This window comes from Talpa europaea (assembly GCF_964194135.1).
Source record: "Talpa europaea genome assembly, chromosome: 11".
NCBI lineage: Eukaryota > Metazoa > Chordata > Mammalia > Eulipotyphla > Talpidae > Talpa > Talpa europaea.
Genome location: NC_140078.1, coordinates 96,854,660 through 97,422,260, shown reverse-complemented (window position 1 = coordinate 97,422,260; position 567,601 = coordinate 96,854,660). Strand labels below are relative to the sequence as shown.

Here is a 567,601-nt window from a genome sequence, read left to right as displayed (position 1 = left end):
GGACCCTCGCCCAGCGGCTGGGGATCGAACCGGCGCTGCAGAGGCTGCGGGCAGCTTCGCAACCCAGGGCTCAACCGCTGCGCCACCGGGGAGGCCCCAAACCAACCTTTTAGAAGAACAGAGTTGGAAGATTGATGCTTTTGGATTTCAAAACTTACTACAAAACTACAGTAATCAAGATGGTGTGGTGCTGACAGAGGGTAAACACAGGTCAGTCTCCACCACTCTCATCAGCTCTGCCTGCAAAAAGTGGGTTCAGCTCCGGCCCGGCTGGCCAGCAGCCCAGGGCAGAGGGGAGTGGATACCACACATTCTCCCCTATGTCCTCAGTCTGTGACTGTCTGACCCTGGCCTCTTTTTCAGCTTTATTTCCAGAAGAAATGTTTTCCCAACAGTAACAGCTGACAAGGTACTAGACGGGACTCTCACTATACCATCTCAGGTACCCCTCCCGCGGTCCTGTCAAGTTAAGACTATTTCCAGGTCCACTTCACAGACGAGAACGCTGTGGCTAGGAGAATTTGCCCAAGGATACCCAGCAGCCAGGGGGAGGAAGGCACCAAGCCCTCTGGTTCCTGGCCTCTGCCCTTGAAGGCTGGGGTTCACGAGCGCCCCTCATTCATTGTTCATTCACCCACAGTGCACAGGTTCCAGAATGGGATGCACAGCCCCAGCGATTATGCGAGACCCTGTGGGAGGGAAGAGCATATAAAAGCATCATTTCTCTTCACCCCTCTCTCCTATGTGTATTTTGTGCACCCATGGATAAATATGTATCATTTATAAAATGTGTAAATGAATAAAGGGCAGAGAATGGGCATCTATACTTGTTTTTTTTTTTTAAACTAATAATTGTTCTCTACCAAATTGGCTTGTACCTCGTTGGTTAAAAAAAGTCTGTTTGGTGAAAGGTGAGAGATGATAACAGTACCTGCCTCGCAGGGCTATTTTGAGATGAGGTGAGGGAGGGCAGGCAGGGCGCACAGCACAGACTGGTTGTGGGATGTTCTTGATCTTGGTACCCCTTGTTGTCTGCTCCCTCTTGTCACCCACTTCCTACTCACTCACTCCTTTCATTTCTAAGCTTTTTCAGAAACATCAATTTAGCACCTGGTAGGATCAGGATCCACAGGGGATGCAGCAGGGCGTGTGTGTGTGTGTGTGTGTACACAGACAACACTGAGCCTTGCGCCCCAGCCCCACAGGAGCCCACAGCGCCAGGTTCTCACTGAGTCATAGGAAGTCTCAACGGAGAGGATAGGGCCCACGGGGGGTTCCTGGGAGGCTTCTGGACGATGACCAGAACTGCCATAAAGGAGGAACCTGCAGGCTGCAGACCCAGCCAGCCGCGTATCACTCCCTGAGCACCACTGTGCAACACGCACTGTTGTAGCCACGTGGGGCACTGCGGTGAACCAGCCAAACAAAAACCCTGGAATCCAGAGGAAAAGTGGCCCAGAAGGAGGAACAACTCGTGCAAAGGCCCTGAGGCAGGAACGCAAGGGCAGGTGTACAGGAGTCAGGCCAACGGACTGGGGCAGAGTGAGCGAGGGAAAGGCAGGGGACGGGGGACAGGGACTGGCCAGGCGATGCGGAGAAAGACAGGAGCCGAGGAAGGTGTGAAGCAAAAAAGGCGACACTGTGACTTCCAGCTCAGCCGCTGCCTTCTGTCTGCCTGAGGAGAATGCTTTGTAGAGGGTGGGGGAGCAGGGAAAACAGATGGGGAGGCTGGGGTGATGATTCTGGTAACCACTTCAGGCCCCTCCCCTCGGCTCCCAGCGAGGCTCCTCTGGACTGGGACCCCACCCTCCCTGCACCCCAGGCCAGGCAGCATTCACTCCAAGAGCCCTGCCAGCTCCTCCTCCTGCCCCCCTCACCCCCGGGAAAGGCCCAGGCTAGCGGAAAGAGACGTTCAGAAACCGCCAACCCTACAATTACTGATAAGATGGATTCTTCTCCCTGACAGGGTGCAGGAGCTACCGAGCCTGTTATTACCAGGGCCTAATTACAGCGTCTCGGGCTGCATTGCTCCTTGCTAGAGAAATACCGGGCGGCCTGCAACGCAGGGCTAATTGTTCCCTCCTCCCTCCTCCTCTTTGTCAGGAGCACTCAATCTGCCCGAAATAATTACACCTCCTCTCCCACAAGAGGCTCAGAGATAGGCTTTGCTCTTCTCTCAGGGCTGGAAATTTGGCTCCTGCATCTGAAAGTGCCAGCAGGCAGCTTGGACGATGGAACCGAGGCTGGTGGCCCCTGGCAAGACTCATCCTCCTGGGCCTCTGTTTTCTGGGTCCAAGTCCCATCTTGGCTTTGAGCCTCCTGGGAGCCTTGGCTCATGCGCAGCCCAGGACGTCTCTCCATGGCTGAGCAACCAACCTCATGTCTGGAGCCTGCTTTGTCAGTTTAATAGTCATAATTCCTAAGGCCTTGTGTGATGGATGGCCACGGCAGGTGCCAGTGGTGTGCAGTGGGTGCCCATGCCTGGTGTTTGTCACCTTTTAGAGGTGAAAGATGCCACAGAGTCACCTTTTAGAGGTGAAAGAAGTTCCCTGTGTAGAGTACCCACTCTGTGCTGATATACAATGTTCAGTGAGCATCTCAACAACACCTCACCACCAACCTGGGAAAGGGGTAGTTATTGTTCTCAATGTACAGATGACAATGGCAGACAGTGCCCAGACACAGGGCAGGTAGCTCTCCCAAAGTCGTGGCCGCTCGGGGCAGGGGTTATAGAGATGGCAGGTGGTGAGATGCAGCAGGGCTTCCTTGACAAGGGTCTTAGCAGCTGCCTTCTATTATGTAACCCTGAGCAAGTCCCTCCTTCTAGGTGGACCTGAGCCATCTCCTCCTTGATACAAGGTTTCCTGTTCATAGGATGTCATCTAAGGGACTGGGACTCCAGTAATGTTGGCATAAAGCATGATGAGAGAGGTGGTGCAGTCTAGGATAATTCAGCAAAGTCCTGCACCCCAGACCCAGAAACCATTTCCTGGGCCCCAACCATACTCATATGATCATCCCTGGAGAGGAAACCTGGCCTGTTGTTCTCTGCCACTGAATCACTGCCATCCTCTGTGGTGCCTGCTGAAAAGACCTCTAGACCTCAGTTTCCCCCCAGGAGAAAGAGCTTGTCTTTATAACCTCCCTTCCCAGACTGTTCAAACCCCAGGCTTGCGTTCCAGGCTAGAATGGGGGTCCCCTACCAGATGCCACAGCTAAGTGAGATGTCAGTGTGCTGTGACTCTCTGTAGGCTGATGGGCTAATGAGGGGGCACCTGACATCCCCACAGACCTGACATGTCTATTTTCAGGAAATGTAACATCTGGTTCTAAGCTCCGGCCTTCTCCTCTGCACCATCTGCCCGGCCTCAGCACTCGCCAGGAACGTCTGTGCCTGACAGATTGCCTTCGTGATATCTTCATTATTGCTTTGAAAAGACGCCACGGGGGCTCCTGACCCACCAGCCTTTCCTGGAGAAATGCTCCCCGTAGGGCGTTCCGATGTCAGCCAGGTTAAGGATGTGACACCACAGGCAGTTCCTGGCCAGAAGTTCCCCTGTCACTTGGACATCTCCATAAATAATGCCCAGCCTTTCCAAGAACTCTGCCCAGGCCTGGACTGCAGAGCCTCACACGAGGTCACCGTCCTCATGCTTCCTGCCAGAGGTCAGTTCCTTAGACAAGTTTGAGGAAATAAGAATTTCCAAAAAAAAAAAAAAAAAAAATCAATGAGCAAATTCAAGTACGAAAGGGTGTGCACACCCTCTGAGGCTGGATTCAATTCTCTTCTGCTTTCCCTGCAAAAAATGCCCGAGCAGATGTGTCACTGTCATTCATTCTAACTCATTCACTCGCTCATTGCTAAGCTTGTGTTGGGCTACACAACAACTAGCTTGTTCAAGAAATAAAAGGCATGAAAATAAAAACTGGGAATAAAAAATGTTTTCATTTAAAAGCTACTTAAGAGATGTATAAGTCAAATGCAATGTGCTGTCTCTTTTAGATTCTGATTTTATTTAATCAGTTATGGGGGGAGACCTCCCTTGAAATGAGCAGGGGCAATTAAATACAGTCTAGGTTAGGAAGTATTGAGGAATCCCTGTCAATTTGTCACTTTTTTTTGATGTATAATAGTTTTGTGATTACTGTTTAAAAACATTTTATTTGTGAAGGCTGAGATTTTAAGAAAATTATAAAATTATATCCCTCCACTCCACACAACTATGGACTTTGAAATCAAACAAGATCCACAAAGTTGGGTGATGGCTGGCCCAGATGAGAGACACAGGTGCACTAGTGTGTGCTGATTATGCCACGCTCGCTAATTCTGAGTACTTTTTTAATGCCTATAATATAACAACATAAAGAAGATTAAAAGCAATGGTGGCTCCAACAGTGTAGATTGTTAGCTAAACTTACTCCGCTGGGTGTGAACATTAAATGGCACACAGTAGGTGCTTATTAAGTACCACTCCCTTGATCCCATTTCATGTAATCATCCTCATGGACATCGAGGGAGGTATTTTTACCTCCTCTGTGCAAGTGAGGAGCTGAGTTTCAGAGACTTGCAGTTGCCATGGAAGTGGTGGCTTCGAGGCCAGGGCCTGAGGACATGCCCCACATTTCATGGAAGTTGGTCCTGAACTTGCATGCAGGTTAGAACCTTTTCTGAATGTGTACAGGAGAATACACAACACCATATGATCATATAATTTATTCTATCATATAATACCTTATACTGTTATACATGATCATATAATTTATTCTATCATATAATTCTATAAAACCTACATGTTGTCATCGAACATTATAACATAAATACAATGTGGTATATTTTACATAATGTTACAATGAATACAATGTACAATGTGTTACATGTTATTATATCATATCATATTGTTATATTGTATGGGATAACCTCAGGGCCATACAAATATTATGTTTTTTTAATTGAGATATAATTAACACAAAGCATTGTGTAAGTTTAATGTATATAATGTGTTGGTGTGATACATTTATGTACTACAGTGTGATTACTATAGTAACAATAGCAAACACCTCTATATATCACTTAATTATCATCCCTTTTTTGTGTTAACACTTGAGGTCTAGTCTCTTAGCAACTTTGAGGTTTATAATATTGTATGGCTGCCTATGAGGCAGAGAAAAAGACAAAGAAAATCTTGAAAACAGCAAGAGAAAAGTAATTCATCATTTACAAGCAATTCCAATAAGATTAACACCTGATTTCTCATCAGAAGCAGCAGAGGCCAGGAAGCATTGATATAACATTGGAAGCAAGCTGTAGGAAAGTATGCATTGTATGTTTGGGGCTGTCTTTCAAGTGGGGGAACTATATCGAATACATCCTTGCATTGTTGATGCAGAATAAAAGCTGTGGTCAGTAGGGAGGAGCCAGCTCGAGGGAGGTGGAGCAGGAAGCAGACTCGCTCCAAATTGCTTATTAAACTTTTTGATTTTTGAACCATGTGAGCATAACTTGAAACCCCCCACCCAAAAAAAAATTACATGAGAAAATAAATTTAAAATTAAGACAAGCGTGAAATAAATTACAGTAATGCTCACTCATCAGGCAAAAATCTCCAAGGCGGCGCCCAAATGGCTGAGGCTGGAGAGCCACTGGGCTGCGGTCCCTCCAGTCTGGCCACGGCAGTGAGGCCAGATTCTCAGGCACGGCGCCCGCTCCCCACCCTCCAGCGCTGCCCCGCTTCCCTGCAGGTGCCCGGCACAGCTCCCTCAGCCCTTGATGCGCCCAGAGCACACAATGTCCTGTCTGTTCCGGGGGCCTGGCCCTGCTGGGCCTGCCACAGTTGGACAGCAACACCCCACCTTTTCCCTGGGACTCCAGGGCTCCCACACCCCAGCTGAGCACAGCTCCTGGGCAGGGACTTTGGCCTGAAGATGAGGAGCCGGTGAAGTCAGCATTTGATGTGAGACTCCCCCAAGCAAGGCAAGCTGCCTCCTTCCTTCCAATCCACCCTAGGAGAGAATACTAACAAGACGCCACGACACCTCCCCTGCGCCAGGCACTGCTCCGCGCTTGTATCTGATATGCACAGCAGCCCAGGGAGCAGAGGCAGCAAAACCCCATTTCCAGGCAAGCACATAAAAGCAGGTAGAATCCTTTGCCCCAAGATGACACATCTGAAATGGCAGAACTCAGATTTGAATCCAGATCACACCTGCATCTGAATCCAGAGCCCCCACCCACTATACAGCGAGATACTGAACCTGAGGCCCCAAGACGGTCTGGAGTTTCAGGTGGGGCACCAGGCCCTGAGAAGGACAGACCCTGCCCAAAGCCAGCAAGTCAGTGATGGGCAGGACAGACAGGAGGCCGGAACCTAGCCCCGGGGATGAATCCCTTAGAAAAACTGCCCCATCCACGGGGGTATTCTTTATGCACCTGCTTCCTTGGGGGCAGGGAGGGAGAGAGCGAGGGCCCAACTTGGCAGCTTCACTGCCAACTGTCCACTCCACCCGCAGCCCCCGCCACATAACCAGGCCCGTCCTCCCCTCATTGTTCCCGTCTCACCTAAAAGAACACACACATTTTTTGCTGGAGACACACCTCTCTCCCTGCCACAATCCACCCAAGGAAAATGGAAAAGAAAAAGGCAGGCAGGACCTTAGGTGTGGAAAGTATGTACCAAGGAGACCCAGCCCAGCAGTGAGAGAGGCTGCGATTGGGGGTGGCAGCCCCATTTCTTCTGGGAAAGAGCCTCAAAATGTACTTTGCAACCTTAAGTGAGACGTGAGCATAGTAGGTGCTAACATATGAGTCTCCTTTCTCTGTGCCTCAGTTTCCTCATCTGGTCCATGAGAACAGTTTTCCCATCCACTGGTCCCCTCTCCAGGGGATGTGTGCTACGGGGAAGGATGGTGGATGAGGAAGAGGAACCCCGGGCAGAAATTGGGGCTGACAGGAAGAGGGAGGAGGGCACCCAGCCCCCCAGAGGCCCCTGCCCTTTCCACCTTCACCAGCAGTCAGTGTGGAGGGTGAGGTCAGGTCTCAGGGACCACGTGCCCAAGTGAACTAACAGCTGTTTGCGCCTGGCCACCATCCCCTGCCTCAGTTTCCTCACCCATGACAATGGAGCTGAAGTAGAGGAAACCATGCTGAGGACCTAGAACTGTGTGTGGCAGGGTCAGCCCTCAATACATAGATGCTGCTTGGGAGTGTGATTTGTGTTATTCCACATTTCTGGATTGAATGAAAGACTGAGTACCCAGGCAATGAGGGCATGGATGGGGTGGGGAAGGTCGTAGGCAAGCCCCCCTCGAGCAGATGGGGGCCCCCAGGCCCCCATCAGGCAAGAATTACCATCACAAGCCAGTGATGAGCTCACCCACTCACCCTGCTCCAACAATACACAATCAGCCCATAAATCCCCAGGGCATGCTGGGAGCAGCCTGACATTTGAATATGAAAAGATGAGAAACAAAGCGGCCTTCTGGGGGCTGGGGACAGAGGGGCTGGAGCTTCGGTGCCCAGCGGGCTGGGTGCACACAGGAAGGAGCACACACAGGGAGGAATACACATGTGACATATGCACACATGTGTGCATAAGGGTCACACACACAGAGACACACCTGCAAACATACCCAAGCAACCACAAACACACACGTCCCCATAAAGGCACACGCCCATGCACACAATCCCGTTTGCTGCCTCCACACTGAACATTGACAGCAGTGACCTCATCATCATGGACTCCACAGACGCGAGGCTGGAGGACACTCCGTCCACAAGCTCAGGTGTTCAAGAAGTGTTTCTAGGATGGTTATATCTCAAATTCTATTTTTGAGTCCTACTCTGACAAATTGAGTCTCAGTCACTTTGGTTTCACCCACCATCCCCCAGGAGCCCCAGAGATGCGAAGAGTCCAATCGGGTGACATTCGGGGCGGACACCCCCTCCGGACCAGCCCCTCAGTTATGTCTCCCTGCAGCGCTGCTCTCCACCTGGCACGGGACACTCCACCAGCTGCCGCTCCTGGGGTGCAGCAGGGGGGTGGTCAGAGGCCCCCACCTACTGAGCCCACAGAGTTGAGGGCCTGGCTTTCCCTGAGTCTCCCTCCTCATCTCCACCCCTCACTGGAGAGCTTTCCTGGAGTGTGGAGCACACAGGGGAGAAACGGCGGGAGGCCCTGGGCTCCCACTACAGTGCCCAGCAGTAGTGGACAGTGGTAAGAGCCCATCCCTTCCCCAGAAGTCACGAAGCGTTTGCATCACTTGCTGTGTGTCCTGGACAGCACGCAGAACCTCTCTGCTGCCACGGAGACCCTTGGGAAAGCACACAGTAGGACCCCACCCCAGCAAGGCTTCATAATCAGGCTTTTCAGACCGGAAGAGGCCAACCAGCTGAAACCAACCCCCAGGCGCAGTTCCTTTAGCGCCTCAGCATGTCCCGCTGCACTGCCCGTCAGGACGCTCTCAGACCAGCACTGTCCGCAGAGTTCTGCTCTCCCCGCTTCTCACGGTAAGAGCCTCGGAGGGTTGTGTGGGGACACAGCCACCCCACTGTCTCCCAGAGGTGGCCTCTCCCTGGTTCTATGCCCCCATCAGCCACTGGAGTTTCCAGAGTCTGCTCCCTAATAATGGAGAGCTAGGGGACCCAGGGATATTTCAGGTTTCCATCAGACTCTTTGAGTGCACAATCTTTGTTTCTTTAGCAATATAATTCCCTCCAAACCTGCTTCTGACCTGTTTGCTTCTAGTCACTTCCAGGTGCCAACCATCCTACCTCCAGCTCTCCCCTGGGCTTCACTGGTGACCCCACTCGCTTTTCTCCTCTTTCCTTGCCTCCCTGCCTCTTCCCCTCCACTGAAGCAGGACAGTCTGGAGGCTGGGTCACTGAGTGGAAATGCCACCTCCTTCATCTAATCTTCGTGGCTGCCTGAGGTTTTCCTCAACCCTGTTCCCTAGAGTCTCACCTCCAGAAGTGGTTGACTCTTGCGACTCTGAACCCCAACCCTGTTCCCTTTTGTTTCTGCTTCAGACCAGCTGTTACCCTCCTGAGCACATCGCTTTCCTGTAACACCTCGCCAAACGCAGCCTGCGGCCGCCAAGACACACTGACCTCTTCATTCCTTCCAGCCACTTCCCCGGGAGCTGTAGGCTCAGTGCCCATGGACTCTGCCTTCCAAGTCAGCCTAGGCCATGTTCTCCCCGGCACTTTGCTGCTTCATGACATAAACCCCCACTTTCAAAGGCTCAGTTTCCATGCCACCCAGCAGCCAAGCCACATAGTTGGGCTCTCACGGTGACACTGTCCTGTCACTGAGCTCCATTCAGTCAGGACAAGCCGGCGGCAGTAACAAGCAGCCCCGCAGCTCAGAGCCCTGGCTTGTCACCATGAAGGATGCCTCTCACTCTTTTTTTTTTTTTTTAAAGATTGATTTATTTATTTATACAAGCACTGAGTACAGTCAGAGGCGCGGGAGGGTGAGAGAATTCACCAGAGCCAGAGTGGGGAGCAGAGCGGGCAGCAGGACCGAAGTATGCTGCTAAGGGGAGCAGCGGGTGGCAAGAGAGGTCTGCACTCCGGCGGCTGGGGATTGAACCAGCGCTGCAAAGGCTGCAGGCAGCTTCGCAACCCAGCGCTCAACCGCTGTGCCACCGGGGAGGCCCGCCTCTCACTCTTGTTGTGGTTCAAGTTCAGGGACTCAAGGAGTTCGGTTCCTGCAGGGCGTGGTAACCGGGAGCTCTCACCTTGGGCACTGTGTGTGTGGCCTGGAGGCTGCCCTGGCATCACCTGTCAGCGAGCGAGGCTGCCCACGTGGGGAAGCCTTTCTGGGGGATGGTGGATGTGGAGGGGCAGGCACCACTTCTGCCCACAGATCAGGGGGCACAAGTCAGTTGCTAACTACAAGCTGCTGAGAGATGAGCCTCGCAGAGTGTCGGGGAGAATGGGGTCAGTGACTCCAGATTTGGGGTCTGGCAGTGTCCCCGGGCACCTCCATCCATGCCCCCTCTGTCTGGATGCCTGTATGCTACCTGGCACACATTTGCCCACCACCGGGATTCTGGTCTGGGCAGCCTCCATGACCCTCCTCCCCACCCTGGGCAGGCACGTCGGGCCCTGTCCTGGGCCCATGCTCTCCTGCATGCAGCCCTCTTCCTGACAGTCTCCATGAAGGATGGGCACTGTCTCTGCACTGGTGCCCGAGTTCCCACTCTCTCTGTGTGCCCACATGACACAGTGGGGCCCTGGAGCGGAAGTCTCACTGATTCAAAAAATGAGTGTGGCAGGGACGCAGTTCCCTGAAGCAGGTGGCCCCATCGGCAATTCTTCTTACTGGCTTAGAGGGTGCCCCTGGGCATGCTCTGGGCCTCACATCTCTGCACAGCCATGGCAGGACAGCCAGGGCGCAGGCTCTGCACATTTTCCACAGGGCATGACCATGGCACTTGGCCCTCCTGGGCCTTCCTGGAGCCACCACCTCGGACTTGCCACCCCTACTTCGGCACTGATGCCCACCCCTCCCGGCCATGAAGCCGGATGTGCAGGAGTCCTACCCCAGTCCAGGGGGGCTTCCAGTGAGCGAGGGGTGCCCCTCTCCCATCCCTCAGGGGACAGTCTCAAGGTGCCCTCAGGGGTCTGCAGCGTGACTGGACCCTCAGCAGTGAGTGGCTTGACAATGGCCCCTTGCAGTGACTTTTCCCTTCCCAACTTTACTCATCCCAGTCTTCCATGCCTGGTCTCTGATATTGTACCCCAAAATAAGCTACCAGGTCCAAAACCCTTGACTCAGGCTCTGCTTTAAGGGGAAGCTGGGCTAAGAGACCTTCCATTGACTGGAAGGTCCATCACAACTTGGAAAACAGATCTGCGAAAGACAGACCCCACTGAGTCTGGACACCCCCTGCCTAAACACCCCCTCCCCGTTTAAACCAGCCCTGTGTCTAGGCTCTGGGGGACAGCCCTGCCAAGGTCCAGGGCTCCTGGATGGGGCCCCAAATCTGCTCTGGGCTGGGGGTAGCACGTGGGTGGGGGGAAGGAGGCTCAGTCCTGCTGTCATATCGCCAACGATATTGAGACCCTTTTATTCTGTCAAGCTCAGCCTTGGAGATAATGCCCTCGCTGTGTCAGCTGGCCCCTGCTTGGGGAATAACCAACAAAAATTACTGACTATGCAAATCACATGCAAATTGCCTGCTTCGTAGCACAGAGTCCCCTTCCTGGCACGCTTTCAGGGTCTGTGCTCATCAGTGATAAAAAAGGCCTGTGAGTGGCACAGCAACCGTTGGCATGGAAACAGGATTTCTAGGGTGCTTGAGGAGCCGGCAGAGCGCCCAGAGTCAGCTATGTCAAGCATCCCCTGTTCACACTGGAACCTGGCACTGGGGCTGGAAGGAGGCTTATCTGGGCCCCGGGAGACATGATCCAGACTGTGAGTTCTGAGTAGGATTCAAGAGGTCTGCCCCCGAATAAATTTTTGCTCCCCCAAAATGGACTTTCTAGTCGCGTGGTCCTGAGTTGAACCTTGGCTCCCAAATGCCCACCTGAGAGACTTTGAGCTGCTTCCCAAGGGCCCTGAGACTTCATTTCCTTATCTGTGAAATGGCTGCACAGGGTGGAAGTGGGCACTCTCACCAGGATTCCCCGGAGGGGGCCCCACACCCAGCCTGGCACTGGGCAGAACCTGGCGCGTCCAGGAACTGGTGTGAGAGTCTGGGCCCAAGCCGGGCCCAGCACCTAGAAGGAGCTTAGCAAACCTCTGTCCTTCCTGCCTCACCAGCCCCATGTGCATCTCATGGGCTATTTTTATTCGTGTTCCGGGTGAAATAAAACAAGTTAAAGCAGAGCATGAAATCTGAGGAGGATTCCACCTTAAGGGGAAAAAAGTATCCACCTTTGCAATAACAAATAGTTGGAGCTGGTGCACTGCTTGGGTGAAATCGTTACCCCTCAAGACAAGTCTAAACTCTTCAGCATTATGAAAACTCTGAGGATTGCTTTGCTACTGAAAATTTATGGCCCCCAAATCATCCCTGAAAGACAGTGCACATTCCCAGCCCAGGGTCTCCCTCCGGTACAGCCAGCTCCTCTCTCCGAGGGCTGAAGGGGCCGCTGCAGCGGGGTCCCTGTGTCCATGGGGGACAGGTCACATCTGAACCTGAGGGGCTCAGATGAGGCCCGGCACACAGTAAACGCTCAACAAACATTCTGTCTTTGTGTGTTTCTGCCTGGTGGCAGCACCAAAAAGCAGCTTGGGAGGTCCCCCTCCCTGTCCCCCAACAACTCACAGAGAGAGTCTCGGTCTAAGCTCCCTGGGCCAGGGTGAGGCCATTACCCCCATCCTCTCCCCACCAACACACACATGCACACACAGAGACACATGTAAACACGCGTGCACGTGCATGTACACACATGTACACACAAATGAACACACGTGTGCGCACACACGCACACACACAAACGCACATTCACCCTTGAAGAAGAGGAGCTGGAACGTGCCTGCCCTAAAAGGGGAGCCTCTAAACTTTGAGGCAGCTCAGCCCTGAGTTTGTGAAGGAGGAAACTGAGGCACAGAGGGGTGCAAGGACTGCCAGGGCCACACGCAGGTGGAGCTGGGGTCTCACTACTTGGAACTGAAAGTCCTGGTTCCTTTCGCCCTACAGGCCGCCAGGGAGTGCCTGGTGTCCAGGGAGCAGCAGGTCGTCTGGCGGGGAATGGAGCTCAGAGCCCCACAGATCCCCGGCTTTCTTTAAGAATATTATCAGCCCCCAAGGGAGGGCCATTAGGGTAAGTGCTCTCTTTCCCATCACAGTGGAATTGAGACAGGCTCCCCCTAGTTCCAGACCCCTCCTTCCAGGTCTCCTTTGCCAACGCTTGCTCTGGTGCCTCAGGTCACTTCCTTAGTCCTCTGCCAATCCCCAGGAGCCTCCACATCCCCTCCCAGCCGAACTCACTCCCAAAGAGCTCTACCCCTCTTCTTTAGACCCTCCTACCAATGCTTCATCACCTTCCTAGTCTCCGGGGAGGCCCTCTCTGTCCTCCATCAGGTGCCACTTTTGGCCCCTAACTTCCCAAACTCACCGGGCACCCCTTAAAGGCCAGGTACATCCCCACATGAACCCCACATATCCGCATAACCACCCTGTCACAAGACTTCCAGATGCAGAAATGGGGACAGATATGGGAACCGAGAGAGTATATAACTTTGCTGAGGTCACAAAGCTGGAAGGTGCCAGAACTGGGCCTTGACCCCAGGTCCCTTGGGTGTCACAGCAGAGGCACCTGGCCTGTGTCCCTGCATTGCTCTGATGCTGTTTCTTACATTTCAGCTTCTGGATATGCTTGATGCGGCAGCCCTCTGAGCTCTCACTGTCCCCAAGAAACTCGCCTCTGTCAGCACATTGGCGTCTCCTAGGCAAGATGAAGCACCAAGAAGGCCACGCTGGGCCCTCCCCAGGCCACGGGCTGCCTCTCTGAGGCCCTTGGCCACACAGCGGTGAGAAATAGGGTTGCCACGCAGGTCAATCCAGCCAAGCTAGGGGTCTCATGCCTGGAGCCTCAGGATGACAGGGCAGATCTCAGTGAGGGCGCTGGGGGACAGCGGGGAGGGGGTGCCCAACAGACTCCCAGCTCCACCGCAGCCAGCGGCTGGAAACACAGAATGACTACAGTTTCTGATTCTTCAAGAGGTCAAAACCCAGATTTTTATGGGAAACCTCATTTTAAATGTTTTATGTGGCCTAAGGCACAGCAAAGTAATGCACCTGCAGGCTTGTCCTGGCACTAAGACCAGTGGGTCTTCTTTTCAAATAAGTGTTTCTGAGCCCTGGAGCACAACTCTTTCTTACAGATGAGGAAACTGAGGCCAGCGGCAGAGCCAGGCCGCTAGTCCCCCCACAAAGGGGATGAAAACCTCACAACAAAGCCTGTCCCACCTTAACCCCAGACACAGGCCAGGGTAGACACCAGGCTGGGGTCAGAACCTCTCTGTGCTTAGGCGGCAGACCTAATATTCACCCACGTGCAAAATGGGGAAAGGAAAATTAAGGATGTCCCTCCTGGCTTCTGTCTTTGCAAAGATGATAAAGGAGTGATGGATTAAAAAAAAAAAAGTGTCCCAGAAACACAGAAAGTGACGGGTCCCCTCTGAGTCCTGAAGAGAGTGTGCAGGCCTGGGGAGTCGGAGTGACCCCAGCTTCAGGCCCTCGGCATCTGCAGCAGTGCCTGAGCGTGCGCTTCCTTCCTCCTCCTGGAGACCCTGCGTCCGGGACCCCTCTTAGACCTGGAGGCTGGGCCCTGGCAAGACACGGCGAGTGGTCGGCAGGGCCAGGACAGGGCCTCTCGGGTCCACAGGGACAGGCCCCCCAGGCTCAGTGGGCTGTCCCTTCTCCCTGGCTTCGCTGGCTGCTCCCTTTGAAGTTCAAAGAATGGGCCTCGCCCCTCCGAAGCAGGCAGTAAATCAGGCAGGAGAAAGGAAACTGTCCATCCTGGCTGAGTTATGGCGGCCACGGCGAGACAGCCCTCACCCCCGGGACCGCCAGCCCCACCCTTACCTGTCCCTCCGCCTTCTCTCACCCGCTGCTGTCCCAGAGCCCTTTGCTGGCCCAGTACCTCACCCCAAACCCAGCTCCAAGGTATCTGGGGTGAAGCCCCTCAGTGTCTTCTCCATCAAGGGGCTCACTGCCATCAAGGCTCACTCCATCAATGGTCAGCCCTGACCAGGCCAAGTGCGCCCGGGCTGGGTTGGGGATGGGCTTTTAGGGGCTCTGCCATCTTCCTCCTGAGGACTAGCCCTGAATTCTGGGTCTCGGGCTTCCTCCTCCACCACTCCCAGGCAGCCTGCAGAGGTGGGAGGCCTATGGAGTAACAGTGTGAACTTGGGGCGAGGATGCGCCTGGGTGATTTGCACTCAAGGATGTGGACCTGTGGGTGACAAGTGGCTCAGGACAGGGAAGCATGAGGGTTGCGTGGGAGTGTGTGGCACTTGTGACCCCATACTCATCAGAACGTGAAACGTGGACATGTGAGCATCTGTGCCGGGGTGCGCGTGCACGTGTGTGGAGTGGGTCAGTGGGGTGGTACGACGATGTGCCTGGGGAGCATGTGCCCCGGAGGCCAACGAGGCAACAGAATAAGGACAGGCTGTGTCAGGGGAGGAAAGTATAAGGGTGGCCCATGGGCTTCTGCTGAGAATGTGAGTGTGTGCATGACCATATATAGGGGTGTGTGAACGTGGTATGTATGAATGTGGTTGTGTGTGTGGTTTGTATGGTTGTGTGAGTGTGAATGCATGTGTGCAAGTGTGTGAGTCCTTTGTGTGGTTGCGCGAGTGTGGTATGTGAGAGTGTGGAGGTGTGTTTGTGAGTGTGTGAGAGTGTGGTAGAGGTTGGATGTCTGAGGCAAGGGTGGGCTGCACCCCTGGCTCTGAGGCCAGACCCAGCTGGGTGACATCACCCAGCAGGAATAGCACTTGAGCTCATCTCCTGGCTGTGATCTGAGGTCACCAGGATAGGGCTGCAGGGAGGGCATGATCCATGCAGAGCCCTCCTCTCTGTCCAGGGCCCACCAGGGCATGAGGGTGGGGGATGGGCCCCAGCCCCTAACTCCCAGGGCTCCCAGGACTCCAGGATCTGGGGAAACAGCACGGAAATCTGCTCTTATGGCTCAGGCCCTGAGCCTGAAAGCACGAACTTGGACCTGCCACCCTCTGAGGGCTTGCTGCTGCTCTGGCCTGGTCTGTGGGTGCTTTCTCCCTGCAGGGACATAGTCCGTCAGCCAAGGGCACCACTGGGGTGAAGCCCCACTCCTTCTGGGTCTTCACCTGTGCATCTATGAGCCAGCCAGGACCCATGGGCAGATAGCTGGAGGCCACCTGGTGGCCCACCCTCTCTGGCCCCACGTCCAGCTACCACCAACCCTGCTCAGTCCTCTCTCCTCCTCTTCTCTGGGGTCCATCTCTGGCTCTCAGACACCATGACAACAACTGGGTCTAAGCTACCATCAACCTCCTGCCTGTGCCCCACAGCGTCCTCCTTCTTGCCCCGTCAACATCCTCATGGGCAGCCACACATGCGTGCCCCCTGGTTCTCCTGCAAGTCACACCGTGCTCACCCTTTCCCAAGCCAGCCTCCCCTGGCCTTCCTTGGGCCAGGTCCTCTGTCCACCCAGCACAGACTGGGCCATGTTATGGGGCCTCAGCCTGTGCTCAGCCAGCCTGGAGCCAGGGGTCAATGTCACAGAGCACATGGGCCACCTGCAGACAGCCCCTGCTGAAGATCGCCTCATGCCGTTTTCCCTGCTCCTTCTCAAGGAGTGCAGGGCCGGGAGCTGGGGCTGGGGTGTTGATGGAACACCCCAGTGAAAATGGGAAAAAGCTGCAAACTCGGAGGCCTGTGGTCCAGGAAAGCAGGCAGAGCCCTGAGGATGTCTGGGTGCAGAGACCCCTGAGTTAGCACCTTGCTGTGACTACCCAGATTTGTACCCCATTTGCTGTGCCCACTCCCAGGGAATGAGAGCTTTTTTATTGGTCAGGTGCTGAGTGTGAGCTGTCTCCCTTGGGCACAAAGTGGCCAGCTGCAGGGGCGCATACAGTAAGTGCTCGGTCAGAAGATCATCACTCCAGACAGACACAGAATGTCTGGGCTCAAAGCCCAGTGGGGGCACGTAACCCAGGAGTACAAAATTCTGGGGCTCATAGGGGCCAGGGACTGCCCCACCCTTTGGGACTACCAGCCCCGCTCTTACCTGCCTAGCGACAGGCTCTCCGCCAGAGCCCCTCGCCAGGGCAGGTGTGGCAAGCTCCCGCTCACACACCTAAGGTCGTCTGTCTGTTGCTTGCCTGTCTGTCCACCTCCTGTCCACAGCAGGAAGTTCCAGTCTTGGTGCAGCGTCTACCAGAGCAGTGGCTGGCGCACATGCGTGGCTATTTCAATGGAAAAACCGGTCCTGGTCGCGCTGGCGCCCTCTCTGGGGTTCAGCAGCCATGGCCAACGCCCTCCCTGCAGGACCCAGTGGCTAGAGGATGTAGCCATCATGGCAGGAAGTGCTACCACCAGCCTCTCTCCAGGAGAAATTCGATGGAATACCTCAGGCCAGACCCGCCTCCTCTCTGAAGCTCTCTACCTGTCCCTTCCAGCCTTGGGCCTCAGTTTCCTCCTCTGTCGACGAGGATGATGGGGCTGAGCCCAGCGGGACGGAGACACGGGCTAGGAAATGCTGAGCGGGGACAGTGGTGACCCGAGCATGGTCTAGGGTCAGACTCACACCTTGGCAGCGGTGGGTGTGGGGGCCAGGAGGACGTTACAGGGCAGGAGCGAGATTGGGCTGACTTCACATGGCAATTTGCTTGGTGCCAGAGCCACATGCATTCCTTATTCCTCTCATCAGCAGGACCCTCATTTTCTGATGGGGATAAAATGCAGTTTTCCAGGAGTGATGATGCCAGCTGGTCAGACAATCATGGTTAGTGCCTGTGTTTGATCAGGGGTGACCGTGTGACTTGAGGGCATCTGCTGGAGGTTTCTGGAAGCATGTGAGGAGATCATCCCTCTGCACCCCACTCTCTTGATTCGAGCTGGCGCTATGGTGCCATTTGGGGTGAAGCCCAACCCGCAGGGGAAGTGAACATGCCCTGAGGTCATGGGTGGGGGAGGGGAGGAGGAGGAGGACAGGGCTTTGGTGTCTTTGCTGAGCCCCTGAACCCACCCGACCCCCCAATCTCCAGGTGAAAACAAATGTCCTTGCTGGATAGCTTCCTTGCCAAAAGCATGCCAAGTGATCCTCGTTTGCGGGAATCGGAGCATGCATGCGGGCAAGGTGCACGGGTACAGCCCAGGCAGAGCAAGTGGGCGCTGGGGGCCCGGGATGTGGGAGAATAGCCTGTGCACACGGGGGCCACCAAGCGTGGACTTGGACCAGGGTGGGCACACAGAACTGCTGCTGGGGCTCGGCCTCCTGCCGGCCTGCAGGTTGTAGTAGAAGACGGCAGAGCATTTTCAGAACCCACTGCCAGTTACAGGACAAGGTACAGGGAGGAGTGGTGGCGAGGCCGGAGGCAGGGAGGCCAGGGAGGAGCCGGGTGGGAGCTGAGAGTTGGGGGGGGTGACGGGGTGGCGAGGAAGAGAGGGCCTTGGAGGGAGGGCAGGGGAGGCCGCAGGTCTCAGCGGCTGAAGGACTGAGATGATGTGGGGAGGACCCAAGGGTGCTGTGGACAAGGGAGAGCTGAGGAAAGGCCCCTGGGGACACAGACACCTGAAGGATGCAGGAAACTGAGAGGGGAAAGACCGAGGTCAGAGGAAAGGAGAGAAACGCAGAAAGGATTTCTAGAAGGAGGGCACCCTTGTAGAATGCTGCCCAGACAGCAAAACCCTGGGTGCTGCCTGCACGATAAATACACCCAGGGCCCCCCTCACCACCACCTCCTGCCGTGCCCAGCCAGCCTGTCTTAGCTGCAGGATGACCGCAGCCACCCCGGCCCTCTCCAACGTCCTGTTCTCCCACAGCAGCCAGAGGGAGCCTGAGAAAACCTGAGCTAGGTCACGCCCATCCTCTCCTCCACACTCTGCCCTGGTGCCCGTCTCCTCTCCCCCAGAGGAAGACCCCACCCCACCTCTCCAACCCCCTTCTGACTACTCTCCCCGTACTCATCTCATTCTTGGCACCCCCTCTACGCAAACCCCCAGCTTATTCCCGCCTCCAGGACTCTGCACCTGCTGTGCCACTGCCTAGAACTTGCTTCCTGAACCTTTGCCAGCCTCGCCTGCCTTTGCTCACCTCCTGGGTGGGACCTTCCCCCGCTACCTTGTGCCACACATCCTCCCCCCACCCACAGATCCCACCAAGCCCATGTTGGGGTGCCCATGGCCTGTACATGCAGCACACTTGGGGGTACATAGCTTATACATGATGTGCAGCTGGAATCCCTCCACAGGGGCGGGGTTGGGTCTGTCCTTTCCTGTTTCCCCAGTACGTAGAAGAGTGTCTGGCCTACAGAAAGTAGCCAGAATTTGTAGAATAAATGAATGTAGATAGGGTACAGTAAGTATGGCAAATAATTCCCCGAGTTTGGCAATGAATCCAGAAAGTGGGAGAAGAAGTAGAAGCAGCAGTGTGGCCTATGCATTTAGGAAGTCAGGCTATGATGGGAAAAAAGTAGGGACCCAGGGGCTGGGAATCGCAGGCAGGCTTTACTTTTCAGATGCACGTAGGAGAAAAGCAGGGCTGATGGCTGTCAGAGGGAGCTGGTAGAGAGAAGAGTTCAAGACGTGGGGCTGGGGGGCACAGACAGAGGCTGTCCAGAGGTGGGAGGGAGGGCCCAGAGCTTTGGACTGCTTTGCCTGTAGAGGCTCTGGAGGGGCACCTAAGGGTGGGGGGGAAAGGGGTCCATTTTTCTAGCATGCCTCGGAAGGGGGCCCTGTGATAGGTACAGCATAGAAAGGACACATAGTGACAAAATTTACTTCAAATTAATGTGGCCACCCGAGGAGGGTGTGAGGGTCTATTTATATTCCACATAAGCAAGAGAGTTAATAACATCTGAGAAATAGTCATCAGGTGCCCATTCCATCGGACCCTGGGCCCAGGCACTGGGGGAATTCTGGGATGTAGCTTTTCAATACTCCCTCTTGAGGGGCAATGAGTCATGTTGGTGTTTTCCTTCTTTGCTTGGCTACCAGGAAGCTCAAAGCCAAATTTGAAAGTCAAATTTTAAAATTGTAGAATTCTGTGGCCCAAGTGGCATTCTTACTTTCTCCAGAGATTTGATCTCTAGTAAGAGTTTTATTTGGCCTTGCCTAGCATTCTCATTTGTCGTTACAATTATTGGTGGGATGGACTTCATAGAGAATCTAAATAACTGTGGCTTAAAACATGACAATGATTTGTTTTTCTCTCTTAGAGCAAGAAGCCTAGAGGGATACAAGAACAGGCCTATAGGCAGCTACTCCATCCACTCTCAGGGACCTGGACTCTACCTCACCCTCCTCTACCTTTCTTCGGTTGTGCCTTTTGTCTTCATGCTCACAAAGTAGCTGCAGAGATCCAGCATTACATCCATATCCCAGGTGAGTAGGAAAAGAATTGTGGGAGGATGAGTAGCAAAATGAGTTCCCTGGAAGTCCTTCGCAGCAACTTCAACTTAGAAACCATTAACTGGGACTGGACCATGCTCACCTCTCACTGCAAGGGAAGCTGAGAATATAGTGTTTTACCCAGGCCTAGCCCAGTTCTGAACAAAACTGGAGTCCTATTACTGAGTAAAGGAGAAGTAAGATATTAGTGAGATACATAGCAGTATTTACCACGGACATTTATGCTTTTCTCTTTCGTCCTTCATAGACTAAAGAGACACACAAGTGTTAGAATGGAAAACAGTACAAAAAGTCCTTTAGTTTCAGGGTAGTTACAAGCTCTGAGTCTGTCTTGACTGGGGCTTTGGTCTGCAGTTCCTTGAAAAGAAACCGAAGGTTTCTTGTCAAGAGGTGAATATCATTACCCCCATTTTATAGAAGAGTTTGAGATCTTTCTCAGACCTCAAAGAGCATCAAACCACAGACACTGGGCTTGAGGTTATTCAATAATGGAGACTATGTGGCCCAGAGACATCAAGCGACTTGTCCAAGATGACACAGCAAGTCAATGGCCAACACGAGAACCTGGAGACATCTTAGGATGGAACCGGGTCTGGACAGGACTTGGCCCTGAAGGTTGTCTAAGCCAGGGTTTCTCCTCTCCCAAGACACTGGGATCCCACAGTGGTCTGAGCCATGAGTCCATGGGTGGGAGGCTGGAGTCATCTTTGAGTCATGCAGCTACTGCAAGGTCAGGGGAGGAGGGGCCGTTAATTAATAACTCTCATCCAAATTCAGGGTGAAACTGGGAAACAATGAACTTGAGAAGTGGAAAAAATTGTTTTCCACTGAAAGTCCATTTCCTTGGGTCAAAAGCATTTTCGGCAGGATGGTTTTCCAGTAGACCATGAAGACCTGAACATGCCCCAAATATGTAATTCCTTAATAAGTGCTGGAGAAACCCCACATTGGCGCCCGACAAGTTGCCACCCAAATCACAATACAGTTTCAGCCCCCAGAGAGGAATCAAAGTCCCCGTTATTAAAATGCGTTATTTATGGCTTACAGAAAGTCTTCCAGACCCCTGACAGCTCAGGAATGAGCTCAGAAATGAACTCTTTGATATTATCAGGGTCAATTCATCTCTCTGGGTTCTTTACCCCGTGTTCTTTTTTTTTTCCTCTCTGAAAGGCACGTACTGAGGAGGAATTTCATTCAAGGCACAAAGGAATGACGGAACTGGCTGGGGAATTGCATTAGTCCTTTCGCTGATCAAACTTCTGATTCATCCGTCCTTTCTGTAAAGACAGAAATGACTTTTGGTTTCATTGAAGGTGGCTGTGGTGACAGAGCGCCAGGATGGGGGGTGACCCTTCACCACCTCACCCCACAGAGGCTCAGAGTGGGCATGAGACCAGGCACTTGCCACACACAAGCCTGAGCACCAGATGGTGGGCACAGCGGCCAGAGCCCCCCTCCTGAAAGCTCTTGGGCAAGTTCTGATGGCATGGAGTCTCAGTTTTCCTGTGAAATGACTGTACACAGGAGCCCAGTGCATTTAAACCTGGTTTAATGATTGAACCCCTCTTTTTTTTTCTATCAAAACCATTCAGGGAATCTTTAAAACCTTAAAAAAAATTTAAAATAAGTTCATTTTCCTCCTGGCTCATCTAGCATAGGGGTCAGGCATCCCAGAAACATGGAAGCCTAAAAGACTGATGAGACCTCAGGCATGAGCTGAGCACTGAAGCACTTCTGAGATGTAAATGGGGTTCTATGATGGTGGGAAGCTTCTCCTTCATCCTGAATTTTGATTTGCTGGCTCTTGGTAGCAGCAGGGAGCCCCTCCTCTGCCTCCAGCTCTGCATGCTGCCCACAGGGCCACCCGTTGCAGAAAGGGGTTCCTGTGGGGGTGAGGGAACCAGCCCACCCTGCTTTACCTGGTGCCGGGGCCTCCACCCCCTTCTAGCTTCTCTACCCCCACACCCCAGAGGACATTTTAACGGGGCAAGTGGAACCCAGCCCGAGGGCAGCAGGCCTGGGCTGGGGTCTGGTTACTAGCGGCTGGGGGGCTTTAGGCAAGTCTCTGTCCCTCCGGTCTCAGCTGTCCCTCCAGTTACAAGAAGGGAGGATCCAGTGGTCAGAACTGTTTCAGTCAGGGGACAGCCGACTCACCCCAGCTTTAAAGATTGAGGAGTGGGAGCCCTGTGGGTGGCTGGTGGGAGGGTAAACAGGTGCAGCTGGTTTGGAAGGCGGGATGGCATGTCCCCCAGGAGTCTCAAGGAGAAATGTGCATGATCCGATCCGGAGCTGGAGTCAAATATGCGCCTCCATCGTCACTGCTGCACTAGTCACAGCAGCCAGGACAGGAGTCATAATGTGTCACCTCAAGGACAGGTGGTCAAGACGATGATGCAAACATATTATTCAGCACGAGGGAAGAAGAAAACCCCACCATTCGGGGCAACATGGACAGAACTTGAAGACATTGTGCTAAGTGAAATAAAAATAAGACCGGCAGAGAAAGGAAAACACTGAACAGTCTCGCTTCTATGTGGAATCACAACAAAAAAGAAAAAAAGTCAAGCTCAGAAACAGAGAGTAGAAAAGTGGTCACCGGGGCCGGGGGTGCTGGCAATGGGGGAGCTTGTGAAAGGCCTGCAGCTGAGTAAGTCATGTGACGAGAGTCAGCAGCACTGTGTTGTATGACTGAAATTTGCAGAGAGTAAACTGTAAATGTTCTCATCAAAAATACATACGAGAGGTGATGGATGTGTCCATGGGCTAGACGGGGCGAGCCTGTCCAGCTAGACTGTGTGCGCAGCGTCACAACGGACAGTCAATGTATCTCACAATTTTATTTTTCAATTATACCCCAATCGAGCTAGAAAACTTAACTTAAAAAATGAGAAGTGGAAAATACTGGCACAAGGAAAACTCAGCAGTGGGTTCGGATTCAGGCAGAGCTGGGCATCTTCCCCAAGCGTCGGGATCTGTCTGTGTCTTTCTTTCAGCGCCACTCTGATCCATGCGGCTTCCTCCTCGGGCAGGCCACCGTGCCAGTGTCCCGCAGCCTTCAAGGAAGCAAGCAGGCGACCTGGGATGGCACCTAGCAGGATCCCCGCCGTAGCTCGTTAACTGGCCTGCCATGTGACTGTCTGTCTTCACTGGCTGTCTTCGCCGGGTGCCCTGGAAAGAGCTGGGATTCACGCAAGTAAACAAACATACAAGAGAGACAAATTTCAGAAGTGAGAGTGCTGTGATGAAAATCAACCAGGGTAATAAAGGCTTGGGGACAGGCAGGTCTGTGTGAGCTAGGGCAGCCCGGGAAGACAGAAACAGATAGGGGACAGATTTCAGAGAGAGCGAGCAGCAGGTGCAAAGGCCCTGACGCAGGCATGCATCTGGCATGGTGGAGGAACAGTGACGGGACTAGGCTTAGAATGAACTAGAGGAAGCAGAGAGTGGGAAGAGACAATTCCAGAGGACCTGTGATTGTCAGCAGTCAGGGTGTCAATGTACAGGCTAACTGTGCGCCCAACATTTCAGCTCCTATCAGACACCAGGCCCCAAGCAGGCTTTCTAGCACTTGCCTTCCCTCACTACAGTCTCGTGATGGGAAACTAGGCACAGAGAGGTTAAGCAAATGACCGGAGGCCACACAGTCTGTAGGCTGCATCCCGGGGTTCCGGTACCCCACTGCACACTCCAGCTTTGACAGTGGGGAAAAACAGAGGCAGGTGGGAAGGGATCTACCTCCTGTCCCTAAGAACTAGTAGGGAAACTGAGGCAGTTGTGGGAAGTTGCTGGAAGCTGTTGATGTCCAGCACGTTATGACTTCCCAGGAACCGCAGCCTCCCGCCGAACTCTCCAGAGACTAAGGATCTAGGGCAGGGACTGATCAGGCTCTGTTGGAGGTGACCGTGGAAACACAGAGTCCCATAAGGAAGCCCAGAGAGGGGCTGTGGCTTTCCCCAGGTCACACAGCACGACAGGCCTTTCCCCAGGTCACACAGCACGACAGACCTCCCCAGGCACCACAGGTGGGAGTAAAGGTTTCAAGGAGAGGGAAGGAGAGAGCCTGAGTCTCCTAGGCAGAGATTCCTCACGTCTGGCAATCACATCATCGGCCGGGACACCGCAGCCCCGGGAGTCACCGTCCCCGTCCTTCATGACCTCATCTCTTGGCTGGGCCCCAGCGCAGTGCCTGGTGCCCGGAATCAATACCTCTTGGCAGGTCCCAAGGGCCCTTGTCTTCCTGCCTGCCCCTCCCAGGCAGTCCGGCCCAGCAGCAGATCAACCCACTGCCTGGCTCCCCCCACCCCAGACAGAGTCAGGTTGGAGCCGCCAGGGCTCACCGCAGGCTGCAAGTGAGCACTGAAATCGTCACAGAGCTCAAACAGATTCTCCCCGCAGCAGCTCACCTGGCCTGAGCTCACTGCAGGTGTGAGGAAGGCACCCTCCCTTAAGTCCTCCCCACACACCCCAGCCCATCAGGGCAGCTCACAGGCCTCCTTGGGCCTCAGCTTCCTCTTGGTGAGTCCAGCTCACAGAGTGGCCATGGGGTTCAGAGCCTGGCAAATGGTAGGTGCTTAATAAATGCTAAGTCCCTCCTCCCTTTAATCTGGATATTTAATAGCATATTCAAGGCCATTATCACACTTAAAGCAGCCATGTGAAGACGGGGTCATGGGGACCAATGAAACTCTTTGCAGATGGCAAAGTGCAGGGGTGTGTGGGGGGGTGGGGGGGAATGGAAGCAGGTTTAGAGTCTGGCACTTATGAATTCCAAATGCAGAGTCTGGGCTGGAAAGCCTTTCAGAGAACATGTCACCCAGCCCACTCCCATCACAGGTGGGAACCACAGAAAGGTCCAGGCTGTGCTGAAGGTTATAGAGTGATCAAAGGGAATGGTAGATTGAAGCTTGGTGTCCATAGCTGCCCGCCCCTCTCCCCGGGGACCAATGGGGGATTTGGGGGCAGACAGTCTTCAGGCCCGAGATTGGAGAAGGCTGTGACCACCAGGGTTCCGTCACAGGTGAGCTTTAGCCAGTGCTCTGGCCTCTTCAGGGCCCTAGGAGGTTGATGGCCTTGTATCATGCTTTCAGGATGCTGTGGCTTCTCCAGGCAGGGATCTGTAGGCAAGCCCCACCAATTTCAGGGCATCTGATAGGGTGTCCCAGGAGGAGCTAAGAGGTGAGAACCATATAAGACTAAAATCAAGGTCCAAGCGGCAGGCAAGGACCAGGATAGAAGCGAGAGAAGGGACTCGGGCTGGGCAGACTATGGGGAGTAGTGGGGACTGAGGCAAATGAAGAACATTGCCCCCATCAGAAGGTAGGTATTTGTCACTAAGAGGAAATATCAGTTGTAGGGGCTTCTTGGGTTGTTATTGTTGATATATTGCTTTCAAGAAAAAACATCAAATCCAGATTTTTAGATAAAATCTGAGTGTTATAAAAAGTTTTTCATGAGATTTTTTAATAAAATCACTGAAAATACTGAGGTTCAGACAGAACCCAGGTGCAGTCTGAAGAAGGGTCCTCCACAGAAAACCAGAGTGGGGCAGCTGCAAACACAACCTGGGAGCAGTCAGGGGGAACCAGCAGTGGGGGCAATTTTGTCCTCCACCTGGAGCATCCATCCCAACCTCAGAGCAACTTGCCAATGCCTCCTGGGCTCCTCAGAACTCCACAGGGCCTGTTTCACCTCAGGTTTTCTCCAGATTCTGGGAGGAGAGGGGTCCACAAGTGGCCCAATCCTACTCTCCGCAGGATTGAGTTTGGGTCAAGAAACCCAGCGATTAATGAGATCCCCAGCTCCGGGGCTGGTCTGCAATATCCTCACTTCCCCCTTTGCCTTAACAATTGGTCCAGATGACTCAGAACAGGACATATCAGATCATGGCAGGTCCCTGCTCTGGAGAAATTGGCATAGCTGTAGCCCAATCTGTACAAAGGCCAAAACCTCTGCTCTGCTAGAAAGCCTGCAGGTGAGGTCTGGAGCTGCTGCAGCCACTTTGCCATCTTGAGGGAACTGAAAGCCAGAGGAGGCAGGAGCAAGAGAATCACCAGTGAGCAAAGAGGAGTGAGACGGCTAAAAAGAAGGCAGGTGGGGTCCTAATGAGGAAGACTCAGGAGTCAGAACGGAGTTCCCTGGAATTCCATGTTACTAACAGAGGACAGCCTATGGGGAAACTGAGTCACCAGCGTCTCACCTCTGCAACCATGGGCCACCCTATGAAATGCTAGGCCAGATCATACCCCTCCACGCTCAGGCCTTCTCTGGCTCCCGTATCAGCCTAGGACAAGGCCCCAAACCACATAGCCCTGCGGCTGCCTTGACCTCATATCCCACTGGTACCCCTCCCCCAGCCTGCTCCACCCCGACTCTGTTCCTTAAATCAAGCAGACCAGGCACCACCTGGCCTGGGCTGTGCTCTCAGCCAGACACGCCCCTTCTCGATATTGACTTGGCCCACTTCTCCCCTGATCCATGTCTTCATCAAACATCACCCTTCCCTGACCACAGGTGTCTAAACTGCGTTTTGCTCCCTAGTCCTTCACTGAGACTCTTCACTCTTGTGTCTCATCACGGACCATGGCTCCCCAAGGACAGGAGCTCCTCCGCGGAGTCCCGGTGCCTGGGACAGCGTCAGACACAGAGTTGCTGCAAAATACACACCTGAGAGCCAGGAGGCCCGCAGGTGGATGCTCCGGCTCTGACCCCGCCCGCCTGGAGTTGCTCTCGGGCGCCCCCCACCGCCACTGCCAGCCCTGGCGCCAGACCTGGGCATCTGAACAGATACCTCTGCCTCAAAAACAACAGGCATTCCTGGGCCTCCGCCACTGCCCCCCACCGGCCCCCCGCAGCCCCCGGCGCACTCACAGGCACGTGTGCAGACAGGCCGCACGAGTGGATTCCAAGAGCTAAGGGAGCAGCCCGCTGGGGCCAGCAGCGCGGCCCACCGCGGGGCACCTCCAGCCCCCAGCCCCTGGGGAGAGCCCCAAATCTGCTACCTGAGTGGGGCCTGCTCAGCACACAGGTACACATGGAGTCTCCCTTCGGAAATTCTAAAATCTCAAAGAATCTTAGAATTTTGAAAACTTGTCTATTTCAATTTAGCCCATGTTCTGATCTTGACAGTCTGGGCCATGGCAAATCGTACATTTCCACGCTCTCAGACCCTCCAAGGAATCAAAGCTAAAAGGTCCCACGAGATCATTCCATGGCAGAGTCAGCAGGAGCCCAGCACCCTCCTCCCCTATGTTCTCTGACTTTCATCAGAACTGAAAATGAAGATTGAAGACCTCTTTCTTAGCTCCCTCAGTCCCTCCTGCATGTAGGGGCAGCCGTGCAACTAAGCGCTGACCAGTGGAGGTAAGAAACAGCATCCAGCATCAACTCCAGGGGCCCTAAGACACCTAAAAACCACACTCGCCCTTCCTATTCCTTCCCTCCTTCCTCCATTCTGCTGCTTAGAACTCAGATGTGATGGCTGGAACCCTAGCAGCTGCTTGAGCCACCTTGGGTTGGTAGAACCAGAAGCTAAAAGGAGGCTGGTCCCCACACCAGACCTACACCACTACCTCTAGACTTAAACATGAGAGAGAGAGAACTCACTGTCTCGTTTAAGGCCATTGCCCTTTGGTGTGTCCATTCACAGTTCAGTGTTCTCACCGCATAGATGTGGCTCGTGAGGCCAGAGCCAGGCACGGCCCTATGAGGGAAGAGAAGAGTCTGGGCAGGGCCAGCACAGAACTGAGGCACCTGCTGGTATCCTTGTAAGTGCTGGCTCCTCTGATTTCTGTTCCAATATGTCCCAGAACCCTCTTCCCCCAAAGTCACTCAAGTCAGCCCCTTTCATACTTTCTGTCCTTTGGGGTCCCACAGCTCCCTGGCTCTGCCAAGGTCACCAGCAGGAGCCTGGGCCAGGACTTCCTATCTCTGGGCTTTGTGGGTGCTTCATCAGAAACCTACCTGGCCCCTTGCCTCTTCCAGGACCCACCCCCTAGATTCTGATACAGCCAATCCTAAGTCCTCAAGGGTCCTCCAGCCCAAGCCCTGTCCCTTCTGCAGCATGCATGGCCAATGATCACCAGGTGCAGCCTGGGCACCCAAGTGACAGGGACAACACTGCCTCCTCGGAGATGCAGCCTGGCACTGCTGAGCTCCACCCAGGAGACCAGGCAGAGGTGGATCTGCTGCACCCCTGAGCCCTGGCCTGAGCCCGGGCACCCTGGGGACAGGGACAGGGCTCTGGGGCTCAGCTACCTGCCTGCGTACTTCTTCTCTGAATTCTGTATCCCAGAAAGAAGCTTGGGCAGGAGGGACAAATGCAACCCTCTGGGGTTCTCCCAGTGCTGGAGTTTTACCTCTGTGGACAATGGGGCAGAGAAGCTGGCTTGGGGCCTCCGTGGCCCAGGCTGGAACCTGCAAGCGCGTGCTAAGGCACCTGGTAGTGCCTGTCACATGTTACCTGTTTCAACTTCCCCAACAATCCTCTAAGGCACCCCCAATTATTAGCCCCATTTTATAGATAAGGAAACTGAGGCACAGAGAAAGGTGTCCTCCATCATTCCACCCAGATGCATCTGCCTCCAAGAGCCACCCTTAATCTGGGACCCCACCCTGCCCTCGTGCTGGGAGCGGCCCCATCGGTATTGGGGTCTGAGCTTGCCTACCACCTCCCTGCACCCCTCCCGCGGCCCCGTCAAGACAAGACTCCAACTTGCAGGAGAAATTATGAATAAGGCTAAAGAAAGTTGTCCTGGCCCCTGTGCTGTGCATGCCTTAAGTATTTAAATTCTTTTTCATAATTATCTCAAATAGTAATTATTGCAGGAGCAGATGCGCTTATCGCAGACAAGAAAGCACCTGCCTTCCCATTTTTGTCAAAAGTGGAAACACTGACATTATTTTCGCGATTCGCTTCAATAGCTGTTTTCACTGTAAATACCACCTTAACCACAAGAAAAATACCCTGGGAGACGCTGGAGGTATTCGAGGTTTTGGAGGAATTATTCCAAGAGGCCGCGGGGTTTCACCAGGACGTGGAGAGAAGGGGGCATGAAAGACCACTTCCTCCCCTCGCCAGGGGGAGAAGGGCACCAGCCAGGAGGACGTCACCCGATGGAGGGCGGTTCCAGTGTTCCCCAATCCTTTTCCCCTCTCTGCCCCCAAATCCCACAGCCGGTGTCACCTCCGCTACCCCCCCAGAGCTGCTCACCCTCCAGAAACTCTCATGCATCCCAAAGAACATCAAAATCAAGGGGCTCCCCTGCCAGGCTCCATTGGAAATGAGGGGGTCCCAGCCCCAATAACAAGCTCTAGGAACTCAAAGACTAGAAGGGACTGGGGCTTTGGGGAAGAAAAAGGAACTTGAGGGGCTGCAGCTGAATGCATCCGCCCTGCCAACTCCTTCCTCGAGGGGTGTGGGCAGAGGCTCCCTCCACTCCATTGGAACTGGCCTCCTCCATTGCGAGTAGGCAGGACCTGAAGGGTCTCTGGGAAGAAGTGACCAGTGCTGGGGAAAGGGACCTGGGAGTGGGGGAATAAGCTGTGGCCAAGAAGCCAGCTCCCCAGTTTCTAGTCCTGAGCCTGCCACTGGGTGGCCTTGGCCAGCCTGGGCCTCAGGTCTCCATCTGTCCAGTAGATAGGTGGTCTTGGAGAGGGGCTTCTTGGCCTCCTTTCTCCTGAGCACAGCTTGGTAAATCCCCCCTCTTTGCAAGCCCCCATGTTCTCATCTAAATAGCCAGTCCCTTCTGGGATCTACGCCCCAAGACATCAATGTTATTGCTATTATAGTTATCACCACTCCTGGTCATAATAACGACATTGCGCCTAGCACCAGGCACACATTCGTGTTATGTCTGTGTCCTTGCACAAGGCCCCCACGCCGCTGTCCTACGCCGTGCCCACTCTGCAGGCAGGGAACAGGCTCAAAGATTGCAAGCGGTTGCTCAAGGCCACCTAGGAGGCAATCTTACTGAGACCTATGATGTGCCCCTAGAAGGGGAACTCTGGCCAGTCCCATTTCACAGGTGTGGGCATCAAGGCCCAAGGAAAATGGCCTTGCTGGTGGAGGTGGAGCTGGGGTGTTAGCTGGCACTGCAGTGGCCGGCTAGGCGGAAGGAGCTTGAAAAGAGGGCAGCAAGGGTGGGTTCAGAGCAGTGAAGAGGGAGCCCTATGTCTAGCCCTGGCTGGGGCCAGGAATAAAATCCTGAGCCTCCCACAACCCTCCGATTCTACCCTCAACCTCCCCTCTCCTTCCCTGTTGTGTCTCTGTCGCCCCCGTGTGTTGATAGAGCTGACATGGGGCGGCCCTGGGAGGGAGCTTGCAGGGAGAAGGGGTGGCTAGACAGGACAGAAAGCAAGGGGGCCAGGGATGTGGGACACAGACCTTCTCTCAAATCTCACTCACCCCACTCCAGTCTCGCTAGCGCATTGTTTCTTCCTGGCCTTTGCCCTTGCAGGTCCCCTCTCCCTGGGACACTCTTCCCCAGCCACCTTCTCATCAGCCAGTTTCCCTGTCCTAGGACATCTCCTCCATCTAACCCACCCCCCCTTGTTTCTCTGCCCCCAACTTCTAATTGTCCATTTTCCTACTCGTCACCACCTCCATTCTGTTCTAAATTTTACTGTCTAAATGTGTTGAGCGTCCATTTCTCTAGAAAAATAATAGATCCAGTGTCTGGTATACAAAAGGAGCTCAATAATGGCTTTCAAATAATTTCATGAATATTCCCATGTGATTGCCATCTCCACCAAGCTAAACCTCTCCATCTCCTCGCAGGATGTGGTCTCCAAGTGTCACTGTCCATCTGAGAGTCCACTGGAGCTGAGCACAGGAGTCAGGGACACAGAGAAGAGCAAAGCAGAACTGAACATCCCTTCCCTTTTTGCAAGCATAGATCTTTGGTAATATGACCTGATAGAGTCATTCACACAATAAAAACATCTGTTAGCTTCTCCAAGGCTATTATAGTCTTGGCCTGGCAAAGACTTCACCTCTATAGCTCAGACTGCTGGGGCCTCTTATTTTCATTTTCTTCCCAGGAAGAGAAAAGTTTGGGCCAAATGTTTTATGGATACTCCCAGCTATTGGGTTCACACATCTACATTTCTCAACTTCACAGTTCTCTGCACTTCCAATTGTAAGTCTCTGGGCTTCTGAGCAAATGAGTCAAATAAGCTGCAAGGAGTGCTAATAGAGACTTCATAGAAGCATAACACACTCTGGCGCAGCCAGTCCTCCCCCCAGGCCTGTGAGGTTGGTATTGCTACTAATCCCATCTCATAGGTGAGAACACTGAGACACGGAGAATTTAAATGACTTGCCCACAGTAACAGCTGGTAAATGGCAGAGCTACCTGGACCCAGGGTGCCCAACTCCAGGCTCTGTGCACCTCACCACCCTATCTGTGCTAAAGTTCAGAGGGCACCCGGTCCACAATTTTGCAGCTGAGATTTGAAAACTGCCATATTACAGACAAGAAAGAGTGTTATCTACTTAATGGAGACCTCCTAATGGAGATGTTCTGGTGACCTCGCCTGGCTGGGAGAACATTGAAATTTATCAGGGTGGTGGGGAGGGGCTTGAGAGCAGGAATGCTTGAGAGCAGAGGCCCAAGACACCCTGAAACCTCTCTGGCCAGCGGCTACTCCTGAAAAATGCATGTGGCGGGCAGCTTTCTGGAGGCGGAGAGCCGTCCAACTCAGGGTCCGCTCACCGAGGGCACTAGAGGGAAGCTGAGCGAGGGACGCGGGGAGCCTAAGGCAGCAGTGAGCGGCCAGACCACAGGCGGAGGGGAGCGCTGCAAGACCCTTAGAGCCAGGGCTGGCCAAGCGCATCCCACGGTGCCGCAGCGCCCTCTGGCGGCGGCCCTCTTCCTCGGCTCTGGCGCTGACCTTGGGCCCTTTCTTCCCAACGAACGCGGTGGGGGCCAGCGATGGGGGCCAGCCCGCTAGGGACGGGCCTAGAAGGAAGGAAAGAGGCTTCCCAAACCAGGCAGGGAGAAGCTCAGCGCCAGCAGCTGCAGCGCACGGCGGAGGGCAGCCAGCAGGAGGCAGTGCCTCCAGGGTGGGCTGAGCCTCAGCACTAGTTGGTGGCAGGTAAGGGGGGCCTATTTCCTCCAGAGAGACCTGGGCAGAACCCCACTTCACACCCAAGAGCAAGTAGGTGGGCAGGAAGAGCCTGAGCCTGGGGGCCACGGCCCTTGCTCTGTCCTGGGGAGGCAGGAGCAGGGATTCGACCTCCCCCTACCCCCAGCTGTGCCCAGGAGGTCCTCCTTCCTGCAGCTTGGAGGCCCTGTAGGGCGCCCGGAGCCAAGGGGTTATCTTCAGCTGTGCTGCGTGTTGACTGTCTTTGTAGCCAGTGACACTCAGGAGCCCGCCGAGCCCCCGCGGTGAGAACAGGGAGGTGGACTCAGCATTGCTTTTCTCGGAGCCGAGCTGAGAACGGAGGGAAACACTAGGGCTAGGGGTCCAGGGAAGGGTGAGGGCGCCAGCTTGCAGCTACAGTGGGTTGGGGTCACATCCCTGGATTCCAGGGCCATGATTATCTGCTGCTACCTTTTCATCATCTGCTTCACAAAGTGGGGAGGCAAACTGGGAAGCTAGAGGGTCAAAGGCTGGGCCCCCAAGTTGCGGCCACTGGCTCCTCACCAAGCACAGACCTCCTGCTGCTGGGACCCTAGAAGGTAGGATCTCCCTGGCTCTAACAAAGGGAGACCAATGCTCCCTCTGCAGGAGCCTGGGATCTTCTGTTTCCATGGCAACCCCTCTTCCAGGACAAAGGAAGACAGAATTACCCTCATCACATTAGCAGGCTGGTTATGCCAGCGGGAGCGCCCAGGCCTTAGGGTACAGGAGGGGAAACTGAGACCTAGAAAGGACTGGCAGCTTGCTCTGAGGCCCGCAGACCCTGCCTCGCCCCCTGGTAGAGCACTCACCACACCTCAGGGGCTCTCTGCCGGCCCCCCGGGCAGTAATCACACAACTAAATGGTATCAGTGAGCAAACAGAAAGGGTAAAGAGGTAGGGAATGAGGGGTGAGAGAGCAAGAGTATATGTAGATTGGGCAGGGAGACATATTTGAGGAGGTGACAGCTGAGAGAAGACCTGAATGCAGAAAGGCAGGGAGTCTCGTGAGCACCTGGGAAGGGATCTGTTCCAGGAGACAGCCAGTGCAAAGGCCCTGAGGTGGGAAGTGGGGCACCTTAGCCGATGTGCCGAGGCAGTGAAGAAGATGAGCTCAGGCGGGGCCTGAGGGAAATAGATCACTATGAGGAATTTAAATTTATTCTGGGTGGGAAATTGAAATTTATCAGGGTGGTGGGGAGGGGCTTGAGAGCAGGAATGTTGTCTAATTGCTCGCAATGAGAAGGGTTGATGAGGACAGGAGCGGTTGGATAAGGAGGAGGCAGAGGGACCAGAGAGGAGGCAACTGCAGTGACCCAGGTGAGAGACGAGAGTGACTGCAGCCAGTCTGGTAGCAGCAATAGAGGCTGGGGAAGAGGTGGGATTCTGGAATGTTCTGAGAATCCAGCAGGTAGGACTCAAGGAGGATTTGGATGAGCGGATGTGTCGGTTACACCAGGATTCTCACTGTCACCATCTCCTGACCCAACTCTACTGACCGCTTACCTGCTCCCACTCTGTCCCTTCCACTGTGGCTTCTGGAACTCAGCCTGTGGCCAGCAAAATGCCCAAAACCCTTTCTCCCTTTCTCCTCATCCACTGAGGACGCCTGCTGAGAAGCCTTCTTTTTTAAGCCCCATCCTGAAGGGGCAGGCCAAGCGGTATGCAGGGGACAGTGTCGCTAAGACTATGTGGATGAGGGTGGGGAGCTCCCCAGAAGAAAATGGAGGGTGGCTAGTTTAACAAGTAGGGGAAGGGTCAGGGCAGATCCAGACAACCAGTGGACCCTGCAGACTGGACATGAGCAGATGTGCTGTGGACATGCTCTGTGAAGGGCCTGAGGGTGGCCACTAAGGTTATGCCCGTTCACTGTGGAGGAAACTGAGGCTCAGGGATGTGACATGCAGGGGTGGGTTATGTTCACTTTGGGCCCAATCTCAGTGGGGCTGCTGCTCCTGCTCCTCCTGCCCACCTTCGGTTCAGCCTGGGCCTAAGGGCGTCAGCCTGGTAACCAGTTTGGGAACACAGAGGCATAAATCCTGACACGCTGACAGTGCCCGGGGCAGTCACTGAGACCCACTGTCCCCTTCCTGTCCCCACCCTTCCTGGTGTGTTTCACAGGGTCAGAGAGTCTGGGGTGGGGAGGATGAGCACAGAAAACTTGGCCTCAGCCAGGCCAGACCAACCTTGAGCTTCCGACCTGATAAATGGACCAAGAAGAGGACAAGGCCTAGCCCCGCACTGACCTTCTAGGGCAGGAGAGAGAGCTGAGCTCCTCTGGGGACCCTCAGGGCCCTGTGCCGAAGCAACAGTAAAACTCTCCCCTCTTCAAGAGCAAAGCAGAGTGGGACCTGGAGTAGGTGTTTCAGGTATTGGGGGGCAGTGCAGCTCACAGTCCTCAACTTGGGGTTCCCCACCCAACTGCTACTACCCTCTCACCCCAGCCTTGCTCCTCTGTAGCCAAGGAGATGGACCCTTCACATTCCACCTGAATAGCTGGAGAAGAGCCAGCCTTCTTTCAAGCATTTCATGGGTGAGTGGAGCAATGCACAAATATGCTTGCTTATTCGTTCAACAAACGTTTATTAGTGCCTACAAATTAGTCCCTAGTGCTAGGTGCTGGGAACTCAGAGTGGAAGTTTATCTGGGTAAATTCTGAGAAGGGTTACTGTACAGGGATTTGTGAACACATCTGGGGCACAGAGAAGGGAGTGCCATCTCTGAGGGGTGGTCAGAGAAGGACATTGTAGAGTGAGTAGGAGTTTGCCAGGCCCTCCAGGCACAGGAAACAGAATGGGCAGAAGCATGGTGGCATGAGGGTGTTTGGAGGAAGGTGAGAAGGGCTAGTGATGGGGTGACTGGAGCACAGGGGATACACAGGGAGTGATGGGCAATGAGGCAGGAGGGGGAAGGGTCCAAGATACCGTATTGTGGAACCTGGACTCAATGCCATGGAAAATGGGGAGTCACAATGGGGTTTACACAAGAGGGACCAGAGCTGACGCCTTCCTTTGCTAGGTCAGCTGCAGATGTCTTCCCCCACCTCCAGACATAGCAGGCCGGGATGCTGAGGCTCAGAAAGACCCGGTGTCTTGCCTCTCATCATCCATGGGGGTCCCCTATGTGGCCCATCTCTCTGGGCCCCACTTTCGACCTGGGGATGATCATGGAGGGGAGGGAAAAAATGGTGAATTTGGGCTACACATGTAGCCTGCCTGTCTCCCTCAAGGAGGCAAGGCAGACACCCCCAGACCACTGGCCACCCCAAGGACATCTGGATTACCCCACTGAATGCAGGCTGTAAGTGAGGCATCTGCAGAATGCAAGCCCTGGAAATCAGAATCCACTCCATACACACCCCTGCAACCAGAACATGCAGCCACACACACTCACCTTTACCTGCACAGAAATGCAAATACAGATGTCTCCACCCCTGGGGATGGAGGTACCCGTGCCCTGTGTCTGTGTATCCCCACGGTAGCCTTTCTCACTCAAGTGTGCAGCTCTAGATAGCAAATGACATGGTCAGCTGCCTGCTAGTGGTGTCACCTTCTCTCCAAGAGGGGTCCCCAGGGGTTCGCGTGTGTATGTGCGCACGCGCACATGGACATGCACTGTGTGTGCAAACCTGTCTCCATGCCCCTGTGTAGATGAGCGTGTGCATCTGTGTGCACAAGCCCGTGTTTGTGTGTGTGCCAAAAACTGCCTTTGGCAGTCTGAGCATGCCTACAGGTTTTTAAATGCCACTTAGATTGAAATTATAGTTATCACAATACTAAAAAGAAGTCTGTAATGTAGCACGCTGTGGGCTTCTTTGTGAGCACAGTGAGTAGTGTGGCCTGGCCGCAGGGCTAACACCCACAGTAATTTCAAAGTCCTGCTGAACATAACCCATATTTTGAGATATCCGAAATGTGAACACAGCTAATGCTGCTGTGGGTTTTTGTTGCTGCGTTCCTAATGACAGGGAACGCATCGCTTCCATTACAGGCTAGTGTCAAACAAAAGATGTCATTTGCGCATCTATGTTCACAAAACCCCTGATTTCTGCTCTGGAGTCAGACCTCCCGCTCCCAACCCACCAGGCGGCACACACGCTACCTGGGCTGCGCCTGCTGTCCCGAGCACCACCGCCAGGTGTCGCCGCGCGCCCACCACGCGCGCCCTCCCCCTACCATTCCTCCCAGAAGCCTGGGCAAACCCAGACCTAACTTGGACTGGCGTCCTCTGTGACGCTCTAGGAGACAGCACCCAGAGCCTTCTCGCTTGCCTCCTGTGACTAACCTCTACGTGCACCCTCACACCTTGGAATTCCTGCTGCTCCCTCAACACTTCACACCTGGGTGTCTTTGTGCCTACTGGTACCTCCACCTGGGTAATATTGAATGGACTGGCAAAGCCCACTGGCGGCAACACCTACTCCAGGAAGCCTTCGTGATGCCAGTGGAACAGCCCCTCTGAGTGTCCACAGGCCCCTTTTGACTTCCTCGTCATTGCAGTGACTGGCCATGTAGGGGTACCTGTTTCTGTGTTCAGGTCCCACCAGCCTGAACTTCCGGAGGCCTGGTAGGACCACACAGCAAGGTATGTGTTTGTTGAATAGATTGTTTTTCAGAGTAGTCAGGTTCCCAGCAATATGGTGTGGCAGCGCGAAGCTCCCACATACCCCACATACCCACAGGCACAGCCGTCCCCAGTAGAGCGGCTCATTGGTCACTCCCAGTGAGCCCACAGGTGTGGACACGTCATCACAGCCCAGAGCCCCTAGCTCCCCTGCGCGCTCCCCTGCAGTTGTTGGCTCCGTGCGTCTTGACCCTGTCGGGCACCGTCCCGTGTTCACCTGCGCTGAACGCCAGTTCCCGTGGCTCCGGCCCACCGCGGACAGTGTGACCCATATTTGCGATGTCTGATGATTTCTGTAATGAGTGCTGTGCCGTCCATTGTTGACGATTCCCTAACGACTCCTGACGTGGCATGTCTTCCGCGTGTTCACCGCCTCTGCGGTCTTCTGGGTGAGGCATCTGCTCAGATCTTTTGCCCATTTTTAAATCAGTGTGGACACGTCATTGTTGAGTTACGGGAGCTTTGCACTGCGTCGGATGACACCCTTTACTGGCTAAGGCTTTGCAAGTGTCTCCCCCAGTCCGTCCCTCCTCTTCTCATCTGTATGAGTGATGGTCATTCACAGGCAGCCTGTGTGAGTGTGTGACCTCAGCACAGCAGGTCACATGCTCTCCAGCCCTGCTCTATGGCTCTAGGCTACAACAAAAGCCCTCCCTCCTGGGTTTGGTGAGGGTGGTGGTGGGGGGCGGATCTTGGCGATGCGGAGCCCTGGTCCAGGGGCCTGAAACAGCGTGGGTCTGCCCGCCGGGTGCACATCTATGGAACACTTGGCTAGAGTCTTTTGCATGGAAAGTCTTGGTGCCATGGGTAGGGTAGAAGAGCAGATTCCAGGGAGACTGCAGCCTTCGGGCTGGGACACACCTGCTACTCCAGGGAGGGCAGGTCACTCTGCCAAAGTTAGGGTGCCGCCAGGACACACACCCTCGAGGGCCACCGTGAACTCAGCCTTCCCCAACCCTGTGCTCCCTGCTCTTCAGACACGCACTGCCGTGTCCAGTGCGCTCGTGAGATCAACTGACACCAGAAACACTCTCCCTACACAGACCCTGTCTATGGGGCGGACAGAGAGGCTGGGCTGGGGCTGCAGCCACAAGGGGGCACCATTGCCGCACGGACGTGCCAGACTGGGGCAGTGCGGGCCAAGATGTTTCCATCCTAGGGACCTGCAGAGCAGCAGGAGGGGACAAAGTGTTTTGCAGACATAGAATTCTAAAATCACCAGACCTTGGAAACTAAGTCAGAAGGAAACTGTTTTGTGAGCACCCTGGGTGGGTCATGCCAGATGCTGTGTCCGTATTGCTCGGCTATCAGCACAGCAGGTCTGGGGGTGCAGACGGTGAGGGATGAGGGCTGTGGTACCCCCACCCACTGATGGGTAAATGAGACCCAGGGAGATGAGGTCAGCACCCCAGGTCTCCGGGAACCACCCGGGGGCAGGGCCAGTGGCTGCGGGTAAGGTGCTGCCCCTGCCCTCCCTGCGTCCCTCTAACCTGGCTTGTGAACATTCCCTACCTGGAGAATGACTGTCCAGGGCTGCTAGCCCCGGGCTCCCTGAAAACCAGAGGAACAGATGGAACAGAGTGCACGGGCAGTGAGAAGGAAGCCCCAGCTTTGGGTGCTCGCCCCTAGAGAAGGAGCCGTGGAGGAACAGAGTGGGGAGAACAGGCCAGGAGACAGAGGGCCCGCCAGGGCAGGCTTTGGGCCACAGGCTTCAGAGTTGGCTGGCACCGATTGTTAAAAAGCTTAAATTAGTCACCACACCTTAAACTGGGGAGATTTTGCATCAAAAGGTAGTGTGGGAACTTCCCTTGAAGAATGGACACATCTGGCCGAGGGTCTGGAATGAGCATATCTGGCAGAAGACCTGGCTCCTGGTGGGCAGCAGGGCAGGAGCTAAAGCGGCCCCTCCACCTGCACATGCTTTCCCATGGCCAAGATCCCCAACAGGCCTGCTTCTGTCTGCTTTTGACCTGGGCACATAGTATTAAATAGACTTTGCGTCACTAGTTAGTGGGTGTGCACATGCGGGGCATGAAGCGAGTCTTCCCTTCACCATGGGAAGCACTGAGAGGTTGGCTGCGCTCGGGTTTCAGATGCTGGTGCTGCCCCACCCCCACCTTCATTTTCTTGGAGACAATAGCCAGGTTCTCTCTGCCTGGCTCAGAGGGCGCAGAGGGCAGACATAAGTATGGGAGCCTCCGATCTGGGTGCAGAGGCCCCTTCTCACCTTCACTGTGGACCTTGAATATGTCCCTCTGGAGCTCAGCTTACCCCCAAACCCCCCTATGGCCCCAACTTAAAGCCCCAGACTTAAAGCTCCATCTACGGTGGAGAAGTTCTCACATCCTCCACGTTCCTCCCATCATGTGACCTGATATTTTTGGTCTCGAGACAGGGACCAGAACTGGTGTCCCTGGACCTCTAAAGTGACGCCAAGCTGAGGTCCATGTTTGGAGAAAGGGAGGGGAGAGGAGACAAAATAAGCAGTGAAAGAAGCAAGGATCCCAAAGCTTCCACCACTCCTTTCACCACCAAGGGGAACTCCTGGTTTGGGGTTAATTCCTGGAGTGAGACATCCAGGGAAGTCTTAACAGACACTTTGACCTCGCCAAGGAGCCCAGATAACCCGATATCATCAAACTCACTTTACAAAATAGGGGGGTTCTTTTTTCACTTTTTTACTTTATAGCCCTTTTGTACTAATGAATATTTTCTTGCAATGTATGTGGACTACTTTTGTAATTAAACAAAACACTTAAAATGCTTTTTTAAAGTAAAGAACTAATCACAGTGGAACATAACATGGAATATCAAGCTTGGAGGCAGTCAGGTCACCCAGCTGAGTTCAGAAGCCCCAACGTGGTCCCTGTTCCCAGTCTTCGGTCATCCACCGCCTTCAGTGCTGCCACTCCACCTACAGGGACCCGCGGTGACCTTGAACTGCCCTCCAAGCTTCCACACCCCTCCTGCTGCCAAGCCCTCTTTCACGGGAGGGGCACTGGAGAGGCCCAGGAACCCTGGAGGAACCGGGTCAGCAAAATTAAGTTAATTTACAGTCATAGTGAAAACCAGCACAATAACCCAGCCCCACCCTGGCGGGGCTGAGCAGCCATAGAAAGGTGCCCTGGGGCAGCGGAGGGCAAAGGCAGCCCCATGCTCGCAGGGGGCCTCACAGGGCGTAGGTGGTGAAGAAGATGTGCATCTTGGCCAGGAAGGTGGTGACAGAGCCCTGCCGCCAAAGCTTCATCTCCACATCCAGGGCGAAGTCCCGAGGCTGGCGCACCGCGCGCTGCAAGTGCACCACCCCCGTGTAGGCGTTGAGCCGGCGGGTGCCGAAGAAGCCCTCCTCGTTGCCCTTGGTGATGGTCAGGGAGATGGTGTCCCCCGCGAAGACCGGCACCGGGCTGATGCGGAAGATCTGCGCTGGCACCAGGAGGCCAGTCTGGAAGTTGAGCTGGTAGTAGGTGATGCGCGCGGGCGAGCTCTGGCACTCTGCGAAGTCGTGGCACGCGGTGCGCTCGCACTTCCTGCGGGGGGAGGGGGCTGGTCAGCAGACAGGCGGGGCCCACTCCAGGCTTTCTGGACCTGCCGGTCCAGTCCTGACTGTCCAGGACACCACAGGCCTCACAGCAGGCTCCAGAGCCCTCGGTCCCAGCTCTGCCCAGCTCTACCCTCACCAGGGCCTCTGGCCTGCACCCTACTGGCCAGAGCTCAAGAGCTGAGGCCTATCGCCCAGAGCCACCAAGGGAGCCCCGGGGGCTGCAGCCCGCTGGGAGCCTGTGGATGATGCAGCCCCAGGAGACCTGGACTGGGCCCCCCCCGACTGCAGGTTCCTGACCCGCCAAGCTGTGTGGGGGACTGCGCATCACGGTCAGGTGCGAGATGGCAGCATAATGTGTTACACAGCAATAGATGTGTGTGTGTGTGTGAGAGAGAGAGAGAGAGAGAGAGAGAGAAAGCAAGAAGGAGGGAGAGGGAGAAGGAAGGAGGGAGGAAAAGAGTGTTTCTGAGTCTCACCAGTTCCCCTCTCTGAACCCTCTGCGCACACTTTGATCTGTACCACGAGAGGTCAGTTGAGTCACAGACCCACAGTTTGGCCTGTGACTAGCAGAGGTATGAGAGAAGGCCCAGCAGTCCCTCATCCTGTCCCCGGCAGCAGGACGCTGCAGCATCCCGGCCAAGGCCAGGTGGGCACTCACGTTTCGGAGACTCGAGTGTAGTTGGGCGGACAATCGAAGCGCAGGCAGCGGAAGCTGCCCTGGATGTTATGGCAGGTCTCGGCCTCAGAGCAGTTGTGTGTGCCCAGTGCACACTCGTCCAGATCTGGGGGGAGGAGAGGAGGGCAATGGGAGGGACCCCCCACAACTGGGGACCCCAGTCCAAACCACCCCAGCCCACACTGGAGACTTGGGTCTTAGAATTGCTGGTCCTGAGGGGAAGAGCTCAGCTCATGTGCTCCCCAGTGCCACACACGCCCCAACCCACCATTTCAGATGCAGGAGCTGAGAGCTTTGCCTTAAAATAGAGATCGTCTTATGTCACGTCCTCTGATGGCTTCCCACAGGCCCAGAATCCAAATCGAAGTTCCTCCATAGAGGCTGAGCCCTCCACCTTCACTTTGGCCTCCACCTTGATCTGGCTCTCAGCTGCTCCTCACCTTGGCCTCCACCTTGATCTGGCTCTCAGCCTCTCTCCTTCCATTTGGGCTGCAGTCCTCATAGAAACCTTTATGTTGCCCCGATGCTCTGACCTTTCCCACCTCAGGGCCTTTGCACATGCTGTTCCTTCTCTACTTTGCCCATGCTGGCTCCTTCTCATCATACCAGTCTCAGCTTGTGGGTCACCCCTTGAAGGACACACTCCCTGATCACACTCCAGGGGTACCCCACCTGTCACCCTCCATCCCATCCTATTTCATTTCTGTCCCACTAGCCCTGCTCTTAAGCACGCATAAGTTACTCTGTCCACTCTGTTTCCACCCCTGCTCCTTATGTGCAAATCCCTTGCAAATCCCGCCTGAGATGCACGGCTCTGAAGGCTGCCGGAAACTGCAGGCACATGCACACTTCCACGCTCAGACAGGCTGAGCACAGGGAGATGCTCACGCATGCCCACCCAGAAACAGGCACAAACACACGAGGGAGACGCCCCAAGGGGACGGGCCTCGCTGTTCTGCATCTTGGAGAGGTGGGTGACAGGCCGGAGGGGTGGAGGGCAGCCCTCGAGCAAGTGGGGGCAGAGACCTCTGGCTGAGGGGGAGGGGGCCAGGGAGAGACCATCCTGAAGGTTAAAGGCTCACCCTTTAACCAGAAGGCCCTGACTGACCTCCCTGGACGTGACCCCACCTGAGTGTGGCCATCGGGGCACAGAGCCTCCCTTGGTCTCCACATGAAATCACCCCTAGAAACACAAAGTTGTATTTCCCTCACAGCTCAGGTCATGCCAGGTGAAATCCTTACCTGCAGCTGCTTTTAATTTAAAATCTGAGGGCTTTGCAGCCAGGGAGACCAGGCCAGCTTCTGTGAGCCCAGTGGTTCTCTGTGTCTGTATCCACCTGCTCTCACTCCAGGCCTTTTCATTTAATTTGGCGTTTTAGACCCACCTAAGTGAGGACTCCTTCGGCAGGGACTAAATACCCACCCTGGTGGGCGCAGTGCGCTCTGCCCCACTCCACCCCAAACAGCCCTGTGTTCTCTTCTACCCTGGTGAAACAGGAACCAAAAACTGCTGGTTGAGATCTATAAACTTGATCTTAGAACCCATTTACAAGCAGCAACCAGCAGCCCGACAACACTGGTCTAACTCCATGGCCTCTGAATGCCAACTCGACCCCCGGGCCCCGGGAACATCAGGACCTGCCATGGCGGACCAAAGTAGCAACTCTGGGGCCGGGGGCTCTCAGACCCCCAGCCACACAGCCTGGAGGAGGGCAGGTGGATGGTGTCCTTCCTCCATCCTCCCTGGTGGACTCTAAGCCCCTCCACCAGGGGCTTAGTGCCTTGCCAGGCCCAGGATTTAGTGAGCTCAATAAAATCGACTGAACTTGGAATCACGAATCTCCAGCTAAGACAGTCAGGTGTTATAGAATATAGTCCAAATCCAGAAAAGTAGTCCCCTCAAATGTAAATTTAACAGGTGACCAGCCCACCCACTTACAGGTCCCCCATGACGGGGAACCCCCCACTTCCCCAGGAACCCTGAGGCTGCTCTTCTCCAAACTTCTCCCTAGAATTCCTGTCCTGCTCCCAGGGAAGGGTCCAGAGCTGAGTTCAAGCCTGGAAGAGTCTAAGCTGGGTAGGCCAGCAAAAAGACTGTCACCTTCCTTATTCCATACATAGACCTATGTTAATGTGGCCATCAATGGTATTGGCCATTTTGTGCTCATACACCTGATGCCAGATCCCTAAGCACACAAGCTGTGTGAGGCTTTCTGTGTGTGCCCAGAGCCTGCCTTAGTCCCTCGTGGACAGGACTCCTTTGCTCACCCTTGCAGGATCTTCCATTGGCCGTCATGGTGTAGCCCTGCTCGGGACATGCGCACTGGTAGCTCCCCGGTATGTTGAGACAGCGGAAGGTGCAGAGGATGCCGGCACCCTGAGCACACTCGTCAATGTCTGTCAAAAAGAGGGTCAACTCCTCATCAGCCCCTTGCACCTGAGGCACAGCCACTGACAGACATCCTGTCCCAGCCAGGGAGCCCAGGGGCCCATTTTATAGATGTGGACAACAGGATTTAGAGAGAGGACCCAAAGATCACAGCAAAATTGGACTCTTATTCCAGTGCTCACTCTCTGGAACCGCTCCATAATGATGCCAACCAGTGGAAGGGCACCAGTATTTCATTTAATCCTTCACCCCTCTGAGATCAGGACCACCTTCTCTATTTTACAGAAGAAGAACTATAGTCAAGGTTGGGAAGAGTCACCCAAGGTCAGAGAGCCAGGAAATCACAGGGTTGAGACTCAAACTCAGATCTGAGGCTAAAGCCTTTGTGAGTCCTATGTGCCCCAGGAGCCCAGCACACGGGAAGGGTTGCCTCTCGGAAAAGCGGCCTGGCAGAGGAGAGGTACCTGTGCAGGTGTGCCCATCCTCAGCCAGCTGGTAGCCCTGGCGGCAGTAGCACTGGTAGGAGCCATAGATGTTGGCACACTCCTGGCTGCAGCGCTGGGTCTCACACTCATTCACATCTGCAGGGAGAAACTGAGCCTGGTCATGGTGGGTCCTCCCCTCAGAGAGGAGGGCCAGGCTGACCACCTGGAGTCTCATCTTGGGAAGCCATGAGTTCCAGCCTCCTATGGGGCCACTAGGGAGTGGGAGGCCCAGAAAAGGACAGGCAGCTGAGGCAGGGCAGGGCTGAGGCTTACTGGTGGAGTCCGGCCTGCTGCCTGGAGGAGGGCGCCCTGGTGGGGAGATGCTGGCCTATAGCACCTGGTCCAGATGGGAGGGGTCATCGCCTATGTACCTGTTAGGACCTCCTGGGGCCTCCCTGCCTGCCTTGATCCCTGGGGCTGGTACTGAGTGGGAGTGTGGGGGCAAGAGCTGGCGTAGCTGGTGTGCATGAGTGTGGGCTAAAGTGTGTGAAGAATAGATTCATGCCTTAGAGGGACCTTCTATTGGACTCTGACCTCCTTGCAGGAAGGGACTTGCCTTTCATTCTCCCAACCAAGAATTGCTGAGCTCTTGGGACATGCCAGGCCTATATCAGGCCTTGGGACATGGCCATGAATTGTGGCCAAAATCTCCCAATTGTGAAGCCCTGCTCATGTGTGTTGGGGATGATGGCCAGGGTTGGGGGGTAGGGATCTAATGAGTAAAATACCTAGTAGGTCAGAAGGTAGCAGGTGCTGTGGAGAAAGAACAGAGAAGGGGAGTTGGGGGGAGGGGGCTGCAGCTTCAGAGCCACATGGGGGAAGCATTCCAGGGAGAAGGGGCAGCATCAGCCATGGCCCTGAGCAGCGAGGAGGCCTGTATGGTCAGAGCAGAGCAGAGTGGTCAGGGGGAGAGCAGAGAGGAGGGGAAGTCAGGCTACGCAGAGCCTGTGAGCCACCGTGACCCAGTCTAGATGACTGGCACCTTACAGCACAGGTGACACTCGCACAGAATGACAGGGAGGGCGCGTGTGTGAACTAGTCGATAACCAGGTGGGTGAGCGAATCAACGACTCGTCTCCTCCCCTGGGCACTATGCCCTGCAGGCCAGGGGCCACATGGGCTCATCTAACCCCACCTGAGGTAGGATGCGGTAGGATGCGGAGAAGTGGCGTGAGGCGGGGATAGTGGGGTGAGGCATGAGGGGGCGGTCGGGTCAGGTACCTTCGCAGTGCTTGCCATCCGCGGCCAGCAGGAAGCCGGCGGCGCAGGAGCAGCGGTAGGAGCCCGGCAAGTTCTCGCACGTGTGCTGGCATAGGCGGCCCGACGTGCTCCAGCACTCGTTCACGTCTGGTGGGGGGGCGGGCATCAGCACAGGTGGGTGGGCGAGGCGTCCTGGAAGCAGCTCCCTCCATCCCCAAGTACCACCCTGATTGAGGGGGGAGGGGGCGGGGGGGCGGGGAGGGGGAAGGACCCAGACCCCCAGAAGGAGAGACAGGAAGGGACCCTGGCAGGAACGGGCGTGACAAAGACCTGGGCAGCAGGGAGGCCTTCAAGCCCAGAGGTCCAGGTGTGGCCGGAGAAAGGCAAGAGGAGGGGCCAGCGGTGGGGGGACTGGGCGGGTAGATGCCCCTCAGGGGAACTGCACGGGGGTGCGGTCACCAGCCCTCACTCACCGACGCAGCCGCGGCCGAAGGCGTCCCGCTGGAAGCCGGCTTTGCAGTCACAGCGGTAGGAGCCGGGGAGGTTGTGGCACACCTGGCCCTCACCACACTGGTGCACCCCAGTCTCACACTCGTTCACATCTGGCAGGGGGAGGTGAACAGGGTCCCCTGAGGCCCGGGCTCGCCCCCCACCTGGGCCTCCCAACGGGCCGGGCACCCAGAAAGGCCAGCAGCGGTGGGAGGATAAGCGGGCAGCTGGCCTTACCCACGCACTTGTCCCCGTCCTGGTTGGCGTGGTAGCCACGCGCACAGAGCAGCGGGTTTCTCTGGCACGTGTAGGAGCCCACCGTGTTGATGCAGCTGAAGCCCGGCCGGCACGGGTCAGTCAGCGATGTGCACTCGTTGATGTCTGCAGGAGAGGGTGGGGGAGACGGAGAGCCTGGCATCTGGGTCCAGGGCCACCCCAGGAGGCGGCCAGTTCTGGAAGCCAGACCAGCCCAAGTCTGTGGGTCTGGCTGTCCGCACCCACTGACCCGAGGCCTTCAGCTCTCAGAACCCAGGCACTTGTCCGGTCACTGCCCACAACTTCTCACAGCTGCCTCCTAGTGGAGCAGGCGGAGGAGAGGTGCCCTGAGAAGTCAAGGCTGAGTCCCAGGATGCCCACAGCCGCCACACACCCGCCAGACTGTTAATCTGACCATCTCTCCTTCCCACACTTTGCCACAGTCCCCCCAGTGGCTGCGTTATCCCATGACATCTGGGCACAGCCCTGCTTCAGGGCCTTTGCACATGTTGCTCCCCCTCCCTGGCCCATACTGCCCCCTGATATTTTCATAGCTCGCTCCCTCACTTCCTTCTCTGGAGGTCCCAACATCACCTTCTCTGGATGTTCTCCTGATCATGCTAGGTAGAAAAGCCTCCCCTTTTAAAGTGCTTATTTTCTACCTGATTTATTATTTATAAACACCCTTGAATAACTGCTGTATTTGAGTATTCCATCTCTCCCCCTCCAAAACATCCTATTAAATTTCTGTAGCCTCCCAACATCTGGAACTGTGGCACATAGTAGATGCTCACGAAATGGGTCTGTGACTGAATCATCAATGAATGATGGCAGCCGTAGACCCCTCCCGCCTGCCTGACCCTGGCCAGGGTCCCAGGGCAGACCCTAGGGAGTGTTCTCACCCCCTACCCCAGTCTGGAGGCACTGTTGGGTTCACACAGTGGGGAGCTCTTAAGGAGGAACCTCAGGGGGGAGCCCCAGCTCCCAAACTGTCAAGAAGGCCCCCCAAAGCGTCTGGGGAGTCTTCAGATACTATCAACATCTCTCTACCTTGGGGCTTGCCTGTAAGACGTGGATGCTGTCCCACAAGTTAGTTTAGTGAGTAAATGGTGTGACCAAGCTGTTCTAACTCATCCCTTATTTCTGTCTGCACCCCGGAGAAGCCTAGCACCGGCCTCCTTTCCCTCTCCCTGGGGACTCGCTCTCTCCCCAGCCATGAGTGCAGCAGGGATCCCACCTACAGGTGCAGTCTGTCCTGCAGGGGACACTGGTGTCTCAGCTCCAGGCAGGACAGGCCTGTGCTGTGGGGAAGGTGGGGCCTCCCTACTCTGCCAGTAAGTGGCTATTCACCAGGGGGTGAAGAGAGGTGGGGAGATGTGGGGCCTCAGATCCACTCGGGACAGCTAGGCCAGCATGTGTCACACTGCCGCCTCTAGCCACTCCGCAGTGGAATCTGAGGTGGAGTATTGAGAAGTGGCACCCCAGAGGTCACACTAGCACATTCTGCAATGGGAACACTTCCGCGAGTGCCCCATGCAGCAGGATGAAGCTCTGTGAAGTGAGAGAGAAAGGGAGAGAGAGAGAGAGAGAGAGAGAGAGAGAGTGTGTGTGTGTGTGTGTGTGTGTGTGTGTGTGTGTAGCAGGCCAAGATATAAAATATACTCTTTACCGTTGGCTGGGTAAAGGTCAGACAGCTCAGGTAATAAGAGCTTCCATTTTGCAAGTTCTGCCGATACCCACCAAAACTGGAAGAGCAAGAATAGCAACCCGGGTCTTGCTGATCTCAAAAACCCTCAGAGATCCCCCAACACCCTGACTCTTCCCAAAGGCCCCCACGGCCAGGCACCACAGCCCCCCTGGACCCACTCACCCACACAGTTGCCCTCGGGGTCCTGCAGGAAGCCTGCCATGCAGCGCTGCTTGGCCTGGCAGTAGAAGGAGCCCTTGGTGTTCTGGCACTCGAAGCCCGCCTGGCAGTTGTGTGTGCCCAGCTCACACTCGTCCACGTCTGCCACACAGAGCCAGGGGTCAGGGCAAGGTGCGCAGGCGGTGCCCGAATCCCTAGGGCCATGTGTCCAGGGCTTGTGGAGATGGCACTGGCAGCAGAGAGGGTTGGAGCTCCCGAGGGTGGATCTGTCACACCTGGATGCCCCGCTGCCCCCACTCCTCCCCTGCCCTTGCTATATGGGCCAGGTGAGTCTCTGCCCCTCACATCTGCACAGCACCCCAGTTTACAAAGCACCTGCCCTACGCTTTCCCTCCTGCTTCCTGCATGGCAAGCTCGTCAAGCCATTTTTACAGACGAGGAAACTGAGGCACTCATGGAAAGGTGCACTCTCTTCCTTGGCCACCAGGTGGACGCCTGTGCATCCGTCTGTCGTCTGTGCCCCGGTTCTTCCTTCCGTCTACCCTCTCTCTGTCCCCAAGGTCCCACCACTTGTGCACGGCAGCCCAGGGTCTGGAAGACGCCAGGCCAGGTTCCAGTGCCCCAGACTAACCAGGAGGTGTGTCCCCTCCACTCTAAGGCGGGAGCGGAGCCCGGAGATGTGAGAAAAGCAGGGGTGCTGGGCAGGTGCAGGGAGGGGCACCTCCCCTGGGGTCTGGGTTCTCAGAGTGGGACTGGCGAGAGTGGAGTGTGAACTTGTGCATCAAGAACGCTGGACTCATCTCTCCTCCCAGTTCACCCTGCCCCCACTCAGTGCCCACTCAGGCTACACATGAGCTCTTAGCCCACTTCCTGGGGCTCAGGCCTTGAGGCCGCTCAGCACATTCCAGGGCTCACAGGTGAGCCCTTCTACAGTCCTCCATGCTTCTGGGGGCTTAGCGTTTTAAAAAATGCCTCCCTGCTGGGCTCCAAGCCTGGTCGCTGTGTCACACTGCAGGATGCTTGCTCACCCTGAGGCTCCAGCATGGTCGACCCTCTTCTCCCAAAGGGCCTTGGCACACTGTCCCCTCGACCTGGAGCACCAGGTCTCACCCCCAGCACTCCTCCACTGGGGGCTTCTCTGGACCCCGCCCAAAACAGCCATAGCCACTCCTGCCCTCAAGCAAGTGGTGGTCTCTGGTGGAGACTCCCAGGCCCACTGCGCCCCGCCAGACACTGAAGAGATGCTGTTGCCATCGCCCCATGGAAAGTCCCCTGCTGCTTAGAATGCTAGAATTTTCTGTTGAAAGGGACAGATGCGATGCTTCCGTGAAGTTCCACCTCAATGCACAAACTGGGGAGCCGAGTCATAGGGAGGGGAAGGGCACGCAGACACCAGCAATGGTAGCAGAGCCAGGGGCATACCCGGGCCTCCCCCACTGGTCCCAGAAACCCCCTGTGCCCCAACACCATCAGCTGTGGGGTCTTCCCACAGGCAGTAAACCCAAGTGCTGAGAACCTGCTAGAGGGAGAAGGCAGGGCAGGGGCGGGGGCTGCAGGTGAGGGGGGTGGGGTCGGACTTGGTGGGGCGGGGCTGGCAAAAAGGCGGGGCGGGAACGCCCTGGAGGTGGGGCGGGATGGGCCCTCCAGGTCACCTGTGCACTCGCCGTCCTTGAGCTCGTAGCCAGGCTCGCAGGTGAGCGCCTTGAGGCAGCGGAAGGAGCCTATGGTGTTCTCGCAGTGCTCGCCGCGGCTGCACGTGTGCAGGGCCGTCACACACTCGTTGATGTCTGCGGGGAGGGCAAGGCTGTCAGAGGCCACAGGGTGCCCACGGGGACGCACAGCCTGGCCCTGGAGCTCACCGTCCAGAGCGGACGCGGCTGCCTTCCACCTGTCTCTGCATCCATTCATTCAACAAAGATTTATGGAGCACCTGCCAAGCACGGTTCTTGGCAGGGGGTGAACAAGACAGAAATCCCTGCCCTCCTGAGACCCAACAGATATATCAACATGTAAGAGGGAGGATAATCATGTGCAGGGGTGGGGGGGACACCAGGAGGGCTGAGGTGCACAATTTTAAGCAGGAGATCTGGGAAGCCTCCTCAGAGAAAATGACATTTGAGCAGCACTTAAAGAGGCGACAGAATGACCTGAGCTGGTGTTCTGGGCAGGGGAAGGCTGATGCCTGGGCCCTGAGGTGGGAGCCTGCCAGGTACTTTCAAGGCCATGCAAGGGCCGTCAAGAGGGGGTGTGGCTGCCCCATAGAGAAGAGAGGTGTGGAGAGAGGTGGGAGCCACAGAGGGTCCCAGTGGAGGAGGGAAGTGGTCTGACTTACTTGTAACATGTCCCCTGGCTGGGTGTGAACACTCCAGGGGGTAGGGGGGGAGGCTGAAATAGGAGGTGATGGGGTTTAGATCGCCACCCCTAGGAGGGGGGAGAAGCAGTTGTGTTCTGAAAATATTATGAAGGTAGAACAGACAGGATCCACCAGGGTTGAGATGGCGATGAGGAAGAGGAACCAGAGGTCTGCAGAGTTCTCTGGCCAGTGGGTGGGCAGGTGGGAGATGGCTGGGAGGAGCAGGCTTGCAGGGAAGGGGGGAGCCCTGTGGCCAGGCTGAATTTGAGGCATGCCTCTGAGTTCACGGAAGGGGCCTACATGGAGACTCTCATTTAGGAGTGGTCAGCTGCGGTGGTGACCTGGGATAGGGCACCAGGAGGAGAGAGTAAGTCCTGGCTTTTGAGCTAAGCAGCTGAGGAGGGGAGAAGCCTGAGGAGAGAGTGAGCGTGGGGCATTGGGGGAGGACAGATGGCTGGGCCTGTACTTGGACGCTATGATGGCTGGTCCAGGGCTCCCTCCCTGCTCCAGAAGGAGCAGTGATTGCACACTGATTTGCTCATTCCTTGGACACAAGCTAACTAGACCTACTCTGTGCTGACTCCAGGTGGCCAAGCCATTGTGTTGACCACAGCATCCCCCCAAGAACTGCCAGCCCTGGGGTGTAGGGGTGAGACACGAGCAGCTAGAGTGGATGTGAAATGCTGCACAGCCTCCATGCCAGGCCAGAGCACCCCCACTCTAGGTCTTGAGCTGCTTTTCAGGGATGATGACATCTGATGACAAGGAAGATGGGGACCAGCCAGAGAAGTGGGGTGCAAGGCTGTGGGAAAGGAGACTCTCCCAAACTCACAGGTGAGCCAAATGAGTCGAGGCCAGACAGATCCTGGTTTGGGTGGGGACAGGGCAGAGGGGAAAGGCGTGTTTGGGCCAGCAGTTTCCAGGGGAGACACATTCACAGGCCACAGAAACACCATGTCCTGGGAGCACCCAGAGCTGAGAGGAATCATGGAGGTGAAGAATAGCAACCACACTAATTGAGGTCACTAGGGGTAAGGGGGATTGACAGGAACTGCCATTCCATCGTCCTGTGACGCTGGACAAGGAAATGGGTCCACTCCCCGCCTATTTCTCTCATCCCAGCTTGCCCGGAGCACTTTGTGTAGGGGCCAGGACAGGGCTCAAGGGGAATGGCACAGAGTCAAACCACAAAGCAGAGGGGAATCCCCATGGAGGTCACGTGGCAGCTAGAGGTCCTCTGGGCTCAGCCCCAGCCCGTACTGCAACACTATGAGCTTACATACTTCCAGCGATGGGGAGCTCACTGCCAAGGCAAGCTACCTTGGTACAATGTTTTTGTTGAATAATGACATCCACACTAGTAAGATCCTTATGTGGTCTAGCTCACTGAATCTCACTGTGATACTTTGAGGTGGGTGCTGTTACCATCCATTTCACACATGAGGAGATTGAGACTTAGAGGCCAGCTAAGGTCTAGGAGAATGATTATCTGAGGCCTTTTAAGTACAATGTGGCTGCAGCAGCCACATTCCTCATGCGGCACCGGGTTTCTGTCTCCCCAGGCAGGACGAGCAAACGTGCCTGCAGCCAACAAATCAACCACAGAAGACCAGCAGCTGCTTCCCGGGTGGACAGAGGAGTGCTAACAGATGAGCAGATGAACCGGATGGACAGAAGGAGTGCTAACACGACCCGATAAACACAGTGCTGAGGGACAGAGGGAGACACGAAGAGCGTGGAGGAGGAAAGAAGTGAAAGAACGAAACGTGAGCTCATAAATTTTGCTGAATGGAATGAACCTTTGCTCTTTTAATCCCAGAAGCGGCCTTCCAGCTGCCTGCTAACCTTTCAGCAGGGGGTCTAGTCGCCAGGCCACCAGGGGAGACTGCCCCCCAGGGCACAGTAAGCAGGCAGGGTGTCCTGCAAAGGGTGCTCCCACGCCCGGAGAGACCCGCTTTCCCAGACATACATTGGCACACGCGCGTGCACACATGCACACGAACACACACACACCCCCCAGACAGGAAGGGCTGCCCAGCCGCGGACAAGCAGGTTCAGGAGGACACATGTTTGCCCAGGGCTAGAGGCCAGGGGCAAACATGTCTGCAGCAGGCACTCGGCCCAGCTGCCCCATGGTAGAGGGTGAGGCAGAGGACATGTCTTGGCTAGACATGGTCCCCAAGCACAAGAGAGACAGACTGCGCTCTGGTCAGCTGCCCGAATGTGTGGAGCATCATTCCAGCTGTTCCCGCAACCCTGCGTGCTCTTCCTGATTTCCAAGTGCTTTCTGCCCATGCAGACCCGTGCACATGGCCTTCTCCGGGTGGAGCATCCAGAAGGCACCAGCTGGAATGCCCGCCACCACTGCTACCCGGGTCTCCCCTATAGCACAAGTCAGTCTGCCCCGTGTCCCTGCTACATTGGGTCTTTCTCTGTTCAAGACCATGATGTTTCCTCCAAGAAAATGGCAGACTCCCCAGCCATGGGGGGGATCATCAAGTCTACCCTCTTCACCACCCACAGAACATCCCTGGAGCCCAGCCCCTGGTCCACATGGGCACCAAGAGTTGGGCCCCATCCACACACAGAACAGGAAGTGATACTCAGTCCTCTGGGACCTGGGGTTAAAGGTGAGGATACGAACTCGGGGAGGAGCACCGCTGGGGTCACACAGCAAGTGAACACCGCGCTGGGGTGCAAAGGCCATCTGCAGACCCCAGCCCCAGCCACTGGCCTCTGGAGGGGGTCTGGGTGCCTCTGAGGACAATCCAGCTGCTAAGGTCTTGTGCCGCTGTGCTGCACTACACCCTACACATGTCACAGAACCCCCAAAGGAGGCCCAACATCTCTTCATAGATGAGGAAACTGAGGCTTGGAGAGGTCATGTGTCCAAGCCGCACAAAAAAAGCTAACAGGGGCTCCTGCTGTGAGCCCAGGCCTCCCTGCCTCCAGCCCTCAGGCCCCAATCCTGCCACCGATGTTCTGACTTCACCGCAGCGACCCAGCGGCTGCCCCAGCTAGCTTCTGACTTGCAGCCATTCCCTGCTGGAAAGCAGCCTCTGGAGGTGCTGGTGGAGAAGCGGGACAGGACGCCAGGACACACAGGGCAGACACGGAGCATGGGTTGCCGAGGGCTCATATGCAAAGGGCAGGCCCTTTAGCATGTGGCCGCGGAGGGCAGGCTGGTGTGGAGCAGAGCGGAGCCGTGATGCGGGGCGGGCGGGGCTCTGCTTACCCACGCACTTCCTGTGCCTGTTGAGGATAAAGCCCTCGGCACAGAGCACTGTGTGGTTGACACAGTAGAAGGATCCCAGGGTGTTCACACAGAACTGTCGCCGGCTACAATCGTGAGTGCCCAGCAGGCACTCGTCTCGGTCTAGTAACAGCCGCGGGAGGAAAAACAGAAGGGCCGTTAGCAGAGCGTGGGCTGGCATGGAGCACCCAGTGACAGCAGGGACACTGAGATCCAGAAAGGAGCAGGGGCCGGCCCAGGGCCCCCAGCTATGGGCTCAAGTCTGTATCAGTACTGTCCAAGATGTGAGAGCTGGAACTCACTTCCCTGGTAAGGACAGGCAGCAAGGCAAGGCTCAGAGAGGGTTGACCGTCTGCCCAGGTCACAAAGCAGGGCAGCATCATCAGCTGCCCTCGCCCAAGCTCAGCAGATGCTTTCTCTCCACAGGCAGCCCCCAGAAGGAACCACACAACAGCGGGGGATGCAAACTCAGGTAGGGGGTCAGGCTGACAACATAAATGGCAGAAAGAACCAACGAGGGATCCACAGGAGCCTGCCGGGCCCGTGCTCTGTCCAAAGTGGGGCTGGGATGTGGTCTCTATGGACAAATGTTATGAAGTTTCAAGAGAAACCAGAAATCTGGACTTTTTTTTTTTTTAATTCTTAGCTTTTCGTGGTTGGTAACTTGTATGATTATTTTAAAACAGAGTTTCAGCTTCTGGCAGAGACATGGGTATTTCTCCAGACAGGGTGACTGGCCTGTCCCCAGACACCCATCAGGGTCATGCTTCTTGAACACGAGCCTGAACTGAAGGGCTTCCGAGAACCCCCGCATGCTCCATGCCTGTCCTGCCCCAGGCATGAGGAGGTGTAGCATCAGAGCCTCTTGGGTTGTTCTCTAGGTGTCATCTGCTATGGGACCACCCAGCAGGTGTCAGGTCCAACACCCTTTTCAGCAGGCGAGGTCCCAGGCTGCCCAGGCCTCTCAGACAAGACCCAGAGCTAGAAAGGGCATCAGTATGAAAGGGATGTGCTTTGGGCTCCTCTCGGCCCCTCTGAACAGCAGAGGCAGCCAATCGCCAACACCCACTGTCCCCGTTGGTGTCAGTAGCAGAACCTAGCACATACCATCTGGCCGGGGCTCCTACCCCCACTCTCTGTGCCCCACCAGAGGCAAGTGGGTCCATTTCCAGGTCCTGCCTTACACAATGGGGCCATGCACTTCCCTCCCCACTTCCTCCACCACAGCTGGGGCAGGGACGGGGGGGGGGGGGCACGAACCAACCGCAGCCCCAGAGACGGGCCGTCCAGGTGTGATCTGGGGTCCAGCAGTATCAGTGTCAAGGGGGACCTTGTTAGGAATACAAATCCTGGGCCCCCCCAAACCTATTAGGTCAGAACCTCAGGATTCCGCAGGTCTCTCCGGCTCCTTCTGCCAGGCCCACAGATGCACCCTGGACTTGGAGAAGCAGGGCCCAGGGAGTGACTGGCAATCAGGTGGAAGTGTGCCAGTCTGTGTGCTGCGGCCCGCATACACAGGCGTGAGCAGAACTGCTGCTCTGGGAGGGCTCCTCGCCCACTCACCTTCGCAGGACACACCGTCTGCCATGATGGCGTAGCCTGGGAAGCAGGAGCACATGGCGGTGTCCCCGACGATGCTGCACACCTGCTTGCAGGGCCCGTTTTCTGCAAGGAAGATGCACAGAAATCAGGGACCACTAGCTGCAGCCTTGGCCCATGCTGGCTGGGCACCCCCAGCCCTGACCTGTAGGCAGGAGAGTGGGTAGACAAGGAATCTAACTGCTGGCCCTTTCTCACAAGCTCATCCATGAAATGAGTCCATAGGGCAGCTGGTGTCTGGGATGTGGGACAAGGCTCTGGACCTTCCATCATCACCACGTGGACACTAAACCCCTCGTGCTAGTGACAGAGACGGTGATGAGAAGATGAAGGAGGGGGGAGAAGAAAGCAGATGAGGACCAAGAAAGAGAGACAAGAGCACAAAGAACTTCCTCTGTGTACTGAATGCAGGCTCCGTGGCAGAGAATTTTATCTCCCACTTTTTCCTGAACTGAGACTAACAGTAGCTAACAGGCTTGTTTGGAGTCAAACACACTCGCCCAGGGCTGCCACCCCCCACCCCAAGCTCCTCACCCAACCTCAGACAAGCAGATTAAGCGGCCCCGGAAGCAGAAGCGCCCCTCCGGCAGGGGCATCGCGTGGACATCCAGCAGTGGCAGGCCCCCCACCTGTGAGCAGCCCTGTCCCCTTACCTTTGCAGGTGTTGGGTTGCGGCAGTGGTAGCGGGATGGTGTTGGGGATCACCTGAGGAGACTCTGGTCTCCGTGCCGGCTCCTCTGCGGCCTTCGGCGGTGGGGGGTTGCCATCTGTCACGGGCAGAGCAGACGGGGCGGGGGGTGTCATGTCGTCAGCCTGGCCTCAGACCCTGACCAGCAGAGTGCCTCTCACCCCAGGTTTCACACTGGGCATCGCGCATGTGAAGGCCCAGGGAGCAGTGTACCTCACGCCCTGGGCAAGACCATCCTCACAGCCATTCCAGGCAGAGAAAGCCAGGAAGCAGAGAGCTAATCAGGGGAGCATATCTAGACTGAAAATGAATCTATTCCTGGAAGCTGGCAGGGAGAAAGCCCTCCTGGACAAGGGGCTAGGGCCCTCTTGGGGGCTGGCCACCATGGGCCCAGCGATTGGGATGCAGCTTGGGTTGGTGAGAGACCCCATGACCCAGCCCGAGTCTTGCCCTGAGGGTAAGCACCGAGGCTGGGCCTGCAGATGGAGCTTCTGGAGGGAGGCTGTCTGCTGGCCTCACTAACCTGTCAGCACGGGCTCTGTGGCAGAGGAAGGAACCCCTATGCCCCACTGTAAGAACACCACACCTCCCTGGCAAAGTCAGTGCTGCCCCATCCCCTGCCAGCCACCTGGGTCCTCACCTGGGCGGCAGGTACGCCCATCTCCCTGCAGCAAAAAGCCGGGAAAGCAGGCACAGCGGTAGGAGCCCACGGTGTTGATGCAGAGGTGCTGGCACAGCTCCCCCGGGAGCAGCAGGCACTCATCCTGGTCATCACCAGGCAGGCTGTTGGGCAGCTCAGTCTCTGTGCCCAGAGACAGGGCCTCCCGGCTCATCAAATCTGCCTCTGAAACTGGAGTGGGAGTTAGAGCTCATGACCGGAGCCAGATGGGCCCCATCAGGTGGCTGAGACCACAGGCCCCCAGTGCAGGCGTCGTCAGAACCTCTGTGTGCCCAGCAGAGACAGCACAGGTGGGTGAAGGATGAATGGATGAATGATAGAAGATGTGGGGATGAAGGGAGGAGGGGGGAAGGAGGAGGTAGCTGGGTGGGCAGGTGATGGACAGATGGGTAGGTGGCAGGATAAAGGCTGCATGGTGGAGAGGTGAGTGGGTGACAGATGAAGGAGGAATGAATGGGTGGAGGGTGATGCACAGAGGGATGGAGTGATGGGCGGGTAGGCAGGTGGACAACACCAGCAATGAGTGAGACCATCAGAGTGGGGTCAGAGTTCTCATCACCCGAATCCCCCGAAACATAGTAGTGCCAGGCCTGCAATAGGCTTTGGGAAGCTCTGGCTAAAGAGCAGAATTGGATTAAGAGCCCTGATCCAGCAACACCATAGAAGACCTCCCCTGAGAACAGGAAGGCCCCTCAACCTGGGTTCCACAAGCTCTGACAGTGAACTCTCCCTGGGGCCTCCTTAGTGGCATCACAGGAGCAGCACTAGGGTCTGGAGTTCCTGGGGCATGCACAGGGAAGAGCAGATCCTGACAACACAGGCCTGGAGAAGGGTCGTCATGGCTGAGGACAAAGGTGGCGTGTGGACACCAACCTCTGCGGGGTACCAGAGGCCAGTTGACACCCGTAAGAGGCCCACCACTCTGGCTTTCATTCACGATTTGCACACTGTCCAGGACAGGCCCACGGAGCCTCCAGATGGCCACACATCTGTGGGATGGTGGCTCCAGAACGCTCCTGAGCATCTGGCCTCCAGGTGGTCAAGGCTGAGGCGCCACATCCTCAGGCACAGTCCACCAGGCTTTCATGCCACTGGATCCAGGGCTGCCAGGCCCAGCTGCACAAGGGACACCCACTGACACAGCAGGACACCCACATGGGGCCCTGTGGGTCCACAGACACAAAGAAGCTTAACAGCCATGAGACAGGACAGCCCTGACTAAGGTGGCAGAGGCCGAACATGGCAGCTGGAACAGTTGCCACAGCACTGGGAGGGCAGAGGGGAGAGGCGACACCAGGGACACTGAGGCTGGAAGCTCTAGGATGTATGGATATGTAGGTGAGCAAAGAGATGGGAGGACAGGTGAGTGGAGAGTGAAAGGTGATGGGTGGCAGGTAACTGGGTGGAGCAGGTGGCACGTAAAAACCGAATGAGACCCTCTCAGAAATAACAGCAGAATCCGCCACCAGAAGCCAAGAAGCCACAGAAGAACTCTGTCCAGAACAGGGCTTGTGCCTCAAGCCATAGATGACAAAGGACCATGGTCCCCACAGAAGTCGGAAGACACCAGCCTTGGCCAGGCGAGGGCAGCACCTACCTCTCCGTGGCATGGCCCTGGGCTCGGGAGCCTGGCGGACCTCAGGCACAATGAGAGGGTCTTCGTCCTCACAGCAGGAGAGCATGACGTGGTTGCAGGGGTAGCCCAGGTTGGGGTTGGACTCGCACGACTGGCCCTCGGCGCGCACGCGGAGCCCCAGGCCACAGCAGTCACAGCATTGCTGCGGAGGGACGGCCGTCACTGCCAGGCCCGGCCCTCGGCACCCACCTGCCTTCCCGAGGGCCTCTGAGCCGGAGAGCCTTGCACAGGACCCCCAAGGTGCAGCCTGGGGAGTGGGCTGGGCGTGTGCTCTCCACAGCACCACCTGACACCCACCTCCATCTGGGTGTGACCGCCGGCCACAAGAAAGCCCCATGGAGGCAGGGTTTCCCTGCTACCACTTCCAAGTCCCTGCGCCTGAAACAGGGCCCCGCCCGTCTTTCCTGAGTGAGAGGGTGTCTCTAACAACCGACCATGTTTCCGTGCAGATGAGAAGCCCCACCCTACCCCAGGCGAGAGGAGTCCTGCAGGGGAGCCCACCCCGCCCTCTAGGACCCTCGGGCCCAGGCCCAGGCGCCGCAGGTGTGCCTTGCCTTATACAGGGAGACGCCGCAGGTGTCATTGTCCTCCGCCCCGCAGACCTCGCCCTCCTTGGCCCCCATGACGCCGGCCACACAGCTCTTCTCCTTCAGGTAGGACACACAGCAATGCTTCTGGGCTATCCTGCAGCGGAGGCCCATGTCAGGGGGCATCTGGAGGGAAGCTGGGCCAGTCTCCCATTCTCTGTGGGGCTGCCTGGCGCAGGGCGGCCGCCAAAGCAGCAGCACCAGACACAGCCAGTGCGGGAAGGTGGGGTCCCGGGAGGCTGGCTCAGCCCCATGAGAGGAAGGGGGTGCTCCAGCGCGGGCTATCGTATGCCTGGGGTGGGACTGGCTGTCCCTGAAGCAGTGCGTTTCCTGTCTCAAAGGGACGCAGGCAGCAATAGCGTGACCAGCGCGGAACTCCAGGGCCTGAGGGTATGGCGCTCACTCCTGAGTGGCCCCACACTGGAGGATGACGGGGACAAGACTGGGATGTAAACCTTCTGGAAGTGGCATGGTGGGCTGGGGATTAGGAAACTAAACTCTGCTGCGTGTCCCAAGGTGCCGCATGGCTGCGGGCGACTCGTTCAACTCTCTGAACCTTTCCTGGAAAAACGAGTAGGTTGGCATCCCTGAAAAGAAGGGGCAAATGGCTGACCAAGATCCCTTCAGGGCCTGACACAGGGAGGGCAGGGACATGACTGTTCCTTTGTGAAGACATGGGAGCCGGCCGGTCTGAAGGTTAGGAAGTCCAGTCCCGGCTGCGCGGGGAGGGGGGGGGGGCGTGCCGCTGAGCGCCCCCAGCAGAGACTGCAGCGCTGGTAAGAGACGCAGCTCTTGATCCAGGGTGAGAGAGGTCCTCTAACTTGCTTCAGGGCATGTCCCCCACACCCTCAGCAGCCACATCCTATCCCCTCCTTGCGCCAAGGTGGGGAAGCAGGAGGTCCCCTGCACTGTGGGTCCCCCCCTCCCAGCTCCGCAGCCAGCGGATGTGGAGGCGGGAAGGAGCCACCTGCCTGCTCCGGGGTGCCGCCTACCTGCACACGTCGCCCTCAGTGCCACTCTCGGGGATTTCCAGACACTCGTCGTTGTCGATGGCCCACTGCTGTCCAGCTGCACAGCACGTCTCAATCAGATCCTTCGTGGACACTGTGGGTGACGACACGGGCAGGCCCACCGTCCCTGAGTTGTGTAGTTGCAAGGTGTACAGGGCCGGTGCCCATCCGGATTCCCGTGACGGGACGGGGCCCACCCCAGCCCTGCTGGACAGCTCGGCTTGCCAGCGGCTCTCACTGCACCCTCTGCAGAGCTGCCTGGGCGGGTCAGTGTGCCCCCTGGGGGGATGGGCACGGGAGGACATAGCCCATCTGACTAGGGCTATAAAGGCTCAACGGGTTGGCTCTGTGGGGCCATCACTCCACAGCTCCCAGGGATGAGGAGCATGTCCCACTCCGCCCTGCACACCCCCACCCCCGGCCCCGGCACTTGCTCCAGGGGAAATCCCAAGGGCACAGAACCCCCAACGCAGGCTGTGCTTCCAAACAGCCCGACCTAAGACTCCAAGACACCACAAGACAAGAAATCAGCAGCGAGGGAGATGTGAACCGACGGAGGAACAAGAGTAAACAGCGGATTTGTGACTGGTGAGGGTGGAGGGGTCAGGCATCGGGAACACCTCTTTACAAAGCACAAATCCTGAGAAATGAAGGCATCTGCCTGCCTCAAATTTAAGGTTCTCCGTATAACCAAAAGCTAAGGGGGCCAATAGACTCATACTGGGTCGGGAGAGGGTCTGGGAATGACAAAGACTCATTATCAAGTTAGATAATAACCTCCTGAAAATTAACAAGTTTTTCAAGTGGATTCTGAAATTCATCTAAAAAGGGATTCGTCTAAAAAAGGGAAATGATTAAGAATATACTCAAGAATATTTCTGAAGACTATACTTCAAAATTCTAATACTTACAACAAAGAGAGAAAGAGCTCAATGGAGCAGAATGGCACTTGGACCCGACGCTGTGTGTGGGTGGCTGGTGTCCCCACGTGGCGCCTCTGGCTTGGCTGTGAGCTTCATTCTCAGTTGCCTGTTTCCCTCTCGGCAGTGGCAGCTCTAAGATAGCCTGGCATAGTGCCTGGCACACAGTGGTTGCTTAACGGCACTTGCTGAATGGAGCCTTGAGACACAGGGCAGCGAGAGCTGTGTCAAGTGTATACCGGAGGGCAGGGCAGGCACTCACCTGACCAGAGCCAGACCTTGAGGTTCTGTGGTCACTGAGAGCAAAGCCACTATTCATGCTTAATCCTCAGCCATTACACGCTCATGGGAGTCTTGCTTTGCTTGAATGTTTCTGATGATGGGGAGCTCACTTCACGTAGGCAGCTTGTCCCTTTTCTGCAAACCTCATGCTCACAGAGCCTTCCTTTTACTGGACTGAACGCTTTCTCCCTAAGTCTTCTCCAAGATTGACTTATAGAGTTTAGAGATTGCAACAGATCTGGCCTTAGCCAGATGACAGGAGATGGGCACCCTATCAGTATAGTAAGAGCTGAAACGAACTGACTGCCAGCAATGAGCCAGGCACTGCTGGTCCGTGCACGCTAATCCTTGCGGAGTAGTGTTGTCATGCCGACTTTACAGATGAGGAGAGAAGTTAGAAGACCCAAGCCTCAGTTCTCCCTCTGCCCTTCCCCTCTCCAGGCCCAGCTCCCCAACATCTGTCATGCAGGTGGCTTGATGCAGCAGATCCTGAAGGCCATCTCTGTGTATCCAACCATCACCAGGCTGAGAGATGGTTCTGCTTTGCTGTGGACTCAATGTGTTCTCTTCCAGCCCCCTTCTTGATCAGATGCCAGGTTTCAGCCCGCGCTTGGCAAGCTTCCCACCATTCTCTCCTGGCCTTTCCCACTCTGGCTTCCCTGCTTTTCAGACAAAGGAACCCAGGGGCTGTGACCCCTTCTGCTGGGAGGGCTACCCACATGTAGCCAGAGGGGGAATTAGCACAAAGGTCAAGCGTAACATTGCCTGGTTCTGCCCTCTCGCCCCTGTGGCTTCAAGGCTCAGTCCAGAAGCTCCCTCTGTTCTAGGTCTCCTTACCAGCCATTTTCTGTCCCCCAGCCAGTCTCTCTCTTCCCATCCCTTTCTCCTCTCCCCAAGTTCTTCTTGAGTTCCTGGGCAGCAGCCTTTCAGTGTTTCCATTCTGGGCTTCTCTATCAACACCCTGGCCCTAGCTGATCTCATCCAGGCTCTCAGTTCCCAGGGCCCTTGCCCCAGCCTGTCATCTCCAGCCTCAGTCCTGTGTACATGGCTGTCTAAGGAGCCAGCACTGGGCAGCTCCCTGGCTTGCCCGTGGTCAGAATCTATTGGGCAATTGATTTGTCCCCAACCTCCTCTCCCCAGGTCTCCCCTGTTATCATCAGGGTCATCAGGACCCCTGCCAGTCTTAAGACCCTCCTGGGCCTATTTCCCATTCTCTTCCTCTCGCCTCCAGTCACCCATAGGGTCACCCCCATAGTGTATCCTACTCGTCTCCCCTAGCCCCCCGCTCTACCATCTCATCGTCCAGTAGGCTATTCCCATTTGTGTCCTTCCCAGAGCCACAGTGTCCTCACCAGCTTCATTCCTGGCCATACTGGCTACATAGTCACACTGAGGTCACATGGCATCACTGTCAGGTGGCCTCACGTCTCAACCACCAGACAGAGTATCTCACAGGCCAAGAACGGGTCTGAGTCATTTCAGGTTCCCCAGTGCCCTGCACAGACACGCTACTTGAGAAAATCTGGGCTGGAGGGGGCACTCTGGGCTTAGCACCTACAACATGAAGCCCCACACTGTCCTGATGGCCAGGCGTGCAGGGAGTGCTGAAAGCTGAAGACCCATACCTAGGACCGGTGCAGGGACACACAGAGGACTCCAAGTCAGGCCCACCCACCGCACTCACACTCCCTCTACTTTGGCAGAGCCCATGAGCAAGGTGTCAACTGAGCCCCTCAGTCTCTAGCTGGGGGCTCAGGCAGGTCGGCCATCCTCAGAGTCACCATTCCATTTAACAAAGGGTGTGGGGGGGGGCGTCTGGCAAGCAGGTGCTCAGTAAGCAGCATCTGCCCCGCCCTGGCACACAGGTGTTGGGCTGTTCTGAAAGTCCTAGCCCTGGAGCAGACCAGAGAGGAGGCGGATGATGATGGTCCCTGAGCAGAAGCAGCTGGCGGCGCTTTCCGCAGTCCCGCCCCTGCCTGTTCCGCGGGGGCCGAGGTCGTCCTCGCCTGCCTTTATCCATTAGCACTGTGGACAGAGGTGAGGGCCTGCTCCCGCTGGGATAGGCCGGCCTGGCCAGCGGGCTCCCTCCGGCCTCCTGGGATGCCCTGATGTCGGCACACTGTGCCACGGCCCAGCTCACAGAGAAGGGTTCAGAGCCTGCCAGCATGTGGATAGCAAGATTGCAGGGACCCCCACCTCTGACACCCCTGAGTGGCAGCGGGAGAACAAATGCACTTAGGAAAACACATGACTGTCGTCTGAAAAAGCGGAAGCTCCACAGACCCAACGAGGCGGCAGTCTCACGCCCAGGAACATGTCTGGAAAACGTGGAGACCACCCACCCCAGCTTGGAACTGGAAACTGTGCATGTGGCAGGGACAGGAGCAAGGGCGAGTCAGCCGGAGCCTGCCCCCGACGCACTCGAGCACCCACCAAGTGCATGGGGGAATCACAGCCATGTCTGGGGGCTGCAGGTCACCGAGGGCACCTGCCGCTTTCCATGAAGTTCAAGAAACAGAAGAGAGCAAATGACTGTTTAGGTGGTAAATCTAACAAAACAGGAGGGGCTCAAGCTCAAGCAGGCCAGTAACTGGACTGGGAAGGGGTCGGGGAGACCAGCCCCGCTTCTGTCCCCTCTGCCTGGGGCCTTCGGGGTGACGGCTCTCGGCGCTTCTTTACCTGTTCACGTAAGTCCCACATGCTCTTCTGTTCACGGCCACCTCCCTGCCCAAATCTTACAGACAGAAAGTATGATGGCAAAAAAAAATTTAAGACCAAAGACTGAAAGAATCCTTTAAAAATGTGAGCCAGCTACGTGTCATAAGCCAGACACAGAAAGACCAATATTACATAATTCTGCTTAATGGGGTGTCGAAAACAGGCAAATCCATAGAGACAGAAAGGAGAAGGGGGTTACCAGGAGGGGGATGGCAGTCAGTGTTTCAAGGGTGCAGGGTTTAATGCCACTGAACTGCACACTTCACAATAGTTAAAACAGTCGATTTTATTCTGCATATTTTATCGCATTAAAAAAAATCATGCATTGCGGTGTTTAAAAGAACTGAGACCCAGAACTCTCCCTCCGGGCAAGCTGCTGACAGATGCCCCCTCGGGCACAGTCGCGACTCTACCTCCCAGCACAGCAGGAGACGCTGGCTGAGGTTCTAGATGTGCAGTCTCACGAATGTAGATAAACCTCGCACTGACCGGGGGCCATTTCTAACTGTATTATGAAGAATTTGTTTTCAAAGGCTCAATGTTGAACAGCGCGTACCAGCCACCATTTATCTCCCTAAAGGGACGTGTAGACATTCCTTTAAGTGTAGAGTATTTCTGGAAGGAGACCCAGAAAGCTGCTAACATTGGTTGGGGGTGGGGTGGAGGCAGGGGCCTGCCTGCGGAAGCAAGTTGACATTTCACTGTTTACCCCTTTGCCATCCGGTACTTGCTTCTCGTCACATGCAGGTATGGCCATTCAGGAAACATTCTGTTATAAAAAGATTCTGTGATTCCAGGGATTCTAACCTCCTTTTGATCAAAGGACAATGGCACCATGAACAATGCAGGCCCGAGGTCACGACCCTTCTAAACTGTCTCCTCTTCACATGAAAGCCTAAAATAATCAGAGAAAATGCCTACACCTGGCAGGAGGGTGATGGACAGGCCATCTCCGCCAGCCGTCCTGTTTTTTTGCGGGGGAGCTAAGGGGAGCTCAACAAAACAACTTTCTAGGGAAAGTTGTACTCCCAGGCTTTTTGGGGGAGGGGGGCAGCCTGCAGGCCGGGGGGGTGGGGCGCCTGGAGTGCTCTTTACAGTGACTGTAGAGTAGATAAACAAGAAGAGTTCCTGAGCTGTCTTCCTGCCCCAGGATCAGACAAGGGAGAGAATGGCCCAGAAACAGTAGGAGCCCATCCAATTTAGCTCCTTAGAGCTGCCTTCCTGGACCACCCAGGGTAGCGGCCCCCAGCCTCCACTGCCCTTTTCTTTCCCACACCACCTCCCATCACCTTGCCTCCTGCCTGTCCCTACCCCAAGCTAGCACCACCCCCACGTGCTCACTATCCCAGGCTGGCCAAGGAGGCACTTGAGCCCTCTGGCTGACCAGCAGGAGGTCTCCGGCTGCATCTTTGCTCCCGATTCAGGCAGAGGGCCCCAACCCATCCCTGTTGCACAGAGAAGCAGCAGCAGCCCAGAGCACAGGCACCACCTGACAGCAGTCACAGGTTTCTGAAGCAGGCTTAAGGCTCCAAAGGGCTAGCGCCTGGGCAAAACTTAACAGCAAATAAAGCAGGTTCAGTCCCTCACTCAGCCTCATTTCTCCAAGGAAGCAGGCCCACCACTCCCTTGGCTCCTTCCCCTGCCCACTCTCACAGGGGGTGTCCTCTGCCCTTCAACTTACACAGGACCAGGAGTTGGAGAGCCCAGACTCGGGTCACTCAGCCTTTCCTGCCCAGTGCCACCTGGGACCAAGTCTGAGCCTTCAGAATGACAACATCCAGTATTGGCAAAGATGTGGAGCAACTGGAACTCTCCTTCACTGCTGGGGGTGTAAACTGATAATGCACTTTGGGGAACTGTTGGGAGTGCTAACCAAATCTTTTGATGCAGCAGTTTCACTGCTAGGAATATATCCAACGGAAACGTACGCCTAAGCTGTCCAAAAGACACATGAGAATGTTCACAGCAGCTGCATTCACCACGGTCAAAAATTGAGAACAGCCCAAATATCCATCAACACTAGGACAGATAAATAAACCAGGGTTTATTCCTACAATGCAATAATAAATAGTAACTTTTAAAAATTAACTACTGCTATATGCAAAAAAACCAAAACATGGATGCATCTCATACACATGATCTCGAGCTACAGAAGAAAAACACAAGCGAAATCAGACCGTGCAGTTCTCATTATACACACATCATGAATAAGCAAGAGTAAGTGATGGCGGGGAAAGTCAGAACAGAGGTCTCAACGGGGTAAGACTCTAGAACTGAGAAGGGGCACCAGAAAATTCTGAAACCAGGAATTGAAACATCAGGCATCTTCATCCAGGTAGCACTGTGGTGTCCACACGTGTGAACAGCCCCGAGCTGTCCTACTAAGACAGTGCACCTCACTGCATTCATTATGCTTTATGAAAAATACATCAGTAAAATAAAAACTTTTAAAGGGAGTCCTGAGATTAACGTAAACGAAGAGATTCCCAAGAGTATGTATAATACACTTTAATACAAACTCAGGAAGACAAAAACTCAGGAGCTGTAACAGCCAAATATAAACCAAGTAATATCTAATTGAGTGTGATTAAGTATTATTTTATGAAATAGGCTTACACAATGCACTTTGGGGTCAAGCGGAGAGATACAAACAGTCGGTGTACCAATGGCATTGGGGAATTAGTGGTTGTGTTACATGTAGGGTGGTAATATAAGAGAAAGTCTTCATTTTCAGAGTTGCAACATGTAAAGACTGAAATGTTTCCAGCACACACACACACACCCCTCTCAAAGAGATGACAAAAGAGCCCGGACAATACAGAGTGAACTACTTTGCATCACCCATGCCCCCCACCCCCCAGAAGCTTCCCCAGGGGTCTGTCCCAGTGGTATGGGCTGGGGCCTGGCCTGTCGGCATATGGGGCTGGTGAAGTCAAGGGGTTATAAGGGGTTCTACCGTGGCTGTGAAGACGCGAGGCCCCCAGTTTGACTTCAGGCTGGCCCTTGGGAAGATTCTGGAAGTGGCAGATGAGTGGTCAGGCCCTCAGGGAGCAGGTAACGCGTGCACCTATCCTCGGCATTTCAATGACCTGTTTCTGTTCAGACTTTCACAAGGATTCATAGCTGATGCCGTGCGCAAAGAGTGCCTGCAAGCTAACAGGCCGGCATCACTGCAAAAATTCTCAACAAGCCCAAAAGGAGCACGTGGAGCCAGCATTGTGAGGCTGCAACCCTAGAAAAAGTCACCAGACAGATGGGACCTGGAGAACTGAAGAGTTGCTGGGGACCAAGACTACCCCTGAGAAGGAAAAGACTTCCCCAGAACAGGGCGGAAGGAAGCAATCTAACTCTTGGACACAGGGGTGGATGCTTCACCTCCTAGGAATGATCCCGTCATTGGGAGATGGTTCCAGAATCAGAATAGAGCATGTGACCAAGGGTGGACCCCATTATGGCCATTATGGCCATCACCAGCTGACGGCCCTGGTCAGCAGAGCTGTCCCTCCCTCCACTCGGCTCACCCAGGCTGCCAGCCACCTGCTGAGGCTCAGGGTGGCCCCTGCACCCACTCCCTCCCCAGGCTCCTGGAGGAGGGCTCCCCAGCCCCCTTCACAGGCTTCCAATCTAACTCAAATTTCCAACAACCCAGCGTGGATTGACTTCCAGAACCTCACCCAGACACTGGTGCGTGCTCCACCCCTCCTCAGCGAGAAACTGCGTGATCCTGGTTATCATTCGTTTCAGGAACCGCTGCTGCCTGAGACTGCTTTTGCTCAGACTGGCGTTTGGTGGGAATTCAGGTCTCAGGATAACGTTTTGTTTTAGAGATGAATCTTATAAGTGACTTCATTCTGCTTTATTGTTCTTCCCAGATCGTTTCATTATCAACTCATCAGAACTACATAGAGCTAATTAGATGTTTAACTATAAAGCAATGTTGATTTTCCCAGGCCAGTATTTACTATAAGAAAAATGTAAATAAAGTGATTAGTTAAAAAAATACAAAAAATATCCCATGAAAAACTGGGCCTTTTTTTTTTTTCTCTTTGAGGCAAACAGGAAGCAGACACCAGGGCCATTTCCTGCAAGCCCCAGGTGGCCCTGCTGGCCTGGCGGTGTTGACACAGAAGTGCCGCCTGCAGAAGAGGCCGTCGGGAGCTGCTGCCCGAAAAGCCCTGTCAGAGCAAGTGAGGGCACCGAGCCTGGGGGCCGGAGACTGGCTTCGGGTCCCGGCATTCCCAGATGGGAAGCCAAGGTCCTTCCAGGATTCCCAGTGAGTGCCCAGCGACTTTCTCTTTCTCCTCTCCCCACATATGTGGGACCAGGACCATGGTCCCCTAGACCTGCCCTAAGTACACTTTGACCAGATCACTCCCCAGCACCCCAAGTACCCCCATCCTTTGCCCTCAGCCTACAGAGTGACTCTCAATGTTCACAGTAAAGCAATAAGAGGTCAAAGCCCATCCCCAGCTCCGATGCCACATGACCGGGAGAGACAGGTGAACCCCAGCTCCATCCCAACAGGACGACACTCCTCACTCACAGCCTAAGTGGGGTGTAGGTGGGAGCACAGAGCTAGGAAACCCTAGACCCCCACTAGGAAGCTGGCTCTGCTGCCCCCTGGCTGAGTGCTGGGCTTGACATCTCTGGGCAGGGTGGTGAGGAAAAGAGCCCTCGGGTGGGGTGTCAGGACTCTGGGAACCCCATTCTGAGCTCACTGAGTGCGCCAGGGAGGCCCTTCTGCCCCTGGGCCTCTGTAGTCCTGGCTGTATAATTCAGGCTGGGAGGGCAAGGGGAACTGGCGCTCTGTGAGTCTTCTGGGCAGCCAGCTGGTGCCCGCTGCATGCTTTGTTGGTGCTTTACTATATTAGCTGCCAAGGTTTACAAATTGAGAGCTTTCATGTAAAATTCCAGAGTGCAGGCTTTTTTTTAAAAAAATCCAAAATTACGGGCCAGGCTGGGCCTCCCATGCCTCGGGGGCACCAACTGGAGCTGGGGAACCCTGCACCACCTTCCTGGTCCCCATGGTCCCACCCGCCAGCTGCTTCGCCGTGGGCATCCAGCTTTACTTCCCCATCTGTGTGTGTCCCCCAAAGGCCTGCTTGTCATGGCAGGTAAGTCGGCCCCAGGGGAGGGTCTTCACTTTTACCTAACACAGCCTTCCCCATAGTGCAAGGCCCATAAATGTGTCATGAATGAGTGAATGGGGCAGGTGGGGGGGGGGGAGCTGTAAGCAAGACAAGCCAGCTTTTCCCTGTGTGTCTCACTCATAATCTCTCTAGCTCTCATCACTCTTATCCCCTTGAAGGCAGGTTCCCTGCAGCCAGATTTTGCTCTTTCAGTCACTTCCACTCTCCACCATGTGGGTCTCAAAGACTCCCAGAACCCCCAATTCTGCCAGGGAGGGAGCCTGGGGCTGGGGATGCATGCAAGCTTGGGGCCTGCCACCTCGCTTGGGCCCTGCCTTGCCCCTTGTGGGCCAATGGCCAGTACAGTCTTGGAGCCCGGGGCTGCTGACAGGAGGGCATACTTACCCATGGCGGGCAGCGGGGCAAACCCAGGGGTCAGCAAACATCTGGCTTATTGGTCTCGGTGACCTTGGACTGACACTGAAGCTCCCTGTGTCTCAGTCAACCTCATCTCTAAAATGGGCATGACAACGACACTTTCAGGGGTGTCAGGAAGCTGGAGGTACATGTAGGAGGGGCACAGCACTGGGCTCGTATAAACGCCCCCTGACATAGGTTAACTTGTGCAGGCAAAGATGGACTTGGCACTGGGGTGTGTCCATGGAGGGCACCCCCTCCCCCATTTCTGGGCTGCTGGTCTCACAGCCAGCCCATGCTGATGATGGAGAGATCTCAAGACTAGGGTATTTGCTGACTCAGTTGGCAGGCGCTGAAACAAGAACATAGGGCAGGGAGGGAAAAGCCAGAGAGGAACACTGGACTGTGCATCTGGAGGCAGCTGGAGTGATGGGGAGGGGGTGGGGAGCAGGAAATGTGCAGCTAATGCACCCCCCGCACCCCTCCTGGCTCCTTTGCTTTTGCCCCAGAGGGGACAACTTCTGGCCACCAGGAAAGACATACATCTGTTCACTTAAACAAAAACACAAATCCATCCACCCACCACCCAGAGTAGTGTGGCCCTCTGGCAGGGGGAGAGGGGAACTCACAGCCCCAGGTGCTCCTCTGTGCTTCCAGGCTGACATGACATCTCCCACCCCCTCCTACCCTGAGAGCAGGGGGAATCACTCCCCCATCTTACAGATGGAGAAAACTGAGGCTCAGAGAGGATGAGTTGACTACCTGAGGTCATGCAGCCAGGGACAGAGGAGGCAGGACTCACATCCAAAGATTTGTCCTCCACTTTGGCCCAAGCCACTTTCCCAGTATGGAGACCACGGAGTGGGCAAGGAAGACCCAAGGGAGGCCCAGCTCACAGGATGCTGCTCTCAGACAGACAGAAAATTCTGCCTCTGAAGACTGGATGCTGTAGGACAAAGTCCCACCCCCACCTCTCCCACCACCCTCACCCCTGAGGCCACACAGCCTCGGCTGGACTTGGAGGAGGTGCTGGCAAGCAGACGAAGCGAGCAGTCCACAGCACAGACCACTGAACTCCACCTCACTGAGGCACTCAGGATTCTAGAAGGTTCTGCATGTAAGGGGCGAAAGAGGCTTGGTTTGGCCTCAGGAGAGCCACATGTCCCACTTGGGCTTGTCAAGGGAATGGGAAACCTTCACCCTCCCAGCAGAGGCCCAGCCACCAGCTGGAAGATACGGAGCATGTGGGGTGCAGGCAGGCAATCCCTGGGGAGGCCAGCCGAGAGCAGCAGGATCATCACAATTACACTGCCATTGGTAGCCATCTCCACCAGCGGCCAGTGATGGCCTCTGGAGACTCCATGACACTGTCACCACTTTGATGGCTCATGGAACACGGGCTTGCGTCTTCCATATTCTAGAATCTGCTAAAGTAAGCTCGTGAAAAGAAGAGCATTAGTCATCAGGGACATGCAAGTCAAAACCACAGTGAGATCCCACTTCGTACCAACTGGGAAGGCTAAAGTCAAAAACCCAGTCACAAGTGTTAGCGAGGAGGTGGAGATTGGGGTCCTCCGGCACTGCTGGCGGGACTTTAAAAGGTGCAGCCGCCATGTAAGCCTGCCTGACAGTTCGTCTAGCGATGGAACACAGAGTTACCACATGAGCCAGCAACCTTACTCCCCGGTGTATTTTCAAGAGAAATGAAAACATACATCTGAGCAAAACTGTGTGTGCAGATGGAGACTGACAGCCCTCGCCCCTCTAGACCAGAGGTTCCCGGGCGTGCTCTGAGCCCATGGAAGGTCGACCGGGCTAAGACAAGAATGCACTTTTGACTGACAGTATTTTCAACCCTGAGGGATGTAAACTCATCGTTAGGTCAAGGGAGCTCTGTATATTCAGCAAACAGGCCCCCGCTAGATGCTCAAAAATGACTGTGGGGATGAAGATATGAAGAAACGCAGGGGACTCCTGGATCCACCACTTTCTGCACATGTCCCCATTGGCAAGATGCCTGATTGCCCTGTTGTGGAGTAAGAGGACTGCAGGCGCTGACCATGGAGCACTTACCAGGGTGCCTGGGGTAAGTCACTATGTGGTGTCTTCAATTAATATAATTTGAATTCTAGAAAGCTGGTCTGCTAACCAGAATGTCAAAGCATCCAGAGACCCCGCCCTGCAGAATTTGCTTACTAGAGGTCCCAAGGAAGGGGCCCCTTTCCTGCCCTGCTCCCGGGACCCACAGAGGTTACGCTGGAGCCATTTCCAAGAGGAGGGGGCTGCCTCCAGCTGCTCCAGGAACCTCCTAATCCTTGAGGGCTGCCCTATACCCAAGGGTTCCCTTCCTCATGGCCCCAGAGGGCAGCCGGGGGTGGTCCCAGCTCCCTCCATCATGCCAATCCAGCGGTAGAAGTTGCCCTCACAAAGCCTCCTGCCCCACCCCCACCCCCAGTGACAACAGACGTCAGACCCTTCTCCCTGGCCAGGGAGCTAGGCATGTGGCTTCCATTAGGCCACATCTGGACCTGCTCAGAGGCAGCCTGGATCCCTGGCACAGCTCAGGCTCAAAGAGAGGACCCCCACCCCAGTCGAGCCTGGGGCAATGGCTGGAAACCTTCTTTAGGCCCCAGGGGCTGCCATGGCAACAAGACTGGGGGGGGTCATTTCCTGCCCCCCAGCCCATCTCTCAGCAGGAACCCCCACCCGCAAGGGGCAAGCAGAGCAAAGATACCTCCCCAGCTGTTCCCCACCAAGGTCCCCTCCATTAATAGGGGCTCCCAGTGCTCCCCACCCCCCATAGCAGCCAGAGGCCCCTACTTCCCAGCCCAATGCTCAGTGGGGCACCCGACCCTCCCCACCACGCTCCCCCCAGCCCAACTCTATCACGAGGCTCTCCGTTTCCCCGCGAGTAAACCTGCGCAGGCTTAGCCACCGAAGCCTTCCTCCCTGGTTAGACCCCAGGAGGAGAGGCTGTGCCTGCCTTGCTGGCCGGCTCAACCCCTGGCACAGAGCAGGTGCTCTGTCAACATCTGTAAATAAGGGGTGGAATGAAGAATGGGTGGTGAATATTAATGGCTCATTCTCTAGCACTCAGTAAGTACTAAGCTCTGCGCCAGCTCTGGACATGAATTAGCTCACATAATGCTGATAACAGCCCCACGAAAGAGGGGCTTCCCTGTCACTTACAGATGGAGAAACCAAGGCCCAAGCAGTAAGCCGATGGGAGTAGTGAAGCCCAATCATGTCAATGGGTGAGGAATAGGTGGTGTCGGGGGAATAGAAGGAGGAAAGCCGGAATGGGGGGAGGGGGGTGGCAGGCGCACCCTTGTTTGTCTGGCCAAGGCCAAGCTCCTGGGTCCTATTGAAATTCACTTACCTCTTCCTCCTAACTTCCGGAACCTTCCTTTCCTGCACGCCAGAACTGCAGCAGCCTGGCCATGCCCTGCTTATTCTCATCTCTGGGTTTTGCATGTGTTGGGCCCTCTTCCAGGACAGCCCCCAGATGGGATAAGGGCACATCATCAAGGGCCCCACCACCAAGCAGCCTTCGTCAAAGCCACACCCCAAAATCCATTGGAAAAAGTTCAGGGCAGAGGCAAAAAAAAAAAAAAAAAAAAAACCCACTAGGGCTCCTGAGAACAAAGCAGTTCTCCGGGATTCCAAAGGCTCAGAGCCACAGAGAAGCCTCAAGCAGTAAAAGGCAGGGGGCGGGGGCGGGGCTGTATCCATTTTGGAAACCCGCAGCCCAAACTCTGTACCCCGCTCAGAGCCTGGTCCCTCCAGCACAGGTGCATTTCATTCAGCCCCAGCCCCGCACTCACAGTCTCTCCACCACTGTGGGCTCAGGGCTGGGTAAGCGGGAGCCCTGGAGCCCACTGTCCTTGGTCATCTGAAAATGAGGAGCCCACCTCCCTGATTGTGGGAGGGATCACGTCACAGAAACAGGGCCTGGCAACTAGGAGATGCCCAGGGAAGGTGAATGCTCTGTGCCACCCTCCTGAGGCACGCTGGAAGCAGAGCCTGGCGCTGAGCTGGGGGCTTTGGACCAGAAGGAGGCTGCAGTTTCACCCTGTATTACACATGGGGTGAAATGCACCATCAGTGCCCGGCGACAGCAACAGCACTTGACAGACAGGCAAGTGGGACCCTGGGCAGTTAGGAGGCTTGGCCTGAGTCACACATGTGGCAGCAGGGCGGGTGGATAGAAACACTGCAGAAACCCCAGTGCTCCTCAGCGCGCGGGTGAGGACCCATAGCCAGGCAACCCGTTTTATATCGGGGCTGCTCTGTAACACTCCCTTCTCCAGGAAGTCTTCCTAGATACCTCCTGAGGATCCCTCCTTCTCCGGCCTGTGAACCAGGGCCCTGCTGGTCCACTCTGTCCTGCTGGCCCACTCCTGCCTCCCCAGGGCTCAGTAGGACCTGCTCACAGTTGACACCTAATGGTTTGTAGAGTATGTGAGTCTTACCTTCAGAGTCGCCTCTGGGAACAGAGTGGACAGAGTTGGGGTCTGTGTCTTCCTCTGGCTGAAAGCGGGACAGAACAGGCAGCTCTTTGGGTACTTCCTGGGTGGGTGGGACCCGGGATGCCTCTGGGGGAGATGTGCTCAGGCTGGTGTGAGTGCTGGGCTTCGTTGGGTCCACAGGAGGGCTTGATGTGGCCTGTGATGGGAGGACACTGGGCCCGGCTCCCTCCTGCCTCGTGCTTCGGGGGGTGGCCTGGGCATCGGGGATGAGATTCTCTTCTGGTCCTTCCCTGGCCTCTTCACCCTCCTCTTGGACAGGGAGACCAGGCCCAACAAGCCCTGCGGTGGGCACTGTGTCCAGACCCCTGTGACTAGGTCCCATCTGCTCCATGACCGTCATTTCCTTCCTCTCCTCCTCCCCTTCCTCCTGGCTGTCCTCTGTCACTCTCCTTGCTTTGGCCTGCACAGGAGCTGGGGGGCCCAGAGCAGCAGCTGCCGTGGGCCTGGGGAGAGCAGCCAACCAGGGGGTGGCTTGGATGGCAGAAGGTGGGTGGCTCCCGCCTCCCAGAGCAGCAGGGACCCCTGCACCTGCATGGAGTTCCCCTGCCAGGGTGGCTGCCGCCTCTGCCTCAGCCACCTCCTGGTCATAACTGTAGGGGTCTTCATAGTGCCGCTCAGGGTCCCCCTCCTCCGTGTCTGAGAAGTTCCTAGCAGCAGCAGCTGGCATGGCTTCGGGGTCCCCATCACATCCGGGAAGTTGGTAGCAGATGAGCTCGCCACCAGCATCAGGACAGTGGCAGGCCTGGCAAGGTGGCAGGTGAACGGTATGGCCGGCGGGGTATTTGCGGCCAGAATGGACACAGCCCACCTGGCCACACTGCGGACAGCTGTCAGCAACCACCACGGCCTCAATGCAGTTAGGAGGCAGCTCAGGGCACAACATGAACTGGCAGCTGATCTTGCCGCCGCCTGGGGGACAGGAGCACTCAGTGCTGCCGAAATCCACAAAGTAGGACTGGCCAGCAGGCACGCGGCCACGCACGAAGCCACCCTGCAGGCAGTCGTAGTACTGGTAGCCCTCACAGGCGCAGCCCTGCTGCACACACGTGGCACAGCAGGCGCCGGGCTCCAGTGCCTCCTCGATGCAGTTCTCCAGTGGTGGGCACTCCACACCTGTGCAGTCCTGCGGCTGGGCCGCCACTCGGGCACTGGAGCCGAGCGCCAGGGCCAGGGCTAGTGCCAGCCAGGCTCCGGGAGGCTCCAAGAGCAGTGCCATGGTCTTGCAGTCAGCCAGGTGCCGCCTCGAGCCACAAACCGTCCCCTGTCCCGCGAGATCCTAGGGGAATCGGAAAGGTCACCTGTCAGCACTCGGGAGCATGTGTTTATCCCTGCAGGCACCTACCCCAGCGTGTGCACACAGCCACCGCCATCCAGGCACCGCCACATACATGTTCTTGACCTGACGTCCCCAGGGACACGCCCCCCATGTGCACAGGTCTGCAGCACAGAGCAAGGTCCATGTCACCCCCGGGGGAGGAGGGGCACCGGTGCCATACAGAGGTGGCCACACGCCCCCTCTCAGGGCTGCTGACCCCAGTGTGCCTCTGACATACTCCTCCACAACCGCATACTTACACTCATGCCTGCACTCTCAGCCACACTCACACCCCTGGGGACAGTTGTCCACAGTCACTCACAGAGTCCTGCCCTGGTCCTCCACATAGCACCTCACTCACATGCTAGGAAACATGAAAAGTCTCTCAAGCATGCACATGCACGACCACCCAAAGAGTCCCCCCTATACTCCAGCTCAATCCCAGCCATCTGCCTAGAGCCCATAGCTGCAGCCTGACAATACCATCAGGTGGATGCTGGGCTGGAACCATCTCCTTTCCAGGCCTGGCATATCTGGTCACGCCCTCCCCTCCCTAGTCCTCAGGCCCAGAGCCCAAGAATGCCCCCCAATAAACACCCATGGACCAGAGCCTGTGCTCCCTCTAATCTGAAAAGAAGAGCCAAGAGGGGAGGGACTGAGAAAGGGCCCTGACCTCCCTGCAGAGGCAGCCCCAGCTGCCAGACTTTGGCCAGCAAACACTCTGGCTGCCCAGTGCCTGCAAGGTTGGGTCACTGCGGTCAGGGGGGCACACACTTCTGAGGCAGGAGCCAGGGAGATGCCAAGTAAAACCCCCACAGCCTCTGCCATACTCTGTGGGACTGGTAAAGGTGGTAACGCCTCTCCATAATAGTAATTCTATGGTTATAATGCCAGCTGGCCCAGATGACCCCTGGGAGGGCCCCTGGACCGCACCGTGGGTGTGGTGCCCAGTCAACGACCACAGACATCTGCACCCGGCCCAGCACTCGCGCTGGTTGCCAGATTCTGTGGAGGCAGGAGGCGTGGCAGGTGCAGTTCACTGTGTGGAACTTGTTCCAACCCAGGTCCTGCCCTTCTCCAGCCTTCCCTGCCCTGAGAAACTGACCGCCTCAGACGGGGTCCCCAGGAGGGCTCCCAATCCTCCATTCTTTAGCAAAGAGAGGGTAACCGGGGTGTATTTCCCATCTGCCTCCTGTCAAGGTTCCCCACCCCCATCTCCCAGCTGGTGACTCTGCCAAGCCCTGAGATAATAAGCCGCCAAGATAATAGTGTGTTTAGCGGAGGAGTATAATTATCTCAGCCGCTAACTTCTGAGGTCTAGCTGGGACAACAGTCCTCACCCCACTGGGCCCCTGGACCAGCAGGTACCGAACCAGCCTCCGGGAGGTAGCGCCCACTAGGGGCGGGGCCTGACCACGAGGCCCTGCCCCCTCTTCACTGTGATTGGCTGAGGGCTGGGCCTGTGACCACATCTAACCAATGAGATGCGGACCCACACAGACCCGCACAGGAATGACAAGGATGCTGAGCCCCCTGGGGAGGCCTGGCTGCCCCCACCCACCCCCAGCACGGTGGCCAAGGGCACTGGGCCTCCGGGAAAGGCATGTGCCAACCTGTCCCAGGCCACCTGCGCCCCAGCGTCCACTCCTCCCAGTCACAGCGCTGGGCGAGAGTCCATTCTGACCCGCCCCCGGACCAGCCCAGCGGCCAGGTGAAAACACGATGTGGCCAGCTGATGCCACGTTCCTACGAAGGTCACATGACTGCTTATCTGGCTGTTAGCCACAGTAAGGGGGAGGTGGGCGTGCAGCGCTGGCACACCAGAGCCACCGGGACCCAATCAGTTCAAAGTGGATCAAGAGGAGCAGCGGCTCTAGAAAACCACCCAGCACGCACCGGATTCCCTCTGCCACTGGGTGTGAGCTCACACCTGGGCTAATGGCGGGTTCCCAGGATGAACTGAGGACTCAGCAAAGTACAGAGCAGCTGACCACTCTGTGAGGTGTGGCGGCTGGCAGCGGCTGGCATGTTCCAGTTTAAAGAGTTCTGCATCACTACGGTGTGAACCCAGGCGGAGGAAAGGATCACGACAGAATGCTGGCAACCTGAGGTCCAGGTGAGTGGGGTCTGGGCATCTTCTCCTGCCTTCTCCAAGAGGAAGAGCTGCCATGACAATGGGCATTTGGGTCAGAGGGAAAGTCAGGGAGCCACCCACATGCAGGTAGCACCAGGGAGCACGTCCTGGTGGAGAGGCAGGAGCAAGATCGGAGGCCAGGCAAAGGGCAGGGTCTGGGCAGTCACAGCTTTGGGCTTGGTCACTATCCCTGCTGGGAATGGGGCAGGGGGGCTTCTCACATAGACTGAGGGCAGATACTCAAGGCTGTAACTTGACCATGGGCAGGACAGGGCAGTGTGGGGGATGGGCACACACTGGGCAAGCATCTCAGAGACAGGTGGCTGGAAGCTGAGAGTAAACAAGCCAGGCCCCCCCAGGCACCTGGGGGTAGACTTGTCAGCATTGGCTGTGCTCCTGGATGGGCCTGCACTTCAGCCAGCTCAAACCTAGCTGCAAGCTCCTCTCTGCTGCCCTTGCTGCTGTCCCCCACCTAAAACACAACCATGTCCCTTCAAGGTGACACCACCCCCTGAGCTAAATCACCACCGACTCGCCCACCACAGGCCCCGGGTGCAAGCTCTCCTGACTGGATGACCCTGGGGGCCGATGCTTCCCCAGTGCAACCTTTATCTCAAGTGGGGTCTGGCTTACTAACATCCAGTCGTGCGGTAAGGAAATCCTTCCCTTTTCCACATCTCTGATCTGATTCTGACAACAGGCATGCCAGAACTAGCAATACAAATCCAAGCCCTGCAGTTGTAGTGGGATTTCAGATAAACAAAACATCACTGTTTCGTGTAAGTATGTCTGTGCAATATTTATCATTTATCTGAAATTCCATTGTCACTGGACATTTTTATCGGCTAGCCCTAGACAAGAGTAAAGTCTCAGGTTAGTGTTAGTATGACTCAAAAACTTTTCAAAGATCGGCAGAGGATCTTTCGCTTGAGCAACAGACAAGTTTATCAAAACATTGGGTCTTTCAGATAGCTGGAGATGACAGAAGGGAAATAAACATGCGGGACACTGGCAGAAACACCAGTTATAATCACACAAGCAATCAGGGTTACAAGGCCTGCCAGCAGGCATGGCCAACAACAGCACAGTCCCCTGATCTTCCCACAAGCCTGCCCGGCCAGCTATCCCCTGCTCTCAAAGCCAACCACAGGGTCGTCACAAACCAGCAACTAGGCCGTTTGCCCACTGACCATGTTTGGGACGACACCTGTTGGCCAAGGGCAAGCGTCTAGAGAAGAGTCCAGGTGAAAGCCATTAGAGCCAACACCTGGGGCAGCTGGGAGACAGAGCACCTCCAGGTGAGGGGAAACCAAACCAGACACCAGCAATGGCCACAGGGTCTGCTACACACATGCACACACACCTGGGCAAAAGTGGCTAAGCTGGTTAACTGGAAATGGCCCCCAAACCTTCCTTGAAGTTATAATTTAGCCTGGGGTCACCCTGGCTCAGAAATGTGAGAAAGTAACTACTAAAAATAGTGTCTGCACACCTATATTCATAGCGGCATTACTCACAACAGCTAGATGGTGGAAACAGCCCACATGCCATCAGAGGATGAAGGGAAATACAAAATGCACGCAAACTGTGCTCTACACGTACAATGGAATATTACTCAGACTTAAAAAGGAAAGAAACTGTGACTCTTGCTACAACATGGATGACCCTTAAGGATTTTATGGCAAGTGAAGCAGGTCACTTACCAAAAGACAAATGATGCCTATAGGCAGATGATACTTATAGGCAGACCCTAGAGAAGTGAGATTCATAGAAACAGAGCAGCATGGGAGCTGCCAGGAGCTAGGGGAGGGGGCAGATGGGACTTTGTGTTTCATGGGGACGAGTTTCAGTTTAGATGATGAAAAAGAGATGGGGATTCTGGAGACGGATGGTGGTGATGTCTGCACAATAGGAATGTACTTACTGCCACTTAACCGTATATGTAAAAATGGTTAAAAGGGCCAACTGAATGTATGTCACAATGAAAAACAATAGTAACACATGTGCACTGTGGGGCCAAAATGTGTATCAAAGGGGAGAGGAAAGGAAAGAATTGCCTCGAAGATCCAACAGGAAATGAGGGCTGCTCCTGGGACCTCCCTTTAGTTGTAAGCTTCTTGGCAGCCAAAGCCAAAAGGGAAATTAGAGGATGACCTGGTGCTCCTTGTCTGATAAGAGGAAGTCATCTAGTTCACTGGGAAAAATAAACTTGTTCTTGGCACAAAATATTAGGAGGAATTTTAGTTGTTGATCAGGTTCATATTTAACTATCACTTCCTCCATGCTGACACAGAGCAAAATGCTGGACTGAGCTTCCAAGGGTGTTTATTTTATTTAACCATGTTCTACAGATAAGGAAACTCGGGCCCAGACAGGGCAGAGGTCTTCCCCCATCTGAAAGTAGACCATTCCTATTTGTATGATCTGGTGAATAATCTTTGAGGTCTAGGAATGTTATTAGCATTAGTTTATATGGAAAACTTTTGGAGCATTCCCAAACCCCCCAAAAAGCCTACCAAATCATACCAAATAGAAATGTTCCAGTTTTTGATAGTGGGGAGAAGATCTGCTCAAGAGAACACCTACAGCAAAAGGTGATGCAGGGATTTGAATCCAGGGCTGTCTGGCCAAGGGAGTACAGACGGAGTCCTTCAGTTTATACTCATTACGCACCTGCTACCTGCCCTTACCTACCACAGGGACTGGGATGTAACAGTCCCTGGTGGAGGGAAGAGACGAGAAACACACAGATAAGATGAGGATCGAGGCTTCGAAGGAGAGGCCCGCACTCCTTTATCAGGGGTCGTCAGAGCAGGACTCACATATGACATTTTACCTGTGACTTGCCTGGTAAAAATTTGGTGGCCGTGCAAAATCCTGGGGAGTGGCATCCCAGGCAGAGATAATGGCATGTGCAAAGGCCCTGAGGCAGGGGCGAGCTTGACACATCATGGCTGGCATGCCAGAAACAAAGAACAGAGCTGTAGAGGATGAGCTGAGTAGGAAAAGGAGAGAAAGAAGGCGGGAGCATGGAAATCAAGGAAGGAGAGACACTCGAGAGAGGAGAAGGCTGGCTCTCTCACTAGGGAAAGCCTCTGGCTCATTCTGTAGACATTGTTCTAACAGAGTAGTGGGGCCACCTCCAAGTCACTGAACTTGAGGAGACTTCAGACACCCCTTTAAGACATCTGGGGAAGGGCCTCCCCAGTGGCGCAGCGGTTGAGCGCTGGGTTGCGAAGCTGCCCGCAGCCTCTGCAGCACCGGTTCGATCCCCGGCTGCTCCCCGGCCACCGGAGGAGGGTCCCGCATGGCGCGCAGACCTCTCCTGCCGCCCGCTGCTCCCCTCGGCAGTGTGCTTCGGTCCTTCTGCCTGCTCTGCTCCCCGCTCTGGCTCTGGTGAATTCTCTCACGCTCCCGCTCTTCTGACTGTACCCAGTGCTTGTATAAACAAATAAATAAATAAATAAAACAAAATAAATCTTTAAAAAAAAAAAAAAAGGCATCTGGGGAAGATGGATTCACAGAAAGCACAAAATCAGGGAAACCTCCACAACAGCATCTAGGGAATGCAGAGAGGAGGCAGGACTGGGAAGCCTGGGAGTGGAGGCCGTGGAAGTCTGCTGGTGGGAACCAGGGAGGGAGGTGGGGAAAGACCACAGGCCCTCGGGGGGTTAAAAGTGGGTTTGTTCAATTGCACGCTGACTCTTATGCCATTTTTTCTATGTGTGCGTTTTCACAATAAAAGAGACCTTTTAAAGAAAAATTTTCAAAAAAAAGAGCCAACTAATGTAGCCCAGAAAAAGGAAACAAACCAGAGGGCGTTGGCAGGAGAAGTGGAAAGGAGGAGGAGAAGGATGTGAAAAATAGACACGGATTAGCAAGAGAAAAGGGCGCGTGTTCAGCGTCCGTCTTTCAAGTCATATTTCCCCTCATTTCCTCGTGGGCAAAAGGTCTTAATAATTGATGGCGTCACCTACAAAAAGGCGAGACTATAGGCCAGGGCTCCAGGGTGGGGGCTTCAGGGAAGGGTCTGGATTCCTGCTGTTGGGAAAGCTGCCAGGGCGCAGGCCAGGGGTGAGCGGGCCAGGCTGGAGGCACAGGCGGGGTAGCTAAGGGACACCGGGTCTCTCAGTCAATCCTGGGTGCAAAGGACTGAGGGGCAGTGGGACCCTGGTGGCGTGCAGAGCCGGTGCCGGGAGCCCCGTGAGCTCACATGCTCATCGGCCCCCCTGAGGATTTTCAACAGGGTGAGCTCATGAGAACACAGGGAAAAATCATCCTGCAAGTGGAGCAGCCAGGTTTTCACCCCTCCCTTCCCTCTCCTCCCTAAAAACATAATAAAACAATGAAATGAATTAAAAGCTCCTTAAACCTTGGGCGAGAGCTGACCCTGTGGACATAATCGCTAATCTCATTAGCAAAGTAGGCAGGTGAAAAATTACAAAGATGAATGTTGGTGACTTATTATCAACCTTTGAGAAAAGGAAATGTTGCTTTTGGCACCGGGAGGGAGCTGATATTTTCCTTCCCCACAAGTCACTACTCCAGAAAGGGGAAACACTCCTAGGGTGGAGCCCTGAGAACCAGCCTGCCTACAGCCAAGACTGAGCTCACTGCTCCCCCACCTGGGTCTCGGGCCCTCCACCGCCCCAACAGCCACTCACACCTTGGGCCTCGCTCCCTCTGAGAGGTCCTGGTACCCTGGCACCCTCTGGCTGCTTCTGCCCTCACGGACTTCTCCGATCTCCTCCCACCCCTCCTGAAAACCCTGAAAGGTTCCTTGCCACCTATAGCTCCTTGGAGAATCTGAGAAAAACCACGGAGAAGGCAACATGAACAAAGCTGGGTAGTAGACACAACATGGTTTCTGCCCACCATCGTGCATTCATTCACCCTCTTTCCAGTCCAGCCCCTGGAGTTCACTCTGGAGTCCACTCCACTGCACTGTCACTCCCATCAGTGTCTCCCACTCTCCCAAAAGTGTCTAACTCGGTGGTGGGTGCCAGCCCATGAGACTCAATTCAGTGAGCTCTTGGGTAAACAGCCTCCCTTTTCCCACTGTGTTAGACATGACATGATCTTTTCACACTGGAGCTTCCTGAAGTTGTCTTGTCATTGGGTGGAGACTGTATGAGGCTGGAATCAACTCAAAAAAAAGAAAAAGAAAAAGAAAAAAAGAAAAGCCAAGATGTGGGGGGAAAAGAGAAACAATCATTAGTCGTAGCTGCTGAGCACCTGGATCTAGCCATGCCTGAAGCTAACTGAAAAGCTAAACCTTATAATGGCTTGAACCTATTTTTGCTTAGATTAACTTGGGTCAGGTTTTCTGTCATTTGGCACAGCTTTAATAGGTATGTGGGCATGTACCAAAAACTGTTGTACGTGATTTTAAACTCCCCGGAGCTCACTCGTGGACATCAGTTAGAAGACTCTTAGTCCAAGGACAACGTGAAAACTCTTAAGGGAGGCACTCACAGTCCTTCCCCAGTTAGCTTCCACTTAGCTTCCAAACCCATTACCCTCATTTGCCTTCCATGCACCCAATTTTTGCTAAACTAGAGGACTTTGGTCCCCACCCCCTTATCTTTGATCATATTATTATCCTACACCAGGGGGCCCTTTGTCCTGAATCTCCACATATCCAAACCCTACCCCCCAGCTCTTAGAGTGGGTGGATGGGCAGATGGACAGGATGGGAGATGGGTAGGTGAAGAGGTGGGTGGGTGGACAGCAGATGAAGAAGAGATGAATGAGAAAGTGGATTTAGTGGCCGGGTATGTGAACAGGTATATGGCTGGACAGCTGGAGAGATGAAGTTGGAGAGATGATGGATGGCAGACAGAGCATGGACAAATGGGTGGGTTAAGAGATGGTAGCTGGCGGGGCAGGCGGGCGGATGGAGGGATGGAAGATGGCTGGCTGGGAAGTGAGCTAGCAGGAGGGTTCATTAGCATGGCTGCAAGATGTCCAGTTGGCAGGGCACACAATGGGTTGGTTGACAAATATGGGTGAGGGGCAGTGAGTGGGACAGCAGGTGGGCGAGCTGAGCTAGAAAAGTTCTCTTGATGCTCACTCAGTGCTGTTCCCAGCCCTCTGGAAAAAGCAGATCAAGGTCAATGGCCCTCCCACAGCCAGCATCTCAGACAGCTCTCGTGCTGTGGTGAGGAGCATAAAAAGCACAAGCCCTGGAGTCAAACTGGCCAGCATTCCAGGCCCCTCTGAGCCGCTTCCAGCCTGTGACCACGGCCCAGAGCCCAGCCCTGAAATGAGAAGCATGTTGTGCTCCTTACAGGGTGCCGTGTGGATTAAAAAATAAAAAGTTATCCACAGAGGCAAGCCCAAGACCTGGTACAGTCAGTGCTGGCAATAATTTCCATCATTAAAAAACAAAGTTCCAGGGCCGAGAAAAAGAAAGTGTCTCCTCCTCTCATTTATAAGACTAGGGAAAAACCCTGATATCAAAAGCAGACGTGGATACTACAAGAGAGCAGTGCAGGCCAGTTTCGCTTATGAATCTGGCTGCCAAGTCCTAAATAAAATATTAGAAAATTGAATCCAGCAGCATAGGACAGTAATAGTAATATATTGGACCCCAGTAGGGTCACCTCGGGAATGCAAGGGTAGTTCAATATTTAAAAATCAATGCAATTCACTAAAAGAAAATTTCTATGTGATGACCTCACTAGATGTTGGAAAAAAGGAGTCAATAAAATTCTGTGATTTAAAACCAAGAACAGTATGCTTGTTCCAGCAGAGAGGGATCTAGAGATCGTCCTCAGCGGGTACCCCCTCCCAGAGAACAAACTGGCTGCTGGGGGACTTGCTGCCTCCCGGAAGGCACACAGGTGGGATTCTAGGAGCTGCGGCAGGCAGGGGAAGAAACTGCAGGCTCATCCCCCTCTGTAGTCCCAGGATCGAGGCCAAGGGTGCAGAGCAGAGTCCAGCCCTGCTGAGAAAGGAAGCAGAAAGGACTGCTTCAGGGAGTAAGGGGGTCTCCCAAGGGGGCAGAGGGGCTGAGAGGGTGCCCATCCCATCTAAGGCCTCCAGCAGGCCATCTCTTGCTTTCATGTTTCCTTCTCCTTTTGATACAGGAGGCGTTTTCAAGAGAAGTCGAAGACCAAGAGCCCTGACTTGAGAGACACACAGGCCAGGCCACCCTCGCTTGGCTGCCCTCACCTGACCCACCTCTGCCCCAATCCATGGGTCACTGCACCCCAATGTCCCCAACCACCATTCCCTGCCTTGGCCCGTCCCCACCCCCCACCCATGCCAGGACCTCACTGTTCCTTGGCCCCTCAATGACTTGCTCCCGGCCCCTCTGCACAGTCTGGACGAGCCCATCCACCCCTACTTCTCCCATCAGACCTCAGGCAGACAGACTGGCTGACCATGACACAGCTCACATGGCCCCAGGACCAGGCACATGCTGCTACTGGCCACACCACAGAGATCTCCCCCTCCCCACCGGCCAGACTGGGGGCTTATCAGGGACAAGGGCTGGCAGGTTCCTCCCCACACTGCGGAGCTAACCTCTGCGCTGGCGTGTCTGCCTGCCGTCTCCCCACGGCATGGGCTCTGGAGCAGAGGTCCTGCTCCCCTGCTCAGCCCTCGCCCAGGGTCTGGCCCAGGGCAGACACTCAAGATGCTTGGGGCAGCGGGAGGTGGAGAGGGGTGGAGGAGGGCTGTGAGAACACGGGATGTTATAATGTGTCACCAACGCTCACCCCAAAAGGGCCTTTCAGAGATGGAGAAAACCTAGCTGAGGTCACAGTGGCAGTCTCTATTCTCATGTCGGGGCTGGGGTGGCCCCCACCCCGGTTCTGCCCTTCATTCCACCTGTGTTGAGCCTTGGGGGGGTTGAAAGAGGGTTAGCCCCCCTTGCCGGGGGGGAGAGACCAGGGTCCCAGTGCCGAGGGAGAGCTCAGCGGGGCCTGGCAAGGCGAGGCTGGGGGAGAAGCACCTGTAAGGAGCTGCACCAGGTGAGCACAGGTTGCTGATGTCACTTCTCATCAGCGATGCCAACAGCACCCACAGTGCTGGCCGACTGGCCCTTCATCAGCTACAGGACTGGGGGGTTCTGCCCAGCCCCCTCATCCCTGCCTCTAACGTGTTTTCTTGAACTGAGCAGCCCCCCTTGTGCCCTCACAGGAGCATCTCAGCAGGGGGCTGCCGGAACAGGAGGGATGGGGTACCAGCTGCTGTGTCTGCTGAGCCCCCACCACGGCAGGAGGCGTCTGACCCAGGGACGCCCCTGGGGTGGACTGTGGTTCTCGTGTGTGGGGTTGGGGGGGGTGGCCCGTGGAGCCTGGGTCTTCATGCCAGAAGGGGCTCCCGCAGCATCATGGGCCTGCCCTGCACAAGCGGTTCACACACTCCCTTCCCTGCCCCTGCCCCGCAGGGATGCATCCCGGGCTGCAAGGCTGCTCCAGCGCTATAGCAGCGGCTCTTCTCCACCCCGGGTGTTCTCTTGAAGAGAGGGAGGTGGAGAGAGGGGTTGGGCTTCAGGGCTCCGACCTTCAACCACACCCGCCCCAGGTGCCAGAGGAGCTGAGGCGCTGAGGAGCGGGTGGAGCCCATGACTCTCTGAGGATGTGGTGGACACCTCTTGTTATTCACCGTCCCCGCAAGCCCTGAAGATTCAGGAGCTCCGTGTACAGAGGCAGGTTGGTCAAAGGGGCAGCCGTGAGCTCTGAGGAGAGGATTCCAGAGGAGGGAGATGGAGCAGGGTCTTGAGGGACGAACATGCGGTTGCTCAGGGGAAGCAGAGGGCGTGTGCACACTGGGAGCCGTGAGAGACTCAGAGCAGCGGGGGCCAGCAATTTTTAAATTTTTATATGAACGAGTATTGGTTGCCTGTTGTTCGCCAGGCTTGGTGCTGGCATCTTTACACCGTCTCCCCAGGCCCCGCCAGCATGGCCTAGAGGTGGCTGCCATCCAGCCCAGGTGATGGCGAAAGTCACCCAGCAGCCGGGGGGAGAGCTGAGGCTGAACTGAGCCCCAACCTCTGGGTGTACAGAGCTGGGTCCTGCTCACTGACCCTCTGCTGGCCTTGGGAGTCCAGCCCCCCAGCCTGGGCCAGACCTGGCCATTTGCCACACACCGTGCCCTGTGGCAGACCTGAGAAATTCCTAAATTTCAGGGCCATGCAAATAAATTGGGGCACTGGCACTGCAGAGGCTCCAGGGAGACTCACAGCTGCTCTCTGCAGCTCCCTCCATGCGAAGGCGTTTTCCCTGGCTGGCGCCTCTTTCCAGATGCTGCTGCGGTTGAGGGAGCGGAGGCTGCTGGGGGCAGCCCTGCCTGACTATCATCATCGCCATCTCCTGTCTGTTGGCTTGGCTTTTGGCCTCTTTGTCTCTGTCTCCTTCTACCTGACCCTACTCCACCCCTTACCCTCCACCCCATGTGTAATCCTGAGCTGAACGGACAGGTGAGAGGAGGGCGTTTGTGCACAGGGACAGGATCTTGCTTCAAGCGTGCAAGGCTCCCAGCTCAGCCCCAGCCCCCGGGAGATGCAAGGTGTTTAGTGGCCCTCACAGCTGAAGGGACCTTCGCAAGGGGGCTAGAGGTGCCGGGCCACACCCACACTGATGGCAGATCTCAGGGGCAAGGCAGACATCTCCAGGTCCCTGTGCTGGGCAATCAGCCCCACCTCTTCCTCCTCCAACTAGTTGAGACCCTGAGAACTAACTCCCCATGGAGTGCCAGTGGGCCTTGAACTTCTCCCTGACACTTGCCAACCCTCCTGCTTAACAGAGAGCGCAGGACTCAGTGGACTCAAGGCTGAGGGGGGAGCAGCAGGAGGGCAGGAATTAGTTCTGGGGTGTTTGTATTTCTTTTAATCTAGGGCAAGAGGTCCTAATCTCTATCTATAGTTGTGATCATAGGTCTCCTTTAAAATAGGGATAAGTAAAGGCAGGAGAGGCATTTTTCAAATTAAATATTCAGTACAATGTAAAGGCCAGGGGGTAGGATGACATGGCTAAAAGCATGGTGGGATGAGGCTGAAACTCACTTTATAGGAAGAGAAAGCCAACCCCCTTGGCTTCTTCTCCAAGAAAAGCACAAGTCCCCCAGGGGGGTTGCTTCATCAGCCCTGTAATCGGACAAGAGCCACAGGGTGCTCACAGTCAGACAGCATGCGAATTAATCAGCTTTAAGGAATGCAGGGGAACAGATAAGGGGCACTGGGGTGCTGGCTATCACCAAACCACTACGAGAATGGCTAATCTCTCGGTCCCTAAGGACTAGCAAAATTGATATGGAAATTGCAGGGATCAGCTGTGGTTGTGTGTGGTTGTGTGTATGTGCACGCGCACGCTGGTGTGTCCATGTGCCTGTATTTCGGGGGTCAAAGCAGCTATGGCTGGTTGTGCCTCCAAGAGGCTGGTGTTGTCAAGAGCCCCTGACCCCTGAGCTGCCCCACTCTTATCCCTCCCCAGCACCCCCCAGCAGGTTGCAGTCTCCTGCCCAAAACCCCATCCCTAGCTCCCTAACGCTCACCCGCTCACCGGCCCGGGGCCATGGGGGGCAGGGACGCAGTCTCAGGGATGCTCCGCAGGAACCTAACGTTTCATTGCGAAAAGACTTAAAAAGAAGAGAATTTCCTGAATCACTGCAAGCATACTTGGTGAGCAAAGATGAGGCTGGGAATTTAGGGTCGGGATGGGGAAGAAAGATCGGAGAAAGGAGAAACCCCAGGATGCTTATCAAGAACCAGTGCGTCCCCCCTCAGAAGGTCAAGGCCTGGCCCCTGCACCCAACAGCAGCTCAGTGATCAAGACAGAGAAGAGGGGCAAAAGGTGCACCCACCAAATAATCCGGCTAACAGGAGCCCCACACGCTGTGCCCACCAAAGCCACGGTGTCCGGCCTCCCACCGTCTTCAGTCTCCGCACGCCTGCTGGGCAGGCACAGGCAGAGACCAGCTTTACAGGTAGAAGAGTGGAGGCTAGAGAGAAAAGCCTGGACTCCAGTCAAGCAGGGATACCAGTGTCCTCTGCGCCTCCCTGGCCTGGCTGGGTCACCCCACATTTCAGGCTTTCCCTAGATACCAAATGACAGCAGAACCAGGAGGGCTTTCCCCAACTCACAGATTAGGAAACTGAGGCCCAGGAGGTAAGATGGCCGAGGCCACAAGTCTGAAGGCAAAGTCTACCCCTGGCTGCAACAGGGGCTCTGTTCTCTCTGCCAGCGTGTGGGTTTACCATCCCCTCCCTATCTGCAGGCCCAGGCTCCTAACAGCCCTTCCCACCATTTCCTCGCCAGCACAGGGACCAAGGCAGGGTCACTCTGGTCCCCTACAGTACAGCACTTCCCCCACGAAAAGACAGACTCCCCACCCTAGAGGAAGGAAATAACCTTTTCCAAACCAGCACGTTCTTTGCAACAATCTCCATATATGAGAAAACGAAGGCATTGTTGCAATGTTTCCAAATTCTAATAACTGTGAGGACAATGGTGCAAAATGACCACCCAAGAGGGGGGGTGGGAAGGAGCTGCCCAAAGGAGGTGAGGCGTGGCGTGTGTATGCGTGCGTACCAGTGGTGCCCTGTAAGCAAGGGTCCCTTGCCTGGGCAGGGCCTGGAGATGGACAGACCTTGCTCCTGCCCCAGTTCTTCATTCTCCCTGCTGTGGGACTGCAGCCTGGCACGCCCCCTCCGAGCCTGGGTTTCCCTGTCCTCACCGGCCTCCTGCTTTTTGTCCTGCTCCCTTCCCAGGGCTGCCAAAGATCTGGCCCTGTCCCCCCTCTGCTCAGAAGCGCTCCAAGGCTGCCCGGCACAGGCCCCCGGACAGGGTTTGAGGAACTCTAGTGTTGGGTTTCAACTACCCGCACAGCCTGACTCTGCCCACATCCCTCCGGGCCAGCTCCCCAAGGGAAAGTAAGTGTTCTCCTGTCCCCGTGGACATTGTGAATGTCCCCCTCGACATTCACATCACAGTGCCACTCTCCCTTCTTCCCAGAAGCCCGACCTGACGACCCCCACCCCGGCAAGGCGAGCTTCCCTGACCCCCAATCTCTGTGTTCTTCTCCAGGGTGGTCCCCACTGTTCAGAGCTGGCTGTGTATGTCCTCGGGGCCCTCAGGAAGGCCCCAGAGTAAATGGGCCAGCCCACACCAGAGGCTACTGCGAGCGCTGTGGTGTGGGGGGAACCCAGTGCCGGGCATGAAAGCCCGAAAGCCCCAGGAGACATTCACCAGGAACCCTGACTCACAGCCTCTCCCTGGCTGTTCCCAAGAACACCCAGCCAGGTTACTTAACCCTCCCTGAGGGCTAGGTACTGCTTTCCACAATCCCATGAGGTCTAGCTCTAGACCCCAACCTTGTGGCCCCCAAATCTGTACCTGCCAGAATGCAGGCACCTACTGCACCCAGGCATCTGCTGTACAGGCCTCCTCACGCTCTCCCTAAAACTGCCCACCCCACTCTCAGGTCCCGACCAGTTTCATCTGCTCTTCCCCACACGCAGGGTCAGCGTGGGACACTACAGCAAACACCCACTTCTCTGTGTCCGGGTCTCCCACCAGACTGTGAGTTTGGGGGTGGGGAAGAAACTTCTCCCCAGCACTCAGAACAGTATCCGGTACCTGCTGAAGGAATGATCTTGTTTCTTCCTTCCAACAACCCTAAGAGATAGGGCTTATATTGCCCACTTCACAGATGAGAAGACTGAGGTTCAAAGGGGTGAATCACTGACCAAAAGGGGGCACGGTCTGAGCAGCAGAGCTGAGGTCAGAGCCTTGCAGGACACCAGCCGTGGACAACCCTGCCTGCCGCCCTCTAGCGGGTCCTCCGGGTCTGGGGCTGCCGCTGAGCTCCTGGCGGGCCACTGCGGTGGGCTGTGCGTACAGGGTCCCGACAACAGTAGGTGGTGGGGCACCCACCCCAGGAAGAGCCAGCAGTTGCCAGAAGGAAACACCCACAGGAAAAGGGGAAAGGGAGGAGGGGGAAGAGAAAAGAGGGTTTTTTCTTTTGTCCTTTTGCCAAACTTCGCAAAAAAGTGACTTTGTTACCGTTTCATTTTAATCACAGTGGAAACTTGCATACCATGCCAGGAAGAAGTCAGCGGGTTCCGTGAAGGTCGGTAAAGCAGGGAATTAAAAACCATCCTTAGACACTTTCACCCAAACCTCACAAATGAACAGTCACCCACCCACCAGCAGCCCAGCTGCTACTCCCTGCAATGACTTCAACAGGCAACAGTCACATGGTTCGAAAACCAGAAGCTAGAAAAAAGCACCCCATGGGAAGCGTGCCCTCATGTGCACTGTGGCCTGCACCTGTCCCCAGGTGACCACAGCAAGCGCTGCGTCTCGCTCCTGGACCTTTATTCCCAGGCTGGTTCACGCACAGACAAGCCAACGTGTGTTTGCTTTTCTTACTTTCGCACAAGGCAGCGTACTCTACGGGCCACTCGGCACCTATTTTCGTACCAGATTTTGAGGATATTTCTGCAGCTCAGCCTCCTTTTCCACGGCTGCAGGATATTCTGTCGCAGGCTATAGCAGCATCTATGCAAGTCACCGGTCCAGCCTGGGTCTCCAAAGTCTGCCTACCAGCCTGTCTCCCTCATGTGCCCGCAGCTTCTCCAGGACAAGGCCTGCCCGCAGCATGCTGCCTGGCACAGAGCCAATTCTCATCTGTGCCTATCAAATAGCCTGGTGCCCCTGCCAACTGCCCTCCACAGAGGCACAAGGCCTCCCCATCTTGCTTTCGGGGAGGGCATCTTGAAACAGAAATCAGTTTTAGTCGCTTCAAACTCCCTGCCCGCCTCCTCTCCACCTCTGTCCCTCTCCTCTCACTCCTGCCTCCCCTCTCCCCCTTGCACACACCGAGCAGGCTCCCACCGCCAACTCTTCGCACTAGCTGTCCTGTCATGCATGCTCCCTGTGCTCCACTCCTGTGCCAGCATCCTCCAACAACCGGCCCCTTCACGCCTGGGTGACCACCTGCCGACTGGAGGCCCTTTGCAGCATATACACCAATCTGAAATCACTTCATTCATTCCTTTGTTGTCTGACTCCCGCCCCCCCACCAAACCCCCAGCTACACTGTGGGCTCCTGTGATCATGCTCGGGCTTGTACATATCCCCCACACTCAGCCCAGGAGGGCCAGGCCACTGCAGCAGCTCCAGCCTGGTGGACAGTGCCGCACCCTTGCAGAGGCAGGAGCTGGGCAGAGCACAGCACCTGGCAGCCCAGCCCAGGCTGGACCTGTACCCCAGGGCACATCTCAGCCTCCTGAACTGCAGACCCCAGAATTCCACCCACTTCCTTCTTCAGAACCACATGCACCAGAAAACTATCACAGCACCCTCTTCACAGAAAGGAAGACCGAGGCCCATGGAAGGGAGGGCCAAGCCTCTGCGCCACCCTGCACAGTCAGCAGGAAAGAAAACCTCCAGGCAATACAAGGAAGAGGCCAATGGGACCGCTACCACCCCCAAGTCCAAGTGCATTTGAGTGGGCTGGCCCTCATTCATTCAGTCACAAACTTCCAGGAGGCCATGTCCTGTGGGCATACAGCTCACAGGAATCTGCCACACACGTGGGCACAAAGAGCAGCAGCAGCATGAGAACTGGGATGAATAACACAGCAACTACCCCACCCTATGCCACCCCTGGAGAGGCCACCCAAGGGATCACGGCCAAGAGATGGGAACCACCTGTCCCTCTGCCTGAGTGCCTTCTTGAAGGGCATCTGGGACACCGACCCCACCAGGGGCTTAAGGGGAAATGCACCCTCCCACAGTCCCCACATATAAGGAAACACTGAATCTGCTGCCAGCAGGACACACCAAGACACTCCCGTGGTCTTCACCCGGGCTGTCACAGAGTAGCTGTCCAGACTGGACCAGGCAACTGCAATGGACTTTCAGGCCAGTTAAAGGGAAACTCAGAGGTCATTCAGGGCTGCATGGGGCTTCACCCTAGGCCTGAAATTAACTCCACCTTGACCCCTGCAGAGAACAGTTTCACTTCCTTCAGTCTTCCACAAGCACTTATTAAACACCTACTCTGTATCAGGCATGGACCTGACTCACAGAACTCGCCCAGGGTCCATGAAACCAAGTCCCTCCTCCATGGACTCACAAGAAGGAGGACAAAGAGTTTGGCTTTAGGATCAGTAAAACCTGGGTCGAAATCTGAGCTCTACCCTTTGGTTTCTGGGAGACCCTTTTTGAGTCTCAGTTTCCCTGTCTGTCAAACAGGGGTAAGACTGTGACCTTGCCAGATGGCTCAAGGATCTGGCTGGCTCTGAGATGGCTGGCTCCCCCCAGGCCACCATGCCCCAGAGCCCAGTAGAAAGTACCTGCCGCCCTCTCAGAGATGCTCAGTGATCCAGACCCCTGGGATGCCACTCAGCACTCCTCTAACAAAGGCCTGAAATTTTATGAGGCTTACACCAGGCTCTCTCCAGCCATGGGTGGAGGGACTAGCCCAGGGCCCACCTTTGGGTGGGAAATGCAGCAAAACCTCCTAGTTTATACAGTAGACACAGCTCATGCAGAGGCCTAAGCAAGCCAGGGAGGAGTGAAGAATGGGGGAGTGGGTCAGGTAGGGACTGTGGCCAAATGGTGCTCCTGCCCCATTTCCAGCAGGCAGCACCAGTCAATGGGCACCATGAGGGGCTGTGGAACCCAAAACGCCAGATCTTGTCATTTTTCGGAAGACAAAATGCAAACCTCTATGTGAAACCTGCCTAGTTGCAAAAGCTGGCAACTAATTAAATTTTTAAAAATAATACTAACATAGTAAGAGCCAAACAAAATATGCAGGCCAGCCATGGCCAGGGCTGGCAGGTCTGCACCACCGGAATAAGATTCTTTTACTTCATCCATCCACTGCCTGTTCCCCAATCACACAGCTCTGAATCAGGAGGGGAGGGTGGGGAGTTGAGGGAGCAGGGAGACCATAGCTCCCAGCCCCTCCCTTTGCATGTGAGGAAGGTGAGGTTCAGAGTCCCAGTCATTCAGCCACAAACACGTCATCACCCACTCCATGCCAGGCCTGCTCCGCATCAGGCTCACTCTGGGGAGGCCTTGCATCCTTATTCAAGGGGCTCGGGGTGTTGACCAGACCCAGTCCTTGTTTTTCTGGCCTGTCATGGCTCACCTGCTGGCTCAGAACAGCTTTGGACCAGCCCAAGTGGCTGTCACAAGCTGAGGTGGTGTAAGGCCTTGTGACAGCAAAGAAGAGAGGGAGGGCGCCCCTGTTTGGAAGAGAAGATGCAAGGAAGTGATGAGGAGTGGGGGGCAGGGGGGATGGACCCAGGTCCATTCTGCAGATGAACCCCCTCGTCCACCCCTTCAGCTCCCCAGGACGCTGTGCAAGGCAGCCTCAGCTAAGTACCCCCACACACACCCCCTCCCCACCCACCCCCTACCTCCCCCTTCAAGTTAGCTGGGAAGACTGTCCATTAGGGTGGGGAGCTTCAGGGGTGCATGGGACTTTGTGCAAGATTTTTATGTAGGGGGGACAATTTGTGCCTGCAGGTATGTGAGAGACACATGTGTGAATGTGAGAGAGACGTGTGTGTGATAGACACACGTGTGTGGCAGATGCGCGTGCGTATTAGGGAGCACAGAAATTTAAGAGAGACACAACTGATAGAGAGGCCCGCGTGTCGGGAGACCCCCGTATACAAGGCAGGTATGTGTGAAGCAGGAGTGTACAAAAGTGAGGTGTGAGAGATTAGCATGAAGAGCCTGAACATGTGAGAATGGGGGGGGGGCACTTTCTACTGACTGCAGGGGGTGGTGGCCCGGGGGCCTCCGGGGAAGCAGCTGGCTCACCCTACCAGCCATCCGAGGGTGGTGTGTGTGCCCACGCAGAGCTGCAGAACCCTCTGCTGGCTGGGGGGGGGGGGGGGCAGCGTGACTGGGGGGTGTCTAAAGACTTGTTGAGCAAGAAGGTGGGGGGTGGCACCCGAAAGAGGGCCCTGCCCTGAGCCTTCCTCTCTCAGGGCTTGGCGAGCTGGGACCTGAGCGCCTCGGGACGGGTGGGGTGAGGGTCAGGAAGCGGTGGGACAGGCCAGGGCGGGTGGGAGAGGGTGTCCGCGGGCTCGGTGGGGAGGGTGGCTGGACCTGCGAGTGCAGGAAGCTGCCCGCAGACTCCGACCCCCGTCCCTGCGCCGCATCTGTGCAGGGTGGGTGCGCTGTGCTTGGTCGCGGTCCTGCGGCTGCGACCCCAGGACAGACCCAGGCGGGCTGGGGGCGTGGACACCCCGCGGCGCCGAGCGCGCGTCCTTGGGGCCACCGCGCCGTCGGGGCGTCCAAGCTCCCCTGAGCCGTGGGCAGCGAGGGCGGCCGGGCGGGGGCGCGGGCCCGCGGGGCAGAGCAAACCCGGGGCGGGAGGGGTCCGCGCGCACTCACCGCGCAGCGCTCCGGTCGTTGTCTGTGCGTCTGTCCGCGGCGCCGTCGGGAGTCCGCAGCCCGAGCGCCCCCGGCTGTGTGAGGCGCGGGGCAGGGCGGGGCGGAGGCGCCGAGGGGCGGACCCGAGACGGCCCCGCGCCCCCTCTTCTGCCTCCGCCTCCGGGGCGGGGTCTCGGCCGCGGGCCGGGGAGGGGGCCGAGCAGGCGCCGCTGGCTCCTCACCAAGAGGAGCAAACCCGACATCCCAGGCTGTGCTCACCGCGGAGCTCCTAGCACCCCGACCTTACCGGCACCCCTGTGTCCCCGCCCAGTCTAATCTCCGAGTTCCAGATCCGGCGCTGCTGCCTCTGCCCAGCCACCTCAGCCAGCCCGACCTCAGGGCCACCCGGGAAGAAGGGCCTGGCACCCCAGGCACGTGAGGGGACCCCCAGGTCGTGAAAGGTGCAAAGGCAGGCCGGCATGTGAGAGGGTCAAGGGGCAGGCCCGGCCCGGCCCAACCTCCCCATCCTTCTGATTTCCTACCCTGGGGGCTCCCACGCCCCCCTGGTCTGCTGATACTCCACAGGCTGCTACAGACCCCGGTGCTCCGTTCTGCGACAGTCTTTGTCCTTTGCTTCAGCCGAAGTGCTGCCTGTGAGCACCGTGTCACCCCAAGCAGGGCCCTGGACCTCTGGGAGCCCCGTCTTCTCATCTCCCTACTCTGCTGATGGGTGCCATGGAGAACCCCAGATCTTGTCCTCAGCACCAGGCCCAACAGGCACAAACACTCTGCAAGTTATAAGCTGAAAACATTAATTACTGTGATGCCAATCCCTGCCCCCCCATTTAAGGGTGTGTGTGGGGGGAGGGGTGTTATCCCATTTAACAACTGCTGGAGAACCTACTGGGAGCAGGTGGGCAGCAAAAGGCTACTTCCCAGTTTCTTCCCTCTGTCCCCTCTACAGCCAGGCACCAGGTGAAAGGGGACCCAGCCCCAGACCTACTGACCCTGCAGGACCTGGCTCTGACCCAGAGACCCCAAGCCCCCAGTCCCTTCCACGCCATCAACCTAGAGTCCCAAAGGCCAAACAGATCTGAAGAGTTAAGATCCAGGAAGTCTGTCCTTCCATTGGTCTGTCTCTTTGCTGTCTGCTCTTCTCTCTCTCTCTCTCTCTCTCTCTCTCTCTCTCTCTCTCTCGCTCTCTCTCTCTCGCTCTCTCTCTCTCTCTTTCTCCTGTAGTAAAATTCTCTTAGCATAAAAAATTTCACCATTTTAAAGTGCCACAATTAGGGGCATTTAGAGCATTTACACCTTTTCTCTTATCATCTTAAACTCCATCTTTGCTCTCTCTTGGTTTGCCTGTCACCATGAATCAACCTTTCCACATCTCTCAGTGTCCCGCTCAAATGGTCCAGGCCACCCCATCCCCACCTCCCGCCAAGGTACAGGCCACCCCCCACTCTTTTCCCACCTGTCTCTCCCTTTCTGTGTCTCTATCTCTGTCAGTCTATCTCTCTGTCTTGTTCTGTCCTTCTTAGTCTCTGCATTTCCAAAGCCTGACAAATGCAGGTGAAGGAGACCAGACTGTGGGCACCTGACTCTGTCGTGGAGGTCAGAGTCACAGTAATTAATGTTTTGAACTTGCAACTTGTAGAGTATTTGCACTTGTTGGGCTGGTGCTCAGGGGATGACATGAGGCTTTCCATGTCCTGACTCTTCCCTCAGTCTCTGTGTGTCTCTCGGTCGTGGATCTATATTCTCTAGCACTTTCTCTGGCAGCTCAGGACCTCTACAGTCACCTCCCACCCCTGCCAGGAGACACAGTGCCTGGAAGTAACCACCTCACACATCTGGGTGGCAGCTATGGGCCAGGGTGTCCTCCCTTCCAGGGGCCTCATTGTAGCCCGAGCAGAGAAAAGGGAAGCCACTTGCCTGGGGTCCCATAGCTGAGAGGAGGTGAAGTCAGCAAGTGCCCAGGGATTCAGACAGGACTGGCACAGGGAGTGGGTTAAGGAGCTAGGCACTACCCAGCTTTCTAATCACAGGCAGGTCTTCACTTTCTAGGCCATTTTCCCCACTAGGGCTTGTTTTTCTCAGCCTCAGGATCTTTGTACTTGCTCTTCCCTCTGTCTGGAATGCCCTTCCCGTTGATCCCACACTGTTCTCTGTTGCGTGGAAAACAGCTGAAATATCACCACCTCAGCAGGTAGTAACTGCACCCCCGTCAGTACTCTCCACCCTCTCTACCCTTAGAGTACTTATCAACAGCTTTTTAAAATTTCTTTGTAAATAACGGTAGGTAGAAAAGCCTGGTGGTTAGAAGGCCTGGGGCAAGTTACTTCATCCTGGACCTTGATTTCCTCACCTGTAAAATTAGAGTCTAATGGCGTCAGAGCCCAGGCCGTGGGGTTGTGAAGAAGATTAAATGAACTGAAATATGAAAGTACTTTGAACAAGGCCTGGCCCACGGGGCGTCTCAGTGAATACCTGCAGTGTGAGTGCCAGATGAACAGTTCCTTCTGTCAGAGGGAGGCAGCCCGGATGCTAGAAGGCACCAGGCTTTGTCTCTGGGCCGTGGGTAGCTTCTGCCCTCTTAGGAGGCTCCCTTCCCTGCCACAGGTCCCCAGGCAGGAGGAGAGCCCGTGAGCCGAGATTTGGCCTCACCCCACAGCCCTTGCAGCCCAAGCCTGGCCAGCTTTCCAGGAGATAAAGTGGAGACACTTTTCCCTTCCTCTGTTATCTGAGCTGGAGATGCGGCCAAGGCGCTGTCCCCTCGGAGCCCTGCCGAGCTGTTATCACAGGCAGAGTGCACATCACCCACCAGGAATTTGGGGCCGAGGGCCTGGCTGAGACACACTTGGAGGAAGTTCCTCCCTATAAGGCCAAGACTGAATGCTCGGCATGTGCAGGCGACTGATTCACATCAGAGACAATTTCACCAGCCCCCTCGGCACTGGGGCACCAGGACTGGCCAGTCGAGATAGGGAGGAGAGGGTTCACTGGGTCTGCACCACCACTGGGTGCGCAGCCTCTCCTAGTACCTGCAAAATGACAGTAACAATAATAAGAAAGCTCTACAACAGCGCAGAGTCTGCAGCCAAAGGTCTAGAGACTCAGCCCACGTGACGTTCATGGGGCCTTCAGCCCTCTGGCCTCCGTGCCCTCATCTGGAAAATAGTTCCTGCCTCTTAAGATTGATTTGAAGATGTGCAGAGCAGTGTCTGCTGGTGACAAGTTTGCTTCAGTGTTTGCCGCGGACACCACCTCGCCCTGGGAGAGTGGCCCACGCCAAAGACCGGCGGCAGCCAGTGCTGGCTACGGCGTGGAGAGACGGGAGCCCTCTTACTCTGTGGGAGTGGAAATTGGTGCAACCCCCGTGGGGAACAGTGTGGAGGTTTCTCAAAACATTCAGATGGTTCTGCTCTGCGCTCAGGGCTCCGGCTTGGAAGTCCCTGCATGAAGATGCAAAGACACTGATTCGCAGGGATGGCCGCGCTGCTGTGCCCACGTGCTCTGTGTAACAGCCACGCTGGGAAAACAACCTAAGTGCTCAGGACAGATGAGCGGATTGTGATGTGGCCGAATCACAGAGCAGGGTGCCGCTCGCCATGAAAAGACGAGCTCTTGCCGTTTGCAATAATGCGGCTAGAATCAGGGGCGAGAACATTAACTGAGATAAATCAGGAGAAAAATTAATATGGGATGCTGTCACTTTTATGTGGAATAAAAACAAACACAAAACTAAGCCAACTAAAGCAAAGCAAACCTTTGGAATCTGATCACAGAGCTGAGGCTGCCGGGAGGGAAAGGGTGAGGCTTAGCGAGCAAACGCGGAGGCACCCGGTGGCCTGTGGGGGCTTTGGTGATAGGGGTGGTGTGATAACATACATCTGTAGATGTGTGAAACTCTACCCCCAAACAGTGTTGAAACCAACACTGTTGCTTTTCAAACTGCTAGCCCTAAAAAACTGCAACAATCATAAAAAGAAAAGTTTTATTGTGGTTGTTTTTAATTGCACACAGACTCAACTAAGTGACCCAGCAATAGTGTCCAAAATCTCCCTGCACACTGGGGTGCAAACAGTGTAGGGGCTGCCCGTGCCTGACTGGTGGGCTGGGATCCCCCCCCCAGAACTGCCTCTGAGGGCTGAGATGACACCAAGTCCTCCGAGGTGGGCTCGCCCCGGGTCACCTGGCACAGCTCTCACCTCCCCTTCCTCATCTCCTGCAGCCAGTGCGGAGCAGCTCTCTGTCCCTGGCTACAGAATAGGCAAGAAAAGTGAGGGGCTTGGCCCAGCAAGACCCTGGAATATTCCACAAGTGTAGGAAAAGTGTTCGAAGGTGATGGGCAATGATTTTCAGTGAGTGGCCTTCCTCACACAGAGGGTGGCACTACCTGGCATCCTGCTGCCCCTGAAATCTCCTTGGCACCACTGCCCACACCACACTTTAGAACAAGGGAGCCCATGAGAGCCACCTGGGGACATTTTTTGGAAATCTCAGTGTCTACAGTCTATTCCAGAACAATTAAACCTGAGCATCCAGGGGGGCAGCCAGGTATCGATATTTATTTTAATGCCCAGTAAATTGTAAGTTGCTGCCAAGTTTGGAGAACACTGCTTCAATGGTCTCCCCAGGTGCCCTCTTTCCACCTATATCCCTTCCCAAGGGGGAAGCATCTGTGAGACCAAGGAGACAGGGGATGTGCCTGCCTGGCACCCATCACGCCCTGGAATCCCAAGATCAAGTCTCATTCCCCCCAAGAAATGGGCTGCACCCCCAGTGGACACACCCCAGCCCTAAGGGGTGGACAAAGGCAGCTGCTGGCAGGTGGTATGTGTGGAGCTGGGACATGTGGATAAATAGTCCATCCTTGGAACCCAAATCCAGCCAGTTCCCCCTGCCCTCCTGACTCTCCAGCCGCTTCACTCACCAAACCCTGTCCTCACACCTCAGCATCCTCTTCTTCAACCCAGTGAGAGGTTGATGGCACACTGGGAACTTCCCCACCTCCATGCCCTTCCACTCTTTGTGGGGTGCTGTTCCATCCAGGGGAGAAACTACTCGCCATGCCCACTCTTCAGTAAGAAACATAACTGTGGAGAATGGACACAGACTCCAGGCTGCCTGGCCAAAGTCTCCTTGTCTAGCTCCCCAGGCAATTCCAGGACCTGAATTTGGGGCCACTGGGCAGGAGCAAAAGTTAGGTGGTTGGTGCCTTTCACAGGAAAGAAGGAGAGTCCCCCTCCCTGTCCCCTTCTTGCTGACTGAAGCACAGACCTGGCAGCGGCCACCAAGCTGGAGCAGCCACCTTGTATAGCAGGGGGACATCGTGCTTGGGCAGAAGGATCTCTTGAGCACCACAGAGACACCCTACCTAGTCTCCCCTTCACATGAAAGAGGAATCAGCTTTTCAGTGTGCTGAGCTGTGAGTCTTTCAGGGCCTCTTTGTTATAGCAGCTAATCTGGACCTCACTAATCACCTGTATCTAACTAACAACCACCCTCCTCCTGCAACTTCTTACTCAAATGCTGGCTAAGCAGTTGCAGGCACATGGTGTGCACCAGTCTTCCAAGAAGCCCCATGCCATCCACCACTGTGGTTTCCACCCACCCGTGTCCCTACTGCAGCCACCAGCCCCTGGGCCCTCTGCAGAGCCCCTCCTATCCACCTGGGGCCCGCGCGATTTGCTGGGGTGGAGCGAGTCCTCCGTCTGTCTGCGGGCTGTCTCTTAGGGCAACCTGCTGAGGGTGAAGCCAGCTCAGGGAAAGCAGGGTTGAAGGGAGGGGAAAGAGAGACACTTTGCCTGTCTTATAACATTTAAACCCCCCGACGAGCACCTAGCCTGGAGCCACCCCACCTCTGTAGTTTTCAGTTACAAGGGCCAATAAATTCGCTTTGAGGTTTCAGCCAGTTTGAGCCAGGTTTTGTTATTTGCACCCAAGAGTCTTAGGTAATAGCATTTGTGTCACGGAGGCAACATTATCTACCGAGTCTGACACGTGCATTTCACTCTGGACACTGGAGGTCAGTTTCAAAAGCCCAGATTCTCCCGAGGATGCTCTGCCTTCAATAATGGGCAAAATGATTTGAATAAAAAACGAACTCATCCAATAACCATGCAAGCATTTTGATGGGCCCCATACATTAGCTCACTGAATGCTCAAAGCAGTCCTAGAGAGTCTAGATCTTACTGCTCCGTGTCCCAGACAAGGAAATGAGGCTCAACAAAAGACTCAGTAGCATCGCTAGGGCCCCAGCCCAGAGCAGCCCAGCTCGAGTCTGCTGGCTTTTCCCAGCGGAAGGAACTGGAGCACGTTGCAGAGAGGCAGTGGCTGCCCACCCCGGGTGTGTGACTGGGACTGGGTGACCCCGTGGCAGAGGGGCTGGAGTGTGCAGACCAGGGGGTGGGGAAAGGAACTGGGGAGAGAGGAACCGTTACGACTTTTCTTCCACTCTGGGCTCCCTCTGCTCTTTCCCGAGCCGTCCTGGCCTGTCTGCTTATTCCAGGAAAACTGCCCGGCCAGACGCTCCCGTCTGGGAATGGCCAGCCCCTACCTCCCTCCCGTGGCCGGCTCACTTGTGACTCACCCGCCATCCCTCAGCCTGCTGTGATGAAACTTCTGGCACTTCTGGTCACCCTGGACAAGACTTGGCCAGCCTTGCTCTTCAGTGGGGCCAGAGGCTGGAAAACTAGACTGAGGGGGCTCAGCAACCCTTGCCTACTGCAGCAGCCCAGAGAGGGAAAGGACTTGCCAAAGGCAAGTGAAGCCCTAAGGGGCTGACAGGGGTTCCCTTGTCAGCAAAGACAGTCCGGACCCCAGAGGCCTGGTCCCAGCAAGTCTCTTGCCTACTCTGTGCAATGGCAGAGACTGACTCTGATTTTAATAAGAATAATGTAGTAAAACATTCCATGCCAGCAAATCTACCTTCCCAAGGAAACTTTCCAGGCACTTTCGTTCTCTACACTGGCACGTCCACGTGTGGCCGTGCGCGGTGAGCTTGTGTGCTCGCACACCCACTGGACACCGCTTCCTGCTCCATCCCCGCGGGCGGTGTGGTGGCATCTGTGGGCACCGTCACCGGTACCGCAACTGTGCGGCCACTCTCAGCAAGTGTGCAGCAGCCCGCTGTCCACGCACCCCCAGATTGCTCATCTGGCCTCCACCAATCATTTCCCACTTTTTTATGTTAAGAAATGGTTTGAAGAATATCCTCAAAGCTCTATTTTTGGGCACTTACCCACTTTCAAGCAATTGCAAGGGCAAAGGGCATGTACAAGTGAAAAGCTTTTGATAGGTGCTGCCGAGGAGGCCTGAGTGCTGTGCAGCTCCCCTCCCCTCACAGTGTGGGCGAGATCTCGCAGCTCCACATCGCCGCTGGCGGTGACCAGCCCGCCCAGTGCGGGCTCAGTCTGTAAGGTGAAGCTGGCACCCTAGTCTTTTGAAATTTATTAGCCATTCGTGTTTCTTCTGCTCACCCATGTACAGAGACCTCGCTCATTTCCACCGTAGCCTGATGGCCCGTAAGAGGCCTCGGCGTGGCGGGTGTGCTATACCCTTGTTTGCCAAGCGCGTGGGACAGACACCTCCACTTTGACTTTGCTTGTGTCTTTTTTTCCATATAGAATTTGTCGGATTTGATGTGGAAAAGCTGACAGCTATTTTCCTTTGTGCTTAGAAAGGCTTTCCCTGAGCTAAGCTGGACAGGGTAGGCCACCTGCCTCTCTCTCCTCCAGCTCCTTCTTCATCCGCTCATCCATCCCTCATTCACTGTCGCCCTAGAATCTGACCCAGGGCCTCTGGCTACCCCATCCCACACAGCTGAGTCCTCTAGCACATTGCCTGCTTGTGGAGCAGGAATTTCCAGTAATTCCTGGAAGCCTCCCCTTCTAGGAATGTGGGGAAGGAATACATCTTTGTTTAAATAGCAAACGTTAGCCCCCAGGGCTCCAAATAACCTCTGGTGACCTGAAGGGGTTCCTGCACCCCACCAGTCCTTAGGTCCCCAGGTGTTTAGGAGAGTGATGATTCCGGTGGTCTTGGAAACATGTACCTCAGAGCTCCCGCTCACCACCCTGGAACCAGCAGGGCTTGGTGTAGAGGCCACCAGGAGCTGCCCCAGCCAGCAACAGGGCATGGTGGCTGAACTGCAGAACCTTTCCCTCCTTTGTCCCTGCTAAAGCTTTTTGGAATAGTGCTACTTTCTAGATCCTTCCTCCCCCATCTTCCCTCCGTCCCCCCTCCTGTCCCAAGTGTCAGAGCACCCCTAGTTTGAGCCTCGCCTTGCTTTTCTTGCTCCCTCCCCGAATCATTTCCTTGCACTCTTATTTTGTCTCGGCAAACGAGATAAAGATAGTAACTCAGAGTCGCTGAGTGAAAAGTTTATAAACTATGATGCAACCCACACTCCCCACCTGTTTCTGCTACTCTATGGGAGCCCATTTTGCAGATGTGAAGCCAAGGCTCAGAGACAGCTGAGCATGGGTCTCAATCCAGGCTCTCTCCACCCACCAGGCAGCTTGCATGAACCCCATGGGCCCTGGAGTCCCAAGCTCTCAGTCTAGACATCCACTCCTGGGTACCTCTGCCCAGGGCTAGAGCCAGCAGGCTGTATTTCTTTATCCAACTCTGAGGCCCAGGGGCCCTACCTGGGCCATAGGAAGGCCAGGGGACAAGGCCCAGAACCCCTTTTCCTGGGTAGAAGGAGTGCACATCATCCCCACCCCTCGCCCCAGCTGAAGCCAGGGGATGGAGCCAGAAACTTGGCAATGGGTAGGTGAGCAGCACTTCCATTGTGGGCAACTTTTGCTGTTAAAAAAGAGTCTTCTTCACATAAAGTGGTGACTCTTTTCTTAGGTTCCAGTCCTGCCAGCTGGCCTGCAAGTCTTCCTGCTCCTCCTCAGTCAAGGCCTTGAGACTGTCATTTTCTATGCCAAGCTCCCCTAGCTCCTCCAGTGCCCTGTGACCAACTCAGCTGGTTCTTCCTTCAGCTGGACTGGGGGCTGCATAAGGACACAAGGGGCCCAAAGAGAAGTTTCACCTTCCACATTCCAACCTTTAGACTTCAGGTAATGTGACCCAAGCTAGAGATAATTATTTGGAGTGATTGCATTGAGGTGTCAACTCACATTGACTCCAGGATTCTTCAACTCCCTTGCTGAGCACACAGAGCTGCTTGGTTCTGTGTTAATCCAACCAGGTTGCACTGAGTTGCCATCTCGTCTCTTTCCAGCCCATTCAGCTCTCTGGAGCCTGCCTCGGCCCCTTCTGCCTTCCAAACTTCTCACCATGGCCCTGATAAGGCAGCCAGTGGTGGGTGATCCACACTCTCTGTAGCACCCCAGCCAGCTGGCTCCAGTCTCAGGAAGCAGAGAAGTTCCCTGGCAATGTGTGTTTTAACCCTACACTCCCTCTGTCCAGCTCCGATATCCTGACATACTTGGGAAATAGGCCCAGTCCCGGCTCCACACCCTGATCTCCACTTACCCCAGACCCCTGTGGGATTGGGGCTGCAACATTCATCTGGCCTACCCACCTTGGGTGACTTGCTTGCAGGCAATGACTCTTGGTTTTCCCGTGACCTGGGAAAGTCCCCTCCCTGCGTCTCAGTGTCCCCGCTGTCAAATGACTGCCAACCTCTGTGTGCTTCTGTGAGAACTGAGGGAGCCAATATGTGGGAAGTATTTAGGAAAAGGCTTGCACACAGAAAATGCTCAATAGTATTAGCTGATAGTACTTACCCCACTCTGTCCTGGACACCCGCTCTGTGCAACGCACTGTGCAAGACCCACAGAGGATCTAGCAGGAGGGCAGATTCGCTCCTGCCCACATAGAGCCAACGCTGTAGTAGCAGACAGATATATTCAACAGCCTCACTAATAGTAAGTAGTACCCAGAAGGGGGGATGCAGGGCAGGCAGGAAAGGTAGAGAGGCTCTGGGGCACCGTGTGGCCTTCCTTCCTGTGAAGGAAGGGTTGTAGAGGAGAGACCTGGCAGGCCCAGTGTGTTACAGGAAGAACTGAGTGTTAACCTGAGAGTGAGGGGAACCCCCAGGAGGCAGGTCCTTGAGTCCAGGTAGGAGATGATGGAGTTCAGATGCAGTGTGGCAAGTGGTAGGGTTGATTGGAGAGAGGGTGAGAAAAAGCTATGCACTGGTGTGAGGTTGGGAGTCAGCAGAGAAGCGGCAGGGATGACTCCCCAGTTTCTGGCTTAGAAAGCACCACTGATGAGTTGAAACAGGGTGAGGATGTGGACTTTCTGCTGTGAGGCTTACATGCTCGACCCAAAGAGGCTTAGCTTAGACCAAAAAGGGGAAATGCTAAATTTCATGATGAAAGGAGAAAGGCGTAGACTTCAAGCAAAGTTGGATCCAAGTGCTCAAATGTCACCTGGCACAAATTTTTCTCCCTGTTGGTCCCTCAGCCTTTATACCCTCTCCTTTTCCCACCAAAACCACCTCTTCTGGTGACTCAGATTCCCAGAAGTTCTAGCCTACAGCCCTTTCAGTCCAGACAATTTGAAGCACTAGTCCACTGATCTTACGGCTCTTGCTGATTGGAGGGTCTACATCAGGGACCCAGGCCTGAACCAATCCCTGTAACTAGGAGAATGGGCTCTGCTGATTGGCTCAGCCCAGGTCATAAGTTCTCCCAAAAACCTGAGGGGTAGCATGAATCTCCAAATGCAAAGTAGGGGCTGTTGCTAGAAGCTGGAGAAGGATCCATGAATGAGACCAACAGGGTGGGTGGATGTGCAGTCTTGGATTCAAAGTCAACTGCTTCTACTTTAGATTCAGATACTGCCAGACAATAGCACACACTTTAAAAACATGTTTTCCATATGATCTGCAACAGGTGCAAGGGGACTTTGTCAAGCACATCAGTGGGCTCTCAGCCAAGGAAGTCCTAGCCAGTCCAGCCAATGAGAGCCCAGGCATTCCTGGATCTCATGGTCAATGACTGCACTAGGATGGGTACCATAGGTCAGGCACAGCATGGTGGAAGCAATGTGGATCTGATGGGAAAGCCATCGCCTGCGGTTGGTGACTAATAATACAAGAAGCAGGTTACACCCATTGCAACAATGTTAGCCAGCAGGAGAGAATGTGATGAGTCCAGTGACTGATTCCAGTTATATGAAAACACCAGAAGAGGAGACTATGAAATATAGAGAAAACTGGACCCTGAAATCTTCTCCTGGGGATCCTCCCCAGTTGCAAAGTCTCCCCAAATTTCCTTAAAGGCGTTATCATCTCTGTATACATCCTGAAATTGTCATTAAGTTCAGGATTTTTTCAAACTTGCTATAAACAGACATACATAAATGCTGATATGCATTGGTGAGAAATCCAATGTCAGTGTCTATAGCTGTCTTTTGTTTATTTTCAGTGCTGTATAATATTCCAATGGCCAACTAACACACCAATTGATTCTTGCCTGTGGCTATTTCAGTTTTTTTCTATTTCTGTCCTATTACAAATAATGCTGCTGTGACTGTCCTATACCAGCCTTCCTGTGTCATTTGTGTTAGTCCTTTAGGGTTTGTTTCCGGGAGAAGGAGAACTGGGTCATGAGACATGCATGTGTTCAAGTTTCTCAGCTTATGCCAAACTGTTGTTTCAGAATGTTTCTATCAGCAAGCATTCCCACCAGCTGCTGCCAAATACTACACCTCCTCCCCAAACCTTGTTAATGTGCCCATGTAGTAGGTGTGAAATGGTATCTTGTGTGGTTTTAATTTACTTGTCCTTTGTCATTAATGAAGATGAGAGTCTGGACATATGGTTGTCAGCCATCTGTATTTTCTTTTTTGTGAAATTTCTGTTCATGTCTCTTACCCCTTCAAGCATTGTTTTCTGCTTGACAGTCATTGGTTTCTAAAGCAAGGCCTGGTCATGTGACTCCCTGCCTTAAAGCCCTTTCATGACTCCCCAGAGCCTCTGAGAAGCCCACGCCCGGCAGCCTGGCCTGCAAGGCCCCACAGCGGTTTGGCTCTAGTCTGCATCTCCATTCCTGATAGGAGCTGTGTCCTCACTCTCTCCCCTCACTTCCTCCCTTCCCCTCCACCCTGCAGGGCTTGCTCCATGTGCTTGTCCACACCCTGCCTCTGTACTCTCCCAGCTCCTGCGTGTGCTGTGGCACCTGCCAGAAGCACCCTCCTCTCCCCACCAGCCTCAAATCCTTGCCCAGCTGCTTCTTTCTCAGTCTTCAGAACTCAGCTAGAACACTGTGTCCTCCAGGGGTCCCTCCTGGCTTCTCCCCAGCCCACGACACTGCAGGATGACAGTGCCCGTGTGTCTGTCTCAGGGCACAGCTTCTGCACTGTTATTATCAGCAGGCAACGTCCCTGAGGCTGAGGCCGTGACTGTTTTGCTCAGGTTAATATTCCTGGCCCCTAGGAGTGGGGCTGAAGGGAGCCTGCGTTCACAACTCTGTGCAAGGGCAGAAGGGAGGCAGGGGTGTTGGGGTCATCTAGGGCTGTTACAGAAAACTGACTGCCACACAGACCCTGGGAGGGATCTAGGGGCCACTGGGAACCAAGGTTAAGGTGGCAGAGGGGAGAGCACTGAAGTGGGAGTCAGGGAGTTCTAGTCCTGCCTCTACCACATAGACTGAGATCTCCGGACATGTTTCTTGTTCTCTCTGCCTCACTTTCCCCATCCAACAGAGGGGAGACCTGACAATCTTCCCATCAGTGCCCTGACTGGCAAGCCTGGGGTTTGACCCGCAAGTTCAGGCCCAGGGAATGGGCAGACCCCGAACCAAACAAAGGGGCCTTGTTCCTGGGCTCCGTCTCGGAACCTCCCCCATCACCACAGCTTGGCTCCAGCTGAACAAAACCATATGCCAACTCGTGGGAGGAGGGGGTGGGTGGGCAGGCAGCATCCCAGCATCCCTCTCAACATCCAGGCCCCGCCTGGAATGTCAGATGCTGAGGACGCTGAGGAGAGCCCCCATTCCGCCCCCCCTGAACACACATACGGCGCCCCATTCCGCGGCACCAGGCCCTGATCTGAGACTCCCATGGGGCTGAGCGAGCCAATAGAAGCGTCTTTTCTTCTCATCTCATGCAAGCCCCCGCCAGCCCTCCAGGCAGGCACTGCCACTGGGCCCAGTTAACTGGCAAACTTGGAGCTCAGGTCAAGAGCCCTGGAGTGCAGATGGAGAAGTCAGGGCCCAACCTACCCCCACTGCTCCGTGGCCCCGGGGCTGCCTGCCCAGACACAGACCTCCACGTCCTGACTGCTCGACAGTCGGGGCAGGAGACCATCGTCACCCCCAGACCTCACTGCAGCCTCCCCCGCCAGAAGACGGGGTCCAGGGTAGCCTCCCGTCAGCGAGTCAGAGAACAGACAGGGACGAGGTGTCATCACCCGCCTGCCGGACAGCCTCGAGGGGAGGAGAGTCTCGACCCCACTCACCACTTCATGTCCAGAAGCTGCCGCGTCCACCCCGGCCCCGCCACCCACCCGCCTGCTCCGCAGCTGGCAGGCCTTCTGGAGACAGTTCTGGCTCCGTGCCCACCCTGCCCCCCACACCTGCGCAAGCCTCTGCTCCCTCCTCTGTGAGATGCGGACAAGGGCTGTGGGGTGGGAGGGCGGGGGCTGACACACACCCCACTGGACTGCAGGAGGCGAAGGGCAGGACGGGCGGCGCGGGCAAGGCGGGGAAGCGACGGGAGCTCTGCCCCCACCAGCGCGGGCGTCGCACATCGTCCAGTGGCTTCAGAAAGTTGTTCGGTGGAATTGGCTAAAGCCGACACATGCACGTATATATGATGACCCAGAAATTCCACCCCAGAGACTCTCCTCCTCAGCCAAGACGAGCTTCCTAGCGCCAGGGTTTGCACCTACCTCTGCAAACTGGACCCCACTCTAATGTCGGTTGGCAGAGGGGGCGGCGAGCCAGCCGCAGGGTGTTGCGTGGCTCCGAAAACGAGCAAGGGATGGACGGCCACACACAGCAGCACGGAGATGCATCTGTGCTGGAATCAGGCACAAAAGCTTCCACATCTGAGACCCCTTTTAAGAAAGTTCTAAAACAGGCAAAGCTCCTCTGTGCTGTTAGAAGTTAGGAGTGGGGGCTTTCAGGGGGTCGTGCCCGGAAGGGTACAGAGGGGACTTGGGGTGTAGTTTCTTGACCTGGGTGCCAGCGTCACAAGCTTGCTTGATTTGTGGAGGTCCATATGCACACCCTTTGACGGAGGCATCAGACGGCCATGAAAGACAGGCTGCGGTAAGTGGAAGCCCCAGGGTCTGTTTATTTGGGGTTTTGTTAAGGGATGACAGTGTGGTCCAGAGAAGACCAGTCCACACCCTGCTGTCCATGCGGGAGGTCACTGCAGCCCTGTGGTCAGCCCCCTCCCACACTCTTGCTGTAAGATCTCCCCTGGCCCCTGTTCAGGGCCCCCCAAATCCCATGGAGTTGAAGGCTCTAATGCAGCCTCAACCAGACAAGGGCAGGATGGTACCAGCCAGTACCCCAGCTCCCTCGGCCCTGGCTGGAGCTATTCTGAGGTGTCCCTGCCGGTCCCCAGCTGGCTAGCACCCCCGTTACCTGCTATGATCATACCCTATGTTGACTGTCTTCCTTTCTCTGCCTTACACCCTCACGGTGCTTTGTGGGATCAACTCCCCAAGAACCTACAAGCACCCAAACTCTTGCCCCAGGTCTTTCTTTGTCTCCCTAAAGGTAGGCTTAAAAGTGATGACCGAGGGGTTATCCCCATTTGGGGATAACCAAATCAAGAGGCCAGGCAGTCAGTTCCACTTCTAGCCGGCACACTGGCCCCTGCGGCTTTGGACAGGCTTCCCTCGCACCCGAGCCTGTCAGCATAATGGGCTTTGAGTGAGACTTTTGCTTTTGCAGAAACTAGTGGCCGGGACCCTAAGCTGAGGGCAAAGAAGCCCACCTGCAGCCCACATTCCACAGAGACCCAGAAGCCTACAGGGGCTGGACACCACCTTCAACTCCAGCCCTACCCAGGGCTGAATGTGTGATGACCAGGAGGAAAGACAGAGGGACGGCGGACTGCTGAGGGGGCAGGACTGTACTTCTCCTCCCCCAAGAGCCAAATCTCTAGGCAGTGTGTGGGGTCTGCAAGGAGGGGAGACGGACACGCTCTCTCAGTTGGGATGTCATTTCCTGCCGGGGGCGCAGGTCCAGACCTGCATGCCCAGGAAGAGGAGAGCAGGAGCGCTCGTGCGGGGCAGAGGGCGGCCAGGGACTGCTGCCTCCCGCCAGCGGCAGAATAGCTGTCCTGATGGTGCCCAGCCTAGAGGGATGCCTGGTGATGTGGGGGACAGCGGCAGAGGACCCTGCCGGGGGCAGGAGGTAGGGCAGGTAGGGAGGGCTTCCCCAGGAGCTCTTCCGAAAGAATCAGAAGTTCCCATGAGCATGTTGGTGGAGATGGAGGCTCCGCGAAGGGCAATGCTCGCGATGGCAGCCAGTGCAGCCGGGATGCTAGAGACTGACAGAGAAGACAGCAGCCTCGGACACCAGCCTCCTCCCTGCAACCCTCCGCCTCCTCGCGCTGGATGCAAAAGAGGGCCGGGAGGGCAGGGAGGACAGGCTACACCCTCCCCACCCAGGCCTGGGCCACAGGCCACATCCAAAAACAGACAGGGAGGGCAGGGCAGGGCAGGGCAGGGGAGAGGAGAGCAAAGCAGGCCAGGGCAGGGCAGGGCAGAGAAGGGCAGGGCAGGGGAGGGCGGGGGAGGGCAGGGGAGGACAGGGCAGGGAGGGGCAGGAGTGGGCTAGCAGCTGAGAAATCGACTTCCCCCAAGTATGAAAAAGAAAGAGTTCTGACAATATCACCCAGAGATGATGCAAAAATCCTAAACAAATGGGCACAAACCAAGTCCAGTCTTCTCTGAAAAGACAGTGCATCACGTGCATGTGCACTTACCTGGTGGTAAGTGAAAAGAAAAATCATGCAGTCATTTCAGTAGGCATAGGGGGGAAAGGTGTCTGATAAAGTCAGTGTCTTCAAGATGAGGGGAAAGGAATGTCTTTCATCCGACTCAGCGTCAACGTGCACATTGAATATATAGACGCCATCGCTACAGAAGCTCCAAGACAGAGCCAGACAAGCCCAAGCTGGATGCGCCAGACTCGGTTCAGTACCAACCTGTTTGTCCTCCACGCAGCCTCACCTGCCTCTACCCATAGCTGGACACCACCTGGAACTTGGCCATCCTCAGCCTCAGGGTTGGACTCCTCCCCACACACCTCCAGCTGTGCCCTCCCCAGCCCCGCCTGGCCAAACCTGCTCTGACCCAGCACTTTCTGTGGGTGCTCTGACTCAGTAGCAGATTTAGCTTGTCTGACTCTCAGAGAGAATCACTTTTCAAGAGCCTTGTTCTCTATAGGACAAGTCATTTCCAGTAATAATCAGGGGATGAAAATACTCTACATAGGAACAAAATTGCGTGCTTTCCAAGAAAAAGCCAACGCAGAGTTGGCTTTTCCCCCACAGTTTTAAATTTTAAGCCTAAATAAAAACTCATGTGGCCATTCAGAAAGAACTGAAGTAGCTCAGGTCCTGCTTCTCCCATCTTTGTTATCACAGAGCCATCTCCCATTATTTTGAATCTACCGCCTAGACCTCCAAGAGGGTTGGAGCCAGGCGGTTAGACACCCACGGCGCCTTAAGTGCCCGGATGTGTCTAAGCTAAACTTCTCCAAATACATGCTGATAGCTGCATAACTGGGAGGTCTCCTATTGAATTCCATGCACAATACATGTTTATTAAAAGATTTGTCATCAGAATACTCTTACTTGAAGTATGAATATGTTGTTAAAACTTAACAGTCCCTGTAACAATTGTTTAGCACACGAAGTATTTTATCGCTGACCATTTCAAAGAATTTCCAGAGCGTGGTGATAATGAAAAGCAGGCTGCCCTTTGGTCGGGTTTATATTGATTCAAATCATGCACAGCTGATGCACCCCACGTGGGCTGGCCTGGGAGACCGTTCCCATCCCTGCCCCTGGTCCACCACGGCCCTGGCAAGACGTCAGCTGTAAGAAGGTCCCCCCATCCCTTCCCTCCCCGCCCCCCCCCCAGACCTAGCCCCGCGATGGCTGCCCCGGTCCTGCAGCTGGGCGTCTGTCTTGTTCGCCACTGCCCCCCAGCGAATGTCAACTCAACTGGGGCCTCGTGTTGACTGTGTCCCACCCAGGGCAGCCACCCAGCCCCTGATGTGAGCCACACAGGACCCGCCCCAGGGACAACCTCTACGGCTGAGGACACCACAGCCCTGCCCTATTGTCCCAGAAAGACACTTGTCAGGCGCCCTCACTTCCCCAGCCCAGGTGGCAGCGAGCTGGGCCCGGCAGGCGGGTCCTGCCCGCACACAGTGCCCAGCAGGAAGCCTGGATCAGCCCCCTGCCTGCTCGGCCAGAGAGATGACCCTAGTCCCGTGTGCAGACGGGGCAGCCGGAACCCTCCTCTCACAAAAGGCCTTTGTTCTGCTGCCCCGAGCCTCTGCCCCCCATGGCACCTTCCCAGCAGCCACAGAGGAAGGAGGCTTCCTGAGCAGCCTCGCCCCCGGGGGCAGGAGCCGGCCTGCCCTGGCTCTGCAGCTGGGAAGATGCCGGAAAGGTCAACCAGGGGCTTTGGGTCACACCCAAGGGAGCTTGCTCCCCAAGGCCACACACCAGCTGTACAAATGTGGGCTTGCTCCTAAACCTCTCGGAGCCCCACTTCTTGGACAAAGAGATGTTCGACCGCCAGGAATAGATCCAAGGACAACAGCTGAGCCCATGTCCCCCACACTGCTCGCCCCATGTCACCAGTTCCCTGGCTACACAGAACAAGCAGCGCGCTCCCTCCCTGTCTGACGTCTCACCCGATTTACTCTTCCTCATAAAACTCGTTGGTATGTTACACAGTGGTTCACAAACATTTGGTGATGCTTTACAGATTTGCTAAGTTTAGTACATGAATAAGAGTCAGGATACCCCATTTAATTTGAATTTCAGACAAATGACATTTTGTTAGTATAAATATGCCTCAAATATTGCATAGGACATACTTGCATTTTATCTTGCAACACAGTCCTTTATGCTCTTAAAAAATTACTGAAAACCTTATACAGTTTTAGTTTATGTGGCTATAAATACCGAAATCTATGCTATTATAAACTAAAATGGGAAAAGTATTAAAATACTTGCCTATTTTTTAAAAAAATATAAATTACATTCTATGAAGAATAGTCACAATGTTCAAAACAAAAATATTAATGGGAAGAGTGAGGCATTGTTTTTGCTTTTTTATAGGTCTTTTTACTGTCTGGCTCAATGAAGATAGCAGGATTCGCTTATCTGCTCTGCCTTCAGTTTATTGTGAAATGTGATGTTGGTCAGACTATGTGGGGGAAATCAGGCCTCACAACAAACAGAAAAGTAGAATTTTAACAGCCTTCTCAAATCACTGTGAATCATTTTCTTTGCTGTCACACCAAAATTCAACAAGTGGGAATTTCTTAAATTTTACTTGCTATGTGGATTCTAAAAACATGTGTGTCTACTTCTCAAATGTGGTTACAAGAAAACTCATAGTCTGTCTAGCCTGGTGGCTATGAGTCTGGCGTATCTCCCTCCAGATATTTTTCTCGGTGTCCCTGAATTTACATACACCCAGGAAACAACTAACATTAACTCAGCACATATGTACTGAGCACCACTATGCATCAACCACTGTGGCAGTCACTGGGACAGACCCACAGTGGACAAAGACCCTCTGCTATCCTGGGGCTGGCAGCTGGAAAGGAGGGAGCACTGGGGACAAGCAGTGTGCAGAGGGTGACACAGGAGGGGGACAGGAAGAGTAAGCCTGAGGTGGGGCGTCGGGCTTACCTGAGAAGGGAACATTTAAACAAAGAAGTGACTACAGTGAGGGATAAAAAGGCAGAAAAACCAGCCAGTGCAAAGGCCCAGAGGTAGTAATATGGCAGCATCCTGTGTGGGTCACACATAGGATTCATTGAACAGTCCCAGGATAGATAGAGGATTGATTGATGATAGCTAGCTAGCTAGCTAGCTAGCTAGCTAGATAGATAGATAGATAGATAGATAGATAGATAGATAGATAGATAGATAGATAGAAAACACTCTGGAGATATTTCTGAGCACTGACGAAGTGTTAGGCTCTGTTTAGGTCCCCATGGAGCCAGTCACGAGGCATCAGCTGCACCTCTCACTCACGTGCAGCATTGTGACCTTAATTTAAAAATACAGGCAAAAATCGTGATTCAAAAAAGAGAAGGAGGAGAGAGACAACATAAAGGAGTAAGTAAACAGGTCTGAGGTATCCACATGTGGTCAGTGAAAAAATTTCAGCAGCGACGCAGGGCACGCAGTGCTAGGCTGCCACTGGGAAAGCGTGAGGAAGAGGAGGGGAGACTTGCTGGCCCCAAACTGCCAAGGGCACACAGCTGTGGGGTCGCAGTCAGGAGGAGATGGGGGAGTCTCTCAGGGAACGAGTCCCTCTGGTCGCCTCGAGCCAGCCCAGAATTCGGGCTGGAGCCCGCTGGCGCGCCGGGGAGCTCTGATGCCAGCCTGCCCAGCCCTGTGTGCTCGCGCCTTCTCGGGGTGGGCCCAGGACCCCAGCACCGCCCCTCCCCAGGGATTACACTGTCATAACACCAGTACCTCCAGGGGGCTATGATTACCTCATTTTATAGACATGGAAACCGAGGCCCGGGGCCTTCCCGCTCTGGCTACAGGCACCTGGTTTTATCCCACAGTTTTCAGCAGTAAAGACCTGACTGCCTAACGCCAGCGTAGTCTAGTCATCCAAAAAGAAAGGCATTGTTTTTAGCCTCTCTGCTGAGATGTAACTTGCACGTCATACAATTCACCCCTTCAGAGGAGACAATGTGTGGTGTTCTGTCCATGGACAGGGCTGTGCAGTCACCCCCATTTCCTCCCTCCCCCCAGCCCTGGCGCCCACTCATCGCCTTTCTGTCTCTAGCTTGTCTCCCCTGGATCTTCATGTGGATGGAGCCATGGGCTCTGCCTCGTTCCCCCTCCCCCCCCCGCCCCGTGTGGGGTTTCGCGGTCCAGCCCTCGCCCCTCCTCAGTGCCCATCCTGAGAATGGACTGCGTGTCGTGGAGCCGCTGACCAGGTGGACACTGAACTCTTCGCCCTTCAGTGGTCATTTATCCACATGAAACCACAACCCGCGCCGCTGCGTCCGCGCTGTCGGAAGGCAGGTTACTTCCTGGCAGTGCCCACAGATGCGCTGGGCTGAGCTGAGGCCTGAAAGTAAGAGATTCTTTGCCACCAAGGACAAAGCATTTGTTATTCTTCAGGATTTGTTTTAAGGCTCGTTATTATGGAAAGTTTCTAGGAGAAGCAGAGAGCACGGTATCATGCCCCCCCACGCCTCCCCCATGAGGGTCCCACAGTCCCCCTAGCCCGGTGGCCAGCTGACATGGGGCGCCACTGGGGGTTCCAATCAGCTGGGTGCCTGCCGGAAGGCCCCGCCACACTGCCAGCTTCCCCCATTAAAGATCCTGGCTCAGGCAGCCTTATCTCCAGATTGATTCCTTCCCTGTGGAGCCGTCTGGGCGGGAAGGATGCTGGGGGAAGGGGGAGAGGCTTTCTGGGGAGGGCACAGTCCTGACTCACCTAGGTCGTTGGCTGCCCTTCCTCCCACACAGACTTCCCTGTCCCAGCCTTAGATCTCCTTCCATCCAGTAAGAAGCTCTGGGAACAGCCTGGAATGAGGTAGAGTTGGGGAAACAGAGGCCCAGGAGAGTCAGGGACTCTCCTCATCACTGCACAGGGGCAGATGCTTTGCAGGCTCCTGAGGGGGTCAGCAAGGGAAGACCAGCCCATCTCAGCCCACTGATGCTGGTCTGTGAGGGCAGGCGGGGAGGGGCCGAGAGGGCCTTGGTGAAGGCACTAGTTAGGAGATGGGGGACATGGGGAGCTGCAGGTTGTCAGAGGCTCACTCCTGTGACCTTCCGCCTCACTTCCCTCTTCTCTACATCTTCACAAGTTTTTCCGAACACAACCTGGTGCTCCGGGACCCAGGGGCAGGACCTGAGGCACACTGAGGCCAGGGTGTGGGAGAGAGCAAGGTCACCGCCACTGCCATCCCTACCCCAAGGTTTGAAGCTGTTGTGGGAGGAAGAGGCCTGGGGCAAAGTCGGCAGACACATTGTGACCCAGTTTCCCCCACCAAGGAGGCTACCCTTATTAAGCCAAGGCTGGGGAGGGGGAAGGTGGCTCTGAGGAAGACCCAGGTAGCCATGTCCACTGATAGAACCTCTGGAGAGCCCATGCCCCTTCCCAAGCCTGGGTGTCCCAGCTGCCTGCTGAGGGGCACCTTCTTCTCATGTGCTCACAGGCACACTGAGGGGCAGTACCTGTCTGTGAGGCCCAGGGAGGGGGGCTTCTGGGGCCTGCCAGCAACCCTACCAGGGATGGTGCTCTGGCCCTGATGCCTGGTCGCACTCCCTGGCTCTGCACCCTGAGTGCCAGCTCCAGATGGGCACCCTCCTGTCACTCTCAGCAGGTGCAGCCATCCCTGCACACCTGGTATTTCCTCTGTCCAGCCACCCTAGGGAGCTCCCCAAGTGAGCTTTGTTCTAAGTATCCTTTGGGAAAAAATTTGCTCACTGCCTGCTGGCCTCCCATGGCTACCATTTCCAGCCCTCAGTGGGCAGCATCACTGTTGTTGCTGGAGCCTGGCCATCAGCCCCTGGCGCTGGACTCTGCAGGCTGTGCCCACTCTCCAGCTCAGGTCCAGCAGACCTTGGCAGGGCCCTGGCCAAGCCTCCACTCTGCCCTTTATCCTCCCCACTGTCTGGCCCACATTCCTGGGATGGACCCAAGTTCCCTTGGGCAAAGACTCCATCTCTGGGCTGGCAGTGTCTGGGAGAGGCAGCCGAGGCCTGGTATGGAGGTTTCCAGGGATGAGAGAGCCAGTGCCAGAGCAAACACCTCCTGTGCCGGCTTCCTCAGGCCCCCTGGACGGAAAAGGGAAGGTGGAGGAGGACAGGCATGAGTGCTGGCTGCAAATCGGGCCAAGTTTCTCGTGTTGGTGGCCTTGTGTTCCTGCTTTACAGAAGAAGACTTGGGGACGCAGAGAGGAAAAGGGCATTACCAGGAAGTGGCACAAACAGGATTTGAACCCAGGACCGAGTTTCCAAAGTCTTTCAATCCTGGCCTCTTCCTGCTTGGGCCCTGGGAATGCCTGACTGGGGTATTCTCATCCCCATCTCCAGGTAGGGCTAGAGACCATGCCCTTGGGCCCTAGATTCAAAATGACCATGCAGGAACTATGGGGGGAAAGGACCCCCACAGCAGGATGTGCATCCTTTTCTGCCATGGGAGAGGCGGAGGAAGAAGAATAGGTCCTGAGTGGCTCCTGGGGTGCAGTGGGCACTCAGCAAGTGTCAGCCCCTGCCCCCCTCCCCTACCCCCGTGTCTCCTGCCTCCCTCCTCAAGGCCCTTGAATCAGAAGCTGCATGGAGACGCACAGCTCCATGCCCTGGTTTTCCACTGGAGGCCCAGAGTGGGTCAGGTCCATCCCTGGTCACTGCACCGCACAACCTCAGTAGGGGCTGGTCCAAGCCAAGGAGCCAGGGGAGCCGAGGGGTGGGCGGGGCCGCCGGGATTATGGCTGCTCTCTCTCCCAAACAACAGCAAAGGACAGCAGCCAGACGGACTGGGACAGCTTGTTCCCAACAGCTGGGCCCAAGGGAACCTGCCTGACCACACCTCAGTTCTGCTGGACCTGACATCTGCTCAGCAGCTGGCCTTGTCCCCACTCAGGCCTCAATTTTTAATTCTGTACTAAGGGGTACTGGACGTGGCGATAGAGCGGGGCCCCAGGCCCCTTTCTGCGGCTGATGGAGCCGGCAGATCTTCTCCAGGTCAGGTGGCCCATACGCTGCCTCTGGGGGCGCCTCCCAGGCTGGAGGGAGGGCAGAGGGGCGGGAGCGGGGAACCTCCAGGGCCGGGGTCTCCTTCCCGCGGCCTCTGCCCTCCGCGTGGGGATGGCGTCAGCGTCCAGGCGCAGGGCGCCTCCCCGCATGCGCGGTGCAGGTTGGCGGAAGTGAAGTGATAGTGCGCGCCCTGCGCCTGAAAGCGCCGCCATTAGGCCTGGAGCCGCTAGAAGGCCTGCCCGCACTGATGACCGCGGCAGCTCACGCCTGGGGCGTCCACTCCACGCCAGGTATTGTCCGGAGCGCTGTGGGGCCCAGGGATCCTTCCCCCACAGCACCCCGAGAAGTAGGTGCTGATATTCGCTAGGAAGAAACACACCAGGGAGGTTAAGCCACTGGCCCAAGGTCAAGGCAAGTGGACCCTGACCCGTGCCGGCCAGCTTGCCCCGGGCTCGTCCCCAGTGGAAGGAGAGGGTGAGGCTCGGTTTGTCCCACACCCGCTGGCGTCTCACCCTGAGCCGCCGCCTGGCTGCCAGCAGCTCCTTGGAAGGTCCAGGTGGAAAAACAATTGTGGTGTTGGCCGGGGCCGCTGCCGGCGCCGGGGGCTCCCTTCTCCTGGGCTCGCCGATGCCAAGCAGCCCTGACTAAGAAACCTGGGAAGGGGCCAGAGGGGGTGGGCACTTACTCAGGAGCAGGATGGGGCCGTGGATTCCGCGGGGCCCACCCCTCCTCACAAATGGAGTGGGAGAAGTGGTCTCTACCTTGGTGATCACAGCCTTGAGCGTGGGGCGGGGACAGCCCCCCATAGGCCCCAGCCAATTTCCCTGACAACTGGACGGTGACAGTGTTTACCGGGCACATACTAAGTGCCAACAGGCCCTGTTGTAGGCATAGTTCTGGGGGGACCCACCCTTGCCCCTCTGGCAGGGAGAGTAGTGAATAAGAATGTGCCTGATTGTTTCTAAACTCCCTGGGAATCGCCACTTTACACTGGAGAAGCTGAAGCCCCAAGAGGCAGGGTGACTAGCCTCAGGCACCCAGCCAGGCCGAGCTGAGATTCATAATCAGGGCTGAGCCCGGCTGGCCACCCTCTTGGTGCCAGGTGCTGGGCCTGAGCATCTATTGCATGCCGGGTCCTCTCCATGCTTACCAGACTCCCCCAACAACCCCTCAGGTAAGTGCTGTCCTTCCCGTTTGCAAGAAGTAGCAACTGAGCTACTCCCAGAATGGGGGAGCACTTGACTAGCCTCACTCAGCTAGAAAAGACTGTGCCAGACTCTGAGCCCAGATTATCTGATCCAGAACCCACAGCCTTCCCCACACCTTTGCGAGAAAATCTCAGCATTTATTGCTGCGGGAGGGAGCTATTGTGAGCAGGTCAGAGTGAGGTCAGGGCTGTGGCCGATGGGCAGCCCGTCCTGCACAGGGACAGCTGGGGAACTGGCCCTCGGCCGACACTATCATTTCTTGCACAGTGACAGTTGTTTATCTAGCTTCAGCCACACACAGACGAACTCTCTAGATAATTTTGGTCTCTCCTTTTAAGCAACAACACAGTGGCAATATAATCATGTAAGGAAATGAAGTCTACACAATGTCTCTCTGTGTTCTAAAGAAAATCTACCACTTCCGACCATTTTCAGGCCACAGCATAGTCAGGATTCTAGATACACACTGAGAGATAGGAACTCACTTGCCCCTACACAGACAACTCTAAACGGACCTGGGGTTGTTCTTGTGTCTGCTTCTAATGGTGGTTCTGTCTCCTCTTTTATTCTTGGACTGGTATTCTCTAAAAGCTCTAGAAAGTGGAAAATAAGTCTGATGCATCTTGTAGGTGACTGGATGATCAATGATTGTGCTGTGAACAGAGCCTAACAACAAAGGGAATTTAGCACAAGAACAAGTTCTACCAAGTAGCGTTCAAGCTTGGGGAGCTCTAAGGACCCAAGACTAGAATCAGGGACTGGACACGGGCTGGCTGCTAATCTACAGAACAATATGTGCCAAGTAGAAAATTGTTCCACTGCTCGACACACTGTACTGTCACCTGCCGGAAAATTGTCCTGATAAACAGAAATCTGCCTTGACTACTGTGTGAATAACATGCTTTCAAATTGTGCTGTGTACAACCTATACAGCTGTTCCTGTCAGCCCTGCCTGTCTGGACATCATCAGGATTCTCTCTTTATCCTTCGTGTTTTACTTTCTCTCCCTCTGTTTTACCCTTTCTAGCCTTACAGGCTTTATTTTTTTGTAGTTGAAATATGGTCACTAATGTCCCTCCCCTCCCTTGCAAAATGTAAAAGTCTAGGTAAGGACTCTGGTCCAGTGTGAGTCACACTGCATCACTCAACCAGCCCTGTGATCAGGGAAAGAGGACGTGTGTCAGTGAGGATGAGCAAGTTTATGCTGCAATAACGAGTCGTCCAAAACCTCAGTAGCATAAACAACATGGGTCTGTTTCTTGCTCACACTGATGTTCACTCCAGCCTGAATGGGGAGCCTATTCACTTGGGCTTTCGGGGTCCCAGACTGACAGCAGCTGTAGCTCAAAGTGGGCTCCTGCCATCACTACAGCAAAGGAAAGGGCATTTGGAGAATTGCCCACTGTCACCCAGGAGACATACAAGCCATTGAGTTCACAGTTCATACAGGTGTCTAGCAGGAACCTGAGGGACCTACAGGGGCCAGACTACAGAGAAGCAGAGACTCCAGCCCAGGGGAAAACATGTGAGTAGCCCCAGTCAGACTCCACTGGGCCTCTGTGTCACCTCCTGGTTCCTGTGATGGCTGTGGGTGGACAGAGGTGCCAGATGTGTCAGGAATGACTATCAATAACCCTTAGCGCTGCAGACCCACCTTACGGAGGAGCCCATGACATGCACCAAGCACCCCCACGTGCCAGGCTGTGTTCAATTCTCAGAAGCTCCTGTGTCCATTGCAGGGCTGAGAGAGCATGGCAGTCGGGGCCACCTCCAAAGCCTGAGCTCCTCCCCCCCACTACCATGGCACCCTCAGAATTCCTGGGGTCATTGGGAGGGGCAGCCAAGGGGAAGGAACAGTGGCCCTTTAAAGGGATGATGGGTTCGGCTTGTGATCAAGGAACTCATGAACCAAGTGGGCGTCTACCAAGCTGTGTTCAAGGCACATTCCTGAGCTCTGAAAGGAGAAATAAAAGTGTTTCCTTGTCTGCTAGCTGAAGAGACGGCAATATTATGGTGTAACTAGGACCAGATGGGCTCCAGGGATTTCCAAAGGCCTTTTAGCATATTAGACAAAATAGCCTCCCCGTCACACACCAGAACTTTGTCTGGCTGCCTGGGTATCAGTTACTGAGATGACTCGTCGGCTGCGTGCACTAGCTCAAGGGTCTCAGAAAGGAGTGGGCCACTGGCTGGGCCCCTGCCTGCTCCTGATGCCCCGGCAGGAATGCCCCCTGGAATGGGACACCTTCCCTAGACTTCCCAGATCAGGGCTCACCTTGAGAATCTCACAGTGGGTGGAATGATCCAGAAGCTGCCTATCAGATTCTCCTGCCCCCCGCAGGTGCAAATCCTTCCCCACCACACCTTCTGGGAGGCTAAGTCACCCCCAAAGTGCAACCAAAGGTAGGGAACACTCTGTGTGAGGGTGAAGCTAAGTCACACATGCCTAGGGCGGGGCTCTGGCAGCATGTCCCCTGTAGGCCCCCTGGCTGTGAGATGTCCTGCCTGGCTCCCACCAGAGACTTCGCTAACATGCGCTGAGACTTGCCAGCTGCCAGGGCTTCTTATGGGGAAAGATGGAGGCTCAGGGGGTGATTTGCTTGCTCAAGGCCTCACAGCCCTGCAGGGCCATGCTGGATGCAGACCCAGGCTCCAGCCGCCATGTAACATCGCCCTCCATGTCAGCCTCTCAGACCCCAAGGCCAGCATCTGTCCAGGTCTAGTTTTCCCTGTCTGCACAGAGAGAGATTGGACATTGAGCCCTGAGGGTCTTTCCTACACTCCCTTCTGGGCCCCATTTCTGCCTAGAGATGCAGCAGGCCTGGCTCCTGCCCTGAGGAAATTTGGTATCCAATAGAAGAGACTGTTTGGGTCCCAACCCAACCCAGCATGCAGCAGGTACTCAGAAAATAATGGGGTAATGTGTGTGTGGGGGGAATCATCAAATACCATTTTGCAGGTTAAGTGACAGTGGGGCCCACTTGTTTCTGTTGAGGCAACAGCCTGTGTCCCTTGGTAATCACCAGAACTGGATGCAGGCAGCCCAGCACTGCTCAGTGGGGTAAGCACTAGCATGAGCCCCATCATCCAGATGGGCAAACTGAGGCACGGATAGCTGTTGCTTACAGGAATGAAGTGGGAGTTGGTTGCCCTGGCTGCTGGGCCTGTGCCCGTCCCCACCCCACTAACCCGCTTTGGAAAGGAGTTGTGGCTGACACAGGCGAGAGTGACCTTGCAGGTCCTGGATGGAATTTCCAGCCTGGTATATGTGAGGGGGCCCCGGCCTGCTTACCTGCCTGACCTCCCGTAATCTGCGAGCTACCCTAGGAGGGCAAGGATCCCCCTACCTTAGGAGGACGAAACTGAGTTTAAGTCACTTGCCCAGAGTCGCCGAGAGTCTGGGTTTGAACCCATGCCTGAATCCAGGCCACCCCTCCTGGCCTGGATAGACATTCCTGCTGGGGGACAATTCTCCCAGTTCGTTCCCTGCAGGGGTTGCAGTGGACTTCAGGGAGGCTCCCCAGCACCCCAGGGACCTAGTTGTGATTGACAGGTCTTTTGAACCCCCCCAGGAATATGACCAGCCCCTTGGAGGCCAGGGGCTGTTGGGGAGGGGCTGCAGCCTGAGGTGGGTACGTGTGAAGTCCAGAGTGTGGGGGCCCTTGAAGGGCCTCCTCTCAGGCCCCCTCTGGCAGGATTCACCAGGCAACCCACCCAGATGCCCCCAACTAGAGACTGAGAAATGAATTTGGCCCTCCTCCAGGTCAAAGTGGCAAAGACCTGGAGAAAAAAGGAGAGCACTTAGCCACCCTGCACCAATCATGCGTGTGCTGCCTGCCCGCCCCACCCTGGCATCTCACATGGTTCTCTGCAAAGGGAGAGTCGAGCCTCAGAGCGGGGAGGCCGCCTGCCCAGGATCTGAACCCAGGCCACAAACCCTGGAGCTAGTGTCCTTCTCCAGAGACCCTCCCTACCACACACCCCCAGCGGGGCTCCTGGCACCTACTTGCTCTGTCAGCGGTGCCTTAACCCCAGCACTAACCAGGAAATACAGAGGAAAACGGAGTGGGATGGTTTCTGAGCCTTGGTTTCCAGGCAGTCTGTGAAAGGGGCTCACAACTGCCTGGGCGGGGAGGGGTGACGGAAGGGGGCTGTTGTGAGGATGAACAAGGAGTGGGAGCACAAGGGTGTGGCACATTACAGGGAGGGCTCCCCAGGCCCTCTCCCTGAGCCATGTCCCTGTCCTCACCCCCATCTTCCCTTCCCTCTCCACTGCAGGAGGAAGCCAGGCGGCTGGGCTCCTAGCCCAGGGTGTCAGGCTCCTCAACAGCCCTCCCTGGGCCTCGCTTCCGCACCGACAAATTCCCTGTGGCGAGGCCAGCACACACACCATAGCCTATCCCAAGCCACCCCACTGCTCCGCCCAGGTTGCCCCCTGGTCTGGCAGCAGTGGGGCCAGGGCTGGGACTCAGTGCACCATGTGTGCGCCCGGCGTGGCGGGTGGGGGGGATCAGGTGGTCCCATGGGCCCTCAGCTCCCACCACATGCGTCAATCCGTAAAGCACTTTCCAGCTGCCTGCTCTGTTGTTCTTGTTCTAAAGTTACTTTGTACTTGGAAAAGTCAAGCTGTGCACCAGATGACCCTTCAGAAAGCCCAAAGTGTGTCCTCCAGCCCAAGGGCGTTGCCAGGTTAGTTGTGGAAGCTGCCTGTCTGCAGGCCCCGGCTACTCACCCACTTAGAGCCACTGCACTTGCCCTGCCTGGCCCTGCCACCACCTCAGGGATGTGCATGGCTGCCTTTTCCCTCCAGGTCCCTTTCCTCATCACGCCAGTGGGCCACAGACACCTGCCTCTCCCAGGACTTCTGGGGTCGGGAGGTGGGTGGAGGGTGGGCGATCACTGGGAGATCGCTTTCCTTCCAAGCCTTCGCCAGAGGTTCTGTTGGGGGGAAGTTCCTTTGGGTCCAATCCCTGATTTTGCCATTGTCTGGCTGTGTGATTTTGGGCAAGTTACCTCACCTCTCTGAGTCTCTCTGTCCCCTCATCTACAGAATGGTGAGAATGGTGGTGATGGGTAACTCGGTTGCTCATTCCACACTGGGCACAGCTTTAAACACTTTTAGAATATTAACTCATTCAAGTCTCATGGTAATCCTATGAGGTTTGTGCTCTTGTCCCCTCTCTACAGAGGAGTAAGGAAGGCACAGAAGGGCAGTTATCCCGCTCGCAAGGGAAGAGGAGGGGCTCAGAGCGGGCTGCATTAAGCACCGCACCCTGCAGCCTCGCTTACAAACACAAGAGAATAGCGCTTGCTTCCGGGTGGCACTGAGCCTCTGGAGTTGGCCCAGGGCCTGCAGGAGGGTGTCCCCAGCCAGAGCTGGCTGAGCTAAATGAAATCAACTTAAGGGCAGGCTGCCCTGGAGGAGTTCCTGGCCCTGAACCCCAACCATTTGGCTGAAGAGCCAGGGAGGTGTCAAAAAAGTCACTTCAGATCTGCCTGGGAGTCCACTAGGCTGGGGTGGGAGGTGCCCTGCCAGGCCACCTTTATTGATGCCTGAGGCAGCCTAGCTCCTGCCCCTACCAGGGTCCTATTAAACTAGTCTCAGGCTTGGTCCCCCTGGGGGACAGAGCACTGCTATTTCCAAGGCTTGTCTGAGAACCTCTCCCTAACCCCCACTGGAGAGCAGACCTATGATGCTGGGATGATGTACCCCCCTTTTCCCAGACCTCAGCCTGCTGACCAGCCAGGGGTGGCCCAAGGGTCCGTGGGGAGGAGGGCGGAGGACATTGGGGTTCAGACAGCACTACCAGGGGCCAGGTTATGAGCTGCCACCAGCATCACTCCCCCACACACCCCTGCTCCAGCACAGCCAGCTCAGGACTGGGATCCACCAGGAGGAGAATGAAGGGGAATGAGAGGCACTGGCTGACCCTCAAGGGGCTACCCTGCTCCCTGCCCGGGCTGTGCCACACACTGGGGACACCCTGATTACTCCATCAGGCTGAGGACAAGGTCCTGCCTCCCCACCAGCTTGCATCCCTCTCCCCAGCCCAGCGCAGGGCTAAAAGATGGCCCTCCTCCCACCCTCTGGCCTGCCAGGGCCCCTATCACACCCTGCTCAGCCTGCTCTCCCAACCCCACATTTTCCAGACCCCATTTCCAGTGACCTTAGCCCTATCGGGAGAGCCTCCTGCCCCCACACCCCCTTCATTCCTGTAAAATAGTAAAATGGGCACATTTATTGGGCAGCAACCCCATAAATCAGGCCTTGTGCTGTGTGGATTTTAATCTTTATTTCTTTAATCCTTAGGAGTAGGGATTCCTCATCTCAAGGTCCAATCAAGAGCCTTTTTGGTTCTCTGTGAACTGAAGCTCAAGTGGCGAAGTGTGTCACCACCGTCTCCAGACATCACAGGCCGAGGTAGAGATGAGGGGTGTTAGGGACCTACAGCCAGGGCCAGGGTGGGGGGTCCACTGTGTAATTAGGGCCTGGGGTCTTGACCCATTAGGTCAGTATTTTGGATAGCTGGTAATCTGGGAGCCTTCCCCTGCCTCCAGCAGGAAGCATCAAGGGAAAAGGTGGGAAAATACAGGAGCCCCCCATGGTAATGACCACAAGTCCCGTAGGTTGGGGGCTGATGGAGGACAAACGCCTCAGCTGATTCACTTTCCCTCCCTCCCACATCTGTTCACCACTTAGGAACACACCCCGGCACTGAAGGGGTGGACGTGCCCCGCCCACCTGCCTGAGGGGTCTGAGTGTTCCCTTCAGAGCAGAACTGCGGATGGGATCAGGGTCTAGGGCTTCTCAAAGGCCAGGTGCGGGCCCACTTGAGACCCTGGACACAAAGTGTGCTCAGGGCCTGGGGTAGTTTGGGAGAGGCCAGTGGAGGCTGCAGCCCTACCCAGGACTCACCCTAGCCCCCACCCTTACAACCTGCAGGTCAGGATGGGGGCCTTCTGCTCTCCCTCTAGGAACCTAGCCTCACCAGCACCTCGGTCTCAGTCTGGAGCCCCAGGTCCTGTGGACCTGGCCTGGTTACCTGCTCCACTCACAGTTTCCCCATCTGGGCCTCGCCTTCTTCTGACCCTGCGCACCAGGTTCAGCAGTCCCCAGAAGCCCCGTTCCTGAGCTAATCCTCTTCCCCCAAAACCTGCCCCTGTGGAGCCATTGCTGAAGTGGGGTTGGAGCTGCTCAGGGCTCCCCTCCCCTTACCACCACTCAGGGGCTCTGGGAAAGCAAGCCTAGCCCTGCTTCACTGAAGGGGCATGCAGATGGAAAACCACCTGCTCCCCCTCTGCCCTGCTACCCCGTGTTCCGGCCAGGGCTCCCCAGAGCTGGCCAGAGGCCTGGCTCCAGCCTATGCCTCCATCCCACTCTGGGTCCACCCACGTGGATGCCCTCAGCCCTGCCGGGTAAGGAAGGTGAAGTACGTCTCACTGCTGCAGAGGGAAGAAGCCCAAGCTTGGCCAAGATGGAAGCTTCTCAGTCGGAATGGACTAACTGGCTGTGTCCCCAGGGGACCTAACCTGTCCTCCCTCTTTCCCCAGAACTGCCGGCCTCCACAGGGCCTGATCAGACCCATGAGTCCAGGGGGTCTTCCTGGGACTCAGGCCCTGTCCTCCACCCCACCCACAGAGAGGCCCAACACTAGACGCCAGTGGGGAGAGCGGAGGAGCTGCTGGGAGGGGACAAGGCCCCTAGGGCCAGCCCAGTCAGGAACAGGCCCCCACTCCCCAGCGCTCCCTGGTGACTGCCCCACGGCCCCATGTGGGGGAAAAGGAGAAGCACTGAGGGCGGCAGGGCAGGAGGCAGGCAGGTGGGGAGCCACTCAGAAGGGTGCAAGGTCAGGGCACCTCAGGCGGCAGCAGAGGCGTATCTGAGTTCTGTGCTGAGACGTCTCTCAGCTCAGGCCCGATGAAGCCCAGATTGTACAAGTTGAGGATGGAGTCGGCAATGATGCGGGCCGTGCGCTTCTGGTACCCACCCGAGGTCACCATGAGGATGGGTACCTGTTGGCCACGGACCATCCGGAACACCAGTTCATCCCGCTTCACGATGCCCTGTAAAGGGAAGGACAAGGCTGACTCAGGAGGGGCGCAGGTGGTCAGGGCAGTGCTGGACGTCCTGTTCCGTGACGGGTCTAGCCCCTCCCCTGACTGCCCTGCTGCCCATCCCTCTGACAGCTGGAGACACTCCGGGGCTGCCCACCCTTCCCGCTGCTGCACAAGCCCCAGAGCAGACCCCCCTCCAGGGGCACAACCTACCTGTGGGCTGATGGACAGCCCCCCAAGACGGTCACCCTCGAGGATGTCAGTGCCCGCGTTATATACCAGCACGTCGGGCGGGTGTTCCCGGAGGGCTCTCTCGAGGTTCCGCTCCACTTTAATCAGGTACTCATCATCCTCTGTACCCCATTCCAGCTCCACCTTCCGCCTGATGGCCTCTGAGAGGGTGCAAATAGCTCGTCAGCAGACAAGGGGAACTGAGGCTCAGAGGGCCAAGATTGCCCGGGTCCCTGTCAGTGTCCACAGCGGGATGGGAGACCATCTGACTCCACTCTCATTTCACCCAAAACCATGCTAAAAAGAGGAGACCCCAGGAAGAAAAGCGGGTGGCAGATGAAGCTCTGCCCCAGCGGGCTAGAGCCCCCCTAGCCCGGCTGCTCTCACAGACTCCGTGAGTCCGGGCACGTGGACAAGCCGCTGTGCCTCGTGCCCAAATCCAGCATGTTCTGGTCCAGAAGCACGAGCTGCGGGCCACGCCAAGGGCTGAGCTCCAGGACAGACGCCAGAGGCTTCCTGCATACACGCTCCCCCCGCAAAGGAGCCAGGTCTCTGCGTTTTCACAGCTCACCTGAGAGCCTCTGTCTTATGGCTGGTAAGTTTGACCCACTCGTGTTTATTTTATTGCTACTGTATTTGAAGCCATTTCTGCCATCTTATTTTGCATTTTCTATTTCTAATTTTCTTGTTTCTCTTTTGCTCATTCTTGTTCTCTACTAGACAGATGTAAACCTAGGAGGAAAGTCTGATTTTCTTCTTCTGGTGGCTACCCCTGACCTAGGGACCTAACCATGTGATCTTGGGGGATTAAATGACTTCTCCAGGTCTCGACGTTCTTATCTGTAAAACGGGAACAATCCCTGCCTTGCAGGGACACTGAGGACTCATAAGTGACTTCTGCAGGGTCCAGGGTGTAGGAGATACTCAGGAGAGAACCCCGCCACGCAAGAACGCAGCTAAGACTGCAGACCAGGGGCAGCTTACGCTTGGCGAAGCCATCCCCGGGGTAGATGTGGCGGTTGTAGACGTCCAGGATGTACACGCGGCTGTCGCCCATGAAGTCCCGCTCGTGCCCGTTGCCCTGTGGGAGGACATGGGAGCCTCTGGAAAGCAAGTGCCAGGACACCCCACCGCACCCCAAGAAAAGCCCCACGTGCCTGGGGAAGCACATTCACCCCTGGAGCAGGGGTTCCTGGGCAGCTAGGTGGCAGAGCTGTGATCCAAGCTCACGGCCCTGCCATGACCTTCCAGCACGACCTAGACTCTCCCCCCACCCCGCACCCAGCTCCTTCTCTGGGTCCAGGGTCCTGCCACCCCAGATCCCAGTAGTGGGATTGACCGTTGGGGTCAGGGATATGAGGTAAACTGTAAAGGGCTGTGCACACGGGACTTGGTACAGAAGCTCAGTTCATGTGAACTCGGAGCAGGGCCAAGCAGCTCACAGCCACAGAGTGGAGCCCATTTGATGCCCTGCCCTTCTCTGGAGTCCAGAGGCCCAGCCTGGGGATGGGATGTCTCTGGGGGAAGGGAGTCGCCAAGGGTGGGAGCAGGCCAGAGCCTGGCCCCAGGGCACTCACCTGGTGAGCATCAAGATCCACGATGGTGGCTCTGGAGATGCCCTCCACGCGCTCAAACAGAAACTGCCCGGGACGAGAGGGGAGACATTAGGACCTACCTTGGGCCACTACTGGGGGGAATGGGAGGCTGCATGTGCTCATGGGCCACCAGGCCACGGCAGAGATGCCACGTGCCAGGAGCGCTGTGCAGACCCAGAGAGCAGGGTGCCGGCGGGGCAGGCTCTCGCCGGAGGGGCATGGGCCGTGCTGCAGAGGGCCAGCCAGAGGCCAGGAGGTGAGCGGGTGCTTAGCAACAGCCCAGGACTTCTGGGGAAATGTATGGGAGGCTGAGAGGGAGGACTCGCCCCTCAACACTGCCTGGAGTCTCATTCTCCAGTCTCTGTCCCATTCTACCCTCTCCTTCCCCTCCCTTGCTTGCCTCCCCCCAGTAGTCAGTGTGCCCTGAGAGAGCAGGAACCACGTGTGTTCCCAAAGCCCAGCACATTGCCAAGTGCAGTGGGGGGGGGGGGCTCCGGGGTCCCACAGACACGGGGCCAAGCTCTGCCTCTTCGGCTGACCTCCCCTCTCTGGGTCTCAGTTTCCTCATCTGTAGTACAGAAAAATTAAGTGGGGTGAGCCGTGGGGAGCAGCGGCCGGCACGGAGTCTGGCCAGCAGGTACTGTCATCACCGTCACTGCTATGAGATGGTGACTATTTCTATTTCCTCACTCTGAGAGAAACGCCCTTCTCAAATTTTAATGCTGTTGATTGGTAAACGCTGCTCCCCGCCCACCCCACCCCTGCACTCAGCCTGAGCCTGGTTCTTCCTTCGGGCACAGGCATCAGAGGAGGAAGTGTCAGCCTGGGTTTCAGTTCCAGCCTAGCTGAGCACCCAGCAGCAAGCTACCCCCACCCCCAGCCTCAGTTCCCTTCTCAATAATGTGGGGTAAGAAGACCAAATATGGGGCTACAAGAGGGTTCCAGGAGGACCCCGGAGGCAACTCCTGCATGTGCTCAGGAACCTTGATGGCCAGCGTGATGTCCGCGTAGGCACAGAAGCCCCCGCCCCGGTCGCTGGAGCAGTGGTGGAAGCCGCCCCCTGCGGAAGGGCAGACATAGTGGGGTCAGCACTTGACCCGAGCACGCCCCTCCCCTCCGTCCCCGCCAGCACTGACCCCACTCAGCTCCCAGGAAAAGCTCCTCAGATTGGCCAAGTGATTGGCATGTCACCATCCTGGCCCAGAGCAAGAAACCCCTGGGTGTGGACACATCAGCCTTAAGCCCCTCACGTGCCCCAGGGCAGGGCTCATCCTTCCCCCAAGAAAGCTGCCCCTTGGCCCCTGGAACTGGGCCTGCTCCCGTGTGGCTCCTGGAGGGAGGAAGGGGTAGGGGCACGGGGACCACCCAGATTCTGGGGGTGCCAGAGGGAGATGATGAGAAAGGACACCCTCTCCATCCACACGGTCACAAGGAAAGAGGAGATGCTGCCACGGCAGGAAAGGGGAAAGAGCTAGAGGGAGTTGCGGGAGGAAAGCAAGTCAGACTGACAAAGACAAACACAGCAGATGGACCAACAAAGCAAAATACATATAAAATCAAACACCAATGAATGAAGTTTCTGAGGTGGGGGAGGAGAAAGAGTCAAGGGATGGTGCTCGCGAAAAAGAAGAAACAAAGTAAAAATTTTTAAAATAGATTAAAATTTCTACACTAATCACTATTTTAAAAAGCTAAAATGGTGGTCAAAATGTAGTAAGGGGGACTACTCTGGAATTCTAGAAGGAGAAGGAAAGGAAAGAGAAGGGAAGAAGGAAGGGAAGAAGCAGAAGAAAGGGAGGAAGGGGGGTGGGCGGGAAGGAAAGGAGGGGGCGTGGGGGGAGGACACCCTTTGCTTGCCAAGCGGGGTGGCTCACTCTCAGGACCAAGCCCTTATGGTCACCTCCAGAAGATTCAAGGAGCCCCAGGGTGAACCCCCTCCAGTTTCCCCTGCTTCTCCTTCCCCCCCAGGCCCCCAGCGCCACCAGGCCACACCAGCCTGGCCACTCACCCACGTTGATGGCCCAGCCGCGTTCTATGGCCAGCTTCCCTGCCTTGGGAGACAAGCCTGGCGTGAGGGGAGCAGGCAGTGGTCCCCTCATTCACAAACTCACCCACTCCTTCCATAAACAGTTTCCGGCCAGCTCCGAGGTGGGATGAGCTCTGAGGTGGGGTAGCAGGTACTCCACCCCCCACCCAAGCAAACTCAGTCAGCCTTGGAAGCAAGTCCCAGACCCGCTGGCTCAGCAGATGTGCAGCAGAAGCCCCTTTGCAAGTGTGCGAGGAAACCGGACGACATAAAAGTTACTCATAATCCCATACGCCCTGGAGATTTTAATGGGGCTTTCAAAGGAAAGACAATGTTTTGCTCATGGAAATAGGGGAGACTGGATACTGAGATCCTGTAAGAAATCATAGTTGGGGGGTGGGCAGTTGTATTCTAATACAAACGTATACATTTGCAGTTCAAAAGAAAACTACAGGAATCGATAGGTATTGACCCAAGAGGTAGAACTGCGCTAACTCCAATCCACTCAGCTACCTGTGGCAGATTTTAAAGAAAATCACACCCATGATGGGAAGCCTCATGTTGCTGGTTCTTTACTGTCCCACCACGTTGGGGGGAGGAGGACGTGACCCCTCCCTGAAGCCACAGGGTCTGGTTCCATCTTTAACATGCACGGGGGCCAGAGCGTGGCATGTTGTCTTTGGGGGAAGTCTTACATTCCAGCAAATATGGTAACTTTAATAGGCGTCGTAGGGGAAGGAACTAGGAATTCTAATGTCATGGGATGGGAAAGCATTTGGGAGAAAGGGCCATTGTTGCTGGGCCTTGTGGAATATTTAGAATTTTGTTCCACTTCAAAGCGGGGAGAGGCATTCCAGAGGCAGAGCCCAGGGTGAGCCAAGGCCCAGGGTAGCAAGGAGCCGGATGCGGGGTCCCCAGCCTGCCTGCCTGCCACCTCCACCTCCCCACCTACCATGATGGTGCCTCCTGTCTGGGTCCGAAGGGGCCTCAGCACCTTCCTCTGCACCAGGAAGTTGGGGAGGAAGATGACAGGGGGGATTTCCGTGATGGTCGCCACAACAAAGGACCACTGCAAAAGAGACAGGTGTGGGAGCCTGGAGCCCAGAGGCAGCCCCAGGTAGGAAAGCGCTAAGGCCCTGAGCAAACTCCAAGTGCCCTGCGTGAACACCACAGTCAAGGGCAGCTGCTCTGGTTAGAGATGAGAGCTCCGTCCCTTCAGGCCCCCACCAGGCTTTGGGCTCCCTCAAGAGCCCCAATTAAGTCAGCCCTGAGTCCACGCTCCAAAGCCCTTGGCTGCCCTCTTGTGCCCGGAACAAGATCTGCAAGGGCCACCGTGGTGCAGACAGAGCTGACCCAGCACCCCCCACTGTACAGAAGAGGGCAGGAGCTGGGGGCTCTTTCTTTCCAAGGTCACACAGTGAATAAGACAGAGTCAGCACCCGAAACCCGCACAGCAGGGCCTCCTCTGGAAGAGGGTGAAGACCTCCCCACAAAGGGAGCGTATGGGAAAAGGGCTTCTGTCGTGAGTGGCACCCGAGGACAGCACATTTGCCCTGCATGCAGAACCGTCATCAAGAAATTTTGGAAGCATAACACTTGTAATATTTGGGCAGCTTGTGATCGTTGGTCCTGAAAAGGAAAAAACAGGGCATGGGTCTGGTCGTGGGTCTCCAGCTGAGGCAGGGCATCCTGGGAATGGCCTTCCCTGTGCCCTCCCCGGCCCCAGGCAAACATCCATGCACCAGATCCTGAACCATCGCTTGCCTGGCTGTGAAAGTCCCTGGGCCCCTGCTCCCCACAGTCAGGGGAGGGGTGCAGTCGAGTCACTTGCTTTGTAACATTTGCTGGTGCCTACTAGGTGCCAGGCCGCCCGGGTGCAGGCGCGGCTGGGGAGATGCCTCACATCAGGATTCGGGCCTCTGAAGCTAGAGGGGAGGGTTATGTCTCACACGCAGTGACGGCACGGGCCAGAGAGGCTTTCTGGAAGTGTTGACATTGATGCTCAGACAGAAGGTAAACGGGAGTTATCCAGATGGGGCGCTAACTCAAGGTGAAAAGGTGACTGCGAGCAGGAAGTGAGTCCATGTGCAAGAGAATCTGGGCACTTACATGCCATGTTCAATTAAGTCACATTTCTAAAAATTAGAAAATTCTTCTTCATAGTAATTGTTTTTCAAGTGCTCACTAGACATGTGTTTGGTGGCTGCTGGATTAGAAGAACCTTTCTAGAACGTTCCCATCATTGCAGTGCTGTGGCCAAGTGAAAAATAACCAGAGGAGTGGGACAAACTGGCAGCTGGGGCCAGGACGGGATCACCTGCCTCCCCAGAGTCAGGCTAGCCCAACCCCAGACTTGGCTCCTCAGTGTGTCTGGGCATGGCCCTTCACCTCACCCTCTTGTCTCCTCTGTGAAATAGGGGAACTTCTCCCGGGGCCTGGACAGAGGACCTAGATTCATGGGAGAGGCCTGTCCTCACTGCCCCATCTGGAGGATGGCCACCTGCACCCCAGACCTGTTTCTGCTTCATCTTTCTGGAAGCACTTGTCTCCACCTGAGCTTACCATGCACCTCTGTTGTTATCTGTCTCCCTGCCACAGGTGTTCCTGTTCTCTGCTGCACAGACCACACTGGGAAGGACACCCCCACAAAGTAGGTGCTGGTAGCACATGCTGCCCCTTCTCCCCCAGGCCCCAACCTGCACCTTCTCCCAAGAAGGCTAGCTCCCCTGCCCCACCCCTCCCAGGAGTCATGGCAGTGCTTGGCTGATGAGGGGCTGAATCAGCCTGGCCTCCTGCTCCCAAGACAGCACACAGCATGCTTCAGTCTCAGGGCAAAGCTCACCTCCTCTGGGACGTGTCTGAAAAAGCACACCTCCGCCCAGTTACCACCACTGTTTTTCCTTCCTGGCCCTTGGCAGTCTCTGAAATGCTCTTGTGTAGTTATTTCTTTTTGGTCCTCCACAACTAAAATGTAAATGCATGGAAAGAGGGAACCCTGCCATACTGTTCATCTTTTTGACCCAGCACACAGTATCCAAGACACAGTGTTGAATGACTGAATGCTTCTTCACCTTGATAGTCACTAGGAAATCATCTGGTTTCTCCTTTTGCTATACCTGCCAGGGAGCGCCCAGTCAAATGTACAGTTGACCTCAATTTTCTATTTTGGATTCTCCCTGATAAGATTTTTTTTATTACTTATGACATAGTGAGTGGTGTTCAGCCTTTTGGGGTCTCAAAGCCAGGCACACAGCTTCCTTGCAAGGTTCCCCTGAAAGTCCCCCAAATGGGTGGGGCCTTGGAGTCGATCTACCACCATCCCAGCCTTATCTCGGTACACTCACTCCACTCTGCTCTGGTCCCTCCCCATGCCCGCCCTCTGTACTCTGGTAGGCAGCTCCTCCCAGCCTAGCCCCTGGGCTGTGGGTTGTAACCACGCATGTCCATGCCCAGGAAACCAGGGCAGCCAAGCACTGGGCTTCCTGCCAAGGTCTCGCACACCTTTTTCTCCCAGGAGAGCCAGGAGCCAGGTATCAACCTCTTCCTGGTAATTTTTCATGAGCTCACACTGTCACAGCTCCATCTAGACTTCTCGCAGCTCAGGCTGGAGCGGGGGAGGAGAGAGGGCTGCAGCTGTGGCCAGGAACTGGAAAACTACACTGGATTCCCTGCCTGGGGTCTCCTGAAGGCCTGCCATTATGTCCTGGGTAACCTTGAGCAGGTGCAACCTCTTTCTGGGCTCATCTGTATAGGGGAGGAACCTGGTGGCCTCTGGCATCCATTATGGCACTGCGTCTAAGACGAGGCTAGCGGGGAAGCCTAGGGGCCCGGGCTCCCACACTTTGGGGACTGAAAGCCTGTGGCATTCCTCACTCCGTGCTCCCAGGGCAGGCTGGCAGCATCCAATTCTGAGGAAATCATCTCTCCCAGCACCCCTCCTGCCCCATGCAGAGGCTAAACTACCTCCTCAGATTGTGGGGCCTTCCAGAGTTCCCATGGGGGTAGCCTGTAGGCACAGTCTAGTCTGCAGGTGAGATTTAAAAATCTGAAAACGGGTTGCCACATTAACGATTCGGGTCATAATCTGCCTTTCTGGATTCTCTTGCAAAGCCGGGAGCCCTGGCCATGCCGGACCCGCCGTGGACCTGAGTGGCAGTCGCCCACAGGGGAAAAGACAGGGCTCGCCAGTTCACCCAGTACATAGCCTCCACCCTAGCCACTATTTACCTTCCTGGCTAGGCCCAGGGGTGGAGGGTATTCAAACTAATGTAGAGCCCAACAGTTTTCAACAAGTCTTTAGAAGTATGAAGTATGTGGAACAGAATGTTTAACCTCAGCCTAATATAAATATAGTACAAAGTGGAACGGCTTTAGTTAGCTGGAGACAAGGGGCTGACCCCAGCCCATCCCAGAGCCCAGGCATGAAATGCAGACTGAAAGTTGCTAATGTCGAAGTGCAAAACCCTGTTAAAGGGTTCATTTTTTACCAAGGGTTCACCTCTGCTTTCAGGTGAACAGGGAGTTCACCACCCCCAGCAGCAGCCTAGCCCATCCTTAGTGTCTGCCTATTTTATGTCACCTCTGTCTTTCTCTTAGGGACCATGGACTCATATGCTATCTCTGTGCAAGGACAGGCATGGCCTCTTGAGGCTGTGCGTCCCCAAGCTGAGCTTTGCCTCCTCCTAACCAGCAGCCCCTCTGGCCCAAAGCAGCTCCCCGCCCTCAGCCCTGTACCTTGAGCTCATTGAGATAGCGTCTTGTATGCACCACCAGCAGGTCCTCCTCTGAGGCTTCCTGGGCCTCCACCAGCATGCTGTCCGATAGAAGTTTCTCTTCTGAAACCACAAAGTAAGGTGCCCTGATTCCTTGCTGACCTAGAGGTCAAGCCCAACCCCAGACCCTTCTGCTGGTGGCCAACTTGGCCTCTGTCGGGCCTGCCCAGGAGAAGGTGGGCATGGCTGTGGACGATCTGAGTATGGGCCATCCTGAGCCAGTGTGGACCACGGCCAGACCCTCAGGCCAGGGGGCACCAAAGACTATGTTTCCTGATCCACTGACAGGACCAAGTGAGTGCAAGTGTGACTGGACAACCTTCAGAGGCAGATGGCACATGGGTCAGTAATGTGGTAACTCGAAGTATAAGAAAACGAATCTCATCAGTTCTCCCTCTAGCTTCCCCTGACATCAGTGGGGCGGGGGGTGCCCAACCCTTGCTCATCTTCCATTTTAACCAAAAGAAGACAGGGTCAGCCTCACAGCCTGTAGGCAGCAGTCAGCAGCCTGAATTGAATTACACTGTTGTTTTCATTGCATTTATTTTTTTACCATGACCTTCTATTTATGGCAAGTGAAACTGGCTTTTTCCATTCAGATGACATAATGATTCTTTTTTTAAAACAAGTGTATTTAAGATTATTAAAACAGAGGCTAAATCCATACAAAATATGAAGTAAATAATGAAACAGGTGGTATGAGGAGATGGCAAGGCCCCAAGAGTGCTTTGCAAATGACTGATGTTTGGGAAACAGTACATTATTTCATCACCCCTCACAGAGTCCAGACACGATTCACTCCAAATCGCGGAAGAAGAAACAAAGGCTGAGAGCAGGAGGTGCTCTAAGGCACAGTGAGGGCAGGACCACAGTGCTCTGGGTTCTTGGGAAATCAAAGCAGCAAGGTCAGAATCTAAGGGCTCTGTTTTAATGTGTCACCCTTCGGAACCTTGGTAGAAACCAGTGAATGCCATACATATAGTCCCATATATAGCAGGCATGTCCCCCACCCCTGAACATCCTATGGCTCCCCTGTGCTTTAAGGCAAAGGCCAGCTCTTGGAGAAACCCAAGACACTCCACCATGTGGCTCCTGCCACTTTCTAGACACCCTCAGAGGAGGGTGGAAGGAATTCAGAAGTTGGATCAGAGAAGAGGGAGACAAGAAACCCTTCTGTTGAGCTACTGGGTGACACAGGAGCCCATGAAGGGGCAGTGTGTCTGGTGGGGGATAGGGGAGGTGTCTTGGGCTGGGTCTGCAGGAAACAGCATAAATGACCATATTCAAGAAGGCAAGAGAACTGCAAGGTGAGAGGCGGGCTAGCTCCGCTCACCTGGCCAGGTTGTCCCCATCACTGCACACCACTTGTCTGCTTTTCTACTTTATCCTTCTCTGTGAATACTCCCTCTGGTCCCTACTGCAAAGAGAAAATCAGTATCACTTGCCATAAATAGAAGTTAACCAAAAAGTACAAATACAAATAGAAAGAAATAGTGTTATTAACCTCTAATTTGGTCCTGTTTTCTTCAAGGGGCAGAGCCTACAGCTTGCTATGTTAATGGACTTAGCTCGCCTCCAGTGGAACTTTCTCCATAGTGTCATCAGGATTGTTTGAAGCTTCATCTCATATAGGTAATACTTTGGGGAACATTTCCTATGCCCGCCATTAAACAGCCCTGATATAGGGAATGAGGATAAATTCACACTAGCCTATAGCCATGCTTGAGTTTCCCACCTATACCACGTCCCTGGATTACAAACCAGAGTTGAAATCATGGCAGAAGGGCACCCCCTTCTTGGGGAGTAGGAGCCTTAAGCTTGAAGTTCTAGACCCTTTAGTAGCTAAAGCCACTTAAAAGCTGTGTGGCCTTGAGCATGTTTCCTAACTTTTCTGGGTCCTCATTACTCAATTTGTCATCAAGGAGGTAGAGAAAAAATTCTCTACCTCTTATGGAGTATGGACAATGGATTCTCCAAGCTTCAGCTTCCCTGTGTCCATCAATACTCAGCTCCCCTTCAACTGGGCCTCCAGGGGCAGAGGCAGGATTTAGACCCATGGCAATGGAGAGCCAGTGAATGTTTGAAATAGGGACAAATGCTGTTTAGAAGTCTGTGCCAGAAAGATCCTTGTAACAGCATGGTGGGAGGTAGTCTGAGGGCTGAAACTGGAGGTGGGAGAGTCTTAAGCTTGCATTAGGCAGACAGCAGAGAGGAGCTTGGGGAATAACAGGTGGTTTTGAAGAAGCAGATACAGGGTCTGATAAAGGGACCTTCCATACCTTTTAGGAAGCCGATCACTTTGCCCCATTTTCCTGCATCAAAGGGGTGCAGCTTCTCCAGGCCCATGAAGGTTATATTGTAACGTGGTGAGTACACAATGGGCCAGCGCGACTCCGGCACATGCTGGTACAGCTGGGTTGCGTGTGGCCTTCCATGTGCAGAGAGACACACACAGATAGGGACAGCTTCAGCGCAGAAAGCTGCCTCTTCCCCTCCACCAGTCAGCTGTGATGGATCAGACAATCCTGACCCAGTACCACTACCTCCCTACCCACAGACAAGGGATCACTTAGCAACTACTGACAAAGTAATGAAAGTGTCTCCCCACTGAGCACTGACTGTCCTTGCACTGTCCCACTCTGTTCTCACAGCAGCCCAGGAGGTAGGCACCTCTATGCCACCAGAGGCTTGGAGAGGGCCCAAGGTCATACAGCGGGTCTGTGGAGCAGCCCCTGTGCACCCAGGTGCCTGGCTGCAAGGCCTCAGCACCTCACCTCCACATTATAACAATCACAGGGAATAGCTGTGCAGCTCCAGGCCCCAAGTTTCCTGAACTATACAGAATGTGGTTGTAGAGGACTGAGATAATGCAACTAAACAGCTGAGCACAGAAAGTGCTCTCTATGTGAGAGCTGCCGGTGGGGGTGACAGTTTCCAGAAACAGAAGATCTGGGCTCACACAGGCTGTGGCTCAATCCGGAGCCAGAGATAGGGGTCACCTCAGGACCCATGAGCAGCTGACACCCGCCCCATCACATCTCCCAACCGCAGCACGGGAGCCAGAAACCCCAGCTATAGCCGGGCCACTGCGGGGGCCTCCGCACCGCTGGCGGGGCCCGGGGTAGAGCAGACGTCAGACCCGCGCCGGTCGCCGGCCCCCGCCCAGGTCGGGGCTCCGCGCCCGGCTTTGGCCCCTGGGGCCTCTGAGAAGCGGCGCGGGATTGGCCTGAGAGCACCCAGCCCGCCCGCCCGCCCGCCCGCCCGCCATACCTGGGCCCGCACCTGACGGCCCACCCGGCTACCCGCGCACTCGCGCCCGCGCCCACTGGGAGCCCCGGGGGAATCGGCCCCGCGTCTCGCCCGCGCCCTCACCCCCGCCGCACTCACATCGCGGGGCCGGGCCCTGCTGGCGCTGGGCACCGCTTCGCGACCAGAGGGGCGGGGCGGGGCGGGGCGGGGCACGGCCCCGCCCAGGACACGCCCCCAACCGCGGCTGCCTCCGCTGGAGGCCGAGCTCCGGCAGGCTCGGCCCCGCCCCGCCTGTTTCCGCGCCTGCGTCATAGGGGGCTGGAGCGCCTGGCTCGGAAGGCCACGCCCCCGGAGGGCCACGCCCCCTGGGGGAGGGCCGCGCGGGGGTTCGCGACCGCGTCACGGCGGGTGGGAGCGGGCGGCGCCCCGCCCCGGGGGAGGGGACGTTCCCGCCCCCGCGCCCGGCGCTCTGCGCTCTCCAAGGTGGGGAGAGGGTGGGAGTCCGGGTCCCCTGGCTCTGCGCGGCTCGCGGTGTGACCTGCATGCAGCGTGCAGCTGTGTTTCTGTGGGCGGGTGTTGCCACGAGTAAAACGGGGGGCGGCGCTCTGCCATCTCCGACTTAGTGGGGTCCGTGACCTCTGATTCCGAGCCCCCAGCGCGCCCACCGGGGTGACGCCCATCCCATCCCGCCCCGTCTGTTTTTACTCTAACGGGAAACAAGCTCTCCCCACACAGGCCACGGACGCGCTGTGTCAGTTTCTTCATCGCTATGACCGGGCGCCTCCAGGGCGCAGGCGGGTGGCTGTGCGCTGTCGCTGCCCTCACCCCGACTCCTCCCCGGGAACCCAAGACAAACCAAAGCAACAGCTGAGCATGCCTTGGGCCTGGGTGCTGAGAGGAGCTTCAACAATAGAATGCCAGAGGGCAGACAATGGCCTCTCTGTCGGTGCAGCTGTCCCCGCCAAACAAGCAGCTGACCCAGAGTAGCCAGGAGTGGGGCAGCTGGCATCTCCGCGGCTCCTGGAGGGTGTGGGTATGACAGGCTAGGGCGCGGTGAAGGGGAAGAGCACACATTCTAGCAGGGCCCTCCAGGGTTTGTTCAGTTGTGTCCTGTGTGACTGAGGAGGGAGGTGGTCTGAGGAACCCCAGGGGCTTGGGAACACCTTCAGACCACACCAGACTGGACCCCTATGCACACCCTCACCTGTGGGAGAAATGTTCTTCATACTGAGGGTGTGTGATGTGTGTCGGGGGTGGGGGGAATCTCTGTTACAGCATCTGGGCCTGTCTGCTCACTAAGACTATGCACAGGGGCCTCTGAATGAAGACAGCAGGCAAGATCTGGAAGCCTTTGTCGAGCTCACAGTTTAGTGGGAAAACTAAACCTTCAACTAGGAAACAATCATAACTACAAAATGTGGCAAATGATGCAAAAGGCACAGCCTGAGGTGGCGGGAGAGAATGATGTTTAGATGCTGCTCAGGAAGGCCCCTACAAAGAGGTGAGTGTTGGTCACTTTTTGACCACGAATATCTTTAAAATGTCATTGTGATCGGACAAAATGCTGACTCGTTGAACATGTTTACTTACTGTTTTCCCCCTCATTCAATCTTAGAATATATTTCTCAAAATCAATGAATAAGAACCTCCCCAGCCCATGACATCATACTTCTGTGGAAAAGTACAGACAAAGGGTAATATTAACTGTAGGAGCCCGCCAAACATGAATGATAATTGACACACACCTAATATTTCAATATTAGTAAGTAGTAGTTGAATGGACACCTCCTGTTAAAACCACTATTAAAACCTTTAAGGTCCAGGAAAGCCCTCTGTGCCCATTGGTGCCTCCCATTGCTGAATCCAACCGGGAGCCAAAGACCAAGGAAGCCCAGATGACTATAGCTACAGGTGACAGCATCCTTCCATGGGTGGCCACAGAGCAGGGTGGAAAACTGGTGAGAGAATTTGGGGGGCGGCAGTAAACAGAATAACCCCTGGTGTTCTAGGTGACCTTGAATTTTCTCCAACCCTCTTAGAGATAACTGTAATAGGGGTGGGTTGGGCTTGAAAACTGACCCTATCCCCAGTACTTCTTGCAAAGGTCTTCTTAAGCACTCACAGGACGTGTCATCTTGGAAACCCGATACTCAGCTGAGGCTACCTCCACCTACCATCCATTCCCCAAATCAAACTGCTGGGCCAACCTGGGAATCAAAGGACAGAAATCACGACATCAGGGCCTCCCCGGTGGCGCAGCGGTTGAGCGCTGGGTTGCGAAGCTGCCCGCGGCCTCTGCGGCGCCGGTTCGATCCCCGGCTGCTCCCCGGCCACCGGAGGAGGATCCCACATGGCGCACAGACCTCTCCTGCCGCCCGCTGCTCCCCTCAGCGGTGTACTTCGGTCCTTCTGCCTGCTCTGCTCCCCGCTCTGGCTCTGGTGAGTTCTCTCACCCTCTCGCGCTTCTGACTGTGCCCAGTGCTTGTATAAACAAAACAAAACAAACAAATAAATAAATAAATAAAAACATGCCTCTAAAAAAAAAAAAAAAGAGAAATCACGACATCAGTTCAAATCCCTGGTCCAAGAGTCAGAACCCCCAGCCTCGGCCTCAACCAGACAAATACAGCAGGGACCTTGAGAGCAGTGGGGAGGTTTGAGTGCCTTGGGTGGGGTGAAGTCACCACGCCCATCTCTGCTCCAGCAGCAGGAGCAGTGGCTTCCTGCACCAGGAGGACTGGCCCTGAGGGAATTCCACAGCCCTGGGAACTCACTGGCCCACAGCACTGCCTGCCCCATCACTCAAAGGCACACAGGGCCAACAACAAACACAACACAAGAGTACTGTGTGGAGGGAGACACAAACAGCAACAGCTGCAGTGCACATACACCATTACACACGCACAGATGCACAGACAGGGACAGACACACTGCCACACATGTACCACTGCATCCAAGCTATTTCTGCCAACCCTGATGAGTTTCCTCCAGTCTCGGATGATAGTCCCGGGAGGAAGGTGGGGTGCCCCAAAGTACACTCTTGTGGGTCCCTGGAGCATACTGGGATAGCACCTCCAGTGCTGATGCTTCTGCCCCGGGAGGGAAGTTCCTGGGACACAAATATTGAAGGAAGAAAGAAAAGAAGGCAGAGAAGTGGGGGTGGAGGGAGGAGCACAGACACGATAAGCATGTGACATGAGACCAATATGTCAGGGGCAGATTCAGGTTTTGCTGATGGGGGGGGGGGGCTGTTTTCCAGAAAAAGACTAAAAATGTGATTACAACTTAGCAACAGAGCCTGGGAAGGGGCCCTGGAGCTTAATAACAATATGCCACTTATGTCTGTGCATGGCGTACAGATGGGTCAGCCCACAGACTACGTGGGGGCACAGCCACAAGCACCCCAACCTCCAGACATGCACACACATGTGCACACATGCACAGGCCAGCCCAGACCTCGGCTGCTGTCAGGAGCTGGGCCTGTCTAGGGGACTGTCTTCTGAGGCCCCTGCAGCCCTCACTGAGAATTTGGTTCCACTTCCATACTGACTGCTTCCACACCACACGGCATCTTCCCAGATCCACCCCCATGTGTGCCCTGTTTCTGGGGAGCAGAATCTGCTCCTGCCGCCTCACCTGGGCCCCTGACCTCACCCACCGCCCGCATGAGCTCACTTCACTCCAGATGGGCAGGAGGAGGACTGGGAGCTGGCGCTGGAGAGAGGGTCAGCCAACACCCTGGGAAGGCCCAGCTTCTGACTGTTAGAGCCACCCCCAGGGTACCCGCCAGGGCTGGCCTGTCTTCTTTCCCTGCACATGGGAAACTGAGGTCCAGAGAGAGAGCATGGGCTCCAAGCTCTTCCCAGGGAACCATCACACACACACACACACACACACACCCATCACATTTTTCTGGAATGCAAGAGATTTTGAAAGGTTTTCTTTCTCAGTACAGAAAAATAAAGAAATTGTAAGTGGCTTGTGGTGGGTGCCAACCACCCAGATAATCCCAGTGGCATTTTTAAAATGAAGTTAATGCACGCACACGTTAAGAAAATTCAAACAGTTCCAAAAGATTGTAAATGAAATGAAAACCTTTTCTATCATAGTCCCCTCCCTAAAGACGGTTACTCTTGACATTTTCTTTCCAAATTCTTTGGCATACCACATTTTTACTGATAAAAAGAGAATTATGCACAGCCCACAAACTTGTCCCTTGCCAGTTTTCTCACCAAAAACATGTCCCTGCGGATCTTTCCACATCAGCGCAGACTAAACTACCTTCTTTTTTCATGACTATGCTTTATTCCTCCACAGGGCTCTGTCAATGTGATTTTAGTGCCAGTCTCTTTGCTCTTACAACCAGAGATCTTCGGTACATCTGAATGAGTCATAGAGTCAGTTAGAAACAGAAGCCCTGGGTCAAAGGGTATGTATGTTTTAAATTCTGGCTTAAGGACTGAAAACAGCAAACATTCCTAATTTTTTGTGAGTCTTAGGTCAGTTGGGTGGTTCTGCTCATCAAGCCTGGCTGATCTTGGCTGCACTCAACTAGACTCCCCAGGCCAGGACGACTCAGGCTTCCGAGTCTGTCTGCCATGAACTCTCTAAGTTTTTGTCTTACATCTTTCCAAAAGCCAGCCTAGGTACGTCCTCATGGCGCTGGCAAGAGGCCAAGTTAAAATGAGCACGGGTTTTTGCAAGCTTCTGCTTGTATGAAGTCTCCCTCCGTTCCATTTGCCTAAGTCAGTCCAGCCAGCTTAAGACAACACTACCAAAGGCCGTGAATATTGGGGAGCAAGAAAAATCGGGACCATTATTTTAGTCTACGTCAAGCTTCACCCTCAGCAGATGGGAATGTGTTCTCCACAGCAACCAGCAAGGGCCACTCCCAGGCCCAGATAGCACAAGGTGACATCTCAGTGGAGGCTGCCGACCTGGCCCCAACAAATGACTTGGCACGACATTTAATTCCCCTGGAAAGTGGGTGCACCCTGGGGATAGGAAGAGGAGAATCATCAAATTGCTACCCTAGAGGATTGGGGTCTGAACACAGAAATTGAGTTGGAAGGTGACAAAGAAAGTTACCATTCTTGCACTCCTGAGTTAATAGGCTAGAATTTGAATCCACTGCAAATGGGAGAATCATTCGTCTCCAGTGGAAGGGGGAGAGGGCAATAAAACCAGAACGCTGTGAAAATGTTTCCCTGTTGAAGGGAAAGAATCCTCCCACTCTCTTGGAATCACCCATTTGGGGGCGAGCATAGGGTCCTTTAATTAAGGGTCCTTAGGTATCAACCAGCATAATGTCCATATTTCCTAGCCCAGGAAACAGGAGCTCAGGGAGGTTAAATGACTTGTTTGAACCCCACTGTGAGCTAATGCAGGCAGCGAGAACCTGAGCCTGTGCTTCTCCACTGCACTGGGCTGCTGCTGGGGTTTGCTGCAAACAGTCAAATTGCTTCTTAATTGGAGTCTCCTGCTTAATTAGCTGCTTCCTGAGCAGCCTGTGCTCCCTGTTCGGAAATCTCAATCAACACCATCTTCTCTAAATTGGTGTGACCTCGCTCTTGTCGTCTCCCCCACACTGGGGTTTGCTTCATGATTGTGCCCAGTAGCGGGGACAGAGCGGGTGGGGTGTGCAGACAGCCTTTAGGGACACCGTGCTGTTCTCGCCACCGCCCCCTGCTCCAGGGATTTCATTCGCAACCGCCCTACCAGGGTCAGGGCTGGGGAGCAGGGCTGGGGGGCAGGCACAACTAACTTCCTGTGTGATTTGGGTAAACATCTGTCCCTCTCTGGGTCTCACTACAAGTCTCCTCCAAATTAGGCTGTGAGGCTTAGCACGTGAGAATACAGGGTGCTCCTTTGCATTTGAATTTCTGTGAAAAACAAATCATTTCTGAGTGTGTGTCCACTAAACAGTTTGTTGTTGCTTATCTGAAATTCCAATTTAACTGAAAATACTGTATCTGACAATTCCATCCCAAACAGAACATTTTGCTCCATTCTGCTCTATAGAGCTAGCCTGGTGTAGCACCCAGAGCGGGCTGCAGTGTGAACCCCAGATCTGCCGCCCACTTCTGTGGGATCTCCTGCAAGTCACTGCACCTCTCTGAAAGTCAGTTTCCTGCATTGTAAGATGGACATGTTAATCCCTCATTGGTTCCCTCAGAACTGAAGTGAGCATACAAACAAAAGGACATAATTAAAATTCCTCAATAGACTGTAAAATGTGCTATGAATGCAGACATTTATTAAAGGCCTATTATACATGACCCTATTAAATCTGAGGAAAAAAGGGAACAGTGCAATTGGGAAGACATTCGTGTAAGAAAAGTCTGAAAAAATTAAAAGGAAAAAAAGAAAAATCTGAGACTTTTTCACAGAATCCTTTCATGAAGTGAAATTCCATCAGGAATCTGAATTTGGTCTGCTATGAACTGATCAGGGATTAGATGCTTTAGGGGAAAAAAATCCTTGCAGTCCTGGGAAAGAACCATCCTTGGGTTTGATTCCAGAAAGAGCTAGAATGATTTTCTGGACAAGCTGGGCTTTTAAATTTACATTTGGGAGGGAACCTGACTGATGTTAATCAATTTGGGTGGAATCTTTCCCATCTTGCCTTTGGGCCTTGGATACATTGTTAGAAATAAACAGACTTCACTTGATTCCCACCTTTCAGAAGCCCAGACTAAGGGGGTAGATGTCAGTGAAAGGACCTGCCAGCATCCCTTGTTAAGAGAAACTACCTCAGCTACCTCAAATGATGGGGGAAAATATTTGCAAATCATATATTGATGAATGATTCATATCCAAGATCTACAAAGAACTTCTACAACTAAACAACAAAACACAGACAAGCGTATTTAAGAGTGGGAAAAAATATTTGAACGGACATTTCCCCAAAGAAAATACACAGATGGCCCAAAAGCACAGGAAAAGATGCTTAATATCACTAATCATTTGGGAAATACAAATCAAAACTATAATGAGATAATACTTCACACCTGTTAGGTTAGTGATAGTAAAACAAAACAAAACAAAAAGACCTCTAACAAGCGTTGGCCAGAATGTGGAGGAGCTGGGCCCTTGTACATCCTAGCGGGAACAGGAAACCAAGCAGCTGCTATGGAGACAGTACGATGGTTTCCCAAAAAGTGACATGCAGAATGGCCATGTGATCCAGCAATACTGCCTCAGGGTGTCTACCCCAAACAGTTAGGGTCTCAAAGAGTTGTTAGCGCACCCGTGTTCATAGCAGCACAAAGCACCATATTCAAAATGTGGAAGCAACCCAGGTCCCCATCAACGGATGATTGGAAAAGTCAAATGTGGCCTCTACACAAATAGGATTGCCATTCAGCCGAAAGGGGAAGAAGTTCTGACTGGTGCTACATGGAACTAAGTGAAATAAACCATTAAAGGAAGAAACACTGCATGGTCCTGCCCACAGGAGGCTTCCAGAGTGGTCAGAGGCAGAGACAGCAGAAGGTACAGGAAGGAGAATGGGGAGTTAGTGTGTAATGGCTGCAGAGTTTCAGTTTGGGATGATGAAAAATGTCTGGAGACCATGGTGATGGTTGCTCAACAGTATACATTCTTTGACGCCACTGAATTGGACACTTCAAAAAGGTAAAAATGGTAAATTTTTGTTTTATGTGTATTTTATGATAAATAAAAGGAGGGGTAAGGAAGTAGCCTAAATGGTTTCTTTTATATTTTTAAAAAGGACCTATCTCTTAGGGAAACCTACACTGGCACTCTCCCCATTCCTCCACCCTCCACCCTATGAAATTCTCGGTGTGTGGGCATTTCAGTCACACCGGGGGCCCTGTGATTGGTCAAGCATGTGACTTGAGCTGACTGGCTGAAAACCCTTCGTGAAACTGTTCCTGGGGGAGCTGGCAAAGGCAGCTTTACCACTAAGGCTAATCAAGAAGGAATCTAAGTCAGGAGCTGCCTGGCACCTTTGCTGTCAAATTGGAAGGACCTGACTGAGAGTGAGACCAGCTTACTGGGATGCAGAGTGGGGAGACCAAGGGAGACAAGCCTGCTTTGTTTGAGCAAAGTTCAAAGCCTGAGCAAGTTCAAAGTCTGCATAGGAAGTTCCCCAAGTCTGTAAACCCCTGTGCTGATTTGAGCTGGACTTTCTGTCACCTGCCACCAACAGACAGTCCCTGTCTGCTAAGATACACAGAGGTTTCAAATGAAGACAAAGCCTCCCAGTGCCTTTGGGACTAACCTAGCCTGACCGTGGGGCAGAGGACATTCTATGACATCTTGGGAGCGGGCCTGAGTCCGCTAACTGAACTTGACCTGTATTCCATAATACCGTTCACATGCAGGAAGCAGATGCACATTCAACTTGCAACAACTCAAACATGACAGTGAGCGAGACCAGAGCTGAATCCCTTCACCCTTCCCTAGTCCCCACCCCATTAAACCTGACCTTGATCTTCCCTGTCCTAAGGAAAACAAAGCCACAGCTCCAAGGAAAGCAAAACCAGAGTCAAAATGAAAAGAGGAAAAAAAGTTTATTATTCACATTTGAACTTTCAAGATCCCTAAATTCTGTTAATTCAGGGTGATCTAAGGGCAGCTCCAAGGCAAACTGACCATAATGCCGTCTGTGTCTTAGATAGGCTGCCGCACCCAAGGGCCGCGTTAGGCAGAAGTTCTTTACCTTCCTCCAGCCGCTGCCTTTTACAGGTTTTAGAAACCAATTTCACGGACCCCTTTGTATTGATGGATAAAAACTTGATCGCTACAACAGACGCCAGACCACCAGCCAGCTTAAATTTACCCGAATTCTTCCCTCCTTCGTAAAGTCAGTGGGTGGTCCAGGTCAGGTAATCCAGCTCTGGAATAATCCAGACCCTAACTGTTACTCCGCCATTGATGTATGGTTCTTCAGGTCAACACATGGCGACTGCAACTTCCACCGAGGAGCCATTTTCCCCTCTGTGAAAGCTGGAAAAGCAGGTCCACATGGCAAGCTCCTTCCTTCCATAGGCACAGGCAGGCCGCAGCTCACATGACCCTGTTCGCATGCTATTGGCCAGGCTGCAGCCCACGTGACACTGCGCGCACGCTATTGGCCAGGCCGCAACTCACATGACCCTACTTGCACGCTATTGGCCAAGCTGCAGCTCACGTGACCCTGCTTGCACACTATTGGCTAGGAGCAGCTCATGTGAGCTCCCACACTAGTGGCTAGGCCACAGCTCACATGACCCTGCTCACATGCTATTGGCCAGGCTGCAGCTCACGTGACCCTGCTTGCACACTATTGGCCAGATCATCGCTCACGTGACCCCCTGTTCGCACGCTATTGGCCAGGCCACAGCTCATGTGACCATGCCTGCACACTATTGGCCAGGCCGCAGCTCACGTGACCCTGCCTGCACTCTATTGGCCAGGAGCAGCTCATGTGACCCTGCTCGCACGCTATTGGCCAGGAGCTACTCACATGACCCTGTTGGCCAGAACGTAGTCACGTGACTGTAGCTGCAAAGGCATCTGGGAAATGTGTTTGGTTGGGCCGATGTCCTCAGCCAGAACGCAGTTTCCATTCAGACGATGGGAAGAGCAGCCAGGCCCTGGGTGAAGGAGCCTTGGCGCACCACCCCTGTGCAGTGAGCTTTTGGTGGGAGTCCATGGAGCTGCCCACGGAAGAGGAGGAAGAGCCACATGGTCTGTTGCAGGTGGGGTTCCTGGGGAAACTGTCTGAAAGATATAGGAGGAGGTGGTTTGTTCATCTGTACCCTGGGGAGCAGACCCCGGAGGGCGTCAGAAAAGGAGGAAGTGGCTCTGGGCGTTGGGGAAATTTAATTTCCCCGCACAGTTGCAGAAGGCACCAGGACGCCACAGTGGGGAGCACGTGGCCAGAGGTGCTCAGGAGCTGGGACACGAACCCTGAAGTGACGACTCATGGGGTGGGGGCAGCGAGCCTTTGTAAACACCCCCTGTTCACCATTTGTGGTATGGGCTGTCCTGGGGAAGGCAGCGGCCCATCACCTACTGCCTCCCCTTCCTCCCCAGGGCCAGGTAGAAGTTAACCAAGGGTGGCTGAGCTCCATGCCAACCTGCGTTCCCCTTCCCAGAAGATGAACTCAAGTAAGGAAAGCAGACAATAGCCAGGCCTAGTCCAGTTTTGAGACTCCCCGGGGTCTGGGGCGCGGGGCAAGGGGGCGGAGGGTGGGGAGGGGCAGTGGTCTCTACTGTTAACGTCTCCTGGTGGGGCTTGGGTGCCCCGGGTCTGGGAACTGGATGGAAAGCAGTGGGCATGTGAACAGGCTCCGCAGGTGAGCACCAGCTCAGATATGAATTTTAGGAAGATCCCTTGGCAGCGCCCGTGTTCACTCAGTAGGGCTCCATCTTCCCCGGTGGAGCCAGGCCTCGCCCTTGACGCTCCCTTGGTACATCCTGCAGTTGTCACCCGCTCACTTGCTGTTTTTTCCACTGGCCTGGAGGCCAGGGAGGGTCCCCAGGGCAGCATGGGCCTGCAGTAGCATGGGGGTGAAGAGCACACCCCTGTTCAGATTTGTAGGGTGCAGTGCCCACCTGCCTTCCCACTTCGCAAGCCTTCCCCGGATGGTCTCGCTGTTCTGCCCGCGTGTTTTCTCCCCTGTGGAGTGGGAATAGCACCTGCTTCACCACAATAAATTGGAGCACAGTGGTCATCCCAGTATGTTTGATGCATTGTTAAATAAGATTTAACATACAACATGTTATATGCAACATAAGTATATTTTAATTTCAGTATGACGTGCAAATATTAAGATATGTATGTACTTGTTTACCTGTCCAGTCATTTCAGAAATTGTCCTTTTGCAGTTACCTTCCCTCCCCACAAGAGGGCACCACTACTCCGATTTTTGAGAGACTAGCTTGATTTTTGCCTCCTTTTGAACTTGGAGCCAGTGGCATCACACAATGCGTGTGTCTGACTTCTGTTATTCTAGATTATACCTGTGGGATTTGTGTCTCCACGTTTGTCAGTAGCTCTTTCCTCCTCTTTGCTGGCTGGTATTCCATGTTGCGAACGCACCACGATTTATTTATCCCTGTTCTGGTTGAAGGACTTCAGGGTTACTTCTGTTTGGAGCTATTATGAGTAAGGTCTCAAGGATGTTATGTACGGGCGGGGCAGGGGCACATATCATTTTACTTGGTTAATAGCTAGCAGTGGAATTGCTGGGCCACAGTTTGCTTAATTTTTAAAGAAAGAGCCAAATGGTCCTCTGAAGCGGCTGTGCTATTTCAAACGCCCACCGGCGAGGTAGGGGAGCTCCAGTTGTTCCAGAACCCTGGGGACTTCCGGGATTGTCACTCCCTGCTTTGGCTCCATTGGCAGGTAGGAAATGGTGTCTCTGTAATCTCAGTTCTCTGCTTTTCTCTGATGACTAGTGAGTGTGGGTGCTGTTTCATGTGTTTACTGGCCATTTGTATGCCTTTTATGAAGTATCTGTTCATTCTTACCCACTTTTGAAAAAAATCACTTTTTCAGTATTGATCTGTTGGATTTTTAAAAAATGTTTCTCACACACACACTTTTTAGCATCTTTGGGGTATAATGGACATATAATAAATTGCACATTTAAAATATATATCCTGATACTTTGGGACACTTACACACTGTAAAAACCATCACCACAGTCAAGACTGAGCATCCTCACCCCTAGAGCCCCTTGTGACTCTTCCTCCTGCCTCTCCCTGTCACCTGGAACCCAGCCCTGGGCACTCACTGATTAGCTTTCTGTTACTGTAGATGAACTTGCATTGCCTAAATTTTTCTGTAACTGGAGTCATAGAGTATTAACCTTCTTTTTCTGAGGTCTTTTATGCAAGGTAGTTATTTTGAGATTCATCTACTCATTAAAAAGCTTTCATTTCCCAGGTGAATGACCTCATCACCTTTGACAAAAATCAGTTATGTACATGAGGATTTATTTCTGGGCTCTAATTTATTACATAGAACTATTTGTACCTACATCAATACCATAAAAGTTTGCTTACATTAAACTTGATTATATAGCTTTATAGTGGATCTTGAAATAAAAACGTGTAAGCTCTCTGAACTTGTTCTTCAAATTTGTTTGACTATTCTATAGAATATTCTTCACATTTTCATATAAACTTTAGGATCAACTTGGCAGTCTCAACTAAAGAGTCCACTCACTTTTTTCTTGTATTTGTGCTGAAATCTTACGTGAATTTGGGTAAAATGGGTATCTTAAAATTTTCTAGTACTCCAGTCTGCAAACATAATGTGCCTGCCCATTTATTCAAGTCTCCTTTCATTTCTTTGCGCGTTTTGTAGTTTCCAGTGTCAAGATCATGTACTTGTTTTATTAAATTAATGTCTTATGGTTTTGATGCTATTAAAAAATAATGTCCTTTTACATTGTTTTCCAATGTTGCTTAGTATATACCAGAACAAGTTTTGTTATGTTGATTTTGTATCTTGCAACCTTACTAAGTTTACTTACTAATTTTTGGAAGTTTTCATTATTGTTTTAAAGTTCTTTGGAGTTATTTTATATTCGAGTAGCCTGTGAATAGAAACAGCTTTATTTATTCCCTCCTAATGTGCACTGTTTGGTTTTTTCCCTCCTTTTCACCTTGCTCCACTGCCAACAACTTCCAGTACAATGTTGAACAGAGGGGATGAGATTAGTTACCCTTGTCTGTGGTTGGTGTGGACAGGAGTTTCCTAGGTTTCAGTGTTAAGCATGTTGTTAAATGTGTTTTAGACACTTAATTAGGTTGAAGAAATTCCCTTCTCTTCGTACTGCTGAAGTTGTTCTTGTAAGAGGGCACTGAGTGTTCTCAAATGCCTTTTCTGCCTTAATGAGATAGTCACATGATTTTCTTCTTTTATCTTTTCATGTAATGATATATATTGAAAGGCTTTGAATGTTAAAGCAAACTTACCCTCCTAGAATAAGACACTAGGTTCTATGCCCTAATATTTTAAAAGGATTTTTGTGTTTGTGTTTGAGAGGGATATTGATCTATTAAGTTTCATTTCTTGTCATGTCTTTGTCAAAGTTTGGATCAGAGTTTTGTATTGGCCTACTAAAAAGAGCAGGGAAGCATTTCCACCTCCTCAGTGTTCTGGAAGAGATGGCATAAATTAGTATCATTTCCTCCATAAATGACTGATAGAATTTTCCCCCAAGAAGCCATCTTGACCTGGATTTTTCTTTGTGGGAACTTTTTAAAAAAAAAAAAAAAAGACTTATTTTATTTATGCATAGAAGAACTGGAGTGTAGGCCAGAGGTGCAAAGGGTGAGAGTATTCAGCAGAGGCAGAGTGAAGTGAACAGGCAGATTACCTGAAATACACTGCTGAGGGGAGCAACGGGCGAGACAGGAGAGGTCTGCTGCACCATGTGGGTCAGCTTCCTGGCCGGGATTGATTTCAGGCCGCAGCGGTGATAGTGTGATAGTGCTGAGGCTCAACCCCTACATCACCAGGGAGGCCCAAGTTTTTTTTATTATATCAAATTTAATTTTTAACAGTTAAAGAGTCATTTAGATTTTTTATTTCTCTGTGTGTGTCTGTTTCAGTAAGTTGTGTTTTTCAAGGAATTTAATTTTACCTAGGTTGCTAAATTTTTTAATATCAAATTCCTAATATGAGAGATTAATCATCTCCAAAAGGTGTAGTAAAACATCAGTAAGGACACAGAATATCTAGTCAACATGGGCCTCCCTGGTGGTGCAGCAGGTTGAGTGCAGTGCTGTGAAGCTGTCCGCCAGCCGGCAAGAATCCCACATGGCACTGCAGACCTCTCCTGTCTCGCCTGCTGGTCCCCTCAGCAGTGTATTTCATCAGTCTGCCTGTTCTGCTCCCCACTCTGTCTCTGGTGAATCCTCTCACCCTCCCGGGCCTCTGGCCTGTACACCAGCTCTTGTATAAAAATAAATAAATCTTTTTTTTAAAAAAAGAATATCTAGCCAACACTTTCTCCAACCTTGTCCTAACAGATGTGTATAGAATAAGATGCTTAACACTTACAGAGAATTTGCCTGAACTGTTCATAGTTCACAAACTAGAACATAAAACAAGTCTCAAAATTGGATTAAATTAGTTGTGAATAAAGAATAGCTATCCTTTACACCCAATTGGATAGATTTTTTTAAAAAAGACAATAAAAAGGGTTGGCAAAGATTTAGAGAAATTGGAGCCCTTGTGCGCCATCGATGGGAATGGAACATGCAGCTGCTTTGCAGAAACAATATGACAGCTCCTCCAATCCTTAAAAATAGAATTTTTCTATGATTCATCAGGGGAGAAAGGGTATGGGAGAGAGGGCAGCAGTCAGGCTAATGCTAGGCACCTGAGGGTAGGCTTTAGGCCAGAGGAAGGAGAGAAGCTCCAGGAAGATAGCTTTTGGGCCAGTTAAGGGCTGAGCAGGTGGACAGGCTGGCTGTGATGGGGGGGGGGGGGACAGCACTTGTCCCTGGAGCTGCTCAAGAATAAAATCCGACAGTAACATCTCTACTCCCGGTCTAGCCTGTGGTCCACATTCCCAGCAGGATTTAATGGACATTCCTCAGGAAGCTGTCATTTTCTGTCTAATCTGTCATGTTTTCTTTAAATAATGTTTTTTTTTTCTTTCACAAGCCATAATTTTCTGGTCAATGGTCTAAAAGACCATGAAGGTACTGTGAATAGAAACATGATCCATTTCCCTCTTTGAAAAGATGTAGTCAGACCACCAAACCCAGCCCTCTGGTCTAACCTCACGCTAGTCCCACCCCCAAAGGCAGGAACATACCCTGGACCCCATTTTCTCGGTCAAGTTCTGTGGGACCGTGGACACGGTATTCTGGGCCTCAGCATCCTCACCTGTAAGGAGAGAATAATGATGAAGTGTACCTCTGCTGGGTCTCTTGGAGGTGCTTCCCCAATTGTTTTTGTGATTTGACTTTTTAGTGAAGATGGAAAAAAATCACAGATGAAAATGACATCTGAAAAGTTAAAAGCTGACTGCACACAGAGGGTGTCATCTTCCCCTGCCTGGGAGGAAAAGAATCTCATCTTTTCAAGACAAAGCTTTTCAAGGATTATCAGCTCTTTTGCATCCAAATGTAGCCCACTTTTGCAGAAAAATACCCTCAGTTCTATGACTTGGGGATCAGAGACTGGCACCCAAGAACAACAAAACCTTTCACAACGCTCCTGGACATGTTTTTAACTTTTTTTTTTTTTAAAGGACTAAAATGGTGGGGCAGCATGTCCTTGAGCTGACCCTTGCCAAGTGAAACAGACTAGTTAGTGTAGAAGAGAGAATACCCGCAGGTCCAGTTTCTACTTTCATTGGCATCTCACTCTCAAAGTGAGAATGAAAACAGGAGAAGAATTCTAATATTTTGAAAATGTCAGTCCAGAAAACTTGGGTTTTGAGAGAGGAAATGATTTTTTTTTTAATTCACCTAAAGGGTACAGCAGGGGCATACATTATAAATGAGTCGTTAACAGTGTCATACACGCAGAGGCCTACCAGACTGGCAGGTAATGGAAATTATTAAAGCTGCCTGGGAGTAACAATAGAGATTAGGTTGGGCGGTGGCAAACTGGAGAGATCACAAATCCTCCCTCTAAACGGTGACTGCCACTGATCTCTTGCATAGTATTGCCCTGTGGGAATATGGGTTCAGTATCTCCCGGGCTTCTGGTTTTTCACGGAAAATTATATATTCAGATTTTATGTAAATATCCCAATTTTCAAATGTTGATAAACAATTCTAGTTAAAGAAATTTGATTTTGGGCCTCCCCTGGTGGCGCAGCGGTTGAGCGCTGGATTGCGAGGCTGCCTGCAGTCTCTGCAGTGCCAGTTCGATCCCCGGCCACTGGTGAGGGTCCCACAAAAAAAAAAAAAAAAGAAATTTGATTTTTCTTTTTTTGCCTGATGATAGGAGTAGGGGACTCCTAGTGGCAGTAATTCTTGAATACATACCATTCTAAGATTGTCCCGAGCGCTCTACATGTATGAAATTGAATCCTTGTTCCCTACTCTGATGTTATGGTGCTGTGATACTGTAAGAAACGCCATATTATGAATAAAGATATAACTAAGAAACCTCCTTGCCGCGGACCAGCACAGCAGTAGACGATGAGGCCACCTCAGGGTTGAGAGAAGCGTGCAGGGTGGTCAGGGCGTCGGCGAAAGAAATGACAAACAGACACACTTCAAGAGTGAAAATCTGAGTGTAATTTTCTTTGAGTTTGTGACCAATATATATATGTTTTCCAAAATCACAGAAATGAATATAAATGAAATCAGCTTGCTCATGGGCTCAGTCTATCACCATCAGGGAGGTGATCTACATAACAAACAATGACCATTATAGAAGAAAGAAGGAAGTTTAGAAAGACAGATAAGGGATTAAAGTTTGTAGTTCTGTAACAGGGTGGTCCCCAGGAAAGGGGGAGGTTCCCTGCCCCACCCAAGGGAGGGTGGAGCTGAGCAGGAAGAGGAGAAGCAAAAGAAGAGACTGAGGAAGGAAGCAGGATGGAGCCAGGAGACCTGGAGGAGGCGCATGGAGCCTAGAGACACGTGAAGAAACTGCACTTGTCTTTTGGTTGTGGACTGCGTGACACAGATGTGGGTGAGACCCATGGAGAGGTGACAATGGAAGCTTTTATCTTGATGTTGATTTTGCTCTTTTCCTTCCGGGCTTGTCTGGTTGTTTCTGACACTTTTCTGTGGGTCCCCACTGGAAGATGCTTTAGACTTGTGGCAGGCTTTGGGGCCTTGCTCTGGGCCGATCCCATTTGGATGGACTTTTACCCACGAGGGGATGGGTAACTTTGGGTGCTTGATTTAGAAACTAGATTCTTCGCCTTGCCTGTATTGTTTCCTAGTTTTATTAAAGTTCCTTTTCATTAAAGTCTCCTATGTTTTGTGTTGATGCGGCGGATGGCAGAACCCATTTAGAATAGGCAGGTTTGCGGGGTTTGGGCTGACCCTCTCCCTGTCCTATAACAGTTCTAGAAAGACGGGATAAGATTTTTAGCATTCTTGTAGTGGTTCTTGGTGGTCGTTATCTTTTGATAAGCTTCTGCCTTTTCAGGGAACTTCCACTGAACTTCCTCTGCTTCATTCCCCCCCCCCCCCCCCCCCGCCCTCGCGCGCTGGTTGCCCAGCCCGATCTAGGGACCTTGGCGAAAGCCATTCCTAAAGATCACTGCGGGGGGAGGTGCAGCAGGTATGTAGGGTTTTGCTGTTCTTCCCCTGCGCGCTGGTTGCCCAGCCGGACCTAGGGACGGTTAGCCCTAAAGGTCACTGCAGGGGGAGGTGCAGCACCTCCTCAGGGCCACACAGTCAACAGGTAGCACAGCCAGGATCTGACCAGCCTTTGCAAGGGCATCAGAGTGAACATGCCAAAGGTGGGCAGTGGGGGTGGGCAGTGGGAGTGGTCTCCAGGCACAGGTGGTGAAGGGGCCCTGTCTACAGAGGATTTTAAAACAGTAATAAAAATGAACTGAAGGTTATCTGGCTGTCACTATCACCATGCATGGGCAATACTCAACAATGTCAGTGATAAAATACACACTGAATATTTATTTCTTCTTGCACAGTGATAAAGCCAATAAATCTACAAGAAAACTTTCATAGGGCTAAGTTTTAGAAATTTCCAAGGCTGTTGAGGTTTTTTAAAAATTTAAATTTTTTTTATCGTGGTAAGATGCATGTAACAAAAGTTTGCCATCTCAGCCATTTTTAAGAGTACAGTTTACATGTTGTGCAGCCAATCACCAGATGTTTTCATCATGAAAAAGTGAAACTCTGTACCTATTAAACATCGTCTTGTTGAAGAAATGTCTACTCTTGTCCTTTGTCCATATACTTGTTTATATTTGGGGGTTTACATTTTTGCACTTCCGTATGTGCTTTTGTTCCACTCACCCTCCACCAGACCACCTATGCCAAAACCCGTCTGCCACCTTCTCCCATTCCCTCCTTCCTTCCCCCACTCATTTAACCTTTATGTTCTTTCACTGAGTTCCAGATTTATTCCTATTGTGTCTGGGTTACTTATATTCCACAGATGAGGGAAACTATCCAGTATCTTTCTTGCACTTTTTGACATTTCTTTTAACACAGTCACCTCAAGGTCCATCCATTTGTCCCAAATGCCATTATTTCATCTTTTTCACCACTGTGTAGTACCCCACCGAGTGTATATCCAACAATTTCTTTATCCATTCATCTGTTGACAGGCACTGATGTTGATTGCATGATTTGGCAATTGTGAGCAGTGCTATGTACATTAGTGTATATAAATCATTTTGTATTAGTTTTCTTATTATTTGGATAAATACCTAATAGAGGTGTTGCTGGGTTGTATGGAATTTCCATTTTTATTTTCTTAAGAAATGTCCATACCAGCCGGGCGTGGTGGCGCGCGCCTGTAGTCCCAGCTACTCGGGAGGCTGAGGCTGGAGGATTGCTTGAGCCCAGGAGTTCTGGGCTGCAGTGCGCTATGCCGATCGGGTGTCCGCACTAAGTTCGGCATCAATATGGTGACCTCCCGGGAGCGGGGGACCACCAGGTTGCCTAAGGAGGGGTGAACCGGCCCAGGTCGGAAACGGAGCAGGTCAAAACTCCCGTGCTGATCAGTAGTGGGATCGCGCCTGTGAATAGCCACTGCACTCCAGCCTGGGCAACATAGCGAGACCCCGTCTCTAAAAAAAAAAAAAAAAAAAAGAAATGTCCATACCATTTCCCACAGGGTCTGTATCAACTTGCATTCCCACCAACAATGGATAAGAGTTTCTTTTTTACCACAACCTCACAAACATTGGTTGATTCCATTCTTTTTTTATATAGGCCATTCTCAAGGTGATAGCTCATTGTGGTTTTGATTTGATGATGATGAACAATTTTTCATGTCTGTAGGCCACTTCAACGTTTTCTTTAAAAAAGCGTCTCTTTCGGTTCTTCGTCCATTCTTTGCTTGATTCGCCTGTATCTTAATCAGGTCATTTGTTGCTGAGTTGAGGAAACTCTATATATTCTGGCTGTTTACTCCTTATTCCATAGATGATTTGCAAACATTTTCTCCCATTGTATAGATTGCCTTTTCACTTTGATTGCATCCTTGGATGCACGAAAGTGTTAGTCTGTTGTAGTCCGATTTATCTGTGTTTACTTTTGTTGCCAATGAACTGTTGAGTTTTAGTAACTTACAAACTTTAAAATAATACACTTTAAAACTTATGCTTTAATAAACAATGTATTCTACCTGGACATTAATTCATAAAACTAGTTACATAATCTGCCCCTTTCTCAACACCTCCCCCACACCGTCCCCAACCCCGTTTAAACTATGCGATTTGTTTCTAGACTAAGTTTGTAATGTTATGGAGTCCTTTGAATTTGCTTCAGGGATTGTTCTTGTCTCCAACATGGTATTACACATTCCTGTGCTAAAATAGTAGCCAGGAAATAAACAGTGATAAACAGTGATTGTAAAGAACAAGAAAAACAGCCTGAGTTACTGCAATTTAAGCATTCTATATGACCACTTACAACTTTCATTTGGTTTAAATTTTAAAACAGTGTAACAGTGTGAAGTGCCAAGTGTAAAATTTTTGTTTGGTAAGCTCAAATCTTACCTTATACATGAATTTTACTAAATTTTCATATTAGCTTAAAAATGGAAATTTCTATTTTGTTATTTTTCTTACTCATTTTATGAATCAGTACGCTCTAATGTGATTCACAGTTGCAACACACCAATATGTAGATTTGAGTTTTTTGTAATCCGTCATTATAATTAAAGTTATTAAACCATTTTTTTTTTTAGATTTTTTTTTTTTAAATAGAGGCATGTTTTATTTATTTGTTTGTTTGTTTTGTTTATACATGCACTGGGTACAGTCAGAAGCGCGGGAGGGTGAGAGAATTCACCAGAGCCAGAGCTGGGAGCAGAGCAGGCAGGCAGAAGGACTGAAGTACACTGCTGAGGGGAGCAGCGGGCGGCAGGAGAGGTCTGCGCGCCATGTGGGACCCTCCTCTGGTGGCCGGGGAGCAGCCGGGGATCGAACCGGCGCCGCAGAGGCCACGGGCAGCTTCGCAACCCAGCGCTCAACCGCTGCGCCACCTGGGAGGCCCATCTTTTAGATTTTAATATGTTTAATTTCTTATTAAAAACTTGTTTTTGCTGGCTTGATTATATATACAAAGCTCAATGAAACAATTAAAAAGTTTTCCCCCCAGCTGTTATGTGCCATTTAATGTTTAGAACTGAAAGTTACTTTGTCTTATAAAGGAGGCTAGCAGTGCCCCCTCCCCTAAGATTCAGACAGGTACTATAGGTATACCACTGGGACGATGAAGTGCCCAGGTGTGTCCAGGCTGGAGTAAGAGATGTAAGAGGTGACAATGGGCATAGACATAAGAGGTGACACAATGCTATAGGCAGGGACCTCTTGGGAGGGGCCTGAGGACCGTGAAAAGGAGTTTGGATTCTCTGCAAAGGCATCTGGAAGCCTCTGGAGGATTGTCCTGTGATCTGTGTCCACCACTCTGGCACCAGTGCAGAGTGGTCTGGCTGGCCAGGACAATTCCGGAAGCCCAGGAGCAGGGCCACCCTCCTCCAATCTGGCAGCCTGGTGATGTGCCGACTCTCTTGTGGATCCAGCCAGGGCTACCGATGCCAGGCTTAGCCCACTGGGTAGCACACATGTGCCCAAATTTCTGGGTGGGGGGACCTATGTGTGAAGCTACCTATCTTGCAGCCCTTTCGATGCCTTGGGGATGAAGGGAGTGGCTGGCTGGTGAGGATGGAGGGGCTCAGCACCCACTGAAAGTTAATTGGCTGAAGTACAAACTCTCTGATCCTAGCACAGGATGAACATGCAGTTGTGAGGAGAACACCTCAGTGGGAGTAAACAAACCGACAAAAATTGACTCCTCGAGCAGGCAACATGTCTGGGCATTGATAAAAGGCAGTAATTTCTGTAATTAAATGGCGCCATTATTTTACCCATGATGAAGTTTTAGAAAGCATTTTGCAAAAACGGAGGCCATTCCAACACATTCAGTCTGTTTCTTCTCTTTCATTTTCCCAAATGCTGAGGTTTCCTGCACCGTGATGGTGCTGAGGGTCCCAGTGGGTGACCCTTTCTTCAGTTTCCAGGAAACAAAACTTCGTTGCAGACTCGTGACAGGGAACCATTGCTGTGGCGGCGGTCCCAGATGTGTAAACCCAGGGCAGGGGCGGGAGTGGTTGGGGTGGGGGTGCAGAATCCAGCATTGGATGCTCCTAAAATACAGACTTCTCCAGAAAGAGGCAACACAGAAACAGCAGGGGGAGGGAGAGAGATGGCGGGGAACCTATAATTTAAAAAAGACTTAAAAGACATTTCAACCGATTACACTGTGTAACCTTTTTATACAAGCTGAAAAAAAATGAGAGAAATTTGAACTCTGAATAGCTACTTTATGATTAATTACTGTTTTTTTAGGTCTGATGATATCGTGGTCATAGTATCCATATGTGAGGGCCTTTATCTTTTAGAGATATTCACAAGGAGATGAGCTGATAGGATGTCTTGCATTTGTTTCAAAATGATATGGGGCAGGGGCTGGGGTGCTGCTCTATGCCCTTTCCTGTATCTTGGAGAGTCTCCATTGAAAATGTTTTTATAATAGCTTCTGCACAAAGGTGGGGGATAGGCACTATGCGACATCCCACTATGGAAATGATAATTGCCTTTTATATTCTCGCTCAGTCCCTGTAAGCTCAAGGAGACAGGCCCAGATTGGGGTGATCGTATCTCTGATACCTCCTGGCAAGCAGTGAGGACAGTGGGGGCGCTCCCAGTCTTTGACAGAGAACTGTCTGCTTGTAACCCTATGGCCTCCCTTGTTGCATTGTATGTGTTTCATGCTACTTCTATTTTGGCAGCTGATACTGGTCTCGTACTTATAGAAGTGGCAAAATTTTCTTCCTAAATGTATGTAAACACTTTGATTTAAAGACAGGTAGGACATTTAAAGACAATACATGAGGTACTCAGACATTGTAAGACTCTTTTAGGGTGTTAGGAAATGACAAGTTTGGCAGGCACCGGAAGAAGTCATAGGAGACATTTTCCTATGGCATTTTGTAGGGTAGGATGGTCTCACACCAATCTTGGGGCCTTCCAAAAGATCCCTATGCCTGAGGGATCTCTTCCAAAGGATCCCTATTCACTGTCTCCTAGAATAAAGCTCTTGACACTCAGAGAAGGGGGTTCAATGGCAGGGAGTGGAAACAGGCCACACAGAGGTGGGGAGACCACATGGATCACAGACAGCACCCCTTGCCAGCTCCACAGACAACCGAGGGGGAGGTGAGGGAACAAGTTTGAGGACGTTGTAAAGGGGAAAGTCTCCGACAGGAAGATGTTGCATTTATCCTTTTGCTTCCCATTGGTGGTTCTCTGCTGGGGGAGTTTCTCGGCTACCCAAATTAAATATAGAGCTGTGCCTGCTCAGGTGTGTTTTGTCAGGTATGTTTGTAAGTTTGCTTTTTTGTTTGTATAGTTAAACCTTCTATTGGAGATAATTGTAATTCACACATGTACTTGTAAGAGGGAAACCAGAATCCCATGTGCCCTCTGCCTCCAATGAATGGTCATATCTTGAAAAGTGTAGGACAGTATCGCAACCTGGAGATGTATGTGATGCACTGAAGTCCCAGGACATTTGCACCACCACAAGGATTCCTCACAGAGGAATCCATACACTCCCTACTGGCCAGCCCTCACCCCTGGCGTTAGCTTGCCTGCTCTCCATTCCTGTAACTGTTTTTCAAGAATGTCATAGGAATTGAATTATACAGTGTATTTTAAATTATCATTTACAAGATGTTTCACCTAAAAAAATAAGGTTACTGATTTTTTTCCTCAGTAATCAGAAAAGCTGGAAAGATTGGGCCCATTACTGTAGCGGCAGGCCCCAGCTCCTTAATACCCTATCTCATCCCTTTTATTATTTACTTGCCTGGTAAGGCTTTCAATTTTTTTTTTAAGATTTATTTTTATACAAGAACCAAAGTACAGACCAAATGCGCGGGAGGGTGAGAGGATTCACCGGAGACAGAGCAAGGAACAGAACAGGCAGACTGATGTAATACACTGCTGAGGGGAGCAGCGGGAGCAACAGGAGAGGCCTGCTGTGCCATGTGGGACCCTCGCTGGCTGGCTGGGGTCGAACCAGCGCTGCGAAGGCTGTGGACAGCTTCACAGCGCAGCGCTCAACCGCCTGAGCCACCAGGGAGGCCCGGTAAGACTTTCAATTTAAGTGGGTGAACTGGAACATGAAGTGTTGTATCTTGATTAAATGTATATAAAATATCTGCACTATATATGTAAAATAGAAAAAATATACATGTCTATTTACAAATATAATGACTATATAAAAATATTTTTTTCTGGACGTATACTCCAGAAAACACCAGTTACCTGTGGCGAAGGGTATTGGATGATGGGGCAGTAAGGGGGAATCACTTAAGTCCTTTTAAGTCTTTTAAATTTATGCCATGATCGTATTAATATTAAAAAGTGAATCAAGGGCCTCCCAGGTGGCACAGTGGTTGAGCGCTGGGTTGCGAAGCTGCCAGCAGCTTCTGCAGTGCCGGTTTGATCCCCGGCTGCTCCCCGGCCATCGGAGGAGAGTCCCACATGGAGCGCAAACATCTGCCGCCCGCTGCTCCCCTCAGCAGTGTACCTCAGTCCTTCTGCCCTCTCTGCTCCCCGCTCTGGCTCTGGTGAATTCTCTCACCCTCCTGCGCTTCTGACTGTACCCAGTGCTTGTATAAATAAATAAATCTTTTAAAAAAAAAAAGTTAAAGTTTCATTTAAAAAAAAAAAGTGAATCAATAAGATGTGCAAACAAGAACACTGAGATTTCCTCAGGGATACCCCTTCTGGGCTGCTTTTTCTATACCACGTGTTCCTTCAGAGAAAAAGTGTCCCCTCCCCTGAGCACTTGGCTCCACACAGTGAAGACACTCCCATCTTACCCCAGCTCTGAGGTCTCTAGAGATTTCTCCTAATACATGTTCTCTGGTCTGGGCCTTCCAGTTTTGAAGGTGACCCCAAAACACCCCTCATCACCATCCAAAAGTCCCATAACCCCGGAGGGTGACGCCCAGACCCCAACACTGCCTTTCTGATGAGAGAGGTGTCTGTTCCCAGTCCAGGGCCGCCTTTCCCGAGAAGCCTTCCGCAGCTGAGGGAAAATCCAGTCTCCTCTTCACCAGCCGCTGGCCGCGATGTGCCTTCCTGGTTCCAGGTCAGCGAACACTCCCTGGGCCCCTTATGCCAGCCGCCCTGCAAGCTTGCAGCCCCTTGAGACCTCTCACTAGGTTGTAGAGGCACATGGTGCCCGCGGAGGAACCCACCCCCTCAACCAATTCTTGACAAAGTCCCCTACTGTTCCAACCAGAGCTGGATACATGTCGACTGAATTTAGGCTCTGAGAGTTGTGTGAGGTGAATTCAGTCACGCTGAACATGGTATCTCTCTGGGCGGCTGGAGCGTGCAGTGTGCTCTGGCCTGTTGGCCCTAAACCTGCCCTTTGGGTAACCCCCTTCTCTCTGAATGCTGCCCACCTTGCTGGGTGATTGTTCGGCCATTCGGGACGAAGAGGGGGAAGCAGCGGGGCCTGGGGCTTCAGCAGGTCGTTTCGTTTTGGGGAGCCCCGAGTCCCTCTTCCAGGAAGCAGAGGGACGGAGCTGGGGGGCCAATCGCCACTCCGCACCCCAGATTTCCTGGTGCCTGTGCCTCCGGTGTGGATGGTCGGTTTCTCCGACGAGGCTACAGGTCGCCGGTGTCCTAGGGCTTAGTGCGCGCTGCGGTCAAAGCCGGAGGCGGGAAGACTGCGGGCCTGGCGGGAAGGCCCCGCCCGGGCGTGTGCGCAGCTCGGAACCGCGGGGTTCGAGCGGGAAGGCCAGAGAAGAGCGCAGGTTTCCCGCGAGGCCGAGGGGGCCCCGCCGTGGCGCGCGCTCCCCTCTGGCCCCCACCCCGAGAGGACCTCGGCCCGCGCCCCAGGCCCCCGCCGGCTCGCCCCGTCCCGGGCACGCGTCCGCTGGAGTCCCGCCCCCGCCGCGCGTCCCGGGCCCCGCGCTGCATTTCCGCCCGCGAGGGCGGCGGCCCGAGGCGGCCGGGGGTGGGGTCGCCCCGAGCTCGGCCCCTCGCTTCCCGCGCGCGGCCCGGCGGGCCCAGGAAGTGCGGCCGCGGCCCTCGCCCCGCCCCGCGCTCCCGCGCTCCCCACCTGCTGGCCCGGCGCGCGGCGGGCACCAGGGCGCGAGGGGGAGCGCGCGGGCGGCCGGCGCCGGGTCGCGGGAGGTGAAGCGCGGCGAGGATGGCGGCGCCGGGCGGGCGGCTGCCGCCGCTGCTGCTCGCGCTCTCGGCGCTGCTGGCGCTGGGCCCCGCCGCCGCGGCGGCCAAGCTCAACATCCCCAAGGTGCTGCTGCCCTTCACGCGCGCCACGCGCGTCAACTTCACGCTGGAGGCCTCGGAGGGCTGCTACCGCTGGTGAGGCGCGCGGCGGGGCGGGCCTGCGGGCGCGGGGGCCGGGCGGCTGCGCGCGGCAGGTGCGCCGTGCCGGCGGGGCTGGGAGGCCGCCGGGGCCGCGGCGGGGCGGGCGAGGCCGGCGGGCGGGGCGGCCCGGCCCGGGGAGGGCGGCAGGTGCGCCCCCGCGCTCGCCCGGCCCCCGCGGCCCCGGCGCGCTGACCCGCGGCGCGAGCGCGGCCGCCTCCCGCCTCCGCCGCGCCGGCGCCTCCCGGCCTGTGCGCCGCGGCTGCGCGAGCCGCCCGGCGGGGCCTGGCGGGCCCTGGCCCGCGTGCTGCGGGCGGCGCTGGCGCGGGGGGCGCCGTGGCCGGCCGGGCCGGGGCCGGGGGTCTTCAGAACCTCGCGGGCGGGGAGAGGAACGCGCCGGCTCCGCCGAGCCCGGGAGGGGCGCCCACGTGGTCCCACTTCTCCCCTTGGGCTGCGAGGAGCAGGTGGCGGGCAGAGCCCCAGGGTTCTCGAGTTCGTGGCGGGACTCCGCCGCCGCGCTGGGCTGGCATGGGCCCGGGCTAGGGGAGAAGTGTGGGAGCGTGTGTGGGAGCCGGTCCCAGCTGTCCAGCGTCCAGGGGGCACCTGAGGCTTGGCTCAAAGGGCTTTCGGAGGGAACCCTGAGATCCATTTTACAAATGAGACGTGAAGACGCGAGGAAGTGTGGTTGGTGACTCACCTCCGGGTTGCCCACCCAGTGGAGTTGGCCTTGATGCTCAAAACTCACTTCTTCAGACACCTCCCCTCCTGCCTCCTTGCAAGAACTCAGAAACTCTAGCCCCTTTGTGGGAGATGTGAGCGGGGAATCCCCAGCCACTAAGGCAACTGGAGGCCTGTGCCCTCCTCCCCCCTGTAGCCTCCAGGGAGACATGGGCTGCAAATGTCCAACCCTCCCACTCTGCACTAGAATGCAAGGGATTTCACCTCTCAGCTGGGTGGAGGCAGCCTAGGGTGTGACCCGGCCCCACCCGCACCTGGCCCCACCCACTCCTGGCGGCTCCTACCTAGCTACAGATGAAAGGTGCTGTGAGCCCCAAGGATACACCTTTGCTTTCTTTGCTCTGCTACAAGGCTGTGTCAGCGCTGAGACTTAACAAGTTGTGATCACAGTACAAAGAACTCATGTGTGTGTAGTTCTGTGCATACATGCAGGTAATGGGCCCAGCGCTCAGACCAACGTTCTTCCTTGTGTTTCTGGTCCCCACTGATTTCCGGAGTCTGCCTCCTGGAATAAGGACATGTGGCCTAACCAGTAACAGTTTAGGGCCTATCTTCTATAAGTTTCCCATGGCCCTGTCTAGGACATGTCTTGTGTGGGAAGACCAGCTGTTAGCCCTTGACTTGCAAGGAGATGCCTGCTCATACTCGATGAAGTTGCTCTCTTGATTTATTGGCTGGAGAGAGGAAGCTCGCTAGTAAAAACAGCTGGCTTCCAATGAATCCCTCTGGATGTATTTGTATGCTACTTCCTCTAAGATTTTAGAGCCATACTTTTTTTGTTTTCTCTAAAGTAACAACTTTGTTGTTTTTTTCTTCTTTTTCTAATTGCATTTTCTTTTCTGAGAGGAGCTGATAGACTCCAGGGGATTTGAATTTATTTGTGCAGCTTCTTAGGAGGAAGGGGGAAAAAACATTTCTCATCTCTGATGCATCAGAGAAGTGCTAAGTACCTTAAAACTTGTTTTGCATCTGATCCATAGTTTTTATTGCAAATGTGTGAGGGCATAAGTGTCTTCTCAGAGGTGTTTGGCAGTTGTGATAGACCCCTTAACTTCACAGGAAAGTCTTCCATCAATCAAGCACTGAAAATGTTTTCTTTATTTTTAGTAATGCTGTTTCTGGTTTAGTCATCTACAGTTGTTTTTTTTTTGTTTTGTTTTGTTTTGTTTTGTTTTTTTTTTTGAAGATTCTCCTCTGGAGATTTTCAGAGTTGGCGTGCAGACAAGTCATCTAAACCTGAGAGGAAAATATCCTCGCCCGAAGAGTTTCTTGTTAATTTTCTGATATGAAAAACAAAGCAAAACCAAAAACCTCTTGAACCTTAGGAGATTTTTTTTGCTCTTTCTTTGAATTTGTGGCTAGCCTCCAAGTTTACTGAAATCTCCTTCATGCCCGAGCCGATGACTTTAAAGGTACTTTTCCTGTTTCTTGATTTTATAGCGTCAAATCTTTGCACAATTTTAGGGCCAGAGGAATTATAGAGTCACATCCTTTAAGGGGCCCGAGTGTCAGTCTGGGCCTCAGGCAAGTGCTGCCTGTGGTGGTTGTGTGCTGGGATAGGCTATTGATAGGGGCCTTCCTGCCCCTCCCCACTCAGGGACCTGAGCCTCTGGCTGAGTAGCCAGACTAATTGAATCCTGCTACTTACACCAGCATTGCTGGTTATGTGACAAGTTCGGACTCTTTTTTGATATTTGGTGTTCTTGAAAATGCTCCCTAAAGCATGCATTAGATTCTTTTTAAGTTATCCTTTATATACAAAATGGCTGTATATAGAAAATTGGGGAAAATGAAGAAGCCGGACCTTACCCTTCAACTGCAACACCATCAGCGTGTGGTTTCCTCTTCATCACTATTCCCCTCCCCACTCCCCAAGCTGGCTTTCTACCCTGTTCGTACTTGGTGTTTGGGTCACTTGGTTATGAGCTTCTCTTTAAAGCCACAAGTATTTTTCTACATTGTTTCATAATCCGGGTGTCTGAGCACCCTTCTGTGGGTCATGTTGCATCATTTCCTCCTTTTCCTTGGGGCTGAAGTCCCTGGTGTTCTGAGCTGCTTTATCTTGGAGAAAGCACCTTGGATTGGGTTCCCAGAAGTAGAGCCTGAGATGAGACTTAGTCGCACATGGTTTCGAAGCTGGCTAGGGAAGGGAATGAGCAGGGATGGGGGCCGGGAGACACCGGACTCCTGAGGACCTCTGCAGCTGAGCTCCACTTCAAGTTGTCCTGGACACAAGGGGGAGGAGGGCACTTTTTTCTGTTTTTTGACCCACTGTCAGTCAGCTATTGGCTACTCCTGGCGGCAGGGGTGTTGTGCAAACTGCAGGTCTCTGGGTAGAGCGCCCCTGCTGGCCACACATGTTTGAGAGGAGGAGGTGACAGGTGTGTGTGCTGAGGCACTGCCCCCAGCTGTGTAGGGGTGTGGGTGGGGAGTGTCTGGTGGGGGCTCGGGGTGGGGAAACCACTACACCCTCTGTGCTGTGCTGTGTCCAGACGGCTCCTCCTCCCCATCCCTGAATGACTTGCCCGGGCACGCTCGCGCTGTCCTGGTCTGGCCATCGGGGCACCTTCTCCCCATGACCCAGGTGAAGAGTCCCTGCCAGATCCCCTGCTCTGGTCGAGGACGACTCGACCACAGCCTGTTTCACTGTGAGGCTGAGGATTCCCTTACCAGAAGCTGAGCCTTGCTATGATGTGGGCCTCATTCCAGGTGCTGGGGGCCTGTGATAGAGAGCAAGCCAAGGAGGCCCTACTTTTGTGGCATTTATAGTTGATCGCAGGAGTTAAATAATACATTAAGATGGAGAAATTGTTTCATGGGGTAAGAAATCTGAGAAGGCAAGGGACTGTGGAGCTGCCGCTAGCTGGTGGAGTGGCAAGTGCAAAGGCCCTAAGGAGGGACTGAGCTTGCAGGAAGGACACAGATAAGGCATGTTGCTGAGGGGAGAGCTGAGGTCAGAGAGGTTGGCAGGGACTGGGCCATGTGGAACTTGTGGGCTGTGGTGAGCAGACAGGAAGAGGGCTCGCCAGGGTCAGAGTTGGGTGGGGTTTGCTGGGATGGGTTCTCTGGGCCGTGCTTTCCCCCCTGCACCCCGGGGCTGCTGCAGCTGTGGTCCCTGCAGGATTGGTCTGGGCTTTGCTCCACCCGTTCAGCAAGCCCTCGGGAGGTGGCCATGAAGTGACTGCTCCCTGCATTGATCTGGTGCCTGGTTGTTTTCTTCCTGCTTCTCGTGTGTGTCCCTCACTCCGCCTGGGCCCAGGCAGCCCCTGGAGGTGACTTCCGCCCTGCAGGCCCTGCCTTCTTCCCCCGGAGGGGCTGGACCCTTGTTGTGGATGGTGGGTGAGCTGCCTCTGACTCTGCTCGCTCCCACCCCATTCTTTGCACAACTCTCACTTCTCCTGTTTCACTCTTGCTTTCTGGCCTGATCTTCCCACATCCTCTGGTGCGTGGCCCCTGCCCAGCCTCTGCTGCTGTGTCCCAAAGGTTCCTCAGAGGCAGCGCCTCCTGGAGCCCGGACACCTGTGACATTGTGTGTGGGAAAGGTCTACCTTTTCAAATCGTCTTTTAGATTTCCTCAAATTAAAGGTTGCTTTTCTGGTGCCAAGATGTTGTTGACATTTTTTTTTTCTTTTAAATTGTGGTAAAGTATGCCCATCAAAATTGAGCATCTTAACCATTTCTGAGTGTCCAGTTCAGTGATATTAAGACATTCATAGTGTGCATTTGTCACCAGCAACCACCTCCAGAGCTTTTTCATCTTCCAAGCTGACCCTCGCTGCCATTAAACACTCCAGCCCCTGCAGACCCCTCAGGCTTTCCTTAACATCTTTAATGTTGGCCGGTGGGCTCAGAACCTTCGCAGGCAGCAGTGGGGCCCCCTAAGGTGGTGACGTAGAGCTGATGCTTGTTGGTTTCTGTGGTTACTGCAGAGTATGGCAGATGAAATTGCCTTTCTATACAGCAACGTGGAGTTTTCTTTTAAAGTGCTTTTTCTGTAAAGAAGAATTGTTTTAAAAAATAAATAAGAAATGGATACAGGGGTTACCTCGATGTGGGCTGGCCCCGGAGGGTGGCACACAGAGTACCGGACATTGGGGAAGGGCTGGTGGGGGTGTCCAGGCCATGGGTCCTGCCCCCCTGCCCCGCCATGGTGGACGGAACCAAAAATAACAGAACAGTTTTCCTGCTAGCTCCTTGCCTGCTACTGCCCACTTAAGCCTAAAAATGGGGAGCCAGAGGCCAGGAGCTACTTCATGGCAAAGCCATGTTCAGAACCAGCCTCTGGCCCCAGAGCCAGTTCTGGGATGTTCAGGCAAGTGCTTCTCCGCCGGGCTCCGTCAGTAGGCCCTTCAGAAAATCAATGCCACTCTTCAAAAGCAGTGTTAAGGATACATGTGGGGTAGTGGGATGATACAAGAGGAAGTCGAGGTCATCATCTGCTGGGGCCTGGGAGTTTGGACCTTGTTTTGAGCAGTCTGTGCGTTCAGCACCAGAGAGTGGGAAGCATCTGCAGCAGGTGTCCAGAGCCAGGCCGGACAGGAGTTTGTCTAGCAACGTGACCATCAACATCACGTAGAGGTGTCCCTGTGTATCAAATGAGGATTTTAATAGGATTTTTTTGAGGTAACGCAATATTGGTGATGTGTTTTGCTTTATACCTGACATACAGGTGCATAATGAATGAAAGGTTGCTGTTTGTCATTGCTTTAAGTGTGTGTGTGTGTTACAAGTTATCTGAGTGAAATCAGGCAGCACCCTTAAAGAATTCAGCTGGGGGAGGAGGGTTCATGCTCTAAGCCTCTAAGCTCTTCTGATTATATATGACAGGAAACTCAAACCAAAATAGTTTAAGTAAGACAAAGGAGTGTTTGGGCTGATGACGCTGCAGGCGGGGCGGGGCTGGCTCCCAGCTCCTGTGCTACAGACTCTTGTATGACACAGTGTCAGCGGGACGTGGGTCATTCGGCCTTGTGTCCTGTTCTCAATAATCCCCTGGGGTAGCAAGGTGGCTCCAGCCCTACAGCCCTTGGAGATCAGCGGGGGATACAAAGTCCTGGGCCCTGTGTCCAGAGCCACGTGGGCACTTGGGGGCCTCATGGACTGAGAGGAGCAAGGCAGTACCCACAGAACCCTAGGCCCTGTTATTCCCAGGTAGATGCTGGCCCGGCAGCCGAAACTCAGCAGGGGTGCCCACAGGAAGCACACCCACACTGTGTGTTCACCTTGCTTGCCTATAGACTGGGGTGTTCTGGGTGCACGGGGAGGATGTCTAAGCACCATGACTTGCCTGGGGTCCTTGAGGGAAGCTCTGAGACCTGGGAAGAGGGCCTGTGGGATGTGGACATCATGTGGACAGGAGGCCACGTGGCTGTGTGACAGCTGCTGAGCCTCCATCCCCCAGCTTTCAGGGGGGTGCTGGGAACTCCTCCCCATGCCCCATGCAGGACTTCAGGGATAGTTGTACAAATACCTGGAAGGGTATGGCACCTTCCATTGCATTGCAGATTTGGCCAGATTAAGTTTATATTTGCAAGCCTCCTCATAAAGCAAACTCATGTGTCCAGATGATCTTAGCTGAGAAATTTGTGAACCATTTATGGACTAATAAGTCCATGAACTCAGGAAAGAGAAGAGGAGCTCCATTTCCTAGCTTATTTTTTTGAGGCCCACATCATAAGAATTGCGAACCAGATGTAAACACTTACAAGAAGACATCTGCAGGCCAACACCACAAGTTCCTTCATGGAATACTAGCAACTCCAATCCTGAAGAGTAAAGAGAGGACAGCATACTCTGACCAGCGAGGCGAGGCCCAAGTCCCAGCAGAGCAAGGTCGACGTCACCTCAGCACAGCAGTCAGTGCAGGCACGCCTCCATTTCAGCGCGTGAAGAAGGAAAGCCAGATCATCTCCTTAGAGCATCAGCACCCGTTCATGATGAAAATTTGCAGGGACCTTAGAAGAGAATCCGTAACCCAATGAAGAGCGTCTGTACAAACCTGCGCCAGCGTCTCAAGCTAGGTGCTGAGCTGGCAAGAAGTGAGCAAGGCCATCGGCTCCGGCCTCAGCTCTGTCTCCGAGGACGCGGCACAGGGGAGAGTCTTCTCGCTAGGCCCTTGCCTTGGGAACGATATACTTGCTGGCCTTTTCCCCCTGAACCCTCTTCTCCCAGATATGCAGAGCCCACCCTGCTGCTCGTCCTTCAAGTCTCTGCCTGAAGCAGAGCGCCTCCCTGCTGCTTCGCCATCCTGCTGAAGATCCCAGCCTTCCCCTTTCCTGCGTCGTGCGCATCCGTGCGCCCATGTCTAAGTCCTCATGTTTCCTCACTTTGTTTATTTTGTTCTCTCCCATGGCAGTCCCGTGACATGGGGGTGGGGGCTTCTCCTTAGTGTCTGGAACGTTACCTGGAGCGTTGCACATAACCCAGTGAATATGGGCTCGGTGAATGCTCGGGCCTGCATTGGGGCCCCGAGAAGGAGTGGGCTAGTGGGACTGAGAAGAGGATGAGGGATGGGTCCTTCTGCCCAAAGGTTGGGCAGCACAAGAGCCAGTGAGAAGGGCAGGTGACAGCAGGAGAAGGGGATGGAGGTGGGAACACTGGGAGGGAGGGAGGTGAGAGGGAGAGGCCTCCTGTGGTGGATAGACTTGTTGAAGTCGGTGGTTTGTCTCTGGTCAGCAGCGTGGCCGGCCTTGGGCATGAATCTTTGCTCAGGCTCCGGGCACACCTGGGTCAGGGCGAGTGCTGTAAGGGGGCTGGGTCAGGCGTCATTCAAAATGAAATAACAACACACTGGAAACAAATGTGTGAGTTCATAGTGGCTAATTCAGATGGTAGGAATATGGGTATTTATTCTTTTATTGTATTCTCTGCTCTTTTCTGTTGTTCTGCCTTCTAAATAAAACAGTTCCCTCCTAATAGTTGATGTAACTCGGAGAACTGACACCGCACCCTCGTTTTATAGAGGGATGGTAAACGGACTCCCAGAAAGAAGGGGGGACTGGTTCCAGGCCAGGGCTCAGGTGTTCCGAGCCCAAATACAGACGTTTCCTGATAGCCTAGTCTCCCCCTGGCCACGCACAAGTGCTCTCTGCCACTCCAGCTCTGGGTGGACCTCAGAAAGGCCCTGCAGATACCCCTGGGGACTCAGGCTGGCACCTTCCTGGGCGGGGAGGGAAGAGCTGGCCCAGGGAGGGGTGCTGGGGTGGAGAATCCCCTTCCCTCCGAGGAAGGCAGTTAATCACAGGGCCAGGCAGAGGGAGAGGTGGGTGTTGGAAGAGATAAGCGGGGAGGTGACAGGCAGGAGCAGCCAGCGAGCGCTGAGATACTGGGGCCATTTTCTGATTAAAGAATAAAAATGTGCTGAGGGAGCAGGATGCTTGAATTTGTGTCAAGTCAACTGGGCCTTGCGGTGCCGACTGTTTGGTCAGACGTTATTCTTGGTGCTTCTGTGAGGATGTTTTTGGCTGGGCTTAACATTTTAATAGTTTTTTTTTTACAAAGAAAACATTGCAGGTAAAGCTGAGGCCCCCTCTGCTGTCCCCTTCCAGCTCTTCCCCCTACTGCTAGTCTCCATAGTGAGCTTGAGTCCAGTGCAGGCTTTCTTTCTAATTCTTTGACACTTCTGAATGTGCTTCCTGCTCCCCAGACTGTGGGGATACTGAGGCCCAAGCACACACCATTGAGCCTGTAGTTCCTCTGTGCCTCTTAAAGGTACAACCAAGTCACCCTGGCCTCAGAATGCCCCAGAGGGAGTCAGGTCACTGAAAAGAACCCTGTGCCAGTAACAGAAACACCACCCTAACCGACAGCCAACTGTAGGTGGTTGGCGTGAGGCCTTCCAGCTTCAGGTGCAGCCCAGAAAATCCCTAGGTGTGGTGGGGCCGGGTGGGTCGTATGGCACGGCTGTGCAGTCCTTGGCTGTCTGTCACACCTGCTGAGGTGCTCAGCCTTTGCCATTTATCTCCTCCACGTGCCCAGCCTCCCTGCTACCTGGGCGTAGCCTCCCGCTGCCCTGAGCTTAGCAGAGTTGAGAGGGTACAGCCCGGCCCCTCGGCTGCAGTGCGGGAGGTGCTTCCTCCCCTGGCAGCTGGAGGTCAGGACCCTGCTCGGTCTCATCTCCAGGCCACATATTATCGCTCCTGTGTCAGCCCAGAGTGAAGAGGAGGGACTTGCCTCTTTAAAGGTGACTGGAGGCCCAGCACCTGCAGCTGGTGGTGGGGATGTGTGCACAGGAACATTTGTCAAAAGGAAGACGTTAGCACTGGCACGCAGCTACCTTCATGCTCCAGACTGGATTGTACATTTATTTCCCCACGAAGGTCCTTTTTTCTGTTTTTAGATGCAATTCAGGAACCTCCACTGCATGTTTGCCCCCTCTCCTCAAGCTCTTCTCGTCTGTGAGCTTTCTCCTTTGTCCTAGTTTCTGCAGTCAGTTCTGTGTGCGAGTGCCTGAATGTGAGTGCGCCTGAGTGTGCGTGTGCAGGTTTAATATCCTTACACTCCTTGAAGACGCCACCAGTTAAACGGAGCCTGTTTCAAGCTCGCGTGAGCGTGTTGCCACAGGTACCTTCTCTGCTTGTCTGGGTCTGTGTTCTCATCATTATCTCCCCTTAGCGCCTCAGAAGCTCTTTTCCAGAAGTCTCCCGGGGAGGGTTCACAGATGCATTTGCTCAGGGGATTTGACTTCTTTCCTTGAGTGTGGGCGAGGTTTATTCTCGGTAGAGGTGCTGCTCTGTCTCCAGGCCTTCTGCCAGTCGCTCGGCTGCGCCTGTGATGTTGTCTGATCCCAGGGTGTGCTTGGGAGGCGCGCTGCCCACCTGGCTGACGGGAGACTCGGCGTCAGGCCAGAAGATTTGACGACATTTCAGTGTGTTCCACGCCTTTGCTTCTGAATCCCCCAGAATGTTCTATCTGTGGCCTTAAGCAGAGGTTCTCCTTGGTGGGGGTCCTGTGCTGAGTGCAGCATCTAGGGATGATCTTTGGGGGGCTGCCAGGTGAGTCCCCCTCCCCTGGCCCTGGATCCCACACTGCAAGCTCATAAGGCAGCACCAAGTCTCTGCAAAGTGTGACACTGAATTCGAATGTTCACCCAACATCCAAGCGTCTTGTCATTACTCCCAGGATGTATGTACCCAGTTTAGCCGGGACCTCCTTGGAAGGCCTGTACGGCGCTGTCCTTTGAACGCTGAGGAGGTTTCCAAGTCTCCCATTTGATCTGCTCAGCAGGAAAGTGTGTGTTGGGCCGCATGGCCCTGGACCTTGACTGTGCCCCGTTTCTCCTCGGGGTTTGGAGCTGGCAGAGATGGCCTGACTGTTCTGAGTCTGGGACCCAGCCCCACGTGGGGTGCAGTGGCTTTGGCTTCTGGTCCCACTGTGCCTTTTGGGGAGGCTCCAGAGAGTAAATTCTTGCCTTCATGCTGCAGGTCCTCCACCCGGCCGGAAGTGGCTAGCATTGAGCCGCTGGGCCCAGACGAGCAGCAGTGCTCCCAGAAGGCTGTGGTGCAGGCCCGCCTGTCCCAGCCTGCCCGACTGACCAGCATTATCTTTGCCGAGGATGTCAGTAAGTGCCCGGGACTTCCTGTGGGACACTGTCAGCAGGGAGAGGTGGGAGACACCCTGTGGGGCCTCTGGCCGCTGAGGCTGCTGGAACCAGGCAATACTTTTCTTCTTGCTGGTTGGGCTCAGGCAGGAGGGGCGCCCAGCAAGCAACACCCCCCGGCTCCCCTGCAGATACTTGTATTGTTTCCCCTCCTGTGGAGGCTGACTTTTTATTTCCAGGTGTTACTTATCATCCAAACAACTTTTAGCGGGCATTGAACCAAGATGAAGAAAGTTGTTCTGATCCTTTGACTTCTCCGGGTCTGATTTACCATATCGTGGTGGCAAAATGCTTAGAAAACAAATAGAATTTTCCCATCATGCTTTTCCCTCACCTAACATGATGGGGAAAATTTTATATTTTATTACGGAATAATTTCTAGTGGCTGAGGAGTATTCTTACAGGAGGTGGTCCCGTCACCGTCCGCTTACATTGGATGTTGAGATTGTCTTCAGATGTTCGTTGCAGTGTTAATAGAAAAATAAATATTTCTATACAGAGAATTTTGTAACCTTTAGGGTATTTCCAGTCAAGGACAAGTCCCCAGTTTCTCTGGGCCGTGGCATCTGGATAGTTTTAAGACTTTTGGTAAATGGCCTGTATTACTTTCTGACGAAATCCCACCGAGAGACACGGAGTTTTCTGTGGAGCCTGGAGAATGATCAGAATGCTCCTGTGGTACATTTGTCTTCCTTATACAAGAGCATTCTCTTGGCAGAACCAGTTACATATCCTAGTTACAGAGCAAGCAAACCTGTGCTCACGCGCAGCTGTTCCTGGGGGGCGTAGCTGGTGGTCTTGTGCAAAAGCACCAGGTGTGTGATTCCTGTGGGGAGTGTGGGGACAGGCCTCCAGGGCGTTCTTTATTTTTTTTTTTTTTTTAAACTGAGAACCAAGCAGGGGAACGATCTGCCGGTCCTCAAAATTTTTTTTTTTTTTTTAAGATTTATTTATACAAGTACTGGGTACAGTCAGAAGCGTGGGAGGGTGAGAGAATTCACCAGAGCCAGAGCGGGGAGCAGAGCAGGCAGAAGGACCGAAGTACACTGCTGAGGGGAGCAGCGGGCGGCAGGAGAGGTCTGCGCGCCATGCGGGACCCTCCTCTGGTGGCCGGAGAGCAGCCGGGGATCGAACCGGCGCCGCGGAGGCTTCGGGCAGCTTTGCAACCCAGCGCTCAACCGCTGCGCCACCTGGGAGGCCCTATCCTCCAGGGCATTCTTTTTGGATGCCCATTTGTCATACTTAACTGAATGATTATGCTCAACAAAAGTAGATTTTTCTGGAGGAGTTTTTTGCACTCTTCAGATGCTGCTGCTCATGCTGGGAAAACATCAGATGGGCAATGAAAGTGTCCCTAGGGCCTGGGCCCTCTGGAAGCACACACTGACTCTCAGAAGAGCCCTGTGCTGTTTGGCTGCTTGGCTTTCGAGGGTTAATTTGGTTCTTCCAACCCTGCTTTGTGGTGGTGTTTTTGTTGGTTGCCCTCATCTTTGCCGAAGTGTAAGACGGCCCGGGGAGGGAGGCCCTGGGGCGTGGGGTGGTGGTGGGTTGGGGGTGCTGCTGATGGTGCTGACCCCTCCATACCATTCCTCTAGCCACCGGCCAGGTCCTGCGCTGTGACGCCATTGTCGACCTCATCCATGGTATTCAGATTGTCTCTACTACCCGAGAGCTCTACCTGGAGGACTCACCCCTGGAGCTGAAGATCCAGGCACTGGACTCAGAAGGTGAGGCTTGCTCCTGGCCACCCTGCCCTGTGACTCTTTGCTCTTTGTCCTACCCTGCTGTTTCCTGGGGCACCATGGCAGTGAAGCTGGTGCTGGGGAAATGTTGAAGAGTCATGACCCCCTCGGGTGGAACCCCGGATCTGGCAGCAGCCTGTGTGCACTGGCCTCGGCAGTGCGGCCTACGTGGAGAGCTCGGTGCCTGAGCCCGTCCTTGGGGAGCAGACATCTGCGTGTCTCTGGGCAGTGCAGAGACCCCAGGAATGGCTCTTAGGGTCACCATGCTGTGAACAGTGAGAGGGATTCTTGCTCAGCTTTGAGGCTGGGAGTAGCAGGGGGAGGCGGGGACATGGCCAAGGCTCCGGGGCCAGGCCCCATCCTCCTTCTCCTGTTCACTTGACCAGAGTCACTTTGGCTTGTTCTGGGCTGGGATTCTTCCCAGAGACTCTTCTGTCAGATTGTCTTGGCTGTAGCCTGACCTCTTGGTAAAGGAACAGAGAGAAAATGTGGTGCTTAAGATTCTTGTTGAAGAAGGTAAAAAGTCAGGCAAACAAGTGTCTTTCAGACAAAGGGTCTTCTAGAATTTCAAGTCTAAACCAACTCTTGCCTTGTCTTTGAAATCTTCCCTGAAATTGCCTAGTTCCTTCCAACCCAACCCCTTTTAAAATTTTTAAAGATTGGGGTTTCTCAGCCTAGGTAGTTTAAGATTTGGGGCCAGATAATTCTTTGTGGCAAAAGGTGGTTTAGTGTGTTGTAGAGTGTTCAGCCACGCCCCCGGCCTCTACCCATTAGATGCCTGCAGGACTCCCCAAGTTGCAACAACCAAAAACGTCTCCAGACTATGCTGGATGCCCCTTGGAAGCCCAGATCACTGTTCTAGACTATCTGTGAGGTTCTTTCTTCCTCTGTGTATTCCTTCATCGATAAGCTGCCCAGTGACTCTGAACTGTGTGGTGGTCTGTGAAGTTGAGATGTTGGTGCTGAGCCAGGGGCTAGAAGGATTGGGTTAGAGGAGCATGCCAGGTACGGTGGGTGTTCGGAGGCCAGGCGCCTGCACACTTCTGCGTACCAGGCATTGTGCCAGGTCCTGGGGTGCCGGGTGAGGAAGGAAGGAATCTCAGACTTAGGGGAGATCCACGTGCAGTAGGTGGCCACACACATCGGTAGATGCTGTTTGAAATAAAAGTGGATGTGAAGTGTGCAGGGACCACAGAGCTGGGGGGCCAGCCCCAGGGAGGGCTGAGGTGGAGTGTAGACAGATTACTGGTTCCTTCGACACCTTGCATTTGAGCTGAGCCTTGAGAAATGTGGGGTTTGCCTGGCAGGTTTGAATTTGGGATTTGAAGGCTGGATCACTCTTAAGGAGACAGAATTGTGGGGAGGAGGGTACAGAGCATCGTGCTTTTCAGATGTGGGCTCTGTGCTTGGTCCCAGTGTAGAGGGAAGCCGGGGAGGGAGCTTGTGCATCAGGGCTGGGAGCTCATCTGCAGGAGAGTGTGCATGGGGGTCACTGCCTGTTTAGGGACCAGAAAGGCAAAGCTTAAGATAGGCAGTCCTGTGGGTGTGCGTGCATACCTGCATGCGTACACACACACACGAGTTAGTGCCTTGAGTCTGTTGTCTTTGTGGGCCGGTCTCCTTTGTAACATGAACTTAACCCTGGTAACCTTCGAGAGACTTGCTGTCTCAGAAGGGCCATATTCCTGTCTTGGTGAGTGGGTGTTTGTCTAAAAACATACCGCTTATGACTCAGAAAACATTGTTAGGTGCCCTCGGTGTGCCGAAGGCACCTATACCCGACTCTCCTACCCCACAAAGGCTCATGGTGTTAATGCCCATTATATAGACAAGGAAGCTGAGGCCCAGAGAGCTTGAGTAACTTGCCCAAGGTCACACGGCCTGTGAGTGGTAGAGCAGGGTCTGATTCTGTTATGTGGACTCTTTTGTGCTCGGCCACCCTGCCTAATTCCTGCCCTTTTCCTGGGCACTTGGGCCTGGTATACTAGGCTGGATCCACCTGTATAGCCTGAGATTGTTTGCAGAGTGCCTCCCTCGAGTTAACTCTGCGATTACTTCCCGGCCCCTTGCACTGATGCATGTGCCTGGCACGTCGGCAGACTGGAGCAGCTAGGGGCCATCAGGCTTCTCCACTTCCCTCTTGCCACCCATCCTGTGCAGAGCACATTCTACATCCCTGCTGTCTCCATTCAGAAGCCTTAGGCCCCAGCCTTCCCTCCTGTAGGGCCCAAGGAGGACTCTGTTCCTCCATTTTGAAACCACAGCAGCAATTCACTGGCCCCGACTCCAGGTATGGGGCTGATTGCATGGTCAAATTCAGCACATGGAGGGAAGAACCAGGGTCACTTCATTCTTCTGAAGTCCTCTGTGTGTGACAGTGGACTTTGGGCCCCACGGGCATCTGGCCAGTGTTTGCTGACTTGTATTGCTTAATGTTTTTCTCCTGCCTTCCACCGGCTAGGACAGTGGAGGTGCATCCTCCAGAGACTGGACCCTTAGGTTTTCCTGGTTAATATTAGCACTTGCCTAATAAGCTTCAAGGTCACAGGCACATAGTAGGTGCTAATAGCCACTTTTTTGAATGGAAAAGCAACCTTCAGACAGAAGTTTCTTGAAAGCACTTCCCTTCCCCCCTCCTAGCCATGCAAATCCCTGAGCATGTTAGGTTGGAACCTGTTTTTGGCTGAGAGGTGCTTCTTGCTCCCACCCTGGAGGTTACTGGGGGTCACAATGAGCTGCTTGGTCACCTGGAAGTCAGTCTTCCCTACCTGTCCACAGAGCCAGCTTCACACAGGGCCTTAGAAGGGCCCAGGCTTGGTTTAGCACTCGGCTGTGGTCTTGACGCTTGGAATACATTTCACTCGTGTTTTGTGAGTGGAGTCCAGTGGGGCAGCAGAGCTTCAGCCGTTGGAGGGCCTGCTTCCCTGATGAGAGTCTGTGGGTCCCATTCAGCTCTGGGTGGACGTAGGTTCTCAAGCTCAGAGGCCTTAGAGGAATGAACGCCTTGGTGGTGGGTAGTGAGCTCCTTGTCTGGGGTGTGCAGGGGACCGTGGGCTGAGGGGGATGCCGCAGCAGGGGGTGGTCTCCTGGGTTGGCAAGGAGCTTCCTGAGCCCCTGGCAGCCTGTGTGCTTCGCTGGTGTGGGCTTCACCGTCCACTCTCTCACTGAACGTGCGGAGTGCTGGGAGGACGGCTTACCATGGTCAAAACGTGCTGTTGGGTGTAGACATGACAAAGCTTCTGTCTGTGCAGATCACTTACTGAGCAGACTGTATGGGTCAGGGCTCTCTGAGGAGGCCACCTGCCTGCCCGTTGGATTGGGTGCTCCGCAGGCTGGGTTTCGTGGGGGAGGAGGCCCAGCGTCATTCAAGCCCCTTATCCTGCCACATTTTTCCCTGCATAGGGGTTATCAGGAGCCTCAAGAGCTGCCACCTAGTCTGTAAAGTGCTCACAGACCCAGGGGCACTGACCTACCATGTGCAGCCAGGCCAGAGGTGCAGTGGGAAGATACAGCTTTCCTGGGACAGGCCTGGCTCCACTGTACCCCATCCCACATGGGGACCCTGACCCTTTCAGCCTTGGCTCCCTTCCCCAATAGCCTGCTTTGAGGTAGCAGGGAGGGGCGCAGGTTCCTGCATGGTAGGCATCTTCTTTCCCCTGCCCTTGGCTGTGAGTTCACTCCAGCATTTCTGTCCCCTCCCCCATCTGCTCTTACAGGGAACACGTTCAGCACCCTGGCGGGGCTGGTCTTTGACTGGACAATTGTGAAGGACACGGAGGCCAGCGGGTTCTCAGATTCCCACAATGCACTGCGGTAAGAGGTGGCCCTAAAGAATTAGGGCCGTTGTCTCATGCTTTGTTAAGTTCATTTTTAAAGAGTATATTTCCTTTTGGGAGAGGAAGCCCTATCCCAGCAGACAAGCCAGCGGAAAAGTTGCAAGTGCACCGAACCATTCAGAGCTGGTCGCCCACCTGATGTTCCCACTTCTCTAGTGTGCATTGCCCGCTGCTGAGGGTCTGTCTTTCCCTGCGTGCCCGAAGCACAGCCGCCAAAACTGGGAGATTAGCACAGACGCCCAGTCCTTAGGCCTCATCCGGGTTTTGCCAGTATCCCAGTTACATTCCTTGTAACAAAAGACCCAGCCCAGCTTACCTGCTGAGTGTCTTCAGTCTCTGTCAGCCTGGGACAGTATCTTGGCCTCTGACTTTTGGGACCTTGGCATTTGTCCGGTTATTTTGTAGAATGTCCCTTCTTTCCGTTTCTGTGGTATTTTCTCCTGATTGGACGCAGAGCCCTGCGCCTCTGGCGGGAGGGTCACCAAAGCGAGAGACTGTTCTCCTCATGGCATCTCACCACATGCGGCTGCTGCTCCTCTGATGTTCACTGTCACCTCCTGGGGGAGGTGGTATCTGCCAGGTGCCCCCCTGATGTTCTTTCCCCTTTGCAGTTAATCTGTATTTTGTGGGGCGTTGACGATCTGCTGTATTTGTACCTCTGGACATCTAGCCTGGGGCTCCAGGAGGTAGGCATCCAGGCCTGGCTCACAGCCACCTCCACATAGATGTGCACGAGCCCTGACCCTGTGCGAGCTGTGCTGCCCACCTGGCCAGACTCCATCCCAGCCCCGTGGCACATGTGGCCTCTTTAAGACATGTTGCCCATCTGAGCACCAGCTTCCTTTGCTGCCCTCTGGGGGGTCAGCACACTGACTGACAGATGCACTTGGCCAGGACACGAGATGCTAAATGCTTAGGGGATGCTGGCTCCCTGCCCCCTTCTGCACCACTGAACCCGTTTCCCACCTTGAGAGCCCATTGTGTTTCCCCACCCTTGGTACCCGTTTCCCACCTTGAGAGCCCATTGTGTTTCCCCACACTTGGTACGTGAACTGAGTGTCAACTGAAATGCAAGGCGTGAGGGCGTGTTGGAACCAGTGTCCTGCATTTCCATTAAATTCAGCATGTCACACCTAGTAAAGTCAGGCAAGGAAATAAATCTCAGTGTGGTGCAGTGCTGGGCAGGTCTGGGGGAGACTGAAAGCGTGTCCCACAGATTGCCTTTGCTCAGGCAGAACGGCGGTGGTCAGATTGTAAGTCACAGTCTGCAGGTAAGAGACTGTAAGGGTCCCTGGCCTTGGCCCTGCTCGCCAGCCACGTTTTTGGGGGGAGGTTCATTGCCTCCTGACTTCTCTCCCCCACCCCACGCCTCACACTCCTCCCCACAGCCTGCACCCCCACTCCTGATGCTTGGGGGGTCATGTCATTTCCCAGAGGCAGGAGCTGGGGGCGGGGGCAGGCTGGAAAGGCAGCAGGTGCTCCTGGGGGACCCGGTGGGCATTGCTGACCCCGCCCTGGAGCAGTCTGGCATCTTGGGGGCCTGCTTCTTAGTGGCCCTCACCTTTCACGTCTGTGAGAATGCAGCATTGCCACTGAGCAGGTCGGGGGTCCTCAAGTTTCAGTGTTTGTCATAATCACATGTGAATTTAGACAAAATGCAGGGTCCCAGGTCTTGTGCAGAGGTCTGAACCAGGGGCCAAGAATCTGGATTTTTCACATTTTTCCTGATAAAGGAAGTTTTGGGGGCACGTTTCTAAGCACTGCCACTGAGGGAGACATGACCTGGTTCGGCACCTGGCACCTACTGACAGGTGCCCATGGGTGGTGTCAGGTGCTTCAGTTCCAAACATCAGGTCTGACAACATGTTCCTTTTCCAGAATCCTCACTTTCTTGGAGTCTACATACATACCTCCCTCCTACATCTCGGAGATGGAGAAGGCGGCCAAGCAGGGAGACACCATCCTGGTGTCGGGGATGAAGACCGGGAGCTCCAGGCTCAAGGCGCGCATCCAGGAGGCCGTCTACAAGGTGGGCGGCGCCAGCGGGCTAGGCTGCCTGGGTGGGACTAGGTGGCTGTCCTGCTCAGCCCCAGCACGTTTCCCAGTGGAAGTGAGACCTGTGGTGAGGGTTCATGAAGTGGGAAGCTGGGGTGTGAGTCCAGAGCTGGGTGTGTTGGCCTGGACACTGTGAGTCACACTTAGAGAGTAGTGGCCAGCACGGACCAGAGGCTCCCCTGCCTGCCGTGCTGGGCATTATGTAATTTACGGTGCCGCGAGGAAACCTGTGGCCTCCCGTTCAAAGGAGAATCCACATTGCAGACCAGGGAACGGTTGAGTCCAGAGCAGTGAGTCAGCATCACTGGGGTGATGGTCGAGAGGGACTGAGCCTGCCCTAGAGAAAAGGGTTTGCATTCCTGTGGACCTCTTTGCCATCAGTTTTCTCCAACTTTTAGTCACGGTGCAGGCCCGTGTAGGAGCTGGTCACCCGAGGGGGTGCTGGGCTCAAGACAGTCGACCTTTCTCCCTTGAGGTCTGTAGGGTGTTTCCTGATAAGGGGGTCCTGGTGGGGTGCCAGGCGGGCAGGGGAGGGAGAGCAGGGCTGTGCTATCAGAAGACTCACACCTCTCTTCATCGTCAGGGTTGTCTCGCTCTGCTTCCCAACCGCCTTGGCCTTTGGGCCTTTCGTGGGGAGATGTCCTGGGCCCCTGGGGGCCACACTCTCCATAGGCTGCACTCCTAGCACTCGTTTCTCTTTCTGGTTGGTTGTTACTATTGCATGTTGGGCTGTAATCACGTTATGTAATGTGACGTGTTTGGTGTGTTTTGGCCGTGAGGTCCGAATGCTCACCTACGCATGCGGAGCTCCTTTGGGGTGTAGGTTTGGACTTGTGGCTCTGAGTGTCATCTTGGTTTCTCATTCCTCCCTTTCCTGCTCCTACACAACCATGCCAAAAGTTCTGAAGATTCTCTTTCTCTCACCCCAGCTCCTCTCAACCTGACCTTTCTACCCTTTTTTTTTTTTTGTGTCCAGAACGTGCACCCTGCGGAGGTCAGGCTGCTGATTTTGGAGAACATCCTTCTGAACCCAGCTTACGATGTCTACCTCATGGTGGGGACCTCAATTCACTACAAGGTGCAGAAGATCAGGCAAGGAAAGATCACAGGTGGGCCTCTGGCTCGGCTTGGCGGTCACGGCAGGTGCCCCCCGTGGTTTACTGTGGTAAAACAACATGCACTGATCTTTCAGCTGCTGTCTAACAAGCTCACGTGCTTCTGTGATAAAGCACAGAGAGGGCTCTGGCATTAGTATCTCAGGCGTTTTAAAACAGTAGCTTACAGGGCCTCCCCTGGTAGCGCAGCAGTTGAGCGTTGGGTTGTGAGGCTGCCCACAGCCTCTGCAGAGCCAGCTCGATCCCCAACCACTCAGCGAGGGTCCCACAAAAAAAAAAAAAAAAAAAAAAAACAGTAGCTTACAGCAGTCACAGAAAAGTGATTGCCTCTGAAGATCCACGGTGAGTATCCACTTTATCCACAGGCATGGAGAAGAATGCAATTTAAATTCTCTGGGACAAATTAAGAAAAAAATAATCACGCTGCAGTGCCGATGGCAGGGTCCAGAATCAGGGGAGTCATTGGCTTGTGGTTCCCCTTCTCTCACTCCCTTCTTTTTTTTTTGTTTTTTTTTTGTTTTTTTTTTTGTTTCGGGCTGGCCAGAACTCTCAATGCCTTCGGATCAGTATGAGCTGCAGCTGCAGAACGACATCCGGGGCCCCGAGGGCGACACGGGCCGGCCTGTGGCTGTCTTGGCCGAGGATACCTCCACCGTCACTGCAGTGCAGCTGGGACAAACCAGCCTCGTCCTGGGCCACAGGAGTATCCTTTCCTAGGGCCAGCGTGTCTGCTGCGTGTGGGAGAGCTGCTGTGGAAAGTCATTTTTCTCACTGAAATCTTGGCTGAGCTAAAAATAGCCCTGTTTTTCCTCAAGGTCTGAAAATCATAAAAGAACCAAAATAGCAGCGTGGCTGAGTAGAATGGCTCACCTCTGCTGTGACTCACTGGAGAGGCGCCCCGGTGGAGGGGGTGGGCTCGGAGCCGGCTCTTTGCCTCCAGGACCTTCTCCTTGTCCCTGGGGCTTGGCCAGGACTTTGCTCACTGGCATGTGGGTGGTACCATACTTGTTGCTGTGCCCTGTGTGGTCTAGTGCCCTTGCTGAGACCCCCCACCTCCCCTCTCTGCTAGTGTGGGAAATATGGTGTGGGCTCTGATTCTGCCAAGCAGCTGACCCGCTCAGCCTCACAGCGAGTTTTCGTCCCCTCTTCCACCAAGTGACAGTGGTCATCGGGCCTCCTGGCCAAGCTGGAACCCACTGGCTGACTGGTTGGCTGTCTTGTGTTTGTGCCTTAATCAAGAACACAGGTATCCGCATGCAGGGTGCATCCAGGCTGCCTAACAGCACCATCTACGTGGTTGAACCCGGGTACCTAGGTAAGCATGGGCACCTGGGCCCTGCTAGATGCTGCTCAATTGTGATGACAGGTGTTAAAGGAAAAAAGTAAAAGCAGCTGCTTCCCAGAAAATGCTCCACTCTGGAGAGTCCCATCAGTCGCGAGACCCAGGGCCACCAACACCTGCCAGACCCCCAGGCCTCTCCCTAGACCTAGATGGGATTAGGCCAAGTTGGGGGGGGGCGGGTTCTGCCTCTTTTTTTTTTTTTTAATATTTATTTATTTATACAAGCACTGGCTGGGGTACAGGTCAGAGGTGCAGGAGGGTGAGAGAATTCACCAGAGACAGAGCAGGGAGCAGAACAGGCAGAAGGACCGAAGTACACTGCTGAGGGGAGCAGCGGGCAAGACGGGAGAGGTCTGCCGCGCCATGTGGGAATCTCACTGGCCGGGAATTGAACCCACGCTGCAGAGGCTGCAGTCAGCTTCACAGCGCTGTGCTCAACCCGCTGTACCACCGGGGAGACCCTCTGCCTCCTTTTTATACCAAGACTCTGGCTAGACATGACTTAGTTTTGGGTGTTTGGAGGGTAAGCTTGGTTTCCAGAGAGGCCCCTAAGGTGACTTGACAGTTGGCAGATGTCTTGGGTAGGGGGAGAGGAGGAGAGACGTTTGGCAATAAAAGGGGAGGGGAATCGGCCACCACGGAGACTTTGGGGGGGAACGGCTAAGGCTTGAATGTCCAGGACACCTGTGTCCCCTGCGTCACTGAGGAAACTGTTCTGAGTTGACTCACCTGTTGGGAACATTCAGGCATGAGAGTGTTTGAAGTGCAGGAAGCCCCAGGGTCCCCTTGTGAGCTGCAGATGATTTTGCCATCGGGCACAGACCCACATTGACAAGGTAGTGACGCCAGGCCCGGTGGCTCTGTGTGTCTTAGGAGCTTCATTTACTCAGAAACGTTTGTTTCGTACCTTTCGTCTGTCTGGCCTATATTGGACACAGAACTTCAAGGGAGAGGAAGTTGGGGGCCCTGTAGCTGGTTGTGCGGGGGAGACCGGCAGGCAGGCAGTGACAGGACAGCAGTGTATTGAATAATTGAGTATGGGAGAGAGGCATCTGGAAGATTTGGGGTGGGTTTTCTCAGCAGCTGCTCATTTGTGGGTAGAGGGGACAGTGGGGACAGTGGTCCTGCGATGAGAAGGCGCACGCTGTCACGGGGTCAGGAGCAGCCGGTCTTGTGTGGAATGTGGGAACAGGCGACAGGGCCATCCTCCCCCTCTCCCTCCACGGCGTGCCCTGTGGCTGGAGTGGTCACCTCTGCTGCCCATCGTGTTGCAGGGTTTACAGTCCACCCCGGTGACAGGTGGGTGCTGGAGACCGGCCGCCTATACGAAATTACCGTTGAAGTGCTTGACAAGTCTGGCAACAAGGTCTACCTGTCAGACGTGAGTGCCCAACTTGGGACCTGTTGGGATGAGGTGGGATGGGTGTCCTGGAGCAGCTGCCTGATTGTAGCCCCAAAGCTGCAGGGGCCCCCACGCAGGCAGGCTGATTTGGGGTGCTTCCTGGTGGTGCCAAGTCCACGAGAGACACTGCAGGGTTGTCAAGACCCTGCAAGCCTCTAAGTGTGTGTCCTCCCTAAGGCTGAGGTGAAGAGAGGAGGCAGGAGGGGAGGGAATGGGGAGAGGTGACTGCCTGTTGCCTCCTGCTCCCTTCTCATTGGCTGAGAACTTTGAGAGGCCATCTTTGCCTGCTCTGTTGGAGCCTTCTCTCTGCAGGGCACGGAATACCCGTAACTCTACAGAGTCTGGGCCTGGGCTGCTTTGGGTCATGTGGCTTCTTCCCTGTGTTTCCTGAGTTTCTCCAGAAGCGCCCTCCTTACCCACCCTCCTTACCTTCCAGAACATCCGCATCGAGACCATGCTTCCTCCTGAATTCTTTGAGGTGCTCTCTTCTTCTCAGAATGGCTCTTACCATCATGTGAGGACCATAAAGAGGGGCCAGACAGCCATTGAGGCAGCCCTCACCTCTGTGGTGGACCAGGCAAGTGGGTGTCCCCCCACCCCTGCATGCACCCTTGGGCCCTCCTCAGGCAGAGCTAACAACCCCAGCGAGCCGAGACTCCAGGACTCGGGTCCCCAGACTCAACCTGTGCTGCTTTCATAGGAGCCATGGGTCCCCTCTCTGGACTCACCATGTTATCAAAGGCCAGGGTCTTACCACTCATCGCCCGACAGTGATTCGAGGTTTGGTATAAAGAAAGCGGCTTGATCAGGTGCGGGTGAGCTGAGAAGTGGCGACTGCAGTGCCCCTCTCAGACCCGGCGAGGTGGTCACCAGGGAGGTGGGCTGCTTTCCTCTTAGCAGGGTGCGCCTTGTCAAGGTCTTTGCCAGCACCTGGTTCTTGCAGAGTGTGCTGTGACCAGGGCCCACACTAGCTAGTTCTTCCTGCCAGTACCTCCCGCGAGGCACTTGGCATTAAGCTGTGACAGCTAGTCCTTGATTTCTGGGCTGCTGGGACCCTGAAGAACACAAGTGGGGGTAGGGGGAGGAGAAGAGAGAAAATGCACAATAGAAATGTACCCTTTCAACAGGGTCCCTGGGCACTGGGCCTTTGGGGTCTCCCTGCCCCCTGTTTCCACACTGGGCCCCATCTTTCTCTGCCTTTACGGATCCCTATGAAAATGGGTCTGTACCTTCTGGGGCTAGAAACCCTTGGGACAGTGTTAACCCTGTTTGTCTAGCTGTGCTCCCACTGGGAGCCTTGAGCACTCGAGCTGTGAGGCTGCTGGTCTTCCTAAATCTTTTTACCACCCCTCACCCACCCCTGTGTTTAGGAGGCCAGTCAGTTCAGGTGGGAGTGACCTTTCACTGACAGGAAGGTTGGTGGGTCCTCATCTTCCTGCCCGCACAAGGCATCACGGACCCACAAGAGGCACGGGCCACAGCCGGAAGCGTCCAGCAGCCATTTCTCCAGCCATCTGCCACTGCAGCCGGGGCTCTGGGCGAGGTGCTTTAGTGTCCCTTGCCTTGGTGTCCCCATTTGTAAAGTGAGGATCACTGTGTCCATGGTGGCTGGGCCGCTGTGGGGGTAAAGTCCAGCATCTACTTGAGTGGCTCTTACTGAACCATGGAGAGCTGTCTCTGTTGAGAGAGCAGGCTGCGGGACAGGTGGCTTCTTCCTTCTGTCCCCCACAAAGTCTTTTGGGATCCAGTCCCCAGGGAGGTTGACTGGGAATGGACAGCCTGGTTGTCATGGTGACATGTGGTGCTCTCGCCAATTGTAGGATGGAGGAGTCCATACGTTACGGGTGCCTGTGTGGAACCAGCAGGAGGTGGAAATTCATGTCCCCATCACCCTGTATCCCGGCATCTTGACGTTTCCCTGGCAGCCAAAGACTGGGGCCTATCAGTACACCATCAAGGTAATCCTCCGCGGTGCCTGCGGACCTGCCTCTGGGTGTCTCCCTGGGCTTGGGGCTTTCCCTCCAGTCTTTGCCTTTCCATATTGCCCTCTTGTGGTCAGAGCCAATTTTAAGTCAAAGAATCTACTGTATTTTCCGAGGTTTCCATCACAGCAGTGCATTTTGGTAATCGAGGGGGGGAAATGTGAAAACAGAAAACTTAGAAACATAGATCAAACCTCACATTTGCTTTTATATAAAATGATTGTTTTCCCCAAGCAGGTAAATGTGAAATTCAAGGGACAAGGCCTCCCACCTGTGAGCGGGCCAGTCTTCTCGGTCTCTGACATGTATGTGTCCTCTGGCCTGGGTCGGAGCAATTGATGCTCTCCATGGCCTGCTCCCTCGCGGCCTTCACAGTCCCCACCAGTCCCCGTCTGTTCGGTGGCGGTTGTGACAGGTGTTTTGTCTGTACCCTGGCACCTGCTGCTTGTGGATTAAAAAAAAATATTTAACTTGAGTTAATTTGAAGATCTAATAATTAGTTTTATTAAACAATTCAAGCAGAGAGCTATCCCAAGGGGTGGTTAATCGAGATGGGAGGCTTTTATAGGAAGGAGGGAGGCCTGAGGATGTTGTCAAGAGATAGAGGGAAACTCGTTGGAGGGCCAGTTGGGGGCCACGTCTCATTGGCTGAGGCACTCACTGCATGTCCGTTGGTTGGACTCATTGCTGGACTGGTGGGAAACTTTCCTTCCTGCTGGGGGCTATAACTGCCATTAACTGCCACCTTCCTGTCCATTGTCGCTGAGGGGAGAGGGGAGCTGAGGGCGCCTTCTGCGGACTTCTCAACTCGGTGTTGGCTCAGGCTTCCTTTGTGATTTGTCATGGTGCCCACTCAGGTGTGTGGCCTTCCTGGCCCCTCGAGGGCTCTGGGGTGGAGGCCCCTGCTGTGGCCACCGTGGCAGGTGCCTGGGAGCCACGGGGGTGAGCCAGCAGGGAGGCAGTGTTGGTCAGGGGAGCAGCATCCTGCACCTGGCTCCATGGCAGGGCCTTCCCTCTCCTTGCTGAGGCCAGGGGTGCCCCCTGGGTTCTGGGCCACTGTCACAGGCACATGCGTACATATGTCAGTCACGAGGTCTCCAGAATATAAGGCTCAGAAAGGAGATGGGGTGGAGGGGGAGCCTCCAGCAAGATGTTGACCAGTGCCATGTTTTTCCAGGTGCTGTGGAATGTAGATCGTGTGTGTGTGTGTGTGTGTGTGTGTGAGAGAGAGAGAGAGAGAGAGAGAGAGAGAGAGAGAGAGAGAGAGAGAGAGAGAGAGAGTGAGAGAGAGAAAGAATATGTGTTGGGGGGGGAGGTGAGTGGGTTTGAATGTGTGAGAGAGTGGGCAGGTGGGCTCATCTGATGGGTATTTTCCTCCCCAGGCCCATGGTGGGAGTGGGAACTTCAGCTGGTCTTCATCAAACTATGTGGTTGCTACGGTCACCGTCAAAGGTGTGATGACCACAGGCAGCGACACTGGCCTCAGTGTGATCCAGGCACATGATGTGCAGAACCCGCTACATTTTGGCGAGATGAAGGTGAGACCCCAGGGGCCAGGACAACTCCAGAGGAGCGGGGTGCTCTGGATGGTGGTCTCTAGCCATCCCCTCTTAACCAGCCCTCTGGCTTAGTTTCAGCCCTTGATCTTGTACTTGGTATTGGTAGCAGGTGAGTGCTTGGCTTGTCAGGCCCCAGCCCTGCTTTGAGCAGCTCATGGCCAGCAAGGTTAGGGAGAGGGCTGGCATCTGACCCTTGGCAGGGGATGGGACCAGAAGGGCCAAGGCCAAGACAGATGGAGTTTTTGGAAGGGGAGCCAGACAGTAACAAGAGAGTCGGTATAGACAACTCTCTAGACCTGGAAATAGGGATCTCCACCTGGCAGGGCCTCTGGGTGTGGGCTTATGAATTCACAGTGAAAGGGAAACTCTCAGACTCCTGGCCCAGGTGCCTTTCCCCTCTTCCCTGTTGAGGTACGAAGTCAGGAACTACCTGCATTGGATCCTGGCTTTTGCTCCTGAGTGACCTGGGACCAAGACCAATTCAGTTCGCAAAAGCTGTAGCCCAGCCCGTACCTGCCCCTCCTGACGGTCTCCTGATGCCTGACCCCCACCTTGTCCCCTTTTATTGCCTCATTTAGGGCAGAACTTAGGTACACAATGCGTCTGATCCCGACCTTGTGTTGTTTGGGGCGCGGCTGAACATTTGCTCTCTTTATTGCTGGCCGCACACGCGAGATCTACCTCTCATAAAGAGGGGTGTGATGGAGACCCTTTCGCTACAATATGGTTGTCACTTATTTGGATTAACTGACTGTCCTGCCTTTCCCCCCCCCCCCCCCCAGCTTCCTTGCCTCAGTAAATGTACCACCTTTCACCCGTTTACTCAATCTGAAGGCCTGAGGACACTCCTGGAGAGGCAGTGAGTGTGGCCAGCTGACCCGCCTCCGCAGCCTCCATGCCAGCTTCTTCATGGGTCAGCGAGGCTGTAGCAGAGCCTGGGTGCCCAGAGGCGAGAGGCTTAGATGAGCTAGCAGTGCCTTAGAGCAGAGCTGGAGTCAGGTCGGTTTTGTTTTATGTCATTCTTGGTGTCATGGGTGGTGCCCCTTCTCGCCCGATACAGCCACCTGGTCGTTTGTCCGGTGAGCTGTTCATTCTCACCAACCCCAGTTCAGGATGCCATCATGTGTTCTCTTGCTGGGATTTCCCAGCAGCCTCTTCACTTGCTACCTGACTGTGACTTTCCCATGGAGGCCAGATTGACGGGAACCCGCAAAGACTTCCCCACTCGACTGTAGTGAAAACCGTCCTGGCCATGGCCCACGTGACCTGGCCTACTGCCTCTTACACTCTAGCTCTTTCCATTCTACCCCCACTCAGGACACTGCAGCCACACTGGCCTCCCGCAGGCTGAGCTGGTGGCACATGCTTCAGCTCCTTTGCATGGGTCACCTTTTCTTCCCAGTGTGTTTCTCCTTGGTCTACTGCCTCTGACATGACGCTTAGGTCTGAGCTCCTGTGTCAGCGCAGAGACACCTTCCCTGGTAGTCTGTCCCTGAACATCGCCCCAGTGCCAGCACACTCCATCATGTATCCCAGCTCCCTCTCCTCATTGATGTGTTCTCGGTGTCCAGCACAAAGCAGTTCTTCATCTATCTGAGCAGCAGGCCGGTCCTCTCCCTTGGAGGCCGATGACCCCAGCCTGTGCCCCTGCCCTCCAGGTGTACGTGATCGAGCCCAGCAGCATGGAGTTTGCCCCCTGCCAGGTGGAGGCTCGGGTGGGCCAGATCCTGGAGCTGCCACTGAGGATCAACGGCCTCATGCCTGGTGGAGCCAGCGAGGTGGTCACCCTGAGCGACTGCTCCCACTTTGACTTGGCAGTTGAGGTGGAGAACCATGGTGTGTTCCAGCCACTCCCAGGTAAACCGGCGCTGTTGAGCAGGCACCAGGTGGTGGGGTTGGGGCCAGCACACGTGGCCTGAGTCCTCAGCACTCGGCGGAGGCCAATGCAGATCACTGACCAGGGGCTTGAGATGGCAGGGGGTCAAGGCAGAGGATTGGCATTTTGTCCCCTATCTACCTCAATGATCTGGGTCTTGCTTACTGTGTGACTTTTGGCAAATCACTCAGCTCTTTGAGCCTCAGTTTCCACATTTCTACGTTGGATGTGTCCTGAACAGCATCACCTGTCGCAGTATTCAGTGCAGTCGGTGGTTGGAATACCTCGTCCACGGGGGCTTTGGCTGGTGACTGGCTTGTTCCTCTGGCGCCACTAAGCCTGCGTGTGACATTTTTCTTTACAGTCTCCCCTGCAGGGTTTTGGTGGCAATATCAATGGTGACGGTGGCAGTAGCAGGTTATCAAGTGTCTGCCCTGCCAGGCATGGGATGTGACTCACAGACTTCATGCCACTGTGGGAGGGGCACACATGTACAGGGTTTGGGGCAGCGTGGGGTATGGGTCTGGGTGTGCCTAACCCTGGAGGTGTGGCCCCTCCAGAAATGGGAGCAAGGGGCTTCTCTGGTTTGCAGACAGTGGGCTGATGAGCTATGGAAGGAGGAACAGAACTTAGACAGAGGGTGACATTTGGTGGGCAGGGACTGCTCCCTTGGCCAGGGCTCCAAGGTGGGCATGTCCTTGGGTGTGGGCACACACAGTGGACCTGGAATGGCAGAACATCTCAAATCACAAATCATGGAGGGGTTGGACCCTAGTGTCCAGGAGTAGGGAGTCGCTGATGGGTTTTGAGCAGAGGAGTGACCATGTGATCCTGGCAGTTTAGGATCTAAACCAGTGGTAGAGGCATCCATAGAGTGCCTGTCTTGCCAGGTGGCGTCACAACCATTGCTGTAGTTGTGGTTCCTCATAGAGCCGTTTGAACACGAAGCTGCACACAGGAGGGAGGCAGTATCTGAAACCAGGGCACACTATCTGTGTCCTTCTCTGCTGCTGTGGCCCCTCTGACCATCCAGGGCAAACTGAGGCTTATAAAGTAGTCGGTGTTCTTTAAGCGAGAGAGCCATTTAAGATGAAGGAAAACATCAGTTTGAGGGAGAAAGAGGCCATTGATGGCAGCACAGGAGCCCGCTCTCCCTATAGGACCTGCCACGTCTGTCCTGGAGAGAAGTCTGCAGCCTCAGTATCAGGTCAGTGTCCAGGAGGTCCTGAGAACAAGGGCAGGGTGTGGGATTCCAGCCCTGGGCTCAGGCACCACATCCTCCATGTGTTGGCTGTGTGATGTCAGGCAAGTTGCCCAATCTGTCTGTACCTTAGGTTCTCTTTGTATGAAATGGGGTACCATTCCCTCTCTTCATACAATGAACATCCCTCAGTGCGTTTCTAGGGGTGTGTTCGGAAGACAGCAAGTAAAGTAGAAATCCTGTCATGTCAAAATTTCCCTTAGAAAACTTCAGATAACCCCCAGTGTAGATAGATAGGTGGCTTTGTGGGGGTCCAGGCTGTATGAAAAGGATGTATTGGACAATCTGGGGCCTAGACAGGGTAAAAAGACACTGATGTGGAAATCTGTGGGCCTGGTGGGCCTGGGGTCGGCACATTGACACTTGCCCTTGGGCACAGGCAGCTCAGGGAACAGATGCAGAGATGATGCCCACAGCAGGTGAAGGTCCCCACCCCCTCCATGTACGTCCTTGAGTTTGCCCAAGTTATGAGCACAGAACTGTTCTCGGGAAGGGACTGCCCAGGTCCCCTCTGCAGCCCCAACCCGCTCGCCCAGCAGCTTCTGGGTCAGTTTGGGGCGCCATCCTCTTCCTGCCTGGGAGCCCATTTCTAACTTGTCCTCATTGTTGATGTCCCCTTGAAAGCCCCTTGGCCGGTGACTGTTCCTGTGGCCCCGCCACAGAGCCACCCAGCTTGGCCAGTTTGCCCTGGCGCTTGCACCTCAACTCTTGCTCTGCTCTGATCCTTCCTCTGCTCTCAGCCTCAGGTGACTTCCAGCTTTCTGCTCACTGAGCACCTACTAAGTACCATGCTCCAGGGGCTCCCTGGTAGACATGGAAGGTGTGGTGTCATTCTCATCACCCTTACTAACTCGCTCAGACAGAGCATACAACGGGCTTCCCAGGCCAGGACAGTGGAGCAGTGGGTGGGCCACAGGGCGGGACACTCTGGGTGTACAACCAGCAGAAAGGGCCAAACTTTGTCCCCAAAAGAAATGTGTAGAAGACGTTGAGTCTAAGGCAGTTTGGGGTGTTTGGGGAGGCTGCTTAGAGGAAGTGACAGTTAAGGCCTGCAGGATGGGAGCAAATGTGGGGGGCATTGTTCAGGAGCAGGGACCTATGTCAAGAGCCTGGAGTCAGGAAAGAGTGTGGCCTGCTTAGGGGTCCAGCCTGGGCAGTGCAGCTGGGCCTCACCTGCCCAGGGCGGGGTGTGTGTGATGAGGAGAGCCTGCTTGTCAGGGAAGCACTACCAGTCTTCACTCCAGCAGGAGGGGGGTCGGGGAGTCTGGCTGACATTGCACTTCCCAAAGCTGCTCTGCTGTGCTGTTGGAGCCAGAGTGTGTCTCTTATGCTTCCCTTCCCAACCGTGCAGAGGGCTTGCCGCTCTGTCCAGAAAAGCATTTGTTCAGATTCTCTGTACCTGCCTGGAAGCCAGGAGGGTTCACACTCAGCCCTGTCATTTCCCACTCTTTGTCAGTGTTGTGGACACAAGCAGGCCCATCTGACAGCGTTGGCAGTTGTCAGAAGCTCCTGGTTTTCCCATGGAGTCTGTAGCTCACTTTTCTTGGTGGTTTAGGGGCTTCCACCCAGGGCCACAGTGTGGCCGTTGGCCACACAGTGTGCGTTGAAATGTACAAATCCTAAGAAAAAGTAAAACGTCCTCAATGTGGCTGTTGGATATGTATGTCTGTAGTCACCCTGAACTGGAAATAGGCCAAATGCCTGTTGACTGGGAAATGAGCCTGCGGTGGATCGGTCTTGCAATGGCATGCTTCTTGGCATTAGAGGAAGCGGCTGCTGCTCACACAACTGCATGGATGGATTTTGGAGACATGCAGGGCACGAGCTGGCTGGGGTGACGTGCTGGGCACAGTGCTGTGTGGGGGAGGCAGAGGCGAGAGCCTGGTGGTGCAGCTGCACCTGCGTGTGGGCCTCCAGGGTGGGGGTGCTCTGAAATGGGTGGCGAGGGTTGTCCAGCTCTGAATATGTGAAAAACCACTGACTTGTGTGCGCTCCTTAAGTGGGTGTTTCTGTGGCATGGGAGTTAGAGTTCAATAAAACTGTCCTGAAAAACATGCTTAAATTGTGGTGAAAATTGTCAGAATGGCTTAGTGATGGTCCCTGGGGTAGGGGTGGACAGGGCTGTGGGTAGGAGTGCGGGGAACTGGGGGCAGTTGTGATCTCATTTAGGGAGGGACCTGGGCTGGCAGTGGAGCTGGCAGACAGTTGGCATGGTCCGTTTAAGGTCTGTGCGTGTCTCACCTTCAGAAAAGAAAAAAGCACTAGCATCATGGAATCATTGATGCCAGTGTGTGTGCTAGAGCATGTGGTGAGAAGCGTGCTGGAGTCTGCGGTGTGCTTTCAAGTGCGTTTTCAAAATGAGATAGACTGGCCGCTGTATGGGGGTGGACAGCTGTGCCACCGGAGAGCTGAAGCAGAATGTCCGTGTAGCCGCCAGTGCATGTGGGTGTTGATGGTACAGGGTCTCCATCTTGTCTGTGTATTTGAAGATCTTCGTCACAAAGTGTTTGGAAAGAAAGCAATTGAATGCCACCGGTACCTCCTCAGATGGCTTTTGAAAGAAGGTGGGAATACTCGACGTTGGGGGATGTGACACAGCCTGTGCAGCAGTGAACTTGACACAGCCTTCCCCCAGGGAGACTTGGCTCTGACAACGAGATGGAGCACTCACCCCCCTCCCAGCAGGAGCACAGGGACAGTGCCCTGATGGGGACATGCCCACGGAAAGCTGAGACACGTCCCCTTAGAAGGCGTGTACAAGCATTGAGGTGGCACTACTTGCCCTGGCCACGCCCTGACACAATAGGAGTTCATTCCCAGTCACCTGGGGAGTCAGTGGCTGTTCACACGCCCTGGCCAAGCTGCAGAGCCAAGTGTGAACGGCCCTTCAGACTGGGCGCCCTGCCCTCTTTGGAGCTCCGTGGGTGTCACGTCGCTGTATACTTAGGCAAAGTAGTAGGTGTGTCTGCGCACACATGGTTGTTGTGTGTGTACGGTACGAGTGGCCATAAAGCAGTCAGCAGCCACCGCGTGCTGGAACTCTTTCCCTCTTCGGGAACAGGTACAGTAAAGAGAAACAAGGTCTCTGAAGCCACACCAGTGGAATGAGCCTCGGCTCTGCTGTCTACCAGCTTTGGGACCTCAAGCACGTTACTTAACCTCTCTGTGCCTTGGTGTCTGCCCCTAAAGTGGAGATAATTGTGGCTCCCCACTAGGGCTGTTGGGAGAATTGGTGTATGCAGAGTCCCTACCAAGCCGTCCAAACTCAGCATCACCTCCATTGCGTCTCTCCTCAAGCTTTTCATGGCAAACCTCTATTTCTTTCCTAATTAGAGGACTTACATCTGTGTATTTTAAGAATTCACAAGGAAGGATCTGAGAAAGGCTCTGGCCTGGGCCAGGGTTGGCCTGGGCGATAGGATACTAGTAACAAGTTTATTGAATATGTTTTCTATGCAACTTCTTGCCACCATTGATTTGCAGGCAAGGAAAACGAGGCCAAGAAAGGTTAAGTGATTTGCCTGAGGACACGGCCAGGGCCCAGGGGAGCAGGCTACCCACCTGAGTAGCTTGTGAGTGTTCCCTCCAGCTGGGTGGTGTCTCTAGAGGACGGGGCTGGGCCTTCAAGGGTGGGGTGCACCTCTTGCTGCCCGCCCTGTCTGCGCTGTATTCTCAGGCCAGATAATCAAGAACTTGAGTTCATCCTCAGGAACCTCGCAGGAGCTGAGAGGAAGCTCAGCGAGGAACTGGAGGTCCAAGTTCTCTGGCAGCTTGATGTAGGCAGGATTCCACCTTCAGGCTGTTCTCACAGCCTGGGGGCCCTTGGGGTTGTGGCCCTCTGGGTTTCTCCTGAAACTGCTTCGAAGAGGATTTTCTACATTGACATGCAGTAGCCAGGAACCCCCTAAAGATAGTAATTATGCCAATAAATTGTTTCAGTCACTGCCTACGTTGGCTTCAGAGTTGACTAAAACCCCGTTCAGCCCAAGGGACTGAGCTTGGATTAATGAGGAGGAGGCAGCCGCTGGCCCAGCCAGCCAAAGCCCAGAGCTCCCAGCAGGAGAAAGTCCCATTAGCAGACCATTCAGTTATCAGAGCTGACTACATTCCAGGCCATACCTAGGAGGGGGAAAGTTTAAATTTGGAGGTGCAAAGCAAGCTGCACCAGTGGGGAGTGGTCCAAACCCCCATTCCTGTCTATTTCCTGTGGTCAGGCTCAGGCACTGGGTTCCCAGTGGCACTACCATACCAAGAAGTTGCCCCTATATCTCCAGCAACAGGTGAGCATGCCCTGTGCTGCGTGCGTCCTTCCTTCGTACCTGGGCTCGGGACCTGCCATAGGGAGGTCCGTGTCATCTTCCCAGCTGGACTCCGAGCTTCTCGGGTGGGATCTATGTCTGACTTACCTCGGGGCAGCCGCGTGGAATTGGCTGAGCGGACACTGCACCTGCAAAGGCGTGGAGGTGATAGTCTCTGTGGCGGGCAGAACAGTGTGTGCCAAGTGCATGGTGAGGTGTGTGCAAAAGTCTGCAGGGATGAACCGTCTCGGAAACTGCAGAAAGCCCACCTAGGAATTGGGCCTTACCCTGAAGGAGCAAAACTGGTGGCCCGCCATTAGGCTGCTCAGCATGAAAGAAACCAAAACTGGGGATAGAAGATGCCTGCCCTGGCCCCAGCCCTCATCTGGCTTTCCCTGGCCCTTCTCTCCCGGGCGAAGGAGAACCTTCCAACTGGGCACACACACTAAGATCACCGCTGGCCATGATTCCCGGTGGGCAGGGCCACAGCATGTGGAGGGGTCCCACACAGAGCAAACACAGCCTCCTGGACATTCCTCGGGCTTCTCGGGAACGCACGAAGACGCTCCCTGATGAGAAGCTGAGACCACAAACCAGCTGTCTGCAGTGGAAATGCCAGGTTCCTGGGAACCTAGAACTTGTCTTTTAAAAGCCATTTATCCTCCGTCTCTCCCACCTGTTGGGACTAGTGTATCTTCCCATAACTCTTGGTGGACCCCATCCCAACCACCTGACTCCTCGATCAGTCCTGGAACCTCGAACTTACTGAACAGCCATCCCCCAGCCTGGCCTGCCTGAAGGACTGCTCTGTGCCACTCTCAGAGGAGAAACTTAACGTGGGGGCCCAGCTCCACATTCTACTCGGGAAACTCAGCTGCACAGGTAAGTGACCCCTAAGCCAAATTGGGGAACCACCCCAGGCCTCTTGACTTTCCACGCAGACTGGTCTGTGGGCCATTGTAAGCCTATAATGGACCTCTTGATCGTTAGCAACATAGGCTGTAGCACCAAAAGTTCCCAGCCAGGTGAGTCCGTGTGCGGAGGCCTGCACAGCGCTGTGTCGTTTCCTGTGGTCTGGTCTGTCCCTTCAGAACCAGACTTGTTGCTCTCAGGGGCTCCTGTAGGAATTCTCTTGGGTCATGTCCCTCTTTAGTTACTTGATGGACCCCAAGTACTACAGTACTGCATGCTCTTCGCCCTGGGGTCCACGCAGCCCCATTCTGTACAGGGAGGACGCAGACAGTATCTGGGACACAGCATGCTGGAGACTCAGTTTTGCCGTCAGATTTGGAAGATCCAAGTACATTGCAAGACCCATCCCTTACCCCCACCCCAAACATGGCAGAAAAGACACAGGGGAGCAGGGGCGGGGAGGAGGAGGCTCTAGGAAAAGGCCAGCCTCTGAGTTTCACCCCTGGGTTGGGGGAGGCAGACCTGCAGTTGGGGCCTGACTCGGCCCAGGCGGCCCAGCTGTCCACTGCACTCACTGGGTGTCGTGGGCACACTGCTTCTGAAGCCATGGAGGCGCGGGCACCCCCATGATAGGGACGCGTGCTCAAGGGCAGCCGAGGTCTGCACCCTCCACCTTCCTCTGGACCCAGGGCACGCGCCACGTGCACACAGCGGCATCTCCGCAGCGCGCTCCCCCTAGTGGCCAGGCAGCTGGTGCCCAGGAGCTTGTCCTCAGAAGATGCAGGGAAGCCGGGACTGTTTTTGTGTAGAATGGTCACTGGGACCCTTCCTTGGGGGAGAGGCCTTCTGGGAGAGGTGGCAGCAGATTTTTTCAACTGCACACGAAATTGTTGCCCAGCGGCCTCAGACAGTTATTGAGTGTGAAATTGAAGACCCTCCTGACACCCCCTGCTGGCCTGGGCTGAGGGAGAGGCGGGATCACCCTGCCGGGCTGACCTCATGAAGAGTTTCTGAGGAGCCTGTTGGCTGCTCAGTAATAATTTTCTGGGGGGTGAAGGGGGGATGCCCCGGGTCCATGCTGGGCCTGGACTGGGAAGGCGGTCACCACCGGCGGGGCTCCAGTGCAGGCTAGGTGGGAGCCGGGCAGACACTCTGCTGCTGCCCTTTGACCCTGTGTCCCGGGCCTCCTCGGCGGGCTCACTCCATCTCTAGCAGTTCCTTGGGCTGAGCCACACTGGCCAGGGAGAGAAGTCCACTGTTGGGGGTGGGTGTGGGGTGGGGGCTCACAGTGCCGTGTGGCCTCCACCGTGGGTCTTGGGGACCTCAGTGTGAGCTACGTTGCCATCACACCATCAAACCCTCTTTGTGCTGCAGCCCTGGGTCTGTGGCCACAGAAAACCCATGGTCATCATCTCTGTCACCTGGGGATTGTTGTCCTCTTAGGGTGGTTTACTGAAAGACCTGTGTTCCCCCTTTTTCATGTTGTTCCACGGATGTCTCATTATTTCATCTAATGCTCCTTTCTTTAGGGGTCATCAATTCAAGAGCTGTTCACATGCCAGAGATAAGAAAGGGATAAAGAGTTGTCTACTCATTATCCAATGCTACAGCTTCCAAAAGTCCTCGCCCAGGAAAGGCAGGGACCCAGTGACCATTCTACACAAAACAGCTCCCAGATTCCACAGGGGTGCTGCAGGGCTGTCTAGTTCTGGTTCAGGGAGAGTTCCGGGGCCGTGCAAAAGGGGCTTCCACGGGAGGTGCAGTTTATGGCCGATAAATTCATTGCTTAGACCAAAGTCTGTGAGTTTTACATTGAGTTCAGTGTTGACAAGCAGGTTTTCTGGCTTCAAGTCCCTGTGTACGATGCCTTTCTGGTGGCAGTACTGCACAGCTGGGAGCCACTGTCTGAACATGCCTCTTTTTCCAAAATGTGGACTTTGTCCAGAAAATAATCAAACATATCCTTTCCCCTGACATACTGCATCATGAGGAGTTAAACATCTTTCCGGTCAATCACCTCAAATAACTTAACAATATTTGGGTGGTTCAAAGCCTTCATACTGTGGACTTACTGGGAAAGTCCCCAGAGTTGGGGCACCATAGGTTACGTTATTTTCCTGGTCGGATGTGTGAGGCCAACTTCACCTTGGTGAATGTACCCAGCCTAGGTTTCTTTGAGGGTCTTCTAATTTTCCTTATGGGTCTCCTCATTAGCAGAGATGGCTGCAAGGTCTTGCATCACAGCATAGTGACTGCTCTCTGTACCCACTATAGTACTGGAGCCAACTCTACTTGGTGACTATGTTAGCAGTACTGACTGTGCTAACTGTCCTAACAACGCTAACAATGTTAATTAAAGGAAAAACATTAAAGACAGAATGAGAAAACAGAGACATTGATGAAAAGAAAGAAAGGTTTAAAAAAATGACAAAACAAAAGCCTAAGAAATAGTAGAAAATAGCAGAAAAATAAGAAAAGGGAAAAAATAAAAAATAGAGTTAAAGAGAAAAAGTGAATAAGGTAGCTGGGGTCCAAGTTTATCACGTTATCAGAAAAGTTTCCTGGGATATATACACTACAACTAGGCCCAGCCAGAGATTTCTGGAGGGTTTGGTTTTGTTGTTTTTGTTTTTGTAATGTTGTCAGATGTCTCCTTGGGAGAACAGAGCAAGAAATAAACCAGCCACTGTTCTGTATAAACCACAGAGGTTTTCTCACTTTCGGGTTTCAAGATCCTCTTATTCTTTTTAGGAAAAATGGACCCCAAAGAGCTTTTTGTTTATGTGGGTTATTACAGATTAATATTTACACCAGAAATAAAATCTATAAGATGCTTTCAATGACCTTTTCGTTACTAGTTTGAAAAAATCTACTAATTTCTGGTTTTTAAAGATCCCCATATATCTACACCTAAAACACTCAGTTCATTTTCCTTAAATTCTGGTCTCAACATGATGCCACAACTTGAATTAACATCATGATACTGTAGGAAAATGTTCTTTTGGGGGGCGTGTCAGTGATATACATTATTAACTAGAAATGTGAGAGGAAGACAGTTTTCATCATATTCTCACCTGTGAGATCAGTAGCAGATTTCTCATCAAAACCCTGGCCAGAGGGTGTTGTAGAGCAACCCCGATACAAAACGGGGTGCCTGACTGTGGGTCCTCACCCGCGCGCTTAAAAGGACTTATCAATGCTTTACTGCAGGCACACGTGAAAGGTTAATAAAAGGTTTATTTACAAGGGAAGGGGAAATGAGGAAATATACAGCTCTGGGAGAAAAGCGGGAGACAAAGTTTTAAATGAGTCCTACCCGATCCGCCGATCTGGAACCCCAAAATGGCGCTCTGAGAGCTGGCCGCCAGCCAGGAGCGGTGAAGCCGGGAGGCGAGTGATCGCGAGCCAGAGAGAGCCCTAGGCCCACGTGTTTGGTTTTTTATATCCAACCTGGCTGCCCAACTCCACCCTCCGGTCCCAGCCACCCTCCCCTTGGTGGTGATGGGATTTGTCTTCCCCAATGTCCTGATGGTTTTAGTCTGGAGTGGGGGTGGAGTCCACAAAGCCTGTATGGGATTAACTCAGGACATCACTTCCCCCTAACAAGGGCAGTAGTTTGATCTATTCAGAATACTGAGGGGAAAGGCTGTCAGGCAAGAATCCTATATGTGGCAAGACTGTCTTTCAAAAATGAGGGAGAAATCAAGACTTTCCCAGGTAAACCATAGCTGAGAGTTGGTTCCCATTACACCTGTCTGTATAAAGGAATCCTTCAGGTGGAATGAAAGGACACCTTGATGAAGCAATGCAGCTCTCTGGGTTAAAGCAAGTACTTTTGTATGATTGTGAAAGCACTATTATAACTTTGGTTTGTAACTATTTTCTACTTGATTTGAGAGTTTTTTTAATGTTTGTGGACACAAAGTGTGTAAAGGTGTACTTTTTGTGATAACTACAAAGGGATGGGGTCAGAGCTGGATAGGAGCAGAGTTTTTGTATGTTACTCAAGTTAAGCTGGTATAAAGTCACACTAGAGTGTTCTAACTTGAGGATGCTTAGTGTATCCCCTTGGTAACTACAAAGAAAATAACTCCAGACTATACACAAATGGAAATGAGAAAGGAATTGAAATACTTTATTGAAAGAAAATGAGCTAAATACAGGGCCTCCCCGGTGGCGCAGCAGTTGAGCGCTGGGTTGCGAATCTGCCCGCAGCCTCTGCAGCACTAGTTCGATCCCCGGCTGCTCCCCGGCCACCGAAGGAGGGTCCCACATAATGCGCAGACCTCTCCTGCCGCCCGCTGCTCCCCTCAGCAGTGTGCTTCGGTCCCTCTGCCTGCTCTGCTCCCCGCTCTGGCTCTGGTGAATTCTTTCACCCTCCCGTGCTTCTGACTGTACCCAGTGCATGTATAAATAAATAAATAAATAAATCTTAAAAAAGAAAAAGAGGCGGAGAGAACTCTGCTCTTAAAAAAAAAAAAAAAAAAATGAGCTAAATACAAAAGAAGACAGTCATGCAGGAAATGTGGGCAAAGAAAGTTAAAAGGCACATGGAAAAAATCAGCAAAATGACAGAAGTTTCACCTTAACATAAATGTAAGTGAATTCACCAAAAGGATTTTTTAAAAAATCAAATTATCTGCTCTCTGGAAGAGATTTACTTTGGATCCAAGGACACAAAAAAGTTGAGCATGAAATAATAGGAAAAAATTTTTTACTCCATAAAAACTATTCTCTGCCACAAAAATAGTAACCAAAGATCAGAAAAGATAATTTTATAAAGAATTTTAATACAGCAGGTTTTCACAGTTATATTTATATTCTGGATGACAAACCATCAAATTATATGAAGCAAAATTTGGCAAAATTAGATCTACAGTAATAGTTGGAGATACCAGTAGTCCACTGTCAGTGAGGGAGAGAATCTGACCAAGTGAGGAAGTGGAGGACTCAGTAAACCAACTAGACCCAACAGACACATGCATGACACTACCCAACAATAATCCCATACGTATTCTTTTCAAGTGGACATGGGACATTCTCCAGGAGAGACCATATGTCTTAATAGATATAAAAAGATATCAGACAAAATATCTTATCCTACCACAATGGGTGAAGTTAGAAATCAATAACAGATGGAAAAGTGGGAAATTCACCAAAGTGGAAATTGAACAGCACATTCTTAAATAACCAATATGTTGAAATCACAAGGGAAATTGGAAAATATTTGAGACTAAAGAAGGCAAAACACAACATACCATACTTGAGCAACACAGTTAAGCACTAAAAAGGAATTTGTAGGGCCTCCCCAGTGGCGCAGTGGTTGAGCGCTGGGTTGCGAAGCTGCCCGCGGCCTCTGTGGCGCCGGTTCAATCCCCGGCTGCTCCCCGGCCACCGGAGGGGGGTCCCACATGGCGCGCAGACCTCTCCTGCCGCCCGCTGCTCCCCTCAGCAGTGTACTTCGGTCCTTCTGCCTGCTCTGCTCCTACTCTGGCTCTGGTGAATTCTCTCACCCTCCTGCACTTCTGACTGTACCCAGTGCATGTATAAACAAAAAACAAACAAACAAATAAAGCATGCCTCTATTAAAAAAAAAAAAAGGAATTTGTAGCTATGAATACTTAGATAGCAGAATAAGCAATATTTGAAATCAGCAGCATAGCTTTATAACTTAAGGAACTGGAAAAAGATGTGTGAACTCAACCCAAATCTAGCTGAAGGAAGAAAATAAGAGCAGAGAGAAATAGAGAATGGCACAAGGATAGGGAAAAGCAGCAAACCAGAAGCTGTTACTTTGAAGAGCTGAACAAATTTAAACCATTAGCTAGGCTGAGAAGAACAGAACACAAATTATTAAAATCAGAAATGACTATTGGGACTTTATTAGTGATTGTACAGAAATAAAAAGGATTATTAATGAGTGCTATCAACAGTTGTTCTCCAACAAATTATATAATCTTTATAAAATGCAAAATTTCCTAGAAATAAAAAAATTAAGACCGAGTCATAAAAAAAGGAAAAATGTGAGTAGACTCCTAACACTTGTCAGTAAGCAAAAACCTATTGACAAAAGTTTTGGACTAGATGGCTTTACTGGTGAATTCCACCATACATTTAAAGAACTAACACCAATCCAAAATTGCAGATATAGGAACACATCCCAACTCGTTCCATGAAGCCAGCATTATCCTGAGACTTGCATGGTATCATAGTGCAGATACTGCAAGAGAAGTGCAGGTCATTATTCCTGGAGCAGTTATGTGCAAATCTGCAACAATGCACTAACACTCCAAATCCAACAGCATAGAAAAAGGATTTTCTCCCATACCAAGTGGGATTTATTCTGCATTCAAAAGCTGTGATAGGCCCATTAGGAGAATGAAAAGGTAAAGGTGAAACGAGTCTCCATTAATGCAGGAAAACCCACAAACTTTCAACACCTTTGATGGTAAAATTAGTCAACAAACTGGAAACAGAAGGGAACGACCTCAACATAATAAAAGCCATAAATGATAAACCGACCACTAGCGTCATTCTCCATTCTAAAAAACTGAAAATGCTTTTACTCTTAACAGCGAGGATAAGACAAGCTTGCCTGCTTTTGCCCCTTCAGCATAATACTGAAAGTCCTAGCCAGACAGAAAAGGAAGTAAAAGACACCCAAGATTGGAACGGAAGATGTAGCATTTATTTTCAAATAACATGCTCTTACAATTTTAGACTGCAAAGGTGTCAGCAAAAAAATCAGGAAAATGAACTTTTAAAAGTAGCGGCCGTGGGCCTCCCCGGTGGCGCAGCGGTTGAGCGCTGGGTTGCGAAGCTGCCCGCGGCCTCTGCGGCGCCGGTTCGATCCCTGGCTGCTCCCCGGCCACCGGAGGAGGGTCCCACATGGCGCGCAGACCTCTCCTGCCGCCCGCTGCTCCCCTCAGCAGTGTACTTCGGTCCTTCTGCCTGCTCTGCTCCCCGCTCTGGCTCTGGTGAATTCTCTCGCCCTCCCGCGCTTCTGACTGTACCCAGTGCATGTGTAAACAGAACAAACAAACAAACAAAACAAATAAATAAAGAAATAAACATGCCTCTATTAAAAAAAAAAAAAAAGTAGCGGCCGTGTGGTAGCTCATGGAACTTTGCACAGCCAAAATAGTATTACAAAAAGATCTCATACTTCCTTGTTTCAGAACTTATAAGTTACAATAACCAAAACCGTGTTTTAGCATAGGCTCAGAGACTGATGAAATAGAATAGAGAGCCCAGAGAGAAAATCTTGCATCTGTGCTCCAACAGGTGCATCTGAACTATTCAGTGGCGAGGGGACAGTTTGCAGCAGGTGGCGCTTGGAAAAGTGGATGTCCACGTGCAAAAGAACGAGCTGGGTCCCTACCTAACATCATATACCAAAAAATTAACTCTGCACTTCAGCCCCAAATGTTGGAGTTAAAGTTAAAACTCTTAGAAGACCACAGGGAAAGAGCTCCATGACAGTGGATTTGGTGATGGCACCAAGGAACAGATTGCAAAAGTAAAAATAGCTAAATTGGATGACATCAGAACTAAAACCAACCCTAAAGGCATCAAAGGGCATGTCAGCGTGAAAAGGTATCCTGTGTAATGGGAGAGCAGGGACACATAGGTTCAAGCAATCCCAGTCAAAATCCCCACAAGTTATTTTGTGGCTATTTACAAACTGATTCCACAGTTCACACAGAAGCGCAAAAGACCCTGAAATACTTTGATTTACAAGAAAAAGACATTTTGCTACTTACATGACCAGAATGTATTTGTCATATATATACTTGGGTTTGTCCATGGTTCCTGGGGCACAGCTCCCCAAACCCTTAGAATCTCCTATGTGAGAGTGATAAAGGTGTCTGGAGTCATGTTTGTGGTGGACTCACTGAAGGATGCTGTGGGTCGCCAGGAGAGCCAGCCGTGTGATGAGAGATTTGGAACTTCCAGCCCCATCCCCTCACTTCTGGAGGGGAGAGCGCCTGGAGGCTGAACCAGTCACTAGCAGTGATTTAATCAGTCATGTCTATAATGACGCCTCCATAAAAAAACCCAAAGGATGGTGTTCTGGAGCTTTCGGGTTGGGGAGCAGGTGGTGGGTGGTGCCAGGAAAATGTTCTCAGAGAACCGGAAGCTTCTTGCCATGCACCCTGCCCACTGCATGTCTTGCATCCAACTGTTCTGAATTATCCTTTTGTAATAAGTTAGTGATCTAGTGCGTAAGATGTGTCTCTGAGTTCTGTGAGCCACAGAACCAGCTGAACCCGAGGGAGGGCGGCCTAGGGGCCACTGAGTTACATGCCATGAGGTCACGAGCCCAGGGAGTTAATGACCTGGGCTTGTGATGGGGCAGCGGGAGAGAAAGAGGACTAAGCCCTTCACCTGGGCAGAGTGTCAGAACTGAGTTGATTCTCAGATGCTCAAGTGGTATCTGAGATTTATCTGTTGGATGTGGGGAAACCTCTCCTCCACCATCAGAATGGGTGGTCAGGAGTTCATCTACTTTGTGTCATAAGCAGCATTTGCTAGCATCACCTTGATCACAGAAACATGGTTTGGGGAGGAAGGGGCGGGCAGGGGTGAGGGGCCTTTGCTTCCGATGTGGGTGTTCACGGTGTGGGGCAGCGGCTGTGCTGAACTCAGTTACTAAAGGTGAAACTCAAGAGTGGAAGTTACAAAACAGATCCAGCTTCCAGAGGTTTGGTTCCCTGGATATGTGAGGAAATGCAGACTATAAGAAAAAAGGCAAATATTCTGTGCCGTGATTATTGTTATCTACCATAGCTGAGCTAAATGTAGAAGCATGCTGCGTCAGACCTTGATGCCAGACCAAACTCTGGTCCTGAGCTTGAGCCACTGGCCTCAGCTGCCTCTAAGAGGGAGCCGCGCAGGGACAACAGACCTCTAGGACCTGGTCAGCAGGCAGATGGCATGGTGGGGGAACCGAGATGTGACTGGAACCAGAAGGGGTTTTGTGAAGTTGCTTCATCCTGTGGTGAGGCACATCCGTGTTCCCGGGGAACCTGTACTGAGGTGGGTGGAAGAGGGACTCTTGGGAGCTGCGTTTCCAACTTTGAATGCTGCAGAGGGGAGGAGTACAAGAGCGGCTTCATTCCGGATCCACAGCTCCCTGGGGAACGTGATCAGCAGCACGTGATCCCGAGGGGCCCGACACCTGGTGCCTGGACTAAAGCCATCGTGAGGTCTGTTGAGCCCGAGGGAGGGCCGTAGGTCACCTCATTAACACCAGTGGTCCCTCCAGATGAAGCAGCTGTGCTGTTCGCTTGCAAGCGTGTGGGATTGGCTTTGATGACTAGGATGCCCACCAGCCCCCTCAAATACACCCTTTCCTGGGTCATGGTAAATGTTTGGATCCTGGGGCCCCTTTCACATGGGTACTCCGTGTAACCTTGTTGTTACAAAACATCCTTTCTGGAAGCCCTTCTGGAATATGCTGTGTCAGCTTCTCTTCTTGGGGTTACCAATGCCAATAAAAACAGGAGAATGGGGAGAGGCCAAGGGAACAAAGACTCTTCCTGACAAGGGGGGATTTTCTGGAGGATTAGTAAGAAGCTGAGAAATTCTCAAAGGGGAGCATTTTGGAAGAGGGTGGGAATGTTTCAACGGCTCATAGGAAATGGGATGAATCAAAAGGGCACTGGGATTAAAACAGTTTTTGAGGTGGCATTACCTAAGGTTGGACAGGCACAAAGGCCCCACATTTGTTCTACTTACCCTGTTTGGAGAAATTTAAAAATCTAGAAGGTGGAGATGATGCTGAGAAACGTGACCAGCACCCACTTGGAGCAGTGGCCAGGTGGGTTGAGTTCAAGATTGACTGCAGGGCGGGGGTGCTGCACGCCTCCTCGCTGGGTACCCAGAGCCCTTCGCACAGAAATGAGTCAAATGGTGATGGGGTGGAGAGAAGGCACCCAAATCCATTGGTGAAGCCCTAACTTATTTATTTACATTTTAAAAAGGTAAAATCAATAGGCTGATGAAAATCAGGTTTAAGTAGGTACCTGAACATTTCTTGGCAATGGCTGTTTTCCCTCCCTCCTCTGGTCAGACTAAACGCTGTCGATGTGGAGACTACGCTCATGACTAGAAGGGCTGAAGCAGTTAAGGTAAACATTATAGAATGTATGTGTTTGAACAGCCTTAATGTGAAATTTTGTGTCTGTTTGACCTGATTGTATTATGCGGATGGGTCTTATATCTCACTGGGCAGCGCCCCCCGCCCAGCGTTATACAAGAGAAGTCATGTAAATCCGCCTTTCACGTAGCGCTCATGAGACACGCTAGATGTGGGCAGCCAGGCTGCCGAGGGCCTTCCCTGCAGAGCCCGGGGGGTGGGGGCGGGGCAGGAGGACAGTCTTGATGCCATAACCCCACAGGGAGCCTGCCCCTGCTCATGGCACGAGCTTGTGCGCGCCTCCCAGCGATGACAGCTGCAAGTTTGGACCAGAGCATTGCCCTCCGAGGGGTATTTACTGCCTTGCCACCTGACATGTGTCGAAGCTGCCCTGATGACTGAAAGCCATGAAATGACCTTAGAATCGGAGACAGCTGTGTCTAGGATGGTGTCAGGGAAATCTGTAGTGGGGAGAGCAGTGCCCAGAAGAGTCCCATGGATTTATGCTGTCTGCGAGGGTGAGGAGGAGACCCAGGAGAGGCAAGAGGATGCTCTCCCCTCGGACCGACTCTGGACCTGCCTGGGGGGACATTGGACTGGACTGTGCCTTGACCGTGCTCTCCAAAGAGCTCTCAACTGGCCGACAGAGCTGTTCGGTGTATGGACAGCCATCCAAGGGGGATGGATGACGCCCTGTTTGGAAAGCTGCTGCATAAAGACCAGTGGGTGGACAAACTGGTGGAAGAAGGTGAAAACAAGTCAGCTCAGTGGGCTGAATTGCATGCTGTTTTCTGGCAGTGATGAAAAGTAAAATACCCCTACGTTTGGGTTTTTACTGGCTCATGGATAGTGGCCATTAGCCTGACCACAGGGTCAGCCAGGAAGGTGATGGAAACCTGACCTACTAGAGATACCCACACGGAGCATAGCCCTGTGGAGACCTGAGAGTCTGACACTCGAGCAGGACAGGAACCCCACTCCTGGTTTGGAAGGTGACTGGAATCAAGTAGCTGGCCCACGTGTTCCCTGAAGTGGCCACCTGTGTCCATGATGTGCATGGACAGGAGGGCACCAGCGCGGTGCAGAAGTGGACTCAGCCTGGACATACTCCTCGTACCCTTTGGGGCACAAAATACCAGTAAAAGCCATAAGAGAGACAGCACAGATGACTCTGTGCCCTGGGGCACATCCTGATCACAGCTGGCAAGTCAGGCTGAGGCTTGCAGCCTGGGGGGCTGCCCCTGGGTCCTGACAGGACCAGGCTTTGTGTTTCCGATGGTGGATGCAAGTTCTCGGGGTGCTGTAGAAGAACCAGCGAGAAGGTGCTTGGCGGTTTGCACAGCTGCGTGTGGTGCAGACCAGAGTGCAGTGTGCAGCCTCAGTGCCCCGCGGTGGGCAGACTCCCTGTGGAGGGAGGGCAGACTTCCCCAAGTGAAAACGTGGCTTGTCTAACAAAGGGAGAAATGCGTGAAGGGCTGACTTACATGCCTTTATGAGTGGGGCTTAAGGAATGTCCCCAATGCATAGATTTGTCTGTTCTTGGGGGAGGAGGGGAGGTATTGTTATTTCTTCCCCACATCACCCTTCAGCCTGCTTGAAAGAAGGGTCCATACGACTGGTGCACTGTCTGCAAGGACTGCAAGTGGGGCTGGTTCCTAAGCAGAACTGTAACTTTTTAACCTTTTATGTCGGAATCTCTAAGGGCTTGAGGGCCAGGGTGTGCCTTCCTGCCATCTGGCAAAATGGGGGCTCTCAGTGGAAGCAGCTCTCCTGCCTGGTGGGGAGCATGGCTCCCCGGCCCTGTGCCCTGTGGACCTTGCCTCTGCTGCGGAAGCACCTGCCAGACCCGGGTAGCTGCCTGCCATACCCACCAGCACGGTGGCTGGACCTCGCCCCTCCCCAAGGTGGAGAAGCTTTGCCACGTGTGGAGAGGAGGGGAAATGGCAGCCGTGGGTAAGGAGTGAATAATGGCTGATGTAACGAGGGGACTGCGCTACTGCATTAAGATCTCAGAAGAGATTCAGAGCAAGACACGGCACCGCCTCAGCTCTGTAACGCCGGAAGGGAGAAGCCTTGCGTGCATTGCCGAGGCCACACGCCCGCAACCTTGCCTGTCCTCGTGCCGGAGACGTTTGCAGCTGATGTTGGGCTGGACAGTCAGGAAGGGCGGACTGAGATTCGGATAATGTGTCATTGTTGTGAATTGTGATTTTACTTTAAGAAATCTGTGTTCCAAGACTAGGAGGTCAATTGCAATATTGTGATTTGTAAGAAAAATGTGTGTGGTGATTCAGGTGTTGACTGTGATAGAGGTGCCTGGTGTCAGGTTCATGAGGTGCACTCCACCTGAGGGTGGGGGCAGGGTGCCAGGAGAACCAACCCTGCGTAGAGTGTTGGGAAGTTTTAGTTCTAGTCCCACCCTGACTGCGGAGCGGGAGGGCCACGAGTCAGTCACCATTGTCTCTGTAGTGAGGTCCCCTGGAACCCGAGCAGGGGCTTCTGGTTAACATGTAGAGGTACTGGGGCAGTAGCACTCGGCTTGCCCACCCTTGCCCGGGCATTTCGCCCTCCACAGCTCCCCCATTGACTGTTCCCAAATTATGTCCTTTTATAATAAACCAGTGATCTAGTAAGTAAATGGTTTCTCTGACTTTTGTGATCCTCTGCCTAACTGGACCTGAGCCGGGGGTGGGAGGGGGATTGTGGGAACCTCTGGTTTATAGCCAAGTCAGTGCAGGCGAAAGCTGGACCTGCAGCTACTTCTGAAGAAGGGGTACTGGTCTTGCTGGCTAGTCAGAAGCCACTGTGTCTAAAGTGGGGGGCAGTCTTGTAGGCCTGAGCCCTGAACCCGTGGTGTTGGGTACTATCTCTAGCTTAACAGTGTGGATAAAACAAACTCCACCACATGCAAGAAATGAGGGGTCTCGCCCCCAGTACTGAGCTGCAGGGGGCAAACCCAAAGGGGTTCATCCACAGTGGTTGCTTTTGTTATAGAAAATACAGAAGCCAGCAAAACTGCTGTGTTGTTAGAAGTGAACCACCATTGATGTCCTCTGGGGAAGGCCTGGTGATGGGCCTGGAGTGTCATCGGGAGACTCGGGGGTACAGTTCATGTTGTTTCTTGCTGCTTGTCCTGGATTCAGGGTGAGTTCAGTTCAGGGGGGTGGAAAATCATTGTGAATTATATTCTGATAAGCATACTTTTGGTATGGGAATTATACTTGAATTTTTTGCTAAAAAAGTTCAGTGCATATCAGGCCCAGAAGGAAAAGCGGGGCTGTTGGCCTCTCACGTCCTTCCCAGCAGAGCAAACTCACAGTGTCGGTTTGGTTCTCCTCCTCTTGCAGGGAGGCTGCCGCCGGGATCTGAGCACTGCAGTGGAGTCAAGGTGCGAGCAGAGGCCCAGGGCTACACTGCACTCCTCGTGAGCTACAAACATGGCCACATCCACCTGAGCGCCCGGATCACCATTGCTGCCTACCTGCCGCTCAAGGTGAGCCTGGACGCCCTGCCGTCCACCCTCTTCCTGATGGGAATTGCTCATTTGGCCCAAGACACAGCACCTGCTCATAAGCATTGGTGATTACAGTGTGAGCGAGAAAGACCTGGGCCTGCCTTCAAGGTGCTTGGGAAGCATCACATAGTGGCTGCCACGCAGCAGGGGGTAAATGTGACTGTCACTGACCCTGCTTCATGGGGGAGGCCTGGAGAAGACAGGTCAGTGGGCAGTTCCCACCCCTTCATGGAAGGTCTGGGGCTGGGCTAGTCAGTGCTAACTTCTAGGACCGCTGTGGTCTCCGACGACATGTTTTCTTCTCCCTGTCTCCCGCTGTAAGGTGCTCGGTGGTGTCAGAATCTCGTCTCTGAACCCCCAGCCTGAGTATAAGGCTGTCAGAGCAGGCAACAACCAAGGGTTCTTGGCCTTTCTTTCCCCTTCAAGATATGATTGACATATTAACGCTGGTGTCGGGCGTACAACACGATTCAATATATGTTTACACTGCAGAGTGATCCACAGTGAGTTCAGTTAACCTCTATCAGCAGTTTTCCTTATGGTGAGAACTTCTGCGATCTACCCTCCTAGCAACTTTCAAATACGTACTGTAGTGTCGTTAACTATAGTCACTGTTCTGTTTGCAACATCCCAGGACTGACTGCTTTTATAACTGAAAGTTTGTACCTTTTAACTCTTTTCCCCCATTTCTCCCACCCTCACCACTCGTACCAATGAACTTGTTTTTTATAATTTTAAATTCTTTTAGATTCCACATATAATTGAGGTGACACTGTATTTATCTTTCACTGTTTGGCTTGAGTCACTTATTGTAACACTCTCAAGTTCCATTCATATTGTCAGAAATTGGAGGGTTTTCTAGTTTATTTTTTGTGACTGAATAATATTCCATTGTGTGGCTACATAATTCGCTTGTCACTTCATTTGTTGACGGACACTTAGGTGGTTTCTGTGATTTAGCTATTTTAAACAAACAAAAACAAAAAGCACTGATGTGAACATGGAGGTGCCAATATCTCTTCAAATTAGTGTTTTTGTTGCCTTTGAATATAATTCCCAGAGTGGAATTGCTGGATCATGTGGTAGCTTTATTTTTCATTTGTGGAGGAGCTGCCCTGTGCTGTGCCAGGTCACATTCTCACCCACGGTGCCCCTCCTGCCAACACAGTTTCCTCTTGTCCTTTCGATGACAACAATTCTGGGGGGCATGAGGGGATACCTCCCCGTGGTCTCGTTAGCCACGCCATCAGATCTTGGTGACAACCCTGTGAGAGTCCCTGATGCACACACCGCGTTCCAGAGAGGAGCCGGGCTTCCTGACCTTTGTGGGGGCCAGTCAGCCACAGGCGAGGACCCAGCCTTCAGAGGATCCTGAGCCCGCACCTTCCTCTCTCACAGGCTGTAGACCCCTCCTCTGTTGCCTTGGTGACCCTGGGCTCATCAAAGGAAATGCTGTTTGAAGGCGGTCCCAGACCCTGGGTCCTCGAGCCTTCCAAATTCTTCCGGAACGTTACCTCTGAGGACATGGACAGTATCGGTCTGGCTCTCTTTGGTCCCCCTGCTTCCCGAAATTACCAGCAACACTGGATCCTTGCAACCTGTCAGGTTTTGGGCGAGCAGGTGAGTACTATCCTAGACGCACCCTCCAGGGCTGGGGAGGAAGGTCACGTTCCCCAGTTTACCCTGCTGTGTCTCATGGCTTCACTTACCCAGTCTTCAGAATGACCCTGAGAGATAGCTGCTGCTCTTGTCCCCACCCTACAGATGGAGGAACTGAGGCTCCATGAGGTGCATGGGCCTGAGTGAACACCAGGTGGAGGCAGGTGCAGCACGCACGTCCCCATTCCCCCACCCCTTCGCCCCATTGCTCTGGTGGAGCCAGCTTGTCCCCACTCCCTTTCCAGTCCCCCGGGACCTCCTCTCTAGGCTTCAGTACTCCCCACTCCCAGTCTGACCCCCAAGATCAGATGTCACCACGTGACGCTACCTCCAGAGTGAGGGAGGTAAGCACGTGAGATCACAGACAGTTGGCATAACTTTTGTGTTTAGGGATAAATTGGGAATCCCAGCTGTTTTGGTTGTTTTTTAAGAAATCTGTTTTTGTTTTTTTTTTTTTTAAATGCTAAAAGCCAAAAAACCTAGGAGACCAGGTGTACCTAGCAGAACAGGTATGAGCCTGGCTTCCCGTGGGGCTGGAGCCCGCTGGCTGGGGCGGCAGCTTGCCTTTCAGGTGCCCTGTGCCAGCATTCCCAAGGCTCAGGACTGGGCACTAGTTTTCCTTATCATAAGGAGGTACCCTCATTCCCAGGGGCCCGAAAGTAGGGAGCCAAAGATAAGGTGGGAGGCCAGCAGGAATCCAGAAAGCTTAGGAGAGTAACGAGGGGCTCGCCAGAGAGCAGGGTCTCCGACTCAGGGTGTCTGATGGCTCCCCTTGCTCCCCAGGTCATCGCCCTCTCAGTGGGGAACAGGCCCAGTGTCACCAACCCCTTTCCTGTGCTGGAGCCCTCGGTGGTGAAGTTGGTGTGTGCGCCACCCTCCAGGCTCACCCTCACGCCTGTCTACGCCAGCCCACAGCTAGACCTGTCCTGCCCGCTGCTGCAGCAGAACAAGCAGGTGGTGAGTGGCACTTGGGCCCGCGTTGCTTAGGGGGTACGTTTTGCCATGTGTCACCCGTGGAGCCCACCTGGCGAGGTGAGGCCTCTCGGGGCATAGCTGCTCGTGGCAGCTCAGGATGGCGTGGTGCCTCTCCCCTCCTGCCGGGCTCAGCGCCCACTCTGCTGACACCTGACAGTTTGTATGAAGCTCGTCACTTTCTTCTGTGATGCGGACGTTCAGGTGGGGGCTGTTGACTGGGCAGTGTGTGTGTGTGGTCAGCAGGGTCTGCTGAGACACGGTGGGTGACCAGCGCCTTCCACCCATTTCGGGGGCAGGTGGGCTGTGATTCAAACATAAATGTGGGATTGGGAAGACGGTCACTTGGGGTCACTCTGCATGCATGGATGTAAATTGGCACCCACAGTCTGCAGCAGCAAGCCCAGCCCCTTGCCGCTCAGATGATCAAGGGGGAGAGAACCTTCCAGCAGCCCTGGCCCCCAGCCCCTTCTTAGCCCCCTTTCATTGGCTCAGCCTGTAACTGTGAGCACCACCTCCGCTAGGCTTGTTCCTAGGTTCTGGAATACAGAGTAGACAGGGCAGGGCAGGGCTGACGGGGAAACCAGGCAGCACACAGATGGGCAAGAAGGATCAGAAAGTGGGAAGTGCCTTAAAGGAGTGAAATCCAGGGTAGAGGGTGGCACCAGAGGCCACTTCAGAGGGAGCAGGAAAGGTCTCTCAGGGGTGCATAGACCAGTCTAAGCTCTCCGCGGTCAGGAGATGATGGGCCAGAAGAGTTGAGGTCAAGGTGCCCCAGGTAGAACAGCAAGTGCAAGGCCCTGAGGCCAGGACAGGCTCTCTGAGTCCTGCTGCGCTTGCAGTCATCAGAATAGTGAGTGGTGCTAGAAACTCACCTCTCACTTGTTCCCAGTCCCCAGGATTATCCTGTCTTCACCCAGTCTTATCCATGTGGCATGGAGGTGGGCAGGGTCCCAGAGGGAGAACCTAGGTTTAGCTAGCCCTAAGTTCAAGGCCTCCTTGGTGCAGCTGTTTCCCTTCTCCCAACCCAAGTAAGCCCTGCAGCCAACCCCAGGTACACCCAGCTATTCTCTCTCTCGGGGGTCTATGTCTCCTGAGGCCACCTCCGGAGCAGAGCCTCTGCACCTCTTCCCAGCTCACGCCAGGCATGCTCAGTGCATGTCCTCAGTGCCCCGAAGGGAGCCTCTCCTAAGCTGTTTGTGTCACAGCCTCTCCCACTGGGGCAGCTGGAGATGGAAACTGGCTCCTCACTGGAGGTGGAGGGCTGGGAATATCTCTCTCTGGAGCTCCAGGGGAGGTGCCAGACTGCAGTGTCTGGGATTCGGGAACAGGCCCTCTGTGGGGTGTGTGGCTGGCCTCTCGTCCCCAGGGGTGTGGTCAGCTTTGCTTCCCACGGCTCTGAGGGCGGGTGGTGGACTTCTGTGCTCAGCTTTGTTGTGCCCTCAGCTCTGAGACACGGGTCCCTGTAGGGTTGGCGCCTCCACAGCATCTGCTAAAATCAGGATTCTTTGTGCTCTGCCACGGAGAGTTCTCCTACCTGCCCTGTAAGGGCCGGGGAAGAATCCCCAAGTGTTCCTTCCACAGGTGAGGCACCCCGGCCTGGAGCCCCTGGGGAGGCACACCTATGGGCAGCTGCTCCAAATAGCCATTTGCTCACACAGGGCTATTGAGACCAGTGTCCTGAGAGTTTCATGTTTTAAATCACTTTTATGGGTTTAGCCGGTTTTCCCTGTGGAACGAATAAAATACTGAGTGTATACTCTGGAAAACCTCACCTCCTGGGTCTCCGCGTGTGAGGCAGGGAACCTCCTCTGATGGCAGGCCCAGTGCTTGGGGCTGGCAGCCAAGGCCTGAATCCCAGCCTTGTGCGTGCCCCTCTACCCTGGAAGGTGCTGATGGTGCCGGGGCCTCTCGGGGTGGCTGCAGGGGGTGATGGGGCTGGGCAGAGGGCATTCCCAGTGGTGACTATTACTTGTTTGGTCAGTGTTATTCTCTGCTTAAACCAGGTGGTGGCTGGACTTTCACCCAGAGTACAAGCCAGAGCCCCTCTATCCCGCAGGCCCGAGGGCCTCCACCCACACGCTCCTCCCCTGCCCAGTGGTGCCCATGTCTCGGGCTGGCCCTTCCCTTGGGCGTGAGCTCACCCTGCCTTCCCCAGCCTTTAGACCACCTCTGAAGTCTCTCCCTCAGCATTTTACATTCCATTTCCCTTCTCCCCCATCCCCCCAAGCACTTGTCATCTAACACTGCAGATGCAGAATTCGGGAATTGATGTTCTTTTTTCTGTGTCTCGAACAGCACTGTGCTTGTGGCAGGAACTCAGACTGTGTGGTGGATGAGCGAGTGTGCGAGTGAGCATGCTGTGTCTGTGGCCCTGTGGTCTTCTGCCCTGACTCTCACAGGCTCAAATGCCTGGAGAAGCCAAGCTGGGGTGCTGCTGAAGAGGGGAGAGGGTCTCGGAGATAGTGCAAACCTGGAGAGCAGGTGCCCCTCAGAAGCACAGCCTGCCTGCCTCCCTGCAGCCAGTTCGTGTCCAGGCTGGGCAAACCCGGCAGCTCTGCATGCATCTTGCCTGTCCTTACATGGTGGGCACTTGCCGAGCGAGCTGTATCTGGCCCTCTCTCTCCTGTTGCTTCTGGGGCAGCCCAGCGCTTCCACCTGGACTGCAGGATGGTGGGCAGGCAGTGGAGCATGGCTCTGACCTGGCTTGGGTATGTCGTAGATCTCCCTTGCCAGGAGGTAATGACTTCAAACATGGAACTGCTATGCGATCCATCAGTTCTGGGGTCCCGGAGCTGTGAGCCATTCAGGCATGGCTCCTGCGATTTATGGTCTCATTAGGGGACCTTGAGAAAGGCAGATCCTGGCGATGCATCCTGGGTGCAGAATAAATTTAATTGTACACCTTTCCAAAATGCAGAGGCTGCCCAGGAAGCATTTGCAGAGTCCATTATTAGCAAGACCAGACGCCAGAACAGAGCTGACAAGTTGGGCTTGACAAAGTGGAACCACTCTCTAGCCTGCCCCGGTCCTTGAGCAGATCATCCAGCATTCAGCAACTGTGCTCGAGTGCTGGTGGTTTGCCAGGAGACTGATTAGCTGGTGCTCGGAGCCGCTGCCCAGCTCATGCACAGGGGAGAAGGCTACCCGGTGTTAGAGGAAGCCCGAGGGCCAAGATGTACTAGCCTTGCTGCTGGCCCCGTGCCTGATGGACATGTCCACCCCTAAATCTGTGTGACCTTGGGTTAGTTGCTTAGTGTCTCTGAGTCTTATTTTATAATGAGGGGGATAATGTTTTTGCCTCAGATGGTCATTGGAAAGATCCAGTAGACTTGAGCATGCTTTGGCACACTGGGTTGACATCTTTCCCTGGGGGAGAAGGGAGAAAGAAGGAATGTTAGTTTTCTGCCTGGGGGTGGTTGCATCTGGGGGCAGAAGTGCGGCATCCAGAATGTGCTTATTCTTGTCCCCGACCAGTCACAGCTGCCAGACTCGTGTCCAGAATAAATCCTTTGCATCTCCAGGAATCGTGCTGACCTGTATTTAGAATTCCTAAGATGCTTTGGTCCAGTGTTCTGTAGAGACAGGAGACCTGGAAGGACTTGGGGAGGATCCTTCCTGGTGGGATGGGGAGTTGGGTAGCTGCATAGTCAGGACTTGTGAGGTTGGGCTGTAGTAACAGGCAACCCCAGATCCCAGCGTGCTTCTTGTCCCCTGGCCATAGCACAGGTTCGCATCTGCACATACTGCACATGCCTGCCAGTGAGCACGGCAGGTCCTGCTCTGGCCAGTAAAGCTTCTTCGTAGAGTTGTCACAAGTGATTTAGCACATTTCACTGGCCTGAGCAAGTCACATGATCACTCCTGGCTGCAAGGGCCAGAGATGTCCAGGCCCTCCTCTTGGCCCTGTGCCTGGTGGAGACCTGGACACATTTCTGAGCACTACTAACAAGGGCCCAGTACCCGCTTGACCATTAATTACAACGAGCCAGGCTTTTAAAATGATCGCCCCTGACCTTTACTGAAGACAGCCTTAGGAAGTGGTTTCCGTCGCGATTCCTACCTCACACTTGAGCTCTGGGACATCAGCAGCTCTTCAGGTGGTAAGAGGTGGAGCTGGGATTTGAGTCCAGGCTGTGAGACCCAGGTGTCTGTGTGCTTGGGGTTCCCTGCTTCGCCACCTACTCCGTCTGTCCCCATGCCATTCAGTCAGGGAGGGAAGTGGGGAACAGTGTCTGGGAGGAGTGAGGCTGGGCGGGTGCCGGTCTAGGGCCAGACTTGCCAGGGGAGCAAGGAGGCAGTGGAGTTGAGGGAGGAGCCACTCAGCTGACACATCACCTCTGATCTGTTCCTCCTCACACCCCTGGGCCTCTGCTTCCCACCCTTACTAGGGGCACGACAGCTCCCACCTCACTGGGATCTTTAATGATCAAGTGAGAACTCGGCTCCAAAAGGAGCAAGTTCAATGGCTCCAGGACACCTTATGGACTGCAGATGGCATTCCTGTTAGCTCACTGGGGGAGCCATCCCGGAGGGGTTGAGGTGGTCATGGGGTGGGGAGGAGGAGAACTGGATTTGAGCGAGTGAGACAGAAAGGAGAGCAGCCTGTCTGGAGTGGGGCAGGAGAGAGATGTTGGATAGGGTCTTCCAGTCTTGGCACTGTTGACTCTTGGGACTGTCCTGTGCACTGCCCATGCAGGACGCCTGCTGACAAGCTGGGCTGTGGCAGTGGTCAGGTCATACCTTACCCCATCCCCTCCCCAGTCCCCTCATGAGCCCACAAGGCACCTGGCCAGGTTTGGGGTGCACTGTGTGGTCCGGAGCGACTGTCCTTCATCCTGGGTGTGACCTGGGCACTGGCCTTGACTTTTTCAGGTGCCGGTCTCCAGCCACCGCAACCCCCTGCTGGACCTGGCTGCCTATGACCAGCAGGGCCGCAGATTTGACAACTTCAGCTCTCTAAGCATCCAGTGGGAGTCCACCAGGCCACTGCTGGCTAGCATTGAAGTTGACCTACCTATGCAGCTGGTGTCCCAAGATGACGGGAGCGGCCAAAAGAAGTTGCATGGTGAGCTGGGGTGGCCACGCCATTGCTTCAGGGCAGAAGGACAGAGCAACAAAACCTCAGGCAGATAAGAGGGGTGCTGAGGAAGGCTGATATGGTTGGAAGCTGTTATCCGGGACTCCCCTTAATTGGAATTAAAACTTAGGGAACACTAGGGTAGGAACTGGAGCCCCTGTTTCAGAGGTGGGGAGATGCTGCAGGAAAGCCTCAAACCCTGAGTTAAACAACAGGGCAGTTTGGCTCCAGGACCTGAGCTCTGCTGCCTACTGCCTCGTCCTACCCCAGCCAGAAGTCTAGAGCTTCTCCAGCTCTCTAAGCTGCCCTTGAAACTGCCCCAGCGCCTGTGCATGGAAAGTCCGTGCAGTTTGAACACACTCAGTAGTCTGTTTAGGACTGTGGGAGAGTTAATAGTACAAATTGGTGGGGGTGGGGCTTCCCGGGCCTCAGTGGGGCAGAAATCTAACAGGCACTTCTCTCTTCCTGGACTCAGGTTTGCAGGCCATTTCAGTCCATGAGGCCTCAGGAGCCACCGCTGTCTCCGCCACCGCCATCAGCTACCAGCAGTCCCACCTGGGCGCAGCCGGGGTGAAACAGCCGGTACCTTCCGGTCCCAGCGTGGGAGGGTCCTGTGTCCCCATGTCCTGAGCCCTGTTCACACCTCGTCCCCCAGTTGGGGACAACCACGCAGGGCTCTGTGACTGTCTCCCCACCTGCACGCTCTGCACTCAGGCGCCTGGAGGCATTGGACTAGGAGGCAGGCTGGTCCTACACCCTCTCAGCTCTTGTTTACGCCTTTGGGGTTTCTTGGTCTCCAAGATGAAGCCACCCTCATTGTCAACTGGGGCTGGCCCATCCAGCTCCTTCTCGCCCCACCCCCTGACTTACGGACCCCGCCAGACCAGACCAGGTGGTCCAGGCCGCCATGACTTTGAGTACACAGTTCCTGCCATATGGAATGCGTCCCTTCCCTCCCTTACTTTTCCTGTGGGTTGGCCTCCATCCTTTTAGTCCCAGCCTCCAGGTCAGCTCCTCTGCTCTTGGTCCCGGGCCCTAGCACAGAGTAACTGCTTCTTCAGGGCTCAGAACCCCTTGAGCGCCCCACTCACTGGGCACAGACCCCTGCGCACATGTACACAGGACTTCCCCATCTGCACACATGGACCGTGCCCCCATCTCGGTGTCTCACTACCCCAGGCAGAGGCATGCTCGTGGGTGGCAAATGGGTATATTTGAGGTGGGAGGGAGAGGGATCCCCAGGAGAGTCCTGCCCAGATGTGCCCACCCCAGTGTAGGTTTTGACTAGCAGGGAGACAGCAGGTGACAGCTGGAAAGGGATGGTGGGGCTGGAATGTGGGGGGCCCTAAATGCCAAGATGAGGGCCTTGAATTGTCACCTGGGGAGTGGGGAGCAGCGCTGAGGGAGTTGGCCTTGAGGGAGGTGGCCTCGGAAGTGACACCTGCACCTGGCCCTGAAGGTGGGGCCTTGGTTCCCACAGCACCAGGAGGCCTCTGGCTCATGGGTGGCCTGATGGGCCTCCCCGCTGGGTGGGAACACCCCGACAAGTGCCCCTGAACACATCCACTTTTTGCCCTATGTCGTTCTCTTTGTTGCCCTCATGCCTTCACTTCCCTTCTCACCAGAGAGTCCTCCTGGGAGCCCCTGCGCCTGTCATACCCTTTCATTGCCCACACCAGCCCGCACCTGTTATCACTCATTCTTCTTTTCAATCCTTGCATTGGCATATCATCTCCCTGAGGGCAGGTTGCTCTGCCCCCTCGGCCTCACTCAGGCTGGGCCCAGCCGTGTGGGTTCTGCAGCCACCTAGAATAACAGGTGGCAGGAACCGGCTGCTGAAATAAGCACAGCTGAGGGAGTGAGGGCCCCGCTTGTCCTCCAGGAGCCGCCCAGATGCTGCCTCTGCAGTGACCCCCATGCCCAGGCCGCTTGGGCCCTTAGTCAATTGCTGTGTGCCCCCCAAGAGCCCCTGCTTTCCAGGGCTCTCCGGGGGTGGTCTGCGTGTTCCAGCCCAGCAGGTGGGAGGGTCGCAGTCACCCTGACAGGCTGGGGAGATGTCTCAAAGGGGTGTGACCTGCCGGCTGGGCTAGAAGCACAGATGGTTTGCTTGGGGGTGCAGGCTTGTGTTCCAGACAGAACCACTGCCCTGGGGCGAGGCCAGGACCTGGGGCCTAGGGTCCTGCTCTTCCCAGAGCGGGGATGGGGTCCTGTTGCCTCCTGACTCTGACGACGCTGGCCTCGCCTTTTAGCACGACCCCCTCGCACCTGTGTCAGCCTCCATAGAGCTCATCCTGGTGGAGGACGTGCGGGTGAGTCCAGAAGAGGTGACCATCTACAACCACCCGAGTGTGCAGGTACGGCCCTTCCTGCCTCCTTGCTGCCCCCAGACCACGCGCGGGAGGGACCCAGCCGCTGACGCCAGCCCACCCCTCCTCACAGGCAGAGCTGCACATCAGAGAAGGCTCTGGCTACTTCTTCCTCAACTCCAGCGCTGCAGACGTCGTGAAGGTGACCTACCAGGAGGCCAGGGGTGTCGCCGTGGTGAGTCCCCTTGTTCCTTTTACTTCCTCCTCCAGGTGGCCCCTTGGCTCACTGCTTGATTTTTCCAGAGCTGACACTCGTCTCATCAGCTGCAACCTGCAAGGGTCTTTGATTCTCTGATTCATTGTTACTGAAACTTGAATCATTCACTTGCTACCTTTGTGATTTTTATTCCATATCCACAAACTGCCCACACTATTAGCTAATGGTTTCTTTTCCGTCAGTCTTTTAATTAAGAGTAAAATATTATTACATAAGCATCACCATAATAACCATAAAGAAAATTGCATTTAAAGTATATATCAGTCTTTTCTGTTTTTTCCACATTCCTTTCTGAACCCTCTCCCTAGTCTGGCAAATACTAATTTGGCCATGTGCATGGTATGGAAGTGTTTAGTGTTCCACGTTCTTCAGGGATTTTATCCTAAGTTCTCCCTGTAGGCTGGCTGATTATATTTATGCTGTCATTTGTACTTAGTCCCTTTCTCCTTGCAGAATATTCAAGTTGTTTAAATCTTTTTTAATAACCCTGTTGTTATAGCAAAGAGTAAAAACAAAAAAAAAAAAAAACACCAATATTCTAAGGTTATGAGTTGTTATGCAGTCATGAAAACTGAACTGTGTTTAAGAGGAAACTCACCCGATTGTCAAACCACTACCATAGGCGCAAACACAGGCAGCCAAAACCAGAGGTAGTGACGCCAAGCCTGTCACTAAACTGCAGCTGTGCATTGGCCTTGGATGTGGTGGGCCCAAAACCCACTTTTACTTGGTGAAGGGCGCTTACCACGTGTCCAGGGTAAAATGACAGCCGCACCAGCACCAGATGAGCCTCGTCCCAGATTTGAAAGAGACCTGGGTAGATCCATTGTGTGGTGGGGATCCCGAAGGTGCAGCAAGGGGGTGCAACTTCACCTCCCCCACCCCGATCACGAGCCATCCCACGGTCCTGATACTTGTGTTGGCCTCTGACATTGCCTTGTTCATGTGGCCGGCAAGTCCTCGCAGGCTAGCAACCATGTGAAACAGACTCCCCTAATTCCAGGAACGTCTGAAGTCAGAATTAACCTTCACAGAGACCTAGTCTCAGAGTCCTTTTCTAGAAACAGTAAGGTGCCTTGCCTGCGGTTGTGCGCTGGGTTTGCAGCATAGCCCAAAATCTCGGAGAATGTCACCTCACTTTACAGGGTTTTTCAGTCTTAACAACCCCTTCAGGCTCATTCCTCTGACTTTGAATCCACTGCCTATCTTGACACGGGGTGAGACAGGTAAAGTAAATGAGGGAAACAATCAAGAAGTGTGGAACATACCTGGAAGTGCAAGCTAAATAGCATCTGCCTCTTAGCCTCGTTGTGGAGCATTCTAGGAAGTGGTGTGGACTATGGCAAACTGGAGAATACAGGCCATGTCTAAGGGACAGCCACTATACACATCTTGCTGACTTGTGTTAATTTTAATAACACTTTTATTGAGGTTTAATTCATATACCATAGAACTCATCCACTTAAACAATACAATTCAATGGATTTTAGTGTATTAATAGGTATGTACAACTATCATCTTGGTCAGTTTGAGTATTTTTATCACCTCAAAAGAATACCCAAGCAGCACTTCCTCTGCCCACCTGTGACTATGCAGGTGCTTCTTTTCACAAACTCTCCTCTGCAGGGCAGCAGCCTTCCTGCCTGCCCGTGACCTGTACCATGCTGGAACTTCCCTTCACTGACCTCCCTCAGTGGAGGCCGCTGTCCTCAAGGCTGGCCACCTGCAATCACGTAGGCCTCTCTTAGCAGCTCTTCCTGCCCACTTGTGTCTATGCAAGTGTCTTTAACTGTTTTATCCTTTCCCTAATAAACCTGGCCTTTAAATATAAAAAAAAAAAAAAAATAACCCAGACACATTAGCTATCACCTTCCTTTTCTTACACACACACACACACACACACACACACACACAGAGAGATAATTGGATTTTGTTAAATGCTTTTCTTATGTTTCTTTTTTTTTTTTTTTTTTTTGGTGGGACCCTCGCCAGTGGCCCAGGATCAAACTGGCGCTGCAGAGGCTGCGGGCAGCCTCGCAACCCAGCACTCAACCGCTGTGCCACCAGGGGAGGCCCTTTTCTTGTGTCTCTTAAAACAATCTTGATTTTTTTGTTATTCTATTGATTTATTACATTAATTGTCTTCAGATTTTAAACCAACCTAACTGTCCTGGGATATATGCTGTCTGGTTAATTATGCTTATATATAGCTGAATTCAGTTGACTAGTGTTTTGTTGAGAAGTTTATATACATATTCACAGGAGATGATGTAGTGTTCATTTAGGAGATGTCTACCTGGCATGGGGTATCAGGGTAACATCAGTCTCACAGGATGACTTGGACATATCCCCTCTTCTTCTCAATTTTGGAAGTGTTTGTGCAGAATTGGTAACAATTACTCTTCACTGTTTGGTAGACTTAATCAAAGAAGCCTTCTGAAATGTGCTCTCTCGTGGGGAGTTCGCTGATTACTGATTCAGCCTCTCCTCTAGTACAGATCTAGTCAGCTTGTCTGTTTCATTTTGATTCAGTGTTGGTAGTCTGTGTCTTTTTAGGACAATTCAAACCTTTTTAGGTTTTTGTCACTTTTTTGGACATCTTTTACATTCCTCAATGATCGACCTTGGTCCTTAGCCTGTGTGTGTGGAGGGTGCTTTCTCGCAGTGTCACCCATGAGTGAAGGGTAAGGAAGTGTCTCCACAGGCCTGTTCTCAGGGGCAGACTGGCGGATGATGGGTCCGCTTGGGTTTGTCGCCATAAATCAGAGCAAGAAAAACCCACCCCTCGGAGATTTCTTGACCTACTAAACATAGAGCTTCCATATGATCCAGCAATTCCACTCTTAGGTATTTACCCAAAGGACACAGAAACATCAATTCCAAAGAGCACCTGCACCCCTATGTTTATAGCAGCACTGTTTACAATAGCTAAGCTTTTTACAATAGCTTAGCTTATAAAGCTAAGCTTTACAAATGCCCAAAAATAGATGACTTGATCGAGAAGATGTGGTACATATACACCATGGAATATTACTCAGCATTCAAAAAAGATAAACACATGCAATTTTCAGCAACATGGATGGCGCTGGAAGGGATCATGCTCAGTGAAATAAGCCAGAAAGAAAAAGAAAAATACCAGATGGTCTCGCTCATAGCAGGAATCTAGAAAACTTAAATAAGGGACCAGGAAAAAGAATAACTATAAGAAAGAAAGTATCAAAATCAACAAACAACTATGAACCAGAGACACTCTATGGGTGGTGGGGGCGGGGAAAGGAGGGCTTGGGGTCAAAATAAGGGGGTTATAATTGTAAGGGGAATATAAAAATAAAATTTAAATAATAAAAAAAAGAAAAAGAAAAACCCACCCCTCAGCACCTGGGAACATGTGTTGTGAAAGGTGGCTTGAGGGCTGCTCGGGCCTGAGATTATAGCAAATGCCTGAGTATGTTTATTTCCTTTACAAAAGGAGGAGTAATTCCCTGGCCACCTCTCCTGCCATGTAAATGAGTCATCACTGTCAAGTCCTTCACATCAGGAGGAAGACTTCGAATCGTGGCTAGTCCCGCCTGCTGAATTAGTTTTAAGCCTGTTTGCTTTACCTTTAGAGATTAGAACCAACTCCCCAGTCATCAAGAATAGGGGCATTTCGGATTAAGAAAAAATGTATATGGTGCCAACGACCCTTGGGAGCCTTTGGCCCACATGTCTCTCTGGTCCTACATTTTGACTAAGCCCTGAGGGCAGACCAGTGGCCAGAAAAAGACCTTCCCTCCAAGGACAAGCACGCCTGAGGGCTGCAGTGATGTGGCTGCCCTATGGGTATGGAGCATGCCTGATCTGCTGCACCCGTGCCTTGACCGCTGGGGTCTCTGCTGCCCTCACCCAGGGCCCCCCGCAGAGAGCCTTGCTGTTCCAGGTGGAATTCAGGTTCTTTCCTATTCGCTTCTTCGTGACCTGCAGGAGGAATTTTTCATGGAGCGTTGACAATCTGTGATAAGTCCTAGCAGCTTCTCTCACATGGTGGTTTCTGAAGGACATTTACACATTTCTTTGGCATTTTCCAGCTGCTAATTAGCAGCATTCTCATTTCCCTTAATCAGAGAGACAAGAAAGCCCACAACAGTTGTTCAATTAGCGCATAGAAAATGTTTCTTTCCTTCCTATTGATGCAGGTTCGGGATGCGTGAGTGGCTCGCGGGTGTGTTTCGTGCCCACGTATCTAGACGGGGGCTGTGGCTGGCGCTGGGCCATCCTGCCCACACGGTGCACCAAGGGCAGCACTTGGTTCTGCTCACAGCCCCTGGCACAGCAGAGGTGTCATTACATCTTTCGGTGCACGTAGTGATTGCCTGATTTAAACTTAGGGTTCCTTTCTGCTCACCAAGTCTTTACATGTCAAAATCAGTCCTCCAGGCAGACCCAGGTGAAGCAGAGAGGAGCAGAGAGGAGGAAACCTCTGTGTGCTGGGCCCCTCACCCACCGCTCAAGTGCTCACTAGGCAAAGATCAGGTCCAGGTGCAGATCTGGGCTCTGGGGTTCAGCTCTTAACAAATCAGATGGAGGCTTTGCTGGCAGGAGCCCAGGCTGCTTCTCTTCACCTCCTCGGCCTGTGAGGGGGATCCATTCGTGGTGACACTATCCCTCCAGGGTGGCACATGAGCAAGGGCATCTCCTTGAGATGAGGTAGGGAGCAGCAGTAGCTTGAGATGAGTTGTGCAGGACACAACTCAGGTGTGTCCTGTTTCCGCTGGGAATGACCAGTGGGCAGAGGTGTCTGTCCAGCCCTGGCCCTGCAGGAGGTCTCAGGGCTGGCTGGGCCCCTGGATACAGTTTCATCCACATCCCAGCACTTCTCAGGGCCTATGGTTTTTGTGTAATCTTAACCCCCTAGACCTTGGGGGCACCTAGTTGGGGGTTAACCCTCTCTCCTGGCACAGCCTGGCTGCCATGTGACATTGATGAGCACGCTCTAGGGCACAGGAGCTGATGGTGTCAGTGGCATTCGGAAATATCTGTAGGGTCTTTGCTCTTCTGCAGATGCCACCTGTCCAGAGACAAGTGTGATGGGGCCCGGGGGATCAAGGCGCTGAGATGGTGCCAGCAAAATCTCAGGGCTGGCAGGTGTGAGTGGATGTCATGGCTTGAACCAGCTGGAAAGCAGAGCTGCCTCTGGATCTGTATACAGCCTCTTAACGAGCAATAATGCATTCACCGTCTCCCGGGAGATGACAGGACTCCCCCTGGGCTCAGGACTCACAGACATTCTCAGGTGGCACCTTCCACACTTAGAGATTAAACTTTCCTCCAGGTGTGGCCCCCACCACCGCTCCTTTAGCGACATTCATTCTGTGTGTCAGTCAAGGAGCAGGTGGGTCCAAAAGTGGCTGATGCAGAGCGGGGTGACAGACACACCTGCTGTGGGGGCCAGGTCCACCTTGCCTCCAGCTGCTGGCAGGTCCCCTCGTGTCATCAAGTATCATTTTTTTCTTAGAGTAGCCTGGCGAGCGCCCCCAAGGCCTCGTGTGAGTGAGGTGGTCTGTGCCTGTGTGTGCGACTTGTGGGTGGGACCATGCAGCCTGGGTTACCTGGTGGAGGCCGCCCTCCGCTTTTGTCCTCCTGAAGGTGATGACGTCCAGCCTCCGGGAGATCAAGTGGAAGAGGAATTGATTTCCCTGTCACCATTTTATGTCTTGTTTGAAATGTGCAGAGTGGTCCTTTTGGGGGGTGGGAGGAGAAGCTTTCCCTTGCTCCCGGTGTGGCTCCTCAGCTGTCTGTGTACCTGTGGTTTCTTAGCGATATGACGAGCCTGCCAGCCCCCGACAGCATCAACTTGCAGGAGGATCCGCTCAGAGCCCTGACCGTGTTCAAAAAGAAACTCACTTCTCTCTGTACGTTGTAAATGAGTCCTTTCTGAGGGGAATGTAATAAAGGAGGTAACTCATCCTCAGCAAAAGTAGAGACTTGCCACCTCCAGGGGCCTACCACCAGGGCCCCTTCAGCACAGGCTGGTGTGGTGATGGCTCAGGTTCTACAGCACAAGTGTGAGCCCCACCCGAGGAGCTCTCTCAGGCCAGTCCAAGCCATTGTGTGCAATCACCGGGCACTTCACAGGCGTGAGGGTGTCCTGGAGTTGGTGATGGCAGAGCTTGCAGCCTGGCCAAGCGCACCAGCCCTCCCTGCTGCCAGCTAACTGTGGACTCGGGCCTGACTCTGCTCTGGCCTTTTCCTGCCAACCCCTGGCACCTCCTTTGGCCAGCAGTTCCACTCTGGTTGCTGGAAGCATCAGCTCTGGGAAGTGGCAGAGTGTGGTAGAAGGACCCCTAAACTGGGAGGTTGGTTCCTGGGTTCTCTGCCCAGGTACCCCTTCAGGGCTGTGTTCCCATTCTGCATGGGCCTCAGTTTCTCATACCGAATGGGAGTGGACCAGAGTCAGCGCTTCCCGGATAGATGAGGAGACATAGGGCTTGCAGGCTGCTTTTACCTAAATTTCTAAATCTTAGCAAAGCTAAAGGGAAAGCCAAACACCATTCCTTTACATTAACTGGAGCAACTCAGAGCTGTGACCTTGGATCTTGATCCACCTGAGACACACCAATTGGGTGCATGGTGGGATAGCAACATTCTGAGTTCAGAGGGGCCAAGGAACCCAGCTCCTCCAGAAACAGAGAAGACTTCCCTGGGGGAAGACGCAACTGGGCCTGAAGGAGGACTTGGAGCTGGCAGGTGGAGCCGGGAAGAGCCCCAGCTCTCCAGGGTGTCCTGCGCGGCCCTGAGCCCGGCAGGTGGGTGAGCATGTGCCGTGGGCGGAGGGGCAGTGTGACACGGCGTGCCAGGTAGGCGGGGCTCTCAGGCATGTCAGAGGTTGGGACTCATTTTCGGGGGCAGCCACTGAAGGTTTTCACCTGGATATGATGGTTGCTGTCTTAGGGTCACAAGCCTGGTGCTTTTTGATTGAGTCTTGATACTGAAATTCTATCTTTGCAAACACCAAACGTGGGCTCCCAAAACACTGTAAGGCAGCTAAGCCAGGGCCAGAGGTGGAGCCACCACACTGAGCTCGCCCACCAGCTCCGTGACAGCCTCTGCTGGTCCAGCTTCTCTGATCACCCCCTGAAATGACACACCTGCACAGTAGGACAAAAGCGGTGACTCTGTCCTCTGTAGACATTACCCGAGAGAGTGACTGTGGACAGTTTGTCGGGAGAGATTGTTCTGAAAGTGGGGCCCCTGGAAGGGAACAGAGAAAGAAGGGTTTGAAAGGGAGACTGATGTCAGATTGAGGATGAAAGACTGGGAAACAGCAGCTCCGCTGTGCTCCTCCGCTCAGAACCTTTTAGGAGGCTTCTGCTTCACATCCAGCTGGGGTTGTGGAGATGACTGAGTCTCGGAGAGCTTACACTTAAGTCTGAGGTGGCCTCTGCAGCGTGTTCCAGGTTCTCTGGGCCTGTGAGTACAGGTGGGAACTTGTGACGAGGCCCCCCCCTTTGGAAAACACCTGTCTCATGCTCTGCCAGCCCTGACTTGTGGCTCCACATGAGACCCCGTAGGACACTCTGTTCTGGGAGCTGCCTGGGTGGTAGCCTGCACAGGGGTATGGAACCCTGGGTTTGAATCCTCACTCCCCCTCCAAGTTGCTGTGTGGCCCTGGCTATTGGCTGCCCCCCTTTGAACAGCTTCCATTTTCTTCTCTGTGAAATGGATGACATGGAAATACCTGGTCTCTCGGCACTCACTGGCTGGTGGTGGGGGCTCAATGATGGGGGTGGGCAGGGGCACTTGTGAGCACAGGCACAGGCCTGGAGATCTCTGGGAGGGGGTGTCCAACCGGCGACTGTGCACAGGTGCGTGACCCTGCCCACCTCCAACCCCGCAGATATACCCTCTGCTCCCGGGGACGTCGACCATCATGATCCATGACCTGTGCCTGGCCTTCCCAGCCCCTGCAAAGGCAAATGTTTTCATCTCAGATATCCAGGAGCTGTACGTTCGCGTGGTTGACAAGGTCAGTGCCGGCTTCCTCACAGGGCTCCCTCCACTGACTTGCAGAAACCGGGAAAGTGATGATAGTGGGAGATATTCTTCTTGAGCCCTTTGCCTTTTCTCCTGGTTTGTGAATCCCTCCAGCTCCTGCCCCAGTTGCTGTGTGCCTCAGCTGGCAGAGTTCTCACCTCTGTCAGAGGATGCAGAGCAGCAGAGCACCATCTGAGGTTGTGCTTCTCCATCCCGGTTGGTGATCTCAGCTCCAAATCCCACCTGAAGTTGTCTCCAAATAGGGCCTGACTTGGGAATTCTGTCCCCTAGCTCCTGAGGCTTTCTCACCAACCAGCACACACCTCACTGAACAAGAATTTATAGTGTGGAGGGTTTGGATTCTTGGAAATCTCAGTGGCAAGTAAAACTCACAAATGCCAAATGCTATTGCAAAATTTGTAATAGATATAGTAGAATAAATAGGTAACGTTATTCTCTGGTATCTGAAGCAGCTGAAGCTGGCTTTCAGGCATTTGCTGTCCATGTGCTATTTCCCCAGGCAGGTGAATGGTACCCACTGAAGCTGGGCTCCTACCCTCCCCGCTCAGGGGGCACTGGGAGTGTATCTCTCCCGAGGTGCCCAGTCAGTGAGAGACTTTCTGGGTCGTGAAACTAGCAAACAGGCTCTATAGTCTTCAAAAAGGATTTATATGCATTTCAAAGAGGGGCAAAAGAGACTATGTACATTTCAAAGAGGGAAACTGGATTTCTAAAATAAGTGCTCTAAGAATAAGGTTAGGTGGGGAATTTCTTCCCTTATTTTCAACTGAAAAGTTAAACCTTTCTTCAGATTGGTATGGCTGGCATGTGACATACTAGCTCAGGCTGCCGGTCCTGTGTATAGTAAGCACTGAGCTGATTTTCCTTTGTTGCTCCATCAGCCACGTGGTGGTCAGCGCACCTGAGCCATCCTTGCTCCCAGGTTTGAGGTTGGTGGTACTTTCCCCAGAAAGCCTAGGGTGCCACAGGTGGTAGAGCCCCATATCTCTGTCCCCAACACTGTAGGTGGAGATTGGGAAGACAGTCAAGGCCTATGTCCGGGTGCTGGACCTCCACAAGAAGCCTTTCCTGGCCAAATACTTTGCCTTCATGGACTTGAAGCTCCGAGCCGCCTCCCAGATCGTCACATTGGTGTGAGTTTTCCCAGGGGTAGGAGGGAGGCATCTTGGGGACAGGTCCGACTTGTCTATCTTTGGGGGAGACGTCCCAACCTTCCCCTCTGTTCTAGGGCCCTGGACGAGGCCCTGGACAACTACACTGCCACCTTCCGTGTCCACGGTGTGAGCATTGGCCAGACCAGTCTCACTGCGACCGTGACTGATAAAGCTGGACAGAGGATCAACTCAGCCCCGCAGCAGATCGAGGTAAAGCTGTTTCTCTTCACACCACCAGGGTCTGCTCAGTCCCTTGTCACAGCCAGGGTGGGGCAGCATGTCTTTTTGTGGAAGTTTAGGGTGCCAGGAACAGTCAGGAAGCTGCCACTGCTGTGGAGAGACCCTATTCAGTCTGTGCTTGGTGGTGTCCTCTGACTACAGGGGAGCCTTCATTAGCCCCAGAGTCTGGGGGGTGGGGGGCGATAAACATAGGTGCATGATGTGACATGGAGAAGGGAGTGACTTGTCACGTCCAGGGAGTAGCAAACATTTTTTCTTGCCAGAAAGCCATGAGTAGGTAGAGGCTGCAGTCAGTTTGGGCTCAGCGTGGAAGCACTTCAGTGGCCCCTGGACTTAGCACAGGCCCTTAGGAGCCCCAGAGCGAACAGTCCTGCAGGAGGCAAGCTCTGTGGTCTCTGACAGCTCAGTGTGTGACCTGGGCTGTCTCATGGCATTAGGTTGTGATGGCAGCCCCATGGGGCAAGGCAGCTGTGGCCAAGAAATCATATCAAGCTCATCTTTTAGGACAGCATCAAGCCGGCTCCTGCCAGCATCCTCTCAGGATCTGGGTGCCACTGGGCCTGGTGGGCATATGTCTTCTGAAGCCAGTGGATGTGGTCGGTGCCTCTAGATGGCGCTGCACCTCTGCCTGTTAGTAGCCGGCCCTGCGCAGATTGACCTGCACGCCAGGAGCAGCCCCTGAGCCCAGCGACCAACGCATTCGCTCACCCTGCCAGCTCCCCTAGGCCCCTGCCCATCAGGGAGGACGGGGATGCAGAAGAAGGCACTGGGGCTCTGCCCTGCTGCAGAAAGGGAGGCTTCCCTGTTCCTGCCCCACAGCTTCTCCTTCCTCGTTGGAAAAGATGTGAGGGCCTTGAGGTCAGGCGGTTTGTCAGTAGACATCTGGAGAAATCTGGAGAAAGAGGCAACCTTCTAAAGAGGAGTGGGGAAATCTCGGTGGCAAGGGGCTCTGAACCCAGACACACTGCAGAATCCCGTTAGAGCAGCTTGCAGGCCGCCACCTGGCCCTGCAGGTTGGGGTGGGCTGGAGAATGTGCATTTCTGACAGTGGGGTGAGATCCTGTGGGGGCCACTCCATCCCTCTTCACAGAGGAAGGAAGGGTAAGATGTTCGTGTGAACTACATCTTAATTCTCTCATCTCCCCACATCCAGGTCTTTCCCCCATTTAGATTGATACCCAGGAAGGTGGTGCTGATTATCGGGGCCACTATGCAGGTAGGTGCCAAAGCCGCACCCTCCCCCTCTGCGTCCTGCCCCTGCCCTGGCTGATACCGGCAGCCTGCCTTGGGGGTCGGGAGAGGCGAAGGTGGAGTGCACCCCTGCCCACTGAAGACAAAGGGGGGCTGACAGGCACTGCCTTTTCTCCCCACTGCAGATCACCTCTGAAGGCGGCCCCCAGCCTCAGTCCAACATCCTCTTCTCCATCAGCAACGAGAGCGTGGCGGTGGTGAACGGGTCGGGACTGGTGCAGGGCCTCGCTGTCGGCAATGGCACCGTGTCGGGGGTGGTGCAGGCCGTGGATGCTGAGACCGGCAAGCTCGTTATTGTGTCTCAGGTAGGGGTGGAGATGGCACTCCCGTCAGCCCTGGGCCTTGGAGTGAGGAGCTCCACTTGCTGGGTTTGGGCTCTGTTCCACGTCCCTGAAGGTCCTGCTTCTGCTCTGTCACTCTGCCCAGGGCAGCCCTGCCAACCTGGGACCACCTGGACCCCAAGATTTCTCTTCTCTAAACTGAGTCTCTCCAGCTGCTCTGTCAGGAACAGGTTCTCCCACCCCTGCTGGAAGTGATGTACCGCTCCCCTGAGTGCAGAGCACCTAGAAATTGTGTCAGGGACTTGCTCCTTGCACCGTGGGCACGGCCCCTGCAGACTCCCCCCTCCGAGGCTGACTTCCATCCAACATTGGGCTCCTCAGTTTACCCCTTCTTCCAGCACTTTCAGTGTCTCAGCAAGTATCCCAGTTAAGCTACAAAGTCTTTAACTTCTGACTTCATAAAGACAAGGGAGCACTGGTCCTCTGGCATATGGCAGGGTTCAGATCGACATCCTAGGGAGTACAATCAGGAGCTCAGGAGGCCTGGCTTTGTTTTTTCTCTGAAAAAAGGATTGGGGCTCAGTAACTGGCTCTTTTTTCTCCTCATGGGACCCATGTGGCTAAAATAGCCCTGGCTGGGAATTTGGCCAGGGAAGCATAGTCATAAGTTTCCCTCTGGACTTTGTTCTTCTTTGTGGTCTGACTTTGCTTGGGCCACCTCCTCTTTCTGTGTTCCCTCCACCGCACCCCACAGTAAGACCTTTTGGGGAAGGTGCTGAGGAAAAGCCCTGGTGGCCCTTGGCAGATGGAGAGGCTGCACCATCAGCTTCTTCTAAAAAGCATCTCCTCAGAGCCAGTACCCAGGGCTCAGGCCAGGCCCACATGTCCACAATGGGAGTGTGATTCTGGTCAGAAGTGCCCAGTTGCATTTCCCCAAACCAGGTCATACAATGAGAACCCAAGGCCAAGGGGTGGTCCAGGATTGGCAGGAGGCAACTAAGCGTGAAAAGGACCAAGGAAGAGAGGGTATGGGTGCATAGTGAGTACCTGTTATGGGTCAGGTGTTAAGCCAGGTCACAGGCACAGGTGGTGGCTCCACTGGGAACATTTAAAAAGGCCTTTAGGGTTTTAGTAGCCTGGGTTCAGCTTGACTAAGTAGCACTACATAGAAGCCAACAGAGTTAGACTTTGGTCAGATCAATAGGAGTATAGAATTCAAAATGAAGGAGGGCATAAGGTCTTCTCTAATCACACTCTTTCTGATTCTTGCATTTGTCTATGCTCAGTTAGAGAGTGAGACTAGATTTGGGGCTGGGAAGGTCTAGGGAACTCTCTTGTGATGACTGCTGGCCTAGACAACAGTCCCTCATCCCTGACCTCAAATCCATACAGTGCTGATCTGGAACATGTGGATTTAGATAAGTCTACAGGTAGAAGACCAGGCAATGCCCCCCCAGAAGAGGCAGTGGCCAGGTCCATGTAGGCTGGCAAGCCTTCCATAGGCCAGGACCTTGGGACCTTGGGAAGAGAAGCATTGAGCTAGATATCTAGTGGACACCTTATAGCCATGTGATGCTGGCTGACCTTGGCAGGAGCTGCTTTTGCTGGAGGGATCCTTTCCAAAATACCTATCCCTAGCATGAGCCCCTGCCCCCAGCCAACCTGAGCCCCAAAACCCTTTTCTAGGATCTTGTGGAGGTGGAGGTACTGCTTCTCCAGGCAGTGAGGATCCGTGCCCCCATCACACGGATGAGGACAGGGACCCAGGTAGGTGGGAACCTCTCTAGCACCTCCTATCTATGCTCTCTGAGCAGCCTCTTGGTGGGTTTTGGGCTCTGAGTTCTCAGTTCAGGATGAGCATTGGTGAGCCACTGCTAGCACATGCTCCCTTCATGTGGAACACTTCCACACCGCTTTCTGTGTGGGATGCAGCTTCAGGACCCAAAGGGAGCCTTCCCTGCATGTTCTGCTCCTGATTCTTGCTCACAATCATCATAACAACCCTGTGAGGCTGCTGCAAGTTGCATCTCCGTACTGCAGGGGAGGAAACCAACACGCAGGAAGCTTAAGCTTCTGCCCCAGCTCAAGTGGCTATTTAAGTGATGGACCTGTAAAGGGACTCGGGCTGCCTGGCCTGGAGTGTCTGGTGGCCTTTGGCCGCGTAGCCTCTGGGTGCGCCCAGCAGCCACTGGGAAACTACATCATGGAGGGCACAGTGCCTCCCTCCCACACTGTGACATGGGAGCGGGCCCCTGCCCCTGCTAACCTGAGAAAGAGAGAAGTAGCGGTAGGATGGTGAGGCGTGGTGAATTATACTGAAGGGGTTGGGGGGCTCCATCCTAGAGCTCTAAGGAGTCATTCCAGCATTAGAATCTTGGCCAAGTGGGACACGGCCCAAGGTTCAAGTAGAATGTCCCAAATCTGCCGTGCCCATCCCTGCAGAGGGAAGAACTGGGCATAGCTCCCATTGCATGGAGACAGGAGGTACCCAGCAGTGGACAAGCAGTGTCATACCCCTGGACTCCCGGGGGACCCTCCCAGGGTTGGGACTCCGCTGTATACAGGGTTTGGTTTCTCCCCCACAGATGCCGGTCTACATCACCGGAATCACTAACAACCAGAATCCTTTCTCCTTTGGCAATGCTGTGCCAGGCCTGACTTTCCACTGGTCTGTCACCAAGCGGGACATCCTAGACATTCAAGGGCGGCACCATGAGGTAACACCCCAGGCCAGGTTCTCACCCCATATGCACCCTCATACCCCATGGATCTGGGCCCATTCCTGCATTCTCTGCCCTACCCTCAATCACCCCCCCCCTCCCACCCCCACCCCTACTCCCACCCTCACCCTTTTTACTCAGCCCTGCTCTCATCCCGGGCCACAGCTCACGGCTCCTTCTCAGAGGATCCTTTGCATGCTAAGCGCACTCATAGCCGCTGCAAAGGGTGTAGTAGGTGCCCTCCTAGAGAAAGCAGCAAAAAATGACAGCCTGCAGGAAAGCCACAAACGCTTCAGAACATGAATTTGGCTTGCCCCAAGGTGGTAACTTCTGACCTCTATGTTGATACCTTGCATCAAGAGTGGTTTCCAGGCTTTTCTTGGAAGCTAACCTCCCCTCCCCTTATGCCTGCATAGGGGCACTCTGGCCCCTCTTCACACCGCAGACCTGGAGGTGCTATAGAAGACTCACTGAACTCCTCTTTATGTGAACTGGAGCCAGGATGTGGGAAGGGACTCCCCAGCTAGCCAGTGGGGAAGTGGGACTGGGTGCCAGGCCTTGTGACTCAAGGCCATCATCCCTGCCTTGGTCACGCAGGACTTAATGGGTTGTTGGATCTGAAAGGTTTCTCTTTGCCTCCCCTATGGACAGTAGAGATGGGGGCCTACCGAGGGGCCAGGCATGAGGATGGGTTTTCCTGAAGGCTGCCTGATAAATCCCGCCCCCCATGCCACTGGTGGGGCCAGGGTCCTGTTGCCTGTGCCAAGGCCTCCCCAGGTGGCTCCCATGGTGCCTGGGTGGTGTGGCTCCACCACAGAGGGCTCTGCAGGGGATCATACTGAGCCTAGCGTCCCTTTGGTGAGTCACTGCCCACTTCCACAAGCTGCAGGCTCTGAGGACTCCGGCTTTGAGAGCACTGGCTCGTGTGGGTGGGCCGGCATTTCCCAAATGCACCATGAATCTGGCAAAACATAGCGTGGGGTATCTGTTAACATGGCCCTGGCGTTTGCAGGCCAGGACCAGGGTGGGAAGGCAGCAGCCTTTGAGAACTCCTAGGCAGCTGTTGGGGTGTGAAGGCTGGTATGTCTGGGGTCTAGTCTGCCTTTGCCTTTTGGGGGACAGGGGACCCTGGGCCTCTCCTTAAAAGCATTTGGTATCTGTCCCAGGCATCGATCCAGCTACCATCACAGTACAACTTTGCCATGAACGTGCACGGTCGGGTGAAAGGCCGGACCGGGCTGAGGGTGGTGGTCAAGGCTCTGGACCCCACAGCTGGGCAGCTGCTTGGCCTCGCCAAAGAACTCTCTGATGAGATCCAAATCCAGGTAAAGGACAGGTGGGCAGGAGCCATGTGTGAGAGGAGGCGCAAGTGCTGGCTCTGTACCTCCCTTCTCTCAGGAGCCACTTGGGCATATATGGATTTTTCCACCGCCCCAAGACTAGAGGTGGGGGCCCCGGCCCTGGCTTGGGAACTCTCGGTATTTGTGAGGAGATAGATCACTGTGGTGAGCATGGTGGGGCTTGAGGTCGGGGCATGTAAGGTATAGGGTCAGCCCTTGCCTTCAGGGCACCACTTCCCAACAAGGGCGTGGAACGGTATCTCTCATCTGGGCCCCTTGGCTCCCACTGCTGGAGAAAAGGATACCTAGATGTGCTTCCAACGCATCACAGGAAATAAAACGTCCTCTGTTGCAGGTATTTGAAAAGCTGGTGCTGCTGAACCCTGAAATAGAAGCTGAACAAATATTAATGTCACCCAACTCGTTTCTAAAGCTGCAGACAAACAGGTATGCAACATGCTGTTGGCTGCAGCAGGGTTGTGAAGCTGCACGGCATCGACAGCTCATTTGTTGGGGCTGGCAAGAGTCAGCATGGGTACTGCAAGGGAGCTGCGCGGCTGTCTTGGGGTTGCACATGAATGTGTGTAGCCCTACATTCCTCCTGCTCACCGTGCTGTTCCCTGTTCATCTACATCTCCCCGCGAGCCCCCTTCCCGTATCTTAGAAACCTGCGAGTGTCCGCTGCTGACATCCAGTACTTTAATGGGAGAATGGTACCAACTTGGAAGGATTCCATTTTTCATGTGTCTTGAAGACTTGCTGTCCAGTGTGCCCCACCACCAGCCAGCAGGCACTGCATGGTGCCACCGGGCAGCCCATGCACTGCAAATCATGGCCCCTCCCAGACCCACACCCCAGCAAGCTCCCAGGCCACAGGGACACGCATTAACATCAGGGAGGCTGGTTTTGAAGCCAGTCTGCAAACAGGTCTTGGGTGGCAGAAACTTGCATGTAAACTGCATTTGCAGCATGGCGGCCGTGAGCATGTGCAACTTCCAGGAAACACAAACACACACAAACAGCCACACGGCCCTCATTCCAGCAAGTGTCTAAATGCCAGCTCTGGGCACAAGGATGCGGGACACCTGGTGCTCTTGGGGAGTCTGCAGGGTAAGAGGAGGGTGGCACGAGAGGGGCTATTTTAAAACAAGGAATGATATTTGAGTCATAGGCTAAGACAGGCCTTCCACATGAGGATGGAGGGAGGTGCGGCATGGAGGCGATGCTTGAGCTTAGTCTTGAAGGATGTGTAGGAGTTCTGCAGGACAAGGGGAGATTGATGATGCAGGGTAGGGGGGAGGGTTTGAGACAGAGACAGTGACATTTGCTTCAAGTCATCTGAGGAAGGTCCCTAGGGCTCAGGACAAAGAGGGACCTGAAGGGGCTAGCCCTGCGGGCCGGCGACCTTTCTTCTGTGTCTTTGTGAGATGAACAGGTACATCAGGGGCCATGGAGTAAGTCCTGCGCCTCTTGTCTTGGACCCAGCGCGTAACATAAGTGGTTTGATAAGCCCAATCGTGCTCTGTTAGCAGGCCCTGGAAGTGGGACAGGGCAGGATGCCTGCTTGCCCTTCACAGTGGAGGAGACTGAGGCCCAGAGGTGAGGCATCCTGTGCCCCAGCTGTCTGCCGGATGGGGGCCGCCTTGGGGTTCTTCTGACTCAAAGCCCCACCACTTCTCACCTCACAAGGCAGCCTCATCTCAGCTAATTGAAAGCAGTTTGCCTCTCGGAAGTGGTGTTTACAGTGTAGCCCTGTGTAGCTGATGAAGGAACCAGCCCTCCCTCGGCCCTGCTGACCCGCCTGCTGTAGCTGCTGCTCCAAAGAGCGAGAGGCACAGCTCGCCCCAACCTGGTGGTTTTCAGAGCTGGTTTTCCATCAGCAATGAACAAGGCTGCCGGCGGGCTGCCCACTGTGCTCCGGCTGGCACCTTCCCTTTTCCCAGGAGCTCCGGGACGCTGGGCCCTTGTGCTGACCCCGTCCTGCCCAGTCCTGTCTGTGCAAGTGGTTCCGTTTTGTTTTCAAAGGGATGGCACAGCGTCTCTGAGCTACCGTGTCCTGGACGGGCCTGAGAAAGTTCCCCTCGTGCACATCGATGAGAAAGGCTTCCTGGTGTCGGGGTCCGCGATTGGCACGGCCACAATCCGAGTGACTGCCCAAGAGCCTTTTGGAGCCAACCAAACCATTACCATCGCTGTAAAGGTAGAGTCATGCTTTTCCTATTTTTTGGAGTCATGAAAGCAATTGTGTGGAGGTGAAATATTTTCTCTTTCCTTTTGGCTGAGAATATAAGAATAACAGGGCCAGACATCCTAGCTGGAAAAGTGCAGCATCTTCTGGCTGTTAGCGCCAAAGCTCCTTGGAGATTACTGATTCCAGCAACCTCGTGTCATAGTCGGGGAGATTGAGGCCCAGTGAGGTCTGCAGTCGGCTGGCACTGGTCCCCACTGTCCTGACCGGCTGTGTCCTGGAACACAGCAGGCATCTGAGATCACTGCCATGGGTCACACCTGGTTATATACCCAGCCGCTAGAGAACGAGGCGACCCATTTCACAGGCCAGGACACATAGCTTCATGCGCGGGGGGCAGGGCGGCGAGTAGAGTGGCTCATAGCCCCATGCTGATGGCCAGCCAGCGCCCGGACTCGCCACCAGCAGGTCCGCTCATGCCCAGCATTAGCGTGCTGCCTGTCCCTCTGCCTGTCCCAGGGCCCCCCACCCTGGGTCCTGGGCGCATCCAGAACAGGATTTTCTTTCCCTTTGTTCACGGCCATTTTCTGAATCCTAGGTGATAGAGAAAATGGTCACTTTAACTTTCAAGTTTTGCCTGGGTCTCAGGCCTAGTTCCTTAATTACCGTCTTTGTATTTTCAAGCTGGGTGCCTGGCAGGCAGCCCTCACCCGAGTTGTTGAGTAAGTGTGAGCATGACTTACTGCTCACCCTGAATACAAGCTGAGAGCCACCCTGAATACAAGTGTGAGCAGCCGGTGCCCCACTAAGCTTCGTCAGAGAAATTGGGACTTTTGAGGGGCTGGCTTTTTGGCCAGGAGTCAGAACCACGGCTGCTCTTTATAGAACTTAGTTTCTGGGACCCCAAAACTCATCATTCCCCCCTTTCACCCACCTCTCCTTCTCCTGGAGCTCCTGCAAGCGGCAGCGGCCCCTACTTCATGCTGCCTCTGCATTCCAGACGGGCGCTGCTTCTATTTAAATGCCAAGAGGCTGGTCTGCTAAAGAAACTGGGCATTCAGGCCCAGGGGAGATTTTTGCAGCGTGAATAATGGTCTGATTTTTCAAAGTCATGGATGTTGACTCTTGTAGATTGGGTTTTCTTTTAGTGGAGCTGGCCCGCTGCCTGGGGAGGGGCCCGTGTCACTAGGGTGGAAAGCTGGGGCAGGCGAGGCCTGTCCTCTCCCGTGGTCCCTGGGCTGCTCCGGCGCCCAGTCCTTCCTGAGTCGGGGTCGCCAGGGACAGGCATCTTGTTGGGGGTGGGTATAGGGGAGGAGGCTGTGCCCGGCACAGTCCTAGTCATACCTGCTCACTGGCTTCCAGGTGTCTCCTGTTTCTTACCTGAGACTCTCTATGAGCCCTGCCCTGTGCACCCAGAACAAGGAGGCTCTGGTGGCCCTGCCTTTAGGGATGACCATGACCTTCACTGTCCACTTCCACGACAACTCTGGAGACATCTTCCATGCTTACAATTCAGTCCTCAACTTTGCAACAAACAGGTAGGCATGGGTGATGCCTATTTCTCACATGATTGTGAGTGGTGAAGTGTGGTCCCTAAATCAGCAGCATCAGCATCACCTGGACACTCAGAGTGCACATTTACAGGGCCCTCCAGTCTTGTTTAAACAAGGCCTCTGGGTGATCACACAGGTTTTGAACCAGTGGCAGAGGGGCTGCAGACCCAGTTGGGAAGAGAGGCGAGAAGCAGACACAGGAAGGCTCCAGAGAGCACCCCTGGGGTATATCCAGGTGTTGCTGGCATTGCCACTTGGCCTTCCCCCAGCCCTGCAGCTGATACGCCCCCCTTGCTGAAGACTCAGGGCACTGTTTGGGCCTGGTATGGTGGAAGAGCTGGGTTTGGGGGCCGACCTGGCTTGAGCCCTGGCTCTGCCCTTTGTGGGGCCTGTGAACTTGAGCGTGGTCTCTCAGTTCCCTGGCTAGCTCACTGTCAGGTGGGGAATGTGGCCCAGTCCCCAGGACACCTTCCGTGGAGGCTGAGATTGTGCCAGCCTATGGGGCCCCGCCCACACAGGATGGGTGTCTGTCAACCCCTTGGCTCCGCCATTGAAGTCACTCCGGCCACTTGTGGTAGGAGCACTCTCCTGGGGACCAGTCAGGGCTTGGGTGTCAGAAAGTGAGGTGCAGACAGGGAGGGAGCCGGATCCCAGCTTGTCCTCCAGCGCGACGGTGCTGGTGGCTGAGCACTCCAGTGGTGCTGGGTGCCCTATGACTGCCAGTTCCCTCAGCGCCCTCATGGAGCCTGTGACATGGGCACAGAATTCCCCCATGTCACAGATGAAGCAGGCAGAGGCTCCATGACTGGTTCAGGTCACGAGGGAGAGAATAGCCTGGGCCTCCCCAGAATGCCCTAGTTCCCTGCCGGGAAGTGCTTTACACGACACACTGGTCCCTCGGCCCCACTTTCACTCCATGCCTCAGGCTGATGTTGTAGACCACTCAGCTGATGGTGTGAGGTCAGGTGTGCGCAGCCTGCAGTGGCCCCTGAACTAGAGCTACCTTTTGGTAAACTGAGTCAGAGGACCCCCCCCCCTTTCCCCAGAGCTGGGGGTTCTTTTCTGAGACTGAGCCCTTGTCTCCCTCCTGTGCCCAGAGACGAGTTCGTGCAGGTCGGGAAAGGTGCCACCAACAACACATGGGTCGTCCGTGCCGTCAGTGTGGGCCTGACGCTGCTCAGTGTGTGGGACACGGAGCATCCTGGCCTCTCAGACTTCGTCCCACTGCCCGTCCTGCAGGCCATCTCCCCAGAGCTGTCTGGAGTGGTGGTGGTGGGGGATGTCCTCTGTTTGACCACTGTTCTGGTCAGCCTGGAAGGTAAGAGGGGTGATGACCGGGCACCCTTTGGGTCACTGGCACTTCCAAGATGGCGCCAGGCTTCTGGGAGGGCTGGGAGGGGTGCAGACAGAACCTGGACGTGCTCTAGGGCCACAGCCGGGAAACTGCCCCGGCCAGCCAGGTCCAGCCTGCTGCCTCTTTCCTGGGGCTCAGCCACATCATTCCTCTACACGTCACTGTCCTCACCCAACGACTGCCAGGTGAAGTGAAGCACCATTGGGCTTGCACAGCCCCAAATATTTACAGAAAAGGCTTGCCAACCCCTGCTGTAGAACAGAGCACCAGAATACTCTGCCATTGTGGAGGTAGCCTGTGCCTTCACTGTGTCACACGCCAGACGCTGGTGACCAAACATGGCAAGTGCAGCCGAGGAACAGAATGTTTTGCCCCAGTTACAGGGGCAGCTGGTGGCTGTGTGTGGGCAGCGTGTCTCTAGGAGACTTCAGTGGGGACAAGGCCCTGGGCCAGTGCGGTGGCTGAGACAGCGTGGTCAGCCCGTGCCACCTGTACATCCGTGACCACATGTGCAATTATTTGCTTAGTTTTCCTTTCAGATTGACTCCCTATTTTATTTTACCTAATTAAATTCATTTTAAAGGGAAATTAAATGCTGACTTTAAAGAAAAGCAAATCTAATTTGCCATAAATAAAATGTGGTTATTGAGTTCTTTTATTGTATTTAGTATATAATGTGATTGGTTTTTAGCCAATAAATGCTATCTAGTGACAGTTCAGCACTTGATGCTTGCTCTCTGGGTTAATAAGCAAATGGGGGGGGGGCACCCAGGAGAGAAAGGGGGCAAGCAGAGGCTTTGGGAGTGAGAGGAACTGGAGACTCGCTGTGGGCACAGGCCTGGCTGGACAGCTACTAGTGGCTCCAGGTAGCCCCCACCAGAAGCATGATGGGAGCCAGGCCACAGAAATAGGAATCATGGCTTCTGTCCTGAGGGTGACAGGTGAGCTCCCCCGGGCAGTGCTGTGGCACTCTGGCACCGTCACCCAGGTGAGACAGGACTTGGCTGCATTGTCAGACATGGGAAGCTGGTTGACAGCCTAGACTTCCTCCCCCAGGTCTCTCTGGAACCTGGAGCTCCTCAGCCAACAACATCCTCCACGTGGACCCCAAGACCGGCGTGGCCGTAGCCCGGGATGTGGGATCTGTGACAGTTTACTACGAGGTTGCCGGGCACCTGAGGACCTACAAGGAGGTAGGCCTTCAGGACACACATGGCTTGGTGGCCCCAGCGGCTTGGCTCTCCCTCATGGGGGGATTCCTCAGCTCTCCAGATTGAGTGAGTCCTTTTGCTCTAAGAAAGAAGCACTGAGACCCGAGTGTGGGCTCTGTCCCTAACCACCTCCAAGCTGGGCCAGCCTCCCTCTGCTTGCTAGCCTTGTCTCCCATGCTCAGAGCACCGTGATGCCCATCAGAGGCCGATCTCCTGGGGTGACCCAGCTCCCCATACTGTCTCACAGCCACGCTTGGAAGGCCCAGCCTTGGATTTGGGCACTTTCCTGGAGTCGGGCCGTGGGCGGGCCAGCCTCACAATTTGGCGTCACCAGCAAAGTTAAACCTCCCTAGCAAGTCACCTTTTGAGTCTTTCTGGAGGCGAACAAAACCATTCCCTCTCGTGTTTATCTCCAGCCGAGAATGAATCAATGAGCACAGCCTGGCTGTGTTCCAAATGTGTCTCATTTCTAGAGCCAGCGTGCGCTTTATCGAATCTAGTGGTTTAACCTAATAGCTCGCAGCTTCAGTGCTGCAACTCCGCAGTTTGGGTGCGGGCTGCAGATAGAGGCACCTTGTGACTGATAAGGCTGTGCGCTCCCGGAGGAGCCGCCGGGAGGGCAGCACAGAGGCATGGCGCCGAGGAGCCCTGCCTGGCTGGAGCTTGGTTGAGGGGGATGAGCGGCCGAGGCGCCTTCTGTGTGGGGGGCCTCCAGGGGCATGGTGCAGTGCAAGAAGTGGGCTCAGCTCCCTGCTCAGCCGCTGGAGACGGCTTGGTCTTCTGACCCGTAAGCTGGGTGATGCCTCGTGAGGAGGAAGGTGTTGCCATGGCAGCACATGCAGTGGCACTCAGCACTGCACACGTGTCCAGTGGGTGCAGCTGCCACTGTGGCTGCCAAAGCAGGGGTTGCCGCTTACCTCAGGCACAGGGGGCCGCCTCAGAGGCATTTTGCAAGCCGAGCATGATGTGGATGGAGGTGTGTTCTGGCAAGACCTCGAGTAGGGTCTGGGCCAAAGGAGGGCCAGCCAGGAGACCGTGGGCGGGTCCTCTGCAACACTGCTGAGTGGACAGAAACTCGGGGCTTGGGAGGGAGGGGTCACAACAGTGTGGTGACCATTCCAAGTGAGGTTCGGAGGAGACAAGGCCTTGGGACGACTCTCCTGGTTCTGGTGTGGGTTGATCGTCCTTTGCTCTGAGAGGAGAACACAGGAGGAGGGGCTGGTGTGGGGGAGGACAGGTGCATGTGGTGATTGTAGCTCCTCAGGATGAGGCTGGTGGTGACACAAGTAGGTGGATGTGCCTGGAACTCCAGCGTGGAAAACTGGCAACTGGCGGGGTCTCCAGGGCAGAGATTGTTCTGGAAGACCTGGGAGTAGGCAGGAACATGGAGGGAATATCAGAGCCAGGGGGCCCTAGGCCCTCTCTCCAAGATGTGGACGAGGGGGAAGTGAGGAGAAGGGGGTGCCTAGCAGTCAGGAATAGAAGAGGAGGTGGGAGGCAGGGTGGATGGGAACACGGGGGCAAAGTGGGGCATGGTCTTCCTCATCCTCTGGGAAGGACCCACCCATGGGAGGGGGTGCGTTGGCAGCAGGAGCCTGCTGGTGTCTGGAGCTGGATGGGTAGCCTCTGTGGGACCATCGCCCTGGGAACTTGGGGGCTCAGGAGAGAAGGAAGACTCCATCCTGTTTTCACGGAGATCACCTTCTGGTAGAAATCTCACCCCCGGAGGCAGGAAAGGCCCAGGGTGGGCTGAGCAGCCTTCCAACTGCAAAGGCAGCCCTGGAGCTGAGCTGTGGGGTGGGGGCTGTGGGCCCACAGAGGAGGTGCAGCATGTAAGGAAGCTGGTCCTACCCCAGGAAGGTGGCGGCTGGGGGTTGGATGCAGCCAGCTGGAGGATGGACAAGGGGATGAGCAAGGAGAAATGTGGATATGTGGATTCTCAGGGGTCCTCACTCCCCAGACTGGATGTGAGTTTGCATTTTGGTCAGGCTGATTTATTTTGAATACATGATAGTAAAGTAAAATGGATCTTTCACTCTGCTGAAAGATTAGTAAGCCGAATGGATGGGCAGCAGAGGGATCCTGTTTCAGAAGCCCCAGGCCACAGCCCTGCCCCCCGCTCCCCAGGGGCGCATTAGTTCTAGCTGGCTGTTCAACTCCCTGCTCTGCTGTTGGGAGAAGCAGCTTGTCTGATACGAGACACCTGCCTGGGGATCCCCCAGCAATGCCATGTGTTGGCAGGCATTTTGGCTTTGAGCCTTTGTTTTGTCACCTGTGAAATGGGCAAGCCCTCAGAGGAGACTTAAAATGGTGGGTACAGTCAGTGCTCAATGAAGTTGCTCCTCCCAGATGGTGATCGGTGTCCCTCAGAGGATCGTGGCCCATCACCTCCACCCCGTCCAGACCAGCTTCCAGGACGTGGCAGCCTCCAAAGTGATGGTCACCGTTGGAGACGGGAACTCCAACCTGAGAGGTCTGGAAACACTGCCCCGGGGGGAGGGGGCAGGCACCAGGGGCCTTCTTATGCCCACTGCCGTTTCCTCTGCTTTTCCTACTCCAGTTCACATCAGCTCCAGAGAGAGCATTTAACCCCAGCTTACTCGCTCCTTCCAGCTCCTTAGAAATGCGTGTCCTTTGCAAGCTGAAATCGTGAAAGGAATCTTACCTGAAGAGTCCAAAGGCTCCCAGAAATTGCCTGTTTCTGAGCCGGAAATATGACTTCAGCCCTATGGCACCTGAGGAAAGAAAGCCACAATTTAACACCATTAATCCCAGAAAGTCATGACTTAGCAGGCCTCACTGCTGATTTTGATGTTTATAATTACCTCTCCTGAGTCTTGCATAGAACATTCGGCACTGTCCCCTGCCCGTGACAGCCCTGGACAGCAAGCTGCCAGAAATGAATACATCAATCCAGGCTGCTTTTTAAAACCACTTAGCTGGGAGGATTAAGTAGCGCCGTCCTCAGTAATGGGCACCGTACGGCAGTGGATGGCCACTGCCCCCTCCTCGCTGCGCTGGACGCACTGAACGATACTCTGCGCTGGTGGGGAGTGGTTGCCTCCTGATATCCAGAAATAAATTGCCCATTGCCCCTGTGCTGACGAGACCAGACAACACACTTTAGGGACCCCGACCCATCTGTGAGCCCATGGCGCATGTCCTGGAGCACGTGCTGGAATGCTGATCTGAGGGCCCGAGATTTGGAACCTTTTCTGTGTGACTTGGCCTCCGCCTTCATGAACCCTGGTGCCATTACCAGGCTTTGGACAGCCCCAGGGCCCCTGCATGGCAGGAATGTGAAGCGCAGTGCTGCACACAACCCCACAGGCAGAAGGGTTGCTCCTGTTAGGGCTCCACAGGCAGGTGCAGAGGCCTCGGGCCTGGCCCAGGTAGGGTGGCCAGCAGCCCTGGCCCATGCCCTTATCCTCTTCCTGTCTCTAGGTGAGTGTTCCCCCACCCAGCTGGAAGTCATTGATACGCTGCACCCAGAATCCCTCATCAGCTGCCAGCTCCAGTTCAAGCAAGACTTCTTCGACTTCCAGGCCCGGGACATCTTCACTGCAGAGCCAGGGTTTGATGCTGCTTTGGGTGAGTGCAGGGGCAAACGCGAGCGCTGACATGCATGGAGGCTATGCCTTCGTGCGTTGAGCTCCCAGGGGCTGTCTGTCCAGAGAGGCCGAGTCTGTCAGGAGCCCAGCCTGGGGGTTGAAGCCCTCACCCTGGCCTCTGGTTCGTCACGGCCGCCAGGAGGATTAGCATGCCTGTGCTGGTGGTGGCTGTCGCCCACATCCGCCTCCAGCCAGCAGGAAGGACACAGCTCAGAGTTGGGAACCTGAGCTCCAGGGTTCTTCTGCTTCCCTCCACAGAGGGGACAGCGGGGACGTAACTGCCGCCCCAACTTGGTAACTAGCCCCAAGCGCAGCGTGACACCAAGTGGCACACTTTGCTCTAAGAAAGGGGTGTCCCCTCTGAGGTACTATGAGGAACTAGTGGGTTCATCCCTGCCCCGTGCTTTGCCTGGTCCCAGCACAGTCCAGCCCCCCACAGTAGCCACCAGTGTGGTGATGGCCGTGGTGGTCGGCGGTCCCTGGGCCCTTGTTTCAGTTCCTCCTGAAGCCATGCTTCCCAGTGTTAGCCAGAGAGGTTGGGCCGGTGCCCATTACCGGGGGCCCCTGGAGGAGGCAGATGCCTCACCTGGGCTCTGAAGGACGAGTAAGAGTTGTCTAGTTAGAAAACCAGGGAAAAGGAGCAGCCTCAGGGTATGGGCGATTGAAGGGATCAGGCAGACGCCCTGTCTTCACAGGCCAGTACCTCTGCTCCATCACAATGCACAGGCTGACGGACAAGCAGCTGAAGCACCTCAGCATGAAGAAGACAGTGCTGGTGGTCACCGCCTCCATGCTGGGCAGCCACTTCTCTGCAGAGCAGCTCGGGGCCGAGGTGCCCTTCAGCCCGGGGCTGTATGCTGACCAGGCTGAAATCCTTTTGAGCAACCACTACACCAGTTCCGAGGTCAAGGTCTTTGGTGCCATGGAGGTTTTGGAGAACCTGGAGGTGAGTGACTCCCACAAGCCAGCCAGTTAAAGGACTGGGAGGAACATGGATATCCCGGGCCCCCATCTTTAAAATTCAGCTTGGGAAAAAAGAAACACCCTCTTTCCATCTAAATATTAACCTACGTCAGTGAATTGTCAGTATTTCTGCCGTCTTCCCTCTAGAAGTTAAGTGTTCAGAGCAGTGCTGAGGCCCCCCTCACACTTAGCACACGCTCTGTGGACACAGGCCACGCCTGGGCAGGGACACTGGAGCAGGAGCCCCGCCAGTAACAAGGCTGTTCCTCACGCTGGGCCTCATTTTCCCCACCTGCTGAGGGTGGGTCGTGAATGACACCACAGATCCTGGAGTCTGGCAAGCTGGGAGGTGACCTGGGGTGAGGTCGCCGAAGGCTCTGTTGATTCTTCTGCCTCTTCTCAACTTGCTCAGCAAATGTGCCACTCTGGGCAAAACTGAATGAGTTCCTTTTGGTGAGGGCCTGCCAGACTGGGGCAGTGCAGGCAGGCAGCTGGCGGTGAGTTTGTACCAAACTCCTCAGTGCTCTCTTGGGTAGTTGGTGGTTGGTGAGAGTTTGTGGTGGTTTAGTATTTCCTTGGTTAGAATTCAGTGACACTGATTTGTCCTTTCCCTCAAAACACGCGCCGGGAGGAGCAGGGTATGCCTCCCCACTCTGCGGGGCACATGCTCAATCCGTGGCATTCCCCATCTGGGAAGTGGGGCCTGGGCAGGGGTCCCCACTCCTAGCCCCAGGGCCCAGAGAGCGTGTCAGGCAGAAGTAGATGTTTTCCCCTGACATGTTTCCCCCGACAGGTAAAATCTGGGTCTCCGGCTGTGCTTGCCTTCGTGAAGGAGAAGTCTCTGGGGCTGCCCAGCTTTGTGACCTACACAGTCAGTGTCTCAGATCCCACAGCCGGCAGCCAGGGCCCTCTGTCCACCACCCTGACCTTCCTGAGTCCCATGACTAACCAAGCCATCACTGTCCCAGTCACCGTGGCCTTCGTGATGGATCGCCGCGGACCCGGACCTTGTGAGTGGCAGGATGGGATGCCAGCTGGGACGCCCATGGGTGGAGAGGGGCACGGTCCGATGTGGGCGCCTCAGTGGAGGCACATTCTAACGCACAGTTAGGCTTGTTCAGCTGCCTTGCCTTTCGGGGTGGCATGGCAGATTCCCAGGCAGCCCACCCACTCCAGGCCTCCACCCCTAGCCTCCCACCCCCACCTAACAGGCACATTCTCGCCCTCCTCTGAGCCTTTGTGCAAAGGATGCAGGGCCTCGGGTCAGCCAGGTGGTTGAAGCAGTCAAGGAGGGGCAGAGCCAAGGAGGTGACAGCCTGCAGGGCGGGATGCTGCCCGGGCCTCAGGCAGGCTGCTCACCCTCCAGCCATTCGCAGACAGGAGGAACCTCCACGTGACAGGTGACTTGCCTTTCCATTGATCACAGATGGAGCCAGCCTCTTCCAGCACTTCCTGGATTCCTACCAAGTCATGTTCTTCACGCTTTTTGCCCTGCTGGCTGGGACCGCTGTCATGATCATAGGTGAGGCAGGCTGCACTGGGTACCCTGATTCGCCCCCTGCCCACCCCTGTTCTAACCACCGTGCTTTCTTGCAGCCTACCATGCCGTCTGCACACCCCGGGAGCTCTCTGTGCCTCCAGCCCTCTCCCCCCAAGCCAGCCCTCGGCACAGCCCCCACTGTGAGTAGCCTATCCTGTGGTCATGCCAGATGAGAGGAGCATCCTAGGGGAGCTTGTGGGGGGTGAGGCCCTGAGCCCTAAGTCTGGCAGGCCTGGCCTGGTCTGTCTCGGCATGCAGGGGTGCACGCGGGACTGGATTCCTGCCTGCCGGGGCTACTGCACAGGCCCAACTGGAGCTGGACTCTAGCAGCCCTGAGAAGGGATGTCCCAGATGGGGTAGACCTTCCAGGCCCATTCCTTTCATGATGACAACCACAGGGTTGGGGTTCCCTAAAATTGTGCAGCACCTGGCCTGCACAGCTGTCATGGCAGCCTTTATAGCTCCTGGTTTCCAGTGGAGAATTCCACTGAGGACACACACAGAATCCTGGAATTTGTGTCTACTGGCCCTGTGGGGCAGCATGGTCAGGTTTTAGCAGGGCCGGTGGGGGGCGGGGGGGTCCGTGGATATTTGGTAAGGGGATGAAGTTTTGTATAGAGATGCATTTCCCACTGTCTCAAGACCCCACATGTGCCCTGGCCCCCTGGAGTCAGGGTCTTCTCCCAGGCCGCCTCTCTGACATCCGAGACCAGGCCCAGGGAATGGCTGCCCTAGATGCTCCCTCGCTCCCCCCCCCTACCCCTCCGCGCCGGCATCCAGCAGTCTTGCCATGGGCACTCCCCCTTCTAATCACACGAGCTGGCGCACTCCTTCTGTGCTTGTTGGAGCCACAGCCAGGTCTTTGTTCCTGCCGCTTTCCCCCGATGGACAGTTGCTGCTCCGTGCATGCCCGGCTGTGAGCAGATACCTCCACTCGGTCCTGAGGCTCAGACTCGCTGCTATTCTCGGCCACGGTCTGGCATCTCTGGGTGTTAGTCTAGGCCTCTCTGTCCAGCACTGCCCCTTCCATATTAGGGCCAACTGAGCAAGCCCCTTACCAGCCCAGGAATAACTGGGGGGCCTCATTAGAAGGAGGTGCTGGGTGCGCAAAGCACTGTTCTGATATGGGCTCTGAGATGGCCCCGAGGGACACTCAGCTGTCCTTTTGCTCACTTGTCTCCTTCCCTTTCCCTTCCAGATGCCGCTGCCTCGTCACCAACACCTTTCAACGCTTTGCCTGCCGTGCGCAGAGCCAGCCCCCGCTCCGGGTTATGGAGCCCCGCATACAGCTCCCACTAGCCAGCCCCAGGCTGGGCCTGCACCCAGGACAATCCTACCCCATCCAACCTGGAGCCAGCTCCCGGGCTCAAGCCCCAGGCCTCGCCTGCTTTGCCAGGGCTGTAGTTATTAGGCCACGCTTGTTCTCTTGTTCTTACATGTAAGAGGTTAGGGGTGTGCTTGGTTTGTGTTCTTTGGAATCTTGCAAAGCTGAGACTTCTCAGCACATTCCTTCTGCCCTCTGCCCGGGGTCCTGGACAGCACGCAGTGTCCACTTCTCCCAGTGTGGCTGGCGTCACCACCCACGGTCCTGTGCGCAGCAGCTCTGTTGAGGAGTCATCTGCGGTGACGCCACCAGGCGATCTCAGGGAATGGACTTTTTCATTCTTTTTGTGAGGGTTTTTCTCCGTGGAAACTTTACTTTCCCCACGTCTGGCTGCTGCTCGGAAATGAGAGCAGCAGAAGTGAGTGTTTGTGCCTGCCCTTCCCCCACGCAGGGAGCCTCAGGGACGCAGGCACTGCACCACTGGCCCCCTGCGGCCTCTCAGCCACCTCAAGCCGAGAATGGGCTGCTCTCGCTGCTCTTCAGGCTGCTGTAAATGAACAGACCTCCCGTCCTCTGTTTCTGTTTCATAAGCTGTGGAAATAGCTCCGGGCTTGGCTCTGGCCCCGCTGGGGCCTCCCAAGGTCTGGCTCAGTCTCCCCTTCCCACTTCTTTATCAGCCCAGGGACATCCAGACTCGTGGCGTCCCTGAGCTGGAGACAGGGATCTCCCTTCCTGCTGGGCTGAGGGCTGCGGTGCCCAGTGACTCTCGCCCCGCTGACCCTCACCCTGCTTCCCACACACACCTCAGCACCTCTGAGCCTCTGTTCTGGCCAAAGGCCCCCCTCCCCAGGCAGCTCCCCCACCGGCCACAGAGCCCAAGGGGCCCGAAACGGATGACTGGGAAGCTCCTCCTTCCCAGCTCCTCAGATTCACCTGTGAAACCTCCAGAACCCGCCCTGGGCCCAGGAGCCAGTCTGCTCAGGACGGCCTGCAGGCACCCGGAGCCACCCCAGATGGAGGCTGCCTGCGCAGCTCCGCTGGGGATCTGAGCCTGCAGGGTATTTTTCTAAAGCTGAAGACAGGAAGAATTGTGCCTTGCGTGTTACTTGAGCTCAAACTGACAACTTGGATGTAAATAGACGCATTTCTACTGGGTTTATTTAATAAAGCTCTATATAATTTCTTAAGAGAAGCGTGGCTGTTGCTGGGACCGCATGTGTCACGCCTGGAAGCAGCCCAGGCCCTGGGGACTTACTTGCAGGACTGCACCGCCCCACTGTGCCTGCTGTGCCACCTGCCCTCGCCCACTTCCCTGAGACTAGAAGGTGGCCAGGGCAGGTGGGTGTGGAGTCTCCGCAACCTTGCCGGCCCAGGCCCCTACAGTCCTGCCCACGCAGCACTTGCAGTCACCTTGGTTCCTTCTGACACCTCTCCCTCCGCCGGCCCCTGGCTCCCGCCCCAAGGCTGCGGCTCATCCCAGGGTCAGCAGTGCCTCCGCTCAGCCACCCCTCACTGACCTCTGCACCTCTGGCGACCCCCATCCCTGCAGTCAGCTCCCTGCTGCTGCCTCCTCTGCCCTCACCTCCCCAGCCCCGACCCTCTGCCTGTCTGGGTGCTCAAACCCCTAGTGTGGGTCCTCCTGCCCATGTAGCACTTTCAGTCTGCTTGAATTACTCCGCATGAGACTGACCTGATCTGGTCTTAGTTGGGGTTCTTCTGCCCCGTGTGTCTTGCCCCTTCTAGGGCCTAGTTGAGACATGTCCTCGCAGTGACAACCCAGGTGCCAGAGAAAATAGAAACAGACCTGTTGAGGGCAGGGCTGGGACTGGCATGCCATCACTGCCACGTTATTCTATTAGACAAACGAGTCGTGAGTTAGACTCGACACCTCAGAAAATGGGGGACAGGCTCCACCTTCCAGTGAGAGGAGCTGGATCTTTATGAGGCACCGGAGAGCCAATGTCGTCAATGCACCTTAATCACATGCATTTTTGTTCTTTTTTAATTGATCTGTGGAAGCTCTTTATATATTGCTATTTTTGTCTAAGGAGGTCTGTTTCTAAAATGAAATTTTGAAACCCAATGATCCAGTATAAACCTCTTCATTGGATAGAGAAACTGAGGCCAGAGACAGGAAGGGACCACCCAGGGTCACACCATGTCCCAGTCCCTGCTCCTGACATTTAGGGTCCCCACCAGTCCTTGCTGGACACAGCATCTGAGAGTTCATGTGGGTGTATCAAGTAACCGTGAGCATTTCACCCTGTGATGAATTCTTAGTCAGTTTAGATCCACAATTTTAGCATTACATGAAGTGAACAATCAGCTGAAGAGAGAAGGAAAACAAAACCCGAGTCCACGGGTTTAGTGATTGTCTACTGTTGTGTTAAGGTTTACGTTGTGTGTAATTAGCAAATAAAAATTCTGCAGTGGATTTCATTAGCAGCCTCATCAGGTGACTACTTGGGGAGTGTTTACCGAAAGCAAATACAGACAATTTACAAGAGCCAGGAGCACAGACTCTGAAAGATCCGCTGCTTCCCTCTGCAAGGCAAGACTGTCCTCGGGCAGCGTGGCCCTTCTCCAGGGCGCTTGGTGGACGGGCCTAGGCACCCCTCAGGCCTGCTCTGGCACTTACTGGGCAAGTGACCTTGGGCACTTGACGGCACCTCTCTGAGCCTCAGTTTTCCTGCCTGCAGAATGTTGAGTTGCTGTCATCACCGCCCAGGGCAGTTGGCTTCCTTGATCAGCGCATTGCTTGCCCTGGGATCATTCTCCAAATCTTTGTTGGCTGTTCAAGTTATGTGCTGGTGGCTTCCCTCAGGCCTGGTGGGGCAGGGACAGCGTGAGTTGGGTGAGGCTTTTCTGTGGTGGCAGAGAGAAAGCCAGAGCAGGCTCCAAGCACCTTCTACAGACAGGCAGAGCATCTGTCAAGGGGTCTTGCCAGCTGCAGGCTTGGAGAAGGCGTCCAGGAGAAGGAGGACCCAGACTGGAGCTACTGGCTAGGAGCGGAGGGTGGGTCTGAGCCGCGGTCGCTAAGCCTGCAGCCCCCATGAGGGGTCCCGGGCTCGAATCCTCTCCCACCAGAGTTAAGGGCACTGTGCTTGGTGTAAAGAATTCTTGTGCCTCCAAACTGGGGGTGACAAAGTGCTGATGGGGGCACCTGCCTGTAACATTCCCGGCAGGGGCAGCTCCGCTGGGTAGTGAGCTTCTGAATTCACACAGCCCAAGTGTGGAAGTCGGGGAAGGATTCATCCCGATCTAACTGGACTCTGTCTCGGGCACCTCACATTTGGAATAATAAAATGGATAAAGCCCACTCGATAAAATTCCACATAATTTCAGATTCTAAGTGGGCTATTTGATAATTAAAACCTATTTCACAGTCTTGTCATACAATATTCTAGTGAAGGCCGATCCTCACTATTTCATCCTGTAAAATGTTACATGTGTGCTATTTCCTACTAATAAAGGTGTACCTTACACATAGGGATGAGAAATTAGAGATGTCAAGTTAAAAGAGCTGGGAGGATAGAGTTTTGTCAAAATTCTATGAGGGGACAAATAAAAAGTAGGAAAATCTGCTTGCAGGCCATGGGGAGCCGTGGGTGGCGCCCGAGTAGGACTGTGATGGGTTTGGAGACTCCAGGAGGGCTGTGCCAGGGGTATGTGAGAGCAGCCCCGGTGGGGGCCGGCAGGCGGCTGCTCAGTGGGCAGCTGTCTTTGAGGATAATCTGGGTCAGCGCCTTTATCCTTTAGCCAGGCTTCTCCTGACTGCCCCTCCCGCAGTGCCCGCCCCTCGAACCCCCTCAGCCCTGATCAGGTCCTCCCAGCTTCCAGGAGCTGATGGTACAGAAAAGGAGGGGCCCAACACCAGGGCCACAGGCTGCTGCCTCAAGGGACTGCCCTGCCCTTGGCCGTCCAGGGATTCAAGGTCAGAGGCCACGGTTAAGCTGGGCTCAGGGGACAGCACCAGTCCCTCTCGGAGCCCTGACGGATCGTGCCAGCGTGGGCCCTTGGAGCTTCTGAGGACACAAGCTACTCCTCCCTTCCCTGCCCAACTGGGGCCAGGGGAGGCTGACAGTGGCCCCGAGGACCACTAAGCACAGAGAATGCTCGAAGGGGGAGCCCCGGGTGCCAGACCCCTGAGCTCTCTGCCCTGCCCCGCCTGCCGGCCCACCACACCTCAGCACCTCCGCCCACCGCCAAGTGCACTGTGCCCCCGGGGAATGGTCTGGCCTTCTGTTTGCCTCTCCTCCCTTCTCCCCTGCCTGGCGCCTCCATGGAGCAGAGGCCGCACCTCTACTGAAATCTTCCTCCTCCTCTGCCCTGTAGCCTCTCCGTGCTTCCCTTTCTTCCCTCCCCTCCTCCTCTCCTGCCTCCTCACTGCTCAAACTCTGGTCCTCAGGCCCACAGCGTGGCAGCACCTGGGAACCTATCAGAAATGCAGACTCCCAGGCCCCACCACAGACCTGCCAGCTTACAAGCTGCATCTCCACAAGACTGGTGCTTGCGTGCACTTCGTAATTTCAGAGACATCTGAGGGCGCGCTGAGGAAGAACAGAGAAAAGCAGGAAGAAGCCTCATCTGTAGCCCCTCAGCTGAACGCTGACTGCTTTCAATTTGCTGTTCTTTCTTCCAAGATTCTTTTCTTATACATACATGCACACGCGGAAATAGTTCTCTTCACAGAAATGCCAGCAGGCTGTCAGGAAATTGTAACCTATGTTCTTCGCGCGTGTGAGAATAGCACGGGCACCTTGCCTGTCCATCAGCGGGCCTAGCGCCTGTCACCCACTCCCTTACACGCCCACCCTGCACGTCCAGAGCACCTGCGACACCAGGCTCTGAGCTCCCCCAGGTTTGCCCTGGGGGAATAAAGCAGATCAGCACCCCCCCACCCCGCCCGAGGCTTCCAGTCCAACTGGGGACAAAGAGAAAGCAAGAATCGCACCAATATGGGGAGCAATGCAAATACAAATTGCTGGAGAACCCACGTTGCTGGCAGATTCAACTTGAGGAGGGCTCCCCTGAGAAGAGGTGACTGGGCTGGGATTTGAGAGGTGAGTGGTGGCTGAGGAAGGAAGGAGGAAAAGTGTTGAGGAGCCTGTGCAAACGCTCTAAGCTGGAGCCCGCGGCCTCTGTGGCCAAAGGGCAGAGCAGGGCGGCAGCGGTGCAAGAGAAGCCGCAGAGCCGCGGAGCCAGCTGCCAGGCATCGAGGGTGCCACGAGGCTCACTACAGCGTCGTAAACAAGACAGGCACACACATCCTCAGGCACACAACTCTCAGCACCTGTCTGATTGTTTCCCTGGGACGTTTTCCCAGTTGCATGCGTGTGCTCGCCTCTGCGGGAGCCGTGCAAGTTGTGGAGCCAACATTTCAACTTCTGAAAGCCTCTGAGCTCCCACCAGTCCCCGGATTCTGCCTCTGCTCAGTCACAACGGACACACCAACCCCAGCAGGCCACAGCCTGGGCTGGGGACCGAAGTCATGCTGAGGACAGAAAGGACAAAGGCAGGTGAGGTTCCTTGTTGGTGGGAAAAATGGTCCTCACAGTCACTCTCAGCCCAGCCCGCACTGGGCACCGGGGTTCTGGGGAGGCCTCTGACCCCACCCTGGCCCTCCAGAGTCCACAGTTCGTTGTAGAGACGCTAGGGCTAGGGCCAGGGTGAGTGGGTGCAGCCATAAGGAAGCTGGGAGGCGCCAGCCACGTGCAAAGAGGGGATGACCTGGAAGAGAGGTCACTTGCTCAGGCATCTTGAAGGACAAGCAGAGGCTTTCTGGTGGAGAAGGGAAGGGGAAGGGACCCATGCTGGCAAAGGCGGCCAGGCAGAGGACAGGCAGCTGTGTGTGCTGGGCTGGTGGTGCGAGCAAGGAGGGGCGCGGCTGAGGCCAGGAGGGTGTGGAGGCCGAGCGGCTGGGGCAGGGCTTCTGTGGGTCCATTGCAAACCTTAAGGTAAGTGAAATGAGAGGCTGTTTTCGACGTGCAGGCTATGGAGCCACGAGGCCTGGGTTTGAATCCTAGCTCTGCTTCTCAGGAACTGTGTGACTCTGAACAAGTCGCCTGACCTTTTTTTTTTTTTTAAAGATTTATTTATTTATGCATACAAGAGCTGGGGTACAAGCCAGAGATGCAGGGGGTGAGAGGATTCACCAGAGACAGTGGGGAGCAGAACAGGCAGACTGACTGAAATACACTGCTGAGGGGAGCAGCGGGCGAGACAGGAGAGGTCTGCTGCACCATGTGGGTTTCTCACTGGCCAGCTGGGGATCAAACTCGTGTTGTAGAGGCTGCAGATTGCTTCACAGTGTGGTGCTTAACCCCTTGCACCACCAGGGAGGCCCTGCCTGACCTCTCAATGCCTGTTTTCTCATCTGCAAAATGCAGGCAACACTAGTGCCTCCATGGTTTAGGCTGGCTTGAGATTAAACGAGTTAGTTAATGGAAAGGCCTGGAGCGAGTCCCTGGAACGAGGAGGGTGCTCAGTAAAGAATAGTTATGATCATTATTTTATTAGTGCTACTACTATTACTACCATGGTTGTTACCGTCTCTTGATTTATTTTGAACTTGACTATCTCAAGCAATAATATCCATGAAATCACTAGTTCTCTGACTTGCTACATATTTAGTCTGATCACACTGACTCTCTCCCACAACTGTCAGACTTAGAAAAGTCACACCGTACGCCCTTACGGTCTGCCATGCTGCACCCCTGCAGTGGCGCATGGACCACCGTGGGGAAACCCTTATCTTTCCTTCCCCATTCTCACCTCTGCCTGGAGGCCCCTCTGCAGCCCAGTGGGCACAGACCCCTCCCCTGTGCCATCCCTCACCCTGAAGCTGTAGCTCCTCCCACAGCTGCACACGTGCGCCCCCAAGGGGTGGACTAGAGACCATAGGCAGGACCCCCTCTCTGGTCCTGGTGTCCTCAGCTCGTTGCAGGCAAAATGAAACTTCAGGCAGGGAGTTTACCAGTATTCGCTGCATTTGGCATGTGCCCTGACCTCTGCCAGGCAGACTCCCTTCTCTCACGGAGTGATGTTCTCCTAGGGGAGATGGAAAAAATATAAACAGATAAGATTGTCTCAGAGAGAGTGCTAAGTGCCGTGAGAAACAAGACATGGCGGGAGAGACGTGGTGGTTGGAGGGGACTGCTTCGTCTCGTAGTCAGGGAAGACTTTTCTGCAGCAGCCATTGCAGTTGAGGGTGAATCGTCCACGCGCCAGCAATGATGGGACGGGGAGTGTTGCAGTCTAAAGGAACAGCATGTGCAAAGGCCCTGAAGTAGGAACATTATGAGTGTGGTGTGACTGGAGCAGGGTGGCCTGGCTTTGCAAATAACAATATGGAGCTCCTGGTTAAATTTCTGAATTGGAATTTCAGATAAGCAGCGACAAATTCATGTGTATAAGTATGTCCCAAAAGTTTCATGGGACATACTTATACTAAAGAACCATTTGTTGTTTATCTGAAATTCCAATTTGGCATTTTGCATGTTATCTGGCAACCCTAGGATGGAGAGAGTGGGAGAGTGAGGAGGGATGAATCAGCAACAGGAAGGAGACTTGGCAGGCTTGGGGAGGCAGCTAGATTTTATTCCAAGGGTCATGGTAAACGGGCTGAGGCCTCCAGCCTCCGGCTTGGTTCAGGTGCTAACTGGGTGGGCGTTCTTGGCTTAATGCGGGGAACATCTGTCAGGGACCCCAGAACAAGTGGTTCAAGTCACCCACGTTAGGAAGGGCCCTCCAAAAGATGACTCACTCCAAGTAACAGACAGGCGAGCGAGGACTGCATCCTGCTCTTAGGACTCAGAAACATCCCTTCCAGAATCAGAAGGTGGGGAGGGGATGGAGGTAATACTCGAGTGATGTTAAAATTAGAACAACCGTGTTCACTTAATTAGAAATGCAGTTGGTGCCACATGAATCTGTAATGGGCTTCCTTGCAGACTTTTGGAAGGGGAGGCTGGGGTCAGCTGTGTAAATATTCATGAGGAGCTGGGAGAGGGTCCCTGGGAGTGCAGGCCACCTGCTTCCAGGAGAGACAAAGCAGGGAGGTCTGCTAATCCCCCCTCTGCCACCAACTAGGTGAATCTTAGGTGACCTCGGGCCTGCCAGGCCATCGCTGAGTGTCAGTCGCCCACATGTACTGCACGGACCAGGCCTTGAGGGTTGGCGGGAGAGAACAGGAAAATCAAGTTCAAGACCAAGAGATGAGTACTAGTGGGAGGCAGTGACTCTGAGCCCCCTTTTGTGTGTGTGGGGGGGGCGGTAACCAGGCCCCCTGCTGTGGGCTCTGCTGACTTCACAGTCTCAGCAGTGCTGAATGAATGAGCAGAATGAATGAATGCACACATGCGGGCTCTTCAGCAAACCCGCTCCTTCTTGTGGCCAGGGCTATTTTAAGACTTCTGCTAGGTCCTATTTTGGTGCATCCACCCCACGTCACATCAAACATATTAAAAGGCACCCACGTGCCTCATTAAATAGAATTTATATATAACTATACAAGAACTGAGTTGAGATACAATTGACTAGTTGACTAATGTTATGTTCTGCGGACATTTAATTAAACATTTACTCATTTTGACACGTCAGTGTGTTTTTATTCTCCCTCCTCATGACAAACATATTCAAGGCTCCTGGCATACTCCTGGCAGCCCTGCTGTCCTCCCAGGGGCTAAGGGAGAAGACCTGGTCTGGGGGCCTCGGGCTCCCCATCTGTAAAAGGGGGAGCCCACCCTTCCTGTTCATGCTCCTCGCGCTGGGGAGGCCGGTTAAAGCTGACCCCTCCTTCAGCATAGTAATAACAACTAAGTCCTCGTAGGAGGAGGCCCCGGGGCTGATTCACAGGTGATCTCACTTAGTTCCACAGCCGCCATCACCCCTGCAGCAGGAGATATTCTTAGCCCCATTTTCCTGATGAAAAGGCAGGTGGGGCTTAGACCCGACACAAAGTCTCAGCACAGAACAACAATTTCTAACTAGAAGTTAACATCTTTCCTTCTAATTTCCCATTAACCTATTTATGACAAGTGGTACAAAGTTTCAATTCAGACTAAGTATATTTTGGTAAGAAGACTTTTCAACTAAAAATGTTTCTGTTTGACAAATGTAATTTAAAGGAAACACGGGTTTGGTGTGCAGACAGTGACGGCAAGATTCATGGAGGCAGTAGCAGAATGACTGAATTTGGGGCAGCCATTGACATGCTGTGTGTCCTCAGAAAAATCACTCTCCCACTCTGAACCTTCCTATTTGTACTAAGAATTGTTGGCCCAGACAAGTTCTAGTGCCATAGACATCCAAACCTGGTGGAGCTACAGCAAAGGAAAACGTTTATTTAGGGGGTTATATTGCAGCCAAAAGCCAGAGACCAAGAAGCACTGGAGCCGTGTGTTGCCTACAGGGAGAAGCTCTTTATGCGCAAAAAGCCCCTAGTCCTGTTAGGGGGAAATGATGTCCTGAGTTAATCCCATACAGGCTTTGTGGACTCCACCCCCACTCCAGACTAAAGCCATCAGGACATTGTGGAAGACAAATCCCACCACCACCAAGGGGAGGGTGGCTGGGACCTGAGGCTGGAGTTGGGCAGCCAGGTTGGGTATAAAAACCAAACACATGGGCCTTGGGGTCTGTAGGGTAAAGAAAATGTCAGGCTTTTCTGCCCTTCTGCCATCAGGATAGATGATGGATCCTTGTCCTGAATGCATGCCTGATGGCGGGCACCTGGAATGGGGTGTGGGCATAGGTAGATGGGATTCAGCTGAGCTAAGACTGTGCTTTTAAGGGCGGCGTCACGGGGGGACGCCAGCAGCAGTAGCAGCAGCACCAGTAGAAGCCGAAGCCGAAAGAGAAGCCGAGAAGCAGCAGAACGAACACCAGAGAGCCCAGATAGAGTGAAGACTTGCTGGGGGCTGGGAGGCCTACCAGCCTCCCAACCCCCCAGCCAGCACCCCTGCCTGCCATATGCCTGGTGAACCCCAAAGAAAAGACCCGCAAAACTACTGAGGGCTCTGACTCCTCCTTTACCCGGTTTGCATGGGATCAGAAAACCTGCACTGTGCCCAGGTCCTAGCCTTACAATTGGTGTAAGTCGGCAAGATCCATGCAGACGGGTATTGGAGCCCTCCGAAGACCTGGAAAGACTAAGGAGAACAGACTGTTTGCCTGTGATGACGCTGGAGGCGCCATGGTGGCACAGAAGGTGGACAACGTCCAGGAGCTGCAGGACGGGACCTGGCATGGAGGAGACGCCGGACAGGACCAGCCAACGACACCGGAAAGGACCAGCCAATGACCCCTGAGGCAGCAGGCCGTTGCAGGGAGAGGCTAACGGACTTGGACTGATGGACTGATGAACTGATGAACTTGGACTGACAATCCCGCCAGAAGGCGGAGGACCTTGGCAGGTTATGTTTTTTTTTTGAGAATCCAGGGGTGGCCAGTGGGCCTTGATGGCCAAAAGCAGCCTGTGCATGCCCAGCAGCCAGGTGGAGGAGAAAAGCCAACTAAGAAGGCAAAAGCTGGTGCTGATGCTAAGTTGAGAAGCCCTAAGCGGCTGTTAAGCAGCCTGGGTATGCTGAAGCCCTGTGAGTCTCGTAAAATCACCTGTGGGTGATGCCCTGCTCATTCTTGAGTGAGGGTGAGGAGCTGAGGAAACTGTCCTTGGGGGACGGGTGGGAAACGTGGCTCGGGGTGGAGCCCAAGCCAAATGTAGAGTTTTGATGCCCGACCCATGTGATTGTGCAGTGGGTTGGCCTGAATGCAGGGGTCTGCGAGTCGCATGGGTGGCTGTGAAGGCCGAGTGTTGGAGCGACTGCAGACAGAAACCCTGAGGGTTGGTGATTACCCCCAATAGAATAAAATTGCCAATCCCAGAGCTAGTGCATCCTGGGGGTGGATGCTATGTGTGCCTTGTAGCCGAGACTACAGCCAGAGAAGGCCAGGAAGCCTGACGGCTCCTGGTGTGATATAGCAGATGCCGTGAATGGTTCCCCTCCCTCGTATGAGCAGTGCCTTTGGCAGCAGATTTGGTGGCTCATCTGCTGGTACCAATAATTGTCTTTTGCACTAGGTTGGTGCCCTGCCTGGACTTATTTGTGTTCTGTTGTATTTTGTTATATTGTATTTTGTTATATTTGATGTATTTGCTTTTGTGGGCCATGGCTGCATTGTTTGTTTAGAAAATTGTAATATATGTATAGACTGTATGGCAGAAAACCCTGAGGGGGTGGACTGTAGGGTAAAGAAAATGTCAGGCTTTTCTGCCCTTCCGCCATCAGGATAGATGATGGATCCTTGTCCTGAATGCATGCCTGATGGCGGGCACCTGGAATAGGGTGTGGGCATAGGTAGATGGGATTCAGCTGAGCTGAGACTGTGCTTTTAAGGGCGGCGTCACGGGGGGACGCCAGCAGCAGTAGCAGCAGCACCAGAAGCAGCAGTAGAAGCCGAAGCAGAAGCTGAAGCAGAAGCCGAAAGAGAAGCCGAGAAGCAGCAGAACGAACACCAGAGAGCCCAGATAGAGTGAAGACTTGCTGGGGGCTGGGAGGCTGGTAGGCCTCCCAGCCAGCACCCCTGCCTGCCATATGCCTGGTGAACCCCAAAGAAAAGACCTGCAAAACTACTGAGGACTCTGACTCCTCCTTTACCCGGTTTGCATGGGATCAGGAAACCTGCACTGTGCCCAGTCCTGACCTTACAGGGTCTCTCTGGCTCGCGATCGCTCGCCTCCTGGCTTCACCGCTCCTGGCTGGCGGCGAACTCTGAGAGCGCCATTTTGGGATTCCTGATCGGCGGATCGGGTAGGACTCATTTAAAACTTTGTCTCCCACTTTTCTCCCAGAGCTGTACATTTCCTCATTTCCCCTTCCCTTGTAAATAAACCTTTTTTATTAACCTTTCACGTGTGCCTGCAGTAGAGCATTGATAAGTCCTTTTAAGCGCGCGGGTGAGGACCCACAGTCAGGCACCCCGTTTTGTATCGGGGTTGCTCTACAACAGTCCCTCAGGTCCCTTTTATGCAAATGGTCTTGTCAGTCCCTGCAGTTCTGATTAGTGGAAAGTTTGTCAAGCAGTGATTGGTCAGATTTCAATCCTTGTGCTTTTGGGTCTGGTTTCATTTTCTCCTCAGCCATGGATTATCTGGGCATGTCCAGGCATGTCCAAACATGTTGACACCAGTCACTGACACCATGTGTCTGAGGCTGGAACTTCAACAGCCTCCTGACTCTGGTTTTTACACAGACTTAGGATGATGCCATTTTTTGTTTTCTTTTTTATATTACCTAGAGATCTAACTCTGATCTTCTTCTGCTTGGAAGGGAAGATCAAGTGCTCACAAGCACGAAAGATGACCCCAGTTCAGACACTTATGTTCTGTGCTTGTGGGCTCCCCAGTGTGGTGCTGGGGATGATAGAACTGGAGGGTCTTCAATGCATTGTGTGCAGCTCTCCGCAGAGGCCCTGAAACAGCAACCTTAAAGCCAATTGCTGCTCCTGGAAAGCAGGAAGTTTGCTCATTTGCACGAAGGCGGTGATTGACCAGGTGACTGCAATCACCAACTAGCCTGTCTGGAGTGACCACAGAGTGCCCTCAGCCACCCAAGGAAGAAAGGCCCCATGGCCAGCTTTGAGGATTAGAAGTTTCAAGCATCAGGGCAGGTGAGATAGAGGTGTTACGAACGCTGGCCTCAGTTTCCCTCAGCCAATAAAAGGAAACCTAGTTTGAGGAAAAGGAAAGCGGTTTTATTTGTTGACAAATGAGGAGGGCTGCAGACTCATGTCTGAAAGACCACCGTCCTGCTCTTTGGCAGAGTGCAGGGGTATTTATACAAGGGGGAGATGGGCAGGGGTCTGCAAAGGGGAGGGGCATGGGGTCTGCACAGAGACCGGTGAGCGCAGCTTGTTTTCATTCAGGGGAGGGGGCCGGGGTGTCTCTTTTTCTTCTGAAGGGGAGGGAGAAGCTGCAACAAATGGGGGAAGAAAAACTATTAATCTTGTTAATGCTAAATAAGGGGAAATTGCAAGAAATGGGGGAAAGACAAACTTGTTAACTGTTTCAGAGGTGGTGGAGGCAAGAACTCTGACCTAGAGGAAACTCTTAAAATTTTTGGAAGCACAGGCATCTGGGGATCCATGAGAATCCTACCTGAGAGTCTGTGCCTTTTACCAGGGCAGTTGAAAACATGTTTATTGTAGTTGTGGATCTGCTTGGGTGTGTTTGGTCGTCTTGTTGAAGTTTTTAATTATTTCATTGTGTTTCATTTAAAAATTGATCAGACTTTTTTCATGCCATGTTTTTCTACTACTGGTCTGAAACTTATGCCATCTGTGTTTCTAGTGGTTACTATAATATTTTGAACACATGCTTCATTTTCTAATAATCTTTACTGTTTAACAGAGTCTACATCGATCCAATGTGGTCTTTGCAGGTGCTGACAAACCCGTGGGGAGGGGAAGGCTGGGGTTGTGTACGTTGACCACATACCAGACATTTTCTATGTGTTTTCATGCATCACCTCATTTGCAGAACAGCCTGAAAAGGTGCATTCATTTGCCTCCCCACTTACAGGGGAGAAAAGTGAACTCAAATTGATGTGGAGAGTGGCTCAGGACTAATAAGCAAGCTGGTGGCTAAGCAGGATTTCTCAGTCCTGCCTCTTTCTACCACTTTTGGTTAGTCTGTTTACCACTTCTGTCTGTATTTCCTTACCAAGGGTTCAGGCAAGCCAGAGAATGAAGATGCTAGAGAAATACCAGAGGCGGGGCCAGAGTGTGCAGGGTTAAAGGGAAAGCCCTTGTCTGGCCCTTTCTCTTGGCCCTGAGTCCAGGGTGCTCGGTGCCTCCAGGCACAATGGATTGGGCACTGTTTTGCAACCATCCCAGGCCAGGTAGGTTCACTGATAGCTCAGGCAGCTTCAGAGAGAACCTTGGAGCCCTTGGCATCATCCCCACAGCTTTTTAAATAGTACGCAGGGGAGACAAGCCAGCAGGGAGATGGCAGCTTGAGCCCCCTGTCGCGCGTTCCTCTGGACTTTCTCTGGCCGTCTCTTGTGGTCTCGTGCTCTTCCAGCCGTCGCTTGTCCTCTTGTCCCGCCGCCGTAGCCGTTTCTGTGCGATGCCTCAGCCTCCAGGCTCAGGTGTGCACACTCACACACGCCCATACCATCCTCCAGGTGGCCACAATCAGGCATGCGTGCCCCACGCCCTTCTGCATTCCAGGTTGCAGGTGACAACCACAGGCCAGTGGTGTGAAAGCCTGACCATTTCACTCACCCTGAGGGAACCTTCCTGCCTTCAGGCTCTGAGGAGGACGCCTGGGCTGACTGAGGTTGAACTAGGAGCCTAAAGACCCCCTCAGCTTGAGCTACCAGTTTTTGCTCATCCATTCCCAATTCACTCATTCGTCAGAGGCTTCCGGAGCCCTGGTTGGAGGCGAGGCCTGGGAATAGAGGCACAGAGATGAATCAGACATGGCCCCAGCCCTCAGAATTCCAGCTGAAGGGAGACAGAGACATGCTCTGAGAATATAATACCCAAGATTTTTTGTTTTCTGTCAATTTACTTATTCTGGCTATATTTTGAAAAGGTAATTCCTGTGCATGGAAAACAATATCTGAACTTACTAAAGGCTACAGAGTCAGCCTTCTTCCCAGCCCTGGGATATTTTTAGTTTTTTTTAATTTTAAACAAAAAAAATAGGCAAAATATACATGAGATTAAAAAAATGCACAGGCACCCGCTTTCGGCACTATTTGGAGTGTCTCCTTCTGGAAGCAGACTATGCAGATTCAAGCACAGTTCGGCATACTCCTCCATATTTTTGTATTGCTGGGAACATCCCGTGTCTACTGTTCTGTGCCCAACTTTTGTTCCTGGCCACCTTCATCGGGCCAGACAGCTGCCCAGCCTCATCTCAGGCTGCAGAGAATGGACTTGTCACTATTCCTTTGAGCTAGCGAATGAGTTTACTGTGGGAGAAATTCCCATAATTGGAATTATCAGGTCAAAGGGTGTGGGCATTTGAAATCTGGAGGGCAGGTCAAGGTCCCCCCAAGCATGACTGTCTTTCATGTCCCCACCAAACTGAGGGTGACCATCTTTTAAAAACAGCAGACAGGGCTCCCAGAGGGAGGTGCCACTTGGATCCGGTCTTGTGGGATGGGCACAGTGTGCCAGTCAGAGTGAGGGGAGGGAGTGTCTAGAAGAAGGAACAGAGTGTACAGAAGTACAGAGGCGTGAGAGCATGTGATGTACCCAAGGCAAGAAAATGTGGGGTGGTGCAGTGGAGGGAGGGGTGGTGGGTGCCCAGTAACCAGAGGCACTGGCAGCTGTGCCTTGCACCCCTTTCTTCTCTGTACCCTCTCTGATAGGGTGAGGCTTTGTGAAATATTAAATATTGGAAATGGTAAAGAGCCAGGGGGAAGCATCTTAGGTTAAGGTTAGGAACCACCTGTCTACGAGTGACCTTGGGCAATTGATCCCCTCTTGGTCTCAATTTCCTCATTAGTGACAGACTAGTCACACCTGGTTGTCAGGGTGAGGGGAGGCTTCTGGGTCTCTGGGGGCTTAGCAAGCAGCCATCCCAAGGCAGGCAGGGCCATCTCACTCCCCCCTCCACCCAGGGAATCTGCTTTCTGCCCACACCCCTGCAAGGTGTCCCAAATCAGTGTCAATGGCGACAGTTTACCAGGCAGCCCCAGGTTTCAGCAAGTCCACATGATCCCTGTGCTTCTGATCCCTGAACTTCCTGGGGTGGGAAGATGGGGCAGGAGCGCACAGGAAAATGTGGCTGTAGAAGCACCTACATCATCATCGCTGTCAACAGGAAGAGGCACAGTTGCATCAGGGGTCTGGCTCTGTCTTGCCCCCTGGGGCCCCTTGGAGGCACCATCTCCCTATGCTGAGCCAGGCTAGAGATTGGGGGACAGCTCAGGAGGTGCTGGATGTGCCCTTGAAATATAAATCATCATTCACCGAGTCCCTAGCTAGGCCAGACACCCCCATCAGCAGGATTACAAAAAAATGGTCTACTCGCCCCCCCCCCCCTCGCTGGGGCCACACCCTTCACAGTGTGGCTTTGCTGTGCTTCCATCTAGAGGCGGAGTCTGTTCCCCTCTGTGGCCTCGGGACTTCCTTAGGTCAATAGAATGTGGCAAAAGTGACACCAGGCCAGTTATGTACCTGGGCCTCAGGAAGACCTGCACACCCCTATTTCCACATGAATGAAGGGTCAGCGGATAGAACAAGGGGCTGGTATATCCCTGGGAAACTCAGAAGCTCCTAGGGAGGGCACACCATGAAGGTTGGGGCACACTGGAGCATACAACTCACCCCCACCAAATAATAACAACCAGGAGGGGCCTGTCCAGGAGGAGCCCCAAACTAGATTCTCTGTGTGGCTCTCCTGTCCAGATGATGGCAACTGCCCATCACAATACTGCCTGTCTGGGGCCAGAGGGCCGCTGCCCCACGTACAGATGCCGGGCCCAGGGGTCATGCAGTGACTCACACAGTATTCCTTAAACCAATGTTAGGCCAGGAAACAAAATCATGCCGCATTTGGGGGGTATTTCTGGGTCAGGCCCTTGGCAGAAGTTGTAGGGAAGAGCAGCCAGGTAGAAGCAGGCGAGACTTACTGGCCCAGGTATGTCCAGGCCTGAGTACTGAGCCCAGAAAAGCTTATTCTCCACCACCATCCCCAGCATCCCACCCCCTCCCCATGCACACACTGGCCCTACTTGGGATGACCCCTGATGGGAGGGACTCTGAGGAACCCCTCAGTCTTCATTAAAGCCATTCTCCTCAATACGTTGTTTCTTTTTCCCCAGGACTTATTGAGATGCAATTAATATAACAGACAATACATCCTTTAAAAATGCATAACACTATGACTTTCAGTACATTTGCAGTTTTAAAACCACCACCATCAATTTCAGAACACTTTCATTACCCCACAAGGAAATATTCACCCTGCAACCTCCACACCCCACATTACCTCCCACCCCTCAGTCCTAAGCAACCACTAATCTTTCTGTCTCTATAGACTTGTCTACGCCACGCATTTCATATAAGTGGATGACACAGTGCAGGGCCTTCAAGAGCAGTGGCTTCCACTCAGCACAACGGTTAAGATCCATCTATGTGGGACCGTGGTGGCTTGTTTTACCAAATAATATACATTGCATGGGGAGATCACATTTAATTCATTCAGTGGATGAACATTTGGATTTCCTCTTTTTAGCTATTGTGAATAAAGCTACTGTGGACATTTGTGCACAAGTTTTTATGTGGCTGTGTGTTTTCAATTTTCTTGACTATTATATCTAGGAGGAGAATTTCTGGGTCATATGGTTTAGACGTTGAAATGTTTGGGGAAATGCCAGACTGTTTTTCCAAAGCAGCTGCACCATTTTGCATTCCTACCAGCCCTGTATGAGGGTTCAATTTTTCTACATCCTTGCCAACACTGATTATTTTCTCTATTTTTTATTTTCGTCATACTAATGAGTGTGAAGTGATAGTTCCTTGTGGTTTTGATTTGCATTTCCCTGATGGCTAATGATATTGAGCATCTTTTCATTAACTTATTATATCATGTTTAGAGAAAGGTCTATTTCCAGCCTTTGCCCATTTACATTCAGTTATTTGCCTTTTTAATTATTAAGCTATAAAAGTTCTTTATATATTCTAGAAATAAGTCTCTAATCAAATATATGATCAGCAAAAATTCTCTCTCATTCTGTGCGTTGTCATTTCAATTTCTTAATTGGTGTCTTTTGGAGCAGAGAAAATTTTAATTTTGATGATGTCCAGTTTATCTAGTTTTTCTTTTGTCATATATAAGTCTTTGTGATTTTAATTTGCATTTCCCTGATGACTAATGATGTTGAACATCTTTTTATGTGCTTGTTTACATTTGTAAATCTTCTTTGGTAAAATGCCTATTGAAATCTTTTGCCCATTTTTAATTCGCTTATCTGTTATTATTAAGTTGTAAGAATTCTTCACACAGTTTACACACAAGTAATTTGTTGAATATATATTTTGCAAATATTTTCTCCTATGCTGTGGCTTCCCTTTTCTTTCTCTTAACATGTCTTGTGAAAAGTAACTTTTTATTGTGATAAAGTTCTATTTATTGCTTTTTCTATTTCATACTTTATGCTTTCGGTGTTATACTCAAGAAACCTTTGCCAAACTGAAAGCCTTTTAGGTTTCCTCCTGTTGTGTTTTTTTTTTTTTTTTTCTGGCTCCCACATTTAGGTCTATGATTGATTCCAAGTTAGTATTTGTAGCCACTCTGAGGTATGAATTGAGGTTCATTCTTCTGTGTAGATAACCAATTAGTCCAGCCACATTTATTGCAAGATCCTCCTTTCCCCACATAAGTTGCCTTGTGATTTTAGTTAAAATCCCTTGACATATATGTGTGGGTCTATTCCTGGACTTTCTTCCATTGATCTCTAGCTGCACACCAGTACCACTTATTTTGATGACTCTTGCTTTAGAATACTTGCTTTAGATGACTCTTGAAATCAGATTGTGTGGGTTCTCCAACCTTGTTCTTCATTTTGGCAATTCGAGTGGCACAGTTTTTGGTTGGATGGAATTTCCCTACACATTGAGTCCCAGGATCTGTCCACTAGATACCAGTGTTCCCAGCCATTGTGATGATCAAAAATCCCCCTCACCGTTGTTCCAAATGTCCTGATTTGGGGGGGGGGCAGTGCCATCCACTCCTATGCAAAGAGAAGTTCTTCCAGGAAACAAGAGTCAGGTTAGCATCAACGGCACTAAGTGATAGAGGAAAATGAAGCAAACCATTCCAGGTTCTGAGGAAATAGACCTTTAACCTAGAGTTTGATACCTAGCTAAACTGTCAATCAAATTATGAGGGTCAAAATATATACATTCAGACACACAAGGACTCAAAGACTGTCCTACATATGGTCTCTGGGAAAATAGCTGGAGAATGTACATTAAAAAGGAATCCAAGAAAGAGAATACATAGGATCCAAGAAACTTTGGACCCAATCCAGAAGGTAATGCCAAGAAATCACTGACAATAGTCCCGTAGCAAGGCCGAGAAAGCAGCCAGTCAAATTACAACAGTGAGTCAGAGAGTTCTCAGAGGAAGGTTTATAGGGAAAAAAATGCATATCCTGCAACAAATGGTAATATTAAAAAGATAGATGATCTTACTGAGAAGCTGAATATGGATAATAATAGTAAAAATTAATGAATGGTTATAATATGCTTCTCCTTTCCTGTCTCCACCAAATTTTTGTTACTTTTATTTGCTTTTGAGTACATAGTTACATCTTTTCCTCTACAATTCAACTTAAACTACTTGGCCTTGTATTTATGTAATTAGAATATCGGAAAAGCCAATTTTCAGGTTTTAGAATCTCTCTCTACAAAGCAGAGAGAGCTTAACTGGGGTTGCAGAACAGCATGCAAGTCCCATAAATCATTACAGGGTAAAAGCTGTGGTACGAGGACAGAGTGAGGAAGCAGAGGAAATGAGGGTTATTGGGGAATTTTTGGAACCAGCACCATCCGGGGGTAAAGAAGCAGTCTGGGCCAGAGAGAATTAGCCTGCAGCGTAATCTCAACCGAGGCCTTAGTGGGTCCAGTTGGGAACTCTGGAGCTGGCATGACCCTGCCGAGTAGCCCATGCTCAGACAGGGGTGACACGCTGGACTCCTGCGTTGAGCAGCTGCTGGAGGATGGTTGCCTGGAAATGGAGTGGGGCATAGCCTTAGGTGAGACTGATGCCATCAGCACAGGTTGTGATCTGTCAGGTGCCAATGTGCCTGGTCCTGCAGTGGGGGATCTGGATGGCAGGCACGTCAAGGGGATTTAGAGGAGAGACTAAGTTTATTGTTGACTGCTTGTGCTTTGCCAGTTGTGTTCAAGTGCTCCGCTTTACCCTCCTATCTGAAACCTGCCAACTCTTCCCAATGTTCTTACCTGGTGAGACCATAAGAGACACCTGGATGGTTAAAAGCCCAGAGTCTAGTCCCTCCCTCCACCAGAAGAGAGGCCAGTTCAATCATCGGGGGCCCAGGGGTAGGCATCAAAGCCAGAGAGACTGGTGGCAATGCAGCTTGTTGAAATCGGGCTGTGCTGGACCAGGGGCACAGGGGTGTGGGTACTTAAGCCCCTCACCACTCCTGCCCATTTAAGGCATGCTGGGCAGGGAGGGGCTTCCCCCCCCACCCCCGCCCCAGACAGGGACATGAGTAGAGGCTTCTGTGGTGGGAATCTTTGCTCCCAGCTGCTCCCAGCTTCCAACCTTCTTTGACCCAAAGGTAAGCCTCTTCTTCTGCTGCTGGTTATTATTCCTAAGGCTTGTAATGACTCAAAAAGACTCAGAACTTGTTGCTGTTGCAGCAGAATCAGGGCTCCGGCTGCAACGCCGCACCTCCTCCCGTCTCCGGTTCCCGAGGCCCCAAGACAGCGCCCTGTCAGAATTTACACTCAGAATATCTGGAAATATGGCAAGGGATGCTTTGTTCTGGTTGTCCGACGTTCACCAGTACAGCAGCGCACGCCTCCCCGCAGCAGGGGGGTCCAGTGCTCAGTGAAAACCCCTCGTCCAAAGATAGAGACTGTCAGAGAGGGCGACAGCGGAGCACAAACTCGAGCGTGGTCCCTGCACGTGGGGCCACGCGACTCACAAGTGGTTCATCCAGTGTGAACGTCTGTCTCCATGGGAGACCTCCAAGAGAGCGGGCCCTTGTCTGTCATGCTTGGTGACATCAGCGCCATTTGCTGCCTGAGTGGCCCAAGCTCTCCAAGAAAGAGGCTGCTCTTCTGTGGGCTGGGTGGGCAGCCTTTGTTCTGGGGTGTGTGTCTGTGTGCACAGGAAGGCTGGCGTGCAGAGCCTCATCGCCGAGGCAAACTCCCGTGTGACCTCCACCTCTAGAGACCTGGCTGTAACAGGTGGACCCCAGAGAGTGGGGAATGGTGCCAGGAAAGAAAGGCAGAGGCCAATGGCAAGCCCACCAGGGCTCACTGCAGCCCTCACTGCCTCAGGAGGAGGGACTCACTGACAGGCGCGGGAAGGAACAGAGAAATGGGTCATAAATCTCCCCATCGCTCATGCCGGCTAAGGGTGTACTCCTCTTGTGTCCCTGGACATCTTGCGTGGCTCAGGGGGCTGGGGTAGGGGGCGGCACGTCCAGGGTCTTGCCCAGTCCTGTCTGCCTGCTGCCATCTTCTGCCCTGGCCAGCCCTGACCCGCCCTGGCCCTGCCTCCGGCTGGTCTGCTGCATGGTGGTGGCAACTCTCAGAGAGCAAGGAGTGAGGTGATGGCACTGCAAGGTCAGCTTGAACCTGGAACCCCTGGAAGAGGGCGCCTGGGGTGGGGTGGGAACCCAGAGGGAAGGCCCAGCTTCTCCTCACCTCCCCATCCCCCCCAGCTGTCTTCTTCCTTCACAGGCCTCACTGCCAGGTGCTAGCATTTAGCAGTGACTTTCCCTCATTTCCAGATACTGCAGAGGCCTCATGGGTTTCTCTGGGGTCAGGTCTCCCTCCAAAATCCAGAAGCCCAGACCACATCCCTTTTGGAAGACTTCTGGTAGAGGGTGACAAAGATGTTAGTCTTTTGAGTGTAGAAACGGAACCAATAAACACTGTATACACATTCACACAGACAGGATGTAAAACAATTGTGCTCTTCATAAAATAGTTACAAGATTTATCAACGTAATATTAATTCCCAGAGCACCATCGCTGTCCTGGTAATGAGGGATACGTTTAAAGTGCAATGGTAAGAATTTCATTCAACGTGGTGTGTGTTTAACCTCCCCTTGGTGAACCTGAGGACAGCAGTGGCTCCACTATCACACTGTCCTTTCCGGCTGGTCCTGTCCAGGGGAAACCCAAGGAGGGCATAGGTGTCTCCACACAGGGCTCACCACCCCTTCACAAACCCGGGCCTGCCAACCTCAAAGAAAAACTATACTGTCGGGTTTCATTTAATAAGCTTAAAAACTAAGCCCCACTCCTTGCCCAGGAGGCAAGTTTGGGAGGCTTGAATAGATAAGGAAGGGAAGAGGTTGCCAACGGGAACAGGCCTTAAGACCCACCACGCTGACCAGAAAAACCAGTCCAGCTCCGGGAATGCAGTAGGGCTAGGGCACATTCTGTGTCAAAGGCCAGGGTCTGAGACCAGGCGTCCCAGTTGCACTGCTGCAAACTGGAGCCCCAAGTAAGAAAGCCCCCCAAAACAGAGTATGACTGTGAGCTTCAAATCCTTGCTGCACAGGCACGTATCTCCTGTCTCACCCCCTTTTCTGTTCTCCACTGTCTCTGGTGAATTCCTTCACCCCTGCACCTCCAGCCTCATCCTGATATTAAGCCACCGCATATACCATCAAATGTACGTTACTACCAAGTTTTAGAAACTTAGGAGCTGTAGCTAAAGCTTTGCCCTGAGGTAAATTTATGACCTGAATTGCATTTGGTCGAAAACACGCTAGAAATAACCCTCAGATCTAGAAGACAGAAAAATAAGCTTGGCCTCAAAGAAATGTTGAGCTTTCAAGAAGTCAAGGAGCATGGTTTCTGAAGAAGCTGCAGCTCAGAGTGAGAAACAGCGCGCCAGGGGTCAGGGCCGGCGTGAGGCGGGTCTCGGGGCCGCGGGGCCCGGTTCCCCGACCGAGGCGTGGGTGGAGGGTCAGCGCCCGGCCGCGGCGCCTGTCCACGCCCACGTTCTGGAGGCTTCGGCGCGCCGCGTGCGGAGAACCTGGCAGGCGCGGCGAGGACGCCCGTCCCGGTCCGCAGCCCGCCGACGCCGTTCGCAGCCGACGCGGGAGAAAAATGGCAAAGTTCTCGCGCGTTTATTAGTCGTTCGCGTCCAGGCCGCCGTGTGCGCGGGCCCCGCGCCCTCCCGCGCCGGCGGCTCCCCCAGGAAGATGTTTCCTCAAATTTCTCCCTCGTTCCGCGTACGCCTCGGCGCGGCGCGGGCGGGAGGCGCGGAGGGGCCCGGGGCGCGCGGGGCGCGGGGCGCGGGCCCAGCAGGCGGCGCCCTCCCCGCGCCTCCCGCCGCCCCGGCCTCCTCCCGCGCCGGCCGCTCGGCTCCCGCGGCCCCTCGCGGCGCGGCCGGCACTTTGCAAACTCCTCGCCCGCCCGCGGCGCCGCGGCCCCGCGCCCTGCCCGCCCCGGCGCGTCGTTGGGGCAGCGGCGGCGGAGCGCGGCGGCGCGGGGGGCGGGAGGCGCGGCCGCGCCGGGGGCGGGCGCGGGCGGGGGCGGGAGCCGGGAGCCGAGGCGGGGCCGCGCCAGCCCCGCGCCGCCGCGCCCCCCGGGCCGAGCCCCGCGCCGCGCCGAGCCGCCGTCCCCGCCGCGCCGCCATGGCCGCCCCGCCGCCGCCGCCGCCCCGCCGCCCGCTCGCCTGAGGCGCGGCCGGCCGCGGGCGGGAACCATGGCCGGCGCCGCCGAGCCCCCCGCGAAGGCGGCCGAGTACCTGCAGGAGCTGACCCGGATCGTCGCGGCGCAGCAGGAGCTGCTGGCGCGCCGGCGGCGGCGCATCGAGGAGCTGGAGCGCCAAGTGGCGCGGCTGAGCCGCGAGAACGCCGGCCTGCTGGAGCGGCACCGCCGGCACCTGGCCGCGTGCGCCCGCCGCCCCGACCCCGGCCCCGGCCCCGGCCCCGGCCCCGGCCCGCCGCTCGGCGCCATCCCGGAGCTCGCGGGCCGCCACGACAAGTAAGCGGGCGCGGGGGGCGCGGGCGTGTCGGGGGCGCGCCAACTTCTTGGGGGGCCCGCCCCCCCTCGGGCCGGCGGGGAGGTGGGCGGAGGCGGGAGGGGGCCGGGCCGGGCAGCGCCCCCGCCAGACAGGACACCCTCGGCCGGTGCGCCCCGGGAGGCGCCCGGCGGGGTCGCGGCCCGCGGGGGGTGGATTCGGCCGGGCACTGGGCTTCCCGAGCCGCGGGCTCCGGGGCGCTGCCGGCGCCCCCCCCCCCCCCCAACTCCGCGCACGGCGCGGGACTCCGGCGCCCGCGACCCGGGAGCTCAGAATCCGGACTGGCCTCGCCGCAGGGGGCTGTCGGGGCGCAGACCTGGGGCTCTGGGGAAGCCAGAACTCGCGACCAGACCCGGCTGGGAGGGGGCGCGGCAGGCGCAGCCCCCGCCCTCCGGCGGGCCTGGGTCACTGGCGGGTCGCGAGCCCTGGGAAGGGACCGGGTGCCGCCTCCAGCGGGGCGCGCCCAGCCCTGCTCCCGGCCCTAGTCCTTTCCTTCGCGCTCGGATTAATACCTCGCCCCGCTCCTCCCGGGATTACTGGGGGCTATTTCGGGTCCTGGATTAAAGGGGGAACGCCTGGGCCGGGTCTGCCCGGCACTTCTGGACCCGGCAGCCTCCCGTGGGTGCGGAGGGCCGGGCGCATTGGGGCCAAGTAGGGGAGAGGGCCCTGGGGTGAGCTGGGTGGAGTTCCCGCAGCCGCTGCCCTGGCGGGCTCTGTCCCGCCGCCTCTGGACAGCCTGCCCCGCCGAGGTGGTTTGGGCTGGGGCTGAGAACAACTCTGGGGAGGTGGTCAGCAGCTCGGAAAGGGTTCCTGGGAGGCTGGGGAAGGGGGCAGAAGGGATGGGTGAGGAGTTAGCTCTGACTTCAGTCAGGGAGGAGGCCTGACTCCTGTGGCCCAGAGCCTGCTTGTCCCAGGGGATGCCTTCTGCGCTGCGGTGGGCTCTGGAGCAGGGACCTTGTGAGGGTGGGGTAGGCGTGGTGGGCCTGTGCTCCGTGCCAGGCCCCTGGACAGACTTTGCTTCCCGGTGGTGCCTGAAGGGCTGAGGGGCATGTGGTAGGCACAGGACCCTCTGCCTCCCACAGCCCTCTCTGGGCAGCACTCGGCCCAGCCAGGGGGCTGTGGGCCACCTGGTGACAGTTGCCGGGGCCTGAGCCCCAACACCCCAGGCAAGAACTGAAGGAAAGGAGGGAGCACCCAGGTGGAATCCTCAGCAGCTCAGAGAGGGCACACCCAGGGCAGGGACACAGCCCGGCCTCCTAGGAAACACTAATACATACTTGTGCAAATGCCACGGACACCACCCTGGGAGATGGGCTCCTTTATTCCCTTCAGAGTCACCCCTGGCCGCTAAGTGTGGGAATGCAGGGTTCGAGCCTGCTGCGGGGAGTCTTCAGTAGGGCGTCCGGTCGGTGGCCCGGAGCTGAGGAGTGGGCCCTAGGCTTGTGTCACGCGTCCCGACTCTGATTCGTGTAATCGAGACATAGCCAGAGCCTGTGGCAGCACCTCCTTTTAGAAAATGGTGATAGCACGGTTGGGCCCAGTTCTAGGTTGAGGGGCGATTCTCAAACTTGAATGAGCAGCCAAGTGCCTGAGGTGGTGTTACAATGCAGATCCTGACCAGTTCCCGGGAGGTAGCAGCCCCAGCATAACAGAACTGTGGGTTCCTTCTAGGTGGAGCCTAGGCCCCTCTCCTGTCCCCCACATCCACTTCATTTCCCAGCCTTCCGGGAGGGAGAACACTGGACTCACCTTCTCTTCAGCAGGTGGTGTTGGATACTTGACTTCTCATGCGCTTGGGGTTCTGCTCCCTGGAGCTTGGGGGCAGGGTGAGCAGAGGGCTGCTTTTCCAAACCTGGACTTGAGGGGCCTGTTGCTCAGGTGATCAATACCTGAGGCGCATGGGGTAACCAGCCCCCTTGACAGCAGCCAGCTACTGTATGTGGAGGCACTGGCGATGTGCTTGGAGACAGGAAGAAGTGAGAAAAGAAGAGGAAACTCAAACAGCGCTTCAGAGACAGGAGCACGGGCAGATCTGTACTGCCTGCCACCGACCGTGGGAGTCCCTCCACCTCTCTCTCTTTCTCCTTCTCTCTCATGCACACGAAACAGGGGTCATCACAGCTGCCCTCCCATACTTTTTCTGAGGATTAAGTGAAGATAACAGGCCTGGCGCAGAGTAGGTATGAGAGCCAGGGTCTTCCCATGTCACTCAGTTCCTTGTATCCTTTGGGCCAACTGAGCACCTGCAGGACGTGGGTGAGACCTCCTGGGCCTGGTGTAGGGGGAGTGGAGTGGGGAATGGCCCAGAAGTCGTCAAACTGCCTCCAGTGATCGAGACAGGGGCATTTGTGTGGAGCGTCCCTAGAGGACAGGCAAGATCACAGTGCTGGGATGACCTCCGCTCCACTTTTCCCAGCTCTGGTACACGCCCCCTCAGGCACTGCCACTACCGGCTGCCAGGCCTCCAGCCTCCTGGGAGCCCATTCTTATAGGTGAGGCGATCACATGAGGCTGAACCAGGCCTGATTTTTCCTGCGTAGCCTCCAGTGGCTCCAGCCTGAGTCTGGAGCCGCCTGCCCTTACTGCCATGTGGACAGATGCCCCTGCTGTCTGGATGGCGCAGGGTTCTGCTGAGGGTGGAGAGGGGAGGCCGGGTGGGCTGGCCTGGGATGGCAGTCCTTGTCCCACCTCACCCAGCAGTGTGCGGGCAGGATACTGAGCACGGCGGAAACTCTCAAGATCACGAAACTTTAAACTCTTTCTCAGAAAGTTCTTTCATCCCTTCCTGTCTGCAGAGAGGCATCACCCTAGTGCTTAGTTTGGGGAGAACAAGGTGCTAACAGGAGAGAACTGGGATGCCTTTGGTGATGTGGGGTCGTGTCATTACTTATCTATGGATTCTGAGAGCAGAATTCATAGGTGTTTCTAGAACTTCCCCAACCCCACACTGTAGGTTTGAGCAGCACATGATAGGCACTCAGTGGCTGTTTGTTGAGTGGCTGAAGGCAGAGGAGTGGTGAAACCACGCAGCTACGGCAAGTCAGCGTGAACTGCAGCAGGTGTGGGAGGCAGGGGGTGCCTTTGGCTCTGTCCACTGTGCACCTGACTCTGCCCTAGGTCTTTGACTTATCAGCCCATTTCAGGGTCACATCATTTCTATGAGGCAGAAACAGCTGCCACTCTGGTTGTGCAGATGTGTAGGCGGTGACTTGCCCCAGCAGCCTGGCCCTGCTGGGTCTCAGATCCCCCCCCCCAACCTGCCCATCTTGTGGCCAGTGATTGGGCGCCCTCGGGGACCCTGACCCGACTGCAGCCTCTGGTGCTGGAGGAAGCCCAACACTCGTGGTTCTGTTCTGCCACGGGGGGTCACGTCACCGAGGCTGACCCTGAGGTGTCACCTTGGGAGCGGTGCAGAGGGGGCACGAAGCCTCCTTAGTGTCCAGGCGGAATCAACATCCGTCCAGCGAGGCCGGAGCGAGAGCTGTGGTGCCACCTCCCTCGCTTCTTTGTCCCCTCCAGCCCTCAAGTGCTGTCACATCACTGGGAGAGGACATTTTTCTGAAGCTCCGAGCTGGTGACTCACGCTGGGGGAGGTTTCCAGTGGCATTCAGTCTCTGTTGACTTATCAAACAAGCTCTGTGGTGGCATTAACCACAACGCGGCCTAGCAGTTCCAGGGAAGCTCAAGGATGACCCGGGGGTTGCAAGGATCAATGATGCAGGAAGCTGTTGTTGGAGGGTCCTGACCCAGAGCCTCTGACAGTGAGGGAGTCTGTCCTTCAAAGTGGCCAGGAAACCGCCGGGTCTGAGACCCGAGAGTCGTCCTTTCCCTCCTCTGGCCAGGAGTGGGGCCGCGCATTGGCCTGGAGAGGCCGAGAGGGCTTTTTCTAATCAGGGAGGGCGGCACAGGGAGATACTATGTTCACGTTTTCGGGAAATAACGTCTTGTTCTCCCAGCCGAGATAAAGCCGAGCGTCCCGTGCTGCCCAGGGCAGGTAGGTGTCCCTCAGCCGGGCTCGCGGGACTTGCCCTGCTTGGACAAAGCGGCGCCCCCCCAGGGAAGCAGGGCGAGCGGACCTTCTCCTCCAGCAGATGGTAGCGTCCGCAGAAAGATGAGGCGCGTGTTCTTTGAAGCTCTCTCCTAGCCGTCTGACAAGCTAAGCGAATGATTATTTTACAACCTGGAAAATAAATCGTGAAATGCTTCTTGTTCTAGCTCAGGCTGAGAAACGCAGGGAGCAGCGATGTGTGTGGAGTCCAGACCAGCTCTTGTGTGTGATGGACGCGTCCACCTCCACTCGGGGGGTTCGGGCCTCCCAGAACCTGCAGGGCTCTTGAAGCTGAGTGGTGGGAAGGGGGACGTGGACCCGTGGACACGATAAAATGTCTGGAGTCAGGAGTTTGGGGTCATCGGCGTTGTTTGGTCAGCTGGTGGCTGTGTGTCAGCACTTATGTCTGCAACCTTGTTTTGACAGCGAATCCGGGTTTTTGTTCTTTGCTTTCCGTTTCTGTAAGAAAGAGCCTGCTTTGCCTGACTTGGGAAGGGCACCATTCTGAGCTTGTCAGAATAAGTGTCATCCGTATAATTGCCACAGAGAAGCAGAAGAAACAAACACGGAGGAGCCGAAATCCGGCAAGAACTGGGGTAGTGAATTGGGGAAACGGAATTGACCTAATTGAAACGGAGCAGAAGCTCCAGATGAGGCCAAGAGGCAGTCTAGGACCACACGCGTGGCCTGGAATTTAGTGGGGCTCCAGCTGGCCAGCCCCCACCCAGTGCTGCAGGCCAGCCTGCAGCTGAAGTTGCCCCCCTCCCGCCCTCCACCCCCAACCAGGCTTCACTGGGTGGCACTGGATTTGGACCCTGCAAGGCCTTTAGCCTTTGAATCCTGCCCCTCTACTGGGCTGCTCTTTTGGCAGGACACACCAGGCCAGCATCAGCCCTGGCAGATGCTAAGGGCTTCTGTTTAAATGGGTAAAATGCTGTAGCCTCCCCTTACCCCAACTGCCCTTGCTTTGCTCTGGGGACCCCCCAGACCATCCCATGCCCAACACCCCAGCAGTGAAGCCCTGCCACAGCAGCAGCTTGCAGGATCCCCTTCCTGCCTCTGCCACCTCCCAATAGCATGGACTTTCTGAGTAGCCCCGGCCCTGCCCTTGGACTCTGAGGTCCAGTCCCTGCCAACCCCTTGCCCCAGTATAAGTGGGGAGTGCTGCTTCTGTTCAGGAAGCTGGGGTTCGGAAGTGTGCATGGTGCCTGGCATTGTAGATGCAGTGAAAGGCAGCTCTGAGAACGCTTCTGAGGAGTGTTTTTCCCCAGCGTTTCATTATGAAAATTTTCAAACATGCAGACAAGTTGAGAGAACTGAACAAGGCAGAACACCCCCCCCAGGCTCTGCAATGAAGGCTTTGTGATATTTGCTTTGTTACACGCCTGTCGGTCCTGGAGGGCTTTGGAACCACAGAGATGGGGAACTGACATTTATGGAGCGCCTATTGTATCCCAGGAACCAGGCTGAGGGCGGCACTCACACCGTCTCCACATCCGCCATTCACTACTGTTCCGGCCACTCGGGTTCCTGTCCTGGATCCGGCCGACTCCCTGCTGCCTCTCTGGGAAATGTGAACAAGGACACGGGCCCATAAACGGAAGGCTGTGGGCCGGGACCGGAAAGGGACTGGAAATGGGGCCAGCCCCAGAGCAGGATGCAGATGGTGCCTCGGACACCTCCAGGAACAGAGGCTTCCTGGAGGAGGTGACATTTGAGGCAGGGCTCGAAGAGCCAGAAAGAGGAAGATGGTATCAAGGCAGGCTAAACGTGTGAAAGCAGGGAGGCATGTTGCATGTTTGGGAGTTGGGGTGCTGTCGGGGGTCACATCAGGCCAGTGAGTGGGGACAGCTGGCTCCGGTGGACCCAGGCAGGCCCAGATCAGCCCCAGGGGCTTGCTTAGAGCCCAGCCTGGGGAACGGACTGGGCACTCCCTCCCAGCTGTGTGTTTTCTGAGTCCAGATTGTGAGGCGCTTGGTTTCCTTCAAAGGAGCAGGACAGAAAACCTAAACTTTGTTGTTTGCACCTAAACTTGGAATGTTCTGATTATCTTCATACCACGGTGGTAACCGCCCATTCCCGGTGTGCCTGCACCTTCTCCTCCCAGCCACCTGTGATGCCCTGACTCTCTGATGGGGTGTCTGGTATGTATCACCCCCTTTTGCAGATGTGAAGACTGAGGCTCGGGGAGGTCTAGCAGCTTCCTCCCCTGGCAGATGGGATTTGCATCCAAACCATTCACCACCACTCTGTGTGGCTTCCACACTGTTTATTACTTTGTGGAAATGCTTTGTGAAACCTTTGGAGCTCTTTGCAGATGTGGTTTGCTTAGCTCCCCCTGAGCTTTCACTCTGGGAGTTTAGAACTAACCCAGCACCATCACCTGCTTAGGGGTAGCTGTGGCTTTTCCCTTTGAGGGTCGGATTTAGCCCCTCACTCACTGCCTGGGCCACCTCAGAGAAGTCCTTGTATTGCCCGGCACTTGAGCCCCTTTTTGTCAAAATGGCTGTGCTTGCCCCCAGCTGGAGGTGGGAAGCCTCGGGCCGTAGGTGTACTTGTGCAGGGGAAGGGACCTTCCCGGCCAGGCGCAGGTCAGGTCGTTGGTAGCCTCCCCCTGGACGTGGCCTGACTTCCCTACCCACAGGCTGTGTCCAAGCCTGCTGTATTCATTCATCAGGACACACGGGGACAGCATTCGTTTGAATGTCCTCTGCTGTGCGTGATCCTCTGACATAAAGAGTGTCAGACTTTGCTGAAAATCCAGGCACCTGGGCCCTGCCCTCCTCCTTGGAGCCACAGGGAATGGGTTTATTGAGGCAGAAGACTGGCTTTGAGGAGATGTCCTGGGTGGCAGGTCTGAGGGGACCACCCCCGGCAAGCCCGTTGTAACCTGCCTGTGGAGTGTGCGGTGCGGCAGGGCTGGGATGAGGTGTGTGTGAAGTCCCCGTCTTCCCAATGGCCTCTGCTCAGCACCTGTCTAGTGGTACTGAGGGGCAACTGTGGTTGAGGCACAAGCACGGAGAGAGGTACGTCTGGAGCAGAGTGAGTGAGGGGCAACATGGAGAGGAGCAGTGGGGCCAGGCTGGGGTAGACAAGGTGAATAGACCATAAGGCCCAGAAAGACTTGAAGAGACAGGTTGGCAAGCAGAGGAGGGTGGTCATTGCGCTTGGGTGTGGACAGGACACCTGGCTCCTGGGGAGGTGGGGACCAATGAGTAATAAAGAGATGGCAGTGGAGCCCAAGGTAAATAAGGGAATGAAGGTGTTTTGAAAGTCTTAGCCTGTTGAGTAATGAATGTCTCTTGACTTAGAAATGGGAAGTAAGGGTTTATTAGTACCACCTCCAGTCAATAAATGCATAGTAATAACTGTGATGACTGACTTGTGTATTAGAAACAGTTGCTTCAATTCTGTGAGATGAGTAACTTTATTATCTTCTCTGTAAAGGGGGGGAAACAGAAGCACAGAGTATACAGTGGTTTGGAAGTTCTTGCTTTGAGCAGCAGTGAGCCAAGCATATCTCCACGAGCTCTATTGTATGGACAATTTTAGGAATGCTTTAAGTTTCCATCCATAATATTCAGAGAACATACTTTGTAGGATGATAGTCCTTTTAAATGTATTGAGACTGGTTTAAAAGCCCAAGAAACAGTCTTTCTTGGGGAATGTTCCATGTACACTTGAGAAAAAAGTGTATCCCTCTGTGGTTGGTTGGAGTCTTCTCTAAATGTCTGCCAGGTCTGCTTGGTTTAACACTGTTGGACTTGAGCAACTAATTCCCCCTTGATTGTCTGCTTAGTCATTCTTCATTCTGTCCTTTACTGAACATGGGGTTTTGATGTCTTCAACTATTATGTTGAGTTATCTGTCTCTTTATTCTGCTAGTTTTTGCTTCATATATTTTGGGGATCTGTTGTTTGGTGCATATATGTTTGTAATTACTATGTCTTCTTAACGGAGTGACTTTTTATTCACATAAAATGTCTTTCTTTGTCTCTAGTAGTAATTTTTGTCTTGACATCTATTTCATCTGATATTAGTACAACAATTCTAGCTCTATTTTGGGTACAGTTTGTGCAGTATATCTTATTCCGTCCCTTTATTTTCAGGGTATTTGTGTCTTTGAATCTAAAGCAAGTCTTTTGTAGATAGCATATAGCTGGATTATGGTGTTTTAAAAACCCATTCTATCAGTCTGTGCCTTTTTTTTTTTTTAAAGATTTATTTATTTTACTCAAGAACCGGGGTACAGGTCAGATTCAAGGGAGGGTGAGAGAATCACCAGAGACAGAGCGGGGAACAGAATAGACAGACTGATTGAAATACACTGCTGAGGGTAGCAGCGGGCGAGACAGGAGAGGTCTGCTGCGCCATGTGAGACCCTCGCCGGTCAGCTGGGATCGAACCGGCACTGCAGAGACTAGACACCTTCACAGCGCAGCGCTCAACCACCTGGGCCACCAGGGGAGGCCCCAGTCTGTGCCTTTTGATTGGAGTGTTAAATGTACTTATATTTAATATAATTATCAATAATGTAGGATTTACATTGGCAATTTTCTTATTTCTGTATGTTCTGTGTCCATTTCGCTGTCCCTCCATTGCTACCTTCTTTTGTGTTAAATAGATACTTTTTAGTCTACCATTTTTATCCCATTGTTGTTTCTCGGAGTAAATAGGAAACTTTCAGAGCATAATAAAATCTGTTTGAGAGGCAGAACATCCCACATGTCCTCTCCTCACCGAGAGAGAGAATGATGGCAGGGGCAGGAAGTGAACAGGAAATTGTTGGCAGTGGAACCCAAGAGCATGATCCCCAAGAGAGAAAGCTGCCAAACAAGGTGACATGTGCATGAATGTGAACCCAGAAAATCAGGAATGGGCACTGAGGCACCATCCCAGAAGCTCCCTTGAGGATAAGGAAAATGAATTATTTGTCTCTGCTGTTCCTATGGAGGGCCCTACCTCAGGGCAGCTTTTAATGAACATTTGTTGAGTGAATGAATGAGTAACTCAGTCATTCTCAGTGTTTTCATTGTCTGTGGCTGTATAACACAGTTCTCTAGAGTGTAGAGGTTTAAAACAACCATTCTCTGGGCCTCCCTGGTGGCGCAGCAGTTGAGCGCTGGGTTGCGAAGCTGCCCGCAGCCTCTGCAGCGCCAGTTCGATCCCCGGCTGCTCCCCGGCCACTGGAGGAGGGTCCCACATGGTGTGCAGACCTCTCCTTCCACCCGCTGCTCCCCTCAGCAGTGTGCTTCGGTCCTTCTGCCTGCTCTGCTCCCCGCTCTGGCTCTGGTGAATTCTCTCGCCCTCCCGTGCTTCTGACTATACCCAGTACTTGTATAAATAAAAAATCTTAAAAAAAAAAAAAAGAAACTTCTAAAAAATAAATAAATAAACAAATAAATAAAATAAAACAACCATCCTCTTACTGTATTTTGGGATTCTGTAGGTGAGGGGTTGGGCAAGGCTTGGCTGGTTGGTTCTTCTGTTCCTTGTGCTATCAATGAAAGCTATTCAAATAGTGGATGGGCTAGTCTGGAGGGTTCAAAATAGTTTGACTTACATAGCTGGAAACATGTGCACCTGTCTGGAAGGCTGAGCTCAGGTGGGACTGTGGACAGAGGGTCATGTGACCTTTCCAGCAAGACAGGGCCCTCAAGGGAGTTGGGCCATGTTTTGGCATTCCCCCTACTAAGACTGGCAGCAGTTGCACTCACAGCTTGTCCATAGGTGGCCAGTTTTTGCCTGTCTCTTTAGGTGGAATGTGGCAGCCTATCCAGCCCCTTTGTGGCGCCCTGTCTGTGCAGGTAACATCAGTCAGTGCTGTGTGTCTGAAGGGCATCTCATCCTACAGTTTGTTAGGAGACCAACATCATGGAGCTGAGGGTGCTTCCCAGGCTGCCACCTGACCAGGCATTGGGGTGTGGGACTGAGCAGCCACAATCCCCCACCCAGTTGCTCAGGGAACGCTTGCCCACGCTCGTCTGCAGTCACTACCCCCCTCCCTCCCCAACTCTGAGCTGTATTTTTAACTCCCACCATATGGCAAAGCAGCCAAAACATCCAGGGAGGAGAAAGGGTCTGGAGGAAATGATCTCTGCTAATGCGTTTTTGATAACTGCAGTAATTAAGAGCACTGTGTCTCGTTCCCACCTTCTCCAGTGTTGTGGGCATGAAGAGTAGTGTCTCTCCTGCCTGGGGGAGGCAGTCATCCTTCGGGGATGGGGGTCCCACAGGCTTTCCCCGTTCTTCCGAGGCTCTCTGGAGGGCAGTCACACACCGTGGTGGAGGCATGCTAGGGACGATGCTACGGAGCGAGCCGGAGCTGAGCCCCTTCCTTGCCTGCTGCACCGTGAGCAAACAGGAAGTGTGCTCTGCCTTCGCTCTTCATTCCCACCCCTTTCCAGTTCACCTTACCCACAGACATGGCATTTCCTGAAGGTGCTTTCTTGGTTGGAAAACTGCCCTGGACTGGTTGGCCAGATGGCTGCATCCATTCTGCACTCACCACTCACTGCAGACATGCCTCGGTGCCTTTGCTCATGCTGTTCCCTCTGCCTGGAATGCCTTTCCTACACCTGCATCCCTGTTTCTAGAAGTCCCACATGTACCATATGGACTGACTTCTGTCTTAAACTTTCATGAGTCTGATACGCATGAGGATAAATCCTCCATATTTATTCTTGCAACCCTGAGTCCCCTAAGAACCTTCCCTCTGATTTACTAGGACTATCTCAGCCTGGGGGGCCTGTTTCCCCCTCTCCAGTGCAGGCAGCAGCCAGGTCTTGCTCACCTTCAGATGCTCTCCGCAAACCACTTATAGTTAAAACCAGATGTTTTAAATAAACCCACAATTGTTATGTGGACAAGCCCAGGCTCCAGAATGGCGTGTGCACACCCTGACACAGTTCTGTGAGGGGTGGGGAAAATGTCGGAACTCCTGTTTCCACTGATGATTTATTTCATCCTTCCATCTTTTTGAGGGACTCTTTCGTGATCTGCACAACACGAGCGCATTTGAACCTGCTTGTAATGAGCGAACCCTTGCAGCCAACTGTGTGGACTCTCCTGGCAGGGAAGACTCACCAAAGTCTAGTGGTCGGTGGTCTCAAGCATAGCTGAGTTTTCATTGCCTTTCTGGTAAACACTTTGCTGGCGCAGGGTCCCACCATGGGACTGCTTGAAGTGAACATTTATTGAGCATCTGTTATATGCTAGCTGATCCCTTTTTATCTGCATGACCCCTTTTTACAGGGGAGGAAACTGGTGTTTGGAGAGGTCATGCATCTTGCTTGAGTTTGTACAACTGATAAGCAGCTAGACCAGACGTGCATCAGGCCGGTGTGGCCCCCATGCCAGGCTACTGGCATTCTGCGCTGCACCTGGTGTGCTGAGGCCCACTCCTGCCGAGATCTTGGGCAGTGCCCGTGGCTGGGCAGAGACAGTGATGGTCGCTCACCTCTGAGTTCCTTGGCTGCTGGGGAGGGTGGTCCTGCTTGCAGTGGCCTGGACATCGCTCCTCCTTCACAGACAGGACTCAGCCAGCCTTTTCCTCTCCTCCCCGGAACCCTGAAAGCTCCTGGCCAGGAGGAGAGGATGGGACAGAGCCGGAGGCCAATGGCCCAGCGGAAGAGTGTCCGCTGGGCACAGCCCTCTTGTTTCAGGAATGTGCTGGCTGCCCTCGGGCCCAGGCGCGTGGGTAGGATTCATCTTCCCAGGTTTTCATTCTCCACATGCCAGACCCACCCTGGTTGCCCTCAGCTAGAGGAGGCCAGAGGGTAGGGACAGGCAGATTTTATCTCTTGGAATGTCAGCCTCCCTTCTTCACTTGGACTGTTTTTATTGTATAAGTAGCGTCTTTATCTCGGCACAGAACCAGCACTTTGGGTCCCCTACAGTAGTGTTCCCGGAGCCTTTATGGGCAGACAAGTGTGGGGGTGTGGGGGTACAGGGAGGAAGCGGCGGGACAGGGGAGCAGGTGCCACTTGACTTCTCCCCTGTGTGGGGGCTGAGAGGGTGTCAGGAGGGACGGCCAGTCCCAGATAGTCCAGCACCCCTGGTCCTCTGCCCTTTGGGGGCCCCCCAGCCTCGTGCTCCGTGTTCCCTAGGAACGCCGGTTTTCCATTTCTTCTCAAGGTGACAGCCCTGGCCATGCTCGCCGCTTTTTTTCCTCCCTGAATGGTTCTCCTTTGCTTTAATTTGATTGAAACAAACTGCTTTCCTCCCTCTGCATGAGTTGGTTGCGGCCTCTCTCCACACTCCGTGGGCCGCCCCCAGCCACGGGTTACAAATAGGAAAGACCCCAGCCAGGGCCTGGGCACGCTGCAGGCTGAACTTGACTTTTTGTCTATGAAAGGTCAGCATCGGTGTAGTCAGACCCCTGCTGGTGTTTTGTCACCTCCTGTATCCCAATTTGCCAAGCACAGTTGGTCAATGTGGAGTGCGCAGGTGCAGGGCTGGCCTTGGATGCCGACCCCAGCCTGAGCTGCGTGGGCAAATTTCTTCCTCTGCAAAGTGGGCGGAAGAATGGAGGCTGATGCTCTCCTAGGACGAAGCTGCAGAATGCAGCTCCAGCAGGAGTGCTCAGTCATTGTGTTTTGGAAGTTTTGGGGAAATTAAGAAAAGGGAGCTTGAGTTGAAAAAGGGGGTGATCTCTGGGCTAGATGGGCACATGGTGTGTCACCCAGACACCTGCCTCCCGACGACGGCGTTCCTTTTTTACTTTAACAATAAAATGTCTGGATTTCTTGTGTGTGTTTGTTTTTTAATATGGCCACAAGCTAACCATAACGAATACTGCATTCTTCGCCTCCCTCGTAATTATTTATGGCCACGTGACTCTTTTCTGGCCAGTAAGAGGGAAGCTTATTGGTGGGCTGCTTCCAGGAAATGTCCTTAAAAGGAAGGGTGGGTCCTTTGCCTCTAGCCACTGTGTCCTGTTGCCTGGAATGTGAACGTGATGGCTGGGGCTCAGGCAGCTCTTTTGGATTCTGAGGGCAAGGCCTGCACCATAGGCATGGGAGAGCAGGGAGCTAGAAGGAACCTGGACCGCTGGTAACCTGGAAAGCTGCTATACACAGCCTGGATTGCCACTTACAGGCCCTTCCATGAGGGAATAAAGCAGTGTGTTTAAGTACACGTTAGCGTATTTGGTTTTGTCAGTCCTAAGGTTACAGTGAGGATGGTTTTATACTTGTGATTTGAAGTTGTTTGACCTCATCTCTAGGAGCCTGATGCCTCATTTTGCGTCAGTGGGAATAGAGGTGGTTCTCCCAGGAATCCTGGCGTCCCTGAATTTAATCTCTCAGTGGATGAGGCCTGACTACGTCACACCATGTGAGATGCAGAGGCAGGGTTCCCCCGGGGCCTCTGACTCTCAGGGGGTGGTGGGTGTCTGGTGACAGCTAAGGCATCCTCTGGTGCGGGCACGCCCCCATCCCCAGCAGGAAGTATTGGGAACCGGCAGGGTCATCGTTGGAAAGAGTCTGTTGGTCAGCTGGGCTGCTGCTGCTCAGGCCAGGAAGAGCGGCCAGACTCGGGTCTTTTGAAAGGTAGGAAGGACGACACCTGGCCAGACCTGGGCCACTCCTCAGGGGGCTGGAATTGGTGTTCCTGCCCCTTCCCAGGAGTAAGGGACGCCCTTCTCCTGGCTCTCTGGGCCTTCATCTCTCAGCTGGACTGCTGGGATGGACTGCTGGGAGAGGGACAGACAGACAGATGGGGAGGGACAGAGAGAGACACACAGAGGGATGGGGGGAGACAGAGAGACAAAGAGAAGAGAGATGTGTAGGCATCTACATGTGTTTCACTTCCTCTCCTTCCTTCCTGCCCCGTGTGTTGAATTAGTCTCTCGTCTGTTCATTTGTCCTTTCGCTGCACTAGCCCTTGCCCAGCCTCCTGAGTGCCAGCCTTCAGCTGGGTGATGCCGAGCAGAGAGGCTGAGTCAGCCTTAGGGGGATGCCAGTCTGGAAGGAGGGAGAGGAAGAGGTGGGGATGGGGTGCTGTGCACCCATCAGCAAACGCCTCTGCTACATGTTTTGAAGGTGCTGTATTTGCAGGTTGATTTGAGACTAATGAGAATCGTTATAGGAATCCGGGGGAAAACAGGCTAGAGACCCAGGTGGGGAACACAGGCCAAGGGTCTGTTTTTCAGTGTGCTCCCAGCCCCTCCCCTGGTTCCCAGGTGTGCCCGCCCCCCAGCCTCCTCAGGTCCTTATGCAACCAACCAGATGCTTTCCACAGGCAGGAAGGCCCTGCTGAGGGTTCTGCTTTCATTTAAAAACCAACTTGGTTTTTAAAAGAGCCATTGAGATAGACACCGAGGTGGCGAGGGGCACAGAATCTCTGCCCTGGACGACAGAGGAGGCTGTGGCTGGTTTGGAGCTGGTCTTGCTGGGGTTCCCAGCCCGACTCAGCAGCCAAGGCCAGGAGCATTGGGGCTATTTATATCCACTCCAGCAAATCCTTTTGATCTCGATCCTGTGCACAGCTCGTGTGGTGCTGGCTTTTGCCTACTGGCCTCCCAGGTTGACAGGCTCAGGATGAGGACCAAATCCAGAGCATGGCTGGTCTCGGAGGGCCTCCGAGTCCGCAGCCCTGGTCAGGGAGGCTGAGAGCTTGGCCAGCTGGGGAGCCCGCCCCTGTGCACTGGCCCTTGAACTTGTTTTTTGGTGCTGAGGGCAGGGAGCAGGCGTTTGTAGGGCACCTACTATGTGCAGTTCCTTCTTATCCAAAGAAGAGATCTTTTGTTTTTTCAATTGTGATAAGTACACATAACATAGAACTTACCTTTTAGGCATTTTTAGGTGTACAGTTCAGGGCACTAAAGACATTCACATCAGTGTGCATCCGTCACCCCTGTCCACCTCCAGAATGTTTCCCAAACTGAACCCTATAGGAAGCCCCTCCCTGGCCGCCCCCCTTCTTCCCGCCCCGCTCCCCCCCCCCCCCGCCCCGGCGAATCCTGTTGCTCTAGGCTCTCGTAGAAGTGGAGTCGAACAGGTTTTGTAACTGGCTTATTTCACTGAGCATAGTGTCCCCCAGGTTCACGCATATCAGACTTCCATGTCAGAACTTCCTTTTTTAAGGCTGAGTAATATTTCCTTGTGCAGAGACCACATATTGCCTATCCACTGATCCACAGAGGGACACCTGGGTGGCTTCCTCTGCTTGGGCTTGTGAACATGGTTGTGCAACTATCTCCTGTGACCCGGCTTCATTTCTTTTGGATGTACCCCCAAAAGTGGACTTGCTGGATTCCCTACTGATATGCTAGAGAGACTTTTAGAAGCAGGAGCTCACTTGGCCTCACATAACCACCAGGGTAGGTATGATCTATTTTACAGGTGAGGAAACTGAGGCAGAAGAGTGTGAGGTATCGAGAGGGATCCTTCTGCGTGCCAGCTCTTACCCCCAGAGGCACATGCTGCTTCCTCCCTTCCTTCTGGAGGTCTCTGCCCCAAGGGTCTTCCCTGACACCCTCTGAGACACCAGCCCTCCCCCAGCTCCTTCCACCTTGTTTTCCTTCTCAGCCCTGATCCCTGCCCAGCACATTCTGGACTGTTTGCTTATTACCTGCCTCCCTGAAGGATGTTGACTTCTCAAGGGCAAGATCTTGTCGGTTGACTCACTCTTGATGCCCCAGAGGCTTTAGGAAAAGCTCCCGGAGTGAGGACTCCCCACCCCCCGGGAGACCCTGTCAGTCCCGCTGGGGGTCCAGCCCCACCCCTGCACCTAGGCCTGACTGTGTCCCCCCACAGATGGAGCCCCTTTCTCTGTACCCGGAGTGGCCTCCTGGGGCAGCCCAGGACTGGTGGCCTCACGCCCGTCTTCCCAGTTCTGCACTCGGGGCTGACAGTGATGAACGTCCCTCCGCTGCTCCCGTTATTAACTTGGCTTCAAGGGGGTCTGGCTGCTCCAGACTCAGGGGTGTTGCTCAGCGTTTGGGAGCTTCTCCAACTCAGTGACCCCAGCTGCAGTGTGCCGGTGCCCTCACTGTCTTCAGGGACTTAGGCTGCGCCCTCCCCCTCCTGTTCCTGACTTAATCACACTCGCGCGCCCGGTACGTTTATCGCCGCCGTCCAGCCCAGGCTGCTCCCCTGTATCTGTTCATTGCCCCCCACCCCCAGCTCCTCGTGATTGCCATCCTTCCCTTGGCACTCTGGCCAGCTCATCTGTGTTCCCAGGTGCTTGTTGTCTGCGTGGTTCTAGGGGGCTCGTAGGGGTCTCCTGAGGGACCCCAGAGTCACCCCTTTCTCATCCCCACCCCGGCACCAGAGACCCACTAGGGGGCCTCAGGAGTTGGTGGGACATGGCTGGTGGGTTTTTCCCTAGATCCTGGGGACCAGGTCCACTGCCCATTGGGGCCCCATCCCAGGCCCCCGCTGCCTGAATTCTCAATGGTTCTTACTTGGGTCCTCAGGCTGCGCTTGAGTTTCAAGGTCTCTGCTGATGCTGGGGTGCACCCACCTGGTTGTTTCTCCCTGATCGGAGCCCTGGGGAGTGCGGTGGCTACCTCCTTCCACCCTCCACTCCCCCGGGGAGGACCCCAGGCTGCCTCCCCCACAGGCTGTGCTGCTGCACGGCACCCCCGGGGCCCTCATGAGCAGTGTTCCTGGTGGAGCCCAAGACACCCAGTTAGGAACCTGGGCTTTCAGGCACCTTTGCCAGATGCACCTCTTTTGACCAAAAATGGTCATGTGGTGAAAAATCTGAAAGTCTTGCCTCTCAGCTGGATGCCCACAGTGACGGCATTGTGGAAACAAGCCCCTCGGTGATTAATGGCGGCCTTCACACACAGCCCTGTCCATCTTGGTGTCTGCCTGCTGTGCTGGCTCCCCGCAAATGCCAGCCTGGAATTAGGCAGCCTCATACCTTTCTGGTTGGCTTCCAAGGAGCAGAAAATGTCAGAGAATATAGTTAACTAGCATTATACAAATTAAGGCCCCAGGTGGAGGATTGCAATTCCCCCTCCCCCTCTCCCTCCCTCCCTCCTGCCGCCCTCCCTTCCTCCCTGTCCCTCTGGGCCTGGATCCTCTGGGAGTTGCCGAGACCCATACCTAGTTTCCCCTCCACAGGGGCAACTTTGCTAGAACGTGTGCTCCTTGCAGAAGTCTCCCTGCCAGCACAACTGTTCTAATTAGTCATATTTTGAAAGCAGATCTGCTTAATTGCAAGTAGTACTAAATATTGGTATATAAATAAAGTCATTAATAACTATATATGCAGAAACCTCTCTCACTGAGCATCATGCCCCAGGCCTCTTCAGTGGCTTCAGCTGGACAACAAGTCCCCTGGGGCTTCCAGGCACCTGTCAGTAATCCAGGTGGCTGCTGGCGGCAGAGGCAAGAGATGGTGGTTTCCACAGGAGGGGAAGAGCATGGCGGGGCGGGGCTCCCTGCAGACCCAGAGAAGTGGTCCCAAAGTGGCAAGCTTTGAACATCAGTGGGCAAGGGTTGAGGGCCTTCTGCAATCGTCAAGTCAACATGCCCTTAATAACCAGGCTTAAACACCTGTTCATCAGCGAGCCCTGGGGAGGGAAACCCTGCCGCCTCCACATCCCAGCGCTGATGGTGACATCTGTCTGGCACACGGAGGGGTGTTAATTCCAGACCATGGCCAGCAATATTTATCCAAACCCCACTGAGCACTCGGCCCTGCAGAGTGACCTGGTGTGCAGGTCATGGTGGCGGGCGGGGGACATCCGCAGGGCCAGGGGGAGGTGGGACTCTGCTCTGGTGCCTGTGAAATAAGGTGGGTGGTGGCCCAGGAGAGGGATGATGCTGTTGGTTTAGGGAGGTGGGTGCTCATTGGAGACCATCTGGAAGCTATTGTGAGGTTAAGTCCATGAGACTTGCATAGGAGCTGGGGGGAGATTGTGGGATCCAGGAAGCCCCTCCTCCCCCCCCCCCAGGATTCTGGCTTGAGTAACTGAGCAGTAGTGATGTTGGCCCCCCAGGGCAGTGGTTAGAGAAAGCCAGTTCTGGGGCATTGCCTCTGAGATGCTTCAATTTCCCCATCCTGTTGTCTGGCTTCTGGAATTTTTTTTTTTTTAATAGAGGCATGCTTTATTTATTTGTTTGCTGGTTTGTTTGTTTGTTTTGTTTATACATGCACTGGGTACAGTCAGAAGCGCGGGAGGGTGAGAGAATTCACCAGAGCCAGAGCGGGGAGCAGAGCAGGCAGAAGGACCGAAGCACACTGCTGAGGGGAGCAGCAGGCGGCAGGAGAGGTCTGCACGCCACGTGGGACCCTCCTCCGGTGGCCAGGGAGCAGCCGGGGATCAAACCGGCGCCGCAGAGGCCGCGCGCAGCTTCGCAACCCAGCGCTCAACCGCTGCGCCACCGGGGAGGCCCTGGCTTCTGGAATTTTTTTAAAGTCATTTTTTATTTGACGAATTTTGGAGATTTAGGTTTACCAGAAAATTGAGCAGTGAGTTCAGAAAGTTCCATGACCCGCTCTTGCCCTGCTCGTTTTTCCGTTATTAACATCTTCCACTAGTGCCTCGCACCCATGGCAGTTGATGAGCCAGCACTGCTCGCTGTTGGTCACCAATGTGCAGTCACACGGAGCTCACATTGTGGTCGCTCTCGGTGGTGGGCGCTACCTCCTGTGGGCCTGGACAGGTGCCTTCACCACAGCAGTGTCACTCGGGACAATTGCAGCACCCTAGAAACCCCCCAGTCATCCCCCCACCCCGCAAACCCCAGCAACCACTGATCTTACTGGCTCCGAGGTTTTGCCTTTTCCAGAATGCCACGTGCTTGGGATCATACAGTATGTCACCTTTTCTGGCTGGCTTCTCCCACTTAATAGCACGATGTTAAGGTCCCTTCAATGCCTTTTCATGGTTTGATAGCTCATTTCCCGACTTCTGGATGGTGTGCCATCGTCTGCCTTCACTCACCTGGTGAAGGCCGCTGCGTGTTGGTGGCTCTGCATTAGCAGCACACAGCCCAGTGCGGGTTTCAAGCCTTTTTAAAAATATTTATTCATTTAGTAGATGAACTGGGGTGTACGCCAGGGATGCAAGGGGTGAGAGGATTCACCAAAGACAGAGTGGGGAGCAGAATAGGTGGAGTTACTGAAATACACTGCTGAGGGGAGCAGTGGGCGAGACAGGAGAGGTCTGCTATGCCATGTGGGTTGCTCCCTGGTCAGGGCTCAAACTCAGGCCACCATGGTGATAGCACTGAGACTTAACCCCTAGGCCACCAGGGAGGCCCCAGCTTTCAGATTTTGGGTAAATAGCACGGAATGTGACTGCTGGACTGTATGGTAGAGTGATTTTAGTTTTGTTAGCAAACCACGAAACTGCCTTCCAAACTGCACTGTTTTGCGTTTCTGGGGTTCTAGACTTCTGACCTCTTTAAAGGACTCAGTGTAGAACCCCATGCAGACTAGATTCCTCCTCCTGTTCTCCAGCCTTTTCAGACTGGGGGGTGGCAGAAACCCCACCAGAACCAGATGGTCTCCAGTGAGCACAGGGGAAATGTGCCTGGTCAACCGGAACATTCCTAACAGCACCAGGTTGGAGCAGGGAGGAGAGGGAATTCTGCCGCCCCGGTCTAGTCTGGTTTTTTTGGGAGGTGAGGCTACCGTGCTCACCTCCTGTGTCAGGCAAAGCAGGAGCCATTCAATGTGTCAAATCGGCAACTTGGGGGCTCAGCTGCAAGCTGGGGAGGAAACACCTGTCCTCGCTGGGAGGCCAGGTCTTTTGTGGAATGTCTGCTGTCTGTCCCTCCCACACACCGGGGCGGGGGGGGGGGTGCGGGGGGTGAGTCTCAAGGGCAGAGTGATTTCATTACATCAACCATCCTGGTCCCAGACCCAGCCTTCATGGGTTTTTGTCCCCTCGCCTCACCCCTCTGGCCTGCCCTCCCAGAGCGCAGTGCTGCCGTTCTTCTCACCACTGGGGTACCTGGCACCAACCTCCAGGGCCTGTGCTCCTGCAGGGAGCCAAGTACTTGATTCTCCTTTAACCCTTGAGATACCCAGAGGTAGGTTTCATCACCCCGCTTCCAGATCAGAAAACCCAGCACAATGAGCTGAAGGCACTTGCCTGTGGGCACGGCAGGTACCAGGGCGAGAACAGCTTTGGTGTCTTGACTTGAGAGGTGGAGGCGGAGCAAGGGGCGGTACCCTGGGGGGTGAGGAGGACCTGCTTCAGCTCCTCAGTTCTTGTCACCCATGTTGCCTTCTCTGGATGAGGGACAGGCCCCAGCTCCCAGGGCGGAGGAGTCCTGGGGGACCACAGCCTGAGCACGGCCTCGTAACCCCTCCCGCCCTTGGGTCAGACACTTGTGCCTCCCCCCACCTGCCTGGCCTCTGGTTTAGAAGGAAAACAATCTGTCCCTGGTACTGTCCTTAGTAGCAGAAAATTAGTTTTTAATTAATACCCATGTAGCTTCCAGAGTTGCTCAATGTGGAGGTTCTGCCCTTCTGGATGTTTCTGAAGCAAATCTGCTCTCCAGGCCCAGTTTCTTGGATTGTTCTGGATAATCAAGAGTCGAGCCAGGGCACAGGCTGCATGGATGTGGCCTGTTCAGTGCAGAACATGGGCAGGATGTTGGGTGACTGGGAGGCATGTGGAGTCGTACCAGGACAATGGATTCAGACCAGCACCCACAGCCTGGACCTGTTTTCTCCTCTCTAACATGCGGTGGCAACAGGGGTCCTCCCAGATGGCCCAGCAGATCTGTCTTGAGCATCCAGGTTCCCAGGGCGTCGGCCTGTTTTTGCAGGCCCAGTGCACGTTGGTGGCACCTCTGCCCGAGTTGCTGGGAGGAGTGGGGGACAGTAGGTGGCGGCTGCTTGCTGCGGTGGATTCAACTCTGTCCCTTTCTCTTTGAGGTGATGTCTCACACCTTTTATCTGAGAGATTCAGAAAACCACTGCTCAGACTGGAGCTGGGAGGAGGGTTGGTGGGTGCATCGCCCCCATGGGCACTACTAGTGGGTCCTCTAGTCACTGGTTCCTCCATCCAGGGAGCTGGCTTGGATGGTGTTTGCTGGGTGCACAGCCAGGAATCCGGGGCGTACCCTCCAAGGTGGTACATCATCTAGATCGGAAACAATGGGGAACCAGGTGGACCGGTGGGTAAATACTCCCAGGTGATCACTGTCACAGGTACCCCACATCCTCCCAGGCCTGAGGGATGCTTGAGGGCCCCAGTGGGGGTATCACTGCGTGTGCTGATGGTTCCATTTCGGGGGGGGGGGGTGCTCAGGGGATGGGAGCCACTGGATTCGATTGTTACCTTGCTTGGAAAGGCCTGGGGAAGAGTTACCTGTAGTCAGTAAATCCTGCCTTATCCCCTCCTCTAGCCGCTGTGGGCCCAGCCCTGGAGTGGCTTCTCCCACATGCAGTAATTGCCCTGGGAAATGAGGCCATTGATACTCCCCAAATGGAGTTGCCTAAGAGTACCATTACATTTATCGCCCTGTGTGCACTTACATTGTGCTTTTTGGAAACGAAACACTGTTTCCTTATCTGACATTTTGATGGATGAAATTTTTACGAAAATGGAGTCGAATTTCCTTTTCTCTAGGGCGGAACTGAAATGCGTTTATAATAAAGCATCACCGAGGCTGCCTTTGACCTTGGTGTGACTCTTCTGGTCCCATAGCCGCCTTTCCAGCGGCACTGGAGGGAGCTGCATGTCAGTGTCCTCCTTGGAGGAGGAGTCAGCTGCCCCATGGGTCCAGCATCCTTCCCTGGGCCCCTCACTCCCCATGGAATCTGACAATCTGGGTTTGAATCCTGGCTCTGGATCCTTTGGCAATTTGCTAGCACCCTCTGTGCCTCAGTGATCACATCTGCAAAATGGGAACTTTATCACAGTACCTATCCCTGAGGGCTGTTTGGTGCTTAAATGAGTTAAGCGCTGCAGATAGTATCGGGTACCTGGTCCACAGTTGGGTGCGGAGTTTTGTTATTACTGAGCCGCAAGCCACTGGGGTTAGAAGCCCCTGCTTTGGGCTGTGCTCTCGGCACTCAGTGCCCAGGGGTGCCTTTGTTGGCTCTGTTGGCCCCTAATCCTGGTGCGAGAGGGAGGGATTGTCGTCCTTTCACTGAGGTAGTCAGGTCATCTGGGCATGGCTGTTCGTTTCAAGAATCTTCTTTGGCATGTTGACTGCTCCAAGAAAGGCCACAGACCCCAGGGGCGGGAAGCATCTTCTCAGGACCCTTGACCTCCGCATGGCTCTGTGGCATCTTGCCCTGGATCCTGTCTGCCACAAAAGCCTTCTCCTAAGTCTTTCTCTGTCTTGCTGGCTGGGAATCCTGCAGCACTTAAAATATTCCTGAGCACTTAGGTTCTTTCAGCAGATACCACTCATTCATTAAAACAATATTTATTGAGCATCTACTGTATGTGCCAGGAACTGTTCCAGTGGCCAAGCATCACAGCAGTGCATTAAGCCAAACATCTCTGTCCGTGTGGGCTCACATTTCAATGGGGAGAAGCATAGTAACAGGAAAATTTGGATAGAGTTAGTATATTAAATAGGAAAGGTGCTTAGGAGAAAAAGAAAGCTGGGGCAGGGGAGCTGGGGGTGGGGTGGGATGTTGTTGGAATTTAAAGTAGAGAGTGTAACAAAGATCTAAAGGGAGAGCAGGAGTGAGCTCTGTGCCTATGAGGGAAGAGTGAGCCAGCAGATAACACAGCCAGTGCAAAGGCCCTGAGGTAGGCACAGCCTGGCTTGTTGGGGAAATCGCAAGGCAGAGGCGGGGATACTTTCACCCTGGTGGGTCAGGGACAGAGGGAGCCTGGACATTTCAGAGACTAGGAGGGGCAGGGACCCCTGGATCCGGACAGCGCTGGATGCGGCATGGGGCAGAGAGTGAAGGGGAAGGGGATGAGGAAAGTGGGAGTGATCCAGGCAAGCAATAAGTGACTGGATGGGGGGTGGAATGGAGAGAAGGGGCTAGACATGCTTTGAAAGTGGTGCCAACATAAGGTTGTGGAGAAAAAGGAACTCTCCTGCACTGCTGGTGGGAGTGCAAACTGGTGCAGCCACTATGGAGAGCTGTGTGGAGATTCCTCAACCTGCTAAAGATATGGAGCTTCCATAGGATCCAGCAATTCCACTCCTAGGTATTTACCCAAAGGACACAGAAACATCCATTCCAAAGAGCACCTGCACCCCTATGTTTATAGCAGCACTGTTTACAATAGCTAAGCTTTGGAAACAGCCCAAATGCCCAAAAATAGATGACTGGATCAAGAAGATGTGGTCCATATACACCATGGAATATTACTCACCATTCTAAAAAGATAAACACATGCAATTTGCAGCAACATGGAGCTGGAAGGGATCATGCTCAGCGAAATAAGCCAGAAAGAAAAAGAAAAAGACCGGATGGTCTCACTCATAGCAGGAATCTAGAAAGCTTAGATAAGGGACCAGGAAAAAGAGTAACTATAAGAAAGAAAATATCAAAATCAACAAACAACTATGAACCAGAGACACTCTATGGGGGTTGGGGGGCGGGGAAAGGAGGGCTTGGGGTCAAAATAAGGGGGTTGTAATTGTATGGGGACTATAAAAATAAAATTTAAATAAAATGTGAAAAAAAAAAAGTGGTGCCAACAGCCTTTGCCGACGATCGTCTGTTCAGTGTCACCTGCGGTTTGTGCTACTGTGCTGCTTCCCAATCCCTGTTTGTTCTGTCCCCACTCACCTGCCGGCACTTGCTTCCTGTGTGTTCCACTGATGGCTCCCCAGCTTGCCTCAATGCCCCCCCCCCCAGCTTGCCCCTTCTCAGCCTCTGTGGCACATGAGACATCCTCTCCACAGTCTGTCCTAACTGGAGGACCTGGTTGATCATCTTTGAGTCCCCAGACCTTTAGCTTTTTGCTGTGTCCCCAGAACATGGTCGCAAGCCCTAGAAAAGCCCAGAAGAACATAACCTGCCTGGCCTGTGCACAGGCGCATGGAGCCATCCAGCAGGGACTATGACCCTGCTCACATCAAACCTTGGACGGGCAGCCTGCGTGGAGCTGGGAGGGGCCTCACCCAGCATGTGGAGAAACAGAGTCCATAGAGGCAGCTGCTAGCCTGGGGCTTGTCAGGACAGAGCAAGTGTTCATCTTGACTGAGAATATGGGGTGGCGGCCACCCATCCCAGCTGCTTCCTGAGAGTTCTGAGCTCCTGACCGAGCTCACCTTTTCCTGCACCCACCAACTGTGGCAATCCCAGGAGGAAGACAAGACCCAGCAGATGGAGTCATTTGCCCAGGGTGACATAGGATGAGCAGATTCAAACTGAGGACAAGCTGACACCTGCGTCTAGCTCCAGCTGTCAACTGTGGAAGCAAACAGTAGCTGATGAAAATGACGGAGGAAGAGAAGTAAAAGTAGACCATTCACTGCAGTTATGATGAACTGCATGGAAACTCCCCAAAGGCATGCTCTTCCCTTCTGCAACCATGCAGTGCAATCTCACCCTTTGGGAGGGACAGTTGGAGACACCAGGGGACTTTCAGTGAAGAGCAAGAGACCCTGCCCGGAGTGTGAGACGTGAGGTGAAACCTTTAACATGGGGAGAAGGCTCAGTGCACAGACTCGGGGCCTGAGCTCCTGGGCCAACCCCGGTCCGTACTGACCAGCTGTGTGTCCTCCAGCAAGGTCACTTACTCTCTGTGCACCTGGGTCACCTTGGCAAGTTACCGAACCCCACTCTGCTTCACTTTCCTCATCAGTAAAGTGTATGAGTACCCACCTCTGGAGTCATGACAAAGAGTAGGCATTATAAGTAAAATGCCCAGAAGAGTGCCTGGCAGGTACTAAGCAATAAATGTTAGTTAGCCGCCATGTCTGCCAGAGTCACAAGGGTTCTGAGGAAGGAGGACAAGATCGTGTATGGTTTGTGACTATCCAGAAAGGCTCCCTTTCTTGGGGATAGTAAGGAGGAGCTTTGAAGGGTGGGGAAAGAGAAATAGATGTGGCCTTTGCCAAGGGAGAATCTAGGAGCAGGTTTTGAGGGTGGACATGTGAGCCTGGTTAGAAGAAAGAACGGGGAGGTGAGGCTGGAAAGAGCAGGGGCAGAATGGCCACCTCTCGGGCAGGTGGATGTGCTGGGAGCATCTGTGGGAAGTTACAGGAGGAGCCAGGTCTTCTACACTGGAAAGAACATGAATGCTCAGCAGAAGAGCTTGGAGCTGCAAGGCTGAGCTGTCCCTGGATATGGGAGGGATCCCCCAATCCTGGTGACTCCAAGGGGATCGTGTCCTGACCTGGACATTAGGATATCAGACCTGCACTTGATCTCAGCAGGACCCCGGAGGGATTGCTGAGGGGTCTCCCGTGACTCTGTCCAGAAGACCACAGGGTCGGCGGCGCGCCCTGGCGGGGCCCTGGAAGACAGCCCCGACATGTCCTGGGCCCTCAGGGCTGTCACTTTAGCCCAGAGGAAACCTCCCAGGCCCCTCCAGGCCCTGAAGCTTCTCCTGAGAGATCAGTGGAGACCACAAAAGCTCACTTATCAAATTTGTACTTGACACAGAACTGAGCAGGCTGCTAACGTGATAGAATCAGGACCGTAAGTGATTCTGACACCCCTACCTCCTGGTGGAAGCTCACGTCGTGAAAATTGTTAGAGAGACGTACCCAGCCCAACTGTAGCTTAGAGAAAAGGAGAAGGCATCACATGTCATGTGGCACAGGGAGGGTGAGGAGAGATGGGCGGGCCAGGAACTGACACCTGCGGGCCCATGCTGCTGGCTATCCTAGGCCAGATGAGGTGCTGGGCCAGTGCAGGAAGCCACAGGGATAAGCTGTCAGATCACCATGTAGCCGAGGGGAGCAGACTGGCTGCAAAGCAGTCCCGGAACCTCCGGGGGCAGCTGGGAGGGGTGGGACCTGGCGGGGCAGGCCCAGCTATTGGTGACTTTTAGTCAGTGTTGGGGGGTACCTCCCCCTGCAGATCTCACTGGCAGGTTCCGAGGAAAGCAGGTGTCAGACCAAACTAACCTGCCGCAGGTACCGGCCATGAGTGCCTGGCTCTGAAGGCTCAAGGATGACCTTTGGGTGTTTGAAACCTCCTTTCAGGAAAGGCTAACTCCAAGCAAAGGGTCAGTGTCGGGGCAGGGGAGGAGAGATGTCTGCAGGAATCCGGTGGGGCTGCAGGATTCTCTAGATTCATGGGGCCCCTTCCCCCCACCTTGAGTCCTGCTGATCCTCATGCTGCCTCGTTCACCTCTGAGAACCTGTTCTAACCCTGCCTTGGGCTAACTCACAAAGCTTCTGGACTTGATGGGAGAGGAGCCCGGAGCCCACAGAAGCCGCAGGACTTGGCCTGCAATGGCATGTGGGTTACCTCTCTGGGCGGCTGTTCCTCCTCTCACTGCCCTGGGGGCTGCTCTCACCTATTAGGGTGTCCTGGCCAGAGGGTGTTGGTCGTAGGCTTCATGACACAAGGTGTCTGGCAACCCCCATGTTCATTTCCTTTGTACCATGATTTTTTTTTTTACTTTTGTTTTAGTAATTGTGGTAATATGCATGTGACACAGTCTGCCTGCTGGTGGTTTCTGAGCGGCAGGCTTTGTGGCGTGAAGCAAAGCCCGGGTTGTGCAGCCACCCGCCGTCCACCCCATGCTTTCATCTTGCAGAACCCATGCTCTGCAGTGTCCTCGGAGCCCTAGACACCTGCTCTGCAAGGGACTCTCTCCATGGAGGTACTTAGGGCACCTCCTGGCCTGTGAAGTAGGGGTTCAGGTTGGCAAGAGCTCATGACTGCCCTGCCAGCCCCCTTCCCCCAGAAGATGGAGATTCCACCACGCCTGTCAGCGGGCGGTGTTATTTTAGAGGTGCTGGCCTGTTTCTGTATTTTTGTGGTGGAATTGACGGCTGGGAACTCCAAAGAAGGTGGACGTGTCCTCTGCAGCCCTGGGCTCTGGACAGTCCTTTGCCACTGGCTTGTCATGTCTGAGATGGGGGCTGGATCAGCACGAGGCGTCTGGCAGCTGCTCAGCCTCCAGGAGTCACAGGTCTGCCCAGGCCACACGTTTGCTGAAACCAAGAGGCTGGCTGTCTGCTCTTTGGGGTGATGTTATTCTGACATGGGTCTCCCCATTCATCTGCTTAGCAGTCATTTCTTTAGCTCCCCAGTGCGCAAGCCCAGGGCCCAGGAGGGATGACTCGTCTGGCCGTCACTGGGAGGGATGTCAATGCTTAAGTGGCAATTTCAGCTCCTTTTGCACTTTCATGAGGAGCTATTTCTAAGTGTTAAAGAAATAGACAGCATTGTATTTAATTATCAGTTGCTTTTTTTTCCCCCTTTATCAGCTGCGTTTTTAGAAAGCAGCAGCATGTCCTGGAGTCAGACAGATGGGTTGGTCTTCAGCTCTAGTCACAAAGTGCAGCCACCCTGCTCCTGGCTCACCTGCTCCCCAGCACCTGGAACGGCCCCGCACAGAGTAGGTTTTCCTCAGATATGCACGGAGCAAAGAAAGGCCGTCAGTCTCTTGAGATTGTCCTGACCTGTGTGGTCTTCCTCAGGGCAGATACCATGTCTCCAACTGTGCCAGTGGGGAGACTCTTGCCCAGAAGGATAATGGGGTGCTTAGGGTCACATGGGGGAATGCAGAGCAGCAGAATGGAAACCCCTGCTCCTGGTACTTCCCACTCTGCCAAACTGCCTCCCCAGAAATGCAGAGAATGCCCGGAACAGCTGCAAAGACAGATGCTTCCATCAGGGAGACGATGGGGGATCAGGGAAACCCCCATCCGTTTATACCATAGAGAGAAGCGGGTGCCCCGCAGGAAGTGAGTTGGCCTGCTGGTCAGGATGCTCTCAGAACGTCTGAGTCTTCAGTGCCCTCACAAAGTAGGAGAGACAGATTAAATTTCCCACCTGCTGAGTGTGGCGAGTGCTGTGGTGTACAAGCAGGACAGAGGTGGGGGCCCTCCCTCTGAGGAGGCGGTGTCGGAGCAGACACCATGAGTGGTGAGCTGTAAGTGGGTCTGGGGAGAGCACCCTTGGCAGAGGAGCTAGTGAGTGCAAAGGCCCTGAGGCAAGAGCACGTGTGAGCAGAGGAGGCCAGGGCTGCCTGGGGTCTGGCGTGCGTGGTCTGGATGGGGGTTTGCTCTGAGTGGGGCGAGCAGCCACGGAGAGTGATGGTCTCCTGCATGTGTGCTGAGGACCAGGAGGGGAGGGCAGGTCATGGCAGTGCTGCCACGGTGGCCCCAGAGGCGGCTTCAATACCACATTTTCTAGACAAGCAGGTGGGGTTACAGAAGGGTCTGCTGGTGGCTCAGGACACGCAGAGGGCACCCGGATGGATGTCTGGTTGTAAGCCACAGTTGTCCTGTCTGCACACTCAGCCCACCGGTGCCGGGTACACCAGGGTGCGGCCAGCAGGGCCATGGCAGGTCTGGGGTGACTGAGGAGGCATGTGGGGTCCGTCCAAGCTTGACAGGGTTGCTCCCGGCCTCGGAGCTGTGTTGGGCTCCTGGGCTCCTCCTAAAAGCTGAGCTGCATCTAGAATTGTCCCCATGGGAGCCGACACCTGTGACTGTGCCCACAGGGTGCCTCGGCGCCCTGTCCAGCCCCACTGCATGAGCACATGTCCACATGCCCGTGTGCAGGCTGGGGCCAGTGCAGCTCTGCAGGGGGAAACCTTGGGCTCCCCACCCCTGGCCTGACTCGCAGCCTTGGAGCAGTGGCCAAGGATGAGCCCGTGATGTGCGCAGTGCAGGTGTGGACAGGCCCTGCAGCCATTCCCAGCATCCCCTGCAGGCTCACTTTCCACACTCAGTGGTTTGTCGCCTGGATGCTCTCGCTCGGAGATGATTATTGGCAGAGGACTGAAGGGGTAAACAAAGATTGTGGGGGAAATTCTGAAGGGGGCTGTCTCTCATTTGCTCTGTGGGTCCTGGCACTGTGGGGAAGCCAGTTTTATGCAGCTGGGGGGCTGGGCCGGAGGCTGAGGGGGGGCTCCAGGGGACCACTCTGGCTCAGAGGCCGTCCCTCCCCTAGGAATGGAGCGCTGACGGCAGTGGTTTCCAGATGAGCAGGTTATTTTTAAAAATTTAATTTTTGTTCAGCAGAAGCCTGCTGCAAAGGAAACTCTGTGGGAACCAGGATGTGTAGTCAGAACAGCAGAGATGCTACGGGAGGGGACAGGCGAGGACTGGCCAGTGGGGCATCCGCTCCCATCAGGAAGGCCTCCTGGGTACGAGCGGGGGTTTGTAAGCAAGGCCTGTGGAGGCAACATGCCACACTGAAGCCTCTGACCTACCCAGAACCCCCCCGCCCCAGACCAGGCCATTGGCCTCAGTCAAGTAGAGCAGCCCTCAGATCTGTGGGGGTATTTGGTTGCTGATCCAAGAACAGCCTTCCCCAAAGTCCCCTGAGAAACTTGAGGTCCAGCCAAAGGGGTGGGGGGCACAGCATGAACTGCTTCCGGAGACCCCAGGTGCAGGGGGTCAGCCCAGAAGGCTGGTGGCAGCACTCTAACAGTTCCACTGTGTCCCCAACCCTGGCCTGCGCCCCGTGAGCGGTTGGCACCTTCACAGTCCACATCTCTGCGGGGATCACAGGCGGAGGGGGCCTTGAGAAGGCGGGGGGGTGGTCAGCTCAGTGGAGAGGGTTCTGTGACTCGGAAGTACCTGAAAATGGGGCAAGGACTTTGTAAGGTACTGAGCCCCCATCACTGTACCGTGAGCAGGGCTACCTGTCCTAGGCCCAGAGTGCGTGAAGAGTGGAAACTTGCGGGGGTCGCCAGGGCCTGCCCTCCCCCCACTTCCCCGCCACACTTCTCACAGGAGGCCACGTGCTCTGGGTGTTCAGAGTGTGGGTCTGTGGCAGACAGCTGGGAGGCCGACACCATCGCTACCCATCATTGTGCCTCAGTTTCCACATCTGACAAATGGGGGTAAAAGTAGGGCACACCTTATACAACTGATGTGGGGGTGACATGAATTAATTCTTACCAGGCACTAGTTTTCTTCTTTTCTGAAAACTTGAGAATGCCCAGGTGATGTGAAGCAGGAGGGCAAGTTTGGGGCCCCCTCTGGCCCCTGGGGTCATAGAGTCCCCACCGAGAGAGCAGGGCTGAGACTTGGACTCGCCCATGGCAGAGGGGTGGTGCCCTGGAAACTCTACTGAGCAGAGGGTGGTCAGTTTCCTTAGGAAACTCTGGGAATTGGGTTGTCGGAGATGTTTCCAGGCCAGCACTGCCGGGGGCTAGTGCCGGGGGCTGGTGCCAGGGGCGCATTTGAGGCCCTTTCCTCAGGAACTGGGCTCCCGTCTGCTGAACAGCCCGTCAGCAGGACTTCTATCCCTTCTCTTGGCCAGGAGCTGGCCCAGGCCTTGAGCTTCTCTGTAGCGGGAGCACCAAGAACCAAAGCTGGCAAGGGTGGCCTGGGCCTGGCACAGCACAGGGCTTGGATTCCAGAGTTACATTTATCCTCACCAGTCCTTGGGGGCGAGATTCATTTGCCTCATTTTGGGGGAAACAAAGGCATAAAAAATGGCACCCCCTACTGAGGACCGACTTCTAGAAGGACTAGAACCAGGCCTTCCTGTCTCCTACCCCCACCCCTGCCTGCTGTCTCCCAGGGCCAGCCATACAGAGGAAGGAGGGGCAGCGTGAGACTGTGACTCTAGGCAGGTTCCCCAGAGTGGTCCTAGTGTGCACACGCACCCCCCTCTCCCCTGCCCCTCCCTCTTCCCCTCTGTTGTCACCCAATACCTTCAAATGACAAGCACTCTGCATGAAGCCCTTAGATGCAGGGGCTTAAGACATTTTGCAGACACTAAGAATAACCTCTTGGGCATCTGTCACACCACAAGGATCTCCCTCCTCAGCTGCCCAGGCTGCCTGGAGTCCTAGACTAATGTCACAGGCAGAGACCCGGGTGCTGGTGCCAGTCTTGGGAGGTGCCTCAGCAGATACCCTCCCAAGCTTTTCTCAGAAGGGCGCTTTCTGACAGTCCCTTCTGCTGATGTAAAATATCCATACCTACATCGAGTTCAGCCACCAGCCACACATTGCCCGCCGCCAGCCCCCCGACCTTCCCGGTCATGAGGGGACACTGGAGAGAGAAGCCCAGTGGTGGAGGGGGCTTCTACCCAGAGGTGGTCCTCCTGGACCATCTCGTCGGGGATTTTGATGGGTGGGGGGAGTACACAGACCCCACCCAGAAGAGGGTGTTTCTGGATGGCTCTGGGCTCTCCCCACCTCTGAGCACACAGAGGCAGGTGCCTACAGGTCTTCACCGAGCCAGCACCCACTGGTAACCCTGCCCCCAGCTGAGAAGGATGTCGTCACCCTCTCAGACCCCAGCCAGACTTGCAGCCTGGCAGGGGCCTCCTGGAGAGCCAGGGGCCCCAGCTGCCCACCTGGCCTCCTCTGCATGAAGGGGAGTCAGCAGCCCAGCTCTCCCGGTGTTGGGGGCCTCCCCTGGTGGGACCCTGTCATGGGACCCCGGCCCCAGCCTAAGGACTCACACTCGGCCTGCACAGGCCCGCCCCCCCACCCCCGCCCCCCATCTTTTCCCAGGGCCTCAGCAATAATCCTCGCGGCTGCTGGCAAACTCAAATCACATTTCAAAATAAACACCGTGGGGAAGAGAGAGAGAGATTTATTAGCTTTCATGGGGTGAGAAACCACAAGGACCGGAATAATAGGATACATTTCTCATTAGTTGTAAATGCCGGAAAAGAATTAAGGAACAGCAATATTTTCTGTCTTTAATCAAGCACAACGAGAATTGTGAGGTGCAGGGGAGGGAAAGGGAAGAAAAGCGGGTTTCATGTGTATGATTTGGGTGCCGGGAGCCACTGGCTGCCCCGCTGCATCCTCACGGCAGGCAACCTGCGCGGGCTTTCTTCTTTTTTTCCCAGACAGACCAGCCCCTGGGAGGGGGGATTTGGGGGCCCACAGTAATCCCTCTTGTCAAGCTGAATGAAAGGGTTAGTGTAGCAGCTGCAGGGCCACATGACGTGGGGGAGAAGGTAATTCAGGGGCAGCTCACAGTGCGCCCCTTGAAGGAAGGCGCTGTGCCCCGCTTCCCTGTGCTGCTAGCTGTCCTCGGCCCTCTCGGGAGCTGGGTGCAGGGAGGAGCCTCTGCCTGCAGGGAGGTGACCGCCTGGTGAGGCAGAAGGGTTGGGACAGCTGGCACAGGGCCGGGCACCCACCTTCCGTCCTGGGCACGGCCCCCTCCGGGAAGAGGGTCGAGGGCACACCCGCCCCAACAGGAACCTGTGGGGGGATTCTCAGAGGAAGGATGTGTAAGAAGTGTCCTGGATGTGGGTGGTGTGGTCAGGTGACGCTGTGGGTAGTTCTGGAAGAGGGATTGGCGGTCTCCTGGGGGCACTGGCAAGGGGGGTCCAGCTGGGGCCCAGCAGGAGCAGAGGCACAAGGGCTCATGGCTGCTGGCATATGAGGGCACAGTTCTCTCTCTGCTCATGTGTGGGGGGTGTGGGGGGAGAAGCATGCAGATGTTGTCTGGGGCATAGAGGACAGGAGGTGGAGCCAGGAAGGAAGGTGGGCTCCATCCCAAAGGGCGGGAGGTGGACTTTGTTCCCTTGATTTTGTCGCTGTGGTTAAGAGCAAGTCCCAGAGATGTCTCTCCTGGCGGAGATGTGGCAGCCCGTGTGTGGAAAGACCACACGGAACCGTGTACAGATGCAGACTGACAGGCAGATGCAGACAGACGGACTCGCTGACATGGGGCCATGTGCAGAGACAGGTCGTGTGCAGACACAAGGTCACACACAGACACACAGATAAAATGTAGGCCAGAGTTTTAAAGCTTCAAATTAGACACCCAGTGTTCAAGGTCTGGAGGAAACTTGTGTTTTTTTAAACTTCCACTCAGATCCCAGAAGTAATGTTGAGAGAGCGTCTGTTTCGCATTGTCAGTAATAACAGCAGACACTTACATAGCGCTCACCCGGTGCCAGCCTCTGCTGAACACCGCATATTTTACCTTACTTCCCCTCCTGGCTGCCTCCCTAAGCCAGTGGCTTGTTGCTCGGTACTAGAATTACTCCCATTTTACGGGAGGCACAGAAACATCAAGTACCCTACCCAAGGTCACACAGCTTATATGCACCAGAGCTGGATTTGAACCCAAGGTGGGTGTCCTGAGTCCAAGCTCTTCCTTGGGGGTTGAGTGCTCTAGGATTTGCTCTCAAGTAGAGGATAAGGAGTCTTTACAACAAGAGCCTTCTACCTTCTGTCCCTGTGGATCTGACTTCTTGAGGTGCCACATTTAAGTAGAACCATGCAGTACCTGTCCTTTGGTGACTGCCTTATTTCTTTTTTTTTTTTTTTTAAAGATTTATTTATTTATTTATACAAGCACTGGGTACAGTCAGAAGCGCGGGAGGGTGAGAGAATTCACCAGAGCCAGAGCGGGGAGCAGAGCAGGCAGAAGGACCAAAGTACGCTGCTGAGGGGAGCATCGGGCGGCAGGAGAGGTCTGCGCGCCATGTGGGACCCTCCTCTGGTGGCCGGGGAGCAGCCGGGGATCGAACCGGCGCTGCAGAGGCTGCGGGCAGCTTCGCAACCCAGCGCTCAACCGCTGCGCCACCGGGGAGGTCCACTGCCTTATTTCACTGAGATAATGTCCTCACGGTTTACCCAGGTTGGAACCTGTGTCAGACTTTCTTTACTTTTAATGGCTGAATAGTATTCCATTGTGTGTATAGATTACATGTTGTTTATCCATTCAACTGTGGATAGACACTTGGGTTGTTTCAAACTCTTGGCTGCTGTGAGTAATGCTTCAGAGTGTACAAATATTCTCTTTGAGTCCTGCTTTCAATTTTTTTGGATGAAAACCCAAAGGTGGGATCGCTATGTTCTAAGGTATTAATTTCTGTCGGATCCGCCATACTGGACACTAATCTTCCAGAGTGCCTTCTCCCCTCCCCTGGGGAGCCCATCCTTCTTCAGTGTTTGTCCCACTGGGCCAAACCACAGGTGTTCTTACCTTTTCTCCTTTGATTTCTATGGTTAGGGCTGTGTGTTGGTTTTGAAGACCTCACCCCCTCAGGTGGGAGGCCACTTCCCGCAGACCGGCAGTAAGAATATGATCCCCAGGTGAGGTCTCTGAGGTCCTGAGCAAGGCAGGAATGTGGGAGGCCTCTCAACAGGGAAGAGACCTGTGGAAGCAGGCTGGGTAGGGTAGGCACATGGCAGGTCTGATGATGGGAAAACCTGGCAAAGGATTGGGGCTCCACATTCCAGGTGAGATTGGAGTACAGGTCAGGGTCAAGGGCGGGGATGGACGCCTGGTGCTGTTCCTCTGCTTTGCGCGCAGATCCAGTTGTTACTAACTCCTGTTGGGCTTCAGCTCTTGGGCTTGTTGGAGCAGTGGAAGTTGGAGGGAAGAACAAATGAACAAATGAATGTGAATCCTCTGGCCCTGTTTAGATCTGCCCTCGATGAAGCTCCTGCTGGCTTCCCAGAAGTGGGTGGAAGAATTCCCCGTAACTCTTTTGTCTCGTATCCAACCATATGACATAAGTGCCTGACCTTGAATGGCTTTGTGGAGAGGCTGGTTGAGTTGTGCTTTCACAGGGAAACATAAAGCCTTAGAATTAGGTCCCAAAAAAACAAATAGCTTTCATGTGCATGGGAGAGACATCTGTGATGGAACAGAAAGTATATTGAAGTTGTTGATTGATACAGCAATCGCTGCTGCATTGGGTTACATTAATAGAGGTGAGATATGGGGGACAAAGGAGGTGATAGTCCTGCCCTACAATCATATTCATGATTGCATTTGACAGTGACTGTAAAATAGACATTATTATCCCATTTTATGGAGAAGAATAATGGACATATACATTGAGTATTTACTATATGCTAGGGATTGTTCTGTGTATTTTGCATATAGCAATTCAAACTCAAACAACCCTATGAAATAAGTATTACTGTTATTCTCATCTGACATGCGACTGTGGTTTCATTTGTTGAGGTCATAGTTAGGATGTGGTGGATCCAGGCAGAGCTCTTCACAGGCAGTGGCTGAGCTGACCTGAGTGAGGATCTCAGATTAACTGACCTTCTAGTTGAGAATTGAGCCACACAGAAGAAAAGTCATGGATGGACATGGATATAAGCTTTCCAGCAAAGAGGGAACAGCATGTGCCAAGGCTCTGGGGCAGGAATAAGCTTAGTTGTTGTGAGGGAAAAATGAAAGAATAAATAACTTATTGGCAGTCCACTGCTAGCTCTTTTATTTGATAGGACACCATTCTCCCCACTGTGTCCCCTGCACTGGTCTGGCGTTAAACTCAGGTGACAGTCTTGAACAACCTTGTTGCCTCAGCCCTTGTTCATCTCCTGCACTGCTGTTTAAATTATCACGTAAGAGGCCATGAACACTTTGAGGACTGGAATGGGGGCTGCTGCCTCAGGGTCCCTATGATGGCAGTGCCTGGTCCACTGTGCCCTCAGTAAACATTTGAGGACTGAATGGCTCATGTTTGTGATAAGAGCAATACTGATAATAGTCAACATTTAGGCAGTAGCTGTGTGTGCCAGCTGCTGCTAAATATACCATGTGTACATTAAATGGCATGTTGTTGAGACCTGGAAAGCCCCCAATTTTTTCTTTGCAACTAGTTTATCTAAGACTATTTAGGGCAAAGGGAGATTTGAACACAGTCAGTGCAGGGTGTGATTCTATGTTAACTGTGCAAGAGTGGTGTGTGAGTGTAGGTAAGTGCACCAGTGGTGTCAACTACTCTCACAGATTTATTTATTTATTTCATTCTATAACCAGTACCATGTGCCATCTACGTGCCAGACAGCGGGCTGTGCTTAAGTGGTAAAAAGACAAAGAGACACTCGAAGGAAGTTCTCAGATGGATCAGAATTTGTCAAAAGTATCCAAAGGAGAAAAAGGGGTGAGATGAGAGGGATGAAATTTAGACTGAGCAGCATGGGAGACCCTGATGAAGAAATAGCATTTACACTGAAGCCCCCAGAAAGAGAGGGGAGGTGCCTGCCAGGTACTGAGTAGAGGGATCAATGTTCCAGGCAGAGGGAACAGTGAGTATGGAGACCTTGAGGTGAGTATACATTTTCCTTGTTTGGAAAACTAGGAGGAAAGCAAGGATGAAAGGGAGCAGCTGAAAGGGAACGTGGGCACCTCTGTAGGCCAGGTGAAGGGGATTGGTAATGTTTTAAAAGTGTATTTCAGATTAATTTTCAAGATAGTAAGATCTTTGTAAACTAAACTAAAATTCCAACTTTCCAAAGTTGGAACTAGCTCAGAAAGCGGTGCTGTGTTCTCAAAGTCTGCTCTCGAGCCTTGTCCACACCTGCATAGTGACCACACCTGCGTGGTAGGTCATCCTTACCTGCAGCGTGCACTTGAGGAGAGGCTCTGAGAGGGTTAGGGACTGCTGGGATCACACAGCTGGCACAGCGCTGTGGCAGGTCTGTCCTTCCAGAGCAGGGATGAGGCTGGCTTAGGAAATGCGTGTTGGGCTCGGCCCTGAAGGACGGCCCCGTTGTGGCCCACTGAGCCCTGTGTAGGCCCCTCTTTCTCTCTGCTCCTTTATCTCCTATGTGTTACGTGGGGGTACTTAGTGAACTTGAAGCTTCTGGCAAGTTCTTATAACAATGTGTTCCTGTGAGCCTTGCAAAGAGAAAGTGATTCTGAACTTCTTAGCAAATGTCATCAAAACATCACCTTGTTGCCAGATGACGGGGTCGGGACACGCAACAGGGTTGGAAGCGGAAAAGACTGACTTTTCAGTTCATTTATTAGCGGGAGCCAGGCTGCCTGGGGCTGGTGGATGAATAAATCATAACTCCTGCTGTTGACTCTCTGCAGCCCAGACCCGAGGTGAGCAGAGAAGGGAGCGGGAGGAAGAGGAGAGCCCTCGCTGCCCCAGGCCAGAGGCGGTGGCCAGGGTTCTGAGGGGAGGGGTCGTCAGCTTCTAGTCTTTACCCCTTCAGGAAACCGGGCACTTGGAAGTGGGCTCGGGGGGGAGGAGCGGGAGCCCAGCCTTCGGCCTGGGCCTCTAGGTGTCTGACCCCAGCTTCTGCACCTGCCTGACACATGTACCCAGCAGCTTCTGCCTGCTCCTTCCCTCCCCCCCAGCTCCGCCCCACCCTGGACTTCTCCTGGGGGAAATGCTCCCTCTGGAGGCCGTGGGCCCTGGCCCTACCTGCCTGGTTCCCGTCTCATTCCACGGTCCACGTAGGGTGCCAGACCCCACTTCACAGCTGTCAGAAACCCGCCCTTCCCTCTGGGGTGGGAGAATCGTCCGATTCTTCAGTCCTTCTGCGGCTGAGGCGGACACCGGCAGGGAGCAGCCTCAGTAATTATTTCCCACCACTTCCCCGCGGGCTCACTCTGTACCCAGCCCCCTCCTATGTGCTGTTCATTAACTAACTTAGTCCTTGAAGGCCCTTGGCTGCTCTCTCGCTCTCTCTCTCTCTCTCTCTCTCTCTCTCTCTCTCTCTCTCTCATCTTTTCCTCAGCGAGTCCTGGTGACTCTCTTCAGAACTCACCCAGAGGCCATCCTTTCCTGGCCCCTGCCAACCAGCTGGCCCCATCCACCCTCCCGCTCCAGATTGCAGCCTCATCAGTGGTGTCCCTGCTCAGCACCCTCCCCAGGGACACCCTCACCCAGTGGAGGGGGCATAGGCCCTGCCCCATCTGTCCTCACCACTCCTCTGACCTCTGTCCTGCTGTTCTTCCCTTTGCCACCCTCCTACCCCCCACTAGGATGTGAGGTAAAGAGGGCAAGAATCCTTGTTTCCTCAGGTGTCCCCAGTGGCTACAAAAATCCCTAGTATATAGTAGGCTTCAGTAATTATATGCTGAATGAATGACAAAGACGTGAGATTAGAAAGATGGGTAAATTGAGGCACTAGCCCTGGCTCATGCAGACTTGGGATTCAAACCCAAACAGATTGGTTTCAGAATCTGTGTTCTTCATGCCCATGTTTTATTGCCAGTCTCATTACAAAAAGGTGAATTAACACATAAAAAAGCTTTTCTAGCAGCTTCCTGCATCCTGGGCCAAACCTTTTCTTGCTTTTGACTCTCTTTCCTACCTCCATTCCTTTGCACGTGCTGTTTGCTTTGGTTAGAATGCCCTTTCACATTGAGAACTCCTATTCATTCTTCAGAATCCAATCTCAATTATGCCTCTACCAGGCAGAGTTAATTTTTCTCTCTTCCTTGCTTTCATTGCCTCATGAACACACTGTCCAGAGTTCTGAGAACCCACCGATCTATGTGTCTTTCTGCATTTCCACGTACCTTGAGTTTCTTGATGGCAGAGCCTTGTTTTATTTTCTTTGTCTCTCCCAGCCTGTCTAACATGTTAGGGGCCTAATAAATATTTGTTGAACGTGTGACTAGAAGTGTTTCTGGCACTTACTGCCTGCCAAGTGAATCTATGCATATTGAATCCTATTTATGATGAACTTTCATTTCAACACTGCCCATATGTTCCAGAGACAGAAAAATGGGCCCAAATCATAACAAAATCTAATAGAATCACATCCAGTGATGACTCTTCATGTCAGTTACTTAGAGGAAAATGCTTCTGGTAAAGTGCTGTTGTGTCTTTGCTGGATTAAGTACGAACAGTTAACGTGAGCTGATGCCAAATGGCATTAGATGCCCAGGATCAAAAGATATTGTGGGGCCTATAAATTGATTAGCCAAAGTCCACTTGTTAGGGGAGAAGGAGAATATCAAGGTCCCCTTTGACATGTGTAAGTTCTGGAGGCACAGAGTGCATTCACTTCTGTGTCAAGGTCATAGGGTGGACTGAGGGGGACAGGACCCTTTTCCCTGCATGAGAATTTTACCTTTGCTTAAATTTCTAGCTCTATTTTCTGGGAACTACATAAAGGAGACTGTTACCCTCCATTGCTGGACAGTGTCGCTCATGGTAAAGGTCAACAGACTGGTCACTGCATCTGAACACTTAACCTGATGGGCCTGCGCTTGGGCCTGAGGAGGCCGGTGCCTCTGGTGCTGGTGGCCCACCTCGCGGTGCTTGGACACCTAGCTCTGGAATTGTTAGGCGAGATGTTGGCTCCATGGGTGTGAGGCACAAGCCTGGTGGGTCCTGTACTGTCCGATGTGTCACTCGTCTCCTTGTACCTGAGTGGTCACCTCAAGTAGAGTGGGAGAGAGAGTGGAGAGACACACAGTGGCTGTGGGGGACCCTCAGTGTGCAACAGAAGAAGAACGCTGGAAGCGAGCCTGCTGGCAAGCTGCTGCCCTTCCTCAGAACGTGGAGTTTCTCAGAGAAAGATCTGGAGGTTCAGAGAGGTTAAGCAACTTGATCAAGGTCGCCCAGCAGTGAGTCAGTGCCTGGTGCTGACCTCCCATGTTCCCTTCCAAAGCTAATTAATGTCCTGTGACTCTAAGTCAACTGCCTTACTAGGTGGCTCTGGGCAGTGAATTTCTAGGGCACAAGATGCCCGCTTTCCTTCCCTCCTTCTGCCTGAATCTGTCAGTGCAGAAAATGCTGAAATGGGCCAGGTGTAAAGTCTGGAATGGGGCCCAAAAATTAATAAGCTTTTCCTCTTCCCTTTATGCCTTTGTTTTGACTTCCTTCACAGGCGGCCACCATCTCCCTGGCGTCCCAAGCGTATCTCTTGTAGGCAGAAGCTTGGATTCTGAGATCTGGAGTGACAGCCGGGGTGGGTGGGAGGTGGTTTTCTCCTCCTTGTGTGGGGAGGGGTGGCCAGACTTGCCTGCCAGCCCTAGGAATTGACCACCAGCGGTCTCTCGGCACGGAAAGGACTCCACTTATCATTGGAAAGGCTTTTACTCACCAGCGATGGAGGAGGCCACCCTGGGAGGTAGTGGGGAAGCAGAGACGAGTTGGTCACCCAGCTTCATGCTGAAGGGTTTTTGTCTTCTTGGGGAGGGCTGAGCCCTGAGGCTCCTTTCTAAGCCCATGCTCCTGTCCTTCTATGATTTTCCTTTGTGGCCCACGTCTCTAACCTGGAAGAGGCCAATTATGCAATGAAGCACTGTCTTTTCCATTAAGAGAGAACATTCTGGGAGAGTATTTATAAAGATGGAAACCAAGTAGACCAGCATACCACACACAGACACTAGTGAGAAGCCAAAGGGTCTGGGGGAACCCTATCCAAATCTCCTAACAGAGTCTTCTAGAATGAGTGCCCTCTCTCTGAAAAAAGAGCCCCTCCTTGCTATATCCAGTCCATTGAGATCTATACTCAGGTGAAATTCGAAGTCTGGCCTTAGAGGTCAGGACTCTATTAAAGGGCTGTAGGAGATCCTGAATACAGTTTCTGGGTGGGCCTGTTCCAGGATGGGGTCAGGGGGTGGGTGGTTGGGAGGGCGCTGGCCAGTCCCCAGCCTGCCCCTGCAGAGCACAGCTGCTCTGCCACTGTGCTGGGCTGTGTCTGGCCCTTGACCTTAACCACATGAAGTCCAATGGGAGAGAGGTGTGCTTGCAGCTCCCCAAACCTGTTTGACTGGGGAGACTTTTTCATGGCTCCACAAGCAGCTCATACCACAGAGTCTGCCTCAAGACTCTTCTCTAGTAGGTGTGGAGATGTTAAAACTCTCTTGCACTGCCGATGGGAAAGCAGAAAGGCCCAGCACTGCAGAAGACAGTATGGCAGATCCTCAAAAAATTAAACACTGAATTACCATCTGATCTAGCAATCCCATTTCTGGGCATATATCCAGAGAGCAGGGCCTTAAAGAGCTATCTGTACACTTAAGTTTATAGCAGCATTATTCACAATAGTTAAAATGTATAAGCACCCCAAGTATCCATCGATGCATGAGTGGATAAACAAGTTGTGGTCAATACACACAACGGAATATTATGCAGCCTTAAAAAGGAAGGAAATTCTGACAAAGGCTACAACATGGATGAACCTCTGGGACATTATGCTAAGTGTAAAAAGCCAGTCACAAGGACAGATACTGTATGATTCTACTTAAAAGAGGTTCCTATAGCAGTCAGAGTCACAGACAGCATGTAGGATGGGGGTGGCTAGGGACAGGGCAGGAACTGGGGATTTAGTGTTTGATGGGGATGGAGTTTCAATTTTGCAAGATGAAAGAGTTCTGGAAGTGGGCAGTGGTGATGATTATACAATGATGTGAATGTCCTTCATGCCACTGAACTGTGAACTTAAAAATGATAACTTTCATCTTAGGCATCGTTTGGCACAATACAAAAATTTAAAATGGAAGAAACTACCTGTGGGTTGCAGGTTCCGGGGGCTGGATGGAGCAGGAAGTGCCAGCGGCTTTTCTCCCCCCTCCCTCCTGCCCCTGCCGTCTGGTCCCTCTCCTGGGTTGGGTCTCGCCTGGCAGAGGAAACTGGCTCATGTCTGGAACACGCTAAATTTTGAGACCAAGCAGCTGCCTGGCCCTGGGGTCCTTTTGTGAATCTGGTCACCGTGGGTGCCGAGCCTCATTTTCTAGATCGCTAATTGCAGGCGGCACGTCCCGTCTCTTGGCAGATGCTGGTGCTGGCAGCTCTGTGCGGAGGAGGCTGGCCCTTTGATTCAGCCACTGAGCCATATGCTCCCTGACTGCAGTGATGGTGCTGCCACGAGGGGCGTGGGGGCCACTGCACGTTCCAACATCTGTTCTCAGAGGCCCTTCGAGTCCCCATTGTGTGAGCTCACCAGCCCTGGGGTCCAGCACAGCACAGGGAACATAATGCCCGCCCGCTCAAGGGGATCCCAACTCTCCTGCTTACAAGGGTGGGCCCTCCGTGCATCATGGTCCAGAAGGTTCCTCACATGCTTCTGGAGATGCTGTGAGGGGTGAAGGGGACAGCAGTCTGAGTCTGTCCTGTGTCTCTGCCCTTCCTTTGCCTTTTCTTTGACTCCTCCCTCGGGTGGTGGGCTGGGCAGTGGGCCAGGAAGACAGGCCAGGGATCAGGCCAGTTGGGGTTCCCAGGGGTCACGGCCAGGCAGGCTTGATTTTCTAGGCCCTGTCCCCAAGGTGACCCCACCTTGGCCTCACCTCTGCCCACAGGGCCTGGCAGCAGTGCTCAGGGCCAGAACATCCCCTGCCCCTGTCACCATCTAGGTGTCAACATGATCTGGTGCCTCAGTGGCCAACCTGCGGGTGGTCACTGGCATGGCTCATGTGGCCTGCCTGCCTCCCTCAGACCCATCACCGGCTCTCTCTGCAGACTCTCTTCCCCACGGGGTAACAGCTCAGGATGTCTTTTTGAGAAATCAGCGGAGTAAATGCCTGCGATGCGTTCCCATAGCTGGTAGCTATTAATAGTAACAGGCGTTTGGCTCAAACCCCAGGCCAGCGTCTCCAGGTGAAAGATATAGTGAGGGCTGCTTAGCCTGACTGTAGTGAGGCTGATCTAACCACATGTACCGGGCCACGGGTGCCCAAACAGGGTGACCCCTCCCACCTGGAGGGTAGTCTGAGCGGGGCTTGAGAGGCACCTCTGCTCCTTTCAGGCTGTGCTTTCTAGGGAGCTGCTTCTGAGGTGATACATACACCAGAGGGGTGAGTCAGCTCTCTCTGTAAGACTGGGCCTTGCTTTGGATCAGAAAATAGGTGGGTCGTTCATTACTGCCACCCCCAGTGTCCGTGGGTTCGGAGTCCCCAAAGGGGGATGGAAAATGCACCCCACGAAGTTGGGCCTGTGGTGGTTGTGCCTATACTGAACGTGTACAGACTCTTTTCCTCGGCACTATTTCCTAAACAAGATAGTAGAACATCCAAAAAAAAAAAAAAGATAGTAGAACAACTATTTACATAGAATTTTCGTTATCCCAGGAATTCTCAGTAACCTAGGGATGATTTAAGGTATGTGGGAGGATGTGCGTAGTCATGTGTAGGTACGATGCCACTTTATATAAGGAACTTGGTCATATGCGGGTTTGGTGTCCACCCACAGAGCTCCTGGAACTACCCCCTCGGTGCCCAGGGGCCCCTGGAGACAGGATTCAGGGTCATCATCCTCCGGGCACTTGGAGACCCTGCCTGTGAGGTGCATCTGGTCTCGACCCATCCACAGATGTGGCCGCAGAGGGGTAGAGCCCCAACAGAAGTCAGTGGGAATGGACCCAGGTCTCAGGCCTCCTGTGGGAAGGTGTGGTGACTTATTCCTGGGAAGGTCGCAGAAGTTCCGACAGCAGTGGCATTGGAGCTCGCTCCCCAGGCATGCAAGATTTCTCAGAACGGGTAGGGAACTCAGGCAGAGGGGACAGCAAGGGTCAAGGTCAAGAGGGGCTGGTGGATTTTGAGGGGGTGTGTATTGGTTGGGGAGCAAGTCACTGAAAGAAACCGTGGGAAGGAAGGTGGGGACAGCGTGTGTGTGGCCCAGCCCCAGGCACTGGCTCTCATCATGGGTGTGGGTGAGAGACCCCCTGCATGATGTTCTGTGGGGTCTTTTCCAAGTGTGACATGTGGGACTGTGGACAGAAGTGGTGCTGGAGCCCAGCAGCTCTGTCCCTTCGGAGGGCCAGTTTCCCCAGGTCCCATCGGGCCCTGGCTTCTCATTCACAACACATCCACATCCCAAAGTCAGGCTCTCCAGCATCAGCATTATTGAAATAAGCTCCGAGCAACTCCGGGGCCTCTCTGGAAAGAGCAACAACCTGCAGATGAAGAGGCCCAGTCTGCCTCCTTCTAACAGGTGCCACCCTCTCGTGGGCCTGGCTTGATGTGGATGCTCCCCCCACCCCCCAGCTGGGTGGGCCCTGCAGAGGTGGCTGGTCCTTGGACAAGCAGTGGGCCTGATGCCTGAGCGGTAAACCTGCAGAGCCTTTGGCAGGGTCTGCTTGTTGCTGAATTATTTAACATCTTAATGAGTCCATTTTTCACGTCCTCCCCTGCTTCCCCCAGGACCTGGCGGGTGGGCAGTTGGTGAATATTAATGCGGCAGCCTCCTGTTTGGTGTGTCTGCTTAACGATCCTCCCCACCAGGGTGGCACGTGGCCATCCCAACTGGGGACCAGTGGGGCCCAGGAAATTCCTTCCCAGTATAGGAGGTCCCTAGGGACTGTGGGGAGCTGACATCGCTCCAGGGGACCCCTGCATCTGTGCACGGTAGGTGCACCACTGTTCCCCGCAGGCGTTGATCAGTTCTCCATCCGATGAGCCTGGCTTCGTCTTGCTGGTGAGCTCAGCAGCAGGCCTACGAACACCGCCCCACACCTCCAGGGAGGCAGGGGCTCAGCGAGGGCTGGCTGTCCAGTCGCCAGAGGGCGCCGCCTCGGCCTGCGTCACCGTCTCCTGGGGAAGACTGAGGTGGACAAATGGCTGATATCACAGAAGCACAGAAGGGCACAGATGGAAACTAGCAGGGCAATAGGAGTGGGGTAGGGAGATGGCCCCTGGTCTAGGAGGGAATGAAGAGAAAGAGCCTGAGCTGTGATGAAGACGGGACTAGGTGGAGGGGTGGTGCCGTAAGTTGGTCATGCGGTGGAGGCCACGAGAGAGGCCAAGGGAGCTATCGAGGAGGAAGGGCAGGAGGCCCAGCGGCTGGAGTGGGGGGCAGGGCAGGGCCCCAGGGGACCTCCAGGGCCCTCAAGGATGTGCATTGAGCCTCCTTGCCCAGGGGACCTTCAGAAAATTTATGAGGAAGCTTGGGGATGACGTGGTGTGACACTTTAAAAGGCCTCTCCTGCCACTGAACTGGTGGCAGAAGGCCCGAGGAAGCTGCCAGGTGGGGAGGTACAGAGGTCCCGGGAGAGGTGCTGTTGGGAGGGACAAGGGCAGACTTGATGGCAGTGAGGAAATGGCTGACATTAGAGACACTCCTCAGGGAGTTGCCAGGGAACTGATGAGTAGCACGTGGTGGCTGAAGGAAGGGGAGGCATTTCATGTGATTGGGGAGGACTTGGGCAAGTGTGGAAGTCACTGCGGGTAGAGGTGGGTGTGGATGGGATTCTTCCTGCCTCCAGTTTCCCCCCACTACACACCTGCTGCCAGAAGAATCCTGCGTGCTCTGAACAGGCCTCCCTTGCTCAAGGATGTCAGATGCTTCCACTGCTGGCAGGGCCCAGGGCATGTCCTGAGACAGCAGTCAGGCCCCTCCGGAGTAGCCCTCTCTGCCAGGGCATCACCAGAACCTTTTCCTGGCTTCTTTGTCTTTCTCTTATTAGCCTTTTACCTTCCAATATCCCTAGATGTTAAAACCATCTTGTTTGTTCATGCAGCCCAATGCTGTCTTGGCATAAAGATTTCCCACATCTCCTGCCACAAGACCCCATCCCTCAGAAAACAGCCTCTTTCTAATAGTTTGAGTAGTTTTCAGATTAGTAATTTTAGTTGGTCTTTCCTGTCTTACTAACAAGTTCATTCATTCATGCAACTGTGAGTTGTTCTTTCTACATTTACTGAATGCCTGCTGTATACATAGCATTTAGCCAGACCCTGGGGTGACTAATGGGAATAGCAAAGAAGTAGAGGATGTACCTTCAGTTTAGGAGGTAGGTGAGGCTCCCTCATACCGATATGAGAAGGTCATTTCATTCCAGCTCTTTCCAGCTCTCCAGGTTCCATTAGGGAGAACAACTCAGTGCAGCCTGAAGCCAGATTGTTTTGTTTTCATGGTATTTATTTTTCATGTTCTTCTCTCTTTCTGGCAAGTGATAGTATTTTTACATTGAAAGTGTGAATATAAATAAATATGAATTTTCCTTTCAAAATAAATGTATTTAAATTAAAAGAAGTGAACTAATTTAAAGGGAAATGCTAAGCGAACAATAGTGCTAAGGCACACAAGATTGGAGAAAGGGGGCTAGAAGGAGTCAAGTTAGGTGAATTTGGAGCTGCTTAGGCCCAAGGCTGATGGCACAGCTGTGGAGGTGCACCCACTCTGCCCTTTTTCTGAAGAGTAGGATTTCTCTCTGTGGCCTCTAGGTGGAAATACTCTGGAAAGCAATGTTTAATTCCTATACAAAATGTGGCACATCTAGACAATGAAATACTAGTTGGCCCTAACACAGGGATGAATTACTAATGCAGCCATTGGTAAATCTCGAAAGCATCATGCTAAGGGAAAGAAAGCCACATACAAGAGCCCGCATATTGTAGGAGTCTATCTTATGAAATTCCAGAATCAACAGATCCATAGAAGTAGAAGCTGATTAGTGGTTGCTAAGGCCTGGGAAAGGTTTGAGCTAGATATAACTAGATGTGGGGTTTTCCTGGGAGAAAAATATTTAAAATGGACTTATGGGGGTGGTTATACCTCTCATTAAAGTTACCAAAAAGTGTTAAATTATAAAACAAAGCAAACCATCCAACCAATCAGCTGAGTCATGTTCACTCCTTTTGTCTAGAAGATGAAGAAAAGCACTAAAGTAATGAAAACCATTATTAGTTATCTGTAATATGTTGCAGGACTTCCTTCCTGCCTTTTCAGTCTTTGAGCTCATGTGATCTTGAAGCTTTGTAGCTTGTTCATTTTGTGTATTTAATGCTATGCTGTGTTGTACATCATTAACTATTTTAGGACAGTATGACCCAAAGTTGCCTCGAGAAAATGGCAGTAACTCTTAGAAGGGACCAGAGAAAAATGAGGTTAAGCATCTGTATATTGTGCTAATGAATGTATGTTTTGATTCTTTGAGAGGAGGAATGTGTGTCTGGGGTGTTGGAGTAGGCCCACTTTCCATTCCCCCCCAGACTGAGCTCTGCACCTGGGAAGGTTGCCCTCCACCTCCTCTGGCTCCCTGCCTGGCTCACCAATGCAAGGCACTACCACCCATGGAGGGCAGGATGGAGAAGGCACAGGTATCTGTTCCAACAGGCCCCTCCTTGTTGGGCCAGGGGTGGGCGGTGACATTGTGCCTCTGTCCGCAGTCACAGCTTATCTAGTGGTTCTCTCCATGCAGACCTTTCAGGTTCTGTAAATTCCCTTATTTGACCCCTAGGAGTAGGGCATAAGTAGCTTCCCACTTCTGCCAAGCCAAGGTGCTTCAGCATCTCTGGTCCAGTCCCCTAACACTACCTGCACCTCTGTAAACAGCCCCCTCATGTGGCTCTTCATAATGGCCCATTTGAGGGCCTTCTGTTCCCCACTGGATGGTGTGTATAAATGTATTTGACCTCACATGGCCCGTGGTGTGTGGGACTCCAGTTTGAGAAAGATTGCAGCAGCATTTTTAGTGGCTGCATAATTCCCATATCCTGTGTATATTATTATGCACTTGACCTCCTGCTGTTGAGCAGTTGGTCACTGCCAATATTTTTTGCATCTTTGTGCAGTGATTATATCCTTTGGATCGATTCCTAGAATGCCCAAAGAAATGCCATGTATCTCCAGTAGATATTGGGCTGAGTTCTTGAAGGTGGCCCAGCTCCAGGCCTGTGGCTCCAGCAGGTCACCAGCACAGTCGCAGAGTAGGGACACTGATGAATTGCCATAGGCTCTGAGAGCTGGGAACGGCACTTTGGTTTGGGGGACTAGTTTATTCTAGAGCCTTAATGACGTTCGTTGGGTGGGTCTGTCCCAGAAATCACCAGATGTTCCTGAGCAGCCTGTTGAAGACTTGGTGTAACCAGGTTTGCATTGCTGCCCAGCCTCTCCCAGCTGGACCTTGGCTGTCAGCGACCCCTCTGAGCTCTGAGCCAGTGAAAGGAACCTCACGTAGCTGCAGTGGGGGAGACACTGGGGCCACACCTCTGCTTTGTCCCCGCTCTTTCCCACCCAGACACAGCCACATCTGTGTTGGGGGTGCTTTCTAATGTCTCCACTTTCTGTGGTCTGTGTCAAGGTGCGAGGCACTTATTAATATCCTCAAATGTATGGTGTGCTCTGCTAGCTTGGAAGCCTTTGAGGCTTGCACTGTTTTTTTCAAATAACAATCTTGCAGTTGCCATCCTTCCTTCGCTTTTCCAAGGGAGCCTGGGGCGATCTTCACAGTGACCACGACAGGAACCCCCAGAGGCACCTGTTGCCCCCAGTGTAGGGCACAGGCCCCGGTGGTTGTTTTGGCTGTGGGCTGATTATTCTCTTTCATTGGTGTCCTTGATTTCACAGGCAGCTGCTGTGTCCCCTAGGTAAGTCCAGGGGTTGGCTCTTCTGCACTGTGGCCAATGGTTGATGTTGAAAGATCTTTCTTTCCCCAGCTTTAGGCTTTGTTTCATCTTTCTCAGTGTTCCTGTCTTGTGTGTGGGGAGCCCTTCTTTAGGACTGTCTCTTGGTAACGAGGGTCAGGCTGACTGTCCTCCCTGGACAAGGGGAGGCGACTGGTGAGCCCCTGCCATCTGCATCTCCCCTCCCCACAGCCTTTGCCCCCCGGCATCAGTAACTAGAACATTCATTCAGTAGGTGCTCTCCCATTCATTCTGCCAGTCCTTGACGCTGTCCCAGGGCCTAGACTGTGCCAGGCACTGGGGCCCACATTATGGGGAGGAATCCACTCCTCACCCACTCACTACTCTCATTCACTCCTTCTCTTTCACTACCTACCCTACCAGTTTTTTTTTTAAAACATTTATTTATGCGTACAAGAACTGGAGTACAGGCCAGAGGTGTGCGGGGTGAAAGGATTCACCAGAGACAGAGTGGGGAGCAGAACAGGCAGAATTGCTGAAATACACTGCTGAGGGGAGCAGTGGACGAGGAGAGGTCTGCTCGCCATGTGGGTCACCTTCCTGGCCGGCGAATCGAACTTATGCTGCAGTGGCTGTGGATAGCTTCATAGGTTGCGTCTTAACCACTTGCGCCACCTGGGAGGCCCTCTACCCTAACAGTTTTTTTTTTTTTAATTAATTTATTTATTTATGCAAGCACTGGGTACAGTCAGAAGTCGGGAGGGTGAGAGAATTCACCAGAGACAGAGTGGGGAATAGAACAGGCAGACTGACGAAGTACACTGCTGAGGGGAGCAGCGGGTGGCAGGAGAGGTCTGCGCGCCATGTGGGACCCTCACCCAGCGACCAGGGATCGAACCGGCGCTGCAGAGGCTGTGGGCAGCTTCGCAACCCAGCGCTCAACCGCTGCGCCACCGGGGAGGCCCCCCTACCAGTTTTTATTGGAACCCTTTGTTAGTCTTACTGCTCCATTAGAATGAAAGCATCTGTTCTTGTGAATTGAAGCAGCAAAATAAGGGTGTTGGGAACATCTCAATATAAGGGTCTCACTGGGAGGTTCAGCGAAACCAGTCAGGCGTCAGGTCTGCTCCTTGGGGTTGCTGCTCGGCTGGACTCCAGCTCCCATGTGGTGCCTCTGAACGCCCTGGCCCCTCTCCTGCCATCTGCCCCCTTGCCAAGATGGTGCCACAGGTCAGCGGGCTTCTGGCAGGATCCCTGCACATGCCCTGATTGACAGAGCGAGGCTCCTGCCGCCCCCAAGCTGCAGTGGGATGTGGGGACGAATTCCTCATTTACTCCATGGGCAAGGGAAGGCTGGTGAGGAGAGCAGCTCCCCAGACTCAACCCGGGAGGGGCTCGCAATCAGAAGTCACAAGTCAAGTTCACTGCAGCTCTGCCCAGCACCTCCCTGTGCTGGCATCAGGCACAGGGTGGACAGTGGCCCTGGACACGCAGGTGGCGAGCGTGAGTGGTGGAGAGAGGCTTGTGGAGATGACCTCAGGACATGGTGCGTGCATTGTCAGTCTTCCCCAGGGGAGGGTGGTGCTTTGCAAAAACGAGCTCTGCAGATGGCTCATACCCCCACAGAAAGGCACTTGACCTCACTGGTAATCAAGGAGATACCAAACGAAGGTCTTTGGCTGCCGACACCCAGAGTGGAAGAGCACACAGGCCGGGGGGCACCCGCCAGGCTTTCCTGCTGACCTGCTGTGGCCTGTGCAGGGTGAACTTTGGGCTGTTGGCGGGACTCCTTGCCCACCTGGTGGCCATCTCCCACTGGGATGGAAACACTGGGAAGGAGGAAGCACTTTCAACAAATATTTTCAAGATAGGAAGTTAAGTGAAGAGAAAAGTACAGAATGAAGGATCATCAACTCTGAGAAGGGGCTTGTCAGTCAGAGATTCAGTGGTAGAGAGGATCATGGACAGGAGAGGCCCAGCTGCCCAATGGGGGCTGCAGGAGCAGTGGTGCAGGCAGTGCACGGGGGACGTGGTGGGAGAGGACACAGCTGCTGGGAGGAGGCTGAGGGAGAGATGATGATGTCTGGGCTGTGGCTGGCAGTGGGGCCCTATTTGAGGTTTTTGTGGAAGTAGAATAGTTGAGCCTGGGCGCACAGTCTGGGGGGGCGGGTGCTGACCCCTGGTCTGGGTGACTAGGCAGGTGGTTGCCATTCCTGGGATGGCCCAGCTACCTGTAGCATCTTTTCATTGTTATGTTTCCAGGCCCACAGCTGGGGACCAGGTCACTCTGGGCAGGCTCCCAGGGCGGCAGTCACTTTAGCTTACAGTCTGTAATTACTAAATGTGCTGATTGATTGGTTTTGATCAAGTTTACTATGATCTTTTATGGCTGAAAACGTGGCTGAAAGTGAAGGACATAAAGTTTAAAGGAACCCTGGGGGGGTGGGTAGGAAATCCCTCCTGCAGGTTTGTGTTGATCTATGAGGCTGAGAGTAACAAGTGGGCCCCACAACGAATGTGGAATTGTGGGGAGCCAGGATACCGTGGCAGTGCCGCAGAGGAAACAACATAGGAAGTTCACATTTTCTGGTTTCAAAATTGACTGCAAAGCAATCTAGGCTCCACGAGACTGCCCCAGGGTAGACACAGATCGATGGGATAGAGTTCTGAGTCCAGAAACAAGCCCACATGTCTGTGGTTATTTTCCACAGGGGACCGAGACCATCAGCTGGGATAAAGAACAGTTTCGACAAATGTTGCTGGGACAGCTGGGTCCCCACTTACAAAAGACTGAATTTGGACTCCAACTTCACGCCATAGACAAAAGTTAACTCAAAAGGGATCAGAGACCTAAATCTAGGAGCTGAAAACAAGAAAGCATAGGGGTAGATCTTTGTGACCTTGGATTTGTTGGCAAAGGATTCTTAGAAATGATACCAAAAGCATGAACAATTAAGAAAAAGTAATAGATAAATTAATTCAAACTCCATCAGATTAAAAATCTTGTGGGCCAAAGAATACTATTAAGAAAGTGAAATTACCACAGAGAATGGAAGAAAATATTTGCAAATCATTTATCTTATAAGTAACTTGTATCTAGAATATATAAAGAACTTTTATAATTCAATAATAAAAGACCTATAACCCATCTAAAAAATAAACAAAGCAACAACATCAAAAACTCAAACAACCCATTCAAAAAATAAATAAAAGGCTTGAACAGACATTTCTCCAGACAAGATGTACAAATGGCCAATAAGCACATGAGAAGATGCTGACATCCTGAGTCATCAGGGAAATGCAAATCAAAACCACAATGAAATGCCACTTCACACCCACCAGGACGGGTGTAATCAAAAAGACAGATAATAACAAGTGTTGGCCAGGAAGTAGAGAAATTGGAGCTCTCCTACATTGCTGGTGGGAATGTAAAATAGTGCAGCTGCTGGGAAGAACAGGCTGGTAGCCTCAGTTAAAACCAGAAATTAACACATGGCCAAGCAATTCCACTCCCAGGTCTATGCCCACGAAAGGAAAACTGATGCCCAAATAAAAACGTGCGCCTAAATGTTCACGACAGCATTATTCGTGCCACCTACCTGTCTGTATGGACGATGGGTGATGAGTAGATGGGACATGCTCCATCCAGGCTATGGAACATTACTCAGCCCTCAAAAAGGAATGAAGTGCTGGCACCTGCTATGACTCGGATGAGCCTTGGAAACTTCATTCTGAGTGAAAGAAGCCAGATTCACAAGTCCACATGTCACATGATTCCACGAACATGAAACGTCCAGAACGGGCAAAACTACAGAGACAGAAGGCAGACTGATTCTTGCCCGGGGCTGGGGTGGGAGAAGTGTAGGGTGATAGAGGGTGACAGCTGGAGAACATCGTTTTCTTTTTGAGGTGGTGAAATGATCTAAAATTGGCTGCGGTGACAGTGGCACATGCATGAATAAACTACAGACGGTTCCTGACTTAGAATGTTGTGACTTGGTGGTGGTGTTAAGGCGTGTACACATTCAGTAAAGACCATACTTCAGATTTTAATTAGGGTATTGTTTGTCCTTTTCGGTACAGTATTTAGTGGATTACTTGGTGCCCCTTGCAGGGACGATCCTGGGCTGTGGGCCCTGGCACCCGTGCAGATGACCCAGGCCTCAGTTGCTGGATCAGAAGGGGTTGCCGTGGCGATGGCTCTGTGCTCCTGGGTACCTCACCTGGTCTCCCTCCCCCCCAGATGGTCAAGGTGGTAGCCAGAGGGGAGGCCTGTGTGCATACACAGTGAACTCTCCCTGCGAGGGACAAGAACACGGGACATTGGGTCCCCGGAAATAGCACTAGTGATGGGGGCGACCCCCATGTGCTCTGCCTGTACAGTTTCTTTTGAAAGTGTCCTTGCCGTCCACTAGGCGGGGCTGTGCCATCGGGGCCGGGCATTGTTGTGGAATCACAGTGTAATGCCTGCTGTGTATTTTCTGAAACGTGAATACAAATATGTAAACATGAGAACATTTTGGGGATACTGCTTAAAGACATCCTGGCTCTGTGTGGGTGCTCTGAGTGATGGGGTAGTAGGGAGGAGGAGGGGACTGAAGGTTTTTAGTGACTTTGGATGCCTCATGGTTTGAGAATCCTTAGTTTTCCTGAACTTTGGGAGTGAACTACATTTGAGGGTGGCTCTGTCTGAAAGCCTTCAGGATTCCACCTCACCATCTGCTTAGGTCTCTGTGGTCTCTCCTCTCACTAGCCCCCCAAACTGGCCAGACCTCCCTAGGGAAGTGGCGATGCCCCCCCACCCAGGGCTGGGTTAGACCAGGGCTACAGAGCCCACTCAGCTTATGGAAACTGATAGAAGCAAAGCGGCCTGGAAGCTGGAAGCCATCTGGGTGCTAAGGCCACTGCCACCATCCCAGAGACCCTGCCAATGCTCGTGACCGCTGGCCACCAGTGCAGAGCCATGGGTGGGGAGCAGGGGGTAGATCTGCTGGGATGGGGCACTTTGCTTAGATCTTGGGTCCTCACACTGAGCTCAGGGCTGATGGACAGGGCTCCTCATTGCCTCCGTGTCCTGCATGCACTGGCCAGGACCTGTTGAGAGCAGATCTCTCTAGAACACTGCTGGCGTCTATACAGAGCACTCAGGCACCAATTTGTCTCCCTGGCTCACTGGCCAGTTTACCCCAGAGACTTTGCCTGAGCTGCTGCCGGGTCTGCTAAGCCGCATGATTCACTAGCATTCATTAAAGTCCACCAGATACGTTTGGAATGAGATTATCATAGGACAATATTATTGTTCTTGTTCTTCTTAATAACTACTATTCATCAGAACCTCCTCGGCATGGGGCTCTGGCTTATGTTTTCTCATTTAACCTTTACAACAATCTTGACGAGCAGGTATAGTTATCTCCACCTTCCATGTGAGAAAGCTGAGGTGTGGAAAGGCAAGGACTCTGTCCCTGAGATCACCCCACAAGCCTGGCAGAGGCAGCATCGGGTTCTGGACTGCCTGACCCCAAAGCCAGTGCTCCCAGCCAACTCAGGGCCTTCCAAGCAGGTTAAGCACATATATCAGGGGGCTGTTGTTATCTCTTTGTCCCCAGTATCCAGTGTCCAGCCTTAAGCCAAACCTCTGGGTGCTGAGGACAAAATGATATGTTTGTTGATAGATTCTTGTGTCTATTCCACTGTGTTTATGTGTTCACCGCCTGTTCCCTTCCCACCTGACCTCCCAGAGTCATTACCCAGATCATAGTCCTTTTCGGTCCAAAGCAGGCTTTCTATGCAGGTGGTATTTGTTTAAAGGACTTGGGGACCACCTCTTTCCCCTTCTCCAGGAGTGTTCCCATTAGGAGGGAAACCATGGAGACCACACCCCAAGATTCCCGAGGACCATGAATGCCCAATGCCCCTTGAAGAGCTGCCTCTGAGAGCACTTCCTCAGGAGGAGTCAGAGCAGAGGCGTAGGCTGCTTACAGCCCTACAGGCCATGACAGTGACGGTCGGCCTACAGGCCCAGTGGTCGGGCTTCATCTGGCAAACTGCAGTCATTTAGAGTGGTTGCCGGTCTCCCGGTCTCCCCGGCTTAATCTTCATGGGCACTAATTAGCCTCCTTCTCCCTGGGGCTGAGCTGAGCACAATTATCCTGGGGATAATGAAAACTCAGGGCCGCTGCAGGGTGCTTGGAGATTGGGTTCCCCTCCTCCCTGGGCCGGGGCAGTGCAGGGGAGGGTGCAAATCCCTGCCAGCTCCATGCAGCCCCTCTCCCCATGATCCTATGGGAGACTAGCTGGAGGAGGAATCACTGTCCTCCTAGCAGGTCATCAGGGACTAAGGGCTGCAAGACCCTTTGACACACATGCTACCTCCATGGATTCCCCTTCGTCGGAGGCTGTTATTAAAACTCCCATTTTATTCATGGGGAAACTGAGGACTAGGAAGGTAATACCCCTTCACTCAAGTCAATTTTTGGCATTCGGTAGCATCTGGGATTTGAAACCTGGCCAATGTTGATATTTGCGCAGTGCTGCCTCCCGTTCTGAGAACTGAGCTTCTGAGCCTCAAATTGGTGAAGTGACTTTCTCAAGGTCACACAGCACTTGCATGTGAGTTGGTGAGTTGACCACAGCAGGAGATTAAGTGAAGCCTGGTGATGTCTTTGCTCCACTCTCATGCCTTCGAGAGAGGCGGAAGTTTGCAGTTGGGGCCCTAGGGAGTGGGAGAGGGAAGGGCTCCTGTGTAGGGTGTCAGCAAAATGAGCAATAAAATTCCCCACAGAGCAAACATGGCAGGGTCAGACCAGGCCCATCCTTCCTGGACTGTCTGGAGGAGGGGCCTGTGGTTTTAGAAAGGCCACCGTCACCAGACTGCTGGAATTAGAAAACCGACCAGAGACCTAATGCTGAACTAAACTGGCTCCGAAGGGCCCAGCCCGCCGAGACCGCTGGCCCCACAAGGAGGCCATGGGGGGTGATTCTGCAGCTGGTCAGCAAATATTGGCTGACCACTTAACTAGACTCAGAGAGGAATCCAGCACAGCAATGGCAGTACCTGCGTTTAAACTCTGCTTATTTTACTGTATTGGAGAGAAGGGAGGGAGGAAGAAGAGGGGAGGAAAGGAGGAAGCGATGGGGAGACAGAGCATTGAATAGTGGGGTGCCGTTTGCCTTCCATTTTGCCCATTACACACTGGCGCCAGAGCAGGAGAGTAAGAAGCGGGGTCCTCAGTTTCCAGAAGCCTTGGGCTGTGAGCATCTTACCTGCTGAATGTGGGTCCTGTGTCTGACGACACATATTCTGGCTCCTGAGCCAGGGTTGTGATGGATGAATAGGAGTTCACCAGGTGGACAGGAGTGGGTGCAGGGAAGACACTGGTAGCTGGATCCTGATGGGTCTGAATTGGTGCTTCCCTGCAGCAGTGGGGAGTGTGACGCTTCCTTCTAAGGGAGGTGTCTGAGTCTCTGAAAGTGGAAAGGATTTATCCCCCTCAGTTATTCTGCGGCATGGCACACTTACTTAAGATGCAATGTCTATTTTATTTACTAGGTCCAAACTACTGTAAAAAGATAGATGGTGAATGAACGAGTGAATGGATAGATAAATGGATGGGTAGACAGACAGACAGGATGGGTGGACAGAGAGAATGGTGGGTGGGTGGGTGGATGGCTGGGTTACTGCACTATTTGGCAAGCTCACTGTTTGGCAAGTCAGAGAATGGTGTCCTCCATATAAACATTCAGCGATACCTTCCTTCATTCTAGATGTATCCAAGAGCACCTGTGTGTCAGGTTGGAGGATCCGGAGATGGGGGAGCTCTGTGTTCTCATGGCGCAGATGTTGGTGGCAGAGACAGGTGGGGTCAATAAGGCAGGAAAGGCAAGGATGGAGCATGATGGGTACTGGAAGAGCACGGCAGGGTGAGGTGATGGCGTGACTGGGCTGGCGGGGATGGTCAGTGGATGCAGGGATGAGAGCAGGCCTCTGGGAGAGGCGGCAGGAACGAGACTATTACCCATTAGTTGCAATGCCTGTGGGCACCACTGTCCTGAGTCTGTTCCTTAGCCCTCCTCTGGTGGTTTTGGTTTGTTTTCGTACATAATGTGTACAACCATATTTTTTAAAGTTTGGCTTGTGCTTTAAAACTTTTGAAGGTGTGCTGACATAGGCCAGGGCCCACAGCTCAGCTCCACGCTGGCTGACTTTTTACATTTGTGTTCACCTGGGTGCCCACCTCAGGTCGGGAGATTGAAGACACCCACAGACCTGCACCCCCAAGCTCTGTCCCGACTGCTACCAGCCTAGATTAGTTTTGTGTGTTTTTGTACTTTAAAGAAACGTGGTCCTCGGAGCGTGGACCTTGCACTCCGTGCTGGGAGCGGCACTTCCCAAGCGAGGCTGCGGCTGGCTCCTCCCCGCTGCTCAGTGTTCCGGGTCTCCGGATAGATGTGATATGTTCCTTCTGCTGGGTGTGTGCCTGGGAGTAGGTTGCCAAGGGAATGCTTTCTGGGGAAGTCTTTTCCAAATTATTTTCTGCATTCCCACCAACAAAGAAGGAAGGTAGCATAGCTCCCCCGTCTCAGCAACTTTTATCTTGTCTCCTTGATTTCCCTGTCCTGATGGTCTCCCAAAGACTGAGGTCAATGGTTTCCCAGCCATTAGAATTTCCTCCTTGTGCAATGTTAGTACATATCTCACTCTCATTAAAAGAAAAAGGTCTGTCTTTTTGTTATTGAGCTGTGGCAGGTTCTAAAAACTATGTATTATGGATGCGAGTTATTTATGGGATTCGCTTAGGTGAATGTCTTTTCCCACTCAGTGATTTGACTTTACACTCTTTTTATGGCATTATGGTGAACTGGCTTTCTTAATTCAAAAATAATCCAGTGCATGTCTTTATGTCATTCTTTATTGGTGATATGGGTTTATTTTGATACTACCTGTTTTTGCGTTTATTCTGAACATATTTTGAATCTGTGTCAGGCACTGTGATAGGCATGGAGGTGTGTGGTCAACAAGACCCAGTGCCTGGCATCGAGACCCCCAGGCTTATAGCCGATAGACACCTGATTCATCATGACACCCCTGGGTGGTGGGGTGGTGATGGGGAAAACTCCTAGGACAGTGGGCATATAGAAGAGGATCCACTAAATCAATTTGGGGGGGTACAGCTGGCTTTGAGGAGAAGGTGACGTCTCAGCTGAGCCCAGAAGGATAGAAAGGGTGTAGGCAGGTAAAGAAGAGGGCTAGAGGAGGATGGAGGCAAAAGGAATCACTCGCAAATGAGCTTCCTCTGTTGCTCTGCCTACCCCAGCCCTCTGCAGGCAGCACCCCAAAGACTCAGGGCTGTTTCATTGGGGCAACAGCACCAAGTTTGGGTGTGCTAATGTGGGTGCAGAGTCTCCCAGAGCTCTCTGCCTCCTGCTGCTAGCCTGTTAGACTTGGGAAGGAATGGGGGGACCCCAGATACTCAGCCCTCACCCTGCATCTGTGAGGGACTAGCAGACCTGAGGAGAGAGAATGCAGGACAAGCCCCCCACATCAGAGAAGGCAGGGTGTGCACAGGGCTGTGTGTGAGAGATGAGGATGCTGTACACGTCCACCCAAGGATGAAATAATGCAAGAAAGATGGAGGGCAGGAGGGACAGATAAATGACCCAATGTAAGATCGTGATTTCATGGGTCAGTGTTCTTGGGAGGTATGAGCTGAAACCTTGAGAGTGATATAACAGGATCCTGGTAACTTACTCTTTTAGCAAAAGAAAAAAAATGTGTAAATAAGTATTTAACTGAGTGTTCAGGGTATTGAGTTGAACCATGAAATTGCTGTTTTTATAAATCGAAAATGGTCACATATTAGCCGTTGCATGTACTTCAACCTAAAGCTATTTTTCAATTATTATCTCTGTTTGAAAGTTTTTGTAATATGTCGTTAGGGGAAAAAAAGAATCCTGTCTCCAAAAAAAAAAAAAGGAAACCTAACTCATAGAATGTAATGAAATTTTCTCATAATTGCACCATGCTATAAAGCAACTTAATAAGAACTCCAGTTGAAGAGCTCTAAAATTAGAGGATTAAAAAAAAAATCAGAATGAGATGAAAAGGGAAATTGAAAACCTAAGGGAAAAAATTGGAGATCAAAGCAGTATTATTAAGGAGTGAATAAATAAATTAGGGACAGCGAGGAAAAGCTCTACTACTAAAATGGAGAAAATGTCAGAAATGAGATAACCTGAGTGAGTAGCTGAAAACAGGAAAGAAATAAAACACCTGCAGGAGAACAGGTTGGAAGAACAACGGCTGGAAGGTTCTGAGGGTTGGAAGAACACACCGACTGCGCTGGACGCCCCTGGAAGAGGGCCAGCGGTCAATGCAAAGGCGTATCCTTGGGGGACTTACTACAGGAGGAAGGAAAAAGAGCCTCTCCAGCAGGTCCGACCCCCACCGTGTTCTGGAAATGCCGGATGAACACTCTCAGTGCCAGACATACTCAAGTGAAGGCAAAAGGAAGAGTTCTCCAGACGCTGTGGCTGAACGAGTGCATCACTTTTTTTTTTTTAATTTATTTATTTATACAAGCACTGGGTACAGTCAGAAGCACGGGAGGGTGAGAGAATTCACCAGAGCCAGAGCGGGAAGCAGAGCAGGCAGAAGGACCGAAGTACACTGCTGAGGGGAGCAGCGGGCGGCAGGAGAGGTCTGCGCGCCATGTGGGACCCTCCTCCGGTGGCCGGGGAGCAGCCGGGCATGGAACCGGCGTTGCAGAGGCCACGGGCAGCTTTGCAACCCAGCGCTCAACCACTGCGCCACCGGGGAGGCCCGAGTACATCACTTTTGAGGGCAGAAATGCCACGCTCACCTCACCCCTGCCAGCTCAGTACCAGAGAGCAATGGAGAAACGTCCACAAGTGCTGAGGGGTTTTCACACCCATTTGTCCCATTCCGTCCTTACAGAGCTCCTGAAAGCCAGGCAGCCCTGTCCCCAAGTGGAGATCACAAAACTCAGGCACAAGACAGTGTCCATCAATGGATGAAGAGGATGTGGTGTTTGTATACAGTGGAATAACACTCAGCCAAGAAAAAGAAATCTTCCCTCAAGATGAACCTTGAGGGCATTATACTAAGTGGAATAAATCAGATGGAGAAAGACAAACTCTGTGATCTCACTTATGTGGAGAATCAAAAGGAAGGGAGGGGAGGAGAGGGCAAGAGGGAGGTCTTGGGTACAGAGAACAGCTTGGTCTTCGCCAGAGGTGTGGAGGGGGTGAAATAAGTGAAGGGGGTCCAAAGGTACAAACTTCCAGTTATGATAGAAATCAGTCCTGGGATGTAACATAGAGAACAGTGCCAATAGTGAATGATGCGGGCCTACCCTGGTGGCGCAGCGGTTAAGCGCTGGGCTGCGAAGCTGTCCGCAACCTCTGCAGCAACAGTTCGATCCCCGGCTGCTCCCCGGCCACCGGAGGAGGGTCCCACAGGGTGCGCAGACCTCTCCTGCCACCCTCTCCCCTCAGCAGTGTACTTCGTCAGTCTGCCTGTTCTGCTCTCTGTTCTGGCTCTGGTGAATTCTCTCACCCTCCCATGCTTCTGACTGTACCCAGTGTTTGTATAAATAAATAAATAAATCTTAAAAAAAAAAATAGTGAATGATGCTATATTGCATATTTGAAAGTCGCTAAGAGAATAAATCTTAAAAGTTCTCATCACCAGAAAGGAATTGCGGTAACTATGTGATGGATGCTGATTACACTGATTGGGGTGACCATCGGACAATATATACAAATGCCAGATCATTACGTTGTACCCCTGAAACTAATATAATAGCATATGTGAGTTATATCTCAGCAAAAAATATGTTTTAGAAAGAAAGAAACCGAGGCTGGGCATCAGCTGCCTCTCCGGCTCGAGGACCCTCACCTCTCCCGCCCTCAGTGTCCTCATCTGGAAACTGCAGATAAGAATAGCATCTCCTTGTGCCTTTTCGAGGGCCAGGATGCGTCCTTACAGTCGGGACTTAGTCACGGTCTTAGTCACTGTCTCTGAGCCTTTCTCAGCTCGGAATTCCAGTGGCGTCGTGGGCACAGCTCCCCATTGTAATTCCAGCCCCTTCTGACTCGGTGGCTCTGCCGCCTCCTGTAAAGGCTCTGACGCCAGCTGTTTGCTGAGGATTTTTTTAATCACATCACCCCCTCTCCCCAGGCCTGGCGGTGCTGGCGGCTGAACTCACAGCCTGCATCTCTGCGGGAGCCTGATTTGAGTTTGCAATCTCCCCTGCCCAGCAGAGAATGGCACCATGGTCTATGGCGGTGGGCAGTCCCTGCCTCCTACTTTTGAAGACTGGATGACCCACACCCTGAGGGTTCTCACACTGGGCACAGGGTTGTGGAGCTGGGACCACTCTGGGAGGGAGTCCTGCCCCCTACTGGGGTGATTAAAGCCAGAAGCCTAGCTTGGGAGCAGGGGGACACCCTGAGCCCCTTGCTCAGCACCGGCCTGAGTAGGCCGGTTGTGGGGCATATCCCAGGCAGGTGCTGAGTGCATGAAGGGGGCAGAAGGACAGAAGAAGGAGGAATTAATGCTTGAACTTGGGACCTTGATGAAGGTCAGCTTTTGCCTTCTCGTGGGTGGAGTCCACCTCTCAGTTTACTGGGAACCTATCGTTATTCATTAATTTGCCAGCATTGGGGGTTAAGGCTGCATCTTACTCATTTGCATAACAAGTGTGCTTTGGGCACTTGTGCTGATGCTCTGGCTCCCCGACATTCCTGCCTGCAGCACACCCTGCAGACATGCTGTTCCAGGGCAGCCCTGGAGCACAGCGGGCACCAGGGTAGGATCAGAACTCTCCCAGTTTGTGGGTGCCCCAGTGAGGAATCTGTCCTGTGCACGTGGCCCAAGAGATAGGTGTATGAGGTGCTAAAGGAACTGAGGCACATTCATGGAGAGGTTTCCCCAAAGGGACGATTTGCTGAGGTGTGAGGTAAAGGGTACCAACAGAACAGGTGCAGCCCTGGGGTGAGCAACAGAGGGAATCGAAACTACACTCATCTGAAGGGAGGGTGTGTGTGTGTGTGTGTGTGTTGTGGTGATAACAGCTCCAAGAGAGGGCCTCCTAAGGAAGAGGCGCCCAGCGCCAGGGGGCAGAGGGGAAGGCTGCTATGGAGCCCAGCCAAGGGCATGATAGAGGCTCTTCTTCTGGGTTCTGTGAGCCAAGCTAGCAAATTAATGGACCTGAAAGTGGGGGGGTGTCTTAGAAAGCTCTGATTTATGCCAACTGTGATGCCCTGAACTTGTGAAGGGGAAGCTTATAGGATCTGAAGGGGAATTTGTAGAATCTGAGTGAGTCCTTGCCCTGTGGGATCTGAGCTGTCTCTGGGTAGACAGTGTCAGAATTGAGTGGAATTCTTGAGCACCCGGCTTGTATCCCAAGAATTGCTTGTTAGTGGTATGGGAAAATACCCTCCAAACTGGAAATGGGCCCAAGAACCTCATTAATCCCTCACAGGGTACTGTGGGGAACAAATGAGGGGCCATGCGACCAGCCCTCGCCTCAGGGACAGTTGTCACTATTATCATACCCCCCCCCAATGATTTTTTTTAACCACTTTCAAGTGTCCAGTTTGGTGAACACAACCGCCATCCACCTCTAGAACTTATGCCTCTTACAAGAGGGAGACTCTGTCCCCAAGAAACAACAGCTCCACATTCTGCCCCACCCTCTGGCAGCCCCCTTCCTGCTCTCTGTCTGCCTCTGACTGGTCTAGGCCCTCACAGAAATGAATCATACAGTGTTGGTCTCTGTGACTGGTTTATTTCATTTAGTGCAATGGCCTCGAGATTTCCTCCATGTTGTATTATGAGTTCGAATGTCCTTCCTTTTCAAGGCTAAATAGCACCCCCTGTGTGTGGACAGCACTTGCTTATCCATTCATCACTAGGAAAAGTGCCAGTAAACCCTTGGGTTGTTACTCCCTTCTGACTGCTGTGAATGACGCTCCTGAGAAGGTGGTGGCGCAAGTTTCTCTTCAAGACCTGTTCTCAGTCCTTTTGTGGGTATTCCTGGAGGGGTGTATATTCAGAATGACTGGATCATAGGGTGATTCTATTTTTAACTTTTCGAGGAGCTGCTATATTGTATTCTATGGGGATGCCAATTTTACCTTCCTGCCAATAGTAGACAAGGGTTCCAGTTTCTCTGCCTCCCTGGCAACATTGTTATTTTCTGTATTTTTTTTTTTTTATGATAGTCATCCTAATGGCCTTTTGTGCATAGAAAAGATGGATGGATGGGTGGGGGTGGATGGATAGATGAGTGGGTGGGCAGGTGGGTGGGTGGATGGATGGATGGATGGGTGGGTGGGTGGGCAGGGGGTGGGTGGGTGGATGGATGGGTGGGTGGGTAGGTGGATGGATGGATGATGGACAGTGTCAACCTATGTCCATTCAAGTCAGACTCCTGTTGGGTCTTACCAGTTGGTGAGACCATCGCTGTGGATTGGAAAACAGCGTACTATTTCCTACAAAGTGCTCTGTAATAATTTCTCTACCTTCTTTCCCCATTTGTCCTTAGTAGGTTTGCAAATTTGCACATTAGCAAATTAGCAAGCTACTTTGTCTCTTGCTCCAGGGAGGATCACCAGTTTCCTCTACTAGAGGATGGGGATGAGAAGCATCACCTCACAGAGTCAATGAGATAATCGTAGGTGGTACCCCCAAAGGTGAGTTGAGTGTGGCTTCTTGTTGCTGAGGAAGTGCGCTAAGGTAGGACTCAGGAAACCTGGAGTGTGGGCCTGACTCGACTTCCCTATCATGCAGACTTGTTTCTCAGCCCATGTTACCACTTTCTACAATGGACTCAGTTCTCTCACCTTCATTGTCTTACTTGATCGTCCCATGAAATCATCATCTCTAATTTAGAAAGGGGGATGTGCAAACACAGAGAGGTCTACTGACTTGTCCAAAGTCACACAGCATGGCAGTAATAGACAAGAGCAGAGGAAATAAAAACAGAGCAATGTGTGTAGGGGGGGCGTTTGAGGGGGTTGTGAAGGTGGAAGGTGTCAGTGTCGGGCTGGCTTTTGAAGTAGGGGTGAGAACGGAAGAGGCAGGGTCTTCTTACTGCTCTGTCTGTCTCATAGTCCCCTGTCAAGAGTCACACACTTGATGGGTGTCAAGTTCAGTTCTTTCCCTGCCAGGAACAGCCCTGTGACTTTGGCATCTTGTTCTGTTCCAAGTTCCTCATCTGGAAAGGGACCAACCTTGAATTTTGATGAAAGTCCTTTATAGAAAGTTGTGGGTGGTGATCACAAGAGTAGCATATGACCCTGTTTCAGATTTAGAGTCCAGGAAAGCAAAAGAAAATAAAACCCACAAGTCCCCTTTAAGCTGAAGCAAACAAGGTTAACATTTTGGGGACTTTCCTTCCAGTCTGTTTTCTCTGTATCATTTTTTTCACAGTTAAAACAACTTGGTAACCTGCTTTCAATAGTAAGGGTGTGTGTGTGTTTCCCGAGAATTCTGCAGGACTGAGTAATATTCTGTGGTGTGCATATATACACATTTCTTTATTCATCCACCAACAGACCCTTAGCTTGTCTTCACTTCTTGGCTGTTGTGAATATTATTAGTGATAAAAAGGGGGAATTCCTGCCTTTTTTGACAAGTAGATGCGCTGGAGGGCATGATGCTAAGTGACATCATCTAGACAGAGAAAGATAAGTACCATGCGGTGTCACTTATATGTGGAATCTTAAAAAAGAAAAAAATCAAATTCAGAAACAGAGCAGAATGGTGGTTGCCAGGCGCTCAGGAGGGGAGAAAGAGGGAGCTGTTGGTCAAGGGACACAGCTTTCTGTTATAAAATGACGAGACCCCAGGGATCTAAGGCACAGTGAGGTGGCATGGGTAATAGTGCTGTATCGTGTGCCTAGATTTGCCAAGAGAACACATCTTGTGTTCTTAACACGCGCACACACATGCACACACACACAGGATACTTATGTGATGAATTCATTAATTAACTGACTGTGGTAAATAGTTCACAGAGCACACATACATCAAATTATCACAAGCACATTAAACATGTACAATTTTATTTGTACAATCACAATACAGTAAAGCTAGGGAAAGAAGAATTCTGTAGGGTTGCTTTTGCCTGTAATTCTACCAGTTACTTGTAGGAAAGGTGTATTTTGGGGGGGCACTTTGTGCAGAGGGAAAGATACCCCTGCTGGGGCACTGTCTGCGGAGGGCTGAGTGCTCTGGGGAAGGGGTGTCATTTTGGATAGCAGTGAAACTCCGGGTGAGAAAAAAAAGCCTGTGTCACCCTTGAGCAGATAATGCAGGCCACCCAGAATTTGGGGTGACCAGAGGAGAAAGCTGAAGGGGGCAGTCAGCTGGAAACCCAGAGGCAAACCTGAAAGGTCAAGGACAGGCAACTGGAGCATATGGACACAAACATGGTCCACCCCCTCCTCACCCCAACATTCTTAACCTCGGTGCCCTCAACCAAGAGATGGGCACCAGCCTTTGGGAGGATCTTAGATCCTGGTTGTGATGCTTCTTCATGCAGTCCTTGGCTCAAAAGGGGACCATTACTCTGTGGAGAGGCTCCTATATGAGCCCCACCTCCAGGGGTTACCCAGCGCGAGAGAGGGGTGCTTGGCACATTCCTCAGGGTGGAGGATTGACACATGTCACATTTTCTGAGTCTCTAGTCCTCATACCTACCCCCAACATCTCCACAAGGACCACATATTCTTTCCTTCTAAGAAAGGTTAGCCGTCACCTCCTCCAGGGAGCCTTCCAGACCTCTCACCCCTACTCTCCACTCCACACTGGTCAGGGTCCTCCTCCCACCCAGCTTCCTGTCACAAGAGGCTGATCGCAGTCTGTTTCCTGCCCCCCCCCCATACTGTCCCCAGGTCTCCCTGGTGCCCCAACAGGCAACGCATGCTGTTGGATGCACAAATGTTTGGATGCACTATTTTCACATCAGCATGTTTTATTACCAGAGCAAGATAAAATACCATAGGACATTTGGAAAACAGAGGCTGACAGAAAAAAACAAGACCCATGATGTCCCAGAGCAGCACTGTCTGGTGTATTTCCTTCCTGTATGTTTTTCTCCTCACTGCTTATTTTTACCCAATAACAGAAAATTTGGGGTCCCTCTTTTCTTTAGCTGAATAATAACCCCCAGTCTGAGGGCATTCACTCTTGGCCAGTCTGGGGCTTAAGCATTCACACACCTGTGTGAATGGGATACTTTGGGGGAGTCACTATTACCACATTTTAAGGCCACAGAATATGGGCTGTGAGGATCAAAGTGACCTGCCTGCAGTGTCACACATTGGACACGGGCATTTTCCAGAATGTCTGAACAGGATTCCCAGGCCATGGAAGAATATTCCAGCAAGCCACTCCCCTGGGTACTCAGCTCCATGAAATACTGGGTGCTGAATTTGCGTATGGCCTTGGGGTGAGCCCCTTCTTGCCCAAACCTGCCATGGTGGTCAGCTCTGAGATTGTCTGCGTGGAGCTGCCTCTCCACAGAGGTGGGTTATGTTTTGGCCTTGGGAACGCTATTATTATTGACTTAGAGGATAAATTTTTTGCACATTCCCAGACCCAAAACATAACATACCAAATAAGAACAATCGGCTTTCATATAGCAGAGGGACCTGTATAGTTCGGCACCTGGTTGAGGACTGCCTGGAGCCAGCGGGAAGCCAGTGAGCAGCCAGCCCAAGCCTTGGAATTGCCCTTTAAATGTTTTATGTTTACAAGGATGCAGGGCTTACACTTTGGGGCAGAAAGGCCTGCAAATGGGCCATAACTTGCAGGAGAAGCAGAGAGTAAATTAACTTTGAATGCGCAGATAAGCTTGCTGACCACAGGGCTAAATTACAGCAGTCCTCTGGGGTGGGGGGGAGACGATGGGAAATTGTTAGAATTAGAGAAAACAGACAGGCCATTGCACCCTCGGGTGCTCTCACCTGAGTACCACACCTGTCTGCAAATTTGGCTTCCAGCAAGGGTCCTTGTCACTTCAGTCAGCCCTGGAGACACAGGGCAGAGAGGCCAGGAGAGGAGGGTACAGGCTGGGCACCTAGACCCTGGGCTGCAGGCGCCCAACTCAGCTCCCAGGCTCACTCTCGCTGACCCAGGTGGTCATCCTTGTGCTAAGGTTTAAGGAGTCCACCTGCTGCACACTTAACCTGGGGTGAGAGGCACAGCTGGCCCACAGGGCAGTCTTCACTTCCTGGGGACCCGTCTTGGACATATGTGCTGGGAGGGGGGAGCTGGTGGAGGGTGTCTGGCCTGCCCCAGAGCGAGTAGGGGGTGAGCCACTAGGGTCCTCACCTGGACTTGGAAACTGCATCTTCACCAAATCGCCAAGTAGGTCCATCAAACAGCTGCCCGCAGGGCTGACTCTATTGCTGTATAGTGTATCCTTCTCCCCTGCCCTCTCTGGACCTAGTGTGCCCACCTGTGAAAGGGATATGCAGATCACACTAGGTCGGGATGGCAAACTGTGCCTGGCAGGTTGCCCATCTGCAAGATGGGCTCCACCTGGTGAATCATGCATGGTGAGGACTCAGGGCTAGGGCTGGTGCCTGCCCAGAGGCCACTGACCAGGACGGCTTCACCCTGGGGGCCTGAGTGTCCTCCAGCCTCAGGGACCCTGTCACCGTGTAGGAAGTGGGCTTCTGAGTCACGTCTGCGGCTTTGCCCTGCAGTTGGTAGGCGAGGGGATTCCTGGTCCTGGGTACAGCCTGGGAGGGCCCTGTGGATGCCAGCACCCCCGGCAGGTCCCAAGGCCAGTTAGTCACAGCCTTTTCTCTCTGCCAGACTGGAAATCAGGACAGGAAGACCCACAAAGAAGGCACCTCCCCAGCCCCAGCCCTGTAGCCTGTGACCCGGCTGCCTGTGCCCCCAGCCCCCTGACAGGAGCCACCTTGGTGAGACAGACGTCCTACTGCTGTAGGTTGATGAAGTTTTTATAATATCCCACGTGTCAGGGAGCAGGCATCTCGCCTCCTAATGAAGGAAACAGGCTGCATCTTCCTCCCTTGGCTCATCCTCTGAGGACACCTGTTAGCTTTCTGTGGTCCCCCAGAAGCTGCCAAATAACTTCTTTCCTCCTAGCCTGTGAAAGCAGCCAATGGGGGAGGGGAGACTCAGAGGCCCTCCAGGCTCAGATTGAGGTGGCCTCAGGGGTGGGATGCTGTCTGCAGCAGCCCCCCGGAGCACCCCCATCCCTGCATATCTCTAGCTGAGAGAATGCCCTTCTAGGTTCTGAACCCCTGTGGGGCTGCCTGCTCTGCCCGGTGGGCCCACAGCCACGTGCCGCCTGCCTAGACCGCCCTGCCTCATCCTAGGGACCGCCCGGCCCCTGGCTACTCCAGCCCTCTTCTGCCTTTCAGGGGGCGCGCAGAGTGACCACAGGGTCGGGGTCAGGCAGGGAGCGTGGAGGGTGTGGCCAGGGTGTTGAGGCACACTCAGAGCAGGGGTGTTGGCGAAAGCCCCATCATCTCTCCTGTGGTGCGTAAGGGGCCTTCTTCCCAGCCGAAACCTCCTGAGTAGACCTGCTGCTGCAGCCATCAGCCGCTGAAGGGCATCCTGACTGTTTCCGGTTTGGGGCTGTTGCAAATAAAGCCATTAACAGATGTTGGTCTTGAGGTTTTTGGGTGAATGTCAGTTTTGGTTTCTCTGGGAGGGTAACCCGAGTGTAGCCGGCTCCGCGTTTACCTGCACTCACCTCTTGCCAGTGTCTGGTGATGATAGGCTGTTCTTTGTTTCCCTGTTAGCGAGGTGTGTGCTGTTCTCATCACGGGTTATCTGCTGTCCTGTGGCTGACGATGCCGGGCATTTCCACGTGTCATTGCCCCCCTAGAGGTCTTCTTCGGTGACGTGTCTGTTCATGTCTTTTGCCCATTTTTTTAACTGAATTTTGTTTTTGTGCTGTCGAGTTGTGACTATTCTTTATATATTCTAGATACTCCAGTTTTGTCTGGTATATGCTTTGCAAAAATGCTTCACAGTCAGTAGCTTGTCGTTTCATCTTCTTCACCATCCCGGGAGCCAGAGAACTTTGATTTTACTGAGGTCCAGCTTGCTGGTTTTCCCACTCATGGAGGGTGTCTTCAGATCTAGGCTGAGAACTCAGCGCAGCTGCAAGTCTAGATTTTCTCCTATATATTTGTTCCTAGGTTTTATTGATTGACGTTTTCCATCCCACCTTCTTTTCTGTCTGGAGGTGCAGTTGGGGACGAGGCTCACTTTTATTGCCTGGGGATGTCTGAGCCGAGAAGCCGTGTGGTGTCAGGTTGGAGAGCTTCTCCACTGCTTGGGGAGGCTGGGAAGGGGACCCAGAGTCAAGGCAGGGAGCAAACCCATCTGGGAGATCCGGCCCCCAGCGTGTATCCTGGAGCCCGGACCACGGGTTCGTGGCATGTTTGGACAATTACATGATTCATGCGCCCAGCCAGAGAGATGGAGCATGGTGGGCAGTTTATCCCTCAGGATCTGGGTAGGAAACGCCAGCACATTCGAGGGGAAACTGGGGAAGGGTGTGTGAAGAGAGAGATTACAGAGGGATGGGTCATGTGGCCAGAATGTAGGGCCAGTGCAGCATGTGGGACTGGCCACGTGGGGAGGCCGGGACTGTAGCCCCACACACAGCCGGCGGGGCCCACCCAGCAGGGAGGAAACTTTGCTTAAAGGCTCTCATCTCCTCCCCACCTCCTGCCGGCGCCTCCCAGAGGCTGACCTACCTGTGTCCCCCCACTTTCCTATGATAAAGTCCTGCTCAGCACTTCACATAGAACTGTGGAGAGCGGTCCCTGAAAGAGGTGCTTGCGTTAAGTGGGCTTTATGGGAGGACCTCATCCGAGAGAGCTGGTGTCCTCACACAAAGAGTTTAGACCAGAGGAGCACAGCGGTATAGAGCAGAATGTCTAAAATGGAGTTTATTACATCCAGGGCCCTCAAATGGGGTCTGGACGCTATTAAGGGGGTGATGCTTGTAAACAGTCTCCCCCTTTAAAGCACATTCTGGCCAGCCACAAAAACCACATTGCTGATTTATTTCTCAGCAAACAACTTCATACAGTGAACTTTGGGGGACTTTTCTAACCAGCGTCGCTTAGCAACCCATCCTGGATAGCTAACACCAATCTTAATCTTTTAACAACTTATATAACCTTCCTTTAAAAATTTTTTTTTCCTCTAATGTCCCCTTGCATGCCAGACGTTTTAGACTCGTGTCTTGAAAATTGCAAGTCTGAAGTCTGCCTTCCCCCAACACCCCCAATGAACTTACATTCTTCTTTAACAGCTTCTGCCTGGCCCCTTCTGAGCTGTTTGAGGAATGAGCGTGTGGGGCCCATGGTACTTTCCGGGGCTGCCTTCAAACAGCGCCACACACTGCATGACCCAAAGCTACAGAAGTTTCTTTTCTCACTGACCCAGAGGCCAGACATACAAGAGCAGTCAGCAGCTTGGTCTTTGTGAAGCCTCAAGGGAGAACCCGCTCCCTGCCCAGCCCATACATGCCTGCTGCAGCCCAGCATGGGCAGTGAGGCTGGGATGCAGAGCTCGCATCCCGCCCCCATATTGGGGCACCCCCTGGAACGTGCATGCTCATACAGCCGAGGCGCAGGGAGGCTTGCTTTTCGGGTGACTAGCCTGTCTCTCTGCCTCAGGTGTGGCCACCAGCCTGTGGTGGTGGTGGTTCTCAGTGCCCCCTCCAGTCTCTGTCCTGTCTCCACCCGGCCAGCTGCCCACACCTCCCCATCATCTTCCCTCTGTGCACACCTGTCTGCTCAGCATGTCCCATTCTGTCAGGACGCGGTCAGTGAGTGAGGGACCCACCTGCTCCAGCATGACCGCCCCCATGGCAGCATCTCTGCTTCTACTTCGGGCCCCATCTGTGGCTGGGCCCTGGATGTGCCCATGTCTTCTTGGAGGAGCGTAGTTCAAGCCCTAACAGGAGCCCCGAGGAGAATGGAGGGATGGCATCCAGAGCAAGAGCAGGCCTGAAATAAAAAGAGGCACAGGTAGAGGGGCCTGAAGAAGGGCCAACCAGCCTTCCCAGAATTCAAAAAAAGTTACTGAAAATCTCTGTAGGTGGTCAGATTGTTATAGAGCAACCCCGATATTAAACGGGTTCCTGGCTGTGGGTCCTCACCCGCGCGCTTTAAAGGGACTTATGAATACTCTACTACAGACACACACAAAAGGGTTAATAAAAGGTTTATTTACAAGAGGAAAGGAAATAAGGAAAATGTACAACTCAGGGAGAAAATAGGGAAATAAAGTCTTTAATGCGTCCTACCCGATCCGACGACCTGGAAACCCCAAAGTCACTCTCAGAGCTGACCGGACGCTGCTGCTGGCCAAGAGCCCAAAATGGAGAGAGCCCCCAAAGCCCACGTGTCTGCCTTTTGTATCCACCTGGCTGCTTAACCCCACCCTCAGGTCCCAGCCACCTTCCCTTTGGTGGTGATGGGATTTGGAGTTCCCAGTGTCTTTGGCTTTGACCTGGGGTGGGGGTGGAGTCCACAAAGCCTGTATGGAATTTGCTTTGGGACCGCCTTTTCCCCCTAACAAGATGAGGAAAATCATCAAAGGAAAAAATAGTAGCTTTAAACTAGTAATGAGGATGTTACCCTAAGCACAGCCTTGGGTATCTTTTTTTCCTAAGAATTCCTTTGTTTACCTAAGAATTAGTAAGAAATACACGAAAAGCCAGTGGGGGAGTTGGGTGGCAGAATGGCGGATGCCAGCTACCCAGAAGCCGGGTTGAGGGAATAATAGAGGAGTGATTGAAAGGATAGTGTCTGAATATCTTTGAGATGGAAACACAAATCCTCCAGATAGTGTCTGAATATCTTTGAGATGGAAACATAAATCCTCCAGAGGTAACACACACACACATATGCCTGCACACACACAAACACATGCACAAAGTGCAGAGCACAATGAATAAAATCTTTCTCCCATGTGCCATTGCCTCATAGTAAAACCAGAACTCTTCTGTATAGCCTGTAAGACCTGCCCATGCCTGCCCTCTGCCCACCCAAACCCCTGCATTCTAATCTGCAACCACAATGACTAGTTTGCTGTTCCCCAAGACAACATGCTGTTCCCACTTTCAGATCTCTGCTCATTTTGTCCGCTCCTCCTAGGGACTTCTTCCTGCTCTTCCACCTAGAAGATGCCTATCTGTCCTCTCTGGGCTCTACAGAGAGGCTGTCTCCTCCAGGAAGCCCTCCCTGACCTCCCAGGCAGAGTTAGGCTTTAACTTTTTGCTCCATATTTAGGTCCATTACCCAGTTTTCGAATTGTGGGTCTAGTCATCTCCCCCAAGAGAGTGAGCTTTTCCCAGATGTCTTGGTTGCAACTAACACATAGCAGGCTCTCTAAACGTCTGTGGTAGTTTTTGTTTATAGTACAAAGTACTATTAAAATGCAAGTTACCATTATAATGAGAACAGTAATAATAATTACGTTATTATGGTCTTGGGCTTTGGGGAGGCTGGCGGTTTGTTGATAGGGCTTGTCTTTGCCTGAAGCGTCTCTTTCATGCCAGTTAGAAATGGATGATTATTGTAGACAATTGGTCTCCTGCCTGCACACAGTTTTAATCTTTAGGATGAAAGTTCGAGCCTGTCTAGTCCCTAAAGGACATCCTTCAACCATTGACAGATTCTGTTCCTGAGCATTGCCAGGGCCAAGGCTGCTGCTTCTCCACGTTGCCCTCTCTTATGGCAAGTGCAATTGATAGCGGTGAGCAGTGTGACTAAAGCAGTGTTTTGGCAAAGATGGAAACGTATGTGTGCGTTTTCAATAGAGAGAGGACCCTTAGCCAGTGTCGAGATAATGAGCTGCTTGCAGACTGTCGCAAGAGGCTAATGAAATGATTCCTGCCATATTTCACTGAAAATTTTGCAGCTCCCACCCCTTTCAAAGGGGCCTTTGGAGCTGGAGGGTGGCAGCTAAGTCCCTGCCTGACCTGCCTCTCCTGCATGCGTGCAGCCCAGTATGGGAGGTGAGGCTGGGCCACAGAGCCGGCACCCGGGCCCCCACGTTGGGATGGCCCCCTGGAGCATGCTGTTACTCAAGCAGCTCGGGGACGGGGGCGGTGGGGGGGTGGTAATGGGAAGCTTGGATATCCAGGTGAATGGCCGCAGGGAGAACAGGCCACCCACCCCTGCATGGAGGAGTTATTAAAGTGACCAGAGGCTTAAAGGTTGTCACCCCCAAAATACATTGTTCATTTTTTTCCCCAAAATGCTTATTGATTTTGTAAAGTTGGTGAGTCAAAAGGGATGTTGAAGCATCTCGGGGAGGATTGTACCAAATGACCTTCTGGCCACTGCTTCCAAGCCACTCAGAGATTTAATAGAAAGAGGGTGAAGTGTAATAAAAGACCCAAGGCCAGCAGGCAGGGCTGTGCTCTCCTTGTGTCCATGCCAGGGACGCACCTGCCCCCGCAGCCCATGTGTCTGAGGTTGTGTGGCCCAGGGTGTCAGGACGGCCCGTCACTGAGCCCACCCCTCCAGAGCCTGGAGTTGGCCTTCCCAGAGTCACCTGTCTACAGCCCTTGTGCCTTTGGTGCTGCCTGTTCCAAGCAGCGTCCAGGCTTCCCCAGACCACTGGAAACCGTCCCTGTGAAGGTGCTGCCTTGGCTGTGTGTCCAGAACCCCAGTCTTTCTGTGTCTGTGTCTTCTCACCAGGCCCAGCCAGAGGGCAGATGCTCAAGCAGGATCCTTAACAGCAGTTCCTTCCAGGCACCAACCATTCCCAAAGGCACCAGCTGAGACTCTGCACCAGGATTTGATTCTGAATTGTGGGGAGATCCTGGCATCTGGAGGGGAGGGGACTTGAAGTTGCTGTTCTTTATCAACGGATGCACTCATGTGTCTGTATTTTGGCCGCCAGCATGGCTGCTCTGGACTGTGTAGCCTGTGGGAGACCAGGACCCTCTGAACCATAAATAAACGTGTGCTCAAAAGTCCAGATGCACCTGAAACTCAGCTATGGGTGTGCCCGGGGCTGGCACAAGACACACTGAACAGATGCCAGAAGGAGGTCTGTGGGAATGCAAGGGAGGCTCCTCCAAACCTGGCCTGCTATAGAAAGGCTTAGGGTCCAGTTCTAGGGTGGCTCTGGGTCTGAGCTTAAAATATCAGGTGTCTAGGCATTTTCCTCTGGTGGTAGAAAAATGGAGGTGCCTATGGAGGTAGGAGCAGGGTAGCTGGAGCAGGGACCGCTCACAGGACATCATGGCAGGCCTTGGGGAGGGCCATCGGGCTTGTGAGTGTCCCGGACCCCAGGTTCTGCTGAGCACTGGGTTGCAAGTGAAGGGCGAGATGGGGTGGAGACAGGAACTCAGCCAGGTAGAGGATTTAGGGGGACAGCCAAATCTGTGTCTCCCATCTGGGGGACCCCTCAATGATTTTTGTCCTTTCAGCATATCTACTTGCCTGTATTATTGTTAAGTAACTCACATTTGTTACTTGCATAAGTGGTTTGGGAGAGGAGTTTGTTTTGCTGTAGGCAGTGGAAGATCAGTATTCCCTTGTGGCCAAAACAACCCATGACCTATCCAAGGGTATATGCTAACCTGACTAGGTTCTGTCCTTGGCCTCATGGCAAAGATAAGTGAGTCACAGGAGTCACCATCACCCTCGAGAAGCTCTCTGAAAGGACAGAAAGAGACTAAAGTGGGTCTGACTCTTTGTTTCCCTCAGTGCCTCCAAGTCCTCGCCTGCGGTACATGGGCCTCCAGGGCAGGGTGCACAGCAGGGTCCCGGCCTAGCAGTGGGGGGTGTTATGGATCTAGACAGGCTGTCTTGGGACAGAAGATACCCAGCTAGGTGGGGAAAGTTGGTGAGGAGCAGCCATAGGAGGCAGGAAACCTTGGTAAACATTCCTGCCCATTCCGGTCCGTTGCGTCTGAGCTGCCTCTGTGCTGGGCCTCAGATGAGAAATCTAGAAAGCGGCTGGGCTCCAGCTGTGCGCTGTCCCAGGTGCTGGCTCAGGTGGTCAGGGCAGGTGGGCCTCTGAGCCATCTGGGCAGCTTTAAAGCTGGTTCTCAGGCGGGTAATGGCTTGAGGACAATCAAGGGCAGCGAGGAATTAAAATGAAGGGAGGTGGGAGTAGTGAGAGGGTGAGGACCCTGGGGACTGGCCCACTGAAGCGGGACCAAGCCCTTGGGCTGTACCCTGTAGGAGGGGAGACAGCTATAACCAGGCTCTGGGGGCTCCAGGGCTTCAGATAGCAGAGCTTCCTCAGCATACCTGAGAAGGGCTGCGGCTGCTGCAGGTGAGGTCCGGCCTGGGCAGGCTGGGCTAACAGATGGGAGGTGTTGGGGGTACAGGCGAGAGATTGGGCAGAAGCCAACAAGCAAACTGTAAACTCCTGAGGAGGTGGGGTGGTTTGGGTTCCAGGCTTGAAATGAGTAGAAACAATCTAGCTCATCAGTCTAGACAGAAGTGCAACTCAAATGGACTTAAGGGCCCACAAAAATCCCAGTAGAGAATTTGGGACCTTGGAAATGAAAGCTCCAAGGAGCCTGCAGGTATGGGTGTATCCAGATGCACAAATGCAGAGCCCGCCTCTCTTTGCCTCCTCCCTTGCTGAGAACCTCCAGGCTTGGGTGGAAAGAAGGTTCATCTTGTTCGGTAAATTGAGCCCAAATCTGGGAACTCACTTGTGTGCTTTTGGCCTTTGTTTAAAAGACAAGGTAGTTTTTTTTTTTTTTTAAGATTTTTATTTATTTATACAAGCACTGGGTACAGTCAGAGGTGCGGGAGGGTGAGAGAACTCACCAGAGTCAGAGTGGAGAGCAGAACAGAGAGAGTGACGTAGTACACTGCTGAGGGGAGCAGCGGGCGGCAGGAGAGGTCTGCGCGCCATGTGGGACCCTCTCCCAGTGGCCGGGGAGCAGCCAGGGATCGAACCGGTGCTGCAGAGGCTGGGGGCAGCTTCGCAACCCAGCGCTCAACCGCTGCGCCACCGGGGAGGCCCAAGACAAGGTAGTTTTGAGGCTGAACTTTGGGGGCCAGATAGTAGGGCTCAAATCCTGACTTTGCTGCTTAAGAGCTGTGTGACTGGGGCAAGTCACTTAGCCTTTCTGGGCCTTAGTTTCCTCAATTGTAAAATGATAATAGTCACCTTGTAGGATTTTGTTGTTGTAAGAGCTCCTTAGTGAAAAATTTGGTTAGCCTGGCACATCACAGATAGTTTTCACTACTTTTGCTTTTATCTCTGAACCTGTCATAGTGACCAGGAGTGCAGGGCACTGATTGGCTGGACCTGGGGCACATGCCAGCCCCTGAAGCAGAGGAGTGGGCTCAGCCCCACATGGACCGCCAGGCAGGATGAGGAACTAGGATAAAGCTGCAAGTAAGCAGGGAAAGAAGCCACGGGCAAAGCTAGCAGACACCAGGACTGAGTGTGAAGGAGGGGAAAGTGGAAGTGATTTCAATTTCAGATTCTATGAAAGCTCTGGAAGGCAAATCTGCAGATCTAGGGAGGGGTTGACATGTCCCAAGACAAAGAGAATGGCTGAAAATAGGAGACAAAGCCAGGATCCAAAACAGAAGAGAGCTTCCTAAGCATGAGAATGTGTGTTGAGCACCTACTACGTGCCAGCCACCACTCCTAGGTACAGCAGTGCAGCAGGCGGCAGCAGTCACTGCTCTCCGGGAAGCTATATTCTGGTGGAGGGATGGGGCAGCAAGTGGAATATATTCACACTTCAAAAATCTATATTCTGTAGTATGTTCCCTATTAAAATCATATTCAAAGCACATTCAAAGCCAGTAAAACAAGATCATTCATCAGACATTTATTGAGGACTTGTGCTGTGCTCAGTGCTTGCTGTGCGGGCTTCACCCCCTCAGTAGTCGTGCTGTTCTCTCAGCATCTATCAGTCTCATCAGCAGCCACACTGTAGGAGAAATGATTTGTCTACACGTGTGTCTACCTGGCTAGACTATAAGCTCTTCGAGGGGCTCAACATATCTCTGCTTAGTGCCCAGCCCATGCTACTTGCCCAGGATGGGTTTGTGAGCTGGATGGGTAAGGCAGCAGGGAAGAGGGATGGTCAGTGGATGGATAGTGGATGGATGCTGTATGGATAGGTAGTAGATGTGTATTGAAAGTGGGTAAATGGATGGAAGATAAGGATAGATGAGTGAATGGGTTGACAGATGGATGTATATATGGGTAGTGAGCAGAAGGATGGATGGATGGATGATGGATGGATGATGGATGGATAAATGGATGGATGATGAGAGAACTTTTTGAGATATTTCATTTGCCACGTTTTATGTCCTGCAGCTTATATACTTGCAACTTATATACTTAGACTTAAGGGAGAGCAAGTCCAAACTACCTTGATAGAAGTTTTTGTAGCATCCAATATGCTTACCCCTGAGCTGATGCCTTCAGGGGATTTTGATTCTGCTCCTGGCTGATGGAAGATTGTGTCCAGCTGATACTTAAATACCCTGATGGGACTTGGGACTGCCCAAAGGTTCGGGTCCATCCTGGGTGCCAAGTTGCTGTACCATGGATGGGGAAACACTACCCGACATATCCAGTGTGGTCAGGCCAGCACCTCTTTGCTGAGCTAAGTTGCTGTGACTTTCTGGGTCAACACTGCCTCAGCCACAGGTCACCAGAGAGCTGTCAGTCCCTGCTCCAGACGCCCTCTGACTCTGAAAATGCCTGAGATGTTTCTGCCGAGCTGATAGGTGGTCCGCTGAGTGCAGTCCAACCCATGCTATTGATTTTTTTTTTTAAGGTAACTGCCAAGTAAGCAAGTCTTTAAAACATAAAAGACAATTTCCCAGTTTTTTCACACACCCAAAAGACTTCTTCCCAGGTGTGGGGTATTTTAAGCAGTTGTAAACACCCTTTTTTGTCAGACTTTTCATTTCTGGTAATGATCGTATTTATACAAATTCTGTCACTGTTCCTTCCTTGATCACAATTCATGGTCTAAGAAAAGCTCTCTTCCAAACTCAAGCTTGGGGTTATTTATAGAGTTTCCATCCAGACGCAGGCACAGTGCTGGCCCCAGTGGGGCCGAGCCCAGCCTCTGCCCCCACAGCACAGACGTTCCAGTGGGTGGCAGATAATCCACAAGGAAACAGACAGGATGCCGTTTCAGGCATTGCCAAGAGCAGTGAAGGAAAATGAACAGGAGGCGGCATAGGCATTAGGAGCACCAAGAGGCCCTCTAGGATGGGGTGGCCAGGGGTAGATTTCTCGAAGAGGGGATGCTTAATTGAATCTGAAGTGAAGAAAGGGAGCAGCCTTCATGAAGTTTGGCCAGAAACAGCATGTGCAAAGGCCAAGAGGAAAGGGCTCAGTATTCAAGGCCCTGCTCTGAGAACAGCCAACCGCAGCATTAGGATCAAGGAGAGGAATTCCTGGAGGCAGGAAGACAGAGAGGTTCAGGGAGAGGGAACATGATGTAGGAAGAGAATGGAACCTTCTGGAACTGCCCAGCCCTACACTAGCTGTAAAAACTCTATTGCAAATGACAGAAAGGCCAATTTAAGGCGCCTTAAACCCCTAAAAAAAGGGAGGTGGATCAATGTGTTAGTTCATGGAACTAAGAATTCTAGGGCAAGGGCTGGCTTCAGGTGAGGCTTTATCCAGGCTCAAGCAAATCTATTGGTACCTGGCACCTGTCTGTGTGTGTCTCTCCATGTCACTTCTGCCACATTACTGACTTTTCTCCCAGATGCCCTCTCTATATATGAGTACCTACTATGTACCCTGTGCCATGCTCAGCCCAAGAATGCAAAGATGTGTGAAAGCTGTCAAGCTGCTCGGCAGGGCCCAATTCTATGATTCAACTGACAGTGTCTGCCAGACTCAGATCAAAGGCGGGCCGTGTCATGGCCTCCTGCTGGGACCTGGGCATGGTGATTAAGTGCTCTGACCCTCGGTTCCTCAGGATGGCTGGGAGGGCAGGTTAGGTTACATGTCGAAAGCACCTGGCCAGGTCCCGCTGCAAATCAAGTCCTCTGTGAAAGTGGCTTTCTTCCCCACCCCCATCCCCCCACCCGAGAAGGAAGGAACGGGCAAGGGGAGAGTGTGACCCTTACTCCTTGATGCGATAATTCACATTTAAGAAAGCAGCAACTTTTTGAGCTCACATTTAAGTATTATTTGTATGAAAGAATACTCCTGTCCTCAAACAGACCCGAATGACCCAAAGCTGTTTTGCAGTGTGAGCTTCCTTTCCAGAAGGAGCTCGCAGGGACCTCGCTCTTCGAGGCCTGAGAGGGGCCCTGAGTGCTGCCGTGTCCCTGGCCTGGCTGCCGGCAACCCCTGGAGGCCGACTGCCTGGTTAATGCAGCTGTGGGAACCTTCCAGAGAGGCTGTGATTATTCCCGCCTGTGCCATTCAGGAGGAAGAGAACAGAGCAATAAACCCTTTCCCATTAGTGCTAACAAGACTTGCTGATCACTCATTTTAGATCCTGCTGAATGTGTCAAACTCAGCTAAAGAAGTTTACAAGCAAGAGTGAGTTATGATGTCCAAGTCCATTGGCCATTACTTCCTGGGAAGGGCACCTCTAGTGGGCCCAGACCCCTCTTGGGCAGTGCCCTAATACAGCTCTGCCCTAGAAAGGAACAAAGAGAAATGTGCCCAGTAAGTGGGCCAGACAGCTGGCATCCAGGCCAGCGTCACCCAGAGTTTTAAAGACAAGTACTCCTGGGAGAAGGTCCCAGGGAGGCAGTGGGACTCCATAGAAGTAGTATTTGTCTGATGCCATCTCTGATACCCTACAGCTTCTCACAATTCCCTTGCCTCTCTGAGCCTCAATTTCCCCATTTGAGATTCCTTCTGGTAAAATCCTTCTAATAAATTCCAATCTGGGGCCTCCCCGGTGGCGCAGCGGTTGACCGCTGGGTTGCGAAGCTGCCCGTGGCCTCTGTGGCGCCGGTTCGATCCCCGGCTGCTCCCCGGCCACCGGAGGAGGGTCCCACATGGCGCGCAGACCTCTCCTGCCGCCCGCTGCTCCCCTCAGCAGTGTACTTCGGTCCTTCTGCCTGCTCTGCTTCCTGCTCTGGCTCTGGTGAATTCTCTCACCCGCCCGTGCTTCTGACTATACCCAGTGCATGTATAAACAAAACAAACAAACAAATGAATAAAAAAAAGCCTCTAAAAAAAATAAATAAGTAAATTCCAATCTGTACTTTTAGATGTATCCGTCCGTGGAGTGGGTTGTCTCTCATTAGTAATGGTACCCCTGTTGGTGGAAGTGATCAAGCTGCACTTTAGACCATTGTCACACTTTGTACACTCACAACTAGATACTTGCAGAGGTGCCCTGTATGCCAGGCTCAGTGTGAGACCCTGTGGCTGATGAGTGCGGGGGGCACTTGTCCTCTGGAGTGGACATTCAAGGTGGAAGGCACAGAACAGACAAGGGCACCAAGAATCAACAGCTTCTAAGAGCTTTGGGCACAAAAGAGGGTGTGGCAGGGTGTGACGAGGGAGGGCAAAGATCAGGAGGGCTGACGAATGAAAGATGCCAGCCCTCTAAACAGCAGCAACCACTGCACTTGACAGTGTGGCTGACACTGGTGGCCTTGATGAAGGCAGGGCCCTGTTGGTGGGCACATGAACCCCTCTGCTTGGGCCAGGAGTGACATCAGGTGGAGAAGGAACTGCCTCTGTGGGGGAGTGGGGCACGCTGGAAGGGCTGTGCAGTGGGGAGCGGGAGCATGCAGATGGAGACCTGGGGCAGTGTGTGTATGGACAAGCTGGTGTAGGAGTGAGGACATCTGATTGACCCTTGCGACAGGCGGGCAGAGTCCTTCACACCTGTCCGTGTGACATCTCCATTGCGGAAGGGGCACTGGGGTCCAGCCACTTGCTTAATGTCATGCCACAGGTGAGAGGTGGGGTTAGGATCTACTCTGCCAAAGCCACACATAAAGAACCTTTACTACTGCCTGGTCTGCCTGATCTGCCTGGATGGGTGGAAGGGGTAGCCCCTCAGCCCCCACAAATCTAAAATGCCTGTAATCTATGGTCTTGGCTAGAGTCTAGGGGTCTCGTTCTCCCTCTTTGATTTAATTGCTTATCTGTTTGTATCTGTCATGAACTGTGAACAATGGCAACCCCCTCATCCTCCTCAGGAACTGTCACCAATGAGTTTGCACTGACTTCTCTGCGATTCTCCCATCCCCTCCTCACCCTGTCACCCTTATACGCAGGTACTCCCAAACTAGATTTTGTGTTTATTGTTCCTTTGCCTTTTGATTTCAGTTACCAACTGGTCATTGTTAGTGTAGAAAACTATTGACTTTCGTATATTAAACATGTCTCCTGTGACCTTGCTTAACTCACTGGTTCTAACAGCCTTTTGCAGGTTCTTTGGAATGTTTTTCTTAGGTAATTATCTAAGTATGATGTCGTGAATGTTACGACATCATTATTTCTTCCATTCGAATCTGTGTGCCTTTCATTTCCTTGCCTTATTGCACTGGCCGGGATCACCAGTATGGTATTGAATGAGAGTGGTGAGGATTGGTGTCTTCATCTTAGTCTTGGTCTTAGGGGGCAAATGTTCAGTCTTTCACCAGTAAGTGTGATGTTAGCTGCAGGTTTTCGTAGATGCCCTTTATTTGGTGGAGGAAGTTTCCTTCTATTCCGACTGGCAGAAAGTTTTCTCATGAATCAATTTTGAATTTTATTGAGGCATTTTCTGCATCTCTAGATATGATTGCATATTTTTTTAGTTTGTTAGTATGTTGAATACATTGATTAATTTTCAAATGTTGAATTAGTCTTTATTGACTTTTATTCACTTGCATTTTGTATGAATTTTTATCTCCATGTTCCTGAGGGACATTGGCCTTTAGTTTTCTTTTTTATAATACTTTTGTCTAGATTGGGGATCAGGAAAATATTAGCCTCTTAACATTTATCCTGGGATTCCTCCCTTTATATTCCAAAAGAGTTTGTATAGAAATAGTGTTATTGGGCCTCCCCTGTGGTGCAGCGGTTGTGTGCTAGGTTGCGAGGCTGCCCGTAGCCTCTGCAGCGCTGGTTCGATCCCTGGCCACCGAGTGAGGGTCCCACATGGTGTGCAGACCTCTCCTGCTGCCCGCTGCTCTCCTCAGCAGTGTATCATCAGTCTGCCTGTTCTGTTCCCTGCTCTGGCTCTGGTGAAATCTCCCATCCTCCCGCGCTCTGACTGTACCCAGTGCTTGTATAAATAAATAAATAAATCTTTAAAAAATATATATTAAAAAAAAATAGTGTTATTGTTTTTTCCATATGTTTGATAGAATTTACTAGGATTAAGATATAGGACTACTCATGTTATTTATTTCTTCTTGAGTGAACTTGGACAGTTTCTGTCTTTTAAGGGATTAGTCCATGTTATCTAGATAGTCACATTTATAGATGTAGAGTTGTCCAAGGTACTTTTTTTTTTAAAGATTTATTTATTTATTTATACAAGCACTGGGTACAGTCAGAAGCACGTGAGGGTGAGAGAATTCACCAGAGCCAGAGCAGAGAGCAGAACAGGCAGAAGGACCGAAGTACACTGCTGAGGGGAGCAGCGGGCGGCAGGAGAGGTCTGCGCGCCATGTGGGACCCTCACCCCGCGGCCAGGGATGGAATCGGTGCTGCAGAGGCTGCTACACAACCCAGCGCTCAACCGCTGCACCACTGGGGAGGCCCCCCAAGGTACTTTATTATTTGTAAATAATCTTTTTCCTTTTCTTTCTTGATCAGTCTGTCTAGAACACAAACTATGACCTCAGGCCAAATCCAGACCATGGCCCAGTGTTAAAGTTGTTGTTTTTTTTAAAAAAAAAAAAACAAACAGAAACAAAAGAAACACATTATGTGATAGCAACTATATGTGTTCAGAAAAGCCTAAAATATTTATTATCTGACCCTTTACAGAAAAAGCTTGCTGATTCCTGATTTATAGACTTAATCATTTTTATTGATTTCACCAATTTTTTCTATGGTTTTTCCATTCTTGATTTCTTCTCTTTATTATTTAATTTCTTCTGCTTACTTTGGGTTTAATTTGCTTTTATTTTTATAGTTTCTTAGGGTAGAAGCATAATTTGACTGCTTATTTTCTTAAGTAAGTATTTCCTCCTTGGCACTACTTAATGTGCCTATTTACTTTAATGCTATACAACTTCTAGGCACTGCTGTAGCTGCAGCTTGCAAATTCTGATGGATTGTGTTTTCATTTTCATTTAATTCAGAATATTTTGGGGTTTCTCTTGTGATTTCCTCTTTGACCCCGAGTGATTGGGAAGTGATTGTTTAACTTCTAGTTCTTATAAATTTGTTTAGGTTTGTTTTATGGCCCAGAATATGATCTGATTTAGTGATACTCCACATGCACTTGCATCTATTCCTCCATCCCTTACCCACCTCTCCACACATTATTTATGTACCCACTTATCTTTGTGTTCATCCACCCATCCATGCATTGATTCACCTATCCATCAATCACCCGTTTATCTGTGATCAATCACAGATAATCATCTGTCTGTTGGTTCACCCATTTCCACTTACCCATTCTTGCATCTACCCATCATTTAGAAATTTACCGATCTTTCCATCCATTAAAATAGTAATGGTGCATAATAAATATTTTCAATACCACTATTACTATCCCTGGGCTAATCACGTTGACTCAGGTGTATGGGGCTCTGATTAGCCAGGAAGGGTCATGTGCCCCCCTTTTGAGAGGAGAAGACTTGACCCTATCGAGCTTACAGATGGGACTGTGGAGGGAGGGATCCCCCAAAAAAGCTTGTCAGAATATTGTTACCAGAAGCCAGGGAATGCCTGAGGTGCTTCCCCCGCCCCCTTTTATCTTACATTTAACCTATTTGATGTTCTCTGAGCTTTTTGCATCTGTGATTTGGTTAATGTCATTACATTTGGAAAATTCCTCACCATCCCTTTCCCAAATATCTTGGGCAAGCCGGTGCTCATGCCCTCCCTCTTCTTGGAGGCAGCTGCTTTTTCTGAGATTGTGAGTTTATTTGTGACCTGCCACCTGAGCTTAATGAGTTGAAGAAAAGCTGTGAATTAACTTCTCATCTGACCTGTCATCTTTGTTCTTTTAAAGGTGAGGATAACGCTCTTTGCAGCTTTCTACCTGGTAAGAAGTCAGAAGTTCTGGTTTATCTCTTTTTTATTTTAAGTTTGTTTTTTAAAAGGTACTTTACTGTCTGCTCTCTGAGCTTTCGTCATTCCCAGTGAGGGAGCTGAGCTTGGCCTGTGCCGTTGCTCACACAGTCAGGGACTTTCCTCCCCCACAGGTGGGCTTACCTGCCCTCTGGCCATGGCTCCGGCCCTGTCTCCAGACAGGGCGATGCTGCTGCGGGCTCTCCGTGCACACTGCGCCATGCGGAGCTGTGCTGAGGTTGAGCGGCTCCTCAGAGTGGAGTTACCTGTAACTGATGAGATTTTTCACCTTCATCTTTTATAACTGAAACACCCCCACAGTGGTTCTAAGAGGCCATGTGACCCCACATCTTCGCCAACACTTGGGGTGACCAGACCTCTTACTTTTTCAGCCTGGAGTTGTCTCCGGGCATCTGTCTCCTCGACTTGTGTGTGGCCCCGTGGCTGGTGGGGGACGTATCTCCTCACACGTTCGCCGTTGTTACCGAACCCCCTTAGCAGGCACCGCACTTCCGTTTGATTCTTTCAACAGCTTTGTTAAGATAGAATTCCCAAACCTTCTAATCCACCACATAAAGTGATTTTAGTGTCTCTACAGAGCTGTGTGACATCACCATTGTGTCCAGGAGTTTTACATCAGCCCCAAAAGGAGCTTCATACCCGTGAGCAGTTGCTCCCCTGGCCCCTCCCCAGCCCCTGGAAACTAGGAGCCTCCTCTCTGTGCCCCTCACCAGGAGTTGCCTCCTCCAGGGCACCAGTACCACCCGCTCTGAGGCCGCTGTGTGTCAGGCATCCAGGACCAGAGAAAGGTAGAGGTGACTTAGGGTGGCAGCTGTGCCTGCCTCGTGGGGTAAGGCTGAGGGACAAAGGGCCCAGGCACCCCAGAACCTGCCTCTGGTCAGACTGGGTCTCTGGGGGCCTCAGGAGGTCGGCCAGTGGGAGGGGACACGGCCATGGCACTGGGCGCTCCTCTTCCCCAGCAGCGCGATGTTGCTGAAGTGCATTAGACATTCCCGACCATGTGCCCCTCCCAAGAGAGTACTAGGTTTTGTTTCAAGGTGACGGGCTGATCCAGAACTGAAGCATAAGGTGAATCCTAAAGCCCTTGGATGGTTCCCAAATTTTGTTAACATCGGATAATTCCATCCAGGCTCTTAGGAAAAAAAACCAACTCAAAATGCCAGCAAGCTGAGTTAAAACTGGCCTTTCGAGAAAATCGTTAGAGGATTTTTTCCCTTCCTCCTTGAAAATAATGAAGCAGGTAAGAGTTTCTCTAAGGTAGTAGAAAGATCATTCATAGACTCTGGAATCAGAGAGAACCACCCAAGAGACAGGTGTCCATAGAGGGAAACTGAGGCCAATATCGAGGAACTTGCCCAGAGGCACAGGGCTGGGAGGCGGCAGGGCTTATGGGCTGGCCCCTGGCGGTGTGAGCTGGGGTGGGTCACTCTGCATGAAGGGGACCAAGGCAGTCCCTACTTTAGGGGGCGGTGGTGGGAGATAATGAGTGTGTTTATTGTGAGAGGAAAAAATGACACAGAAAACTCAGAAGGAGCCAGGTATTTCTCCCACTCGTCATTGTCATTTTTATTATTTCCAGTCTGCTTTGCACACCATGCTAGATGGCTAATGTATTCTTTCTGCAACGCCATTTTGATCCTATCACCCCTCTGCTCAAGAGCCTACTGTGGCTCCAAGTGCCTGGACATGCCCCGTGCTCCCACCCTGTTGCTCCTGAGCACTCTCTTTGAGTCCCATGCATGGCATGGCTATACTCACCTCTGTTCCACTCAACAACCATGCAGGGAAGACAGACCTACTGTGTGCTTGGCCCTGCCCAGCCTCTCCTGGCTGTGGTTCCATCTGCTCCCCAGTCCCTACCCTTCCCAGGACTGGAGGTGACACCCTGCTGGCCTTTCATTTGGACAGGAACAACGTGTCCTGCTTGCAGTCACAGCTCTGTATGGTGCATCCTGAGGGTGCGCCAGTGTGACCACAGCAGGCATGGGGGATGGGCCTGCGTAGCCCACCCCCACTCTAGAGGAGGGAAGACTTGCTTTTTGCTCTCTCCCAGATGGTGGTCGCTCTTAGGTCTCCTCCTAGAAAATTCTCCACTTGCCTCCCTGGACCCTTCTGCCTGGGATGCTTTGTCCCTCTTGGGGGTCTTGCACATATAAAGCCCTGAGAAGGTGACTCTGCTGACCTTTGATGACACTGTCCCCGCACCAGGCTCTGAGCTGGGCTTTACTAAATCTTCAATGAAATGGCAAGCGCCAGCACACTGCACATGTGATTTTACCTGCTGAACACTCCATTGGCCGGCACTGAGCTCCAGCCAGGAGGGGTGTTCCTGACCCCTGGCAGCTCCTGGACTGAGGGGACCATGAGCACAGCCCAGGCCCTTGCTTCATCCTGCCCACTCTCTCCACCAGCCCAGACTCCCGCATTCCTCCAAGCACAGGGCCCTCGACTTGCCACACAACCATTCCATCTTGAGAGCCCTGTAATTAGTCAGCAATTTGGGGGCTTACTGGGGGCCATCGCTTCCCTTGGGGGCCCTGACTCTCTCCCGCCCCGGAGCCGCCGTACCAACACTGGGGGCAGCTCCTCACCGACAAGACACTCTAGGCCTCCCCTCCCCTACGCCTGACACCCGACCAGCCTCATTTTTCAAGCACTTGAGACCAGCACTGGGGTCACTGGGAGCAAGGAAGCCTACAGAATTCATTCCAGCCCTCACCAGCAGTGCCCGCCCCTGTGTTGCTCTGATAGGAGTTTCCAACAGAGGAGACAGGGCCGGGGAGAGCTAGCCCCTGCGGGGACGTGATGCAGGCCGTCTGGCTGTGGAACCCTTACTCAAAATCAGTCCTCTCTTTCTGAAAATCACCTGTCCTGAAGGTTTATAAGTCTCGCCAAGGGGACAACAGAAGCATGGAGTAGGGTGACAGCTGGCGTTGCCTGCGCTATTCCCAAACTGCCAGCCCGTTGCCTTCCTCCCGATCCAGGGCACATTGATTGTTGCCTCACAAATACCTGTCACATCTGTGCATTTGGAAAGTGGGCTGACCAGGTCACTCGCTCGCTGTCCCAAGTGTCACCTGCCAACACTGCCCAGATGGTCTCTGGCCTGTGGGGCAGGACGGCCTGGCTGTGGGGAGCAGAAGCAGCCTTTCGGCTGCTGGGACCGAGATTCAGAGGGGGCGCATGGCGCCGCTGCTCCTTCTCGGTGGGAAATGGACGCTCTTTGGAGAAGATTTTTAATCAGGGCAGTAGATACCATCTGGACTCATTCAACTTGAGTCTCACGACATGATGTGAAAGGAAGAAAAATCACTCACTCATTCATCTATTCTTTATGGGAAGACATTTATCTCACCACCTGTCTTGTGTCAAGCCCAGAAATGGAGATTTGCTTATTTTCATTTATGCCTGCTTTATTCCTAATAACCCTTTTTTCGTTCTTTCTCTGGTTTTTAATGTCCCCATTTAACAAAAAGGTAACTCAGAAAGGGTAGCATTTGGGGACTCTCCCAGAGACATGGGGACATGAGGTAGGCCCGATGGCCCCCGGCACACATTAGTGATGCTCTTCCTTTGGCTTTCTCTATCACGCCATGCTGGGTGGCAGAGAACAGCAGTCCGCAGTGGTGTTTGGTTCTGCTCTTGAGGTGCTGCGTCTGCTGTTATTTGTAGCTCTGAACTCAGTCATTCTTCCTGGTTCCCAGTTAAGTTCATCCTGGTGGGCCCTGCCTCCTGCAATACCATACTCCCCAGACCTCCCCAGGGTCCAGACCTGTTGAACCTCCCGTTGCACATCCTGCCTTCCCACCTGTAATCAGTGATCACATGTTTGTTATACATCAGCAGTGCACCAGGTGCCCTGCTGGTCTTCAGAAATGCGGTGGTGAGCACTGCAATGTGCTCAGGGGCCCCAGAGAGCTGAAGGAGGAGCAGGCAGGGCCTGAGGACCTCCCTGTGCAGAGGCCCTGAGGTGGCTGTTTTGACACTCTCAGAGGTTCATATGAGTTAAAGGTGGGAAGTGTAACCATTCTGCCGTGGACTAAGGACAAAATCTACCCTTTCCACCCCAACCTCCTTCTTCAGTGGCTTGTAGTTAAAAGGCATAAGTCTGTGTCCTGGTCCCGTAAGTGCTCACAGCTGTGTAACCTGAACCGGTGGCTCTTCTCATGGATCCTCAGGTTCTGGTCTGCGAAATGGAAGGGAGGTTATGTGTGCCAATAACAGGGCCACCTCACAGTGCTCTGGGGAAGACTGGGTGAAGACTAGGCACCCGAAATGCTGCTGTGATGCGCATACAACCAATGTGTGTTGCTATTGTTAGGATTATTCCTACTCCTTTTGTTTAAAGCTGATGTGACTCGAGGCTAGTTGGTAAGATTACAGGTTTTGCAATTAAATTGGGTTAAATTTGGGAGTCACTTATGCATCAGCACCTCATTTGCCTACTGTGTGACCTCGGGCAGTTCCCTTAACCTCTCTGAGCTGCATTTTCCTCATCCACACGAAAGGGGAGGATAATTCTGAGAGCCTTCCTATACGTGCTTGTGTGAAACTGTCTGCCTTGGTGGCATCAGGAGAACTGGGATGGAGAGGGGTGGGGTGGGCGCCAGGAACTTGTTTTCTTCAAGTCTCTTCCGTTTACGCCAGCGAGCATGTATTCCTTTTGCAACTATAACAAAGCCGGCCCAGGAAGTGGAAACAAATGAAATAAAGGGACTTCCTTCCTCCCAGGTGTAGTGAGGAGAAAGTGAGACACTTGTAAGGTGATCTGAATAGGGCCTGGACTGCAGTGGTGCTGAGTAAATGTCAGTTGTTACAATAATAAAGTGATAATAATAGTAATCATAATAAATATCACTGTTACTTTTCAAACCCCATGACAAAAATCATTAACACTGATTGTGCAACTTTGAGGGAGAAATGGGGGTCCTCTTTAACATTGAGGGATGGAATGCCTGAGGGCCCAGGAGTGCTGAGTCACCTGCGCCTGGCGGGAAGGTGCTTCTGGGCAGGGTGCCATCCCCTAGGGTGGTCCCCACACTCCTGCCTGGTGCTGCCAGGTGTCTGCATGGAGTGGGAAGGACAGGTGTGTCCCTTTAGTCCTGTAACTGAGACACACCAGAAAGTCAAGAAGCAGGGGCAACGTGGGTGGAAACTGAGTCAGGGCCAAGCCTTGGAGCCTGCTCTATGACTTCCTGTCCTCCAGCCCTGACTGGTTAGAAGACAGGGGGCTGGATCTTCCAGGCCAAGAGATGGGGATACTCTCAGTGTAGTGGATGGCTAGGGGGCTTCTGGTGGGGCTCCTCCCTTTCTGCAGGCACTATCCCAGCACTACCCCAAGAGTAAGAGGATTTAGTTTTATTTTTAAGATGAAGAGGACCTTAAAAAAAGCATGTAAGCATTTCAGGGAATGGGTCTCTGTAGATGTTGTTTGCATAACAAGTGTCTAAATCATCAGTAATAGGGAAGAAGCTGCAAATGAGGACAAGCAGAGAACTCTGAAGGGGGGGCCTTGGAAGACCTAATGCAAGTCTGTGAAAATGTCCTAGGGTTTGGGGTGCACTTGGGGGTGGGGTCATCTCTGCCTTGGGGGACCTAAAGATAGGGTTTTAGTTGGTGCTTTTTAAGAAAAAGAACCCAGAATTATGTATAGCTTCTAAGACGGGGCCCTGAGGTTTCAAATTCCCAGGGGCTTTAGTAAGACAGCCTTTGTCTGAGAGTCCTCCCTGCCCTGGCCCCTCTCCTCCCAGGATCCCAGGAGATGATGCCTGTGAAGGCCTTGTACACACCCGAGTATGAGGAGACAGCGGCCACACAGAGGACCTGTTCCCCAGGGAGGACTAAGTGGCACTGGCTGTGTGCAGACTCCAGATAGCTGCTGTACCATATTTAAATGCTGTTTTGACTCATCCACCCATTAAGCTACTTAATAGCTACTTGATGTAGCTCTTATTTTTATTCTTGTTTAAAAACTAATTACACATCATACAAAGATGCCTATAATGTAGTAAAACCTCCATTTCAACTGGAGCAGCGCCCCCCCTCCACCGCCTTTTGATCTGCACTATTCTGTGTTGCCCACATGTGTGCATGTTTGTGTGCGTGTGCACATGCACATGTGTTTACACACTCTTGGAGCTTCTCTTTCTGGACTCCCCTGCTCTCCTTCCTTGGTGCTGCACATATTTACACACGTGGCCCACACTAGCATGTTGCTTTGATGACTTTAGTCCTGGTTCCACTGTCCAGATCCAGATCAAGTCAGCCTCAGGTCCAGCTTGCTCTAGAGGTTCAGGAGTCACTGTAGCGCCACATCACTCACCCTCAGAGCAGTTTTCTGCCTGTGGCAGCGTCAGCAGCCCCAAAGGAGAGAGAGCTGCTCATCAGCAGGTAGCTCTGGTGCAAGTTCCCCACATGGCTTTACAGGGCCCAGGTCACATTCCCATGCTCAAACTGGAGACTAAGACAAAGGGGGATGAATCCACTGCTTGGTCAGATACCAGTTATGTGCTCTCCCTTTGATCTTGATTTGGTGAACCTCTCCAAATCACATGGACTAGGAAAGGCTAGAAGGGCCTTACCCAACCCCAAAGCCCTGAGAGCGCACGTAACATCAGGGGCCACTTGACCTGCATGAAGATAGACCCCAGGCAAGCATGGTACAAACAAGTTCAGGGTTTCCTGCTGGGGCTGCTGGCCTGGCACTTGGGGTGGAGGCACAGGTACCCAGGGCCGTGTCAGGGTGGAGCCAGGCACGGAGGAGAGAGCAGGCAGGGAAGCGTAAGGATGGGGGCATCTTGGAGGCATTCTCCCAGGAGCTTGTTAGGAAAGCTGTCTCTCCAGCCTCACTCCAGACCTCCTGTCTCAGAAGCCCAATTGTGATCAGCCCCCCAGATGAATCACAGGCACTACTGCTCTAAAGGACTCACCTCTTGTCTCTGGGCTCACATTCACAGGTGGTAGGATTTATGTCTCCACTTTGGACTCTCTGGAATGCAGTGTGGCAGTGTGTGTATGAAGAAGACTTAAAAATGGCCATGCTCTTTAATACAGTATTTCTACTTGAAACTGTTGCTTAACAAAATCATCAGAGGCAGGCACAAAGAATGTTCTGCACAAAGATGTTCATTGCAGTATTATTTATAGTCACATATAGGAAAGTCAAGTCTGGGCATTATATATGGACTGTTATGTTACCATTTGAAAAGCTACTTTAAAAGAAACTTACATGGACTTAGTGATAAATAAGGCAGTGCCCGCCCTCTTGGAGCTGACGTCTTACTGAGGAAGACAGACACTCGGCAAGTAGACAAATGAGACACTTCAGATTGTGACAAGTACACAGAAGGAAGACAGTCGAGAATCATGGGTAGGCTGGGCCTGACTGTTTAGATGGAGATACAGGGTGGGAGCTATCCTCAGAGCTGGCATTTAAAGTAAAATCCAGCAGATGAGAGGGAGCTAGGGCGCTTGGCTGTGAGGACATAATGGAAGATGTGTGGCTGATGGAGGGAGGGGTGCTGGAGCCTGAGGAAGCTGGAGAGATGAGCAGGACCAGACTCCACAGGCCTTGTAGGCTGGGCTTGAAGCTTTGGGTTTTGTTCCAACGGCAAAGTGTCACAAGAGAGGAAGGAGGTGAGCTCAGTAAGATAGCAGAATAGGAGGTCCCACTCCTTGTGCCCCCATAAAAACCCTGATTTGACACCATCTGCTGAGGAAAAATACCTCTGAGAGAGTCCTGGAGTCCAGTGGAGAGATTCTCGCACTCCAGCATATTCCAAAATCTAAGCGCAGCCTTTGAAAGAACAGGAAGAGCAGTGTCATTTTGTGTAAACTCTCCCTCAGGCCAGCGGCGCTCAGGGCTGCGAGCGCTCCTGGACCATAAATTCTCCTGCCGAAAGACACAACCATGAGGGTCCGACTCCCAACCTTCTAGGGCGTTGTCTCGGGGGCTTGCGTGTCTCCACACCTCTGAATGCTGAGGAAATCGGTGTGACTGGATCCTCTGGGAGCTGTTAAGAAAAAAGAAAAGGGCAGAGGCTCATAGCAGCTGGTGCACGCCCCCAAAGCTACTACTCTGAATCCCCCCCAGAGGGTGCCCTGCGTGTGGCCACAGATGGCACTGGCACTTAGCAGCCAGTGAGACCCTCGGCAGGCCTGAGAGAATGCGATGCCCTGAGACCACTCCTTCAGGAGGGAGAGACGCAGAGCTTGAGCCCACCATCCCAGCACCTGGTGCACTGTCCTAGGGAAAAGGGGGGACGATGCCAGACACTAGACATTGCTCTGTTGGGTGCAGGGAAGTACAGGATTCTAAGATATGTCCTTCAGCGGGGCAGGGGTGGGGTTTGAAGGACATGGAGCTTACAGTCACTGTCCCAGCATATGGCACTGCCCGGGAGGAGCAGGCCACACTCAGCACCTGGCACAGAGGGCACCCAGTCCTTAGTCTACCCAGCCCCAAGAGGGCAGGAAGAGTAGCGGGGAAAGGTTTGAGAACCCAAAGGCTATAGAGAAAGTTTGAGAGACTCTGGGATTCATAGAAAAGCCCAATATCTCTTGCTGGATCAGCTGGTAAAGGGTTTTCCCTCTCAAAGTCAGGCTGTAAGGACTGGAAGAGGTGGTTTTTTCAAATGTGCAGACACCAGCACAGAGTACATGGACCACAAAGAATCAGGGAGACATGATACCACCAGAGGGCCACAGTAAAGCTCCAGGAACTGATCCCAGGGAAATGGACCTCTATGACTTGCCTGACAATTCAAAGCAGTCAACAGAACTCAGTGAGCTACAGAAGAACACATATTCATGACTAAACAAGCAGAAATGCTGCTGCTAAAGCATCTAGTGGCTGAGCTGAAAAATTTAATAGAAAGCTTCAGCAACAGATGTGGTCAAGCAGAAGAAAGAATCAGTGAACTCAGAGACAGGCTTCTTGAAATTCTCTAGTCAGAGGAGCAGAAAGGAAAGGGAATGAAAGCGAGCAAAAAAGCCTGTGGGATGGACAGGAGATCAAAGAAGAATCGATATAACATTGTGGGCATTCTAGAAGGAGAAGAAAGAGAGAAAGGGGCAGGAAGCTTATAAAATATTGCTGAAAACTTCCTAAATCTGGGGACAGAAATGGACATCTAGATTCATGAAGTGAAAAGACCCCAAATAGGTGGAACTTGAAAAGGTCTACAGTCAGGCATATTAAAATGAAATTGTCAAACATTAGAGGCAGAGAATTTTGAAAGCAGCAAGAGGAAAGCAACTCAGCACATACAAGGGATCCCCATGAGATCATGAGCAGATTCTCAGAAGTCTTGAAAGTCAGGAAGCCCGAGGGAGCCTGGGTTTCTTGTGGGCTGCCATGACAGGAGTATGGGATGGTTGGCGGCAGGTGGAGTGGGTGCCGCCCTTCAAGTCTGGGTTCAAATACACCTTGGTACAGGCTGGTCCTGGGCCATGGCACTCAGCCCCTAGGGCCCCCAGCCCCTCATCTGTGTCAGACTCAGCCCCAGGCTTGGCACACAGTGAAGTCCAAATAAGAGTGTCTCCCATTGTCCCCAGGGTTATCTCCAGTTTGCACCCACAGTGGGACAGGGAGTGGCTGGGGACATGGTGAGCACTGTGTACCTGTGCTGAGAGCCGTGGATGGCTGGAACCTTGGTGTTTAAGATCCTTGGTGGCATCCTAGAGAAACTGCCCTGTGCTTGGACTGTCCATTAGCCCGAAAGCCTGGATAAGAGTTGTCATTGGAACCTCGGCGGGGGTGGAGGAAGCATGGGGTGTCCTCCTAAGATCAGCAAGGTTGGTTTAGGGGGAGAAGCTATCGCCTGAGCCTCAGGGTTAGCAGGACCTGCAGCTAGCCTGTAAATTTTCTGAAGAGGCAATTTACCAAAAAGAAAAGTCGTCTGACTTGGGTTAAGTGTGTTTTTATTCTCAAGCGCTCTTGCAATAAAATCCAATTGGGGACGTCCAGGGATTAGATTCCGCAGTGTGATTGCACAAGCCCTTTGCTCTGGCAGACCCGGGAGGCCCACCGCGGCTGTGGCCATCAGCTGGGGCTGCTTCTTCCCAGAGCCCCTTCCCTTTGGTTTTCAGAGCAGGGAGACATCGCTGTCAGTGGGTGCTGTGGTCTCCGTGAAAGTTCAAGTGTGCACGATACGATCTAATTGTCCAGTTCCTTGACATTCAGCCTGTCTCCTTTGTAAAGCAGTGTAATTGATTTCTGGGTACTTGAAAATAGAGCTGGTAGTAGGGAGACAGGCTGGAATACCAAGTAGGAAATGCAGGGAGGCCAGTGCTCCACCCCCTCCTCCATTCATTTGCTCATTCATTCCCTCATTCATTTGCTCGTTTATTCCTTTGGTGGCAGCCTCTGGGGCTAGAGTCCTAGAGCCACAGCCCCTCCTTGGGGGTGCTCCCCATACCCTGACTATGCTCAGGTCCTGGGCAAAGGACAGTCGTGGTAGTAGTCACTGGAAGGGGGAGAAAACAACTCCCAAAGCTTCCAGACAGAGGTAACTTTTGGGGTCAAGCTCCTGATTCAAAGAAGGGCAATGTGAGACCCTGGGTTGGGGCTGGGGCTGGGCTGGAACTGGGCTAGGGGGGGCGGGGCTGGGCTGGAGAAGGAACCTTACAGGGGCAGCCTCTGGTGTCCTCGTGCGGTGACCCGAGTAGAGGGCGGCCTTCTAAGCGTCTGTTCTCTCGTTGCAGGTCTGAAGGGGAGAGCTCACGGAGTGTCAGGTATGTGTGCCACGGCCTCTGTCCCTGTGTCTGTGTTCCGGGAGCGGGTGGCTCCAGTGAAACCATGTGCTTTGATTTCTCTTTGGTGGCCTTGCCAGCTCCCAGCCCTGCTCCTTGCCGCTCCTGCCCTTGGCTGGGTGCTCTCAGGTGGCTTGGGGTCCCGGAGTGAGAGCCCCAACTGAGTCCACAGGCTCTTCAGATTCTACTGTGACCTTCAAGAAGGTTCCCCCAGCTTGGTCACGGTACCTCCTATCAGGGGCTAGAGGTGATGTCCAGTTTGCCTAAAATGTGACTCCTCTAGACCAGAAGCTTCTTGGCTCAGATAGCCCCTGGGCCAGGCTGGGCCGGGTGGGGCAAGTCTTTGCGGTGTTTGGCAGAGTTACAGGCTCCTTTCTCCCGTTGTCTGACCTGCGCGGCTCCATGCTGTGCTGCCCTGTCACAGGACTTGTGGCAAGGCCCCTGCCCTTCCCGGCTCCATTAGCAGAATGGGCTTGGAGTGGAGTGGGACTCTGGCTGGCCCAAAGGAGGGGTTTGTTGGGGTATTAGTGCCTCAGATCCACACAGGTCTTGAGGCTGGGGTTTGGGGATCGAGAAGGCGGTAGGAATGGGGAGATGATGGGCCGGTGGGGAGAGTAGGGCTGGGGCAGGAGGCCAGGGAGGATTTAAGGGTCATGCAGATCCTAGACACATTGGCAATGGATGGACTCCAGGTCTCCAGCTGGTTTGTGTGTAATCATGACCAGACCCTTGTCCTGGGCTGGAGCTGCGTGGTGTCAGGCTGGATGGGCTCTTCTAGGCAGCCTGCAGGGCAGGGGCAGAGGTGAAGGGGACTACATCAGGGGGCGACTGCAGGACATCTGCATGGAGACACCCAATCCCATACTGAGTGCCGTGGCTTTGGCGTGACCCGGGAGACACAGGTGATGGGCCCGGGCCAGGGCAGGGCTGAGAGTGGGAGGAAATGCACTGGGGGTTGGAGCATGGCTGGGGTGGAGATGAGGTGGAGAGCCAGCCGGGCCATGGGACAGCCCAGGACAAGGGAAGCCGGCAGGGAGCCTGGAGGCACCCCCGTGTAGAAGGCGATGAGGCCCAGGTATGTTGTTCTGCGAACAAAGCAAGGTATGTTATAGAGCAACCCCAATATTGAACGGGTTCCTGGCTGTGGGTCCTCACCCGTGCACTTAAAAGGGACTTATGAATACTCCACTACAGGCACACACAAAAGGCTAATACAAGGTTTATTTACAAGGGAAAAGGAAATAAGGAAAATGTACAACTTAGGGAGAAAATAGGGAAATAAAGTCTTTAATGCATCCTACCCGATCCGCCGACCTGGAAACCCAGTCACTCTCAGAGCTGGCCGAGAGCCAAAATGGGGATCCCCCAAAGCCCACGTGTCTGCCTTTTGTATCCACCTGGCTGCTTAACCCCACCCTCAGGTCCCAGCCACCTTCCCTTGGGTGGTGATGGGATTTGGAGTTCCCAGTGTCTTTGGCTTTGGCCTGGGGTGGGGGTGGAGTCCACAAAGCCTGTATGGAATTAGCTTTAGGACATCCTGTTCCCCCTAACAGGTACAAGGGGGCGCGTGCCCCACGTTGCAAGCTAGGTAGGAGACCCATGTCTGGCTAACGTTAGCGTAGCAAGTAGCAAGCGGGGCAGGAGGTGGCCTCCGCGGGCACAGCGCGGGGTGGGCAGGGTGTCTGCGGGTCACAGCGCGTGCTCTCTGCCACGCCTGTGAGCGCAACCGCACAAATGCCCTACCTATCCAGAAAATTCATGAAAAGTAAAACTGTCTAAGAAGAAGGGTGTGTTGCGGGGGAGCAGTGAGCTTCCTGTCACTGTCACAGGGTGGGGGTGTGCCTGTGTTGGAAAGGATTAGGAGTGTGGGGGAGGAGCTCCCCGCCTTCACCTTCTGAGGCCCTTGGGGATCTGAGCTCCCCCACCACACACTCACCAGCAGAAGGTGTTAATGACTGATAATGGGGGCCCTTCTCCGAGATTCCCTAGCTAGATTCCCTAGCGCTGTCTGCCTTCCCCATGGACTGCACAGCCCCGGCCCCAGCGGGCGCCTGGACTTTATGTAGGATGAAGGCGCCCACGAGGGTGACATCAGTGCTGCAGGGAGCGCTAGTGCCCGCCCGCCCCTTGGCGTCTCGGGTGGGTTGTCAGGCAAGTGTTTTTGCCAGAGAGGTGACATTGGAACCCAGCCTTGAGGGAGGAGAATGATTCTCCATGAGGGGAAGGGTAGGAAAGACATTTCCTGGGGCTAGGGCACAGCCTGAGCGTGGTGAGGGTCAGGAGTGGCTTCAGGCTCTGGGATGGGGGCGCTGGCAGGTAAAGTCAAATGTGTGTTCACAGTTCAAGCCAAATGGTCCTCAGGGGATGCATGGAGGTGAGCTGGGACGGTGTGGAGTTCTGCTGTATGTGAACTCCTGGGGACAGGCCCCGGGAATCCTGGGGTCATGCTGAAGATCATCGCCTGGACTTTGCACCGCTGTCATTAGGCCTTGATTGTGCCTTACCTCGCCGGGGGGAGTGCAAGCGTGAGCACAGGCCTGCACCTAGACAGGCCCATTGTTTGCTCAGGAACAAAGTCCCAGCCCTTTCTTTCAGCTCTGACTCTTGGCGGGCACTTGCAGCCTCCAGGAAGGGGGTTGCACACATGGCTTTCCCCTTCTTGGGCCCACGAGAGGGAGTGTCAAAGCTCCAGTGTGATAGCCACTTCCCTGTTGCTCCCTCCAGGGACCCCCCCCATAGCCCCTGGAGATGTGGTGGCGTGGCCCCTGACCAGCTTCTGATCTGTGCAGTCGGCATCCCACTCGGGTCCCCCAAGTCTGCCGCCACTGCCGCTCCCAGGTGTCCTCAGTATGCCTGCTGGTTCCCTGCTGCCTTCTGGCTGGTTCATGTCATTTGCACTGTTTCCCCCGCTCCCTCATCCGGCAAGTCCTAACCTTTCTCAGGGCCCCTGGGCGGTGGCCTCCCCAAAGCTTCGAGGTTAATGGGTGGCTGAAGCTCTGCCCCGGTGTTCTCCCAGGCCTGTGCTTGCTTGTCACATCCAAGTTCATTCTGCTTTGTGTCCTGTGCCTCAAGCACTTGTCCTATTCCCTGGGGCAGGGTACGGGAGCCTCCAGGGAGGAGGCCCTGGGTTGCCTCAGGTGGGACTGGCACTGCCGGACACAGAGCAGGCACCCACGGGCCTTCATGGAATGAGTTTTTCCTGGTATAACCGAGCCCTGGCACGTGTCTTGTACAGAACAGGTGCAGGTGAACGCTTGATTCAGAACCCGTAACTATTTCCAGGTCATAAGCTGAACCAGTTAACTACTCACTCAAAGGAGGACTCCCCACTCTACCCCATCCAAGCAGGAAACAGTGGACGGAAGATGCTGCCTCTCATGGCGCAGAAAAGTGGTGCCTGGGTTTCATCAGCCTGGCTGAGTAAGGGCAGAGAGACCCCAAGAGCTAATCTTGTTGCTAAGTGTCAAGGACACAGACCCACAGGCCCCTGCCCCACCCTGTGCCCAGTGGCCCCTGAAGTTTTTTTTCTTTAGCCTCGAATGTTCTAAGCTGCACCTTTCTGGTTGGCTGTCTGGTCCTCCTGGCGCAGCAGGGAGATGTTTTTGCCAGAAGCAGCCTGTTTGCGAATTCAAGTGCGCTGCTTTTCCCTAAGGCGAAACATTTGCAAGATCAGATGTGTTCATTTTCCACGAATGAAATGACTCATCTTTGACCATTTTGCCAATGTAGGACTTTGCTTGTTGTTCGTGGGGAGTGTGTGTCTGCATTTCAGTCCATTCCGAGGGAGGCTCCAGGGCCCCTGACTTTGAATCGTGTAATGCTGTATTGATGGGGAGGAGGGGAGGCATGGAGGATGAGGTTGGTGGAGTTTGGGGTTTGAAAAGCTGCGTGTTAGGGCCCAGAACAAGTGCTGATACTGTATTGAGGATGCAAGGCCTCTGCAGGGTAGAAGCATCATTTTCCCCTCTTTTCCTCTCACCAAACCCTTGAAATGAGCTCAGCATGTCCACTGATGGGAGTAAGTTCCGCTTAAGGAGTGTTCACTGTGGGCGGGGGCCGCCTGTTCTGCACACCTCCTCGAGAGAGTTTTTAGGAGCCCCGTTTTTTCTCAGCTCTGGGAAACTGATGCTAACAAATATTTCACAGTGTCTCTAGGAAAACTGGGCCTTGGGCACAGAGCTGGGCTTTTGCACATCGGAGGCTTCCAGCCAGATTTCCAGGCCCCATCCTGATCCTAACTCCGTAGGTTCAGGGTGGGGCCCAGGAATCGGAATGTTTAACAACTTTCCAAGTGATTCTAACAAGCAGCATAGACAGGGGCCCCTCGAAGGAAACAAGTAGCCAAGCAGGACAGTGTCCATTGTTTCCCGACGGACGTCTTAAAATTTGGCGTCTGGTCCTCAGCAGAACATTCAGTGAGGTGGCTCCCGTGAGTCACCTCTCCTAACCTGGATTCCCAAAGGCTGGTGTTTCCAAAGGTGCCAGCCATTAGGCAGCCCTAGGCTCAAAATGTAGGTACAGCTGAGAACAGCTTGTGTGGGGAGGGTGGGAGCTACTTTCGAGGGGGTGGGCTTGGACACAGTGTTGTCCTAACTGGAACCAACATGTGTAAGTGAAAGGAATTAGTCAAATTAATTCATTTGCCTGTGAGCATCCCCTAACTCCAAAATTCAGACGAGACAGCCTTGTAAGGAACTGGGCCTCTTTCCCCAAACCCAACATGCGAACATGCAGTTGATTTTATGCACAAGGAAAACTGCAGAAAGTGGCAGGCACACCAGGAAGTGTGGTCCAGGCAAGCAGAGCTGCAGATCTGCGCCAGGTGGGAACAGCCAATGCTGCTGCGCACCGACAAGGGAAGGACTAGAGGCACTGGGGTCAGACCATCCTGAGCGCAAAACCTTTCTCCCCGTGTTACCCTCTGTGGCACCACGAACCAGACACTGAACTCTCCAGCCTTCATTTTCACGTTCATTCAACAGCCTTCATTGGACACCAGCTGTATGCTGTCGGGGCCAACCACTGAGGGCATGAAGACCAACGGAGCGCATGAATATCAGCCCCATGCTAGCGAGAGGCCAAGGTCTCAGCCTCACGTGAGGCCAGCGGACCCACTAAATGAAGCTACAGATGGGGCAGTGTGTGCACATGGGGGCATACATCAGCACCCCCTCTTCACCTTCTCTGGGGATTCTCTGCTGAGCTCAGGGAGCTGGAGTCAAGAGTGTGCTCCTTCAGCAGGAAGAGACACTAGCTGAGGGAATATTCCAGCTGGACTCTTCAGCCCACCCTGTTCTCCCCTAGGACTCTGACGAGAGTCTCTTGGGCCTCCTTGCCTTCCAGAGCATCTTTCACTTTTCCATCTCCTCGCAACTACTGCCTCCTGAGCCTTGCTGAAGATGTTCTTTCCACCTGGATGCCGTCTTCGCCATGTGCCCACCCACTTGTCTGAGGATGGGTCGCCTGGGTGCAGCAACCTGTCCGGAGGCAGCACTGAACCTCACGTCCCACAGGAGGCAGACAGCTCTTAGAGGAGCCACAGGCAGAGTGGGCAAAGAACCCACTGGCTGGACATTTCAGAAAATCGTCTGGTGACTTTCTCGAAGATGGGCCAGAAGTCTGTGTGGGGGAGAGGACAGAGCAGGAGCAGGGTGGGAATCAAAGCAATGCCAGCCTACAAAATGATACAGAAGTATCTTTCCCGTAATATTATGGGAAGGGTTGGACGACTGGCGTGTTTCCCCTGGTGCAGCCTCCTCTGCTAGTGAGGAGCCCCTACTGAAACATTCAAGATTCTCAAGACATCCAACTGGATACCTTACCTAGGGGAGGTCAGCCCAGTACATCCTGACCGGGACAAAAGTGGATGTGAAAGTCATCAAGAAAATCCAGAGCTGCTCCAGCCTCCAGGGACATTTCTGGGAAGTCGACAGTATGAAGGCCTTGAGCCACTCCAAGAAGGTAAAGTTGTTGGAAATGACTGAGAGGAAGGAGACCTGCACCCCGGTCATGTAGTGTGAGGGGAGGGGCTGTGTTCCATTATCACCTGAGCTCCATCCACGTGTCAGAGAACGGGGTGCCAGACACATCCAGACAGCTGCGTCAGCCCTGGGTGCTGTCACCAGAAAGGCCTAGTGTACAGCACCTGGAGCCCTGGAACCTCCTGTCCCTGCCCAAAGCAATGCAACCTCTCGACCCGAGCACCCAGAAAGCCGCACGCCTTCTGTGGCAGCGTCCCGACCGCAGTGCTGCACCAGAGTTTCTACTGGACCAAAGCTGCAATGGCCCAGAGCCAACCTCTGGAATCTGGGGGAAGTTTCGTATCACAGGGTCATGGCTCCCTGCCTCTTGTGGGCGAGGACTTCTGGAAGCTACAGTAGCGGGTCTTGAGCAGAAAGTTCTAGGTACCATCCTCATCTCATAATATCAGTTTCTCCTGAGCCAACTGGTGGCCCGTGACTCCAGGGACAGACCGCATTAGAGGACACCCTGAACCATCCATGGAGCGACAGAAACAGAGAGGAACTGAGGCCACTCGGCCCATGCTGCTGGAGCAAGGGCCCCGGGACCATAGGATGAACACGGGGTTCCTGTAAGACAGACCCAGGGCTGCGGCACAAAGGGGGTTTGATGATGTGATGGCAACATATCTCACACTGAGGTCCCCGAGACCCACGGTGGAGGCCGCACAGCGCTGTCAGCCCCCACCCCACGCCCACCCCCGACAGCGGACTTCTCTCCCCGGCCATTGTGGCTCAGCCCAAGGAACCGCTAGGGATGGAGCAAGCCCGCTGAGGAGACCCAGGACGCAGGGCCAAAGGGCAGCAGCAGAGTGTCTGCCCGGCTCCCACCTAGCCTGCACTGGAGCCCCCCCAGTGGTGACCGCCTTCCCAGTCCAGGCCCAGCATGGACCCAGGGCCTCCCCCTTCTACCCACCAGCAAGTTATTACTGAGCAGCCAACAGGCTCCTCGGAAACTCTTCACGAGGACAGCCCGGCAGGGTGACCCCGCCTCTCCCTCAGCCCAGGCCAGCAGGGAGTGTCAGGAGGGTCTTCAGTTTCACACTCAATGTCTGAGGCCGCTGGGCAACAATTTCATGTGCAGTTGAAAAAATCTGCTGCCACCTCTCCCAGAAGGCCTCTCCCCCAAGGCAGGGCCCCAGTGACCATTCTACACAAAAACAGTCCCGGCTTCCCTGCATCTTCTGAGGACAAGCTCCTGGGTGCCAGAAAGCCTGGCCACTAGGGGGAGCGCGCTGCGGAGATGCCGCTGTGTGCACGTGGCGCGTGCCCTGGGTCCAGAGGAAGGTGGAGGGTGCAGACCTCGGCTGCCCTTGAGCACGCGTCCCTATCATGGGGGTGCCCGCGCCTCCATGGCTTCAGAAGCAGTGTGCCCACGACACCCAGTGAGTGCAGTGGACAGCTGGGCCGCCTGGGCCGAGTCAGGCCCCCAACTGCAGGTCTGCCTCCCCCAACCCAGGGGTGAAACTCAGAGGCCCGCCTTTTCCTAGAGCCTCCTCCTCCCCGCCCCTGCTCCCCTGTGTCTTTTCTGCCATGTTTGGGGTGGGGGTAATGGATGGTTCTTGCAACGTACTTGGATCTTCCAAATCTTACGGCAAAATTGAGTCTCTAGCATGCTGTGTCCCAGACACTGTCTGCGTCCTCCCCGTATAGAATGGGGCTGTGTGGACCCCGGGGCGAAGAGCATGCAGTACCATAGTACTTGGGGTCCATCAAGTAACTAAAGGGGGACATAACCCAAGAGAATTCCCATAGGAGCCCCCGACAGCAACACGGGTACTTCCCAAGAGCAGAACTGTTGAGTTCTGCTGCAGGGCTACAGAGGACACTGGGGATGCCCTTCCTCAAGCAGAACTGGGGGGAGCTTTGGGTCCAGGGTCCGGTGTCCCCAGCATCATTCCATAATAGGAAAGTGAGGCTTAGGAGTGGGCTGTGTGGAGAGTCAGAGGAGAGGCTGGGTGCAATTCCCTAAGTGACTTAGGTCATTCAAGAGGTGAGTTCCTGTCACGCTAGAGCTGGGTTTTCCATTCCAGAATGTGCGTGGGTTTGGCCTCAGAAAACAGGCAGGAGGCATCCCCCACTCCCGCAAAGGAAGTTGAGTGACAGAGCTCACAGGACAGAGGTGGGGAGTGAGGCTGGGGAATAGGGACTCACCCAGCACCCCTTATGTCCAGAACCACCCCAACTTGTGCATTTTGTTCTGAATCTCCAAACACAGCTGTGCCTCGACTCAGGGCCTGGGCGGCACCAGCCCTGACGATGCAGCACTCTGCAGGCAAGCTCTCCTCCCCCGTGACCTGGCCAGTGACCACTGCTCCTTCCCGTGTTAGTCTGAGCTCCGGGGCCTCTGCTGGAGGGTCCAGTGAGGAGTGATGGGATAGCTTTCATGGAACCAACACCTCTGGTGTGGGGCACAGTGGCTGTGGAGGGGGAGGCCCAGTCAGTGATGGATCTAGGTGCCACTCTCCAGCCACTCTAATGCAAAACACCCTTGGCCGGAACTCGGTGGTTCCTCCACAGTGAATGACAGTGCAGTTTGTCTGGTGGACAGTCTCTCAGAATACATGGACTCGGGTTGGGAGTAACGGGGGGCAGGAAGGGAATGTTGAATGTGGCAGAGACATGGCGGTGATGCCCAATAGCATAATCTGCTCCTCTCCAATCGGCCGACTTTCAGCAGGGCATGCGGCGCCCAGAGGACAGTCCCTGCCTCCTCTGTGGTTAGGCTGCTGTGACTAAGCTCTGCCCCCGAGAGGAAGCAGTGCCGTAACTCCCAGAGGCAAGGGGGCAGCTCTGCTCTGCTTCTCCCACTGCCCGCTGCCGGGCTCATGGCTCTGAGGCCAGATTCCCTCCTGGCCCTGCAGATAAAACTGGTTCCCCTGGGATGACTCGCCATCCCCACCTTGGACTCTCTGCCCCCAGCCCAAACGTGGGGGACAAGCTGGCCACTGTCAACAGGGTCCTTACGGCGGCTGAAGTTCATTCCCATCAGGACATACTTCTCCCCGTGGTCCTCTTGGGCCAGGTTGTCCCCAAGAGGGACAGCACTGTCTAGCATGTTCAGCCCTCCCTTCCCCAGCAGAGAGAGGGGGAGGACAGGCAAGCTTAATAACCCCTACCCCTCTCCAATCCAGGGGCCTCCTGGAAATCAAATGCGGGAGAAGCAGGGCTGTCAGCTGAGCTCATCTTTCAGTTCTGGCTTGTTCTTTTCCTCCCACTTGTGCGCCCCCACCCATGCCCCCAGGCTCTTCCAGTCGCTTGTGTTGAAATATGCTGTGCAGACTCCTTCCCTGCTAATATCGGCAGAGTCTATGAAATAACTCAGGGAACAGGCATCTCAATGTGGTGTAACTTGATTATTGCTAGAAAGATGTGTTTGGAACTGACAGGTCCCTGTTAAGCTGACAAGTTTAAAAGCTTAATTTGAAAAACCAGCCAAATTCCACGCTCAGTATGAGGACAGGGATGGGGACTCGGTCAAGCCTGGGCCTGAGTTTGGGGAGACGGACACAGTGACTTTGCTGGTGTCTGATCTTGTCCATATATTTTATATGCCCTCCATTCTATGCAGCTGGCAAATTTCCAGAAAAAGATGTTCTAATATATATTAAAATGTTAAACTTGTTGAGGATATTGCAAAAGGTATATAGATCATTTGTTCTTTGTTGTTGTTTTATTTTTTCTGAGTGTCTGTGGTTTCTGCAGGAAGGAGCAGAGGAGGCAGGAGATACAGGCTTAAGATTGGCTGATTTGAATAAATTCAAAACTCAGTGATAGGGGATTGCCCCTACTTGGGCTCTGGCTCTGGGTGATTAGGGCCGGGGGAAAAGGGTCCAAAGCATGAGCCTGACAGATGAAGGAGGTGGTGCACGAGGGGGTCAGGTTGAGTGTGAAGGACTGGAAGGCGAACTGCTTCTGGGGGTTGGGAGGGATGGCAAGAAAGGAATCAGGAGGCCAGCTGGAGGTGACTCAGAGCCAAATGTGTCCCACATGTACATCCAGGGCAGATGTTAAAGTATCACACTTTAAGAAGCTGGAAACATGGTCCATATAAGGGCTCAGCTCAGATGTCACCTCCTCAGAGAAGCCCTCCTTGCTTACCCCCAGCCCCACCCCAAGTCTTCTGAGCCATTCCCCACTTCGTCTTGGACAGCCCAACCCCTGCTTGGCACATGGCCAGAGCTCCCCACCCAGAGAAATAGTCCTCACTGGTGCCACCAGGCCCTTACCATCTGGGCCCCTGATGGTAACAGGGGCAACTTTGGGACAACTTTCTCATGTCCTCTACCCTCACATTCCTCTCCTCTGGTCCAACCCCCCCATCCTGACTTCCTGAGCCCCACTTTCTAGCAGCACTTCTCTCTAGCATGCCATTTGTTGTCTTCACATTTGTCTCCACACTGTGTGTCAGCGCCACTGGAGAAACAGTATTTGCTCGCTTGGCCAATCTGTGTGGCGCCTGCAGTCTAGATCCGTGCCGGGCACATGTAGTTCGGCCTCAGTGACCCACAAGTGAGCCACTCCATCCCCCCAGAAACCTCCCTGTGTGCAGCCCATGGCTCTCCCTCACTCAGCACACATTCACGGAGGCCTGCTGGATGCTGGGTCTATCCAAACTCCAAGACACCTAGGGGAAGCAGGCCAGGTCTCCATTCTCATGCAGCTGACAGCGTGGTGCGGGAGGCAGAGAAGAAGCAGCAAAATAAAAATCAGGTGGTGATGTGTACCGTGGAGAAAAGGGAAATCTAGAAAGGACATTTGGAAGGACAGTGTCTGGCAGGCACAGGCCACCGCTCACTTCAGCAGCGCCCCATAAGGGAGTTTCCTGTCCCTGTTTTAAGAGGAGAAAACTGAGGCTTTTGAGAGGGTTTTAAGATTAGCCTGAACTCCCCCCTCCCCAAGTGGCACCACGAGTGTCCCCAGGCCCCCTTTACACCAGCCAGCCTGTGTTTGCCTCCTCTCTCCATCCTAGCAAACATCCAGCAGAGCAGGTGCTGAAATTGTTGAAGGAATTCCAGCATGGATGAGGAGGACTCACCCCCTCTCCCACCTTGGGCTGGGGACCAGAAGTGGGACCCCCCCAGACTGTGCAGGTGGCAGAGAGGGTGGGCATGGCCTCACCTCTGCCTGATACAGCAGAGGCCTTACCCCATATTGTCAATCCACTGGAGTTTCCAGATTAGATTGGAGTCGTCCTGAGTTATCTGAAGTTCCTCCTTGAGGCTGGCCAACCCCATGCTGTTGCAGTCTAGGGGTGCTCCTCATAACCAGTGGGGGACGTAGGGGAACAGTCAGAATTTTGTTGGGAATTGGTGACAGAAAACCCAACCTGGCTTAAACAAACTAGCAAACAAGCAGAAGAGAATGATTTGTGTGAGTCTCCCGGTAGACAGATTCAGGTAAGGCTGTACCTGGGTGAGCGATGATGTCAGCAGAAATATTCTCTCCTGCTCACTTCCCTCCGTGCTGGTGTCATTCTCAGCTGGCCTTTCTTTTTTGAAAGCAAAATGGCCACCAACTGCTACAACTGTTAGCAGCATCCCCACCGCCTCAGAAGGGGGTGGGGGCTTCTCTTTCCCCACAATCCACTGTAAACCAGCCTATAGAATCTGACTGGCCACATGCCAGCTCTTGGCCAGTCGCAGTGGCCTGGGAGGATGGACCTGCTGAGTGGCCAGGTGGAGGTCATGGGACCACCATCTTCGGGGAAACTTGTGAGCTGTTGCCTGTTTCCAGGGTGGAGATCATGTGATGCTCAGATAGTGGCATTAAGTGTCCAGCCACTGAGTCCCTCAGTGCTTACTTCCTGGGAGGTGCCTGCACACATCCTCTTTCCACATCCCTATTGTCTTCTATTTACCAAAGATTTCATGGGACACTTTCCCCCTGTCCCCACCACTCCCCTCCCAAGCCCCAGTTCACCCATACCGGAAGGAAATGAGACCTGATTGAAGAGCGGATCTGGGACCCACTCCCAACTACAAGGCCTGCTGCTGCTTGTGTCTAGTTACAATCATTTATTCAATCCAGAAGCATATGCTGAGCACCCACCACGGTCACTATAGCTTTCAGGAGTGAGTCATTCTGGGTAGTAGGCAGGCATCCGGGGACATTCCCAGCTCCCCTCTCTTCCACTGGCTGTGTGGCCCTGAGTGAACTCCTTCCCTTGCCAGGATTCTGGTTTCTTACCTGCAAATCCAGGCACATGGGAAAATGAAGTCCTGGACTCCTCTCAGCTTCTTCCTACATGCATGACTTAGTCTTAGAACACGTTTCTCCAGCTGGGAGTCAGCTCATGGGCTCCATGGGTAGCATCCCGGAGGCTCAGCTCTACTCTAACTTCTGCCTGAGCGTCTTTGTCTCAGGGGACTGAGAGAGAGCTGCACTGTCTGTGCCTCCAGGGGCCACCCCTGCCTGCTCTCACCTCTGCAACTTGCTGCCAAAGCACCGAGGCAGGGCTTGCTTGAGCCTTCTCTGTCTCTCTGTCCAGGCAGACCCAAGTCTGTAAGTTGTCTCCTCTGGGGTGGGCGAGTGAGACAGCCTTGTGCTCTGCTGAGGTCCTGCCAGGACCCTGAGGCAGTTTCCTCCCCTCACCCGTCTCCACTCACCCGCAGCCCACTCTGTTCTGCTGTCCCGCCGAGGTGCCCACTATAGTGGGGAATTCAAGCTCTTTGCTCAGCGCCTCATTCTTCCGTGGATTTGTAGTTCTCGATAGATCCTGGATGCTAACCTTTGCTAGTTGTGTGTCTTCCAAATGTCTTCTCGCTATTTGTGGTTTGTCTTCACACCTGTCTTTGGGTGAGAAAATGTGCTTAACTGCAGTCAAACCTGCCCGTAATTTATGCTCAGTGAACTTTCTGTTCCTTCTTTCATAAATTATTCCTCATTGTAAACTTGGAAAGTTATTCCCCATAGAAAATTCTTAAGTTGTAAAGTTTTTCCCTTCCAAAGGTATGTTTTTAATGTGTCTGGGATTGGTTTTGGCATGAGGCGTGAGGTCGGACCCCTCACATTTCCCATGTGACAACACAACTGCCCCAGCAGCAGTTACTAAATGGGGCACCAGCTGATCAGGGGCCCAGGGCAGGAAAGGGGCTGCTGGGAGCAGGCACTGGATACAGAACAGCAGTAAGAGCGCAGTGAAGTGAAGCTGACCCCACGGTTGCCTTCTAGACTGTGGGAAGGAGCAAGGAGTGAGCAAGCCCCAGACATGAGCACCAGGGCCGAAAGTGACTGGGGGACAGGGGCCGCGGGGTGGGTGGGTGGGGGGGAGGGTGAGCGCCTCCTGCTGGTGGTCAAGGGCAGGGTCCTGCCCAGATGGAGCAGGACCTGCTGCCCCTGAGGAGCAGAGACGAGACCTGTCAGCAGCCCTGGACCAAAGTTAGATACTGGGGTTTCTATTGCTTGAATTCTGACTTAATTGACTCTGCAAACTGCTGCGGTTTCTAAGATGACACAGTGCAAGAGAAAACTCTTCACGACCTTCTCCTGCACAGCAGAGGGGAGGAAAGGAAAGCAGGGGTGAGGGCCCTTCACTCGGTGTCAGGACCAAGCCTCCACCAGATCCCCTGGTGGTTAGCCAGGTCAGCTAATGTGCCAAGCCCACCTGGCAGCCGCACACTGGCACTGCCACCCCACGCCAGGCTCGGCATTCTCCCCTGGGGAAGGAGTTTGGGGTCTTTGTGGTTTGCCGTCATCTGTCATGTTTATCAACCCAAGCATCCGTTACCTTGAACTAGTTTTCTAACCTATGTGACTCAGGGCAGTGGCCCTTCAAAGGTGGCCACTTATGTAACTGGCTGGAGAAGGCTCTTGGTCCTCTTGGTGAGGTGGGCAAGCTGGGCCCGGCAAGGATGCTGGCCACCCAGGACCAGAGGGGCCAATGCAAGGAGATGTTGCTGGTCTGTGCGGTTCATTGGCATTTCCATGGAAACATATTTCCAGCCAGGAGTAAGGGTTTATGAATTAATGAGACTCTATTCTCTCTCTTGGAGCATGATCCTGAGAGCAGGGCCACACAGAAGGGGCAGAGAGTGCCATCTTGCTTAACACCCCTCCACGCCCTATCCTGTCCTGGCTAGGGGATCATCCAGTACCTGTTTGCGTCCTTCCAAGAATGGGGAGCTCATCACCACCCATGATATTTCACATCAACAGGAAGTTAGTTTCCCACTGATTTCAGTGCTCTCCTCTGGGCACATGTCTGTATTCATGCCTGAGAGCAGCAACAGGCCCCCTCACCAGCCTGGACAATTTCTTTAGCCTTTGCCCCACCCCCAGAGCACCTCTGGTCAGACTGGGCAGTAATGAGGCTACAGTGTGGTACAGCACAGATGTGGTCTCTGCCCTCAGGATCAGTAGGGCCATGCCAACATTGACGTCAAATTTTTAAATAAAATGATTGCAAGAGAAAGCTGTCTCATTTTGCTATCTCTAAACAGAGAGCTTCAGCCCCCTCCCCATTCCTGTACTCAGAGAGCAGAGATGTGACTCACATGTTCTGGGGCCTGGGAGGAGGTTCAGGTATGAAGGGGTTTCTGCTGTAACCTGGGATCAAGTCCAGTATCCCCAGGAGTTCCCTGGGATTGTGGAGAAACAACACCCATTTGATGGCCAAAATCAGACTTCAGACAGAACAGGATATCTGAAACTTCTACAAAATGGATAAAATACATAGAATTACATACCCCAGCTGGGCTTGGCAGTCTCCCATTGGGGTGCCATGAAAACAGGCAGGACATCAGGCAGCTAAGGACAGTGACCCCCGAGAGGAGGAACACAGCTTTGTGCTCTCCTGGGGCTCTGCTCTGTCCGTGGTGCTGAAATCCCCTTTGGTGGACTTGATGAGGGGCTGCAGCAGCCACTGAGAAGAGGGCGGCTGTGACTGAGTCAGGAAGGGCTGGGGTGCTCAGAGCTCCCTGGGGAGGTATGCCTGAGAGGCCCTCTGGTCACAGGCCACATGGGCAGAGTCACTCTACCGTGACCTTAACCAGTGACACTGCTAACGTCAGTCCCTCTCATGCCCTTTCTTGAACTCTAAGTGCCAGCCTTGTCTAGCCCACCCCAACCTGGGTATCCCTTCAGTCTGCGCATTTGCAATCCAGTGTGCAGGTGTGTGTGGGAGAGCGCTGGTAGCATCCCCACTTTATGCAACAGCGGACGTCACCCCTGTTTTCTCATTGTCAAGGCAAGGGTCCTTTTCCAGATCCATAAACTGTCCTGGCAGAACAGGGCCCCTGAGATCATTATATGTGACCCTCCCCCCTTACAGATGGAGAAAAAGCCTCAGGGACAGAGCACGCGTTCCCATGGCTAACATTCTGGATCCTAAAAGTCCCTGCTTTGGGACACAATTTGATGTTTGGTGGGGACCATTGTGACCCCCATGAAAACTGCCCCCCCCACCATGTAGCAGTCTCTGCTTCTTAAAGCAGGGCATTGGTGACCAGATGCCTTGGTCTATAAGTGATGCTTTGCCACCCCATCATCCCCCAGTGCCCGCTGACTGCTCACAGCCACACACCCAAATGTGAGCCTCTTCTGGCAATGAAGAGGTTGCCAGACCAGGGTGCAAACCCACACTGAGCCCGTGGGTTCTGATGGTGGCCCAGTGGGCTTCTGTGGGTAGTGTCCCCAAAGCTGCTGTACCCCAGTACAGACATGGCAGGCATGGCCATGTTCCAGTAAAACTCTGTTCACAAAAGAAGGTTGCAGGCTGGTTTGGCTTAAGAGGCGTGGAGACCCACTCTTGTTTCACGTATTCTAAACCCCATGCTGACGCAGGTTGGCCCACTCACTCCAGGGAACACTGGACAGGACAATGGTATGACAGTGCAGGACCCTGGGCTGGGCAGCAGAGCCAGGCATGAGTCCTCACTGACGCACCCCACTGTGTGATTCCCAGCCACCGGGCCTCACTCTCCTTACCAAAGGAAAGCCCAGGGGCCTGATGGTGGGGGTCACTAAGAAAGACTGGCTGGTAGCAGGAACAGTGCCCGTTTGCGATTTGGCAGGCTTCTTGGTTCCCACCATGTTTTGCGAGGGAGATGCTGACCGGGTTGCCTCAGGTTTCAGAAGTCACCAGCCCACATTTCCATGGAAGCCCTTCCAGTTGCCTGTGGGCCGCTGACTCAGGGCAGTGCAGAGTGTGGGTGTCTCTTTGCAGCCCCTCAACTGGGGGAAATCGGATCCCTCCACTCAGCCTTGGATGGTGCTATTAATGCCCTCTTATTAGCAGCCCGGGAAGGCTGCCGATCATAGGCTTGAAATAAATTGCGACGAGGCACAAACAGGAGATGTGAACTCCCAGCCTCTGACCTCGCGCCTGGGAATACTAACCTTCCAACGCCATGGTGTTAAGCTCATGGATCTCAGAATCAGCCCCTGCAAAGCCTTCTTGGCTGGGGTTTTTCTTAATCATTTGCTCAGTGGGTGTATTATTTGACATGTAATTGTCTTCCTAGGGGAAATTAATTTTCTGGGTCTTGAATGGTCTTTATTAAAATTGAGCGAGCGGTAAATTCCAGCCCTGCCCCAGGGGTCTGAGAGAGACTCAGCACACCTCACGCTGGGAGCCTGATGACGATGCTCCTCCCTGCAGAGCAGGTCGCCGGCCTGCATCCCGGAGGTCCTCCAGGCCCCCCTTATTGTGCAGGTGACTCAGAAGTTGCCCCTGGAGTGTCCCAGGGGTGGGGGCCCAGAGGCCTGGCTCTGTGGTCAGAAGAAAATGGATTTGTAGCCCACCTGACAATGAGGATGCTGTGTGATCTGGCGAGTCCATCACTCGCTGAGCTTCAGGGTCCTTTGCAGCAAAGTGAAGTGAGTAACAGGGACTCAGTGGTCTGTGCCCCTTGGGGGCCTGTGCCACGATCCAGCATGGGGGACCTGGGGTGAAGGCCTGCAGTACCACTGGCAATTTGCAGCCCTCACGCCACCCTCACCTCTGTGTCCCCTGAGTGTGGGGTGCTGCTTGGCCCTTCATGCCCCTCACCCTCTCTCTGTATTTATTCATCTGATGACCTCTGTACTCCCATGGCTGTTCTCCACAGAACAGCCAGGGGGAACCTGATCTAGCCCCTCCATGTGTCAGCACCCGGCTCTGGCTCACTCCTCACCCACAGCCAAAGACAAAGGCCTCCCCAAGACCCTCTCACCCTGATCATCTGACCCCTGGTCTCTCTGGCTTCAGCTCTTCCTGGGCTCCAGGCATAATCCTGCCTCAGGGCCTTTGCACGGGCAGTGCCTGCTGCCTGGCTCACCCTTCCCCAGATTCCCACTCAGCACTCTCACCTCATTCAGGTCTTTGCACAAACAGTTCCATGTCACAGAGGCGACGTCCCTGACCATTTGCAGTCCTAGCCTCTCCCCTGGGAATGGTTTTGCTCCTTAAACAGACCCTCTGTTTAAATCTGTTTAAGCCTCTTCATCTGGGATCCCCTGTGTCGAATCCCTAACACAAAAGAACAAGTTCCCCAAGGGAGTAAAGGTCTCATGACTGAGGTTGGCCAGGAGACCCAGCAGACTGGGCGGTGTTGCTCTCTGGACCCTGTCTCTCCAAGTCATTTTGAAGGACCCTTGGGTCATGCCCCTGAGGGCATGTGGGTGCGGGCAGGAGCCCAGAAGTTCCCTGCATCCTGCTTCCTTGTCAGAAGCACTCCTCCACAGTCCTCTGTCGCCCTCCCTGCTCAGCTCCCCCCAGAGATCTGCTGGCTCATCACGCTATTCAACCCCATCTCCAATTTTGTCCCAAGTTTTTCTTAATTAAACAATTGCCTCCTCCCTCTAGACAGTGAGCAGCTCCTCCTCGGGGAAGGGAAGAGGAAGAATTAACATTAATTGAGTGTGGGCCACCTGCGGCCCTGAGCCGAGGAGCCCTGAGAGATTCTCTGCCTACCCAGGGGGCACACAGTATATGCGCCCCCCATGCAGCCCCAGTGTGCCCATCTGTAACCTGGGCACAGTGGCCATGTCACAGAGGACCAGAGGATGTGGCGGGCGGGCAACAGAGACCTTGGGGGCTGAAGGCCACTCCTGCCGCAGACTGCCCAGCAGCCGTCACACCCTCATGCTGGGCAGTGTGTGTGCATTTAGCACCTCCCAGGGAGTCCAGGGAAGCCCTCCAAGCAATATGCCACTGAGGCCAAAACTTTTCAGAGTCTTCCCAGGGGAGCGGGGAGCTGCTGGGGGCCTGCCCCTCTCCCACCACAGTCCCTGGCCACCTCCGAGGACCAAGACCAGAGAGGTTGTGTGGGCTGATGAAGTGGGCACAGAGACTGACAGAAATGCCACTTGGCCCTCAGGAAATGGAGCCAGGGCTGCATCTGAGTCCAGGCCCCAGATCCAGTGAATCCTGTGGTCCCGCCAGTGCCTGTGCTTGGTCATCATGGTCATTACATCGCAGCGTCCCTGCTCTCGGGCATGGGGGGGGGGCCTGGCCACCAGGGTCCAGCCCACTGGGGACTGCTGTCTTTCTTTTGTCAAAGGTGTTGACATTTATTTCCTAAAAAAACGCAGTCTCCGTTGGGGTGGGGAGCTTTGTTGGTCTTTCTTATGTTCATTTTGCTGCTTCTATGTTGATAAATTATATTGAATTATAAACCATGAGGCACACCCTAGAGACGACATCGGGCCATTGCATCCACCCCACTTGCTGCTCAAGGCCCGCAGCTGGCACCTCCTCTGCTTCCGTCTGCAGTAGTGCTTTTAAAATTTTGGTTTTTTTAGTTGTTGTTAGCAGAAGCAGATTTACAGCTAAAGAAGCTTAAGCTTTGGACCCCTCAGTGCCCTTTTAAGGACCCCTCAGGGTCCCTTTTAAGGAGGGAGTTGGAGGGACCCAGCAATTTGTAGTGAAGTCTGTGTGTCCTAAAATGGACGCCTCTAACCACTTCAGTGTCGTGGCGTTAAGCCCGTTGGCTGAGCCTCACTCCCAACCGTCCGTCTCCAGAAGTCACTGTCTTCCCGGACGGAGACGCTGTCTCCGTGAAACGCTCCCGCCCCCTCCCAGCCCTGGCCCCCCCATTCCACTTGCTGTCGATGACCTGAAGTCTCGAGGGCCCTCGTGGACGTGAAGTCACTCAGTGTGTCCTTCTGGGTCTGGCTCTGTCCACGTAGTGCGATGGCTCCACAGAGCACGTTTCAGAACGTCCTTCCCTGTGTAAGGCTGAATACCGTTCTGTCGTCTGGATAGGCCGGTTGTGTTCCCCACTCCTCTGTGGGTGATGCCCGAGTTGCTGCTGCTTCCTGCCTGCTGTGGGTGGCGCCGCAGTGCACACAGGTGTGCGTGGTCCCCCTTCTTTTGCACACAAACCCAGAAGCAGCCATGCTGGTCACATGGTGATCTGATATTTCATCCTTCGTCTGAGTTTTATTGCTTTACACTTCAGTTTAGGCTTTTGATCCATCCCGAATCTGTTGTTCTTGCTGTGGTACCATTGTTGGAAAGTGACTTTTCTCCATTGAATGCTTGTGGCACCCTGGTGGATTGGAAGATCACTGGACCCGCTGTGCGAGGGTTTGTGTCTGGGATCCCCATTCTGTTCTGTCTGGTTTTGTAAGGAAAGTCCTATGGGAACTCAGCCACACCGCCCATCTAGGCTTTGTCTGCAGCAGCTTTCATGAGGAAGCGGGCGCGGTCAGAGTAATGCAACACAGGACAGTTTTCTCTTGAAGCCCAAATGCTACTTGGCTTTCTGGTCCAGTTCCTCTGCCCACATTCCCCCATCAGCCTTCCCTGGGCCCTGAGCTCCTGGCTAGTTCCACCCATGCCAGCTACCCTCCATCCACTCCAGCTACCCTCCCACAGTGGTGCGCCAGTGTAGTGCTCTGTTGCCCTCTGTTGAGCTGCCTCTGACTTGTTCATCCTCCAGAGATAAGGTAGCAAAGAGCTTAAATCCTCCCCACCCCCAGGCTAGGATGGCACCCTCCTCACCCTAGAGGGGACTCTGCAGGGTCCCGTTGTGTGCCAAGCTCCACACTAAGTAATGCCCCTGCTGTAATTTCTTGAATCCTCACCGTGGCCCCACCCCAAGGTGGGCAGGTGTTAACCTCACCTTACAGACGCATAAGCTGAGGCCCGGGAGGTCCCAGAGCTGGTCAGGTTCACTGGCAGTGAGGGTAGGCAGATGAGCTCCAGGGTCTGTGCATTTTCTTGCTCTCTTTGATATCGAACTGGCCCAAATGAACTGAATCCACCACCCGGGTGGCCAATCAGCATTATCACTGCCATCTCCCTTCTTGCCCCAGCTCCACATGGCAGAAGGGGGCTGACCAGTATTCACATTCACTCTGCTGCTCCCTCCAGGCCGTGTGACCTTGGCTGGCTTCTCTGAGCCCTGCTCCGAGCGGAACCCATCTGTGGCGAGTGTGTGGGAAGCTCCCTGGGCACACTGTATGAGCCTAAGTGAGCATGAGCCCCTGCCACCCCCACCAAAGCATGTTGGGACCCAGCCCCCACCATCACCTGGTGACTGATGTTCAACCACCAACGCCAGGGCAAGTCTTGGTGCTAACTGGGGTTTCATCAGCGCAAGATGAAATTTGGTAAGTTCAGATGCTGTCTCACGTGACAACTTTGTCTCATGTTTGCCTTGGCTCTCCCTGGCCTCCATGGCGACTTGGGGAGCCTTCAGCTCCTAAAGACCCCCAAGTACCTGGCCTATTGTGTGCCATGCTGGGCCCTGAGGCCAGGCCTCCCTGGTGAGTTAGGGAGAACATGGAAACAGGTGTGGCTGGGATCTCCTGCCCTAGTGCCCCAAGGCTGCTCACCCTACCCCTTCCCTCCCAGCAGCACAGGGGACACCTGGCTCTGGGCCAGCAGGAGCTCCCCAACATGTTCTCCTGCTGGGTGGACAACCCGACCCCACTGCTGTCAGGAGTCACAGCCGAAGCAGCTCTCTCTATGCAACAGCAGGTGCTCGGGGTGTCACCTCTTAGGGGTGAGAAGTGGCTCTGACTAGGTCTTTCCTTGGGCTCTTGGGTGGTCTCTGGGGCACATCCCAGAGTCTAGACCCTGAGACTACACACAGAAACCCCCAGGTCTCCACCCTTATCACCCAAACCACCCGCCCCTTCTCCACGAAAGTCGCAAGTGATGAGGCCAGCGGGGCCGCTACCCTGGGGTGTTTTGCGTATTCATTGTTACTTTGGACTGGCCTTTCATTAAGATTTAAGCTTCCCCATAAAACCAGCCAAGCCCTTTACTGTTTTTATCATTCCCGCTCACTCTGCACAGATGGTTAACTTTAATGAACCATGGCACTGGCATTTGGCATCTCTCCTCCAGCAGACTCGACATGATGGATTTGGGGAATATGTAGACTTAGGATTTAGGGCTGAGAACTCCAGGGCGTTCTAATGGGCCATCCACAAGGGTGTGTTTGTCCACTTGCTGATTTTATGAATTTGGAGTATGGCTGGGGCTAGGCAATGGTTGTAGAGGAGTGTACTGGGGGCAGGGGGCAATCAGGGAGGGCCTCCTAGAGGCAGTGCCAGCATTCTGGGTCGGAGCAGGCCTGAGACAGGGCAGCAATGTAATGTCCAGAAATTCAAAGGAGCCAGACCATCAAAGGCCTTGACCAAGCTGAGAGTCTACCCTCCTAGAGCAGTGTTGGACACAAAGGCACTTGCAAGTATTGCTTTTGATGTAGCACCCACATGCTGAGACCTGCTTTGTGCCCAGCACCTGGGGTGGAGCACTGATGGACAGGCACAGGCCTCTGTCCAGGGGGAAAAGGGACTTGAGAGCTACAGAGGTAAACAGGTGAGCAGCAGGAGCCAGACTCTTCTAGGGGTCACACCCCTCCCACCTTTCCCGGCTAGACACCACCGCTGCCAGCCCTTTCTAGTCCCAGACAACTAGACCCCCATTATCCTGCAACATCTGGGGAGCTTTTGCAAACTGCTTCCTCCAAACGTGCACTTGTCCTGGCCAGCTGGAATTTTTAGGGCACTGCCTGGAGCTCTCTGATCTTCAGCTTTCTTGGCTGGAGGACCCTTCCTTGGGGCTGTGGAGAGGATCAGGGGACAGATGTGCATCTAGGCAGTGGAAGCATCTCTCCAGGGACAGGGAAAGGATGGGTAAGCTTTAAATACACCTGGAGCTTTAAATACACAGGGCTCCTGGAACCCTGTGGTCCATGCTCTGTGGCCAGGAGAGGGTGATATATTGGGGCCTTGGCTGTGTTGGAGGGGGGTTAATTAAAAAGGTGGCTAGGAGATGAATTTCTGGAAACACAAATTGGAAACCAGTGGAAGCTATTGATTTGCTTAATGGGAAGCCAATGGTATCTGAGTGAGCCAAGAGCTCCAGCTTTGGGAGGCAGCAGGCGATCGATGCAGCCCCTTCCCTGAGCTGAACTGCCCTGGGGTGGGCTGGGAACAGGGGTTGGGGAGGGGCCGGCAGATGCTGCAGCCTCCTAGCAGGGCCCCATGGTGCTGACTCTGGACAGAGTGAGCAGCACCTTTGGGTCTGACACCCAGTGGAGGGCGGCCTCTTCCCTGGGCGAGGTAACAAGCCTCTATGACTCAGTTTCCTCTTGTAGGAACTCTTGATCCCTGGGGTGCTGTGGGCTGTGGGCTATGGGCTGTGGTGGGCATCGTCATCCAGTGTGTACAGTAGTGAATAAACTGCCCCCAACCCCACCCTCCCGCAACTCGTGTTTTAGTGGGTTTGGCGAACAACAAACCGGTCTGTGGCTGTAGGTCAGAAGGGCGTGTGCGGACCTGGAAGCCTGAGAGTTGGTGGCTGCAGCTGACAGCACAGCCGGGATGTGAGCGGGCCATCGTCATGGCAACAGATTCCCCCTCACACGCTGACTTCCTTCTCCACCCCGCGGGGGGCTGCAGCACCACTGAACACACTGACAAGTGTCTGCTCATGCCCCGCCTCCAGAGCCCCCATGACCGGCAGACCACTGTGCCCATTGCACAGATGAGCCCCTGGAAGCTCAGGGAAGTGCAGCCCACACAGCCAGGCCCCCAATCCAGTCCTTTGCCCCAATTTGTGCAGAGGAGCTGGCCGCGTGTCCTTGGTGTTCCTGCAGGGTCAGAGCTGGGCTGAGCCCACGGCCTCACCCACGTCCGCCTGCTCAAGCTGGCTGTCCTGGGACATGTGGGGTGACTTCATGCTGCCCTTGGGGAGCTACATCATGAAGGCTCAGCGGGATTGATTAAGCACTGCCTGGGGACAGGGCTCTGCCTCCTGTCCCCCCTCTCCTTGTCCCTCTCCCTCGGCCAGAGTCAATGCGAAAGCACTTACTTGTGAAATGCTCTCCCTGGATCTGGGTGGGAGAGAGGCCGGTGTGGGTCTGTTTATTGATTCCTGGACTTTGTAAGAGTTTGTCTTTTGAAACAGTAAAATTGAAAGGTGGCCTCCTACTTGTATCTCCAGCCGGTACCACACTCCTCCGCTGTCCCCCAAACTCTGGGCTAGTGGCTCTGTACCTCCTCCCCATCCCTACCTGGGGGTGCACCAGGAGTCACACTGGACTCTGGGCCTCCCCCAGCCCCCTGAAGGCCTGCCCTAATCTGTCCTCCTTACCCACTGGCCTCCAGTCCCTGGTTGAAGTGGGGAGCCCCCCTCAAGATTCATTTCCCCTTCTACCTCCCACCCACCACCTGGCCAGGCACAACCCAGGGTCCTCCTGGGTCTCCCTATTTCCTTTCAACGCTCTCAGTTGCAGGGAAGGAGGTAGCTTTTAAAGACATGAACCATATCATGTCACGTTGAAACCCTCGACGGCTGCCAGCTGTGCTTGGCATCAAATCCAGACCCCCACCACACCTACCTGCCTGCCCCTCCTCAGTCTCCCTTTCCCCTGGACTCCTCCCAGACACTCTGCTGTTCTTGGAGCTCCTCGAGCACAAGGGCTATCTCTGGCCCCAGGGCCTTGCTGCTCCATCTCTGGGCTACTGGTGCCCCAGGTCTTTGGTATGGCTTGTGTCTTGTCTCTACTTCGTCTCAACTTAAAACTCAGCTCCCACAACTACTTTTTTTTTTTTTTAAGATTTATTTGTTTATGCATACAAGAACTGGGGTACAGGCCAGAGGTGTGGGGGGTGAGAGGATTCACCAGAGAGAGAGTAGGGAGCAGAACAGGCAGATTGACTGAAATACACTGTTGAGGGGAGCAGCGGGAGAGACAGGAGAGGTCTGCTGCACCTTGTGGGAATCTCCCTGGCCGGGGATCGAACTCATGCTTCAGTGACTGCGGCTAGCTTCATAGGTTGCGTCTTAACTAAGCCCTTGCGTCACAAGGGAGGCTCCCTCCCCAGCTACTTTTTACCCTTTCCCAGCACTTGGTATTCTATCTAAACATCCCTAAAGTACACCGGTTTTTGAGTTTTCTGTCTGTCTCTCTCCCACCTCACTGGCACCAGAAACTCTTTCCTACTCACTGCTCAATCCCCAGGCCCTAGACCAGAGTTCAATAAACATTTGTAGAATTAATCAATAAACAAAATGCGAGGCTCTGAGGCTCTGCAAGAATTCAGTTGAGACTACCTGATGTGGCCTGGAATTCTGGGCTTTACTGGATTTGCCAGCACTTGGTGGCGATGTGCAGCATCTCCCCCAACCCCTTACTCTGAACCACTGACCTAAACCATGGTCTGCTAAGCTCCTGGCTCTCTCACAGCTCCAAGAAGTGGGGTTCAAGAAAATGTCCTTGAGGCAAATCCAAACTTCTATATGGGTGGGAGGGAAGTTCCCATCTTGGGGTGCCAACCCCAGCAAAGAAATAACCCCTCCAATCAAGGGGTAGAAACTTGAGGATAAACATTCCCCAGGCAAATGAGGAAAGGTTAGGGTGCTCTAGGCAGAGGGAATAGCATGTGCAAAGGCCTAGCTGTAGAAAAGCAAGGTATAAAGAAAGAAGAGGAAGGAAGGAAGCTGGTCACACCTGTTTGGAAGGAGGACCCTGCCTAATATGCTCCCTGGGCTCCAGCTGAGACTGGTGGTTATGCACTTGGGTTAACAGGGAAGTCATCTCCCATGGCTTCTCCCTGGTATCTCGGCTCCTGCCCTCTTCACCCCAGAGTCTGTTTTCAGCACAGAACCAGAAGAATCTCTCTTATCCTCTCCTCAGAAACCTCTCAAGGCTTCCATGTCAGAGTAAAGGTCCAGGCCTACACCACCCAGCCCTGCTACCTCTCACCTCTCTCCCTCCCTCTTCCCATCAGGCCCTCTACTCCAGCCAGCCTCCAGGCTGTTCCTGGAACACTGTAGCCATGTTCCTACCTCAGGACCTTTGCACATGCTGTGCCCTCTGCCAGGAATGCTAGGATACAGCCTCCTCCTTCGCTGATGGTTCTGCTCTTATAGCAAAAGGAGGTGAGGAGGGCATGAACAGTGAACATTTGCAGGTAGAGGGAAGCTTCCTGGCATCCGAGGCTGCCCCAGGGGCACTTCTTGGGAAATACTGATGGCTGTTTTCCTAAGACTCTGGCCCTGGAGCCTCCCAAAGGTGGAGCCCGGGGTGATCTGCCAGAGTCCTTTTCCTTGGCTGCTTCATTCTATAAGTGCGGGCTTGTGCTTCCTGGGACAGCCAGCTCCCTGTGCAGCGAGTTCAGGGGGATCCTCGGGGCTCCCACTGTGTCCATGGGGTGCTTGGCTCAGGCTGAGTGCTGCCTCCCCTGCTCTGTCTGGGCAGATGATGACCATGACCTCTGTGACCTCCCAAGTGAGCTCATCTAAAATCTTTTTGTCCCACCAACTTTGAGAAGATGTAAATCAGTGATTTTAAAGTGTCGGGTCCTCCTACAGTGCCGTCCGCGCACTGAAACCTTGTCTGCTCACAGTCCACCCGGTGTTGCCAGTGGCATGCCATCACCTAGCTCTGGCCTTGACTTCCCCAACATCTCACTCAGGCCCACCTGCCCTCCCCCAGGGGGTGGCCTCCCAGGGCTGGGCACAGCTGTCACTGCTGAGGTCTGCTCAGATGTGACCTCCTTGGGGACACCTCCTGGGGCCCTCTCCCGCATCCTCTGCCCCAATTCCTTTTCCTTCCTGAGTGTGACGTTGATGTTCTGTAGCACTTCGCTGGTATGCAATTTACATATTATAAAGTTCTCAAAAAGCGGAACTTACCATTTGATGCATTTAGTTTATTCACATTTAGTTGTGCAGCCATCACCACTATCGAATTTCAGAAAATCCTCATTTCCCCAGAAAGCCCGTATGTAGCACTCCCCTCCCCCCAGCCTCTGGCAACCACGAATCCATTTGCTGTCTCTGTGGACTCGCTTCTCCTGGACCTTCATACAAATGGAACCCCACCCGCTGTGGTCTTTGTGACCCAGCTTCCTTGATGTTGCAACATGTTGTTTTTATTGCTCATTTCCCTCTACCTCAGGGCCTTTGCACTGCTGCCCCTCTGCCATCTAGGAATAGCTCCCTGCTCCTTCCCTCCCTTCCTTAATGAAGTCTTCCATCCTCTATTTAAGTGGGTAATTCTTGCTCCCCAGGCCCCCCAATCTTGCCTATTTTGCTTTTGTTCAGAGACCTTAGTCCCCTCTGACATTCCTGCTTTTCCTTACTGTCCTCTTGACTATCAGGCTCTCTCAAAAGCCAGGGACCTCGTCTTGTTCTCTGCTGTACCCTCAGTGCCCAGAAAGATGGCTGTCCACGGTAGCTGCTCAGAACGTTTGTTGAGTGAGTAAAGAAATTCAGGGCCTTTAGACTTCCCCTTACCTAACTCAGACCCGGCTGAAGGTCGGTGAGGCCATGAGCCACCTCATGGCAAGGCGGATGTCGGGGGCACCAGCGTCCAGGCATCCAGGCCCAGCTCTGTGATGTTGTGTCTTGACACTCAGAAGCTCCCATGGGACTGGGGGCGGAGCTCGGGGGCCAAGGCCAGTCAGGACCTAAGAGGTTGGGGGCCTCGCTTGTCCTTTGGGGGACAGATGGGCATCTCCCCCAAGGCTTTGGAGCTGGTCATGAAGAAAAGCCCTGCAAACAGGGCTCCAGCCTCTCCCAGCGACAAATGGCTGATAATTAATGTCAGGCCTGCACGTTATTAATCGATTTAAAGTTGACTGCACAGCCAGAAGCAATCCCAAGAAAAAAAAACGTTCAGCCCCACATCCTCCCTCGTTCTTACTCATCAGTCACCGATTTTGCAAGCGGCTTATTAAAATGTGGAGGAAAGCTTGGCTGGAGAAACAAAAGGCCCTTAAAGGCCCAGAAATGGTTTATCAGGATTTTGCCCCCTGGGCGCAGGGAGCGGGGCAGGGGTGTGGGGAGAGGCAAAGACTGCTGCGGCTGGAGCAGCACAGCAGTGTGAACTCCGGAAAGGCCAGTGCCAGGTCGGGGCCATGACCAGGGACTAGAAGCCCAGGGCAGGACCTGGGGGCTGGAATTCAGAGGGCGGCAGGCGGAGCCCAGACCCCATGTGGAGTGAGTGGAGGGCACCCGAGCCGGGCCTGGATGCAGGACGAGAGAAGGGCTCTGTCTGGTCAGGCCTGTCTAGATTCCAGTCCCAGCGCTTCTCCGACTTGCTGTGTATATGGAGGGTAGGGGGGGACGCCGTCCCTCTCTGAGCCTCAGTTTCCTCCCAGTCAGGAGGAAGTCAGGTCCCTTCTTCAAGGTTTGCAAAGATCAAAGATGAAGGCCACGTGCAAAGATCTGGGTGAGAAGGTGAGGCACGCAGTAGGTGGCTCTCCCCTGTCACCTGATGGTCCAGGCTGGCTGTCGAGGGGGCTGGGGCTGCTTCTGGACCTCCCTAGGCATGGACAGTATTCAGGGTCTGGAGTCGTCGGTTGCCATTTGTCCGGGATGGTCTTCCAGAACCCCAGGGGCCCTGCTTGGTGCCGGTGGTCCCTCTCTTGGCCTGCACAAAGGGAGCTGAGGAGGGAAAGGGGACAGGTGAGCCGAGCCCATGGTAAGCACCTACCGTGTGGTGCTGGGCCTTTTGCCTGTAGAACCCTTCCTTTGCATGTACCAAGCCCATTTCATAGATGTGGATACTGAGGCGAGGGACCCAAGTAGGTGAGGAGTCCACATTGAAGCCATGGAGTCTGGACAGTGGAAAGCTTGCCACCCACCCCACCGTGATGCCTCCCGAGGGGGTTCATGCGTGTCTGCAAGAATGAATCACGGGACTCTTCACCCCTCCTTGCCCGCCTCACTCCATCCCCTTCCCCCTGCATCTCCCCTCCATCACACCTTTAGCCTCCTACCCAGGCTTCTCTCCTGTGCTGCTGGCTCAGCACTTTTCCGGGGCCTTTGGAATAAGACTCACCCCACCTTCTCCATGCCTCTGCAACTCCCCCATTTTCCTGCCTGGGTTCCGCCCCTCCTGCCCCCTACCTTTCCCTGCTCTAAAGCCACAGCTGCCAGCCCCTCCCGCTCCCCTGCCAATCAGCCCCCCATTGTCCTGCAGCATCTGGAGAGCGCTGCAAATTGCCAGCCCCAAAAGGCGCGCTCAGCATCCTCTGCACTGAGACGTCTACGCTTCCTTCACAAGCACCAGTTCCTAAAAGGCTGGTGATTGCGTCCTCAGTGTCCCCACCAGGCCTACCCGGAGCCTCGGAGTGGCGGAAAAAGCCCCAGATGGTTTCTGGGAGGAGGGGGTGTCAGTGATTATCATTGAGCAGGAAGCGGGCTTGGCCTCTGAGAAGGCGTTGGGCCTGCATTAAGTAGGGAACACATTTCTGAAATATCTGTGCTCCGTCTGCACCAAAACCTGGTGCGGCTGCTGCTCCCTGACGCCGACGTCAGGGGAAAGCTGTTACAGCCCAAAGGGCTGGGCCCCAGCCTGGGTGCTGGCTCAGGTCTGGGGGGACCCGAGAGTGTGCAGGCCTCACAAGCTACAATGCTTCTAGTGAGGGGATCACACAGAGAGGGGGCGTCAGGAAGCACGGGAGCAAGCTGGGCTGGGCTCACCTGCTGGATGGCACCCCAGCCTAGGGCCCCGGGCCAGGGAGAGGCTCATCTACTTGCAGAGCATTTGTCACTGAGTCGTGTAAGCCCAAGGTGGGAAAGTAACGAGTGAACCCCACTCTCCCACCCTCCCTGGAGGCCCAGAGAGGTCATGTTCTCTTCCTCATGTCATACAGCTCGGCAGAAGCAAATCTGGAGCTGTGGCTGCTGGAGCTGGTTGATCTGGGTTTGGTCTCTGCACCCCTCTACCCAGCAGCGTGGCTGTGACCCCTAACTCCTCCCTTCTCGTTTTCTGCATGTGTATTATGGGCCCAAGAGGGAAGAGGCTGCTGTGACAACTTGTCCTGAACCCTGTGTCAGAGGCCCAGGTCCCTGGTCTGCTGGCATCTCCTCCAGGCAAACCTTGAGGGGATCCCCTGTACCCATTTAGCAAATGTGGAGCCTGTAGTTTGTGGTGAAGTAATTCCCTGGGACCACACAGTGGCAGTCAACTCCCCAGACCTGGGTCTTCCTTTAAAAGCTGGGTCGGTGGCCTGTGTTCTGCACACGGAATGGACAAGGTATCTCTGACCCTTTAGGTGTATGAGGGAGCAGAATGGACTTGGGATGTTGGTATTCAGCCAGGGAGTAAGGCCTAGGCCTGGGCATGCAGTGGATGGGCTCACAGCATGCCTGGGAGGGAACAAGATGGACAGGGCCTCTCTGGATCTCCTTGGGAAGAGGGGTTTGGGGTTTTGCAGACAGCCCTCTCCAGGACTTTTGCAGCAGCCAAGTGCTGCCCTCTGCTGGGATATCTGAGTATTACACCAGCAACATTGGCCCCGACTAACCCCAGAACTTCCCTGAGAACTTCCTGGGAACATATCTGGGAGACAGGTCCCTCTGGGCTGAGAGAGTTCTCAAGGCCTTCTTCTCCTGCCACTGCCAGACCCTTGCTTGCTTGCCAGACCCTCTACCCTAGGGATAGCGAGTGCCTTTCTTCTGAGGCAGCCTGTTGTGACCCTATACAATACAGATTTGCTTGACTCCAAAGGTGTTACCCTTGGCTTCCTCCTAGTCTCAACCCTGCCTCTGGGTCTCAGGACTGCAGGACCTCCATCTCTACCCAGCTGTCCTTCCAGGCTAAGTTGCCCCAGTTCCTCCAGCCTTAACTACCCTGGCTCTTCCCAAGCTGCCTTATGTCTGTCCCACCTTCCAGCGGGAGCTCCAGACCAAAGAGAAGACCTGGCAGAGGTCTGAACCGCATGGGCCCCACAGACCATGTGGCTTTCTCGGGAAGATCCCTGACTCAGCTGCTGAGTCTGAGAGGCCAGCTGGGGCAAGGCAGCCGCTCAGCCAGAACTAGATGGTCCACCTGACTCTGACCTTCCACAGCCAGCTCCTGCTTCTTCAGCAGCACAACGGAGGGCAGGTCAGGGGGCTGGGAGGGCAGGGGAGGACAGGAGGGTAGTGGGCAGGCAGAGGAGGACCAGTCACTCCAGTGAAAGGGCCAGAGACTGTCATGGAAACATTCCCTCATTCATTCATTCTTTTTTTGAGCACCTATTAGTGCCAGGCACCGCTCTAAGTTTGCAGCGACATCACTGACCAAAAGAGACAGAATCCTCTGCCAGCGTGGAGTCTGCACTTTCATGAGAAGGTCACTCAGCAAACACAAGGTGCTTTCAGAGGTGCTTTCAGAGGAGTCACCCCAGAGGTGACTCCAGAGCCAGTGACGGGCTGGAGAACATCAGGAGAGAGCAGAGTGATAAGAGTCCACCAGGGAAAATCCTCTCCATATCACATTGGTGCTTCTCGAACAGCTTGAGCTAGAATTCCTGAGGTTCTTAGTGTCCTCCCAGAGTGGGCAAGCATCTGCACCACCTGTTCTAGATCATTGCATCGTCCTGAACTTGCCCGAGGCCACCAGCCGCCCAGCCCCCACTGCCAGGCCACTTCCTATGTCCACTTCCTATGTCTCTGGACACTGGTCTGGCTATCTTGTGACCTCTTCTTCCCCTCAGAATGATTTATTTGTTTTTTCTTCAAATGTTTTATTTATTTTCTTTCCTCGTCGTTCATTTTGGGATAGTCTGATTTCCCCCCTCCCATGTGGTCCTGTAGCTCTGGCTCCTCACTGCCGTAGCCTGTGTCCACATCTTGCTCCCTTTTCTTGCCAAATCACGTGTGGCTAGCCGCGCATCGATCCTTCCATCCGCGGTGACAAAGGGGTCCTCTCCACAGTGGGGCGCTGCAAATGATGCTGCTGGTAGGCGTGGAGTGACCGATTCCTTTTCATCTTCAGTTCCCTGCTGGCAGACCTCAGCCGCTCGGTCATTCACCACCTGTGAGGGTGCCCCGACTGTGCGCCTCGCACTGGCTCAGTTAGAAGGACAGCTAATGGATCCAGTGGCAGAGACAGTGAATATACAAACTCATCAAGCTTTGGGGTGCTCTTCCATAGGATGCTTAAGGCAAGTGATCCTGGTTTCCATTTAGAATGGGGAAGGAAGTTTTCTTTGAAATGCATTCAAGTTTAAAAAAATCAGTTTAAATAAAGTCACTCCTTGCATGTTTGTGTAAAGGTCCTCGCCCATGCCTTGGTCATCGTGCGGGTGAGATTTGGGATCGGTGCTGGGCTTCTGCCCTGTGAGGCAGGCATCACCATCCCATTTCACAGATGACAAGACTGAGGCTGACTGAGGAGAAGGGCTTTCCCCCAGGTCTCCTTCCTGCACTCAGGGGCTCTTTTCTCCCATGAGCAGTGAATTTGGGAGCTCCCCCAAACAGCTGGGGAACTTTCCAGATGCAAATATTCCATCCGGTCCATTAGCTAAAACCGTACCAAATAAACTATAATCACAAGACCTATTATTAGTGTGGATACACAAGTAATTACCCAGTGCAGATTTAGACTGTCGGAAGAATGTTTGTCTGGGGTGGGATTTTTACCAAATCTGCAAAGGGTGAGGCATGTGGAAACAATGAGAAGCCACAGTGTGGTACCTGTGTTCCCACTGATCCAGCTGGGAACAAGCCAGGCACTGGAGTGTGACTTGAGGTCATTCATTCATTCTGGTCAGTGTACATTTATGAGGTACCTACTGTGTATTAGGTCCCATTGGTGCACTGGGGGACCATAATGAGCTAGAAAAGTGGTGACTCCGCTTTTGTGGGCCAAACATTTTCTTGAGGAAAGACAGGTGTTGAAAACAAACAGGATGATTTTAAATACTCTGGATGAAATAACATGGGCATGAGGGTGGGGGGTGGGCACAGGAGGGCAAGATTCAGGAAGGACCTCCTAAGGCGGTGACCTATGAGCTGACACCTATTTGGCGATCTGGGGGAAGGGTGTTCTGATAACAGGAATAGCATGTACAAAGGTCCTGAGGCACAAATAAGGTCAACTTGGAATGGAGTCAGTGAAAGGCTGAATATCAGCAAATGAATGGGGATGACAGAAACACGGGGCCAGGCCAGGCATATGCATTTTATCCTGAGCATTTTGGGAAGCCAGGGAGGGTGGATCTGATTTGTGTTTATGCTAAGAAGTACTACAGTAAGGGGCCTAGGTAGCAGCACAGACAGGGCAGAGAAAGACCCTCACTCTTCTAGACCCTCACCTCTAGCCCACCCTGGAGGTGATTCTGTACACTCAGTTTGTCTGGATCCTCCCCCAGGGCTGAACCATCATGGAGACAGCATTTACACTTTTATAACCTGCTCTTTTATTCACGATCATTGAAATTGTGGCTGGTAAATATCCTTTTCAAAGGCAACTTAATGCCCCTTCACACACAGTCACCGGGTGTTTTTGGCTAACTCCCAACATTGGACAGAGACAGGCTGGCCAAGGCGTGTCCTGCCATGTACTCATGTGTCCAGCTGCTGCAGACACCTTGTGTCCATTCTCAGGAGGACTCTGCTTCCCTCCACCTAGTTTCCAGTATAAAAACTGGGGTTCAGAGGTGGGCAGTCATCTGCTCAAGGTCACACAGCAGGTGAGTGGTGAGGTGAGGCCTGACCTGAGGTCTGAGAGCAGAGTCCCTGCCTACTGTGCCCCCCCACCCACTCTGCCCCAGTCTGCCTGGGAACAGGCGAGTCTCAGGACAGGTGGGCTTGGTCCCCCATCTGGTGATCCGACCCTTTGAGATGCTGCAGGTCACACTCTGTGGGGGTCCCTGTCTTTAGGGGTCATTGGCTGCACAATCACTCATTGGGCGTCTCCAGCAGCCTCTGCAAGGGGAAGATGGGAGTCGATCTGTAGAGGGGAAAGCCAGGTCGAGGTGGCGGGACTCAAAGCTGTGTGCTGGCCCAGAATCCGTGTCGCCTTCTCTTTCCCAGTTAGCTCATGGGTGTTCCAGTCATCTTAGGTGACTCAAGAGTTCTTTGCAATAACATGTTTTCCTTTAGGATAGTTAGCCATCCTGTAGAAAATTTGAGAAATAAAGTAAAACAAAGAGGGAAATAAATTGCTCGCTAATTCCACCCGCGGGGTACCAGCTACTCACGGGGGTGTGTGGCACACGTCCTTCCAGGCAAATGGCCACGTCCCCTCTGTGTTCAAACTGCACTTATGCTTTGATAACCTGCTCTTTTATTCACAATCATTGACATTGTTGCTTGTAAATACCTCTTTCAAAAGCAACTTAATGCCCCTTCGCACACAGTCACCGGGTGTTCTGGCTAACTCCCAGCGTTGGACAGTTACCTGAATATGTGTTTGGAGTCGCAGCGTGTTATTATAAATAACGCTGTGACGGCCTCTTTGAGCACAAAGCCTCGTGCTGATTTTGGATTCGTTTTTTACTGTTTAATGTTATTCTTGTGCTGTCTCAGCTCCTCGGGAGGTGGGGCCTGACCACTGGGGATGGACAGGGTAGAAGGTGGGGTCCCCGGAAGGACCTCGATGGGAACTGGGGAACACAGCCCCGCTCCAAGGTGGGAGTGAGTGCGCTCACCCAGACTTGAGTTTTATGGGATGCCATGAGAACACAGAGTGGTGGGCAGGGCACGCGGGGCCTCCCTCCTGGGGCTCCAGTGGCTCCTTCTCCCCAGTCCTTTGCTTCTTTCCTTAAATGCCTGAGTCCTCGGCGCTCACCCAACCTTCCCTTCTCCCCCCCCATACCCTCCACACTCCTTGCCCCAGAGCTGAGCTTCCAGACAGGCCCTACAAGCCCCCTGGACACTCCCAGGAGTCCACCAGGCACTGAACCCCCACACAACCAAAAGCAGAGAGATCATCTCACTTCCCACCCCATACCTCTTCCTCTGCCCCCACTGGCTAACTGGTGCCCCCATCCACCCATTGCCCAAGCCGGGTACCTGGTGCTACCCTTATCCCTCCTCCACCCTCACCCATACTTCTTCCTAAAACACCTCTTCTCTCCCATTCCACCCCATATGGATGCAGGCCTCCCCCACCCTTCAGAGGCACTGTCCCAATCTCCCCGCTGGTCCCCCAACCTCTAATCTTCTCCACACACTTCCCCTACCAAGGAATTCATTAAACTATATTTATTTATTTATTTTTTAAATTTTTTTTTAAAAAGATTTATTTATTTATTTATTTATTTATTTATACAAGCACTGGGTACAGTCAGAAGCGCGGGAGGGTGAGAGAATCCACCAGAGCCAGAGCGGGGAGCAGAGCAGGCAGAAGGACCGAAGTACACTGCTGAGGGGAGCAGCGGGCGGCAGGAGAGGTCTGTGCGCCATGTGGGACCCTCCTCCGGTGGCCGGGGAGCAGCCGGGGATCGAACCGGCGCTGCAGAGGCTGCGGGCAGCTTCGCAACCCAGCGCTCAACCGCTGCGCCACCGGGGAGGCCCTCATTAAACTATATTTAAATCATCTGTCTCTCCTCTGCTAAGAAGCCTGCTGAGGCTCCCCATTACCCTCATTTATGAAGCCCAAACTCTCGGTAGGTTGAGCCTCATTTCTCTGTGCTTGTCACCACCAGGCCTTTGCACGTGCTGTTCCATCTACACACAATACCTTTCCATGCACTATCTGATGAACTTCACACATACTTCAAGATTCAGTTTCAATATAGTCTGCACTCTAGGAAACTTCCATTTCTCCTTCCCATCTCCCTTTCCCCAAAGAACTTACACCTCCTCCCTCCTGCGCAGTGTTCTGTGTACATCTCTATTGAAACCATCACTCTGTGTTATACGATTCACTCAGAATTGTTACCACTAGAAGACATGTGTGTTAGAACTTTGGGTTTTAAGTAACAGACAGCCCCCTGCAAACTGGCCTAAGGAAAATAGGGTTATCAGCTCACGTCACCTCAAAGTGTCAGGTGTGACTGGATCCAGAGGCTGCACCTACCAGGTTCTGTCTCTCTTCTGCTCTCACCCCGCATCGGCTTCCTTCTCAAATGGGCAGGCTTAGAAAGTGCTGACTCTCACCTCCCAGCTTGAAGCTCAAGTTCAAGTTGAGAGGTCATCTCTCTCAACAACGCCAGCAAACAACTAGGCCTGACTCCCCCAGGTGGAACTTGGGGTGCCAGGAGTAGAGTCAACCCCATAGAAACCCTAAGCCCAAGAGGAGCGCAAGGGTGCCGGCCACGGAGGGGAGACGCGGGCAGGGAGAGGAGACGCGGGCAGGGAGAAGTGCTGTCAGGCCTCCGCAAGCCTCCACGCGCCCTTCCCCTATTCCAGGCTTTTGCAATTCTCCCGCCTTTGTCTCCCTGCTGCCTAGCTGAGGCCTGGCCCAAAGCAAGCTTTCCTCTGCAGGTAGTGGCGAGATGGAGGGTGGAGAATTAGTGCCGCTTTGTGCTTAGGGAGCATGCGCAACCTCAGGGACCTGGAGCTGGGCTGCGAATGGCCCATGTTCTCTGACCCAACCACACATGGCCCAACACAGCTTTGTCGGTTCCTGTGAAGCCCCAGGAGGAGGCAGAGCCTGCAGACCAGCCCCTGGGGATGCTGTAAGGGACAATAGAGTGCACTGCCCCCTGGTGGGGCTCTCAGAGGCCGCCTCCACCCTGTTAGGAAGCAAGGCAAATCACTAAAGCCAGACACGTGTACAAACAACCTTCCAGCAGAGAAGGGCAGGTGGAAGGGAAAAGGGCCATTTCCAACCCTGTGTCCCTCCTGTCCATCCTGACCCAGCCCTCACCACTGTCTGCCTTACTCACCCTGCATCTCCAGCACCAGCCCAGGCTCCAGGCATTGGCAGCATCTCTTCAGCCTCACAGCTGGAGCATTAGTTCGGGTCTCCTAACTCCAGTGCCCAGGGAATTCAGTTCTGGGAACTTTGCTGCTGCTGGCCTGGACAGTAACAGCAACAACCACACTGGCTACCACTTTCGGAGCACGCAGCCTGGACCAGGCCCCGGACTAACTGCTTTGCATGTGTTCACTCTTTTAGTCCTTGCCTGGAGGGAGGGGCCTGTGAGCTCCAGTGTGTAGAAGAGAGTGAGAAATCTCGTTATCTGCCCGAATCACACAGGTGGTGACAGAGGTGGCTGCTGGTCTTGACCACGAGGCCACACTGCCTGCTGAGAAGGCATGGGGGCTTGGGGGGATTGAGGAGGGGGCACAGCATACATTGGGGGAAGAAGGGAGCCCACAACCCTTAGGCACTCTTGGACCCATTTTCTCTGGCTCAGTGTCTGTGGCTGATCCATCCTGCCCTGCTGGGTTCCACACAGGCCTTGGGGCCAGCACTGGCAGTGATGCCTCCTGTTCATGGCCATGTTCACCCTCCATCTCACAGAGCTTTCGCACAGGCTCATGAGAGAAGGCTTAGTCCCCAGACGGGCAGGAGCTGCTCCTGGCACCCTCTGGGTGAGCGGACTCCAAGTCTCAGTTCTGCAGAAGCCAACACACGCTGAGCAGCGCCATCCCCCGGCCTACCCTCTTCCACCAGCACAGCCTAAATGCAGCTTGAGCTTCTGCAGGGAGCATCTGCCGGACCTCGAGTCCTTCCTCCTCACCCTTCCTCCTCAGCCTTGGGCAGGCATCCTGCACCCAGCCGCCCTTGGCAGACCTGGCACAGCAGCAGGAGAGCAGGGACTGGCCACAAGCACTGAGATTTCCAGACCTCCATCCTCTGACTGCTAAATGGCACTGCGTTTCAGTGGATGTCAGGGATTCCTTCTCAGCTGTCCTGGGGCAGCTATCCCCTGGGGACGAGCCCCAATAGTATTGGGTGCACTGCAGAGGGGTGTGTGCCAGGCTTCCAGAAGCCCACACACATTTCCAGAATTTCACTCATGGCTGCTTCCTCTCTTTCTCAGCAGTCTGCATGTGATGGGGTGGGGGATGGGCAGGGACTCAGAGGGCCACCCCCACCCCCGGCTCCCCAAGCCCATGCCAGGGATAAGAAAAGTCTGTGATTTGGAAAATCCACCCAGAAGCCTGTGGTTTAGAGTCCATGATTCAGTATCTGGAGCGAGCATTATGTTGAGCGGGAAAGAGTTACGGAAACCAACATGTGGTGTGATTCCATTTATGTCAAGTTTTAAAAACATGTGCAAGTATTGGTATTGTTTGTGAGCACTTATCTCCTTAGGAAACCCGCCAATGACTGTCCAGGGCAGCGAACTCTATGTGTGTGGAGGGATGGTGGCAGATCAGCGTTCACTGGATTCTTCTTTATGCCATTGGGTGCATTTAAATTATTTTTAATTTCCTATTTAATAGGATACCGTTTTTAGGGTCTATGTTGATACTTTTGACTTTCTGTATGCATGTATACATAGCTAAGTGCAAGGAAAAGCTCTGAAAGGATGTGCTTCTAACAGATGACAGCAGTCACCGCTGCAGAGATAAGCCAGAAGAGAGAGCTTGAGGGAGGTGGCCTGGGGGCTTTTGTTTCAGAAGAGACATTCATGTTATTTGTGCAATTAAGATCTCATTTCTTTACAATGTAAAACTTGGCGGGATGAGGGGGTGGGGTTGGGAATCCAGGACTTGGAGGATTTGTGATCCTGAGATTTGAAGGTTCAGAATGTTGATGGTTTTGCATTTCCACAATTATGTCATCCTAAAAAAAGGATGTGGCGCCCCCGCTACCTGCTCGGGAAGATGCTCAGTTCCTGAGACCCCGGGTTGCTGGCCTGAAGTTTCTGAGACCTGGGGATCTGTCGGCTGCATGCTCGGGCCCTCTGCCCTCCCCCTAGCCAACGGTATTCTCTGCCTTCACACTGGGCACAGATGGGAGCCTTCCACTGTGGTTGCCAGGGCCAGACACTGTGAGTGTGCATCAGCCTGCAGGTTAGAATGTTCTAGGCGGGGCGGTGAGTCCTGGATGTGGTGTGTTCCCCCATCCACCACCCTTTGGCAGCTGCTTTCTCCATGCAGTTCAGGTTGCTTCCAGGGGTTCACCATGATAAGATGCGTGCAGGAAGTGATGCAGACATTTCCCGAGAGACCAGGAGTATGAGTGACTGCTGGGGTGAAAGATGGTCCCTATTCAATTCCTTCTGTGCTCCAGTCCCAGACCTGCAGAGGTGGGCTGAGCTGCAACAACAACCCCAAAATTCTGGCTGCCACCCCTTCCCATCTCAGGCATCTGATTACATTTAGGAAAGTCCCATCATTCCATCCAAAGTCCTGTGGCACTACTTCCTGCCCGCGTGCTCGCCCACCCTCCCTTGACCTCAGGCCTCACACTGGGAGAGTGTTCTAACCCGCCTGAGCTCGGGTGATGAGGGCCTGCTGCCAGCCAGGCACGCCTCTCCCTGACCTCTGTCACTTCCTGAAGTGACAAGCAGCTGGGCTCGTGAGTCGGAGGTTGGAGTGGAATCTTCCTTTTGCCTGCCCCTATGCCATGTGCCCCGGTCGGGTCAGAACAGCCCAGAGGTGCTGGAGCACCAGCGGGTGCCTGTCCAAGCCCATACTCTCAGGGTCTGCTTCTGAATGCCGTTCGCCCTAGTTTAAAATGACAGCATAACATGTAAGGAACATACATGTAAGTTCATGAGGAGGAAATGCCAAAAGCAGTGGATGGCAGATGGATATCATGACCCCCAGGAGGCTCCCTGGCAGGAGAGGAAACCTAAGGTGAGGTCACCACCCTGAGCCTCGGCTTCCTCCCCTGGCAAACGGGTATGATCAAAGAAGCCCTGCTTTGAGAGGTTGTGAGGGGAGCAGCCCGGGGAATCACAGAGATGTGGGTTCGAGTCTTCACTCCAGCACCACGTAGAGGAGAGACCTCTGAATGGGAGTGGTAATTAACCCATTTCATAGGGTGTCTCTGAGGAGTCACTAAAGAGCCTGAAACAAGTGTTACTTTTGCACTGTTATTGAAATCCTATGCAACTCCTCTGAGGAGAGAGGTGGGCCAGACTCTGCAATAGGTGAGGCCCACAGAAATATGAATTCTCTGGCGGTGTTCTTCTGGGGCAGCCAAGTGTAGGCCATAAGACAAGTGGGCACAAACACTTGCTTACTGAGGGCCAACAGGGAAGCATCTCCGTTCTAATGCCCTCCCTCCTCTTCCCCCTCCCCATCACCCAGCTGCCTCAGCTCTACTCCTGTTCCACCTGGCAATACAGAAGAACTGACCCCCAGTCCTACCACTGCCACTTGTTGCTGTGCAACTTCAGACCAAGTCCCTCACCCTCTCTGAGCTCCAACCCTCCACGGTAAAGGAAGGAGTAAAACTCAAGGATATAGCATCCCTTCTTCCCTTAAATTCTGGGGATCTGGTTCCAGAGAGAATGGAAAGAAGCAAGTGTTCTGAGTTGCCAGCCAGGGGCTGGGCATTCATACTCAGTCTCTCATATATCTACCAGATGACGGAGCTTTGCAAGTGCTTCAAAGTGAGGACTCAGGAGCCAGTCAGCCCTGGGGGCACCATCACCAGCTATGTGACCCTGGGTCAGTTGCTGAGCCTCTGGCTTTAGTTTCTCCTCTGAAAAGTAGGATGATGATCTCATACCTCACTGAGCTTATGAGGATTATGTGTGTAAAAATATATATAATGTATGAACATATATACCTACATATAAATATAATGCCCGGAAAAAAAAATTATCCATGTGTATAACCATAAACACACATACACCTCTGAGAGGGGCTTGGAATACCTGATTCATGATGAGGAAATGGGTTGAGCAGTTAAGCGTCAGAAAGAAGAGAGAGATCATGTATGAAAGAAAAGTGAATCTGAGAAGAGAATGAGTCCCCTTCCCCTCACCAGGGCTATCACCCTCCATGGCTACCAGGCCTTCTCACATTCTCACACAAGCTGCTTTCTGCCGCAGGGTCTTGCCATCAGCTCTTCCCTCCCCCTGGAATGTTTCTGCCCTGGATCGTCCTTTATTCAGGTCTCAGCCACATTTACCCTCTCCCGGAAGTCTCTCCTGAACACCCCTCCGGTATAGATGCATCCCTTCCACCATGCTGCTGCTTTATTGTCATGCTCAACCTTTCTCCCATGCCAAGTTTTTTGCATGACAAATGCTGATTTCCCAAACTCTGCTAGAATGTAAACACTAGGGGGACAAGGCCTTAGCCTTACTCACGTTGTGTTGCCAACACAAAAGCAGTACCTAGCAAGGAGAAAGTGCTCTGCTTGTTTGTAGAATGAGTAAGGGGTGGGGGGTGGCAAAGGAGTGAATGGGCACCACAGCTACAACAGAAATCCTCCCCAACCCAAGCCCACCTGCCTTTAGGACATGGCCAGCACACATGGTAATGACTGTGCATCTTTGTGGCCCCTGTGTGTGGTGAGCCCTCCTGAGCCCTGAGCCATAGCTATTACGGTCCCATTTCACAGCAAAAGAAATCAAGGCTCCCATAAGAGAAGCGGCTTGCCCAAGGTTTCAGGGCTCTTAGGAGGCAGACCGGTCTTGGATGCAGTTGGCTTGACTCCAGGGTGCCAGCCCCATGCGCTCGCTCGGAGCTCGTATGTCTCCGTGCCAAAGGCCGAGAAGCCACCCTGGAAAGCAGCGTCGTCGCAGGCTCCCGGACAGCCCGGGCATTTTAGCAACGGATTTCCAGGTTTCCAGCTTTGGCCAGAAAGGAGCCTGCGCGGCTGAGGCACCCTGGCGCCCGCGCCAGGCGTTCTCTGCCGGATGGGTGACTTTGCAGCTAGGGCGCCGCGGGGCGGCCGCACCTGATGCTGCAGTTGCCATGGCGACGAGCGCCTCGGCGATTGGTCCAGCGCGGCCGCACTACGTTGCTCCTTGGGCGAGGGGGGAGGCTCTAGCGCGCCCGCCCCTCCTCCGGATGCTGCGAGAGCAAACCGGGCACAGACTCCCCCCACAAGCCTTCCCCTCCTCCCCGCACCCCGCCACCCCGGATGTGCAGGAGGGGGAGAGCCCGAGGTGGTCCCAGGTAGCAGCACAGCCAACGCCCCCAGCCCAACCTGGACCATGGTGGCTGTGTGCCCTTGCGGGCGAACGGGCGCGGTGTGAGCCCCGTGTGCCAGGGGTCCATCGGCGCCCGCTGCTGCCACCCTGCGCCCAGCCCAGCCTCCTTGAAGGAGCCCGCCACCCCCAGGAATGTGACTCGCCCTTCGATTTAATTTTATTCCCTCTACTTCTCGCCTGAGCATCCTGCTCCTCCTCTAACCACATTGAACCTTTCCGCTCCAGAGGGAGAGAGTGAAGGGAAAAACTGTCCCCAGACAGGATGGCGTGCAGACGACGCTATTTGTGAGTATATGTGGCAGGTTTATGCCTGAAACTCGAGACCAGAGGGGCCCCAACTGAGCTTGGAGCTGGAGTGAGGGGCTCCGGGAGAGGTGGGGGGAGGGGCAGGTGTCACGCAGGTGACTTGCAGAGGGAGCTGCCCCCAGCGGCAGTGGAGAGGCGGCGTGTTCCTCCCCTGCAGCGGAGGTGTCTGGTGCTGGTGATGATGAGAGAGACTGCTAGTCAGTAGGTCGCCATCAGGCTGTGAAATTCCCTGTCTCTAAGGGCAGGCAGGAGCACCACGGCCCCATCCTAACTACAGTCCTCTGCTACCATTTTGGTTTCTGGTCGAGCCCCCAGTGTGTCTGTGTGGAAAAGCCTCCCGTGCCCAGCTCTCTGTGCCCAGCACTTCAGCATGCCTGTTGGAGGGCTGGCAGGAAGGATGGGGTGGGGGTAAGATGCTGTGTCCTCGCGGGCAGGTGAGGGTCCAGCCCCCTTTTGTGAGCAGGGGCATCCATGTCCCCCTGTGCCAGGTGTTGTGTGGGCCAGTGGTGGAGCACCTGTCTGCTGGGCCTAACGCCAGCGGCAGGGGCTGTTAAAGTCTGCACGGGCGGTGACATCACAGGCCCGGGTATTTATGGAAACCGAAGCTTATGCTGGGCTAAGCCAGGCTTCCCAAGAGATGGGATTAGAATGCCAGCATTCGGGGCTCTGCAGTGTGCTATTCTGGGGTGTGCAGCCTCTGCTCACTGCCCTCCCCGGACCCATCCTGTGGGACTAAGGCCAGTCCATGTCTCTACCTGCCCAAGGCAACTTGCCCATACCTGGGTGGTTTAGGGCTATTCAGTGACCTCAGACCTTGTAAGACCTTAAAGAGCAGAACTGGGCTCCAGGCTGGGCTCAGTCCCCAAGAGGCCTGGACTAATTCATAGGGAGACTTCTGGGGAGCCACTCCAAGGCCTGGCAACCCCCTACACCATGACAGGGCTGGCGACCCTCCTGAGGGGCAGGTGGCTCTCTTGCTGATAGAGCATGGAAGAAAGTGAATATGGCCTCGCTCTGCGCCAGAGGCTCTGACGGGCCCACGGGTGAGGAAGATGCCATGTCTGTGCTTTGCTGCGATGTGCATTTGTTTTTCTAGTGGAAAAGCCCACAGGTTGGTTTGTTGATGTGAGCGGAACACGCCGACATTCTCACTCCCGGTGACAAGGCCCCGGCTGTATTTTTGGAAACAAATAGTAAATCCTTGCCTGGCATGTAACTTCCGCCACTGTCACCGGGAATAAATAGGTCCTCCCGGGGCCTCCATCTACTTCCTGCCACACCTTTGCCTGGACCCAGGAGCCTGAAGTCTGAGAAATTCTCAACTCTCAGTACTGTCAGCCCTGGGGCGGGGAGAGACATCACCGGGGAGAAAGGGGCGATCTCCCAGCACGTGCTTGGCCCGTCACCCTGCATCTGGCGCTCAGTAATGGGTTCCTTCCCACTACTGGGCAGGCGTTGCGTTCCCATTTTAGCGTTGGAAAAACTGAGGCTCAGAAAGTTCCCCTGGAACATAGGACTGTGTAAACCCACGTATACCCTGGACTGTACATTAGAGTCACTTAAGAAATTTAAAAAGGACCCATGCCTGGGTCAGTGCCACTCCCAGCTTCTGGTTTACGGGTCTGGGGGAGGAGGGCTCCAGACTCAGGTCTGTTTCGTTCTCCGCTGACTTTAACCTATGCCTCTGGTTGACGTTTGTGGATGTTTAGGGGTGCAGCTCCTTCCCGTGACAGCATTGCCCACATCCATCATGATTTTGCCAGGGACAAGCCTACCATGCAGAGTCCAATATCCCTCACTGGACACTCGTTCATCTTGCATTTTAATGCCTCAACCCCGGCGGGTTTGGTGACCGGTGGACTAAACCTGTCTTGCCCACTTGTCTGAAAAGGGGTTGGGCTGGCATGGAGGGTGCACCTGTCAGGGGTTCTGTGTTCCCTGCTCCCCATCCCCCGGACTCCCAGACCCTGACAGCCCCACCAGGGTCTTGTGATTCTCCAGCTCTCAAGCTCCCATGATGTGGCACCGTGACACGCAGGACATGACCCCCTGTGCTGCCACCAAACCTGTGAGCACCGGAGGTTGCAAAGACCCTGGGCAGAGGGTGCTGGAGGGAGCCCTGTTTTTATAGAAAGGTTTTGAGACTCAGAGTAGCATGCCTGAGGCTGCACGGAGGGACTGGATAAGCGTGTGTTTGCACAAATTGTGCCCTCACCCAGCGCAGGGCCCTCATAGCACCTGCTGCTCGAATCTTGTTGCCAGCAGCTTGCACCGTGCAGAGGGCAGGGGACGGCTGAGCGGCTCTAGATGTTTACCTCTGGGCAGCCGGACACTCGCGCTCAGGAGCATCGGGCCAACACAGGAGCTGCGCTGTTCAGCTCCCAAGGCTTTCATGTGCGCTTCTCGTGGGAGGTTATTAATGCAGTTTTGCCAAGGAGGAAACTGAGGCTCAGGAAGGGGTCGGAAAGAGACCGAGGTCACGTGATTGTTTCTTGCTGTGCACCTGGCAGTGCCCCCAGCATGCTGCCCTCCAGACCTGGATGCATTCGCTCCCATGTCCCTGTGTGTGACACAACCAAGGTGTCCGCAGCCTGGGGGAGTCCTGATGGTGGGTCCTCCCCTCTTCCCTGCCCCCCGTCCTCTGTTTTGTCCCCCTCTCCCTCTAAACCCATGGTGTGAGCCCCAACAGAATGTTATGGAATCTAGATTCTGCCACTGGGGGAGGGAACGGGTCCCCGCCAGGCACTCAGTCACTTACGGAGGTGGCGTCGTGAACCACATCTAGGATGACAGCAAAAGCAGATTTATTAATGAAAGGGGGGAAATCTTGAGGCCTCCAAGAATCAGTCCCTTAATCAAACTTACTAACAACCAAGGTCATTACTGCGCTGACAGCTTAATTAATGGTGTCTTAATTAAGGTCAGCCCCCTTCCAACTGTAACTACTCTTAACATAACCGCCGCCATGTGCTGTTATCTGAACACGGGAAGCTGGGCCGGTGTTTGCAGTGAAGGTGTGAGACGTGGACCTGTTCTGTGGGCTGAACGGCAGCAGGGTCGTCTCCTGGCTCCCTGGGACCTGCTCAGCCGTCCACCCATCCATTGCTCCCCTCTGCCTGGACTTCCTGTGGCTTCTCTCCCGCCCCCCAGGGCTCTTCTCTCACCAGCAATCTAGACTCCAGGCCCCACCCTGACCGTCCCTCGCTCCTTCCCTGCCCAGCACCATCTCCATCTGACCTGGAACTGTGTCCCTGCTTGTTGGTTAACTGATCCAGCTTTGCCGGAATATCAGCTGCACCAGGGCAGAGGGTGGGAGGGGTCAGTGCTGCTGCCCCCAGCACCGAGTGCGGGGTACAGGGACGGCGCCACAGATCTGTGCGGATGAGTGAGCTATGTGGACTCTGCTACCACTGCCCCGAGTGTGACACAGAGCTGGGGAAGAAATAGTGTCTGCTTCGTGGAGGCCTGCAGTCTGGTCAGCCGGCAGTGGAGACAGATGGGAATGGGGTCAGTACCAAGAACCAAGGATCAGAAAGATGAGCCAGAGCTGGGGAGTGGCTGCTGCAGCCTAAGACAAGTGTGTTGTAAGTGGGGGTGGGGGGGCTGCCAGGTGTTCAGAGAGAGGGACAGCAATGTTTTGCTCACTTTGGTTCATTTGGCCTTCATGGTGACCGTGGGAGGTGGACTGTCGTGACCCTCATTGTACAGACAGTGCAACTGAGTCCCCAGGTAATTTGCCCCAGGCAGCACACAGTGGCAAGTAGAGCCTAGCTCTCCCGCTCTGCTAACTGAGCCCCAGTGGCAGGGAGAAGGAAGTGAGAGATGACTGGAGGTACGGCTGGACCCAGGGTGGGAGTCATCTGAGGGCCAGGAGGGAGGAGTGCCAGGAGGGAGCACTTCCTTTGGGCCGTGGCCCTGGGTGCTGTGGAGCAGGGTGAGCACCATGGTCACACCTGCTGGACTGCAGAGGGAAGTTGGAGGCTGGGCAGGGTTCTCAGCCTTTTCCCACAGCAGGCACACGCGTCCCCAGCAAGCAGCGACATCCCCACCCCGAACCTTAGACCTCCTCCTCTCGGAGGAGTCAGGAAAGCTGCAGGGGAGGCAGGAACTGGCCTTGCTCCCTGCAGGTCCGCTGCCAGCCCACCTTCTGCCCTAGTGGGAGCCAGGGTGCCCCTGGCCATGGTCTCAGAAGCCAACTCTGTCCCGGTGAGAAAGGCCCTTCCCTGCTCCACCTCCGTCAGCTCTCCGTGCTTAAGTCGGGCTTGGCCCTGGTCAGCGCCTAGGGCGCTGGACAGGGACCCCCAGCTTGCTCTTAGAACATGACCGAAGGTAAGAGGTCAATGCAAGGGAGGACCAGGGTGGGGCTCCTACTGTGCCACACCCATACTATTTCTGGCAGTCCCATGGGGGAGGGTCTGTCTTACCCTCCAGACCTTTCTCTTCACCATTCTCAGACTGTCCACCTTAAGGGAGGAGCCAGGGGCATGGAATATGGCCAGATGGCCAGACAGAAGGACTGAAGGGTGGCTAGGCAGACCAAGACAAGGGCATCCGGGACCTCCGGCCACAGCGTCTGTCCCCCCCTCCCCTTTGCATGCTCTGCCTGGAATGAGGCCTGGCACCACTCAGGAACTGTGTGTCCTGCTCCAGCCCTGAGTCCTTGGCGCCTTGCCTGCCAGCAGGTGGGCACATAGCACCTGGTGCCATGGATGAGGCCAGTTTTGGCACCACCAGCAGGGCCTGGGAGGCATTATTGCTGGTGCTGAGTGGCCCCAGGCTCCTCTGGACAGGCCACTGCCCCTGAGCATGTGGATTGGGCAGCCTTCCACTTTCCCTGCCCCTCAGCACCCCTTCCACTCACCCCTGCCCCTTGGTCCCTGAGCCCCTGGCTCTCTCAGGAGCTTTCAGAGCAGGAGAAGGATGCTCCACTCCATCAGCGCCTCTGCCTTGCTGTGTGACCTCGGGCGGGACTGTTGCCTACTCTGCACCAGTGACCTCATCAGGAGCCAGAGCAGTAGGGTCAGCTCTTACCAGCTCTTGGTTATGCTGACACATGTGGGAGGGGAACAGGGACTGCCAGAAGCAGAAGCTGAAGTACAGACATTCTAGCTCTTGCACACACACTCAATCCCGTTTGTCACTTGTGGTCACCGAGGATTCCTCACTCACTTGCACATGCATGCACCCACCGTGGTTATCAGGCACCTAGTCTGTGTGCCAGGCCTGAGGTGGGGGGCTGGGCCAGGTCAGCCCTGCCTGCATGGAGCTGAGAGTCTGGAGAAGGGACCCACAGAGGCCACGCAGAGCCTGCAGTCGGCTGAGGGCTGGGAAGAATAACGGGTGGGGCCCTGGGGAGGGTGGAGTGGCCCTGCTCACACGTGATTTCTCTGGCTCCAGAGCCCCCCTGGCACCACACTGGCCCTGAAATCTCCTCTGGTCAACCCCATGACACCCCTATTATACCCCGTCCTTTCAGGAGCTCACTCTGCTGCATGTTGCCCTGCAGATCCTGCTGCGGTGGCCACACTTCCTCCCACTCAAGACCGCAGGCCTCAAGATGAGCCTCAGGCCTCCCCAGGCTGGTGTGTCTCAGGTCCCCATTCACCAGAACAGAGGCCACTGTAGTCACCAATTAACTGCTTCTCCATGACCCCCCAGCTGCCCTGGTAAGCTCCTGCCTTTGTTTCCCTGAAACCCCTGCAGGCCCTGGCCTGGGGAGGCCTAATGACCTCCTTAAAATTGTGGCAAATATGTATAGCATCAAATTCGCCACGTTAACCACCACATTAACCAGCATGCGGTTCCGTGGCTCCAAGCGTGTTCACACAGTAGCGCGGCCCTGCCGCCCTGGTCCCTTCACCCTCTGTCTCCAGACTCAAACTCTACCCCACCCAACACCCACTCCCCGCCCCCTTTCCCACCCCTCTCCCACTCTCGCTTGACTCTGCTCCTGCCCAGGCCTCACATAGGCGGGATCCCCAGTGCCTGTCCTTGGTGACCGGCGTGTGTCACTGCACGGTGTCCTGTGGCTCATCCACCTGGCAGCCATGCAGTGTCCTTCCCGGCCGAACGGTTCCACGTTCATCGCACATGTGGTCTGTCTGCCCCTCTGCGGAGGCCACTTGGGCCCCCACCTGCTGTGAACAGCCTGGCTGGGAACGCGGGTATGCAAATATCTCTTCCAGCCCCTGCTTTCAGTTCTCTGAGGGGACTCTCGAGGTGGGTTTGCTGCATCATGAAATCAGTCTGTGTTTCATGTTTTTGGGGAACCATCGGTTCCCACAGCTGCTACGCTCTGTTACGCTCCCACCCACTGGACTCTGGTCACTCCGCTCTTCCACTTGTTTACTGTGTTTTTCTAAAATAGCCATGGGAATGGTGTGACATGGCCTCTCGTTGTGGTTTTGCTTTCACGTCTGAAAAGAAGTGGGTGTGGGTGATGAAGTTCAGCTTTCCCTCTGCCCCCTCCTGCCAGATCCCTTGGCCCCAGCACCTCTGGCATCAACTGGGAGGAGGGTTGTCTGGCTGAGCACCCGCTGAGGCCTCCACTGCCTTCCCCAGGGTTTCTGTCTGGGGTGGGGGGCAGGCCTCTGGGTTTTCCCAGAACCCACTCCTCCGGGACATAAGAGCCGAGGGGAACAGTGACCCCTGCCCGTGGGGAGACAGACCCAGATGTAGCTGTCTGGAGGGGTTGGGGGCAGATGGAGGGCATGCACCAGGTCTTTCTGCATGGCCATACTGCCCCATCTGCTGAGAGCCATTGCGATTCGAGTGCGCATTCTGGGGGGACTCGACCTGGGGTGTCAGGTTGGCAGGCCTGAGGACCGTACCATCCTGCAGTATGTGGGGGAGGCCTGCAGAGCCAAGAGCCTGTGGTGTCTCTCCAGTTATTCATGGGATGCAAATGCATAAATGGGGTTCTGAGCTTGGGACCTCACTCCATTGCCCATCTAAGCCCCAAGTGCATTTCAAGTGATATTAACTCCTCCCAAGTTTTCCAGGAAAACACTCACTGTCCTTACAGTCACAGAAGATTGGTCTCCGATAAGCTTGGCGCTGAGCCAGGAGCTGTCACCATTCCGAGCAGCGTGGTGCGAGGCCAGTATCCCTGTGTGCAGCCAAGTCCCCAGCCATGCCCTGTGCCCCTCAGCGGAAACCGGGGCCACTGGCTTCCTCTGTTTGCCCTGGGGGACCTCAGTGCTCAAGCTTAATTAGGAGTTATTTCATTATAAGCCACTTGCCTCTTTTCCTCTACGTGTTGTTACAGTGGGCGCATTCTGTTGACTTATGTTTTAAAATACGCCGTGCATCACTAGGTTGTGTTATTTGTGAACTCGTCTAAGCAGGGGATGCGGTGGCACAGGCTTGTGTTATAAAGAGGGGGTGTTGGATTCGGGCCCCTTTGGTGATGGAACTATTGTGCTTTGACTGTGGGGGTGGCTTTGTGAACCGGCACGTGTGCTAAAAATGCCTGGACCTACACGTGCACACACGCAGCACACGAGTGGGAGTAAAACCGGCTTGCTGGACGGCACAGTGTCAGCCCCTGGCCATCGTCGTGCTCTGCGGTTTTGCAAGATGGGGTAAAGTCTACACAGGGTCTCGCTGCATGATTCTTGACAACTGCAGGTGGATCTACAATTATTGCAAAATAATATCTTTTTTAAATTAAAAAAGCAGGTGTTGGGTCAAATGAACTAGACCCCCGATGACTGGGACAGGTAGGCCAGCGACAACTCCCCCCAGTCCCTCCGAGGGAGGTCTTTGTGGTCACCAGCCTCTACCTCCCTGCCCTCCCCGACAGTTGAGACAACCCCCCACCCAGAGACCCTAGAGCCAGCATCGCCCAGAAAGGTACCACAAGCCCCTTTGCTGCCAGCTGGGGGCTGGTCAGCCTCTGGTGCTGCGTTTGAGACCCTGGAGCAGTTCTTTTCCACTCTCCCCAGCCTCTCCCAATCAGGGCCCTGTCCCACCCAGGGGATCCCCTCAGGCGGGCTCCCATGCTCCTCCATGCCCTCCACTGTCCAATCCCTCCAGCTCAGCCTCTGTCAGCGCCATCGCCAGTAGGCAGTAGATATGTCGTCACCTCGCTCTTTCCTTCCCTCGGTTCCCCCTTCTCTGCTTCCCACCCAGCAGCAGGGAGCTGCGACAGACAGATTGAACAATCCTGCAAATGCCATTTTGAAGACAAAAATGAAAACCAGCCCACTAAAACAAAAAGGTTAGGGAAAGCGAGGGCTCTTGATGAGTTTGTCAAGCTGCTAATTGACTATTCAGTGAATTGGCTTTTGGTGAATTGACTTGTCACATATTTCAGGAGGGTGGGGACAGGCCAGTGGATCTGGGCAGGTGTCGGCGCAGGGCCAGGCCGTCAGGGGATCTCAGGGCCAGGCTTACTTGGCAAGCCCCAGCCCAAGGCTTCCGGCCTCGTTGCTCCTGCTTATGCGATTTCTTGGGACTTGCGGGTTCCAAGTACCTGGGGTCTGGGCCAGAGCTGCCCCATGCCCCCACCCACCTGACATTCTTGGACCCTGGGGCACTGGCCTGACCCCAGAGGGACAATCTCTGGATTGTGAAGGGGTCCCCTCAGAGCAGGCCCTTCGCCCAGTAGCTGCCGATAGGAGCGTGGCTAATTGCAAGATGTTTTATTGGCTTTGGCGGTTTCATTCCTCTTCAAGACAGTCCCTGGCAGCTGTTTGGAATCGTTAATAAGGGAAGCAATGCATTTTTAATCACCACCGTCTCGCTGAAACTCGCAGGCCATCTCTTGCCAGGCTTGTGGGGCTGGAGATAACACGGAGCGTTTTCCTCACATTTGCTCTCCATTAGCGAATAGAAGAGAGGCCTCACCGGGTCCAGCGGGCACGGCTGCAGGCGCCTCCCAGTGTCCCTCACATCCCCAGCCTCAGAAGGGCTGCAGCTGCTACCACCTCCAGGCTGCAGAGAGACGGAGGTCCCTGAGCAGTGGTGGGGGCCAAGGAATCGGGTCGAGCAGCCCCTCCTGCTGCCGCAGGGCCCAATTTCCTTCAAGGCACTGCTCAGATGGATGCCCGCCTGTGCCACCCAGTGCTGTGTGACTGGGGACAGACTACTTAACCTCTCTGAACTGGTTTCCTTTTCTGTAAGAGGGGGCCAATAATTCCAGCTTTGCTGGTGGCCATAGGAGTCAGTGAGGTATGAGGCCCAGGGTGGAGCTGCGATCTCTGAATATTGTTCTCCGCCCCTCACACTCTCCTCGATTCTTACTGCTCATGGATGGACTTTGGGACACTCTGGGACTTCAGAAACCTGGACTGTAGGAAGGGAAGGAAGCCAGGCTGGGGCTGAGGGCATGTACTAATCTGGAGTCTTTGGGTTGCAAAGACAGAAACTTTAGCTAGGAAGGGTTTTAACTGTCATGGTCAGTGAACAGCCCAGGGGTCTGGCTTCAGTGTGAGGGCGTCTTGGGGCTCGAACATTCTTGTCACCGTCACCTGCTTGCCTTTACCCCCAGCGCATGTTCTCATGGGGGACTCTGCTCCCCTGGAGATCCTCATACCCCACACATCCCAGGGCTCATGGCCATTCCAGAAACCAGTCCCGATGGCCCGGAGGAGGCCGTGTACTGATTGGCCAGCCTCTGTCACTTGTCCACCCCTGGAGCCGGGCAGGCGGACAGACAGGTCAGCCCACCTGAGCCACTGCTCTGGGAACTTAGGAAGAGGGTTCAAAGTGTATTTGTTAGGGAGGATCAGTGAGCTGAGGCCCGCTGGGGTACTGGGTTTAGAGAAGCGTCAGTCCAGCCAGCAGCCTCATCTCAGCATTGGGCACAGGCCTACAGCTGCCGGAGCCACAGCTGGGCCCCAGGAAGGCCAGTCCCGGGCAGGGAGCCTGGCCTCTGACCCCAGCACAGAGCCTGAATCACCAACTCTGATGCCAGGGGTTCTGTGGACAGGGGGGTTGGGGGAGGAGGGTTTTCGGCCCAATGTGTCTGGGTAAGCCTGCAGGACACCTGATGCTCCAGGCCCAGCGGCGTCCCCCCCTCCCCCCACCCCCCCAGGCTGCATCATCTCTCGTTCTTTGCCAACAGGGACCTACAACAAGAACTTGGCTTGCTCTTTCATCTTTCCTGTTCTCCCAATGGTATATATTAAGCAAAAAAAAAAAAAAAAAAAAAAAAAAAAAAAAAAAAAAGCTGCCTGGGGCGTTGTGTTACCCAAGGAAGTTCATCACTATTTTGAACCGACCTCATATCCTCCTTCCCAGCACCTCAGGGAGGGGAACCCTTCCTGGCATGCTGGGCCTCCCTGGGGAGAAACAGTGTGAGGGTGAGGCAGAGCAGGGGCTGGGCTATGGCTGCAAGTTCCCTGTCCCTGTCTGTCAAGTCAGGCCCTAAGGCCAGCATGAGCTGCACAAGAAACATTCTCAGCTGTGAACAGCACCCTCGTGTCACCTCACTTCCCAGCTTGCAGGGCACTCACATAGGAGGCCTCTGGGAGGCTCAGTCTCTGCAGTAGGCCCAGCAGGGCTTGGGGGCTCCAGGAGGTTCATCTCAGGACCCTGCTGGGCCGAGCTGGGCTTCAGACCCACTGGTCTGGATCTAGGCCCTGGACTCGACTGATGTGGTCCCAGGACGCAGTCAGCTCTCCCCCTACCTCTCATCCTCAGGGCGGCTGCTTCCCCTGAGCCTAGGGCTGAGGGCTCTCCCAGCCCAGATCACCATTGCAGGCTGGATGCCGCTCTTGCCAGACTGCTGGGCAGAGGAGGTGGCCCTTGGGCCCCGCCTCCCTGGGAGACCAGAGCCTGGCATGGAACAGCTTGTGGTGTTTCTTAGTGAGAGAAGGAGGCCCCACACTGTCTACTTCAGCCTGAAGTTGGTCTCTGCTCTCTCTCATCCAGAAAGCAGCACCCAGACAGCTCCCCATGCCAGGCCGAGCAGGGTGTGAGGGGAAAACCCAGGTGGTCTGACGGGGAGGCCACTTCAGTTGTCAGAATAGAGTGACCAGAGTGCCCACAAGGATCTGCCTGAGGCTAGGAGGCAGGGAGAGAAGATGGCATCCAAGGCATTACAGACTGGTGCCCAGGGGCTTGGGTGCAAAGACAGACTCCGGATGTGAGGACCGCTGCTACAGGGAGACGCCTGTGGGACAGCCAGGAGGGGCCGGGGAACACCTTGCTGGGTGTGCCTGGAGATTGGGGTGCGGGACATCAGTCAGGACACTGCCTGCTCCAACCATCCCTCAGCCCTACACCCTGGGGCTCAGCCCCACCCAGCTGCTGACTGCCACAGCTGCAGCCACTAGCCATCCGCGGAGGCCAAGGGCACCCAAGGCCTGCTGCCAGGGCTGCAGCCATCTGCCAGGAGAATGAGCTGAGTCCCAAGCAGAGACCAGACGCGTGGGGAACAGAGCGTGCTGTGATGGCACGCTGCCGCCCCTGAAATAGAAGCCCCCACGCACGGCCTTCAGCTGAGCTTTCCTCTCCAGCTCCTCTCTCCCAATCACTGGGGTGGGGCCCAGTTTATCCAGAGACCACCACATTCCTGGATCCAAAGATGGGGGGCCTAAAGAACTCTGCCACCAGACCCCCTCTAGGTTTCAGGCTCCTCTGCAGCCCTCAGGAAAGTGTCCCCACGCACAACAACGGTCTGCCTCCTGCTGCTGCAGGCTGGGGTCCCTCAGCACACTTGGCCCCCTTCCCCCTTCCTCTCTGTCCTGCCCTACTCGCTCCCAGTCCAATCCCCACAGGTATCCTCACACGCTGTGTGACCAAGGACAAGCCTCTTCTTTGTACCTTCTCACTCCTGTCAGGTGGCGATAGAATCCACCCCCAGGAGCCTGCTAGGACCAAGGCCAAGTGTCCAGGGCCTCACCCCAGAGGCCACATAGCAAGTTTGGGCCTAATGGTCTCCGGCCACTCTGAGCCTGTTTCCCCATGAGGTTTTCATGAAAGCGCCTAGCCCAGGGCCCAGCCTGCAGTAAGTAGGTTCTGGAAAACGTTCACTGTGGCCTTTAATGAGTTTAACTATGTTGAATTAACACCCCCAGTTTGTAGAAAGCTTCTGCAAATCTAAAGGGCTGCCTGTTCTGGACCCACTGCCCAGGCTCCTGGCCCTCAGGAGCAGGGAGCCTGGATTCTCCTTGAATGTGGCTGCCGGGGTGGGGCAGGGAGACGGAGGTCTCCAAGTCCTGTCCCATCCAGCCCTCACTTTGTGGCCCTGTGCTTGGTGGCGTGAGGCCAGTTGGGGTGCTCCTGGCCACTCTCTGGGAGGGCCCTTGGTTGCTGGGGGCAGTTGAGAGGGACTCTTTCACATCTTTCTCATTTTCCCTTTGATCCCTGAATCTGCATTAGTTATTTTAAAAAATGTCTAAATGCATAGGTTGCCGGGTTTGGTTTTTTCCCCAGAAATCCCCCCAGTGAATGAACACCCCGGGGAATGCTCACCTTAGCAAAACCTCCACCCAGGATGTTCTGGCTGGGTATCATGTATGGGATGACGGGTTGGTGGGGACACTGGAGCGAAGGCAGGGACAGGGCCCATAAACCGAGGTCAGGATCCAAGGAGGCCACTTACAGCTGGGATGCCTTAGGCAGGTCTCGGCCTCATGGGCCTCAGTTTCCTCATCTGTGAAATGGAGGTAAGAAACTCCGGCTCTGCAGGCAGGCTGACTTGAGGATTAAGTGAGCACCTGCCAGCACCTGAAAATACTTGCCAGGGATGAGGTCGAAAACCCACGAAGGACCCTCCAGAAAAGCCAGAGGGATCCCAGCGGGTTTGCTGGAGGCTCCTTTCCCCAAGTAAGGGGGTGCTACCCGGCAGGTCTTGCAGGGCAGGAGCTCTGGGTTTGGAAGGGGTGAGACCTCTCCCTCCCACCCTTGCCTGTGCTGAACCAAGTAAAGCATCTCTCAGCTCCCCACCCGTCAGGGAATCAGGCCTGGAAATGACAGTCTATGGCAGCCAAAGGACACCAGGGCACAGGCTGGCCAGGCCCCCAGTCCCCAGGTGAGGCCTCAGCCCACTCCACTGACCTCGAAAGACCGGTGTGCCTTCGCCAGCTGTCCGGGCCCTAGACCTTAAGGAGAAAGGCCCTGAGGGGCCCCTCAGGGTTGCAGAAGAAACTGGGGTATGCCGCTAGGGTCTTCTCTGTGCCTCTGGGCAGGAGTGCATGGCCAGGTGGACCTTCTTATCTAAGTCAGGCCTTGTTCTTGCAGCAGATGCCTGGCTGGCACTGGGTGGCCAGTAGGGGGAATGAAGGAATCGTCCCAAAGTGGCCTGAGATGCTCGGAGCCCAGAGTTAAGGAACACTTCTCTAAACAAACCTCCACATAGCACATAATGGGAAACTGAGCCCTAGAGAGAAGACTCGCACCAGGCCTCAGCCCAGGGCACTGCCTGGCTGCCCTGAGTTCTTTCTCCACACCTCTGTCAAGAGACTTCACATACACACGCACCCTCCCCAGTACAGGGAGGGGCGACCTCCTGCCAGGCTGCCTGGCAGGATGGAGGGCCGTGGAGGCCAGCCCAGACGAAACCGCTTTGCTGTGCAGAGTGATGGGGCTCCATGCTGCTGGGCAGGGCTATCTGGGTTGCAGAACTAGGACAGGAAACCCAGGGGTGGTGGGCAGGAACCCTCTATGGCCTTCTAAGAGGGAGCCTTCGCGTGGGGACTTGGATACGAGGACTAGACAGCTAGGTGTGAGCCAGGATGGCAGCAACTCGTGTCTGCCTAGGCTACAAGGCCTCTCCAGCTGTCAGCCCCGGGAGCTTCACTGCAGCCTCTAAGGCAGGAAGATCAGCCCCATTCCATGGAGAAGGAAACTGAAGCTGAGGTCCACCAGAACGGGGAGCCCAGTGGGTCTGTGTGACCCCTGTGTGTGACATTGGGCAAACAGCCTCAGGACGAAGGGAAGAAACAACAGGCAGCCTCGCATGGGGGAGTGTTCCTGGGGCCACCTCTTACCTTCTCTGCTTCTCTGTCTCCGGAGCCCAAACAGGAAGGAGGACAACAGGCCACTGGCCAAGGCATACGGGCCGTGGTGAGGGGTGCGGCCCAGACTCGGCCATCTCAATAGGCGCTTTCTTTCTGCAGTCCCGCAGGGAGCCGGAGCACAGACCGGACATGCTGTTACTCACGTGGCCCCGTGTCATGGCTCACGGCTGGTACATGTGGCCTGGCACAGAGTGGGCCTGGGGGTAGAAAGGTCCACTGCCTCCCCCCTTGCCCTTCTTTCTGCCCCAAAAGGAGAAACTTCTGGAGCCCTGAGATCTGCCCAGCAGTCCCACTGCGGCCCGTAGGAGTGTGGGTCCAGCCTCCTGGGTATGCATTCCTGTGTACCCAGAGCAGTAAAAACAGCCCACCCTGTGACCCAGCAATTCCAGGCATCAGTCCTAAAGGAACATCCGTGGCAGGGCACAGAGGCCTTATTGATGAGCTGCTCCCGCAGCCCTGTTTACCAGGGAGACGGGAGAAGGAGCCAAGTCCGCCCATGCCCTCAGGGGTTCCAAGCAGCTTTCAGGGGGTGACGTGGAGGAATGTTTGACAACCTAAAAAAAACACACTGGAGAAAAGTGTCAGGGAGGGATGTGTTTTGCACGTTAGAGAATATTTTTGTGTACTGAAAACATATAAACATCTGGCAACAGGCGCACATTTAGAAGGACCTGGCCAGAAATATCCGCAAATATTAACACTGTTTATTCCCTAGGGAGCTGGAATAGAGGGCAATTTTATTTTCCGTGGTGTGCCCCACTGTTATTTTCTGAAGTTGATATGGTAAATATGTACTACTCATTTAATAAGACGGAGGGGGCAGCATAACCGGGGAGGTATATGTCCTTCCCTACCCCTTTGGGAACTGAGGTAAATTCCGCAGGACCCTGTGGCAGTCTGGGGCCACCTCAACTCAAGCTTCTTCCTGGCACATGTCCTCACCCCAGACAAGAGCTGAGCCACTCCCTGCCTCCAGAGACAGGCTGCTCCAGAAGCAACCAGGGGCTGTGAACTGACTCCCAGGGTGGGCAGGAGAACATGGAGGGACCATGCCCCACAGACCTCCGCAGCCTGCCTCACCCCCATTCTGCCTCACCCCCATTCTGCCACTTCCCGTGGCTCCCCATTCCTTCTCAGGAACAAACAAGCTCATCCTCAGATCTGAGACACAATATCTCAACCTGTCGCAGCCTTGCCCCCCCCCCCCCCACCCCAGGGCATCCAGATATTCCTTCCAGAAAGCACAGTATGCCCAGAATCCGTCCAGCGGCAGATGTGTGCCTGCGTGTGTTTCCGACACCTTTTTGAGCTTGAAAGGCGCTAGGAGATTAGCTGGTTTCTTAGAGACCCGTCTGGGGAACTTTTCAAAACGAAGATGCACATTAACAGACAGGCCGTGGAAGGAGACAGGCAGATGGCAGATAAACACAGGAAATCCTCGTCAGCATCATTAGCTGCCAGGGGAGTGCAGACTGAAGCCCCAGTGTGATCTCCCCTCAGATCCACCACAGCGGCAAACGTCACAAATGGCGGCAACACGAAAGGCAGGGGAGGAAGCAGAGAAACGGGATCACCCACACACCGCGGGAGGGACACCCACACCACCCCCCCCACCCCCCACCCCCCCTTGGCAGCGCCACTGCTCTGGAAGGCTCTTTGGTAGTTTCTTTTCAGAGTAAAAACACATTTACCCTATAACCCTGCCGGTGTATTCTTGGGTCTCCCAGAGAAGTGAAGGCTTGTGTTCACACCAAAACCTGTATGATGAGAATGTTTGTGGCCCTTCTGTTCAAATGACCTCCAAACTGGAGACTGCCCAGATGCCCTTTCAAAGTGAATAGATAGACTGTGGTTCGTCCATGCTGTGAGGTATTATTCAGCCATAAAAAGGAAGGAATGTCAATGGAATAACTTGGATGCACCTCGAGGGAATGCTGTTCAGAGAAAAGGGCAGTCTGAAAGTTGTATATTGTACAGTTCCTCTGGTATAGCATTTTTAAAAATTGATTGAAGTAATGTTGGTTACGACTAGGCATACAGCGTTATGCCTACATTATAATCTGCACCGACTCGAGTTACCATCCGCCATCCTAACGTTCTCAAAGTGACAGAACGACGGAGGCAGGAAACAGCTTGGTGCTTGTGGGGGGCACGGATTGGAGAGGGTAGGCAGGGGCCAGTGCTGGAGCAGCTCTCTGGCTGGGAGCAGCTCTCTGGCTGGGTTGCAGCGCAGGGGAGGGCGGCTTACACCAGGCTACATGCACTCATGCTTGGGGAACTGGTGGGAGCAGAAGGACACCATTGGACTGCCCCAGTGTCGGTTTCCTTATACTCGAGCTGTAAAGATGTCATCTTTGGGGAGAGGTGTGGGGGACCTCCCTGGAGGTTTTATTTTGCAACTTTCTGTGAATCTATGATTACTTCAAAGTGAAAGAGTTAAAGACACAAAACAAGCCAAGGTACAGGAATACACACCCCCTCCCCCGCCCCAGGCTCTGATGTAACTGGTTTGGTTGGATTAGCACCCAGGCCTCCTTATTTCTTAAAACACCCCAGCACCTACTATGCAGCAGGGATGGGAAACCTGACCACTCTGGAGTCTCAGCAGAGGGGCAGCGGGGCAGAGAGGGAAAGGATTGTTCTAAGGCCACACCACTGGGGGAGTTGAAAGGAAAGGACCACCAGCTCCTTTAAGCCCAGGGTCTGGATTTTCTCTGCTGCTCCAGACTGGAGCTGAACCAGGCAGTTTAGGGTTTTGATTTGTTGTGAGTTTTTACTGGAATACAGTGTCTGGCTTATTGAATTTTTATTAACTGGTATAATCCAGTTTTTATTACTGGTATAATCATCCAATAGATGACCAGCCCCGCCCCACCCCAGGAGTCCCCTTGTGTCCCCCAGGGGACCCTCTCCTGACTTCTTACAGCACAGAGCAGTTTTTCCTGTTCTTGAACTTTGTGTAAATGGTTGCCATAGTTTAGAAGCTGTGCCAGGGAGAGGGACTAGTGCAGCCAGTATTTTCTGAAGGAAAAGGAAGTGGCCTCCCTAGGAGCCCCATAAAGTAGGACTGGGGGTGGGGGAAGCCTTCCCAAGGGCAGATTCAGAAAAAGGACTGTCCCTAAGTTGCTTCATCCAGGGTGGCTAGAACAGGCTGTTTGTTCCCCAAGCCCAAGCCAGAGGAGCAGCTGGAGCCCTGCCCAGCTCTATGCCCACAAGCTTGGTCCAGGTCCCCCAAAGATTCCAGGGCCCTGGACAGGGAGAGGTGAAACAGCTCCACAGGCATGAACAGAGCTCTGGACTTGGGACTGACAAACCAGACAAGTCCCGGCACCCCTCCCAGTCCTGGTCACCAGTTACATAGCATGAGTCTAAACGACGATTTTATATATGTGAGTAAACCAGATATCTGCTAGCACCGAATTGAAGTGTTAATATGACCCATTCACATTTTATTTTCTGTTGGTATGGTGCGGTAATATGATATGTGTGTACTATAACATCCTGATCTTTTGAATCCTAGATTAGTCATAACTAGTATTTATGGAATATTGTCACTGTGCCTGGCACTCTTTTAACTCATTAACCTATTCAGTCTTCCCAAAATAATACAGATGAGGACACTAAACTGAGGCACAGAGAGGTTCATTAACTTGCCCAAGACCGCACAGCTCAGACATGGCAAAGCTGGGATCTGAACCCTGGTCTTCTTGGTTTTGGAACTCAGGTCATAACCTTTAAGTTCTACTACTTCAATAGCTGCTATTATATGTATTAATAGTAATAATAGCTGTGTCCGAATCTCAAATCTGCATGTGCTGGTACTGTTACAGGGCAGCCTAACAGTACCATCTGGTTTACAAAGCACTTTTTCTCTGTGGGCAGTATCTCATCTTTCCTCCCAACCTCCATGTGTGATGGAGTTGTTCTCACCATCCCATGTTCCCCATGAGGCCACCGAAGCTTAGAGGGGTTCTGTCATGTTCTGGGCTAGTATTGGGGTTTGCACCTAGGAGGTTGGTTCTAAATCCAGGTGTGCTGGACTGGGGCCCTCTCCAGCGGGCTGTACACCCTCACTTGGCCTCTCGTGCTGGCCAGCAGGCTGAGTAGCTCAGGAAGGTGGGAGAGAGGACAGTCCTCAGTCTGTGGCTGACTCACCACACGGACCCCCAGGGAGCACAGCACAGAGAGAGTCCTGACTGGGTTTTTTGGGGAGCCAGCAAGGCACAAGGAGGGGTTACTGACAAGGGGTTCGGGCCACCAGGGAATCCATGAGTGGACAGAGATGTGGATGGGGAGGAGTAGAAAGCCTAGGCAGGGGCTGGCCCCTGCCTTAGGGTTTTGGCTGGGCCATGGCAGGCCAGGCTGGCCCTGTGTGACTACCAGGCCCCTTCCATCCAGTGAAGGCAGGTCGCACACAACTCCTAGTCCCCATCTTCACGTGTATGTTTGGTAATGGCCCTGTCTGGTTGGCAGATATCATGCACCCTTTGCAGTCTTGGCTCCATGAGTCACAGTGTCACCATCCCTTTGTCACGGGCTGTGTTAACACCAGTGCCTGGCATGTAAGAAGTGCTCCAGAAATATTCACTGTTATTAGGGAAATGGGGAGAGAAAAGGAAGGAAGGAAAGGAGGGGAAGGAAAGGTGGAGGGAAGAAAAATATCTGCCTGGAGGAACAAGGTAGGCAAAGAAGGCTGCACAATGGTGCTGACATTTGAGCAGGGTTTTGTAGGATGAATAGGAGTTTGCTGCAGGATAAAGAGGCAGGGAATTGTGTCTCTGGATTGGTATTGCAAGTACAGGGCACCCCTGGGCTACACTCTCAGCATTTGCAAAAAAAAAAAGCAGGAGGTGTGAATTCCTTATACTTTATGAGAGTCATGCAAGGGTTGGATGAGGAAGTGTTTGGAAAAAGCCCCTGGCATGAGATGGACTCTCTGAAGTAGCCAGGGGGTAGAGGCAGCAGCCAGCTTGTGTGTGCATGGGAAGGGGCTGTCTGTAGCCAGCGTGCCTATGGGTAGAGCTACAAGCTGGCAGACCCAGGCCCCAGTTGGATCCAGGCCGCTCCCCAGGGTAGATCCATGAGTGTGACTGAGACAATCCTCCGGCTGCGACGCTCCCTGTGGGAGCTCAAACAGGAACTGGACTTGACACTGCCAAGCGCCCCTGTGCCTGAGCCCCCTGAACTGGCGTGTGGGGTAGTGATGGGGCAACTTCTCAGCTAACCCATAGGAGGGAAAGAAAGCACATGGTTTCTTGCATGTGGGATCCGAACACTTCCCCCAAAGCAGCCCACCTATGCCAGGGCCTGCTCCTGTCACCCCGTGTGGCCTGAGCTGGCTGCCAGGGAGGTTTGTTGTGTGTGTGGGGTCATCGGTAACCCTGTCTCACTTTTTACCATCCCAGGAGCTCCCTGGAGACCGGAAGCAGCCTCTCCACTGACCGATACAGGTACTGTCCTTCCTCTACTCCTGGCTCCCCAGGGCCCACTGGGCCTACTCTTCCCATCAGTACCAAGAGGACATCAAGGGAAATTAGCCCCACTATCCGGCCCTAAAGATCCCCCAGGGACCAGAGGGACTGCTGAACGTCCTTGAGAATAAGTCCAGCTGGGAGTGGTCCCCACAAAAGCCAGAGCTCAGCTGAAAACCAGGCCTCAGCTAATGGTCTCCCAAAGAACCAGGGTGCAGACAAAGTTTCTATGGGATTCAAAATTGGTCAGTCTGAGGGCTGGCTCACAGCCAGCAGTTCCCACAAGGACGGAAGCTGTCATCTGAGTGAGGAACCAATGGTTTCTGTTGCTTTCAGACCGCGCTTGGTGGGGGTGGGGAGTGTCTGAAGTTCTCTGCATCCGAGTGTCGTGTGTCTTGGTGTTTCCATAAACTGTCTTCAGGGAATGCATTCTGTGTCTTCACAAGAAAGGGCTGCAGGCTGCAGCATGGAGGAGAGGGCCAGGACGGAAATCAGCCACCTCTGCTCACAGTCCAGTGAAAGACGAGTGCGGGCAGCTGGTCCTGGGGTGGGTTTGGCACCGGGGACCGTGTGCGGTGTGGCCATATGTCTTGGGGAGGAGGGGGCGTCCGCAGTGCATTGCACAGGTGACCGGTTGGCTGGTCCCCTCTTTGGGGTTGGGAGAGGAGCCCTCCCAGCAAAGGTCACATTGTGAGGACCTGGGAAGGGTAGATACAGCTGGAGCATGGACAACAGGGATGGGTGAGCTGGAAGGTCAGACCAGGGCTGAGTTCTGCCGAGAGCGCCAGCGGGAGGCTTGCAGGGCGGTGAGGCCTGGCCCAGAGACTCCTGAGGGCCCAGGGCCCAGGAATAGGTGTGAGGGGGTGAGGGGCAATGGCCGCTAGGCTGAGGTGAGATTGTCCTAGCAGTCTGGGATCAGCCAATTCAAAGGTCCCGAGGCGGAGCATGCTGGACATATTGGAGTAGCAGAGGCCGGTGCTGAGCGGGATCTGGCCCCACGCCTGACTCTTGACCTCATCTTCAGAGCCCCGTTCCATGTTCCCAATTCACAAATAAGGAAAACTGAGGTCCTGAGACTAGACAGTCAGTGCCAGCCCAGGACTAGCTCCAGAGCTCCCACGACACCCCCACGGCCAGGGGGGCACCTGGCCTCTGTACCCTTTCTCCACTGCCGTGGCACCGGCTTTGCTGCTTTGTGGGAGCCCCTGAGAAACCCAGCTCCAGTGGAGGAGGTGCCTTTCGACAGGACTGGTCCCACGGAGGTTCTAGATGCCCCGCGCACAGCCTGGGAATCCAGAAACAAAGGTCCCAGCCAGTAATTGCCTCCTTTCAAAGGCACAGCCGGCTTCCTCTGCCATGGGGCAGCGTGAGAGGGAAGCTAATGACCTTGTCTAGGGGGAGGGGCGGCCGGCACTCCAGGGCCAGCACTACCTGGCGTGCAGGCTCATCCCCGGCAGATGGCTGCTGCCACTCTCCTTCCCACCTGCCTGGGACATCAGCCCAGCCACCCAGGGGCTCATCTCACCCAGCCTGGGGGGGGTGGGCGTTGCCCATTATGGAGGCGGGGAGAGGGGCCCTATGTCCAGCCTGGTCCATCCTAATGACATGAGCTCCGCATTCCCCATTTGGACAGTGGGTGGCTTGCACTGAGCCATGCACGCTGGGATATTTCCAAAGGAAAGTGCTCTCCAGAGTAAGCTTTCTCACCCAAGTGACTTTGGAGCCAGGTCATTCGTTAAGGTGGGGGCCTGTCCTGGACCCTATCAGATTTGTGGCTGCCAGTGAATGTCACTAGATACCAGTCACTGCCCTCCCCAGTTGTGACAGCCCCACTTTCTCCAGACATTGCCAGATGTCCCCTGAGTGCTCCCCACCCCCACGCCCCCATTGGGACCCAATGGTTTAGAAGCCACATGCTTGCCAATGACAGATGAGCAGATGCCCTCCTGGGATGGGGGAATCAGACCCCTGGTTCCACACCAGCCCTTGTAAGCCGGGCAGCTTGGCAGAGCCCAGCCCTTGCAACCCCAGCTCTGGCCTGAGGCGGCTGTGCCCTGGGCAGCCTCCCTCACACAGGGATAGGTCTTTCCTGTCTCCTCATCTCTGGTTGGGGGTGGGAAGTGGGGATATCAAGGCTTCCTTAAGAGGATACCACTGTTTTGAAAATGATGTTGGGCAGACGAACTCCAACTGTCAGAGCGATGAGTGTGGGGTGCTTAGGAGGCTGCTTTGTGCTTTAAGAACCTTCCATCCATGAGAGATCCCTGCAGGGGCACGGCCAGAAGAGGCAGCTCTGTGCAGCAGCGGGGGACAGAGAGGCAGTAAACAGGCCAACCAACAAGGTCGTTTCAGAGGTGGGCGATTCAGACAGGTGGGGAGAGAAAGGGCATTCTGGTGGGGAAAGGCTCTAAGGGGGTATCTGAGGAGTCCTGGGCTTGGGTGTCTGGAGCCTCAGAGCAGTCAGCCTGTCAGTAGGTGCCGGGTTGGACGGAGGCCCGCAGTCGCTTAGGAGTTCGGCCTTTATTCTAAGAGCAGTGGGAGGCTGCAAGAGGGTGGGGGCAGAACGGGACTCCGAGGTCCCTGCCACCACTGGCATAGGGCATGGGCCTCAGGGCAGGACCAGAGACAGGGACCCTCCAGGAGGAGTGCAGGGGAGAAAGAGTCTCTCAGGGCACCCTGTCCCTGCTCAACAATGCTCCTGCATGGCCACAGCCCCTCAGCCCAGCCGCTCCCCTACCCACCCCCCTCCTCTCTAGAGACAGGAGTCCTCTCCTGGCAGCCAATGAGCGGCTGTCATTTCACTTCCATTTTAGATTTTATCAATGTGTCCCTGTCGCCCTGGCAACCGCGCTGGGCGGCCCTGTCAGTCTTTCTGCCTCTGCCTTTCAGAGCTGAGCTGCTCCCACCCACACCATGTGGCTACGTGGTGAGTTTTCACTCTCGCAGGCCAAACTGGGATTCCACCGAACGTAATTGAACTGGCAAATGAGGCCAGTGTTTGTCTGTCATCTCGCCCGCCCCCTCCCTGCTGGTGCAACCCCACCCCTAGTCCTCCCAGCCTCAGCCACTCCAGGCCGGGCCGGCAGCTGGACAACTGCCTGGCCAGGTGCCGGCGAGGCCACCCGGCGCCCCAGGACCTGGTTGGAAGAAAGAGTTCGCAGCGGCCTGCAGGAGTCCCAGCATCCTGGCCCCCCACGATGCTGGACCAGGGGCCCCCACCACTCAGCACAATCCGGGCTGCCTCAGTTTGCCCGGGGGACCCCCAAGAAGCGCCAGCCGCCAGAAACAGCAGCAGTCTGAGGCTGCCTGGGCGAGCCGCATGAACGAGTTGCTAGGCTTTTGTGTGCGCTGCTCTTTGTATTGGAGGCGTGTGCTCGGAGCTGGCAGAGCAGGGCTGGGCCATGTGAGTGGGGGCCTCCGTGGCAGGCAGGGACCAAGGCGGGCCGGAGCGACTAGTTCCCCAACTCCCACCAGCCTCCCTCTAAGTCTCCGTGGAGGTGCCGCGGTGGTCTGAACAGAAACTGAGAGGCGAAAATGCTCAAGTTCAAGGCCTTTTGCCTGGATTACTGGCAGTTCCTGTGCCTGCAGCCGCTGCATGGAGTCTATAAAAGGTATGTCGGCCCTCTGGGGGCATCTCTGCTGCTAGGGTACTGGGGCAGTGGGGAAGTTCCCCCAAACCTGCCAACTCAGGGGGACCCTCATCTGGACACAGGCCCCGCCACTCGCCAAGAACAGCTGTGGCATTTTCTGTTGGTCAGTTTTCAACTCAGCTTAATTGTATTCTCCTTTCCCTCCAGCCCTGACATTGGTGGGATTTCTGAAAGAAGTGGTTGCCCCAGTGTCTGTGGCCAAGCGCCGTGTTTCATTGTTCCATGCTGGGATCAGTCCTGGAAGGGACCTGCTCAGATCTGCGCCGCAGGAGGGTGGCGCGTGTGTCCAGAGGTCTGCTCCTGACCCTGTCACACTGCACCCCCTCCACCTGAGTGGGTGCTCATGTGCCTAACAGACTTGCCTGCCTTCCACCCCAGGCAGGGATTGGAGACTTATTTGGGGAGACAAGAGAGTGAGGTCCCTGGTCTGGAGGTCAGGAGGCCAGAGTTCAAGTTCCGTCCCTCGCTGGGTGATTTGGAGCAAGTCGCTTTCCCTCTCTGAGCCACTGTTTTGCCACCTTTAGGGATTTCGACCTGATGATATATAGTGCTGTTTGGAGACGGCTCCCTAGAACGGTGCAGGCTACGGACCCTGCAAGCCTGAATATTAATACACTGGACTGTATCTTCCATGTGTGTCTGTCTGCGCACACACCTTGACAGAGAAATGCCCCTGCAGGCCAGCAGAAAGGGCACTGTGGCTGACTCTGTGGTCACCTCAATAGCATGTAATTAAAGACCTGGGAGGAGAGACTTAGAATACCGGCTATTCTGAGGGAATTAGTTTTTCCCGATTTCACACTCTGTGAAGTCGGCGGCTATTAGCAGCGAGGGGTTCTGGGAAAGTGTGGGAGCTTTTCTTTTCTCTGCCAGTAGCTTTTTCTAAAGGAGGCGGCCGCGGAGGGTCTCACGCCAGCCTCAGAAAGGAAGTCCCCGCTCTTGGGTGGGTGCCAGGAGAGAGGATCGTTTTGCATCTGATTAGCACAGCCACGTTGGTTTGGAGCAGGCCTCCTCACCCCACCATGGGGGACGAGCCTTTCCTTCCCATCCAAGAGTTTGTTATAGCCTTGGGCACCTGGCATTTTCTGGGCACCTGGAATTTTCTGGCTTTCCATTATTGTCTGCCATGTGTGGAGTACTGTGGGTTTGTGGAAGCCTCTGAGCCCCACCTTTGAGCAGGTGAGCAGAAACCCAAAAGCAGGAGTCCAAGTAAGAGTGTCTGCATGATTTGGACCCCAGTTTACTTGTCCCAAGATGAATCTCTCTCAAGCACTCTACAACTCGGGCCACTCGGCACCCAGGGCCCCTGGTCAGGCAGTGATGGAAGAGGGATGTTCCCCCCACCCCAAGGCCTTAGTGAAACTAGGGGGGATGGTGGTCAGAACCTTGATGGAGGAGCATGACTGGGAATGGGGACTTCATGGAGGTGACGGTTCTGTGGGCGGCAAGGTATCTGGAGGAGTTGGCTGGGCCAGGAAGGGGGTTTGGGAGTTCTAGGCTATTGACTAGGCTGGGAAGGGTAGGGATGGGAAAAAACCCAGAGGCTTTCAAAGGGCAGGGGTCTTTAGGTAGTCACAAGAGACCATGGTGCTAGAGGGGGGGCAGGGGGGTGCTCCAGAATGGGAGCCAGGACCAGGAGCTGGGCTTTGCACTGCCATGGGGAGCCATGGAGGGTTTAAGGGAGGGTTTTAGGGAAGGAGTGGCTAGCCAGGAGTCATCATGTGAGAGGCCTGGCTCAGCTTCCAGGAGAAACCAGTGAAAGCCCCCTTCATCACAGTCTACTGTAAGGGGGCTCATTTTCAGAGAGTGCTCTTTTCTCAAATCCTGACTATGGCCCAAGGATAAGTGGGACTCCCAAAGAACTCCCTGAGTACACAGAGAAGGAGATGCCCTAACAAACCACAGAAGCCAGGGGTGGGAATAAGCAGGCAGTACAAGAATACCAGCAGCATGAGGGAGACCCTCCAGGAGAAATCAAAGAAGACTTCCCACAGGAGGTGGCCAGGCCTCTATGTAGCAGTGGGATTTTTCCAGACAGGGATGGGCACTCACTGTAGGTGGTGAGCACAGCATGAACAAACACAGGGAAGTAGGACCAACCCTCACTTGATTTCAGAAATGGTCAAAGGTGAGGATGAGGTGCCAGATACATGTCAGGGCAACACTAACGCCGAGGGCCTTTGAGCGCTGGCTCCATGTGAGGCACCATCTAAGCCCCGCCTCTGCAGCAACCCCCTGCAGCTGGAGACATGGTCATCCCACTTCCCAGGTGTAGAAGTCAAAGCACATCGCTTGCCCAGAGCCACGTGGCCTGTCAGTGGGACCTCGGGACTTTTCAAGGCTGTCACAAAGCAGGGGCCACACACAGACGGCTGAGGGGCTCTGACTGTACCCCAGCAAATAAGATGCTCAGGCCTCGGGTCAGTCCTTTCCATCCATTAGTGTCCGTATATAGTGGCACATGCACATCAGCCAGGTGGATAAGAACTGGACTTTATGGCCAGACCTCATCCAGGCGGGTACTTACAAGGTCACTTCTCCTCCAAGCAGGAGCTCCCTTGTGCAGTGGCGCAGGGATCTAAGCCCACCTCTCATACTTATGCGGGCCTGACAGGGTCAATGTCAGGGGAGCACTTAGTAGGGGCTTGGGGGATGGTGGATTTCCTCCAACAGAAAGGTCTTGCGAACAGAACCTCAGGGCTTATTCTAATGCCATAGTCCGTTGTTTAAACAGCGACCCAAAACTTAGGAGTATGAAAAGGGTGTTTTGTAGACAATGCATAATTAACCACTTCTAAACACAGGGTGTGCCAGACTCCCTTGAAGCTGTTAATTATTCTTCATTAGTGATCTTAAATTAATGTAAAATAATCCTGGAACCCTGCCAGGGGCTGAGGCTGGGGGAGGAGTGGCGCTTGGAAGAGAGAAACAAAACAGGAGAAATGCTTCCAGAGCACCTCTGTACTCTCCTTGGCAGGTGGCCCTTCAGCCACCTTCAGCTTTGACCCAAGGTCGTTGTTGGAGGACACAGCCCTCTCCCCAGCCCCCAGAGCCTGACAGACCAAGGGGACACTGTTAATGAAATAGTTTGGGTGCAAAGAAAATACAGAGTAGTATAACCATCACCAGGCTTCAGAAAGAAACTGTTACCAAGTGGCAGATGGCCCCATGACCCTCCCTCCAGCCCATGCCACTCCTGTCTCCCCAGAGCTGAACCTAAGCAGTGTCCCCCCCCAGTGTCCTGGGGGGTATTCCCATGCACAGTTGTATAACTCTGCTGACACAAAAGGTTGTTTTACATGTTTTTAAATTTTAGAGAAATGATACCTTATTCCACATTTTGCTTTTTTTTTTTTAGATTTATTCATTTACACAAGAACCGGGGTACAGACCAGATGTGTGGGAGGGTGAGAGGATTCACCAGAGACAGAGTGGGGAACAGAACAGGCAGACTGACGAAATACATTGCTGAGGGGAGCAGCGGGTGAGACAGCAGAGGTCTGCCGCGCCATGTGGGACCCTCGCTGGTCGGCAGGGATTGAACCAGCGCTGCAGAGGCTGCCGACAGCTTCACAGCACTGTGATCAACCGCCTGCCCCACCATGGGAGACCCCACATTTTGCTTTTTAAAATTTTTTTTTATTTTTATTTATTTATTTTATTTATTTATACAAGCACTGGGTACAGTCAGAAGCGCGGAAGGGTGAGAGAATTCACCAGAGCCAGAGCGGGGAGCAGAGCAGGCAGAAGGACCGAAGCACACTGCTGAGGGGAGCAGCGGGCGGCAGGAGAGGTCTGCGCGCCATGCGGGACCCTCCTCTGGTGGCCGGGGAGCAGCCGGGGATCGAACCGGTGCCGCAGAGGCTGCGGGCAGCTTCACAACCCAGCGCTCAACTGCTGCGCCACAGGGGAGGCCCCATTTTGCTTTTTAAAAATTGCTTGTAGTGAGTGCACAGAAGATCGACCATCTTTCAGTATCCAGTTTAGTGGTATATTGTGTAAACAACATCAACATCTCCAGAAATTGTCATCTTCCCAAACTGCAGCTGTTCCCATGAAGCACTAACTCTCCATTTCCCTTTCCCCAAGCCCCAGGTGACCTCCGTTCTACTTTCTGTCTCTGCAAATTTGACTATTTTGGGTGCCTCATGTCAGTGGAATCATATGTATTTGTCCTTCGTGACTGCTGTTTCACTTAGCCCGATGTCCTCAAGTCTCATCAATGTCACAGCATGAATCAGGATTTTCTTCCTTTTTAAAGACTGACTAGTATTCCATTGTATGTGTATGTCCCATTTTGTTTGTTCATTCATGCATCAATAGACATGTGGGTGGCTTCCACTTTTGGACTATCATGAAGAATGCTGTTATCAGCATGGGTGTGCAAATATCTCTTCAAGAAGCAGCTTGCTTTTTTTCAGTTACCGTTTTATTGATGTGTCATCCATGTTGCTCTGTACAGTCAAGCATCATCACCTAACAAAGTTTCAGTCAATGACAGTCTGCACGTATGATGGTGGTCCCAGTAAGCTACACTGTATAGTGTAAGGGAGTAGGCTAGACCCTCTCTAGGGTTGGCTAACTATACTCTGTTACATTCACACAATGACAAAACTGTCTAACAACACAATTCTCAGACGGTAGCCCCCTCGTTAAGCGTCATATGACAGTGTAGTCCTCATCCATTCATTTTCATTGGTATATAGTATTCTTGGGTTGCTTGGTGCACATGCCCTAATTTAAATACCAGCCCTGCTGTTGGTGTGCCTTTAGATGATTTCCCGTCTGTTGCTATTACAGGCAGGGCTACAGGAAGACTTGTGCGCTTGTGTGGAGTGGGGTTGTACCAAGTTGGTATACAAGTATCTTTAACTTTGCTGGGCCTTGTAACATTGCTTTCTGAAGTGACTATAGTCCTGGGTATCCTCACCAGCAGAGGGTGAGAGTCCTCATGTCTCTAGATTCTTGCCAACACTTGGTGTTAAAAAGCCAGATGATATTTTTAAAGTGAAAAAGGATAGAAAGAGAGAGAGGTTAAGAGAAGACTAAATTGTGTGGGAGTCACCCACACCTCTGCTCGGCCCCAGGCATCCCCAAGTGGAGGAGGATACACGATGTGCCTTTCCCTCCGGATGTGTGTTGTTCCAGGCCCTCTGCAATATGGGATTTCCAAGGGTGACTAACGCTGTGTATTCTCTCGCCCCTCAATCTGACTTCTCACCTCCGAGCGTGCTGTTGGCGGCCGCTGTCTGCTTTCACAAGTAGGACAGTTCAGAGTGTGCTGTCAACTCACTTCCTGATGGGCAGGTTTCCCTGACCATGTCTGTTGGAAAAGACGAGATGAGGTGTATCTATAACACAGTGTAAAGAAACTCACTTTGGAGAGAATCCCCCAAACCATAGCCACAGCCACATGGCAGTAGACAGTCAAATAGCAGTGGACAGTAAGATGGCAGTGGACTGTCACATGGCAGTGGACTGACTGCTCAAGCCAGCAGCCCAGGAAGCAGTCCAGGCAGCACTTGAGGGGCTAGTCAGGGGCTACAAGGTCACCCCAGCAAGGCTCAGAAGCCCCAGGCCTCAGTTATCTACTGGAAGCTCAGTTGGGCAGGGCGGGGCTTGGCAGAGTGCACCCCAGAGACATTGTCTCTGGATGAAGCTCTGAAGCCAGGCCAGCCCCAATGATGATAACAATTGCCATTATCGCTCCCTGTATCCAGTGTTTCTGTATGCTGAGTGCCTCGCGTGCGCTGTCTCCACATCCTGAGCCTCACAGCAGCCTTGTTCAAGAGATACTGTTCTGTTTCCTCATATTCCAGACAAGGAAACAGAGACCCAGAGAGGGTGAGTGACCGGCCTACGGTCACAGAATGTGGCTGCTGCAGCCCCCGCGGCTGCCCTGCTTCGCTCATTAACCACACACTTGAGTGTTGACTCTGCGAGCCTGTTGTGGCTGTCTGACAACTGACCCTGCCTCTTGGCTGTAAACAGGGCCAGTGCTGGCTGTTCCCGTGCTCTGCAGTTTGGGTGGGGCCCATTCTGCTTCGGATGGAGCCTCTTGAAGACCCGTGCGGGGATCCCTCAGTCACCCGCCCACTCACCGCATGGCTGCCCGGGCCTCCCACATGGCCGGCCTCCCAGAGCAGGCACTTGAGAGGAGGAGCCAGGTGCAGGGCACTCCGCCTTTTGCAGGAGTTATGCAGCAGCAGCCGTTGTATCCTATTATTGGGATATCACAAAGTCGGGGCCGGGGTTGGGGGGGTGGTGCTCAGACCTCCACGGTTCAACCCCACCAAGCACTGTGCTGTCGAGGAGGCCCATCCCCAGTGACACGGGAGGGCTGTTAGGAAGGAGACTGTGCTGGGTACCAAGTGCCCTGCATTCCTCGTGAGCACATCCTCCCGGCCCAGACACTGCTGCTGGCCCGGAGTGAGGTGGAGGGAAGCTGTGACGCCAGAAGGTTCCGTTTGACCAGTGTCCGGAACCTGAGATACTTGCTGTCAGCCGAATAATCAGCACAATTAAGAAGCAAGTAGCTAGAGCCAAACCTGGCCCCAGATTAGAGGAACTGATGTCCTTGAGTGGAACAAGGCTGCTTCCTCCTCCAGCGTGACCTTGCTCGGATGCCAGCACATCCAGACAGAGCACTGAGAGGAGGCGCTACAGCCGGTAGGCTCCGGGGCTCCATTCCTTTGAGTATGACTGCTCCTGGCAGCCTTCTATGCCCTGGGGACCAGAGGCTGGGGGAGAAGATCATGGCGACCTTATTGAGAACATTCTTGCTGGGATGAGACCTTGCTGGGCTCTCCCCACCACATGCATCCTGCCTTCAGTAATTGCTAGATTTAGATTAATTTGTGTTAATGAGAATAAATCATACTCTGCCCCTCGGCCATGTCTTGGCAGCCACGGATGGACAGGCCAGCCCACCTAGGGACAGTCATGCCAACCCAAGGGGCTTCCAGTGCCCAGGCAACTCAGAGGAGGAAAGAGCTGGGGCCAAATGCTTGTGATCTGAGTCCCTCCTGCTGTCAGGGCCTGTTATGGGGTGAACTGTGTCCTCCCCTCCCCCAATTTATGTTAAGGTCCTAACCCTCTACCCCTAGAATGTAACTCTGTTTGGAGACAGGGCCTTTAATGAGGCAGTTAAAGTGAAATTAGTTCACTAGCAGCACCCTAATCCAATGGGATTGGTGTCCTTATGAAAAGGAGAGAGTAAGACATAGATACCCACAGAGGGAAGCTCCCCAGGAGGGTTCATTTTATGTGTGAACTTCACTAGGTCACAAAGTAGCCAGATATTTTTCTGCATGTGTCTGTGAGGGTGTTTCTGGGTGAGATTAACGTTCGAATCAGACTGAAGGAAGCAGATTGCCCTGCCATGTGGGTGGGCCTCATCCAATCAGTATAAGGCTTGAGTAGAACAAAAGACTGAGTAGAGACAGCTGGGATCAGTTTTTTTCCTGCTTTTGGGCTCAGACTGAACCACCAGCAATTCCTGGCCGCACCTTTAGCTGCAGGACTCCAGCTTGCTGACAGTAGGTCTTGAGACTTGTCTACAACATAATCACATGAGCCAGGTCCTTACAGAGTGTGTGTGCGTGTGTGCACGCATGCACTCTATTGCTTCTCTTTACCTGAAAATCCCTCTAAAACCCCATGTGAGGACATAGTGAGAAGGTAGCCATCTGCAGACCAAAGAGGCCTCAGAAGAAACCAATCCCTCAGGCTCCTGGGTGGGAGACTTCTAACCTCCAGAACTGCCAAAAGAAAAAGAAAATTCATTTCTGTGTGTGAGCCACCCAGTCTGCGGTTCTCTGACCATTACCCTGGCAAACTTGTGCAGAAGTTGCCTTTTTTCCTCTGTGAAGCTGGTACAGGGACCCACCCTCAGGCTTCTCATGAGATTGTCGAGCCCAAAGGGTGTGCCCATGCCCTGCACCCTCGGCAGGCAAGGCCCATGTGTCTGGTGTGAGTGGTCAGGGCTGGGATTAGGGGAGGCCGAGAGACCTCAACCCCAGGTGCAGAAGTTAAACTGGCACCCAGAAAGTAAACAAAATGTCAACGTCATCATGTAAGGACAGGTGTTGTTTACTGCCCGGTGATACTTGGGGCTGCAGCTCCCCTACCCTGCGGGGGATTCATATGGATTGACAGTGATGTGCCGGCCCTTAGGCTGGCCCGAGTGGGGGCTTGTGGAGTGGGGGCTTGTGTCTCGTTTTCTCTTTTACTTTAAAGCTTTCATAACTTTTTCACTTGGTCAAAAATACAGGGGACACTAAGGATGCACGTTTTTCCTTTCACATCAGGCTCCAGGCTTGCCAGGGCGGGTGCTGATGGCCGGGCCTATGCAGCAGGCCGGCGAGGTCACAGCGCCAGGAACCCCCTCAAACCTCCCCCTCGCGCCACCCTGCATTGTCTACTTCCAGAGGGCCAGGCTGGCTGTTCCCCTTGGAAGGCCATCCTGACAATGCATTTCCCTCTGGGTTTTTGTAAGAATCAGGGATTGTTTCTCCTTTGAGAATCTCATTAGGTCACTTTGCAACTCTGAATGAGATCTGAGGATTAGATTGTAGGATTGAATCAATGCTAATGCCCTGACTTTGAAAACTGTACTTTGATTATGCCAGAAAATGTCCTTATTTTTAGAAAAGACACTCTTACTCTCAAACAATTCCAAAAAAAAAAAGTGTGTGTGCACACATGTGATTGTGCTTGGACAAGTGTGGGGACAGAAAGTGAGAATGTGATAAAGTAAATGGGATACAATGTTAACATGTGGGAAATCTGGCTGAAGGATATACAAGAGTTCTTTGTACGCTTTTTGCAAGTTTTCTGTAAGTCTGTAATTAATTCAAAGTACAAAGTTTAAAATAAAAGTCAGAAGTTGCTGCACACGCTCTCTTTCCCGCTTCCCCCTGGAGCCTTCTGTCCCCAGATCTCCCTTCCACCTCTTCAGTCCTTCAGATCACAGTTGGAATGACACTTCCTCAGAGAGGCCCTCCCTGATAGCCCTGTCTACTTGTCTGTCTTCCACGCCACGCCCCCACTTTGTTGTCTTTATCACCCCCATCAACATGGGACAGTATCTCTTTCTGTCTCATTCATTTGCTTAAGTCATCTCTCCCACATGTTCTTTGGGACATCATCTTGTTCACCCTTACCCCGCCACCCCTCGTGCCTAGCGCACAATTAAATATCTGTGAACAAGAGTAAGGTTTGGTGATCAGAAAACCCCGGACTTGCCATGTGATCTTGGACTGGGCCCTGCCACACACTGACCTTCAGTTTCCTCATCTGAACCCCAGCTCTAGAGCTTTTGGGTTGTGTGATGCAGATGTTCAGCTTTAGTTTTCACAAAGACCCCCTGCCAAACCCTCTCTGCTGTTCAGTCTCCCCACTGCCCCCCACCCCCACCAAATAACTTATCAGGAAAAGCAGAAAGTGACAACTGTTTGGTGGACCTTACCTGCAGGCCAGTGCTGCCGTCTAGGTGGGTCCCCATGAGCACGTTTGCTCCCCTCCTAGGGCTTCTTTGGAACAAAGAGGGCAGGTTCGAAGCTCAGCACCTTTGGCAGGAAACAGTATCTGCCTGAAATTGAATAACATTGTCTTGTTTTCATGGTAACCTTCAACTTACAGCAAGTGATACTAGTTTTCCATTTAGGGGAGTGATATAAAGTTTCCTTTTAAAATAAATGTATTCAGCGGTGAAAGCCAGTTAATTTGGTGTTTTGTGCATTGTGCTTTAACTTTTTGTTGCTGCAAGTTTAAAAAGAGTTGGAAGCAGGGAAAGGCTCCTGGGAGTCCCCAGGTGAACCTGCACCAGCAGATTCCGGGGCTTGCCCGGGACTGTCATCTTTCCTCCACCCACTCCATGTGATTTTTCACATTCAGTTTTCCCAAACGGCCTCTTAAAAAGTCTTTTTACTGTCAACCTGTTCAAATCAGGGCCCTAACGAGATCCATGTACTGCCTGCTCTCTTACACCCCTGGATCTAGATGCCCCCCCTTCCTTTTTCATCCCTGCAATTTAGCTGATGAAGAAAACGGCCTTTTGCCTTTACCATGTTCCACATTCTGGTTTTGGCAGATCACCTCCCCCAGCTGTGTCGTCTCACCTGTCCCTCTGCCTCCCGTAGTGCCTATTAACTGGGGATTAGATCTAGACATTTGATTAGACTCGGGTTCTATTTTTTAAGCCAGTTGATTTTTAAGGACATATGAAATCCTATTAAATGGAATACTAGACTGTCCGCAGAGAGTCTGTGCCATAAGAAGAAGGTGAAGGTGGAACGGGCACTGTGTGTGCATTGACAGGAGCAATGGGCAATTCTCAGGTGGGGAGGTCATGACTGGCGGTGAGGGTCTGGGGTAACTTGACCTCCCTGCCAAGACCCAGGAAGCTGGGGGCTAGAGACCAAAGAATGTGACTTTCAGCATAGACTAGGGGTCCAAGGGAGCAGCTTTTCTCCTTTGACTAAGAAAGAACTAGGGAATGGGCACAACCTGCAGCAAGAGGGATCTAGATTAGACATCAAGAAAGACTTCCACGCCAGACTAGGAAAGTTATGTTGCAGAGTGGTAATAGCACATGCAATGGAGCAGTGTTGCCTGGGTTTGAATCCTAGTCCTGCCATTTTCTTATTTGTACAATGCTGGGCATGTTTGTAAACCTCTTATTTGTACAATGCTGGGCATGTTTGTAAACCTCTCTGTGCCTTAGCTTCCTTGACTTATAGACGAAACAGTGATGGCACCGACCTCCCAGGTTGCACCTGGGGGTCAGTGAGTCATCCACATCAGCACATAATAGCCATTGGGTACTATTATTTGGATAATAGTGAAATGTCTCACCCTAGAAGTTTTAAAAGTGACATACCCAGAAAATGTAGAGACTGGGATCTAGGAAGAGCATTGCTTTCTATCCATAACCTTCCATTTAGCTTCACAAAGTATGTCTTCCTAGCAGATATACTTCACAAAAGTATGTCTCCCCCAGGGTAGATGGTCTTCACCAAGCTCCCTTGAAGGAGATTCTGTTGCTCCCTGTTTTCAGATGAGGACTCTGAGGTTGGGGAAGGATGTGAACTATGGCTTACAAAGACCCCATGGCCCCCACTGCAGCTCAACAGTGTGCAAAGGAGCCCCAGTTCACAGGCCCGGATCTGCTGCTCCGCTCTCCCCCCATCCCCAGCTGTGTGACCTTGGATAAGTCAGTTCACACCTCCAAGATTCCATTTCTCCATCTCTAGCACTGGGGAGCTGGTTCAGGCCTCTGTTGCTTCTATTGTCTGATTTCATTTTGTGGCAGCTGGTGGCACATTCCTTGCCCCTGGCACTATCTGTCCTCCCCATGACCAAAAGGGAATTGGGTCAGAACTCTCAGAAATGAGCACTCAGGAGGACTCTTTCTGACTGTCATTTTGACTGGTTGCTGATGTCAGACCCTGCCCTTGGGGCTCCACCTGGCCCCATTCAGCCCAGCTGCAGTGGTGCCCTGCCCTAGGGTCTGGCTCTGCTCCTACCCCAGGTGGCTGCCACCACAGAAGGTTCCTGGAGAGACATCCCTGGAAAGGGTTCACCACGCCCCCCTGTCCCCACCACAGACACTCAGGGCTGCCCAGGATCCTGTTTTTCCCTCCTGTGGCAAAACTTGATAAGATTGTGTAATTGTCTCCATTCTTCCTGCCCGCCTGCTCTCAGGGGCAGCTGACAAACAGAAGCCGGACAGTGAGCAGGTCCTGGCCACAGATCCCACCCTGGGCGGGTCATGTCCCTTCTTTGGGCCTCGCTTTCCTCATTTGTAACATAAAAGGCAGAGGCCATCAAGTTCACTCAGCAGGTATCCATTCATTAGCTCCTCCTCTGGGCCAGATGGTATGCTGGGGGCATGAGGAACTGAAAAGGAAACCTCATATCCACCCTCAAGTCGCCTCCAGTCTGATTTTCTCAGACCCACAGAGGCTGTGAGCATCTCTGAAACTGAGCCAATCATAGGCAGCTTCCTGGAGGAGGTAGCAGTTCAGTAAATATTGGTGAGAAGGAACAAGAGGTGGCCTGTGGGCCAGACATCCTCAAATGCACTCTGACAGCGTGGGATGGGATTAGGTCACATGGCATTTGACTTTGAACTGAATATCTAATAATCAAGTGCTTTTAATATAAAAATCAGGATCCGATCTGAAAACAGCCTTTGTGCCTGCAGGGCAGTGACTGCGCCTTTAGATCAGGTGAAGTCCACATCCCCTGGCCCCTCTGATCATCCCTCACCCCTGCTTCGCACCAGCAATGCCCATGTCCCCATACCATCCTTGGAACCTCCATCCTCCCAGTTGCTTAAGCCAGAAACCCAGATGTCATCTTCTATTCCTCCTTTCCTCTCGCCCCCTCATCCATCAGCAACTCCTACCAGCTCTGTTTTGAGAACGCTTCTAGAATCCAATCACTGGCCCCCACCTCCTAAATCACCGCTGGTCCAAATAGCCACTCCTCCTGGGACCTTGCTTCTGCCCATGTGCCTTCAGCCACTTTCCGTACAGCAAGAAAAGCAGGGCCCTGCACAGCCAGACAAGATGCTGGCCCTGTGCTCCCTGTGACGCACTTCACCTAGGTGTTCTCTGCTTCCTTTCCCAAAACCCAGCTTGGCATCCCTGCCTGAGCCCTGAGCTATTAGTAACCTCCCAGACCTGAGACAAGATGTGAACTCAAGATGGCGCACCACCCAGAAGAGTGGGAACCCCCCGTGCTCCCATGTGACTGGGTGCTCTTAGCCACCTTGAGCCCCAATTGGGGAGTAGGGATATCCCAGAACCCCTTCTCACAAGTCAAATGCTACTTTAAAAGAAGGAAAATGAAGGGTTTGACCTTCAGCCAACTGGGCTGAAGGACAGTTGTGTGTTGGGTGCCTGCCTTGTGCCTGGCCCTAATGTGGGCACCACTGGAAATCTGCAAATATAAAAGGGGGGGGGGTGGTTCATTTTGTTTTCGACCTGAAGCAGGAAAAAGAGCTTTGGCTTTGGAGTCAAAGCTGGGTGTATACGTTACTCTGGGCAAGGTATTTGAAGCTCATTTTGTTGATTTGTTAAAATTAAATGGGGGGGGGTTTGGAGATACTAAGGGCTCCTCCATTTAGGGTTATTATGGAGAATGAGTCCATTAATGTGTGCAAAGAACTGAGCTCCTTGACTGCGCTCCCACACTTTCCACTAATACTGACATAGCTGGTGCACTTGCAAGGTGAGAAGCAGCGGCAGCCCAGTCTCAGGGAATAGAGAAGATTGGGCGAGTAAGCAGGGAGCCAGGGGAAGCTTGTCACCAAAAGAAATTCCGTTTCATTCACCTTCTTGATAGCAAAATCACCGTCAGAAGTCACCTTTCTTTCTTTGCTTGATGCTGGTTATTCCTGCCACCAACCTATCAGGCTCTCCCATCTTCCTCTTCGCCATATCCCCGGGTGGCATCTGGCACTGAGCACAGCAGTCAATACATGTTGAATGGATGAAGGAACAAACAAACAAATAAGTGTCTTCCTAGGGGCAGTAGCTTGGGAGTGGCTTTCAAGGGTGGGGTGCTGGGTCCTGGGAGGAAACAGCAGGTTCATGAGAGGGGTTGGTGTGCAACACTGGCTGGGTGGGGCTGCAGCCAGGGGTGGGGCGGGGTTAAGGGAGTTTGGTGGTATGGGCGTAACACCTGGACTGGCAACAGTGGGGAGGTAGAGGGAGGGATCAGTGACATCAACCCAGGAAGGGGGTCATGTGCAAAGTCCCCCTCCAGGCATTGTGGCTGCAGAGGGACACAGGAGAGGAGGGGCTGGGGCGTGAGTTCCCTGACCTACACTCCCTCCCTGCCTCCTACTCTCCTGCCAGGGCCTCCCAGTGGCCACATCCATGAGGAGACAGAGGCAGGAACCGATCAGTCCATAGATCCAATGCAGCTGTGCAAAATTCACAGGCCGGGGACAGGGGTGGGTGGAAGGCAGAGGGATGTGACTCCTGAAGCTCATGCAGATGGCAGAGGGCAAGGAGCCTTGCCTGCCCCACTGAGGCTTGGCCTTCCTCCTGTGGGTGGCAGCTAGCCACAGGAAGGTGCTGGCATTAGAACAACCCTTGGGGTAGAACCTGAGAGATGGAAACAGAGACCCAACAAGCGGGGAGGAAGCTCGTGTCCAGCAGCCTAAGCCCCTCACTTCCAGCTCACCCAGAACAAGTGCGTGCACCCATCTTGTGGATGAGGTCAACAGACTCGAGGCGTAACTTGTTCCTTAAGTCTGAGGCAGAGTTAGGGGTTCAGAGCCCCTAAGACTACAGTAGAGGCGACAAGTTCTGGACCTTGGTCTCCAGAAGAGAAGGCCCCCCAATGTCCACCCCCAAAGGGAGTCCTACCTGCTGGAGCCCCCCTCCACCCTCCGCTGGGACCATCCCCTCTCTCCAGTAAGCGCAAACCGAGCTGTGTCCTGCCCTCGCGGCCAAGTTCACCGTGGCATCCGCATCTCCCAGGGAACAAATGTAGCCTTTTCTCTGCCTGGGCGGCAGTGACTTCATCCCCAGTGGGCTGTGTGAGTCACCGGGCTGAGGGTGGAGGGCCGGTCAGCTCGCCGGCTTTGGCTGTGTGGCCAGGGAATGGTAACAGCTAAGGGTGTAGATGTTTCCAGACAGATGGCCCTCGTGCCCCCCCACCTCCTGCTGCCCCCGGCTTCATGAGCACCTAACACGTGCCCTGCAGTGCTGGGGCTTTTGAAGTGATTAGCTCCTGTCCTACAGAAGATGGCCCCCGACAGATCAGGGCACACAGGTTCCGGAGCCTGGAACCCCTGCTTTCTCACGGCAGCCAAGAGGCGAGAGTGCCCCTTCCCGCTCTTCAGAGGACCAGAGTGAGGCTCAGAGTGAGCTGTGTCCTGTGGAGACAAGCGCACCAGCGGGGATTCAGGTGTCTGCCCCACTGTCGCGTCTTAAGAACCACTGTCGGTGATGGAGGCAGACGGGGTACAATGAGTTGGTATTCAAGAAAACTCCAAGCACCTGGAGCCTCAGTTTCCTCATACATAAAATGGGGATGTTACCAACGCTCGGGGCTCTTGAGAGACTGAGAGAGAATACAGTGAGAGAAGTTCTGGAAACAGGGCGACAGTCTCCATGGCCGTCAACTCCCAGTTTGGCCAAGTGCCCCTTCAAGCTCAGGCTTCTCGCTGGGCCGGAGGGGCATAGGAGGGGCACAGATCCTCAAGGGCCACCATGAAGGAGAGGGTGGAGGCTGGTCCTAGCCTGACCCTGCCGGGTGGGCTGCTGAGCTCCCTTCCTCCCCTCTGGTTCTTCTCTAGGGGTTCCTAGTCCTCCAGCAGCCTCCCCAGCCCACCCAAGTCAAGGAGGCAGCCTTCTGAAGAGTAAACGCTACTTGTGGGGAGCTACTCCCATCCCGTGCCCTAGTTTCACCATCTGTAAATTGGGGCAAGGGAAACCCTAATGAGCTGCTGATGGGAAGGAGATGGACACGGGTGGCCACAGCCAAGAGGAGGAATGAAGAAGTGAGGCCCAAGGCCCTCGAGGCATCTTTGAGGGGAGAGACTTGGAAACTGCCTCCACAAAGATCTTGGGTCTCTGGCCCTGGAAGTGAGCAGCATTCTGAGACCATCCCCAGTGCCCTAAAGTGCCTCTTGGCCATAGCCTGCTCTGACTGGAAATGGGCACAGAGCAGGTTCAGAAAGGACATGTGACAAATGCTCCTCCCAGCTGGGCAGTCCCTGTCCCTGGTGCTCAGCCCACTCTTAGAGGCTCCACACCAGAGCTGCCACCATAGGGCCCAGGAGACAAGAGATTCAGAATCCGGTGGGCACCACGAGGGCATGGGGCAGGGAGAGAGAAGCTTCAGATCTGCTGAGGATAGGACAAACTTGGGGACCAGGTGAGAAGCAAAGACGACAGGGAAGAAGCTGAGAGGAGGGTCTGAAAGATGCTTCAGGAAGAAAAAGAGATTGCTCAAACCTCCTGGGGTCACTCCAGGCCAGAGGGGAACAAGTGAGATGATGGAGGGATGATGGCTGGCTGGACGGGATTAGAAGGAAGAGGGGATAGGTGGAAAGCTGGGGAGGGGGATAAAGGGGCTGATGACTGGACGGAAGGGGCGAGGGAGAAGTGTGCGGGCACGTCAGTGGGTGAATGGGAGCATGGACGGCGCATCGGAGGGGCAGGTGGGTGGATGGACATGTGAATGTGGGGGGGTTGGTGGGTGGGTGGAGACATGTAAACAGAGGCTGCCTCCCCCCAAAAGATGCTGAGAAATCTTCCACTAATTAGAGGACAGACCAGGTAAACTCTGGACAGGTCTTCCTCTGTGTGGCCTGAGGAAAAGCAGCCTGTGTGAAAAGTGAGAGAGACTCTGTCCTAAGGAGAGCCTCCTCCAGTCAGTGGAGGTCCCTGATGGCCCATAGTGCGCTCCTGCCACAGGGGCGTGTTCTAGATGAGGCTGGCAGCCACCGCGCACGGGCACTGTGGAGATGCTGCAGCGGCAGAGAGAGGCCCGCTGATGGTTTCTGATGAGGAGAGAGAATTTGGGTTCCCGGGCCCCCAAGGAGGCGCTGGCCTCTGTAGAAGTCTATCTTACTTTCACATAAAAAGTCCCTCCCTATCTTTGGGGGACAGACAAGCAGGCAGCTGCTGGTCCTTACCGTGGGAATGCGGCTGGAATCCGAGACGGATTTCCATCCTGCACGTGCCAGAGAGGGGACGCAGGGACAAGGGAGACTGACCCGGAGACCTGGATCGGCCCAGCTCCAACCTCCCTGACTGTCTGTGGGCAGCCTCGGTTCCTTTTTGGGTGAAATGGGGCCCGGTGTCCACTGGACATGATGGCTGTTGGCTGTACCTGTGCCCCGGCCCTGCAGGGTGCCAGGGTCTGGGCCCACCTTGCCCTCTGGGGGACTTCCTGGGGGCTGTGGGTGGGGAGAAGTAGGTTCTGTGAGCAATGACCTTGAGCTATGAGTCACTGTCCCTGGGGGCTCCGCCTGGGAAGCCCCAGCTGCTTGCCCTGGGCTGGGCCTGGAGCAGCTGATGTGGGGAGAGGGTGGGGGCTCCTGCTGGGACCCCAATCTGGAAATGCCCCACACCCAGCTCAGGCCCAGACCCCACAGCTGCCGAGAGAGACCCCAGACCTCATCCCACCTCTACCACTACCTCTGCCCATCTCTACTCCAGGGTGGGCTCCTGGAGCCAGACCTCCCCGACTCCCTAGGTTGGTACCTCCTTAGGTTGGTCATGCCCCATGTGACTCAGTTTCCTTGCATGTAAAACAGAGCAGACAGTCACATCCACTTGATCGACCCTTGGGAGAATTTGGATGAGTTAGGTCTGGCCCTGCGGAAGACCTAGACCAGTGCCCTGGAGAGGTGGTGAGACTCCTGGAGAGGTGGTGAGAAAGAAATTAAGGGGAAAACGGGGGCTAGCCCGCCCAGTGTTGTCCCTCACACAAGGTAGTGACCTGGCCAGGGCTGGGAGCCTCCTCTCTCCCACCACGTGGGGCCCCTGGCAGGCTGGCCCCTCTCCCAAGAGCAGCCCTGGCTTCTTCCATTTGTTTTCCGTCCCCCCCAAGCTTCCTTAGGAGCAGGCAGGGCAGCCCCTTTCTCATCCTGGCCAGCACTTCGGGTGGGCCGGACTGCCAGAGGGCGGGTGTTGGGTTTAGGCCTCTGGGGAGATAGGAGAGGATGTGGGCCCGCCCTCCCCTCCCCGCCCACCTCCCTCCCTCGCAGGCTCAGCCTCTCTGTCCCAGACCAGCTCTGGACACAGGACCGGCCCCTGAATTCCCGGGCCCCGGGCTCTCCTCACTGGGCAGACGCCCCTCCAGCCCGCCCTGAGTGACTCACTGCTCCCCTGGCCCACGGCCACTGCTGTCTCCTGGCAGGAGGCAGGGGCAAGGGTGTACAGAAGCCACAGGGAAGGGCGTGCAAGGGCCGCTCGCCAGGAGGGTCTGGAGCAGCCGAGGGGCCCAGCACAGAGGCTGGCCGGGGCACAGCGAGGCTGGTGGCGGGGACCGGCAGTGACAAGGAGCCAACACCTCCTCCTGTCTCCCAGCTTCTGGGCCTTTCCTTTCTTCTTCCCACCATGAAGAAGGAAGTGACCTGAGAGCCAACAAAGGGAGCCAGGCCCTGGCCGGGAGGAGAACAGGTCAGAGGGCAGAGGCCGTGGGCCCCTGGGCCGCTCACTCCCCCACCTCGCCAGGGATGAAGGGTGATAGCCGCGCCGTGTGGAGCCTGATGTGGAAGTACTGCATCTCCGTGAGGACCCTCAGGTACCGGGGACGTGCTTGTGGACGCAGCTCTGGCCGGCAGGCACCAGGCTGGACATTGGCGGTGGCGCTGGGAGGTCCAGGGCAGCCTCAGCCTGCGGGGGCAGGGGCAGAGGCAGGAAGGCCACGCCTGGTGCTCACCAGAGAAGCTCTAGTAGGTTGTCTTGGGAGAGAGGGAGGAAGGAGTGGAACAGGCGTTTGGCTGGGGCCGGGAGTGCCCACTGGAGGACGCCAGTGGCGGGTACAGTGGCTGGCAGCCTCCCCAGTGTGCACGGGAACTAGCATTTGTTTCATTGCTCAGCGACACGGGCACAGCTGGGCGACCGTGGCCCTGTGCCCTTGCTTTTCTGAGCCTGCGACCCTTCAGTGCGGTGGGCACACGGTTGTTCCTTCCTTGTCTCTGCTGTAGAACTGTTTTTGGGGTTGTGAACAACATCCGCCAGGCGGCTCAGAGCTCAGCCCAGTCTTGTGCACCGGCTGAGTCAGGGTTTACAGGTGGTCTTGGTGTCTCAGTGTGAGAAGGAGCTGCACCTCGCGGCCAGGGCTCCCACCTGCAGGTCCTCACAGGATTAGTGAGAGGATTAAATGAGGCGATACACAAAACACAGGGCCTGGCATTGCGCCAGCACTGGACATGGTTACTGCTGCTGCTGTGGTCTGTCCTACAGTCAGACAGATGGGACAGAGACCCTACATGGTGGGGCCGAGGTGGAGGGCACAGCAGAGCGCCATGCGCCTTGGGGATGGGTACCCCACCCTCTTGGCTCCAGCCTCCGCAGCTCCTGAAAGGATCCAGGTCAGAAAACAGCAGTGGGACCCTGTGTGATCTCAGGCAAGGCCCATTTCAGTCTCCTCATCTGTCAAGGGGGATTCAGTGTCTCCAGGATTGGGGGGGAGCAGGGCCTTAGAGGCAGAGGCCCATTTGAACATCTATTTCCATAAGGTAACCTAAGAGCATATTTTCACTTAAAGGGGAAGTCTTGTGAAGGGTAAGGCATTAGCAGAGTGTCTCTCTTTCTTCTCACCCCCATTGCTTGATATGTAACCTATATAAGCATTTCTTCCTTCCCAAAATACTTGCAACAACCTATAAGAAATGCCCACTATCAAATAACTAGTAAGTACCTTGATAAAACTGAAACTTTAAAAGTCGCAGTAAAACATCAGGACCAGGAAAAGCGCAATTTAGATGTCATGACTTAGGGGAAAAAATAGTGCAGAACAGAGATATGCAGGGTCCTGAGGTCTTTCTGTTGAGGTGAAAATTCCCAAGTTTCCTGGCCACCAAAGGGAAAAGGGAAATCCTTCCACGCAGCTCACTCTTGCTGTAATAAGAAGTTGTAATTACAGTGGCCACAGTTGTCTCTGCTGCTGGAGTGTCTAGAACCCTGGGCCTCAGCCCGAATAGTGGGTGAGAGTTGGAGGCATTGTAGGGAAAAGCCTCCGGCAGACCGGAGCAGACAGGGAGGGCCGAGGCATTCTATCAGATGGGAATGCCAACTGGCTATGGGAATGGAGAGAGGAAAGCTTTCCCCAGAGTAAGTCAGTGCCTGCCTGTTCCTCCTTAGACCCTGGGATGGACCTTTTTGGGTGGACAACTTGGAGTTTGGGATGGACCTTTTTGGGTGGACAACTTGGAGTCCGGGCCAGGCACAGGCAAGTCCCCAGGATTGGGTGAGTGTATGTGCTTTACCCTCTAGCCCTCGCTGGATTTTCTTGCATCTCATTCCCTCCTGTGGTTTCCAGGGATTGGCACACAAGAACCCCAGGGTTGTTTACAGGATGCAACAGGCCCAGCACCGGGAGGCCCTGCTGTGCTGGATTGGGGCTCACGGATCTGAGGAGTAGATAGTCTCAGGGGGTCCGCAGACCAGCCTTTCCGTGTCTCTGTCCCCTCACCTACTGCGGGGAGTGTTGCACAGCTGCCCTACGGGGATATGAATGCAACCCCATGCAGCTCGTGGTCACTGGTCCTGTGTGTGGGCACCACAGGGCTGGTGTGAGCCCTGGCAGGGCGGCCACCTCACCAACTACAATAGATGAGCCGCTCAGGGTAGGTGTGGGCACCATAATTGACACTGGGTTTGCCCCAAACCCCCACTTAACACCCATAAGTACAGGGCACCTCTGTGGTTACTGGGGAGGATGGTCTTAGGGGTTCCAGAAAAAGTGCTTTGTTCTCCAAACCCCTACCCCATTTTGTTGGGGTCCCCCAAGAGGGCGAAGGCCACTCCCTGAGTCAGACAGACAGACCGATAGCCAGAGCAGGCCCTGGGCAGGATCCCAGCCCCCTCAGCTGCCGGGGAGACCTGAGTCAGCAGGTCTGTGGCCCGAGGCGGGGCTGGAGGCCGCCACAGAGACAAATTGGAGGGTTGCAATCGGACAGCGCATAGTTTTCCACTGGCGTCTTCAGATTCCCCTCCGAGTGAGCCTGTTGCCCCTGGCTGGGTCCCGCTCACATCTGGAAAAGCGTGAGGGGTGTGTGGGGAGTGGACTACGCCGGCCAGCCCTGGCCCTCTGCCCAGGGGTTGTGCAGCCGTGAAGCCAGGGCAGGGTCCCAGAGACTTCGGCCTGACACCTTGGGAGGGCCCCCCAGCACTGGGCTATTTCCTGGGGGACCACCTTCGGAGCCGGGCATCCCAGGGTCAAGAGCCAAGAACTGTAGGTTATAAGATGTGCAGTCATGGGAAAATTGCTGCGCCTCTCTGGGCCTGTTTCCTGGCCTATGCGGGGGGGAGCAGTGCCAGCTGGGCGGGCTCCTCAGGAAGGTTCTAGATGGGTTGTGTTGGCTGAGGGCCTGATGGAGCACATCCCTGGGATTCCTCGCCCCTTCCTCCCTCCTATCTCGGCACAGCGAGGCAGAGTGATGAAGGGGGGATGCAGGGTGGCAGTTAGGCTGACCCAGCTCAGCCCCCTGCTACTGTGCAAGTGACTTCAGGGTCTTTCTGAGGTTACATGAGCCCGGCCTGTGAGCCTGCCCCAGGCAGTAGGCTCCACAGAGTAGCTCAGTCCCTGAGAGCAACTCTAGGTCCCTGCCGGCCACATTCTGTGGTGCTGGTAATCCTCAGCCTCTGGACTCTGGTCGAAAATCACTTTTGCATCTGTCCTTATTTTGGAAAGGAAGATCATTTTATGCCTTGCGGGGCCAGTGGGGTTTTTGAGCTGTCCTCCCCATTTGGGATTCTAGGTGGGGGTGGGGCAGGGAGACCCTGACCACCACCCCCACCCCTGCCACTCCCCTGCTGTGGTGCATCTGGGAGGAGGGCTGGGGAGCAGCTGGCAGCCAGGCTCTGGGAGCTTCCTGGGGGCTTCCCAGACAATTAGCCATCTGATGCCCTCCATGGGAGGCCTGTGTGCTCACCTCCAGGACGGGGTCTCACTGCCTCCCAGCTTGGGCCCGATGTAGGGAAACTCTTCCTCACTTGAAGCTGGTTCCTCTCTTCCTGTGATGCCTTCCCCCCCAGCCCATCTTCTCCCCTATCCGGGGAAGCTGGCGGTGTTCTGGACTCTGAGGCTGCGGAGGGGTCGCCAGCCACTTCCTTCTCCATCTGGGCATGCGGACACTTTCCCTGTCCTGTGGCTGGGGCCAGAGCTGAGGACAGGACAGGGCCGAAGATCCCAGGTGAGGAGAGCTGTCTCCTCCCTTTTTCTGGGCACGGCCCAAAGCACACATAGATTCTTCTGGAGGCTGCTTTGCCTTTGGATACCTGGACTCAACCACAGCCAGCCCTGCAGGCCTGCCCCTCCCCACTGCCCCCCTTCCCCATGCTGCTCCACCCCCCTCCCCCCATCATGGAGTCTTTGAGCAGAGCTGATGACCTGCTCTGTGCCTGGCACTTTCTCACATCCATCCAGCTAACATCCCTCTTGTGAAGGGCACCCTCCCACTGGACAGAGAGAAATCTAAGGCCCCAGGTATTAGTTGTCCATGTTGGAGTCATGGGTGAGGCCCTTCCTGGTAAGGGCAGCCCTTGTCATCAGGGAACTTGGCATTGGGTAGGGAGATTTCATGGGCACAAGCCACCCTGGCCTCACAGAGCTGACATTCATACAGGAGAGAAACTAAACAAAGCACACATAGGCTATCTTTGGGTGGCATCAGTGATAAGGAGATAAAACCAGGAGGGGTGCGGGAGCAATTGGAATAGAAGGCGCCACCTGCTAGGGTGGTCTAGAAAGGCCACTCCAACAACTGACACGCAGGTAGAGAGGAGGTGGAATGGCAGGAAGGAGTGAGTTTATGAAGACCTGGGGGATAACATTCAGGCAGAGGGAACAGCAGGTGCAAAGGTCCTGGGGCTAGAGCATGCCTGGTGTGTTTGAAGAACATGGAGGAGGTCCAGGGAAGGGGTCCCAGAGGTAAGAGATGTGCTGCCCCCAGTACCAGCAGTGCCAGATCCTTTTGAGGACTTGAGAGTGTCCTGGGTGAGGGGAGAGACAGGCATGGTTTTAATAAGCAGGACAATGACAATTGTGCTTTCTGTTTTAAAACAATCACTGGGGCTGCTGTGAGGAAATGAGACTGTGGAGAGGGGCGGGCGGCGGCCAGGAGGCGCGGACACCAGTCAGGAGGCGGTGGCTACTGTCTAGAAGAGAGACGATGATTGATACCCAAAGGAGACAGACTGGCAGACGAGGGTGGGTGGGAATTCAGCAGGGACCAGGTCCGCCCATCTGGGAGTTAGGAGGCTTCCTGGAGGAGGGGCTTGGTGTGGCTCCCTAGCTTGGGGGTGGGCCAGACCCAGGCGGTAGTAAGCAGGCTCTCAGGGGGCACTGCCTGTGGGGGTATGGGCAGCTGAGAGCATGAAGGCCTTAGCGATCTTCCAGCCCATCTGCAGGCAGACGAGGCTGATGGCCCCATCCCACCACCCAAGTCCCCTTTCAGAATAAGTAGGGCAGCCAGCCTCTCCTGGGGGCCACCTGTCAAGGCCTTTGTCCTGCCTGCTCAGCTGGCCCTCAATGAGAGTGTCAGCACTCCTGTGGCCGGAGACCCAGCTGAGCCCAGCACACTGAACAAAGCTGCCTCCCAGAAACTCAAGAGTGGCCCTGAAATGCGATCGGCCACGAGAGAGCGGCCGGGGAGGGAGCTGTATTATTTATTGACCAGAACCTCTGAGGCCTGCCTGGTGAGGCCTTTGGACTGGCCAGATCTTGAAGGAGCCCTGGGCAGTGTCCGGGGCCCAGGGAGAGGGCAGGTGGGAGGGGCCACGGGTGCTGGGCACCCTCTCCCAGGGTGTGGTTTCCTGCATGTGGCTGAGCAGGGAGGAAGTCAGACATCAAGCCCAGTAGCCGGGAGGGCCCTCAGAGCGTCCCTAGGGGCCGTGGAGGCAGGGAGGGCCCCGGGGCTCCAGGAGGACCTCTGCCCTCTCCCTGACACTGTGAGTACCCACCGTCTGACCCAGAAACGAGGGTGGGGGGTGGGGGGGGTCTCGTCACCTAAGAAACTGCAAGGGTTGCCGATGGTTAGGGTCTGCCTGCCACAGTTAGGGTCTCCTTGGGTCTCAAGACCTCTCGTTTTTTCACTGTTTCTTAGAACCCTTTTTTGTGACCACAACTCACTGCCTGGAGGGCCCCACCCTGGGCCTGGGAACCCCAGGTGTTTCCCCACAGCTGCCTAGAAGGGCACTTTCAGCTGCAAGAGGAAGTTCTTCTACTCCCCTGGGCATTAGGCCAGCCCCAGGCCAAGTGTGGGGAGCACGCTCTAGGACCCTCAGCCCACCCAGGCTCTGGGACTTGTTTGGGACCTTTGTGATCTTCCCGAGAGAAAGAGGGACTCTTGGCAAAGGCCACTTTACAGCTGAGCAACTGCGTCCCCAGAGCCTCCCCCGTGGCACAGGACCCTGGGTGAAGTTGGTGCCATCCCCTTCCCCAGGCCTCAGGAGCTGGGATCCTTGCCCACTTGTCCGTCTGTCTTTTTGGGTCAGTGTTATGCTGAGAGGGCACAGCCTGGGTCAGGTCGCCCCCCAGCGCTTCCGGGTCCTTTCCTGTCTGAGCAATGACCTCCAGGACCCGCCGACACTTGCGCTTCTTTCTGAAATGATTCAGAGTGAAAGGAATCTTGGAGACCTGGAGCTCCCCAGGCCCAGGAGGGCCCCAGACGGTCCCAGCTAGGTGGGCAGCTCTGGACACATGGAGTGAGAGTTCGGCAAGACTCTTGGGCGCTGTCTCCTGGGAGATGCCCTTTATCAAGATGGGGAACTTGAGGCCACCTGCCCCCAAGAAGAGTCCCAACCACGTCCTACTTCCCCATCTGCCCTCACAACAACTGTCAGCGTCATTCTGTGGAACCAGAACCCGGGGTGTCAGGGCGTCTGTGCACGGCCCCACAGCAGGTGTGAGGGGAGCTAGGGTTTGAACCCAGAGTGACTCTGAGCCTCTCGGTGCCTCATGGGGCTGGGCCAAGGGGTCAGGGGTGAATGGCCCATGACTACCCTGTCACTGGGTCTCAGTGTCTCCATCTGCAGTGGTTTGAACTCCAGGACTAAGGAGGGGGCTACCTACCCCACAGGTGCCCTGGGGAGAGGTCAGAGGAGGATCAGCTGTGGGAGGGAAAACTCCTGAGCTGCTCTCTGCTCAGGTCAGCAAAGGCTTCCATGATAACCCTGGTGAGCAGGGGCCTGGGGAGGGCCCTGAGTGGCCAGGCAGCCCAAGCCCAGGGTTCCCACCTGCCACTCGGGGGACTCTAGGGCACAAGCTGGGGAGCCTGGCTAGGTAGATGCCAGGCGCGGAGGGGAGCCAGACAACTGGGTTCAGGGGCAGGTACCTCAGCGGGCTCCACTCCCTCCCGATACCACATGTCCTCCCCTGTGAGCCACTGGGCCAAGTCAGAAGCCCTGAAATACTTCCTGACCCATGCAGAGTTTCAGGCATGTTGCCCGTTCATTTGACAAACACTTCTTGAGCACCTCCTATATATATGCCAAGCTCTGCCTTGCCTCTGGGAAACAAAGCAGATAAAAAAAGCAGGGGGAATGCCTCCCTTGGTGGCACATCTGTTGAGCGCTGGGCTGCAAAGCTGCCCATAGCCTCTGCAGCACTGGTTTGATCCCCGGCCACCGGCGAGGGTCCCACATGGCAAGACAGGCCTCTTCTGCCATGCCCGCTGCTCCCCTCAGCAGTGTACTTCGTCAGTCTGCCTGTTCTGTTCCCCACTCTTTCTGGTGAATTCTCTCACCCTCTTGCGCTTCTGACTGTATAAATAAATAAATAAATCTTTTTTTAAAAATGAATGAAAAGGGGGAAATGAAAAGTTTAAAAAAAAAAAAGGCAGGGGGAGGGGATATAGGTGGATAGAGAGCGGTATCTGGTTTTGGTTTCATAGATACATGTTGCCAAAGCCAGTCCTGGTCCCACTGAGAGCAATGCTGAGGATGAGGCCAGAGTAGGAAAGACGAAGTGGAGGGATTTAAAGTTGATTTAGCGAAAAAGGTGGCAGACCTGGAGGACCAGAGTCTGCTGGGGTCGCAAGGTACCAGCACTCTATGCAGAAGCATGGAGTGTGGGGATGAGCTTTGCTCTCTGCTGCAGGGTGAGAAACAGGAATTCCAGGAAAGCATCCTTCACTGAAACTTCTGGAAGTCCCCAGGGCAAAACCCAGTTAGACCATGACCCTCCTCAGCCAGCTCTGCTAAGATTGCTCCTTGACCCTTGGCCTTGGCACTTCTGGACCTTGCAGTTCAGCCATGCAGAATCCAGCCATCCTATCTGGCCCCAGTTCTGAACTCACCTGTGCGAACCTGGTCAAGCCACAGGCCTTCCTGGGGCCTGCACTTGCTGGAGCATTAGGCAAGACTGTCCTGGTTTCCCAATAAGTGCAGATCAGTGGGTCAGCTCCAGAGCAGCCTGCACCCTGGGGGGTCTGAGGGTTTTCTTAGGGCAGGATGCCTTCCTGGTGACGCTACCCCTGAGGAGTGGTGCTGGGTAAGACATGGAGTCCAGGAGGCTGACTTGGGCCCTCCCATCTCAGAGAGGCCTGCCAGCCTTCTCCTATTTGGAACCCACCTCCTCCTGGGCTGGAGTGGCTGTGCAGGACTCTCAGCCCTACCTTCAGAGACCTGGAGCACCCCAAGACCCCCTCCCAGAGGCAGCATCACTGCCACCATGAGGTGACTGGCTGGGGTTGGTGGGTATGCTTGGAGCCCACGTGGCTAGAGCTAGGGCTGAGGTCCCCTGAGCACCCCATCTGCAGACCTCAGATGAGGGAGGCAGAAAGGCAGGTTCATGCTGAAGCCTTCACTGTCTGGCTCCTTGTGTGGACCAGGACAAGTAACGTGCCCTTTGACCTTCACTCCAAGTCTGGGAACAGTGGGTCACCAGCCCTATTTGATGGAGTCAGCCAATGTCCAGAAATCCATCAGTGTGATTTCAGCTGCTTGTGGGAAAGAGGTCTACAGCCGGAAGAGTGGTGTGTCCAGGTGTACCCAGGGTACCAAGCGGCTGCCAGCTGGGCCTGGATCTCTGCCTTGAGGCAGGCTTCTGGGGCATGGTTAGGCTGATGAAGCAGGTTGAGAGCCCAGATTTTGGTTGAGTCTTAGCTCTTTAAGCTATTCTCTTAGCTATGTGTGTTGGGGCACCTCACTGAGCCTCCTGTTGTCAGTGAGTTCCCTTCTAGTTGCATATGACAGTAAATCCACATCACACAGGCCTAAGCAGAAAGGGACTTCACCGGCTAATGGAACTGAAAGTCTAGGGACAACTAGCTTCAGGAATGGCTGGATCCAGGTGTCCAACTCTAACCTCTGCCTTCCTCCCTGCTGGCTTCACTCTGAGGCAGACCTTCTCCATGTGAAGTGCCTGGCCATGGGCCTAGTAGGCAGGCAGTGCTGCTTGACCCTGTGTCAGGCCAGCGGCAGGGTGAGGCTACAGTGAACCACACGCTTTCTTTCTTGGGGATGTTGACTATGCCCTGGAAGAGAAGGGACAAGAAAAGAAGTTACCACACAGCAACAGGGCTGAGATGGTGTATACTGCAAGGACTGTGGGAATCCAGAAGAGGAGCATCAAGTCCTGGTATCAGCCTGGTGTCTGGTCTGGGGCTCAGGTTGGCTCAGGATTAATACCCAGCAGGGCTGTGCTGAGTTCTTGAAGTTCTCAGCAGGCCTCAGAAATCAGAATGGTGCCTGGGTCGAGGCAAAGGGGTGACTGATCCTGAATGTGGGTGAAAGATGGTCCCAGCTTCAAGGTTGTGTGGGCAGGAAAGAATGAGCACTCAGTGAGCACCTACTTTATGCCTGTAAATTTCTGAATGTGCCTCATTCTGGCCATACAACAGTCCCCAGAGGTTCCTCTTCCTCACTCTGCAGAGGATGAAACAAGCAAAATATAACACCTTTTCTAAGTCAATCAACCAAGCGTATTTCCCTACAAACATAACTCAGACTCACCCGTTTGCCAGGCTCAATGGCCTCTGACTTGCCGTCCAGTGGCTGCTGAGGTGCCACCCATGGCAGGGTATGGGTGATCACCCCTGGGTCGTATGGGGAAGTTGCTGTGTTCAAAACAATTGCATGTTGAAACACCTTCCCAGCAGTTCACCACTAAGATTCCTATCACACCAGCAGCCGGAAGCCAACACAGTAAATCTGAAACCTAATGCCTGCAAAATGGGGCACAGGTGTTGCCAGAAGCCAGGGGTGAAGTGTGGAGCCAAAGACCCCCATGCAAGCACACAGACGCCCCTGCTCCAGTGCAGCCAGGGGAAAGCACTTGGTTCTGAGCTTTAAGCTGCGAATCTTTAAACCATTTCTAAGCTGAAGTCAGCCTAGAAAGGAACATAGCAGGGAGGTCGGACACTCGCTCCCCATGAGGTTCTGTACCTCCTTGGGCAGCTCTCTCAAACCTCTCTGATTCTCCATTTCCTCACCTGTAAGGTGGGGATAGCATGTCACTGGGTAGGGACTAAATAGCAGTGTGCATGGGCACACCCATAGGCCATGACATAGCAGTGACTCAGTAAATGTTAGCAATTAATGTCCCCAAGTAAAAGAAATAGTCTCAGTTTGATTACAACATTTTGAAATTTTCATTTCTGCCACCATGAGCTTGAGCTAACTAGGCTCACACTAACAGCGCTGGAGGACAAGTCCTGAGTCGGTCAGCCCGTGTCCACCAGAAATGTATTTGGTTAAAAGGAAATTTTCAGCTGGCCAAACCCCAAGTCAAACCAAGATGTTCATTTCTTAAATCATACAGTGAGACAATTTCTTGAAGAGGCAAAACAAAAAAACTAGTGAACTTTACCCCAGGGGTATAATTTGAGAGCAGCGGGAGGTCAGAGGTGGGTGCTGTGGACACTTGGACACCTGCGTGGTGGAGGGATGTTGGCAGAGGTGTCATGGGAGGTGACATCCGAGCCGGATCTGGCATGTGAGCAGGAACTGGCCAAGTGGAGAGATCAGGGGAGAGTACCCCAACCCCTTGGCAAAGGTCCAGGACTGGGCCTGTGACCCAAACTGGATCAGTGAGGGTGGGTTTGGGGATTTCTGCTGGGGTTAGTAGGTAAAAGGCAATTTGTACGCTTGGAGCTGCTGGGTTGAGTAGGTTGAGTCTCCATGGTACACCTGGGTGGCATGGGGGCTGGGGGGAAGAAGGGCCAGAGTTGAGGCCAAAAAGAAAGGGGCAGGCACTGGCCTCTGTGTGAGCACTAAGGAGCTGTGGGGTTTTGAGCAGGGGGCTTGTGCTAACCAGTTCTCTTAGTTGCAAGTGATCAACAGACCAACCAAAATCCCAGACTGACTTCAACAAAGACTTAATTCTTGCCTTCCGTTTCTGAAAACAGATGGACTGCAGGTACAGTTTGATTCAGGGGCTCACACTCTGGCTGCATTGGTGTCTTTGCTCTTCTTTCACCTCTTACGGCTTTGTTCGCGGGCATCCTGTGCCCGCGATGGCCCCAGCAGCTCCAAGAGTACAAATCACCTTTTACCTACTAACCCCAGCAGGACCAGGTTGCAGCAGAAATCCCCAAACCACCCTCACTGATCCAGTTTGGGTCACAGGCCCAGTCCTGGACCTTTGTCAAGGGGGTGGGGTACTCTGTAGTTAGATGGACTTAGCAATTAGATGGACTAAGCAGAAGAAAAGTAGGGTGCTTACTCAAAGTGAGAATGTAGACTGGGCAGGCAGAAACTCCCAGTACCACCACTGTGAGCTGAAGAGACTGCCAGGCCTGTGCTCGGGCACTTGACATATGTCGTCCCTTCCTGCCAGCTCTGTGGGGTAGGGTTTATTAAAATCCCTGCTTTGCAGATGAGAAAACCAAGGCTTAAGAAAAATACGGTCACTTGCCTAAGGTTACACCATTAGCAAATGGCCTAAAGCCCCAAATCTACTTGACCCCAAGGCCCAGGTTCTTAACCATCTGCTGTGCAGACTTGTAGTAATCAGATCTGAGTCTGAAGAGGCTGCCTGAGGAGCTTGAGTGGAGGCTGAGAGGGAGGGAGGGAGTGGGGGCAGAATCTACTGGGCCAGGAAGGTAGAGAAGAGGGGACCCTAAGAAACAGAGCTAAGGAATGCTGCAGCCCTTGTTCTCAACACCGTCAGCTTAGCTTTCATTGTTGTTTGCTTACGTTGGTAAGAATACTTATCTCATCAGCAATCTACAGTGTATAGATATAGATACACACACAGCAACATGCATACGTATATATGTGGGTATTATTTTGTTTACTAGTTTCTCCTTGGGGTAATCTTAGTAGGATGATTCAAGGTTTGAGGCTTCTGGGCCTGGAGGCTGGACTTATCCGGGGCTGGGGGCATTTCCAGGGGAATTTCCGGAGGAAGTAGTCAAAGGGAGGTGGCTACCACCTGGCTCAGGGCCAGGGTGGGGAGAGATGGGGAAACAGCCACTCTTCACTTCCCTTTTCAACCTTAGTCTTCCCAAGCAAGAGTCCCACCTCCCTGATGACATCACACTGTGTCAGAGGTCAGCCCTTTCACACCCACTTTGCACATAGGGGAAACTGAGGCATTGGGGGCCCAGCACACCCTGACCTTGCTGTCCCCACAGGGGGAACTCTGGTGGCCTAAGCACCAGACCCAGATGGTGCTGCCTTGCTGTCTGCCTGGCCTCAGCTTCATAGCTTACAGCATTTGCCTGGCACCCCACAGGTATTAGTGAATAGATGTTGGTGGTTACTTCCTTCCTCTGTGTGTGGTGAACAATCAGAGTCACCATCCGGTGTCCATGGAGAGCTGTAGACAGATGCTGAGCAAGCTGAGCCTGGGACCTGCTGGCCTATGTGCTGCTGGAGACCCAGTCACCTAAGCCCCTCGTGCTGCTGATAGTGGAGCGTCCACGTGCAATCCCGTGGCCTCCCTGGGTGGGGGCGGGGCCACCTAATAAGGATGGCTGCTGGGATGACTCTGGGTAAGGAAAATAGGCTCTTTTTGTCCAAAAACCCCTGGTGCTGAAATCCTGAGGGTGTCTGTCGCTGAAATTGCTTCGCCCTTGGCTCAGGCCTGCCTCCGCAAGCTGATGCTGATGCTAATGCTGGCGCTGGCTGGCCCATGTTGCAACCCCTCGTGGAGACATGCCTGCTCCTTCTCAGATGGGCTGCTCCCTGCCACTCTGGTGGCACCTTCACTTTAGGGACCAAGGACCCAGGTTGCATCCATCCTCGGTCAAGTTTATCCAGTGTAATCAGAAGTGGGATTTGAACCCTGGCAGGCAGGACCCAGACAGCCCTCCTCTGCTGTCCCTGTGGAGGAACAGGCAGCTTCTTAGTCCATGGAAAGGGCTGGGAAAATCTATAAAGGGGGTGAGGGGGTATCACTGCTCAGCACAGAATGAGCCAGAAGGACTTTAAGAAGCCATTGTGCCTCAGGCCAGGGGATTCAGTGAGCTGGAGTGGGGAGGTCAAGATGGGTACTGATGGCAAGGTGCACCTGCTGGGGGCTCCTGATCAATGGGCATGGGGTCAGAGGTGAGGCCCTGGAAATAGGGGCATCTGGGCTCAGCCCCAAACTTCAAACAGCCAAGAACTAACTCCATAACAAGCCACATTTCATCTGCAAACACTTACCCCAGAAAGCAGACCACAGTGAGCACCTTCAGACCACAACATAGCTCCCAAACACTCCCTGCTGTGTGACTGCAGGGCACAGAATAGGGAGGGAGCCCTGGGCCCCAAGGAAACAGCAGTAACGTGCCACTCCCTGAGGGCTGACTGTGGTCAAGCCCTACTCTGCGCTCATTCCTGTCAAGTGGGATTAGCTGCCCTATTTTGCAGACGGGAAACAGGCAAGCCAAGCAACTTGCCCATGTTCCTTGCCAGCCAGAAAGTGTCAGCATCAGGCGCAGCAGACCTCCCCTGCCTCACCCACTGCTCCCCTCAGCAGTGTCTTCGGTCTGTCTGCCTGTTCTGCTCCCCGCTCTGTCTCTGGGGAATTCTTTCACCCTCCCATGCCTCTGACTGTACCCCAGTTCTTGTATAAATAATCTTTAAAAAAAAAAAAAGAAAGTGTCAGCAGCAGAATTGGGACCCAGAATTGAACTTTCCTTTGGGCTTTGGAGTGCAAACCTTGGGGTCTCCCCCAGCTCAGAGTGCAAACCTTGGGGGTCTCCCTTGACCCCACTCAGGTCTCTATTCTATTTAGAGGGAAGATAAGTTCTCCTTGAGAGCCCCCAAACCTGCTCGTGGCCCCTGCCCAGCCCAGGGAACTTGGCTCTTCCCCCCAGGCAGCCACAGTAGTGATGACTGTGGTTATGTGTTTTGTTTGGCTTTTGCTGCATCGCAAACCCCCCATCACAAATGCAGTGGACGACAGGAGAGTGATTTCTCACTGTGTCTCATGGTGCAGCTTGGAAAGTCAGGCAAGTCTGCTCGTCGCTCTGGGCTCAGCGAGAGGGTGGGCTGGCAGGAAGTCCAAGAAGGCCCCACTCACACATCTGCCAGTGGCCGTGGGGGCCCTCCTCGGCCCCCTCACCTCTTTATATGTTCCCTTGGTTCTGCTCCAAGGTGAGCCAGCCATTTCAAGAGCAATGTTCCAGGAAGACAAGGTGGAGCCACAAGATCCCTGAGACCCAGCCCGAGAGCTGGCACCAACACTACTTCTACCACATCCTAGGATGCAAAGAAAGTCACATGGCCAAGGGGAAACTAGAGGGAATGGAACCCTGCTGTGGTTGGGAGGAAGCAGGGACAGATCCCACCTTTCAGGTACAAGGATGGGGAGATTTGTGGCCATATTTTGCAATCACTGGGTATTTTGTTGTGGGTTCTTGCAACGGTTGTGATAGTTGTGATGAGGGGAATGAATTCTAGTATCACTGTATGCGAACTCAAAGCTTACCCTGGTGAAATACCCATAGAGGACAGCCTCTCTCCCGCGGTTGTGTGCCCTGACCTGCAGGGAGTTGTTCCGTGCTCCCTGAGGTGTGTGTCCCTGAGCCAGATCACATAAGTGAGCCAAGATGAGGACCCGCCAATCCCAGCTGGCCCCCCTCCAGCACAGGCTCCATTCTCTCTTGCCCAGGATAGAAGCCACTAGCCACAGATGGCTATTTAAATCTTAACTAATTAAAATGAAATAAAAATTTGAAGACTCACTTCCCCCTTTGCTCTCCGAAATTCAGAGTGCTCAGTGGCCATGCAGCTGAGCCGAGAGGCCAGAAGCAGCTGACCCCAGCCCAGCACAGTCCCCTTTGGCCAGCGGCCCTCCCTGCCGTCCACCCTCATGGTGGCCCTGGCTGCTTGGAACTGGAGGTGGCAGCTGCCCTCAGGCCTGACTCTGCCCTGTCTCTCCCCATCTTTTAGCAAAGGGGACTCCATGAATTCTCCTCAGGCTTCCCAGTAAAGGGAAGGTGCTGTCTCGTCACGAGAAACCTCCTCCCACACACACCCACACAGACACGAGCGCTGGTCCCCATGACTGAAAAATGACAGCAAGCCACTAAGAACCCATTTTAGATGAATTTGAAGCAGACGAATTTTATTCATTGCAACAGCATCTATTTTGGTTGGAAAGATGTAATGTGTGAAACATAGTATTTGTTTGGTCTACCAGCCGTGTGGGGTGTACATATGGGATGCAAGATCCCCTAAAATAATTCAGGGGCTCCTGACTTGGGAATCCCTGAAATCTCCAGGAGTGGGGCGAGTGGGGGGGGCGCCTCTGAGCCAGGCCCTGGGCCAGGGGGCTTAGCAGAGAAGGTGGAGGAGTGACTAGCCCCATACTGGTTCTTTTGGTGAGGGTGTGTAAAGAGGACCTCCTTGGCATCAAGTTCCCCTGCCCTGCACCCTTTCCCTCTCCCACCCGCCAGCTCCCCTCCCTGCCACCCGCTCTCACTGGTTCTCTTCAGAACTCCACTGATATGAGGTGGCTCAGCTAGTGTTGAAACGCTGTGATTTGTTGCTGCATGGAGACAGAATTTGACTTCCTTGTAATGCCGGGGAACAGAGGTTATTCAGACACAGATCCCGCCCCTCCAGGGCTCTGTGTCTGTGGGAGGCCAGGCCTGGGCACAGCCCAGGGACTCTGCATCTGCAGGCCCTAACTCTGCTGAACCCCTGGGGGTAGAGTGTGTCTGGTTCAGAGCTTATCCCTTCCATTCAGTAGGCACTCAATATTTATTGGGTGTGACTGAATGAATGAACATCAGCTAGGAGGCACACAGGCCTGTGTCCCAAATGTACTCTCTGACTCTGGAAGTGTCTTCTCTTTGGGAGTCCCACAGACACGTGAGGAGCCAGGGGCCCCCTATGGGAGCTGCGTTCACAACAGAATCAGTGTATTTTCTCCTTTTGTGGTTCATGGGTTTATTCTCAGAAGACAGCACAATTTTTTTAAATGTGTGAATTCTTTCAGCATTGTAAGAGTTATTTGGAAATAATTCCTATCTTAAAGAAGACTTACGGGGCCTCCCTGGTGGCGCGGGGGGTTAAGACACAACCTGTGAAGCTATCTGCAGCCTCTGCAGCACAAGTTCGATCCCTGGCCAGGGAGCTGACCCACATGGCACAGCAGACCTCTCCTGACTCGCCTGCTGCTCCCCTCAGCAGTGTATTTCAATCTGTCTGCTCTGCTCCCCACTGTCTCTGGTGAATCCTATCACCCCCCCACACCTCTGGCTTGTACCCCAGTTCTTGTATGCATAAATAAATAAATCTTTAAAAAAAAATTTACAAGAATAATTCCCAAATAATAATACCCAAGGGTCCACATGGCGCCTCACCCAAATTCATCTTTGGTAACATTTTGTCAAATTCTGCTCTCATGTGTTTCTCTCAGAACGATTTGAGAGGTTATTGCACACATGTGCTGTGTTAGCCTTTCCTCCTGAATAACACCTCATGAGTAGCCCAAGAACAAGGACAGTCTCTGACGTAAACATGGCCTAAGAGCCAGACTCAGGGGACGCCATAGCAACAGGAAACTCGCATCTAATAGACACTTGATAGCCACACTTCACCAGTTGTCCCAAGAATATCCTTTTATGTCAAGTTTTCCCCCAATCCAAGATCTCACATTGTATTAAGTCATCAATACGGCTTTCTTGAAGCTTTGTCAAGGTATAATTTACCTGCTATAAAATTAATTTCACACATACATTTCATGATAATTAGTGTATTTACAGAGCCATGTCACAATCACAATTTTATTTTGAACTGTGTCGATCACCTTGAAAAGGAACCTTCTGTCTATTTTCTGTTGACTCCTTGTTCCACCCCTCCCCCTGGACAACTGCCAATCTATTTTCTGTCTCTATAGATTTGCCTTTTTAAGCACTTCCTTTAGATGATCATATAATATATGACCTATTGTGCAGCATGTTTATGACCTTTTGTGGAGCATCATATAATATATGGCTTCTTTCGTGAAGCATGTTTATCCATGTTGTGGGAGCTGTTAGTACTTTGTACCTTTTTATGGTTAAATAATATTTCATTGTATGGATGTACACTTAGTTTGTCCATTCCCCGGACAATAAATAGACTTGAGGTGGTTTTGACTTTGGGGTTCTTATGAACAATACTGCCATGGATATCCATGTGCAAATTTTTTTTTAAAGATTTATTTATACAAGAACTGGGGTACAGGTCAGAGGCATGGGAGGGTGAGAGAATTCACCAGAGAGAGAGCGGGGAGCAGAACGGGCGGACGGATCAAAGACACTGCTGAGGGGAGCAGTGGGCGAGGCAAGAGAAGTCTGCCGCACCATGTGGGTTTCTCCTTGGCCAGCCTGGGAATCGAACCCGTACTGCAGAGGCTGTGGACAGCTTCACAGTGCAGCACTCAAGCCGCTGAGGCCCATGTGTGCAAGTTTTATGTGGATATATGTTTTCATTTCTCTTGAGTAGATACCATGGAATAGAATCATGGGGTCAGATTGCAACTCTGTATTTCACTTTTTTAAAAGCACCCACTGTTTTCCAAAATGACTGCACAATTTTACATTCCTACCAGCAGTGTATGAGGGTTCCACTCTCCACATCCTCTTCAACACTTGATATTGTCTGTCCTTAGACTTCTCGCCACCCTTGTGGGTGTGAAAAGGTATCTCATTGTAGGTTGATTTGCATTTCCCTGATCACCAGTGATACGGAGCATCTTTTCACATGCTTATTAGCTATTCATCTATCTCTTTTGGTGAAATATCATTTAATTTACTTTAAATATATTCTTTGGTTGTATAAAATCTCTCTTTGGTTACATGATTTGCAAATGTTTTCTCCCATTCTGTGACTTATCTATTCACCTTTTTTTTAAAGATTTATTTGTTTGTTTGTTTGTTTGTTTGTTTGTTTATACAAGCACTGGGTACGGGAGGGTGAGAGAATTCACCAGAGCCAGAGCGGGGAACAGAACAGGTAGACTGACGAAGTACACTGCTGAGGGGAGCAGCGGGCGGCAGGAGAGGACTGCACGCCATGTGGGACCCTCGCTGGTGGCCGGGGATCGAACCTGCGCTGCAGAAGCTGCGGGCAGCTTTGCAACCCAGTGCTCAACCGCTGCGCCACCAGGGGAGGCCCTCTATTCACTTTCTTGATGGTGTCTTTTCTAGTGCAAAGGTTTTGAGTTTTGACAAAATTCATTTTATTGATTTTTTTATTGCTAAATGTTTGATAGCTAAGAAATCTTTATATATAAGAAAAAATATCTAGGTTATTTTTATATATAAGAGCATTGCCTAACCCAAAGCCACAAAGATTTATTCCTGTTTTCTTCTAAGAATTTTATAGTTTCAACTCTTCTATTGAGATCTTTGATCATTTTGAGTTAATCTCTGTGTGTGCCAGGAAGGAAGCATCCAAATGCATCCTTTTGCACATAGATAACCAATTGTCCCGGTGTTATTTGTATAATAAGCTATTCTTTCTAATGAATTGTCTTGGCACCTTTGTCAACATCATTTGACTATGATACAATCATTTTTCTAATGTTGTTTTCATGAAAATCACAACCTTCCTCCATTTTAACAAAAGTGCCCTCGAGCAAGCACAGAGGCAGGTTGGAGCAATGACAGGAGCCACTTAGGGAGTCACTCATGCTCCAGAGCCTCTATTTTTTCATCTGTAAAAAGGGGGCACCACCATCTGGAAGAATGTCAAGGAAGAGTGATAGTTTGGGCAAAGAGTGCAATATAGTGCCTACCTGGCACAGAGTGGATGCCAGCGAGTGGAAGTTATGTTTATTACAAGCCGTGGGGCTGTGCCCACCATCTGACCCTTCATTGGGCCCTCTCCTCCTATCCCCAACAGAGGAGCCCGGAGGGCTGGCTCCTGTCTCTAGCCTTCCATCTACACCTTGCACCTCACCTGTCCCCACTGCTTATCCAGCTACTGGGCACAGCTCTGTGCTGACACTGGAAAATCAGAGATAAAAAACAACTCCATCCTGCCCTTTGGGACCTTCGGACAGAACAGACTCATTGGCTGATGATTACAAAGCAATATACAGTGGTTATTTTTTATTGTTAATAGCTAATATTTATTGAATTTCTACTATATGCCTGACCTTGTTCTAAACACTGTCTCGGGTTGTACAGAGCCTCTTGGGGGCCCAAGATGTCTAGAAGAGGTGACATTTTTGCAACTACATTTGAAGGATGGGTTTGGAGCAGCTAATAAACTAGGGAAAATGTGAGCATTCTAAGAATTTTTACCAACTTGGCAGATGAAAACGGCATCTCATCCTTAATGTGTTTGTTTCTGTATGAGGCTATATATCTTTTGTATGTTTTTAGACCGTTTGTATTTCTTTTTCACTAAACTACCTAGTTTGCTCAATTGGGTGGTTTTTTCTTACTGATCTGTAATAACTCTTTATATATTGAGGATACCAACAGAACAGTGTGTGTATGAACTGGCACCATGTGCTCAGAAGGTGTTGAGTATAACTTGACTTTGCGGGGAGCAGCTGAAGGTAGAGCAAGGCAAGGAGGCAGCCAAGGGAGCCCAGTGTCCTACAGGGGGCAGGAGCTACAGCAGGGCTTTGAGCAGGGAAGGGATGTGACTGAATCTTTATTTCTGCTAAGTGGCTTTAAATATGGGGCAATAATAGACAGAAGAAAGTGCTAGATATATAAATTGAGGCCAGAAAGTGCAGAATCTTGACTGCAGCTGAAGAGTAACTATTTGGGCTGGTGGGCAACCGGGAGCCACAGAAGGTTCTGGGTGATGGCTGGGGGTGAACAGTGGGGATGGGGAGCCCTGTCCTGTTCTACTGGCCTCCATGGAGGAGTTGGGAGCCAACTGAGATTGAGGTTGATGGGGGGGGGGGCAAGGGGTGAGTGGTTCTGCTTCCCAACATGAGGCTTTGCCCCACCCCCCGCCCCACACTGACATCTCAGCCCCATGTGAGTGCCCAGTGCTGTGTCATCTGTCCGTGCTCCGCAGGACTGACCTCAGCCCAGACAGAACTGTTGCCAGGGGTAACCCAGAAAGGAAATATGAACCAAGAGTTTCCAGGCAGGGCACTGTGAGTGGGAGAAGAAAAAGGAATGGTAGGTTGGCAAGCTGGGTGGGATTTGCCCCATCTGTGAGGCAGCTGACCCTTGGCCTCTGCTCCCACAGGTCATAGGATGGGAAGCCTCTACTTCCCCATCAGTCTTTCTATAGCTGGTTGTATTTTGTGGTCCCATACCTGGCTCCAGAGAAAACGTTCTCGGGCTGTTGTGGCATCAGAGCGATAAGGAACTTTGGCACGTGTCCTACCTCCTTAGAGAGGACCTTGAGGCTCCATCCTCCCCAAGGGACACAGGCCCTAGAAACTGACTTCCTGTCCAATTTCAGAAATGATTTTTCTAAACATCATTTTACTGTTTTAAAAAGCAATAATACGTGGATATTGTGCAAAAAGTATAATTAAATGAGCATTTCAATGAAAAGCCAGTCTTTTTCCCCCACCCCCACCCCATGCGCCATGGCCTTCCCCAAGGCAGCCGTACCCGTTCTTCAGCATCTTTGTCAGAGATAATACACGCCCCGTACCCGCAACAGCCTCCGCTCTGTTTGTTTTTAACACTATACTCCCTGTCTTGTACCTGGCTTTTTCCACTTTCCAAAATATCATAGAGATGGTTTCTTATCAGTCCCTGGAGAGAAACCACATTCCTTTTGCTCGCTCATAGGCTTCTGCCGTACGCTGTCTCTCGGTGACAATCTGATAAATGATCCCTGGCTGGTGTGCTTGTGTCACCAGAGCATCTCAAAAACTGAAATATTTGTAATACTACAATAATTTCAGTAATTTTTAAAGTACCTTGATTTTTTTCATACAAATTACAGTTCATCTTTTAAATGCATGGGAAGAGGAAGATTTTCATGGCCATGAGCCTGTGCCCATACCCAGATAATCCCAGTGACTTTTTAGAAAATCAACTAATGCACAGCAAAATATAAAGCAAGAAGTAAAGCCCCTCATATACCCATCCCACATCCTCCCAACAGCTCCGTTTGGTGTGCGTATCCCTTGCAGGAAAAAGTTTGGGGAACTCAGCACACCTTTGTACAGTAGTGCCCCATGTGCCTATAAACTGCCGTGAACATTTGGGCAGAGTGAAACCATGTTCATGTAACTTTTATTTCAGTTTGTTGTTGTAATTGTTCTATTTAATAATTAGTTATTGTTAGTCCTTACGGCACTTAATTTATGAATTAAACTTTATCATAGGTATATATGGACAGAAAAATATATATATTTTTATATGTATATATATATATATGTTTGAGATGCTTAGATATTCCAGGCATCACTGGAGTCTTGGCATGAACCCCCTGCAGATAAGGGGTGAAGACTGTATAAACTTTAACATGTGCATCAAAGGGGTCGCACCAGCCTCTATGTCACTAGAAATGCCTTTGGAATCTCCCCCTTCCAGGACAGAGCCCCGCTGTGGCCTGTCTCTCTTTCCCCACTGCTGCCCCCAGAAGCATCCTCTTCTGTCTGACTTACTCTTAAGCAAAAGGCTGGGTCCATGATCCTCGGATTCTATTGATCCTTGGGCTGGGCAGGCCAGCTTCACCAGATCACCCTGAAAATGGGTGCCCCGCCCCAGAGTTTTTTTGAAGGTGCCCAATGTCTCCCAGCCTCCACAGTGAAAATATTTTCAAACTTGTGCATTTTCAACAACTTGATAGATTTAAAAAAGGCAAGCATGTTGTGTTTTGATTTGTATTTCTTTAATATGCGTTTAGTTACAAGCGAGATGGAACATCTCTCCACACACTGCTTGTTCATACCCTTTGCTTTTTTTTCTAATTGGTTAGTCATCTTTTTCCTATGGATTTGAAAGCGTTCTTTATGTACCAGGAAAGTCAGCTTTACTCTCATTTTCCTCAATGAACTTTGGTCATATGTGCAGCAGATTTTAAGTTTACCATTTGTGGGGTTTTTTTCCTTTGTGGTATTTTTTATTCCCCTTAGAAGTTTTAATTTTATTATAGCTAAATGTATTGATATTTTTCTCCCTGGCTTCTGTGAATACAAATATTTGTACATTGCATTTTATACAACCTTTTCACACATCACCACGGTCAAGCCTCACAGCAGCCTTGAGGGAAAGCAAGGTGGAAATTTTTCTTTAAGATTTATTTTTTTTATATTTATGCATACAAGAAATTTTATCACAGTTCATTCAAATGAAGTTTGACAAGTACGCGCCCAGGTGGATCTGATTCCTGACTCCTGTGTCCTCACTTTCCTCACCTGCCTCCCTGCCTGCCAGGTAGCTCACACTGGCTCTCACGACAAAAGGATGTGACTTCTCTGGTAGAGAATTTTTAGTTATCGAAACTACAATACCGTCATCTTTTCCTCCAAGTGCTCGCCTTAAAAATGTTTTTGAAATTATAAAATTAATGTGTAAAAATACAACCTCTAACAATACAGAAGAGAGTAATGGGAGGTTTGGGGTGGGATACTCATGCCTTGCCTGGAAAACCCCCCCCCCAGGGGTGACCACTGTCTGGTTTGGTTTCTGTGAACCCCAGTAAGGTGTCATGAGCTCACTCTTGCCAGGAGGCAAAGATGACCCGTCTCTTACTCATCTATCCTCAGTGCCTTGCAGATTCCAGCCCTGGAATCAATAGGTGCTCAATAAATGTTGCAAGGCAGGAGACTGAGGCAGTCAGGCACACTACCTGGACTCTGCAGCCTCACAAGTGTATGTTCAAATCCCATCTCAGCCGCTCAGCAGCTGTGTGAGCACGGGCAGGTGATGTACCCTCTGTGTGCTGCAGTGCCCTTGTTTGTAAAACTGAAATCATAGTTTCTATCCTCCCTGCTGCTGTGTCCTTGCCAGTTAAATTGGGATCATCGTATCTACCTAAAGTAAATGAAATATCCCTCATAAAGTGCTGAACAAAATGTCTACCTCTCACTTCTGATCTGTCTGTGCCTTCCTGGATCCACTACCTACTCCCACCTAGACCTGATGTCCAGGGTCATGAGATATCAGAGCCGAAAAGCAGTCTCCCTCCAAAAAGCCAGAGAGGGAAAATGCCTTGCCCAAGGTCACACAGCCGGTTGCAGGACCTGCCGAGACTCCTGTCTCCTGACACATTACATCACTCTCCTGGCTTCCTCTGCTGGACCGTTGCAGCCCCGTCCCTCTGGCCTCCTGTGTCTCCGCTTCTCGCCACCAGGGGGCGCGTCCGAACGCAGCCAACTAGCGACGCCCCTGCTCCAGCCTGGCTGGGGCCCCCTGCTGCCTGCGCGCGGAAGCCGGGTCCTGTGGTCGGGTGTTCGAGCCTCTCAGCAGCCGCCCGCTCGCCCTTCACTAGGGCAATGCGCGTTCCGATCCTTGCTTTTCCCGTAGGTACACGCCTCCCGGGGCGCCCTCCCCGTCGTGCGCCTTCCAGGCCCAACCTCTGGCCAAGCCCCCCTGACTCTTGGCCGCGGTGACAGTCGCCAGGCCCTAGGCCCGTCCACAGCCCTCGCCGGCGCTGAGTCCATGCTCGCGTGGGATGAGGGGTGCTGCCAGCAGGCGGGGCCCGTCGTCCTGAAACCAGAGCGTGTCCTGGACTCAGGGCTCTGGCGCTGGGCGGGATGTCAGCGGCCCTGCCGTGCTGCGCTGGGCCTGCGCTCCTCTCTGCGCCTCAATGTTCTCATCTGGGAACTGGGGGGGCTGAGGGGGAGGGGTGGGCGTCGCCGGCAGGGGCCGCAGGTCTCCGAGGGCTTCATTTTCCCTCGGTTGTTACTCAGGGATCCTGCAAGTCGGAGGGAAATGCAGGGGCCAGCGTCCCCAGGGTGCCTGGACTGTGCGAACCCCTCCCCGCGCGGAGGCCCCACCGACCCGCGCGCCCTCAACTCGCGGGTTCGGGTGACGTCGGCGGCTGGGGCGGCACCCGACCTCCCGTCACCTCCCCCAAACACACACCCGCACACACACCCGCACACACACCCCCCTCCGAAGGGGGAAACTGAGGCCGGGCCCCGAGAGGCACAGCCAAGGTCGGGCGCGGGCGGCGGGTTGGCAGGAGGCCGGCGCGCGGGGAGGCCGCCCCGGTCGGCGGCGCTCGGGCTTGGGCTCCGGTTCCCGAGCGCCCCCGGGCCCCCCCGCGCCCGGCCAGCCCGACGCGCTGGGGCCGCGCCCGCGCTCCGCGCCTGCCGCGAGGACGGCGCGCGCCCGGCGGCTGCAGGCGGCCCCCGAGGTAGGAGGCGGGCCGCGGGGGACGCGCGCGCGGCGGCCGGGGCGGTGCGGGGCCGGGGCCGGGGCCCGCGGGGGTCGGCGAGGGCTGCGGCACGGGAACCCCCTCCGCGGAGAGGCCTGGGGCGGCAGCTCCGCCCCCCGGGCCGCGGCTACACCGGCGCGCGGGCTGCGCTCGGGCACCGGGGCGCGCGGGGGGTGATCTTGCAAGGCTCTGCGGAGCCGGGGCGCGCCAGGGGATTCCGAGGCCGCAGTCGCGGGGCGACGCCGCCCTGGGTTGTGGGGTTGGGGATCGGCGGCCGCCAAGCTCGCGGGGATGAGGGCCGGGGCTACGCAGGCGGCCCGGGGTGCCGACGCCAGACCTTCCGAGCCCGGGTCTGCGGGTGTCCCTCCCCGGAACTCTAGCGGCGAGGACGCAGGAGACACCCTCCGCGGCTATGCGGACACCTTACTGGAAACCTCGCGAACGCTAAGGGCGCTATCTTGGGGGAGGGGGGAGGGGGGATACATCCCGCCTATGCTGCTGGCTGCGTCTTGCGGGTGGAGAAATGTGATCCAGGCCCAGAGGGTCTCGAGGTTCGGCGCCCCCTCCTTGCCCCTGCGCTCCCTGCCCCTCCCCCTTCCTCGCCTCTCCTTCCCCCTCCGTGCTGCTCCAGCCTCCTGGTGGAGAAATCCCGACTCCAGTTCTGGAGCCCGCTGGGCCTGAGGTTGAGGCATGTCAGGAATTCTTTGGAGCCTGATAGGCTCGCCCAGGGAGGGACTGAGGGGCTTAGGCAGGTCTGGAGGGGCAGGTCGCAATCAGGCCTCGTCTCTGCCCCCATGTGTGATCTTGAGCAGCCCCTCCTGGCACTGGCACGCAGCTGGATCTTAGTCTTGGGAGGGCCCTCCAGCACAGACCCTACCCCCCACCCCCCGGGGCTGGGAGTAGGTTTAGGGGACACTGCTTGAGGCTGAGAACAGCCAAGGCAATCCCTGAACCCCGACTCTAGTGGGCCAGAGACAGCAGGGGCCTGTTACTGCCACTGTCAGGAACCTGCCCCTGCTGCTACCTAGCCTGAGGGCGGGACCCTCCTGGAGCAGAGGACTCAGTGTGGGAAAGCCCTGCCCTCAGAACTGGCTGCTTTGGGCTGGGGCGTCAGGGCCCGCTGGCAGAGGTGAGTCAGGGCTGCCCCCTCCCATGCTTCTGCCAGGCAGTTGCCTCTTTAAATTGCCGAGCACTCAACTGCCACAGCTGATCTGTTCCTGGAGCAAACGGAGCAGAAAGATGACAGTGGGTTTCCCTCCCCCAGCCCTATTCCAGAGATGAAGCTTGCAGGGACAGCAGTCCGCCCTGCTTGGTCAGCTTTGTGTATTTTGCTCTGGGCATGCTCCATTATTGGGGCCTGGGGGGAAGTTGTCAGGAACGGGAATCTGGCTGTGCACTTTGAGGGGCCCCTGCTCCACTCTGGTTGGTGCCCACCAGACAGTGTCCCCGCCTGCTGGTGTAGCCTCCTCAGAGCAACTCTGAAATGAAGTGACCAGCCCTCAGGTCATCCTTCCCTGGCCTCTGCTTTAGGCTTGACTCCTTACTTGGGCTGGCCGGTGGCCAAGCCTCTGGGCACAGATGGGACCAGAACCAGCAGTTGAGCTAAAAAGGAGAGAAAAGGGAGACAGGTCCCCCGACCCTGTTGACGCAGAGAAAGGTGAGCTAAGCGACGGCCGAGGGTGCAGTCCAGTCATTGGGCATCAGTGCTGGAGGGAGAATCCTGTGCCAGTCCCCTGTTAGCGATGGGGAAACTGAGGTGGGAAAGAGGCAGGGACATGTCCAAGGTCACACAGCATCCCACTGTCCCCAGCTCCCAGCAGTCCAGCCATCCTTGTGAAGCTGCTGCCTGGGAAACACTTAGAGGACTCCATGTTCCCCACAGAGGTCCCCGCAGTGGAGGAACAAGGAAAGGGACTGGCACCCTCCTCTGCAGGGGACTCTGGCTCCTGCAGTTTGCAAAGATTAAGTAATCTTGGGTCTCGTGACCAAGTTGCCACCCTCGCTCAAGGCTGCTTAAAGGGCCTGTGGCTGCCTGCCCGTCCAGCCACTGCTCTGACCGGCCTGCCCTGGCCCCCCAGCAGCGCCCATGGTTTTAATCATGCCTCCCCCACGGTCCAGAGGGGAGGGCCAAGGCCTACCTAGACCTGGGACCCTCTGTGTCCTCTGTCCCCTGTACTGTGTTCTGGCTGCGGGGTGGGAGGTGCGCTAGTATGGAAGCATCCTAGCCAGGAGGAGCACCGCCACCTTGTGTTCTTGTCGTCAGCTCCCTGTCACTGGGGTGTGCGGGCCGGGGCTGGGAGTCTGCTCTGTGCAGGTCCAGGGTTGACCAGATGTCTCAGTGTCCCCACAGTCCTTCTAATCCAGGGTTAGGCAGTGGCATCGCTTGCTCCTATCAGGCGGTGCTTCTAGCGTAAAGGTGCATCCTGCTGGGGGCGGGGGGGGGGGTCCATGTGCACAGGGTCCCACACAGCACGGTGACTCAGACCTGGTGTTCATGCCACCGTGAACTGTGACTCAAACCTACTTCTGGGAGCAGCATCCTCCAGTGCCTGCAGCCTTCCTGCTGGACCCTCTGGGTCAGCCTCGCCCTGGCCTGGCTCCTGCAGGAGTAAGCACCCAACCCCACCACCTAGAATCCTCTGTTCATCCTCCTCGCGCTTGGCTCCGCATCTTCCCATTGCAGTGCCACATCACTGAACTGAGCGGTGTGCGCGTATAGGCAGGACTGACTTTGGACCCCTGATGAGACCCCAGTCTTCAAGCCCTCTCCTTTGCCCCAGGCTATTCCCAGCAAGTGCCCATGTGGAAAGGCAGGAGAGTGGCAGCCAAGTTCTTGGTGACTCTTGGAAGAACTGTGTGTACAGGCCTTCGGATCCAGCACAATTGCAATTCCAACCCAGCAAATGCTTTTTAAACATCTAGTCCATGCCAGACCCCAATACGGTGGCTCTCACTTATGCTATCCCATTTCATCAGCAAAACCACCAATCATCCATTCATGGGTATGAAGGTTCTAGTGGGGTAATATTTAAACAATGATGTCAGCACCACAGACCAGCAGGAACAATTTAGCGAGCTGTGCCCTCCCACCCACCACCCATGATGGCCCTTGCAGAATTCCTTGGTTGTCCTGGAGCCTCAACAGCTTGCCAGTTTGCATGCCCAGACACCCTGGGCTGGCATTCCTGTGGGAGGGGTACCCAGACTCCAGTGCAGTGAGTCTAGGCTGGCCCACCTAAAGCCACGTGTGCCAAGTGTAAGGGGATAGAATGGGTCACCCAGCAGCTTGGGCCTCACATGCTGCCTCCTGTGAAAGTAATCCCAGCCTGTCCCCTCCTCCTGCTGAGTCTCCTCTGCAAAACTAAGACTGTAAATTCCCTGAGGTGGTTTTCCTGGTCCCTGACCGGTGACCAGGCCCTGCCTGTCCCTAGCACCAGGGCCTAATAGAAGTTTTTGTTGTGCTCAACAAAATCCTGAACTGATTCAAAACTACAAGCCATCTTCCTGGGTAATGAGAACCCCCTCACTGGAGGTGGACAAACTGAGGCAGGAGAGAAGACCTGTAGAGCTCAGTTTAGATGCCCTGGAGGTACATTTTGGTTCCAAGACTCCCAACACCAATGAATTTGGTGAAAGCTAGCAGGGTAGTAATAATACAAGTATGCAAAAATGCCAAGTGCCAGGGTGTTTTAATAACACCAGTCACTTGGAGGGACTATGGGAACATTTCTTTATTCAGCTGGTCCAGATACTGGACCAGGTTTTGGGCTTCACCAAGGGGTGTGAGGATTTGCTATGCCATGCTGTAGGAAGGAAATTGAGTGTCTTATGGTAAATCCATGCACAGTAGCTGGGGTCACTGTCAGTCACAGTGACCTGGGAAGCCTGGAGCTCAGAGAGCTGGACTCTTGTTACTCCTTCCTGGTCTGTCCCTGAGCCCAGCAAGTTTGGAAGAGATCAGAAGACACTTTGCACTCAAAAAGCTTGGGGTTAGGCCCATCCTCAGAGGCTGGGTGTATGGACCTCAGGCTGCAGAGGCTGGGGCCTCTCCGTACCTCCAGCTCAGTGACAGGAGATGCTTTGGTGGGGTCGGACTGGGTTCAAACCCCAGCTCTCAAATTCCTAACTTCATGATCTTGGATATGTCACTAGCCTCCCCTTCCCCCCACCCCCTTCACTTTGCTCCTTGTTAAAATGGGGGTGATGATAATGCTGGCCTCCTAAAGTGGTTATGAAAACAGTTCTGTGAAAGTGTGTCAATGTCATCCAGTTATGTTTCATTTCCTCCTTTGGGGCTGTCATCAAAGGCACCAAGTCTTTCCAGGCCCTCAAAATCCAAATAGAAATGTCAATTCCATTCATTTACTCACTCACCACATATTTATGGAGTGTCTGCTATGGTGCCACAGGAGCTAAAGAGACAAAAGGCCCTTCCCTCTGGGAGCTTTTATTCTAGCAGCATGAAGCCCACAATAAATACGCAAATAAAGAAAAGAATTTGAGGCCCACAATAAATAAGGAAGCAAGTAAAGAAAAGAATTTGAGAAAGTGCTAAGTGCTAAAAGGAATGAGTCTGCCCAGTGGGTGTTAAATAGGATTTGCAAGGGAACAACTGTTTCAAACAGAAGAGGGGAGAACAGATACTTTGGGCCCTAGGGGACCCAGAGTCCAGCCCTGCTGGCTTCTAACCTGTGGTGCAGCCCTGGGCAAGCTCCTTTCTCTCTCTGATTCTTAGTTCTAGAGAATGGGACCAGCTCTTGCAGCTTAGATGCCCTTTGAGGCTGGGGGGGGGGGGGCATCTATTTGAGGCTCCCCGGCCCTGCATGCCACCATCATATCTCTGGGTGCCTGCCTGTCCCTTGTCCATGGCACACACACCTTTTTATTTTAAATGTGACATTTACACAGCAAGGTGCAAAGACATACACACAAGAGCTTAAAGAAAAATAGCAAGAAGAACACACATGTGACCCACAACCCCAGGTCAAGAGACTGAACACTGCCCCCACACACATGTGCTCCTCCCAGCCACCCCCCCCTCACAATTTCTCTCCAGCCTGACTTGTGAGGCTGCCCGGTCTTGCTGCCGGACCCCCAGTCCAGCACGCTGCACCGCAGTGTTAGTTCTACGCTTGAACTGCCCGTGGACTGGCTGCAGTGTGGCTTCAATCTGGCTCCTTTGGCTTCTAGCTGCTTCTGTGGGCCTCGGCTTGGCCAGCCACCCTGTTCTGTCTCTGCAGGGTTTTTGCAGCGTCTCAAGGCCGCATGGACTTGTGGGTTCTCTGTCTTGGGGCTGTTGCATCTGACCTCGTGAGTGGCCTAGGGTGCAGGCCTGCACCGGACTGCCCAGCCCGTCACACTGTGCTCCCAGCCCCACCCCAGCTGGCACCCCAGGCCAGTGGGTGTGGAATGATTTCTCTTTGGGTTTATTTTCACTTTCCTGACTGCTGAGAGGTTCGAGCACAGAGAGAGGAAACCGTTGATGTTTCCTCTTTGGGACGTGCCTGTGGAAATGTGCTGCCCACCTCGGGCTATTTTCTTGTGGACTTGGAGGATTTTCTTGTGGACTTGGCTATTTTCTTGTGGACTTGGACATTTAGGTCCTATCCTTTGTCAGTTGTGTATGTTGTAATCCTCTTGCAGCTCTCACTTGTTCTGGGGACTTGGGGTGAGCGCCTTCATTTCAGAGGTCTTCATTTAAATAGTTAAATCTGCCTTCCCCTTTACTACCAATGCTTTGTGTGTTTTAAGAACTCCTTCCCTCGCCTGTAGTCATGACGAGTCTCCTGGATTCACCTGTCTCATAGTTTTCACCGGGAATTAGTACTTGTATATGGTGCGTCTTTGTGCACACACAGCCCATCCCCCAGGCTGCCACGCCCTGTGGTGAGAAGCGTGTCCTGTTCCCCACTGCCCCCCATGAGTCCAGGCCATTCCTCCGCAGACAGGAGCCCAGGACCGCAGGCTCTGGGCTGGGAGCTCCAGCTGGAGTGTGGTGGCCAGGGACAGCCCCCAAGGGCAGGGCAGACTGCCCTCCTCCACCCAACCAGCTGCTGCTCCTGCCAAACAGGTCTGTGGGGCTGCGTCAGGTCACGTGTCCGCTAGTGCTGACTTGGGCCCTGGCGGATTAGGCAGGGGTTCAGGGCTTATGACCCGCCATGGTCACTGCCCAGGCCGGGAAGGACTGAGGGAGCTCATCTTCAGTGGCCACCAGAGAGTCCTGAGTAGCCAGCGAGGCTGCAGCAAGAGGGTCCCACCCAGGTCACTGGACCAAGGTAAGGGAAGGCCAGCACAGACCCTGGCCGTGTCTTTCCTGTCCAGCTCTGGATACCACTGTCTGGAAAATAAAATTTCCCCCCAACTTTTTCTATGTGGGTCAGTTTGGGGCAACCAAGAGCCAGGATGGCCCTCTGGGAAGAGTGCCAGCTGCAAGGACCTGCCTGATCTCTGGCCCCTGTGCAAGCTCACAGGAGCTCTGACACACACACAGACACATGCACACACACTCACACTCTGCCCTCTGAGGATATCTTCTTCCTCTTCTGTGTCCAGGACCTGCTCACTGGTCAGGGGTCACTGCCTGCCTCCAGTCTGCCCTCCAGACCCTGGTGCCTCTCCCTAGACAGTGACCAGTGCCTGACCTGGCAGGACCAAGTCATCAGGCCAGGGAGGGGGAAGGGAGTGGGCGTGTTTCAAGCACCTTCCCTGACCAGGCACCTCCCCTCAGATAATCTTTCCTTCTCCGAGGCTGGGAAGATTTGTCCATTTCCTGGATGAGGAAACTGAGTGCTGCCCCCACAAGCGCTCAGGCCAGCTTAGCTTTGGTTTTTAAGGGGAACTCAGCACCTAACTGAGGCCCTTTCCTGCCCTGAATTTCTGAGCTCCTGTCTGTTTCCCTTCCTCCTGGGCCCTTTCTCTATGGGCTTAGTGTTTGCTTAGGGAATAGTGGCGGGTAAGGACGACATAGACCCTGCACCCCTCCCCCTAGCAAGCATGGAAAGCAGTAGAGGAGTTATCTGGCCCCAAATAGTCAGACTGTGTATATACAGTGGACCCTTGTGCAGTGCAGAGCAATCTGCCTATAATTCTTGATTCCCCCAGAACCTACCTACAAGCAGCCTCTAGCCTGATTGGACCCTTACTGCTGATATAAACAGTCAGCTTACACACCTTCGGTACGTGTGCTACAGGCTGTATTCTCACAATAAAGTCAGCTAGAGAAAAGCAAATGTTCCTAAGAAAAGAACCAGGAAGAGAAGATACATTTGCAGCACTGGGCTATAGTTATCGATATCCTAAATTTACGTCCTCTGTTTACAAGCAGATTCACACATAAGTACAGTTCAAACCTGTGTAACAAGGGTCAACTGCATATGCCCCACCCCTACTCCCACACACTGCCCCGTTGCTGCCATATGTTAAAGAAAACACCAGCGGCTTCCTCCCCATCCTGTGACTTTCCTCTGGGTCTTTAAATCCACCCACTCGGCTAGGATGCCCGAGCTGCCGCCTCCCCCCAGCAGGCGCACATATTTGTGGACGCTGGCACCAGATTTTCCTCGTCAGCAGGACTCGAGGGAGGCTGCAGCCTGGCACCAGGCAAACAGGGGGTTTGTTGAGCAGTAAAGAACAGTCTCTCTGTGCCTGATGAAGGCCTGCGTTGGAGACCAGCTCCCTCCTCCCTGCTCCAGCGATCTGGGTCTGGAGAGAGGGTGGAGCCTGGGGACCTGGCTCCAGCCCAGCCTGGCTGCCAGCTGGCCATTGGGTGACCTTGAGCCAGCCCCGGCCTTCTCTGGGCTCCTGACTGAGTGGGAGTCAGGGCATAGGGCGGACTCTGTGAGGGGACCCTAGATGTCTTCTTGAGGACCCCAGCTAGCCACACGTGAGCCATCCTACCTGGGCTAGAGCCTGATGGGGCTCAGGTGTCCACTGCTTCCCTGTTAAGCTTTGAGGCAACTGAAAGGCAGTGCTAAGTGCAGCTGACGTTTCCTCTGTGGGCCTTGGGATTCCTGGACTTGCCAGCATTTATCTCTGCCACGTAAACCTCCCAGAAGCCTGGGGGCAGGGCTTTACCCCTCTCAGAGTCTGAGAAAGGAAAGTGACAGGTGGCTGCATGTGGCCGCATGTCCTACGTGCATGACAAGCCCTCATCAGAAGGGCCCTGCCCCCTCAGAGGAAGACTGGGTCCACTGTTGGCTTTGGGAGGGGGGCAGGGGCTCAGGGGCACAGTGGGGCACAACTCCAGTCGCTGCCAGTGTACAGATTTTCGACTTGTGCACTGCACAAGAGGAGTTAGCAGATGGGAGTTGGCTCTGCCAGGCTGCAGGTCTAAAGGACCCTGTCCACCAGAAGAGGGCGCCCTTTATAAACACACAGAGACCAGTCTTGAACAGCCCCCAAAGAGCGAGGTACGGGGGTGGGGTCTGCTCACCATTTACCTGGGGTAATTTTCTAGAATCCCCCTCCAGAGGCTCTGCTGGTAGCCTTTGAGGAAAGGGAACTCCTAACAAAGTCCTCCATCCTTGTGAATTTGAATAGGCATTCCTAGCTGGGTCCGTGTACCTGTTCTCAGGGGCCTCAGATGACTTGGTTCAAAACAGGCATAATTCCACATCTCAGCTCTGGTTTTTCCTGGCTGTCCACCTCTGGCCAGGACACTTCTGTGCAGACCCAGAGCTCACCTCTGTGTCTGGCCCTTGGAGAGGTGTGTGCCACTCACAGGGACTCCCATCAACCAGACATAATTCACTTCATCTACAAATATTTCTCGAGCGCCTAGGACATGCCGGGAGCTGCGCTGGGGCTGGAAATAAGAGGCGAGTCACGACCCTCCTCTTCACATTGCTGTCCAGTGGAGGGAGAGAAATGCCTCCTGAACAGCGTTAGCCAGGTGCTGGGAGGAACTGCTCGGGAGGCCTGTGAGCTCAGGCAAGACTTCCCTGAAGAAGCTCAGGCGTGAAGGCCGAGTCTGGGTTAAGGTGGCAAAAAGTGAGAGACATGTGCCCTGCAGAGGGACCTGGCAGTGCAGAGGCCCTGGGCAGGAGCTAACTGGCTGGGTCTGAGGCTGGAGCGGAGGGGAAGGACGGAGCCATGCTGAGGCCTCGTATAAAGGAGCTTGTGTGTGTGGCAAAGAGCTTGGTGCTTATTTCTCTAGCACCAAGGAGTTAGGGTTTGAGGTATTAGCGATGGTAGTTGAAATGTCAGTGAAATTGGGTGTGAGTCCCACCCCTCCTTATTGGCCCTGCAGTTCTCTCTCGGTACAAGGCGGGGCTGGGGATAGGGTGTCATAGGTTGTGCGGTCAGGAGCAAGGAGGTTTGAATGCGGACATTTAGAGTAGGGTTCAGAGACATCTCAGACACCCCTTTGGGGAAATGCCCCAAGGGGGCCTGTCTTGAAGCGGCAGGGTCAGACTGCAGTTCTCCAGCCAGGCACCAGGTGGCGCCAGGCCCCCAGCGGTGGCAGGTGGGCTGGCCCAGGGGGACCAGCCCAGTGAGTCTCCAAGGGGGACTCTGCTCTGGTCGGGACAGCACCTGGCCAAGCTTCCCCCACTCCGCACCCATACCCCAAGGGGCATCCAGACTGCTGGTTCTGTGGCTCCCGCCGGCAGTTGCCACCACTGTCTTTCATCCCTCTGGAGGACCACTCGCCAGCTGTGCCCTGAGCGGTCTTTGTAAGCCTAGCTAAATTTGTCACCAGGCCCGACCTAGAGACAGCTGGTAGAACCCACGCTTTGAGGGGTTAGAGCTTGGGGGCTGGAGCTGGAGAGCTTAGATCCAGAGCTCAGCTCCCCCAGCCTGGGTCAGGAAAATGCAAGAAGTCCTAGCCTCCCAGCAGGGTAGAGTGCACAGGGAGTGCCAGCCCATGGTAGCCCTGACATGGCCTGGCACCCAGGAGACCTTCAGAGCCTGGGAGTCCCTGCTCTACTGTGGTGCCCACACCTCTCTCTGGGGCTCATGCAGAGCAGCCAACACGTGTTGAGTGAAGAAGTTCCCTCTCCAACTAGAGAGGCAAGACCTGTGGCATGGAGCGCCCACCAGTGTCAGAGCTCAGCTCCCCACGTCTGTGGACCATATTGCACTCAGTCATTCTAGTCCTCTGTCCCTTCTCTGCAGTTGGGAGGGTGGCAGACCCCTGATGAGCCCCATGGAGCACCTGGTGCAGAATTGTGACACCAGCAATGGCACTGGCTGCCACTGCTGGCATAGCTCACCTCCCCCTTCATGGGCCTGTGGTGGTCACTCGGGGCCAGAGGGCAGGAATGAGAACCTGAGTTGCATGCAACATGCACCACACTGGCGGACTAAAGCAAGAGGGAATTTTCTGGAAGGTAGCTTTTGTTACCAGACAGTCCAGGAAAGATGGAAACAAGTCGGGGCAGGCGGCAGGATCCACGTAGAACTCCTGAAAAGCAGTGCCCACTGTCCCTGCTCAGGTGCCTACCAGCAAGGCCTCCCATGAGGATGAGGCTCACTGAGAGGGATCCCTAAAGGGGAAGTGGCCTCAAGGAAAACAGCCAGGTCCAAGCCCAGCACTCCACTCCCTGGCTCTCCCTCCCCGCGCAGAGCAGTGTATTAAATGCGGGTTACCCTTAACCAGGGTAATAATTACTGCAGACCCAGCTGACATGTTGAACAAATTGTTGTGTGCTTGTAATTACAAATTGCATTTCTAACACTCCAGGGGTTCCAAACCTTGATATCTTTGCTATTAACACATAAATTACAGTCATTTATGGAAACTGTGTTGTAGAAAGGATGCTTGTGGGGATGGCTTCAGGTTTAGGTGTCAAGGTCAAACCCTTCTTTCACAGGGTCAGAGTCTCTTACCAGCCCAGCTTGGCTCAGAGGCTCCTAGACTTTGTTGCCAGTGCCTTGGCCCATGGGTTGGAACCCCACTCTGCACCACCATGGCCCTCCAGGCTGGCCATGGGTGTCCCTGTGTGTCTCGGTCTCCAGTGAACCAAATATTGGGACTTGATAACTGCTCCTATGAGGTAGCACAGGTCAAGGTGCAGCTACCTGCCACTCAGACCTATCCTCTCCTTGCGATGCAGGGGGTACACTGTGGGGGGACAACGCAAGTCTTGTTCCCAGGGGAAGGGGACTGGACCTTGAGACCCCCTTGGGTCCTGCTGGCCCAGGCCGCCCTCTAGGGCTGAGGTGACAGCGAAGTCATTCTATGCTTGAGGGTATGATTTCCTGTTGCAAAAAGTATATTCTTAGATCCCTGTTTCCACCAACAGGGTGGGTGAGACTCACGTTAGAGGTGGGACATGCAATGATTCCGGGTGAGTCAGGTTCAGCATTCGGGGATGAGGAATACATCAGAGGGAAACAAGAAAAAGCTATTCCCCTACAGATGTTCAGGACTCGCAGACCAAAGTGCTGACCTGCTAACGTCACTAATGCTTCTTTATTGCTTAAGGAGGCTTATTGTACTCTGTTATTTTATAGGCGGCAGTATAGTCACATGAGTCAGCGGTTTAAGGCACCAAAGGAGAGACTGCACCACGAGCCACCCTCCCGGCCCCCTCCCAGGGCCTAACTAGACATTCCTGCGTGGGCCTGTGTGTGCCCCGCCTGCCTTCTGTTTTTACCCACATACAGCATTCTTCACCTTACTTTTTTCCCCCCCGCTTAGCAATATATCTTATCTCATTCCCTATCGGGATATTAAAAGCCTCCTTCTATTTCATGGCTGCCTTCTGTGACATGGATTCTCTCTGCTCGCTAATCTCTGCAAAGACAGAGCAGGCCTCAGGCTTCTGCTGATAATGGGATCCAGGCAGGATTTTATAACAGTGCTTTGCTTTTGGTGATGTGTTTTTATAGGAAATTTGATTTATGTTCAGTGAGCCTGATTTTTCATTGATGGAGCAGATATACAATTTCCTGATGTAAAGGATAGTATTAATTGATACACAGGCCTATGTGGCCACTGGGAAAACTACCGCAGGAAATAAACCCAGGTCCCTTGTGTGGCTTCCATCCACTGTACACACACACACAGGACAAAGCTCCATCCTCTGATCTCATTCTCACACTCATCCATCCCCACGCTGCTCTCCACATATATACTGCACCCTATACCTGGGGTGCCTTTCTTGTGGGCACCCAGTGATTTCTCAGATATGCCACAGAGCCCAAGACAGGTGCCTCCTCCTCCAGGAAGCTTTCCCTGATGGCCACCACACCAGCTCACAGTCATTCCTGCCTCAGTGCCGGGTTGCCCCTGTGATTGCATTGATCCCTCCCTTTGGTGCCCCTGCTTCCTGCAGCAGGCATCTGAATCACTTGGAGAAACTGCATTTCTAGGAATACCCAGCTGGGACTGCAACTGCTGCAGTGCCTGGGACCACACTTGGAGAATCACAGTGGAGTGGAGAGAGCCCAGGCTGAGCTCCTGTGTACCTGGGTTCTAATCTCCATCATTTCCAGCTTCTGTGTCTGAGCAAATGACTTTGCCTGTCTGGGCTTCAGGGCCTCTGTGATAAACTGGGATGCAAACTGTTAGGATTATGTGAACTGGGGTGGGAATAGGCCTGATACCCTATTTTCTAGTTGCCTGCCTTCCTGACTCCCTGAGCTTCCCCAGGATAGGACCTGTGTCCTCGGAGATGTCCATTCGGTGCCCGGCACATAGTACCTGATAATAAATGTGGGGGCAGTCGTTGAACACATTCAGAAAAGCCAAGGTCCTTATCATTGAGTTCTTCAAATACTGAATCAGATGCCACCCTTAGCGTACCTCAATTCCAAATCGTCAGAGTCAGGTTAGTTGAATTCTTCCAGTGGGACATAGGAAGGTGTTTAAATCAATAGCATAAAGAAGGTTGCTGAGGGGAATATTTAACCCACTTAAGAGAAGCCATTGTTTTCGGAGCACTTAACAGCATCCATTCGAAAAATAGGCATCCCAGGCATTTGTTATTAATGAGCACATCTTTTTATTACCGTAGTGGGCCACCAGGGCCTGGGCTTGGCACCCCGTCGCGGCCATTCTGCCATTTGAACGCACCCTTAAGAGTAAGCCAGCTCCTTCCCTTTCAGCCCCGTCAGTGTGGGCCCAGCCCTGGCACCAGGAATCCTGGCAAAGGAAGTCCATGAATTCTCTGCAGCTGAGCAAGCCCGTGCCGCCCTCTCTGGCTGTTTTTTTTTTTTTTTAAAGATTTATTTATTTATTTATGTGTTTGTTTATTTATTTATTTATTTATTTATACAAGCACTGGGTACAGTCAGAAGCGCGGGAGGGTGAGAGAATTCACCAGAGCCAGAGCGGGGAGCAGAGCAGGCAGAAGGACCGAAGTACACTGCTGAGGGGAGCAGCGGGCGGCAGGAGAGGTCTGCGCGCCATGTGGGACCCTCCTCTGGTGGCCGGGGAGCAGCCGGGGATCGAACCGGCGCCGCAGAGGCCACGGGCAGCTTCGCAACCCAGCGCTCAACTGCTGCGCCACCGGGGAGGCCCCCCCTCTCTGGCTGTTTTATCTAAGTTCCCTCACTTTCCCCCAATCCCTTTAATGCAGAAAGGCTCCATTTTAAGCAAACTACTAGGAAGGAAACCCAAGTATGTCAGGGACGGTCTTTTGCTTTGCCAAAGGTATGCCTCTTTTTAGTAATATCTTTGCCTAACAAGTTCCTTCAAGTACTAGGCATGGTCGAAAATGTGTGTGGTTTCTCGGGGCCCTTGGCGAGGGGGAGCCGTCACTCTCAGGGACTGTAGGCCTGGGGTTGAGCCTGGGAACCCAAGAACTTGACTCATCCCCAGTCCCAAGCTCCCAGAGTCTCCTTACAAGGGGCTCTCTGAGTGTGGGCTCCAGCCCGGCATGGGCTTGTTGAGAGAGGAGTGGAGAGGATGTGGGCAGCTGGGGAAGGGCAAGGCCACCTCCCCAATTTGCCCTCGCTTAGCACAGCAGCAGCAGAACTGGCAGAAGCTTCAAGCCCTTCCCCGGCACTCACCACTGCTGCCTTCTGCTTTTCCCCAGCACACTCCATCCCAAAGGGGCAGTGGGGCACCCCGGAAGACAGTAGAGCAAAAAGCATTGAGATTTGTGAGTGAGGTCCTGGAGCCTAGTGAGTGCAGGTTAGTGGGCAGGCTCCATCAGAGCCCAGCACTTAGCCCCTCATCAATTCTTTATAACTGCCTCGGCCATGTGCACTGTTCTCTGCTGTTTTTTGACAGAAGAGGAAGCAGAGGGTCACAGAGACCAATGTCCAAGGCCGCAGAGCCTATCAGGGAGCAGACTCTACAGCTTGTGGGGGCGGGGACGGCTGTTTTTGCTTTTGTTATTTGCATGGTGTCAGCCAGGAGGCCAGCTGGGCTCCTGTAGGATCCTGTCTTCTTGGATCAGCATAGACCTGGGGCTCAGACCTGGGCTCCAGTCTTTCACTTATTAGCCCTTTGCCCTTCAACGAATTCCTTATCCTTTCTCAGTTTATTTTTCCAAGCGATAAGCTGAGGCTAATAATAGCCTTAGAGGGTCTTTGTAAGGTTTAAAGGAGATGACACGGCAAAGTGTTTAACACAGAATCTGCACTCGACTCACACCTCCTAGGGGAAGAAGGGGCAGGTCTAGCTTCATGACCTTCATGGTTTGAGAACCAGAAAGGCCTGCGCTCCAGGCCCTGGTCACCCAGGGTGTGCGCTGTTAGGTAAGGAACTCGACCTCTCTGAGCTGTCTGTGAGATGGAGGCTTGCTGGGGATTAAATGTGATGACTGTAAGGTGCTGACCCAGAGTATGTGCTCCAGGAGAAGCGCCTGTTGAGAGCAGTCGGTCATAACCACACTCCCCACACCCTAGACTTGTGGAAGAGGCTACAGTGGCTTGGGGAGTAGGCTCAGAGAGACCAACCACTTGCCCAAGATGTCAGATGGCATACCGTGGGCAGAGCTGGGGTTAGATGCCAGGGGATGGCCCAGGCTGGGGCCTTCCTGCCCTGGGATGTGGCCTCCGAAAGGGAGCTTCCTCTGTCAACAAGCATTGACACCTCTGCCTGTGCTTGAGACCTGGGCAGGGTGCAGGGCCATAGTAGAGTAGGGGCAGGCTCTTCCAGGCTCTAAGGCCTGCTGGGCACCCGGTCTGGCCAGGCAGTTACAGATATCATGGCCAAGCTGGTGAAGACATGAAGGCCCAAGAAGCAGAGGCCACACTGGGGTGCTATATGTACATGCAAACTGGCTGGACACCCCAGAGTAAGGTGGCCTGTGCCCCACCTGGGGCACAGAGAGTGGGTGCTGGCCAAGGCAGAGTGGGGCAGACTTGGGACAATCTGGAGCCCCTTTCCTAGAGCAGTCCTGAGAAGGGCTGAAGCCACCACTGTAAACATCACTTGTCGTCCCCCATCGTCCCTGAGGATCGGGTGGTAGCTTCCTGGGCTTCCAGCCAGGGGAAGGTGGGTTGAGTGTGGGGCTGAAATGGGGCGTGCTTTGAATATATCCAGGGACTAGAAGGGCACCCCAGTAGGAAGTGTCATAAACAGAGTGATTGGAGGGGGTTCAGGGAGGAGCCCTCCACTAGTGAAGATCGCTGCTCAGCTAAGTCTTCTCCTTTTCTTCCTGATGTTATCAAGCAAGCCCTTTAAATCCTGCAAGAAGACCGGCAAACGGCCATTTCCCATCCACTTGAATAGACTCATAACTCAAGTAGTCACACTTCAGAAGCCCTAGATCTGTTCTCCGAGGGCCCTGCCCCCCGGACTCGAGGGCTGGCAGCCCAGCTGACCTGGCTGGGGCCAGCAAAAGGACCCAAGGGATGGGGTACACCCACAGGCCCCACAGGCTGGGGAGGGATGGGGTGAGCACATTCTGACCTGCGGCCACCACCACCTCATTACCTTTCTTCACTTTCATAACGAACCACACCTGCTGTGTGGCAGGGATTGCAGTGGGCATCGGGACCTGGAGACATGGAGTGTTCTGGGGATGCAGGCTAGAAGGGCTTCTTAGAGGAAGTGACCGTGCCTGACTAGTTTGTTCATTTCATTAGTCACTGCTGAGCTCCCATCATGTGGTAGGTTTTACAGAACTCCCATCGAGCTACCCCATAACAGTGCAGGGTTTCATTTCTCCTTGCACCTGACCCTGTGTCCTGTCTATGTGGTTCTGTTGTGACAACCCCCCCGAGGGCCTTTGCCATGCCCTCCCAGGCTGTGTTAACTCATTTGTCAACTGCTAGCAAAACAACTGCTTCTAATTTTTATCATTCACTTAAAGATGGGGAAAGCAGCCTCCTTACTCCTCAAACCAAGACTGTCCCCTCTCTCTGTGGCTTCGTTATCAGAGCAGAGGGGACAGAGCTGTGGAAAGGAAGTCAGATGACCAGTTCTTGGCTGTGCCCCAGGCTGAGCAGGGGAGCACCCTCCTTTCTAGGCCTCAGGCCCCTAGTGAACAATGGGCAGGTATCACCGGATAGTGGTGCCTCCTTCTGGCTCAAAGTTCTACAATTAGGGAGATTAACAAGATTAATTTTACTGTCTTGGGCCAGGCCTTGGTTAACCCAGGCACAGTTGAGTTTTGTTGTGATTGGGACTCAATCCCCTGGTGGCCAGTTACATGGAACAGTGGCTACATCCACACCCCACCTCCAGGAGAGTGGGCGGAGAGCTGTTGCCTCTGCCCTGAAATCTGGGTGAGGGCTTCTTGCTTTGCCTGGGGGGTGGGGTCCTAGGGACTGGGCCTTGAAGGTTGAGTGGAAGGTTGCCAAGCAGATGAAGAGGGTAACCCAGAAAGTGGGAACCACATTAGCAAAGGCACTGGAACAGAAAAGTGCAGTGTGCATTCTGGGACTAGCTCTACCGTAGAGACAGCAGATGGGAATGAGATTGGAAAGAGAGTCAGGGGCTGAATAACAACCCAGGCAGTCAGGTAAATGGTCAAAGAGGAAAACCAGGGTTAGCTTTCTGGTTCAGGGTAAACATCCCTACGCCAACTCCCCAGTTAAGTCACCCCAAGGTCACTTATCTTGCTTTGTTTAGTAAGATTAGGAAAGTCTGTGATTTGCAGATTTATGATTTTGATTTTAGATTTATGTTTATTTATTTATGATCTGGCCCAAGACCGTAAAATTCACCTTGTTAATCTCCCTAGTTATAGGACTTTGAGCCAGGAGACACCGCTACCTGATGCTGCCTGCCCATTGTTCACAAGGGCCTAGAGAGGAGGGTGCTTCCCTGCTCAGCCTGAGGCACAGCCAACAAGAACTGGGTTGTAGGCCAGAGGTGTGGGGGGAGGGTGAGAGGATTTACCAGAGACAAGAGTGGGCAACAGAACAGGCAGATCTTCTGAAATACACTGCTGAGAGGAGCAGTGGGCGAGACAGGAGAGGTCTGCTGTGCCATGTGGGTCACCTCCCTGGCCGGGGATCAAACTCATGCTGCAGTGGCTGCCCCTAGTTTCATAGTGCTGAGACTGAACCCCTTGTGCTGCCAGGGAGGCCCTGCAAGTGATTTCTATTAAAAATGATTGAAATGGAAAAAACTCATCTGGAACTTCATAAGAACAGCTTTATTAATCAAGAAAATCTCTCTCCCGGGGGGCCGACGAGCTCTCCTGAGGTGTCATTCTAAGGAATTGTATATTCTGTGCAGCTGCCTCTGGTTTTTCATGGCATCCAACATTCACAGGAATCACCTCCATCCTGTCTGGGACCCTAAACGTGCCTGTGCCAGGGCGAGTGCTGTCCTACCCACGTCCCTGGTGTCCACCAGGCAGTGTAGCTCTGTGGCCTGGGAGGCAGGACGCCTGGGCCAATGTCCTTGCTTCTGATACCTGACCATACACCCTCTGTCAGGGCCTCAGTGTCCTTGTCTATAAAATGAGGGGTTGGGCTGCTGGGGTGATCACAGAGCTTCTTCCTGGACCCAGCATGCTGGCCATGATGTGGCAATGTTCATTTCAGTGTTGTGAAGAGTAGTACGTTAATGATCAGCAGACCCTGAGAACAGGCTGCAAGGCAACTCCAATTGATTTTCATGGTTGTCAGTAAGACAGAACCTGCTCAAAACACAAAGAATCTGGGGTGGCCCACGAGTCAGCTTAAGCACAATGTGGAATTACCCGGGGTCTTAGTGGACTGCCTCTGGCAGGCCTAGGAGATGCTAGTTAACCTTACGTTACCACGTATTAGATTGATTTATTTCATTTTTTAAGGTAATAAACACTTGCTTACGTTTTCTAGCACTTTAAGAGGGCAGAGTGAAAAGTCCCCCATCCCCCTTCCCACTGCTATACCAGCTAGACTCCAGAGGGCAGAGGCCTATCGGCAGTAATCTCTGGAGCCGCTGTTTCCCTTTCAAGAGACAACCCCAGCACCTGTTTCTTGGGGCTCCTTTAAGAAGCGGCCTATGGCCACACTGCAGCTGTGTTTATTGTAAATCCATTTCATTTTTTCCCGGACTTTTTATCACAATGTCACAGCTCAGATCTTTTCCTGTAAGGGTGTATAACGCTGCCCTCCCCTCCTCCATTGATGGGTGTACCCCAGTTTTCTTAACCAACTCCCTCAGCTGCACACAGAGGGACAGTGTGTGTTTCCTCCTTATTTTGTGTTGTTCCAAGCGACTAATATCCTTGGACGTGGGTCAGTACTCAGGCAGGCAGCACTGTAGGATTTGTTCCTAATCGCAAATTGTCCCATTTTATGGCCATCTTGTCTAAAGGTCGCCTGAACTGGCCCTAACATTTCAATCACCATCTTCCCTCTTAACACTTGGATTCTGCTCTTCCAGACCTTGCCCAAGTTGAGACCCTGGGGGATCTGAACCAGCAGGGCATTTGCCAGAGTAGCCAGAGCCCTGTGAAAATGAAGCTAAGAGGAGCTTCATTTATTTCAAGGTTGACAAAGTTTCTCTGGAAGGTTAGATATAAATTGTTTAGGCTTTGTAAACAGCTCTGTTGTAACTGCAACTTTGTGGTCCTAGCACAAAAGTATCCCCAGACAATATGTAAATAAGCATGCCTCTTTTCCAGTAAAACTATATTTAAAAAAGAACTGACAGTGGGTCAGAGATGCCTCTCAGTCCTTTGATTTAGTCAGCAGCTGAGCACTTCTGTGTCCCAGGCTCTGTAGTAGGCACGGGGGTGCTGCAGAGAAGGACTTAGGCCCAGCCCTCCTTGCACCAACAATCCATGAGTGAGCAGGTACAGAGTTATTTGACTGTTAAGATCAAGGAAAAGTGATATTGAAAGCCAAAACCCAAAGGCCTAGCCCTGAGCCAGACACTGTCGGGTCTGAAAATTTAGGGTTGTTGGAGGCGTGGCCCGCATGGAGGGAAGCATGACAAGGTGAGGGCTGGAGAGATGACCCAGAGTCTGGCCACATGGAGCTTTTTCCTGACAGCTCTGAGAGAAGGGCTGCGAAGCTGGGCTTTGGGGGACGCAAGGTGTCTGGCTGAGAGAAAGCAAGGAGGCTGTGGCAAGACAGGAGGCTGCCGAAGCCAGAGGCTTGAGGCAAGGGAATGAAGTTGGGTAGTGGCTTGTGAAACAAACCAAAGGTAGCGGTTCAGGACTGAAATCCAGAATGATACAGTAGAAGTAAATGTTTTCATGACTTTATCCCACCCTACAATCCTATACATGGGTTCATTCCTCAAGACCCAGCCCAAATATGCCATCATCTTTGGAGCCTCTCATGGAACAGAGTTAAAGGCTTCTTCCTCCAGACTGTCCTAACACCATTCTGGGGGATACTTATCACAGCACTTGGTCCCCCCACCCCCCGAGGCTTCAGAAGTTGGGCACAGAAGAAGCACTAATAAATTGTTGCTAAATTAAAATAAATGGCAAGGTGAGTTAGCCAGGGTAGAGGTGACTGATAAGTCACACTTTACCTTTAAAGGAACTGAGACTCAGAAACCTAAGCAATTTGCCCAAATGGTACACGTAAGAATTCTATTCAGTCTGGTCATTTCAGCAGGACAAGACAAAACAAAACAAAACAAAAAACAAAAACGTGGTTTCTCTGCCTCTCCAGGCTGGACTTCTCTCACTTACCTAATGATTCCCTAAATTATTCATCTGCAGAGCAGTTAACTGAGCAGAAGGTAGAGGCACAATTTACGGGAAGATAAAGCAAAACCAGAGAATTAAGAGACATTTGGTTTCCAGGGACTTCACCCTCTGGTATTTCAAATGCTAACAGGGAAATTCAACCCCTGTCTTCTAAATCCCAGCCAGAACCATGACGCCAAGACCATCCTGGCGGGCAGCAAGGCTTTGGGCCTGGAGAAGTGCCTGGAATTCTTGGAGAATCCGGGTCTGAGACTGTTGAAGCCTGTGTCTGGAGTATTCTAGCAGCTGGCCTAGGGAATTCTCTTGGCTCCGTTTATTGCAGTCTATTTTTAGAGGATAGTTCAAGCTGGGGTGGGAGTTTTCTTCCTACCCCCCACCCCAACAACGGACTATTTCAACCCTATTCCCTCCCAGCTCCCTTGTACCCACCCCCAACTAGGATGCAGGATGTGCTGCAGCCTCTGAGCAGTGTGGCTCAGTGATCTTCTCCTTCCAGAACCCTCTTTGTGTAGGTGTTTTTGTCCATCTTGATTCTAGCAATCCTAGTGGGTGTGAGTTGGTATCTCACTGTGGTTTTGATTTGCATTTCCCTAATGACTAGTGATGTTGAACATCTTTTCATGTGCTTATTAGCCGTTTGTATATCTTCTCAGGAGAAATGTCTGCCCAGATCCTTTGCCCATTTTTTCAATTGGGTGATTTGCCTTTTTATTGTTGAGTTGTAAGAGTTCTTTTATAGAGCGTGGCTACTAAAACCTTGTACATATGTGATTTGCTGAACTTTCCCCTCTTCTGTCCTCGTTTTTAATGTAGTAAAGAAAATATCAGGGCCTCTCCAGTGGCGCAGCGGTTGAGCGCTGGGTTGCGAAGCTGCCCGCGGCCTCTGCGGCGCCGGTTCGATCCCCGGCTGCTCCCCGGCCACCTGAGGAGGGTCCCACATGGCGCGCAGACCTCTCCTGCCGCCCGCTGCTCCCCTCAGCAGTGTACTTCGGTCCTTCTGCCTGCTCTGCTCCCCGCTCTGGCTCTGGTGAATTCTCTCACCCTCCCGCGCTTCTGACTGTACCCAGTGCATGTATAAACAAAACAAACAAACAAATAAACAAATAAATAAAACATGCCTCTATAAAAAAAAAAAAAGAAAATATCAGAAGCAAAGAAGAGGGCTGTGGAGATGGGCAATGAGGGACACCAGATGCCTGCCTGACCCCTTGCCTGGGCACCCTGGTGCGCTAAACTGACTCTGGGGACCATCCAATTGTTAGGGGGAAAGGATGTCCTGCGCTAATCCCATACAGGCTTTGTGGGCTCCACCCCCACTCCAGACTAAAGCCATCAGGACATTGGGAAAGACAAATCCCATCACCACCAAAGGGAAGGTGGCTGGGACCTGAGGGTGGAGTTAAGCAGCCAGGTTTGGTATAAAAACCAGACACGTGGGCCTGGGGGTCTCTCTCTCGCTTGCCTCCTGGCTTCACGGCTGGTGGCTCGCGGCCAGCTCTCAGAGTGCCATTTGGGATTCCAGATCGGCAGATCAGGTAGGACGCATTTAAGACTTTATCTCCCACTTTTCTCCCTGGGTTGTACATTTCCTCATTTCCCCTTCCCTTGTGAATAAATCTTTTAATTAACCTTTTGTGTATGCCTGCAGCAGGCTATTCAGCACACGGGTGAGGACCCACAGTCAGGCCACCTGTTTTGTATTGGAGCTGCCCTCTAACAGTTTCTGTGCTGTGGGCTGGGCCAGCCAGTCCTTTTCCTTCACCGTCACCTTCCCCATCTCAGTTTCTCCATCTGGGAATAAAGCTCATCATCAGTACCTTTGCACCAGCCCCTTCAAAATGAAAGGCACAAGATAATGCCTTGAAAAAGGCACAAGATAATGCCCCCACCTCCCAGCATTAGTGATCTGAAATTTCCCGACTCCCCAGACCTGCCAGCTGCCTGGCCCTCCAGAAGTTGAACTTGCAGTTGGGGAGACCCAGGACAGGTGTAGATTTGATTGTATTTATGTCTGCTTGGTGTCTCCCAACCATATTTGAGCATTCCACAAGTGTGGGGCTGGGCGTTGTGCTTGCCTTCACAGAGGCCAGGTAATGAACAAGTTGATATTTGTAAGTTGTGAACACCTAGCCATGGATTGCTTAGAGCGGAGAAAGTGGAGTAGCCGGAGAGATTAGAAGGGAAGGGAAGTCTCTTAGAGCTAACCCAGTTAAGCTGAGCTTCAGATACCTCACTTTTGAATGGGACCAGTACTAACTCCAGCTAAGAGCTCCAAAAATGCTGATTATTTTCCTTTAAACCTGCCCTGGGGGATCTGAAAGGTGTCTCTAGGTGAGGGAAGGTCAGGGAGTGGGTGGGCTTGGGAGGAAAGAAGCTGTGTCCATCAGATCCTGATCAAAAAGCACCCGAAAGCATCCCAGCCTCAGGATGGGACCCACTCTAGGGCAGGCACAGCAGATCCCCGGAACCAGCGCATCCAGGAGGGCAGAGAAACAGGTGTTTCATAAACGAGGACAAAGTCAGGATCGATCAAAGTCAGGTTGGAGCAGAATAGGCTCCAGGTGGCTTGTTGGGAGGTTGTGTTTACACGTTGGGGCGGGGGGCATGTGGATAATGGAAAGTGTGTGTTGGCGGGAGCCTGTTTTCTGGGCGCAGTCACAGTCGGGCCAGCGAAGGCCCGCAGGTACCGGACCCGGCTGCGCTCGCCGGGACGCCCGCCCTGCGCTCGGCACCCCGCGGCTCGGCGCTGCCCCGCCCCCGCCCCGCCCCCGCGCGCCCCCCGGCGCCCCCGCACGGCCCCGCCCCCCGCGCGCCCCACGCGCCCCGCGCGCCCCGCCCCCGCGCCGCCCCTCGCGGTCCACATTCCTCGGCCGGGCCTCGCGCTGCGCCAGGCGGGCGGCGGCGGCGGAGGGCGGGCTCGGCCGGCCGGGGCTGCTCGGGCGCGGGGCCGAGCGGCGGCCACCCGGGCGCGGGGCCGGGGCGCGAGGAGGGCGTGCGGCGGGGGTGCCGGCCCCGGGGTCGGGCCGCCGGGCGGGGGGCGGCGGCGCTCGGCTGGGCCCGGGCGCCGGCCCCGGGCAGCCCCGCCGCGGCCGCCATGTGGTGCCTGCACTGCAACTCGGAGCGCACCCAGTCCCTGCTGGAGCTGGAGCTTGACAGCGGGTAAGGCGGGCGGCGCGGGCCCCGGGCTGCGGGAGGGGCGCGCGGGGCGGCGGGCGGCGCGGCGGGGAGGGGTGGGGGCGCGGCGCACCCCGGCCGCTCGCGCTCTCTCGGGGCGCCCTGCTCTCTGGCGCGGGGGGCCTGGGCCGGCGGGGAGGCGGGCGCCGGAGAGGCGGCAGCGGGGAGGAGAGCGGATGGGGGGCGTGAGTCTGTTCGTGGGTGCTGGTGTGTGCACCGGACCCCGGTTCGCGCGTGTGGGGACCCGTCGCTGTCAGGACGGGTGTGCGTGTGCGGGCGCGAGAGAAGCCGTGGGGAGCGGGATGTGGATGAGTTTCTGTGGGGGACACCCTGGGCCTTGCTTGGACTCCTCTGGAGTTAGGGGAGCAAGTGCTCGGGAGTTTGGAGACAGCGCGCCGGCGGCGGCGGCGTCGGTGCTCCTGCCTGGGTGCCGCGGCCCAGAAGCTGCCAGAGTCCTGCGGGGCGGCTCCTGGGAGACCCTGGGCCTGTCGGTGGCTACGTGTGCCCGTGTCACTGAGCCTCCGAGTGCGCACCCCGCGGGCACCCGCGCGTGCGTGGGGTGTGGAGGGCAGGGGAAGGCGGAGGTCTGTGTGCCTGCTGGCCGACCGGAGGGGGCTGCTGGCGGATTTGGGGGTGTTTGTGGTGTGGTCGGGCATGGGGGGAGTGAGCGTGCATCAGAGCCACCAGCCCTTTCTGCTTCCGGGGCTGTGGGCAGCTGTCTGGGCATCCAAGGGCCGGTGTTGATGGAGAGAGGGAGGAAAACAGAGTGTGTATGTGCTGGGAATATCGATTTCCTCCGTTCCCTCGCCAGCGCAGCTGCCCCCTGAGCTGTCTGCAGGCCCCTCGGAGGAGCAGGAGGAGCAGGGCTGCTGGGCGGAGGGGATTTGTTGACAAGCTGACTTGGCTTGTGTCAGGCCTCCTGGTGGGGGGAGCCCACCTGCAGCCGTTTGATCTTTGAGTTCAAAAATTCTGTAGCCTGTGTCTGGCAGTTCCACTGAGAACATGCATGTGTTCCCCTCTGCCCCCTCCTTGCCCCAGGGGCTCTAGGCCTAAGGCTCCATGTGGGGTTGTGGAGGCCATTCCCAAGGAGCCATAACTCCTTGCATCTGGGGGGAAGCGGAGCAGGCTGCAGCTGCAGGGCCAGCTGTCTGGAATCGGTGGCATCAGTCCGAGAATGAGGGTCGCGGCATTCATACCCGACACGTGCCTGCCTTACACAGCTGTCCCACCCCCACCCAGTATTGTTTGCCTTCTTATCCTTGTGGTGCAGGCATCCCCAGCAGGAGAGCAAGCAGTTTGTGTTACGTCTTCCTCAGTCACAAGGCTCTGTGGTCTGTTGAGTGCCTACTGTGTGCCAGTCCCTGCTCTATGCTGGGTACAAAGCTATGAGCAAAACTCAGAGTATTGTCCTCCTGAGGCCAGAAGGCCAGTGGGGACACAGTAGTCAGTAGTCAGCATGCTCTGCTGCCTGCATCTCCCCCCAGCTAAGAGGGATGAGGGGTTTCTCTGCCCCACCATCAGCACCCCTCCAACGTCACATTCTGGTCAGACATTCTGGTCAGAATGTCTGCAGCCACCTCTTTTTGCATATTTCTCGGTCCTGCATCCTTTCTCATTGAAAGTCCCTCTGTGTATCCCAGGTGAAAGTCCCAGTTGCAGAGAAGCCTGCTCTGATCTCTGTGTGGTTGGGGGTAGCAACGAATGGCAGCTCACAGCGCCTGCCCAGTCTCAGAGCCCAGGGTCAGTGTCCAGGAGATTGAAAAGCACTGCTCAGGCACTGCCCACAGCACCTGCTTTGGCCTCAGAGCAGGTGGGCCACATTTGCTGGAGCACCTGGTATGTGGTTCCCAGGGAGCCTAGGGGAGGGGCAGCGAGGGTCAGCCCAGCCTCTGGCCTGCAGAAGCTTCTCCAGGCACTCCCTGGGCTGGCCAGCTTGCCTCTCACTCAGAGTCCTTTCAGCTCACCATCTCCCCCAGAAACCCTCTCCAGAGACCTTTGGAGACTCCGAGTTGGGAAGAGAATCATGCACAGCACAGCCACACCCCTTTCAAGCACGGGCTCCATAGCTCAAGTCTATGAGAAGCACCTGTTCTGCTGTGCCTGTCCTGGCACCCGGGCACTCTTCCTGCCCCCTACCCCAACTAGCCACACTAATCTAGTGACTCAGATGTTACAAGGGGAGCCTGGAGTCAACCGCACATGTCCAGATGCGGGGCCTCTGGAGGGCCCTTGCCAGCCCCCTGGGACTTTCAGGCTTCGCTCATAGAACTTGGACTATGAACTAGTTGTGCTAATATTTACACAGCTTTGGTTCAAAAACGTGCACGGGGCTGACAGCTACACAGCCAAACAGTGCAATGACTGCGCAAATCGGTGTTTCTGGAACTGGACAGGACTCCCTGGGTTCTAGGAACATGAACCTGCGTGTGCCTGCACACAGTCAGGTGTTACCCGAAGAGAGTCTGTGGCTCATGGGACCGTGGTTGGCCAAGTGAACCCAAGTCCAGAGCAGCTCAGGACTTTAGGAGAGACGAGCCCAGGGAGGCAAACAGACTTGGTTTCAGATCCCAGCTTTGCTTTGTGAGTTGGTGCGCGTTACTACATCCCTCAAGCCTCTGTGGAGGGAATAATGCTGTGTGAAGGAGTATCTGGAAGCCCATGCCGAGCTGGCCAGTCCAGCCCGCCGCCAAGTGCCCCCCGTCGTCCAAGTCAGCATCTGCTCTTCCACTGCCGGTGACCCGGAGGACTTTCTTCCTTCCTCTTTTGTAAATTTCCTCTGAATTATGATGATGTGTGGAATATCCGCCCAGCAAGCACAGAGACAAGGTGACCACCCGGCTTTAGGCTCAAACCAGGCCCGAGGCCCCTGGCGAAGAGTGTTTGGGTGAGGGGGTGGATGCGCAGAGACTGTTGAGTATGATTGATCATTTGTCCTCAAAAGCAAGTCATAATGAGTTTAAAGGCCATTAAGGCTCCTGAAGAATTAATTGGTGTGGCCTGAGAGAATCAGGCTGCTCCCACTGTGTGAGCAAGTGCTAGGAGAAAATTGATGGCCATTATGGTGGAGAACATGGCCTGGTGCACCTGGACTTGCCACTCTTCTGACGAGTCCCCCTCCATCCCCAGGCCTGGGCGTGCTCATGCTCCACTACCCCCTGCATGGCCCGGGCACATGGCAGGCGCAACAGTCAGCAGGAAGAGAATACACCCAGCGTGCATTTTCACCTCCCTGCTTGGAGGGCACATGTGCCATCCCAGACCACCCAGGATGATGCCTTCCTGTGTTCCTCTGTGTCCTCACCAAGCAGATACTTAGCACCTCCTTCATGCCAGGCTCTGAGCTAGATGTGTAATAGCACCAAGGTTAATCCGGCGAAACCACAAGTCAGAGTTCAGGATGGCACAGAAGCCTGACTAGCTGTGTAGCCTCAGTCATGTCGCCACCTCTCTCTGAACCTTGACTTCCTCATCCACGAAATGTGGCACCAGAACATTTCCCAGGGGCTGTGTTGCTTTCCCCGGTGACTGGCTCATGTTAGATGCCCAGCAGATGCCATCTGTCATCACCATCGTCATTAGTGCCACCTCTTCCCACTTGTACTACTGCTGAATCCAAGTGGTTCGCACCGTTTTCCCCTCTGCTGGCTTCTGGGATAGCAGGCAGGTTACGGAGGCCCCCATGGAATTTTGTGAGATTGCTCTTTGCAGGGCTGCGTCTTCTCTTAGTGGCTCTGACTTTGCTGTCTTTTTATGCCTCATTTGTTTGTGGCTGTGGCTTCCCTGCTCCCTGGTAGAAAGGAGCATTCTGCCCATTTTATTGAGAAAGGTTTATGCCTTCTGAAAAGGGTAGCAGTTTCATATGCACTCAAGGTCCCCCGTGTACGACCAGACAAGAACCCCTCCCCATTTGTAGAGATGGGGACACGCCAACATTTGTTTTTTTTCATCTTTTTCCAAAGGTTAGTGTAATAATAGGAAGAGCAGTGGGGATCATTTCATGAACTCTGAGTGAAATACTTAATCCTCAAAGCAGTTTAGAAGGAAGGGCTTCTGCTATCCCCCATTTGGGGGACAGTGGGGAGCGACCAGCTGCGATTAGAACCCAGGCCGCCTGACTTCAGGTGTCCGCCCTTCGTAGCTGTGTCTGCTTCCTATTGCTCCTCGGCACTTTGGCTGAGAACAAGTGCAGGCTCTGCTGCCTCTGGGATTAAGCCATCTTTAGCAGAATGTATCACCATTGTAAGTGGAGCCTTGGGCCTCTTTCCTAAGCCCCAGGCCAGGTGCCTGGTGTCCCCTGCCATTCCCAGATGTCCCCGAATGTCCCAGCCTGCAAAATGACTGACGACAACCCCCTGGGCCGTCCTTATGTCTTCCAGACCCGACAGGCCCCAGAACTGCTTCTCCAGACATTCCAGGGGCATCTGGCACTGGCCCCGTCATCCTCAGCTTTGCAGCGTTTTGAGCATAGCATGCTTTCCTCATCCCCCCTTAGGGGTAAGCGGGGTTGTGGGGACAAGAGCCACCCATCCCCCCACAGCCAACTCATTGTGAGACACAACCGCTTTGTGCTTGGTGAGGAAACGCAAGGCTGGGGCCTTTGGCGTCATCAGGGATGCTTGCGTGTGGGCTGCTGAGCCTGATCCCGCGGGAGCGGAGACCACGAATAAGCTGGACAATGTAGAAGACCCCCGGCTAGGGGGTACCTATCGCCCGGGCCAGGTCGGCACCTTCCTGCCAGCACGAATGTGTTCGCCCATTTTAAAAGACGGAAGCAAATAGCATTTGTCTTTATTTCTGCCTCGGGGGCTAGGTGGTTGAGGGAGTAAATGCATTATGAGTAAAAATATTCAGCACAGTGCCTTATTGCATTAGAGTAAGCACGCAGTGGATGTCAGTTATTATCATTGTAAGTGTTATTATTTATCCTAGTTATTAGCAAAGCTTGGCGGGTTTCCCCTTCAGAGAGAGAGGCCTGGCCAGAACCAACTGGCTATTGGATCCGGCCTCCCTAGAAGCCCTGGTGTCCATCAGTGGATTCTGCATCCCCATTCTGGGCCTAAGTTTCAGTCCCTATGATAGGGGTGAGCTTCGTGACCCTTTGGTTATTTGCTGAAGGAGAACGTTTAGCCCAGTGGTTGGAGTTGAAGGGTTTGGAGCGGAACATTATAGATGCTGTAGTCCTACCCCAAGCTCTGCTCCCCACACTCTCTGTTCTCGGGCATGTTCCTTGGCCTGTCTATGCCTCAGTTTCCTCATTTTTAAAGTGTGGCTATCAAGAGCTCGTCACCGGGAGGAGTTCAGGGGTGAAGCCCCATAAACGGGTGCAGGCAGCACCTGCTGTATTGTGGCTTCTAGCTGGTACTTCAGGGCTGAGAAATGCAACTATGCTACAACAGGACTGTGTTCAGGGGAGACTCTTTTTAGCCCTGGACCAGCTGGGGTCAAGAGCAAGCAGGTGATTGTGAAGGAAGTGATTGAAGGGCGAGGGCTGTTGATGGGGTGAGGGGTGACTGCGGTGAGCTGGGCTGCAGGCTCAGTGAGAAGTGGCTGGAGCCCTCGGCTTGTGTGTGTCCTCAAGGTCCCCTGGCCCCAGCTGCGGATTCAAACAGCCCATTTGGAGTGGACAGTTGTTGCCCGTGGATTGGGAAAATCCCGGCAAAGTGGCTAGAGGGAAGCTGTCTTAGCTGGGACGGGCCCCTGGCCTGCGCCATGAAGGAGGAAAGACCTTTGGGCCCCTGCTGGGGTGGGGGTACCTGGGGCTGCTGGGACAGAGCTGCAGTTCTAGCTGGTGGCTGAGTGCTGGGGCTTTGGGCCACTTTCATGCGCTAGTCCGCCCTGGAGCGGCTGCTGATGAGGCTAAGGCCTCAGGTTCCTGGTCCTGCTGCTCCATCAACCAGCAGGTAGGGAGGCGGCTTGTGGCTGTGGGTAAAGGGTGGCAGGGGGTCCTGGGGAAACTAGGCATAAGCCTCAATTACCACTGTGGGTGCAGCCAGGGCACAGTGGTCACTTGGTGAGCTGCTGCGGCTGTATCTGTCAAGCGAGGACCATGGAGGGAGAGGTGGTGTGGGCAGCACACACAGATGTCCTTCCTGTATGCTAGCAGGAAGGAGAGAAAAGTTCAGTGGGGTTTGGGCAAAGCCACAGCTGGTTTGGGTGTGTCTGGAACTGGCAGTTTTGAGACTGGGGCTGGGACAGGCTACTGAATAAAAATGGTAATATCTGACATTTGGGTGGCCTTTGAATTCTATGCATATTTATCTTATATGAACCTCCCAAGAGCCCTGTGGAGTAGCTGTATCGTGGAAGTATTATTCCCATCTTACAGATAAGGAAACTGCAGTAAGAAAAGGAAAATAAGGAATTTAGGCATTGCAGAATATAGGTTTGGTTTTCTGGGTAATGGGTATCTTTCCCCCTCCACACTGTTTTGTTTGTTAGTTTGTGTTAAAGATTTATTTATTTATTTATTTATTTATACAAGCACTGGGTGCAGTCAGAAGCACGGGAGGGTGAGAGAATTTACCAGAGCCAGAGCGGGGAACAGAACAGGCAGACTGAGAAAATACACTGCTGAGGGGAGCAGCGGGCGTGGCAAGAGAGGTCTGCGAGCCATGTGGGACCCTCGCCTGGCGGCCGGGGTTCAAACTGGCGCTGCAGAGGCTGCAGACAGCTTTGCAAGCCAGCGCTCAACCATTGCGCCACCAGGGAGGCCCCCCTCCACACTGTTTTGGGGGGTCGTGGGCATCTTAGAATGGAGGAAACAAGAAGAGGCAGGAAGCGTGGGGGAGACAGGAACCTGCAGGACCCCCACCTGATTTCAGCTTTGGCCCTCTGAGCAGCCACCCACAGACACAGAGGCTCGAGGCCACACAGCAGCCTTGGAAACTCTGGCCTGGGACCTCAGGTATATGAGATCTCAGCCCCAGGAGGTGTAAGAACTGCCCCCTGCTCCCAGGGTTCTTGTTAATCACAGCAGCTGCGGTTATTGTTATTCCTGTTATTTCCATATAGGCCCTGCGTGGGCCCCCCCCCCCCAATTGCTTGGGGAGGAAGCCTTCGGGAAGCAGCTCTTTCCTCTGCTGCAAGGAGGGGGACGTGCAGACGTGAGCTCTCTGCCACCCCCGCCCCTGGCCTGGACTTTTTGCAGAGCCATAATTTGAATGTGCAGGGTCTGAGATTTTGTGGGTCTCTTTTTTTTCCCCATTTAGTAAAAATAGCAAAATGGCCCAGGAAGATAACAGGCCTTGAGGTGAACAGCAGATTCTTAGCACTATTTTGAGCTTTTTCTTACGGAAACATTTCAAACATACACAGAAGAGAGAATATGTAGCGACCCCACGGGCAGTTTATTTTGTTGCCCGCAGATTATCTGGAAGCAAATCCCACGCATTTTGTTGATTTTAAATCAAGAACCTGACCAGTGGTCAGCCTACATCTGGCTCCAGAGATGTCACGTCCCTGGGATAGGTCCCCAAGACCAGCAACTCGGGAACCTGGACCAGCTTCTCGGCCTTAAAGACCAGCCAATGCCTGCCCCCCTTGGGGAAACCTACATGGGCACCCTGGGTCTGCAAGTGGTCGGAGGCAGCCAGCCTATGACTACCCCATCAGGCAGGGCTTCCTGGGGAAAGGTTCTTGGCTTCTCCCATCAGGTCAGAGGGTCTGTCTATTGTCTTGACTCCTCAGCTTCCCAGTGGGGACGGTGGCGTCTGCTGAGTGTCCCCACAAGGTCCTGCCTGGCCTCGGCCAGTTGGTGGAAGCAGGCAGTGGTACCCTCCCTCCCCACCCCTAGACATGTTGACTCCTCACCTTGCTTGGCTTGTGAGCAGCCTGATACTCTGCCTCCATCTTCTCTTAAGCCGGGTCCCGGGTCTCCTCCCACCACACTGCATCTCCTTCCCAGCCGTGTGGCCAGCCCCTCGCCGCCTGGGTCCTCGCCACCTGGGTCCTCCCTTCTCACAGTCTTTCCTGTGACTTCTCACCTGCCTCCTCATTACCTGCCCATCCCCAGCTCTGCTTCTCCTTCATCCAATCAGACTCTGCCTGAATCCTGGGGTTGGCTTTGACCCCTCCTCTCACCTTTGCCCATCACTGGCTCAGTCCCGGCCCGCCCACAGCCAGATTTGGAGCCTGGCATGCAGTAGGTGCCCCGTCAGTTATAGTTGCTGCCACTGTTAGGAACACAGTAAGCCTTAGCATCACCGAGAGGTTCTTAGAAACTTCAACCTTAAGCAAAATGACATAACAAAAGCAGGTTCTCAAATGATGTCAGTTTTTTCAATGTTGGCCAGGATTTTTTTTTCTCTTACTAATGTCATAATGAAGCCATATTGAAGAAAGTGACATTAATCAAGGAATTGCATATTATTATTTCTGCCCCTAGCATCTAACCCAGTGCTTGCCCATAGAGGGCCCTCAGCTAAGTTAAAAAGCAGTGGGCCAGCCCAGCTCTGACTAGTGATCACGCCCAGTCAGCTCACCCCTCACTCTCTAAAGGGGAGGGTGCTGGTGTCGGTCCCATTGTCTGACACCTGTTCCTGAGCCAAGGTCGCTCCTTAAGGCCTCTCCCCATGGGGCTCCCCCTCACATAGCTCCCTTTTAGTCCCCCTGGCGCCCATATGATTTAGGAAAGTAACACAATCCTGTGTTGTGATAATAATAGCTACCCTGAGCATGGCTTGGGTGACAGCCCCCAGCCCGCGGACTTGTGTGTGCCGCAGCATTTGCTCTGAGGTAGACAGCCCCATATTGTGACTGAGAAACTGAGGCATAGAGAGGCCAAGCCACTTACTAAAAGACACACAGCTCTTGCCTACCAAGTGTCAGTCTTCAGGGAAGGAGTGTGCCACACTCTGGTTGCAGGAGGTTGAGGGGGCAATAGCCCCTATCCTGAGCCTTTATTCTACCCCCAGGCCCTCTCTGCATGCCTGTTCTGGGTGCTGCACGCAGATGGAGGCCAGCCAGTGGTGGGCGCATGTGTGCTGTGGAGCCTGACGGCCCCTGTGCCACAGGTCCAGACCCTGAGAGGGCAGGAGGAATTCGGTCGGCAGACAAGGCCAGGTAGACTTTCACCACACAGGGAAGAACATGACGGGGAAGAGGGGTGCGGGAGGGGACGAAGCTGCTTGGTCCATTGGCTGGTAGCCCAGTGCCTCAGTTTCTTCATCTAGAAAATGGGAAGATGATATAGCACCTGTCTCCAAAGGCGGTTCTATGTGACACCAAGAGTTACACCACATGTAAACTTGGTGATGTAGGCTTGGTGGTGGTGATGTGTCAGTACAGAGGGTACCCCAGGGTTGGGTGTTGATAGTGGGGGGGGGGGCTATGCACGTGTGGAGATGTGCAGGAAATCACTGTAATTGCCAGTCAACTTTGCTGGGAACTTAAAACTGCTCTAAAAATATAAACATCTATTTCTAAAAAGTTCTAAAATATGCGATGAGTTAGTTCCACAAGCAGTGCTGAGAGCAGCACCAGGCGTGGGGACCGTGATCTGTTCACTATCAGCCTTGTCACCATCCTCAGCTCAGTCCTTCACTCTTCACGTGCTTTTTGAACTGCTGCGCCGGCCCTAAGGACACAGACACAAATGCGCCCCTCGCAGGGTCTGCTCTTGCTCAGGTGTAGGAGCCCCATGGGCCCTCGTGGACTCTGCTCCCTCTGCTCCAGGGCACCAGGCAGCCAGGGATGGACGTGAGGGGGAACAGAACTGGCACAGCAGCTGCTGGTCCTCAGACGGTGTCACAGGCCTCGTGCAGTGGGGTCAGATGACAGCAGGCCAGGAGGTAGGCAGGGGCCCTGTGCAAAGGGGGTGAGGGTGCCACATGGAGGGGTTTGGGCCGTGACCATGACTCTAAGCCAGAGGACGGATTGGTTTGCATGTTAGAAAGTGCTTTCTGGCCACGGAGAGGGGCACGTGCAAGGGCTGCCCTGGGGACCGTGTGGTAGTGGTAGTTTAGGTAGGGGTAGGGCACTGGAAAGCCAGGGCCAAGATTGTCCTGGGCTCCAAGAAGGCCACACGCCTGGCCGCGACCCACAAGCTGGGTCCAGGGCAGGGAGGCCTGCACAACGGGCATCTTTCTCCTCTTCTCTGCCCACACTCTCATTCAGAGCCAGCCTCCCCGGCCAGTGCCTCCCGCTCGGCACTCGGGCGTCCCTGGGGCCCGACCCAGCCCTGTCTGCTGGAGCCTGCCACAGAGAACTGCTTTATTTAAGTCCATTTTTTGCGTATGGAAATAACTAGAGGCCTCTGTATTTAATTTGGCTCAGCCAAGAAGATTTTTGGCTGTGTGTGTGTGTGTGTGTGTGTGTGCGCGCGCGCGCGCGCGTGTGCCTGCCTGTGTGGTATGGTGTGTTTTCTGAAAAATCTTTCCAAGTGAGCACAGGGCTTGGAAGCTCTGGCCGTCTTTGTGCAGTCAGAAACGACAAGGACTGCCCTGGCTTAGCCGGAGGTGAAGGTCTGGCAGAGGGTAGGCTAAGGAAATGGCTAATAAAACATCCAGAAAGGGAAGAAGGTGATGCCATCTGCAGATGAGGTCATGGTGAGGGGAGCAGTTTTGTAGACTTTGTTGCTGGGCACCAGGTAAGCTGTGGGTGGAAGCAAAGCAAAGGGGCTTTTGAAAGTACTGAGCTGTGTAGAGAGACACCAAACTGCTTCTGGGCCCTGATCAGGGAGCACTTTCGTTGATGGCAGGCTGGAGGACACATCTCCTGAAGACCCTCCTGTGGCCCTGGCAAGCTCAGCAAGGACTCTGGGTCGATCCTTTCATCTCTGTCACTGCAGAGAGGAAACAGCGCCACAAGTTTGCACAGGGCTTTGAAAGGCAGGGCCTGTCCTCCCTGAATTCCCACACTCCTATTGGGTAAGCAGGGCCGGAATGATGCCCGTCGCAAAGATGAGAGTGCAGATCCCCAGGGAGGTGAGGTGACCTCCCCGGGACACTCAGCCCGGAAGAAGGGCTGCTGGAGTTCAACGTTGGGGACGTTGAACTCCAGCAGCCTCGTGGCTGTACTTCTGGACCGCTGGGGCATCATTCTGAACCAAGACAGGCAGAGGGGCTGCCGAGGGGAGGCTGAGCTTGGGTTCAGACCCCAGGACATCACCTGAGTGTCCAGCTTTGGAATAAACACTGGTTTCAGATGACTTTTTAAAATGGTATTTGAACTGTATGAAACTGAGAGATGAGGGTGACTGGAGAGCGGGGGCTCAGTGGCTGTGAGGGCTGTGTGGTTGCGGGTTCTGGTCTGTATGATGGCATCATTTTGGTGGGGTCTTGTAGAAATTAAACACTCATAACACCCCAGAGTGGAAGGGCTCGGCCTTCCCACCAGTTGTGCAGAGCTGTGGGAATCCTTGACCCCTGCCCCTGGGGAAGTGGTGTTCTAAATCAGGTTCCCTGGGAACAACTGATCCTAGAGCTGCAGATGACTTCTGCTCTTGGCGTTGGGTCTTGGAATTTTGCTCCTTTGCAAACATCACAGGCAAATGCAGATGCTGTCATTGGGCAGATGGTGCCATAAGGGAGAGGAGCGGCCCATGGGTGAGCAGGTGATAGGGAGTGGGGAAGACTGTGGCTAAGGCTAAGTATAAGCTGTCTTATGGGTGTGGCTGCCACCCAGTTCTAACTGGTATCAAGTGGGTATATGGGCCCAGTTGGCCAGATCCTCAGCTATTTCCCTCCTACCCCCAAGAGAAGTCAGAAGCCTAGATTTTCATATAAAATCTCTAGATTTTAAAATGTTCATGATTTGTTCCAGTTTTAAAAATAAATACTATTTGGGGCAGGGCCCACCAATCCAGAACTGTTTATTGAGTGCCAGAAATCCCCTCGAAAGGAGGCTTCCATGTCCCAGAGAATTCCGTGTTGTCTGAGGTATCCCTGCGAGGAGCAATGGGGCGGGCACGGGCCTGGGTGGTGCTGGGGAGAACAGAGGCTGTTTCACAGCCTCTCTGCAAGACTGCCAGGCCTGGGTCTGGTTGCAGGGCTGGCTCCAAGGCCTGGTCCTCCCCTTGATTGAGGCCGGTGCCCTGGCTTGGTGCTCTGGCCCACAGGAGGTCCTGGGGCGGGGCGGGCCCCCTCTCTGAGACTGATAGCGATGTCACTATCACAACACCTCTCCAGCAGACGCTCTGGCCTGGCTTGATTGCAGGGTGTTTGCATCGAACTCCCACCCTTGCCCAAGTCCCTGCTCCCACCCAGGGCCTCCCAGCTCCCCTTTGCCAGCTGGCTTTCAGCCCAAGTCAAAGTGCCTGTGTGCCAGCCTGTGGAGTGAGTGTCTGCCCCTGCTTCCTGTCTGAGGCCCCACCAGTGCCGGCCTGGCCTGCAGGCCCCGTGGGTTGTGGGGAGTGGGCACCAGGCAGAGGCCGGCCAGGACATCTTTCAGGGATGGGACTGCATTTGACCCCCTTGTGACTAGGGGCTTGGGGTGCAGCGTACTGGGTATAGAACATGTCCGCGGAGTCCGCAGCCTTTTTGTATTTCCGAGGCCCACCCACAGCGCAGAGAAGCGAGCATGGACACGGGTCCCCCATTGTGCTGTGTGACCAAAACAGGTGTCTCTCCCCTACAGGCCTTGGTGCTTGTAAACAGGAGAGGGGTGAGCCCTGTCCTCAGCTGGTGGGGAGTTTTGAGGTGCCCTAGGTGATATGCCAGGGGAGGCTGAGAGGGTGGTACCACCCAAGGGTCCTAGAGGGAAAAGGAGTCCTCATGGGTCCTGGTCTGGGAAGAGGACACTTGGGCTTAGCTATAGGAGGGCCCGTGGCAGGTAGGTCTGTGGCTTCGGATCCTGATTGTTCACTGGGCATCACTGTTTTCATCGCTGGGTTTGTGGAGCAAGTGAGTAACCTGGTGGGTGATGATGCCACTCCCAGTTCTGTGCAGGCTCCTGAGTCACTGGTAGCACCACTTACCGCCTCTTTCATTCATGACAAATCCTGAGTGTCTGCTTGTGCCAGGCTGTGTTCTTGACCCTGGGGGTGTCCCGAGCAAGGATCCCAGGCAGCCACTCTTCCTCCCTTCGGGGCTAGCGTTCTAGTGGAGACAGACTCGTAAACCAGTCTGAATGAAAAAGGGTAGAGTCAGACATGAGACAAGCTATGAGGAAACCAAGAGCTTGATTAGATAGAGACCAAGGAGGTGTGGGTGAACCTCTCTTTTACTTCTTTACTGCCAGGGGACCCTGCTTCCCCACATTTGCCATGCTGCTGAGTCTTGCAGGACTGCACTGGCATTCACATACCATAGCCCCCCACCCCTTTGCCTGCAGAGAGCTACTGTATTTACATACAGCCAAGACCCTCAACTCTGATGGGAGCCCCAAAGTCATATGGGGCTGATTCTAGGCTCGTGGGGTCGACCCCGAAACCTTCACATCTCCAGAAGCCTAAAGTTCAATCTCCAAGGCCCACTCTGACCTCCGGTTATTTTTGTGGGAGTGACTCACAGCAGAGCGGCGGGACGGTCCCGCCCGGCTCCAGCTCCACAGGCAGGCAGACAGACAGACTGTCTTTATGTTTGGGAGGAGGCCTGCACCCCAGGAGGCTGCAGCCTCCTCCTCCCTGGGGCTGGAAAGAGGACCTTGGAAAACATGTTGACGGGACAGGAGACTTCTTTCTTCCCTCTGGCTGCACTGATAAGGGCAAGCTCTGTCCTGGGAACCTGGAACTGTTTCGGCTCTTCCTGGAATAATTCCTGTCTCACTAGGCTGGGCATTAGGGCACCGTCACCTGACTTCACCATGATGTCCCCAAGTGGCAGCCTCGCCCCCACTGTGCAGGTGGGACCCTGAAGCTCAGAGAAGTCAGTAGAACCCGGTTATTGGCCCCAGCCCTCGCAGCATCCCAGTCGAGTACTACGCAGAGCCCAGGGCACCCAAACCATGGGGCAGCCTCCATGTGCACCCCACCAGCTTGGGCACTGCGAAAAGCCCATCTTTCCTGATAAGCACCCTTTCGCCAGCAGCTGACAAATGGGGAAATGCTGAATGTTGGTTCAGTAAGCAAAGCCCTAAAAATAGCCTTCTACTTAGAAAAATTCATTGTTCAGAGTCCTGTATTTTTATACGTATGTAAAAGCCACTTCTGGAGGTCTGGGTGCCGGGTAATTAGAGATAATGCTGCAGCCCGGGAAGCAGAGCTGGGCAGACTTTATCACCCCTCGGCAGGGCAGGCCTAAGGGTGGGAAGTCAGCAAGACAGGTCTTGGCCTGTCATAGGCCACGTGGCCATGGCCCTGGCCCCAGAGATGAAGGGACAGCGTGTGCAGAGCAGGGCCAGCTCCCATGTCCCCATGCAGCTGGGCAGGCAGTGCTGGGGTTTCCAAGCAGGGGCCATCCCAGAGGTTTGTGGCAGCCAAGAGGGATGGGGATGCAGACCACAGACCAGAGGGGAGGGGGCTGTGACCCATCCTTGCATGCAGGTGCAACATCACCGTGAACCCCCATTTTCTCTTGCTTTAGCCATCTCAGACTCCTGAAATTGGCCCTGTCTGATCCCTGGTTTGCTGATGGGTAAGGGTATTGGGCCTCCTCAGCATCCCACCGACCCTCTTCCCTGCCCCTCAAAGAAAGTCAAGGCCTCCAGAAGATTCTAGACAGCCAGCATGTCACAGTCACCTGGGGCCCTTTCACACTGTGGCTCTGGGGCCCCACCACTGAGTGACGCTTTGCTTCCTTGGAATTTTGAGGATTTCAGCACAGGAATAGGTTGCTGAATCTCCCAGCTTGGGGCCATGTGGCCCTAAGCCTCCTGAGGGTCTTCCAGTTCTGAAAGTTATTTCATCTGTTTCCTGGCCACCACCTTCTTTGGGGGAGGATACCAGTCCTGGCCTGAGGGTTTTTGTGCCTTTTGCGGTGCAAAGATGCCCGCTGCGTTCTGGAGACTCTCACAGGACCGACAGCCTGTGGGGAAGCTAGTCAGTAGTCACATACCCACATATGGTGTATGGGGCACTCCAGAGCGAAGTGGAGTATGGAAGGGTGTGGGAGGACTGGGGGTGGGCAGTTTTTAGAAAGAAATGTCAGGAAACATCTGAAAGAGGTAAGGGATGAGCCAGTGGGTGTCCAGGAAAAGAGACATGCAACAGCAGGAACAGCATGTGCAAAGGTCCTGAGGTAGGATTGCTCCAGGTTATGGGAACAGCCAGGAGGCCACTGGGCTGGGATGGGATATATGGGTCCTGCAGTATCTTCTGAGTCTATATTCCAGTGATCTAGGAGCAGAAGAAGGACCTGGTCAGAGTTCAATTTTAATAGGATCCCAGAGAAGGATCTTGTGGAGAAGGGTGGAGGGCATCTTGAGAGACCAGAAGAGCCCCCTGGAGAGACTGTAGCAATAATGCAGGCAAGAGGTGAGGGCAACACAGACACGGGCTAGATGGGGGAAGGGACGATGGTCAGAGCCCAGCTCTCTTTCGAAGGTAAAGCAGCCTGATTTGCTGACAAATGGAAGAAAGTGACAGATGCCAAAAGGGATGCTCTGATGATTGGCCTGAGCAACCAGAAGGATCAAGTCGCTGTCTGCTGAGGTGGGGAGGCTGCTCTGAGTGAGCCTGTGTTGAGAGACCCACCCGTCATCCCAGAGGATCTCCCCGGGCAGTTGCGTGTTGGCTTCTTGGCTTCCTTTGTCATTACTGCATATCTTCATGAAAGCAAATTTGGGGACTCCCCCTAGCCCCCACCAAGCCCTCAAGGGTGTGAACTGGTTCCTGGACCAATGGAAACATGGGTGTGTGTTCTCCACGCCAACCTGCCACCAGCAGCGTGTTCAAGGATTCAGCTCAACACGGACATTCTCTGCCCTGAGGCAGTATCAGTTTCCACGGGCTCCCGACACTGCCCTCCTCTTTGGGTGCCAGTCACAGGCCCAGGTGGTCATCTTCTGACAACTGGCTTCTGCCTGACCGGTGTAAATCAGGTTCGGTTAATTGGCTAGAGTGGCTCACAGAACTCAGAGAAACAGTGTGCTTGCTGGCCGCTGACCAGCGGGTGGGAGAGACGCAGACAGCAGGGCCCGGGAGAGGGCGTGGGCTCTACGTGCGTTCTCGGCGCCTGGTCTCCCAGCACCGCCGCTCGCTCATCTCGTCCTTTTAGCTTTTCAGAGATTTGCTACTCGGGAAGGCTGGTCACATCACTGGCCATTGATGATTGAGTTCAATCTCCTGGCCCTCTGCCCTCCCCAGAGGTCTGGGGCCAGGGCTGGAGTGTCCAAACTGCTAGCCTCATGATTGGTTCTCCAGGAGACCCACCTCCATCCTTGGGTGTGTCCCAGAGCCACCTCATTCACTCTACGTAAGACCCTTCATCACTCCCATCACAGAAACTCCCAGTGGTTGGGGAGCTGTGAGTCAGGAACTGGACAGAGACCAAATATAGATGAGAGATGTGTATTTGATCATTTGAGTGGCCACGAGTCTATTCTATACAAATCGCCTCACAGGGTGCCTCTGGATTGCCCAGAAAGCGCGTCACCTCCCTTGTTTTTGGATATGGCTCTGCTAGTTCCCCAGCCAGAGGTCATGTTGGATGCTGTGATGTCTGTGCCTCAGTCCTCCCCTAAAGCTTCCCAGTTCCTGCCAGACCGTCTGTCCGGGGCCTTGGCTGTCTGGAGGCTGCGAGCACAGGGCTCCATGTCTGTGGCCACACACGTGCTTCCCGTGCACTCATGGCCGCTGCCTCCTCCTGCCCCAGCCCCTCAGATGTCCAGCCGGCCCTGCAGGCTGCAAGCACCTCCTCCTGCCCCCCGCTCTTCTGAGGACATTTCCTTTTAGGACATGTCTGCCCTCACCCTGCCCATCAGGGAGATGCCTCACATTGCCCAGCCTCCGTCTAGGAGGCCCCTACCACCTACCTGGGAGGGGCAGCTTGGGGGAGGTTCTAGGATCCATGAGCCCCTTCTGTTGCCACCTGCACATCTCTCCCCTCCAAGAACCAATAATCAATTGTCCAGGCCACAAATCTTTAGGCATCGACAGAGATGCTGCCTCCCCAGCGTGGGGGTGGGTGGCCAACACAGGAATGGCCTCCCGAACCCCCCTCCCTGAAGCTCTCTCCGGCCCCTTCCTGGTGGGCACCCCAGCTCTGTGTCCTTGCACTCTGCTCCTTAGGGCCATGCCAGCTCTTGGGGGCTGCCCCAGGCTCAGGAACCTTTCTCAGAATGGGAAGGGTCAGGAGAACAATGTGCTTTCGTACCTTATCCTTCTCCAAGCTCTGCGGTCTTGGGTGGGTCATGAATCCTGAGTCTCCACGTCCCTATCTGCAGATTGGGGACAGCAGTGCCTGCCGTGGGATCACGATAGGGATCAACTACTGGAACTCAGCTCATACCAGGGCTCCCAAGTGGCCCAGTGGGGTGTGTCTGGTGACTGACCACCCCAAGCCACAGCAGCCCCTTCTCAATAACTGAACTGCTAAAAACCTCCTGGTAGCCTCCCTCACAGCCTCCCTCTGCCTCCAGGCCCCGCCTGCCCACTCCGCCGCAGCACAGCCACACGAAGGTAGTGGCTCCTCCCCAGGCTGCTCTTGCCCAGAGGACACTGCCTCCATCTCCTTCTCATCCTCGCCTCCTCCCAGGCCTGCTGTAGTCTGTCTGGACCTGGAGCAAAGTGACAACATCCCCTTCTCTGTTTGGATAATCAGCCTCATTAATGTGGGCTCACAGCGAATTGCCAGAGAAAGCCCCACAAGGAGCTTGTGGGAGCTGGGAATTAGTTGTCCCTGCCCTGTCTAGACTCCCTTTCTGGAAATCAGAAACCCTGAGAGCAGAGTGTGGGGGAGGCACAGGCCTGGAGGCTGTTTTGCTCTGGCCTGTGCAGACTGCCAGGAGTCTGGACGGAGGCTCCAGCGTGGACACTTAACCACAGACAGGCTTTCAGATGCCGCTTCCTCCAGTGTGGGGCCTGGCCCACTCCAAAGAGAATGAATTTCCTATGTGACGTGACCACAGCGGGCCACATGTAGCCAAAGCTTACTGATCTCATGACCACACGCAGCCCCAAGACCCCCAGGCTCTGGACCTTGGCCCATCCCTAGCCTGTCAACATGCTCTACTGTGAGCAACCAAATGGTACACACCCCCCAGGGTCAAGTCCCAGCCCCACTCTCCCCTGCATGTGGGCTCTTGGCCCAGTGACTAAGCTCTATATTCATCTGCAGAAGGGATAGTGACCTAGTTCCATGCTAGTTCCCAGCTGTGGTGGTGGGTTCAGGACACATAGTGCAGACACCCAGCATGGCACCTGTCCAGCAGGTTTGTGGAGGAGAGTTGTTGCTGCTTAACCCCTACGTGTGCGTGCGCGCTGCTAAGACGTCATGTAGGTACGCTGGGTGAGCATTTAGGCGCCGAAGCCAGCCTGCCTAGCTCAGATTTCACTCGCCAGCTGTAGAGACAATTAAATACGTTCCACGACTCTCATGCTGTGGACGAACGCTGTTGTCCTCATCTTCATCGATCGTGGGGGCGGGGCGGGCCCTGCTTCGCCTGGGCCCCAGTGCCTCTGCCAAGAGCCGCCTCCGACTAACATTTTTCTTGAGAAAAGTCATTCGTGACTTTACAGGCCATAATTAGAGACATCCATGGCCCCAGAGGCCAGGCCGAGGGCTCCCTTCTCTCACTCACTCCCCAGTGGGCGTCAGGACACAGTGTCTGGGCCCTGGGGCCTGGGTCAGGTCCTCTCTAGACTCTTACCCTCCCTCATCCCACCCCCAGGGGCTCATCCTTTGTCTTTCACCTGCAGCTGGAGGTAGGTGTCTGCAGAGAGAGGGCAGGGGCAGCGGCCTGCTCCGGCGCTGAGCTGCCTGGCCTCCTGCCTGTATCTGCCAGGACGTGTAGGTTGCCCTCTTGTTCAAAGAATAACCCGAGACAGCAAGTAGAAGGTGCTTCTCATGAGCCAAGCACTCACTTAAGGACTTTACCTGTATCGACCCTGTTGAGCAGCAGTTATGTGACGTCAGGGCTCTTGACTGCCCCCACTTTACAAGGAAAGGAAACTGAGGCAGAGAAGTATTCCTGCCCTTGGCCACACAGCGGGTAAGCAGTGAAACCAGAATTCCAATTCAGACATCTGGCTCATAAGTGTGGCAAGCAGCCCGCCCAGCCCCAGCACTTGGTGGTGGGGAGGGGGCACTTCAGAATGTGTCCTTTCTTCTGTGGTTTTCATTGTCCTAGGCAGTCGGAAACTCAGGGCACTGTTTCCCCACATAAAAATAACACAGATCAGCCTCCAGTGGAGGGAGGCATGCTGGAAAACCTGGAGTGGGGAGAAACTCAGATGATCATCCAGTGACTGAGCTTGGGGCCCCTGGGCTGCAGGAGGAGGAAGCAGGGACTGCTGGAGCCAGGTGCAGCTCCATGGCCTGTGTGTACATGTGGCGCTTGGTCTCTTGGGAAGGTCCCCCTGCTGACCACTCCTGTGTTTCTTTATAGGGCAGGTCAGGGTCTGCAGGTTCCTAGGGGCAAGTGGTATATGCACTTGTGCACACATACTCTTTCTGGGTAGTCTACAAAGTGACAGAGAATGTGGGGGTGTGGGCTGCAATAAGTTGGGGTAGCCTTATGTAGGAAGTGGGATTTGAGCGGAAACCTAAATGCGGCCTCTCAGAGGCCATGAAAAACAAATGAAGGGTGGTGGGGAGACCCAGGCTGGGGTGTACAGGTTCAGACGACGCAGAGCATCTTCTAGTCAGGAGTCCTTTGGCCACACCTTTGCTGGTATCTGACCTGCTGCAGCTTGCACACCTCCAGTGACATGGAGTTCACCACCTCTTAAGCAGTCTTAAGTACTGAGAGTATTCTTTCTCGGGTCCCATGACATCTGCCATAGTTCTGTCCCCAGGAAAAATCTCTTCCCCGCCTCCACTTGTCAAACCTTTGAGAAGCTTGACAACAGGCCCCCTCTGGCTGCTTTCCTCCTGGCCAGACAGTCCCAGCTTTTGGTGGGAGGTGGCTTTAGATCTTGAGTTTTTCTCCTGGCATGTTATAATTTGGGGTTGGCAAGTAGAGTTCACCTTGTGTGCCAGCCAGGGTCAGTGTGTGGAGTGCTGTTTGGAAGATCTGGGAGGGGAGTGTGTGATCAATTAGCCAATGGCAGTGGTAGAGCTGGTGCCTTCACGTGTTCAGGGTTACTCTCCTTCTCTGGGGCTCTGGACAGTCAGTGCTGCTCCCAGACACCATCTTCCTCTGTGACCTGGCACCTATCGTGAGCAGAGGACTGTTTGTGCTTCTGGCTTTTCATTAATCCATGTTAGTGGCTGACTTCAAGCTGCACCAGGGCATCAATTTGTACTACGGCCAACCAAAAACTCCCCAGGACCTTTTCATTCAAGCCAGGTCTCCCCCTATCCTGACATCATTTCCATTATGATAACTAATTTAAATCAATCCTTGTTGACTAGCAATTAGATTATTCCCAGGTTTTGTGACTGTAAACACCTCAGTGGACATCCTGTATCTCCTTAGTGTCACTCCCTACAACAGGGCTTGATTGCTGCACCAGGAGCATTACTGGAAAGAGCTGGGTAGCACCCATAACTGTCACAGAATGTTCCAGAAACTAAACTGTCAGAGAATATCAGGGATTTGAAACAGGTGCCTCCCCATTCCTTGATTGGCATATGACCCAGGAGCCTGAGAAATCTTGAATTCCAGTGTGTGGCCCCTGAGGTCCTCAGCCCTGTATGGTGGATCCAGGCTGTCAGTCCCAAAAGGGCTGGGGCGAAGTTGCGCTCCAGCTAGGAAGTGTCCGTGGTGAGGGACACTTGTGGGGCAGCAAGACTTGGGGGTGGGGAGCAGAGCCCATGGTTGGAGGGAGGACTGGGCCAGGCCTGCCCCCCCCCCCCAAGAGACTTGTATATCCTGGTTAAGCACGCACCTCATTTTACAGCAAAGATCTGCTTCCCTAGATCTGTGACCTGCTGTGGGAGGAGGAGATGAGTACTGCTCACAGCTCCTGCTCCCCCAGGAAGAAGCTGGGGACAGAGCTGAGTACTAATCAGCACAGGGGGAGAGGGGCTTCGAGCCTTGAGTTTCAGCATGCCGCCGTCAGCAAACATCCGAGGTTCAAGCAGAGACTGGCCGGGTGTCTGCATGGATTCTGACAGCTGTTGCTGGCCAGCTTTGTGAGCCACGAAGCAGGGTACATTCCTGAGCGAGAATTTCACTGTAACATATTCTCTTTGTGCTAACTAGTTTTTGGTTCAGATTAAGAAAAGATTCTCAGTGCCTGCCCCCATGTTGCTTCTGACCAGGGCCACCCAGAAGGGATGTTCTCTGGCTCCGGCAGGTCTTACCTTCTTGACATAATAACTTCCATCCCCCTCGGTTATGGGGGCGCAGTGCTGGCCACATCCTCCTATCAGGATGGACTGGGGGTGTGGAAGGGTTATCGCCCTCCTCAACTCAAAGGAGCTCCATTCATATGGATTCAGCAGGGCTTAGGAATGGGGTGGGGGTGACTATAGGGGAGGGAGTAAAGGGGCTGACCCAGGACCCTGTAGGTTATGGGGCAAAGATCCCAAGTTTGGTTGAGTCACAGAGGATACTGATGGGGATGAAGGAAGAAACTGTCCAGGCCCAGGCCCAGCAGGCCTGGGGAATTGCCCCACTCTTCCTGACACTTGGGGAGCAGCCAGCAAAGCCCAGGATACATTAGCCCGCCCTTTAGAGCTTACGTACTGTGCGGGAGACAGGTGACGAAGGAATACTGTGTTACAGGCGATGCTCATCATAGAGGGGGATAAAAGCAGAGTAAGGGATTAGGAATGCTAGGGGTGCTAGGGGAAGGAGGTGTGATTGTACATTAGGAATCACTAGTGTCACCCTTGCTTGGAAGGCAGCATTGAGTAGACCAGAAGGAGGTGAGTGTGTCCCTGTAAAGCTCTGGACTAGAGGGATCTAAGCAGAGGGGACAGCCCATGCAAAAGTCCTGGGAGCATAGGGTCCCCACCTTCAGGTGTTGTTACCACAGCACACCTACCACCAAAGCGCCCAGAGTCCTCCACCATATCGGCTGTGCCAGAATAGGAGCGTTTATAGGCTACCTGCCCCCAGCCCTCTCCTCTCCCAGCACAGCCACACAAGGCCCAGAGCAAGCTGCTGTTGGGGGCCAGTGATGTCAGGAGCGTCTTGAGGGGTGGTATTCCTCTGACACCTTGGAGGCATCTAGTCCAGCTTTCTGGTAGGCCTTGATTCCAGGCAGCCCACCTGATTGCCAGGTCCCCCAGGTCTCTTAACTCCCAGCTCAGGGCTCTTCCCCAAGGAAGGACCTTTGTTATATTTCAGACTCTCGGAACAGGAAGGGATGTCCTTAGTCACAGGAGACCCACTGCACATCCCCTGGGCTGGAGCCAGCTGGTGGAGCGGAAGTCCTGTCTATTCTTAAACTACTGGTTGGAAAGCCAGGCAGGGATTTGCGGCCTGTCCCTGGCTCCAGGCAGAACTGGAACCAAAGGTCGTGCTGCCTCCCGCTGCCTGGGTGTGCTGGCCTTGCCCTCCCCGCTCCTGGGCCTTCTTCCCTGTGCCCCACTCCCCCCCAACTGAGTCTTTCTAGAGCTGCTCCCCACCCCAAGTCATTGAACAGACTCACAGTCTACACTTGGCAGCGAGGTCCTGCTGGGCCCTGTGACACGTGGGGACAGTGGCGACCAAGCTGCGCAGGGCTGGACCGGTTGGCCCCAAGGCTGCTGAATACAAGGCGTTCCCAAGGGTCTGAAGACAGACCATTGAGGAAGGACCACAGCCTGGGTGGGGCCTGTGTTCCCATCTTTCCCCAGGGCCACTTCCAGAGAGACCTCCACCCTGACCCCTGGGATCAGAGGGTCTTTAGAGGTTGAGTGATATTTTACAGGGACTGGGAAACCCTCAGGCGACTGGAGAGGCTACCAGAAGTTGTATTCTGAACTTGAAACTCATTGTATAAATTGATTCCCTCTTTCCTGCTCGCTCTGAAAAGCACGATGCAATGGAGACCAGTGTCTAAGCTTGTGAATTTGGGGTGAGTGAGTCAGCCAGTCCTTCTCTGTCCCCCCCCCCCAGGGGGGTCCTCTTCTACTTGACACTTGGAATGTTGAGAGGGGTGTGTATCATCCTGTAGACACTGGGCAGTGAGGTAGAGTACCACCAATTTAGGCTTTCTTCCCCGCTCACCCCTGCGCAGGCAAGTCTCTACTTGTACGGGCCTCGGTTTGTGCATCTGTAAAAAGGGGAGTTAATTATTCATTTGCAGACTCATTTTAAGGTTTAGAGAAAATGTGTGTCTTACACTGTCCTTGTTTCCAAGCCTGCTGGAACTAGTCCCACACATTGGACACCTTAACTGAGGTACACTCACTCCTCACGGTTCTGGGGCCGAGTCCCAGAGCCAGACATCAGCACGGTCACTTCTCCCTGGCCACCGGGCATCCATCTTCCAGTCATGTTCTCCGTGCGAGTCTGTGTCCTCATCTCTCCTGTTGTAAGCACACAGTTGGATTGAGGCTACCCTGAGGGCCCATTTTAACTTAGTCACCTCTTTAAAGGTCCTGTCTGCAAAGATAGTCACGTTCTGAAGTACTGGAGTTACGGTTTCGGTACATGCATTTTTTTGGTGAGGGGAGGGACACAATAAAGACATCAGTAATGTGCTTAACACAGGTGGTGGACATGCGACAGAGAAGGTGACATGACCCACAAAACCAGCCGATCAGTGTTTACTGAGTGCCTACTGTGTGCAGGCCCACTTCTGGGCACTGAGTTCCATCCTTGAACCAGTGGGCCACGGCCTCCTCTCACAGAGCTGGCCTTGTGTGGGAGACAGGCACAAGCTGGCAGGCAGTCGCTTGTGTCCGACATTTGAAGGCAGTGCGTGCTGCAGAGGGAGTGAACCCTGTCGGAGGGCACCTAGGAGTGCAGTGCAGAGGCCTTGTCAGGGCTGTGTGTGGGCTAGTGGACATTCAGCGGGCAGGGGGAAGCAGGGAGACCGGGTGTGTGGGGTCTTCTTAGCCATTGCCACCTCCTGCCTCTCGGCAGCCTATCAGATCCTGGCTCTGCAGTCACAGGAAGCCTTCCCCTTCTCTCTCCTCTGCAGCGTCGAGGGCGAGGCCCCCAGCAGCGAGACCGGCACGTCCCTGGACAGCCCCTCCGCCTACCACCAGGGCCCCTTAGTGCCCGGTTCCAGCCTGAGCCCAGACCACTACGAGCACCCGTCAATAGGAGCCTATGGGCTGTACTCGGGGCCACCAGGGCAGCAGCAGCGCACGAGGAGGCCCAAGCTGCAGCACTCGACCTCCATCCTGCGCAAGCAGGCCGAGGAGGAGGCCATCAAGCGCTCGCGGTCACTCTCTGAGAGTTATGAGCTCTCCTCGGACCTGCAGGACAAGCAGGTAGGCGGGGTGGGCCATGCGGGGACAGGAGCAGGGCTGCCCTGCCCACCGCATGTCCTCTGGGGAATGACAAGTGGCCCTTTGCCTGGGCAGCCAAGGTGATGCAGGTGGCTGGGGCTGAGGTCTCTGGCAGACAGAAGTATGATCCGGCGCATGTTTGCTAAGAACATGGCCTTCACCTCTGCCTGAACACATCTCTTTCTCCCCAGACTCACAAGGGATTGAGAGCAGTGGGACCTCGGTCAGATCTTCCCTCTGCCCGGTTCTGCAGCCCTCCCCACTGGGATCAGGGTCCGTGCCTGGGAGCTAAGCATCAAGACCCAACACCACCAGGATACCTAGGTTTTGTGTGGCCTCTCAGCTCCTGAGGCCCCAGGAGAGGCCGGGACCTTAGGCAGTCAGCAGGAGGAGCCCCAGGGAGAAAGGAGGAAGGTCACTTTACACCAGAAATAGCACAGGCTCTGAAAAGAACAACAAGCCCATCCACAGCCAGCGAGGCGAGGTTGCTTATTATAACCTCTTCGGTTTACAACTCTGTCTTCTCGTGGGAATCACCTCGCTGAAGGCCATACTTCCTCCCCAGGGTCCTCAGCCCAGCGCCACAGTGGGGTCCACACCTGCGTGTCTAGAGCGAGCCAGAGGCACAACCAGCTGCTCACACTTCCAGTGCCTGGGACCACAGGCACATGGGAGCCCTTTAATAAGAGTTCTCATGTGCAACTCAGGTGGAAAGTGCCAGGCCCCAGAGAACCCTCAACTGGGAAGCAGCTGTGCAAGTTTGCAGGGCCTGACTTGTCTGTCTATTTGCCCTGGCTCCGAGATGCTGGGCAGTCTCCTCCACAGTTCCCGGAGACCCCAGGACCCTTTCCAGCTGTCCCTAGGGCTGCAGATGGTGCCTTAGCCTACTACCTGCCCGTGTCCACCCAAAGTCCTGGCCGCTCTGTTTGCTCCCCAGTTTTCCTATGTGTCTAATGCAACAGAGGCCTAGATCTAGTGTGACCGCATTTTCTCTGGGAAGTTCTACTCACCTGGGGGAGGGGTCTGCCCCCGAACACAGAGTTCTCTGATAGCCCACTCCCCACCCTGCTCTTGGTGCTGCCCTGCCACTCTGGACAGCTCTGCCTGCATCGGTTGATGTCTCATCTGTGAGTCGGGACTGACAGGGCAACCAGCAAATAGCAAATGGCCCTTGTCAGGCTGTGGGAGCAAATACTCCTGTGGCCCTCAGCCCTGCAGCCAGCTCCCAGCAGGGGAGGATAGCCTGTAGTCCACTTGTCAGTTATACCCAGATCCAAGGCGGATCAGAAACCACTCAAGAGTAAAAGACATCAGCAGGACCATTTATATAGAAATGGGAAAGTTTAAGATTTCGAGATAATCCTATGCTTCATACATCCCTAATGCAGCTATAGCAGTTCATTTTTATCCATGCTTATTCACTGGCTGCCCACCATGCCGGGAGCTGGAAGTCAACTGTGGCAAGTGAGGCCCAGTCGTTAAGCTGGCACAGTGGACCAGGAACCACGGGCAAGTTAGCAATAAAAGTAATCCCAGAAAGTGATGCAAACTATAGCGATTATAATACAGGCCAAAGAAATCAAGTGACAGTGGGAGGTGACCGCATTGGACAGGACCGTGGAAGGACCTCTCTAAGAAATCAGAACTGGTGTTTGAGGACAGCCCTTCTGGGGAGAGGTAACAGCAAGTGCAGAGGTGCTGAACAGGCTTGGCAGAAAGCATGGTGGGGAAGAGCTAGAAAGAGGCAAAGGGGAGGAGATAATGTTGAGGGCTCCTGAGCTTCCTGGCAATGAAGGCAAAATGGAACTAGAACAAACTCCATGGGCATGGCCAGATGAAAGCAGGGTGTCCAGTTCCACGGGGGCATAAAGTCTTGGTAATGGCAAGGCCATTTTGGTGAAAGGAGCCCAGTGGGAAGTTGAACGGCATCCCTCTGCACCTTCTGGGGATTCTGGGCCCGAGCTGTGGTCCTGGGAGCCTGCACCGCACTACCCCCACCTCCGAGGCTCACAAGAAGGGCCCAGGACCAGAGGCCTTGCAGGGCAGATAGAGAAGAGGGAAGACAGGGCTTCTGGAGCTCAGCCTTGGGCCCTTTATCTGCCCCAATGGTTTTCAGAGCTCTGTTCACAACCCAGAAAGTAAACTCTGCTTACAGATGTGGAAATGAAGTCATGGTTTTGGATGGGGTTCAGTAACCTCAGGGCGAGAGCAAAACAGACCCGCCCCGGCTGACTCTGGGCCCTGGCCGGGCTTTGAAAAGCCGTTTTGATCCACATACACACCCCTACTCTGCTCTGCCCGCCTGCCCTCCCTTTCCTGGGGGCCCCAGAGTCCTGGCGCCTTCAGTGTTTGGGGGGAACCAGCGTCCCTGAGATGGGCAACCTCTCAGAGCCAGCCACACTCTGACTTTCCAAAGAGGTGAACGGAAACATGAGGTCACTCACCCAAAAAGTGAGGGGACTTTGTATTGAGACTCTGAACCCCACCTTCCCAGCCCATAGCTACTGAGTGCCCAGCCCCTGACTCAGCCACAGCTTGATGTCTGTTGGCTTTGTCACTGACAGTTATATGTGTCTGAGTATCCTCCTTGACAGATCTCAGTTCTTGAAGGCAGGTACCAGGTTTCTTTACTGCCAGTTTTGGTGCAGTGCCCAGCCTGGTGGGCAAGGTGGGACAAGACAAGCAGAGTGCAGAGCTTGGCCTCCCTGGTGTGAGACATCCTCACTCTCCGGTCCCAAGGGCCTGAGACCTCTCTTAGTCCCACAGCGGGGCCACTCAGCATAGCATCCCAAGGACCTGGCATGGCCGAGAGGCAGTTCCTTATCTTGGATTTTCTTTTATTCCCGTAGAGCAGGCTCCAGCTGCAGAGATCCTGTTTGCTTTTCACTCAGAAGCAGGGAGTGGCCCTCAGGCTGTCCTTGATCAGAGGGCCAATGTGGCCCTTAGGACTTTGAGACACCCACGTGTCACCCCAGGGAGACAGTGTATCCAAGGTGTCTGAGGGTGAGCACCCGCTTGGAGCCTGGCAGCCTCCCGGTCTCTTGTCTGGGCCTCAGTTTTTCCTATTGGTACAGTGAGGGGATTTGGTCACTGCCGCAAACTAAACGCCTTGCAGGGATGCAGTTTGAGGGCCTGCTAGCCCCAGGGGGCCCCGTGCCTGGCTTGTGCTGAGTCCTGCAGCTGTCTCACCGCACGCCTGCTGTGGTCCTGCAAGGTAGGTTGAAACAATGCCCCTTCTACAGGCGAGGAGCCTGAGGAGCTGCACCATCCCAGCCTCCCTCAGAGTGACACGGCTGATGAGGACGGGCCGGGCTTGGAACCGGAAGCCTGCTTCTCAGTACAGCCATCCTCTCAGGCCTCCCTGAAACCCAGCCCCCCATCCCCAGGCTGCCAGGAGCACCCCATCAGTGCCATTTCAAGGAAATGAGACTGGAACTCTGTGGCCTTTCCTCAGGAGACCTTGCTGAGACCTTTGGCCATCCCTGGACCTTTACCTCCCCAGGATCTCCATATCTGGAGGGGCTGCCTTCACCTCCTCCGTCATCTCCAAAGTGTGTCTGTTAAACAGCCAGCTGCAAGGTGAACCAGGACCAAAGACTGCAGTGGCCCCAGGAGTTTGGGAAAGCACTCTTTTTAAGGTTCTGAGAGTAGGGAATATGCCTGCTCTTTGGCGAGGTGTTTCTCCCTCTCCTCTGACCCTGGAGCCCTTGTTCTGCACAGCCCCCAGCGTGCCTCAGCGGGCACTCTGGGATAGGCACAACCTTCCCAGGTCACACCACCAGAGGCTGGGACTTGGATATTGTGCCGACACGGGGCCCTGGTCACTCTCTATTCCTTCTCTCCCCGCCCCTCAGGTGGAGATGCTAGAACGGAAGTATGGGGGACGCCTCGTGACCCGCCATGCAGCCCGCACCATCCAGACGGCCTTCCGCCAGTACCAGATGAACAAGAACTTCGAGCGCCTGCGCAGCTCCATGTCGGAGAACCGCATGTCGCGCCGCATTGTGCTGTCCAACATGAGGATGCAGTTCTCCTTCGAGGGGCCCGAGAAGGTACACAGCTCCTACTTCGAGGGGAAGCAGGTCTCCGTGACCGAGGATGACGCCCAGCTGGGAGCCCTGGTGCCCTCTGAGTGCGGTGACCTTGGTGAGCCACCTGTTCTCAAGTCCCCGGCACCGCCCAGCGACTTCGCAGACGCCATCACGGAGCTGGAGGACGCCTTCTCCCGGCAGGTGAAGTCACTGGCCGAGTCCATCGACGATGCCCTCAACTGCCGCAGCCTGCACTCCGAGGAGGCGCCGGCCCCCGACACGGGGCGGGCCCGTGACGCTGAGCCCCAGCCGGCCCTGCACGGCGTGGACCACCGCCAGCTGGACGAGATGACAGCCTCGTACAGCGACGTCACCCTTTACATTGACGAGGAGGAGCTGTCACCGCCCCTGCCCCTCTCACAGGCCGGGCCCCGGCCGGGCAGCACCGAGTCAGACCTACGGCTGCGGTCTGGGGGTGCAGCCCAGGACTACTGGACCCTGGCCCACAAGGATGACAAGGGGGATACAGACACGAGCTGCCGGAGCACGCCCTCGCTCGAGCGGCAAGAGCAGCGGCTACGGGTGGAGCACCTCCCGTTGCTCACCATCGAGCCGCCCAGCGACAGCTCCGTGGACCTCAGTGACCGCTCAGACCGAGGCTCGCTCAAGAGGCAGAGTGCCTACGAGCGCAGCCTCGGCGGGCAGCAGGGCAGCCCCAAGCACGGCCCCCATGGCGGCCCCCCCAAGGGCCTGCCCCGGGAGGAGCCGGATTTACGGCCCCGGCCCCCCAGGCCCCTGGACAGCCACCTGGCCATCAACGGCTCCGCCAACAGGCAGAGCAAGTCCGAGTCCGACTACTCGGACGGAGACAACGACAGCATCAACAGCACCTCCAACTCCAACGACACCATCAACTGCAGCTCCGAGTCATCGTCCCGTGACAGCCTGCGGGAGCAGACGCTCAGCAAGCAGACCTACCACAAGGAGACCCGCAACAGCTGGGACTCGCCCGCCTTCAGCAACGATGTCATCCGCAAAAGGCACTACCGCATCGGCCTCAACCTCTTCAACAAGTGAGTGCTCGCTGCCCTGCGGGAGCGTGGAGGCGGGCCTAGCGCTGGGCCCCAGGGCCTTTGCATGGGCTGGGAGTTAAAGCAGGCATGAGGGCAGGACACTGAGAGACGGGGCCTCCAGTGTTCCGTGCCGTGACTGGGGGGAGGAGAGGCTGGGTCCTGAGAGCAGCAGGCCCAGCACCCAGCCTCCAGACCTGGCCCCCTCCAAGGTCCCCAGGTGAGGGAACAGACACTCAGGCTGAGCAGGGGCAAAATGAGGGACTTCTCTGTGGTAAAGCACCATGAGAGAGGGATGTCATTTCCCTGGACGTGGGGTCGCGTCAGCACCTAGAACAGTGGTGGGCATACAGTCGATGCTTAGGAAAGGCATCAGACGAAGGCCGGCATGACTATGGGGAGGGTTATCTCCTTGGGGTGTGGAAGGGCAGGAAGGTCTCTAGGGCAGGCATCACTGGTCCTTTTCCAAGGGAGATCTCCCTGGGCCGCTGCCCGCCATCCTTGGAGGCACGTGGGGAATGGAAGGACGCAGATAAACTGCTGCCGGCCGGTCTCAGCAGGGTCCATTGGGAGACGTGTGACTTGGCCCTGCACAGCCCCACCCTGACCGTCGGAGGCCCTGTTGGCTTCTCCCTCTGTAGACACCAACCATTGAGTGGCTGCTCCCTCCTGTCTGTTCTGGAAAGGTGCTGTGGGGGCAGTCCTGAGAGCACATCTGAGGAGGGAGATGGGTATTTAAAGCAGACTATTCTTAGCACCACCAAAAATAGCAAGCGGGAGGGGAGGAGGGCCGAGTACTCCCTTGGAGGGCATCCTGCCTGGCTGTGGTTATTAAACTTCGGATCTCACATAATTTCCATCCGGGGGCTTCCAGAATTAGGGGTCACCAGATGCCAGACCTAGTGCTGACTCCTCCGAAGGGTGGGGACATGGAATGGACATGACCAGCCTGCCTGGTGGTTCCTGGCACTAACCTCTCACTCCCCTGCTTCCTGTTTTCCCAGATTTGGGGCATCCTGGGGGCACTTTGAGCCATCACTGTACAAATGGAAGCGCTAGCTGTGGGATCCAGAGGCCTGCCCCCAGGGTGGGTACAGGGAACGGGGCTCCTGTCTGGGGCAGCAGGGGCTGTAGTTCTCTGTGAAGAGAACTAACCTCCTATCTGCTGGGGCTGCCCTCTTCTGGGTCTTACATGCGTGCACATGCTACTTGCACCGTGGAATGTGAGAGCCTCCACTGAGGATAACACCCCTTCGCTTGTCGCCTCGGAGTCGCTCCCCAGGTCTCTGTGTCCATCCAGTGCTCTGGAGCCTGGCCGGCCCGCTCCTAGCCCTGCCCATGCCCCTGGGCAGTGTGTCCTCCTGCAGTAGCGTCCTCATCTGTATGATGGGGCTGAAGCCCAGCCCCTGCCCACAGGTGTGAGAAGGAAAGGGGCAGGTGTGGACAGTGCTGGGGCAGTTAACCCTGCGAGTGTCAGCCTGTGTCGCTGTGGCCTGGCTGAGTGACCTGGGGCCAAGTGATAGATCACCTTAGTGTGGTGGGAGGTCTGCTGGTAGAGCACTTCCCTTCAGTGCTTCGCCCCTGGGTTCCTGCTGCGGAGTGGCCCCTGGTGTGGCTGTCCACACCATGCAGGGGCCTCTGCTTCCTCAAGGTGCCTGAGGAGGCTCTGAGGAGATGACCAGAGGGGGACCGATGGAACTGCTAGGCTTGTTTTGAACTGAAACAGGAACCACCAAATTACTTCTCAGTGCGGCCTCTACTCATTTCCTCCTTCACAGCTGGATCTGAGAGTTCCGGTTCCCCCCACATGCCTGTCAACACAGGTTTGTTCCTCACCCCCAGCCCAAGGGGTGGTAGAAATAGTGTCTCTCTGTGGTTTTAACTCGCATTTCCCTGTTGCTTCTGAGAGGGAGCACTTCTGGGTAGTCTTGGGCTATTTGAATTTCCTCTTCAGTTAATTGCCTGCTCTGTTCTCTGCCCATTTTTCTATCAAGTTGTCGTTACGATTTACTATTTGCTCTTTATATATTGTGGATACTAGCCCTTTGTAATTACAAATATTTTTTTTCTGTTGGCTGTCTTTTTTTGACTTGTTCTTTTGAGATATAATTTACATATTATAAACTCACCCTTTCAAAGTATATAATGGGTAGGGTTTAGCTATTTTTTTTAAAACAATTTTTATTTAAAGATTTATTTATTTATATAAGCACTGGGTACAGTCAGAAGCGCGGGAGGGTGAGAGAATTCACCAGAGCCAGAGCGGAGAGCAGAGCAGGCAGAAGGACCGAAGTACACTGCTGAGGGGAGCAGCGGGCGGCAGGAGAGGTCTGCGTGCCATGTGGGACCCTCGCCCCGCGGCTGGGGATCGAACTGGCGCTGCAAAGGCTGCGGGCAGCTTCGCAACCCAGCGCTCAACCGCTGCGCCACCAGGGAGGCCCTAGCTATGTTTTTTAACGCTATGCTTCTGTCATCCAACAGAAGCTTTTAATTTTAATTAGTCAAATCATCCATGTTTTTCTGTTTTTTTTACTACTTTGGATTTTCATGTCAGACTGAAAGAGCTCTGCCGTATTCCCTTCAGGGCTGGAACTTGTTTTTGGAGGCTGGTACCAGGCGAGGGCTCTGCCTCTGGTATTCTAGATAAGTCTGTCAGCCTCTGGCAGTCTGTTGTCTGTCCTCTCTCCATCGGCTTGAAATTCCCTCTGACTCCATCATGACCGTGGCTCTGTGCTTGGGTTATCTCGCCCACTCAGCAGCCAGCGGGGTGCTGCACGCCTCCCCCAAGGCCCTGTGCAGCCCCACATGCTGTGATGGCTACTGATCGTTTCATAGCGCTAAGACTTAACCTCTTGCGCCACCAGGGAGACCCTCTTTTGTTATTCTTAGAACTGTGTTGGCTTTTTCTGTTGTTTCTCTGAAGTGGCATTCTTAGCCCTCCTGGTAGCTGTGCATCCCCAGGAGGATTAGCATCTGCACGAGCTCCCCTTGGGGCTGCCTTCCGCTCAGAGTTGACAACCTTGAAGGGCAAGATGGGACTGTTAACTGCAGCCATCCAGCCCCTCAGGTACGCTGGCCACAGCACAAGGGCTGCAGCCACAGTGGTCAGTGCTTCCTTACCCAGTGGTGCAGATCTAGAACAGCTGGGTCACTGCAGCTCCAGGATTGGTGTAGAGTTCCAAGAGGGACAGATAGCAGCGAGTCTGGCTCTGTGCATGAGGTGGGCAGGGAGGGTAGCCACATACAGTGGCGGGAGCCTTGGGACTCCATGTAAAACAAGCCCCCTGACCAACAAGGGGGCTCCAGAGCGGGGACCCCATGTACACAGCACTGGCCTTGCTCCCGGCCTGGGAGCTTTTCTAAAACAATGCTAAGTGAGGAGTAGAGCCTTTCTTAGCAAACCCAGAGCTCTTTGGTTTAGACAGTTTCCCCTGGAGTCGCACGTGGCCCAGGGAGCTGAAGTCTGTCTCTAAGCCGATAGAGCTCCAGGCCCCTAGAAAGGAAGCTGAGTCAGGCAGAGCTGGGTGGGAGCTGGACAGCCAAGGCCTGCCAGGGCTGGGCTGCAGTGGGTGGTGGACCCAAGTAGGCTCAGGAACTGCCCCGGTGAACAGAGCCCACAGAGCACTCAGCAAGTCGGCCATCCCCAGCTATAGCCCACAACCTCAGGATTGCCCTCTCGTGCCCTGAGAGCTCAGTGCCCACCACTGACTGCCCAGAGTCCCAGGATGGGGCACGCATGTGAAGGAAGCCACTGGCAAGGCCCATCTGTGCCTCCCTGTCCTGAATGCGTCTACATCAGCAACTGGGGTCATGAAAAGCGGCCCAGAAAGCCTGGGGATCGCTCAGGCTGGTTGTGGTGGGGTGGGGTGGGTGGGTCCGCAGCTTGCTCCCTTCTGACCTCCACACTCCACGCCTTTCAGGGAGAAGGCAGCAGACCCAGTGCAGAAGCAGGTCAGGCGTCAAGAATGTCACCCTCCGCACATTGCACTGCATTCTTGAGGGTGGAAGTTGGAAATCTAGAGAAGGGAGGAGTTGGGGTATCCTCAGAGGAACTGGGGGCCTGGACATTGTTGATCTTCAGCAGCAGTGATGGGGTAGGAAAGGTAGAGGGAAATTTTCAGGATTTCTTGAGCAGAGGAGTGAGTTAAAAGACCCACGCTCTTTCTTGCTGAGCATCTTAGAACATTCAACCCTGCTGTGCCCTGTGGTTACTGCCAATAAGGCCCTGGTTGGCTGTCCCCTCCAATGAGGACCTTCCTCCTGGCTCCAGGTTCAGTGCCACCTTCCCTAGGAGGCCTTTCCAGACTGTCCCTCTCACCCCTGCCTACTAAAGTCCATGCCTTCTCCAGGTCACCGTGGCATCACCCTGGTTAGCTCTGCTGACACTGGCCTTCCCCACAATATGTTTTGAAGGCTTGGAGGCATTTTCTCTCACTTAACCTTCACAGCAACGCCACTCTGTGCACTGTTGTTGCTCCCATTACACAAATGAGGAAGCCAAGGCGCGGAGAGGTCACGTAACTTACCTTAGGTCACCCAGCTGGTAAGTGGAGCTGGAATTTGAGCTCAGGCTTCTGTGCTGTATCTCAGTATCCTGGGAATTGACCTCCCTTCCTCCTTTATCAGGCTCCACCCACACTGCATGTCTTTCACGGCGGGGACTTTGGCTCAGAACGGAAGCTCAATAAATGATTGTGGAACGCAGTGAATCAAGGGCCGAGGAGCCTGGAACTTGTCTTGTGGGGGTTAGGGGCCCTGCAAAGCTTCAGGGAGATGGTGCGTGTTCAGGGTAATGCGGCTGCAGACTGAAAGCTTTCAAAACAGTGTCCTGGTGACATGGAAAGCAGCGCTGCTCCAAATCACAGGTGCCCCCAAGCCTGACACAGATGTCCTGCTTGTTGGGTGTGCTCTGTGTGGTCAGGTCCTGCTGGATTTAGGGGTATCCAGCAGTCAGAGGAGCCCTGGTCCCTTCTGTCTTCAGTCCTTGGAGCCTGAAGGCCCAGGCAGAAGTGTTCGAGGCCTACAGTCCCCGTGTAGGAAACCTCCGGAGGGCCAGCGCCCTACCTCTGTGTCTGAGCCTGGAACACGAAGCCCTGTGGCCCAGTTTGCCCAGACTAGCCCTTCTCTGACAGCCTGGGTGGCTCTGTCATGTGACACTGCCATGTCCTGCTAGGCTGGCCAGGGACTGTGCACCTCTAGTCTCAGCAACAAGGTGGGCAGAGACATCCACGTGGGCTTCCTGATTCTCTGTGGCATGAGAAGGTGCTGGAAAGGCACCCACAGGGAGCACCATGCTCCCTTCGTACCCATTGTTTAACCAGCACACATCGTGTGGCCCCATTGCTGCAGCAAGGGGAGCAGGTAGGGTGGTGGCCACTCACCACTCTGCGCTGCTGTCCCCAGTAGATCTATGGTGATGCTCAGCAGGGCATGCAGGTACAGGTCCCCTCAGCAGTCAGCGCAGAGCTCTGTGTGGGAGCGGGTCAGGGGAGGACACTGGCAATGCCCGATTGGGCAGGGCCTACCAGCAGATATCCAGTGCACTAGCTATTTAGTCTCAGGGAGGTCACTCCCCAGTATAAAGAAAGCCATTCTGTCTCCTTCACCAGTCACATCTGTCCCAACCCCAGGGCCCTGCCTGCCTGTTGTGCACCCTACCCACCCACCCACCTGTTACCCACCACTACACTTTCCTCTCAATTGCCCAGTGAACTCCTGGTCACTGGTCAAGGCCCAGTGGGTCCAGGTTCTTCCATCCTGTGGTTTTGCCGTGAAAGCTACAACATGGAATCTATCCCTCCAGCTCTGGGTTTAGGATCCAGGCTGAGGAGGAAAAGGTAAAGGATCCGTAAGATTCGCATCCAATCTGTTATCTCTATCCCGTAACTATGTCCTAAACTGGCTACACCTCCTCACCTTCTGCACTCCTTCCTGAACGCTTGCAGGAGTCTACTGGCTGCGTTCCCAGCTCAGGCCTGGCCTTGACTCTACAGGGCAGCCAGAGGAAGCTTCTTACCCAAGAACCTCTGGCCCCGGCCCTGCCCTGCCAGGACATACCAGGGCTCCTCACCCACTTGGAGCAGCACACCCTGGGTGATCGGCCTGTCACCCTGCTTCCTTTTCAGCCCCCCAGGAGTCCCCCTGCCACCCCAGAGTGGATCGGCCTCATGGGTCCTCCATCCTGCACACCTGCTCCTAGCCCACGACCCTTGCATGCAGAGCCGCATGCGGAGAGGCGCAGGGTGTTGACTCCGTGGGGAGTCCACATTTCCCACAACCTCTCCTTCCCACAGCATGTTCCACCCTCACCCACCATGCTCTGCGTTCCTCCAGGATGGATGCATCCATATCCTGGAAGCCTGTGATACTGCATGGCATTGTAGAAACCCAGGAAGGAGCAGAGAAGGGAAAGTGGCCACCCAGAAAAGCAGGAGGGACTGGGCCTGCCTGGGCTTGCACAGGGCACCAGAGTGGGGCCTCAATGGGCCAGGCAGGCCTGGGTAGGTGGGTGACCCAGCCCCACCCCTTCCAATCATTGCCACATAGATTGCGGGCCCCAGAGATGCCAGGCTGTCTGATTTTTCAAGAGAAGCTTGAAATCTGGATTCCGAATGAGATTCTAAGTCTAGTTGGCAGCTCACTAGAATTTCTGTGTTACCATTGTGTGGGCTAGCCTTGGTGACTGGAAGTTGAGTGCAGGGGGTGCGGGCATCGGTTGGGGTCCTGTATTTGTATGGAAGCAGCAGCAAGGGATTGTGACCTTCCCTGGCCATGGTGTCCCCAACAATGGCCAAGTGGCTGGAGAGGCCCTGGACCTGGGGGGTTCTTGGGTGGAGACCCCAGAGCTGCAGAAGTGGGGTTTGGGGGAGCAGGGCCAGTCTGTCACCACTTCTGTGCCTGGACCCAGCTGGCCAGCAGCTGCTCCCAGCCGAGCCCCTGAGGGTGAGTGAGGGTACGTGGTCATCCTGGTAAAAATAGCAGGGTCACCTTGCAGCCTGAGGCTGCCACTGGCTCGCCTGTGGATAATCAGTCACTGCTGGATGCTGCTGCCTCCCATGACCATTACCTCCCCGCTTTGGGGCACAGCACAACACTGGCCTCTACCTGCTAGGGCAAAGGGCAGGGCCTGACCCACTAGCAGGTGACCCAGCTGCCTCCACCTTGACAGGGCCTGCATGCACACCAGGGGTTCATAGCTCCTTGGGTCAGTGATCAATCCCACTTGTGGCCCCCTCACACCACACTGTCCCCTCTGGTCACCGGCCCTTGTCTGTGACACCTGAGTGCATGTCATACTTTGTGGCCAGCATGACAGAGGCCCCAAGGGAGGAGGGGGCTTGCCTCGACTCACTGATGAACCCCAAGGGAGCCTCCACCCCCACAGTCCACCAGGGCCCTGCCTGGGCCTCATGGCTCCCCGTCCAGGTGGACGCCAGTTCTAGGGGCCTGAGCTGTGCCTCCGACTCCTCTCCTATAGACTGGGACAGATCGTAAGAACCTGTCACAGTGCTGACTGTGTGCCTGTTCCAGGCGCCTGACTGTGTTAACTCAGTGGTCATCACATGCAGGTCGCTGAGGCCCCTGGCAAGGTCACCAGGCTGCTGGGCGCCTGCACAGCACCAGTGACAAGACCCCAAGGGCCAGCATGACTGGAAGGGAAGAGGCTGAGCCACGTGACAGTGCACAGCAAGGGCCCAACAGCTGTAGAGTGTTAGTGCTGATTACAGGTGCCGGAGGGAGCAGGCCGGTGTGTGCTGGGCTGGGCTGCTTGTTACCTGGAAGCTTCTCTGCAGAAGATTCCATGAGGTTGGGGAGAGGCTGTTTATGTGTGCCCAGGACGTGGGGCAGTGCAGGGTGGCGAGGAGGGGGCTTCTGCCCCAGCACCCACAGCTGTGCTCCTGTAGCTGGCCCCATCATGGGCTCAAGGAGAAGGGGTGAGAGCTGAGTGCAGGCGTGGATGAGCCAGGGGGCGCTGGGACTGAATGGGCCTCTGTCCCCCCAGGAAGCCTGAGAAGGGCATCCAGTACCTCATCGAGCGCGGCTTCGTGCCCGACACACCGGTGGGAGTGGCCCACTTCCTGCTGCAGCGCAAGGGCCTCAGCCGGCAGATGATCGGCGAGTTCCTCGGCAACCGGCAGAAGCAGTTCAACCGCGACGTGCTCGAGTAAGTTGGGGGACTGGCAGGGAGCAGGGATATGCCCCGTGACAGGCCCCTGCTCTGTGCGAGCATGGTGTCAGGCTTGCCTGCTTGCTGATACACACCCCCAGTACTCCCCACTTTTCTCCCTTGTTGACACACGCAGACACCCGCACAGCACATCCTCCCAGACATCCACCCTCGGGCTCCGTGTCATACACACTGACCCCCCAATGTCCTGTGTGTACCCTCAATGTCCCCACGCCACCCCAGGACCTGGAGTTGGGTGTCTGTCATCCTTCCCCTGACCTCACTGCCATCTGTTGTGATATTCTTGGGGTGCTGGCTAAGAGAGACCCCAGTGCCTCCTGGTGGGCAGCCCCAAATAGAGCCCTGTCTTGCCTGCCCTAGCTGGAAGCTCTGGGGTGTGAGGCCACCCTTCTCCTCCAACGGGCACAGCACTCTCAACAACTTGGAACCCCACAGAAAGACGGTGCCTGGCTCCCTGGGTGTTGCTGGCAACTGTGAGAAGTCCTGCATGCCTGTGTTCCTCCTTGACACCACAGCCCTGGCGAAAGGGCTCGCATGCCCCGAGCCCACGCTGTGTTCTGCCCCGTCCTCTCACTGGGCAGGTGTGGCGGGCACTGGCTCCCTTCACAGATGAAGACCCAGAGCCAGAGGGATGGGATGGCCCGGTGCAGGTGTCCTTCTGCCGGGTCTGTAGCTGAGGGTTTTCCTGACCTGTCAGCTACACCGAGATGTGGCCCTACAGGCTGGGAGAGATCAGAGCAGAGAGCTGGCCACAGCAACAGTGGCGCTGCCTTCCATCTGTCCACCGCCTCCACGCCAGGTGAAGGAAAGAGCCGGTGGGGAGCGGACCCCAGGTCGGGGCAGCTCTGCAGCCTGTGGTCTCACGTGAGGGAAACGTGTCCTGCCGCCTCTGATGCTCACTTCCGGGGGTGGCCGGCGGCACCACTGCCTCTGCTTCACTAGTGAGGACGTGCAGGGTCGGAGGGGGAGGCCTGGCCTGGGTGCTCCCCTCCTTGAGTCACATACACACTCATCCCGTTGCACATTCCCACACACGTGCACGCACGGACACACATGGTCTATTCAGCCACACGCAGGAGAGGCTGTGAGCCAGAGGTGTGGGTGGTGGCTGGCGTGTGCCCGGCACCCAGCAGCATGGAGTCTGCACCTTCCTTGGCCAACACACCCTCCTGGCCTGCATTCTCCTGCCCAGTGTCTGTTCCAGCCTGGTCTGGAAAATCCTGCTGCATTGCCAGTGTGTCCATGCCCCTCTCCCCTCTTTGAGGCTAGAAATGGTTCGGGGGGAAACAGATTAACTCCTTACTGAGTGGGGCCCCAGCCAGCTAGGGCTGCAGACATTCCCGCACACCCTCCCTAAGCAGCTTCTGGTCCGCAGGAAATCCGAGCATTGTTCTCCTTACATCAGAAAATAGCAGTGACCTCAGGAAGTATCGAGCCCCTTCCCCCCGCCACCAGCCCCTGTCCTTCCACTCCAGCATGCTTACCCTGATGCTGGTCAGCAAATCGTCCCTGTCCTGTCCCCTCCCCACAAAAACTGCTACCCCAGGAGATGGCAAGCTCTGCGAGGAGGTTGGGGGCCTCACAGTTATGCCTGGACCCATTGCCCCAGCAGAGGGAGGACTCAGGGAATGGGCTGAGGCCCCAAGTCGGAGGCCTCTGCAGTCATACCAAAGTGGTCATGGCTTCATTACAAAGGGATCGGCCAGATACCTGCCACCTGGGTCCCTGGTGTAGCCCCCACATTCCCCCTTCAGGTCACAAGCAGGGACCAGCAGGCTGAGCTGAGGGTTGGCTGTGATTAGGATGGAACTAGCCCAGCTCTGTCCTCTGCTTGTTGGATGGGCAGGCAAGGGCAGAACAGATGCCCTTCTCAAAACACCCCAAAAAGCCCAGCCACCTCTCCCCCCACCCCAACTCTCGAGGGTGCTTGGAGCACAGTCCCCGGGTGCCCTGGGGCCTCACCTCACCCCTCGCAGGTGGCCCATGCACCTTTCCTCCCTCACTGACGCAGGAAGACCACAACCTCCCACTTACCGCATGCCCCATGCCAGTTCATCTCTACACCCAGGCTCTTATGAAGAGTAGCTGTAAGCCCTGGCCCCCTTTTAGAAAAGTACATGCAGAAACATAAGCACGAACCTTTCCCTGCAGCTCCGGGGGACCATGGGCTCCCCATCAGCATCACTGGGCTGTAGTCTGAAATGTTTGCTGCCTGGAGGAGGGCAAGAGGCAATCTGTGCCCAGGGCCTCTGGGTGGCCACCAGCCCTTCCCTGCACTAACTCCATTTGTGCCCCCACCCTGCTCCGTGTGCTCACCTAGCAGGGAGGCTGCAGAGTCGGGTTGCTGACGCGGGCCTTTTGTCCCTGTTTCAGCTGCGTGGTGGACGAGATGGACTTCTCCGCCATGGAGCTGGATGAAGCGCTCAGAAAGTTCCAGGCGCACATCCGGGTCCAGGGGGAGGCCCAGAAGGTGGAGCGGCTCATCGAGGCCTTCAGGTCAGGTCTGGGCCACAGCACATTCAGGTGGCTGATCTCACGGGGGGGGGGGGGGGGGGAGGAGGCAGCAGCCCCTCCTGGGTGCAGGCACCGTGCTGGTTAGTGTAAGAGCCAGGGTTTCAAACAGGCTTTGTCTTCCTCCAAGTCTTGCTGGCCGTCATCCATCGTTCATTCATTTATGGGCCCATGTGTGTCATCCATCTGCTCATTCACTGGGGCCACGGGGCCAGATGCCTGGTTCTAACACCCCCCTGCACCTCTTATCTGCTGTGTGACCTGGTGCTGGTTACTTAACCTCTGTGCTCACTTCCTTGCCTGGAGAGTTGGGCTAACAAGAGCACCTATCCTGGAGAGGGCAGAAAGATTAACCACCTAAGCCCTATGCCTGGCATGACAGTGGGTGGCTGTTACTGTGCCATCTTTCTTCCCGAAACCAAGTCCCACTGGCTGTGCATCAGCCTTTGTGCTCCTTGCTGGATGTGGAGATACCCAGTTGGCTGGGCACAGCACTGGTGGTGGGGCCAAAGAGGAGCAAGGGCATAGGAGAAACCCCAGGCTCTGGGAGGAAAGTATTAGCCACTTCCTTCCAGGAGGGCTTCCTGGAGGAGGCAGCAACTAATGGAGAAGACAGAATGGGATCCCACGTCATCTATGCTCTGGTGGCTGCTGCCTCAGGTCTGATGCCCCTCCTGGCTCCCCCTGTCTATCGCTGCCTCTCTCCATTACCCCCTTCACCAGGTCACCAGTAAAGGGGGCCCCTTGGGAGTGGGGGGCAGGAGGTATAATCGAGGCAATAGGGACAGTAAGATAGGCAGGGTGCTGCCATAACAAAGATACCCCCTAGCTGTGGCTAAAACAGGACAAAAATTTATCTCTGAGCTGGTGTGGGGCCTGCCCTCCTGTCCTCTCAAGGTCCCAGGTAGCAAGTCCAGCGTCCACTGTTACATCCATGTTCCAGGCAGGGGGGAGCACAGAAGGTGCCTTTTAAGGTACAGCCTTGCAGGTGCCATATCCCATTGACCAGAACTAAGGTGGGTGGCTATGCCCAGCTCTAGGGAGGCTAGGGAATGCGGGCCTCCTGCTGAGCAGCCCTGTGCCACTCTGATACAGGGTGGGGGACATAAGGAGGGGTGAGTGGGTGGGCAGGGCCAACTCTGCTGAACAAGTGTGTCCCCATTTACCAGATGCAGAAACTGAGGCCCATAGTGCAATGTCTGTACTGGGGTGGCCACAGTGAGTGAGGGGCTGCCTGACCCACTTTCTGCCCTGACTGTCCTCCTTCTCCCTGGCCTGCAGCCAGCGGTACTGCATCTGCAACCCCGGGGTGGTGCGGCAGTTCCGGAACCCAGACACCATCTTCATCCTGGCCTTTGCCATCATCCTGCTCAACACGGACATGTACAGCCCCAATGTCAAGCCCGAGCGCAAGATGAAGCTGGAGGACTTTGTCAAGAACCTCCGAGGTGAGCTTCCTGGGCCCCGAGCTCAGCCACACAGGCATCCCTCAAACGCCCTCTGAGCCGGCGCCTGACAGGATGGGGGCAGGAGGCAGGTGTGACGGGTCACGCCGGGCTCCGGGGCCCCCAGGGAGTGTTGGCCCTAAGGAGCACTAAGAGGCATGTACCTGGGTCTTGGGGGATGTGGGGAACCTCACTTGTGGGGGGAGGTGCTGTTTTCAGTTTGTTCTGAAAGGACACGCAGGGTTCTGGCAGGCCGAGTGGGGGAGTTGCTCACAGTCCTGCAGAGGCCTGAGAAAGCAGCTCAGCACAGAGTGGGCGGCCGGGCCAGACCTGGGAGGCCCAGAGGGAACAGGATGGAACCCAGAGTTTCCAAGTAGGAGAGCTGGGCAGAGGGACTGGTACTGCCCTGGCCCCCATCACTGCTAGGCCCCCTCCACACTCAGTGTTCCTTGCAAATTGACTTGCCTTGTTTTCGTGGTTTAACTTCAACGTAGAACCTCACATTACTGTTAATGGAATACGGAGCAGTGTGTGCCCCCACAGGCATTATAGACATGGAAGCGGTGAAAAGAAAGCACTGGATCCCAGCAAGCCGGGCCCTGGGCCGAGGCAGCCCTCTCTTGCTGGGGCTCAGCCTGTGGCTCATCCCTGCTGTCCTCCCATGTTAGCCAACAGTGCAGCCCTGTGTGTCTAGGGTCCCTGGAGGAGGAAGACAGGCTGCATTCCTCTCCTCAGGAAACGCCAGCAGTAGCGGCCAAGGGCCCTATAGAAACGGTATCATCTTTTTCTGAAAGTGTGTGAATCAAGTTCAACTTTGTGATCTTGCTAAGCTATTTTCTATTCTCTTTATTTCTATGAGACTGCCATCCTGTTGTCTCCTCTTCTGGGGCAGGGTAACATGCTAGGTCCTCCCTGTGTGAACCTGCCTGGTACACCCCCTGGCAGCGGAACCCATAATCACAGGACAGCTAATGGAACCCCGAGAGAGCAGAGGCAGGACCACCCCCCACACCCCGCACTGAGCTTGGCTTCCCAGGCCCCAGGAGCACAATTGAAGACCGTAGGAAGACCATGGTGGGCTGGGGCGGGGTTCACTGCGTGCCTCTCTGCCAGGTCTGGGGATCTTGCAGGCCCCGAGGAAGGTCAAGTCTTAGCTTTAGTTCCTAGGAATCTAAGGCGCCTCAGAACCTCATTAATGGTAAATCCCATCCCCAGGAGAGCGAATGAAGGCTATGGGTAGACATTTGATCAGAACTCCAGGGGCCCACCTGCTCACCATCACCCCCAGGCCTCTCAGGTACCGAGGCTCTCTCCTCTTGGAACAGACCCCGATTCTGAGGTGACCCCAAATGCGGCCAGCACTCCGTCAGTGCACTAAAAGGTGGCTGTGCACTGCATGGTATTGGCAACCCCAGGGTGGGTTGCCGAGCTCCTTGATTTGATGCTATGTTGTTTTTTTTTTTATGCTTTTAGAACTCATTCACATAATCTGGGGCTCCCCTTTATGGGAAAGAAGAGGAGGAGCCAGAAGTGACTGACTCAGGAGAGAAGGCTCAGGGAAGGACAGGGCTTTGGAAGTTTGCACCCACCTGGCTGTCCCTGCAGTCTGGGGGGCGGAGTGGCAATATCCTCCTACTTCCCAGTCCCAGGGGAGCAAGCGGCTGGCTCTGCCTCCCAAGCCTGGAGCTGTTCCCACCAAGTCGCCTCTTTCCAAGCCAAGAACTCAGTGGTATTCTGTCCCATCGTCTTTGTGCTTCAGAAGGGGTAACCAAGGCTCGGAGTGAGAAGGCAGCTTGCCCAAGGTCACACAGCTAGTGAATGTCAGCGGTCAGCAAGACCCTCGTCTCCCAAAGCCAGGCTGTTTCTCTGTGCTGAACACACATCCAGCTTCTTATTTTTAGATGAAACCCACCCCCTGCACATGCACCCCGGCTGCACGTACTCTGAAATCACTCATTCCAGTTTGCCCCATGGGTCCAGCAGCAGGAGCGGCTCCGGGTGTGAGGTGAGGAGGACAGAATAGCTCACCAGCGTGAAAGGCAGACAAGCAGAGCACCTTTTACTGATACTTGTTTCACATTTTTTAAAATTTTTTTCTTGTGTGGGTATTATATTCACACAGTTAAAAAGCCACAGAGAAGTAGTGTGACCAAACCATTACACTCCTTGTTATCTACCCAAATGGCCTGAAACTTTACATCCACACAAAACCTGCACACAGATATTTATAGCTTGATTCATCATTCCCAAAACCTGGAAGCAACCAGGATGTCCTTGGTGGCTGAATGGCTCCACAGACTGAGGTATAGCCAGACGATGGGATATTAGTCAACTCTGAAAAGAAATGAGCTATGAAGCCGTGAAAAGACGTGGAGGGACCTTAAATGCCTGTCACTAAGTGCAGAAGCCAGTCTGAGAATTAGACATACACTGTTGATTCCAATTACATTCTGGAAAAGAAAAAATTGCAGAGACAAAAAAACCCCAAAAAACAAATAACAACCAAACAATGATCAGCAGTCATCAGGGGTAAGACCAAAGGAAGGGGTGAATAGGGGGATCCCCCTGAGATGTTAGGGGGTGAGGGGGGCAACACCCTATGTGATGCTGTGGTGCATGGCTGTCATTATACTCTGTCCAAACCCCACGAGTGTATGGCAGTGAGAGCCACTCCTGGTGCAACTGAGGCCTGGGTGATGAGACACGTCAGCCTAGGTGCAGTGCCCTCCATTGGGGGTCCCTTTGAGAAGGCAGATGGGAAATGTCTGTGTTTTCCCCTCAGTTTTGCTATGAACACAAACTGTACCCTGAGAATTGAAGTTTTGCTTTGGTCTAAAAACCAGAAAGTTGAGCAGGTCCATGGCAGAGCCCTCTCTCGGCAGGTCACCAGTGTTCAGTCCCTGGTTCAGTCCGGTCTGCTCCAGTGGGCACAAACACGCATGCTCCGTTGTACCCTCTTCTGTTTCACACCCTGTTTTCTTCTTTGAGTAAATATGAGGGTGGTGGCCGCGTGGGTTTGCTGCGGCTTCCTCTTGTCCCCGGCGGCTGTGCGATGCCTGGCTAGCCCATTCCCTGGCCACAAGTAGATGAGTCGTTCCAGTTCTCTGCTATTTGGAAATAATATTGCACCGAATGACCTGGCTTGTGTAGTTTCCCCACGGGATCAGTTTCCCAAAGGCGATCGATGCCCCAGAGGGCATCTCCAGGACAGGCAGTGCCAGTTGCCCACAGCAGGGTTGACTACCATCCCACTGGAGGGCAGTGGGCCGCCTTTTCCCCACTGTTCTCTGACAGAGTACGTCACCAGGTCACTGGACTCCTGCCAGCCTGCAGGAGAAGGATGGATGTGGGCTTGCGGTTGTGTCCTGAGCAGGGTTGGGTCTCGGGCTGGGTAGTATAGTGAGAGGGGTGTGTGCTTATTGCCAGAGTCACCAGTTCCAGCCCCAGGCCTGCTCTGCCCACGTGACCCACCTTGGGTGCTGGGTGCCTGGAGCTGCGCCATGCTCCTCACGAGACCGTGTTGCTGCCACGCTCTTGGTGGCCCACTTCACAGAGGAGGACCCCTAGCTCAGAGGAACTGAGTCCCTTGACTAGAAAGGGGCAAAGCAAAAACTTGGACACAGACTCGTCAGAGCCTGAACTCACAACCCCAGTTGCGTGGCCTTCTTCCTGGACCCAAAGCTTGGCTCTCCCATTTGTAAAATGGGGACAGCTGTGTCCTCCCCTGGGGCCGTGATCTGCGAGGATGGAATGTTATAAAGCCCTCTGAGCACAAGTGGTGCCGCCCGTCCCAGTGACAGTCCTGGGGTCATGTGGCTCAGGTCCTGGTGTGTACAGGGTCTGGGCAGTTATAGTTGACTGGCGGTGCTCAGTAGCCCTGGAGGGAAGGCCTGCAGGTCTCCTGGAACTGATGAGAGGGACCATCACTCTGATCTGGTGTAGACACCAATGAGTCGGGGCAGGGAGGGGATGCTACATGGAACCACAGCTGCCAGGCCCCGGCCCAACCCGACGCCCAGCCTTGTCCCCCGCCCAGGTGTGGATGATGGCGAGGACATCCCCCGGGAGATGCTGATTGGAATCTACGAGCGAATCCGCAAGCGGGAGCTGAAGACCAATGAGGACCACGTATCCCAAGTGCAGAAGGTGGAAAAGCTCATCGTGGGGAAGAAGCCGGTATGAAGGGGCCCTCCTCTGCAGGGGAGGCTGGAGGGAGTCACGTGCAGCCACCACCCCTTGCCCTGCCAATGGCCCCAGTGGCTGAGGCTTCTGCTAGTGGCCCTGAGGCCATTTGGTACCGTGGACTCTAGGGTGAATTATTTCAGGATTTTGGGTTTCTTTTTTTTTTTTTTTTTAAGATTTATTTATTTATTTATACAAGCACTGGGTACAGTCAGAAGTGCAGGAGGGTGAGAGAATTCACCAGAGCCAGAATGGGGAACAGAACAGGCAGACTGACGAAATACACTGCTGAGGGGAGCAGCAGGCGAGACAGGAGAGGTCTGTTGCACCGTGTGGGACCCTTGCCGGTGGTGGCCAGGGATCAAACCGGCACTGCAGAAGCTGTGGGCAGCTTCGCAGCCTAGCACTCAACTGCTGTGCCACCAGGGGAGGCCCTTGAGTTTCTTTTTTAAAGTGACTCCAATTTGCAGCAACATGGATGGCGCTGGAAGGGATCATGCTCAGCGAAATAAGCCAAAAAGAAAAAGAAAAGTACCAGATGGTCTCACTCATAGCAGGAATCTAGAAAACTTAAATAAGGGACCAGGAAAATGAATAACTATAAGAAAGTGAAAATCAAAATCAACAAAAAACTATGAACCAGAGACACTTTTTGGGGGGTGGGGGCTGGGAGGGGAGGGATTGGGGTCAGAATGGGGCATATGCAGTTGTATGGGGGAATATAAAAATAAAATTTATTATTTAAAAAAAATTAAAAAAAAAATAAAGTGACTCCTAATGTTGGGGAATAACCACCATTTGCTCTGGGTTATGTTTGCAGAGAACCTGTGGCTCTTGATAAACCAGCAGCCAGTGCAGTGGTTCCTGGGTGACCGGGGAGTCCTCTCAAGTCCCCTTGGAATCCAGCCCAGCTGCATTGCCCTGGGTGGGAGGGGCACTGCCCCTCTGCCACAGTGTCACCGTTAGCCCTCAAGCCCAGGTGCACCTTTTGGAACATTAATGTCTTCTTTTGCTTGTTTCCTGTTCCCCATGCAGATTGGATCCCTGCATCACGGGCTTGGCTGTGTGAGTATCCCTCCCTTTGCTTCACATTCCGAGTGGTGTCCTGCCCGGGTTGGTGACTGCACCTCCCTCACCGTCTCCACCACCACCACCCAAGCACATTTGCAAGCCTTGGAATACAAATGTGCATGCACAAACACGCTAGCCTGGCGGGCACAGTGTATACACCCCATCCCTGGGGAGTCCAACTGCAGGCCTCTCAGTCAGCCCCCGCCTCCAGCTTTCCTGGATGCTCCTGCATGACCTGCCCTCACCCGCCTCCCCAACCTCATGTCGCACCACCCTCCCACCTTGGCACTGTGATTTTATTATTTTCTTTATTTTTATTTTTTAAAGATTTATTTATTTATGCATACAAGAACTGGGGTGCAGGACAGAGGTGCAGGGGGTGAGAGGATTCACCAGAGACAGAGTGGGGAGCAGAACAGGCAAACTGACTGAAAAACACTGCTGAGGGGAGCAGCGGGCGAGGCAAGAGAAGTCTGCTGCACTGTGTGGGTAGCTCCCTGGCTGGGATCGAACTCATGCTGCCGTGGCTGTGGATAGCTTCATAGTGCTGAGACTTAACCCTTTGCACCACCAGGGAGACTCTGACTTTAAGCAGCTCTCCCCTCTCAGCACGCCAAGCCATCCACGCCTTTCCCTCCCTGCCTGCAGTGGCACTTAACCCAGACATGTCCCGGCTCTTCACTGACTCCCCTGCCTTGTGAGTGAGTCTGGGTACTCCCAGAGCCACGACTGGTTCTCCCTGCTGGTCCTCCAGCCTCTGGGCTTTGTGCCATGAGGGCTGTTGGCAGGACTGGGGCTTGTGTGACTGCACAGCAGGCCTCTACAAGGCAGGTGTGCAGAGTGGAGGCCAGAGCATGACGCTGCTAGCTCAGGACTTAGACAGGGGCTTGCAGGCATCCGAACTGCTGAAATTCTTGAGAGGGCGGGAAAACTGGGGCCAGCATCAGCTCCTGACTCCACAGCTCCCAGTTGTGTCTACAGCAAGTTTGTCAGCCTTCTGTTCCAGTTTCCCCACCTCGTAGAGACTCTGGGAAAATGTTTGTTGCAAGGACTGAGAAGCATGTGTATCTGGCACACATTTTGTGGGAACACAGAACCTGTCCTCCTCTGCCCGGGGTGCCTCTGTAAGCAAGGAGCTCCCTGCCTGAGTGGGAAGTACATCTCACCAGAATTAGGGGTCCTTCCAGAGGCTCCTGGGGAGACAGCAAGGAAATTTGCACTGCAAACACCTGATCTGCACGGTTTTCCAGAGAAGGGGCCAGCACGCAGGCCGATCTCTGGGCATCTGGGCTGAAGGAGGGGCAGTAGCTGACAGCTCTTCCTCCCGCACAGGTGCTCTCGCTGCCTCACCGGCGGCTGGTCTGTTACTGCCGGCTCTTCGAGGTTCCAGACCCAAATAAGCCCCAGAAACTCGGACTGCACCAGCGAGAGATCTTCCTGTTTAATGACCTCCTGGTGGTACGTGGTTCCCGGGTGTGCTGACTGGGGGCCTGGTGCAGGGCGGCCTGGAGCTGCAGCCCTGTTCCTTCTGCTGTGTGTTGGGTAAAGGTGATGGACGGGATTGGGAGATAGCCCTGGCTCTTTGGTTATGATACCAGAGAGCAGCTTGGGGCTTCAACTCCCACAGTTCCTAGAGGCTCAAACTGTATCTTCCAGGTTTCCTTTTCACTTACCATGTCTCTCAGCTGTGCAGGCTCCCTTCTCAGGCAGCCGGTGTCCACGAAGGCAAAGTTGGCCTTGGCAACGCCAGGTTAATCCTGTCCCCACTCTTGCCTGTGCCTGAGCCTCTTAGGGCATGAGGGGTAGGGATGGTGCTAAACCGAGGTCATAGCCAACCTCCAGAACTAATCAACTAAAACTGGCAAAGAGGGGTCCCCCAAAGGGAAATTGAGGAGCTCTTGCCTGAAAATAGGTAGAACAGATGCGAGCTCATGATGTCTGGCAGAGGACAGGGCACCTGTCCTTTGATGTCCTGTCCGCCCTCCATGCCATGGGCTTTCTTGCTGGAGGCCCCTTCCCTGCCTGGACCATGCCCTGGTCTCTGTACGTAAGGCGGCAATGGGAACGGCTGTCTCTCTGAGTGAGCCTGGAATCCAGATGTGCGGGCAGAAGTCCTTTAAAAGCCTCTGACCTTGAGCAGGTCACTTCAGATCTGAGTCTCACTTTCCTCCCCTGTAAAGTTAATCTCTCAGAGTTACAGTGGTCAGATGGGTTCCTGGACATAGGAGACTTACTCCCAGCCTTTTGGGGGCCTGAGCCCTGTGATGTGCCTGTCACTTCTCTGCCGCATTGAAGGACATTGTTGCCTGCCAGGATGGCATCGTAGGTCAGCTAGGAAGGACATGATGTCCTTCATGATGACCTCCAGACCTCTGGGCTGCAGACCGGGTTCCCCGCAGGAGAGCACCTTAGACCCGCTCAGAACCCTGAGCTCTCAGAACTGCTTCGGGGCCATGCACAACACGACTCGGCCTGTCTCTGGCATCCCCCAGGTCACCAAGATCTTCCAGAAGAAGAAGAACTCGGTGACGTACAGTTTCCGACAGTCCTTCTCCCTGTACGGCATGCAGGTCCTGCTCTTCGAGAACCAGTGTAAGTTTGTCCTCGGGGCCTGCCTTTGGCCTCTCTGGACTGCACCCCTTTGTCCTAAAATGGGATGATGGCAGGGCCTACATCATAGAATTAGATGAGTCCTTACACAGAAAGTACTGGAAGAGCTCCTGGCACAGGGGAGGTGCTGGGTCAGGAAGGATTTTTAGATGCTATTGCCAGGCCTCTTTTGGGGGTGAGTGGGGCTCAGGGACATGGAGGTGTTGGAGAGAAGCTGACTCCTCCTTGCTCATCTCACTTACCACACCCATCTCTTTTCCTTTGTCCCCTCCCTGTTGGAGGCCTCTGAGATGGGGTACAGGGTGGGGGTACCACTGCCCTGTACTCTCTGGAGTAGGCCAAGGGGAGGCTGCAGAATGGAGTGTCACAGGGCCCCAGCACGGTGTTCATGCCTCCTCTCTGGCAGGTCGCTGTCTGCTCATGATCAGCCTCAAATCTGCGGTGGGAAAGTGCCAGGGATATGTGGCCTGGCCAGCCACACACACAGGGCCCGAGGGCTGGACTGGGGGCTCTTTACCCCTTCTCTGTCCTAACTGGCACTGGCACCTCCCTTGCCCCTCTTTTCTCCATGCCAGCAAGGATGACCCCAGCCATCTCCCCACCTCTGGCACCCCTTGCCAGAGGCCTGCCTTGCCTTCGTTCTGCCAGGAGGCCCCAGGGAAGTAGGTGTCCCCTGCACAGGCCCCATCAGCGGGTCCCCTATGGGAGGGGTGGCGGGCGGCTGGCTCTCCCAGCAGTGCACCAGGACTGCATCCGCCATGGGTTCCAGGGCTCAGCCCTCAGGCTGGGACACCAGGTGCTGACAGGAGTCCCTGACGTTCTCACCGCGCTTGCCTTCATCAGGGCTCTCATCCTGGGTGCCTGTTGGTTAGGCCCATCTCGCTTACGTTATGTCTGGTTTGCACAGTTTCTTTTTCTTTTTTAATTTTTTTAAAGATTTATTTATTTATGCATATAAGAGCTGGGGTACAGGCCAGAGATGCGGTGGGTGAGAGGATTCACCAGAAAGAGTGGGGAACAAAACAGGCAGATTGACCAAAGTACACTGCTGAGGGGAGCAGCGGGTGAGTCAGGAGAGGTCTGCTACGCCTGGTTTGCACATTTTCAAACATTTATTGAACTGATACTTAAATCTTTATATTAAAATTTAGATAATTTTGGCTTCTCCTGAAAAACAAGATTTGATATCACCAATTTCCTCTTGACAATTGCTAGCTGCACACCCTCCCCAACGCTCCCCTCCCCCATGCTCTGCGCTGCTCCCCCTCATCAGTTGCTAAGTCTCACCTCTTCCCACATTTTGGAAGCTCACTCCAGTCTCCAGATGTTTGAGTTCCCAACCCTGACCTCATCTGAGTAAAGGTGCTAGAGCTCAGTGGGTAACTTCCACTGAGGAGGTCTGTGCTGTTAGGACACCAAGCCCCAAGAACTTGGAGGTGGCTCCAGGCAGGTCTGAGCACAAAGACACTGTACTCAGCATAGAGTGCATTGGGTTCTGGGTGCTCACAGTGTACTCCAAGAGAGCTGAGGGTCTGCAGGACATTCATGAGAGAACAGAGCTGGGTCTGGTCTCAGAACTGACCAGGTGACTGGATGTTGCCCTGGCCAGCATTGGAGCAGCCTGGACCCAGGTCAGAGGGAGACACAGTCTAGCAGTCCTGATGTCTAGGGGGAAGGCCTCTCCTCCGCGCCAGACACATCTGCAGAGAGACTGGCCTCAGCGTGCCTCATGCCCACCTGAGCTCAGAGAGATTGGTATTTTCCTGACCAGGAGAGAGGTGACCCACAGGCCTCCCCTCTTCCTTTGCAGACTACCCCAACGGCATCCGGCTCACGTCAGCCATCCCTGGAGCTGACATCAAAGTGTTAATAAACTTCAATGCCCCCAACCCTCAAGATCGGAAGAAGTTCACGGATGACCTGCGGGAGTCCATCGCGGAGGTGCAGGAGATGGAGAAGCACAGGATAGAGTGTAAGTCACATCTGGGGCAGTGACTCCTGCAGGGACAATGTCCTGGCAGGGACAAAGTTTCCAAGCCACAGAAAGCACCACGGAGAGAGGAGGGGAAGGCAGAGGCCTAGAGAGCTTCAGTGCCCCAGACCCAGCCTGCCCTTGAGGCCACATAGTACTTTCTGGAGCCGAGCCCTTTACACTTCAACATGGTTGTTTATTGACCTTCCACATCAGAGGCGAGTGGTGATGGGGTCACGCCCAAGGCCAGCCCCTGGGTTCTTTAGAGCCGACTCTAATCCCAGCCCCTCGTGGCTCCAAACCACACTCCCTGGAGGTGCAGGAATATGCAAGTGCCCTGGCCCCTCTGATGTCTCTTTGGGTTCCTTTCAGCTCCCTTTTGTTGCCATCTCACCTTGTCTTTCTCAAGGCAACCCTTGCCCTTATTTCTCCCCACTCCAGAAAGATGGCAGCTTGGTACAGTGCCAACCCCAAACCAGAGGGCCCCCATGCTCTGCGTTGCCCTCCTAGAGGGTCCCGGCCCCTTGGGGATGCACTCTTTTCACGGGCCCTCGCCTCTCTCTTTCAGCGGAACTGGAGAAGCAGAAAGGTGTCGTGCGGCCCAGCACATCCCAGTGCTCCAGCCTCAGGAAGGACCCAGGCAACGGGACCCTGAGCCGGGCCTGCCTGGACGATAGCTATGCCAGCAGCGAGGGCCTCAAGCGCAGCGCCCTCAGCAGCTCCCTGCGGGACCTCTCTGAAGCGGGTAAGGGCCAGGCCTAGGACCACCTTCCTAGCCCGATGCATGCAGGACTCAGACCAGGCACGGAGGCGGTCGGGGCATGCGGTGCGCGCGGGGATGTGACCGTGGTGGTGACTGGTGGCAGCCCAGCTCCGATGCTCTGGTGGGTTTCCATGAGCGACCCCAAACCACAGCAGCATTTGATCAGATAGAGGGTACCCCCAAAAGGCAAGCGAAAACAGCACCATATTGTCCAAGGCAGAACAGCTAGAGGTTACCCCTTTTCTGTCTTTCTGCTTCTAGGGGTTTTGTTGATTCTCTTATTTTCTGGAAATTGCTCTTGTGCAGAGCCAGCCAGGCCCCGCTGACAGATGTGCCCGTGTGCTCTGCTGCCGCGTCCCTGTGTTTTATGCTGATGAATGAAATTGAGTGAAGCCCTTTAAACTGTCTGGGGACCCCTCTTCTGCTGTCCCTGGTCTCGCTTTCCCCCAGAGGGTCTCCTTTCCTGGGAAAGCTGTGCAGCTCTGTTCAGCCCAGAGGCAGCAGCCACCTCAGCCACGGCTGGCCCTGGGCTGCCCAGGGGTAAAGCTGGCCAAACTGTGATTTTTGTTGTTTGTTTCTGTGTGTGTTTGATTTGCTGCCAGCCTCTTAACCCCCAAGCAAGCAGCACCCCTTAAGCCTCCTAGATTTCCCCAAGGGAGAGGGTGGGGGTATACTGTGAGCCTCAGGAAGTAGGGAACTTCTGCCCATAGCCCCTGCCCAGCCCAGCCCTCCTTGTTGGGCAGGTGAAGGAGGGTGTGGGCACAGACCCAGGGTGCCTGCGAGTGCTGTTCCAGCCTGCTTTGCCTGCTGGCATGTTCAGAGGAGCTACGGAGTGAGGGCAGGCACCTTGGCAGCCCGTAGCCCCTTGGAGTTATGCCTAGCTGGTACGCTTCTCCTGGCAGGAGGCACAGGGGCAGCAGTGGAGCAGAGGCTGTGAGGGGCAGTCGCACAGCCGGCATGTGACCTTAGGCTCCACCTGCCCTGAATCCCCACGTGTCCCAGCCCCAGGACCCTGAGTAGCCCCCCTGGTTTGGTGGGGAAGACCCTGTCAGGTCTAGATCAGCACCTCCCCTCCTTGGCACCCTGCCCCAGGCCTTACCATGTGGCCAGCTGCGGGCGGAGGTCCTAAGAGAGCCTCCTCATGACCATCCCACACCTGCCCTGACAGCAGCTCCGCCTCATGATGGCTTACTTACTCATCTCCCAGAAATTTTTTTTCTTTTCCCTTTTCTTTTTTTTTTTTTTTTTTGAGTTGGACTTTTTTCCTTCGGTTTTGTTCATCATTATTTTTTCCATAGTGAAAATCAGAAATCCATTGCCAGCATGAGGATTAACCCAGGGTTTCTCAACTCCGGCACTATGGACATGCCGTGCTGAATGATTCCTTGCTGAGAGACGTCCTGTGCATTGTGGGGTGTTCAGCAGCATCCTTGCCCTGTGCCCCCTCGATGCCATTAACATCTCCCCCAGTCACGACGCTCAGTAACGTCTCCAAAAACTTTGAGGTGGCCTCTAGGAGACAAGATCGCCCCTGGTTGCAAACTCACACCTGGTTGAGAACCACTGGTTTTCCCGTGGCTTATTAACTCAGCTAAATATAACTGGGCAGCCCTGCAGGCTGGGGCCCCAAGGCCTCTGTTTGAGTTTGTGCAGTGAAGCAGGCCCTGCCCTCTCTGTTATCTGATGAAGCCCCTGGAGCTTCATAGGGTCCTGTCCAGCCCCCCTTCCAGCAGAACAAAGGTTCTCAACGTGGCCTGGCCAGCCACCCCCACTCCAAGTCCCAGTGATCAGGCCTTAACTGTTCACCCTCTGCCAGGGCTGAGGGGCCAAGCAACGCCCCAGGCCCATAACCATGTGAGAGTTAGGTTCCAAGGCCTGGCTGCTTTCCACTGACTGTTGCTGTTGCCATTGTCATTCGAGAATTCTGGGCTGAGCAGGACTCTAGGGATGGAGACCTCTCAGGTCCTATACCATAATTAAAAGACATCCCAGGAAAGGAAATTTGGAGGGCAAGATGAGGTGGGTGTTTGAGCCTTGGCAGCCAGGAACGGGCTACCCAAGACCTCCAAGACAGGCCAATGTTGACAGCCTTTCCAGAGGTGCTGGACTTGCAGCTGGAGACATGGAATCCTGTGCCAGGTCAGGAGTGAAGCTGTCCAGAGACTCCCTCTTGCCCAACCCTGTGCCCTCACCAAGGTGAATTTGTTGAGAAGAGACTAGGCCTCTGGGCCCTCTCCCCTCAGGAAAGCAAACACAGCAGTTGTCATAGCTGCGTCCCGAGCAGCTGCCTGGACCTGTGCGCCTTCAGGGATACAGCCTCAGCCTGGCATGAACCATGGGGACCTGACAGGCCGTCAAGGTTTGATAGCTTAGGAGGAAGCCCAGCAGCAAATGCCTCTGGGAGCATCTGAACATTCCAAGAGGTGGAGGAAGGGAAGGAAGAGGCCTGGGTGCCTACCCCAACTCCCCACTGAGCCTCAAGTCCTTGCCGGCTATCTCCATTGGTCTTCAGCCAAGGGTCCCATGCACATTTCAGTGACCCCGGAGCCCTCCCAGCCTGAAATCAAGCAGGACTACAGACACAGGGGTGACTGGGCCTTAGCTCCTGCCCCAAATCAGTCAAGTTATGGTAGACCCTGTTCGCCCACAGTCCTCCTGCCCCTCCCAGTCAAGCTGCCTGATGCCAGTCCCCATGAGAAGACATCTCCTGGGAGCCACCGGATCTGTCTGCAGACCCAGAGTAGAGCTGAGGCCCAGGAGTAGAGCTGAGATCTGCTGTGTCCTGGACCAGGGCTGTCCTGTTGGAGAGAGTGGCGTCTCCTGGCAGCTGATGTCTAAAGCCACACCAGTTGCCCCATGACAAGCGCTCTGCACGTGAACTAGCCCTGGACTGGCTTGCTGGGGGCATGTCCACACTCCAGATGGCTGTGTCACTCTTCACCCCACCCCAGGCAGAGCTCAGCCAAGGGTTTCGCAGCACACTGATTTCAGAGTCACACCAGCAAGGTCCTCTGCCTGCTGTCCACTAGCTCTGGGCCCTGGCCACGCGACATCTTTGGTCTCTGTTTCCCCACCTGCACAGTGGGGGATAGTACTTCCCCCCAAGGATAGCTGTGAGAGCCAATCTTCCAGCAGGGCCTGGCACAGGTGTACCTGCCCAACCCCTAGCATTGCTGAGGATCCCAAGGTGAGCCCACACCCTGTGCTGAGGCTGAGAAGCAGGACACAGCCAAGAAGAGCCGTCGGAGCCCTTCCAGATGTGGTTCCTGATCCCAGTCGTGGCTAGCAGGGTCTGCTCTGGCTCCAGAAATGCTGCTGGCTGGGGTGGGGCTCACCTGAGTCTCTTGCAGGAGCCAGAGAATGCAAGTAAAAGGAGAGGTGGATGCATGGGCATGGCCCCTTTTGCTTCAGCACCACTGGTAAACTGCGCGTGAGCACACACCAGACTGAGTCTGCCGTGAACAGAGTGCAAGAGCTCCCCTCGGGACACTCACCCCTGCTGCTGATATGAGTAACTGAAAAGATGAATTCTGAGAAACTCAGTGCCACTCAGAGATCCAGAAGACAGTGAAGGTCTCCTAAGGCTGAGCCCACTCTGGGCAGTGGGAGGAAGTGGAGGACCGTGCACCCTCTCCCCTGGGACACCATCTGGTGGCAGCCCCAGCTCCAGGCCTGGCCCAAGTTCCCTGGGAGAAGCAGCCCAACTGGAAGGCGTCACTGGGCATGGTAGGGCCACCATCTCTCTTCTGGCCCTGGTTTTCAGTCTCTCAGGAATCCCCCAGGCCATTGAGGGTCCAGAGCTGATTAAAAAGCTCCACGGATCCCTGAGTGCTGACGTCTTGGCATGGGGTCTGTGTCCCAAGTGTTTGCTCTGGGCCCCCCAGAACAGAAGGGTGTCATGCCCATTTCCCAGCTGCAGACACTGAGCTTGAGAGGGAAAGTATTAGTGGGTCACCTCCCAGCAAAGCCTCTTGCTCGAAGGCTGGATTCCAATTCTGCTTCATATGCCTGGGCCACTGCGTTGGCCCAGAGGAGGAAGGGAAGGTCAGCCGCGCTTCCCTCAGCCAGGAGTGAGGGACAGGCCCCCATGCATCTCCCTAGTAGTTGGCACATGGGAGAAGACACTGTCCTGAGTGGACTCTGAGGCCCTCCCATGTGCTGGTCAAATGAGGCCTTCTGTAGACTCCAGGCTCCAGCTGGAACTCAGGTTTGGAGGTTGACAGCAAAGAAAGAGGACCAAACAGTCCCTGAGCCTCCCATGGTATCACCAGGATCAAGGCTCTGTCCCCGGCATACTCAGGAGCCACCAGTGACACCTGAACAACCCACCAACCCTTCCCACCATCCAGTGCTGGGCCAGGGTATGGGTCATAGGGAGGCAGACTCTTCTACCTCCTAGGAGCCTGGACCTGGCCTGGCAGTTCAGACGTGGACAGGCTGACTTGGGGCTGGGGCCTGCCCACTAGGAATCAGGCCATCACCCACCACCAGAGCCCCCATCCCCACTCCCATGGCCTGCACAGAGGGATGCCCGTCTTGCATGGTCATGGGCCTGGACTCATGGAAGCCTACTGGGAGTGCCATGCCCCGGCTCACCCCCTGTTCCCACCCATGTGCCTGGGAGAGGACCGGAAACTGGAACCCTAAACTTGGCACCAGCACTCCCACTGACCGGCCTCGAGAGTCCTGCAGAACTCCAGAGAGCAGTACCCAGAGGGACTATGAGGCCAGGCTGGCCCTTGGTACCCAGAACCAAGGGGAACCCTCAGCTTTCCTCTGACAGAGTCACCACACCTGAGTGCCTACGGGGTGCCATCCACTGGGGATTTAGAATGACGCTGGCCCAGAGCACGCATGCCCGAGGGAATGCTTGTGGCATCCGGGGAAGGGAGTGCCCACAGAGGGGACATCCTCGCGACTCCCGTCCTGGCTGGGGCACTGCACAAACCAAACACTTGGCCCAGAGGCTCTGGCACATTGAGCTGCTGCTGGATTTCAGGACACCAAGTTACGTTTCCCCCTCCCCATCCATCCTACCCCACTGAGAGAGGGGCAGCTCCACATGTATGTATGTATGTGGATGTGCATACGTATATGAAATCCACCGAGGTCAGGGTGTGCAGGGCCACGTTTTGTCTGTTTGTAGCCATGGAAGAAGCTGCCCTCACCCCGTCCCATCAGCCCTTGGGGCGCCTGCCCCCCTGTGCCCCCGCCTCAGCCCACCCAGAGGCCCCCTCCCCGCAGACTGCCGCTCCAGGAGAAGGGGTATAAAATTGGGGCTGGTCAAAATTTTTTTTTTTTACTTTTGAATAGCCCTATTGTTTCTGGAACTCATTACTGCCCTGCTGCCGGCTTCCCCACTGAGTCCCCTCCTCGGACCCCCACGCCTGGGCCTGCGGCAGGTGGGCCCGGTACCTGAGCCTGGCGGCGGCGGCGGCACAGTGCCAGGCAGGCAGCGCCCGGCCTCGTGTCCGTGTCTAACCTCTGGTATTGCATGTTCTGGGCAGGGAAGCGAGGGCGTCGCAGCAGTGCGGGATCGCTAGAGAGCAATGTGGAAGTAAGTAGGAAGCGCCTACGTCCAGCTGGCTGTCCTGTGTTGCCCCATCCTTGGTTTATACCTGTTGTCCTTTATTTTTTTGCTCTTCCTTCCTCCCCCGTTGCACAGAGGCGCGGACGTGTGTCCTGTCCCCCGCCTGCCTCAGACCCAGTGCATGCCGGCTTCCCTCGCCTAGAGTCGCCCGTGCCTCTCACTGCTTGTTTGGGCCGGAACGGTGGGGGGTGGTTCTGGATTTTGTGTTTTAGTTCCCGCTTAACCCCCCTGTCCCCGGTGGTCCCGAGCATGGTTAACATCCCCGGCTTCCCGGCACTCCCCGCCACCCCCACGCCCAGGGCCCTGGGTGGGGGGCACCGGCCAACGGGCACCCGTGCACCCTCGCCCTTGCTGTCGGGTGTTCTGCCGATCTCTTGACTTCCATGCTCCGCCATCCCCATCGCTGCCTCCTGGAGTGTCGATTGCTGTGTGTCTGCATCAGGGCACCACGGAATCGCTTAGCTAGCGCGGGGGAGGAGAAGAGCTGTGAGGAAGAACAATCAGTGTGGATTTCATGAGATTTCATTCATCCTCCGCCCATCTCTATGACTGTTCACATCTTGACCTCAGCTTGCTGATCTTTTTCCGTTTCCTTCTTTTTCCTTGTTTGGTTTGCAGTAGGTAGCCGCAGTGAAACGCCCAGGCAGGCTTCCAGCCCCGCCCCCCAGGACAAGGCTCCTGGGCCCCGTCTGACCCTCTCACCACCTGCCCAGCAGCCCTGGGACCCACACAGGCCGAGCAATGCTCTCGGACCCACTGAGGAGAGATTAGGGTGCAGTCTCAGCAGCAGCGGGGCTCCTTTCGATGCACACCAGCCCGCCCCATGCCATTCAGCACATGCCGCTCACAGACACCCCCAAACAAGCTCTGGTCCAAAAGCTTGGGCAGCTGCTGCACAAGGTGTGAGTCAGGAGAGCGCAGGAGCAAGAGGTGCTGCAGAGCCAGAGAAGGGCTCCCCTCCCCACCTGTCACCCCTCGGCCCCAGCTGCCCTGCCACTTAGCATGCTGAGGGGTGGGGCCTGAGTCAGCCTCACCTGCCCCGTCCTCTGCTACCAGCGAGTTGATCTAAGGCTTAGCAGTCAGTTGGGTGAACTTTTTACATTTTTTTTTTAATCATTCTGGCGTAAGTGCTTTAAGGTCTTTTAATTTTGATTTCTATGAATTTCCTTTTTAGGGGTCCATCATTAGCAGTCCTCACATGCGCCGGAGAGCTACATCAACACGAGAGTGTCCATCTCGCCCACACCAGACTATGCCTAACTCATCCTCCCTCCTGGGCTCCTTATTTGGGAGTAAGAGAGGGAAGCCCCCTCCCCAGGCCCACCCGCCCTCAGCCCCTCCGCAGCCGCCCCCCCACCCGCCGGGCCTGCCCCACCCGCAGCATGCCTCCGCCGGCCACCACCAGGGGCCCACAGAGGGCCCGTCGCCGGCCCAGATGCATGGGCACCACACCCAGTACTGCCACCTGCAGCAGAACCCACCCCCATACCACCACCACCACCACTACCACCCGCCCCAGCACATCCAGCACGCACACCAGTACCACCATGGCCCCCACGGGGGGCACCCTCCCTACGGGGCCCACGCCCACAGCCACGCGCCGCTGCCCTCAGCCCACGTCGGCCACTCTGGCCACCTGGGCCACGCAGCGCACCACCACGGGCAGCCCCCCGCCCCGCCGCCCCCCACCAGCAGCAAGGCCAAACCTAGTGGCATCAGCACAATTGTGTAGACAGCCTGGGCAGGGGTCCCAGGTTCCTCGGAAACGACCGCACACACAGAGGCCGGCGGGGCCGCCAGCCTCAGACCAGACCCAGGGCACCTGTTTCTATCGCTCCCCTCTGCTTCCCAAGGCCTGGATGGAGCCCCCTGGCCCCCCCGGGCCCACGATACAGGGAACAAGGCTCCCAATTTAAGTTAGTGTTGGCGCCCTGGGCTCATCCTCCCCACCCGAGGGGTGGGCCTCGGCCACCACCAGCCTTGACACGGTGCCACCGGCCGCGTAGATGTTGACCTGCCCCCGCCCCACGCAGCCCTCAGCTCTCCGCTCCCTGACTGTACACGCATATGAAAACCCAGCCTAGGAAAAGAAGAAGCGAGACACACAACACCAGAGACAAAACAAAACAAAACCCAAAACTTGCTGCATTATTGCTCTTTTATTGACAATGGGCAAAAAATTAGTAGACCTGATTATGGTTGATGAAAATACGTAAGTAAACTTTATATAATATAAATATATAAATATATAAATATATATATATACTGTATAGGTAGTATTTGTGTGTGAAAGGGAAACGTTTCTGCCCACAGAACTAGCAATATAGGCATTACAAGGAGCTCCACTTACCTGCTAGGAAGACAGTACCTTAGATGAATGTGTGAGAGAATAGACCAAAAACTTAAATGCTAGGAACATGTTCAGATACTTTCATATTTTCATAAAAAGAAGAGAAGAGTCTAGGACTGGCTGAAGTCTTTACGCTAAAGCATTACTACTGTGCCAAGTAACATAGCATCTGTTTAAAAGTCCAATATTGCTTTGTATAGATCCTTATTTTATTAACAGAATACTATCCTAAGTAATCAGTATTATAACTGCTCTCTTATTTCAGGTAAGCATATAGATACAATGCAGTTAACTCTACAGTAGCAACTCGGGACGCCAGTGGAGAACTGGTCGTCTTGGAGCACTGGTTACACAGATTCTTAGACACTTTAATGGCTGCGATAACTGTGAATCTCCATGATCATATTTCTTTTTTATGCATCTGATTTAATGCACACTCATCCCGAGCCCTCCACGAGGGCCCCGACACGCAGAGGTATCCATCTCCAACATGACAGCGACCAGCTCTCATCCTCGTCTCCCTGCACCATAATGTCCTCATCCAGTCTCCAGCCTCAGCAGGCAGGATCCCCGAGTGGGCTTCTGCCCGCGGGGCCCGCTCGTCCCCCAAGGTTGAGTCTAGCGTTTAGAAGCCCAGGCGGTGTGTGTGTTTCCCGTTTTTGTTTTCTGAGTGGTAGCTGTGATCATCGTGATTCCATGTAGCCATGTGCTAGCACAACCCGTGTCATCCCGCGGCCCCCGGCCCGGCACGAGTGCCGGCCCTCGCCAGCGACGCCCCCGCTGCCTTCTCATGGTCCGGTTAGCTGCCAGGGCATCACATGACTCAGCTGTGCTCTTGTCGCTTCCGTGTTGTGGTGACACCCTCCGCTCCCCCGGGGCCAGGCGCCGCACGCGTGGGGGTCTGCGCCTGAGTCACCCACGGGCCCTGCTTTGTAGTTTCAGCCTTTCGAGCCACTGCAGCCGCCAGTGCTCTGCTCCTAAGCCGTGGGACCCGAGGACTGCCCCCTGGCACCTGCCCAGGCCGAGGGCCCTTTCAGAAAGGGCGAAGCTAGCGCAGGACTGCGGGCCTGGGGGCGCGCTCTGCGGACAGCGTGGCGAGCGGGCCGGACGGCAGGAGGACAGAGGGGAGCCCACCCTGGCAGGCCGGCCGCGTCACCCGTTTCCCCTCCCCACCGCCCCCATGTCTTGTCATTGAGGTCACCATACCAGCAAATCTGCAAACTGAGCACTTTGTTAATCTCCACAGAGGGCAAGTCCAGCGATCTAGGGTTTAGCCTTTCAAAGCACGCGTGACTGGCGCCCGCCCGCCTCCCTCTGCCCAGCGGTGCCCTCCTCCCTCGGGCTCTGCTCGGGAAGAGGAAGAAAAAGCGCGGGCGTGGAGGTTTGGCCCGGCTGGGCTGGCAGGAGGCTCCCCGGGGCCATGGACGCCGAGACCCCCGGGTTTCCCTTCGGAGTCAGGCATTCTCTGTCTTGAGTTTAAAGGATGTTGTGACCAGGAAGAGTCGAGTTGCATGTCACCCGGCGTCAGACGTGTGAGGCCACACTCTGTGTTGTATATTCGCAAAATATATCAGTGTTACTGTTGACAAATAGTTGAAGTAAAGTGATAACATATTAAATATGTCGGCTTTTCTTCAGCCTCTGTACCAATGGTAGGGTCTAACTGTAAACTCTAGGTTGTTCCAGAAAAGATGCAGGCTGTCTCGTACAAGACGGCCCTCTCCAGGGGACCTCCCTGTGAAAAACAAAACAAAGAGAAGGAAAAAGACACTCGCCGGGGGAGGGGCCTCCTTCTCCGTGGCTGTCCCCCACGGCCCGTCTAGAACTCACGTCCAGAACTGTCACGGTGTGTCCTGCCGCTCTCAGGGTGCACAGGTCTGGACCTAGTGAGAGCGGGCTTCTCGAACAAATTCAGTCCCTCCCGAGTCTCCCACTTCGTGCAGCGCACAGGATGCAGGTCAGGGGTCCCATCGCGCTGTGCCTACACAAACCTGTCACAGGAAGTGTTTCCAAAAGCACATTGAGCGAGGCGATCGGAGTCACGTTGCCCAACTCTTGTCTGGGAAGCAAAGGCTTCCTTTAATCCGTGTCCCCTGCACTGCTTTCAGGGACCAGTGTTTCTGTCGCTCCCAACCTGCCTCACAGCCAGGGACCCGCCCTCCACACCCCTGGGGTGGGAGCAGGAGGCTGAGCCTCCCCAGACGCCTGTGTCACCCTTGCTGTTGTCAGGACACACTTGGGACACTCTCCTCAAGTCGCACAAATTAATTACACAGCAGTTTCTGACAGGAGCAGGAGACCCTTAGAGAAGGCAGCTGATGGCATCACAGAATCTTTTCTGGGACAACAAAGAAAAAACATGTATTTGTATGTTTTTTTTAAGTTTACGAATGAATTGTACAACAATGTAAAAATAAAGTTCATCCCAGTATGATGTGCACATCTTGCTTAAAAATGTCTCCAGTGGAGAGTGGTTCTCGCATCACGCACTGCATGCAGCAGAAGCCGCTTGTTCTCCCTTTCAAACGAGCTGAAAAGACAGCAGATATTTAAACAATGACCTTAAGTGTTGACTCAGCGTTCCATATGAAGCTGTATCTCCACACGCAAGCATGCATCTTCCAGTTTTCGTTGTAAAATATCATCACCTCCCTGCCTGAGAAACCAGTAATTTTTAGTATTTTAAACAACAACCACAAGCATCAGGAAACAGGTTGCAAAGTGAATCGGCGTGGCGTGGGGGTGGCAGGGAGGGACAAGCAGGAGGGGCTGAGTCACCGCGCCTCGAGCGCGCAGTAGGGCCACTGTCCTGTCTGTGGTTGTGCCAAGGTCACATGCAGTCCCCTCTCCTCTCAGGAGCTGTCCTTCACCTCCAAGTTGTTTTATCAAATGATTAGCATCAGGTCGTGAACGCAGACTGTTCAAAGACTTCAAGGGACACCTCACTCCCAAGAAGCCGGGCACCCACTGTGTAACTTTGGGGAGGATAGGAGTGCTTTTGTTTGAATATGCATTCTGTTTGTGAGTAGTAACAGACTCTTGATGTAAAACCATAGCTGTGATCATGTGGAGAAATCAAATAAATCCTTTAAAACTCTTGGACTCTTACTTTTTCTGGAAAGTCCAGATGGTTCCTTGTCGGCCAGAGGCAGAGACCTCCAGCTGCAAGCCCGCCGGCTCCTGAGCCTGGGTCCTGCGGCCACGGGTTTTCCGGTGGGCCCTGGACTCTAATGCGAGGATGCTGGTATCAGGCTCCGCAGAAAGGCACATGTCACCAGGCAGACAACAGCAGACTTCAGGGCATTTGTAATTTCTAGCAGCTTGCAACATATTTTAATATTTCCATCAAGTTAGAGGAGACCGGTCCTGTGGAGTGGAGTGGTAGACTGGGAACGACTCTGGGGCGGGGGGCAGGTGGTGGGGGTGGCAGAGAACCCCAATGGCGCGTCTCCAAATGCTTGAAGAGAAGTTATTTTATGAGGTCAGAGCTGCCCATTTTCCCACCCTGGAGGCAGAGCTTTCTGAGAACGTGATGGACTTGAGCCATTCTCCTTTGCCAGAACCACATCCAGTTCCAGAGAACACCATCAGAAAGTTTCAGTAGACGTGTGGTCACATTCATGGAGAACAGAAAGTTAATGTTAGTGACCAAAATGAGCTTCGTCCTGCCTGCACAGAGAAAGGAATTCTGCTGTGAAGGTGACCCGAGGCTCCTGCAGCAGGGTGGCCCTCCCTCTCCAGGCCTCTCCTGGCCTCCGCAATAGATGAAGCCAGATGCTCATCCCCTGAAGCCTGGGGCTCCACTTCACTTCCAGACGGCCATGCCCAAGACGCACAGGCTGCATCCCCCGACCCCGCTGCAGGTGAGCTGTCGCACTGGGCTTTGTGTTTGTCTCCCTGACAGACTGTGAGCCCCTCAGGGACAAGGGGTGCCTCCCACCCACTTCTCTGTGGTCAGTGGCCAGTTCCAAATGCATCTGAAGATAAATGGGTGGTTGGAAGGAGGGAGAGGGACAACAGCAGAAACGCTGGCTGATCATAATGTGCGGAGCCTCATCGAACATTGATGGAAATGTGTTTGCTCAGGCCTCTGCTACCCTCGACCTTAAGAAGTCCAGCTGGGGACATACATATCACAGTCAGGAACGGCTCTTGCTCACTGGTTTCCTTCCCCACTAGGCAGGTTTTTAACCCTTGTTTTACTTGACTTCTCAGCAGCATCCAGTCCTGCTCATACCCTACTCCTTGGAACACTGCATCCTTGACCTCTTTGATCCCACACTCCCTTTTTCCTCTCTGGGGACATCCTCCCCATCGCCTTTGCAGGCGAGTGCTCCTCCACAGCGCCTGTTGGTGTTGGCTTCAGGGTCAAGTCCAAGCCCTTCGCTTTCTGCTCTCCCTGGCAATCTCATGCCCGCCCACGGCCTCAGTCTCCTGCTGTCTACCCACAGCTTCACATTCAACTCCGCCCAGACCTCTGCTCCGAGCATCTCATACCCCAGCTCTGTGACCAAATTCACACCCAGACACAGACCGGCCTCCCCACATTGTTCCCTTCTTTGGCAAATGGTATCACCGTTGGTTGAGTTGTATAAACTAGAACCTGGGAATTGTTCGTGACAACTCTTTTCCTCCACTCCGAATCCGTTTGTCTCCAATCCTTTTCTCTTCACATCTCTCACCCTCCTTCAGGCCAATACCCATCTGGCACCCGGCCTACGGCTTCCTAACAGGGCCCATAGTGGCTCCCTTAAATTCAGTCTTCTGTGGCATCAAAGCTTTTTAAGGTGCTAAATATTTAAAAGCACATCAGTGGCTTCTTATCGCCCTTGTGATTAACAACAGAAACAAGTAATCCTTCTGACCTTTGTGGCCTGGCCCCTGCCTGCCCCTTCACTTTCTCCTTTTACTCCAGCCAAACTGCTTCCTTCTGCTACCAAGTCTATGAGGTGTTCTCCCTAACACCAACGCGTTACCTCCTGTTTATTCCATCCATCAAATTTTAGCACGGCCATTACCCCCTCGGAAATGTGTGACCTGAACTTAGGTGTTCAGTGATGTGATCGTTTTGTTACAGTGAATGTCACAAGGTCAGGGTGGAGGTTCAAGCAGAACGTGCATACGTGTGTGGCTTTAATAGATGACTACCATGGGGCCAAAAGCCACCAAGTGTGACATGCATGATGTCTGCTGGCTATTCACACTGACAGCTGACCCCTAGGAAAATGGGGCGGGCTGGTGTGCTGGGAGAGGTGGGGTCCCCCTGGCCACCCCCATTGATTCAAGGAATAACTGGGACAGTGATTGAGCTTTTCTGATTTAACTTTCATCAAATATGTTTTATCCATCAGCCTTTGGAAAAAATAGATTCATAAGATATGGGGAGGGCAGGGAATCCTATTCTAACACAATCAGAAGGCAGACTTCCTCTACCCCAAGAAAGTATATTTTATTAAAGGAATTGTCTTTACTAAAGATACCTAAAAATAATGAAGATACCTAAACCTCCTTTAATAATGATAACTTTAAAAAGTGTATTGTACTAAATTCACTGAAGGAGCAAAATAGGGCATGATTGAACTGGAAAATCAAGTAAACCACCCAAGCCCCTGGCCTTTCCCTATAGCATCACTACTGTTGTTGACCCCGGAAAATCCAATGCAAGTAAACATGGAAAGCATTCATATGAAAGTACTTTCAGTAGAAAAATGACTGTGAGCATATAAAAATATGTACAAACAGGATAAACAGCCAAAAGTATGGGGAAATTATAACACAACACTCCCATCATTGCTATAATTAAGCAATAACATATGAAAGGACCCCACAAGTCATAAATTCAGAAGCTCAGAATCTAGGCCATAAAATCAGATCACATACAAAAAAAAAAAAAATCATTGGCATCAGATCCCTCAAAATAGCTGCAAATCCACATGACCGAAGAGCAACATTTTAAAGCAATTCGAGAAAAAGGTATGCATCATGGGCTTTATATCTTGCCAAACTGTCTTTCCAATCAGTCCATTATTATCAATGTATTGGCTCACCCCCAAATCCATCCCCCTGGCCCGGCCCTGTGAGTTGGACTCTGCAGCGTTTGCACCTGGCGTGATGTCCACCCTGTCGACAGGGGGCGCTGGAGGGAGGCCGCCCCGGCAGGGGCTCTTCTTCCAGGGTCAGGTGGGTCTGTCTCGGGCGCGGGAGCTGCAGCCCACGCGCCGCACCAGGCCTCCAGCCAGCAGGCCCAGCCAGCAGCCCCCTGCGCGGGCATGTTGGCGCCGTTGCTCCCTGGTGGGGAGTTTCCTGCTTGCCAGGCCTGCCAAGATGCCCGCCAGCCTCGCCGCGGGGGCCTCCTGCCCACGGCCAGCGCGCGGGCGCCCAGCGGGTGCCCAGCGGGCACCAGGCGCCCCCAGCCTGGGAGGGCCGCCCCACCCGCGTCGATTGCCTCCTCGGATGTCACTGGCGCACTAGGTATTTTTCAAAAGCACTTTTCTTAGTATTGAATACCCTCGAAATCTTGAGAAATATTTGTGTGAAATCTTCAGATGAAATAACTCTGGTTTCTGTCCCCTGAACTCTGACTCGTAACCGGGGCCGGCAGGGGCGCCCGCAGATGGACCCCGCGGCAGGAGGGGGGACTGGCCGTGTGGCCCCACGACAGCCCTGCTGAGCTCCTTGCTCCTGGAAAATGGGGCGCTGGGGGCCTTGTGGTCACTGTTGCTGAAGCTCCGCCTTGGCAGCTGAAGCAAAGGCCTCTGGGCCTGGGGAGATGCGGCCTGAGGGGCAGGGGCTGGGCGTGGGGTAGCTCCCCCAAGCACAGTGTTGACGTTTACAGAAAAAATGGCAAGCTGGGGTCCCTAAGCTCAGCTCGGGGTCTGAAGACTTGGTGGCTTTTATGACAGCCCTGAAAAACAGCCTCATCTCTTGCAGCCATGGGCAGGAATCCCAGAAAAACAGGCGGGGGTGATTGTGCGGTTGCTGCCGAGGCTGAGCTGGCAGCCTCGCGGGGTTCTCCTGCGAGTGGAGGCGCTCTCCATCACGGTGGGGCCTGAAACCTAAAACGGTGGGTGCCGGCTGGATCTGGATGAGACTCTTGAATTCCCAGGTCACTCTGAGCTCCCTGGCAGATGGCCCACCCCCACCTGCCCTTAGCTTGAGAACCCTCCAGAACCTCACCCAGTGCAGAGGAAAGGTGGGCTGTTTTCCTGGTGACCCGAACAGCCCCCACCTGTCAGAAGACCCATAACCAGATCAGCACCCAGCAGGCTCCTGGGAGCTTGCCCTCAAGGGGCGAACAAGACGCAGTTCGTTCATCCATTTACCTGTGGGTGAACATTTGGGTTGTTTGCCTCGGTGGGCTGTTGATAGCTATGAACATTTGGGCAACACCCCCCTGCTTTCTTTTTCACCTAAGGGAAAAATTGCTGAGTCATCGTAATTCCCAGTGCCTCCCAAGCCTTGGGCTGTGTATACTCCATGATTCTATAGTCATATTGTTACTGTCAGTTGAAACTATATTGTTGGATAAATCAAGTAAATATGTTTGTAAGGGGCAGGATGACACAGGGCAGGTTTTCTATGACCCAAGCAGACGGGGTAAAGGAGAGAGTCCTGGAGCCCTTGGTGGCTTCTTTAGGCTTTTATTGGGATTTACCAGGTACATGGCAGGCAGAGGTACCTGGGGGGCCAGGAGGCTGGCAGGCCTCCCAGCCCCCAGCAAGTCTTCACTCTGGGCTCTCTGGAGTTCTCTTGTGACCTTGTTCTCTGCTCCTCTCATGGTTTTCCGCTTCTCTGCTGCTCTCATGGTTCTTCTGGCGTCCCCATGATGCTGCCCTTAAAAGCCCAGTCTTAGCCCAGGTGAATCCCATCTACATAGGCCCACACCCTATTCCAGGTGCCCGCCACCAGGCATGCATTCAGGACCACAAGGATCCATCATCAATCCTAATGGTGGGAGGGCAGAAAAGCCTGATCTTTTTCGCTTACCCTACAATGTTTCTCTTCAAAGACCTGATATTTTAGTGTATCTAGACAGTACAAATACATGAAAGAACTGAAAATTCCAACATTAATTATTTGATTTGGCAGTATCAATCATTAACTCATAATTTAAAAAAAAAAGGTATTTCTAGATGTTTCCATTATTGGAACCTAGAAATAAGAATTACCTTCCTCCCTCCCACAGAAGCAACGAACATGCTTAGCATCCAGACTCTGGTTGTACTACTCTTTACTCTAAAGAGTAAAGGCTCCTTGGATAAATGGCTAGTTCTAGATCTGAGACATCTTATTTTGCCAAAATCAACAAGATAACACTCTAAAGCCCAATAGGGCGTATCAGTTGAACACAGGAATCAGCTTGAAGGAGTTCCAAGTGGGGCAATTTGAGCATAAAATAATGACTGTAACTGAATGTAACTCATGAGATGAATCAAAATCCATGAGTCCATAAGAGTACTCCAAAGATACGCTCATTTTGCCCAGGAAATATAATGACTACATCAATTTTTATTCTGAAAATTGACAATTAAGAGGAAAGAATGACTTACCTGGTCTCATTTGGAGGAATTTTAATTCATTCCCAGTTAATGAAGAAAGGCTGGATTTGGGGGGGGGTTGTTTTATGAGAATCTCAGCTAATAAATGTACATGTGTAAAGGCAGGACTGGACCAGTGCAGGTTCTCTGATCCCATGCAGACCGGGTAAAGGAGGAGTCAGAGTCCTCAGTAGTTTTGCAGGTCTTTTATTTGGGGTTCACCAGGCATATGGCAGGCAGGGGTGCTGGCTGGGGGGCTGGGAGGCTGGCAGGCCTCCCAGCCCCCAGCAAGTCTTCACTCTATCTGGGCTCTCTAGCGTTTGTTCTGTTACTTCTCGGCTTCTCTTTCGGCTTCTGCTTTGGCTTCTACTGCTGCTGCTGCTACTGCTGCTGCTCCTGCTACTGGTGCTGCTGCTGCTGCTACTACTGCTGGCATCCCCGTGACGCTGCCCTTAAAAGCACAGTCTTAGCTGAATCCCATCTACCTATGCCCACACCCTATTCCCGGTGCCCGCCATCAGGCATGCATTCAGGACAAGGATCCATCATCTATCCTGATGGCGGAAGGGCAGAAAAGCCTGACATTTTCTTTACCC

The 567,601-nt window shown here is 54.1% G+C and overlaps 4 protein-coding genes across 11 annotated transcripts; 2 read left to right on the top strand and 2 right to left on the bottom strand.

Annotated features, from left to right (window-relative positions):
* Positions 1-39,959: 39,959 nt before the first annotated feature.
* On the bottom strand, positions 39,960-74,760 carry FBLN2 (fibulin 2; the record flags this gene model as incomplete). Of its 2 annotated transcripts, XM_084246876.1 has the most annotated exons (17): positions 39,960-40,343; positions 41,016-41,139; positions 43,302-43,430; positions 43,887-44,003; positions 45,129-45,254; positions 45,581-45,709; positions 45,834-45,977; positions 47,722-47,859; positions 49,371-49,505; positions 53,307-53,447; positions 54,888-54,989; positions 55,577-55,690; positions 56,252-56,461; positions 57,888-58,068; positions 58,481-58,610; positions 59,506-59,617; positions 73,462-74,760. In XM_084246876.1, the coding sequence occupies 17 exons, from the start codon at positions 74,732-74,734 to the stop codon at positions 39,986-39,988; spliced, it is 3,663 nt and encodes a 1,220-aa protein (XP_084103002.1). In that variant the 3' UTR covers positions 39,960-39,985. The 2 variants fall into 2 exon arrangements, with proteins under 2 accessions (XP_084103002.1, XP_084103001.1); XM_084246875.1 differs by lacking the exon at positions 53,307-53,447 and having other exon boundaries at positions 73,462-74,734.
* Positions 74,761-126,285: 51,525 nt separating this feature from the next.
* On the bottom strand, positions 126,286-137,543 carry HDAC11 (histone deacetylase 11; the record flags this gene model as incomplete). 3 transcript variants are annotated; one of them, XM_084247304.1, is made up of 9 exons in its annotated part: positions 126,286-126,501; positions 126,706-126,884; positions 127,708-127,804; positions 128,301-128,363; positions 129,302-129,378; positions 130,327-130,369; positions 131,297-131,413; positions 135,079-135,179; positions 137,396-137,543. In XM_084247304.1, the coding sequence occupies 9 exons, from the start codon at positions 137,460-137,462 to the stop codon at positions 126,286-126,288; spliced, it is 960 nt and encodes a 319-aa protein (XP_084103430.1). The 3 variants fall into 3 exon arrangements, with proteins under 3 accessions (XP_084103430.1, XP_084103429.1, XP_084103431.1); XM_084247303.1 differs by having other exon boundaries at positions 131,297-131,344; positions 137,396-137,462; XM_084247305.1 differs by lacking the exons at positions 129,302-129,378; positions 130,327-130,369; positions 131,297-131,413 and having other exon boundaries at positions 137,396-137,537.
* A 26,202-nt stretch (positions 137,544-163,745) lies between these two features.
* Positions 163,746-250,325, top strand: NUP210 (nucleoporin 210; the record flags this gene model as incomplete). The annotated part of the gene is made up of 40 exons (XM_084247518.1): positions 163,746-163,918; positions 174,082-174,218; positions 175,853-175,984; positions 179,716-179,812; positions 181,714-181,864; positions 182,867-182,999; positions 183,550-183,708; positions 184,252-184,320; positions 185,622-185,728; positions 186,186-186,326; positions 187,570-187,707; positions 189,114-189,269; positions 190,949-191,147; positions 211,126-211,271; positions 212,691-212,912; positions 213,735-213,908; positions 218,799-218,991; positions 219,479-219,585; positions 221,253-221,357; positions 221,443-221,544; positions 229,463-229,591; positions 230,626-230,753; positions 230,849-230,984; positions 232,168-232,230; positions 232,391-232,570; positions 234,233-234,313; positions 235,132-235,263; positions 236,433-236,591; positions 236,962-237,053; positions 238,632-238,806; positions 240,157-240,332; positions 241,445-241,665; positions 242,758-242,894; positions 245,262-245,385; positions 246,357-246,503; positions 247,219-247,469; positions 248,280-248,496; positions 248,913-249,008; positions 249,083-249,166; positions 250,225-250,325. 40 exons carry the CDS (start codon positions 163,746-163,748, stop codon positions 250,323-250,325), a joined length of 5,670 nt encoding a protein of 1,889 aa, XP_084103644.1.
* Positions 250,326-273,790: 23,465 nt separating this feature from the next.
* On the top strand, positions 273,791-559,449 carry IQSEC1 (IQ motif and Sec7 domain ArfGEF 1; the record flags this gene model as incomplete). 5 transcript variants are annotated; one of them, XM_084248434.1, is made up of 16 exons in its annotated part: positions 273,791-274,071; positions 368,088-368,117; positions 429,027-429,071; positions 522,373-522,667; positions 526,540-527,789; positions 535,789-535,950; positions 538,348-538,470; positions 539,767-539,933; positions 543,967-544,106; positions 545,148-545,177; positions 546,516-546,641; positions 547,676-547,775; positions 549,604-549,765; positions 550,334-550,510; positions 556,036-556,085; positions 557,293-558,178. In XM_084248434.1, the coding sequence occupies 16 exons, from the start codon at positions 273,791-273,793 to the stop codon at positions 557,848-557,850; spliced, it is 3,696 nt and encodes a 1,231-aa protein (XP_084104560.1). The 5 variants fall into 5 exon arrangements, with proteins under 5 accessions (XP_084104560.1, XP_084104563.1, XP_084104561.1 ...); XM_084248437.1 differs by lacking the exons at positions 273,791-274,071; positions 368,088-368,117; positions 557,293-558,178 and adding exons at positions 409,608-409,630; positions 559,405-559,449; XM_084248435.1 differs by lacking the exons at positions 273,791-274,071; positions 368,088-368,117; positions 429,027-429,071 and adding an exon at positions 432,627-432,703.
* Positions 559,450-567,601: the final 8,152 nt, after the last annotated feature.